The 576507-nt window shown below is 44.5% G+C and overlaps 2 protein-coding genes across 7 annotated transcripts; both read right to left on the bottom strand.

The window, feature by feature from the left end:
- Positions 1–32901: 32901 nt before the first annotated feature.
- Positions 32902–107511, bottom strand: CCDC195 (coiled-coil domain containing 195). Its single transcript, XM_075338595.1, has 3 exons — positions 107262–107511; positions 67528–67762; positions 32902–33034 (listed from the first exon to the last, which is right to left on the bottom strand). The coding sequence occupies exons 1-3, from the start codon at positions 107509–107511 to the stop codon at positions 32902–32904; spliced, it is 618 nt and encodes a 205-aa protein (XP_075194710.1).
- Positions 107512–120085: 12574 nt separating this feature from the next.
- Positions 120086–559920, bottom strand: DOCK10 (dedicator of cytokinesis 10). Of its 6 annotated transcripts, XM_075340775.1 has the most exons (57): positions 481484–481776; positions 379576–379695; positions 344796–344885; positions 335525–335607; positions 326913–326985; positions 326632–326757; positions 326319–326453; positions 323379–323562; positions 319171–319259; positions 311708–311791; positions 311289–311435; positions 304507–304734; positions 302069–302191; positions 301511–301593; positions 299205–299327; positions 289977–290056; positions 282046–282233; positions 281064–281129; positions 277875–277967; positions 268309–268432; positions 267998–268119; positions 256303–256389; positions 256108–256200; positions 255719–255837; positions 252759–252828; positions 252444–252557; positions 240384–240455; positions 237249–237395; positions 232082–232165; positions 217897–217993; positions 217615–217659; positions 215892–216067; positions 215156–215272; positions 213852–213963; positions 210050–210168; positions 206751–206865; positions 206604–206670; positions 204338–204385; positions 188706–188798; positions 178579–178703; positions 176226–176338; positions 175979–176113; positions 173624–173806; positions 171519–171629; positions 169342–169557; positions 160171–160228; positions 157138–157236; positions 156256–156362; positions 154248–154370; positions 152882–152995; positions 137744–137890; positions 135711–135921; positions 134199–134389; positions 128198–128298; positions 126635–126773; positions 121139–121214; positions 120086–120647 (listed from the first exon to the last, which is right to left on the bottom strand). In XM_075340775.1, exons 1-57 carry the CDS (start codon positions 481643–481645, stop codon positions 120607–120609), a joined length of 6588 nt encoding a protein of 2195 aa, XP_075196890.1. In that variant the 5' UTR covers positions 481646–481776; the 3' UTR covers positions 120086–120606. The 6 variants fall into 6 exon arrangements, with proteins under 6 accessions (XP_075196890.1, XP_075196893.1, XP_075196889.1 ...); XM_075340778.1 differs by lacking the exons at positions 121139–121214; positions 481484–481776 and adding an exon at positions 559752–559920; XM_075340774.1 differs by lacking the exon at positions 121139–121214.
- Positions 559921–576507: the final 16587 nt, after the last annotated feature.

The following is a 576507-nucleotide window of genomic DNA, read 5'->3' as shown; positions in this document are numbered from 1 at the left end:
ATCGTTTAAGGTCGCACATAAGTGTTACACGCTGCGATATCGTTAATGACGCCAGATGTGCATCACAAACAACGTGACCCCGACGATAATTCATTAACGATATCGTAGCGTGTAAAGCCCGCTTTACACCCTGTTTCTGAGGTGCACTGACGCGACCAACATGAGGTGCGCGCATGGCAAGATTTCCAGGAGCTGGTGGTGACGCCAGTTCGTAGAAATTATTTTATCAAGCCCACAGGGGCGTGATAACATGGAAAAAGGGCTGACTAGTCAGGGAAACTAACGCCCCTTCGGCTAGTCACAGGCATAATTAGTATGGGTTAAAGCGAGGTTTTTTTTTTTAAACATTCATATTAGTGAGTAGCATTATACACCGTTGGTTAGGGAGGGGATTTGGGCATACAGCCATGAATGATGCTGGGTTTAGAAGGCATAGGGGACCATAGACTTGAATAGGTGCGTTCCCTCCAATATACACTGCCAATTGCAGCATGCTATGATTTTTTTTTTTCTCAAGCCAACTCGACATGTGAAAAAAGCGCTGGTCGGCACTGCCCCATAGTATAACATTGCTCCAAGGGCTATCTGATAAAACACTGGGTAGCCCTCATCCGTGTTATATGCTTGTGGGAGCGAGCCCTTAGGCCTCTTTCACATGTCCATGAAAATCACACACGTTTTTCACGGACGTGTTAAAGGTGCGTATGACCCTCCGTGTGCCATGTTTATGGCACACATATGTTCTCCGTGTGCTATTTGTGATAACAGACGTAGAACAGGAACTTTCTGCTCACCTGACCCTGGCGTTGCTGTCCATGGTGCTGTCTCCAACCCTGCCGACTCCCCGCTGCTGCTGCTTGCGGCCTGCAGTGCATATGCGATGAGCATAATGAGTGGGGGTCGGAAGCAAGTGACAGCAGCGGCAGAGGACAGCAGGGCTGGAGAAGGTGAGTATAAAAGTTCCTTTTAATTCACAGACACATGTGTTTTCTCCAGTGCGTGTCACACGGTCACATCCGTGCGGTCCGTGTGCGGTCCGTGTGATACCTGTGTTGCCGGAGAAAAACTGACATGTCTACGTGTGGAGCACATGGGCACATGTATGCATCATGCGGACACACAGTTCATGGCAAAACACGGACGTGAGCGCAGACATAATGATTTTATTGGGTCTACGTGTGCCCGTGTCTCCAGCACGTGAGAAAACGGACCAAACACGTACCGGAGACACGGACGTGTGAAGGAGGCGTTAGGCTGAGAGCCCAGCAGAAATCTGAGGCAGTGAAAGTGCTTTCTCTTACCCAGAGCATTTCAATATCACTTCTGAAGTGAAATTCTCTGTAACAGAGCAGCAGATCTGTTACGAAAGGCAGGTGCTTGTAACCGGTGCACATGTAATCGGTATGGGGCGGTAGAATGATCTGACAGATTTGATCTAACACACTTTCATCTCGTAAAACTAGTTGTCTGTTATCAGTGAAAATGTGCAGTTTGTTATTATAACATGTTTAGTCCGTCCTCATATCTTTTAAGTTTATGGTGACGGTTTTCTGTCTTCCAGTAATTGAAGCATGAGTCCCTTTCTTTCGGAAACGTTTGTCAGCATTTCCATAATGTATACTATATCAAAATGTAATTTTGCCATTCATTGCCTGTAGCACCTTTGAATTGATGACAAGAGTCAATGTGCTGTGATTTTGAGATCTTTACCTTAGTATATTATAGTTGTCCAGCTAGCCTGATGTAGGAACCCATTATCTATTTAATCTTACATTTGGTACTGTTGTCTGTACAGTGAGACAACTTGAAGGGAACCTATCAGGTGCGATATGCACACAACCACGAGCAGTTCTGGGTGCATATTAGTAATCCTGCCTAACATGCCTAACTGTCCCTGTATACACTACTATAGATAAACAGATCTTTAGAAAAAGTATTTCTAAAGATTGTATATTATATGCTAATGAGGCAAGGAACTAGTCCCCTGGGCGTTACCTCCCTTGGCTAGTCGGCCCACATAGCATGTTATCATGCCCCTGTGGGGAGTACTAACATGCTAATGAAGGTGCAGCGATGTCGCACATACCTCACTCTTGATGGTGGCCGGAGGATGAATGTGTAGCACCCAGGGGGCAGGGGGTGTCAGGCATGGGGGAACCTCGTACCTGCGTTACTCGTCACCGGGCTGGTGTGATGATCTGAAATGTCGCGGTAGCCTGCCCGGCTTTGGGCCCAAGGTGTACACCAATAAGGAGGGAAGATGATGGGGGTAGTATTAGGATGAATGTCGTGACGCCACCTGTGGTATGTGGCCAGGGATTTAGCTGCTGCTGTCGCAGTCCTCCAGGGCAGATGGTAGTAGCAGCGAGAGATGGTATCGCTCCCTACAGGTGGAGCGGGCCCCGGGAAGATGATGAAAGGAGTAGTGATGGTGTTTGGCGCTGAGGCGCGGAGCGGCGGTGCCGGTAATAAAGAGTCCAAGTCTGCTGCTGCGGTTCCAGGTGTCTTTACTCACAGTTCGTGCCACTCGCCCGGGTAATACTGGTCACCTACTGTAATGGGCTCCGCCGACCCCGGATAAATTAGGAGAAGCCACCGGTGTTTGAAAGCAGAAGAAAGTCCTTTTCTAGAGTTCCCCTTCCCGCTGTGAGGCACCTGGGCTGTGCACTCCACTCCAAGCCCCAGGTCCCTCCCGTGAAGAGAAGAAAGAGATGGTGTTGTGTCCTAGAACTGATGTCCTGGGTAGACTGACTAGTGATTGTGTGAGTTTGCTCCTTTTCTACCCCACTGGGCATGATCCGGAGTCCCCAGCACTTCCATTCATGCTCACTGTACGTCACTGAAGCCAGGAAGCTTACACACCCGGCATGAGTTAAGTGCGCATGATCGGATCATCCAGATCATGCCCAGTGCACATCCATCCTCCTCCGGCCGCAATGAACAGTGAGGTACGTGTATGTCACTGCACATTCATTAGCATGTTAGTACACCCACAGGGGCGTGCTAACATTCTATGTAGGACGACTAGCCAAGGGAAGTAACGCCCTTGTGACTAGTCGCTGGCCTCATTATCATATAAGAAACGATCTTTAGAAATACTTTCTCTAAAGATCCCTTTATCTATGCTAGTGTATGCAGGGACGGTTATGCAGGGATTAGCAATATACACCCAGACCTGCTCATGGTTCTGGGTGTATTCTGCACCTGAAAAAGTTCCCTTTAAGACAAGTATCTACTTTGTCTTTGACCTAATTTCATAGTGTTTAATACACACTAGTGGAATTCGTCACAAACCTGTAGTATGGTGCTCTAGTATTTAGGTTATGTGTTAAACATATAGAGGATGACTTAACTGGAAACATCACAGAAGTATTCAGCTCTAGAACAGCCAGTATTTTGTGGAAAATGTTTTACCTATAGAAATTAAATAAAAATGTATATATTGTTACCAAAGGAAAAATAACAGTCACTACAGTTGTAGGTGTATTTAAAGGGAACCTGTCTGCTTATTAATGTAGAAACTTGAAGCAGCATAAATCAGAGCTGGCCTGCGTGTTTGCAGACATATATATATATATTTTTTTTTTGTCTATTTTTTTCTTTGGATTTTAGAGAAAATATACTTTAATGATCTAATGATTAATGATTAAATATACTTTAATGATCCTACTGGGGACCATAGTAGAAGATGAGACTAGTCTGCCTGTGCCTGGCCAGCTCTTCACAGCGCAGCTCTGGGGGATTAAGATGCCTCTCACTATGAAAGAAACCTGTCAATCACCTAGAATGGTGCTAAGAAAAGGTGGCTGATGTCAGAGCCGGACTAGTCTCATCTCTGGCCATATCTTTAATGCATATTTTCTCTGAAACGAAGAACAAAATATACCTCACTGCCACCGTCCAGCCAGGATTTGATTTATGCTGCCAACAGTTTGGACAGCATGAATCAGGTGACAGGTTGTCTATAAGTTGTAGTGTAGACAGAAATTGTTTTTTCAGGTCTTTTTCCATACCTCTTCTTAGCTTTTAAAAAAGGACTTTTCTTGTTTGCAGAGTAGATGGGCTCTTCATATCTGTGGAGTAGATGGGCTCTTCATATCTGTGGAGTAGATGGGCTCTTCATGTCTGCAATGTAGATGGGCTCTTAATGTCTGCAGAGTAGATGGGCTCTTTATGTCTGCGAAGTAAATGGGCTCTTTATGTCTGCAGAGTAGATGGCTCTTCACGTCTGCGGAGTAGATGGGCTCTTCACGTCTCCAGAGTAGGTGGGCTCTTCATGTCTGCGGAGTAGATCGTCTCTTCACATCTGTGGAGTAGATGGGCTCTTCATGTCTGTGGAGTAGATGGGCTCTTCATGTCTGCAGAGTAGATGGGCTCTTCACGTCTGCGGAGTAGATGGGCTCTTCACGTCTGCGGAGTAGATGGGCTCTTCGCGGAGTAGATGGGCTCTTCATGTCTGCGGAGTAGATGGGCTCTTCATGTCTGCGGAGTAGATGGGCTCCTCGTGTCTGCAGAGTAGATGGGCTCTTCATGTCTGCAGAGTAGATGGACTCTTCATGTCTGCAGAGTAGATGGGCTCTTCATGTCTGCAGAGTAGATGGGCTCTTCACGACGGCGGTGTAGATGGGCTTTTCACGTCTGGCGGGTAGATGGGCTCTTCACGTCTGCGGAGTAGATGGGCTCTTCACGTCTGCAGAGTAGATGGGCTCTTCACGTCTGCGGAGTAGATGGGCTCTTCACATCTGCAGAGTAGATGGGCTCCTCATGTATTTAAAGTAGATGGGCTCTTCATGTCTGTGAAATAGATGGGCTCTTCATGTCTGCAGAGTAGATGGGCTCTTCATGTCTGCAGAGTAGATGGGCTCTTCATGTCTGCGGAGTAGATGGGCTCTTCACGTCTGCGGAGTAGATGGGCTCTTCACGTCTGCAGAGTAGATGGGCTCTTCACGTCTGCGGAGTAGATGGGCTCTTCACATCTGCAGAGTAGATGGGCTCCTCATGTATTTAAAGTAGATGGGCTCTTCATGTCTGTGAAATAGATGGGCTCTTCATGTCTGCAGAGTAGATGGGCTCTTCATGTCTGCAGAGTAGATGGGCTCTTCATGTCTGCAGAGTAGATGAGCTCTTCATGTCTGCAGAGTAGATGGGCTCTTCATGTCTGCAGAGTAGATGGGCTCTTCATGTCTGCAGAGTAGATGGGCTCTTCACGTCTGCAGAGTAGATAGGCTCTTCATGTCTGCAGAGTAGATGGGCTCTTCACGTCTGCGGAGTAGATGGGCTCTTCATGTCTGCGGAGTAGATGGGCTCTTCACGTGTGCGGAGTAGTTGGGCTCTTCACGTCTGCAGAGTAGGTGGGCTCTTCATGTCTGCAGAGTAGATCGTCTCTTCACGTCTGTGGAGTAGATGGGCTCTTCATGTCTGTGGAGTAGATGGGTTCATATCTGCAAAGTAGATGGGCTCTTCATGTCTGCAGAGTAGATGGGCTCTTCATGTCTGCGGAGTAGATGGGCTCTTCATGTCTGCGGAGTAGATGGGCTCTTCATGTCTGCAGAGTAGATGGGCTCTTCATGTCTGCGGAGTAGATGGGCTCTTCATGTCTGCAGAGTAGATGGGCTCTTCATGTCTGCGGAGTAGATGGGCTCTTCATGTCTGCGGAGTAGATGGGCTCCTCGTGTCTGCAGAGTAGATGGGCTCCTCGTGTCTTCAGAGTAGATGGGCTCTTCATGTCTGCAGAGTAGATGGGCTCTTCATGTCTGCAGAGTAGATGGGCTCTTCATGTCTGCAGAGTAGATGGGCTCTATACGACGGCGGTGTAGATGGGCTCTTCACGTCTGCGGAGTAGATGGGCTCTTCACGTCTGCGGAGTAAATGGACTCTTCACGTCTGCAGAATAGATGGGCTCTTCACGTCTGCGGAGTAGATGGGCTCTTCACATCTGCAGAGTAGATGGGCTCCTCATGTATTTAAAGTAGATGGGCTCTTCATGTCTGTGAAATAGATGGGCTCTTCATGTCTGCAGAGTAGATGGGCTCTTCATGTCTGCAGAGTAGATGGGCTCTTCATGTCTGCAGAGTAGATGGGCTCTTCATGTCTGCGGAGTAGATGGGCTCCTCGTGTCTGCAGAGTAGATGGGCTCCTCGTGTCTTCAGAGTAGATGGGCTCTTCATGTCTGCAGAGTAGATGGGCTCTTCATGTCTGCAGAGTAGATGGGCTCTTCATGTCTGCAGAGTAGATGGGCTCTTCACGACGGCGGTGTAGATGGGCTCTTCACGTCTGCGGAGTAGATGGGCTCTTCACGTCTGCGGAGTAAATGGACTCTTCACGTCTGCAGAATAGATGGGCTCTTCACGTCTGCGGAGTAGATGGGCTCTTCACATCTGCAGAGTAGATGGGCTCCTCATGTATTTAAAGTAGATGGGCTCTTCATGTCTGTGAAATAGATGGGCTCTTCATGTCTGCAGAGTAGATGGGCTCTTCATGTCTGCAGAGTAGATGGGCTCTTCATGTCTGCAGAGTAGATGGGCTCTTCATGTCTGCAGAGTAGATGGGCTCTTCATGTCTGTAGAGTAGATGGGCTCTTCATGTCTGCAGAGTAGATGGGCTCTTCATGTCTGCAGAGTAGATGGGCTCTTCACGTCTGCAGAGTAGATGGGCTCTTCACGTCTGCAGAGTAGATGGGCTCTTCATGTCTGCAGAGTAGATGGGCTCTTCACTTGTGCGGAGTAGTTGGGCTCTTCACGTCTCCAGAGTAGGTGGGCTCTTCATGTCTGCGGAGTAGATCGTCTCTTCACATCTGTGGAGTAGATGGGCTCTTCATGTCTGTAGAGTAGATGGGCTCTTCATGTCTGCAGAGTAGATGGGCTCTTCATGTCTGCAGAGTAGATGGGCTCTTCACGTCTGCAGAGTAGATGGGCTCTTCACGTCTGCAGAGTAGATGGGCTCTTCATGTCTGCAGAGTAGATGGGCTCTTCATGTCTGCAGAGTAGATGGGCTCTTCACGTCTGCAGAGTAGATGGGCTCTTCACGTCTGCAGAGTAGATGGGCTCTTCATGTCTGCAGAGTAGATGGGCTCTTCACTTGTGCGGAGTAGTTGGGCTCTTCACGTCTCCAGAGTAGGTGGGCTCTTCATGTCTGCGGAGTAGATCGTCTCTTCACATCTGTGGAGTAGATGGGCTCTTTATGTCTGTAGAGTAGATGGGCTCTTCATGTCTGCAGAGTAGATGGGCTCTTCATGTCTGCAGAGTAGATGGGCTCTTCACGTCTGCAGAGTAGATGGGCTCTTCACGTCTGCAGAGTAGATGGGCTCTTCATGTCTGCGGAGTAGATGGGCTCTTCACTTGTGCGGAGTAGTTGGGCTCTTCACGTCTCCAGAGTAGGTGGGCTCTTCATGTCTGCGGAGTAGATCGTCTCTTCACATCTGTGGAGTAGATGGGCTCTTCATGTCTGTGGAGTAGATGGGCTCTTCATGTCTGCAGAGTAGATGGGCTCTTCACGTCTGCGGAGTAGATGGGCTCTTCGCGGAGTAGATGGGCTCTTCATGTCTGCGGAGTAGATGGGCTCTTCATGTCTGCGGAGTAGATGGGCTCCTCGTGTCTGCAGAGTAGATGGGCTCTTCATGTCTGCAGAGTAGATGGACTCTTCATGTCTGCAGAGTAGATGGGCTCTTCATGTCTGCAGAGTAGATGGGCTCTTCACGACGGCGGTGTAGATGGGCTCTTCACGTCTGCGGAGTAGATGGGCTCTTTACGTCTGCGGAGTAGATGGGCTCTTCACGTCTGCGGAGTAGATGGGCTCTTCACATCTGCAGAGTAGATGGGCTCCTCATGTATTTAAAGTAGATGGGCTCTTCATGTCTGTGAAATAGATGGGCTCTTCATGTCTGTGAAATAGATGGGCTCTTCATGTCTGCAGAGTAGATGGGCTCTTCATGTCTGCAGAGTAGATGGGCTCTTCATGTCTGCAGAGTAGATGAGCTCTTCATGTCTGCAGAGTAGATGGGCTCTTCATGTCTGCAGAGTAGATGGGCTCTTCATGTCTGGAGAGTAGATGGGCTCTTCACGTCTGCAGAGTAGATGGGCTCTTCACGTCTGCAGAGTAGATGGGCTCTTCACGTCTGCAGAGTAGATGGGCTCTTCACGTCTGCAGAGTAGATAGGCTCTTCACGTCTGCAGAGTAGATAGGCTCTTCACGTCTGCAGAGTAGATAGGCTCTTCATGTCTGCAGAGTAGATGGGCTCCTCATGTATTTAAAGTAGATGGGCTCTTCATGTCTGTGAAATAGATGGGCTCTTCATGTCTGTAGAGTAGATGGGCTCTTCATGTCTGCAGAGTAGATGGGCTCTTCATGTCTGCAGAGTAGATGGGCTCTTCATGTCTGCAGAGTAGATGGGCTCTTCATGTCTGTAGAGTAGATGGGCTCTTCATGTCTGCAGAGTAGATGGGCTCTTCATGTCTGCAGAGTAGATGGGCTCTTCACATCTGCAGAGTAGATGGGCTCCTCATGTATTTAAAGTAGATGGGCTCTTCATGTCTGTGAAATAGATGGGCTCTTCATGTCTGTGAAATAGATGGGCTCTTCATGTCTGCAGAGTAGATGGGCTCTTCATGTCTGCAGAGTAGATGGGCTCTTCATGTCTGCAGAGTAGATGAGCTCTTCATGTCTGCAGAGTAGATGAGCTCTTCATGTCTGCAGAGTAGATGGGCTCTTCATGTCTGCAGAGTAGATGGGCTCTTCATGTCTGCAGAGTAGATGGGCTCTTCACGTCTGCAGAGTAGATAGGCTCTTCACGTCTGCAGAGTAGATAGGCTCTTCATGTCTGCAGAGTAGATGGGCTCTTCACGTCTGCGGAGTAGATGGGCTCTTCATGTCTGCGGAGTAGATGGGCTCTTCACGTGTGCGGAGTAGTTGGGCTCTTCACGTCTGCAGAGTAGGTGGGCTCTTCATGTCTGCAGAGTAGATCGTCTCTTCACGTCTGTGGAGTAGATGGGCTCTTCATGTCTGTGGAGTAGATGGGTTCATATCTGCAAAGTAGATGGGCTCTTCATGTCTGCAGAGTAGATGGGCTCTTCATGTCTGCAGAGTAGATGGGCTCTTCATGTCTGCAGAGTAGATGGGCTCTTCACGACGGCGGTGTAGATGGTCTCTTCACATCTGCGGAGTAGATGGGCTCTTTACGTCTGCGGAGTAGATGGGCTCTTCACGTCTGCGGAGTAGATGGGCTCTTCACATCTGCAGAGTAGATGGGCTCCTCATGTATTTAAAGTAGATGGGCTCTTCATGTCTGTGAAATAGATGGGCTCTTCATGTCTACAGAGTAGATGGGCTCTTCATGTCTGCAGAGTAGATGGGCTCTTCATGTCTGCAGAGTAGATGGGCTCTTCATGTCTGCGGAGTAGATGGGCTCTTCACGTGTGCGGAGTAGTTGGGCTCTTCACGTCTGCAGAGTAGGTGGGCTCTTCATGTCTGCAGAGTAGATGGGCTCTTCACGTCTGCGGAGTAGATGGGCTCTTCATGTCTGCGGAGTAGATGGGCTCTTTGCGTGTGCGGAGTAGATGGGTTCTTCATGTCTGCAGAGTAGATGGGCTCTTCATTTCTGCGGAGTAGATGGGCTCTTCACGTCTGCGGAGTAGATGGGCTCTTCACGTCTGCGGAGTAGATGGGCTCTTCACGTCTGCGGAGTAGATGGGCTCTTCACGTCTGCGGAGTAGTTGGGCTCTTCACGTCTGCGGAGTAGATGGGCTCTTCACGTCTGCGGAGTAGTTGGGCTCTTCACGTCTGCGGAGTAGATGGGCTCTTCACGTCTGCGGAGTAGTTGGGCTCTTAACGTCTGCAGAGTAGATGGGCTCCTTCTGGATAAATCACTCCATAATGACATGTCTCACATTTTGGTTTCCCCCTCCTCTCTCGCAGCGGAGGCAGTCTTACAGACACTTAGTGGGAAATTACAGCAGCATCTCCATTCTCTCCACTATTTCTTGTATTTCCTGTAAATGTTTATGATTATTCAGAGGAAATCGCAATAAAGAAAAAAGGCTGAGATAAAAGGCATTCATTAATACGATAGGTGGGCTTTAATAAAATACATTGTCTCCTTTTTGCTGGAATGTCTGCTATTAAACAATGTGCCATTCATGAGTTGTTGGCATTTCAAGTACCTACAGTATCTGTTTAGGATGCTTTGACAGTTTAATTAGGCATTGATATATCTACAGAGAAACAAGCAGATAACATATTAGCGGTATCAGCAGGGCCGTATTTGCCACTAGGCACCCGTGGTCCGATGCCTAGGGCGGCACGTTGCGGGGGGGGCGGCACTTTCTGGCAGCAAAAAAAAAAAAAAAAAATTTTTATAATTTTTTTTTTTTTTTTTTTTTTTACATCCCCGCCCCCCGCCCCTCCCTCCGTTGCACTTCGCTGTGTTCTCGAGGGGGGGGGGGGTGAGAGGGAGGAAAGGCGCACCTCTGTCTCTTGATAGTGAGCTGATTAACCCCGGAAGTTCCAGCGCCTGCACTTCCGGGTCAGAGGCGCGCGGGCGCGCCAATCAGCTCACTGCCCCGTGCTGCAGCGTCCAATGCTGCAGACGACACACGCCGCGGAGGAGGACGCGACTGGAGCCGGAGCCAGCCAGAAGAGGATAATCAGCAGAGCAGGGCAGCAGGCACCGGAGCAGGTATGCATAAGGCAGAGCCTAGGATGTATGGGCACCTTACAGGTTAGTTGATGATCGTTGCGATGCCTCTTTTTGGCTGGGAAAAGAGAGAGGCTGGGGGGAGGCTGGGAAAAGAGAGAGGCTGGGGGGAGGCTGGGAAAAGAGAGAGGCTGGGGGGAGGCTGGGAAGAGAGAGAGGCTGAGGCTGGGGGGGAGGCTGGGAAGAGAGAGAGGCTGAGGCTGGGGGGAGAGAGAGGGGGAGGCTGGGAGGAGAGAGAGGCTGAGGCTGGGGGGGAGGCTGGGAGGAGAGAGAGGCTGAGGCTGGGGGGGAGGCTGGGGGGAGAGAGAGGCTGGGGGAGAGAGGCTGGGGGGAGAGAGAGGCTGGGGGGGAGGCTGGGGGGAGAGAGAGGCTGGGGGAGAGGCTGGGGGGAGAGAGAGGCTGGCTGGGGGAGAGGCTGGGGGGAGAGAGAGGCTGGGGGGGAGAGAGGCTGGGGGGGGGGAGAGAGGCTGGGGGGAGAGAGAGGCTGGGGGGGAGGCTGGGGGGAGAGAGAGGCTGGGGGGGGAGGCTGGGGGGAGAGAGAGGCTGGGGCGGAGGCTGGGGGGAGAGAGAGGCTGGGGGGAGGCTGGGGGGAGAGAGAGGCTGGGGGGAGGCTGGGGGGAGAGAGAGGCTGGGGGGGGAGGCTGGGGGGAGAGAGAGGCTGGGGGGAGAGAGAGGCTGGGGGGAGGCTGGGGGGAGAGAGAGGCTGGGGGGGAGGCTGGGGGGAGAGAGAGGCTGGGGGGGGAGGCTGGGGGGAGAGAGAGGCTGGGGGGGGAGGCTGGGGGAGAGAGAGGCTGGGGGGGCGGCTGGGGGGAGAGAGAGGCTGGGGGGGAGGCTGGGAAGAGAGAGAGAGACTGAGGCTGGGGGGAGAGAGAGGGGGAGGCTGGGGGGAGAGAGAGGCTGGGGGGGAGGCTGGGGGGAGAGAGAGGCTGGGGGGAGAGAGAGGCTGGGGGAGAGAGGCTGGGGGGGAGGCTGGGGGAGAGAGAGGCTGGGGGGAGGCTGGGGGGAGAGGGAGGCTGGGGGGAGAGAGAGGCTGGGGGGGGAGGCTGGGGGGGGAGGCTGGGGGGAGAGAGAGGCTGGGGGAGAGAGGCTGGGGGGGAGGCTGGGGGAGAGAGAGGCTGGGGGGAGAGAGAGGCTGGGGGGGAGGCTGGGGGGAGAGAGAGGCTGGGGGGGAGGCTGGGGGGAGAGAGAGGCTGGGGGGGAGGCTGGGGGGAGAGAGAGGCTGGGGGGAGGCTGGGGGGAGAGAGAGGCTGGGGGGGAGGCTGGGGGGAGAGAGGCTGGGGGGAGAGGGAGGCTGGGGGGAGAGAGAGGCTGGGGGGGAGGCTGGGGGGAGCGAGAGGCTGACGCTGGGGGGAGAGAGAGGCTGGGGGGAGGCTGGGGGGAGAGAGAGGCTGGGGGGGAGGCTGGGGGGAGAGAGAGGCTGGGGGGGAGGCTGGGGGGAGAGAGAGGCTGGGGGGGAGGCTGGGGGGAGAGAGAGGCTGGGGGGGGGAGGCTGGGGGGAGAGAGAGAGGCTGGGGGGAGGCTGGGGGGAGAGAGAGGCTGGGGGGGAGGCTGGGGGGAGAGAGAGGCTGGGGGGAGGCTGGGGGGAGAGAGAGGCTGGGGGGAGAGAGAGGCTGAGGCTGGGGGGGAGGCTGGGGGGAGAGAGAGGCTGAGGCTGGGGGGGAGGCTGGGGGGAGAGAGAGGCTGAGGCTGGGGGGGGAGGCTGGGGGGAGAGAGGCTGAGGCTGGGGGGGAGGCTGGGGGGAGAGAGAGGCTGAGGCTGGGGGGGGAGGCTGGGGGGAGAGAGAGGCTGAGGCTGGGGGGGGAGGCTGGGGGGAGAGAGAGGCTGAGGCTGGGGGGGAGGCTGGGGGGAGAGAGAGGCTGAGGCTGGGGGGGAGGCTGGGGGGAGAGAGAGGCTGAGGCTGGGGGGAGAGGCTGCTGCTGAAGGCGGGGGAGAGAGGCTGCTGCTGGGGAATGGGAGAGAGGGGCCAATCCTAGAGAAAGAGGACAAGGGTTGAGGGATAGTGCAATGACAAAATCGATGGGTGGAGTGTAGGGACTCAGAATAAGAGGGGGGCAGCATTGGGAGCTCATTATGGAGAAGGGGCAGCATGTGTGGGCTCAGTATGGAGTGGAGCAATGTAGGGGAGTCAATATCAAGAGTGGGGTAGTGTGTGTGTGGGGGGGGTGTCTCAGCATAAGCGCTAGTGTGGTGGTCTTAGTATGATGAATGGGGCAGCATGGAGGTGTCATTATGGAAAAGAGTAAGGCTGCATTAGGAGCTCATGGAGAGGGGCAGCATGCATGGGACACTGTGAGGAGGGGGCAGCATGCATGGGACATTGTGAGGAGGGGGCAGCATGCATGGGACATTGTGAGGAGGGGGCAGCATGCATGGGACACTGTGAGGAGGGGGCAGCATGCATGGGACATTGTGAGGAGGGGGCAGCATGCATGGGACATTGTGAGGAGGGGGCAGCATGCATGGGACATTGTGAGGAGGGGGCAGCATGCATGGGACATTGTGAGGAGGGGGGCAGCATGCATGGGACCCTGTGAGGAGGGGGCAGCATGCATGGGACCCTGTGAGGAGGGGGCAGCATGCATGGGACCCTGTGAGGAGGGGGCAGCATGCATGGGACCCTGTGAGAAGGGGGCAGCATGCATGTGACACTGTGAGGAGGGGGCAGCATGCATGGGACATTGTGAGGAGGGGGCAGCATGCATGGGACCCTGTGAGGAGGGGGCAGCATGCATGGGACCCTGTGAGGAGGGGGCAGCATGCATGGGACACTGTGAGGAGGGGGCAGCATGCATGGGACATTGTGAGGAGGGATCAGCATGCATGGGACATTGTGAGGAGGGGCAGCATGCATGGGACACTGTGAGGAGGGGCAGCATGCATGGGACACTGTGAGGAGGGGCAGCATGCATGGGACACTGTGAGGAGGGGCAGCATGCATGGGACATTGTGAGGAGGGGGCAGCATGCATGGGACACTGTGAGGAGGGGGCAGCATGCATGGGACACTGTGAGGAGGGGCAGCATGCATGGGACATTGTGAGGAGGGGGCAGCATGCATGGGACATTGTGAGGAGGGGCAGCATGCATGGGACACTGTGAGGAGGGGGCAGCATGCATTGGACCCTGTGAGGAGGGGGCAGCATGCATGGGACATTGTGAGGAGGGGGCAGCATGCATGGGACACTGTGAGGAGGGGGCAGCATGCATGTGACACTGTGAGGAGGGGGCAGCATGCATGGGACATTGTGAGGAGGGGGCAGCATGCATGGGACCCTGTGAGGAGGGGGCAGCATGCATGGGACATTGTGAGGAGGGATCAGCATGCATGGGACATTGTGAGGAGGGGCAGCATGCATGGGACACTGTGAGGAGGGGCAGCATGCATGGGACACTGTGAGGAGGGGCAGCATGCATGGGACACTGTGAGGAGGGGCAGCATGCATGGGACATTGTGAGGAGGGGGCAGCATGCATGGGACACTGTGAGGAGGGGCAGCATGCATGGGACATTGTGAGGAGGGGGCAGCATGCATGGGACATTGTGAGGAGGGGGCAGCATGCATGGGACATTGTGAGGAGGGGGCAGCATGCATGGGACACTGTGAGGAGGGGGCAGCATGCATGGGACATTGTGAGGAGGGGGCAGCATGCATGGGACACTGTGAGGAGGGGCAGCATGCATGGGACATTGTGAGGAGGGGGCAGCATGCATGGGACATTGTGAGGAGGGATCAGCATGCATGGGACATTGTGAGGAGGGGCAGCATGCATGGGACATTGTGAGGAGGGATCAGCATGCATGGGACATTGTGAGGAGGGGCAGCATGATGTGAGGACAGTACAGATCATATTTCATAATTGAGGAAGGTGTGGTGGGTATAATTTATAAGGGAGGGCAGTGTGTAGTTTATTAGGGGCAGTGTGACAGTCACAGTATATAAGTGGGGACGGTGTGGTGGGAATATTTTATACTCATGCTATGTTTTGATGTGCCTGTGGTGATCCCCATTGGGGGGGGGGAGTTAGTGCCCTTCATTTCTCATTGATACTTTTTAAAGTGTTTTACAGAGTAGATCTGCCTTAAACAGATGTCGTGTGCGAAAACTCAGTTTTACGTTGTCACTAAGGGGCGCGACCACTTAAAGTGCCTAGGGCAGCACGAAGGCAAAATACAGCCCTGGGTATCAGAGAGTCAGACATCCAGAGCATGGCTAATGTCCATTAATGTAAATGTCGATAGGCTTCTTCTGTGCCGCTCATTTACATTTAGTTCCATTTCCTTTTACGGTCTTGCAGTGAGACCCATCAGCTGCCGTCAATCATGAAAATGCTGAACATGAATACGTATTTAATGCGATCGATATTATTTTCTTATTGGTGGAGGAAGTGCCTGTATGTGCCGTCTGTGTGCCGGGAGGTAGTATGAGATAACAGCTGGTGGAGGAGATTACTAATTACAGGTCTCCTTGGCACTAAAGACTTGCTCCACAAGTATGACAGCTCTGAAACGGCCTTTCACTGTTTCTGTGTTTATTGTGTGTGGACATATTGAATAAAACATTGCCTGCATCGAGATTTAACCTTCAAATATCCGCTCAGCGGCTTCAGGCTGCACTGACAGCAAAATATGCGAATTATCCTTTTGAGATTGATCCAACATATGGTTTTCAGTCACGAATGTAAACACTGCAAGAAGTTCATGGAATATAAATAGTGGAAATGATTTGGATTTTCCTAGGTTAGGCCTAAAATAGAAGTAGAGTCAAGGTTGAAATACAAAGTCTTCAAGATGACCAACCACCAGGATTTTCATATATAAACTAAAGCCAGTGCTATATTTGTGCTATCATGCTGATTCTATACATACCTTAAGTTTTGAGATTGTATGTATACTTTCTGAAATATAGTCAAGTAAAGTTTGTGAAGTGCACTGTTATTTGATGAGAGGTGCAACAGAATATCTAGTAGGTGGGTCGGGTTTTGCTAGTTATTCCTACCCCTGTTTGCCTGCTTCTCCTTCCTCCCCATTATAACAGAGACTGGGGTAGGAAGGACAGGCAGGCAGACAAGGGCATGAATAACTAGCAAAACCCAACCCACTTATTAGATATTGCATTGCACCTCTCATCAAATAACAGTGCATTTCACAAACTTTACTTGCATGAATTTCAAAAAGTATACATCCGATCTCACAACTAAAGGTATGTATAGAATCAGCCTGATAGCACCAATATAGCAATGGCTTTAGTTAATTTATGAAAATTCTGGTTAGTGGTCCGCTTTAAGCAGCATTTATACTGCAAGCTAATTGTCATTGAAAGTTGTTAAAAATGCTCATTTCATAATTGTCTTGCCATGTGAATGCTCGTTCATCGTGTGAAATGATCCTTTGGGAAGTATAAAGATCATCGTTCTTGTCGTTGTATCGTCTTGTATAAACAGGACTCGTTCTGCCGAGAACCATGGCATCCCATGCCCACTCGGTGACCCAGTAAAGATCACTCAGTTCACATTGTTTGCTTTGGTCTGCCTGTGTAAACCAGCATTCAAACACCCGCCGATCACTAAAGATTTTCACATTGCGATTGTATCATGCTATCTGTTGGTCCCTTTAAACGGACCTTTAGACAAAACTATACCACAGATTACTACATACTGAGGAAGAAGTGTTGTTCTTGTTTTTTATGTTAGTCTACTTTGCAACCATTACCATGATTGATGTTTCAGGTCATAAATCTCAAACCCACTAAAACTTGTACTTAATGAGGGTCCCAAAAAGCAAACAACAGTTAGGGGTGTTTATTGGTAGGATAAAGCCCTTGATGTTCACGTATATTGGTATTATCTTCACCCATATCATCTTCATAAAGCTCTGATTAGCAATTGGGGTTCCCTGCAGTTTGGCCGGGGCTTCTACGAGCAGCCAGTGTCACTTTCACAGTGGGACACAGATTTGATTCTGCTCATAGATGCTTGATATACAATAGGTGCAGGCCAATATAACGAAAATATTGAATTATGATGCAGGGAGGGAAAAGGGGTTTCCTGGGAGGAAGGGACATTTTTTCTTATATATTTCCTCCATAACACAGTACTATGAACTGGTAGAAATACATGCTCACCTAGCTGGATTCTATAAAACTTTGTAAAGATTAGTGAGAGCATTTCTTGGTACAACTAACAATGAGCTGTGCTATATCTAACATTGGCCATACATACGAGTGATCCCTCCTGTTTTGGCTATCTCTCCTGACTCCACCACAAACATGAATGGTCAGCCAAGCTGAGTAAGAACTGGGCTACAGTCCTCATCAGTGGTCACTACTAGATGAAACCGTGCAGTTCTGACTCCGGTCTCTCATCCAGCCGCCAATGGAGCTCAAACCAAGTGATCAGTGGGGATGCAGGGACATGGATTCCCACTGATCTGATCTCAAAGATCAGTGGGGTCTTAACACCATCATTATAATAAGGCCGGACAAGCTCTTTACACATGAAACTCCTGGTACATAAGGTTTTGAGAGATGGAAATTCAATCTCTAACACAACCAAAAAATACTCTGGATTCCCTGCAATTCCTTTTACTGTAGGATGCCTGATGAAAGGAGGCTGTTAATGGGAACCGGACAGCTTGCAGAGGTCCCCCAAACCAATACTATGTATTTATTACTATATTAAGCCATTTTCATGGTCTAATTGAAAAAAAAAAAATATTTAGATCTGTGCTAGTGATTTGCTGGAGAAAACAACGCCCCACGACTAGTCTCCCACTAATTAGCATATCACCCTGTACAAAATAGTTTCTTTCAATATGCAGAAATCAATCAGACAATAAAAAAGGCTTATTATTTACATAGTAATACATATATGTTGGTGATTAGGGCTCACTGAGAGGCAAGATGTCAGGTACCCTTTAAGAAATGTCAGTGTCCAATCTTAAACAGTGAACTATCTCATTGTTTTAATGCATGATCATTTTGTATTTGGAGCTTACAGAACTGTAGATATTTATTCTTCATGCACTTTATTTTGACTGTAAGCACTATATAATATATAGACGACTTTTTGTCATTTATATCTGTGTTCTTCCCAAACAGTTGCTATATTTGTAATAATGGGTGATTTTATATGTTTTATGTATGTCTTTCTATGTCTCGATAGTCAGAAATTGTATAGTATGTCTTTGTATTTGTGTTTGCTTGTCTAGTATCCAAAAAAATGTAGTTTATGAATGTTTAGGTTTCAAAAGGTCACCTTTATAACAATTCTGCTCATAGGCTTTATAGATTCAAACAAAAGATCCTTATAAAATGTGACCGTTTTTGACATGACCCCATTAGCAAACTTAGCTGGCTATCATTACATGTATTAAACTAAGCAATAAACACCATCAAAGACAATAGTTATCAAGATGCCAATTAAATGGTTCAATTAGTAAAACCCATTTTCATCAATTGGACATGACCATTTAGTTACCATAGATGTCGTAATTATCCATATAAACCTCTTATGTCTGTACAATTAACATTTCTATTGGATCGCTACAGTAAAGCCATCATTCAGAGACTTTTCAGGAAACATTGCTTTTATGAATTGGGTAAAAAGTAGGGCACAGTACCTTGTACAGTGGCACACAGAGTACCGATGGGCTTGTATCTTTATGCCATGTGGCAAAGTATTCTTCACTTCCATAACATACGCAATGGGACATGTCAAGTTTCTTTTCTCTGTGCCTCCATTTAAGATAAGGGGCACAAGAAGAAACAGTGTGGGATTATGCTGGAAGTTCTAGTTTTGGAGCCACTAATTGAAGATCACTGGTCTAGAAGAATTGTTATACTGTCATCTTGGCAGCAGATGAGGATATACAGTATAATGTAGTATAATAGAAAATAATATACCTCATAATGTATGTGATCCTAGTTTTTCACATTGGAGTTCAGAAAACTAAATATGGCCAGTTTCTCAATGACTTTGTCTTCCATTGAACTTGGGGTATAATGTAATATAAATTTGCTGACTTCTACTTGGAACCGTTGCAATCCAATGAATTTCACCTCCATCCCTGCATCAAACACTGTTGGATAGTTGGATGTCGTAAAAATGTAAGTCTTCCATTGTAGAATGCAATTAAACATTGCAGGGTGATTACACACAGTGTGCACAATCAGGTAATTTGTATTATTAATGATTCATTTTATTATTGAATAACTACAACTGAATCTTAAATATATAAGAAAGTAAAAAGCGAGGTTGTGTCATACTTAGGAGAATAGCTATGTGTGCAGAATAATTGGGCAATTGTTAGGACGCAAAATTATTATGCAGCTAAATGAAAAACATAAATGTTCCGGTCTCAATTGATTATTTGCATCTGTACTGTGAGAAAAATAACCAAACAACTCAAACTGTGCAAAAACACATTTAAAAAAATGTATCAGTGACCAATATAACCGCCCTTCTTTTCAATAAGAGCCATAAGCCTTCCATCCATGGAGTCTGTCAATTTCTTAATCTGTTAACGATCAACTTTTTGCGCAGCATCAACCACAGCCTCTCAGACATTGTTCAGAGAGGTGACTGTTTTTTTTCACCATAAATCTCCCATTTCAGAAGGTCCCACCAGTTCTCAAGATGGTTTAGGTCAGGTGAGAAAGGGGCTATGTCATTATTCTTTCACCAATTTAAGGCTTTTACTGGCAACCAGGTAGTGGAGTACTTTGATGTATACAATGCAGCATTATCCTCTATATAAATCTTGATTTTCTTGAATGATGCTGACTTTTTCCATACCACTTGAAGAAAGTATCTTCTATAAACTAGCAGTAGGTTTGGAAGTTGATTTTGAGTCCATCTTCAAGCCAAAATGGTCAAAACTAGCTCGTCTTTAATAATACCAACTCATAGCGGTACCCACCTCCACTTTGCTGGCATCTAAGTCAAAGTGGATGTACCCATTACTGATCCAGCCATAGGCCCTTCAGTCTTGTCCATCAAGTGTCACACTCATCTCATCATTCCATAAAGCCTTTGAAAAATCTGTCTTAATATATTTCTTGGCCCAGTCTTGACATTTTAACTTCTGTATCTTGTTCAGTGGTGGTAGGGTTTCAGCGTTCCTCACCTTGGCTGTGTCTCTGAACACTGAGCACTTTGTTCTTCTGGACTCTCCAGGGAGGCTGCAGTTCTGGAATAGACTGCACTAGAGGATAATAGATTCTTGGTTGCTTCATGTTTGATTATTCTTAAATCAACATGTTTTTTGTGACCTTGGTGAATATTTGAATCAAAACGTGATGAAACTTTGTTCATGCTCCAGTATGTTAGCTATTTCAAGAGTGCTGCATCCCTCTGTAAGACTTTTAACAATTTTTAACTTTGAGTCATTTAAACCTCTAATTCCACCCATTTTGCTTGAGGAAAACAAGCTGCCTAATAATTCTGCACATTTTGATAAATGGTGTTGATCTCCTTAGGCTGTACCCTCCCTCATTACATAAATACACATCACCTGATCTGCTTCATCCAATAAGCTCTCAAGCTAATACACCTTGGAGATGGAAAAGATGCATAAAAATTATGATGTACATCTTTACTGGAGATAAGAAGTTGCAAAAACTAAGGCACCCATACACATTAGATGGCTGACAGCTATTTTTACCAAGGCTCCCATAGACAGGAGCACTTGATTAGCCAAGAGCTCCTATGTTCTCTATGAGAAAGCTGCTTGCTGGCACATTGTTTGGTGGCTTATCTCCAAGAGAACAATGGGATTGGCAGTCCAAAACATGGACGTCTCCCCATCAGTTGACCGGCATCCCTATACACATTGAAATTGAAGGGTTCAGCCAACATTAGTCTAATGTGTAATCTCTGCACATAACATTGCTTATGCTCGATCAGCCCTGCTCTAGCTTCTCCTGATGCATTTGAACCAATAATAATAGAATTTCCTAAAAGGTGACACAGTTATTCTAGCATTTCAAATATTATGTGCAGAGTAGGTTTTCGATCAAGAGCTGCAAAATGACGTCAAAGAAAAGAACAACTTGTGCTGTACAGCGCAGTAATGTGTAGCAGTAGTTGATTTTGCTGTAGTCCTAAAGTAAACCTTGTAAATTTGCATTTAAGATTCTAAGGGGACAAAAGTAAAAACACCTGTTAATAGCCTTAATGTGTCCAGTTTAAAAATTGTGAAACTTTGACAATAGTTGGCCTATAAAGGAGACCTGTCAAGTTATCAAAAACTATTAACCTGCAGATAAAGGTCTAATCTACAGGTTAATGGATTTCTAAAACAGCCTGGCCACCATACTGAAAGCCCAGCGAAAATAAACTTTGTTCCTCTTGGCATCCTCCGGCTTTCAGTCATAAAGGCCCGTGTAGCTTCAGTCACTGCTTAGCACATAGTGAGTGGTGACTGTAACCGTGCCCCAGCACTGACTGACAGCCTGCTCAACAGTGCATCAGTGCAGTGACATCTGTCAGCCAGTGCTGGGGAATAGTTTTAACCTTGTTATACTGAGTGGTGACTGAAGCCACACCAAGCATGTCTCTATGACTGAAAGCCAGAGGCTGCGGGAGGTAGAGGAATAAAGTTCATTTTTTCCAGTAGCTAGTATTTCATTGTGGTGGCCGGTCAGCTTTACAGTGCTATTAACCTGTAGATTAACCCTATATCTGCACTTTAATAGCATTTGGGGCTGTGACTGGTTCCCTTTAAGCAGGACACCTACCCCAGTTCTGTATATGTGAATCTCCCACACTAACCATCCAGTGAAAGAGCAACTCATTTAAAGAAAACGATAATTCCCTGAAACTTTCATGCTGTGAATTTATATGTTTAATTTCATTGTAATTAACACCATAAAACATACCCCGGAACTTCTGTAATAGCGTGCCATATTGGTTCATTCATATTGCATTGCGGTGTGTGTTATACTTTTTCAAGGTGTAAATATACTTTTGTATGGAGCATTTTTAGCTGAAATGATTTGCGTTCATTATGAGTATTTGGGTGTTGATGTATACATTTTCATCCTTTGTAATAAAATGCACTTTTTTGCATTATACATCGTTTGTCTTTTTTATATGTCTGTAAAATTATTACTTAGCATTTTTTGGTATTATGTATGAAAACAAACAATGAGATTTACAGTACAATTGATATAAAATGTATTTTGTATGCAAGTAATTATGCAGTTAGATCATTTACATAATACATATTTCCGGTATATAGTTAGATTAAAGCATTAAAACATTATAATAAGAAGTGAATATGTCAAGAATTTCTACAATATATTATGGAGCTTGCGGGAAATAAGATTAAAATTATATGATACATCAAAGCCGCTAAAATCAAAGGGATCGTACCTGCAGAAAGAATATATTAACATCTTGAGGAAATCTATATTACAAAGAAGTATGACTTCTAACAGATGTGTACATTCTGCATCATCATCGTCATCATCTATAGGATAAATTACATTTCTAATTGTTTTTACTTGGAATATGACTAACATACTAGCTATTCAGACATTCATCTGTTTATAAATGTGTTTCAGACTTGTAGACCTCATCAGCACTGATCAATGTTGTGGTTATTGAGCTCTAAGTATTTTAATTCTTCATATGTATAATTTTTATCTAATATACTGTACATTACTCTTTCATAGTTGTTAAAGGGGTTTTTTTAAAGTTAAGTTTTTTCCTATTTTTTTTCCTTGCATTGAGCCCAGTCTCCAAAATGCATTGGCGAGCGAATATTCCAAAATTAGTTTTAGGTTATTCTTCTCAAATTGGTCTAAATAAAATCAGTCTGAAATCAAAGTGCCAAGCTGGCTGTGAATAGAGATTTATTATGCACTGAGTTTTCACCAGTGCCCAAAACATATTGAATAAAGGGGAGGGAAGTGGTTAAAAAAATAAGTTATACTCCACTGTTCTTGGCCACTCCTTACACAACCTTCTCACCCTGATGCAGTTCCCTTGTTCTCTCCACAAGACTTCAGTTAACTCTGGTGTTAAAGGGAACCAATCACCAGGATTTTCCTATATAACCTAAAGCCAGTGCCATACTGGCACTATCAGGCAGATTCTATACATACCTGAAGTGGTCAGCTCGGATGTTTAGGTTTTGAAATTCAAGAAAGTAAAGTTTATAAAATCGGCAGCTTCTTGAGTGACAGCAGCTGAGGGTCAGATAATATCTGGGGGAATTCATATTTATCCCCTCCCCCTGTTAGAATTATTAAGTATTATTATTAATAATTATTAATATAGTTATTAACTAATTATAATTATTAGTAATTGTATAATACTTAACAAGTACTAATAATCAGTGTAACTTTTCTCTTCCAGGATCTCTGGTGAGGTCATACCCATTTGATGACTAGAAGGGGCGGGGCCTCAGCCAATAGGAAAATGTTGCTTCCTGATATCAGCTTTGTTGGCTGAAGCCACGCCCATTCTGGTTACATGGGTATGACCTCACCACAGGTCCTGGAAGAGAAAAGTTAGATCGATTGTATAATACTTATGCTAATTCTAACAAGGGGAAGGGATAACTATGAATATTCCCTCCAGATATTATCTGCTCCTCAGCTGCTGTCACTCAAGAAGCTGCCGATTTTATAATCTTTACTTTCTTGGATTTCAAAACCTAAACATCCGAGCTGACCACTAAACGTATGTATAGACTGAGCCTGATAGTGCCAGTATAGCACTGCCTTTAGGTTATATATGAAAATATATATATATGAAAATCCTGGTGATTGGTTCCCTTTAAAGGGAATCTGTCAGCAGGTTTTTGGTACCTCATCTGAGAGCAGCATCATATAGGCAAAAAGACCCTGAATCCAACGATGTAACACATAGTTACTGGGATGCAGCCATTCTGACATAATTTTAATGTTAACCTCTGATTATGTCACTATAAGAGATATATAGAAATTATATCCAGTGATGACAATGCATCATCAATATCTCAAAAAGTATGAAATGGAAAGAAGGCTGTTGAAAAAAACAGTAACAACCCAATAAAGAGAATAGCCAAACCAAGTCAATAAAATAAGTAAATTTTATTAATACAAAAAATATTAAAATAGCAAGGTAGAGGGTAATGAAAAAAGTGCAAATAGCACCACACATAAAACATCACAGGAGTGAAAGAACGAGCAGTAACGAAGAAGCAATACAAAAAATGAAAAAAAGTATATATATATATATATATATATATATATATATATATATATATATATATATATACTAGAAGGTGGCCCGATTCTACGCATCGGGTATTCTAGAATTTACGTATTGTGTAGTTCATGTATGATTTTTGTTATATATATATATATATATAGATGTTGTTGTGTGTAGTTACCAAGTGTTTGTGTAGGGGCTGTACATGTTCTGGATGTTGTCTGGGTGTGACAGGGGGTGAGAGCGGTGTTATTTGTGTGTTGCGTTGTTTGTGGAGCGCTGTGTGTCTGTAGCGTTGTGTGTGTGTTGCGCAGTTTGTGTGTGTGTGGTGTGTTTTGGGGGGAGGTATGTTTTGTGCAATGTGCGTGTTGTGCGGTATGTGCGTATATTTGTGTGTGCAGCGTTGTCTGTGTGTGTGGGTGTCTGTGTAGGGCAGTTGTTTGTGGTTCCCAGTGTGTGTGTGTGGTGTGGTGTGTTGTGCAGTGTGCGCGCGCGCGTATGTGTGTGTGTTGGGGGGAGGTGTGCACTTCCCATCGTGCTCCATCCCCCATGCAGCGCACTCCCCATCGTGCTCCATCCCGTATGCTGCGCACCCCCCATCGTGCTCCATCTCCCATCCTGCGCACTCCCAAACGTGCTCCATCCGCCATGCTGCGCACTCCCAAACGTGCTCCATCCGCCATGCAGCGCACTCCCCATCGTGCTCCATCCCCCATGCTGCGCACTCCCAAACGTGCTCCATCCGCCATGCAGCGCACTCCCCATCGTGCTCCATCCCCCATGCAGCGCACTCCCAAACGTGCTCCATCCGCCATGCTGCGCACTCCCAAACGTGCTCCATCCCCCATGCTGCGCACTCCCAAACGTGCTCCATCCGCCATGCAGCGCACTCCCAAACGTGCTCCATCCCCTATGCTGCGCACCCCCCATCGTGCTCCATCTCCCATCCTGCGCACTCCCAAACGTGCTCCATCCGCCATGCAGCGCACTCCCCATCGTGCTCCATCCCCCATGCTGCGCACTCCCAAACGTGCTCCATCCGCCATGCTGCGCACTCCCCATCGTGCTCCATCTCCCATGCTGCGCACTCCCAAACGTGCTCCATCCGCCATGCTGCGCACTCCCAAACGTGCTCCATCCCCCATGCTGCGCACTCCCAAACGTGCTCCATCCGCCATGCAGCGCACTCCCAAACGTGCTCCATCCCCTATGCTGCGCACCCCCCATCGTGCTCCATCCCCCATGCTGCGCACTCCCAAACGTGCTCCATCCGCCATGCTGCGCACTCCCAAACGTGCTCCATCCCCCATGCTGCGCACTCCCAAACGTGCTCCATCCCCTATGCTGCGCACCCCCCATCGTGCTCCATCTCCCATCCTGCGCACTCCCAAACGTGCTCCATTCGCCATGCTGCGCACTCCCAAACGTGCTCCATGCACCATGCTGCGCACTCCCAAACGTGCTCCATCCGCCATGCTGCGCACTCCCCATCGTGCTCCATCCCCCATGCTGCGCACTCCCAAACGTGCTCCATCCGCCATGCTGCGCACTCCCCATCGTGCTCCATCTCCCATGCTGCGCACTCCCAAACGTGCTCCATCCGCCATGCTGCGCACTCCCAAACGTGGTCCATCCGCCATGCTGCGCACTCCCAAACGTGCTCCATCCGCCATACTCCGCACTCCCCATCGTGCTGCATCCCCCATGCTGCGCACTCCCAAACGTGCTCCATCCGCCATGCTGCGCATTTCCAAACGTGCTCCATCCGCCATGCTGCGCACTCCCAAACGTGCTCCATCCGCCATGCTGCGCACTCCCAAACGTGCTCTATCCGCCATGCTGCGCACTCCCAAACGTGCTCCATCCGCCATGCTGCGCACTCCCAAACGTGCTCCATCCGCCATGCTGCGCACTCCCAAAGGTGCTCCATCCGCCATGCTGCGCCAGCATCAGCCTCTCCGTCTCCAGCATCAGCCTCCCCATCCCAGCCTTCCCCAGGTTCAGCCTCTCTCCTCTCAGCCTCCTCCAGCACGCCGTGCTCCTCTGCCGACACTCACAGATCCGATCGCATACACTCACACACACCCACCCGATCGCATACACTCACACACACCCGATCGCATACACTCACACACACCCGATCGCATACACTCACACACACCCGATCGCATACACTCACACACACCCACACACCCCCACCCGATCGCATACACTCACACCCACCCGATCGCATACACTCACACACACCCGATCGCATACACTCACACACAAAGACACACACACTGACGATATTGCACATACGCGCTGATACTCACAACATCCGGGGATATCACATGCTTCTGGCCATGTGATCCCCCGGCAGGTCCTGGAAGCTCACAACAGCACAGTATCGCCGCCGAGAAGCAAGCGATATCCCAGGATGTTGTGAGTATGTGGATGCGATGTGATGTGTGAGGTGTGTGTGAGTGTGATCTGATTTGTGTGTGTATGTGTGTGTGTGTGTGTGTGCTGTTATGTGTGTGTATGTTCCGCAGCTGCAGGACCTTGATGTGTGGATGCGATGTGATGTGTGTGTGAGGTGTGTGTGAGAGTGAGTGTGAGCCGGTGTACACTGGTAACTATGATACACATCGGGTAACTAAGGGACCTTAGTTACCCGATGTGTATAATGGTTACCAGCTTTCACAGCCTCCGTCAAGATCCCAGCATCGCAAGGTTATGTCTGGCGCTGCCGGGATCCTGACGGAGCCGGTGTAGAAGCAAGCGATATCCCAGCATGTTGTGAGTGTGTGGATGTGATGTGTGAGAGTGAGTGTGAGAGTGAGTGTGATCTGATGTGTGAGAGTGAGTGTGATCTGATGTGTGTGTGTGTGTGTACTCACCTGGGAATCGGAGCTCCGTGTCAGTTGGGCCAGAGCGAGCGTGCATTGCGTGAGGGGGGCGGGGCCTGCAGAGAGCCGGGGCGAGAGGCCAATCCGTGTGGGGGGGCGGGGCCATGGCGAGCCCAGCGGCCAATCAGCTTTGTGTCACCGTAAGGACACAATTTCGGAGCATGACAGACAGACAGACAGATAGACAGACAAACAGATAGACAGACAGACAGAATAAGGCAATTATATATATATATATATATATATATAGAGAGATGTTGTTGTGTGTAGTTACCAAGTGTTTGTGTAGGGGCTGTACATGTTCTGGGTGTTGTCTGGGTGTGGCGGGGGGTGAGAGCGGTGTTTGTGTGTTGCGTTGTGTGTCGTTATTTGTGGAGCGCTGTGTGTCTGTATCGTTGTGTATGTGTGTTGCGCGGTTTGTGTGGGTGTGGGGTGTGTGTTTTGGGGGAGGTATGCTTTGTGCAATGTGTGTGTTGTGCGGTATGTGCGTATATTTGTGTGTGCCGCGGTGTTTGTGTGTTGGGTGTTGTGTGTGTGCGGCGTTGTCTGTGTGTGTGGGTGTCTGTGTAGGGCAGTGTTTGTGTTTCTCAGTGTGTGTGGTGTGTTGTGCAGTGCGTGTGTGGCAGTGTGTGTGTGTGTGTGTGTGTGTTTTGGGGGGAGGTGTGCACCCCCCATCGTGCTCCATCCCCACTCCCCATTGTGCTCCATCCCCCATGCTGCGCACCCCCCATTGTGCTCCATCCCCACTCCCCATTGTGCTCCATCCCCCATGCTGCGTACTCCCCATCGTGCTCCATCCCCCATGCTGCGCATTCCCCATCGTGCTCCATCCCCCATGCTGCGCACTCACAAACGTGCTCCATCCCCCATGCTGCGCACTCCCCATCGTGCTCCATCCCCCATGCTGCGCACTCCCCATCGTGCTCCATCCCCCATGCTGCGTACTCCCCATCGTGCTCCATCCCCTATGCTGCGCATTCCCCATCGTGCTCTATCCCCCAAGCTGCACACTCCCAAACGTGCTCCATTCCCCATGCTGCGCACTCCCCATTGTGCTCCATCCCCCATGCTGCGCATTCCCCATCGTGCTCCATCCCCCATGCTGCGCACTCCCAAACGTGCTCCATCCCCCATGCTGCGCACTCCCCATCGTGCTCCATCCCCCATGCTGCGCACTACCAAATCTGCTCCATCACCCATGCTGCGCACTCCCCATCGTGCTCCATCCCCCATGCTGCGCACCCCCCATCGTGCTCCATCCCCCATGCTGTGCACTCCCAATCGTGCTCCATCCCCCATGCTGCGCACCCCCCATCGTGCTCCATCCCCCATGCTGTGCACTCCCCATTGTGCTCCATCCCCCATGCTGCGCATTCCCCATCGTGCTCCATCCCCCATGCTGCGCACTCCTAAACGTGCTCCATCCCCCATGCTGCGCACTCCCCATCGTGCTCCATCCCCCATGCTGCGCACTCCCCATCGTGCTCCATCCCCCATGCTGCACACTCCCAATCGTGCTCCATCTCCCATGCTGCGCACCCCCCATTGTGTGCCATCCCCCATGCTGCACACTCCCCATCGTGCTCCATCCCCATGCTGCGCACTCCCCATCGTGCTCCATCCCCCATGCTGCGCACCCCCCATCGTGCTCCATCCCCCATGCTGCGCACCCCCCATCGTGCTCCATAGTCACACATCAGACAGTAAACACGCACACATCTGATCGCATACACTCACACACACACCCCACTTCTCCCTGTGCCCACCGGTGTGCGGTCCCAGCAGCTGTGCTGCACACCATGCTCCTCTGCCGACACTCACAGATCCGATCGCATACACTCACACACTCACACATCAGAACACACTCACGCACATCCGATCGCATACACACACACACACACACACACACACACACTGACGATATCGCACATACGCGCTGACACAATCACAACATCCGGAGATACCACATGCTTCCGGCGATGTGATCCTCCGGCAGGTCCAGGAAGATCACTGCATGCACAGGATCGCCGCCGAGAAGCAAGCGATATCACGGGATGTTGTATGTGGATGCGAACTGATGTGTGTGTGAGGTGTGTGTGAGAGTGAGTGTGATCTGATGTGTGTGTGCGTTTGTTCTTATGTGTGTGCGTGTGTGTGTGTGTGTTCCGCCGCTGCAGGACGTGGATGCGATCTGATGTGTGTGTGAGGTGTGTGGGAGAGTGATTGTGATCTGATGTGTGTGTGTGTGTGTCCGCCGCTGCAGGACCTTTATGCGCTCACCTCGGGGCGAGAGGCCATTCCGTGTGGGGGGCGGAGCCTGGGCGAGCGGCCAATCCGTGCGGGGGGGGCGGAGCCGAGCCGAGGCGAGCGTCCAATCCGTGCGGGGGGAGGAGCCGAGGCGAGCGTCCAATCCGTGTGGTGGGCGGGGCCATGGCGAGTCCGTGAAGCCGAGCGGCCAATCCGTGCGGGGGGGCGGGGCCATGGCGAGGCCAGCGGCCAATTCGCTGTTTGTCACCGTAAGGACATGGCCAATCCGTGCGGGGGGGTGGACCCGAGGCGAGCGGCCAATCCGTGCGGGGGGGAGGAGCCGAGGCGAGCTGCCAATCCGTGCGGGGGGGCGGGGCCATGGCGAGGCCAGCGGCCAATCCGCTGTTTGTCACCGTAAGGACATGTCACGGTAAGGACACAATTTTGGAGCAAGACAGACAGACAGACAGAATAAGGCAATTATATATATAGATATATATATAGATATACAGTATATACTGCTGAAAAAAAATAAAGGGAACACTAAAATACCATTTTGTTATATAAGTGTTTTTTTGAGCAGTATATAAATATATATATATTACAGTGCCTTGCGAAACTATTTGGCCCCCTTGAATTTTTCAACATTTTCCCACATTTCAGGCTTCAAACATAAAGATAAAAATTTTAATGCTATGGTGAAGAATCAACAACAAGAGGGACACAATTGTGAAGTTGAACGAAATTAATTTCTTATTTTAAACTTTTGTAAAAAATAAACTGAAAATTGGGGCGTGCAATATTATTCGGCCCCTTTAATTTAATACTTTGTACCGCCACCTTTTGCTGAGATTACAGCTGCAAGTCGCTTGGGGTATGTCTCTATCAGTTTTGCACATCAAGAGACTGAAATTCTTGCCCATTTTCCCTTTGCAAATAGCTCGAGCTGAGTGAGGTTGGATGGAGAGCGTTTGTGAACAGCAGTTCTCAGCTCTTTCCACAGATTCTCGATTAGATTCAGGTCTAGACTTTGACTTGGCCAACACCTGGATACCTTTATTTATGAACCATTCCATTGTAGATTTTGCTTTCTGTTTGGGATCATTGTCTTGTTGAAAGATAAATCTCTGTCTCAGTCTCAGGTCTTTTGCAGACTCCTACAGGTTTTCTTCAAGAACGGTCCTGTATTTGGCACCATCCATCTTCCCATCAATTTCAACAGTCTTTCCTGTCCCTGATGAGGAAAAGCAGGCCCAAACCATGATGCTGCAAACCACAATTTTGACAGTGGGAATGGTGTGTTCAGGGTGATGAGCTGTGTTGCTTTTACGCCAAACATATCGTTTGGCATTGTGCCCAAATAGTTTGATTTTGGTTTCATCTGACCAAAGCACCTTCTTCTACATGTTTGGTGTGTCTCCCAGGTGGCTTGTGGCAAACTTTAAACAACACTTTTTATGGATATCTTTGAGAAATGGCTTTCTTTTTGCAACTCTTCCATAAAGACCACATTTGTGCAGTGTACGACTGATTGTTGTCCTATTGACAGACTCTCCCACCTCAGCTGTAGATCTCTGCAGTTCATCCAGAGTGATCATGGGCCTCTTGGCTGCATCTCTGATCAGTCGTCTTCTTGTTTGAGATAAAATTTTTGAGGGACGGCCGGGTCTTGGTAGATTTGCAGTGGTATGATGCTCCTTCCATTTCAATATGATCACTTGGACAGTGCTTCCTGGGATGTTTAAAGTTGTGGAAATCGTTTTGTAACCAAATCTGTCTTTAAACTTCTCCACAACAGTATCACGGACCTGCCTGTTGTGTTCTTTGGTCTTCATGATGCTATCTGTGCTTTAAACAGAACACTGAGACTATCACAGAGCAGGTGCATTTATACGGAGACTTCATTACACACAAGTGGCTTATATTTATCATCATCAGTCATTTAGGACAATATTGGATCATTCAGAGATCCTCAATGAACTTCTAGAGTGAGTTTGCTGCGCTGAAAGTAAAGGAGACTAATAATATTGCACTCCCCACTTTTCAGTTTATCAATTTTTACAAAAGTTTAAAATAAGCAACACATTTCATTCATCTTCACAATTGTGTCCCACTTGTTGTTGATTCTTCACCATAACATTAAAATTTGTATCTTTGTTTGAAGCCTGAAATGTGGGAAAAGGTTGAAAAATTCAAGGGGGCCGAATACTTTCGCAAGGCACTGTATCTTAGAGGTATATCCAAAATAAATGTGTCTATCAGAACACACAAGATAAAAATGTATAGGGGCAAATGACGAGTCTATCTGTAGACAAACTAGTATATTTAACAAAAAACATATAGAAACTTCTCCTGTGGTATACATGGCAAATGAAACGATCAGGCAAAGCACAATGATGTATGTGAGAGAATAATATCAGAGGTGCATACCTGAAGCCATGATCTTCCGCTCCTGTGCCAACACCAGGACCCTACACGTGTTTCGGCGTGTAGCCTTCATCGGGGGTCTTTTGTGGTGCTATTTGCACTTTATTCATTACCCTCTACCTTGCTATTTTAATATTTTTTTGTATTAATAAAATTTACATATTTTATTGAGTTGGTTTGGCTGTTCTTTTTTTTGCGTGGTTATAATCAGAGGTTTTATATTTACCACAGCAGCAGAACTGAGAGCTGTCATGCCGACACCAGGCTCTCAATAGAGATTGTGCAGTGAGGTGTCACTCAGAGGTGAGGGTGTGTTGGACTGCCATTCGTTTGCCAGCTAGCCCTAGCAATGATAATCACCAAGTGATAAAGCCTTTAGTTTAAGTGAACAAAGCCTGATAAGAGATGCATAGTTGATTTTTGCTGTTTTACCCCTACATAGCAAAAACCTGCTGACAGATTCCCTTTAAGGTCTGTATCTTCACGTAGGGGCGATGCATGTAATTGATGCTGTGATACCAGGCACAAATCATACAAGAAATGGTCTAGAGGAAAGCAGCTATGTCTTTCTAGTCTTGGACAGCTCATCTAAAGTTATAGGGCAAACAACTTGCCATAACATGTTTGCAATCATTATACTATGTGATGTCTTGTAAGTTATGTAATGAAAAATCGGTAGCCCTGGCCAACATTAGGTGAATATATGCATGAACTATGGGATTCTAGGGGTACTGCCTATGGAGAGCACCAAGTTGGCAGAGGGACACTTACTCCCTGGCACAAATAGTATGCTGATTAGCCCTTTTACAGCTGGCTCTGTAGTGCTATCTATGGGAGGTAGCTACTGTATAAGTCAATGTTGACCAATATAGTCCTTGTCATATAGGACAGCCTCCAATTTTGCCTCTTGTCAGTACAGGGTATGAGTAATGGTGAACAGACAGACATCTGTTTTACCATATTAAAGCAAGATAACTACTTAAAACACAAATGATGACGATGAGCCTGAAACTATTGTGTTTGGACGTATTATTGCAAACATCCAGCTCACTCGACAAGTATGTGAACTATGGGAATCGCATACTTATCACCTGTAGTAAAATACTAGGAACTATTGGTTGTACTGGTTGGTTTATAAAGAACATCTTTATTGAGAATTGGGTTTTCAGAATATTCTATTACTGCAAAATTCTTGCTCAATTTAATTAACTAGCCCTTTGAAACTGAAGAAAAGTTAAATTAGTGAAAAGTTATATGTAAGATCACAGCATACGTTTTTGAGCTGACACAGGTTTCAAATAACAAAGGACCAGTGACACAAAGCAATCGTTTTGTCCATATGAGAAGGCAGGCTGCCAGAGCACGGTTTACAAAATGTAACCCTAGATCCAGCTATCATTATAATGGCTGCTCATCAGTATGTGTCAGGTGGTCTTAAAAAATTCACCAGGTCATGGATCCTTTTCAATTATCGTACTCAAGTGATTTGCGCTTTGATTTCGAGGACTCTGAAAAGTCATTTGATTTCCAGCGTAATCTCCCATATCCACCGGTAGCATAAAAGTGACAGCCTTTACTCTGCCCCTAAAAAGACAAAGAAGAAATTCAGGAATATCAACACAGTAGCAGAAGTAATTAACTGTAAAAGATGTGACAGTAGATTGTTCCATTGTGGAACTCCTTAAAAGACTGTTTTGTATTTTGGGCATATTATTATAAAGATTATCCAGCACACTCAAAAAGACAATAATCCATGCCTGGAAACATCAGCAAAAACAACATAGGTGGGATACAATCATAGACTCCATAGCCATGTCGTTGGGAAGCTTGAGGAACCATAGAAAACGACAGGTAGTAATCATAGTCTGACAATCCTGAAGTCAAGGCAGGCGGAAATCGATCACAAGTGGCAGACCGGTGAAGGTCAGTGTAGGCAGATGATGGGTTTGCATGGTTGATTAAGCTGGGACAATGACAGTACACCTGAAAACAAAGCTATTTGAAATCAAGAGACTAGTAGGCCTTAATCGTAAGTTTCAGGTTGGTGGAAAGGGTCCCTCATAAAACAGGGCATTGGTAGGAGTCAGTGGTAATTGGCAAAATTGGCCATTTAAGAGTCCTGTAGTCTGCACATAGGCATGAAGCTCACGGCACAGTGGCACAACGCAATAAACAGAAGAGACCAGGGACAGAATGCTGAGAAGTGGAAATGGTAGGACAATTGTGAAGGTTATATATAGATACACACGTGGTCAAAATTGTTGGTACCCCTCGTTTAGTGATAGAAAATCCCACAATGGTCACAGAAATAACTTGAATCTGACAAAAGTAATAATAAATACAAAATCTTTGAAAATGAACAAATGAAAGTCAGACATTGCTGCTTTTCTTCTTCCACAGAATTTTTTTAAAAATAAAACTCATGAAATAGGTCTGGACAGAAATGATGGCGCCCCCCTCCTCCTCCTCCTTAAGTTAATATTTTGTTGCACAACCTTTTCAGGCAATGACTGCAATCAAACGATTCTTGTAACTGTCAATGAGACTTCTGCACCTCTCAACAGGTACTTTGGCCAATCCTCAAGAGCAAACTGCTCCAGTTGTTTTGTGTTTGAAGGTTGCCTTTTCCAGACGGCATGTTTCAGCTCTTTCCAAACATACTGAATAGGATTAAGGTCAGGGCTCATGACTGGTCACTTCAGAATAGTCCAATGTTTTCCTCTTAGCCATTCTTGTTTTTTATCTGTGTGTTTTGGGTCATTATCCTGTTGCAAGATCCATGACCTGCAAGTGAGACCAAGCTTTCTGACACTGGGCAGCACATTTCTCTTTAGAATCCCTTGATAGTCTTGAGATTTATTTGTACCCTGCACAGCTTCAAGACCACCTGTGAGAGAGCCTCCTCCATGTTTCACAGTAGGGACAGTGTTCTTTTCTTGATATGCTTCATTTTTCCGTCTGTGAACATAGAGCTGATGTGCCTTGCCAAAAAGTTCAATTTTTGTCTCATCTATGCACAGGACATTCTCCCAGAAGCTTTGTGGCTTGTCAACGTGTAGTTTGGCAAATTCCAGCCTGACGTTTTTATGTTTTCTTTTTCAACAATGGTGTCCTCCTTGGTCATCTCCCATGAGTTTGGCTCAAACAACGATGGATGGTGCGATCTGACACTGATGTTCCTTGAGCTTGAAATTCACCTTTAATCTCTTTAGACATTTTCTGGGCTCTTTTGTTACCATTCATATTATCCGTCTTTGATTTGTCATCAATTTTCCTCCTGCGGCAACGTCTAGATAGGTTGGCTATAGTCCCATGGATCTTACATTTCTGAATAATATGTGTAGTCACAGGAACATCAAGCTGCTTGGAGATGGTCTTATAACCTTTACCTTTAACATGTGTGTCTATAATTTTCTTTCTAATCAACTGAGACAACTCTTTCCTTCGCTTCCTCTGGTCCATGTTGAGATTGGTACACACCATGTCACCAAACAACACAGTGAGTATCTGTAGCCCTATATACAGGCCCACTGACTGATTGCAAGATTGTAGACACCTGTGATGCTAATTAGTGGACACAACTTTTTTTTTTTTTAACATGTCCCTTTTGTCACATTATTTTCAGGGGCATCAACATTTTTGTCCAGGCCCATTTCATGAGTTTTATTTTTTTTAAAAAAATTCTGTGGAAGCATGGTTAAAAAGCAACGTCTGACTTTCATTTGTTCATTTTCATAGATTTTTTTTATTTATTATTACTTTTGTCAGATTCACATTATTTCTGTAACCATTATGGTTTTTTCTTTCATTAAATGGGGGGAGCCAACAATTTTAACGACGTGTGTATATATATATATATATATATATATATATATATATATACTAGAAGGTGGCCCGATTCTACGCATCGGGTATCCTAGAATTTACATATTGTGAAGTTCATGTATGATTTTTGTTATATATATATATATATATATATATATATTAGATGTTGTTGTGTGTAGTTACCAAGTGTTTGTGTAGGGCGCTGTACATGTTCTCGGTGTTGTCTGGGTGTGGCGGGGGGTGAGAGCGGTGTTGTATGTGTGTTGCGTGTGTTGCGTTGTTTGTGGAGCGTTGTGTGTGTGTGTTGCGCGGTTTGTGTGGGTGTGGTGTGTTTTGGGGGGAGGTATGTTTTGTGCAATGTGTGTGTTGTGCGGTATGTGCGTATATTTATGTATGCCGCGGTGTTTGTGTGTTGGGTGTTGTGTGTGTGCGGCGTTGTCTGTGTGTGGGGGTGTCTGTGTAGGGCGGTGTTTGAGGTTCCCAGTGTGTGTGTGGTGTGTTGTGTGTGTGTGTGTGTGTGTGTTGGGGGGAGATGTGCACCTCCCATCGTGCTCCATCCCCCATGCAGCGCACCCCCCATCGTGCCCCATCCCCCATGCTGCGCACCCCCATCGTGCTCCATCCCCCATGCTGCCCAACCCCCATCATGCTCCATCCCCGATGCTGCGCACCCCCCATCGTGCTCCATCCCCCATGCTGCGCACTCCCCATCGTGCTCCATCCTCCATGCTGCGCACCCCCCATCGTGCTCCATCCCCCATGCTGCGCACCCCCCATCGTGCTCCATCCCCCATGCTGCGCACCCCCCCATCGTGCTCCATCCCCCATGCTGCGCACCCCCCATCGTGCTCCATCCCCCATGCTGTGCACCCCCCATCGTGCTCCATCCCCCATGCTGCGCACCCCCCATCGTGCTCTATCCCCCATGCTGCGCACTCCCCATTGTGCTCCATCCCCCATGCTGCGCACTCCCCATCGTGCTACATCCCTCATGCTGCGCACTCCCCATTGTGCTCCATCCTCCATGCTGCGCACTCCCCATTGTGCTCAATCCCCCATGCTGCGCACTCCCCATCGTGCTCCATCCCCCATGCTGCACACTCCCCATCGTGCTAAATCCCCCATGCTGCGCACTCCCCATCGTGCTACATCCCTCATGCTGCGCACATCCCATTGTGCTCCATCCTCCATGCTGCGCACTCCCCATCGTGCTCCATTCCCCATGTTGCGCACCCCCCATCGTGCTCCATCCCCCATGCTGCGCACCCCCCCATCGTGCTCCATCCCCCATGCTGCGCACCCCCCATCGTGCTCCATCCCCCATGCTGCGCACCCCCCATCGTGCTCCATCCCCACTCCCCATTGTGCTCCATCCTCCATGCTGCGCACTCCCCATCGTGCTCCATTCCCCATGTTGCGCACCCCCCATCGTGCTCCATCCCCCATGCTGCGCACCCCCCCATCGTACTCCATCCCCCATGCTGTGCACCCCCCATCGTGCTCCATCCCCCATGCTGCGCACCCCCCATCGTGCTCCATCCGCCATGCTGCGCACCCCCCCATCGTGCTCCATCCCCCATGCTGCGCACCCCCCATCGTGCTCCATCCCCCATGCTGCGCACCCCCCATCGTCCTCCATCCCCACTCCCCATTGTGCTCCATCCCCCATGCTGCGCATTCCCCATCGTGCTCCATCCCCCATGCTGCGCATTCCCCATCGTGCTCCATCCCCCATGCTGCGCATTCCCCATCGTGCTCCATCCCCCATGCTGCGCACTCCCCATCGTGCTCCATCCCCCATGCTGCGCACTCCCCATCGTGCTCCATCCCCCATGCTGCACACTCCCCATCGTGCTCCATCCCCCATGCTGCGCACTCCCCATCGTGCTCCATCCCCCATGCTGCGCACCCCCCATCGTGCTCCATCACCCATGTTGCGCACCCCCCATCGTGCTCCATCCCCCATGCTGCGCACTCCCCATCGTGCTCCATCCCACATGCTGCGCACTCCCAAACGTGCTCCATCCCCCATGCTGCGCACTCCCCATCGTGCTCCATAGTCACACATCAGACAGTAAACACGCAGACATCTGATCGCATACACTCACACACACACCCCACTTCTCCCTGTGCCCACCGGTGGGCGGTCCCTGCAGCTGTGCTGCACGCCGTGCTCCTCTGCCGACACTCACAGATCCGATCGCATACACTCACACACATCCGATCGCATACACTCACACACACACACTCACACACATCCGATCGCATACACTCACACACACACACACACACTCACACACATCCGATCGCATACACTCACACACACACACACTCACACACATCCGATCGCATACACTTACACACACACACACACACTCACACACATCCGATCGCATACACTCACACACACACACACTCACACACACACACTCCATCGCATACACTCACACACACACACTGACGATATCGCACATACGCGCTGACACAATCACAACATCCGGAGATACCACATGCTTCCGGCCATGTGATCCTCCGGCAGGTCCAGGAAGATCACTGCACAGTATCGCCGCCGAGAAGCAAGCGATATCATGGGATGTTGTGAGTATGTGGATGAGATCTGATGTGTGTGTGAGGTGTGTGTGAGAGTGAGTGTGATCTGATGTGTGTGTCTGTTCTTATGTGTGTGCGTGTGTGTGTGTTCCGCCGCTGCAGGACGTGGATGCGATCTGATGTGTGTGTGAGGTGTGTGTGAGAGTGAGTGTGATCTGATGTGTGTGTGTGTGTGTGTCTGTTCTTATGTGTGTGCGTGTGTGTGTGTTCCGCCGCTGCAGGACCTTGATGCGCTCACCTCGGGGCGAGAAGCCATTCCGTGTGGGGGGGCGGAGCCTGGGCGAGCGGACAATCCGTGCGGGGGGCGGAGCCGAGGCGAGGAGAGAGGCCAATCCGTGCGGGGGGGCGGACCCGAGGCGAGGCGAGCGGCCAATCCGTGCGGGGGGAGGAGGCGAGGCGAGCGGCCAATCCGTGCGGGGGGGCGGGGCCATGGCGAGGTCAGCGGCCAATCCGCTGTTTGTCACCATAAGGACATGTCACGGTAAGGACACAATTTTGGATCAAGACAGACAGACAGACAGACAGAATAAGGCAATTATATAAAAAGATATTGCTGAACAATAAGCATGGTCAAGCCCGTTTAAAGTTTGCTCAACAACATTTAGACAAGCCTGTGAAATACTGGGTCAGATAAGACCGAAATTGACCTTTTTGGATGCCATATACAGTACTCACCATGTTTGGAGACCAAAAGGCACTGTATATCATCTGAAAAATACCATAACAATAGTGAAGTTTGGAGATGAGACAATCATAGTTGTGGGGCTGTTTTTCAGTATACAGCACTGGCAAACTTCATGTGACAGAAGGAACGATGAATGAACTAATGTACCAAGGTCTCAGGGGAAAAAGTTTCTCCTCGCGGAGACTGACAAACCAATCTGGCTGTCAGTGGTGAGGAGTCTTATAGCTGCAATGCTCCTCTGGGAAATATTCAAATTGTCTCTTCAGAAAGGAAGGAGACAAACTCTAGCGCAACCTATTGGAAGTAGCAATCCTAAAAGTCAAAAGTGACTCTCCAACAAGCCTTTTCATATGACCTAGGATTTTTATGTCACATCAGAACCTCAATTTGCAGATACAGTGTTTCGGGATATGATTGTTCCTCATCAGTGCAAAGTATGAAGTCTGATCTGGCTGAATGAGAAGCTCTACTGGGATCTCAGGGGAAAACATTTCTCCTTGCGGAGACTGACAAACCAATCTGGCTGTCAGTGGTGAGGAGGACTTGATACTTTGCACTGACGAGGGACAATCAACCCGAAACACTGTGTCTGCAAATTGAGGTTCTGATCTGGAATAAAAATCCTAGGTCATATGAAAAGGCTTGTTGGAGAGTCACTTTTCACTTTTAGGATTGCTACTTCCAATAGGTGGCGCTAGTGTTTGTCTCCTTCCTCCCTGAAGAGACAATTCTAATGTACCGAGGCATTCTTGATAAAAATCAGCAGCCACCAACCAGAATGATGAAGATGAAATAAGGGTGTACATTTCAGCAAAATAATGATTCCAAACATACTGCCAAGGAAACTCTCAAATCGTTTCAGAGAAAGAAAATAAAGTGGCTAGAATGGCCCAGCCAATCACCTGACCTGAATCCAATAGAAAATTTACGGAAGAAACTAAAGCTCAGAATTCACTGATGGTGCCCACAGAACGTTCAGGATTTGAAGAGTGTGTGTAAGAATGTGCCAAAATCACACTTGAGCAATGCATGCAACTAGGTTCTCTATATAGGAGGCATCTTGAAGCTGTCATCACTAACAAAGACTTTTGTATGAAGTATTAAATACATTTCAGTAAGCATGTGCAGTACATTTTTCCTGTCATTTCTCATTATTACACATGACTTAATTTATGGACAACTATGGTTTGATTTCTTTGACTGTGTGGATTGGATGAGTTCAAAAGAAAATGACTTCCACAAATGGATAATGTTCCTAAACACATCTCAAAATCTACAATAGACTACCTCAAAAGACACAAGCAAAAGGTTTTGCAATGGCCTTCTCAGTCGCCTGATCTCAGCATCATTGAAAATCTGTGGCTAGACCACAAAAGTGAAGGGATGAAAATCCTTCAAACAAGAATTGAAAGACTCATGGCTGGCTAGAAAAAGCGTTTACAAGCTGTTATACTTGCCAAAGGGAGTGCTACTAGGTACTAACCATGCAGAGGGCCCAAAAAACGTTTGCATCGGCCCAATTTGCTTTTTGTGTTAATTTTAAAATTTAAAAAAATTTTTTTTGCCTAAAATACAAAGGAAATGTGTTATCTTTAACTTCATGCCTTTTAGAGATCCTTTCATCTTTAACTTGCTTAACTGCTCATAATAACAGTAATTTTGACCAGGGATGCACTTACATAATGTCGTGGATTTTGTAGGATTATAGTTAGGTGTATGAGTAATCATTTATACCAAAGGTGCTCATCAATAATGATCATTATTACAATCATTAAATGAAACAGGAACAACTATATAAGAGGCTTAAAACTGGGTGAAAAGTAGCCAAAGACATTCGGGGATGTGGAAGACAGATTCACATTTCAGGTCATAGAGCATGGAAAATCTGGGCACAGCAATAAGACACAAGGTAGTTGTACTGCATCAGCAAGGTCTTTCCCAAGCATAGATTTTAAAGCAGACTAGTCGAGATGTGCGGATCAATTCGCAGAGGATTGAGTTTAAGTAGAATTTCCTGAAATTCATGGTTTCATGCAAATTTGAACATTTTGTGTTTCGGTCCATGATTTGCAAAAAAACAAAACTTTGGCCAGCACCCATTGCCACACTATTAAAGCGTCAGAGAGCAAGCAAACAACATTTTGTATTGTTGTGCAGGCCTCTCCATAATGCCCAGCAGCTATGCCATCTTACGGATTATCATACTTTGTACTGTGGAGGTCAGTATCTGGGCTATCAGAGATCAGTGTTTCCCAGGATAAGTTCTTAAAGTTGTTATGGTCAGCAGGATCCTAACTCTCTTGCCTATAAAGTGTAAGCCTTATGGTCAGCAAGGTTCTCGCTCTCCTCTTCCCTACATGTATTTTAGAAGCAATTGCAATCTTTCTTTTATTGAAATCCACTCAAACATATTCACTACAAAGTTGAATTTCAAAGGATCCGCTCTTCTCGAAAGGCCGCTTTACACAGTGCGATATCGGTACCGATATCGCCATCGTGCGTACCCGCCCCCATCGGTTGTGCGACACGGGAAAATCTCTGCCCATGTCGCACAACATCGCCCGGACACATCACACTACTTACCTTCCTTCGATGTTGCTGTGACCGGCGAACCACCTCCTTTCTAAGGGGGTGGTTCGTTCAGCGTCACAGCAACGTCACAGCAGCGTCACTGAACCGCCGCCCAATAGAAGCGGAGGGGCGGAGATCCCGCCCACCTCCTTCCTTCCGCATTGTGGCTGGGAGGCAGGTAAGGAGAGGTTCCTCATTCCTGCGGTGTCACACGGAGCGATGTGTGCTGCCACAGGAACGAGGAACAACTTCGTTACTGCTGCAGTAACGATATTTGAGAATGGATCCCCATGTCACCGATGAGCGATTTTGCACGTTTTTGCGAAGATGCAAAATTACTCATCGGTGTCACACGCAACGGCATCGCTACAGCGGCCGGATGTGCGTCACAAAATCCGTGACCCCAACGAGATCGCTGTAGCGATCTGGTAGCGTGTAAAGCCCGCTTTAGACTGAGGTTTCAAAAGCACCAAGTAATGCGTATTGTTCAGGACCATAGATAGAGTGGTTAACTAAGGAAACTTAGTGCAGTGGATTAGACATACAATGCTTTCTTCACTATGAATTTGAAAGATGTGCAGCGGTGCCATCAGCCCAGAATTGGCAACAACCATTGAGTCTCAACTACACCCATCCACTATTCAAAATGTCTGGCCTGAACTATTCTTCATGAAAGATTTGCAACCAAAAAACCATACATTTGACATTGAAACAAAGTCAAGTAACTAAACTATGCGCAAAAACATAGGAAATAGGGTGCTGAAAAATAGCAGCAGGTGCTCTGGACTGATGTATCCAAAATAAGAAATGTTTGGTGGTAACAGAAGTGTCAGGGATCGGGTGCAACAGATGACCAGGGAAGATAAGGTAACCTATGTAGACCCTAATGTTGGAGTCCCTGCGCTCACCCTCACACCCATAGGTACCCTAGAAGGTATGGAGGTCCGGGCCCCCGACCTGGCCCTGACTCCTGTCCTGACCCTGATGACAAGTCCCCACCACACCCACCACCCAGGGGACTGACTAGGACAGAGATGCCCAAAACCTCTACACCAGGGAACAACCAAGGATATACGGGTAAGAGGTAACAAGAGAAAGGAGGTAGTTCAGAAACAAAACAACTTGCAATAATCCACAGCAGACAGCAGCCACAGCCACAGCCACATCCTCTGTGCTCCCAGGCTAGCTCCTAACTGAATAGAATAACCAGCTCCTTCAAAAACTGTGTACAAGCGTGTCTAAAAGAATTGATGCTGTTTGAAGGCAGAGCCTGGTCACAGCAAATATTAATATGATTAATTCTCTTTTGTTAATTCACTTCATTTAATTGATAAAAAAATAAACACCACTATTTTTTATAGCATTCTTACTTTGCAGTATTTTTTCCTGTACCTGCCTAAAATGTTTGCATAGTACTGTATATACATAAAGAGATAATATTTACTAGAGACATAAAATGAGAAATTAGCATTCTGATATATATTTCTGCCAGATTTCACTTTGCGTAATATGAATAGCAATTTCAAAGCAAGCAGATAAAACGCATTTCCCATTTCTCAGGTTAAACTATCTGTCATTTTAAATTGAGGCCTCTGAGCTTCAGGAGACAGAGATTAAGAAGCAGCAGATCCTCTTCTGCTCTGCACTATGTGATATACAAATTCCCTATAAACCTCAGAGTGGTCAAATATCTAAAAGTGCCATTAAATGTCTCCTATCTTTGAATGCAGGGTAAACATTTACATAATGTATAAAAATCGAATGAGCATTTCTAATTAATTTCTCAAATGTAATTGGGGATAATATTAAGTTGAATTGATTGTGTAATATAGTGATATAGTAATGCCGAATCCCTGCAATGTAAAATGATGTCTATGTCTTATATGCTATATGTTATGATGTAAAGTAATGTGAATCAATGTACAAATAGAGTATAACAATTAGATAGGTTTTAGATGAGATGTAGGTTGTAGTATATAGATGTGTTTTATTATAGAAATGTTGATACTTAGGGCGGCTTTGCACGTTGCGACATTGCAAGCTGATGCTGCGATGTCGGACGCGATAGTCCCCGCCCCCGTCGCAGGTACGATATCGTGTGATAGCTGGCGTAGCGAACATTATCGCTACGCCAGCTTCACATGCAATCACCTGCCCTGCGACCGTCGCTCTGGCCGGCGACCCGCCTCCTTCCTAAGGGGGCGGGTCGTGCGGCATCATTGCGACATCACACGGCAGGCGGGCAATAGCGGCGGTGGGGCGGAGATGAACATCCCGCCCACCTCCTTCCTTCCGCATATCCTACGGAAGCCTCGGTGACGCCTGTAGGAGATGTTCCTCGCTCCTGCGACTTCACACACAGCGATGTGTGCTGCCGCAGGAGCGAGGAACAACATCGGACCGTCACGTCAGCGTAATTATGGATTACGCCGACGCTGTACCGATGATACGATTACGACGATTTTGCGCTCATTAATCGTATCATCTAGGCTTTACACACTACGATGTCGCATGTGATGCCGGATGTGCGTCACTTTCAATTTGACCTCACCGACATCGCACTTGCGATGTCGTAGTGTGCAAAGCCCGCCTTAGTGGTCAGTTAGTGTACTACAGAAAAATAGTTTGGACATGTGAGGGTTAAAAGTGAATTTGAGGGAGGGGTAAAGAAATCTAGTGTGTCTGTGCCACCCCCACGTCAGCAGTCTGCCGCCGCTGCTCAGATCTGAATGCACGGTGGCTCGAGGGGTCTCCGGACCCGAGGGGTCGGGGTCACGCGGTCACTTGGAATTAAAGGGGGCTTATTTACAGGGGATTATATGGACAGTTCGTGACGCCACCCGTGGTGCGTGGTAAGATGGAGTACCACCGCTGCAATGGGGAGTACCTGGTGGTGATGGTGTGGGCAGCCAGATGTTTAACCCCTCCACGAGTAAAGGGAATGCCCCGGGACTTGGTGTAGGTGATGGGAAGGTGGCGTTGGGACAGTCGGGGGGTTGTTTGTGTACTCACTCAGTCCAATAACACTGACACCGACCACTGTGGTAAACCAAAGTTCTGGACACCGCTGCCACTTGGAGGGAGGACAACTGGATCCCGTGCCCGTTGGTGTTGCCGGTTAGTCTGTGACCTTTTCCTTGGCACCTTGTCCTCTAGTTGGTCTCTATAGTAGGAAACGAGCCGGGTCCCGCTCACCAGTATGGCTAACTGGGTGAGCTTGCTCTCAGGGTTCACGCTTGGGATTTTCTGGACCATGTGAGTAGAAAGTCCTATCCCCCTCGTTGCGCTAGTACCCCGATTTTGGAGCGGGTGGAGAAGGGATCTTGAAGGCTCCGTCGGGTAAATTGTCAAGACGACTGAAGCTTCTGACCTGACCTAGGGTCCACGTACCCCGTAGTGCCCTGGCCCCTGCCCGGTGATGGCACAAGGCCGCTAGCTGTCCTCCTCGACAGTCCATGCACCTTGTCACAATCCCCTGCGACTGGGATCCAGCTCCTACCAGGTCCAGACCAACGTCTTCTGCCACCTAGTAGTCTCAAGGAGCCCAGCTCCTGACCTCTCCTCTCGAGAGTCACTGCTCAACTGACTGCCTCCTGACACTCCTGACCCTCCCTTAACCAACCCCCCACGTGGGCGCCCTATTCCACTAAGGCCGTCCACTGGTGTGTCTGCTGGGTGTGGTGCAGAGTATTCCTAGAATTTTTAATTAGCTGTTCTTGGCAACACCAATGGTTAGGGGTCCGTAACCAAGGAGGAGGTGGATACTGTGCAGAAGGACAGATTGCACAATACCCTGTGACGACCTGATATGCCAGGGCGTCACATGTCCATATTAGAAAGTAGAAGTAAGGAGGATTTCTGACCAGGACGAAGGAAGGAGCATCACATTCCCTCTTGGGTAAACGTAGCTCGTCCCCGAACTACAGCACATCAGAGGTTTATTTTTTTATTTTTGTTTAAACTGTAGAAAAGTAAGAAAAAGGTTAACATTTTATTTACATGTTCATCCCACACAGGGGAGGCTTGTCGCTTAAACGTTATACAACATTTTAAGAGTTCATCTTCTCAAGGAGGGACGCTACCGGTGTTGGTGGTAGCGGAGACTCAACCTGCTCCATTGCAGCCTCTACCCACGACAGTCCAGTCCCAATGTCCTGGATCCCATTAACCCGCCACCCAAACAACCTGAACCCCTGGAAACCTATGGTGGGTCCATGACCAGGTTAAGGTCCTGGGTGTTGTATTAGACGACTCTGGTGGGCACAGGAAGTGCAACTATATATAATACACTAGTTCGTGTTGGTCATGCCAGTCCTGTGACCGTGGTCCATATTTACTATTTATAAAAACTTTAACGGAGTCCATGTACCTGTGTACACACTTTAGCAATTTTTAGAAAATCTAGAATTTCCACTCTGTTCATTAACTTTGTTAATTAAGCACTTATTTTACTAATGGTTCTATATGAAAAATAATAAACCGTGGAAAACAACAAATGAAAACACCGATACCTAACAGTGCTATGGCATCGTTTAACTACTAGCATTTTTCAACATTTTTAACACTCTTATCTGTACCGCTCACTGGGAGGCTGGTAGTCGACTGCGGCAGCTGGCACAACTTGCTCATTCACCATAGCGAGCCGTTTTATATCTAGGGCGTCTCAGCCCCGCTCTCTCCAGTGCTGCGTGTAATTGACCACCTCCCTCGGCTCTAGATTACGGCCCGGGTGATTCCTCGGGAGATGCTGCTTGATATCCCTTCGAGCTACAAACACCTCTTCAGGGAGACTTGCTTCCCAGAGGAAACCCCACCCCTTCTCAGGGTTGAAGTGCCACACGAGGCCCCTTCGTTGTGGCCCTCGAACACGAAAGGTGGCTTTCCTCAGATTTTCTTTCTCCCTCTGTGTACGGGCAACGATCTCCCGCTGCCGCTGGTCTGGAGTTGTCATCGTTGGTGTCAGCTTTCTCTGGTGGTGTCGTTCCCAGTAGGGGGCATCAGCGTCCGGCTTCAGTTCCCTAGCTGGCTCTGGTTTTAACTGAACTCTTGCGGCCCCAACAGCTGTCGGGATGCCACGCAGTAATGGAACTGGGAGATCTTTAGGTTCTGCTTCCGCCTTGGCAGGATGAAAAACCGACTGCTCCGCAGCCGGGGTTGCAAGGTCCGGGTGCTCCGCCTCTAAGGACGGGCCCGGTGATGCGGCCGGGGTCTGGTCTGGCCGGGGTCTGGATGACTGCTGACATTATCGGGACGAGGATCTGAACCGGGGTTTCTGCAGCTGGAGCTTGACTCAAAGACACCAAAGGTTCCGCTGCCGGGGTTGATGTGGGCAGTTCGACGTCCGCCGAGGACGGGGTAGGTGATGGTGAAGGGCTTGCTGCGAGCGGGGGCGTTCTGGATCCCTCAGCCGCTGTGGCCGGATTTGGGCAATCAGTAGGGAATATAGTTTACCCTGGTTACGTGTGCAGGGAGCCAGCGCTGGCAGCCTGTAAGCGTGTACGCTGGTAACGAGGGTAAATATAGGGTAACCAAGCAAAGCGCTTTGCTTAGTTATCCGATATTTACCTTGGTTACTAGCGTACACTGCTTAGCGCTGGCTCCCTGCACACGTAGCCAGGGTAAATATCGGGTAACTAAGCAAAGCGCTTTGCTTAGTAACCCGATGTGTACCCTGGTTACGTGTGCAGGGAGCCAGCGCTAAGTGGTGTACGCTGGTAACCAAGGTAAATATCTGGTAACCAAGCAAAGCGCTTTGCTTAGTTACCCGATATTTACCTTGGTTACCAGCGTATGCTGCTTACACAGAGTCGGTGCTCGTTGGTCTCCCGCCGTCAAACACGCCAATGTGTGCTGCACAGTGCGAGACCAACGAGCAAAAAATGAACCAGAACAGTGTGTGTAACGATCAGCGATTTCACAGCAGGGGCCAGGTCGCTGCTTAGTGTCACACACAGCGAGATCGCTGAAGAGGTCACTGGTATGTCACAAAACCTGTGACTTAGCAGCGATCTCGCTAGCGATCTCGCTATGTGAGAAGTACCCCTTAGAGAACTAAACACAGATCTGTGTATGTAGGCTTCTTTTTCTTCATGTAGTCTGAGACAGACTCGATGATGTTGATAAGTTATTCAGCACTTTTAACTACCTACTGCATCCACAACTACGTCCTCCGACCTCCCTCATTTCAAAGATAAGATTGACCAAATAAGGTAAGGCATTTATGCTCAATCATCACCACCCCTCCATATAACAGACTGTTGCCCCTAGAACCTTCCTCCGTTTATTTCAGTGTCATGCATGAAATGGATGGACGAAACAGAACGTACAACATGTGCGTTTTTTGTGCGCACTTGTGAAGGAGGCCTTATTGCATGAAATTAGGGACTCATGATGAATGTATAATGGAACATGTGTTGTTCGACTTTTGATTGGACAGAACATGGACAGCACACTGAGTTATGTTATGCAATAGGTCTATTCGGATGATGAATTGTTATCTTGTACCTACTGTCTATGATAAAAAAAAAATCGCAGCATGCCCGACTTTCTTAACAGTGTTGGGTATGTAAAAAAATATTCGGATCCCACACAGGACACCCGATTTGTACAGTTATATTTTTATTATTAATTTAGAAAATTGTATTTGATTGTGTACATTTTTGAATGTAGATATATGAAAAGGAATCGCACACGGACATCACATGGACACTACACGGATGTCAGACAGACATAAAAAAATGAACACATGGATGGCACATGGATGAAAATTAGTTGGAAATCGTCTAAGTTTTCTGCAACTGGTCTAAGAGTTCTCAGCATATGTCAGCATAGATGCTTTGGATCCTTGAAAGGAATGGTAGTAAGAATAGAAATACAAATTTCATATTTGGAATTTGTTTAATCTACCCAACCATAACAGCAGTTACTTGTGTTATTATCTTTTGCAGTTTTACAACAAAAATAAACCGGTGATGGACGGGAAGCCCGCGGACGGTCTGCATTAAACCAAGGGGGAATGTGACGCCCTGGACTATTCAGGTCGTCCCAGGTAGACACACAACAACACTACACACCCCCTTTCCAGTTAGTTAACATCAGTCAAACTTAAAAGCTTTGTCACCACCCTCCAGGTTTGATGTCCACACCAGGGGGTGGAGCCAGGTGGTTGGCTCCACCCACCGAGGAGTTCACAGGCCTGGAGGCGGGAACCCAAGTAGTCTAGTCGAGAGTAGTCTAGCTCAGGCTCTGGAAGAGTCAAGTTCAAATTCACGGGCAGTCCTGTGTCCAGGCTGCCCAGAGACTACCAGGTGGCTGGGTCGTAGCCCAGTCGCCACTGGCAAGGAGGCAGACAGTGGTGGCCACCTGCAGGAGACCGGGAAAACGACTGGTGGAACCGTAAGGGACCGGGACAGGGTAGTGGCCTGCCGGAACTGAACCGGGGAGCCAACTGGATACCGGAGCACCAGGCAGGTTACTCAGACCCCGAACTAGGCTAGAAGCCACCAACATAGTCAAATTAACTGATTGCGGTCTGGACCTCAGGGGTTCATTCCCACCTAAGTCCCGATTGAAGGCAACAGCACAACCATTCCGGATAAGTGCCACCGCCAAGGGCAAGAGATCCAAAGGGCCAGCGTCTGCGGGCAAACAGGCTCCTACGACAGATACACGTCGGGGAGCGGACTACCGGTGTCTAGGCACAGGAGTCAAGATTCACACACAGAGGTGCAGGAGAAAGGCGGACACCACCAACCTAATCTGGGAAAAGCTGCAGCTGGCTGTGGGCCCCATTCATCACTCCGTTTGGTTTGCCAGTGACTCCAGTGTCTTGTGTCAGAGTGAGTACACCAGTGCCATCAGGCACCGCGCCGCGCTGCACCGCAACACTACACCCTGCACCCGGGCCCCGGCCCGCTGGACCCCGAGACCAGCATCCCGTGCCCACGGAGGGGTCAACACCTAGCTGTGCTACTACACCGCTCCCGGGGGTCCCCACACCTTCACCGCAGTGGTTGTGTCTACAATCACCACAACCCGTGGGTGGCGTCACGAACTATCATTTCAAACCAAACACCCAAATCCCTGCGTGTAGCACCAACTCCCTTGCAGAGCGACGTGACCCCCGGGTCCGTGAGAGGCTCGAGCCTCCACCATTAGTGTGAGCACGGATCCGAGCGGCTCGGCGGTCGCAGCTGAGCCAGCGGGGCGGTACATAAAACATAGTGATATATCAGAACAGACAATAAGGATCTAAAATGTAAAAAATGTAAAGTTTTCCTACACATTAAAATGAGGACACTGTAGTGTGTTTCTCCATATGGACCGTTTCATCTAATCTGAGACCTCAGGAAATGATAGAGATTCCATACTTCACAGAAAGGCAGATCTGTTATTAGGCTCATTGATCTTTAATAGCATGTTATTTGAGCTCCTTCCTATTAACCAACAATTTAAAGGGAGCACTGGACACCAGTAATGGGCGAACCCAAACTGTAAAAGTCCAAATCCTTGCAGTTTTAAAAGTATTCAGGTCCCAGGCATGGAGGTCTCAGGGAACTCAGGCTAATTATCGGGGTCTGGCAACTCGGGAAAGAAAAAAAAAAAGGAAAAATAAAAGTAAAGCAAGCGCACTATACTTACCGAGTCTCCGGCGTGACTGTAACTGCTTTTGGGCCGCTCACTCTTCATCTGGGGCCGCTCATGATTGCTCTTCCATATTCACTGCTTTGCCCACTCACTGGCAGTCCTGGCGTCTGTAATTGGTTGCAGTCAGACACACCCCCAGCCTGTGAGACTGTATCTGACTGCATGCGGTTCCTCCTATTTTGATACATAACCAAGATAAGGGCATGGCTGGGGGCTGCAGCCTGTAGCAATATGCTTTATCTGTGCTGGGTATCAAAATATGGAGGACACCAATTTTTATATATATAAATATATATATATATATATATATATATATATATATATATATATATATATATATTCTCTAGGATATATTTAGGATATATATATATCCTATTTATATATAGGATATATAAATCCTATATATTTAGGATGCTTCTTAATAATACAGAAATAAAATATCAAAAAGCCAACAAGCATAAACTTTAGTTTTTCATAGGGAAGAAAAAGAAGGGGAGAATATATATATATATATATATATATATATATATATATATATATATATATATGTACAGTTAGGTCCAGAAATATTTGGACAGTGACACAATTTTCGCGAGTTGGGCTCTGCATGCCACCACATTGGATTTGAAATTAAACCTCTACAACAGAATTCAAGTGCAGATTGTAACGTTTAATTTGAAGGTTTGAACAAAAATATCTGATAGAAATTGTAGGAATTGTACACATTTCTTTACAAACACTCCACATTTTAGGAGGTCAAAAGTAATTGGACAAATAAACCAAACCCAAACAAAATATTTTTATTTTCAATATTTTGTTGCGAATCCTTTGGAGGCAATCACTGCCTTAAGTCTGGAACCCATGGACATCACCAAACGCTGGGTTTCCTCCTTCTTAATGCTTTGCCAGGCCTTTACAGCTGCAGCCTTCAGATCTTGCTTGTTTGTGGGTCTTTCCGTCTTAAGTCTGGATTTGAGCAAGTGAAATGCATGCTCAATTGGGTTAAGATCTGGTGATTGACTTGGCCATTGCAGAATGTTCCACTTTTTTGCACTCATGAACTCCTGGGTAGCTTTGGCTGTATGCTTGGGGTCATTGTCCATCTGTACTATGAAGCGCCGTCCGATCAACTTTGCGGCATTTGGCTGAATCTGGGCTGAAAGTATATCCCGGTACACTTCAGAATTCATCCGGCTACTCTTGTCTGCTGTTATGTCATCAATAAACACAAGTGACCCAGTGCCATTGAAAGCCATGCATGCCCATGCCATCACGTTGCTTCCACCATGTTTTACAGAGGATGTGGTGTTCCTTGGATCATGGGCCGTTCCCTTTCTTCTCCAAACTTTTTTCTTCCCATCATTCTGGTACAGGTGGATCTTTGTCTCATCTGTCCATAGAATACTTTTCCAGAACTGAGCTGGCTTCATGAGGTGTTTTTCAGCAAATTTAACTCTGACCTGTCTATTTTTGGAATTGATGAATGGTTTGCATCTAGATGTGAACCCTTTGTATTTACTTTCATGGAGTCTTCTCTTTACTGTTGACTTAGAGACAGATACACCTACTTCACTGAGAGTGTTCTGGACTTCAGTTGATGTTGTGAATGGGTTCTTCTTCACCAAAGAAAGTATGCGGCGATCATCCACCACTGTTGTCATCCGTGGACGCCCAGGCCTTTTTGAGTTCCCAAGCTCACCAGTCAATTCCTTTTTTCTCAGAATGTACCCGACTGTTGACTTTGCTACTCCAAGCATGTCTGCTATCTCTCTGATGGATTTTTTCTTTTTTTCAGCCTCAGGATGTTCTGCTTCACCTCAATTGAGAGTTCCTTAGACCGCATGTTGTCTGGTCACAGCAACAACTTCCAAATGTAAAACCACACACCTGTAATCAACCCCAGACCTTTTAACTACTTCATTGATTACAGGTTAACGAGGGAGACGCCTTCAGAGTTAATTGCAGCCCTTAGAGTCCCTTGTCCAATTACTTTTGGTCCCTTGAAAAAGAGGAGGCTATGCATTACAGAGCTATGATTCCTAAACCCTTTCTCCGATTTGGATGTGAAAACTCTCATATTGCAGCTGTGAGTGTGCACTTTCAGCCCATATTATATATATAATTGTATTTCTGAACATGTTTTTGTAAACAGCTAAAATAACAAAACTTGTGTCACTGTCCAAATATTTCTGGCCCTGACTGTATATATAAATATATATATATATATATATATATATATATATATATATATATATATATATATATATATACAGTCATATGAAAAAGTTTGGGCACCCCTATTAATGTTAACCTTTTTTCTTTATAACAATTTGGGTTTTTGCAACAGCTATTTCAGTTTCATATATCTAATAACTGATGGACTGAGTAATATTTCTGGATTGAAATAAGGTTTATAAACCCAAAATTAGAAGAGTTGACCATAGATCACCAAAATTATATATATCCTACCAGGAAAAACCAACAACTTGATTAAACCAAATTATCCCAATAAAGCTATAGATTAATAAAAAGTTTTTTTATTGATGGCATATTAAAAACATAGACACAAACATTATTTAAAAATTACCATAATTAAAGGCAGGGGGGAGCACGTACTATACCCACAATAACCAAGCATATACAGTAAATTTACTAAATCCTAGCAGGCCAAATAACAAGCTCAATGTATATACTGAAGTTTAACAAGAGCATTTCAAAAAATATATATATATATGCAGTTTACAACATCCCTATATTGGTAAAATACCAGCAAAAACCTGCATTAGTGGCTGCCAATTATAACACTTTGCTCATATAAAAAGTGGAGTGGCTGGCAGGGGAGCAGTATTATACCATTAATATGGCAGCAGGTCTGGTATTTTATATGAGCAAAGTGTTATAATGGGCAGCCACTAATGCAGGTTTTTGCTGGTATTTTTAAATAATGTTTGTGTCTATGTTTTTAATATGCCATCAATAAAGAAACTTTTTATTAATCTATAGCTTTATTGGGATAATTTGGTTTAATGAAATAAGGTTTATTGTACTAACAGAAAATGTGCAATCCGCATTTAAACAAAATTTGATCGGTGCAAAAGTATGGGCACCTCAACATAAAAGTGACATTAATATTTTGTAGATCCTCCTTTTGCAAAAATAACAGCCTCTAGTTGCTTCATGTAGCTTTTAATGAGTTCCTGGATCCTGGATGAAGGTATATTTGACCATTCCTGTTTACAAAACAATTCCAGTTCAGTTAAGTTTGATGGTCGCCGAGCATGGACAGCACACTTCAAATCATCCCACAGATTATCAATGATATTTAGGTCTGGGGACTGGGATGGCCATTCCAGAACATTGTAATTGTTCCTCTGCATGAATGCCTGAGTAGATTTGGAGAGGTGTTTTGGATCATTGTCTTGCTGAAATATCCATCCCCTGCGTAACTTCAACTTCGTCACTGATTCTTGAACATTATTGTCAAGAATCTGCTGATACTGAGTTGAATCCATGTGACCCTCAACCTTAATAAGATTCCCGGTGCCGGCATTGGCCACACAGCCCCAAAGCATGATGGAACCTCCACCAAATTTTACTGTGGGTAGCAAGTGCTTTGCTTGGAATGCCGTGTTTTTTTGCCTCCATGCATAACGCCTTGTTGTATGACCAAACAACTCAATCTTTGTTTCATCAGTCCACAGGACCTTCTTCCAAAATGTAACTGGCTTGTCCAAATGTGCTTTTGCATACCTCAGGCGACTCTGTTTGTGGCATGCTTGCAGAAACGGCTTCTTTCGCATCACTTCCATACAGCTTCTCCTTGTGCAACGTGCGCTGTATTATTGACCGATGCACATTAACACCATCTGCAGCGAGATGAAGCTGCAGGTCTTTGGAGGTGGTCCGTGGATTGTCCTTGACTGTTCTCACCATTCTTCTTCTCTGCCTTTCTGATATTTTTCTTGGCCTGCCACTTCTGGGCTTAACAAGAACTGTACCTGTGTTCTTCCATTTCCTTACTATGTTCTTCACAGTGGAAACTGACAGTTTAAATCTCTGAGACAACTTTTTGTATCTTTCCCCTGAACAACTATGTTGAATAATCTTTATTTTCAGATCCTTTGAGAGTTGTTTTGAGGAGCCCATGATGCCACACTTCATAGGAGATTCAAATAGGAGAACAACTTGCAAGTGGCCACCTTAAATACGTTTTCTCATGATTGGATACACCTGCCTATGAAGTTCAAAGCTCAATGAGGTTACAAAACCAATTTAGTGCTTCAGTAAGTCAGTAAAAAGTAGTTAGGAGTGTTCAAATCAAGAAATTGATAAGGGTGCCCATACTTTTGCACCGGTCAAATTTTGTTTAAATGCGGATTGCACATTTTCTGTTAGTACAATAAACCTCATTTCAATCCAGAAATATTACTGAGTCCATCAGTTATTAGATATATGAAACTGAAATAGCTGTTGCAAAAACCCAAATTGTTATAAAGAAAAAAGGTTAACATTAATAGGGGTGCCCAAACTTTTTCATATGACTGTATATATATAGACCCGCAGACATGGTCTGTGATTGGATGCAGTCAGACGCTGTCACACAGGCTGGGGGCACGTCTGACTGCAACCAATCAGAGATGCCAGGGCTGCCGGTGGGTGGGCGAAGCAGTGCATATGGATGAGCAATAACGAGCGGCCTAGAAGCAGTTACGGCCACACCGGAGAGTTTGTAAGTATAGTGTGTTTGCTCTAATCCTCCTATCCCTTCTGCCACAATTTTTAAAAGCTGGATTCAGGTCCCCATAGACTTACATGGGGAGCAGCGTCCAGCCAGATATCTGAAATCAATGTGGGTCATAGGAAGCTGAATAAACTTATCATTGGTATCTGTAATGTGTTATCTTATTCATGTTATTCTTATATGTAAGTGATCTGAATGAGATTCTTCCTCAAGAGTGTTTTAATAGAAGGGTGAGCTACCAGTGTGATGTGTGATGTGTGATGGCTGCTCTCCGCAGAGCTGTGTGTGATTATAACTGACACATCTGCAGGCTCCCCTCAGCATCAGCTTCCATCTCACAGGCAGCCTGAGTTCAATATAGCAGAGCTGTGAGAGCAGCAGCTGTTAACATGTTTGTAAGAAGACAACAGTCTACTGTTCTGTGTTGTTAGTTACATGTCTTACATTGTTCACAACCCCTTTTATTAAAAATAAATTCTGGAGATAGAATCTCATGCAGATCAGTGTCCGGCCCAGAGCCTGGAACATATATTCCACCTCTCCCAGCTGTAGTCTGAGAGAAAACTGAGTTCAGATGTGTTGTGCGAACATGCAATGGATTCAAACTTTTAACCTTGTAATTACAACATCCCCTACAAAAGAGGTAGGTGAGGACCAGAAGAGGTAGCGCTCCCGAAGTAAAGAAGTTGTGACAACTCCTTTAAGGTATTTTACTTGCATCCTATATTATTGAGTTTTTGTTTTAATCTTTGGACTTGGCTATAAACCTGTTCATGCAGGGATTCCATAACATATTGAGGGTTCACAAACTTTCATAACCATTGTAAAATTTCTGCCGAATATAGAATTCTGTTTGGAGCTTCACTATCACCGATATAGAAGAACTAGAACATTAGACTGGCACGCTACATTCCCAAATGGCATGATATGTAATTTATGCTGCTCATTTGCATGTCCTGGCACCATCTACACTAGTGAGCTGCAGAGTCATTCGGTTTCTGGGGATAACAATAGTCAGTAGCAGATTTCAGAGCAGAATGGAGGCTTTTTTTTTAAAGAAAATAATTCCATTTGTTTTGGCTTTGTTTTTCGCTTGTCAAAGAGAAACAGCAATTACTACGTGATCAATCCTCATCTGTCATCCCATATGCACACAAGTGCTAGAACTTCGCAAATGAATAGATTTAATTACCCGAGTGATAATGTAAGTTGAATTGAATCAGTAAAGTAGAATACTACTAAAGTGGTCAATGTAGCCTGAAGAAAAGTAATTACGTAGAAATGTTTGCATGTTAATGACATACAAATAAACCAAATACTATAAGGACGTCTTTTCAGGTGTTTCTCTGGTTCAGAAATAACCCATAAAAAGGTTGGATCATCACATGCTGGTTCACAGGTTTTCTCCCTTGACACATACCATAGTAATAAGGTGCCATATGATGGTATATGGAAAACCTATTGGTACATAATACTGACTCATAACTACTCAGTGCCTATCACTCGGCATCACTGTGTGCATAAGCACTAAACCTAATACTGCTACTAACACTTAATCAAATCATAGAAATTTGTCCCCTTAAAATATAACTTTTAATAAATATCTTAAAAAGTCAAAGACCATATTACTCACAAACAGCAAAAAAATTAGATCCTGCAGAGTGTATAATAGCACTATAAACTAGGCAACAGAGTTAAAAAGTACACTGGCCCTAAATAAGCCCTAATGAAAACCCTCCCTACCTAGCAATGGAGGGTATGACACCCTAAAGGTTCTGGTGCCCCCAATCACCGACGGGAAACCCTATATAGCCCTGCAGAGATCAAAAAGCACAAAAACTCTGTCATTCCAGTAAAAAACAGATGAAATCTGAAAGAAACAGCGTGGAACGCACATGCATTCCAAAGGCGCCGCGCATTAAGATTTCGTCATAGGCTGGTGGAGAACTGAATATATACTGAATGGAACGCAGGATGCGCTCCATACGAGCCGCAGACAGATGGCATCAAAAAGCGCAAATATCACACCAATGAATAAACAAAAAACAACCATCTAAATAGATAGAAGGTCAAAAAAACTTATCTGATAATTTTCAAAGACAATGTCCCAAAAAATATACAAAAGACCACCATCAAATTAGATGGAAGGTCAAAAAAACTTATCTGAAACGACTTTGTACAGAGGCAGCGTCCCGACGAGTTTCCTCCCAGGTGTAACCGGGATTCATCAGGGGACAGTCAGGGATTCTGGAGCCAATACAGCGATATCCCTGAGAAGTCAGATAAATGGTGCAAGAGGGTGATACCTGAATTGCCCCGGTATGTGTATGCTCTTATATCCTGTTGAGGTAATGCCCCAGGAACAGGAAACAAATCCATAGTCTCACGATCATTATGTTAGAAAGAATGCAAAATACATATCTGGATAGTATGGATAATATCTACAGTCATATTGAATAAAGTGCCAGTAACTTACCCACAAAAAGAAGCAAAAATTAGCAGTAAACAAGAGTATGTCCGGGTTAAAAACTATATGGAATGCAAATGCACTCCAAAAAGCATCCCGGAACTCTGTCATTCCAGTAAAAAACAGATGAAATCCGGAAGAGACAGCGTGGAACGCAAATGCGTTCCAAAATAGCGTCCCGGAGCTCTGTCAATACAATAAGACAGGTGGAAGCCGGAAGGAACATCGTGGAATGCACATGCGTTCCAAAGGTGCCTCGCATTAACATTTCGACATAGGCTGGTGGAGAAGTGAATATATACTGAATAGAACGCAGGATGCACTCCATACGAGCCGCAGACAGATGGCATCATAAGTAGAAGACCGAGGTCTCATAATGGAAAGTGGAACACAAATGTGTTCCACAAAAAAAAAGCATGTCACCAGCATAGTAGAAAGAACAGGACACAAATGCGTTCCAAAACTAGGCAAAAAGAAGCCACCTTAATATGTATATATACAGTGCCTACAAGTAGTATTCAAACCCCTGCAGATTTAGCAGGTTTGATAAGATGCAAATAAATTAGAGCCTGCAAACTTCAAACAAGAGCAGGATTTATTAACAGATGCATAAATCTTACAAACCAACAAGTTATCTTGCTCAGTTAAATTTTAATAAATTTTCAACATAAAAGTGTGGGTCAATTATTATTCAACCCCTAGGTTTAATATTTTGTGGAATAACCCTTGTTTGCAATTACAGCTAATAATCGTCTTTTATAAGACCTGATCAGGCCGGCACAGGTCTCTGGAGTTATTTTGGCCCACTCCTCCATGCAGATCTTCTCCAAGTTATCTAGGTTCTTTGGGTGTCTCATGTGGACTTTAATCTTGAGCTCCTTCCACAAGTTTTCAATTGGGTTAAGGTCAGGAGACTGACTAGGCCACTGCAACACCTTGATTTTTTCCCTCTTGAACCAGGCCTTGGTTTTCTTGGCTGTGTGCTTTGGGTCGTTGTCTTGTTGGAAGATGAAATGACGAATCATCTTAAGATCCTTGATGGAGGAGCGGAGGTTCTTGGCCAAAATCTCCAGGTAGGCCGTGCTATCCATCTTCCCATGGATGCGGACCAGATGGCCAAGCCCCTTGGCTGAGAAACAGCCCCACAGCATGATGCTGCCACCACCATGCTTGACTGTAGGGATGGTATTCTTGGGGTCGTATGCAGTGCCATCCAGTCTCCAAACGTCACGCGTGTGGTTGGCACCAAAGATCTCGATCTTGGTCTCATCAGACCAGAGAACCTTGAACCAGTCTGTCTCAGAGTCCTCCAAGTGATCATGAGCAAACTGTAGACGAGCCTTGACATGACACTTTGAAAGTAAAGGTACCTTACGGGCTCGTCTGGAACGGAGACCATTGCGGTGGAGTACGTTACTTATGATATTGACTGAAACCAATGTCCCCACTGCCATGAGATCTTCCCGGAGCTCCTTCCTTGTTGTCCTTGGGTTAGCCTTGACTCTTCAGACAAGCCTGGCCTCGGCACGGGTGGAAACTTTCAAAGGCTGTCCAGGCCGAGGAAGGCTAACAGTAGTTCCATAAGCCTTCCACTTCCAGATGATGCTCCCAACAGTGGAGACAGGTAGGCCCAACTCCTTGGAAAGGGTTTTGTACCCCTTGCCAGCCTTGTGACCCTCCACGATCTTGTCTCTAATGGCCTTGGAATGCTCCTTTGTCTTTCCCATGTTGACCAAGTATGAGTGCTGTTCACAAGTTTGGGGAGGGTCTTAATTAGTCAGAAAAGGCTGGAAAAAGAGATAATTAATCCAAACATGTGAAGCTCATTGTTCTTTGTGCCTGAAATACTTCTTAATACTTTAGGGGAACCAAACAGAATTCTGGTGGTTTGAGGGGTTGAATAATAAATGACCCTCTGAATAAACTTTTCACAATTTAAAAAAAAAAAAAAAAAAGACATAACATTCTTTTTTGCTGCAGTGCATTTCACACTTCCAGGCTGATCTACAGTCCAAATGTCACAATGCCAAGTTAATTCCGAATGTGTAAACCTGCTAAATCTGCAGGGGGTTGAATACTACTTGTAGGCACTGTACAACAGGAGCAAAAAAAAAACCCCTCTTTTAGTTATAATTTGAATATATTTTAAATATTATACCAAAAGCATGCAGATAAATTAATTGTGAATCTTAATAGGTTACAGAAATGACAGGGAAATATTAACCCTACAAAAATAATAAACAAAGGCGCCATAACCAAAAAGGTCTACAGTGCCTACAAGTAGTATTCAACCCCCTGCAGATTTAGCAGGTTTACACATTCGGAATTAACTTGGCATTGTGACATTTGGACTGTAGATCAGCCTGGAAGTGTGAAATGCACTGCAGCAAAAAAGAATGTTATTTCTTTTTTTATTTTTTTTTTAAATTGTGAAAAGTTTATTCAGAGGGTCATTTATTATTCAACCCCTCAAACCACCAGAATTCTGTTTGGTTCCCCTAAAGTATTAAGAAGTATTTCAGGCACAAAGAACAATGAGCTTCACATGTTTGGATTATCTCTTTTTCCAGCCTTTTCTGACTAATTAAGACCCTCCCCAAACTTGTGAACAGCACTCATACTTGGTCAACATGGGAAAGACAAAGGAGCATTCCAAGGCCATTAGAGACAAGATCGTGGAGGGTCACAAGGCTGGCAAGGGGTACAAAACCTTTTCCAAAGAATTGGGCCTACCTGTCTCCACTGTTGGGAGCATCATCCGGAAGTGGAAGGCTTATGGAACTACTGTTAGCCTTCCACGGCCTGGACAGCCTTTGAAAGTTTCCACCCGTGCCGAGGCCAGGCTTGTCCGAAGAGTCAAGGCTAACCCAAGGACAACAAGGAAGGAGCTCCGGGAAGATCTCATGGCAGTGGGGACATTGGTTTCAGTCAATACCATAAGTAACGTACTTCACCGCAATGGTCTCCGTTCCAGACGAGCCCGTAAGGTACCTTTACTTTCAAAGCATCATGTCAAGGCTCATCTACAGTTTGCTCATGATCACTTGGAGGACTCTGAGACAGACTGGTTCAAGGTTCTCTGGTCTGATGAGACCAAGATCGAGATCTTTGGTGCCAACCACACACGTGACGTTTGGAGACTGGATGGCACTGCATACGACCCCAAGAATACCATCCCTACAGTCAAGCATGGTGGTGGCAGCATCATGCTGTGGGGCTGTTTCTCACCCAAGGGGCCTGGCCATCTGGTCCGCATCCATGGGAAGATGGATAGCACGGCCCACCTGGAGATTTTGGCCAAGAACCTCTGCTCCTCCATCAAGGATCTTAAGATGGGTCGTCATCTTCCAACAAGACAACGACCCAAAGCACACAGCCAAGAAAACCAAGGCCTGGTTCAAGAGGGAAAAAATCAAGGTGTTGCAGTGGCCTAGTCAGTCTCCTGACCTTAACCCAATTGAAAACTTGTGGAAGGAGCTCAAGATTAAAGTCCACATGAGACACCCAAAGAACCTAGATAACTTGGAGAAGATCTGCATGGAGGAGTGGGCCAAGATAACTCCAGAGACCTGTGCCTGTCTGATTAGGTCTTATAAAAGACGATTATTAGCTGTAATTGCAAACAAGGGTTATTCCACAAAATATTAAACCTAGGGGTTGAATAATAATTCACCCACACTTTTATGTTGAAAATTTATTAAAATTTAACTGAGCAACATAACTTGTTGGTTTGTAAGATTTATGCATCTGTTAATAAATCCTGCTCTTGTTTGAAGTTTGCAGGCTCTAACTTATTTGCATCTTATCAAACCTGCTAAGTCTGCAGGGGGTTGAATACTACTTGTAGGCACTGTATACGGCAGGCTGGAGACATGTAGGAAGAGGACTGCGGAGTAACATATCAAATAAAGCTAGTGAAGCTGAGGCATTCATTGATCCCCAGAGGGGTCAATGATTTCATAATGTAAATCCATCTGGTTTCACATTGAAGGATTTTTTTTATTCCAGTCCCCCAGTCTAGAGGACTGCGGGACGGTCTCAATTGCTCTAAATGTAAAAGAACCCAAATCGCTCCCATGAACCTGGTTAATATGGCGTGCAAGTGGTGTATCCCATTTGTGCCTAATGTCCCGAAGATGTTTGTTAATACGAACTCTAAATTGGCGTTTTGTTTTGCCAACGTAATCAAGGGGACACAGGCATGTACAAAGATACACCACACCCACTGTGTGGCAGTTGCCAAATTGCCTATTTTGAAAAATACGGTTAGTGGTACTACTTTAAAAGGAGTTTGAAGGTGTAATCCAATCACAGAAGCTGCACTTACTGCATCTAAAAGTACCCAAGCTCCTATTATCAAGCCACGTTGAAACCCGAGGTTTTGTAAAATGACTCCGTACTATTGTGTCCTTGATGGATTTTCCCCGTCTAAAAGTAACCAATGGTCTTGGGGAAATAAATTTTTAAATATTCGGATCGGCCATGAGGATGCCCCAATGCTTCCGGAGTATCCCCATCACTTTCTCATTCTGGTCATCAAAGGTCCCAATGAGGCTGGTGTTGGCTATTCTCGTTCCTAGCATGCTAATATGCATTCTCGATGATGCCTTTAGGGTATCTCCTATAATTAAACCTCCTTTTCAAATTGGAGGCCTGCCTGCCATAATCAGCAAGGGAGGAGCAGTTTCTCCGCAACCTTAGAAATTACCCCTTTGGGATACTGCATTTTAGAGGTGTAGGATGAGAACTCTCCCATCTGAGAAGATTGTTAGTCACGGAGGGTTTCCTAAAAATAGTACTCGTCAATGTACCATTTGCCAATTTACAAATGGTAATGTCCAGAAAATGAATACAGTCGCCCCCAAATTCAGAAGTGAAGGTCAGACCAATATCATTCAAGTTTAGCATTAGGATGTCGTCATATGGACAGATTATTTATCCATGTGTAAGACCATCTTGTCAGACAGGGACACATATGAGGTCTTGAGGAGGGATCCATTAGTGGACTTTGGTGAACAACTTAGGTGTATTCTTGAAAGGGCATTGACTACTGGGTTGCTCTCCAAAAATGAGTTTGACTTTATGATGCCCAAATATCCTACCATAGCCACTTTTTATGCCCCACCCAAGATGCATAAAGAGGTCACCCCCTTAAGGGGTCGCCTGTTGTGAATGTCAGTTATGCTTTTGCTGCTGCGAGGCTCCATCTTGTGGCCAGGAATGGTTTGGACAGAGACCAGGTGTGTTGAGCAATGGGCGTTTCCATTGCTAACTCTGCCTATTTAAACCCTGGTTTGCTAGCAGGCTATGCCGGATGTCAGTTGTTCTTTGTACACCAGCCTGCTTCATCCTGCTCCAGACCTCATCTACCCCAGATAAGTGCTTGGCTCTTTATTTGTTGTTTGTTTTTTTCTGCTCTTATCTGAGTTTGTCATTTGCTTTGGTTATTGTCCGTTTATTTGCTTGCAGGAATCTTCCCTCTCAGTTGCTTAGCTGGGAAGCTCCCTGCAGCTATGTATGGAGTATTGCTCCTATAAGTCCATGTGTTTGTTGCTTCTTGAATTTGTATGGTTCCTGCTTTCTGTTCATTGGTATGAAAAGAGTACCTGGTATAGGACGGATTTCAGATCTAGCGATCTGATGGCTTTTTGCACTATCAAGTTTTTGGATTTTTGTAGGGTTTTTCTCTGGCCACCATCAGTCCCTTTCCTATCCTGTCCTATTTAGTCAGTAGGGCCTCACATTTGCTAATCCTATCATCTATCTGTGTATTGTGTTTTCCTATATCACCGTAGTCTTTCAATGTGGGGGGGTGTTATGATCCGGAACCATGGAAGACCACCACAAATCATTGGCAAAAAAGGTGACAAAAGCATTGGCAACTAATCTGGCCACCATCCCCTTACTAACCAACACAACTAGAAGTAGCCGAGGGGTGAACTAACATCCTGTGCACCGCGAACCCAGCCGGAGAACTAGCTATCCTAAAGGTAGGAAAGATGAATAACTCTCTGCCTCAGAAAATAGACAAGAATAGCAAGCCCCCCACATTCAAAGACTGCGGTGATATAGGAAAAACACAATACACAGGTAGATGACAGGATTAGCAAAAGGTGAGGCTCCCGCTGACTAAAATAGGAAAGTACAGGAAAGGAAGTGATGGTAGCCAGAGAAAAACCCTACAAAATACCAACTTCCTGATAGTACAAAAAGGCCCTCAGATCGCTTGATCTGAACCCCGTCCTATACCAGGTGCCCTTGTCATACCAATGAACAGAAAACAAGAATTATAACAAATTCAACAAGCCATAAACACATGGACCCAAAGGAGCTAAACTCCACACAGAACTGCAGGGAGTTCCTCAACAATCCCCTGAGGGGAAAAATCCCTGGAAGGAAATAAACTGAAACCAACCACAACAAATGACAAACCCAGATAAACAAAAGAACCAGACAATAAATAAAGAGCAAGCACTTATCTGGGGAAGATGTGGTGTAGAGCAGGATTAAGCAGGCTGAAAATACAAAGTACAACTGAAATCCGGCAACAGCCTGCAATCAGACCAGGACTTAAATAAGCAGAGAATTAGGAAAGGAAACACCCACTGCACAACCCACCTGGTCTCTGTCCAAACCCTTCCTGGCCACCAGAGGGAGCCTCCCAGCAGCCAAGACATAACTAACATTCACAACAGGGGGGCTTGCTATTCTTTGGCAATCCATTTTCTGAGGCAGAGAGTTATTCATCTTTCCTTCCTTTAGGATAGCTAGTTCTCCGGCTGGGTTCTCGGTGCACAGGATGTTAGTTCACCCCTTGGCTACTTCTAGTGTTGATGGCTAGTAAGGGGATGGCGGCCAGATTAGTTGTTGCCAATGCTCTTGTCACCTTTTACCAATGATTTATGGTGGTCTTCCATGGTTCCGGATTATAACAGTCGCCCCATAGTGTCTGGCATTGAGGCTCTCTGCCAAAATAGCAGTATTTGTGGACCAAATGTTAAGACCTTTTGTAACTGCCCTCCCTTCTTATGTAAGAGACACCACTGATCTCTTAAATAAAATCGAAGGATTGACTCTGGAACCTGGTACTTTTTTGGCGTCAATTGACGTTGAAACCTTTTATAGCAGCATCAGACATGATGTTGGCCTTAAGGCAGTTGAATTCTATCTCAACATTCGAGGTGTTCATCTTACCTTTCATAATAAGTTTTTCCTTGAGCTTCTGGCCTTCATTTTACAGAAAAAAATCTTTCTTTTTGATTATAGGGTTCACCACCAGCTCAGGGGGACAGCAATGGGGAGCCCTTGTGCTCCCTCATATGCCAAACTCCACCTGGGCTGGTGGGAGGACCAGTTGGTCTTTAGAGATGAGGATGTGGTCTGGACCCCCCTTATTCAATTTTGGGGTAGGTACATAGACGACATCCTCGTCATTTGGTCAGGGGAGAGATCCTCCTTTGAGAGTTTTGTTGAGATGCTAAACTTGAATGATATTGGTCTGACCTTCACTTCTGAATTTGGGGGCGACTGTATCCATTTTTTGGACATTACCATTTGTAAATTAGCAAATGGTACATTGATGAGTACTATCTTTAGGAAACCCACCGCGACTAACAATCTTCTCAGATGGGAGAGTTCTCACCCTACACCTCTAAACTGCAGTATCCCAAAGAGGCAATTTTGAAGGTTGCGGAGAAACTGATCCTCCCTTGCTGATTATGACAGGCAGGCCTCCAATTTGAAAAGGAGGTTTAATTATACGGGGTACCCTAAAGGCATCATCGAGAATGCATATCAGCATGCTAGGAACGAGAATAGGACTACTCTTCTCACCAACAAACAGAGAGCTGACTTAGACTCTATTACACGCCTCATTGGGACCTTTGATGACCAGAATGAGAAAGTGATGGGGATACTCCGGAAGCATTGGGGCATCCTCATGGCCGATCTGGATATTTAAAAATTTAATTCCCCAAGACCATTGGTTACTTTTAGACGGGGAAAATCCATCAAGGACACAATAGTAAGGAGTCATTTTACAAAACCTCGGGTTTCAACGTGGCTTGCTAATAGGCGCTTGGGTACTTTTAGATGTGGTAAGTGCAGCTTCTGTGATTGGGTTGCACCTTCAAACTCCTTTTAAAGCAGTACCATTAACCGTATTTTTCAAAATAGGCAATTTGCCAACTGCCACACGGTGGGTCTGGTGTATCTTTGTACGTGCCTGTGTCCCCTTGATTACGTTGGCAAAACAAAACGACAGTTTAGGGTTCATATTAGCAAACATCTTGGGGACATTAGGCACAAATGGGATACACCACTTGCACGCCACATTAACCAGGTTCATGGGAGCGATTTGGGTTCTTTTATGTTTAGAGCAATTGAGACCGTTCCGCAGTCCTCTAGACAGGGGGACTGGAATAAAAAAATCCTCCAATGTGAAACCAGATGCATTTACATTATGAAATCATTGACCCCTCTGGGGATCAATGAATGCCTCAGCTTCACTAGCTTTATTTGATATGTTACTCTTCGGTCCTCTTCCTAGAGGTCTCCAGCCTGCCGTATAGACCTTTTTGGTTATGGCGCCTTTGTTTATTATTTTTGTAATTTTTGTAGGGTTCTTATTTCCCTGTCATTTCTGTAACCTATTAAGATTCACAATTAATTTACCTGTATGCTTTTGGTATAATATTTAAAATATATTCAAATTATAACTAAAAGGTTTTTTTTTTTACTTTTTTGGCATATATACATATTAAGGTGTTTTCTTTTTGCCTAATTTTGGAACGCATTTGTGCTCTGTTCTTTCTACTATGCTGGCGACGTGTTTTTTTTTGTGTGGAACGCATTTGAGTTCCAGTTTCTATTATGAGACTTATGATGCCATCTGTCTGCGGCTCGTATGGAGCGCATCCTGCGTTCCATTCAGTATATATTCAGTTCTCCACCAGCCTATGACGAAATGTTAATGCGCGGCGCCTTTGGAATGCATGTGCGTTCCACAATGTTCCTTCCGGCTTCCACCTGTCTTATTATATTGACAGAGCTTAGGGACGCTATTTTGGAACGCATTTGCATTCAACGCTGTCTCTTCCAGATTTCATCTGTTTTTTTACTGGAATGACAGAGTTTTTGCGCTTTTTGATCTCTGCAGGGCTGAACAAGGCTATATAGAGTTTCCCGTCGGTGAATGTGGGCGCCAGAACCTTTAGGGCATCATACCCTCCATTGCTAGGTAGGGAGAGTTTTCATTAGGGCTTATTTAGGGCCATTTTAGTTTTTAACTCTCCTGCCTAGTTTATTGTGCACTTTGCAGGAGCTAATTTTTTGCTGTTTGTGAGTAATATGGTCTTTGACTTTTTAAGATATTTATTAAAAGTTATATTTTAATGGGACATATTTTTATGATTTGATTAAAAGTGTTAGTAGCAGTATTAGGTTTAGTGCTTATGCACACAGTGATGCCGAGTGAATGGCACTGAGTAGTTATGAATCAGTATTATGTACCAATAGGTTTTCCATATGCCATCATATGGCACCTTATTACAATGGTATGTGTCAAGGGAGAAAACCTGTGGACCAGCATGTGATGATCCAACCTTTTTATGGGTTATTTCTGAACCAGAGAAACACCTGAAAAGACGTTTATTAGAAATTATATTTGAATGTAACATATTTCTATAGTTTGATTATAGTTTTGTTCCTATTCTATTGACTGCGGGCTGGTTATACATACTAACACTTTTACCCTCTTCATAAATATACAGACAATAAAGTGCATGGAAGTCAATATCTGTGGAATTTTTCAAGGCCACCATGGCTGCCATGTAAGTACTCCTGTAAGGCACGACAGGCTGAGCTTCATAGAAACTACTGGTCATACTATATCTATAGTAGATAGTATAGGTGAGCAGACAGTCACAGGTTCAATTCCCCTATCTATATAATCTGTACCGATCTGAAAAAAATCATATCGACTGGTCATTTTTACTGTACCATCATTTCATCTCCCTTGGAATCTTTTTCCCCATTTTTCAGTACTTTGTATGGTAAAATGAATGGTATGATTCCAAACTACAACATGCACTTCATAAAAAAAACAAGCCTTCATACATCCTGGAAGAAAGAGAGGAAAAAGAAAACAAAAGAGCAAAAAACAAAAAAATTGCCTGGTCCCTAAAGGGTTAAGAGGCGCAAGTCTCTTAAAGCGTTTGATGCATCTTACCATAACACATTCTAATGCAATCTTAATGATTTTCTTTGAACTTTCTCAGAATTCTGACTTTTCTTTTTGATTGCTTTTTTTTTTAGCTCATCTGATTGGTTCCCGAGAAAATAATGTAGCACCTTTTCCTTCAATGGAAAAATGTGATTTGAGGACTCAAAAATAGAAACCACTGCCATAAAATATGCATGTTGTTATTACCGGTCAGGAGTCATCAATAGGACTCATTCGTCCACATATCACTGTTGGTGTCTATAGTGTGTTAGATATGAGCCCTTGGTCACCACAGAACATGCGCTAGTACCTGCACTTGTGCATATATTGCTGGAAAGATCTCGTCTTGGGGATATTAGTAACCAGCATTTCAGCAGCAGTTTCCTCATCTTTGGCGAACTGGTCGGTGTCAGACTTTTGGTTCAGCCTTGGACCCGATAGTGTTTCACTACTTGAATGTCTTTTCATGTGTGCACTGTGTTTACAGTGTTCAGAACTTGAAAGAAGAGAAGACATAGAATACCGGCGGACAGTCATCGCAGTGCCTGAAAGGAAAACAGAATTAATTGGGCCATTCATTTTTATTACCAGCTGGTATTCGTCTGTTCTGCATATATTTTTAGGACATAGTATAAAACCTGCTATGATAGCTAATATTCATCCTAAGCATATGCTACTGCATGTAACAGGGAACCTGAAGGTACACCTACTGCCTAGTGTAAATGTATATTTCAAAAATGTAAAGAGGAAGCAAATAAATGTATTTGATTCTTGTTATATGTATTGAAAAAATATATTAAGGTATCTATGTAGGTTGTACATTTCTCTCCCATTCTGAATGTTCAGCAGGTAGTGATATTCCAGGTTGCTAATCACTTGGGTGACCTCTAGTGATGAGCGGGCACTACCATGCTCGGGTGCTCAGTACTCATTAAGAGCAGCTGGATGCTTGGATTAACGAGTGACTCGTGTATCAAGTTTAATGGAAGGCAATGGGGGCTCGAGCATTTTTCTGAGAAATCGTCTGGATAAATGCTTGAGTTCCTTTTTGACTTCCACTCTACATGGGATCTCGGGTCGCACCCATCTGAGCATCCAACTGTTCTTAACGAGTACATGCCACCCGACCATGCTCATCGCTAGTAACCACCAAGCAAGTAGACTATACAATATGGTCTTCACCACTGATATCACGCAATGGTGGTAACATGCAGGAACAACAAATATTAGAAGATATGCACTATCTGGTTCAATGGTCCATCAGAGGATAATCTGATATGTTAAGGTACTCAAACAATAATGGGACCTATTACATCATGTCTCCAAATAGCCAAGAGAAGACAACCCCTTTTATGAGCAGACTTTGAAATCAATTTCTGTGCCTATATTGAACCTGGGAATTGAGGTTGCCCAATGGTTCTTCTACCACAAAACTGGATTCCAGTATGGATATATGGGCACAAATGATTTCCGCTGTGGAGTGTTCGCAGAGATAATGCTGCAGCAAAATCTGCAATGGCAAATACTGCTACAGATTTCATTGCAATAATAGTGCCGTTAAGGGCACGTTTCACCTCTGTGAGATTAGTAATTCTAGATAGGCAAGCAACATATTTTGGCATATATGGGTATTCGAGTATACTGGTAAATAAGGTACAGACTTCCAGCACTGACATATTTACCACAAAATATTAACCACACCCTCTTAAACCTCCTATTAGAATTCCACGACTAGCTAGATGTCTGTGAATCTATGGCTCATTTGGCTGCCAGAATATAACAGAGTATAAAAGAATACTTAACGTATAGCAAAAATATATGAAAGGGCTCCGGGAAAATAACCAGATCCCCTAAAAATGTATATTTTATTTGATATTCATTAAAAACACAGACTATAACCTTATATAAGGGCTAATGATTATGAATAAATGATTAAAGAGGCCTACTTTGTGGTACAAAAGTCTTACTCATTTAAGTTTGGCAATTTTTTTCCCCCAACATAAAAGAATGACATTAGTACTATATAGTAGGGTTTTTTAAACTTTTATTCATAACCATTAGCTCTTATGTAAGGGAATAGTCTGTGTTTTTAATGTACAGTATATCACAAAAGTGAGTATGCCCCTTATATTTTTGTAAATATTTTATTATATCTTTCTTTGGACAACACTGAAGATATGACACTTTGATATACAACTGCATCTCAATAAATTAGAATATCATCAAAAAGTTAATTTATTTCGGTAATTCAATACAAAAAAGGAAATGCATATATTATATATCACCAGGATTTCCGTATATAAGCTAAAGCCAGTGCTATACTGGCACTATCAGGCTGATTCTCTACATACCTGTAGTGACCAGCTCGGATGTTTAGGTTTTGAAATCCAAAAAAAGTAAAGTTTATAAAATTAGCTGCTTGTTCAGTGACTACAGCAAAGAACCAGATAATATATTCATAGTTATCCCCTCCCCCTGTTGGATCTAGCATAAGTATTAGACAAACAATTCTCTTTGTCTCTTGCAGGACCTGTTTGAGGTCATACCCATGTGACCATAAGGGGTCGGGCCTCAGCCAACACAGTTGATACCAGCTGGTCACATGGGTATGACCTCACACAAGTCCTGAAAGAGACAAAGTGAATCGTTTGTATAATACTTATTCTAATTAAAAAAAAATAAACGAAGTGGACTTCACCTAATTTTTTACTTCACCCTGGTACAACTAGGCAGCTGGTGACTGTAATCCACAGCGCAGGGTGGTCCAAGCTTTCTTCCCCCCCTCCCCCTGCAAATTGCAGTCAGGAGCCACCTCAGAAAATGGCACTTTCATAGAAGCACCATCTTCTGGCACTGTATCCAACTCTTCCAGTGGACCTGGTGCCGGGTGGCACACTGGGTAATAAGGGGTTAATACCAGCTTTGCTTTACCAGTTGCTATTAAGCCCGAGATTCTTAATGTCAGGCCCAGTTTTTCCAGCCATTACGAATCTTCAATAAAGGGTTAAAAAAAAGACACCACACAGAGAAAAAATACTATATTAGAAATAAATACACAGACACACTTAGGTACTCCATTTTTATTACTCCCTCTCACCCCTCCATGATCCTGGTCTTCTGTCTTCTTCAACCGATGCAGCTCTACTATATCAGAAAGCATGGGGAAGGAAGAACACTTCTGCTTCCCGTGCTGTCTAATCTCACTCAATGAGTGAGCAGAGACTGCGGGTTGGTAAGTAGTGACATCACCGCTGCCACCATTGCCATAGTAACCAAACGAGCGGGTTACTATAGCAACGGCAATCTCTGATCAGATAATTCCCAGCACTGCTTTTTACTGGCTCCTGCATGAGCCGGTGGATAGCGTCGCCGGTAAACAGGGAGTTAATTCCTGTGGATCAGAGTGACGAGCACAGAGCCATCAGATCTTATATAGACCTGATGACGCTGTGCGGGCAGCCAATCACTGTAATGCCACAACCAACATGGCTGTGGCATTACAGTGTGTGGCAGCCAATACCTGCATGTGGGCTAACTCTGTAAAGAGTGCCAACATGCAGGGAGGGGGAGCCGAACATGTGCCTGAGCATCTCACCAGAACTCGGTGCTCGCCAATTATCTCGAGTACTGAGTTGCTCGGGTGAGCACCGAGTACTGGCGAGCATGCTCGCCCACCCCTAGTCTTGATAAAACACAGTGGAGCTGCACCAGCAGATGACATGGCTGATCAAACCATCACTGATTGTGGAAAATTCACACTAGACCTCAAGCAGCTTGGATTGTGTGCCTCCCCACTCTTCCTCCAGACTCTGGGACCTTGATTTCCAAATGAAATGTAAAATTTACTTTCATCTGAAAGCAACACCTTGGACCACTGAGCAAAGGTCCAGTTTTTTTTTTCCTTGGCCCAGGTAAGACGCTTCTGGCGTTGTCTATTGGTCATGAGTGGCTTGATACAAGGAATGCAACAGTTGTAGCCCATGTCCTGGATGCATCTGTGTGTGGTGGCTCTAAAAGCACTGACTCCAGCAGCAGTCCACTCCTTGTGAATCTCCCCAAAATATTTTAATGGCCTTTTCTTAAGAATCCTATCAAGGCTGTGGTTATCCTGGTTGCTTTTGCACCTTTTTCTACAACACTTTTTTCTTCCACTCAACTGTCCATTAATATGCTTGGATACAGCACTTTGTGAATAGCCAGCTTCATTAGCAATGATCTTTTGTGGCTTAACCTTCTTGTGGATTGTTTCAATGACTGCCTTTTGGACATCTGTCAAGTCAGCAGTCTTCCCCATAATTGTGTAGCCTACTGAACCAGACAAAGGGACTATTTTAAATGCTTAGGAAGCCTTTGCAGGTGGTAATTATTCTAATTTTCTGAGATAATGACTCTTGGGTTTTCATTGGCTGTAAGCCATAATCATCAACATTAACAGAAATAAACACTTGAAATAAATCACTCTGTTTGTAATGACTCTATATAATATGTGTTTCCCTTTTTGTTTTGATTACTGAAATAAATTAACTTTTTGATGAAATTCTGATTTATTGAGCTGCACCTGTATTATAAAGTAGTTAGTGTACAGCTTGTATAAGAGTGTAAATTTGGCGTGTCCTCTAAATAACAACACACAACTGTTAATGTCTAAACTGTTGGCCCCAAGTGTTAAATTTTATGTGGCCACCATTAATTTGAAACACTGCCTTAATTCTCTTGGGCATGGAGTTCACTAAAGCTTCACAGGAGCCACTGGAATCTTCTTCAACACCTCCATTACGACATCACAGAACTGGTGGATGTTAGAGACCTTGCGCTCCTCCACCTTCCGTTTGAGAATGCCCCACAGATGCTCAATAGGGTTTAATTCTAGAGACATGCTTGGTCAGTCCAGCACTTTTACTCTCAGTTTCTTTAGCAAGGCAGTGGTGGTCTTGGAGGTATGCTTGGGGTCATTATCATGCCTAAAGACTGCTCTGTCACTCAAGTATGAAAAGAAAGCGATCACGCTCTGCTTCATTACGTACATACTGTCATTTATGGTTCCCTCAATGAACTGTAGCTCCCCACGGCCGGCAGCTCTCATGTATCCCCAAACCAAGACTCTCCCACCACTATGCTTAACTGTAGGCTAGACACACTTGTCTTTGCACTCCTCACCTGGTTGCTCCACACCCACCTGACACCATCTAAACTAAACAAGTTTATCTTGGTTTCATCAGACCACAGGACAGGGTTCCAGTAATCCATGTCCTTAGTCTTCTCAGCAAACTGTTTGCGGGCTTCCTTATGCATCATCTTTAGAAGAGGCTTCCTTCTAACCTGTCTTGTTAAACCGCTGCATGGTCTTGGCCACTGTGATGCAGCTCAGTGTCAGGGTGTTGGCAATCTCCTTATATAACACTAATGAGTCACATGACATTGGGGAGGAAAATTGCTAATTGGGCACAATTTGGCCATTTTTACTTAGGGATGTACTCACTTTTGTTGCCAGCGGTTTTGACAATAATGGTACAAAAAATTTACACTGTTATACAAGCTGTACACTGACTACTTTACATTGTATCAAAGTGTCATATCTTCAGTGTTGTTTCATGAAAAGATATAAAATATTTACAAAAATGTGAGAGGTGTACTCACTTTTGTGATATGCTGTATATGAAATAAAATATACATTTTCAGGGTTTAGGGGTTCATCGGGCTCCTTGAATTAGCAAGTGCCTTGACCGTGCTAAACAACATGAACATACACAATAGATTTGTCTAGAAAGGTAGAAATGAAAGAGTAAAGGAACGGCATCTTCCAAGGAGTGATGAGTAAAATAAAAAATCTTTATTCAAAGCATTTTAAAAGCACTAAAAAACCAAACTGCAGCATTTTAACACTGACGCGTTTCTGGCACACAAAAAGACGCCATTAGGCCCCTTCACACGTCCGTGAAAAAACACGCACGTGTGTTACGTCCGTTTTTCGGGTCCGTTTTCCGTGTTTGTGTCCTTTTTTTGTGTCCGTGTGCCATCTGTGTGAATGCCGTATGCTAGCTGTGTGTGCGTGTTGATTGTCCGTTTATGCGTGAGAGAAATAACGGACATGTGTATGTGTTGTCCGTGTGAATTTATGCGTGTTTGTGATGCACAATGTCGTAGATACATACCCGCTGACAGCAGACAGAGTCGCGCGTAGAGAATGAACTGGGGTTAACTTCACCCGACTTGATTGTCATGCTGCGGCTCTGTCTGTGTCGCGTCCTGATTAGCGGTCACCCGTGAAGGACTCACCGGTGACCGCTAATCACTAGAGTGACTGAATGGAGTACCCCTCTCTCATACTTACCGTTCCCCGATCTCCGACGCGGCGCTGCACTGCTGTTATAAAATTTCCGACGGCTTTTCCTCTTTTGAAAAAGCCGGCCGCTCATTAATCAATCTCGTATTCCCTGCTTTCCACGCCCACCGGCAAATATGATTGGTTGCAGTGAGACACGCCCACACGCTGAGTGACAGCTGTGTAACTGCAACCAATCACAGCCGCCGGTGGGCGTGTCACTATGGAGCAGATAAATAAATAAATAAATAATTAAAAAAAACGGCGTGCGGTCCCCCCAATTTTAATACCAGCCAGATAAAGCCATACGGCTGCAGGCTGGTATTCTCAGGATGGGGAGCCCCCCAGCCTAACAATATCAGCCAGCAGACGCTCAGAATTGTCGCATACATTAGATGCGACGGTTCTGGGACTCTACCCGGCTCTTCCCGATTTGCCCTGGTGCGTTGGCAAATTGGGGTAATAAGGAGTTAATGGCGGCCCATAGCTGCCACTAAATCCTAGATTAATCATGTCAGGCGTCTCCCCGAGATACCTTCCATGATTAATCTGTAAGTTACAGTAAATAAATACACACACACACCTGAAGAAATCCTTTATTTGCAATAAAAAACACTAACACATACCCTCACTCACCACTTTATTCAGCCCGATAAAGCCCTCCATGTCCGGCGTAATCCAGGGAGTTCCAGCGTCGCTTCCAGCTCTGCTGCATGAAGGTGACCGGAGCAGCAGAAGACACCACCGCTCCTGTCAGCTCCACGCAGCAAATGAGGTGAGTAAATACGAATACGAGATTGATTAATGAGCGGCCGGCTTTTTCAAAAGAGGAAAAGCCGTCGGAAATTTTATAACAGCAGTGCAGCGCCGCGTCGGAGATTGGGGAACGGTAAGTATGAGAGAGGGGGGAACTGACCGACAGACAGCGAGAGGGACAGATAAGACAGAGAGACCGACCGACAGACATAGAGAGAGACCGACCGACCGATGGACTGAGGGAGAGAACGAAAGAGAAAAAGAAAAAAGATCGACATCACATGAAATAAGCACAAAACGTAAAGGGAGCAAACAGAGATGCGTCCGTGTCACTCGGACGTGCACACAGACCCATTGACTTTCATTGGGTCCGTGCTGCGTGTTGCGTGCTGAAAACGGACATGCTTCCGTGCAAAACGGAGACACAAACGTAGCACGCACACGGACACACGGACCTTAATGAAAAACGCACGTGTCCTCAAACATTAAATAACATTGGTGCATGTTTGGCCGTGTCTCCGGTATATACGGAAACGGACCAAACACTCACGTGCATCACGGACGTGTGAAGGGGGCCTGAGTCATAGTCTTTTTGTGCGCCAGAAATGCGTCAGGTGTTAACTTGGTGCTGATTTTTTTTAGTGTTTTTAAAATGCTTTGAATAAAGATTTTTGATTTCACTTATCGCTCCTTCGAAGATGCCGTTTCTTCACTCCTTCATTTCTACCTTACCAGAGGATCTGGCACTCATTTCCCATCTCATGGACTGAAACTGCTACATACAGTGTGGTGAGATTCCACTTTTTTCTTTTGGTTTAATAGATATGTCTACTCGCAATAACTTGACTTTGGATAGTTCTTGCCATATAACTGCACTGCCTAAACAAGGAGGTTATATTATTACAGCAATGAAAGGTGGCATATCTTTCATAAAACTGCCACTAGTTTAATTTTTAAGGATTATTTAGGAAAAGTCATAGTCTCTTATTCCTCAAGACTAGCATTTTATACTCTAGTTTTGAAGATGTTTGCGCTGGAGTATCAAATTCACTAACAGGTTTGTGCAACTTACTCCTGCACGCAGTTTATTAAGACTGGTGTACAAAGTGCCTTGCTGGACCCGAACCTATGTCGCTCCATTAGGCAAATCCCTTTATATGAATTTAGCAAATCTTGTAGCTCTAATGCTGGAGTACCTTTCTGTCTGGGATAGACACTGAAATATATTTCATGATTTTCAACTATGCCTCCCTTAGGATAGCCTTTCCCACTTTTCAGATGGTGGGTGGAGCTGGTCAGGACTAGTGTGAAGTCGGAAGTTATGTCACAAGATCCCAGTGCAAGTCTATGAGAGCCAGAACGATGCTCGCATGATAGAAAAAGACGGAGGCAGATGAGTATCAGACAGGGGGAAAGGGACTTAGATTTAAAGCACCATCCAGATTTATTAAAGCAACATCCACTGGATGCTGCTTTTTCCTCTTAACAAAAAGTGTCAGACATAGCATGTAATGAGCAGGTGTCAGTTCCCGCATCATGATGTGCTTTGTCCATCATGGATTAAAACTGTCACTGTGTGAAAACATACAGTGACAACTACATACCGACAGTGAACACTGACAGCTGATCGGCAAGGCCAGAGATTTAATTTATTTAATCGTATGAACGTATATCTTACCATCATATAAAAATAAACACCAGACAATAGACAGTGATTGTAAAATATCAAAAGGATAAAAATCATATTTGAATATCAAGATTTTCTATATATGCAATAGCGTTATCATTTACAATATAGAAATCCTTCTTGTCACCATGGTAGGATCTCAGGGGGCACTCCTCAACAATGTGCTGGATATTTTGACGATCTGCTCCACAGTCACAGGTCGGAGAGTCAGATTTTCCCCACTTATACATAAAATCTGCACAGACGCCAAAGTTTGTTCTGATACGATTTAGAGTAACCCATGTTTTCCTTGGTAGATTGAAGCCTGGTGGAGGGTTTTGCAAATTAGGGAACATTTGGGGATCACCTTCTACTACATTGACCCAAAGTTCTCGCCATTTCTCCTCTAAATTGAAGTTTTGTTCATGCAAGGTGATTGCAGTTCGGATGGGTGGATGTCTTGATTTCAATCGTTGTATTGTAACATCTCTGATATTTTGGTGTATTGGAAGTTTTTCATTATTCACTACTTTAGTGTACTCTTTAAGTAGGAGCTTTTGTCTTCTCAGATTTGCGGGTGCGATATGACTCAGCACAGGTAACCAGTGAACAGGTGTAGGTCTAATAGCACCAGATATTATACGCAAAGAGTTGTTCAGCTGAGTGTCAATTAAGTTTACATGACAGCTATTTAACCATGCTGGAGCACAGTATTCTGCAGCAGGGTACACCAGGGCAAGAGTAGATGTTCTCAAAACAGATGTTGCCGAGCCCCATGAGGATCCACAAAGTTTCTGAATATTATTATTACGTGCTTTCAGTTTCTGTGCCAATTTATCCAGATGGGATTTAAAAGTTAGACTTCTATCAAGGGTTACACCTAAGTACTTAGGATTGAAATTGTGTTTAACAGATTGGCCTTCAAATTGTACTTTAAGTTCAGTCTTGGCACTTGCATTGTGTAGATGAAAGCAACAAACTTCCGTTTTTGATGGGTTAGGTTTTAATCTCCATTGTCGGAAGTACTTTAAGGCCAGAGATGCAACACCCTTTTAAGCGGTCCACGCTCTCTGATCATGTAATCGGTCAGTCCATCCGACACAGCATGATCATGTGGAAGATGAAATATCAGTGTGCCGCCCCCGTGGAAGCAGCCGAGCTGCTTGGATCTGGGTTCGTTGTGGCTTGAGGGCCTCCGGACCCGGGGTCGTGCAGCAATTCAAATGAAAGCGGGGTATATGCAGGGGAGTTGATGTATAGTTCGTGACGCCACCCGTAGTGTACGGTAATTTGGGGAGTACCGCCGCTGCCGTTGGGAGTACCCAGGGTGATGAAGTGGGGCGGCAATGTGTCGTAGCCCTCCACGGGTATGGGGGATGCCCCGGGACTCGGTGTGGTGTGCCGCGGGATGCAGGGGTCACTCTCGTACTCAGTTCATAAGCAGACGCTGACAACTGGGTAAACCAATTCTCTGGGTACCGCTGCCGCTGAGGGGAGCTTGACCGGGTCCCATCCCCTATAGTGTTGCCTGGTGATCCGTGACCTACCTCCTGGCACTAAGTTTAACTTCAAAATGGTGGCCCAGTAGTATGGAACTTGCCGGGCCCCACTCCCCACTATGGCTAAGTGTGGGAGCTTGCTCTCAGGGCTCACGCTTGGCATTTTCTGGACCGTTTTGGATTGGAAAGTCCTATCCCACTCGTTGCGCTAATGCCCCGATTCTAGAGCGGGTGGGAACAGATCATAAAGGCTCCGTTCTCCTCAGGTGAATTGTCGGGTTGGCTGAAGCTACTCTGTGACCTAGGGTCCATGTACCCCGTCGTGCCTTCAGTCCCAGACCGGTGATAGTGCTAGGCTGCCGGCTCTCCTCCTCGACAGGTCCAGGCACCTTGCCACAATCCCCTGCGACCGGGGATCCAACTCCTCTAGGCCCAGACCACCGTCTGCAACCTAGATAGCTTCTCCAGGAGCAACCACTCCTGACTTCCTCTCTCTGGCTCTCTGACTACTCTCTACTGACTACACTCCTCACCTCCCGTCCCTGACCCCCCAGGTGGGTGACTCTATTCCACTCAAGCCGTGCACTGGTGTGCCTGGTGGGTGTGGTGCAGGGTGTATCTAGGAATTGATTTGTTGTTGGAGGCAACACTATTAAGATAGTGGATGTGGAATACCACACGGAAGGGCAGTTTGTGCAGTACCCTGTGACAACCTCATAGTCCAGGGGCATCACATCAGCACTTCACTGCACGTTCACTGCTCGAGCTCAGCTCAGCTGACTGCCAAGGTCTTGTAGTGACAGCCTGGGATGGTGCTAGCACCACCCCATACTGATTAACCCTCCAGATGCCACAATCACGACATTTAGAAGATTGTGGGGAGAGAGAGGGCTCCCTCTCTCAGCCCCATTGGCAGCCTGTGACAAAATCACAGGGAGCCAATGGTTGTCATGGCATACAGAGGTCAAACAATGGTTGCCAGGTATGCTGGCTTGTTAGACCCAGCCATAGGCAGTGTCTAACAGGCTGTCAGTGTAATCTGACAGGTCTCATGTATTGCCATACTGTCTATTGCAGTGTGTGATCAGAAGAATAAAAGTTCAAGTCCCATAGAAGGACTAAGTAAAAAACTATAAAAAAGTTAAAGGGTATATTTGGGACTTTTAAAAAAAAAAAAAAAAAAAGTGCCTAAGCACTAATATTACCGCCTCTGCAGCAGTCGGACTGCTCAAATTCGGGGTTGCCGTGGTTCGGAGGTCTCCAGACCTGGGGACTCGGGGTCACCCAAAAATGAAAGGGGGGCTATTTACAGGGGATTAATGTTCATGACGCCACCCGTGGTTCGCGATAAGGGGAGTATCGCCGCTGCCGATGGGAGTACCCGGGGGAGATGGAGCGGGGCAGACAGATGTCGTTTCCTCCACGGGTAGGGGAGGCCCCGGGACTCTGGATGGTGGAGTGTAGGGGAGCGTAGTGCAGGTTGGATGCAGGGGAAGGCAGCGTACTCACTCAGGCCAGGTTGGTGTTGATGCGACCATAAAGCAGACTCTGACACAGTAGTAAACCAAGTCTTTGGGTGCCGCTGCCACTTCAGGGGAGCTCGTTCGGGAGTCCACTCCCATTGGTATTGCTGATGGTCTGTAACCTGCCTCCATGCACTAGAATTTAGATGTTCTGAGTGACCCCCTTGGCCTGAAGCTGTCGGGGTCCCGCTCCCTATAATTAAATAGAGGAGCTGTGCTCTCCATGGCTGACACTTGGGATTTCAGTGGGCCGCATAAGCTGGAAAGTCCTATCCCCCTCGTTGTGTTGATGCCTTCGATCTCTGAGCTCTTGGGGAAAGTTCATAAAGAGACTATCCTCCACAGGTTAATTATTAGGTTGCATGAAGATACTCCCTGATCTAGGGTCCAGTACCCCGCCGTGCTCAGTACCGGTTCGTTTACTAGATTTTCTGGTGCCAACCGTTCTCCCAAACTAAGTCTGGCACCCCTTTCTAATACCCTGTGACTGGGTCTCCGACTCCTCCGGTCCCAGACCACCATCTGCGACCTAGCCAACGTCTACCAGGGAGCTCCAACTCCCTCCAGCATCTCACTCTCTGAGGGCTACCACTGCTCTGACTCAGCCCCTCCCACCGGTATGTCTGACCCCTAGGCGGGTGGCCCTGTTCAAGCTAGACTACTCATTGGTGTCCCTGACAGGGTGTGGTTAGGATTTGAATGCTGATGGAGCAATACCAAAGGTTAGGATCCCAGATCCATGGGGGGTTGAGCTCTACTCCAAAAGAGATAGGAGTGCAGTACCCTGTGACACCCTGACTAGTTCAGGGGCATCACACTAACAGGAAGGTAGTTGCTACTGCCAGCACAGAGCAATAATAGACCGTTCCTGCCGTTGATACAATGGCTTCAACAGACCAGAGGCTTCTTTTTTGCTCTCCCCTGTAGATGGGGTGGGACAGCTGACATCATGCTGATTAACATTCATCTACCTGATACTTAACTGTCAATCAGCATGACGTTGACAGTGAGACCCAGCTGCAGAGCAGAGCGGATGAGAAGCCGTCGCTCTGTTGTTGTGATGTGACAACGGCACCAGGCACAACAGCCAGGTAGGTAGCAACTACCAACCAGCCTGTTAGTGCGTAGGCTCTTTTTTTTGTAAAGACCTTGATATACCCTTTAAGAAAAAAAATATTATACTAATAAATGGGAATATTTATTTATAATGAAAAGTAAACTAAAAGTGCACATATTTGGTACTGCCACATCCAGAACATCACAATCTGTACATTATTTAACCTCTGCAGTAAACACCGTTAAAAAAAAAAATAATAAAAAAAGTGATAAACAGCTATGCTTTTTCATCATAACTCTGAAATGAAAGTGAAATAACACGCTATCAAAAAGGCAAATAAAAATAAAATGGTATCTCTGTCCTCTAAAAAATAAGCCACCACACAGCTCCATCAGTAGGAAAATATAAAAGCTATAGCTCTCAGAATAGAACGATGCTAAAACAATACCTTTTCAACAAAATTGTTTTTATTGTGTAAAAGTGGGAAAACATAAAGTTCATAAATGTGGTACCACTGTAACCCGAAGAATAAAGCTGTCCTATCACTTTTACCACATAGTGAATTACATAACCCCTCCTTCCCAAAAAAGCAATTTCTGCATTGTTGGTTTTGTTCACTCTGCATCACAAAAATCGGAATAGAAAGCGATCAAAACATAATATGTGCCCAAAAATGGTACCAATAAAAACATCAACTCATCCCGCAATAAACAAGCCCTTACATGACTGTGTTGGCAGAAATATAAAAAAATTATAGTTCTCAAAATATGATGATGCAAACTTTTTTGTAAAAACAAAAAACATTTTTTATTGTGTGATAGTAGCCAAACATAAAAAAGATATACCGTAAATCTCTCATAGCTGTAATTGCACTGACCCAAACAATAAAGCTATCTAATCACTTGTATGGTTAACGGCATAAAAAATTGTTTATTCTGTCTCACAAAGATTGTAGTAAGGCTCGGCTCACATTATCCTGTACTCGATGCGGAACGGATCAGTTTCCGTGTAAATCTCTGAAATACGTAATTCAGACAGAACCCCAAAGGGAGGATTTCGTATAATGAGGCAGAGGGAGACACTTTGGGCTCTCTCTTGCCTAAAATCCGGCCATGTCGATTTTTAGGAGTGCATAAAAATGTGGTCGATCACCTCTTTTGTGCATATTATAAAAGACAGATACCGCCACAGAGTCCAGAGTATCGCTGATGCCTTATCAGTAGAGATGAGCGAACCGGTCCCGGTTCGGCTCGAGGTCGGTTCGTCGAACGGAGGTCCCGTTCGAGTTCGGTTCGTCGAACGTTCGACGAACCGAACTCGAACCGCATAGGAAACAATGGCAGGCATTCACAAACACATAAAAACACCTAGAAAACACCCTCAAAGGTGTCCAAAAGGTGACAAACAACTCACAACACAACACAAACACATGGGAAAGTGACAAGGACATATACTCATGCGAAAATAAAAGAGCAGGACAAGGAAAAAGAGGAGGACACACAGATATATGAGTATATGCAAGGAAACGTCGATGCCATTACTGTGCAACTTGATCCCTGCTCATTTTAGGCTTCCAATCTGGATAAATTGCCTAAGCTTGCCACGTACGCCTTGGGGATCTTGTCGTGTCCTGCAGCCTGCGTTCTCTCGGAACCTGTCTTCAGTGCTGCTGGGGGTCTGCTGGCAGATAAGCACACGTGTCTGTCCACTGACAATGTGGACATGGCTCTCAGAGGACTTTTCTTCCCCTGGGTCATCCAGGGGAGGCGAAAGGTACGCGTATTTTTGAGAGTGCTTCATGCAAAGCATCTTTGTAAGCTTGAAAATGGGGGTCAACTGATGCCAGTCAAGTGGGGTGTGTGTGGCCCAGTTAGTGGAAACGAGGGAGACTGTGGTCGGAGTCCCCTCGCTTTTGAAAAAAGAACCAAGATGAACAAGTCATGGCTCTCAGAGGACTTTTCTTCCCCTGGGTCATCCAGGGGAGGCGAAAGGCACGCGTATTTTTGAGAGTGCTTCATGCAAAGCATCTTTGTAAGCTTGAAAATGGGGGTCAACTGATGCCAGTCAAGTGGGGTGTGTGTGGCCCAGTTAGTGGAAACGAGGGAGACTGTGGTTGGAGTCACCTCGCTTTTGAAAAAAGAACCAAGATGAACAAGTCATGGCTCTCAGAGGACTTTTCTTCCCCTGGGTCATCCAAGGGAGGCGAAAGGCACGCGTATTTTTGAGAGTGCTTCATGCAAAGCATCTTTGTAAGCTTGAAAATGGGGGTCAACTGATGCCAGTCAAGTGGGGTGTGTGTGGCCCAGTTAGTGGAAACGAGGGAGACTGTGGTTGGAGTCCCCTCGCTTTTGAAAAAAGAACCAAGATGAACAAGTCATGGCTCTCAGAGGACTTTTCTTCCCCTGGGTCATCCAGGGGAGGCGAAAGGCATGCGTATTTTTGAGAGTGCTTCATGCAAAGCATCTTTGTAAGCTTGAAAATGGGGGTCAACTGATGCCAGTCAAGTGGGGTGTGTGTGGCCCAGTTAGTGGAAACGAGGGAGACTGTGGTTGGAGTCCCCTCGCTTTTGAAAAAAGAACCAAGATGAACAAGTCATGGCTCTCAGAGGACTTTTCTTCCCCTGGGTCATCCAGGGGAGGCGAAAGGCATGCGTATTTTTGAGAGTGCTTCATGCAAAGCATCTTTGTAAGCTTAAAAATGGGGGTCAACTGATGCCAGTCAAGTGGGGTGTGTGTGGCCCTGTTAGTGGAAATGAGGGAGACTGTGGTCGGAGTCCCCTCGCTGTGTTTTACATGCTTTTAGAAGGGCATGACATGGCTTAGAGGTTGACTTTCAGCATCTGAAAACCGTTGGCTACCAAAATGCTGCCTTTCCAACCTTTTTAACCGAGGATTTTCGAGACCTTATGCCCATCGCAGTGCCCCAAGAGCCAATGCCCAGGCGCCACTCCTTCTCCAACAAAGGCGTGCACGCGCTACACCAGCATATCGCACTAAACATTACTGATTCCTTGAGAAACTCTGTGTGACAGGGTGCATTTCACCATAGATAATTGGCCCAGTAAGCATGGACAGGGGCGTTACATGTCGCTGACTGGGCAAGGGGTTACTGTGGGGAGAGATGGAGAAGGGTCTGCTGTACAAGTCTTGCCGTCCCCACGAGTTGTGTCAATCCTTCTTCTGTATGTAGAAGTTAATACACTGCTTCTGCCTCTTCCACCTCGTGTGGGTCCTCCACCTTGGCCCAAACCCTGTGTGGTCAGGCCACCCTTCCTTGTAACTGCGCACAAGGAATACCACACACCTCCTTACTATGCTGGCAGCAGAACTCAATGCCATCAGGTGGTCAAAGGTTTACTTATGTATGGGAAATGTGAGTCACACCGCTGAGAAGTTGTGGACGGTTAGCTCTGGAGACCGAGTTTCATCAATGGTTGTCTCCACTCAACCAGGAGCCAGGGAAGGCCGGGTGCGACAATGATGCAAACATGGGTGCGGCCCTTCGCTGTGACAATGTGACACACGTGCCTTGTGTGGCTCACGTGTTGAACCTGGTTGTCCAGCAATTTTTAAAGCACTATCCTGGCACCACATGGCCTTCTGCAGAGAGCACGGTGTAACGCCTTCCTTGATCCACACACTCAGATGGGCTGTAAATGATAGGCTAGAGGGAAGCCACTCACCAAGCAGGACCCCTAGAACCCTGAAACCCTTTAACCCCTATACAGGGATTAGGAATTACACAGGGCCCAAGGTGATCAATACCTGTGGAAGGCTGCAGTTCCAGAGAATAGTAGTCAGGCAGGGTCAAAACATTAATTGAGGAACAGGAACAGAATGGGACGGCCAGGACTTAATCAGAAAACAAGCAGAGGTGAAATGCGGATCAGCCAACAAGGTACATAAACAGCAAGCAGGAAAAGTAGTCAGGTAACAAGCACACAAAATCATAAAACTGAACTGGGGGTAAAAGTAACCAGAGGTTCATAGCTATGTCTGGCAGTGGTCTGCAGACAGGATGGGCATAAAAAAGGGTGTGGTGTCTTCCCATTGGTTGTAGCTGAATGATGGTACTTCATCTGTGAGATACCCACCAGCTACATTCAGCCAGAGATTCTGCATCTGTCAAGGTAATGCAGCCCAGTGGGTGAGCATAACCTGCGTCCACCTGCGCCGCTGGCATCGACTCCTCTCCCATCATCAGCACTATGCATGAAAGGAACACGTTGTCACCTGGCGACCGGAGTACAAATTGACGGAGCGGACTCCGTTGGTGACTTAACAGCCGTGTGCGGCAATGATGCAAACCTGGCTGCGGGCCATCGTCAGGGCAATGTGACACACGTGCCTTGTATGGCTCACGTGTTGAACCTAATTCTCCAGCAATTTTTAAAACACCATCCCGGCCTACATGGCCTTGTGCAGCGGGCACGCTCGCTATGTGCTCACTTCCATCGTGCACACACAGCAGCTCAACAACTTTCGTCGCTACAGAAGTCTTTAGGTCTGGTGGTTAAACGCCTGAAATGCGATGTGCCGACACGCAGGAATTTGAATCTGCACATGTTGCAGCGTTTGTGGCAGCACCGCCGAACCCTGCTGCAATACGTTATGACATATATCCTGGGATAACTTGATCCAGAGGTGGTGCATTGGTGCTGCTGGAGTGGTGTCAGATCAAGGACCTATGCACCCTTCTACACAGTTTACAAATGTCGACGAAGATGTTTAGCACTGGCGATGCCATTCTCAGCGTGACAATTCTGGTCATCTACATGATGGAGCACACTGTAATTATTATTCGGAGTCAGGTGTTGGGACAATAGGAAGGGGAGGAAGTACAGGAGGAGTCATATGCGGAAGGGATAACAAGATCTACGAGGTCCAGATGGTCAGCGGCACCTAGGCGGCAGTCATGGTGAGGGAGAGGGATTAACAAGGGCGCATAGTATCAGCAAAAAGTGTTGAGGAAGGTGCAGGAGCCCATGAAGAAATGGAGGACGAACTGGCGATGGGCATGTAAGACTCAGCAGATTAGTGAGAGCTTGCTCACATTTCGGTTGTGCGAGGTTGTGGGGAGAGGGCAGAGGAAAGAGGCACGATTCTCACCTCTCTGCCACCAACACACCAAGGACTTGGTCCTCCTGGATGCACAAGACACATGAGCGCCTTCTTGCTGCACTACCTACAACATGACCCTCGGATTGTACGAATTCAAAGTAATCCTGACTACTGGGTTGCCACACTGTTAGATCCCCGGTACAAGACAAAATTTGGCAAAATAATTCCTGCCATAGAAATGGACGCACGTATACAGGAGTACCTGCAGAAGGTGGTATGCAATCTTAGATCTGCTTTTCCACTAAACACAAGTGCTGCACAGAGTGAATCTCAACGCTTTGTCATGGATAGGAGGAAATGGTCTTTTACTTGTCCACATCTGAGGGACCGAGGGCTGGCTGCTGTGCTGAGATGGCGTTGAGTACGGTGTCCCTGTAGAGTTGCACTTTTGGTCATATACCAAAATGAGTTGAAAAAGGACAGATGCTGGTGGAAAGGGGAACAGGTGTGCTGGAAAGGGGAAAAAAGTTTTTGTCCGTGGATTTGGTGGTTAAGCAACAGTAACATTTGCTGAAGAAACACCATCTGTTGCAGTGGGACTGGCAGATTTGGATAAGGTGGTATATACTATGTTACCGCTATATACCGAAAATTATTAAGAAAAGAAAGAGAAAGGTATATATCCCCATCAGCAGTCAGTGTCCACCGTGCTCCCAGATGGAAAAGGAGAGGTTGGCAACTGGAAGGTTTGGTGGAGGATACAGAGCTGTGTGGCTATGAAACTAATAGTAGCCTGAACCGAGTTAGACGCCATTCGGATCTGGAGACTGGGAGCCCTGTTAGCGTCACAGGGTCCACATGCCCACCCAGCCCAGGAACTCCCTGTTAACAACACAGGGGCCATTGAGTACGCTGACCGTGTGCGTAGGGGCCACACCTGTGGACAGCAGGTGCATCAGCAGCAGCAGGCCTGTTAATGCCACTGGGCTGCACGAGCAGGACTGGTAGGACAGGAGCTGGTTTTAACCGTTCTGCATTACCAACTGTGGTGGTGGCCTGCATCGACACCCTATCCCTGCCTACCTCTGGCCTAAAGCCGCAATGGGTTCAACACATGGAGGTGTGCTCTTTCGGAGCATAATAGAAGACTGCGCACCTCCTTGTTGGCTCCAGCCCCTTTTATAACCTGAGTCCGCCCCAAACCAGGGTGAACCACAATGCACCTCCTGGAGACAAAAGCAGAGTGACACGTCATGAGTGGCATAACTAGCGTCCTATTTGGAACCGCAACTTCAATGATGACCTCATGGCTGCCATGACCCAAACACCTCACCAGTCATCGTCTGACCATCAATAATGCGGTGACAAGTCATAGGGGCGGGCCTCTGCAAGCCATTTTGGAGTGGCCTGGCCACATCGTCAGGACACCTGATGCCCTGTGGTCTATATGGGACCCCCACATCAGGGGCAGGGCCAAAAAGTTCATTACCGGACCTAGTCTCTGATGCAGTAAGTGCCTGAGCATGCTCAGTAGCATGAAATACAGTGTCTGAAAAAAGACTATCAGCTTTATTGTGTCTAGGCACAACACAGGACCTAGACCCGGCACAGAGTGCAAGTACCTGTGCAAAGAGGCTTTTCGCACAAAGTGTGGGAGCATGCGCTGTATCCCGAAATGAAGACTTAGCCTCAGCAATGGCACAGTCAGGCTGAGCATACTCACTAGGCGAAACACTGTAGTTAGGCTGCGGCTGGGGTAAATCGGCACACGCATGCGCACTAGCTGCCTCTCCACACTTAGACGTGGAGGAGAAAGCAGCCAGCTGGACAACCCAAGGCACAGCCCTAAATGGCAGCTGATGCCTGGGCGCAAATGAAACCGCAGCAGGCTTCAGGGTACAGGTTTTGTAACAACAAATACAATCCAAAAGAACAGGTGTACTTCTTCCCATGGATAATCTGATATGATCCTTTTTTTCACGGACACAACCATCGCTAACAAATGTAGATGAGGCCAAAACAGCAGCTGCTTCAATGGATCTGAAGTGCTCCATAAAGTGGCCTCTCCTCCACCCCAATTTCAAGATCCCAAATACTCCATTCCTCTGTGGTGTCAATCCAATCGCACTTGCTTCCTAACAGCTCTCAAGTTTCCACCAGCCCTGCTGAGTATGGGGTAACAGAGATGGTTGAGTTTGCATAGCTGTTCAGTCGCACTATAGCCTGGGAATCAGAAGTCTGCACCAAAGCTGCAATGAGTACAGACAAGGAAGTTATTACATAGTTACATAGTTACTTAGGTTGAAAAAAGACCTAGGTCCATCTAGTTCAACCTTCCTCCACCAGTTCTACATTTAGTCACTAAGTCATTTATAACCAACAATGTTTTGTGTATAACCAACAATGTTTTGTGTATTATTTTTATTATTATTGATTTATAGAGCACCATTTGATTCCATGGTGCTGTACATGAGAAGGGGGTTACATACAGAATACATATACAAGTAACTATAGACAGACTGGTACAGAGGGAAGAGGGCCCTGCCCTTGCGGGATTACATTCTAAAGGATTTTTGGGAGGAGACAGTAGGAGTGGTGTAGGTTGAGCATCAAGTACGTATGGTGGTGGTGTCATTGAAGGTTATAGTCATTTCTGAACAGATGAGTTTTCAGATTCAGTTTGAAGCTTGCGGGTGTAGCAGATAATCTGACGTGTTGAGGTAGCGAGTTCCATGAGACAGGGGAAATGATCTGCGCAGATGGCCAGAAGCTTTGTGAGTGGGATCCAGGCCCCGATGAAGAAGGTGCTGAGCCTAATCTACACCCTCATTTCCAAAAAGTAAATCCTCCTGGTGGAGACAATGGGGAACATGATGAGGAGCACAGATACCTGATTGGAATGACAACTTTACTATTCTGTCAGGGCAGGAAGAGGTTGTCTCGGAGGACTCAGGACGAGGGGAATGAAAACACACAGGGTTATTGATGAGGTTGGAGACCACACTTACTGTCAAACCAAAGTCAGCCAGTCGATGAGGTCAGCAGAGGAGGTGGAGGAGGATGCTACTGACGACGAGGTTACGTTGCGTCTTCCTGGCCAGAGACAAAGTACTGGAAGCACGTCAACAACTGAATCCTGGACCACAACTTTGACTCTGAGCAGAAGTCGTGTTGGCTATGCAGGTCGCATGGGCTGTAAGCCTTACCTAGCCTGTGAATTTTTGGACATCGCAAAGGATCACCCAAGTCATGGAATCTGTAAGATTTGTCAACAATCTGTAAGTAGAAGGCAAAAACTCACATCTTTCAGTAGTTCCTCCATGAAGTGTCACATGGATATGAATTGATAGCGTGAAGGTGTATTGCTCAGCTTTAGCCACTGTCAATGCAACATGCTTATTTGCCATTGCATGCATTGTTGCAGACTACACACAAGGGGCTGCTGTTTTTTTGGATCTGCCTGTGTTTGGCCACTATAGCAATATCAAATTGCTCTTCGGATGTGGACTTGGAGATGCTGTCTATGAACAGAAGGAAAAGCTAAAGGTGTGTGTTACAGCAAGGAGCCACCGCGGAAACACTTCGTTCAATTGTGAGGGGAGTCATGTTGTACTTTGATGATGAGCCCCGTAATGCCAGTGAGCAGCATCCTGTGCCACAGACCAAAATTCTTACAGTGCTGTCTATACTGTTTACCGTGAGAGGAGCGTAAAGTCTGTATTTCTGGAAACTGGACATCACAGTACCCGGGTACGGTAGGCTGTGCCCAGACAATAATGCGGGCACGCAACACTTTGTTTTATTAGCAAAACACATATCTGTTCTGGGTAGGCCGACTATATAGACAATAAGACTTGCTGCCTCTGCACTGTCAAATTGTCACGTACAGTTTAAATCATAGAGGGACAGCAACACATGTTTGCATTGACTGTTGCTTTTCAAGATTTCCATGACTGTGTTGCAGAGCTGTGTGGTTTGCATTCACACTGTTATCATCTGCATTATCTGTGAGGCTTCAGCTAACAAGGGTATTCAGGGGGGGGGTAATGTGTTTTGATTATGTTTAGGTAGATAACTTTCAAGCTCTTGTGATGCGCCACTGGTAAGTCGTGTTCAAACACACACACACACACACACACACGCACAAACACACAATTACTGCTACGCAGAGGGATTAGCAGGTAGTAGGCAACAGAATAGATTGTTCAATTATTTAAATTGTATGCATGGTTCTTATTGTTTGTTTTGGTAAAGTTAAACAATCATTTATCAACCCAACTGCCTAGAGTCCTTTTCCTGTTGCCTGGTTTTGCTGCATACTGGGGAGCCCACCCTGTAGACAACTTAAAATGAAGCATAAGTCGCAATGTGAATTTCACTGTGCTACAATGCAGCCTAGCGTGCCTGTGCAACCACCGCCTGCCCCATCAAGTGCATCTGCGTGCTCTTCATCCTCTGTGACTGTGGGGACAGCAGTCACACATGGTTTTTCACACTGAACTTCCACTCCTTTACCCGCAACAGGGAGTGTGATTGGCAGGTCATCACTTGTTTTGGAAGTGGAAACAGAAGGTATTGTTGAGCTGTCAGACATCGAGAGAACCATCATTGGATGCAGGCTACATTATATCCACGCCTGCACCTTCGTCACAGATTGGCTGGACTACCTGCAGTTAATAATTGCATTCCAGAAATGGAAAGGAGTGTAGAATGCACATGTGTTGTACCTTGCTTGGCAGCAAAGGAACACTAACTTAGTATTCCACACAATTTTAGGATGGCAGAAAAAGAGTCAGCTCTTTGGGCAAATTAAATAGCGTGGCAAAAGTGGACAGATGGGTACAGTGGCCATGTTCTGTGGGTACCAGGACAGTAAAAGAAGCCTCACTTTCTATCTCTCCTAATGATCAAATGCAGCAAGGAATTCCCTGAGTTTGCTATAAAATTAGCATAGCTAAATGTGCATGAGGGTAGAATGCAGAGGTGCTTGAGATTGCTTGGCACCAGTGGCACAATAAAGGAGTCCAACAGCCACTTTTTGTATGCCACTAAATGGCAGTATTTTTTGCTATCATTATAGCTTATTAAAAACAGAGCAGGAGGGTGTCCTGCACAGGTGCTAGAAATAGCTTGGCACCAGTGGGGCACTAATGGAATACAACAGCCAGTTCTATGATGCCACTAAATGGCAGTATTTTTTGCTATCATTATAGCTTATTAAAAACAGAGCAGGAGGGTGTCCTGCACAGGTGCTAGAAATAGCTTGGCACCAGTGGGGCACTAATGGAGTACAACAGCCACTTCTTGTATGCCACTAAGTTTACTCAATTTGGTATTATAACGTCTTAGTAAGTAACAATGAGTTTGAGTGTGCAATGCAGGTAGACGTGCTGCAAATATCTTTGCATTACTGGGGCAATACAGCAGTCCAACAGCCATGTTAAGGATGCCACTAGGTTCAATCAGTGTTTGCTAGTATAATGGCTTAGTAACAATGAGTTTGAGTGTGCAATGCAGGCAGAGGTGCTGCAAATATCTTTGCACTAGTGGGACTATACAGAAGTCCAATAGCCACGTTTAGGATGCCACTAGGTTCACTCAGTGTTTGCTAGTATAATGGCTTAGCTACAATGAGTTTGAGTGTGCAATGCAGGCAGACGTGCTGCAAATATCTTTGCACTACTGGGGCAATACAGCAGTCCAACAGCCACATTAAGGATGCCACTAGGTTCAATCAGTGTTTGCTAGTATAATGGCTTAGTAACAATGAGTTTGAGTGTGCAATGCAGGCAGAGGTGCTGCAAATATCTTTGCACTAGTGGGACTATACAGAAGTCCAATAGCCACGTTTAGGATGCCACTAAGTTCACTCAGTGTTTGCTAGTATAATGGCTTAGTAACAATGAGTTGGAGTGTGCAAAGGGCAGGAGGGTACAGTGCCAGGGTTGTGGGTCTCTGGGTAGAGGAAAGGAAGCCTGCCTTTCTATCCCTCCTAATGGGGAAATGCAGCGAGGAAATCCCTGACCTTAGCTACACAGACGCTGTCATCTTGTGTAGCTGTTAAACTCTGTTTTCACGGACCTGTCACCTATGGCTCTGACCTTGCCGGTATGAGCCCTTAAAAGGACTGATAGAAAGTGCTATCCCTATGCTGTACAGTGCTGTGTATGGAGCGTATACAGCAGTATCGGCGATAGGAGCTGCGCCAGTGATGTCTGACACCAAGGACGCAGAAGGCAGATAATAGCGTGCTGGAGGAAAATGTCCGTTTTTATAATGCAGGGACATGTGACATGGACATCCTATCACACATGCCGTTGCTTCTCTAGCTAAAAGTCCACTTAGCTGTGTGTGTGTCTGGGATTGGCTGACATGCTGGCCCGCCCCACTACACGCGCGTGCTTAGGGAAGGAAGACAAGGAAAAAACATTATCCAAACAGCAGTGATCTGAATGTGCTGTTCCCGCACACTATACACTGAAATGTCATAATAGTGTGAGTCACAGAGTGACTTACACTATTACAGCGGAAAGCCAGCTAGGAATTAGCTGTTTTTTTTGCTGCTAGAACCGTTCTTGAACGTATCTAGAACTATCGAGCTTTTGCAAAAAGCTAGAGTTCTAGTTCGATCTAGAACAGCCCCCAAAATCACTCGAGCCTCGAACTGTAGAACCTCGAACCGCGCTCAACTCTACTTATCAGTGAATGGATGCGTTGGGAGTTTAATCTGAATGGGGTATTTGTAGATTTAGTTGTAAAGCCTGATGTAAGTGCTCATTGTAAAGCTCAGGATAATTGTGAACTGATACAAAATGACTCCAATAAAACCTTTTATTCAGCCCACAAAAAATCAAGTCCCCACTTAGGTTCATCGCCTAACAGAAATATAGGGGGTTTCCACATTACTGATAGCACTAAGGATGTAGAAAGGAGCTATATGTCCTCATCCCCCAAAAGGAATTTGTCAAAATATGCGCTCCCAAATCCAAATGCCCCCCTCCCTTCTGAGCCCCACAGTGTGCCTACACTGCAGTTAACGTGCACATGTCTGGTATTTCAGTACTGAGGAGAGGCCACTTAATTTACAGGGTGCAGATATCCAGAAGCTCAAGCTGGGCACAATATATGGGTACTACATTGTACAGTGCGTTAGAATGGCAGATTTTCATTTTAACTCAATGCTGCTTGTTTCTGCAAAACACCCATGGAATCAAAATTATCACTACATCCATAGATGAATTCCCATAGAGGTGTAATTTCCAAATTGGGGTCACTTGAAAGAGGTTTCTGCTCTTCTGGCACTTTGGGGCTGTGCACATGGAGTTTACAAACCTTTCTTGGAAACTCTGTGCTACAAAAGTCAAATAGCGCTTCTTCCCTCCTGAGTCTCGCTGTGTGGCCAAACAATACTGTAAAGTCACAAATGGGGTATTGTCACATTCACAAGAACTTGTACAAACAATTATCTTGTAATTTTTACCATTTTTTTCTTGTGTAAATTTAAAATGTGGGCCTAGAACAACATTTTAGTGGTAAAAATGTAATTCTTTTTTCTTCACTGCCCAATGGCATAACATTTTGTGAAACATACTGTATATGCTGTCAGTACACTACCTGCACTACTAGATGATTTCATTACGTGGTGTAATTTGTAAAATGGGGTCACTTATGTTTTTTTTCTATTTTGACACCTCAGAGATTCTACCAATGTGGCATGACACCAGCAAACCATAAAACCAAAATCTGTATATCCATATGGTGCTCCTTCCTTTATGAGCTTTGCTCTGTGCATGAAAAGTAGTTTCTGATCATATATGGGGTATTGGCATACTCAGGATAAATTGTGTAACTACTTTTGTGGGTCATTTTCTCCTGTTACTCTTGTAAAAATTTGGTATATAAGTATAATTTTTGTTGAATTTTTTTTTTCACGGCCCAATATTATGAAATTCAGTGAAGCACCAATAGGTTCACGATACTCACCACACCCCTAGATAAAATCCTTCAGGGGTGTAGTTTCCAAAAAGATTTCACTGTTTTTTTTATTTTTTTCCTGTTTAGGAACCTTGGTGGCTCTCCAAATGCGACAATGTACCCAATGTATTCCAGACAACTTTGCACTCCAAAAATCAAATAGCGCTTCTTCCCTTCTGAGCCCTACCGTGAGCCCTAACAAAAGTTTCTGACCACACATAGGGTATTCCTGTACTGAAATTATGTGGTCCATTTTCTCTTGTTAACCTTGTGAAATTGAAAAATTTGGAGCTAAAACAACACTTTTGGGAAAAAAAACGTTAATTTACGGTCCAATGTTTTAAAATTCTGTGAAACACCTGTGGGTTCAAGATGCTCACCACACCTCTAGATGAATTCCTCGGGGGTATAATTTCCAAAATGTGGTCACTTGTGGGGTGTTTCTAGTTTTTAGGTACATCAGGTGCTCTCCAAAAGAGACATGTTGCTCGCTATCTATTTTAGCCAAGTTTGCGTACCAAACGTTAAATGGCGCTCCTTCCCTTCCAAGACCTGCCGAACACCCAAACAGTAGTTTTATACCACATGTAGGGTATTGGCGCACTCAGGGGAAATTACACAACAAATTGTATGGTTGACTTTCTCCTGTTACCCTTGTGAAAATGCAAAATTTGGGGCTAAAATAATACATTTTTGTGGGAAAAATTAAAATGTTCATTTTTTCCCTTCCACATTGTTTTAATACTTGTGATGCGCCTAAAGGGTTAATAAACTTTTTAAATGTTGTTTTGAGCAGTGCGAGCCGTGCAGTTTTTAGAATGGTGTTAGTTTTGGGTGTTTTCTATGACATAGATCCCTCAAAATCACTTCAAATGTGATGTGCCTCAAAAAATTGGTTTTGTAAATTTTGTTGGAAAAATTGGAAATTGCTGATAAACTTTTAATCTTAACTTCTTAACAAAAAAAAATATGTTTCAAAATGCTACTGGTTAAAGTAGAAATGTTGCAAATGTTATTTATTAATTATTTTGTGTGTTATCTGGTTGAAGGGAATAAAAATTAAAAGTTTGAAAATTTTCCAATTTTTGCCAAACTTTCCATATTTTCAGAAATAAGCGCAAATAATATTAACCTAAATTTACCACTAACATAAATTACAATGTGTCATGAAAGAACATTCTTAGAATCACTGAAATATGTTGACGTATTCAAGAATTATTACCTCATAAAGTGACGCTTGTCACATTTGGAAAACAAAGCTTTGTCATTAACGTACAAACCCTCAGTCCTTAAGGGTTAATAGATAAATCTGTACTTTCCACTAGTGATGGGCGAAAGCTAAAATATTTAAGTTCAGATTATTAATCTCAAATATTTTGCATTATTTTGTTCATATATTCATCACAAATAACGAATCTAATGCAAGTCAATGGGAAACTCAAATGATTTTCTGGCAAACACCCCTAGGATGTCTAGCAGGGATGGAAAAAAAATGCTCAAATTGAATGGGAACAGCATGGAGAAGATGCCTGGATGCATCTCTGAAAGACAGGTTGCTTCTGGGAACAATCTTGTCAGTGTATTACGCCATATTGACGTGTGGTCCCCCACCTATTTGTGATAACTAGTGCAGGTAAAGTAGACAGCTGTGGGCTGCAGTCCCCAGCTGTGTGCTTTATCTTGGCTGGTTATCAAAAGAGAGGCTTCCCCACATTTTTTATTTATTTAAATTTAAAAATAAAACAAAGTGACATGGCTTTTTGAAGCAGTGCAGATAAAGCAGACAGCTGAGGACTGGTATTCTTAGGCTGGGAAGGTCCATGGCTACGTGCAAGGGTGGTTTTGTTGTTAAATAATTGGTGAAAAAGGGTGTGCTCTTTTATTATTTAAAATAAATGATTTTTGTGTGTTAGTGTTTTTTTTTTCTTTTTAGTGATAGGTTTGATAATGGGGGGGAGTAGGAGGGGATGTCTCTTAAGGCCCCGTTACACGTTATGATTTACCTGATATGTCGTCGGGGTCACAGTTTCCGTGACGCAGTTCCGTCATCGTTAGCGACGTCGTTGCGTGTGACACCTACGTGTAACACCTACGTGTGACTCCGAACGATCGCAAATAGGTTGAAAATCATTGATCATTGACACGTCGCTCAGTTTCAAAATATTGTTCATCGTTTGGAACGCAGCAGACATATTGCTACGTTTGACACCCTGCCAACGACCAACAACATCCACACCACCACCTTGGTCAAACAATATATCGCTGAACGATGTTGCGTCGTTTGTGAGATGTGTACATGTGACCGCTAACAAACGACCTATGTGCGATCTCGGCAAATCAGAACTACGATCTGGGCGTGTCACATCGCTACTGAGATCGTCATATAAATCGTAGCGTGTAACAGGGCCTTTAGACATCTCTCCATTATCAACCCAGGGCTTGATGTTAGCAGTGATTTTTGACAAATCTAAGCTGACATTAACCCCATATATTACCCTGATTGCCACAGTGAAGGTACTACTGCAACCAGATGTGCCATGTAATAGATTTTCTCCTCTCTGTGTTACTGATGTGTTTGAAGAAAGCTGGGACCATCTCTGAAAAAAATATATCTGAGAAAGAAGCTGACAACTGAACTGAGGCAGAAACACAGAATCTTCATTATGTCTCTAACACAGAGAATGGGAGAAGCTCTCTATCTGTGTCAGAATATGTATGAAAGCTTGTTTGAGAGCTGGTTCCTGCCATGCATTGCCTACTTTTGCTCTCCTACTTAGCTACTTTGCCTGTAGTCACACAGCATATTAGCTGTCAGTCAGGCAGGAGGAAGTGGTGCTGAGTGGAGAATAGAGCTGGAGTGAGAGAGGCTCCAGATCTACAATAGCTCTTCAGCCTGATTTGCATGTCAATTCAAATGGTGATTTCTCAGTAATGGAAGAATGGACTGGCCTTCTAATGGTATTGCTGGACTTTTCTTTGAAAGAGCTGCATAAACATATAAATAGTTTGGTTAGTGGAATTCTGCTGACAGATTCGCATTAAGGGAATTACCTGGACTTCTGCTAAAAGTCTGCAGTCACTTTATGTGACTACAGGCTTCTGAATCCTTACAGTGCGCACACTGCATGCTGTCAAGATTCTCTAGAATTGCTGCTGAGAGCAGATAGGTGACTGCAATTAAGCAATTTACATACAAGTGAATTAAGCACTCTATTTGACTGCAGACTTTTAGCAGACTGGACAACCTCTGGAAATAAATATGTAAGATTTTTCACCTTGATACCATAACACTTGCAGATGACAAATATAAATGTACAGTGGAAGAATATCAAGTTGTGCACATTCTATTCAGTTCAAACTATAAAAACTAGAACTATATAACTGCCTATTCTATGCGCTATTAGCTTTCCATAATTTCTGTAACACATTTGACCCAGCATGCACTTAAATTAAAATAGATTTCAAATGCAGAGAAATCATCTTTAATACATTAAATCCAATGTCACCTGGGGAATAGACTGATAAGAATGTTGAGTTCAAACAGATTCATAAGAAGTTAGAAGACATAATTCTTTCTTGTGGGCATATAACCAATAGGTAATGATTAGGGCAGCACTGTGTCCCCTTGTATTATCAGGATATGAGCTGTGAGAAGACTGGATGGTATATAATGAAGTCTTTCAAATTCTAGGTACAGGTACATCTCAATAAATTAGAATATCATCAAAACATTAATGTATTTCAGTAATTCAATACACAAAGGGAAACACATATATAGAGTCATTACAGAGTGATCTATTTCAAGTGTTTATTTCTGTTAATGTTGATGATTATGGCTTACAGCCAATGAAAACCCAAAAGTCATTATCTCAGAAAATTAGAATAATTACCACAAAACACCTGCAAAGGCTTCCTAAGCATTTAAAATGGTCCCTTACTCTGGTTCAGTAGGCTAAACAATCATGGGGAAGACTGCTGACTTGACAGATGTCCAGAAGGCAGTCATTGACACACTTCACAAGGAGTTAAGCCACAAAAGGTCATTGCTAAAGAAGCTGACTGTTCACAGAGTGCTGTATCCAAGCATATTAATGGAAAGTTGAGTGGAAGGAAAAAGTGTGGTAGAAAAAGGTGCACACCTAACTGGGATAACTGCAATCTTGATAGGATTAAGAAAAGGCCATTTAAAAATTTTGGGGCGATTCACAAGGAGTGGACTGCTGCTGGAGTCAGTGCTTCAAGAGCCACCACACACAGACGTATCCAGGACATGGGCTACAACTGTCGCATTCCTTATGTCAAGCCACTCATGACCAATAGACAACGCCAGAAGCATCTTACCTCGTCCAAGGAGGAAAAGAACTGGACTGTTGCTCAGCAGTCCAAGCTGTTGTTTTCAGATGAAAGTAAATTTTTCATTTCATTTGGAAATCAAGGTCCCACACTCTGGAGGAAGATTGGAGAGACACACAATTTAGGTCTAGTGTGAAGTTTCCACAATTAGTGATGGTTTGTGGAGCCATGTCATCTACTGGTGTAGGTCCTCTGTGTTTTATTAAGACCAAAGTCAGCACAGCCGTCTACCAGAAAATTTTAGAGCACTTCATGCTTGCCTCTGCCGATAAGCTTTTTGGAGATGGAAATGTAATTTTCCAGCAGGACTTGGCACCTGTCCACACTGCCAAAAGTACTAATACGTGGTTTAATAACCACAGTATCACTGTGCTTGATTGGCCAGCAACACTCACCTGACCTAAACCCCATAGAGAATCTCTGAGTTATTGTCAAGAGGAAGATGAGAGACACCAGACCCAACAATGCAGACAAGCTGAACGCTGCTATCAAAGAAACCTGGGCTTCTATAACACCTCAGCAGTGCCACAGGCTGATCGCCTCCATGTCACGCCGCATTGATGCAGTAATTAATGCAAAAGGAGCCCCAATCAAGTATTGAGTGCATTTACTGTGCAGACTTTTCAGTAGGTGCCAACACTTCTGAGTTTAAAATCATTTTTTCAGTTGGTCTTTTATAATATTCTAATTTTCTGAGATAATGACTTTTGAGTTTTCATTGGCTGTCACCCATAATCATCAACATTAACAGAAACAGACACTTGAAATAGATCCCTCTTTGTGTAATGGTTATATAATATCTGCGTTTCCCTTTTTGTATTGAACTGCTGAAATAAAATAACTTTTTGATCATATTCTAATTTATTGAGATGCACTTGTAGGTCTGGGTTGTAGGGGTAGCAGAAAAGTTGAAAAACTACATAAAGTTCAAATTAATCTTTTGCAGAGTTGATCCAGAGGAAGAAATAAAGTCCATGATACAGAACACAATTTTTGATCATATTGAAGAAAAATCCTTCACAATCCCAAATATGGTGATCAGAACATCCCATCTAATGTAATTCAATGCAAATAAATTGTAATATTACAGTTGTATTACTTTTAATAAAGTGAGTATACTTAACAGACTCAACGCCTAGACATTGCATTCCAAAAGATCCCTGTGACAGACAAATGTGAAGTGTAGTCCTAAACCAGCTTGAAGAGTCAGATTACATTTAAACTCACACACTATCCATTTCCTCTCTTCTTTGCTCTCTCTTTGCTTCTCCTCACTGCTGGCGATATAGACCCCAATCCTGGACCTCCAAAGCTAACACCCCCCATTATTTCTCTCCCCTAGCACTCTCTACCTTATACAAACTTTCGCAACTTCTCCAACATACAAAACTCATTCTCTTGACCCTCACTACGCTGCTTCCACTTTCTGGAGCACTTTGGAGCGCCATTTTCATCTGCAACTAGCTTCATTTTAGTAATGATCTCTCAGAAGCTATCCCTCCTGGGCCTCACTGAAACATGGCTAACACCTTCCAAAACTGCCTCACCTGCTGCGCTGTTATGGTGGCTTTCACTTTACCTACATTTCTTGCCAAGCCAATAGACATGGTGAAGGAGTTGAATAGAGTAGAAATCCAGCAATCTGGTCCAAAATAGGTTAAAATTAAATTCTTTCTTTATTTCATGTTCAAGTTAAAAAAAAAATTTCCATCATGAATTCATAGGAATAAACGTGAGAGGACGCGTTTCGAACAGAGTTAGTTCTTAGTCTGTTCTAGTAAATAGACACTGACAGAGTGATTAAAAAATAAGGAATAATGTTTGGAACACCATTCTAAGTCTGAACTGGGTGCAAAAACCACCCAGTTCAGACTTAGAATGGTGTTCCAAACGTTATTCCTTATTTGTTAGTAGTTTTTCGTTTGTGAACCCTCCACAACCACACCTATTGCCAATCCATATCATACGCATAAATAGCCTGGGTCTCAGCTTCCCACACACGGTAAGTTTTTTAACTGCATGAGAGGACACACACAAGCTAGGGACCCCAACGTAGAGAAATACTTTGGCGTAGTGTTGGGGCTCTATTGCATTGATCAATTCAGTAGCTAAATTTCTCTTGATTCATATGTTCATGGCAGTAATGCAGATTCCATTTTTCACATTTTCACTCTTACATATAGCTATTGGATTTTTCAAGTCAGTATTCACACAGCAGTTTCTGCTATTTCATGTATTCCCCTTACATAGTCACCGGTGTGCATACCTTATCTCCCCAGAGTGATTAAAAAGACATGAAACCGGACATGGAATCTGAAAAAGACTGCACAGGTTCAAGGTGATTAATTGGAGTAGTTCGACTCCCATGGGAAATAAATGGTCATATCAATACACATACAACATATCTTTCTTTAAATTCATACCCAGGGGAGTTCTAGTGTCCATTGTAAAAATCCACTTGATTTCCTTGCGACAACGAATATCTTTAAGATTACCGCCTCTTTTTGGTAGACACACTTTCTCAATTGCATTAAACTGCAGTGAATCCATATTGCCCGCATGCACATTGAGAAAGTGCTGCGATGCTCCAGATAATCCTCTAGTAGTTGCGTTATTTGCATCATATATATGTTCAGACAGCCTCTTTCTCAATGTGCGTGTCGTGCTGCCTATATACTGCAGATGACATTTAACGCATGAAATCAAATAAATAACATTGCTAGTACCACAATTAATCATTGAATTTATAAAAAAGATTTTCCATTAGAATATGATGTAAAATTATTGGTACTAACCATGTATTTACAAAGCCCACAGGTTTTATGGCCACATTTATAAGATCCCACTGTTGACAGCCAATTGCCCGCAGTACATACATCTGTTTTTTTCGCAGATTTTTTATTTTTATTTCGGGACATTTTATTTTTATGGTCACTTGGTGAAATTAAAGCCCCCAGTGTTGTGTTTCTCTTTGATACAAATTTAACCCCTACATCAAGGATTTTAAATACAGTCTCATCTGCTGTCAAAATAGGAAGGTATTTTTTTATTATTCCTACTATTTGATGGTAATTTTTGCTATATCTGGTGGAAAACACTAGGGGCAAAAGGCTGTCAGATCCAGAATGGAGATTATCTGTGTTTTTATTTTTATTTTTATTATTAAATTGGAGATAATCCGAACATTCCCTCTGGTGAGTTTTGATCTTTGCTCTTTCTAGAGTGTTTTTTGAATAGCCCCGTGCTAAAAATCTTTTGTCAACCAACTCAAATTCTTTTTCCAAGGTTTCCTGGTTACTGCAACACCTTTTGGCTCTGATATATTCGCCAGTGGGTATATTCTCTATTACATGCCTGGGGTGGCAACTGTTGGAATGCAATAGAGAATTGCCCGCAGACAGTTTGCGATATAATCTGCAATCAACAGACCCCCTATTGCTATTACCTGTGAGGGTCATGTCCAGGAAATTAATTTCGCTTTTTTCATGTGAGTGGGTGAAGGATAAATTATAAGGATTATTGGCGATATACAAGAAGAAATCTGTGGCCATATTATCAGTGCCCCGCCAGATTATGAGTATATCGTCAATAAATCTCAGATAGATAACAATATCTGAAAAAAATGGATTTGAAAAATTAAAAATAAACTCCTCCTCCCACCAAAACATGAAAATATTTGCAAGTGAGGGTGAAAACCTAGCGCCCATAGAGCATCCTTGTTGCTGCAGATAATAATCGCCCAGGAAAGAAAAATAGTTGTTGTTTAATAGGAAAGTGGTGACTTCAAGAATATAATTTTGTAGGTCAGGGGCATATTCTGAATATCTCTCCATTTGTTTTTTCAAAGCCAATATGGCCAAATAGTGGGGAATGGATGTATATAATGTTTGCACATCACAAGAAATCCAACTACAATCACTCCGCCACTGTATATGGGAGAGAATATTCAGGACATGCTTGCTGTCCTGGATATAGCTTGGGAACGCTTTGGCTAAAAACTGCAGGTGATCGTCAAGCCACTCAGAGAGGTGTTCGGTTATAGATCCAATACCTGAGATTATCGGTCTAAATTTGGGTGGAATAAGGGTGTGAGTGGACATGTAGGATAGAAAAATTATTTCTGTTTGCTTGTAATTAACCCTAAATGGGCCCCCTCATGTAGCAATTTTTCTAGGGATTTTTTTTACATCATTGATAGGATCAGATTTCAATTTTCTGTAGATATTACTATCATTAAGCATACATAACAATTCTTTTTCATAGAGTCCCACATCAAGAATCACCACCGATCCCCCCTTGTCAGAATTTCTGACAACAATGTTCTCATTGTCCATTAACGATTTCAATGCGTTTTTTTCTTGTTTATTCAAATTTTGAAGGATAGGTTTATTGTTGTTATATAATTTAGTGAGATCCTTTTCAACCAAATTCTGAAAATCGTCCATCTGAGTACATCTGGATTGGACCGGGTAAAATTTAGGATTTGGGATTTTTTTCACAATAGTGTCATATGGATTTGTAAGTTTGCAGGCTTCATCAGATAAATCTCTTAGATTTTGCAAAGTCATTTGTTCTTGAAAAGAGGACAAGATGGGAATGTCCTGAGTGACAGGTTGAGTCAAATGTTGTTGTTCTTGGTGAAAAAATGTTTTTTCACTGTAAGCTTACGTATAAATTTATTCACATCCAAGATTGTGTCAAATAAATTAAACTTCACGTTTGGAACAAAATTGAGCCCTTTTTCTAATAGCCTGATTTCTGGACTGGTAAGTATGCATGCAGACATATTAATGACTGAGGAAAAACCGCATTTCTCTAGATCTTCTTGCCCCTGGTATAATGACCGTGCTGATACTTGCTTGTTCCTGGCGTGTTTACGCCCTGCTCTCCTGTTTTTTTCGGGAGTTTTTTGGAACAGTAGTATAGTTTTTTGCACCTCCTGTTGAGAGGGGTTCAGAATCTATATCGGAAAAGTCCGTGTTACCATCTGTCGATTCAGGTTCTGTAGATGAAAAGTTTACTTTGTTGGAGTTGTGTTTTTTATTTTTCAAAATAGACTTTGGACCATGTTCATAGAATTTTCGAAAGTGGTGCCAATTGTACACCCTATTGCTTTCATAGTCCTTGGTATCACGTTTAAACTTTCCTTCTTTGAATACGGTAATAGGATCCTCCAACTTCATAAGATTGTCATTAATCTGCTCCTTAAGAGTTCTATATGAGTCCAAACTTGAATATTTTGCCAATGAAGCTTCCATATCTCTGACTTTTTTTTTCCAGATCACTGAGTTTAATATCTTTCTGTTCAATAATAAGACGTATTAATTTGGCAGAACATTCAGACAAAATCAGATCCCATTGTATAATAAATTCTGGGTTGAAATCAGTGGTGGGTCTTTTCTTGAGGCGTAGACCCCGAGGTATCATTTGTTTATCCAGGAATGCTTGCAAAGTTTTTTTGTCCCACCAAGTGCGAATACGTGCTGAAAGAATTTTTTACAAGTCCCACATTAGTTTATTCAATTCCACCTGGTCTTCAGTAACAGTGGCAATGTTACTACATGAAAAAATCCTAGCTGCTTTGTCCAGTCTTCTGTGATCATTTACATTAAAAAATTCATCCATTGGTAATTTAATGGTGAAGGAGTTGGTCTCCTTTCTATCAACTGCACCTTCAACCCAGTCCCATCTCTACTCTGCCTTATTCTCCCTTCTTTTGAAATTCACTCTGTTAGTATATACACTCCCTCCAAACTACAAATGACTGTCATATACCAACCAAGCATCTTTATCGACCTCTTCTCCACCTGCCTTCTACATTTTCTCTCTGCTGACATTCCCACCATCATGGGTGACTTCAACATCCTCACTGACACCCACCAGTTGGTAATCTTCAAACTATTGTCATATATATATATATATATATATATATATATACACATACAGTACAGACCAAATGTTAGGACACTCCTCATTCAAAGAGTTTTCTTTATTTTCATATTTTCTTGACTCTAAAAATTGTAGATTCACATTGAAGACATCAAAACTATGAATGAAAACATGTGGAATTAAATACTTAAAAAAGTGTGAAACAACTGAGAATATGTCTTATATTCTAGGTTCTTCAAAGTAGCCACTTTTTGCTTTGATTACGGCTTTGCACACTCTTGGCATTCTCTTGATGAACTTCAAGAGGTAGTCACCGGAAATGGTTTTCCAACAGTCTTGAAGGAGTTCCCAGAAATGCTTAGCACTTGTTGGCCCTTTTGCCTTCACTCTGCGTTCCAGCTCACCCCAAACTATCTTGATTGGGTGCAGGTCTGGTGAAAGTGAAGGCCAGGTCATCTGGTGTAGCATCCCATCACTCTCCTTCTTAGTCAACTAGCCCTTACACAGCCTGGAGGTGTGTTTAGGGTCATTGTCCTGTTGAAAAATAAATGATGGTCCAACTAAACGCAAACCGGATGGAATAGCACACACTGCAAGATGCTGGAGAAGAACAGATTTCCACTGGTCTAATGTCCATTCCTTGTGTTCTTTAGCCAAAACAAGTCTCTTCTGCTTGTTGCCTGTCCCTAGCAGTGGTTTCCTAGCAGCTATTTTACCATGAAGGCCAGCTGCACAAAGTCTCCTCTTAATAGTTGTTCTAGAGATTTCTAGAGATGAGAAGGTGTCCAAACATTTTGTCTGTAATATATATATATATATATATATATATATATATATATATATATATATACATACACTGTATATATACAGTATACATATGCCAGTAAATTCTTTGAGGTAAGATTAATATGGGAAGTAAAATCCAACAAATAAACACCCCCGTGTATCATTTATGCAACTAGTTATTTACTGTACCACATCTCCCCCATTTGGGGGTTTACCTAAAAAGTGGAGTTCTGATTAATCTGGTTTGAAGGGATTGAGCAGTGGAGCACATATTTGCCTTTCATTGGTGATACAACGTCACTCCCACCTATGAAGTGGAGTGCCTCTCTATCAGTGTCCCTCAAGACTCTGTCTTGAAACGCTTACTCCACCTATACCTTTGGCTTGGGACAACTTACAAAGTCCCATGGCTTCCAGCACCACCTATACACTGATGACTCTCAAATCTTTCTCTTTTGCCCAGACTTCACCTCTCCGTTGTCCACAATCCCAGAGTTTCTATTGGTCATATTTTTCTTCTTCTCATTCGATGTATTATCCTGATGAAGAAGTGGGGTTTCACTTCAAATCACATTGAATAAAGCACCCTTATCTACTTTCCAGTGATTTGGAACGTCTTTTCATTTACAGCAGCACAGTTTTAATCCACATTTTCTTCAGGTTCCTGCATACTGCTTCAGCCTCTAGGCTTGTGGACCTTGTGGCAGCTGATGTTTTACTTTTAAACTGGTTGTGGGTGACACAACCACACAAGGTGAGCACATAACCATCACAGTAGTCCCCTTTATATCTGGATAAGACCCTATAGCGCTTCTTTAGCCACAGCATTTCACTTCTTCTCATAACACTTCCTAAGGCTCAATGTGGACAAAACTGAACACATTATTTTTCCCCATCCTACTTAACTCCCCTATCCAATCCATCTATCTTTTACAATAAATGGCATCACACTTTCCTCTGCACTGGAAGTCTGCTGCCTTGGAGTAACCCTTAATTCTGCCCTATTCTTCAAATGAGAAATCCAAGCTGTTACCTCCTGCCGCCTCCAACTTAAAAATAATTCCAGAGTCCATCCTTTCCTTAACCCTGAATCTACTAAAATGTTAGTGTATGCCCTCATCACATTTTGCCTCAAATACTGCAATATCCTTCTCTGTGGTCTGTTTGCTAACAATCTTGCATCTCTCCAATCTGTCATTCACTCTCCTGCCCAACTAATCCACCAATGTTTTCACTACTCCGATTCTCCCCTCTGCAAATCCCTTCACTGGCTTCCAAATCCCCAACGAATTCAGTTCAAAATATTAACTCTGGCCTACAAAGTCGTGCATAATCTGTCTCCTACATATATCTCTGAATTAATCCCTTGGTATCTTCCCATGCGTAATCTCTGTTCCTCCCAAGATCTCCTTCTTTCCTCCACACTTGTACGCTCCTCCCCCAATCGTCTCCAAGACTTCTTGAAAGCATCCACCATACTCTGGAATTCTGTGCTCCAACACACCCGAATATCCACCACATTCATAACTTTTAGATGGAAATTGAAAACCCACCTCTGCAACAAAGCGTACAGTTTGCAATTACCCCAAAGTCTCCTCACCGGCACCTGAGCAGCTGAAACCCCTCAAACTACTTTCTCCTTCCCATTACCCTGTAGACTGCAAGCCCATAAGGGCAGAGGCCTCACCCTCTCTGTTCCTAACTGGCATTGTTAACTTGTTCATTGTAATTTATTTTTGTATTTTGTATGTACTGTAACCCCTTTTCACATATACAAAACCATGGAATTAATGGTGCTCTAAAAATTAAAACTAATAATTAGAAGTGAATGTGCTGAAGTGTGAGAAAGAAGGATCATGAGCAAGTGCACTCTAATAGTCAAGTGGGTTTATTACCCGCAAAGTATTTCCTGATGCCCACTGCGTCACCACTTAATATCATGGTATTATCATTTGATCATGGACATTGGTTCATAACACTTAAAGGGACATATTGGGGGCAGCATGAGTCAGAGCGTGACTGTAAGATTTCAGCCAGGTATCTTTTTCTATGAATCGCCATGCGCTGCTCTAGCAAGAGACTAGTCAATTGCCTAGAGCGGTGATGGGAAAAGGTGTTGGGATATTTAACATATGTTTTCTATCAACCACTGGAGAATAATATACCTGCCTGCGACTGTACAGCCAGGCTTTGATTTATGCTGGGTTGGTCAATATAAATCAGGTGACAGGTTCTTTTAAAGAACAGACTGGCTGTATGCAGTCTTAGGATGAGCCAGACAGAATAATGTTCCGCATTATAATGTTCCATCATAAAATACACAAAGATGAACTCACTTAACATCTTCCTAAACTGCGGACAGAGAAAAAAATTACACATTTCTTCTTCCTACTCATAAGATAAATCTAGTAGTGTACAATGCAGTGTCGGGGACTACTAGATTCGGGTTTAATATGCCTACTGTTCATCCCTCTCGCATTGGCTAAATTGACCACAATTCGGTAATAGTTGTTTTCATCATAAGGAAAACCTACCTGATATCCTGAGTAACTAGATTTGGCAAGGTACAGATCTCAGATCCTAGGCCTTATCTATATGAGTAAACAATTTATTCAAGGGCGTAGCTACAGTAGATGAAGAGGTAACAGGTGCACACGGGCCCTGGTGACCTAGGGAGCCAAAAATCTACCCTTCCACATAAGATGTCTTAAGTACTGAAAATAGCATATAGAAGGTGAGGACCTTTGGACAGATTTTGCACCAGAGCGCAGTAACTTTGCATTATACTTCTGAACTTACTTTTTCGAGTTTGATACTATAATTTTTTTCAAATACAGAATACAAGTGTACAGAATGTGACAACACTATACAAATAATGAGAAAGGTCTCATTTCTGGCACAAAGGGGTATTCTATAGAACTGTGCTTGAAAAAAGACTAATAATAATAATAATAATAAACTTTTTGAGAAGTTTTTGAAGGCCGTATACAGATGTTGGTGGGAATATGTTGTGTGATTAGTTGCATATAGATTTACACTATGTAGTACAAATAAAGACACCTTGTTCCCATGATGATACCACCTTTTGTACAGTAACCTCTACACTAGTTTTTATGCAGTCACCATGGTGTTAAGGGAGCTGAAAGCTTAGCACAGTACCTTTCTGTTCTTGCAGCAGGTCAGCGGACTGGATGGACACATTTCTCCGTAGCAGGCCTTTGCACTTCACCTCTTCCTGTTGTACCTGGTCACATTGGATGGCAGATCTAGGCTCTCGTTCCTTGCCGGATATTGTGTTATGTCCACTCTGACTTAATTCTCCTCTGAGTTCTTTGTTCTCTGTCTCTAGCTTATTGATCTCGGAACGTAGTTCTTTAATCACTCTGAGTAAGTGTGTGTCCCCCTCCATTAAAGGGTCCCCCTATTTCACGCTTTCTCTCCAGTATGGTGGTATCTTTGGAGGATGGAGCTAGAGTCAGCACATCTTCTGCTTGTAGCATTATTTACTAGAGATCAGTTGTACAATAGCAGGCAGTCCCTAGCTCTAGGTCGTCTTTCATCAGGATGTGAGCTTGGATTAAGCGTTTAGACAAGAGCCCTTTAATTATTTAGACCTGTGTGGTTTTTGCTTTCCGTGAGTCTTTACTATGTTTATAACTGTCAGAGTGGCTTCTTTTTATGCTTGCATGATTGATTAATTCTTAAATAGCTATAGGCCTCACAGCAAGCGAACAGTCCATCTTATTTAAAGATTGAGTTGCCTGGAAAAAGCCTTGGCATTCAGAACATAGCATGCTGTGATGATGTTTAGCAGCACAATTTATTTCGACATAAAGTAAGTGTCCATCCTCTAATACCATTTTGTGTTTTTTTTTTCTCTAAATTCTTATACATTTAGAAATAATTTAATTAACACAGAATTTTAGATCTAAAATTTAGATAATTTTAAAAGTGTGTTCTATTAAAGCTATTAGCACAAGTCAATATTCGAGTGAAGTTTTATATAGTGTATATAGGTGTAGGTGTTTTGTATTTTACAACATCCTTATTACGAATGTACCATAGTGTTTCAATAAAGTCTTTGGAAATACAAAAATCTTTAAGAACCTTTGTGCCCATAGGTAGAGATGAGCAAACCTGTGGAGGTTCAGTTAGGCACGTGCAGCCAAACTGTACCTCCACAGGTTCGGACTTGATCCAAACGGCAATGGAAGTCACTGATTGGGCAGTTCGAGTCTCCGCCCACATGCAGCTAGTCATAAACAGATCACTTCCGGTAGGTGGTGGTTTTTCATTTTTTGGTGCACACTACATCTGATAACGCTGTTGTTACCTTCAGTGTGAGCCATTCAAACACCGTAAGTGGCTCACACTGGGCCAAACACCAAGGGTACCCCAGCACAGCGATACTCACGCAAGTGAAGTTCATACGTAAAGCATCCGAACTACGAACCCAAACTCTTTTTTTTAAAAAAAATTGGTGTTCGGCCAAAAACCAAACACTGAACCTCAGGTTCGATCATCTCTACTTATAGGGGCACTGGTATCCATTCCAACAATAGGTGAGGAGTTGCAACTTTATTCCCATAAATTAAATTTTCTGACTTAAAAACATGTATAGATTTTAAAGTAACAGAGGTGCACAGCAATGCTCCATTTTTTCATACCCCTTTCATACCCCTTTTACATGGTTGAACAGACTTCATTACCAATGATGACTTAAATGGCACTCTACTTTCAGACAACTTGATCTTATTTGATAGATAATCTGCTAAATGGATAATGTGAAAATTACTTTATTTAAAAATGATGGCGATTTACCCAGAAAAAATTGCTCCAAAATCCTGACCCCTACCTTTCTACGCTGCTGTAAGTGTAATCCATCTATATAAGCAGATAAGGCCGCTTTACATGCTACGATTTATCTGACGATATGTTGTCGGGGTCACAGTTTTCGTGACGCACTTCCGTCATCATTAGCGACGTCGTTGCGTGTGACTTCGAACGATCGCAAATAGGGAGAAAATCATTGATCGTTGACACGTCGTTCAGTTTCAAAATATTGTTCGTCGTTTGCAACGCAACAGACATATTGCTACGTTTGACACCCTGGTAATGACGAACAACATCCACACGACTGCCTTGGTCAAACAATATATCGCTGAACGATGTAGTGTCGTTTGTGAGATGTGTACGTGTGACCGCTACAAAATGACCTATGAGCGATCTCGGCAAATTGTAACAATGATCTGGGCGTGTCACTATCAATAACGAGATCACTAGCGATATCGTTGTGTGTAAAGCAGCCTATACACTGGTGGGTTGCAGAAGGCGGGGTAAATCTTTGTCTCTCTGCTCTGCTCTTCTAACTCTATACAGGAAAAATGGAAGGCTGGGAACTGGGTATTTTGGAGTAAAGAATGCTGGCAAGTGAAGGAAAGGAAGTTTTTGCACCTACAGTTCTGGTAGAATGCTATTTAAAATGAATCACTTACTCAAAAACAGAGGGAGACAAGCTACAGAACATGAAAGTCGAGACAGTATCCGGACATATTAGACTGGCATAAGCACCAAAAGCTATATCTTGTGAGGAACATGAGAGATAAAACATGGTTCTCCACTGTTTCTGTTGGAAAGGACAGGCATGCTTTAATGACGGAACACCCAATATGTGCATATTGTTTCTAATACATTCAAAAAGTATAAAAAAGCACTGAACGGTAGAAGAAAATAATTCTAGGCTCATGTGTCTTGGTTTGGTTTGGGAAAAGATCTTCGTTGGCTTTTGGGTTTTATGCCACAGAAAAACTGATTGTTGTTAAATGAATAAGGGGTTGCACATTTTGTCAGTATTTTTATAGACATGTAACAATAGATACATTTCATACATGGTGCTATAATCAAAATTCTCTAAGTAATCAACCTGTAGCAGATAGGAATCCCAATCCATCAGAGATTTTATAAAAAATATTATCTAACAAATCTATCTGTGCATGAGGATCCAATAAATAACAAAAAAAGACAGGCCTTCAGATCCTAAAATAAGCGCTGACCTGATAATCAGACAGTCTGCATTCCAAGGCCAATAATGTGGTGGATTTCAGGCCACTTTCAATATCCAGAAGGAACATAGTGGGTTCTAGTTATCTAACAATATTCCATCAGAGTGTTCTGTGAAAAGTCCTCCGGTCAGTAGCGAGGCTGCACACTATACACTGGAGATCAAAATTAGAGACCAATGTATGATCATTTGCTTTTTTCAGAAATAATGTAATCTACATTGATCAACACTTGAAGGTTTTATGTAAGGGGTACACCATGCCACTAGAACAGTGTTTTACAAAAGATCCAAACTTTATCAACATAAAACCTTTATTTTGCCCAAAACAAGATAATGACTGTAGCACAAAGAACGATTATAACTAATTATTATGAAGGTAACAACAGTCACCAATCAGTAGGACGTGTACAGGCCTTTGCTTTGAATGACTTCAGCACATCTGCGGCCACAGGACATCACTAGTCTCTCACACTGCTCTGGTGTGATTTTGGTCCACTCTTCTTCCAGTCTCTTCCACAGTTGTTTGACTGTTATGGGTTTTTTGGCCATAACTTTGTCACCAAAGATATTCCAGAGGGTTTCTATTGGGTTTAGATCAGGACTCTGGGCTGGCCATTTCATTGTTTCAATGTTTTCTGTTTCAAGGAACTGCTTTATCCATTTTGCTGTGTGACAGGGGGCATTGTGCTGCTTGAAAATTGCTGGGTGATTGAGTGATGAGCGCAAGTAAGGAACCGAAGAAGGTTCTCATACACACTGGCATTCACTCTGCCATGTAGCTGTATAAGAGGTCCAACTCCTGCTGCAGAAAACATTCCCAGAACCATGAAACTTCCTCCACCACCTTTCACTGACTTATTAACACATTTTCTGCACCAAATCTGCAAGGGAAAAATAGGCAACATGTGCATGACAGTTCAGGATTCTCATTGACTTTGCTGGCATAAGGATAGGCATGCAGTTTTGTGACAAAACTGTACAAAAAAATGCATCAAAAACACACTGTGTGCACCGAGTATTTGAGACTTGCTTAACAGCAAGTAAATAGATGTTAATAAAGGACCTATTGTAATCTTTACTTGACATTTTACTCATTATGTGCTATTGAAAATGTCATGGGAAGGTTTTCTACATCATGGTATGGAATGTGATATATGTCAAGGTAACATCTTCTACACTGTAATGGCTTCTTTTGGAAGAGAGGTGGGAGCCGACTATAATGTGCAGAAATAAAGAGGAAGAGCTGTGTTTAAACGAATAAACTTGTCGTGAAATTGAAATGACACAGAAGGGGGGTGCAAATGGTGTCTTATCCGGAGGTACCAGAAAGACTTTAATTAGGTGCACTAACCTTGTGTGGTTGTGTTATCAAGGGTTTATCCGCGCCGCCAGAAGAAGTCACTGAAGATCAATGGGGATTAAGACATCGGAATTTATTGTTCTACACATTTCGGATCTGTATAACCCCTTCTTTATGAATAAAAATCAATAATGTACATTTACAATGCTAAATGAACGAACTGGAATATTTTACAAACTTTGAAATGAAAATATATAGTCAAAAAAATAATCAACACAAAACCTTCATTTTCCTAGAACTTTAGATTTCTTTGGACTATGCTACTTTACACATTGGTAACAGCAACGGCTCTTTCCAGCTTAAGCGGGCTTTACACGCAGCGATATCGCAAGCGATATCGCTAGCGAGTGTACCCGCCCCTGTCGGTTGTGCGTCACAGGCAAATCGCTGCCCGTGGGGCACAACATCGCTAACACCCGTCACACATACTTACCTGCCTAGTGAGATCGCTGTGGACGGCGAACCGCCTCCTTTCTAAGGGGGCGGTTCGTTCGGCGTCACTAAGCGGCCGCCCAATAGAAGCAGAGGGGCGGAGATGAGCAGGACGAACATCCCGCCCACCTCCTTTCTTCCTCATTGCGTGTGGCCGCAGGTACGGTGTTGTTCCTCGTTCCTATGGTGTCACACATAGCGATGTGTGCTGCCGCAGGAACGACGAACAAGCTGCGTCCTGCGGGATAGGAACGACTGGACAATGATCAATGATATGGTGAGTATTTTTGATCGTTACCGGTCGTTCCTGTGGTGTCACACGTAACGACGTCGCTAACCAGGCAGGATGTGCGTCACGAATTCTGTGACCCCAACGACATCTCGTTAGCGATGTCGTTGCGTGTAAACCCCGCTTTAGAGTCACTGCACGATTCTGAGCCCGAAAGTATCACATTTATCGAAGTTCATTCATAGATAAATACAGTTAGGTCCAGAAATATTTGGACAGTGACACAATTTTCGCGAGTTGGGCTCTGCATGCCACCACATTGGATTTGAAATGAAATCTCTACAACAGAATTCAAGTGCAGATTGTAACGTTTAATTTGAAGGTTTGAACAAAAATATCTGATAGAAATTGTAGGAATTGTACACATTTCTTTACAAACACTCCACATTTTAGGAGGTCAAAAGTAATTGGACAAATAAACCAAACCCAAACAAAATATTTTTATTTTCAATATTTTGTTGCGAATCCTTTGGAGGCAATCACTGCCTTAAGTCTGGAACCCATGGACATCACCAAACGCTGGGTTTCCTCCTTCTTAATGCTTTGTCAGGCCTTTACAGCCGCAGCCTTCAGGTCTTGCTTGTTTGTGGGTCTTTCTGTCTTAAGTCTGGATTTGAGCAAGTGAAATGCATGCTCAATTGGGTTAAGATCTGGTGATTGACTTGGCCATTGCAGAATGTTCCACTTTTTTGCACTCATGAACTCCTGGGTAGCTTTGGCTGTATGCTTGGTGTCATTGCCCATCTGTACTATGAAGCGCCGTCCGATCTACTTTGCGGCATTTGGCTGAATCTGGGCTGAAAGTATATCCCGGTACACTTCAGAATTCATCCGGCTACTCTTGTCTGCTGTTATGTCATCAATAAACACAAGTGACCCAGTGCCACTGAAAGCCATGCATGCCCATGCCATCACGTTGCCTCCACCATGTTTTACAGAGGATGTGCCTTGGATCATGTGCCGTTCCCTTTCTTCTCCAAACTTTTTTCTTCCCATCATTGTGGTACAGGTTGATCTTTGTCTCATCTGTCCATAGAATACTTTTCCAGAACTGAGCTGGCTTCATGAGGTGTTTTTCAGCAAATTTAACTCTGGCCTGTCTATTTTTGGAATTGATGAATGGTTTGCATCTAGATGTGAACCCTTTGTATTTACTTTCATGGAGTCTTCTCTTTACTGTTGACTTAGAGACAGATACACCTACTTCACTGAGAGTGTTCTGGACTTCAGTTGATGTTGTGAACGGGTTCTTCTTCACCAAAGAAAGTATGCGGCGATCATCCACCACTGTTGTCATCCGTGGACGCCCAGGCCTTTTTGAGTTCCCAAGCTCACCAGTCAATTCCTTTTTTCTCAGAATGTACCCGACTGTTGATTTTGCTACTCCAAGCATGTCTGCTATCTCTCTGATGGATTTTTTCTTTTTTTTTCAGCCTCAGGATGTTCTGCTTCACCTCAATTGAGAGTTCCTTAGACCGCATGTTGTCTGGTCACAGCAACAGCTTCCAAATGCAAAACCACACACCTGTAATCAACCCCAGACCTTTTAACTACTTCATTGATTACAGGTTAACGAGGGAGACGCCTTCAGAGTTAATTGCAGCCCTTAGAGTCCCTTGTCCAATTACTTTTGGTCCCTTGAAAAAGAGGAGGTTATGCATTACAGAGCTATGACTCCTAAACCCTTTCTCCAATTTGGATGTGAAAACTCTCATATTGCAGCTGGGAGTGTGCACTTTCAGCCCATATTATATATATAATTGTATTTCTGAACATGTTTTTGTAAACAGCTAAAATAACAAAACTTGTGTCACTGTCCAAATATTTCTGGACCTAACTGTAGGTTGAGAAAAGACCTAGGTCCATCTAGTGCAACCTTTATCTTTTCCCAACTAGAACATGACCATGACGACTCATTAAATTATATTATAAGTGAAATCAGCCACAAATACCTGGTGACGGCACCTGGCTTGTTGTTTGCTTCCCAAGCGATCCCAATAGTGATCCATAAAGCTAAGGCCCGTCTGTACACGGCAGCAAAGTGCTTCTTATTAACCATTTGCTTTCTGCCTGTTGGCAAACTATCGCTAAGTAATTGAATCACACAGTTTTCTGATATATCCTTTAAATCTTTAAAATGCCCCATCATTTGAACTGTCGAAATTCCATCACACTTTTAGTCATAAAGATTTCTGCCAGCATCTGCCATCCCCAGATTCATCATTCAGACTGCCAGATGGTGAAGTGTCATGTAAGACTCCAGGGAATGCATCTCTACTATTTCCAGGTTCATTGATGGTGCGCTCTCCATACCTCCAGCCACGCATGATAAACTGAAACTCGCATGCAATTGTCAGCCAGAAAAAAGTAGAAAACTGATATTTTGCAGATGTAACTGCATGATTAGGAAATAATGTGGAAATATCACATCACTGTAAAAGGTGAGAAATAGTTAAAGATGACTTGATAGTTCTCGGATCTCTTAAAAAGCATTTATACACAATGAAATGATAATGATGGAGCACCTTTCCTTTTTACAATTCTGCACTGTGTAACTCCTCAGTAATTCATCGTGGAAATGAATGAATAAATTGACAACTGGAACGTCAAAAGAAAAGGTGCTCCAGAATCAGTATTTTATGAGAAGTGCAAATGACGAAAACAGACATGTCAGGAGAGGTGACAGATCCTCTTTAAGGAAATGCTTGGAGTGGAATTGTAGAAATAACCAGAAGTTCAGACACCCCTGGATTAAAATATAATTCTCATAATATATTAAAGTGAATTTGCCCTTAATATCAACCATCCAAACCGAATATATGGGCATATAGGTCATTGAAATGTAAATACATCAAAACCTTTATATCTTTTATAGGTTGCTACATTCCTGAGTAATTAACGTTTTAATTCACATGAAAAATGAGATGTTAAAGGGGTTGACCACTACTAGGACAACGCCTTCTGATTCCAAATGTTTCCCCCAAGTAAAGTAATAAAGACTATACTCACCTCCCATACCGTGCCCTTCCAGAGGTTTCCGGGATTGCAGTGTCAGGGTGCACATGGGGTTGTGACGTAATGCAAGCCACGCATCTAATCAGCGCCAGCTTCTGTTTCCCTGCCTTTTGAGCAAACGAGTTAATCAACAGGAAGTGAGATTAGCGACAGTGCTCACTTCCTGCTGATTGTTTGGACTGAAGGCAGTTAGAAGGAAGCCAACGCTGATTGGACGAAGGGATTGCATGACGTCATAACCCTAAGTCAGCCCTGTCACCGCCATCCCGGACACTGCTGGAAGGGTGCTGTATGGGAGGTGAGTATAGTCTTAATTATTTTACCTGGGGGCAACAGGAATCAGAAGTGGTTGTCCTAGTAGTGGACAACCCCTTTAATGCTCTGGGAGTGACAAAGCACTTCCCAAGCCTCTGCCTTCCCAGGTTGTTTCCACGCCCAGCATCAGCCTCTTTATCTCGGTTAATGGCTAACTGTCTGATTACCTTGCCCAGCTCTTGATGTCACACCAGCAGTGAGCTATCAATTGAAGCTGAAAGGATGAACAGAGAAACAATCTGGGGAGGCACAGTCTTGGGCCTGCGACACACATCCGTGCCTCCGGTACGTGAAAAAAAAGGCACACATGTACCTTTTTTTCACGTACCGGAGACACGGGCCCACGTGGTCCTATGTATTGTTATAGTTTTGGACACACGTAAGTATTCAGGAACGGAACGTGTGTCTGTTCCGTACTTACCTGTGTCCGTTTTTTAAAAACGCTGACATGTCCATGTTGCTCCGGCATCACGAGTGTCACACAGCCCGCACCCGTACCACACGGATGTAGTGTGGATGCGGGCCCGTGTGACATGCGCTGGAGAAAGACACGTGTCAGTGTAAAAATAATAAAAACACATACTCACCTCCACCATACCTGCAGTCTCTGCCGTGGCTGTCCCCTACATCCGTCCCGAAGTGAATTTGAACAACGCTTCTCCTTCACTGGGGGCCGGACGCAGCGTCAGCGGGGCGTGGCTTTGGCCGTACGCTGTCATTCAGCACCACAAACAGCGCCGGATGATGCAGGGAAGGCGGGGCTATCCGTTCTCTGTGTGTTATTACGTATAACACACGGAGAACACGTACGTGCCATAAACACGGCACACGGGGAACAAACCACCCCTTTAACACGAACGTGACAAAAACGTTACGTTTTGTCACGTAAGTGTGGCAGAGGCCTTGGGAAGTGCTTTGCTATATATGGGGCACTTAACTAATTTTAATATGAATGAAAATGCTATTTTCTTGTGAAAGGAGTAATTAGAAAAAAAGCTTAAAAGGTGTTGATAGAGTTACAACTTAGACCTGTATGCTCCTGTATGCGGATTTGGGAGGTTGTGTGGATCCTAGTAACAGATTCATTTTAAGTCTTTTAAAGGAGTTGTCCGACATTAGCTTAACAAAAATGTTTTAGTTTATCTGTGCTGTATTGTTATATAAATCACACCTACATTGTTATTTTTTGTTTTCTAACTTTTGTTCCTCTTGAATTATCCCTTTATTCTCTGCAGCTCTTGTTTACATTCAGATCCAGCAAACATGACCACTTCCTGTGCAAAACCTCAGTCAGAGCTGTCACCACCCACCCCAGTGTCCAGCCCCACCCTCTGCCCGCCCCCTGCACACACATTCCCTGTCAGTATTCTTCCCCAGCACCTGACCTGGTATCACTACAGTATTGCAAATAACAGCCCCACATCGGGCTCTGCACCGCACACGCACACATATGACTCTGCACCGCACACGTATGCTCTGCACCGCACACATATGGCTCTGCACCGCACACATATGGCTCTGCACCGCACACGCACACATATGGCTCTGTACCACACACGCACACATATGGCTCTGCACCGCACACGCACACATATGGCTCTGCACCACACACATATGGCTCTGTAACGCACACGCACACATATGGCTCTGCACCGCACACGCACACATATGGCTCTGCACACGCACACATATGGCTCTGCACCGCACACGCACACATATGGCTCTGTACCGCACATGCACACATATGGCTCTGCACCGCACACGCACACATATGGCTCTGCACACGCACACATATGGCTCTGCACACGCACACATATGGCTCTGCACACGCACACATATGGCTCTGCACTGCACACGCACACATATGGCTCTGCACACGCACACATATGGCTCTGCACCGCACACACACACATATGGCTCTGCACACGCACACATATGGCTCTGCAAACGCACACATATGGCTCTGCACACGCCCCCCTCCCATAGGGAACACATGTACATACTCACCCGTCCTCGGTCCCCGCCGCTCCTGCACGTTCGTCCGCTGTCTGTGCTCTGGACATATCAGCACAGTAGTGACGTCACCGCTGTGCTGAAGAGAGCACAGACAGCCGGGCAGTGATGAGAAGCGCTGCGCTGCTTCTCATCAGCACTTTCAAATGTACCGGCATCTGTGATGCCGGTACATTTGAATGTGTGATCCTGAGCAGGGGGCCCGGTGCTGGCGCTGACACCATGGCAGCCGCCGCCAGGCCCCTCCCCCAGGTCACGGCAGTGCAGGGGGAGGTTACTGGAGAGTAAAAGAGGTGCGGGGGAATGCGTGGGAGGGTGCAGGGAAGGGGGCGGGGCTCATCACACTGTACAGCCCAGCAGGGCGGCAACATGCTGCTCCACATTTGCATGTCAACATGGCCCTGCCCATGTTGACATGAAATGACCGGAAGCAGCAAAATCGCGGCAGGAGCGGTCACATGACTGCTCTGAGCCGGGGGAGAGGGGCTGACAGCAGGGCAGGTAAGTGGTCTCTATCTACTTACCTGCCCCAATGTAGCCCAATAGGGAAATAAAAAAAAAAAGTTAAAGAAGCCAGATAACCCCTTTAAGTGTTATCCTCAATTTCATAGACAAATATAAATATTGATGTTATTGACTGTTAACATTTTTCTTCTAAACTTCAAAGTGTCATTTAGAAAATGCAAAGAAAGTTGTGGGGACAAACAAGCGCAAATAGAGTATTATCCAGACAACAGCATTTTCAGATGATGTGGCTCTGTTCATCTGGTTGGGCTGTAAAAAAAGCACAACTTTTCTGAAGGTTAAATGTGTATCTCCAGCTTCTTCTGCTCCACAGGTTGGGGAATCCAACATAGAGATTAAATGAAGGGGGATGCAGATATGCTGCGCTCCTGGTATTATTCCACTAAAGATATCCAGAGAATCCAGAGTGATGTGGTACAGATGCGGTTTATTTTCAACACGTTTCAAAGTCTTATATGACATCTTCATCAGGAGACCAAAGAACCACCTCTGTGATGAAGACGTCATATCAGACTTTGAAACGTGTTGAGAATAAGCCGCATTTCTATCACATTGCTCTGGATTCTCTGGATATCTTTAGTGGAATAATACCAGCAGCGCAGCATATCTGCATCTCCCTTTATTTTTGAAAAATGCAGGCTTTCTCACCCAAATAAAGTATTTCCCTTTAGTGAGCATCTCTTTTCAAAAAGAGGGTGTCATAATAAACACAGAAAAATCATTTTACTCTAGTTTAAGGAATAGAATAATAAGTTAGTGAAGATTTTTTTATTGTCCTATTTAGGACATACTGAGTCAATAGGAGGAAGTCATTCATTGGATTGTCCTGAGCAAAAAGCGGGTACAACCAGTACATCTAATATACAGGATCTATCATGTCCTAGTATTACATTGATGACCCGTTCATTCTGAGTAGTAGCTTCTGACTGTATTTATCCTATAGTGGCTGTACAAATATCTAAATTTTCCTCCACGGTATACTGCTGTCATTTGCAGGTGACAGTCCCAACGGCAGGACACCCAGCTTCATCTTCATGTAGATCCTCAAGGGCACTGTCACTTGGTCAATAGGAAACTTTTAAAATTAAAAGCTCTGTGTGAAGCCGCATGAGCGAGGAACATCTCCTTACCTGAGTCCCGGCTGCAATGAGGAAGGAAGGAGGTGGGTGGGATGCTTACGTCCCACTCATCTCCGCCCCCCTGCTTCTATTGGTCGGCTGCCGTGTGACATCGCTGTGATGCTGCACGACCCACCCCCTCAGGAAGGAGGCGGGTCGCCGGCCAGAGCGACGTCGCAGGGAAGGTAAGTGCATGTGAAGCTGCCGTAGCGATAAGATATCGCAGCTGCGACGGGGGTGGGGACTATCACGCTCGGCATCGCTACCATCGGCCTGCGATGTCGTAATGTGCAAAGTACCCCTTAGTGTATGTAAACTTTTGACTTTGCAGAAAGTAATAGAAAAGCCTTAAACATTTTCTCTCTTTCAATATTCTGTCATTTGGAAAATATAAATAATTTTGGTTCCTAGTTAACCTAAAATAGGAAAGGTTTATTCTGATTTCATGACCGATAGTGAGAAAACATGCATATATGTCTTTATAGATAGCGTATGCAAACTTCTGGTTTAAATCGTACATGTGGTTACTACAGCAGACATGTTCAGAAAACAGACAGGTCATTTTCTTTTTTTTTTAAAAAAAAAAAAAAAAAAAAGGAGATGTAGGTAAAAAAAATAGTTTAATAATGAAATTCAAAAAAAAAAAATATATTTCTTCCAGATTTAAAACGACACATCTCCACTCTTCGGAGACACCACAGCTTGTGTACTTCATCTCATAGATGCAACAAACCATCTCATTTAATACATCTTTTTATTTTGTTATTATCTCCCAGAATCATCTATTAATTTCTTTCCATGCTCTCTCAGCCGTGTCTTGCTCTCAGCATACAGAATAACCACATAATAACCAAGCACATTCACAAATACTTTAATAAATCTTTATCTAAGGATTTCTATAGAATCTTAGTTATCTTGTGGATATGGGTTCATTTCTATAAAAAAATGACAAATTTTACACATCTCCTATTTACAATCTTCAATGTAAATATGCTTATTTATTATAAAACATAGAATTAAGACTCTTCAAATAGATGCCAGAGATAAAATAATATTAGGTTTAGCGTGAATAATGACAACCATGTCATATAGGGAGTGCTCATCTGCCGTTGGTTAACCCCTTGGCAGAAAAGGGGTCTGAAACACTGTTTTGTCCGTTGGATAGGCAGCATACTTATTACGCTAGCGCTGCTTTCAGCACTAGCGGTAACACCTTAGAATAAATTAAAATTACAATCTGTGTCCTGAAGAAGCAAGTCCTTGATCAGGTCAGTCTGTGGTAGAAGAACTGTTGGTCCCATCAGGAGTCAGCTTTGGATGATGTGCTTGGGAGCCCTGTATTTCCTCTACTGATTGACCGAAGACTGCATTGTTTCTCAGACGTGGGATATTTTGCTGGGTCTTCCCGATAAGTGATCTTTTATAGGAAAAAAAAAAGAGAAAAAAAAACAACAGAATCTCAGTCTGACAGCAAGTGACGGGCAGCGACCTTCAAAATTGAAAACACATAGCGCAGCATTTTGCTGCGGTTCACTTGACAATTTCACCCTTCACAGACTCCCTACTGGCAGCTGTGTCGGTGCGCGGCCCAACTGGGAGTTTCAGGTCACTGGCTGTCTTTATAATAGTTACAGCCAGTCACAAGGGGAAAGCAGGATTCAAAGACTGAAAAGTGCTGTTCTCCCAGAGGTTAGAGAACGTATACAGGTTTATAAGACTTTAAGGGGAATACAACAGATACAATGACTCATTGTTACGCTTGTTTTGTAGCCGTCGCTACCAACACTACAGTACTGTATAGGGTTACCTCCAAGATGAGTCAATGCATAAAATGCATAAGATGAGGTGAAAGGTGAGTAAGGATTAGCATGCACAAGCCAAGTATTGGAAGACAAGTAAAGAACATACCGATATTCCCTAAAGTACTCAGTGAAATGTTAGACAAAGAGGAAGAGAAGCGGAACAGGCAAGGGTCACATGACAGCTGAGAGAAGAGAGAGAATGCATTAACACAGGACTGGGATCCGAGCTCTCCATGTAAAAAGTAAACATATAGCCATGTATATTCAACGTGCATTTGTGTTAAGATGAACAGGAGAGAAATACATTCATGTGAACGGTGGTATACAGATAGAATGGACAATAACACAAGAGCTTATGTGATAAGTAAAGTAGACGTAAACAGGTAATGTAACATTGATAATAACACTACAACAGATTTTACTCCCAAATTAGAAAAAAGCCAGCATCTGCCAATGATCTTCATAAAACCTTCACTTTATGTATTGCATAAATTTAAAACATAGACTCTGTCAAGTCTACGTGTTTCCAGCAGACATGTTCTTAATCATGATTAAGAGCACTTAAGCAGACTAAAGCTGGTGTCACACACAGCGACAACGACGTCGCTGCTACGTCACCATTTTCTGTGACGTTGCAGTGACATCCCGTCGCTGTGTGTGACATCCAGCAACGACCTGGCCCCTGCTGTGAGGTCGCCGGTCGTTGCTGAATGTCCAGCTTCATTTTTTGGTCGTCACTCTCCCGCTGTGACACACACATCGCTGTGTGTGACAGCGAGAGAGCGACGAAATGAAGCGAGCAGGGAGCAGGAGCCGGCGTCTGGCAGCTGCGGTAAGCTGTAACCAGCGTAAACATCGGGTAACCAAGGGAAGACCTTTCCCTGGTTACCCGATATTTACCTTCGTTACCAGCCTCCGCCTTTGCTGCCAGCGCCGGCTCCTGCTCTGTGCACATGTGGCTGCAGTACACATCGGGTAATTAACCCGATGTATACTGTAGCAAGGAGAGCAAGGAGCCAGCGCTAAGCAGTGTGCGCGGCTCCCTGCTCTCTGCACTGTGACATGTAGCTGCAGTACACATCGGGTTAATTAACCCGATGTGTACTGTACCTAGGAGAGCAAGGAGCCAGCGCTAAGCGCGGCTCCCTGCTCTCTGCACATGTAGCACAGCGACGTTATGATCGCTGCTGCGTCGCTGTGTTTGACAGCTAAGCAGCGATCATAACAGCGACTTACAAGGTCGCTGTTACGTCACAGAAAATGGTGACGTAACAGCGACGTCGTTGTCGCTGTCGCTTAGTGTGAACCCAGCTTAACAATGTGGATTACTGAACCATGTCCTGTGGCCTGATGAGACCAAGATAAACTTATTTGGCTCAGATGGTGTTAATCAGGTGAGGAGTACAATGACAAGTGTGTCTTGCCTACAGTCAAGCATGGTGGTGAGAGTGTCATGGTTTTGGGCTGCATGAGTGTTGTGTGAGTGCCTGCGGGGAGCTACAATTCATTGAGGGAAACATGAATACCAACATGTCCTCCTGTGACATACTAAAGCAGAGCATGATTTCCTCCCTTCAGAGACTGGGCCGCAAACAGTATTCCAAACATGATAACAACCCCAAACAAGTTATATTATTCTCTGAAATGCTCTGTAGTTTCAGAGAAAATATAATTTGACAATCTTTTCCCAGCACCAATCCAGATGGCAGACAGTTTTTGTTCTCACATTACCATATGGAGACACCTGTCAGTTACCTCTTTCAGCGCTGGGAAGACCAGAGCCGGCTTAGTCTAGTCTCCGGCTTTGGTGAGTTTTTTCTTTGTTATACTTGAGCGTTTCAAAGCCAGCAGGGATTGGCACCAGGCAGAACAGGCAAGCAGTAAACTACGAGTATCTGCCTTTACGTTCTTAGCCCCATAGCAAAAAGATAACCCCTCTAAATATTAAAGTCTTTTTTTACACAAGTGTATTTGTTGTCCAAATTTCATTCAGTTTATACAGATTAAAACATGGTGCTCTGTGAACAAGTAGGCCTAGTCACACTTTTTTTTCAAGGTTATGTTTTAAAAACACGTGCTAATTTGGTCTGTTTTACAGCAGCATGGTGGCTCAGGGGTTAGTAACTTGTCAACATCTAAAAGGAGTTTGTACGTTCTCTCCATGTTTGTTGGTTTCCTCCAGGTATTCTGGTTTCCTAGCACATACTGATAGAGAATTTAGATTGTGAGCCCCAGTGGGGACAGTGATGATGATGTTTGTAAAGTGCTGTGGAATTAATGGTGCGATATAACCGAGTATAGTAAATAAATACGGTAATTAAAGCCTATCAGGAGTGCTAAAATACGGAAGCATCAATATTTGATCAGTCTTTGCATCTGTGCTTGTATTTACTGCTATTATTTTCTATGGCGCAAAAATGTATCAGCTCTTGCCTAACAGAAAAATTAGCAATAAATGAAAATATGGATGCAAAAACTGAAGAAACTCTACTAATTATAGGTTGTGGTGCACACCTGTAATCCTAGCTATTGGGGGAGGCTTAGGCTGTGGCATCACTTGGACTTGTCAGTTCTGGTCCATCCTGTGTTATGTAAATGAGGTGTCTACGCTGTCCTCAGCATTAATATGGTGCCTCTGAGCCAGCTGCTTGGAAAAACTAAATTGGTAGAGGAAGGGGGTGCCTGGTCAAAAAAAAACAATACTAGCCAAATATTAATAGGAAACTTGGAGTTCTTGTTGGCAAGTTTATCAATCCGTCTAGTAATAGCCTACTCCCACAGCAATAAGCAGTCAAAGGGATTTATTTATGTTCTTTCGGTTTAGCTGAGTGCCTTTGGAGAAGAATTAACCACTCTTCACAGGATTCATAGGAGTAGTTTGTAGACAAGCGTGCATCCACCCTATGGTGCTTATCTGACCTTTGTCGGAGGAGAAGTATCACGAAATGCGCAACGTTGAACGACATCAGCTAAAACTACTGAACTGCTGTCAATGAAGGATGGTGGGAAAATTGGAAAGTGGAATTACATAAAGAATCCAATTGGTCGCTAATTTCTGTAGGGAATAGGCTATTATTAACTAAACTGATAAACTTGCCAACATTAACTTCAAGCCAACTAATAAAAGTGATATCAGTATTTCATATATTTTCCACTGTCGTTTGCGAAGTGGTGGAGGCTTGTTTGAGATCAGTTATACATTTTATGCTCTAGAGTTGGTTGAATGAATCCCTTTCGGTGCTTCCGGAGGATGAAGAGCAACATTTTAGCAACCGAGCCTAAGATGGAACATTTTATGCTCCGCAAATTTTAAATGCAACTTTGTGTAACTGATGAAATACTGACGTATCCGGTTTCACTGAGTATTCGTATTACAGACGTATCAAATACGATCATCCGAAAAAAGCCTAAAGAACTAGTCTAGAGCTAACATGGCAGAGATCACCTTCCTTCTCACAAATGGATATACCATTAGATTTAATTACAGCTTTCTTACTATAATAGGACACAATAACTAGGAGCATAAGATGTGCCCATGCGTTCAGGAAGTAGTGCCGCCATCTCACTGCAATGGTCCGGATCGTGGTTACCTCCAATCACAGCTATTTAAAACCCTTGATGCCAATACAGGCAATGTCACTAGGACCTAGTGACTACACAATCCCAGCCAGGCCCAGTGATGTATAGAAAGCGGTTATGACACATTGAGGAGCAAGCGCTAGGTTCCAAATGTATTCTGACTATTGGTGGACATACTGATTATGCCATTTTATAACATGTCAAAACTACTTTAACATATCTGCCAACGTTTACATTTGTTTTAGGGGACAATTTGACAGATTCTGGTTCATCATGGCGTGACATGATGTGAGTGGAGTTTTTATGGTACTGTATATGTCATAATGGGTCTCACTACAAGGACATTACAGTGTGGACAGTGCCATCTCAGTATGAGCTCAGATGTCATGTGCTATTATGGAATGAGTTTGACACTTGGCAGGCTACCCGTTTGTGCCCTTAAAGGTTCACCAGGTTTTTGCTATGTAATGTAACAATTCATGATGTGGGGACAGAGACTCTGTTTCCCATCATATTTCACTTACTGCTGTGTTTACTCTAATTTTAATAAATTCACTGGGTTTTTTTGCTGCAAATCGACCAGTTCACTGAATACGGAGCTCTGTATAACCCCGCCCACATCACTGATTGGAAGTTTTTTGCCAATCAGTGATGGGGTGGGGTTATACAGAGCAAGAGGACTACATGGCACGAGACAACTAGTCCTATGGTGATAATCTCCTGCTGATAAAACACAGATTTTATTGAAACTGCAACAAGCAGCCCAGTAAATGACACATTTCTGGAATCAGAGTATCTGCCCCTATATCATGCTGCTCTCAGATTGCATAGTAAAAACCTGGTGACAAATTTCCTTTAACAATGAAGAGCAGCTTAATATGAATTGGAGTATAACTATCAATAAAAGCATTGCTCAGATGTAAGGAGCGGTTACAATGTGGGGAAGGAACAAGGCCTTTTGTAAGTTCGTTGCATGAAAAAGGTAGCCATAAGCTGCTGAACAAACTGGAATTATCTATGCCAGTCTTAAACCAAAGTAAATTGGTGTAAAACTCAACAAATTTATTAAGCGGCTTACACCTCTTAAAAATATGATGCATCTTTTGTTGTCTATTTATTGCAAATCTAATCTGTAAAATAAGTCATGGATTTGTGCTATAACTTGGACTGATAGAGACCTCATGTCATCCCACCTAACCCGACTCACTGTAATCGCCATTAGTGATGAGCGATCACTACCATGCTTGGGTGATCGGTACTTGTTAAGAACAATTGGATGCTCGCATGGGCATGATTCGAGCAACTGAGTATAATGGAAGTCAATTGGGGACTCGAGCATTTTTCAGGAAGAGACCCACATTGACTTCCATTATACTCGGGTGCTCAAGTCGTGCCCATCCGAGTATACAACTTCTCCTAATGAGAACCGAACACCCGAGCATGGGAGCTTGTCACTAATCAACACTTTTTAAAAAAGATAAGTAAAAGGTTACAAATCTTAGCATAACAGGCCAAAATATGTGACTGTTTTTATGCCCCTAAAATAATGCAAAGCCATTGATGAATTCAGCCACTTCCTCCGTCCGTAGGTGAAGGGCTAAAATTAATTTCCATTGTAGAAACTATAATTATATTTAAGTGATTTTGTGAGTCCCATGGAGAAAGATGACCCCAATAAGCCAACACCTTCATTATAATGAGAGCAGGCGTATATACCTACAGTGGTACGACTTCACTATCCTAATAGAACACCATTTTTGACATCAGTCAAACTCCCGGTACTGTTCTCCCCAGACTATTTGTGGTCTACCTAGATTTCACTTTGGGTTAGTGATAGATGAGAGCCATCTTCACAGACAGGGATATCTGATATACTTGACAATGAACAGGTCACAGACAACATCCACAAAGAAATGTGAAATTTAAGGCCAGACAGTTTCAGGCATTTGGCGCTAGTCTAGTGTTTCATTAGCTAAGAATATTTCCCATCTTTACTAATGCGAGGTTATTTTTATCCGCTCACCGGTTCATTCATGACTTCAGAGAGCTCTGTAAGAATTTCCCTGTAATGAGACTTCATCTCTTCTTGGTATTCCAGCTGATCTTCCTTTATGAGGCGCTCATTTACCTCTAAAGCCAAGCCACATGTATCTGCAAATTGTCTGTCAAAAAGTGTATGTAAAGAAGAACATAGTTAATGGGGCAAAAGGCAGAGCAATAGGTTTTATGCTTTGGTCAATATGTGTTTTAAACATACTATATAAGGAAGACAAAATATTACTATTGCTATGATTTTTTCTTACGAATATTAATCAATTTTCTTTTTCTGGTTGGAAGAACTTCATAAAATCTACAAAAAGCTCTAACAACCAAAAATTTCTAAAAGGTTGACAGGTTACACATCTGTACATACTCATTCACATGTACCATGTTTCTCCAAAAGTAAGCCCTACCCCAAAAATAAGCACTAGCAAGAATTTTCAGCATTTTCGGCGTAAGGGTTAAATATAAGCCCTAGCCCGAAAACAAGCCCTAGTTGTGGTTCAATGATGAAGTGTCCATGCTGCTAAAAAAGTAAAAAAATACTGCAGGACACTTCATTATAGAAAGCAGACACCCCCAGAAGAGAGAAGACAGAATGCCCCATAATCATACTCACCAGATGCCGAATGGGAGGACCTGCAGTGGATCGCATCAAGGACCTATGGTGGAACGCACACCCACGCACACACATCAGATCACACACACACTCACCACAACTATCGATACTGATTGCTTCTGGCCGGCAGGGGAACCTGAGACGCAGTGCAGTGAAGCGTGAGGACCTGCGGTTGAACGTATGAAGGACCTGCGGTGAACCGCAGGTCCTCATACTCCACTGCACTGACTGTCATCTTCCCTTGCTGGCCGGAAGCAATCGCCGGATGTGGTACGTGTATGTGTGCAATCTGATGTGTGATTGTGTGTGCGATCTGATGTGTGTGAGATCTGATGTATGTGAGTGTCGGCCAGAAGCAGGGGAGGACCGCATGGAGCATATCGGATGAGAGCACCTGCCAAAGATTGCAAGAGGAGATGAGAGCCACGCAGATGTCCGGGTTCTGGTAAGTATCATTCTCCTAGGAAGGGGGTCTGCTTTTTGGTGGGTAAATTTACCCCCAACTGTGTTTCCCTGAGAGTAAGCTCTAGCCAGAAAATAAGCCCTAGCATATTTTTCGGGAGAAAAAATAATAAGACAGTGTCTTATTTTCGGAGAAACACGGTAGGTAGAGTATTGCAACAGACTCCCTTGTTTTCTAATATTTTGTTTCAGCAGTAGGAGGATAGAAAGGTTCGCCAACAGAGACCTGTCATTTTCTATCTTGGCGGTACAGAATACCAAGTTACTAGCAGATGTGACTGCAGTGCCGACTGTTAGACCTTGTTTTGCAATATAATGTGAAACGTTGACCATATAACAATAGCTTGACTGTATATTGTGGGGCCATCAAATGCCAGTAAAGAACTTCTCATTGCATCGTTTATACAAATGTCCTAGTTTTGTTTCCTTTTGTAATATATAATCGTGCTTTGTATATTATGTTACCTGAATATTCCTTTCAAATGCTTTACTTGGCTTTCTGGGTAATTGTTGGCATTTGTCTCTGTTAAAAATGCTCTAGCGTATGCCATCGGTCCGGCATTTACCTGAAACCCAGCAAATTAGACTTCAGCACAGAAATGTTCACATTTAGAAGATAAAGAAGTGAATAAATATCTACACAAAATATGAAGAAACATGACAAATGCTGTATTTAATTCCGATAAGGATGAAATGTCAGCTCTTCTCTGAACATAATCTTATCAATGGATCTCCGCAAACGAAAAGTGCAAAATTTCACTTTTATTAAGAAGAAAAAAAACTTCTCTTAAAGCAGCACAACATATGTGGGATTCTCCATCCTGCAAGCTGATGGGACAGTGAAGATTATATTTATTTGACACCTGAATACTATAAGGTGCCGTAATCTCCTTTCTTTAGCCTCAATTCATTGAAGCAATTTGACAGAATTCTGGCATAAATCGATTTGAAAAGTTGGAAAATTCTGGCACAACTCTGAGTTGACTTTTTGGCATTTTTTCAGTTTCTCCCAGATGTAACAAAATAAGCTGAGCTAGGGAGGGATGACGTGGTGCATGGAGGCACAAACCACTCGTCAGAAGCCCCCGATTCCCAAAGAGGCTTGGACCGCTTCATGAATGAGGAGTGTCTAACTCAACCTTTCCTCAAGACTGGCATTTCATTCCCTTTTCATCAAGACTGGCTAGAAAATGGTTGTTCCTTATTTATTGGGGCCCTCCGCATTTTGTGCAGAACTTTACTGCCTTTAGTATCTTTCCATGGCAGCCTCCTTAGGTAAATGATATTACTGCTGCTTTCTGAAAGAAGAATCATTTACATCAGACTCCTAGCCTCCTCTTGGAACTACACTGGCTTATAAATGGGGAGGGTGGGAGCGGACACAGACAGAAGAGGGCCCCTGTATAAGAACAGTATATGGGCCCTTTGTAGTATAAATATCTCATCATAATGCACAATTCCACCTGCTTTGGGTGTAGAAATGGGCCCCCTTACCTCTTAAGGCTGCTTTACATGCAGCAACATCGCTAGCGATGTCGCTGGTGAAAGCACCAGCCCCTGTCGGTTGTGCGTCATGGGCAAATTGCTGCCCGTCACATAGACTTACCTGCCTAGCGACGTCGCTGTGGCCGGCGAACTGCCTCCTTTCTAAGGGGGCGGTTTGTGCTTCGTCACAGCGACGTCACACGGCAGCCGTCCAATAGAAGGGGAGGGGCGGAGAGCAGCCGAAAGAAAGTGACGCTCACCTCGTTGCCGGAGGACGCAGGTAAGGTGTTGTTCCTCGTTCCTGGTTTGTCACACGTAGCGATGTGTGCTGCCTCAGGAACGACGAACAACCTGCATCCTGCAACAGCAACGCTATTTGGGATTAGAACGACGTGTCAGCGATCAACGATTAGGTGAGTAATTTTGATCGTTAGCAGTCGTCCGTATGTTTTACATGCAACAACGTCGCTAATGAGGCCGGATGTGCGTCACGAATTTCGTGACCCCCAACGACATCTCATTAGCGATGTCGTTGCGTGTAAAGCCCCCTTTAAGCCCAGTGGTACGTTTGCCCCGTGGGAGGATTCTATAATAGCTCAGAATATTTGTCAAAAAACTACTTTCCTGCAATTCACCAATTTTCAGCCTCACCAATTATAGTATTTGGTATTTTAGGGCTCCTCTGATTAGACAAAGATGAATTTCTGAAGATATCTAAGACACGCACAGTTAAATCTTTTTGAAGTCCACCGTTAGTGCTCTAGGTTTATCCCAAGAAAGAGCAATGTTTCTAAGGTATTCAGGATAATTTGCCTCATTTTGCTGCCTTCATTTCCCATTGGTTGGGGGCAGTATAAAGATGTCTGCCAACATCGAGATCACAACTTATTGCATAAATCCTTAAGTTGGCACAAGATAGATGTCAATTATGAAGCAGGAAACCTGTTCATGTAGCATAATTAATCAGGATCAATTAAGAAATATCTCAGGCGCCTCTTCATTTTTCTATATTCTAAGAACCATTAATCCTAAGCAGAAGCTTAATTACTCCAGGGAGTGCTCATTGAACCAGATTATCTTCCAAGACCATTAGGGATAGTAAACTTCTAATATATTGCTCCATATACAGGTAGGACAGTTCTCTGATGATGGATGTGATATTACTTCTCGCGAGAATCAGTTTGATGTTTATTTTTCATCAAATATGTGCAGAAGGATGACACATATCATGGTCAAAATTTATTACTGGTGGTTTTTTCATAGCAAAATCTGGTGTTTATTTTTTATTTTATATATCATTTGTAATTTCAGTCCCTTTAACAAATTTGTCAGGAACTCAACAAATATATATATATATATATAACAAAATATTACATAAGTCCTTACACCTCCATATACTTGTGTTGCGATCTACAGATTATGGAAATGGGAGATTTTGTGCATCACTGTTAACTTTATGGTTTCCAGCAAAAACTTAGTTCTGAATGATTAGTGGTTGATAATACAACGGTGGATGTCTCTCTACACTGGACTATACATCAATCAGCCATAACAATAAAACCATTGACAGGTGAAGTGAATGACATTTACCGTATTTTTCGGACCACAAGACGCGCTTTTTTCCCCCCAAATGTTGGGGGAAAGTGGGGGGTGCGTCTTATGGTCTGAATATAGGGCTGCGGCTGGAATGAGGGTGCTGCGGTGGAGCGGGTCATCGGCGGCATAAGCAGGCTGTAGCAGCCTGCCGTGACCACGTGGGCCCGCAAGCCCATCCTCCCGCCCATCATCTCTCAGCACTGAAGCCGGCGCTGACAGGTGGGCAGGATGATGGGCGGGGGATGCGTGCATAGTAAACAGCCGTCCGTGATCACCCCTGGCAACTACAGCCTGGAGTGATCATGTGCGGCTGTATTCACTGCCCCCCGCACATCATCATCAGCGCGGGGTGCAGTGAATCAGTACGGCATACTCACCGTTCCCCTTCAGCACCGCGATGTCCTCCTATCTGTGCCGGTCAGCTGATCTGTGTATAGAGCAGTGAGCACAGCGATGATGTCATCGCTGTGCGCGTCGCTAGTCACGCAGGTCAGTTGACAGGCACAGACAGGAGGACATCGCAATGCTGCAGGGAAGTGACCGGTGACGGCTCCACACTCCAGTGGCGCTGCTGCCGCCACAGACAGGGGGAGAAGCAATGCTGCATGGAATGAAAGGTGAGTATAAACGGTTTTTTTTTTGTGTATGATACAGAATATATGCCATATACTAGGTTGGGGTTATTTATCAGGATGGGGTATATAGCAGGATGGGGGTATATAGCAGGATGGGGCCATATGGCAGTATGGATTGGGTATATAGCAAGATGGATGGATGGGGGTATATAGCAGGATGGATAGCGGTATATAGCAGGATGGGAATATATAGCAGGATGGGAATATATAGCGGGATGGCGGTATATAGCAGGATGGGAGTATATAGCAGAATGCCAGTATATAGCAGGATAAGGGCATATACCAGGATGGGGTACATATACAAGGCAGGAGGATTATTACCAGGATGGGGTACCTTAGCAGACAATTTTGAGACATTACCCCAATAACAGTGTCAGCAGCAGATCCTTGCCCCATAACAGTGTGTCATGACGACATTTTTTGCTTAAAATTTTATTTTCCTATTTTCCTCCTCTAAAACCAGGGTGAGTGTTCTGGTCCGGTGCGTCTTATAGTCCGAAAAATACGGTATTTCGCCTATTAAGTGGTGGGATACACTAGGAAGCATGTGAAGATTGAGTTCTTGAGATTGATGTATTGAAAAGACAAATGGGTAAGCATAAGGATCGAAGTGTCTTCGTTAACGATCAACTGTGATGGTTAAAGGAGCATAGTTGGGGAATAGCAGCCTAGACACACACAGTCATGGCTGAAAGTGTTGGCACCCTTGAAATTGTTCCAGAATATTAAGTATTTCTCCCAGAAATTTTTTGAAATTACACACTTTGTTTATTTTCTTTGTATGTATTGGAACAAGACAAAAAAAGAGAAGAAAAGGCAAATTGGACAAAAATTCCACATAAAACAGCAAAATGAGCTGGTCAAAAGTGTTGGTGCCCTCAACCTAATATTTGGTTGCACCCTCTTTGGAATAAATAACAGCAATCACTTCCTATAACCATCAACAAGCTTCTTACACCTCTCATCTGAAATTTTGGACCACTCTTTTTTTGCAAACTTCTCCAGGACTCTCATATTTAAAGGCACCTTCTCCCGACAGCAATTTTAAGATCTCTCCACAGATGATCAATGAGATTTAGATCAGGACTCATTGCTGGCCACTTCAGCTTTGTTTCCATCCATTTCTGGGGGCTTCTTGAAGTATCTTTGGAGGTCATTTTCCTGCTGGAAGACCCATGACCTAGGTTGCAAACCCAGCTTTCTGACACTGGGCACTAAACAGCGACCGAAAATCCTTTGATAATCTTCAGATTTCATGATGCCATGCACACATTCAAAGGCACCCAGTGTCAGAGACAGCAAAACAACCCCGAAACATCTTTGACCTACCACGCAAACCCAGCTTTCTGATATCGGGCACTAAAGATTTCATGATGCCTTGCACACAGTCAAGGCACCCAGTGCCAGATGCAGCAACCCCAATGATTATCGAATCTCCACCATATTTGACTGTAGGTAATGTGTCCTTTTCTTTGTAGGCTTCGTTCCATTTTCAGTAAACAGTAAAATTATGTGCTTTACCAAAAATCTCTATCTTGGGCTCATCTGTCCAGAAAACGCTTTCCCAGAAGGAATTTCACTTACGTTTGGCAAACCACAGTCTAGCTTTTTTATGCCCCTGGGTCAGCAGTGAGGTCCACCTGGGTCTCCTGTCATAGTGTATAATTTAATTCAAATGTTGACACATAGTTTATGCTGACACTGATGCACCCTGAGCTTGCAGGACAGCTTGAATTTATTTGGAACTTGATTGGAGCTGATTATCCACCATACAGACCATCCTGCATTGGATTTTCATCAATTTTTCTCTGCCATCCAAGTCTGGAGAGATTAGATACAGTGCCATGAGTTGTAAATTTCTTGATTATGTAGTGCACCATGTACAAAGGAACATCAAGGTGTCTGGAAATGCACTTGTAACCTTGAGATTGTTGATATTTTTCAATAATTTTGGTTCTCAATTAATGAGACCATTCTCTTCTCCTCTTTCTGTTCTCCATGCTTAGTGTGGCACACATACAGACACACAATGCAAAGATTGAGTCAACGTCTCCCCTTTTTACCTATTTCACCTTTGATTTTCATATTGCCCACACCTGTTACTTGCCACAGGCGAGTATGAACAAGTATCAAATGCTTGAAACAAAACTCTTTACCCACAATTTTGAAAAAGTGCAAACAATTTTGTATGGCCCAATTTTGGGATTTTGTGTGAAATTAAGTCCAATTTGCCTTTTTTTGTTTTTTTTTGTGTTGTTCCAATACACACAAAGGAAATAAACATGGGTATAACAAAACACGTGTAATTACAATAACTTCCTGGGAGAAATATTTTATTTTAAGGGAACTATTTCAAAGGTGGCAGCAGTTTTGGCCATATCTGTAATGTTATTGTCATTTTTCTAACATAAACTTAGAGAACCTTTTCATATTATTCACCTCAAACTAAACCTAGTGTCATTTTAATTACATATACAGTACATCTATCAGCTTTGACTATTTCTGAGGTATCTGACCAAAATAATTTGGTTGTTTTAGAATTTTTTAGAAATGTAAAATCTGTTTAGCTAAGTATATATATAATGCACACCCCCTTGACAATGCCAGTGAAGGCTTTAGGAGCAGAATTTCCTACTGACATTTTGAAAAACTGGAATATATGTAATTATGGCATTTTAAAAATCAGACAGAAGAGAACAACAGAACCACTTTGAAATACAGTTTATATTTCAGCTATTTGCACTTCTCACCTTGACGCTAACACTTCCCTGAAGCTTCAGTTGCAGTCTTATCATATCCACGTCATCCATTGTGCAGAGCTGATGCAGCTCTTGGACTTTTTTGGACATCTCATCTATTGCAACCTCAATAGGATTCAGTTCTGTGCTTGTCTGGCTGATTACTTGTATCCTTTTTTTAACATACGGAAATGAATGGCTGGCTGCAGAAGAAAAGGAGCAGTCTGTGAAATGGTCCTCGTAGATAGGCAATCATTTTCCAGCTGCTGTTCCCACTTTTACTGTACATAAGGCAGTAGGTAAGATTGGCTTTCCTAAGTTAGGGCAGCTAACTCAACTTTTATAGCTTGGGCTTGTATGTACAGTACATGTATCAGGATGTATGGAAATGTAGTGTGGCGACAGGTGGGACAAGCTGTCTTGGGGTACAAATATGATTTCGGAAGGCATGATCTTCCTCTTAATCACTGAAATTCAGCATGATTGCTGTTGAAGACACTATGATTCAATTGTTATATCATGATTTACTTTGGGGAAGATCCCATCATCCCCTGGAACCTACAGCATTATCAGCGGCACAGACACCGTGTCCTATCGGTGAGCAAATGAGTTTAAACTAATTGGGGAAGATTTGTTATGTTATATGTACCATAAAGCTGTCTTATATGGCTTACTATGTGTTTACATGGCTTGTATCATATTGATGTATGTTAGACACTTTTGTACTTCATCAGACAATAGGATCTGGCTTTGAGTGAATGACATACAATTCTGGCCTGACATACAATTCTGTGTGAAAAACAAACGCATCAAAATTTTGGTGCAAATTTTCAGTTTAAGGTAAGCCAATAAATTGGTGTAAATATAGACTGGTTGGTCTAAGGATGCACCAAGTTGTCAACCAGCATAAGCCACTGAAATACTGTAACTTTGGTGCTTGTTAGCACTATCTAGTACCGCAGTGGGGTTATTTTTATATTTCACCACATAATAGGTATCATTATTCTATGTTCCCTGTGTGTAGTAAAATTCTTACCTGTGGCTATCTTCTACCGGTCCTAGTGCCACTCTGGTCCTTCTATCATATGGCCACAGCTATGACTGGCTGGAAGTCACAGATAACAGTCGCTATCTCTCTTAATGTACAGTAAGTCTATGAGAGCCTTGTTCTCAGTCTCATAGACTTACAAAGAGAAGTGACTTCCAATCCAGCTAACAAACTTCTGAGTGACAGGCCAGTCACAACTCCCGTCACGTGTTGCAGAAGAGGACCGGAGTGGTGCTACTACCATTACTATATCTATCAAGGATTAAAGTTTAAAAAAAGAGACAAACCCCGCAGTGGTACTTTAAGTTCACACTGCCTAAAAGGTGCACAGTTTTAATAGAGTTGCCCCTTTGTGTATTCAGCGACTATCACCCATAAATCAAGCCCCTTTCCTTCATGGTACCCTCGGCAGGTTCCTACTGCACCTCCTTTTTGTTCCTACCCAAATTGTGTGTACATGGACAGGGGTCACTTACTGGTCAGTACAGTGCGCCTCTTGCATTGCTCCTCCACTCCACCATGCTTCTTCCCTGATAAGGTGAATGGGGTCTCAAATACGAATCTGCTTATATTGTGATGTCTCTCAAAATCAGTTTTTCTGTCTTCAAGCTCTTTCTCATCAAAGTAAGGCGTGACATATGTTACTTGAAAGTAGGCAAACTTGGGATCCAGATCCTTAGGATTCACCTGAATAAACATTAAGGAATACTTAGGCTATGTTCACACAGCGCCTCTTTTGGTGCGTTTTGGTGGGTTTTTGAGGTTACAAAAATGCTCCTAAATGCATGCATTTCCTTCTCCCAGCAAAGTCTATGAGATTTCTATTTTGCTGTCCACACTGTGCATCTTTTTTGTCTGCATCTTGGCTGCTTTTTTGCAGATGCACCTGAGATGTCAATTCTTTTTGCGTTTTTCAGCGTTTGAGCCCTTCCAGTCAATAGATTTGACTTAAAAAAACGCATTGGGCAAAATGCAGTAAAAACGCGTAAAAAATGCATGCATTTTTTTGATGTTTTTGCCGCGGGTGCATTTTTTGGAGCCAAAAACGCTGCATCTTTGTGGTTAGAAAAGATGCACTGTGTGAACATAGCCTTATAGAAAAAGGTGAGATGATAACAGTCTTCCAGTTTAGGCGGTGATGTGTCCTTCTGCAAGTCACAGCTGATGTACTCTCAGATAACACTTCTTATAATGCTGTGCTATTCAACAATAATGTGATTTCCAAGGCATTTACAACAGATAAGAAGAGATTAAAATGTCCAGCGCTTATCGCCAGTGCTATGCCCATTACCATGCATGTTATCTGAGCTGATTGTGCCTGACACATTTTCTGAAGACGTGGGGCGGAGGGGGTCAGCAGAATTCAGCACTAGTCCTAGCAGAAAGCAAAATCTTGCTGAGAATTAAATAATATACAGTATATATACTTGAACACCAGAATACAAATTTAGCAAAACATAATTGACCCAGTTTGTCTTTTGGCACAAATACTCAGGATGATTATTGTGTTACCTGTGATGTTATCAATGGATGGTGGAAAGTAAAAAGCTGGAGATGGAGATAAGCAGGTCACAGACACAGCTGACACTGCTTATCTCACAGGAGACAATTGGGTTTTAATACTAAGGTGACCCTTTGGCCGCTCCCATACATATAGGTTTACCGTGAGATCTATCAACAATGGGCGATTGTTCAGCGGTATCTCAGCTAAATCTGTATATACCGAGGTTCAGCCTTCTAGCGTCAGCAATGTCTCTATACAGTTATAGCTTTAACATCCAAAATCTCAAGTCTTAAGGGGGCTTTACACGCTACGATATCGTTAATGTTTTGTCGTCGGGGTCAAGTTGTTAGTGACGCACATCCGGCATCATTAACAATATCGCAGCGTGTGACACTGACCAGCGACCTTAAGCGACCTCAAAAATGGTGAAAATCGTTCACCATGGAGAGGTCGTCCCAAACTCAAAAATCGGTAATGGTTGTTTATCCAGGTGGTTCATCGCTATGTGTGACACCGCAGGAGCGAGGACCGTCTCCTTACCTTCCGCCGGCCACAATGCGGAAGGAAGGAGGTGGGCGGGATGTTACGTCCTGCTCATCTCCGCCCCTCCGCATTGATTGGCCGGCCGCTTAGTGACGTTGCGGTGACGTTGCTGTGATGCCGAACGTCCCTTCCCCTTGAAGGAGAGATTGTTCGGCAGTCACAGCGACGACGCCGACCAGGTAAGTATGTGTGACGCTGCCGTAGCGATAATGTTCGCTACGGCAGCGATCACAAACAATCGCATGCGCGACGGGGGCGGGTACTTACACAATCGCTATCGCGACAAATTGCTAGCGATATCGCTACCGTGTAAAGCCCCCTTTAGTTTCTTTTATATCCCCAGTAAAACCAGTTGTATAACTGCAATACTATGAATTCATGGAGAGGTATTACACATTTTCTAGTATGTGACCAGCAGGACAGGACTATACCTCTATCCTTACCCTCGTACACATTACCCACCTTGTTGGAATCTTGAATGATCTTCACGTTTTCTGCTCCAAACTTATCGCTATACAACTTGAGCAGCCTCTGTGAGATTTCCGACAGCCCAGTTAATTTGGGCTCCTTGTAGATATATTCTTTTCCTTCCTCTTCTTCAAAGAAACCCTGAAAAGAGATGATCAGTATATTTCAATTTTACAGAGAAGTACTTTGGGATTCATTCCCCAAAGCTGCGACTTCCACGATTAGTCACTTCAATGAGTTTATCACACACCCTACAGCCAGTACACATGTGCAAGCAGAATCTTTGATGCATTAGAAACAGAATTATTAATGGATGATGAGGATCCGTGCTTGTGATGAGTAGCTGCATCGCGCAATTCTTGTAAAAATACAGACATGGTTTAGTTGCGCTTTAGTTTTAAGGAAAAGTAACACAAAAATCTCCCAATTTCCTCTATTTCTATGAGGTTAAAGTGAAATAGGTCTATGGTGTTTGTACGATCCATGGGTAAGGTTGGGCACCTAGAATAGGGAACATTGATGTACTACTGATGGGCCTGGGCCATGAACATTATCCACAGAATCCTGTTTAGTGCATTGTGGAGACTTAAATACTATTTGGCCATTGGGAGAATAGTTCTTCCATATATATATACCATAGTGTCAATGCTACTTGAAGAGATATCTTAAGGGCTATGGCAACAAGCACAGCCAAGAACCAAAGATCAGTAAAAAAGGCACCTGACAGAGGATTCAAGCTGTCCAAACCCCGTCAGAATGAATCAGAGCCTGACTGCATGAGTGCAACAGGTATGTTTTTCTCTGGAGGGAAAATCTAGTTTGAAAATCTGGCCAGGGACCATGGACATAGATGTGAATAATCCAGTGCAACGCCTGATGACCGAGAGGTCTCTGTGTACACATATTGGAGAGGTCTGCCAATCAACCGAAGCAGGGCGGAAAAAAGCCAACCAGGGCGGAGCGGGACTAGTCGCTTCTCTCGCTGTTGTCCCTGGACCTTCAGACTATACTTTCTTGGAAACATCGGAGCGCTTCAAAGAAAAATATAACGGTATGAATTCACAATGTCAGGCTTTGATTCATGTTGCTTGTAGTTTTGGCAGCAAGAATTAGCTGACAGGTTCTTTTTAAATAAATGGCCTATTGGAAATTTTCCAACCCCAGGTTTACCTGTCTACATCTGAAACTCCCAATCCATCCAAAGGTGTTTACATTACTCAATAATGGGGTCTATTAGTTTAAAAAATTCCTACTTTGGCCATAAACAACAATGTACGCGGCAAGTGAAGGATTGTATCATTGCAACATGGCAGATTTCTATATTGATACTACTAAATATCAGATTTCTGTTGTGTCTTACTGCATTACACCATTTGTGAGCTGGACCCTCTGCAACTACAAATATGCGGCATCTGATGGAACCTACCACCAGGACACAACTACCGTATATTTTTTATTAAATTTGTACAAAAAACTGTACATCTCTGTATAAAATGATTTCAGAGATGTACAGAGGTACAGTATAGAACCATTAACAGAATGGCAGCAACAATACATCCATGTGCCTGAGGCTGGAAATACATGTGTGATAGGGGTGAAGAAAGCTCATCTATTTTCAATGGGAAAAGTGGAGAAAGTCAGTCAGACAGCTCTACCTGCGGCTCCTTGCCCAGAGAACAAAAGGCTCAGGCATTCCAGTTCAGACTACCCGACCGTTACTTCTCCCGACATCATGTGTCTGCATCGAGTCGGGAGCCCCCCATACACACTGGATGGTCGGCTGTTCCTACCAATATCAGTGGGTTCGACCGACTATAATGTGTACAGGAGGCCTTTAGTCCCACAAACTTTTAAAAGCCTTTTCAAATTGTGACCACAGCATGCTAGATATATGGTGCTAAATCTCCGCAGCAAATGTCACTGGTTTCTTAAAGTCAGCACTAGGGATGATCATATACCTCAAATATTTGGCTTCACGAATATTTGCCGAATAAGTCGCCGCTATTCGACTATTCACGAATATTCGATGTGCAATGTAAATCTATGGGATTCCCGAATAACAACTATTCGGAACTATTCGGACTTCCCATAGACTTAAGGGGGCTTTACACGTTGCGACATCGCTAGCGATAGCACCCGCCCCCGTCATTTGTGCGACATTTGGTAATCGCTGCCGTAGCGAACATTATTGCTACGGAAGCGTCACACGCACATACCTTGTCAGCGACGTCGCTGTGACCGCCGAACAATCCCTCCTTCAAGGGGGAGGTGCGTTCGGCGTCATGGCGACGTCACTGCGACGTCACTAAAAGGCCGGCCAATAGAAGCGGAGGGTCGGAGATGAGCGGGACGTAACATCCCGCCCACCTCCTTCCTTCCGTATTGCAGGTAAGGAGATGTTCGTCGCTCTTGCGGTGTCACACACAGCAATGTGTGGTGCCGCAGAAACGAGGAAAAACATCGCTACATATGAGACAACGATTTTTGGTGTTTGGACGACCTCTCCAAAACCAACGATTTTTGTCTCTTTTGCGATTGTTTAAGGTCGCTCGTACGTGTTACACGCTGCGATGTCGCTAACGACGCCTGATGTGCGTCACAAATACCGTGACCCCGACGATAAATCGTTAGCGATATCGCAGCATGTAAAGCCCCCTTTACATTGCGCATCGAATATTCGCATAGCAGCGACCCATTTGTCGGATATTCGCGAAGCCAAATATTTGAGGTATTCAATCATCCCTAGTCAGCACGACTCCTGGATACTTTATGTATCAAATTTGTTTGAAATATTATAACATGGGTGAATGTGAATAAAGTGTGTATTATTTTTCACTGTTTCTTCTGATTTGATTATTGTGAGCGGAGTCGGAGGGCAGAGGTCTCTGAGAGTCAGGCTTTGCTTCATCTTAGTAATGTCTTTACCTGCTTGGGGTTTGTACATTTACATGTATATGTTATATTTCCTTATATGTTTCTATTCTGCCTTTTCCTGAAAATAACGTTTAAAAACATTTCTGCTAACGCAGCCATGAACCTCAGTGAGGTGTCTAACAGCCACTTGCTTCAGTAATAAATCCACATTGTGGTTTTTATTACATTCATCATGTGGCCAATGTACAGGTCAGATACGTCCATAGTGCTCTGTTATATGTCCTTCTACCTGTCAGTAGTACCGGTGACAAAAGCTATGGAAGAGTGTAGTAGATTGCACTTTTGCATCCTACAGGAACCAGTAAATAATGTATAGATAGTATAGGTTAGATGTGTACATTGTTAATATGGAAGCCTATGGCTATGTGCGCACAGTGCGTTTTTCGCGGCGTTTTTGCGCGTTTTTCGGGTGCGTTTTTGGCCTCAAAACTGCAGGTCTTTGCTTCCCCAGCAAAGTATATGAGTTTTAAATTCTTGCTGTCCGCACACATCTGTTTTTTTATAGCTGCGTTTTTGTGGTGCCACAAAAACGCAGTATGTCAATTATTCCCGCGTTTTTCACTGCGCTTTTCATCCATTGAGTTCAATGGGATGTTGAAAGACGCAATGAGAAACGCAAATAGCTGCGTTTTGGTGCGTTTTGAAGACCAAAAACGCAGCTATAAACGTAGGAGGTGGGTAGTAAAGTGAAGTGTACAGGAAGAGGATTCCTTCTGTCAGTATATACAGAAGCGTGAATCCTCCCGGTACCGTCACCGTCGCGTCCACCTCCCGTCCTGTGCATGTATGGTGCCGTGCGGCGCCATGTACAGGCAGGAGGTGGAAGCGGCTGCGAAAACAAAAGTTAACAGTAGAAAAAAAAAAAAAAAAGTTATACTCACCTGTCTGCAGCCTCCTGGTGCCATGCCCGCTCCCAGCTCCTCTCACGGTATCGCCACCCCCGCTCCGGCTGTGTGCAGACAGCCGGGAAACCTCCGATGGATGCAGGACCTGGCGATTGATCACCTGATGCAGTCACCTGACGCATCAGGTGATCGTAAGTATCGCGGTGACGCGGGCGCCCGGCCGGTATCAGCGGATGCGTCAGGAGACTTCATCCCTGATTACCGGCAGCTGCTGCAGCGATCGGACGGGATCAGACTCCCGCCCCATCGCTGCAGGAGCTGCCGGTAATCAGCACATAAGTGAGTATTATTTATTTATTTTTATTTTTTGCACCAATGCATCTGCTGATTGTATAATCGGCTTTTATACAATCAGCTGATGTGTGATGTGATTCAGGCACTTGACCCTGACACATCATCTGATCGCTTTGCCTTCCAGCAAACCGATCAGATGATATTGGATCCGGATTGGACGGCGCGGGACCCTGACCCAGGATTACTGCGGAGGGGGGGTTCTTTATTTCAATAAAGATGGAGTCACTAATTGTGTTGTGTTTTATTTCTAATAAAAATATTTTTCTGTGTGTTGTGTTTTTTTTTATCTTTACTAGAAATTCATGGTGGCCATGTCTAATATTGGCGTGACACCATGAATTTCGGGCTTAGGGCCAGCTATACAGCTAGCCCTAACCCCATTATTACCCGGCGAGCCACCCGGCATCAGGGTAGCTGGAAGAGTTGGATACAGCGCCAGAAGATGGCGCTTCTATGAAAGCGCCATTTTCTGGGGTGGCTGCGGGACTGCAATTCACAGCGGGGGTGCCCAGAAAGCATGGGCACCCTGCACTGTGGATTCCAATCCCCAGCTGCCTAGTTGTACCCGGCTGGACTCAAAAATTGGGCGAAGCTCACGTCATTTTTTTTTTAAATTATTTCATGAAATTCATGAAATAATTTAAAAAAAAAGGGCTTCCCTATATTTTTGGTTCCCAGCCGGGTACAAATAGGCAGCTGGGGGCAGCCCGTACCTGCCTGCTGTACCCGGCTAGCATACAAAAATATGGCGAAGCCCACGTCATTTTTTTTGTTTGGGGGGGCAAAGAAATCCTGCATACAGTCCTGGAAGGAGGATGCTGAGCCTTGTAGTTCGACAGCTGCTGTCTGCTCTCCTGCATACACTATTGGATGGAGTATGCTGAGCCTTGTAGTTCTGCAGCTGTCTGCTCTTCTGCATACACTAGTGGAGAATGAAGAACACATTGAAGAAGGAAATGACATCAGACCTTTTTTTTTGTTTACTGATAAAAAACGCATAAAGACGCAGTGAGCAAAAACGCAGCAAAACGCAGCAAAAAAACGCACCAAATCGCGGCAAAACGCGTGCGTTTTTTGCCGCGTTTTTTCGACGCAGGTGCGTTTTTGTGCGTTTTTAGCGGCTAAAAACGCACAAAAACGCAGCGTCAAAAAGACGCAGTGTGCGCACATAGCCTGTGGGTGGCCGATGCTATGGAATGGCCTCTGTCATAGATATACAATTATAATAGGATATATCAGGAGATTTTCAATAGCTTTTAAAGACGTATGCATTAAAGGGATGCAATAATAGCCTTGGCGTGATGAATGCCAGTGATGGACACCCAGCAGTGGAATACATAGACTATACTGGAAGCAGTTTGATGGCTATGGTACATTATGGAAAGCTACTGAAAAGCTCATGACGTATCCAGTAAAATAGATATTATTAGAGTTTACTGGTGATTTGGGCATATGTGTTATTAGATAGAAACAAATACATATGTGTTAGATATCAGGAGTCTATATATATATAAACTGAAAGCACGTAATTATATTATTATTCAGAAACTTTGTGGATCCTCATGGGGCTCGGCAACATCTGTTTTGAGAACATCTACTCTTGCCCTGGTGTACTCTGCTGCAGAATACTGTGCTCCAGCATGGTTAAATAGCTGTCATGTAAACTTAATTGACACTCAGCTGAACAACTCTTTGCGTATAATATCTGGTGCTATTAGACCTACACCTGTTCACTGGCTACCTGTGCTGGGTCATATCGCACCCGAAAATCTAAGAAGACAAAAGCTCCTACTTAAAGAGTACACTAAAGTAGTGAATAATGAAAAACTTCCAATACACCAAAATATCAGCGATGTTACAATACAACGATTGAAATCAAGACATCCACCCATCCGAACTGCAATCACCTTGCATGAACAAAACTTCAATTTAGAGGAGAAATGGCGAGAACTTTGGGTCAATGTAGTAGAAGGTGATCCCCAAATGTTCCCTAATTTACAAAACTCTCCACCAGGCTTCAATCTACCAAGGAAAACATGGGTTACTCTAAATCGTATCAGAACAAACTTTGGCGTCTGTGCAGATTTTATGTATAAGTGGGGAAAATCTGACTCTCCGACCTGTGACTGTGGAGCAGATCGTCAAACTATCCAGCACATTGTTGAGGAGTGCCCCCTGAGATCCTACCATGGTGACAAGAAGGATTTCTATATTGTAAATGATAACGCTATTGCATATATAGAAAATCTTGATATTCAAATTTGATTTTTATCCTGTTGATATTTTTCAATCACTGTCTATTGTCTGGTGTTTATTTTTATATGATGGTAAAATATACGTTCATACGATTAAATAAATAAATATATATATATAGGAATAATAATGTATTTTTACACCCCTTTATAGTGGTAAAATATAAACGATACCGTAAATACCATCAGGTACATGTAAAAAGCATGACTATACAACAGTGCCATCTAGTGGTCAGACACAGCATGTGGATATGACCAGCCACTATTACTACAATTATCTGTGCATTGGTGAGTAAAAAAAAAATAATCACCAGACGATAAAAACAGGTATATTTGTAATTGGGCTCACTAAATGTATCCTTATCCAAATGATGTTTAACTCTTTCCTTTCCAGACAGCTCAGATAAAAGGTAACACTAGCCTTAAATCTAATACCTATGTGCATGACCCACACTTCTCTATTCCCTCTCTCCAGGACATTTTGGGATACATTTGGGATACATGCTCTGTCTGCAACAAACTTTTCTCCATCCATAACCCCTTTGCTCCTCATAATCTAGCCTTCCTAAGTTCAACTGGAAACATTTCAGACACCACAGTGGTCCTTCATTTTAGATGGAGAAGGTGTCCTTCGCTTATCATATAACTATTCCTTCAACCCTCCTCCACCCTTGCACTTTTATTTATTTTTAAGTATACTCTGTCCACATCTTCCTGTAACAGGTCCTGGCACTACCTTGATGGACCACATTACTATCTAGCTCTTACACTTCCACCTGACATCATCATACCAAGTGAAAAGAATCGGTCTGCAGCACTCCTCAAGCACAAAATCTAAGCAATAAGCTCACAAAAGAACTCACATCCAATGTTCAAGGAGTCAACTTGGAGTTATCAAAGATCAATGAAAGATGACAGCATCCAAAAAAGTGAATTATACAGTATTCTTTATTCTGCCATAGTGCAACGTTTCGACCTATGTGGGTCTTTTTCAAGCATGATCCCCATCATCACAGTCATCATGGGTGACAACATTCCCTCTGACAGATGCCATCTGGCTGCGTCCAAGCCCCCATTACAAGCCTTGTCCTTCAGTCCCTCTGTGGTCCTTCAGAGCCACTTACAATAGACGTGCCCTATTCAATATCTATTCTTGTAACTTCTCCTCTTGCACTCTGTTCCCTTTTCTCTACAAGGAACCCCTTTCCCCGCACCAGTTCAAGAACCAGCAAACCCTGTAGGAAGTTTGCACGTCTTTACATTACTCACTCTCCTCTGCTCAATCTTATCTTCATTATATGATGCAGAAACATCAACTTCTTTCTAAAACACCACACATTTTCTCAGTTCTTGACTCTCACACAAAAGAGAGCTCAACAAATCAATAAGTAGCCCTGGTATACTAATCTGACAGGATGTTTAGAAGAAAACCTGCTCCAAGGAGCATCACAGGCTATTTTCAACTTCAAATATGCACACATTTTTGATAAACAGTACTAGTCTTTAGAGTCCCCTACAATCCCTATACCTCCTCTACACAACCTCCCCTTCTTCTCTCCCATGACCTATTCCTTCCCATTACTATTGACCAATTACCAGTTGTGCATTTTCCCTTCTTTCTTTGAACACTACCTCCATCTCAGGCATCTTAAAGAAGCTAACCCTTAATCTGTCCTCTTTGTCCAGCTGTCACCCCACCTCATTACTTTTATTTACCACTAAACTTCTTGAATGTGTCCACCTTGAATTGTCCTCTCACCTCTTATCTGACTTGTCTTTGAAACAATCAGCAGGCTACAATCCAACTTCTGATCCTAAACCTCTACTAAAATTACCTACAGAAAAACTTCACAACACCATTGGAGATACTCCCCTTGGTCCCTTCTCTTCTAGACAGTTGACCACTCCCTAATGTAACCCAGTTACCATCACAGGTGTGGCGTTCTCCTAGATTACTTTACACCAACCTGGCATATACTTTTTTCCATTAAAACATCACCTCCTCATCTCGTTCTCTCTGTTCATGTCTCTCAAAACTCTGTCACTTCAATCCACCCCCAATCTGCAATTTTGTTAATCCACCTCTCCCCTTGCTGCTCCTTTCACTGGCTGTCGACGGCCAAGAAAATTCAGCCCAAAATACTAACAATAACTGTTCATATCCTTCGCTCTGCACGCATCTCTGACCTTATCTCCCACTACCTCCCCACACATAATCTCAGGTTCATTGCTCTTCTTATCTGTTACTCAGACAACCATCTCCAAAATTTCTCAAAGATTTCTCACTTGCACTAAAGGTGGCTTTACACACTGCAACATCGCAAACGACATCGCTGTAACGTCACCGGTTTTGTGACGTTACAGCGACCTCCCCAGCAACATTGCAGTGTGTGAAACACATCAGCGACCTGGCCCCTGCTGTGAAGTTGTGATCGCTACAAATCGTTCAGGACCATTCTTTGTCCTTTGTTTCCCGCTGTGCAGCATGATCGCTAGAAAGTCTCAGTGTGTAAAGGGGACTTTACAGCGACTTCCCTTTCAAATAGCTGCTTTGACACGTCCCCAACAACCAGCTAGGTCGCTCTGCAGGTCCGGATCGCTGTTGCGTCGTTGGCCAGGTCTGCCTGTTTGACAGCTCACCAGAGACTTTGTAGCGATCCCGGCCAGGTTGTAATCGCTGGTGGGATCGCTAGAAAGTCTCAGTGTGTAAACCCAGCTTAAGGCTGGGTTCACACTAAGCGACAGCGACAACGAGGTCGCTGTTACGTCACCATTTTCTGTGACGTAACAGCGACCTTGTAAGTCGCTGTTATGATCGCTGCTTAGCTGTCAAACACAGCAGCCGAAGCAGCGATCATAACCACGCGCGTCGCTGTGCTACAACATGAGCAGGGAGCCGCGCACACTGAGCGCTGGCTCCCTGCTCTCCTAGCTACAGTACCCATCGGGTTAATTATCCGATGTGTCCTGCAGCTACATGTGCAGAGAGCAGGGAGCCGCGCACACTGCTTAGCGCTGGCTCCCTGTTCTCCTAGCTACAGTACACATCGGGTTAATTACCCGATGTGTACTGCAGCCACATGTGCAGAGAGCAGGAGCCGGCGCTGGCAGCGTGAGAGCGGCGGAGGCTGGTAACGAAGGTAAATATCGGGTAACCACCTTGGTTACCCGATGTTTACCTTAGTTACAGCTTACCGCAGGCTGTCAGACGCCAGCTCCTGCTCCCTGCACATTCAGGATTGTTGCTCTCTCGCTGTCACACACAGCGATGTGTGCTTATCAGCGGGGGAGCAACAATAAAAAAACGAACCAGCACTGTGTGTAACGAGCAGCGATCTCACAGCAGGGGCTAGATCGCTGCTCAGTGTCACACACAGCGAGATCGCTAATGAGGTCACTGCTGCGTCACAAAAACCGTGACTCAGCAGCGATCTCGCTGTGTGTGAAGCACCCCTTATACTCTGGAACTTTAGATCACAAGAGGTCAGATACTCTACCATCTTCAAAATCCTTAAAAACAGGCTAACTCATGTATTTAGCAAAAATTGGCAACCTACAACAATCCTACTGCCACCACCTTGCCATATGAGCAGCTTCTACCCCCACAAATTATCTCCATGCCCTTGTAGTTTGCAAGTCCTTGGGGGCAGGGTCCTCTCTACAGCACTGTTCTGTCATATTTATTGTACTTGTTTTCTACCTTATTTTTTCTTATATGTATATTATGTATAAATCGTGTTTGCACCTTTTTAATGTGTACTACATTCTGGAATTAAGGGAACTTTAAAATCAATAAATACTATAAATATTTCTTAATTTTGTATTAGAGGAGAAAATAAAAAATAAAATAAAATATAATTGTTTGATAAACAGATATATTATCAAGTAGAATATATAATTATATGGTTCTTTAATTTAAAGGTGGATTTCAATTGACAGATTCTTGTATCATACATAATTTAGGACAATCAATGTTTATATGTAATATTAAAAATAGAAAAATTGGTATGCACTCAGTGAAGGGGGGAGGTGATCGGATGGGGAGGGGGACATTGTCCTCTGTACTTTCCAAGTTTAAAGATGCAAATTATTTATTGTGACTAGATACAGGGTAGGCAATATCGGGATAAATGGACATAGACAACAGGTTTTGACGTTTTGACTCAGTGTGGTCAAAAGCCCAGGAGCGGCAGGTTTCTTCTTCCTACTGGCATTCTGGGCACAGCGACTATACGATAAAGACCAGGGAAGGGTTGAAATGTCAAAAACTGTTGCTCATGTTCTTATGTCCCAATATTGCCTATATGTAATATTAGGGCATACAGACTTTATAAACTCCCCCGGTCCGGTCTCTATTGGCCAGAGCAGAGGGAGACAATAAATACAGTCATATGAAAAAGTTTGGGCACCCCTATTAATGTTAACCTTTTTTCTTTATAACAATTTTGGTTTTTCTGGGCTTAACAAGAATTGTACCTGTGTTCTTCCATTTCCTTACTATGTTCCTCACAGTGGAAACTGACAGTTTAAATCTCTGAGACAACTTTTTGTATCCTTCCTCTGAACAACTATGTTGAATAATCTTTGTTTTCAGATCATTTGAGAGTTGTTTTGAGGAGCCCATGATGCCACTCTTCATAGGAGATTCAAATAGGAGAACAACTTGCAAGTGGCCACCTTAAATACCTTTTCTCATGATTGGATACACCTGCCTATGAAGTTCGAAGCTCAATGAGGTTACAAAACCAATTTAGTACTTCAGTAAGTCTGTAAAAAGTAGTTAGGAGTGTTCAAATCAAGAAATTGATAAGGGTGCCCATACTTTTGCACCGATCAAATTTTGTTTAAATGCGGATTGCACATTCTCTGTTAGTACAATAAACCTCATTTCAATCCAGAAATATTACTCAGTTCATCAGTTATAGATATATGAAACTGAAATAGCTGTTGCAAAAACCAAAATTGTTATAAAGAAAAACCGTGAACATTAATAGGGGTGCCCAAACTTTTTCATATGACTGTATATTCTCCTATTCTGGGGAACATTCATTTGACTATGCTCCATGTTATACCACATTTCTCCTGCTGAGAATGGACGGGAGGGTTTATCCTTGACCTAAATTTATTCGCAAGCATTGTCACTATAATAAAATATTCCATTATTACCTACTAATGTTTAACAGTTAAAAAAGGAGAATATTTTATACAGATTTTAATTGTAATGTACAGTAACTGTATTCATAGAACGTGGAATCAGCCGCTTCACCGATGCTGACATTGCAATTCACACCTCCGACCACCAGAAGTGATTACGTCCTATCAATCAGGTGCCTAGCCCTTCAGCCAATCAGTGACCTCAGTGGTCAGGTGACCAAATGGATGAGACGTCATCACTTCTGGACCTGACAGAGACCACAAGAGCAGAGCTGGAGGGGTCCGGCATTGGAATGGTAAGTGAGAACTTGTTACTTTATTTTTTATCCCTTCCCTCTGCTAGTTTTGGAAAGTTGTGGAGATTGAGATATTGATGACATAGTAATATCAGATGGGTGGGAGTCTGACCGCGATCGATTGATACTGTCAGTGTAGGCAACTGGAATGTCACAGCGCCACCCACTGCATAGTGGTCATTCTGGGGTACTGCAGCTCAATTCTCTACGTGTTATAAAGTTTGCTAATTCTGTACCAGATGCATTTTTACAGTCTGCTATTAATGCTGGGATGTAAACAGACACAAATGGACACGGCACTCTCACATTTCACCAGAGGAAGCGACAAATGAACATTTTAGTTTGCATTAATATATCAGATGTGAGACACCATGGGTAAACAGCTGGCACGGTCTGTGTGAGTGGTAAGGAAATAGGCAAGCAGAAACGAGGCACTTACCACAGCCTTCAATAGGATCAGACGAAAAAAAAAGAGCAAATGCATGCATTAAGATCGAGCAGGTAAATACGAGGAATTGTAAAAGTCATTGCACGTTGTGTGGTTTCCAGATCAGGAGTAAGAAGATCTCACCGGCCACAAATCACCACTGAGTGACTGAGATATCTCAAAGCCTGATACTGGGAAGCAGCCATTGATGAAAACAGTGCTGCTGGATTACATACGCCACATTTCATTTGCTGCCAACAAGCCCAGCGCTTCCCTTCTGCAGAGAGCTGGAGCAGAACGCCTGTGATATTCACCGCCATTACTTGTCTTGGGACACTGCCTCCACCTTCCAGCAGCAGCCATATGCCAGCGTGCTTTTCTTGGTTTTAGCAAGGATTTATTTTATCCCATGAGTTAAATTCGTCACCTTTTTAAGGCACAAGGTGTCAAAATATGAGCAAATTACAGACCTGGTCTTTACTGTTTTTGTTACCTCCTTAAGCTGATTTTACACCCATATTACACACGTCTGAAACCGACCGTAATCTGTAGAAACCGCAGAAATGCAGGTCTGCAACCTCTGCATATAGTGATGAATGCTAATGTATGGGATGCTGCATTACCTCTAACTGCCACTAGATGGGGAGACAATCAAATGATCCGTAGTGTATAAACAGGCTGTCTGCATAGGGCCTTATTACATATTATATTAAGGACTCAAGCACACAGAGGCAGTGCACATGGGACATTTAAGGGAATCTGTCAGCAGGTTTCATCTACACATGTGGATGCTGCATAATGAGAGACAGAGACCCTGATTCCAGTGTCACTTACTGAGCTTCTTAAGCGGGCTTTACACGCTACAATATATCTTACGATGTGTCGGCAGGGTCACGTCGTAAGTGACGCACATCCGGCATCGTAAGTTACATTGCAGTGTGTGACAGGTACGTGCGATTGCGATTGAACGTTAAAACGTTCATCGCATGCACATCGTTCAATTCCTAACAATTGAACGTCAGGTTGTTCATCGTATCCGGGGTAGCACACATTGCAGTGTGTGACACCCCGGGAACGATGAACAGATCTTATCTGGGTCCTGCGGCTCCCGGCCAGCAATGCTGAAGGAAGGAGGTGGGCGGGATGTTTACGACCCGCTCATCTCCGCCCCTCCGCTTCTATTGGCCGGCTGTCGCGTGACGTCGATGTGACGCCGAACGTCCCTCCCACTCCAGGAAGTGGATGTTCGCCGCCCACATCGAGGTCGTATGGACGGGTAAGTACGTGTGACAGGGGTTAATCGTTTGTGCAGCACATTCAACAAATTGAACGTGCCACACATACGATGGGGGTGGGTACGATCGCATACGATATCGTATGCGAAATCGTAACATGTAAAGCAGGCTTTACTGTCATTTTGATACAATCATTGTTTTATCTGCTCCAGATCTCCCAGTTCTCTGAATGCCGAGCCCTGTATAACTCCACCCACACCACCGATTGACAGCTTTATTTATGTTAGAGAAAATCTATTATGGCTTGTGCTAGGTGACAAGAGGGTTTGACCTTGATTAAAGGGGCATTGCCTGATATGAAACACCATGTGCCAAAATTGTAGCAAAAATCTCTCAAAGTAACTAATAGGTGGTTTAAATTTAAAGGTGTATTCACATCTCCAAGATTCTATCCCAGTAGGTAGTAGGTGTAATAATAATAATGTTAGCAAATGCCTCCAATTAGAAGTTTAGTAAAGTTCTCCTAATATAGCCATGTCTGTTACCTCATGTGCAGGGCATTGCAGCTTAGGTATCCACGGTTACATCCACTCATAGTGACAGTTAGTTGCTTGTGGTTGTAACAATGGATACCTAAGCTGCAATGCCCTGCACATGAGGTAAGAGACATGGCTATATCAGGAGAACTATACTCATTTCTAATTGGAGGTATTTGCTAATAATATTATTATTACACCTACTACATAATGGGATAGGATCTTGGAGATGTGAATACCCCTTTAAGGTTCATTCACATAAACCAACCAGCAGCACTAAAACGACCAGCGATCAGTAACTTGTTTGCTGAGTGGTGGTCATTTAATAGTGTACACAGGCAGAGCGCTCTAACGATACGCATGGAACGATCTGTAGTAGATCACTCGATCCACATGAGCAGCCATTATTCTCGGCAATGTGAACCTGATGATGATGTGCTGCTGAGAACGATGATCTGAACCATTATACGTCTGACACATTTATGACTGTCTAGTCTAAGTTTGCGCTGTCTAAGGATTAGATAGTATTGATAAATATTGCCCTGGCAACTTATTTTCTGAGCATTTCCACCACTCTAGATCAGATCAGTTCAAATCCAAACTGCAGGACCCCATCTTATGTAATCTTCAGACCTGACATATCGCATTGTTAGGGCAGATGTCTACTTTAACATGTTTCCCTCCATGATGTGTCTTTTATCTGATCTAATTTCATTTCTTACATGGACTTGATGCTCAGAATTTGATCTATTTTTATTCCGATGGATATTATGATATAATTACAACGTTTGCTGAAGCTTCTGCCTCTTCTGAACAGCAATGAATAATAATTGGGTTCTAGAACAAAGTAAGTAATCTTTTCTGTATAATGAGGGGTATAAATAATTCAGGGAGTGTGAAAAATGCATGTGCTGCCAGTCTCTAGTCTATGGATATTACACAGTGACGTACTGTACTAATTGTCAGTATACAGTACGTACTGGAAAGCTTCAGTTATTACCACCTATTCAGAGATAACTTGTGTATCCACCAGATAGTGGTTAAACACATCCAGATCCCTATGTATAACCCAGACGTGAATATTCTATAGTCCGCTTACCTGGCCGTAGAAGGCGACTCGGTAATAACGCCCAAATAACCTTTTCTCTGCATTTACAACCTCTGCAATTTTCAGGTAAGATCGATGTATACGGTAATACAGTTCTGACAGTCGCTGAAATGAGGTGATAACAGAGAGAAAAAAAGGAATTATCAGCACAATTTTATATAGGTCTTAGATTATGTTCACACCGGAGTCAGAGGCGCAGTGCGGAATCTTGGCGGCACATGCCATCCTTTATAGATGGGCAACTTAGCAATAAACTACGAACATCCTAGACCTTCGGAGTCTGTTGGGCAATGGGTCTGGCAGAATGCTGTGATTATAAATGGAAAGAAAGCAGAGGTGATATGGCTAAATAGTAAATATCAAAAAACATAAGAAAGTTAGTAACATGCAAATGTTGTCAAATTATTTGCAATTTATTATTACGGAACTCGTAGCGGAATTCATTGTATTCGATTCTATTCTTTGTCTCCCCACCCTCCACTATTGTCTCCGCTGCTGCCCTACTTTCTTCCTTTGTATTATTCCATCTTGTATATGTTCAGGTGAAAGTAGTATAAACTACAGGAGAATTTCCATTTGTTTGTTGTGGTCATATTAGTTTTGTGCTACATATTTGTGTATTTCAAATGTATTAAAAAATCCTGTTTAATAAGTAAAGTTCAGCTGATCAGTTCTGATCAATTTGTAACTGATGATCATTATCATGATTAACTAATACTAACAGCGAGCATTAGCCTAAAGGGGGCTTTACACGCAGCGGCATCGCTAGCTGGTGAAAGCACCCGCCCCCCGTCGGTTGTGCGTCATGGGCAAATCGCTGCCCGTGGCGCACAACATCGCTAGGACCCGTCATATGGACTTACCTGCCTAGCAATGTTGCTGTGGCCGGCAAACCGCCTCCTTTCTAAGGGGGAGGTTCGTTCGGCGTCACTAAGCGGCTGCCCAAAAGAAGCGGAGGGACGGAGATGAGCGGCCGGAATATCCCGCCCACCTCCTTCCTTCCTCATTGTGGGCGGCCGTAGCGATGTGTGCTGCCGCAGGAACGACGAACAACCTGCATCCTCAACAACCAATGATTTTTTGAAAATGAATGACGTGTCAACGATGGGCGATTTGGTGAGTATTTTCCATCGTTAACGGCCGTTCCTAGGTGTCACACGCAACAACGTTGCTAACGATGCCGGATGTGCGTCACGGAATCCGTCACCACGGCGATATATCGTTAGATGTGCCGTTGAGTGTAACGGGGCCTTTAGACACAAGTTATAGGAAATTATATTTACACAACAATCAAAATGGCCAAAATCATACAGTATTCCATATATGATAGCGACCCTCACACAAGACATAAATTTACCTTGAAGTCCCGCTGCTTCTCGAATACGGCAATTACCGGCTTACTGACATCAGCAATTAGCTCATATCGTTCAGATTTCCAGAGGAAGTCAACACATAGGTCCAGCTGCTCCACCAAAGTACTCTAAAGTCACACGATACAAAAACACATCAACAACCTATTTATCTGTACAAAAAAAAGAACCATATACAAGAATGGCTGTTGTACACAAAGGAATTCTATATGTCCTCAAAATTTTTCTGGACAGTATTATCTCCCAATAAAAGTAAAGGAAATATTTTTGGGAGACTGAGTATTGAAGGTACAAATATACATCATAACTTAAAGGGGTTTTCCCACAAACAAAGTTCATTTTAAAGTTGATTTTAATCAATACATCTTGGAATAATAATAAGTTCCACATTTGGATGTGCTTAAAAAAATGTTCCTGTGCTGAGATAATCTGATAAATATGTCCCTGCTATGTACTGTGTAATGGCCGTGTCTGACCGTACAGGGACATGGTCTGATCATACCACATCTCCTGGGCAGGGGAGGATGCAAAAGAGAGAATACAGATAGCACAGCATGGGATCACAGTTGATTCTTTTTGTGAGGTAAAGCATTTCTCTGCCTGTTTTTAAAAAATCAGCAAGACAAAACAATCACTGATCTCGGGGAGACCAGCCAGAGAAAACACTGCCGGCAGACAGTAAAGGCACTCAACACAGTGAAATCCTAAGTGCATTGACCCCTGGGAAGTATGCAAATCAAAAAGGTCCGAGGAGCCTCTGTTAGGAGTCTGGACATGGAAAATAGCCAGAAATCCCTAAGGGAAGGACCTAGACAAGCAGTGGCTCTTTTTAGGAGACCACCATAACCACCATATTAAGTGGCCTTTTCAGTCAATATCCAGCTCTTGACGAGTTTAAAGATATGACAAGGGAAATACCAAGGCCAGGTATCCATCCACAGACAGCTGTTTTGGGGTATTGCCCCTCATCAGTGTGGAGTAGGATTCTGGCTGGGTAGGAGCAATGCCTAGTAGACCAGCAAGACAAAACAATCACTGATCTCGGGGAGACCAGCCAGAGAAAACACTGCCGGCAGCCAGCGAAGGTGCTCAACACAGTGAAATCCTAGGTGCATTGCCCCCTGGGAAGTATGCAAATCAAAAAAGTCCGTGGAGCCTCTGTTAGGAGTCTCGACACGTAAAAAGTTTTGATTTGTATACTTCCCAGGACTGCATATCGCTTTGTTAAATTATTTATATAAATAATTTACATTAAAAAAAGCTGCATGCGGTTCTTTTTATTTTGATACACAGTCAAGATAAGCGCACGGCTGGGGACTGCAGCCCGTAGCCATCTGCTTTATCAGGACTGGGTATATATGGGGAGACTCTATGCCAATTTTTTTTCATTTATTTATTTTTACACTAGTCTAAATGCAGACAACACCTCTGATTGGTTGCAGTCAGACACACTGTCACACGCATCTGACTCCAACCAATCAGAGACGTAGGGACTACCGGTGGGCGCGGAAAGCAGTGCATATGTATGAGGTCATTAACGGCCCTGGAAGTAGCGTTACAGCCTTGCGAGAGACTCAGTAAGTATAACGCGCCAGCTCCAATCCCCTGTCAATTCTACCACCATTTTAAAGTGTCGGATTCTGGTCCCCATACACTTCAATGGGGACAAACGTCCGGACAGATATCCAGGATCAAATCCAGGCCCAAACGGGTTTTTTTTAAATCCGGTTGGACCCGCCGATCCCGTGTATCTGCTAGTCTGCCCATCACTACGTATCACACTTCACTCTGTAGATTCATTTGGCGGTCAAAAATGATTACAGTTGAATCCAGTTTAATATCACATTGGTTCTATAGTGTACAGTAGGCACTCAAACATTCACTCATGGGGGAGGATAATTCAGGACAAAAGCTGTTAAACGTTGGCTGCAATTTGATGCACCTTCAGTTTTATGCTAATTTACATTACATCCACAGTTAAAGCTAACTGCTCACCTCATTGTAAGGGGTGTCCTGCATCCCTGAGTCTTCTTTCATCGCCCCTTCTTCCTTGATATTTGGGGTGATACTCTGAAAGGCTGGCCAGCCCATGGAAAATAAACCTGTCAATAAACCCATAACCTTAGTAATATCCCAAAATGTGACTGACAAGGACACAGGCACATTAAATGGCTAGTCCCATCTCCAAGATCCTATCCCAATATGAAGTAGGTTTAATGATAATATTAGCAAATACGTCCAATTAGAAATATAGTACAATTCTCCCGATTAGCTATGTTGTTTACCTTATGTGCAGGGCATTGCAGCTTAGGTATCCATGGTTACAACCACGCATATAGTGACAGTTAGTTGGTCAGTTGCTAGTGCTCATAACCATGCTACTGTAATGCCCTGCACATGAGGTAAGAAAATTAGCATATGGTGTTTTTATTTTACATGGGGGCCACTGTTGCATTTTACAAGGGGTTGTCCAAGTATCACATAATATTTCACTAAAGACATACACTCTTTATATGTGACTACAGAAACATATGGGGCTGCTACTCCATGTTAGCTGCCTCATAACGGTGGGCAGAAGACCACCCACTCAGCTGAGATTAAATGATTGACAACAATTTGCAACTTAATAACTGAGGATTTTGGCCGTGCTATAGAAATTAGGACAAGACATAAATACACAGTGTGATTAAAAACACAGGTTTTGAATTAGTTTTTTTTCTGCAATCAGCCAATGCATAGTAATATATGTTGATCACATATATTGAAAATACAACAATCCAAGCAAACCTAAATCTTGTAATCATTGCGATGAGTTGACTGACAAGATGCTAAATGACCAGACTGAGCACACGGCCTGCAGTGTTAGGGTGCACTCACTTTTTACACCAGTGGAGATTAGTAAATGGTTATAATCAGAGCAATTCTCTTCTTCCGGCAGCATGCTTGGGGCCTGACAGATTTCACTTTTCCAGTAACCTACAGTATAGCAGTGTCAAACAAACTTTAGTATAGTGATAATAAGAAAAAGTTAGTGCAGGCACTTTTCATGGCATAAATGGCAAAAAAAAGGATTTAGTGCTACGTTATGCAAACACAAGTTACACGGTTATTCCCATCTCCAAGATCCTATCCAAATATGTAGTAGGTGTAATAATAATATATATTAGCAAATACCTCCAATTAGAAATGTATATTGTTCTCCTGATTTAGCCATGTCTCTTTCCTCATGTGCAGGGCATTGCAGCTTTGGTATCTATGGTTACGACGAGCAATTAACTGTTACTATGAGTGGACATAACCATGGATATCTAAGTTAAAATGTCCTGCACTCGAGGTAAGAGACATGGTTATATCAGGAGAACTTTACTACATTGCTAATAGGAGGTATTTGCTAATATTATTATTATTGCACCTACTACATATTGGACTAGAATCTTGGACATAAAAATAACCCTTTAAAGGGAATCTGTGAGCAGGTTTTTGCTACCTCACCTGAGAGCAGCATGATGTAGGCAAAGAGACCCTGAGTTCAACGAAGTATCTATCTATATATATAATTGCCTTATTCTGTCTGTCTGTCTGTCTGTCTGTCATGCTCCAAAATTGTGTCCTTACGGTGACACAAAGCTGATTGGCCGCTGGGCTCGCCATGGCCCCGCCCCCCCCCCACGGATTGGCCTCTCGCCCCGGCTCTCTGCAGGCCCCGCCCCCCTCACGCAATGCACGCTCGCTCTGGCCCAACTGACACGGAGCTCCGACTCCCAGGTGAGTACACACACACACATCAGATCATACTCACTCTCACACACACCTCACACATCACATCCACACACTCACAACATCCTGGGATATCGCTTGCTTCTACACCGGCTCCGTCACGATCCCAGCAGCGCCAGACATAACCTTGCGATGCTGGGATCTTGACGGAGCCCGTGAACGCTGGTAACCATTATACACATCGGGTAACTAAGGTCCCTTGGTTACCCGATGTGTATCATAGTTACCAGTGTACACCGGCTCCGTCACGATCCCAGCAGCGCCAGACATAACCTTGCGATGCTGGGATCTTGACGGAGCCCGTGAACGCTGGTAACCATTATGCACATCGGGTAACTAAGGTCCCTTAGTTACCCGATGTGTATCATAGTTACCAGCGTACACCGGCTCCCGGTACACATGTGCAGGGAGCCGGCATTATACTCCTCTCCCCCCAGGACTACTCCTCCTATTACAGTCCTCCTATTATACTCCTCTCTGAGTATAATAGGAGAACTATTATAGCATGGGGATGTAGCACGATGGGGGGTGCGCAGCATGGGGGATGTAGCACGATGGGGTGCGCAGCATGGGGGATGTAGCACGATGGGGGGTGCGCAGCATGGGGGATGGAGCATGATGGGGAGTGCGCAGCATGGAGGATGGAGCACGATGGGGAGTGCGCAGCATGGAGGATGGAGCACGATGGGGAGTGCGCAGCATGGGGGATGGAGCACGATTGGGGGGTGCGCAGCATGGGGGATGGAGCACGATGGGGAATGCGCAGCATAGGGGATGGGGCATGATGGGGGGTGCGCAGCATGGGGGATGGAGCACAATGGGAGGTGCACACCTCCCCCCAACACACACACACACACACACAGGGAACCACAAACACCGCCATACACAGACACCCACACACACAGACAACGCTGCACACACACAACACCCAACACACGAACACCGCGGCATACATAACTATACGCACATACCGCACAACACACACATTGCACAAAACAGACCTCCCCCCAAAACACACCACACCCACACAAACCGCGCAACACACACACACACAACGCGACAGACACACAGCGCTCCACAAACAACGCAATACACATACAACACCGCTCTCACCCCCCGCCACACCCAGACAACACCCAGAACATGTACAGCGCCCTACACAAACACTTGGTAACTACACACAACAACATCTATATATATATATATATATATATATATATATATATATATATATCTATATCTATAACAAAAATCATACATGAACAACACAATACGTAAATTCTAGAATACCCGATGCGTAGAATCGGGCCACCTTCTAGTCACTTAAATTTCTGTGTGCAGCCGTTCTGCCACAGTGAAAGATTTTAGATTTTGTATGTAGCAGTGTGCTGGGAGAGCCCACACAAAGCTTTCAATGGTGATTTCCATACACAGAAGCTGACAATCACAAAAAGGGACGGAGTTGGACTAGAGCTCAGGGCTGCTGAGACCCACTAATGATAAAGATAACAGGTTTAAGCTAACATTGCCGGTAAACAAAAAAAAGACTGTGAAATAACAGATGAAGGGCTGAAGTCTCTGTTTTAACACTTGCAGCATCTTCAGGGTACATTGCAGAAACCTGATGACAGAGTCCCTTTAAAAGGGTTTTCTGAACATTAACAATGATGTACAAAATAGTTTACATGCAGTAGGATTACATGCAAATGAGCCACATTCAGTTAGTCAGTAATTATAGTCTATAGCAGAGATGCCTCTGTGAGGCCATATCTATTACTGTCACCTGATGATGCCCCTGGTGTGTATCTCCTGTACATATCACTATATCCTTCTACCCCTCCACCTTGTATGGGGATATCACACATCATATGCTCCCTGCTGTCCCCTTCCCCGTCACTGGAGGCATCATGTTTCACATGCTGGGCAGCATACAATGACAAGTCAATGAGCAGAAAGAAGACAGTGAGTAACAGCACTATTACATTTTAGAAGCGATATATGGAGGTATTTGCATGCAAGACATGTTTCTACAATGAACAGTAAGTTATCTTACTCCAATCAAACACTATTTATTTGTTAAAATATTCTAGGGAAAGGCTACTGAGGGTCAGCTCATTCTCAGAGATACCTTACCTTTCCTTTTTAAATACTCAGCAATTAATGCAGCAATGTGGACATAACACATGGCAGCCTGGAACGATACAAACACAAAGCAATCGCTTATTCATTAGCAATTATTATTTTAGTGTTAAGCCATTTTCACATCTCTTTCATTATTTTCTATCACATTTTAACATTTCTTTCATTATTTTTCCCTCAGAATTTGCAAGACAATACTAGAAAAGGAACAGAAATCCAGAAGATGCAAATCTTTATACTTTCTCCGTAGATTGACTTTCAAGTACTGACCAAGACACTGCTGTGTGACAACTGCCATGCCATTAATTGGAAAAAGGAAACTTTAGTGCTCATGTTATGCCAAGAATATATGCTTTATAGCATTAAAGGTCGACTTGGCTTGTGCGGATATAAATAAATGTGCATAACGGAAACAAATAAATGTGAAGAACCTAAATGCATCCATTGCTCAGCCTGCACGTAACCACTTCCTTCCCCCTCCTAACAGCTCCGTTCAGCGCAGGAAGATGCTCCATCTTATTATCATGCACGGAGTAAAATATGTCTGTACATAACGCGTGACACAGGTGATCAGACCAACGGGCGTCTGATGCACTACCAAAAAAACACCACAAAAAGGGGGAAACACCGGGGTCACAATACAACGGAGGTCCCTGCCGCTCGGCAGAGGGGTGAGGGGGCACCTCCTGCACTCACCTCAAGCTGACTCCTAAGCTCCCTAGCGTGCCTATACAGGTTCTTTCAATCTGTCGGTGAGCAGGATACCTGGGTCCCTCCGCTGGCCCTAAACTCACTTTTTCTAGTGAGTAGGCCGACGAGTACACTAGACCCGCCACTCAACTAATAAACATGGAGGGAAAGGAAAGACAGACAGTGGGAATAAATAAAAGGATACAAAACACCACACTTCATCGTAACAGACTGACTCAATAGTAGCAGATGGATGCACACAGGAGAAAACCTCAGCAGCACCTTCCACCAGGCTGGCCAAGGTAAAAATGGATTCTAACAGCAGCAAGGACTGCTGGGAAGGCTCCAGTATTTAACCTAAATGGGCGTGAAATCAAAGCAGCAACAGCTGACATGCCGTGCTCTGAGCTGCTGACAACAAAACTGAAATTAACTCATGAGACGCCAAAGGAAAGGAAACTTCGCTTAAATGAGGAGACTAGATGGAAATGGTTGGCTCCAGTCCTGAGGCTGTCACTAGTCTCAAAATAACAAGGTGATGACCATGACACCAATAGAATAATTGTATAGTGGGGGGATTCATGGACCTACAGAGGAGGACTTGACTTTTATTGGGTCCGCCATATCTAAGCACATGAAGGTCCCATCCACTTCTGGACATAATTATTCATGTCAATCATTACACACTAGAAGAACAAATCTATTCAGGGAAGTGAGAAAATGAATAGTGACTGTGCACATTTGCAGAGACAAGTAGAAAAATAATCAGCTACTAAGCTTTGAATCACAGTTTCTGGATTTCTTTCCAGCAAAAGGGAAGGTTTATCTTGGAAGCGCAGATCTCTATATTCTGCTTAAACAAAACCATCTGCAGAAAGTCTTCAACGCGGAGATTCAGTGCAATTCCTGTTCTGTGTCTAGACAATGGCTTATTCCTACATTAGAATTTCATTTCTGGGTTATATTATTTTCCTGTTTTCCTGTATATGTAACTGACAATTAATGACGTTCATGAGAAGTGTGTAGTAAAGCCATGGACGTCAGTGCAAGAGAAGGATGTTGTGTCACTAAAGGGGATGTCCAGTGAAACAGGTTTTCACCTTACCAATCCGACCGCTGGAATCTGCACCGATCGGCAGAAAGGAGAATTTTCCCACATATTTCACTTTTATCATCGTTACAATATGGAGCCACAGGCTGCCACTCCATTCATTCTCTATGGAACTGCCGGAAAAAGCCCTGCTCAGTGATTGGTACGTGCACTACATTCTTACAGGGATAATAGTGCCCCATTCTACTCATCGGTGTGGGTCCAAGCAGTTGGACCCAAAAGATCAATAAGTTATCAACTATGCTGTGGATAAGTAATCAATAGGATATGCTGGCGAACAAAAAAGAGCACATAAGGTCTTATATGGTGGTTAAGAGAATAAAAGAAATAATAGGAGTGCTCACCTGGTAGAAGTAGTAATGCGCATGTAATGTAGGGCTGCTGCAGATCCCAGAGCAAGAGAGATGAGAGTGATGAATGATATCTGGACCTTTTTTGCACTGACCTTCTGATGTATTAGAGATGAAGAGGAGTATGTGATCATGAGAGTTATTAGCAACTGTGGTTTATTCCAAGCATTTCAGAGCCTAAACCACCTTCTTCATCAGGAAAAAAAGACTTTGATTGGTGTCTTTACCTGATGAAGAAGCCGATTTAGGCTTTGAAACGCGTTGAACTAAACCACAGTGGCTTCCATGATCGTGGATAGGTGATGAGTTTTTTCACAGGACTACTCCCTTTTAGACTGTATATCTATATCATATTAATCACTACCTTACAATGTGATAGACCACTCGCACTGCACAGATGTGCTGCAGAGCCACCTTTCAATCATATTTCCAGGGCGTGCTTACAACTGCTGCTCATAGTATACTGAGTAATGCTGTGAGCAGTCACTGTAGCCGTTCTGTGCATGCTTCTGTGACTGAAAGCCAGCAGCTACCAGGAGAAAATAAGTTTATTGTCTCCACATAGCTGCACTTTTCAACAAGACAGCCAGGCAGCATTGTAACACTATTTGCCTGCAGATTATCCCTATATCTGCAACTAAATACGTTTTTTGAGGTGACAGGTTATCTTTTAGCAATATCAGATTAGTGTGGGACCAATAACTGGCACATCCACCGATCCAGCTGTTACAAGGTCCCACTGTGGCTGGATGAACACGGTGCACAGATCCTGAACACCACCACACCATACATTATGTAGCGACTGTTCTTAGATACCGCAGCTCAGCGCTCTGGCACTATACACTATGCACATTTGGCTGCCACAAGAGCTGATTGTTAGAGGTGTCGGTCCCTTACCGATCTAATATGACATATCACCAATCCTATAATGGAAATAACTGTGGAAAAGAAAGCGCAATAGGGTCTTACCCCAATAGGGAAGGGGTTAATTAACAAAAACAAACTCACCTATAGAAGTTGTGCCAGTCACAACTCCTACTGTATATAAGCATGTACACTCCAGGTCAAAGGCTGCAGTCCCAGAATTGGCAGATAGCAGAAAGTAATAGAGATGGGTTTCAACACCGCGCCAATGATCAAAAGGAATTGAAGCTAGGATAAATGTTTCAATGCTTTTTGGTCATTGGCGCGGTGTTGAAAACCCATCTCTATTACTTTCTGATATCGCTAATCTTGAATGTCCAGAATGTAAACTAGGGGATAACCGACAAGTACTGAACAACCTCTTTAATGAAGTTTTGTGCAAGAGGCATCAGAATATCAATGTTAAAAGAGTATATTAAAGGTAAATACAGTGGGGAAAATAAGTATAAAAAGACACCTGTCTGCACACTCATTAACCCCTTCACCCCCGGCCACTAAAACACCCTAATGACCGGGCCATTTTTTGCAATTCTGACCAGTGTCACTTTGACAGGTTATAACTCTGGAACGCTTCAACGGATCCTGGCGATTCTGACATTGTTTTTTCGTGACATATTGTACTTCATGTCAGTGGTAAATTTAGGCCGATACGTTTTGCGTTTATTTGTGAAAATTTAGGAAATTGTGCGAAAATTTGGAAAATTTCGCAATTTTCAAACTTTGAAAATTTATGCCCAGAAATCTGAGAGATATGTCACACAAAATAGTTACTAAATAAACTTTCCCACTTGTCAACTTTACATCAGCGCAATTTTCGAAAGAAATTTTTTTTTCGTTAGGAAGTTAGAAGGCGTCAAAGTTCATCAGCAATTTCTAATTTTTCCAACAAAATTTACAAAATATTTTTTTAGGGACCACATCACATTTGAAGTGACTTTGAGAGGCCGAGGTGACAGAAAATACCCAAAAGTGACCCCATTCTAAAAACTGCACCCCTCACACTGCTCAAAACCATATCCAAGAAGTTTATTAACCCTTTAGGTGTGTCACAGGAACCAAAGCAATGTGGAAGGAAAAAAATGAAAATTTTACTTTTTAACACAAAAATGTTACTTTAGCCATAAAATTTTCATTTTTACAAGGGAGAAAAGAGAAAGTGCACTCTACAATTTATTGTGCATTTTCTCCTGAGTACGCTGATACCCCATATGGGGTAAAAATCAATTGTTTGGGCGCACGGCAGAGGTCGAAAGGCAAGGAGCGCCATTTGAATTTTTGAACACAAAATTAGCTGCACTCATTAGCGGACGCCATGTCGGGTTTGAAGACCCCCTGAGGTACCTAAACAATGGAGCTCCCCCACAAGTGACCCCATTTTGGAAACTAGAGCCCTCAAATATTTTTTCTAGATGTTTGATGAGCACTTTGAACACCTGGGGGCTTCACAGAAGTTTATAACGTTGAGCCGTGAAAAGAAAGAAAATTTTTTTTTACCACAAAACTGTTGCTTCAACTAGGTAGCTTTTTTTTTCACAAGGGTATCGGGGAAAAAATGCAACATAAAATGTATTGTCCATTTTCTCCTGAGTACGCAGATACCTCATGTGTGGTGGAAATCAAATGTTTGGACACACGGCAGAGGTCGAAAGGCAAGGAGCGCCATTTGAATTTTTGAACGCAAAATTAGCTGCACTAATAGCGGACGCCATGTCGGGTTTGAAGACCCCCTGAGGTGCCTAAACAATGGAGCTCCCCCACAAGTGACCCCATTTTGGAAACTAGAGCCCTCAAATATTTTTTCTAGATGTTTGATGAGCACTTTGAACACCTGGGGGCTTCACAGAAGTTTATAACGTTGAGCCGTGAAAAGAAAAAATTTTTTTTTTACCGCAAAACTGTTGCTTCAACTAGGTAGCTTTTTTTTTCACAAGGGTATCGGGAAAAAATGCAACATAAAATGTATTGTCCATTTTCTCCTGAGTACGCAGATACCTCATATGTGGTGGAAATCAAATGTTTGGACACACGGCAGTGCTCGGAAGGCAAGGAGCGCCATTTGAATGCAAAATTAGCTGAACTCATTAGCGGACGCCATGTCAGGTTTGAAGACCCCCTGAGGTGCCTAAACAATGGAGCTCCCCCACAAGTGACCCCATTTTGGAAACTAGAGCCCTCAAATAATTTTTCTAGATGTTTGGTGAGCACTTTGAACACCTGGGGGCTTCACAGAAGTTTATAACGTTGAGCCGTGAAAAGAAAAAAAAAATGTTTTACCACAAAACTGTTGCTTCAACTAGGTAGCTTTTTTTTCACAAGGGTATCAGGAAAAAATGCACCATAAAACGTATTGTCCATTTTCTCCTGAGTACGCAGATACCTCATATGTGGTGGAAAGTAATTGTTGGGCGCATGGCGGGGCTCAGAAGAGAAGGGCACCATTTGACAGCAAAATTGATTGGAATCATTAGCGGATGCCATGTCACGTTTTTAGACCCCCCCCCCCCCATGGTGCCTAAACAGTGGAGCTCCCCCACAAATTACCCCATTTTGGAACTAGACCCCTCAAGGAATTTATCTAGATGTTTAGTGAGCCCCTTGTACCCCCAGGGGCTCCACTGAAAGTTGATAACGTTGAACCGTGAAAATTATTTATTTTTTTAAAAAAAATTTTTTTAAATTTTTGCAGCAACAAGGTAGCTTTTTTTTTTCTTTTTACAACGGTATCAGGAAAAAATGCACCATAAAACGTATTGTGCAATTTTTCCCGAGTACGCAGATACCTCACATGTGGTGGAAATCAATTGTTTGGGCGCATGGCGGGGCTCAGAAGACAAGGAATGCCATTTGACTTTTCAAACGCACAGACGCGGTGCACTGATCGGCCGCTGCAGGAGGCACGGTCGGATGAGATACAAAGAGCGCTGGGGATACGGAAAAAAAAAAAAAAGTCACGCCAAAAATTGAGCAGGGATGTTGATCCGCGCTCAGCGGGACGCACGGACAGATGCGATACTTTTTTTTCCGTATCCCCGACGCTTTTTGTATTGCATCAGTCCGTGCGTCCCGCCGAGCGCTGATCAGGGATGCACATAACGGATCGGCATCCCTGCTCAATTTTTGGTGTGACTTTTTTTTCCGTATCCCCGATGCTTTTTGTCACGCCAAAAATTGAGCAGGGATGCCGATCCGTTATGTGCATCCCTGATCAGCGCTCGGCGGGACGCACGGACAGATGCGATACAAAAAGCGTCGGGAATACGGGAAAAAAAGTCCGCCGAAAACTGACCACGGATGCAGATACGTTATCTGCATCCCTGTCCCTGATCAGCGCTCGACGGGACGCACGGACGCATGAGGTGTAAAAATGGAAAGGGGATAGAGGAAAAAAAAAAGTTATACTCACAGTACCCAGAGGATTAGCAGGAGGAACAGAAGGCAAGGAACAGCTTTACAGCAGCAGCCAGCAGGCAGGAAGTTGGACAGCTTAGCAGAAGACCCAGGAAGAAGGACCCAGCGATGGAGGCAGATGTGATCGGCCGGTGAAGACAGGTAAGAGGACGTCGGGGGGACAGCAGAGGGGGACGGGGACAGCAGAGGGGGACGGGGACAGCAGAGGGGGATGGGGACAGCAGAGGGGGACGGGGACAGCAGAGGGGGAGAGCAGAGGAGGGAAGATACCGGAGGAGCTGCAGAATAGAGATAACGGGGGAGGCCGGCAGACTGGGATGTCGGGGGGCAGACCGGGATGTCTGGGGGCAGACCGGGATGTCTGGGGGCAGATCGGGATGTCTGGGGGCAGATCGGGATGTCGGGGGGCAGATCGGGATGTCGGGGGGGGCAGATCGGGATGTCGGAGGACAGATCGGGATGTGGGGGGGCAGATCGGGATGTGGGGGGGCAGATCGGGATGTCAGGGGGGCAGATCGGGATGGCGGGGGGCAGATCGCAGGGGGGGCACGGGCAGGGGCCATTACGGGAGCGCGCAGGAGCAAATCACAAGAGCGCGCAGGGGCTGCAAGAGAGCAGGGGAGGAGGGATACCGGAGGAGCTGCAGAATAGAGATGGCGGGGGGCAGATCGGGATGTCGGGGGGGCAGATCGGGATGTCGGGGGGGGGCAGATCGCAGGGGGGCACGAGCAGGGGCCATTACGGAAGCGCGCAGGGGCTGCAAGGTGAGCACAATACTCACCGCTCCCGCTCCTGCTCCGTGACGTGACAGCAGCGGCAGCAGCAGCGGTGGCGTGGTACCACTAGTACCAGCCAGTGCTGCACGCTGCAGACATGTTGGGGGAGGGTCCCCAGACCAGCACAGGCCTGGGGAGGGCGGCCACCGGCAGATCAGACCGCCCCACTGCACACTGATTGGAGCGATTGCGCGTCATAGCACGATCGCTCCAATCAGTGCTGCAGGGGGGGGCCACGGTGTCTGCTTGCTTCCAGCCAATGATCGGAGCTGCTGCAGCCCCGGTCCTAGCTGGATTTTACAAGATCACACTATTTTTGGCATTTTTTTTTTTGCCGAAAACAGCGTGATCAATGTGATTGGCGGTTCCGATTTGAACAGCCAATCACATCGATCGCCTATGGGGGGTGGCGATGCCACCCCCCCTGGGGTCAAGCAAAGGTCCCCTGCTGTAAGAAACAGCAGGGGACATCATTTGAAAGCCGTTGCTATGGCCACGGCAATCAAATGAAGTTTAGGCAGTAAAATTACGTCCCTGGTCGTTAAGTCACGTTAAAATAGGACGTAATTTTACTGCCCGCGGTCGTGAAGGGGTTAAACCATACTCTAGCCTCTCCCCCATGGCAAAGACCAAAGAGCTGTCTAAGGACACCAGGGACAAAATTGTAGACCTGCACAAGGCTGTGATGGGCTACAGGACAAAAGGCAAGCAGCTTCCGCAAAAGCAACAACTGTTGGCGCAATTATTAGAAAATAGAAGAAACACAAGATGACTGTCAATCTTACTCAGTCCGGGGCTCCATGCAAGATCTCGCCTCGTGGGGTATGGATAATTCTGAGAAAGTTCAGGAATCAGCCCAGAACTACAAAGGAAGACCTGATCAATGACCTGAAGAGAGTTGGAACCACAGTTTCAAAAATTACCAATAGCAACACACAATGCCATTATGGATTAGGGCACTCAAGGTCCCTGTGCTCACGCCAGCACATGTCCAGGCCCGTTTGAAGTTCGACAATGACCATCTGGATGATCCAGAGGAGACGTGGGAGAAGGTCATGTGATCAGATAAGACCAAAATAGAAGTTTTTGGTATAAACTCGATTCGCCATGTTTGGAGGAAGAAGGATGAATACAACCGCAAGAACACCATCCCAACCGTGGTGGAAACATCATATGTTGGGGGTGTTCTTCTGAAAGAGTTCAAGACAACTGCACCGTATTAGAGGAAGGATGGATGGGGTCACGTATATTGAAGTTTTGTCAAACAATGTCCTTCCCTCAGTAAGAGCATTGAAGATGAGCCGTGGCTGGGTCTTCCAGCATATCAATGACTCAAAACACACAGCTAGGCAAACTAAGGAGTGGTTCCGTAAGATGCATTTCAGGGCCCTGGAAAGGCCTAGCCAGTCTCCAGACTTGAACCCAACAGAAAATCTTTAGAGGGAGCCGAAACTCAATGTTGTCCAGTGGCAGCCCCGAAATATGAAAGATCTGGAGAGGATCTGTATGGAGGAGTTGGACAAAATCCCTGCTGCAGTGTGTGCAAATCTGGAACTACAGGAATCGTCTGACCTCTGTAATTGCAAACAAAGGTTTCTATAACAAATATTAAGTTCTGTTTTCCTATTATATCAAATACTAATTTCATGCAATAAAATGCAAATTAATCATTTACAAATTATCAATGTGATTTCTAGATTTTTTGGGGGATTCTGTCTGTTACAGTTGGCGTGTACCTACAATAAAAATTACAGCCCTCTCCATTCTTCGTAGGCAGGAAAACTTGCAAAGTCGGCCATGTATCAAATACTTATTTTCCCTCTGTAGTTGCCCTGTGTACATGTATTACACATTAATCACTATTACACTGCTGAATAACAGACCGACTACGGATGACAAGGCTTACCTCAGATAGGTCCCCGTTTCTGGCATGGATTTTGGCCATGCTCTCCAGCCATGTCCTACGTAGCTCTGGAGTGCTGGCATACGAGTTTGCCAAGCTGTACTGAAGGTCCACCAACATCTCTGGATCTTTCTCATGTTCCTTCATTTGAGCTGTTGCCATTAATACTGTTCTGATCCTTTTGGTCAGATCCTTTACTTCTGCTGGAAATAGTGTATTCTTGGGAGAAGAAAGTTTTACTAAGCACAATTCATGATAGATGACCCATCTTATGTCATTTTGGTTACAATACATCATAATAAATGAATGATCATAAATGTATTAGTCATACTGTAAATGGTATATGCTGGGTTTCGTTGTTAGGGGATTCCTAGTTCAAAGGATCTGCCGCTCATGATATAATGGTCTTCCATAGGGCATCCCATAGCATTTTTACGTTAGTAAAGAAGTAGTTTTGTGATCCGGCCAGGGGTGTAGTGAGGGGCTGATAACTTGCCCCAGAGATGGAGTTTACTCTTGTATGCCAAGAAGTTAAAGGGAACTTGTCACCGGATGTTCATAATACTCACCTAACGGTCGGTGCGGAGCAGACTGGTCGGATGGGTGTCTCCGTTCTCCGGGTCCCGCGCCTCCTCTTTCGGCCATCTTTGTCCTCCTTCTGAAGCATGGGTGCATGACGTGTTTTACGTAATTTACACTAGCCAACATTGAGGTCCTGCGCAGGCGCACAATACTTTGATCTGCCCTGAGCATGGAGACGCCCATCCAACCAGTCTGCTCCACACCGACCGTTAGGTAAGTATTATAAACATCCGGTGACAGGTTCCCTTTAAATATTTAAAGTTTCCATTGAATTATAATTCTTAATCACAAATGACCGCCATACTTTCAATAAGCCATGCAATCATTGGTAAGGATGGTTACAATAGTTTTAAAACTAAGAAAATATCAAAATATCCTTCCCTTGTCTAGAATGGGCAGCTACCTGCCATTGAAAAACAACTCCATTAATCCAGTGATAGTGTATACAAGTCATAGTGTTACTAAAGCAATGTGATTGTAGCACCATAGTGAACTAGTCACCAAGTGGTTTAGCTTTTTCAACAACTGAGTGATCTTTTAATCAACTTTAGTGATTCATTGGTTAAAGGGACTCTGACACCAGATTTTTGGCACCTAATCTGAGAGCAGCATGATGAAGGAAAAGAGATCCTGATTCCAGCGATGTGTGACTTACTGGGATGCATAGTGTAGCTTTTATAAAATCAATGTTTAATTATCATTGGAGGACTGCTTGGCGTGCTACAGGCAGTCCAGCATATTCATGAGCTCCGTATAACTGCTAGATCTACAGCAGAGAAAACATTGATTTTATCAAAATGACAACAAACAGCTCAGTAAGTAACACCGCTGGAATCAGGGTCTCTGTCCCTACATTATGCTGCTCTCAGATGAGATAGCAAAAACCTGGTGACAGATTCCCTTTAAGTGATCTTTCTAATGATCTAATGGTAATTTTTGTCAATCCACTGGTTATGCTTTATAAACAAGTGACCTTTTTATCCTTTGCCTGATACGTTCAATCATAACATCTTGGTGGTTTTACAATGAACTTGTATATCCCCTTCATTTCTCCACCATACACTGAACACAGGATCCCATGACACATTTTATAATGATTCTGTACACTCAAAATCTGTCTACATAAGTAAAAAAAGTAAATATTAAAAAAAAAAATGTATTCCGAGAGGATTGTATGACCCAAACTAATGGTATGAATATGGTACTTTAATGGTGATTGTTATCTTTCTTGTAGAAATCTGTTTGGCTGATTTTGGCAAATACATAGTTGAAATTATATGTTAATGAGTGGTAAATGCAGTGGGGTGGGCCTGGCACGTCCGGCCCTCCTGCCTCTCTCCGTAGTCTCTGCCTGCCTCCTGTCTGTGATTGACAGCTCACTCATTTCCATAAGGTAGGCACCGGACAGGGGCTGGAAGTGCACATGCAGCTCATTAACATACAATTTCAACTATGGATTTCTCTAAAACAGCAAAATGGATTTGTACAAAAAAGGTCAGGAGTTAATCAGCATAAAATCGCCTTTAAATACATCTTATTAGCCTGGGGTATAAAATTCTGATGTCAGGTTCTCTTTAAGCAATAATTTAACCCATTACCTTCATTTGTTTGTCTCCATTTGCAAAGTTGTTGATAATTGCCAGGGAATGTTGAAATCGCGAGCCACCAATGCCTGCGTCAGCAATCAGTTGACTTACTGCCTTAATGAGCTGTTAATAGAAACAACATGGAAGCGGATGATGTATTGTGCAATTTCATTCCATGTACGATTCTAAATAATCCTAGTGGTAAAACTGCATTCAGCCACTGGGAAAAAGGTAAGAAAGACTTCAAAGTGTTTCACTATATTATCTAGAGGAAAATATAGACTTAGGGGTACTTTGCACATCGCAAGCCGATGCTGCGATGTCGAGCGCGATAGTCCCCGTCGCAGCAGTGATATCTTGTGATAGCTGCCGTAGCGAATATTATCACTATGGCAGCTTCACATGCACTCACCTGCTCTGCGACGTCGCTCTGACCAGCGACCCGCCTCCTTATTAAGGGGGCGGGTCGTGTGGCGTCATAGCGACGTCACACGGCAGGCGGCCAATAGGAGCGGAGGGGCGGAGATGAGCAGGATGTAAACATCCCTCCCACCTTCTTCCTTCTCATTGCAGCCGGGACGCAGGTAGAAGATGTTCCTCGCTCCTGCGGCTTCACACACAGCGATGTGTGCTGCCGCAGGAACGAGGAACTATATCGTACCTGTCGCTGCATCGGCATTATGGAAATGTCAGACCCTACACCGATGATACGATAACGACGCTTTTGCGCTTGTTAATCGTATCAAAAAGGATTTACACACTACGATATCGACTGCGACGCCGGATGTGCGTCACTTTCGATTTGACCCCACCGACATCGCACCTGCGATGTCATAGTGTGCAAAGCCTGCCTTATTCTATGCTACAATGAATATTGCCATTAGTCTACTGCTTATATTTACACCATAGTGGACACCACCATTGGAAAGTATGTGGTCTTTATGGCACGATATCGTAGAGTTAGGTAGAAAGCATATGTACCCAAGGTCTAATGGTGCGCCAACATCTTAGATAACGTCTGCTGACAGCCATCGCTCCCTACATCTCATGTAGCTTTACACAACAGCTATTTCTCCCCCATAATCATAGATGTTTGGCTCAGCCAAGTGTCCATGTGTTTTCAATGCGGTGGGGGGAAAAGCTGCTCCCAGACCGCTCCGGCTATGACTTATCTCTCCAGAGACAAAAAGGATTGGGGGGGCTCACATTCAAATAGTCTGATCCTTGTCTCCTCCAACATCTGTAGAGGGGGAGTCGAAAGGAACACATTAAATGGTGGCAAAAGCCACTGAAATTGGCTTGTTAGGTTAGCTTTAATCTAACCTAAGCTGTGTGTGGACTGGTACACTGGTTCCAGATTGATGGAATGGGCCTAGCAACACAATAAGAAGTGGTGACATTTCATTAATAGCTTCAGGCAAGAAGAAGAACAAGGTGGCACTCACCAAATGTAAAATATTCATTTATTAGACACTGCAGACATAAAAAAAAGCAGGGGGGATGCAGGTGGCGTCAGGGACGATGGCGACCGTTTCGTGGCTGCAGGTGCTTCGTCGGGTCCAGACTCAGCAGGTGTCTAATAAATGAAGATTTTACATTTGGTGACTGCCACCTTGTTCTTCTTATTGCCTGCAATTTGAATGTTTTTCTTGGAGGTGTTGTACCACTGAACGTGGCTCGGTTCACAGCTGGTCCTAATTACTGACCGCTTGTCAGCATGTGTTTAGTGGAGCTTGTAGTGTGGGTTCTGGGCCAGACAGTTCTGCTTTCTGTGGATTCACTAATAATGGTTACATTCAACACACAAAATGTGATGCCTATGGAAGGGTAGTCATAGGCAAAGTGATCAAAGTGGCTGATGCGTTAGCATTTGTTCACCCTCCCTCGCTACAAGGTTGTACAGATGGGAAAATGAAGAAATCAGTGAGTGTCATTGTTCATTGTCTTGAAGAAGTTGTTGATGACGTCGAGCCCCACTGGTATCAGAAACTCCCTGCGGATGGTGTACTTGAGGATGATCGAACTACTCCTGTGTGAACCGTGTCGGTCATCTGTCTATTTGCTAATGACTGAAAAAAATGATGCCCTATGAAGCAGCAGGTGAATAGAGAAATTACCTGGAGGTGCGACCTTACAATTGACTTTTGTTTGTTATACTCAAAATTCTTCCTCATGAAGAAGTAGAGAAGAGCCGAGGCCTCATTTTGTGTCGAGCGGGAGCGATGATTGCAACATTTCAGGACCTCATAGCAGAAAGGACCACAAAGGTCGGCTTGTCCTTGAAAGAACGCATTAGGGAACTAGAAAGAAAATACCTCAAATTACGTTAACTGGAGATATTATATTGTAGCTACTGAAAAAACAAAATCCTGAACAGAGAGATGAAATGTGATGAGTGTCTGCATGAACGATCAAACTCGCATGTAATGTATTCTATATCAATGAAATGATTGCTGATGCTTTATTATGCCCACATGAGACTTGGTAATCCAGGGTGTAGCTGGGGTTAGGGGCAACTGATGACTTTGCCCTCAGGCATCTCCCCTGGGAGCCAGAGAGAGGCGTCACACCACTTTGCTTGGGAAGTGATGTTTAGATGTAGTGTGAGCTTCATACCTTGTATTGTATGTCAGTGGCAAAGGAGAGGAAAGGGTGAAAGGAGGAAAGCCAAGACACAGCTCATTCACATATAAGGAAACATATATATATATATATATATATATATATATATATATATATATATATATGTATATATATATATATATGTATATATATCAGAAATAGAGAAGGACATTCAGACTTTGGTGGGCACAGGTGCCGTAGTAAAATTTCATTCTTTATTGGCAACGACCCACAAGGCTCAGAAACAAAAATGTTAGTCAGCAGAGAAACCACAGGTGGGACTATGCGTTTTGGCAGCCTTATCCGCCTTCCTCACAGTCCCAACCTGGCCTAACAGGTCAGAACCGTGTTCTATTCTATAACCTGTTCTATTGTATTTGTGTGAATATTTATACAGTATATATATATATATATACACACACACACACACACACACACACAGTACAGACCAAACGTTTGGACACACCTTCTCATCTCTAGACCAACTGTTAAGAGGAGACTTTGTGCAGCAGGCCTTCATGGTAAAATAGCTGCTAGGAAACCACTGCTAAGGACAGGCAACAAGCAGAAGAGACTTGTTTGGGCTAAAGAACACAATGAATGGACATTAGACCAGTGGAAATCTGTGCTTTGGTCTGATGAGTCCAAATTTGAGATCTCTGGATCCAACCACTGTGTCTTTGTAGAAAAGGTGAACGGATGGACTCTAGATGGCTGGTTCCCACCGTGAAGCATGGAGGAGGAGGTGTGATGATGTGGGGGTGCTTTGCTGGTGACACTGTTGGGGATTTAATCAAAATTGAAGGCATACTGAACCAGCATGGCTACCACAGCATCTTGCAGTGTGTGCTATTTCATCCGGTTTGCATTTAGTTGGACCATCATTTATTTTTTAACAGGACAATGACCCCAAACACACCTCCAGGCTGTGTAAGGGCTATTTGACTAAGAAGAGTGATGGGGTGCTACACCAGATGACCTGGTCACCACAGTCACCAAACATGAACCCAATCGAGATGGTTTGAGGTGAGCTGGACCACAAATTGAAGGCAAAAGGGCCAACAAGTGCTAAGCATCTCTGGGAACTCCTTCAAGACTGTTGGAAGACCATTTCTGGTGACTACCTCTTGAAGCTCATCAAGAGAATGCCAAGAGTGTGCAAAGTAGTAATGAAAGCAAAAGGTGGCTAATTTGAAGAACCTAAAATATGAGACATATTTTCAGTTGTGTCACACTTTTTTAAGTATTTCATTCCACATGTTTTAATTCATAGTTTTGATGCCTTTAATGTGAATCTACAATTTTCAGAGTCCTGAAAATAAAGAATAGTCTTTGAATGAGAAGGTGTGTCCAAACATTTGGTCTGTACTGTGTATAGGAATGGCATTAGTCACACCTACTAGCTGAAAATGCCGGTTGTACTGTTACAGCACAATAGATGAGATCTGCTCTCTAGACCATAAACCTTGACTGCTGCAACAGCTCAGAATTAATACAAATCTTGGTAAATTTACACAAAAAATATGGTATGTATTGTAAACTAAGATCATAATATATTGTATACATACTTCTGGTGAATTTATTTCAAGGTTTGTACAGCCTGTAAGCAAGACAATGAAATGAATGATCTTCTGCTGATCATCTCATGTGATTAGGCTCCCACCGTATGTAATGAGTTTCCAATGTATGAGCTAAAATCCATGAATATTATTATCATAATACATAGAAGTCAATGCAATAGCAGCATGAAGGCTGAAATCATATCTAACCAGACTGGTTAAACTAGCTAATATATATACATGTTATGGAGATGTTGTACCATTTGTCTGCCATCATGTCTGACTCTGTACCTTGCTTATGAACATCCTTAGTGCAGCGAAGACATGGCGGAGGGCGACCACTGACTGGTTGATTTGCAGGAAGAGGAGATGGGTGTCAAACACTTTCTTCATTAGCACACTCTGGCTGTCAGAGAGATATAGCTTCTGGGAATAGGAGATAGATGACAAACCATTTATACTGTGTATATCCAGGACTAAAATGATGACATCCAATGGATAAGGTTTGCCACCGGCAACACTAATTAGGTTTACGTACCTGGTGACTTTGGTTAAAGAGGCAAAGCAGGTCCAGTACGGTAAGACAGACCTCAGTGGCAATGTTGGCATCTGAATCAATGTGGTGCACAATGTCAGTTTCATTAGAATTACCTATAACAGAATAATAACAAGCTAGATGAATGTGACTTTATAATATACTGTATATATGGATATATACACTTGGAAAACACTGTGCCTTTAGCTGAACCTATATATACAGCGATATAATGTACTTAATAAATGTGAGTTAGAGGAAAAATATATAAAGGGGCCAAAATTAGGGATCAATTTAAAGAGGACCTGTCACTTGCTCAAAAATATATTCTGGTTTGCTCTGCATCACTCCATTGCGAAGATGTTCACTTTAGTTGATTTTGGAGTGCAGCATGTGAAATTTCTGCTTACAGACCAACTGATTGTTTCTTCCATGTCTTCTCTGGGGTCCTGCGCTTTTACCCCTCCTTTACTCGCAGATGCTGCCAATCACAGCTCAGCAGCTGATCAGTCTCAGACACTATAGAGTTCTGATTGACCGCATCTGCGAGGGTGAAGGGAAGGGTGAAAGTGTACACCATCAGAGAACACTGAAGAATCATCTAGTTGGTCTGTAAGCAGAGATTTCACATATTGCGCTCCAAAACAAAAAAATGTGAATATCTCCGCAATGGAGTTACGGGGGACCCAAGGGATTTTTTTTTTTTTACAAGTTAGTTAATTTAATTTTTTAAGCAAAGACATGTCCTATTTAAAGTTGGAAGAGATCTATTTTGCATAGTTACATAGTGAATGTGTTTTCTTGTATGTATATTGGCAGCAATGTTGGGTCCAACCGTGAACTTATCGAACAAAACTAACAGCTTCATAAATGTCTATGTTTGGATCGAAAGTTCGGCAGTTGCCCAATATATGCATGAGAAAATAAGCTACCGAGGCAATTGTGGGTATTAACCCTAAAGGGGTATGCACTGTCACAAAACGGGGGGTAGGAAGTGGAAGTTACAGCCCCTTTTCCACCACCCGACAGACCGAGCACGTGACACGCTCTCTAGCGCCCCTCTTATAGTCAGGCCAATTATGGAATTGCCCGACAATAAGCAAGGAGGCCGCTATTCTACTATGCCGATGATTGAAGGGCTCCCGGTGAGAGTAAGGTATATATTCCCCCGACCTCAGCGGACAGAATATATCTACCTCCCTCAGATCTCACTGGTTGCCCCACAATGATTCTTGGCATAAACTCGCTGCCACCAATCGATTACGATAACTATTCGCCGAGCACACAGATGTGGGATTCAGGATCGCGATAACAGAACAGTCCAAGATTAAATTATATATTTTAATCGCCCTAAATGGCACACTAAAAACTACAATATATACAATATGGAATTTACAGAGTATCTATATATAGGTCAGAGTACATTTACAGGTAAGTTATGGTTACAAACAGAGGCAGATCAGGCAGTTACCTTATGCATCTGGCCACAGGGGGGTGCCGTTCGACCAGGGTTTCATGGACTTTCTCACATGTGTATCCAACACAAGACCCCCGAACAAAGACCAGCCAGAACATGGCCACACTACCTTTATCAAATTGGCTACAACTCACGTCCTCTCCTACCTAGTGACCTCACAGGGGAGCACTGCCCCACCCCTGTCTTGAGCCTAAAATAATATCCCAAAGTGATTTTTGGCCATAACTTTGCCTGGGAATGTCGTAGGCGGACGCCGATGTTCTCAGTTTTGCAGTTATGATTTTACCTTCACAATGATATGACACATGGGTAGTTTGCTGGTACCCCACTGGCCCATATCAAATTTGGGATATTTACAGAGGCCCCACATCTATATAAAATATGTGCTGGAATTGTCAGCATGCCGGGATGCCATATTTATGCTTGACATATTTATAGGAAGCACGGCTCACGAGATATTAAACATGTATTCCTGGTGCCTGTCTGTCTCAGGAGTACAGGAGGCCCCTTAATTAGTTAGGAACTTCTTCTACAGTGTCACGGAGGGGGGTCTCCCTTTCCCTTTGTGTTCTCAGGCCTGAACATCTCACCTAATTTCCATATCATAGGAGATTGCCTTTTGGTCACACAGACAATTTCCTCAAGTTAATTAACATACTGATTGAAGCTTCCTTAGGCCTCAAGGCCCAGTCACACACAAGAGATATGGTCGTACCCTGACAAGATGGCAGCTATAGGAATATGGCTTGTAGCCCAGAATATATCCCTGTTTGCTCACATACACCATTTACTAGGATGAATTATCTGGTGAAAATTTTAGTGTAGATGGAATAGAAAAGCAAATCTGCACTAATATTCACAATGTTTTGATCTACTTACTAGGTATGGAACTTGTCAGTTCTATAATCTGTAGTAGTTTGGGATTGGAAAGTGCATTTTTGCCTCGAATTATAGGAAGGGTTTGAGATCGTGGTTGTTTATGGCTGTCATGTGCAGACTGCATCCTGCAAAAAAAGACCACAGTGTACTGAACAATAGCAGAATAGATTACATTCTAATACACAATAACATTATTTCACGCATCAATTTATTTTATAAATGTGCAATATATTATTGATATAGATGACGGCTCCATTTCAATCAATGTGCCTTATCAAATGTGCTTCTTTGATCTGTGTTCCAGATCAGAATAGGTGACATATGTATTATTGCTGGAGGTCCAACTGACGAGAAACTCAGCTCATAAAATGTCTTCCCTCCAAAATATTTCATGATCAACTGCGAGTGGCATTATTGAGAAATAGAAGTGTTTAGGAACCTCAGTAATCACAGACCATGGTATGTAAGGCTGCTTTCACACTACGTTTTTTTTAACATGCGTCATGAACGTTTTTTTAACGCAAAAACGGATCCAGTGCAAATGCGTTTTAATTTCAATGCATTTGCAATGGACTCATGTCAACATGCGTTCACATGCGTTTGCGTGCGTTATAGTGAGGATCCAGCGACTTGCAGTTTTTTAACTTTTTTCAAAAACGCTACTTGTAGCGTTTTTGAGCTGCGTCCAAATACTGTTTTTCACTGGATCATGACTATACTGCACGCAAACGTATGTGAACGCTGGCATGCTGATAGACCGGATCTTGCTTGCTCTACCTCTACTGAGCATGCCCAGAAACCAGCCTGGCGTGATCAGTCTCTCTCCCCCTCCCTCTCTCTCCTCTCTCTCTACCCTGCCTGAGAGCGCGGAGGATCGTAACCAAGGTAAATATCGGGTAACCAAGCAAAGCGCTTCGCTTAGTTACCCGATGTTTACCTTGGTTACATGTGCAGGGAGCAGGCAGCCCGGCTCCTAGCATCTATGGATGCTCGTAACCAAGGTAAATATCAGGTATCCAAGCAAAGCACTTCGCTTAGTTACCCAATGTTTACCTTGATTACCAGTGTCTGCAGCTGTCAGATGCCGGCTCCCAGTCTATCACGTTCAGTTCCCCTCACTCCCGATCACATGACTTCAATGCCCGCCCATAAACTTCAAGTGGCAGGATCCTGCAAAATAACACATGCGTTTGCATGCGTTTTTCTTTGTAAAAGCAGGATCCACTTTTACAACAAAAAAACGTTCATGACGCATGTTAAAAAACCGTAGTGTGAAAGCAGCCTTACTGAGCAGAATCCTTTTGTGTGAGACATAAAGCTCCTCTAGAGATAATATGTAGGTGTTGGAATACTTTTGTCCATAAAGCGCCTTTAAGAACTATAAAGGGCTTGCCCACCACTGGACTGATTCCACTGATGGACACAGATAGGAAAGGGCCCTTGTGCAAGGACAATATATGGGCCCTTTGCAGCCGAAAAGCTCATCAAAAAGCAGAATTCCACCTATGTTGGAGGTAGAAATGGGCCCCCCAAAATCTTGGGCACCTGTGTGACTGCACAGAGTGCACCAATGATATGTCTGTCCTTGACTGGCGCTGTTCCAGTGATGCCTGCTGACATTGTTATATCACTTGACCACTGCAGCTAATCAGTACTTGCTGATCAGTTGCAGCCTTCATGCCTCTGTCTGAAGGAACTGTGAATGCTGCAGCGCTCACGTGACTGCCTGGAGACACAGTGCTGACGTTGTTCAGGAGGGGAGTAGGTGTTTTGTTTATTTTATCTGGAGCATTTTAGCTTTTAAAGGGAACCTGTCAGGTGTAATATGCACCCTGACCCACTAGCAGTTCTGGGTGCATATTGCTAATCCCTGCCTAACTGTCCCTGTATACACTAGCATAGATAAAGGGATCTTTACTAAAAGTATTTCTAAAGATGTTTTATCTTATGGTAATAAGCGAAGGGACTAGTCCCTAGGGCGTTATATCCCCCCTCTTAGTATGTTAGCTAAGAGGGGGGGGGAAATGCATGTCATACGGCTGGCATATAAATGCTAGATGAGAAAAAAAAATTGCACACTCGCATGACATGGAATACCAAACGGATTTCACTCGTCACACTTTTCTGGATGAGAATGGGACCGTTTTTTTTAGACCCCAATGTGAGAGTACTGTTAAAGTTAGAAAATCTGCATAAGGCCTCTTTCACATGTCAGTGTTGTGCATCAGTGTCTCATCAGTATTTGTATGCCAAAACCAAGAGTGGAACTTACAGAGAAGAACTATAATTAAAGAATGACACCTGTTCTTTATTTTGCAGACACCCCTGGTTTTGGCATCCAAATACTGATGTGTGAAAGAGGCCTTAAAATTACAATATGATCAATATATTCACATAATAAATCTACACACACTGTATGGCATTGCTGACAAAAAAAAAATCATTTTTTTGTGCAAAAGTAGCAAGATATAAAAACTATATAAATGTAGCATTGTTTTGATTGTATTGACGCTCCAAAAAAAGATAATAGCCCCAATTAATCAAAACTTTTAAATCAGAATTGTGGCGTAACAACTTGTGAAATGTCACAACAAGAGGGTGCGCAAAACATTTGGCAGAGCTGGGGTAAAACGAGTGAGACTGATTGTGGTGACTTCCTCTCATTAACTTAATGATGAACCTTATACCACAAATCTTACTCCAGACACTGACTGGAGTAAGATTTGTGCCGCGGCTCATGGAGACACACGCCACTTGTCAGATGCTCTTGATTCATTATGAGGCATTATCCTCTTAATGAATCAGGCACTTCGCACTCCATCCTACCCCATCAAGACAAATGTGAAAAACACCTGTCTTGATGAGTTGGGGCCATTCTGTCAATTATATCTAAAGATCAATGGTGTTTAAAAATAAAATAAAATACAGGATTGTTTGGGTTTCTTGTTCCTTTTGCCTTTTAAATACTTAATACAGCGTGATAAAAAAAATCGCATGTAACACAAAATGGTGCCAATGAATAATACAGCTTGTTAAACAAAAAATAAGCCTTCATACAACTACGCTGACGGAAAATTGTAAAACACATGGCTCTCAGAATACAGCAATATCCTGGAACGTGACAATAAAGTACAAAAAGAATGATTTGTCATAAAGGCCAAAAACTTGCTGGATACTCAAAGGGTTAAAGGAGACATGTAGGCAGAGCTGGTAACATCATTACTGCAGGCAGTAAAGCATTGTGAACGTAGATAGCACAGAAAATCCAAGCCATCTAAGTGGAAACGGCTGTGTGACTCCATTACATAGATGAAGTATCCACCCTAATGCCACATCTGTACAGAATCAATGTGCTCCCGATACAGTGTAGATCCTGCACTCTGTCCATGTCGTGGGCAGATGAAATATAGACTGCGCCTGCTGTTATCGGCTACTGTTCTCCCCATTCTGACATCATACAACAATGCAGATACTGCAGCTGTGTAGAGGAGGTTTTGCTTTTCTTGGATACAATACACCAGTGTCCCAATGTAGACGTCTCTGTCTCGGTTCCAGGAGTTTAGTTTACAATGTGGGAATGAGATCCTACAAGCAGGTGTTCACAGACTTGTGGGAATGGCTAGACACTATGTATTGGAGTTCTCATGGAGTGTATTGTGTTAACCACTTCGCTTCACATTTCTCACTCTATAATTCAGTATTATCTGCACTTTTCCAGTTTTATATGTGGTATCAATTTTACAATATAGAGTGCTGGCCAAAAGTATTGGCACCCCTGCAATTCTGTCAGATAATACTCAGTTTCTTTTCTTGAAAATGATTGCAATCACAAATTCTTTGGTATCATTATCTTCATTTATTTTGCTTGCAATGAAAAAACACAAAACAGAATAAAACAAAAATCAAATCATTGATCATTTCACACAAAACTCCAAAAATGGGCCAGACAAAAGTATTGGCACCCTTAGGCTGTGTCCGCACTTTGCGTTGTCGTAGTTGAGTTCTAAACGCATCCTCTGGCCGAAATTGCTTTTGCCAAAGTTGCTTTTCACCATAAAATCGCGGTAAATACGCGTGCGTTTTTATCGCGTTTAAGCCGCATTTTTAGTGCTTTTTACCTGCGTTTCCATTGCTTAAAGTCAGATGCGTTTTGATTACAAAGACACTACTAGATAAAGTTTTAACATAAAAACACTAAGGAAAAAAAAAAATGAAAAAAATATAATTATTTAAATCATAATGAAAATAGTTATATTTAATATAATTATAGTGGTTTTATGCTATTTATCGCTAGAATTCCAATATTTTTCATTAATTTAATTGTCGGACTATGTGTGTGTAAAGGGACATATTCTATTTTTTTGACGTCAGAAACCCATGCGTTTATATAGTCCAAAACGCGTGTTTTCTGCAGCCAAAAAGCATGTAAAACGCTGGTATTTTGATGTTGGTTGCTTTTTGCCACTTCTAATTGACTTCAATGTTAGCAAAACGCAGCCCAAATGTCAAAAACCATTGACATGCTGCTTCTTTGAATGCAGAGTTTTTGCCCAAAATTATGCAAATTAAACGCAGCGTTTTGAACTGCAAAGTGCGCACAAGAAATCCACTTTTCCCACAGACTTTGCTGGAAAATCAAAACGCATGCATTTTGGCACGAAAACGCTGAAGTTCAAAACGCTGCAGAAAAGCAGTGAAACGCAGGTGAGAACGCAAAGTGCGGACAGAGCCTTAGCCTAATACTTGGTTGCACAACCTTTAGCCAAAATAACCAATCAATGAGTTTCTTACAATGCTCTGCTGGAATTTTAGACCATTCTTCTTTGGCAAACTGCTCCAGGTCCCTGAGATTTGAAGGGTGCCTTCTCCAAACTGCCATTTTGAGATCTCTCCACAGGTGTTCTATGGGATTCAGGTCTGGACTCATTGCTGGCCACTTTAGTAGTCTCCAGTGCTTTATCTCAAACCATTTCTAGTGCTTTTTGAAGTGTGTTTTGGGTCATTGTCCTGCTGGAAGACCCATGACCTCTGAGGAAGACCCAGCTTTCTCATACTGGGCCCTACATTATGCTGCAAAATTTGTTGGTAGTCTTCAGACTTCATAATGTCATGCACATGGTCAAGCAGTCCAGTGCCAGAGGCAGCAAATCAACCCCAAAACATCAGGGAACCTCCGCCATGTTTGACTATAGGGACCGTGTTCTTTTCTTTGAATGCCTCTTTTTTTTTCCTGTAAACTCTATGTTGATGGCTTTTCCCAAAAAGCTCTACTTTTGTCTCATCTGACCAGAGAACATTCTTCCAAAACGTTTTAGGCTTTCTCAGGTGAGTTTTAGCAAACTTCAACCTGGCTTTCGTATGTCTCGGGGTAAGAAGTGGGGTCTTCCTGGGTAGCCTACCATACAGTCCCTTTTCATTCAGACACCGATGGATAGTACGGGTTGACACTGATGTACCCTCGGACTGCAGGGCAGCTTGAACTTATTTGGATGTTAGTCGATGTTTTTTATCCACCATCTGCACAATCTTGCGTTGAAATCTCTCGTCAATTTTTCTTCTCCTTCCACATCTAGGGAGGTTAGCCACAGTGCCATGGGCTTTAAACTTCTTGATGACACTGCGCACCGTAGACACAGGAACTTTCAGGTCTTTGGAGATGGACTTGTAGCCTTGAGATTGCTCATGCTTCCTCACAATTTGGATTCTCAAGTCCTCAGACAGTTCTTTGGTCTTCTTTATTTTCTCCATGCTCAATGTGGTACACACAAGGACACAGGACAGAGGTTGAGTCAACTTTAATCCATGTCAACTGGCTGCAAGTGTGATTTAGTTATTGCCAACACCTGTTAGGTGCCACAGGTAAGTTACAGGTGCTGTTAATTACACAAATTAGAGAAGCATCACATGATTTTTCAAACAGTGACAATACTTCTGTCCACCCCCTTGTTTATGTTTGGTGTGGAATTATATCCAATTTGGCTTTATGACAATTTTTTTTTTCACTGAAGACAAATTAAATGAAGATAATAATACCAAAGAATTTGTGATTGCAATCATTTTCAAGAAGAAACTGAGTATTATCTGACAGAATTGCAGGGGTGCCAATACTTTTAGCCAGCACTGTAGATTGCAAAACCCTCTCTGAGCCATAAAGATGGATCCCAGTAAACATTTGATGTATATATGGCGATAACATGAGTAAGAGGGATGTGCCAACTCTTATAAAAATTGCTAGCTAGTCATATAATTTTGTGGGCAAAAAGTTTGAAACCGAGAAAAACTTGGGTCTTCACAAATTTTTCTGCTTCATGGATCTTCTAGTCAGATGTTTCTATGGTCTATTTACAAGAGTGTGCATGAGAAATCTCATATCTACTGCTGGTGTAAAATGCAGCTTTATTTCTTTGTGGCAACTGCTGCACATCAAAGTCATGACGAGAGCTGGTGTTCGCTAGGGCACAAATCTTACCCCAGTAAGAACTGAAGTAGGATTTGTGACATGGGGTACACACAGGCAGACGCCACTCGCTTGACACTCCGGATATATGAAGAGGAGTATGCATCTTACTCCAGGACATCTGCTCTTCAAGACTGGCATGAAGAACACCAGTGTTGATGAATCAGGCCGTCATTATTTACAGTGCTGACCATCATTTTTCAAGACTTCTGAGATTCTCTCTGGCAGGCATCACCTTATGGACCAAATCCTAACTGATGACAATAATCTACCCATTGTTGCCTAATCAGTCCTTGGCATTTATCACAATTTATATGTTTTTGTTTGTCCACGTTTTGAGAATTGCCCATAGGTTCTCAAAGGGATTGAAACTTGGGAAGTTTCCTGCCCCTAGACCAAAAATTTTAATGTTTTGTTCACTAAGCCACTTAGTTATTACTTTTGGCCTGTGACATGGTCTCCATTATGCTGGAAAAAGTATTGTTCATCACCAAATTGTTCCTGGATCATTGGGAGAGGTTACTGTTGGAGAATGTTTAGATGGCAATATTTATTCATGGCGTTGAATACCTCACACATGATTGGTCTCCAGATGCTTTACTATTGGCGAGACACAGGACTCATGGTACTGCTCACCTTTTCTTCTTTGGACAATCATTCTTCCATATGTTCCAAACAGTCTGATGGGGGCTTCATCAGAGAAAACAACTTTATAGGAAGCACACGGATAGGATTGCAGAGGTCTGACCTAAAGTTATTTTCTCTCATGAAGCTCACTTCATGCCAACAGTAAAGCATCCTAAGACTATTCACGTTTGGGATTGCTTTTCATCGAACGGATTGTACTCACAATCTTGCCTACGAACACTGCCATTAATAAAGCCTGGTCTCTAAATATTCTCCAAGGACAAATTCTCCCAAATATTCAGGAGCAATTTGGTGATGAACAATGCTTTTTCTAGCATGATGGACCACCATGTTACAAGACAAAAGTGGTAACAAACTCTGAAATTTTGGATCCATGGCCAAGAAACTCCCCTGGTCTCAATTCGATAGAGAACCTATGATAAATCTTCAAAAAACAGAGGACAAACAAAACAAAGAAACTATGATAAATTCCAATCACTGATTAGACAAGAACAGGTTGTCAGGGCCAATTGCATACGTTTTGAAAAATAAGGCTCAACACTTCAAATATTAAGTATTTGCATAAACTTGATATGTTTGTCACTAAAACTTAAAATCTTATGAAATACTCATAAATGTAGTTCAGTAACCATAGACACATCTGACTAAAACATCTACAAATGCTGAAGGAGAAAACTGAAAATCAAAATTTGTGTCAATCTCAAAACTTTTGATCTGTTTATTGTAGAGCTCTTTCTGTGATTATTATCATTGCTTAGTCATTCTTGTGCAATGTTTTGGTGACAATTTCTACTACCCTATACAAGGTATGCAGATAAGCTACCGTGGATAGACCGCGACCCTAGTGAATGGCAACATTTGGATAGAAGACATTAAGACTTTGTACCAGGCTTATGTTTATACTGAAACATTCCTCACATAGTTACTTAGGTTGAAAAAAGACCTAGGTCCATCTAGTTCAACCTTCTTCCACCAATTATATATTTTGTCACTAAATCATTTATAACCAACAATGTGTGTACTGAGGAAATCATCCAGCCCTTCGTTTTACAAGTTTTTATAGTATCTGCCATTACTACCTCTTGTGGTAGGGCATTCCACAATCTGACTACTCTAACTGTAAAGAACCCTTTCCTAATTAGCTGCCGGAATCGCCTTTCCTCCACTTGCAGTGTATGCCCCCTGGTCCTTAGTATTGTCTTTGGAAGAAATGTCATGTGCCAGTCTTTATATTGACCACACATACATAAATGAGATCTCCTCTGAGACGTCTTTTTTCTAAGCTAAACAAATCCAACTTTTACAACCTCTCATCATATGGGCGGTCTGCATTCCTTGCAATAATCTAGTTGACTACCTGTGAACCAACTCTAAAGCAGGCTTTACACGCTGCGATCTCGCTAGCGAGATCGCAAGCGATCGTACCCGCCCCCGTCGTTTGTGCGATACAGGAAAACCGCTGCCCGTGCCGCACAACCTTGCTAACACCTGTCACACGGGCTTACCTGCCCTGCACGGCAGCCGTCCAATAGCAGAGGAGGGGCGGAGATGAGCGGGACGTAACATCCCGCCCACCTCCTTCCTTCCACATTGTCAGTGGAGGCAGGTAAGGAGATGTTCGTCGCTCCTGCGGTGTCACACACAGCGATGTGTGCTGCCGCAGGAACGACAAACAACATCGCTAATAAGCAGAAAACGATTTTTTGATTCAGGACGACCTCTCCGTGGCAAACGATTTTGACCGCTTTTGCGATCGTTAAGGTCGCTCATAAGTGTCCCACACTGCAATATCGTTAATGACGCCTGATGTGCGTCACAAACACTGTGACCCCGAGGATAATTCATTAATGATATCGTAGCGTGTAAAGCCAGCTTAAATTTTATCCTTTTTAAAATGTGGAGCCCAAAACTGGATCCCATATTCTAGATCTGGCCTTAACAAGTGATTTATAGAGAGGTAACAATACGTTGGGATCACGGGATCTAATTTATCTTTTTATACACCCTAAAATCTTGTTTGCTTTTGCAGCTGCTGCTTGACATTGAGTGCTGCTACTCAGCTTACTTGTAACCAGAATACCCAAGTGTTCCTCCTGCTCTGTAGCCCTGAATTTACTTCCATTAATGTATATGCAGCAAAAGGATTACTCTGTCCTTGGTGCATTACTCTATATTTATCAACATTAAATCTCAATTGCCAAGTATCTGCCCATTCTGACATCTTCTCCAGATTATTTTGTATATCATACTATCAAGGTCCGTTTTTAGAATCCTACATAGTTTGGTATCGTCAGCAAAGACTGACACTTTACTCTTAATCCCAATAACAAGGTCATTAATAAAGGATTAAAAATAATCAGTCCTAGCACAGATCCCTGCGGCACCCCAATGCTGACTATAGCCTAATTAGAGAATGTACTATTTATGACGACTCTTCCTTTCCTATCTTTTAGCCAATTCCTTATCCATCTGCTTCTAGTTTCCCCTGGTCCTTGATTCTGGAGCTTCATTACAAGACTGTTATGTGGTACAAGTGAAGAAAAACTCCAGCATCCAATCCAGATAATAAAAATTAATTCTTTCGTTTATTGGATTTCCATTAAAATAGCCATCAATATGGCGCGGTGCCAACTATACAAAAAGACGCATTTCGGACGTCGTAGCGTCCTTGATCACATATGTGGAGTTTTTCTTCACTTGGATCTAGGAGTGGCCTCCCTTCCGTGCACCGTCCGTGATTGTCTCCACTGGGTGAGCTGGTATTCCTGTGATTATGCACTGTTATGTGGTACAGTATCAAATGCCTTTGCAAAGTCCAAATAAATCACATCAGCTGCATTACCAAAATCCAGATTTGCACTTACCCCCTCATAGACCCCCTACTTGTTGATTAGACAAGACTTATCTTTCATGAATCCATGCTGATTATTATTATATTATTCTCTCTAATATATCATTGCCTGACATCTCTTTAAATACCTATAATAGTGTGTAATGATTATTAATAGGGTGAAGGACATACCACTGTGGCAGGAGACCGGCTTGTGATGATGAGCCTTTCAGCGTGCCATTGTTCAGCGTAGCTTGGGCAAGTTTGAAAGCAGCGGTTATTTTCCTGTTTGAATAAAATTGCATAGAAAATACTCAGCATTTGTGTTTGGCATCAGAATAAAAATACATTTAAATTGGTATTCAAAATAATGCAAGTCATCCACAAAATCCACTACGTAAATTCAATAGGGTCAGACCAATGAGTGTCTCACTGGACACCGAACTGCCAATCCTTTGGTTTTGGTGACATAAGTCCCCATCGGAGAAGTCTGGCAGAGGCTCTTCTGTAGAGAAAGCAGGAACACTTGGCAGATCAAGAAGTCAGAAAAGATAACTGCCAGCCGAATGATTGACCGAACCAATGGTTTGGCTGTCAGCTAATATGTATTGTAGTTAGACCTCCACTGATTTACAGTACTAGTTGTCACTAGGAATGAACGAACTGCTTGGTACTCGTTTACAGAATGAGTATAATGGAAGTCAATGGGGAACTTGAGCATTTTTATGAAAAAGTTCTCCATCGACTTCCATTATACTCTGTAAACGTGTACGGAGCACCCAAGCATCAAAATGCTTGTTAGGCTTACTGAGCACCCGAACCCCAATCAGTTCGCTTATCACTAGTTGTCATTTATCCTGCAGGTAGATAATGACTAGAAGTAACTGGAATACTCATATTCATTAAAGGGAACCTGTCAGCAGAAATTTCGCAATAAAACTAAAAGATTCCCCTTCTGCAGCTCCTGGGATGCATTCTAGAAAGGTTCCTGTTGCTATTGTGCCCCCTTTGACACCTAAATAAATACTTTATAAATTCTTACCTTTTTGTATGCAAATGTTTTTTTATGGTCACGGGGGCGGGCTATCTTGCGTCCGTTAGTCGACCTCCTGCCGCTGTACGCCGTCCCCCATTGCTCATTTCCATACATGAGGACGCCCTTCTTATGTAACTGTCCTCCGGAGGTCTCGCGCATGCCCAGTGCCACTCTCGCGGGACTGAGCACTCTGCGAACGCTGAAGAGGTGATTGCGCAGGCGCGAGATTATGGGCGGCGCTGTGATTGTCATCAGCAGCGTTATCCAAATACCCGCCCATAATCTCGTGCCTGCGCTTTTCCCTCTGCCTCCACTGTTATGCGCAAGCGCTGGCCATGTGAACCCATATCACCTATTACCGCAGGCGTGAGATTATGGGCGGCGCTGTGATTGTCATAAGCAGCGTCATCCAAGTACCCGCCCATAATCTCGCGCCTGCGGTAATAGTTGACGTGGGTTCATATGGCCAGCGCTTGCGCATAACAGTGGAGGCAGAGGGAAAAGCGCGGGCATGAGATTATGGGCGGGTACTTGGATGATGCTGCTGATGACAATCACAGCGCCGCCCATAATCTCGCGCCTGCGCAATCACCTCATCAGCGTTCACACTTCTCACAGTGCTCAGTCCCGCGCGAGACCTCGGGAGGACAGTTACATGAGGAGGGCGTCCTCATGTATAGAAATGAGCAATGGGGGACGGCGTACAGCGGCAGGAGGTTGACTAACGGACGCAACACAGCCCGCCCCCGTGACCATAAAAAAACATTTGCATACAAAAAGTTAAGAATTTATAAAGTATTTATTTAGGTCTCAAAGGGGGCACAATAGCAACGGGAACCTTTCTAGAATGCAGCCCAGGAGCTGCAGAAGGGGAATCTTTTAGTTTTATTGCAAAATTTCTGCTGACAGGTTCCCTTTAAGAAAATTCATTTTAAAATACTCTGTTAGAGAGTTTCTAATTTCTAACCTTCATCAACTAGACTGGGTGTGGAGCAGTTCCAAAGAAGGCCTCTCTTCAGGGATGGACATACCATTATTGCAACATGTGCAACTGCACAGAGGCCCAAAAGGTAAGGGGGCCACTTTTACCTACAAAGCAGGTGGGATAATACCTTATGATGACCCACTGGACTGCTTAGTGCCCATATATTGACCTTGCAAAGGGCCCATATATTGACCTCGTCTGTGTGTGTCCACTCCTGCCTCTCTCTATGGTGGACTATTTACATTCATCTGGTTTCATAGCCAGCATATTATTCTAGAGGGAAGCATGTAATTTTTCATTTTTCCTATGACGGTGCTGCAGAGGAACCCAATACTTTACTGTCTTTACCACTGATGGACACATACAGAAAAGGGCCCCTGTGCAAGAACAATACATGGTCCAATTGCAGCCCAAAGGCTCATCAAAATGCACAATTTCTCCTGTTGTGAAGGTAGAAATGGGCTTTCCAACCACTTGGGCCCCTGTGCGGCTGCACAGGCTGCATCAATGATATGTCCGTTCCAAGTCTTTGCAGCAAGTCACAATTATCTTTCTTTAAATTTAAATAGGTCCAAAATTGTGTGTAAATAATTATCAGAATAAAAACCAACAGGTTGAGCTTATAATCCGTCACCTCCATAGTTAAACGCTCAGAAATGACCTGTCATCAGTTTCATGCTACTTAACACTTGGCTGGTACCAGGGGGTCAATGTGACCCCATACAGATTGGTACAACTAGTGACTTTTTTACATGGTATCAGACAAGGGTTAAAATCCGGCCAAGCATCAGGCTATGTTTTTTTTTTATTATGAAACGATTGATACACTAACGTTACATGAAACTGCCGTTCAATCCAAAGATCTGGACACGAAAAAGGCCATAAAGGGTTGTCTTTAATCTGCGTTTTATGGTATTACATATAGCGTTACATCTTGATTAGTGTAAGTAGTAGAGAGACAGGATGATTATAGCTAACATTTCAGTAAGAAATCAGCACAATGAGAAATGAAAGATGGTCACTGTTATCTAGAGAGGAGTTATTACTAGAGATGAGCGATGTTCGAGGTTCGCCAATTTCATGTTCGAGTGATTTTGGTGGGTGTTCGAGTCGTTCGACGAGCTCGAACGATTTGCTAAAAGTTTGGCAGTTCGAGTTACCTTCGAGAACGGTTCAAGCACCAAAAGCGTGGCTTTTCACAGTAAGTATGTGCGCACCTTTTTTATCTGCATGCGTCCTGCGTCCCCAGCACAATCCCTCTCTCTTCCCTACTCACCGATCACGGGCGTCTCGCTGCACGGCTGTCACAAATCTCCAGCGGCATTTCCTCTTTTGAAAATGGCTGCTGCGTCATTATTCAATTAGTTATTCCGTGCTTTCCCCGCCCACCGGCGCCCATGATTGGTTGCAGTCAGACACGCCCCCACGATGAGTGACAGCTGTCTCACTGCAACCAATCACAGCCGCCGGCGGGCGGGTCTATATCGTGCAGTAAAATAAATAAATAAATAGTAATAAAAAAAAAATGCGGTTCCCCCCATATTTGATACCAGCCAGGATAAAGCCACACGGCTGGAGGCTGGTATTGTCAGGATGGAGAACGCCACGTCATGGGGAGCCCACCAACCTAACAATATCACCCAGCAGCCGCCCAGAATTGCCGCATCCATTAGATGCGGCAGTCCCGGGACTCTACCCAGCTCATCCCGAATTGCCCTGGTGCGGTGTCAATCGGGGTAATAAGGAGTTAATCATGGCAAGCGTCTCCCCGAGATACCTTCCATGATTAAACTGTAAGTGAAAGTAAATAAACACACTCAATGAAAAATCCTTTATTTGGAATAAAAGACAAAAAAACACCCTCTTTCACCATCTTATTAAAATCCCCAAATACCCCTCCAGGTCCGAAGTAATCCACATGACACTGTCAGCTCTGCTACATGAAGATGACAGAGAGCCCCGTAGAACACGATCGCTGTGTCCTCTCCACGTAGCACCTTTAGTGAATCACACTGTCAGCAGAGACTTCAGTCTGCAATGCAGGCGTCAAGATAACCAAATCTGCCTATGTTTCAAAATCATTAGCGCCAGTGGCTGAATGGTTAGAGCTCTCGCCTAAGAAGCATTAGTTCATGAGTTCAAGTCCTGGGAAAAAATGTAATTTATTTTTAATTATAATTATTTATTTATAATTTAATTTAATTATGCACTGAGGGGAGGATGATGGGGGTTGTAGTGCCTGCGTTGATGATGGTGGATGTTGTGCCTGCGGTGATGAGTGCGGTACTGACGGTTTTTGCCCGCCCACCCGCCCACCCACCCACCCACCCACCCACCCATCCATCCATCCTTGCAGCTGAACAATCTGCTTCTAGATTCTCTACTGCAGTATAGAGCTAAAGATTACCAAATCTGCCTATGTTTCTTATTAGAGCCAGTGGCTCAATGGTTAGAGCTCTCGCCTAAGAAGCATTACTTCAAGTCCCGGCCGCCCCGGTAAAGAATTTAATTTATTTTTAATTTTAAATTATAATTATTATTTATTTATAATTATAATTTAATTTAATTATGCACTGAGGGGAGGAGCCGGACATCAGCTGTGAGCCACACCTCTAAAATCGGAGTAGTTCACGGAATGAGGTTGCATTGCTCTCTCCTCTCTCTTCTCTCCCTCTCTCTCTTTTTCTCTCTCTCTTTTTCTCTCTCTTTTTCTCAGTCTCTCTTTTTCCCTCTCTCTCTTCTCTCCTCTCTCTCTCCTCTCTCTCTTCTCTCTCCCTCTCTCTTTTTTCTCTCTCTTCTCTCTCCTCTCTCTTCTCTTCTCTCTCTTTTCTCTCTCTTTTCTCTCTCTCTCCCTCTCTTCTCTCTCTCTCTTTTCTCTCTCTCTCTTCTCTCTCTCTCTTTTCTCTCTCCTATCTCTCTCTTTTCTCTCTCTCTCCTATCTCTCCTCTCTCTCTTCTCTCTATCTTCTCTCTCTCCTCTCTCTCTCTTCTCTTTTCTCTATCTTCTCCCTCTCTTTTCTCTATCTTCTCTCTCTCTTCTTTCTCTCTCAGACCTGGCGATGATCAGCTGATGCGGTCACCTGACGGAATCAGCTGACACTATAAGTCGAGCGGTGACGCCAGCTTTTTACCGCCCGGCTGGCTAAACTATCAGCTGATGCTGTCGGACAGGAGTCTGCACTGAAGTGTGTAGTTTTTGTTTTTTTTTTGCACTGATGCATCAGCTGATTGTATAAAAGCCGTTTATACAATCAGCTGCTGTGTCATGTGATTCAGGCCCTTGAACCTGACACATCATCTGATCGCTTTGCCTTCCAGCAAACCGATCAGATGATATTGGATCCGGATTGGACGGCGCGGGACCCTTGACCCAGGATTACTGCGGAGGCTGGTTCTTTATTTCAATAAAGATGGAGTCACTAATTGTGTTGTGTTTTATTTCTAATAAAAATATTTTTCTGTGTGTTGTGTCGTTTTTTAGCTGTACTAGAAATTCATGGTGGCTATATCTAATACTGGAGAGAAACAATGAATTTCGGGCTTAAGGTCAGTTGATAATATAAAGCTAGCCCTAACCCCATTATTACCCAGCAAGCCACCCGTCACCAGGGCAGCTGGAGGAGTTGGATATAGCGCCAGAAGATGGCGCTTCTATGAAAGCGCCATTTTCTGGGGCGGCTGCGGGCTGCAATTCGCAGCAGCGGTGCCCAGAAAGCTTGGGCACCCTGATCTGCGGATTCCAATCACCAGCTGCCTAGTTGTAACTGGCTGGACACAAAAATTGGGAGAAGCCCACGTCATTTTTTTTTTTAATTATCTCAATTCATGAAATAATTAAAAAAAAAAAAGGGCTTCCCTATATTTCTGGTTCCATAGCCGGGTACAAATAGGCAGCTGGGGGGTTGTGGGCAGCCCGTAGCTGCCTGCTGTACCTGGCTAGCATACAAAAACATGGCGAAACAAAAAACTCCTGCATACAGTCCTGGATGGAGTATGCTGACCCTTGTAGTTCTGCAGCTGCTGTCGGCTGCCTGTCTGTATGGAGGAGAGCAGACAGCAGCTGCAGAACTACAAGGCTCAGCATGCTCCATTCACTAGTGTATGCAGGAGAGCAGACAACAGCTGCAGAACTACAAGGTTCAGCATACTCCATCCAGGACTCTATGCAGTTTTTTGCCCACTAAAAAAATGACGTGGACTTTGCCATATTTTTGTATGCTAGCCAGGTACAGCAGGCAGGTACGGCTGCCCCCATCCCCCAGCTGCCTATTTGTACCCTGCTGGGAACTAAAAAAATAGGAAAGCCCTTTTTTTAATTATTTCATGAATTTTATGAAATAATTAAAAAAAAAAATCGACATGAGGTTCGCCCCATTTTTGTGTCCAGCCAGGTACAACTAGGCAGCTGGGGATTGGAATCCACAGCACAGGTTAGCACGAGCTTTCTGGGCCCCTCTGCTGCGAATTGCAGTCCGCAGCCGCCCGAGAAAATGGCGCTTTCATAGAAGCGCCATCATCTGGCGCTGTATCCAACTCTTCCAGCAGCCCTGAAGCTGGGTGGCTTGCTGAGTAATAATGAGTTAATACTAGCTCTGTTTTCCTAGCTAGTATTAAGCCAGAGATTCTTAATGTCAGGCAAGTTTGACCCTGTAATTCTGTAATTAAGAATCTCCAATAAAGGGTTAAAAAAAGACACCACACAAAGAAAAAATACTTTTATAGAAATAAATACACAGATACACTTAGAGACTCTGTTTATTACTCCCTCTCATCCCTCCACGATCCATGGTCTTCTGTCTTCTTTCTCCTTCAACCCATGCAGCTCTGCTACATCAGACAGCACAGAATGGGAGGAAGAACGCTGCTGCTCCCGTGCAGTCTATTCACTCAGTGAGTGAGCAGAAGCTGCGTGCTGTAAGCGGTGACATCACTGCTGACAGGTGGGTTGCTATAGCAACGGTAATCTCCCTTATTCACCGGCTGTGGCAACCAGTCCTTGCATGTGGGCTGGCTCTGTAAAGAGCGCACACATGCAGGAACGGGGAAGCCGACCATGTGCCAGAGCATGTCGCCGGTACACGGAAATGCTGGAACGATCCCCGCGTACCGGAGAGATGCACTGACAGGACCTAGTATGACGTCTAGCCATGTGACCAGTCTGTAGCCAATGAGATAATAGACAAGTGACTGGTCACATGCTATTTTGACGTCACGATAGGTCCTATCATCAGTGCTGCTTACCGGGAGGACGCAGTAATTATCGGAAGGAAAAGCAGTGGGAGACAAAGTGGAAGACGCGTCGCGGGGACCTGTACGTTTTATGGCAATGTTTATTAACTGTATGTGTACATGTACAGTCATATGAAAAAGTTTGGGCACCCTATTAATGTTAACCTTTTTTCTTTATAACAATTTGGGTTTTTGCAACAGCTATTTCAGTTTCATATATCTAATAACTGATGAACTGAGTAATATTTCTGGATTGAAATGAGGTTTATTGTACTAACAGAAAATGTGCAATCCTCATTTAAACAAAATTTGACTGGTGCAAAAGTATGGGCACCCTTATCAATTTCTTGATTTGAACACTCCTAACTACTTTTTACTGACTTACTAAAGCACTAAATTGTTTTTTTAACCTCATTGAGCTTTGAACTTCATAAGCAGGTGTATCCAATCATGAGAAAAGGTATTTAAGGTGGCCACTTGCAAGTTGTTCTCCTATTTGAATCTCCTATGAAGAGTGGCATCATGGGCTCCTCAAAACAACTCTCAAATGATCTGAAAACAAAGATTATTCAACATAGTTGTTCAGGCGAAGGATACAAAAAATTGTCTCAGAGATTTAAACTGTCAGTTTCCACTGTGAGGAACATAGTAAGGAAATGGAAGAACACAGGTACAATTCTTGTTAAGCCCAGAAGTGGCAGGCCAAGAAAAATATCAGAAAGGCAGAGAAGAAGAATAGTGAAAACAGTCAAGGACAATCCACAGACCACCTCCAAAGACCTGCAGCATCAACTTGCTGCAGATGGTGTCAATGTGCATCGGTCAACAATACAGCGCACGTTGCACAAGGAGAAACTGTATGGGAGAGTGATGTGAAAGAAGCCGATTCTGCAAGCACGCCACAAACAGAGTCGCCTGAGGTATGCAAAAGCACATTTAGACAAGCCAGTTACATTTTGGAAGAAGGTCCCGTGGACTGATGAAACACAAATTGAGTTGTTTGGTCATACAAAAAGGCATTATGCATGGAGCCAAAAAAAGACGGCATTCCAAGAAAAGCACTTGCTACCCACAGTACAATTTGGTGGCGGTTCCATCAGGCTTTGGGGCTGTGTGGCTAATGCCGGCACTTGGAATCTTGTTAAAGTTGAGGGTCGCATGGATTCAACTCAGTATCAGCAGATTCTTGACAATAATGTGCAAGAATCAGTGACGAAGTTGAAGTTACGTAGGGGATGGATATTTCAGCAAGACAATGATCCAAAACACCGCTCCAAATCTACTCAGGCATTCATGCAGAGGAACAATTACAATGTTCTGGAATGGCCATCCCAATCCCCAGACCTGAATATCATTGAAAATCTGTGGGATGATTTGAAGTGTGCTGTCCATGCTCGGCGACCATCAAACTTAACTGAACTGGAATTGTTTTGTAAACAGGAATGGTCAAATATACGTTCATCCAGGATCCAGGAACTCATTAAAAGCTACAGGAAGCGACTAGAGCCTGTTATTTTTGCAAAAGGAGGATCTACAAAATATTAATGTCACTTTTATGTTGAGGTGCCCATACTTTTGCACCGGTCAAATTTTGTTTAAATGCGGATTGCACATTTTCTGTTAGTACAAAAAACCTCATTTCAATCCAGAAATATTACTCAGTCCATCAGTTATTAGATATATGAAACTGAAATAGCTGTTGCAAAAACCCAAATTGTTAGAAAGAAAAAAGGTTAACATTAATAGGGGTGCCCAAACTTTTTCATATGACTGTATAATGTGTTTTCAATGGGGTTCGAGTGGTTCGTCCAACGGTTCATCGAACGTTCGTCGAACGGAGCCTCCGTTCGACGAACCGAACTTGAACGCTAGGGGGTGGCTCATCTCTAGTTATTACCTTACTAGTTGTCATATGTCTGTTTTCCTAGATCGTAATGATGCATTGAAAATAATATTGTTTCTATTAACCCTAGAACGCGCAACCACAGAAATCAACCATAGAAAACAAGTAACCTAGCAGGCCTGCGAGGTCCCAGATATGCGTTCTAGGGTTAAAGGGAATAAGTCGGTAGGTTTCTGCTATTTAAGCCATGTTCACACAGTCAGTATTTGGTCAGTATTTTAAGGTCACAAAGTGTAACAATCAAAGGAAAAGTACAATAGAAATATGTCCACCACTTCTGTATTTTTCACCCACTCCTGATTTTAGCTTACAAATATTGATGTGAAATACTGACCAAATGCTGAATGTGTGACCATGGCCTTAATCCGGGAGTAGCACAAGACTCTGATTCCAGGGATTTGTCACTTATTAGGCTGTGTGTTACAGTTTCAAAACAAACAGTGTTTTAGCAGGGGAAGATTATCACAACAGGACTAGCTCTGACGTGCACAGCAGACAGGCTAATATGTCTAACCCCACCCCCACCCCCACCACTGATTGGCAGCTTGATCAGAATGAACATTGTACACTGGAAGCTTACAGTCAGGGGTATGAGGGAGCTATACAGAGCTCAGTACCTAAGATAAAATGGGAAATCAATGAAAACATCACCAAGCAGCCCAGTAAGGCTAAGTTCACACATCTGTTTTTTCCAATCAGGCACAATCCGGTTTGTGCCTGATGCAACGGATCCGTCTCAGGTTGTGTAAAAACTGATGCGGCGGATCCGGTAAATGAAAACGGATCATTTTTTTGTTTTTTTTTCTAATGCTGAGAGAGAGAGAGACCCCATCATCACCGCACAAACACCAGCACTACCGCCCCCATCATCACCACAGAAACACCGACACTATCGCCCCCATCATCACCGCACACGCAGGCACTACCGCACACATCATCACCGCACACACAGGCAATACCGCACGCATCATCACTGCACACGCAGGCTCTACCGCACGCATCATCACCGCACACGCAGGCACTACCACACGCATCATCACCGCACACGCAGGCACTACGGCACGCATCATCACCGCACACGCAGGCACTACGGCACGCATCATCTCCACACACCCCTGCACTACCGCACGCATCATCACCGCACACGCAGGCACTACCGCACGCATCATCACCGCACACGCAGGCAATACCGCACACGCAGGCACTACCGCACGTATCATCACCGCACACGCAGGCAATACCGCACGCATCATCACTGCACACGCAGGCACTACCGCACGCATCATCACCGCACACGCAGGCAATACCGCACGCATCATCACTGCACACGCAGGCACTACCGCACGCATCATCACCGCACACGCAGGCACTACGGCACGCATCATCTCCACACACCCCTGCACTACCGCACGCATCATCACCGCACACGCAGGCACTACCGCACGCATCATCACCGCACACGCAGGCAATACCGCACGCATCATCACTGCACACGCAGGCACTACCGCACGCATCATCACCGCACACGCAGGCAATACCGCACGCATCATCACTGCACACGCAGGCACTACCGCACGCATCATCACCGCACATGCAGGCAATACCGCACGCATCATCACTGCACACGCAGGCACTACCGCACGCATCATCACCGCACACGCAGGCAATACCGCACGCATCATCACTGCACACGCAGGCACTACCGCACGCATCATCACCGCACACGCAGGCAATACCGCACACATCATCATCGCACACGCAGGCACTACGGCACGCATCATCACCACACACGCAGGCACTACTACACGCATCATCACCGCACACGCAGGCACTACCGCACGCATCATCACCGCACACACAGGCACTACAGCCCCAATCACTGCACTCGCAGGCACTACCACACACATCATTACCGCACACACCCCGGCACTACCTCAGTGACGTCACCGCTGACAACGCGATTCACTTCAGTTGCTGCGTGGAGCTGATAGAGAGCGGTGGTGTTCTACTGCTGCTCCTGTCAGCTTCATGTAGCAGAGCTGAAAGGATCGTGGGACCTCTGTGGATTACGTCGGACCTGCAGGGGTATTTGGGGATTTAATAAAATGGTGAAAGAGGGTGTTTTTTTGTCTTTTATTCCAAATAAAGTATTTTTTTGGGTGTATGTGTTTATTTACTTTCACTTACAGGTTAATCATTGGGGGTGTCTCATAGATGCCTGCCATGATTAACCCCTTATTACCCCGATTGCCATCGCACCAGGGCAATTCGGGATGAGCCGGGTAGAGTCTCGGGACTGTCGCATCTAATGGATGCGGCAATTCCGGGCGGCTGCTGGCTGATATTTTTAGGCTGGGGGGCTCCCCATAATGTGGAGCTCCCCATCCTGAGAATACCAGCCTTCAGCCGTGTGGCTTTATCTTGGCTGATATCAAAATTGGGGGGGACCGCATGCCATTTTTTTTAAATTATTTATTTTTTTACTGCAAGATATAGACCCGCCCACCGGTGGCTGTGATTGGTTGCAGTGAGACAGCTGTCACTCAGCATGGGGGCGTGTCTGCCTGCAACCAATCATAGGCGCCGGTGGGCGGGGGAAGCTGTGAATACAAGATGGAATAATGAGCGGCCGGCATTTTCAAATCAGGAGAAGCCGCCAGCAGTGTGTCAGCCGTGCAGCACCGCACCCGTGATCGGTGAGTGGGTGAGAGTGAGTGAGTCAGTCAGTCAGTGAGTGAGAGAGTTTGAGAGAGAGTGAGTGATTGATTTTCTGACAAGCAATGAATTTATATAACTTCTGGGCATGCTCAGAAGTAAAAACCGGATCTGGTACATACTTCCGGCGTTTGACGCATGCCACTGGATCCGGCGCTTATAGATTTTTATTATGCACCATGCCGCACAGCCCCCGCCGCATCTGGCGCTATGCCGTTTTTTGCCACTGGCAAAAAATGTTCCTCTCTGCGTCCTGTGCGGCCCCCGGAGTGATGATTTTTGCCCCATCCGGCAAAAACCGAATCAAGCGCGAGTACATGTGGCACAATCCGGCGCTAATAAAAGTCTATGAGGAAAAACCGCACCAGATGCGTTTTTCCCGCAAAGCGCCGGATTGTGCCGCACAGCAAAAACCTGATGTGTGTACATACCCTTAGGGGTACTTTGCACGTTGAGACATTGCTAGCCGATTGTAGCGATGCCAAGCGCTATAGTCCCCGCCCCCGTCGCATATGCGATATCTTGGGATAGCTGCCGTAGCAAACATTATCGCTACGGCAGCTTCACACGCACTTACCTGCCCTGCGACGTCGCTCTGGCAATCGACCCGCCTCCTTCCTAAGGGGGCGGGTCATGTGGCATCACAGTGACGTCACATGGCAGGCGGCCAATAGAAGCGGAGGGGCGGAGATGAGCGGGACATAAACATCCCGCCCACCTCCTTCCTTCCTCATTGCAGGCGGGACGCAGGTAAGGAGATGTTTCTCACTCCTGCGGCTTCATACAAAGAGGCGTGTGCTGCCGCAGGAACGAGGAACAACATCGTACCTGTCTCTGCAGTGAAATTATGGAAATGACCGACACTACACAGATCACCGATTTTCAACGCTTTTGCAAGGCTTTGCACGTTGCGACGTTGTTACCGGCGCCGGATGTGCGTCACTTTTGATTTGACTTCGACGATATAGCAGTAGCGATGTCGCAACTTGCAAAGTACCCCTTAGTGATATAACCTTGGAATCAGGCTTTCTTGAACTACCATATGTTAAACTGCACTCAGATTATATAGGAAAAACCTGCTAACAGATTCTCTTTAATCATAAACTAGTTCAATGCTTCCAATACAATGAGGAGAGCAATGTAAAGAGAAGTAACATACAGCAAAATCTGAGGATTAAAATATAGTTTATGACTATGGTAATCATCAAACACAAATAAAGAAGTGAAATGCAGAGCAGCAATGTCTATGACTGCCCAATTCATCTGAATGGAGTTTACAGTATTCTAAGCACACGCTGCAGATATAATCCGGATCTCATTTATAGAAAAGACTTCTGCGAAATCTATGACAAATCTGCCGCCTGTGGATATTCCCATATTGTTCTTTCTGAATTCTGCTTTATATCTATATACTGAATCAAAATATTCAAAGTTGGAAATGAACATAATTTTATCTCATTAAATTAACATTAAATTTATCAAAGTGGAGCCGGTGATATCTAAGACAGATTTGTTCTGAAGCTTCGGCGTCTGCTCAAAAGGATTATCATAACATCCAATTATGTGATGACAGGATTTTCTGTGATCACCGTTGACCTCCATGGTTGATCCTCATGGAAATACACATGGATGGGCACAGTTTGAATGCAATGTGCAATAAGCAGGTGACCTAAATCTCATTATATAACCCATTCACTAGAACTTTCGTCAGTGTACACAAAACATACACTAATCCCCTTATAGGGTTATTCTCATCATAATAGGCTCCCCCGATGCTTTAGAGGCAACTTGCAGCATTATGGAGCACATGATTTGGGCCAGAGGCACAACCATGCTGACTGTCAATCAGGAGCACGCCCCCTCTCGCTAAAGAGGAAGCTAGGAGGCAGAGGAGCGGTGTACTTCCGAAGAATGATGTTGAGAGCAACCCTATAATTGTATTCTGTTATGTGTCACCAGATTTCCCAATACAAACGGAATACATAATTATTAAACAGATCTCTTAGATCTGATGAGACTGATGTACTTGCATTGAAAGTCCATGTCCATATCAAGAAAGCTGTATAATCCTAATATTAAGATGAGCATTATGAGTCCCACTATTGATTAAAATAGCCCATGAGACCAATTGTATTCAGTCTCCACACTCTCAGCCTGACTGACAGCTGCAGCTTGTACAGAGCAGTGTGAGATCTTAGCAGCAGGGAGGAGGGACACTGAGGAGCTGTCAATCAGGCAAGACATGCAGGGAATGTGTGAAACTTTCATAAAGGAATAAACAGCTATTCTGACAGAGTGTAATTTTACATACAGCATTGAGAGATTTATTCAATAAGGTACACAGCTTGCATTCTGAAATCTGGTGAAAGATCCTCTTCAAAGCAGTTTTCTGGTTCTATTTCAATAGAGCTAAACCATCATTTCTAACCATATTAAATATAATAATTTGCTACCAATAAATGAGAAGAATATTGTTTACATGCAAAGGCTGAAATCCTGCACATTGTCGTATTTCCTGCTGGTAACCAAAATACTCGACACAACTGTATCCAATCTAGGCAATGCTCTGAGAGCTAAATGCATCGGCAGCTGATTCACAAATTTTTGTATCATTCTGGAATTGAAGCTTGTTTAGCTCAGTGTACAATAAAGTTGTAGACATTTTCATATACATAATGTTGAATCTTAATTTACATAAAAGCAGAAAACACTCTTTTAGGCCCCCTTCACACATGCACACAAAAAACACCCATGTGGCACGTTCCATTTTGTCCATCTGTGTGGCTGTCCGTGTACCGACTGTGTGACATCCGTGTGACACGTACCCCATAAAAAAACACAGGACACTGAAATTAATGCTTTTTATGTGTTCAATATGTGCAAAGATAGATGGTTAGATAGCTGATAGACAGCTAGATGATAGATTGTCTAGCTATTTAGCCAAATAAATAATTAAATTAAAAAGACAACTTGGGATCTCCCCTATTTTTGATTACCAGCAAAGTTACAGAAGCCAGCCAGAGGCTGGTATTATCAGGCTGGGAAGGTCCATGGTTATTGGGACCCTCCTAACCTAAAAATACAGCCCGTAGCCACCCCAGAAGTGTCACATCACATTAGAGCCCTGGGGTTAGTAATAGAGAGGTGTCTATCAGACACCCCCATTACTAACCAGTAAGTAAAAAGAAAAAAAGCACTGACACATAGAATAATACTTAATTTTAAAAACTCTCTCCAACTCTTTCCTTGGTTCACCAATTTATTTAAAAAAACATGCAGGTTTATAAGTATATTTCATTTAACAGTAATGCAATTCAAATTTAATTTGCTCAATGTTCGCATATACCCTGGCGCTTACAGAGTGCAGCTGTATTCTCTTATTTGTATATTATGCAGTCATAGCAGCTTGCACCTGTTCACATTTGCTTTTCTGTTTGAAGGTGTTAGACTAAAAAACTATCTATCTATCTATGTACAGCATCATCTTTGCAAATCTTTAAGACATAAAGATCTTAAATTTCTTGAACGCATTTAATTCTGGTCCGTGTCACACTGATGCCATCCGTGTGCTGTACGTGCTTTTCATGGATCCATAGACTTCTATTGGTCCTTTTGATCTGTGCTGACGGTACAAAACAAACATGTCTCTGTGTGGAACACATGGACACACGGTCTGTATGCATACATGGAGGTGTGAAGATCAATGGAGATTATAATGAGTACTTGTGTGTGAAAACGGACACCACACGTAATGTGTGAAGGGGGCCATAGACTGGGTTCAGCCTAACTAGATATTCCAGCAAACGTGAAAATTATCAGATATTTTCACAGTTCATGAACTAATTATGGTAATTGAGAAAGAAGTCTCTGGATTTGATGCACTTCCACTTAGAAGAATAGTCCCTATGTGGCGATATATCCAAATATAAGAACATAATTTAATACTGTGATGCTCACCTTATAATATTTCTCTTCCCCAGGTATCGGAAATTCTGTAGACATACTCTGAATGGAGGAAAATAGACTGTAATGAGTGGGGTGCATGTGGGTGTACCTGACTAGTATTAGGGCGTAATATTTACAGACAAGACATTTAAACAGAACCAATATATCACCACCAAGCCTTATATACAGTTATGGAATAAAAAAGTTGAAACTGTCATCCACCTATCGTGTTTTTCCAAAAATAAGCCAAGCCATAGCAGAAATTGTCGGCCTAAAGCCTGCTTTACACCTTACGATCCAGCATACGATCTCGTATGCGATCGTAACCGCCCCCATCGTATGTGCGGCACGTTCAATTTGTTGAATGTGCCACACAAACGATTAACCCCCGTCACACGTACTTACCCGTCCATACGACCTCACTGTGGGCGGCGAACGTCCACTTCCTGGAGTGGGAGGGACGTTCGGCGTCACAGCAACATCACGCGGCAGACGGCCAATAGAAGCGGAGGGGCGGAGCTGAGCGGGACGTAAACATCCCGCCCACCTCCTTCCTTCCGCATTGCTGCGTGGGAGCTGCGGGACGTAGGTAAGATCTGTTCATCGTTCCCGGGGTGTCACACACTGCGATGTGTGCTACCCCGGGTACGATGAACAATCTGACGTTCAATCCTAGAGAAAGGAACTATGTGCGTGCGATGAACGTTTTACCGTTCAATCGCAATCGCACATACCTGTCACACACTGCAATGTACCTTACGATGCCGGATGTGCGTCACTTACGACGTGACCCCGCCGACACATTGTAAGATACATTGCAGCGTGTAAAGCAGGCTTAAGGCTTAAATATAAGCCCTAACCCGAAAATAAGCCCTAGTCACGGTTCAATAATGAAGTGTCCATGCAGCTAAAAAAGTTAAAGAATACTGCAGGACACTTCAATATAGAAAGCAGACACCCCCAAAAGAGAGAGGAAAGAAGACAGAAGACCCCACAATCATGCTCACCAGATGCCAAATGGTAGGACCTGCATTGGAACTCATCAAGGACCTGTGGTGGAACGCACACCCACACACATCAGATTCCATACACATCAGATCACACACCCACACACCAGATCACACACACATCAGATCCCACACCCACATGCATCAGATCACACACACACGAGATCGTACAGCCACATACATCAGATCACACACCCACACACATCAGATCACACAACCACACACATCAGATCGCATACACACACACACACACACATATCAGATCGCACCCACACAAATTAGAACACACACACAAACACACACATCAGATCGCACACACACACACACATCAGATTGTACACACATACATCAGATCGCACCCACATAAATCAGATCACACACACAAACACACACATCAGATCGCACACACACACATCAGATCGCACACACACATCAGATCGCACACACACATACACACACATCAGGTCACACCCACACATCAGATCACACACACACTCACCACATCCAGCGCTACCGATTGCTTCTGGCCGGCAGAAGAACCTGGGACACAGGAGGACCTGGTAGCCATGCAGACATCTGGGGTTTGGTAGGTATGATTCTCCTGGGAAGGGGAGTCTTCTTTTTTGGGTGGATAAACTTTCTCCCAAATGTGTTTCCTTAAGAATAAGCCCAACCCTGAAAATAAGCCCTAGTGCATTTTTTCGGGGCAAAAAATAATATAACACAGTGACTTATTTTTGGAGAAACACGGTATTTGTATTGTGCACTGTCATAAGGCTGAGTTCACAACATGCATTCACAATGCATTTTTTGTGATATTTTCTGAAAAAGCAGTAAAAACACAACAATTTTACAGAGTTTTCAGAAAATTGTGGCAAAATACACATGTGGAAGAAATCACTTGAACACGGCCTCGCCTAGAAATAAAACTTTAGAAAATAGGAACAAAAACCTTTTTCCACAAGAAATAGCCAAATTATGATCAGATCATTTATTTTCTTATAAGGTATCTAGGCATCCTTATGAATGGCAGCCATAAAGCTAATATGAACAGAACCTTAAAGAAATGTTCACCCCCCAAATCAAGCACCTTGCTGTTCATTGACACTTTTCATGTACAATTACTTGGTAGCCAAAAGCCACAAATGGCAATTGCTGCCCAATATTATGTACTGTGAAATCAGTAATTTAACAAAACATTAGATTTACAATGTGACTTCTGTCTACAATCCCCAATTTTATAACCATGCGATAGGAGAATATTAACTTACTCCAGGATGCTGAAGAAGTCATAGATCTCAGTGTTTGGAGCCCTCTGCCAATATGAGACCAGTGTATCTGGGAAGAGAGATGGATTAGTTACAGCTCGGCTATACTTGCTCTTGTATCAGTCAATGAAAACATGTTTTATTGATTACCCTCAGATATCATTTTCATAATATGCAGGAAACAGATCAGCAGGCATTTGGTTTCACTGTGATCAAGTTTGTCAAATCGAAGGGATGACCCGATTAAAGAAAGCGGCCTCATAATCTGTAAAATGAGAAATCAGTTATCACAGACATGATCTTAACATACAGTTAGGTCCAGAAATATTTGGACAGTGACACAATTTTCGCGAGTTGGGCTCTGCATGCCACCACATTGGATTTGAAATGAAACCTCTACAACAGAATTCAAGTGCAGATTGTAACGTTTAATTTGAAGGTTTGAACAAAAATATCTGATAGAAATTGTAGGAATTGTACACATTTCTTTACAAACACTCCACATTTTAGGAGGTCAAAAGTAATTGGACAAATAAACCAAACCCAAACAAAATATTTTTATTTTCAATATTTTGTTGCGAATCCTTTGTAGGCAATCACTGCCTTAAGTCTGGAACCCATGGACATCACCAAACGCTGGCTTTCCTCCTTCTTAATGCTTTGCCAGGCCTTTACAGCCGCAGCCTTCAGGTCTTGCTTGTTTGTGGGTCTTTCCGTCTTAAGTCTGGATTTGAGCAAGTGAAATGCATGCTCAATTGGGTTAAGATCTGGTGATTGACTTGGCCATTGCAGAATGTTCCACTTTTTTGCACTCATGAACTCCTGGGTAGCTTTGGCTGTATGCTTGGGGTCATTGTCCATCTGTACTATGAAGCGCCGTCCGATCAACTTTGCGGCATTTGGCTGAATCTGGGCTGAAAGTATATCCCGGTACACTTCAGAATTCATCCGGCTACTCTTGTCTGCTGTTATGTCATCAATAAACATGAGACCCAGTGCCATTGAAAGCCATGCATGCCCATGCCATCACGTTGCCTCCACCATGTTTTACAGAGGATGTGGTGTGCCTTGGATCATGTGCCGTTCCCTTTCTTCTCCAAACTTTTTTCTTCCCATCATTCTGGTACAGGTTGATCTTTGTCTCATCTGTCCATAGAATACTTTTCCAGAACTGAGCTGGCTTCATGAGGTGTTTTTCAGCAAATTTAACTCTGGCCTGTCTATTTTTGGAATTGATGAATGGTTTGCATCTAGATGTGAACCCTTTGTATTTACTTTCATGGAGTCTTCTCTTTACTGTTGACTTAGAGACAGATACACCTACTTCACTGAGAGTGTTCTGGACTTCAGTTGATGTTGTGAACGGGTTCTTCTGCACCAAAGAAAGTATGCGGTGATCATCCACCACTGTTGTCATCCGTGGACGCCCAGGCCTTTTTGAGTTCCCAAGCTCACCAGTCAATTCCTTTTTTCTCAGAATGTATCCGACTGTTGATTTTGCTACTCCAAGCATGTCTGCTATCTCTCTGATGGATTTTTTCTTTTTTTTCAGCCTCAGGATGTTCTGCTTCACCTCAATTGAGAGGTCCTTAGACCGCATGTTGTCTGGTCACAGCAACAGCTTCCAAATGCAAAACCACACACATGTAATCAACCCCAGACCTTTTAACTACTTCATTGATTACAGGTTAACGAGGGAGACACCTTCAGAGTTAATTGCAGCCCTTAGAGTCCCTTGTCCAATTACTTTTGGTCCCTTGAAAAAGAGGAGGCTATGCATTACAGAGCTATGATTCCTAAACCCTTTCTCCGATTTGGATGTGAAAACTCTCATATTGCAGCTGGGAGTGTGCAAATTCAGCCCATATTATATATATAATTGTATTTCTGAACATGTTTTTGTAAACAGCTAAAATAACAAAACTTGTGTCACTGTCCAAATATTTCTGGCCCTGACTGTATAACCAACATTACTATCGAATTATGACATGTGACAAGGAAACAATCAAATGCAATCCTGACTTACATCCCAATACATTGTAATATTACCTACCTGTTTAAATGTTTAAACATCATAAATCCTTCCATTTCAGCATGTCTTACTGATTTTTCTTAAATATACATTGCCAGCTAAAAGGTATGTTCCCATCAGAAGCATTATATGCTTACGTATTCAAGAGTTGGGAACTACTCTGGCCTTTGGGCAAATTCCAGGATGCTGCAGTACTTGGTTCACTGGCGCCAGTTTTCCTGCCGATGACCCTTCCATTATGCCATAGAGTGCGAGCACGCAGTGTTTACTACAGAGCACCGCGGCACGATCAATGCTGGATTATATCCTGACGCGCTAGTGTTAGAATGCTCTTTGTGGACGGAGTTAATTCACTCTGTCCTCCTGTTCCACTCCTTCTAATATATGTAATGTATGAGTATCGTCTCTATGCCTCCTATGAGATGTATATACAGCAGTCTTAGTGTCTCCTATAAGATATCTAAACAGCATTCTGTGTCTCCTATGTGATGTATATACCAGTCTCAGTGTCTCTTATAAGATTTATATACAGCAGTCTCAGTGTCTTTTATGTGATGTATACAGCAATCTCAGTGTCTCTTATAAGATGTATATACAGCAGTCTTAGTGTTTCGTATGTAATGTGTACAGCAGTCTCAGTGTCTCTTATAAGATTTATATACAGCAGTCTCAGTGTCTTATGTGATGTATACAGCAGTCTCAGTGTCTCTTATAAGATGTATATACAGCAGTCTTAGAGTCTCCTATGTAAAGTGTACAGCAGTCTCAGTGTCTCTTATCAAATTTATAAACAGCAGTCTCAGTGTGTACAGCAGTTTCAGTGTCTTCTATTTGATGTACACAGCAATCTCAGTGTATCTTATGTGATGTATATTCAGCAGTCTCATTGTCTCCCATGTGATGTATATACAGCAGTGTCCGTGTACCCTATAGAATGTATATACAGCCATCTCGGTGTCTAATATGTAATGTATAGAGTAGTCGCTGTATATTCTATGAGATTTAGGCTATGTGATGTATATACAGCAATCTCAGTGTATCATATGTAATGTTTAAACAGCAGGAACATTTTACTGGTGTGAGCAGTTTTTTTTACAAAACTTACCATTGCAAAGAGTTGACTGCCCTCCAGACTGACCAAAGCAAACCTGACAGTAGTAGCAAAATCATAAAGACCACCTAACATCACATGCTTCACCAAAGAAAAAAAGCCACTCCAGTTACCACAAGTTAATTAAATGTTTGAGCAAATGTAGCAGGCTAATTTTTAAGATGATGATTTTGTATGGCCCAAAAATGATGTTATAACATCCAATTGACTCTTGGCAGTAAAAAGATTTCCCCCACCACTGATATACACAGTTAAAAAGGCTACTAGAACTATAAAGAAAGCGGTCGGTTGGCTGTGATCACATACCTTTTCACAGTTTTCAGTCCTCTCGCTTTTCTCATTGGCACTTGGGATGGATTCAAGACTGGCCAGTGAAGCCTGGGAGTCGGCATTATTCCCTGCAGTGATGGCAATTGATGAGAAAGCTGCAGGAGTAAAGTGATGAGATGAGAGGACAGCACAAACACATGCGATGAGAAGATCAGATGAGAACACATCTACACACACCACAAGGTAACATGATGCAGCTGAAAGCGAAATGAATGTTATTTTCTGCAGTCATTATCCATACACAGAGCACAAATGTCAAGGATGATACACCTCTGAAATATAATAGGAAACTGGATCGGTAAGTTATCAAAATATTTGATAAAGGTTCTTACTGTTCTATATACCTCGAGGAACTTTCGTCATAAAAACTGAAGTAAACAAACAGTTTGGAAGCATTTTTTTACAGAAACAGGAAAACTACAATAGAGAAGTGTCTGACATAGAACATAGACGTTTCCCTGCCTGTTCTTTGCCTCAGTTTAGAGGTAATTCTGCCAGCAGCGAAGACTAGAGTAATTTAAGACAGGCTTCCCGCCTCACTATAAGGCCCAAGTCACAGTACATGGAAAAAATGGATTGTTTGTCCTCTGTATGATGTTCCATTTTCATACGATTTTGGTCTGTTTGTTCTTCAATACGTCATTTTGCATTTTCATGTACCCCGAAACAAAAAAAAAAAAGAATGAGGATTTCCAAGGGTCTGCTTGCAACTGGTCAATTAATTAGGGCCAGCAAATGACTGCCATCAGTGGATTATGAGAGTTCTGTCCAAAGAGGACCAGAGTAGGACATGTCCCTGCTTCTCTTATACAAATAGCCCTTTGATAACAAACACTGATGTCTGAATAGACTGTAAACAGGCCCGGATTGGTAATATTCCCACCGCTGCTGACTTTATGGGCCGACTGTTCTCCTGTATGATGTGGCCGCAAGAGCAAAATACAAAAAGCAGTCCAGCTCACCTGTTATAGTTCATTGGAGACCAGCACTTTTTGACCGTGCACGGACCAGAAGGAGAAAGCCAACTCCAAATAGATAAGGAGATACATTTGTAGGATTGTCCAGCAAACAGGTCAAAAAGTTAAAAGTAAATTTTTTTTTCTTTATTTCATCGTAGATAAAATTCCATCATGCCAAGTACAAAAACCATATAACAGGAGGACGCGTTTCGGATATTACATCCTTACATAGTTACATTCTGTCTCCAAGACAGAATAAGGATGTGATATCCGAAACGCGTCCTCCTGCTCTTTGGTTTTTGTACTTGACATGATGGAATTTTATCTACGATGAAATAAAGAAAAAAATTTTTACTTTTAACTTTTTGACCTGTTTGCTGGACAATCCTACAAATTTATGATGTGACCGCACTATGTACAGCAGACTTTATGCACAAGCTTGTGAAAAGTCATAATGAGATCACAAGAGGTAGTCGGACCAAAGGGAGGGGGAGGAAACAACAAAGCCTGAAAGAGGAGGCAGCAGCTCCCAGCCTCCTCCTGTGCTGGACATTGACTTCTGCTCCAGCTGTCTCTGTCCTGGGATGGGGCAAGTGGTTAAGGACCTGTTGCAGAATAGGCGAATGTGTGTAATAGTGCAATGTAATATATAGTATTATATTATTATATTATCCTGGACGCGGCGGGTCCTGACCTGCGGGGCCGCATGTCTCCTCCGCAGGAGACCGCAGCGGCCCGTGCCCACGATCAGGGTTCGGACTGCTGTGGTCTTCTTGCTGTGTTCTCCCTAGGGAGGATGCATGCGGCTCTGCAGCATAAATTCACATCCTGCGGCCTCTGCAAGCTGCACTGCAGGTCAGTTTTCACTGTGGGCCTTGCACAAGCACAGTGAGCATGGAATTTCTAGAAATCCCATCCACTTTGCTTTTACTGCACCGCAGCGTTTTGGACGCAGTTGAAACATGCTGCATTTAAAAAACTGCAAACAATGATTGTGGGCACGCAGGGAACGGAGGAAAGGTGAGGAGAATTTTTTTTTGTGTATTACTAAAGATTGGGCACAATATTACAAGGATGGGCACAATGCTACAGAGCACAATACTACAGAGCACGATACTACAGAGCACAATACTACAAGGATGGGCACAGTACTACAGAGCACAGTATTACAGAGCACAATACTATAAGGATGGGCACAGTACTACAGAGCACAGTACTACAGAGCACGATACTACAGAGCACGATACTACAAGGATGGGCACAATACTACAAAGGATGAGCACAGTACTACAAGAATGAGCACAATACAAGGATGAGCACAGTACTACAGGGAACAATACTACAAGGATGGGCACAGTACTCCTGGGCACAAGGACGGGCACAATACTACAGGGCACAATACTACAAGGATGAGCACCTTACTACAGGGCACACGGATGAGGGATATTACCGCAGCATGGGGAAATGGGGACAAGATGTTAGCTAAGATTACTATATGATACTGCTAACTGAAAAACAATATTACAAGAAGGTGATAAAATGTAAAAAACATTCAAAATAAAGTATGAATTTTTTTAATTTTTTTCGCCATTAAAAATGATTTTAATGGAGGATAGATATTATGGATCATGACATTTCGACCAACAAACTCTTTCCATCAGTATGAGCACTGAAGGTAGGTTGTGGCTGGCTCTTCCAGCATGACAGTGACAAGAAACACACAGCCAGGGCAACTAAGGAGTGGCACCATAATAAGTATTTCAAGGTCCTGGACTATCTTCTGACCAAAACCCAATAGAAAATCTTTGGAGGGAGCTGAAACTCAATGTGGCCCAGCGACAGCCCCGAAACCTGAAAGATCTGGAGCAGATCTGTATGGAGGAGTCGGCCAAAATCCCTGCTGCAGTGTGTGCAAACTTGGTCAAGAATTACGGGAAACGTCTGACCTCTGTAATTGCAAACAAAAGTTTCTGTACCAAATATTAAGTTCTGTTTTTATATTGTATCAAATGCAAATTAATTATTTCAAGATCATACAATGTGATTTTCTGTTCTTTTTTTTTTCTTTATTCTGTCACAGATGAAATGTAGCTACGATAAAAATTACAGACCTCTCTATTATTTGTGGGTGGGAAAACTTGCTAAATTGGCAAGGAAAAAAAAAAGACGTTTAACCCGCTCAGATGTTCCTCTGAAACCACTAGTTGGACCGTGCACAGAGTGTTTTTAGGTCGGAAAACCTGCACAGCATCAAAGAAGGAGGGAAATTCCAGCAAACAGGTCCAAAAAATTGATTAAAAAATGCTAAATTTTATTTCATGGTGATTAAAAAAGATTACATCATATCATAGGCAAGAGTACGCGTTTCGAACGTGTTGTTCTTAATCTGTCTCATGAATTTCCCTCCTTCCTTGATGCTATTTTTATCACTGTATATATATATACTCATGCATGCACAACAAAAATAACAATTTCTGGACGTTGTTCGTCTTGTATCTTGCAGTTTAGCAATTTTCATGCCTCTTCATGGATCAGGGGCATCTGACTCCAGCATACCACCTCATCAACACCAGCATGAACAGCGCCAGTCTTAGTGGATTGGGCCTTAGATATCAATCATTGGAGTGCAGAATTGCCCCATTTTTAAAACAGAATTATATTATGAATTTGGTATCAATACCAACCAAACTTTTACATTTTATATAAATTATAGTTTTTATAAGTTACATAAATATTGACTTATTTATAAACCTTTTGATATTAGTGTCAATACTTTGCTGTAAAGAATTGAATAAAATCCTTGGTGTTCTTGGTATTACCTGCTATGGAATTTAAGACATCTTTCGAAAATGAGGTATCTGCAGAGGCCGCATGTTTTATGGCAGAATGACTCTGCGAGGCAGTCGCTGTGCTCAGGTCGTCTCTCGAACCCTATCAAGAAAACAGAAGCACAAACATCCGAATGTTCATAACAATTCAACAAAGGTTAATTTATTCCAGATCCCAGCTATTGGAAAATCACCTGCCTATTATTCACATCATAGTACTTATCGTTAGAAAAGACTGTAACTCAGACTTCGGTAGACATTATGTATGATTGTGTATACTGTATGTACTGCACATGTATATCACAAAAGTGAGTGCACTCCTCACATTTTTGAAAATATTTTATTATATCTTTTCATGGGACAACACTGAAGATTTGACACATTGATACAATGTAAAGTAGTCAGTGTACAGCTTGAATAACAGTGTAAATTTGGTGTGTTCTCTAAATAACTCAATACACAGCCATTAATGTCTAAACCACTGGCAACAAAAAAAATTACAAATTATGCCCATTTAGTCATTTTTCCTCCCCGATGTCATGTGACTCATAAGTGTTACAAGGTCTCGGCTATTAATGTTGAGCAGGTGTGAAATTTGGTCTTCTCCCTCACACACTCTCTCATACTGGTCCCTGGAAGTTCAACATGCCACCTCATGGCAAAGAATTCTCTAAGCATCTGAAAAAAAAAAGCTATGCTACAAAAAGATGGTCTAGGTTACAACAAGATTGCCAACACTCTGAAACTGAGCTTCAGCACAGTGGCAAAAACCATACAGCGGTTTAACAAGAAATGTTCCATTCAGAACAGCCTCACCATGGACAATCAAACAGGTTGAATGCATGTGCTCAGCATCATATCCATAAATTGTCTTTTCATAATAGATGTATAAGTGCTGCCAGTATTGCTGCAGAGGATAAAGGGGTGGAGGGGGGTGGAGGGTCAGCCTGTCAGTGCTCAGACAATATGCCGTACACTGGTGTGCATAACTACAGTTTGCTGAACACAAGCAGACTAAGGACATGGATTACTGGAACCATATGCTGTGGTCTGCTGAGACCAAAATAAACTTTTTTTGAGTCAGATGGTGTCAAGCGTGTGTGACAGCAACCAGGTGAGGAGTACAATGACAAGTGTGTCCTGCCTACAGTCAGGCATGGTGGTGGGAGTGTCATGGTTTGGAGCTGCATGAGTGCGGACAGCTGTGGGGAGCTACAGATCATTGGATGAACTATGAATGCCCACATGTACTGTGACATACTGACGCAGAGCATGATCCTCCTTTCTAAACTTACTTGATTGGATGTATTAATTGAGAATGGAAAGAAGTCTTTCATGAATATTCGAGACATGTTATCCAGGAGAAGGCCATATAGAGGTAAATATAAAATAGCGATCTGAGCTTGCTTCTCCTAAAAATGCAAAACATATGTCCAAAATGAATGTAATGTACTTCTGCTATACAGGTAATGTTAAAATTACAATATGCTAAATGCAAAAGAATGTCCACTTAAGGAACATGACAGGTGTAATGAGATTCTCAACCGAAATCTATTAAAAATCTCATAAATATTTAATAGATAACAATGTAGAGTGATTGCTGACAATCCTTCTTGGTCTTATGAAGACCATAGTATTGACGGATTTCATTAGGGCTGTCCTCTTTCAGAAAATCCCGGTTCCTTTGTTTGTTATAAAAAAATAAATACACAGCGCTTTCTTTGCGCTCCTCAGGTCCACCACTGAGTGTTCAATATTGTTACATCAACAGTGCGGCAGCAATCACTGAGCTCAGCAGCTCAGCCCGTATAGACCAGATACCCCGAGCTGCTGATCTCACTGATTACTGCCGAAGGGTCGATGTGACATCAGATCTCTCAAGTACGGATAGTGGAGAATTTTTTAAATGGCTTACTTAGTGTTGAAAAAGTCTTGGAATTTTTTTTTCTTTAATGATATTCTCAAAGGAATTGTCTACTTCTAATTCCCTTCTTTTACTTTCTTGGCAGAAGCAATGAGGCGTCTAGCTACCTTATTTGTATATCTGTCATCAAAGGAGTGCTTAGCCATGATGTTCTTCAGTGCTGTCAGGGCAAGGTGTCGGATATCCTGGTCTTCTTGCAATGCAAGGCCAACCTCCCTTAGAAGTATGCCGATCAGGAAGTGTTTCCGACAGAAGTCATCTGTTAAGGTGTACTCTGGCATGTCTTTATGGAAAAATGGAGATAATACAATTGCAACCATTACTTTTAATAACCTTTAATTCCTGTAACTAAAACCTTCAGAGGATTTTTTTTATCTCATGCATTTTTTACTTTTAGAAAACAATTGTTTGAACTCAGATCTCATAACTTTAGCGGTTTGCCTTCTGTAGCCTCTGTGCTTCACTGCCAATTGTTGGCTACATGATGAGTTCATTGAGAATCTGTCCAGCCAGCAGTTAATAAGGGCAACACACAGGCTATAAAAGGCAAAAAGGTAACTTAAGTGGAAGTCAATTGCATATTTTGAGCCAAAACTACATCTAAGGCCGATTTCAGACGTCCATGTTTAATCAGGTACAAGTCACACGCATGGTTATGGTCATATGTGTGTTACACGTGTGACATCTTTGTTTGCATATGTTTGACATGTACCAGAGAAAACACGGGTCATTGAAATAAAAAGATTTTCTATATTTACCTGTATCCAGCGCTGTTTTCTTCGGCTCTGCTGCCTCCCGCTCCTGACCCCCGTTCATTATATTTATTGCTTATTCACTGCACTGAGGACCTGGAAGCTGGAGCATCACGGGAACAACGCTAAGTACAGCAGTACAGAGGACAGCATCGGGAACAGGTGAGTATCCAGCAAGCAGTGTGTGTGCAGTGACGTCCAGGAGGTCATTGGAGTTCCCAATGAACTCTGATGACATCCTGATGACATCCCCGCGACACCTGCGCTACAGTGGGTGTCAGGACAGTGACTTCACGGGTTCATCAGAGTTTATTGGGAACTCTGATGACATCCTGGACGTCAATGCACACACACTGCTTGCTTGCTGAATACTCACCTGTCACCGGCGATGCGGCGATGCTGTCCTCGGTGATGCTGTCCTTCGGGATGCTGTGCATGGCACTGTCGCCGGCGATGCTGTCCCCAGCGATGCTCCGGCTTCCAGGTTCTCACTGCACACACACATACTCTCACACACACCCACACACACTGCTGTATACTCACCTGTCCCCAGCGATGCTGTCCCCGGCACTGAAGTCATCAGCAATGCTACTGCTTCCAGCTCCAAGGTGCAGTGAATAATGAATATAATGAGCGGGGGTCAGAAGCAGGGGGCAGCAGAGCTGAAGAAAACAGCGCTGGATACAGGTAAATAAAGAAATATTTTTTTATTTAGAAGACCCGTGTTTTCTCCGGTACGTGTCACCCTGATGTCACATGGATCACATCAGTGTGGGATCCGTGAGACACTCATGCCGCTGGAGAAATATCAGACATGTCTCTGTGTGTGCATGCGGGTCCACGAGGGGTCACATAGTCCGTGTGAAAACACGACCGTGTGAGTAACAGTACAGAATAACTTGGGTACATGTGGCATCCGTGTTAAAAACAGATGTCACACATACCTGAAACACGGACGTCTGAAACCGGCCTAATTAGGTAAAACAAAACTGCCCTAATTGGTGTCCATATTATTTAATGACTCTAATGCCATTTCAATATTTCTTACAGCATAAAAGCTCTATAAAGGAATACCTACCTAATGCATGGTACGCTTTTGTAGAGTCTGTGGGAGTAACTGAATCTAAACGTTGTGTGGAAAAAAAAAACATACATGTGTAAAAATATATGTATAAAATAAGTAGCCTCCATGTTTAGAAAATGTAGTTACTTTAGTCGTGAGGAACGGACACTAGCAATGAGTTTAGGTTTACAGATCTACAAGCTATGTCCACATTGTATGCATGGGTGTAGAGGGCACCAGAATATACACTTGCTAAACTGGGGTGTAACACACAAACACACAGATTGGAATTATTACCTGGAATGTTTGTTGATCGTATTGGTAAACAGAGCGGAATGAAATGTTCATGGCTGCAGACCTCCTGGAGAAACTCAAACTTGTACTGGTACAAGATCTGAAATGTAATCACACCCGTCATCCACAGAAATTACTGGCATGTTACTAATAGGAAAATAAAGGGTTCAAAAGTAGCAAAATGACAAGTATTAAATTCAAAACCATCACAGTCCCTTCTTCCCTTCTTACAAAACTAACGCAATCCATGACCACCTATTTCTAAAAACTGAACAACGGGATCTGTACATGAAAACAAAGAGTATTTGGCAATATATATTGTGATTAAGTTTGTCACCATCCTCACAGCTGCGGCTCTGTCAGTGTGTCCCTAATAGAGTTGAGCGCGGTTCGCGGTTCGTGGTTCTCCAGTTCGAGGCTCGAGTGATTTTTGGGGGTGTTCTAGATCGAACTAGAACTCGAGCTTTTTTGCAAAAGTTCGATAGTTCTAGAAACGTTCGAGAACGGTTCTAGCAGCAAAAAGCAGGGCTTTTTACAGCTACAGTGTGCAGGAGCCATCGCTGGCAGCCTGCCACAAGCTGGTAACCAAGATGAACATCGGGTATCCAACCAAAGCGCTTTGGTTAGTAACCCGATGTTTATCCTAGTTACGTGCAGGAAGCCCACACTTCCCCGCTCAGCTCGCTCCACCCCCTCCTGCCCGCGGCATGTATTGTACACATACATACATACACACACACACACACACACACACACACACACACACACACTCTGCACACATGGTCCCGCTCGGCTTACCTGCGGTGATGAAGTCCCGCCATCCCGACCTCAGCGCTGTCACTGTCCTCCATGGCCGCCGCTTGTCACACCACCTCTCGCTTCCGACCCGAGACTGACTAGCGGTGACGTCACGGGCCTCTCGCGATACTTGGTGTGAAGGCTCCGGTCATTGAACTCAGTGACAGGGGCTGTCGGCAGTGCAGGAGATCAGCGCAGGTAATGTACCTCGCTCCTGACAGCAGCACTTGTCATCCCCTGCAGTGACCTGGGCTGACCCATTGATGTTAGCTCAGGTCACTGCACTGCTCTCCCAGCCAATGGGGAACATCCTGCTCTTCATTGACTGCGACAGTGTGGATCGTCATGGCAACCCCTTGGATTACACCAGACCTGGATTTGTTTTTTTTCTAATAAATTGGTTAAAGAGGGAATGTTTTGGGGAGTGTTTTTTCAAATAAAAATGTGTTTGTCGTCTATTTTTTTTTATTACTGACTGGGTTGGTGATGTCGGGTATCTGATAGACGCCTGACCTCACCAACCCCAGGGCTTGATGCCAGGTGACTTACACATCTGGTATTAACCCCATATATTACCCCGTTTGCCACCGCACCAGGGCGCGGGATGAGCTGGGGCGAAGCACCAGGATTGGCGCATCTAATGGATGCGCCACTTCTGGGGCGGCTGCGGCCTGCTATTTTTAGGCTGGGGAGAGTCCAATAACCATGGACCTCCCTAGTCTGAGAATATCAGGCCCCAGCTGTCTGCTTTACCTTGGCTGGTGATCCAATTTTGGGGGGACCCCTACGTGTTTTTTTTTTAAATTATTTATTTAATTTAAAATAACAGCGTGGGGTGCCCTCAGTTTTGGATTACCAGCCAAGGTGAGGTTGCCAGCTGTGGTCTGCAGGCTGCAGCCGTCTGCTTTACCCTAGCTGGCTACAAAACTAGGGGGAATCCTACGTCATTTTTTTTTTCATTTTTTTTTGGCTAAATACAAAGCTAAGCACCCCTTAGTGTCACATGAAAGGCACCAAAGGATGCTCCACTTTTTCTCCATTTTTTTCTCCACTTTTTCTCCACTTATTCTCCATTTTTTCTCCACTTATTCTCCACTTATTCTCCACTTTTTCTCCACTTATTCACCACTTATTCTCCACTTTTTCTCCATTTTTTTCTCCATTTTTTCTCCACTTATTCTCCACTTATTCTCCACTTATTCTCCACTTTTTCTCCACTTATTCACCACTTATTCTCCACTTTTTCTCCATTTTTTTCTCCATTTTTTCTCCACTTATTCTCCACTTATTCTCCACTTTTTCTCCACTTTTTCTACATTTTTTCTCCCCTTTTTCTCCACTTTTTCTACATTTTTACTCCACTTTTTCTCCATTTTTTTCTCCATTTTTTCTCCACTTCTTCTCCACTTTTTCTCCACTTTTTCTCCACTTTTTCTCCATTTTTTTCTCCACTTATTCACCACTTATTCTCCACTTATTCTCCACTTTTTCTCCATTTTTTTCTCCATTTTTTCTCCACTTATTCTCCACTTTTTCTCCACTTTTTCTACATTTTTTCTCCACTTTTTCTCCACTTTTTCTCCATTTTTTCTACATTTTTTCTCCACTTATTCTCCACTTTTTCTCCACTTTTTCTCCACTTTTTCTACATTTTTTCTCCACTTTTTCTCCATTTTTTCTCCACTTCTCCACTTTTTCTCCACTTTTTCTCCACTTTTTCTCCACTTTTTCTACATTTTTTCTCCACTTTTTCTCCACTTTTTCTACATTTTTACTCCACTTTTTCTCCACTTTTTCTCCACTTTTTCTCCACTTTTTCTCCATTTTTTTCTCCATTTTTTCTCCACTTCTTCTCCACTTTTTCTCCACTTTTTCTCCACTTTTTCTCCACTTTTTCTACATTTTTTCTCCACTTTTTCTCCATTTTTTCTCCACTTCTCCACTTTTTCTCCACTTTTTCTCCACTTTTTCTCCACTTTTTCTACATTTTTTCTCCACTTTTTCTCCACTTTTTCTACATTTTTACTCCACTTTTTCTCCACTTTTTCTCCACTTTTTCTCCACTTTTTCTCCATTTTTTTCTCCATTTTTTCTCCACTTCTTCTCCACTTTTTCTCCACTTTTTCTCCACTTTTTCTCCATTTTTTTCTCCATTTTTTCTCCACTTATTCTCCACTTTTTCTCCACTTTTTCTCCACTTATTCTCCACTTTTTCTCCACTTATTCTCCACTTTTTCTCCACTTTTTCTCCACTTTTTTCTCCACTTTTTCTCCACTTTTTCTACATTTTTTCTCCACTTATTCTCCACTTTTTCTCCACTTATTCTCCACTTTTTCTCCACTTCTCCACTTATTCTCCACTTTTTCTCCACTTATTCTCCACTTTTTCTCCACTTATTCTCCACTTTTTCCTCCACTTTTTCTCCACTTTTTCTCCATTTTTTTCTCTATTTTTTCTCCACTTATTCTCCACTTATTCTCCACTTTTTCTCCACTTTTTCTACATTTTTTCTCCCCTTTTTCTCCACTTTTTCTACATTTTTACTCCACTTTTTCTCCATTTTTTTCTCCATTTTTTCTCCACTTCTTCTCCACTTTTTCTCCACTTTTTCTCCACTTTTTCTCCATTTTTTTCTCCACTTATTCACCACTTATTCTCCACTTATTCTCCACTTTTTCTCCATTTTTTTCTCCATTTTTTCTCCACTTATTCTCCACTTTTTCTCCACTTTTTCTACATTTTTTCTCCACTTTTTCTCCACTTTTTCTCCATTTTTTCTACATTTTTTCTCCACTTATTCTCCACTTTTTCTCCACTTTTTCTCCACTTTTTCTACATTTTTTCTCCACTTTTTCTCCATTTTTTCTCCACTTCTCCACTTTTTCTCCACTTTTTCTCCACTTTTTCTCCACTTTTTCTACATTTTTTCTCCACTTTTTCTCCACTTTTTCTACATTTTTACTCCACTTTTTCTCCACTTTTTCTCCACTTTTTCTCCACTTTTTCTCCATTTTTTTCTCCATTTTTTCTCCACTTCTTCTCCACTTTTTCTCCACTTTTTCTCCACTTTTTCTCCACTTTTTCTACATTTTTTCTCCACTTTTTCTCCATTTTTTCTCCACTTCTCCACTTTTTCTCCACTTTTTCTCCACTTTTTCTCCACTTTTTCTACATTTTTTCTCCACTTTTTCTCCACTTTTTCTACATTTTTACTCCACTTTTTCTCCACTTTTTCTCCACTTTTTCTCCACTTTTTCTCCATTTTTTTCTCCATTTTTTCTCCACTTCTTCTCCACTTTTTCTCCACTTTTTCTCCACTTTTTCTCCATTTTTTTCTCCATTTTTTCTCCACTTATTCTCCACTTTTTCTCCACTTTTTCTCCACTTATTCTCCACTTTTTCTCCACTTATTCTCCACTTTTTCTCCACTTTTTCTCCACTTTTTTCTCCACTTTTTCTCCACTTTTTCTACATTTTTTCTCCACTTATTCTCCACTTTTTCTCCACTTATTCTCCACTTTTTCTCCACTTCTCCACTTATTCTCCACTTTTTCTCCACTTATTCTCCACTTTTTCTCCACTTATTCTCCACTTTTTCCTCCACTTTTTCTCCACTTTTTCTCCATTTTTTTCTCTATTTTTTCTCCACTTATTCTCCACTTTTTCTACATTTTTTCTCCACTTTTTCTCCACTTTTTCTACATTTTTTCTCCACTTTTTCTCCATTTTTTTCTACATGTTTTCTCCACTTTTTCTCCACTTTTTCTACATTTTTTCTCCACTTTTTCTACATTTTTACTCCACTTTTTCTCCACTTTTTCTCCACTTTTTCTCCATTTTTTCTCCACTTTTTCTCCACTTATTCTCCACTTATTCTCCACTTATTCTCCACTTTTTCCTCCACTTTTTCTACATTTTTTCTCCACTTTTTCTCCATTTTTTTCTACATGTTTTCTCCACTTTTTCTCCACTTTTTCTCCACTTTTTCTACATTTTTTCTCCACTTTTTCTACATTTTTACTCCACTTTTTCTCCACTTTTTCTCCACTTTTTCTCCATTTTTTTCTCCACTTTTTCTCCACTTATTCTCCACTTTTTCTCCACTTATTCTCCACTTTTTCCTCCACTTTTTCTCCACTTTTTCTCCATTTTTTTCTCCATTTTTTCTCCACTTATTCTCCACTTTTTCTCCACTTTTTCTCCACTTTTTCTCCACTTTTTCTACATTTTTTCTCCACTTTTTCTCCACTTTTTCTCCATTTTTTCTCCACTTTTTCTCCACTTTTTCTCCATTTTTTTCTATATTTTTTCTCCACTTTTTCTCCACTTTTTCTCCACTTATTCTCCACTTTTTCTCCACTTTTTCTACATTTTTTCTCCACTTTTTCTCCACTTTTTCCTCCACTTTTTCTCCACTTTTTCTCCACTTTTTCTCCATTTTTTTCTCCATTTTTTTCTCCACTTATTCTCCACTTTTTCTCCACTTTTTCTCCATTTTTTCTACATTTTTTCTCCACTTTTTCTCCACTTTTTCTACATTTTTTCTCCACTTTTTCTCCACTTTTTCTACATTTTTTTCTATATTTTTTCTCCACTTTTTCTCCACTTTTTCTCCACTTATTCTCCACTTTTTCTCCACTTTTTCTACATTTTTTCTCCACTTTTTCTCCACTTTTTCTCCATTTTTTTCTATATTTTTTCTCCACTTTTTCTCCACTTTTCTACATTTTTTCTCCACTTTTTCTCCACTTTTTCTCCATTTTTTCTCCACTTCTCCACTTTTTCTCCACTTTTTCTCCATTTTTTTCTCCATTTTTTCTCCACTTATTCTCCATTTTTTCTCCACTTTTTCTCCACTTTTTCTCCACTTATTCTCCACTTTTTCTCCACTTTTTCTCCACTTTTTCTCCATTTTTTCTCCACTTCTCCACTTTTTCTCCACTTTTTCTCCATTTTTTTCTCCATTTTTTCTCCACTTATTCTCCATTTTTTCTCCACTTATTCTCCACTTTTTCTCCACTTTTTCTCCATTTTTTCTCCACTTATTCTCCACTTTTTCTCCACTTATTCTCCACTTTTTCTCCACTTTTTCTCCACTTTTTCTCCACTTATTCTCCACTTTTTCTCCACTTTTTCTCCACTTTTTCTCCACTTATTCTCCACTTTTTCTCCACTTTTTCTCCACTTTTTCTCCATTTTTTCTCCAGTTCTCCACTTTTTCTCCACTTTTTCTCCACTTTTTCTCCATTTTTTTCTCCATTTTTTCTCCACTTATTCTCCATTTTTTCTCCACTTATTCTCCACTTTTTCTCCACTTTTTCTCCACTTTTTCTCCACTTATTCTCCACTTTTTCTCCACTTTTTCTCCACTTTTTCTCCACTTATTCTCCACTTTTTCTCCACTTTTTCTCCACTTATTCTCCACTTTTTCTCCACTTATTCTCCACTTTTTCTCCACTTTTTCTCCATTTTTTTCTCCATTTTTTCTCCACTTATTCTCCACTTTTTCTCCACTTTTTCTACATTTTTTCTCCACTTTTTCTCCACTTTTTCTCCACTTATTCTCCACTTTTTCCTCCACTTTTTCTCCACTTTTTCTCCATTTTTTTCTCCATTTTTTCTCCACTTATTCTCCACTTTTTCTCCACTTTTTCTCCACTTTTTCTACATTTTTTCTACATTTTTTCTCCACTTTTTCTCCACTTTTTCTCCACTTTTTCTACATTTTTTCTCCACTTTTTCTCTGTTCTTTTTCTATGGTCGGTCTACCCATTAGCTCTGCCATGCATACTGTAGCTCTACACCTACTGCACATGTTACTTTATGATTGACATCTCTTTCGTACCAGAGCTGTCTAAGCCTACTCTGACCCCATATTTGTCATTACTATATTGTCCTTGTACTGTATTATGACATTTGTATCATGTGTTTCATTTCTTGCTGTGTTGCAATTTTTTTGCTGCATCCCAATTGTACCTCTACATTGTTCGAGTTTATGTTATTGTTCTCTCACTCTTATGTGATACTGATTATTGTCATTTTTCATGATTACATGCAGATAAGTCCAATCTGACGAAGGCTCAGGCCGAAACGTCATTTGTAACTTGTTTTGGACAAAAACATATATGCTTATGAAAAATTTTTTTTCTTAATACCGACCAATAAAGAGTGATTTTGCATTACTATCCGTTGTGACTTACTGACTTAGTCTGGGAGATTTAGAGTGCCGAGGTTAATCACTAATTTTATCTATTATTTCCTCTGAGCACCTATATACCAGTGAGCAGAGCTTCCTCTACAGTAGTTCTCCTGATTAGGCATGCCCTTACCTCATGAGCAGGGCATTGCAGCTTTGGTAGCAACCATTACGACATGGACTCTGCTGCTGTGGACCCGAGAAGAGTGAGTGTAGATTCATTGCACCCACACTCCTCACATGAAGGGTCCGCACTCCTAGAAAATGGGGGATACGTTCCCTGAGTGTCTCCCCCCCATATTCTAGACGGTCCAGAGTCGTCGTGGGACCCCTTAATTTTTTTTCTTACAATAAATTGGTGAAAGAGGAAATGTTTTGGGGACTGTTTTTTCAAATAAATTTATTTTGTCGATTTTTTTTTTTTTTTAGTACTGACAGTTTATGATGTTGGGTATCTAATAGACGCCATGACATCACAAACTGCTGGGTTTGATCTCAGGTGACTTTACAGCTAGTATCAACCCGATTTATTACCCCGTTTGCCACTGCACCAGGGCACGGGATGAGCTGGGGTGAAGCGCCAGGATTGGCGCATCTAGTGGATGCGCCACGTCTGGGGTGCCTGCGGCCTGCTATTTTTAGGCTGTGAAGGCCCAATAACTATGGACCTTCCCACCCTGAGAATACCAGACCACAGCTGTCCGCTTTACCTTGGCTGGTGATCCAATTTGGGGGGGGACCCTACTTTTATTGTGTAATTATTAATATTTATAAAATAATTATAAAAAAGAGCCTGAGGGGACCTCCACATTGGATCCCCAACCACGGTAAAGCTGCCAGCTGTGGTTTTCAGGCTACAGCCGTCTGCTTTACCCTAGCTGGCTATCAAAAATGGGGGGACCCAACGTCATTTTTTTTTTTAACTATTTTTTAAATAGAAAAAATTAATGGGCTTCCCTGTATTTTGATTGCCAACCAAGGTAACGGCAGGCAGATGGGGGTGACAACCCATAGCTGTCTGCTTTATCTGCGCTGAGAATCAAAAATACCGCGGAGCGCTACGTCATTTTTTTAAAGATTTATTTTTACAGCACTGTGATGTCCAGCAATCAAAATACAGGGAAGCCCATTTTGTTTTTAGTTATTTAAATAAATAATTAAAAAAAATATATATGGGCTCCTGCTGCATTTTTTGTATTGCTAGCTAAGGGTAATCCAAGCAGCTACTGGCTGCTAACCCCCACTGCTTGATGTTACCTTCAATGGCAATGGAAAATCCAGGGAAGCATTTTTTATTTTTTTTGCCAAAAAACTACAAAAAAAGGACGTGAGCTTCGCCATATTTTTGTATGCTAGCCAGGTATAGCAGGCAGGTGCTGGAAGAGTTGGATACAGTGCCAGAAGATGGCGCTTCTATGAAAATGCCATTTTCTGAGGTGGCTGCAGACTGCAATTCGCAGCAGTGGGGCCCAGAAAGCTCAGGCCAACCTGTGCTGCGGATTCCAATCCCCAGCTGCCTAGTTGTGAAATTCATGAAATAATAAAAAAAGGGCTTCCCTTTATTTTTGGTTCTCAGCCGGGTACAAATAGGCAACTGGGGGTTGGGGGCAGCTGTACCTGCCTGCTGTACCTGGCTAGCATACAAAAATATGGCGAAGCCCACATAATTTTTTCAGGGGGCAAAAAACTTCTGCATACAGTCCTGGATGGAGTACGCTGAGCCTTGTAGTTCTGCAGCTGCTGTCTGTCTGGAGAAGAGCAGACAGCAGCTGCAGAACTACAAGGCTCAGCATACTCCATCCAGGACTGTATGCAGAATTTTTTTGCCCACCAAAAAAATGACGTGGGCTTCGCCATATTTTTGTATGCTAGCCAGGTACAGCAGGCAGCCACGGGCTGCCTCCAACCCCCAGTTGCCTATTTGTACCCGGCTGGGAACCAAAAATATAGGGAAACCCGTTTTTTTTTAATTATTTCACTTATTTCATGAAATAATTAAAAAACAAATGACGTGGGCTTCGCCCCATTTTTGTGTCCAGCCGGGTACAACTAGGCAGCTGGGGATTGGAATCCGCAGCACAGGCTAACCCGAGGTTTCTGGGCGCCTCTGCTGCGGATTTCAGTCCGCAGCCGTCCCAGAAAATGGCGCTCTCATAGAAGCGCCATCATCTGGCGCTGTATCCAACTCTTCCAACAGCCCTGGAGCCGGGTGGCTTGTTGGGTAATCATGAGTTAATACTGGCTTTGTTTTACTAGCCAGTATTAAGCCAGAGATTCTTAATGTCAGGGACGTTTGACCCGGCCATTAAGAATCTCCAATAAAGGGTTAAAAAAAAACACCACACAGAGAAAAAATACTTTAATAGAAATAAATACACAGACACACTTAGAGACGCCATCTTTATTACCCCCTGTCAGCCCTCCACGATCCTGCTCTTCTGTCTTCTTTCTAGTGTAGTAGTAGTGACGATTGTAGTGAGGAAGGATGAGGTTCCCCAGCTCATCACTTGGGGCTGGGGAACCTCATCCTCACTACAATCCTCACTACAATCCTCACTACAATCCTCACTAGTGTAGTAGTAGTGACGATTGTAGTGAGGAAGGATGAGGTTCACCAGCTCATCACTTGGGGCTGGGGAACCTCATCCTCACTACAATGCTCACTACAATCCTCACTACAATCGGGAAGCAGCGTGCAGCCTTCACTCCGTGAGTGATCAGTGCTGGCTGTCAGCGGTAACAGCGGTACCGCTGACAGACGCGTTACCATAGCAATGGTGCTCTCGGAGCCGCGGTTAGCGGTGACGTCACCGCTAACTGCGTTGCTATGGCAACGGTGATCTCCGTTAATGACCGGCTGTGTCAGCCGGTCCCTAACGGAACGGGGAGTCGACCGTGTGGTAGAGCATGTCGCCGGTACACGGCGATACACATATGTGCACCGTGTACCGGAGAGATGCACTCGCAGGTCCTACATGACGTGTCATAGTCATGTGACCAGTCTGTAGCCAATGAGATAATAGCCACGTGACTGGTCACATGGCTATTTTGACGTCACGATAGGTCCTGCATCTCTGCTGGCAGTGCCGGTCGCCGGGAGGATTCAGCGATCATCGGATGGAATAGCGGCAGGAGACAGAGTGCAGAAGGGATCGCGGGGACCGGTAAGTGTTATGGCAATGTTTATTAACTGTTTGTGTACATTTATCATGCATTTTTATGTGTTTGTTATTGCCTCCCATTATAGCCTATACGTTCGAGTTCGGTTCGTCGAACTGAACTCGAACGGGATCTCCGTTCGGCGAACCGCCTCGAGCCGAACCGGGACCAGTTCGCTCATCTCTAGTCCCTAATGCTGCCACAGTGATCGGTCATATTTTCTAATGTGACGCGCACTGCGATTTCAGGATAGAGCAGACCCAGGATCGTCGTGGGAGATCGTGTCAGTCTCATAGATGCATTTCATTACTTATCAAGGGCTCAGTGGCAGCTGTGAGCTGTCATTAACCCCTTATTACCCCAACTGACACTGCACTAGGGCAATCGGCATGAGTTGGGTAAGTTCCGGGATTGTCACACCTAATGGATGCGACAATCCTGGGTGGTTGTTGGCTACTATTTAAAGTCTGTAGAGGCCCAATAACCATGGGCAGCCCCAGCCTGAGAATACCTTACCCCAATTGTCTGCTTTATGCTGGGTATCAATATCTGGGGGACCACATGCTGTTATTTTTAAATTATTTAAACAATTAAAATAAAGCTGCATGGCGTCCCTCATATTTTGATACACAGCCAAGATAACACACACAGCTGTGAGCTGCAGCCTCCAGCTGTCTGCTTTATCTGCACTGGATAGCAAAATAAGAGAGACCCTATGCCATCTGACTGCAACCAATCACAGACATTGTCACAGAGAGTGGGCAGAGAAAGCAGTGAATATCCATGAGATTTAATGAGATGACACAGAAACAGTGTGACAGCCGCGTAGAAACTCGGTATGTATAATTTAATCCACACTCTGCTTTTTTTTGCAGCCCCTTAGCCTTTAGTAACACCATTCTATAACACTTCGGGTCTCTTAGACTTATATGGGGTTCGGTGCCCGGAATCAAGTTCGGGTTAGGTCCGGTCCAGGACCAGATTTAATTATTTTTTTACGTCCATCCGGACCCAACGAACCTTAGCATTTGAGGGTTCGACTATCTCTACTTAGGACTCATTGAAACATCCCTGTTTTTCACATACGCTAAAATATAGTACTGGTGTCATCAGTGTTTTGTCAATTTGTCATCAGTATTTGATTAATGTGTCATCAGTGTTTTGTCTTCATGTGTCACCAATATTGGGTCAGTGTCCCATCAGTGTTTTAGATCCATGAGTCATCAGGGTTGGGTAAGGATGTCATCAATGTTTTGGATCCATGTATCGTCAGTATTTTGGATCCATTTGTCATCATAGTTTGGTCAGTGTGTCATCACTGTTTTGGATCCATGTGTCATAAGTGTTTTATCAGTGGATCATCAGTGTTTGGTCAGTGTGTCATCATCAGTGATGGGCAAACCCGAAATGTAAAGTTTGGAGTCTGTACCAGATACCTAGTGTCCATGCATGGACCCTGAACACAGACTTCTCAGGGAAATTCGGGTTTGGCCACCTAGATAATGATAGAAATTTGTTTTAAAAAAAAACCCAAAGGAAAAAGAAAGAAAATATGGAATAAAGTAGGACTGTTATACTTACCAACCTTCCCTGCGGCTGTAACACTATTTCCGGGTATGCTCATTAACTCTTATACATAAGCACTGCTTCCCTCGCCCACTGTCAGACCCGGCGTCTGAGATTGGTTGCAGCCAGACTGCACCCTCACCCTGTGTGACTACATCTGTGATTAGTTAGGATCACATATGCTGTCCCTATAGTGTAAAAATAAATAATTTAAAAAAATGGCGTAGGGTCCCCCCATATTGTGATACCCAGCGCAGATAAAGCAGACGGCCATAGGCTGCAACCCCCAGCCATGCGCTTATCTTGGCTGTGTATCAAAATAAGAGGGAGCCAAAGCGGCTTTTTTTAATTATTTGAATAAATAATTTTAAAAACGGCATGCAGTACCCCCCAATTTTGATACCCAGCCATTATAAAGCCGACAGCTGGGGTTGGCATTCTCAGGCTGGGAGGCCAATGGTTATTGGGCCCTCCCCAGCCTAAAAGTAGCAGCCTGCACCCGACCACAATTGTCCATTAGATGGGACAAATCCAGGACTTTACCCAGTCTATCCCTATTGCCTTGGTGCAGTGGCAATCAGGGTAATATAAAGGCTTAATGACAGCTCACAGCTTTAGATTATTACTGAATAGGGGTCTATGAGACCCCCATTACTAATCCTGTAAGTGACAAGAAATAAACACAATAAATAAATAAATCATTTATTTTAAATAAAATACAAAAAAACACCCTCTTTCTCCAATTTATTAATCTCCCCCCCCAAACACACAGGTGAAACGTAATGCACATGGGGTCCCACAATGATCCCACAAAGCAGCACATTACAGAATATGACCACCCGCTGCTGCTTGAGGCAGACACTGACTGAGTTGCAGCTGTGAGTGGTGACATCACTGAGGTTACTTGTGGTCACAGGTGGGGTAATGTGTTCAGTGTGTCATCAGTGTTTTTAATCCTTGTGTCATTAGTGTTACCTCAGTATGTCATCAATGTTTTGGATCCATGTGTCAGCAGTATTTGGTCAGTATGTCATCATTAGTTTGGATCCAAGTGTCATTAGTGTATGGAGAGTGCGTCATCAATGTTTTGGAACCATTTATTATCAATGTTTTTTGGTCAGTGTGTCATCAGTGTTTTGTTTAAATGTGTCTTCAGAGTTTGGTCAGTGTGTCATCAGCGTTTGTTCAGTGTGTCATCAGTGTCTTTAATCCATGTATCACTAGTGTTAGGTCATTATGTCATCAATGTTTTGGATCCATATGTCATCAGTATTTGATCAGTGTGTCATCAGTGGTTTGAATCCAAGTGTCATTAGTGTATAGTCAGCGTGTCATCAATGTTTTGGATCAATGTGTCATCAGAGTTTGGTCAGTGTGCTATCAGTGTTTTGGTTCCAAGCGTCATTAGTGTATGACCAGCGTGTCATAAATGTCTTGGATTTAAGTGTCAACAGTGTTTGGATTCATGTGTCATCAGTGTTTGGTCAGTGTGTCATCAATATTCTGGTTCCATGCGTCATCAGTGTTTGGTCAGTGTGTGATCAGTGTTTAAAGCGAACCTGTCACCAGTTTTTCGGTCTATAAGCTGCGGCCACCACTAGTGGGCTCTTATGTACAGCATTCTAACATGCTGTATATTATAGCTCAGGCCGCTGTGTAGAACATAAAAAACACTTTATAATATTCACCTACAAGGTCACTCCGCTGCACAATGGTCGGATGGGTGGCACCGTTCTCCGGGACCGGCGCCTCGCCTTTTGGCCATCTTGGTCTTCCTTATTCTGAAGCCGTGGTGCATGATGCGTCTACGTCATACACACTCGCCGGCATTGAGGTCCTGCACAGGCACACTGCAATACTTTGATCTGCCCTGAGCAAGGAAAAATCAAAGTGTGCCTGCGCAGGACCTAAAAGCTGGCGTATGTGTAAGACGTAGATTTGGATCTGTGTGTCATCCGGGTGAAGTCAATGTGTCATAACTGATTTTCACAAATGGATAACTAATGCCATCTGTGTGCTGTACGTATTTTCACAGACTTATAGACTTTTGATACTTTTTATTCTTGATGAGTTTTGCACAGACACGAGCCATAAAAGAACACAGACATGGACATGTGAACATACCCATAGACAGGACATGTGAACATACCCATAGACAGGACATGTGAACATACCCATAGACAGGACATGTGAACATACCCATAGACAGGACATGTGAACATGGACATGTGAATGCGGACATGAAAACAGAGCATGTGACTATAGACTATTTGGTTATATCTGTGAAAAACACACAGAACATGTTTGTGCAACACGGACGTCTGATTCAGGTCTTCCATGAAGTCTGGGTGATTTTCATTAGATGCAGAAATGATTGCAAACAGTATATGAAACTTACTATTATATCTAGTTAGCCAACAAGAATATAATGTATGTCAATGATATTAATAAATGCATGAACCCTTTACCTTGTGGTCTCCTGGGCTAAACATACTTATGCAGCCACTTATCATCTTGAATACAAAGCCACGGTCCATAAACGTGAAACAGCGCTAGAAAACAAAGATTGTAATTTTTTGCCAAATTAAACAGTTGCAAAATCGCTCATCGGTGTCACACGCAACGGCATAGCTAATGCGGCCGGATGTGCGTCACCAAATCCGTGACCCCAACGAGTTCGCATTAGCGATGTCGTAGCGTGTAAAGCCCCCTTAACAAATGGGAATTATATGTAGGCATAAATACAGAAGTGGCAGAAAGTGTTTGTACCATTGACATTGTTGCCGAAAATGAAGAATTTCCTCCAGAAAATTATTGCAATTAGACATCTTTTGTTATACACGAGTTTATTTCCTTTATGTGTATTGGGACAACACAAATTAAATCTGAGAAATGAAGGCAAATTGGACATAATTTCACATAAAACCCCAAAAATGGTTGGGAGAAAATCGATGTCACCATGAACTTAATATTTGGTTGACCACCCTTCAGAATAAATAACTGCAATCAATCCCTTCCTATAACCATCATCAAGATTTTTCTACATCTCAACTGTTAATTTGGACCTCTCTTCTTTTGCAGACTGCTCCAGGTCTCTCCTATTACAAGGGTGCCTTCTCCCAACAGCAATTTTAACCCCTTCACCTCCAGGCAATTTTCCGTTTTTCATTTTCGCTTTTTCCTCTCCTTCTTCCGAGCCCCATAACTTTTTTATTTTTCCATCAATATCGCCATATGAGGGATATTGCCATTTTATTGCGGGACGAGTTGTACTTTTGAATGAAACCATTAGTTTTACCACATAGTGTACTAGAAAACGGGAAAAAAATTCCAAATGTGGAAAAATAATGAAAAAAGTGAAATTCTACAATGTTTTTTAGGCTAAGTTCACACTTCAGTTGTTTTGCATCAGTCACAATCCGTAGCCTTGAGGAATTAAGGAATCCTGCAAAATATTTTGCAGGAATCCAGTATTTCCCCATAGACTTCTATTAGTGACAGATTGCGACTGATGACCCTGCGTTGCATCCGCTGCGTCGCGGTCCGTCGTTTTTGACTGACCGCCGAGCGGGGAGCAACGCAGAATGTAACGTTTTTCGGGCCGTCAAAATTAACGCGCCGCACAGGAATCCGTCGCCATCCGTCAAGCTTGTAATGTATGTCTATGGTGCTGGATTCCGTCGTAATCCGTCTTACAACGGAATCCAGCGCAGGATTCAGTCATGCTCTACTGAGCATGCCCAGCATGTTTGGCACGCCCACTGGGCTGTCCCAAACACAGACGGATCATGACTGATCCGTCAAAAAACGGATGCACAGCGGATGTAACGGACGCAACTGATCCGTTTTTTCACAGGATTCCTGTGAAAGGAATCCTGTGAAAAACACATCAGTTGCATCAGTTGACATCTAAAAAACAACTGATCCGTTGCTGACGGACCTGACGGATTGAAAACAATTGAAGTGTGAACTTAGCCTTACTCACCATGTCCACTATATGGTAAAACTGATGTGTCATTATGATGATCAGTTCGTAGATACTAATGATCTATACTTTTACTTTTACCTAAGTGGTGAAAACAAATTCAGATGTTTGTCCCAAAAATGAATAACGCTTTTATCGCCATTTTCCGAGACCTGTAGAATTCTCATTTTTCAGGATCGGTGTCGTAGTGATGGCTTATTTTTTGAGCCTTGAGCTGACGGTTTTAAATACACCAGTTTTGTCTAGATGCACTCTTTTGATCACCTATTATTGCATTTTAAAGATATGTTGCGGTGACTAAAAAAACAATTTTGGCATTTGGAATATTTTCTCGCAATGTGTCAAAAACAAAATATGTGTATTTTTTATTTCTTTTTAACAGTTTTATTTTCAATGGGAAAAAGGAGGAGGGTGGATGATTTGAACTTTTAGTATTTTTTTATTTTTTAAAACTTTTTTTTACATTTTGTATTTTACTAGCCCCCCTAGGGGACTTTATCACTACACAGTCCGATGACCTGTGCATTTCTGCTGATCAGAGCAGCATCGCTCTGATCAGCAGAAATGCTCATCTCCTGTGAGTGTCAGCACTCAGTCAGCTCTCACAGGAAGTGAGTCATGGCAGTGTAAGGGGTCATCAGCTGATTCCACACTACCATGACAACACATTGGCGCGCCGCCGATAGTGGCGAGGAACGGCGCGATCGCCATGGCCCTTTAAATCATGTTGTCAGTGTTTGACAGCAAGATCTAAGGGGTTAACAGGCACAGGTGAATCTCGAGTAGGTCAACAGACATGTGTGGGGAATACTACAGGCTTGCCGCCGGAGTCCGCGGTAACTGGAAGGATGCGACCAAGGACGTACCAGTATGTCCTTAGTCATAAAGAGGTTAAGATCTCTCTAAAGCTTTTCAATGGAATTTAAATCCAGACTCAATGCTAGCAACTTCAGAACTCTCCTGCGCTTTGTTCCCATCTATTTCTGGGTGCTTCTTGAAGTATGTTTAGGTTCATTGTCTTTCTGAAAGACTCATGACTACACAGCAAACCCAGCTTGCTGACATCGGGCACTACAGATTTCATGATGCCTTGCAAACAGTCAAGACACCCAGTTCCAGATGCAGCAAAACAACCCTAATAATATTTGAATCTCCACCATATTTGACTGTAGGTGCTGTGTTCTTTTCTTTGTAGACCTCTATTTATTTTCAGTTAACAGTACAATGATGTGCTTTACCAAGAAGCTCTATCTTGGTCTCATCTGTCCATAAGATGCTTTCCCAGGAGGATTTTGACTTACATACTTTTTGGTAAACTACAGTCTAGTGTATTTATGCCTCTGTGTCAGCAGTGGGGTCCTCCTTGGTTTCTTGCTATAGCGGTTTATTTCATTCAAATGTCAATACATAGTTTGGACTGACCATGATGCACCCTGAGCCTGCAGGACAACTTCAAATTCTTTGGAACGTGATTGGAGCTACTTATTCACTATTCCAGACTGTCCTGCGTTGCAACCTTTCAGCATTTTTTCTCTGCCGTCCAGCTACAGTGCCATGGATTGTAAACCTCTTCTGTTGTGCCCCGTGGACAAAGGAACATCAAGATCTTTGGAGATGGATTTGTAAAATTGAGGTTGTTGATATTTTCAACAAATTTAGTTTTTAAGTCCTCAGACAGTTCTCTTGTCCTTTTTCTGTTCTCCATATTTAGTGTGGCACACACAAACACACAATGCAAAGATTGAGTCAAGTTCTCCCTTTTTATCTAGTTTCAGTGTGATTTTCCTATTGCCCACACCTGTCACTTGCTACAGGTGAGTTTGGATGAGCTTCCCATGCTTGAAACAAAGTTGTTTACCCACAATTTTCGAAAGGTGCAACAATTTTGTCCGACCCATTTTGGGGGGTTTGTGTGAAATTATGTCCAATTTGACTTTTTTCCCCTCAGTTTTTTTATGATTTCCAATACACACAAAGGAAATAAACATGTGTATTATAAAACATGTGTAACTGCAATAGTTTACTGGGAGAAATACTTAATTTAGTAAAACAATTTAAATGATACAAACACTTTCGGCCATGACTCTGTGTTGGAATTTTGTTACTCAGGGTTTGTTGATTGTTCCAACTTTTAGGGGTTGTCTCACAATAGGCATTTATTGCATATTCATAGGATATCCCATAAATATCTAATAGACACAGATTACAAAATATGTTCATGTTAATAAAGCCTAACTTTTTCTTTTTTTAACCAAAATTAGGCCCACGCTAACATAAAGGGATTTTATGAAATGAAACTTATTTCTGCTATCTCTATGTGAACATGAAAAATTAAAGGGGTTGGAGCGATGGTCCATCATATGGATCTCCACTCCTTGACTGAAGTGCTGAAGACCAGTTGAACTCTAGGCTGGGCTATATCTTGCAGTCCCATACAGTATGAATGGAGTGGAGGTGTGCATGATCGACCACCGCTCCATTCACATATGTCCACCACTTAATTTACTTTTCAGAGCCCCAGTTCATAGGATTGTGGGGCCCCAGCAGTCAGACTCCCAGCAGACGTTATCACCTATCTTATACACAGAAGATAACTTCCAAACTTGGTTGAACTCCTTTATGAAAAGAAAAAAATACACAAACAAAATACATTTTAAATAATAAATTTTAAAATAAAAATAAGCCCCAATTGGATTTATTACGTCTTCCCCTGCCCAGGAGATGTGGTATAAAGAGACCATGTCCCTGTACGGTCAGACACGGCCATTACACAGTACATAGCAGAGGCACATGTATAAGATTATCTCAGTAGAGGAAAAAAAAAGTTAACATCAAATTGTGGAACTTATTATTAGTTATCTTTATTTAAATGGGTCTATCCTCTTTCTATAGGATAGGTGAAAACTTTCTGATCACCGCGAGTCTTGGCTAGGGGAGGAAGCAAGAGCGTATACAGACAGGACAGCAAGGGATAGCAGATGCTGCATTCTGTGAGGTAAAACATTTCTCTGCCTGTGTAAAAACATGTTTTACCAATCAGAATCAGCTGTAATCCCATGCTGTTTATTCTGTATGTTCTCTTTTCCTTCCTCCGCTGTTCAGGAGCTGTGAGACGTTCATAGCATGTCCCGTTACAGTCAGACATGGTCGTTAGACAGCACATAGCAGGGGTACATTTATAAGATTATCTCAGCACAGAAATATTTTTTAACACATCCAATTAAAATGTAGTTTGTTCATGGGAAAACCTTGTGAGAAAATAGAATGCATTTTATTCTTATAGAAACCATCTTGTCTTATAACTAATGATGTCATAGGGTTCTGGTAACACTGATGGGGGGAAGTTTTACATTTCTATACATACCCCTGCGGCTCTTATTGGTGCATAGTTCAGAGTAGGTATTTCTTTGTTTGAGGTACTATATAAGCTGGCCACATGATCTAATAAAACAAAAACTTTGAGTACACCACAAAGCGTGTGTGCTGCAATGAGTTCCCGAGCGCTCGGAAAACAAATCTTACTAATTTGGAGTTCCAATGGCATAGAAGGAGTGTATTTCGCTTACAAACCCTTTAATAGAGCCCAAGCAAACAATGGGCTAAACAGAAAACTACAATAGGAACAAAAAGAATCAATGATCAACTGTCACCTTCAGAAACCAGGCAATGCTGGAGTTAGCCCTTTTTGTCTCCTCCATGGCATCTTTGTATTTCCAAATGATATGGTCAGAGAAGCTCATGACAAGTGATTCCAATTCGTTGTGGAAGGTTTTAGGGAACCTTTTAGTGCGCTCAACCTTACAAATGGAGGAAAGTTTCAATCAGAGATAAATTGCTGCACACTCACTCACTGGATATAACAGAAATATAAAAGATCTAAATGCGCTACCTCTAGAGGTGTTCTAAGAGCTGTCATATGTCAGGTGGAAACAGAAAGGCAGTAAAAGAAATGCTTTTAAGAGGTCTGACAACAGCTTCTTCATTGTTGTTACAAATAATGCCATAACTATAAGTTGTACAGATGACTGTATGATGTGATGACGCAGAATGTATTTTTTTTTTTTTACAAAAGAAAGTAGTTGTTTCATATAGCAAAGGTGGCATATTTTCAGCAACAGTAAATCTGTATGTCAAAATTATAGGAAAGTTATGAAAAATGTGTTATAGTATAGACACTACTATCATGGTATCAACATGTATTATTATGAAGGTGTTATTTAATGGTCACTATCTTGGAATTCAATGTCTACAGCTGCTCAGGAATCAAATTTTTGCCTCTGTTGCCCCCTGAATGTGGCTTCCCACTAGTGTCAAACATACTACTGGTGCAACTTGTACAGTTGCACAAGAGCCCAAGAAGGGGGCCACTTCTACCTCCAAAACAGGTGGAATAGTGCAGCATGGTGAGCTATTGGACTGCTAAGGGCCCGTATACTGTACTCTTCTTGGAAAGGCGTACTTTATTGTCTGTGTCCGCTCCTGCTCCCCATCTAGGGTCATGGGGGAATTGAAATTGTTGCCATGATCTAAGCTAAATCACTGGCAGTTAAACAAGGTAAAATCAGGTTAATTGGTGACCTTTATGATCAGTGTTGGACTGGCTACCGGTGGGTGCTTCGGGGTTTAACCCGGCCTGTCCGCAGCTGTCATGAACTGAACGCCGTTGAATTAGTCAGCGCTCGCGGTTCAGTCCTGCAAACCCTGAGTTCAGTCCAGGCTGCACTACGGAGCTTAGGTGAGAGCTCTGGAGTTCAGTGCAGGTAACCAGAGCCAGGCCTGGTATTACTGGTGGTTCCTCCGGTAGCCAGTCCAATTCTGCTTATGATCCTATCCCTCTATTGGCTCACAACCTACAAAATGTAGAGAATCTCTACTGTAGGTACTAATATATGAGACTATTTAACCTCATGAGGACACCGTCAATTTTATTTTATTTTTTTATTTACTTTTTTCATCTCTGCCTTTAAAGGAAGAGTTGTATTTTGTTTAATGAAACCAATCAATTTACCATATAATGTAATAAAAATGTTAAAAAAATCTTTGTGGAATGACTGTTCAAACCAAGTACAGGCGCTCGTGCATCATGGTGAGACCACCTGCTTGTTTGCCCTCTATCTCCTCTGCTCTGTGAAGCCAGAGTTGTCAATCAAAGAAGAAGGATGGGTGGAGATAGAGGGAAAACAAGCAGGTCGGAAGGTGAACTCAAATGATTGGCCCCACCATGCTGAATGAGTGCCTGTACTTGGTTTGAACAGTCATTCTGTTATAACAGAGACCATTTAAAATGTTCACTCTATGGGAAAAATGGCATGTAAACTTTATTCTGGTCAGCTAGGTTAAGATGAGTCCAAACTGATGTAGTGTCTCATGTTTTACTTCTTTTTAAAATATAATAAAACACATTGCTTTATGATGTCATACTCTAAGGGGTACTTTGCACACTACGACATCGCAGGTGCGATGTCGGTGGGGTCAAATCGAAAGTGACGCACATCCGGCGTTGCTGTCGAGATCGTAGTGTGTGAATCGTTCTTGATATGATTAACGAGCGCAAAAGCGTCGAAATCGTATCATCGGTGTAGCGTCGGTCATTTCCATAATTTTGGAAGGACCGATGTTACGATGTTGTTCCTCGTTCCTGCGGCAGCACACATCGCTGTGTGTGAAGCCACAGGAGCGAGGAACATCACCTTACCTGCGTCCCAGCTGCAATGAGGAAGGAAAGAGGTGGGCGGGATGTTTATGTCCCGCTCATCTCCGCCCCTCTGCTTCTATTGGCCACCTGCCGTGTGACGTCGCTGTGACGTTGCATGACCTGCCCCCTTAGGAAGGAGGCGGTTCGCCGGCCAGAGCGACGTCGCAGGGCAGGTAAGTTCACGTGAAGCTGCCGTAGCGATAATTTTCGCTACGGCAGCTATCACAAGATATCGCAGCTGCAACGGGGACGGGGACTATCGCGCTCGGCATCGCTACCATCGGCCTGCGATGTCGCAGCGTGCAAAGTACCCCTAAGAGCAACAACATTTTATTAATTTACAGTTTACCCAGCCGTGACAATTTTATTTTTAAATATTTGAATCAGTTTTTTACATCCTATTTAGTCCTCCTGGGGCCTGAAGATGTGTTCATTTAGTGGCAGTTACAATACACTAAGGCATAATATAAGCCCAATGTTGGCAGACCTGGAGGCCTCCAAAAATTGTAGATGGACAATGCTAGGACAGGTATTATCCTGACTCAAATTTGGCACTTTTTCAATGTGTGTGCATATAATATTGTACATATAGTGTGTATGACTATATATGATGGGCACCATCTCCTCCAAAACTAATGCAGGGGAAGTCTTCAGGAAACTCCTGGATTTAAAGCATTCACAGCTGCTTGGACCTTGTATAATTGTAGAAGCAAATCTTAAAGCAAAGGTTTTTTGTTTTTAAATTAATAAATTGTGTCCTCTCCAGAATAGTCCGTTTGATGGCTGCTAAACCCTTGTTTGATGTTTCTATGCATATGAAAGGTTAAAAAAAAAAAGAATAGAAAATAAGACTCAGTATTTTAGGAAACAAGGTGAAAGATCTTCACAATATGTGCTAGATTCACATTTACCACAATTTCAGACTTCCTAGAACAGAGGTAGCAGTCATAGCAGAGTCATTCTTGGTGCCAGCTCACACCGCACAATGATCAGACATGTCTTTAAAAACAGAAATGTATGCTGCTCACTGTCTTCATGTTATTCTGCAGCTCACTCACAAGTGACAGAACATATATACCCAACAATTTACCTGCATCATGTCTTTATCACGGAGATGTTGAGCCATGGACTTGATAATTATTTCAAAGAAAAACTGGGAGTGCTGTCAAAAGAATACAAATCCGCTGTTATTTCTAGTAAGTCGGTGCCTAACTTTTAGAGAAATGTATATATACTAACTGTACTACCCGGCTTCGCCTGGGTTAATAACTGCTGTTAACAAAATAGAATGTATTAACAAAAATGTATTCTGCACACAAAAACCACAAAACAAATAAATAGAAATGTAATTATTAAAAGGCAAAAACTAAGCTAATAGAAGCATTTCACAACATATATTTCAACACCCCAGATATTCCACACAGATTTAACTAAATTGGCCAAGTAATGTGCTCCGTCTGTCTCTTTCCAGGTCTGTCTCTTTCCCCGTCTGTCTCTTTCCCCGTCTATCTCTTTCCCCGTCTGTCTCTGTCTGTCTCTTTGTATGTGTCTATCTCTCGGTTTCTTTCCCCATCTCTCTCTTTCCAGGTCTGTTGCTTTCCCAGTCTGTCTCCCCATCTCTTTGTCTGTTTTTTCCTGTCTCTTTCCCTGTCTGCCTGTCTCTGTCTGTCTCTTTTCTTGTCTGTCTCTATTTCTCTGTCTTTTTCCCCGTCTGTCTATATCAAGGTCCGTGTCTTTCCCCATCTATCTTTGTCTATGTCTCTGGCTGTCTCCTCCTTCCCTGTCTGCCTGTCTCTGTCTGCATGTCTGTCTGTCTCTTTCCCCATCTGTCTCTTTCCAGGTATGTCTCTTTCCAGGTCTGTTTCTTTCCAGGTTTGTCTCTGTCTCTTTCCCTGTCTGTCTCTATCTCTCTGTCTCTTTCCCTTTCTGTCTCTGTCTGTCTCTCTCTCTCTATCCGTCTCCCCACCGACATCACACATTCAGCTTTATATAGTAGATATATATATATATATATATATATATATATATATATATATACATACACACACATATATATATATATATATATATATATATATATATATATATATATATATATATATAAAAAAAATACACACACACTACGGTTCAAAAGTTTGGGGTCACCCTGACGATTTTGTCTTTTCCATGAAAAATCATACTTTTATTATTATCTATTTATTTTTATTATCGAATGAGTTGCATAATGAATAGAAAATATAGTCCAGACATAGACGAGGTTAGAAATAATGATTTTTACTTGAAATCATAATTTTCTCCTTCACACTTTGCTTTCGTCACAGAATGCTCCCTTTGCAGCAATTACAGTTTTGCAGACCTTTGGCATTCTAGTTGTTAATTTTCGGAGGTAATCTGGAGATATTTCACCCCATGCTTCCAGAAGCCCCTCCCATAAATTGGATTGGCTTGATGGGCACTTTTTGCGTACCATACGGTTAAGCTGCTCCCACAACAGCTCAATAGGGTTGAGATCTGGATACTGGGCTGGCCACTCCATTACAGATAGAATACCAGCTGCCTGCTTCTTCCCTAAATAGTTCATGCATAATTTGGAGGTGTGCTTTGGGTCATTGTCCTGTTGTAGGATGAAATTGGCTCCAATCAATCGCTGTCCACAGGGTATGGCATGGCATTGTAAAATTAAGTGAAAGCCTTCCTTATTCAAAATCCCTTTTACCTTGTACAAATCTCCCACTTTACCAGCACCAAAGCAACCCCAGACCATCACATTACCTCCACCATGCTTGACAGATGGCATCATGCACTCTTCCAGAATCTTTTCAGTAGTTCTGCATCTTACAAATGTTCTTCCGTGTGATCCAAACACCTCAAACTTCGATTCGTCTGCCCATAGCACTTTTTTCCAATCTTCCCCTGTCCAATGTCTGTGTTCTTTTGCCCATATGAATATTTTCCTTTTATTAGCAAGTATCAGATATGGCTTTTTCTTTGCCACTCTGCCCTGAGGGCCAGCATCCCAGAGTTGCCTCTTCACTGTAGACATTGTTACTGGCGTTTTGCGAGTACTATTTAATGAAGCTGCCAGTTGAGGACCTGTGAGGCGTCGATTTCTAAAACTAGAGACTCTAATGTACTTGTCTTGTTGCTCAGTTGTGCAGCGGGGCCTCCCACTTCTCTTTCTACTCTGGTTAGAGCCTGTTTGTGCTCTCCTCTGAAGGGTGTAGTACACACCATTGTAGGAAATCTTCTGTTTCTTGGCAATTACTCGCATGGAATATCCTTCATTTCTAAGAACAAGAATAGACTGACGAGTTTGACATGAAAGTTTTCTTTTTCTGGTCATTTTCAGAGTTTAATGGAACCAACAAATGTAATGCTCCAGATTATCAACTAGCTCAAAGGAAGGTCAGTTTTATAGCTTCTCTAATCAGCAAAACTGATTTCAGCTGTGCTAAGATACTTGTAAAGGTTTTCAAGGGATTTCTAAACATCCATTGGCCTTCTAACATAGCAAACACAATGTACCATTAAGGTACCGTCACACTAAGTGACGCTCCAGCGATCCCACCAGCAACCTGACCTGGCAGGGATCGCTGGAGCGTCGCTACACGGGTTGCTGGTGAGCTGTCACACAGGCAGATCTCACCAGCAACCAGTGACCAGCCCCCAGCCAGCAGCGATGCGTGGAAGCATGCTGCGCTTGGTAACTAAATATCGGGTAACCAACCCGATATTTACCTTGGTTACCAGCGCACACCGCTTAGCGCTGGCTCCCTGCACTCCTAGCCAGAGTACACATCGGGTTAATTACCCGATGTGTACTCCGGCTACGTGTGCAGGGAGCAGGGAGCCGGCACTGACAGCGTGAGAGCGGCGGACGCTGGTAACGAAGGTAAATATCGGGTAACCAAGGTAAGGGCTTCTTGGTTACCCAATGTTTACCGTGGTTACCAGCATCCGCAGAAGCCGGCTCCCTGCACATTCAGTTGTTGCTCTCTCGCTGTCACACACAGCGATCTGTGCTTCACAGCGGGACAGCAACAACTAAAAAATGGTCCAGGACATTCAGCAACAACCAGCGACCTCCCAGCAGGGGCCAGGTTGTTGCTGGATGTCACACACAGCAACATCGCTAGCAACATCGCTGTTACTTCACAAAAGTCATTCCTTAGCAGCGATGTTGCTAGCGATGTTGCTTAGTGTGACGGTACCTTTAGACCACTGGAGTGGTGGTTTTTGGAAATTTGCCTCTATACACCTTTGTAGATATTGCATTAAAAACCAGACATTTGCAGCTAGTATAGTCATTTACCACATTAACAATGTATAGAGTGTATTTGTTTAATTCAATGTTAGCTTCACCGAAAAAAAATGTGCTTTTCTTTCAAAAATAAGGAAATATCTAAGTGACCCTAAACTTTTGAACTGTATTATATACAGTATATATATATATATATATATATATATATATACGGTATATATAAAATGATTAAAATGATAATTTCTCAGTTGAATGCCCCATCAGTTTTTTTTACACAGTGGCCCCTAAATAGGCATTTATACACACTTACAGGACTTTATGGCTATAAAATCTATATTGTGCTGTCTATCTCTAGGGCCACAATGCAAAATTCAAATCAACCATATGCATCAATAAGGGTATGTGTACACAAAGCCTTTTTTTTAGCTCGGGAAAAGTGCCTACTAAACTTTAAAAAGAATGAACCGCTGCAATCTAAAAATGATTTGCTCTGTGTATATCATTGTTTTTCGCCTTCTTCAAACAATTCACATTAGTAAACCCGCAAAAGGTAAAAGAAGAGACCCGATCATTCTTCTTCTGTGGCTTCTGCTTCAAAGTCGCTCACTGGTTTGTATACAAAGTTTAAAAAAAAAAAAAAAACAACCTTCCTTCCTGAAGCATCTTCTGCTTGAGAAACTTGTCTAAAAGACGGTGTGCACATAACCTAACGTTGGTGTCGTCTTATACTGCAGAGGGGTCCATTGGGCACCCTCATACACCAGGTCTGGGTGTAAATGCAACTTTGGCACCCACTATTAATCATCTCGGTATAAGTCTTTTACAGACACCACAAAACTTCATATTTACCTATTGATTGCTAATATTAAACATTACTTGAATTTATAAATATATTTTACAGGATTACTGAAGGGAAACTCTAGAGCCATATTTGATACTTAATTTTGTTGGGATTGATCAACTATCTAGTGTATATCTTGACTCTCGTCACACAGATGTTCAGTGAGAGAACGGGCAGTCAGAATGTAAGTGCCTGATCCTTTTGCTCTTGTGAAAGAGAACTTGCCGCCTAGGCATCTACAGTGCCTACAAGTAGTATTCAACCCCCTGCAGATTTAGCAGGTTTACACATTCGGAATTAACTTGGCATTGTGACATTTGGACTGTAGATCAGCCTGGAAGTGTGAAATGCACTGCAGCAAAAAAGAATGTTATTTATTTTTTTATTTTTTTTTTAAATTGTGAAAAGTTTATTCAACCCCTCAAACCACAAGAATTCTGTTTGGTTCCCTAAAGTATTAAGAAGTATTTCAGGCACAAAGAACAATGAGCTTCACATGTTTGGATTAATTATCTCTTTTTCCAGCCTTTTCTGACTAATTAAGACCCTCCCCAAACTTGTGAACAGCACTCATACTTGGTCAACATGGGAAAGACAAAGGAGCATTCCAAGGCCATCAGAGACAAGATTGTGGAGGGTCACAAGGCTGGCAAGGGGTACAAAACCCTTTCCAAGGAGTTGGGCCTACCTGTCTCCACTGTTGGGAGCATCATCCGGAAGTGGAAGGCTTATGGAACTACTGTTAGCCTTCCACGGCCTGGACAGCCTTTGAACGTTTCCACCCATGCCGAGGCCAGGCTTGTCCGAAGAGTCAAGGCTAACCCAAGGACAACAAGGAAGGAGCTACGGGAAGATCTCATGGCAGTGGGGACATTGGTTTCAGTCAATACCATAAGTAACGTACTCCACCGCAATGGTCTCCGTTCCAGACGAACCCGTAAGGTACCTTTACTTTCAAAGCGTCATGTCAAGGCTCGTCTACAGTTTGCTCATGATCACTTGGAGGACTCTGAGACAGACTGGTTCAAGGTTCTCTGGTCTGATGAGACCAAGATCGAGATCTTTGGTGCCAACCACACACGTGACGTTTGGAGACTGGGATGGCACTGCATACGACCCCAAGAATACCATCCCTACAGTCAAGCATGGTGGTGACAGCATCATGCTGTGGGGCTGTTTCTCAGCCAAGGGGCCTGGCCATCTGGTCCGCATCCATGGGAAGATGGATAGCACGGCCTACCTGGAGATTTTGGCCAAGAACCTTCGCTCCTCCATCAAGGATCTTAAGATGGGTCATTTCATCTTCCAACAAGACAACGACCCAAAACACACAGCCAAGAAAACCAAGGTGTTGCAGTGGCCTAGTCAGTCTCCTGACCTTAACCCAATTGAAAACTTGTGGAAGGAGCTCAAGATTAAAGTCCACATGAGACACCCAAAGAACCTAGATAACTTGGAGAAGATCTGCATGGAGGAGTGGGCCAAGATAACTCCAGAGACCTGTGCCGGCCTGATCAGGTCTTATAAAAGACGATTATTAGCTGTAATTGCAAACAAGGGTTATTCCACAAAATATTAAACCTAGGGGTTGAATAATAATTGACCCACACTTTTATGTTGAAAATGTATTAAAATTTAACTGAGCAACATAACTTGTTGGTTTGTAAGATTTATGCATCTGTTAATAAATCCTGCTCTTGTTTGACGTTTGCAGGCTCTAACTTATTTGCATCTTATCAAACCTGCTAAATCTGCAGGGGGTTGAATACTACTTGTAGGCACTGTATAAGCAGTCTATACTGCTATCCTCCCTGTGGTGGTAGGGAGACACATCTATCTAAGGTGTCTGAAAACACCCTGCGGGTGTAAGGAGACATAGCTATCTGAGGTGTCTGAAATTACCCTTTGAGTGTAAGGAGACATATCTATCTAAGGTGTCTGAAAACACCCTGTGGGGTTAAAGAGACACAGCTATCTAAGGAGTCTGAAAACACCTGTGGGAGTAAGGAGACACAGCCATCTAAGGTGTTTGAAAACACCTGTGGGGGTATGGAGACACAGCTATCTACGGTAAGGTGTTTGAAAATACCTGTGGGGGTAAGGAGACACAGCTATCTAAGGTGTCTGAAAACACCTGTGGGAGTAAGGAGACACAGGTATCTAAGGTGTTTGAAAACACCTGTGGGAGTAAGGCGACACAGCTATCTAAGGTGTTTGAAAACACCTGCGGGGGTATGGAGACACAGCTATGTAAGGTGTCTGAAAACACTCTTTGGGTGTAAGGAGACACATTTATCTAAGGTGTCTGAAAACACCTGCGTGGGTAAGGAGACACAGCTATCTAAGGTGTCTGAAAACACCTGTGGGAGTAAGGAGACACAGCTATCTAAGGTGTTTGAAAACACCTGTGGGAGTAAGGAGACACAGCTATCTAAGGTGTTTGAAAACACCTATGGGGGTAAAGAGACACAGCTATCTAAGGTGTCTGAAAACACCTGTGGGAGTAAGGAGACACAGCTATCTAAGGTGTTTGAAAACACCTGTGGATGTAAGGAGACACAGCTATCTAAGGTGTCTGAAAACACCTGTGGGAGTAAGGAGACACAGCTATCTAAGGTGTTTGAAAACACCTGCGGGGGTATGGAGACACAGCTATGTAAGGTGTCTGAAAACACTCTTTGGGTGTAAGGAGAAACATTTATCTAAGGTGTCTGAAAACACCTGCGTGGGTAAGGAGACACAGCTATCTAAGGTGTCTGAAAACACCTGTGGGAGTAAGGAGACACAGCTATCTAAGGTGTTTGAAAACACCTGTGGGAGTAAGGAGACACAGCTATCTAAGGTGTTTGAAAACACCTATGGGGGTAAAGAGACACAGCTATCTAAGGTGTCTGAAAACACCTGTGGGAGTAAGGAGACACAGCTATCTAAGGTGTTTGAAAACACCTGTGGATGTAAGGAGACACAGCTATCTAAGGTGTCTGAAAACACCTGTGGGAGTAAGGAGACACAGCTATCTAAGGTGTTTGAAAACACCTGCGGGGGTATGGAGACACAGCTATGTAAGGTGTCTGAAAACACTCTTTGGGTGTAAGGAGACACATTTATCTAAGGTGTCTGAAAACACCTGCGGGGGTAAGGAGACACAGCTATGTAAGGTGTCTGAAAACACCTGTGGTAGTAAGGAGACACAGCTATCTAAGGTGTTTGAAAACACCTGTGGATGTAAGGAGACACAGCTATCTAAGGTGTCTGAAAACACCTGTGGGAGTAAGGAGACACAGCTATCTAAGGTGTTTGAAAACACCTGTGGGGGTAAAGAGACACAGCTATCTAAGGTGTCTGAAAACACCTGTGGGAGTAAGGAGACACAGTTATCTAAGGTGTCTGAAAACACCTGCGGGGGTATGGAGACACAGCTATGTAAGGTGTCTGAAAACACTCTTGGGGTGTAAGGAGACACATTTATCTAAGGTGTCTGAAAACACCTGCGGGGGTAAGGAGACACAGCTATATAAGGTGTCTGAAAACACCTGTGGGAGTAAGGAGACACAGCTATCTAAGGTGTTTGAAAACACCTGTGGATGTAAGGAGACACAGCTATCTAAGGTGTTTGAAAACACCTATGGGAGTAAGGCGACACAGCTATCTAAGATGTTTGAAAACACCTGTGGGGGTAAAGAGACACAGCTATCTAAGGTGTCTGAAAACACCTGTGGGAGTAAGGAGACACAGTTATCTAAGGTGTCTGAAAACACCTGCGGGGGTATGGAGACACAGCTATGTAAGGTGTCTGAAAACACTCTTTGGGTGTAAGGAGACACATTTATCTAAGGTGTCTGAAAACACCTGCGGGGGTAAGGAGACACAGCTATATAAGGTGTCTGAAAACACCTGTGGGAGTAAAGAGACACAGCTATCTAAGGTGTCTGAAAACACCTGTGGGAGTAAGGAGACACAGTTATCTAAGGTGTCTGAAAATACCTGCGGGGGTAAGGAGACACAGCTATGTAAGGTGTCTGAAAACACCTGTGGGAGTAAGGAGACACAGCTATCTAAGGTGTCTGAAAACACCTGTGGGAGTAAGGAGACACAGATATCTAAGGTGTCTGAAAACACCTGCGGGGGTATGGAGACACAGCTATGTAAGGTGTCTGAAAACACTCTTTGGGTGTAAGGAGACACAGCTATCTAAGGTGTCTGAAAACACCTGCGGGGGTATGGAGACACAGTTATGTAAGGTGTCTGAAAACACTCTTTGGGTGTAAGGAGACACAGCTATCTAAGGTGTCTGAAAACACCTGCGGGGGTATGGAGACACAGCTATGTAAGGTGTCTGAAAACACTCTTTGGGTGTAAGGAGACACATTTATCTAAGGTGTCTGAAAACACCTGCCGGGGTAAGGAGACACAGCTATGTAAGGTGTCTGAAAACACATGTAGGAGTAAGGAGACACAGCTATCTAAGGTGTTTGAAAACACCTGTTTGAGTAAGGAGACACAGCTATCTAAGGTGTTTGAAAACACCTGTGGGGGTAAAGAGACACAGCTATCTAAGGTGTCTGAAAACACCTGCGGGGGTATGGAGACACAGCTATGTAAGGTGTCTGAAAACACTCTTTGGGTGTAAGGAGACACATTTATCTAAGGTGTCTGAAAACACCTGCGGGGGTAAGGAGACACAGCTATCTAAGGTGTCTGAAAACACCTGTGGGAGTAAGGAGACACAGCTATCTAAGGTGTTTGAAAACATCTGTGGGGGTAAGGAGACACAGCTATCTAAGGTGTCTGAAAACACCTGTGGGAGTAAGGAGACACAGTTATCTAAGGTGTCTGAAAACACCTGCGGGGGTATGGAGACACAGCTATGTAAGGTGTCTGAAAACACTCTTTGGGTGTAAGGAGACACATTTATCTAAGGTGTCTGAAAACACCTGCGGGGGTAAGGAGACACAGCTATGTAAGGTGTCTGAAAACACCTGTGGGAGTAAAGAGACACAGCTATCTAAGGTGTCTGAAAACACCTGTGGGAGTAAGGAGACACAGTTATCTAAGGTGTCTGAAAATACCTGCGGGGGTAAGGAGACACAGCTATGTAAGGTGTCTGAAAACACCTGTGGGAGTAAGGAGACACAGCTATCTAAGGTGTCTGAAAACACCTGTGGGAGTAAGGAGACACAGTTATCTAAGGTGTCTGAAAACACCTGCGGGGGTATGGAGACACAGCTATGTAAGGTGTCTGAAAACACTCTTTGGGTGTAAGGAGACACAGCTATCTAAGGTGTCTGAAAACACCTGCGGGGGTATGGAGACACAGCTATGTAAGGTGTCTGAAAACACTCTTTGGGTGTAAGGAGACACATTTATCTAAGGTGTCTGAAAACACCTGCCGGGGTAAGGAGACACAGCTATGTAAGGTGTCTGAAAACACATGTAGGAGTAAGGAGACACAGCTATCTAAGGTGTTTGAAAACACCTGTTTGAGTAAGGAGACACAGCTATCTAAGGTGTTTGAAAACACCTGTGGGGGTAAAGAGACACAGCTATCTAAGGTGTCTGAAAACACCTGCGGGGGTATGGAGACACAGCTATGTAAGGTGTCTGAAAACACCTGTGGGAGTAAAGAGACACAGCTATCTAAGGTGTCTGAAAACACTCTTTGGGTGTAAGGAGACACATTTATCTAAGGTGTCTGAAAACACCTGCGGGGGTAAGGAGACACAGCTATCTAAGGTGTCTGAAAACACCTGTGGGAGTAAGGAGACACAGCTATGTAAGGTGTCTGAAAACACCTGCGGGGGTAAAGAGACACAGCTATCTAAGGTGTCTGAAAACACCTGCGGGGGTATGGAGACACAGCTATGTAAGGTGTCTGAAAACACTCTTTGGGTGTAAGGAGACACATTTATCTAAGGTGTCTGAAAATACCTGCGGGGGTAAGGAGACACAGCTATCTAAGGTGTCTGAAAACACCTGTGGGAGTAAGGAGACACAGCTATCTAAGGTGTTTGAAAACACCTGTGGGAGTAAGGAGACACAGCTATCTAAGGTGTTTGAAAACACCTGCCGGGGTAAGGAGACACAGCTATGTAAGGTGTCTGAAAACACATGTAGGAGTAAGGAGACACAGCTATCTAAGGTGTTTGAAAACACCTGTGGGAGTAAGGAGACACAGCTATCTAAGGTGTTTGAAAACACCTGTGGGAGTAAGGAGACACAGCTATCTAAGGTGTTTGAAAACACCTGTGGGAGTAAGGAGACACAGCTATCTAAGGTGTTTGAAAACACCTGCTGGGGTAAGGAGACACAGCTATCTAAGGTGTTTGAAAACACCTGTGGGGGTAAGGAGACACATTTATCTAAGGTGTTTGAAAACACCTGCTGGGGTAAGGAGACACAGCTATGTAAGGTGTCTGAAAACACCTGCTGGGGTAAGGAGACACAGCTATCTAAGGTGTTTGAAAACATCTGTGGGGGTAAGGAGACACAGCTATGTAAGGTGTCTGAAAACACCTATGGGGGTAAGGAGACACAGCTATCTAAGGTGTCTGAAAACACCTATGGGTGCGGGGGTAAAGAGACACAGCTATCTAAGGTGTCTGAAAACACCTGCGGGGGTATGGAGACACAGCTATGTAAGGTGTCTGAAAACACTCTTTGGGTGTAAGGAGACACATTTATCTAAGGTGTCTGAAAACACCTGCGGGGGTAAGGAGACACAGCTATCTAAGGTGTCTGAAAACACCTGTGGGAGTAAGGAGACACAGCTATCTAAGGTGTTTGAAAACACCTGTGGGAGTAAGGAGACACAGCTATCTAAGGTGTTTGAAAACACCTGCTGGGGTAAGGAGACACAGCTATCTAAGGTGTTTGAAAACACCTGTGGGGGTAAGGAGACACATTTATCTAAGGTGTTTGAAAACACCTGCTGGGGTAAGGAGACACAGCTATGTAAGGTGTCTGAAAACACCTATGGGTGTAAGGAGACACAGCTATGTAAGGTGTCTGAAAACACATGCGGGGGTAAAGAGACACAGCTATCTAAGGTGTCTGAAAACACCTGCGGGGGTATGGAGACACAGCTATGTAAGGTGTCTGAAAACACTCTTTGGGTGTAAGGAGACACATTTATCTAAGGTGTCTGAAAACACCTGCGGGGGTAAGGAGACACAGCTATCTAAGGTGTCTGAAAACACCTGTGGGAGTAAGGAGACACAGCTATCTAAGGTGTTTGAAAACACCTGTGGGGGTAAGGAGACACATTTATCTAAGGTGTTTGAAAACACCTGCTGGGGTAAGGAGACACAGCTATCTAAGGTGTTTGAAAACACCTGTGGGGGTAAGGAGACACATTTATCTAAGGTGTTTGAAAACACCTGCTGGGGTAAGGAGACACAGCTTTCTAAGGTGTTTGAAAACATCTGTGGGGGTAAGGAGACACAGCTATGTAAGGTGTCTGAAAACACCTGTGGGGGTATGGAGACACAGCTATGTAAGGTGTCTGAAAACACTCTTTGGGTGTAAGGAGACACATTTATCTAAGGTGTATGGGCACCTTATGGCTAGAGCTTGATAGCAGCATCTAAATACCTTGGACAGGTTGTGGCATTAGTATGATTCACAGGACCCAGTCTAGCGGACGGGTCGGTCATCTGTGGCTACTGGACGGGAGCATTGTGAATTTGCCCCTCACCTCCTGGCACGTGAGGCTCATACTTTGATTAGCTAGCCTGGCGTGTCGTCCCATGGGCATCACACTGCAAAAATTACCATATGTTGCGGCAGTGTAAATTTGTTGCCCTGAGAATGGCAATGCATCCTTCCATTAAGCTTTGCTCACTTTTAGGAAACATGGCATGAGCGGTGGAAAAAAGTCATAATTGCACCATAATTTATGATTTCTTTTAAGTAGGAAAACTGGTGTAAATTAATTCTCCCAAAGAACCTCAGAAAGGTGCATACCCTTTCATTATACTATGAATACCCTTTATGTTCCTGTACACATCTTCATCATTTTTAGATACATACTTTAGAAATATAGGACTTACCCTTAGTACTAACTTAATTGTATTAAGTTCATTGCACTTCAGAAGGCTTGTCACCCCTTTGGCAAGTTCTTCATGGACTGTCTGGACGCCATGTGATTGTGTTTTAAACACATACTAAGGTGAAAAATGTAGAAAAAAAGAAAATGATATATTTAATACATGGAGGTTATGTGATGACACATAATAGTGAGGCTGACAGTAAATTCATTACATGATGTTAATTAGCAGATCTCCCATTATGTGTCCGTCTCAACTGTGCAAATGTGCTGCGTGAGGGGACAATAATGTGTCATTTCATTACAGGGCCTGTCGTACCTTCACGTAGGAATGGACATAGTGCTCCAGCTGCTCGTCGTGGCATTTAGCTACAATGTCTGTTAGGACCCTACAGTAAAAAACAGGAATGACACAATTGGAAATATGAATGATGAATAGCTCTACAGGGCGGCAGGTAGAACAGTCTATGTCATATCATCTTCAATACAGTTTTCATAAGCGACTGAAAGCCTTCAGATAAAGCCTGGCACAGAGATGTGCATTACTGTTAATGGATTTCATTTCTTCTGAGATTTTTTACTCCCCGGTGGAAATGTGTTTCCTCTTTATTTAATTTAAAAGGGAGATAGGCTGGTTAATAAAAAAGAAGTAAAGTGAATTTCTAGCTTTTATCATGATGATAATTTTTAAATCCACAACACTGTGATACAAAGCTCCAAATCCCCGCATGGATTTAACAGACAAGATGACGGCTGCCTTGAGCCACCACCAGGGAGGCCCAGGAGCCTACTGTGTTATAATTGGGTATAAAGGGGATTTCTGGGAAAAAGGAAAAAAATAACTAAAGAAAATGTGATCATAAATAAATTCCTAAATACGTTAAATAGAAAATCTCAATCGGGGCATCATACTGTGTGTGGTGGGGGGGTCTTGTGGGGACAACACACTGTGTGTGGGGGGTCTAGTGGGAACAACACAAGATGTGTGGAGGGTTGGAGGGGACATCACACTATGTATGGAGGAATGTATTGATGAGGACATCATATTGCATGCGAGTGGACTATGGGGACACCAAACTATGTGTGAGGGAATGCATTGATGGGGACATCATATTGCATGCGAGTGGACTATGGGGACAAAAAACTATGTGTGAGGGAATGTATTGATGGGACATCATATTGCATGTGTGGGGACTATGGGAACACAACACTATGGGGTACTTTGCACACTACGACATCGCAGCTGCGATGTCGGTAGGGTCAAATCGAAAGTGACGCACATCCGGCATCGCTGTCGATATCGGAGTGTGTAAATCGTTTTTGATATGATTAACAAGCGCAAAAGCGTCGAAATCGTATCATCGGTGTAGCGTCGGTCATTTCCATAATTTCGGAAGGACCGATGTTACGATGTTGTTCCTCGTTCCTGCGGCAGCACACATCGCTGAGTGTGAAGTCGCAGGAGCGAGGAACATCTCCTACCTGCGTCCTGCGGCTCACGCCGGCTATGCGGAAGGAAGGAGGTGGGCGGGATGTTTACGTCCCGCTCATCTCCGCCCCTCCGCTTCTATTGGCCGCAGGCCGCGTGACGTCGCTGTGACGCCACACGACCCGCCACCTTAGTAAGGAGGCGGTTCGCCGTCCAGAGCGACGTCACAGGGTAGGTAAGTCCGTGTGAAGCTGCCATAGCGATAATGTTCGCTACGGCAGCTATAACACAATATCGTATGTGTGACGGGGGCAGGGACTATCGCGCTCGGCATCGCAAGCATCGGCTTGCGATGTCGTAGTGTGCAAAGTACCCCTATTTGTGAGGGAATGTATTGATGGGGACATCATATTTTATGTGGGGAGGACATTACACTATGTGTGGAGGAATGTATTGATGGGGACATCATAATGTATGTAGGGACAGACTGGGGGGACATCATGCTGTGAGTAATGTATGGGACTTTGCTTATGGGAACATCTCACTATATGTGGGGGTAGTGTGGGGACATCTTGTTGTGTGGGGAGCAACACTAATTTATGGAACAGTAATGGGCTTGACTAGAGGCACTCTATCTGCGTGGAGACATATGAAACAATGGGCAAGGTTAAGAAGTGGCACACTCTCATATTGCAGGAATCACTGTCTCTGAGCCTTCTGGTTCATGACTACAATGACAGAGCTACAGTACCCACTGACACTCAGGCTTCACAGTAAGACATCAAGGTCTAGAATTATTTCACATTCAGAGTCTATAAATGATGTTTGTTATAGGCATTCTAATGATGGATACATGTTACATAATAGAAAGCAAAAGTATTAGTCAATTAGATCATTTAGGGTGCAACAGTATATGAAGCTGTGCTGTTCCTTCTATGTACAATTTTTACTTTTCGTCGGCACTGAAAAGAGGTGATGGTGGAGTTATCGTGTAATGGACCCCCACTAAGGACAGGTCATCAAAGCTCATTCAAAGAGGTTGCCCAGCTATACAAATAAAATAACAAACATACCAATGCATGTTCCTTAGGCTGCTTTCACACATCCGGCTTGAGCTCTGCGGCTCAATCCGGCTGTGCAAGCTATGCAACGGATGCGGAAAAAACACCGCATCCTTTGCATACGTTTTTACATGCGGCCTGTCCGGTTTTTGCCGCTTGCGGCATGCTACTGAGCATGCGCAGTGGCAAAAACCGCATGCGACGGCCGGATGCGGTTATTGCCGCATCGCGCCGCATCCGGCCGTCATAGGCATGCATTGAAAAATGCGCCGCATCGGCCGAATGCGGCGCGATGCGGTTTTTTTTGCCGCACGAAAAAACGTGCCAGGCAACGTTCCATCCGGCCGCAGCATCGGCTAAATCTGCCGCATGCGGCAAAAACCGGACGGAACGCAAGGCCATGCGGCACAATGCGGCACTAATTAAAGTCTATGCAGGAAAATCGCAACCGGCAGCAAAAAAAACCGGTTGCGATTTTCCTGCAAAGTGCCGGAGTGTGCCGCATTGCAGAAACCGGAGGTGTGAAAGCAGCCTTAGTGAGTGGCAGAAATTAATTAGAAATGATTAATAGAAAAATAATTATTGACGTGAATTAAAAACATATATACAAACTCCAAAACAGCCTCACAATGGTCCACGGGTTGTGCTCAGACCCAATCGTTTTAATGGAGCTGAGCAGCAATTTCAGACACAACCTGTGGACAGGCATGGCACTGTTTCTGGAAGACATGGACCACAATCTTCTAATCACGTCCAATCCCGCCACCATTATCCATAGATTATAAGTACCTTGTAGTCACTGTGATCACATCATCATCATTATTCTTAGTCAGAACATGAAAGAGTTGATTGAACAAAACAGGGAGAAAGCTGATAACCATGTGGATCTTCTCAATATTCAGCAGGTTCTGGGAAAGGGAAATCATGGAAAGTGTTACAACTTACCCTTAAAGAAAATTGGAATTAACAGACGGATTGTTCGGCATTTATACATGATGTTATTGCTGTCCAGTGTTTGAGGATTTTTCCTTGGGTAGGAATACCAACAACTTAATGAGTGTATGAATTTAATGTAAGGACTTCAAGATGGCCACAATTCATGGTAATACAGAAGATTTACTGCAGGATTTACAGACATATCAGATCTGGCTCCAAATGTGTTAAGGAACAAGCCGTACCTTACAAGACGCTAGAAAGTTTAGGGATGGAGGCTTTGACAGTTCGGATTCTCGTTTTTGGCATTGCTGGAAAAAGGTATTTAGATATGGATCCTAAAATTAATAAAAAATACAACAAAGTCATTTATTTGTGGGGAGGGGGGAAGAGATATCTTTCCACATCTGAAATAGAAGCAATGTAGAAGAAGCTCTCACCTGAGTATATACTGTTGATACAACTATTGTTGATACTTTAAAAAGTGGTTTTCCTCCATCAACCCATTTAAAATCACTTCCCGTATACTGTCACATAAAGAAGGGATAGGAAGATTATTAATAAAAATATCATGAGAGGATTTTATAAATTTGTCATCCCCTATTAGTTACGCCTCATTTGTAAGCAGCATACAACCCCAGAAACTTGCACACTTCTAAACTAAACCTTTATATTGGAGCAATACCAATGTACCGTATCACCCAGAAGACCATACGATAGACAGAAATGTTGGCTATGTCAGGCTAGTTTCACACTTGCGTTGAACGGTATCCGTTGCATTGCGTTGTGTGACGGATGCAACGGATGTGTTGCATATAGTGGCACAACGGATGCAACGGATGCTGCAAAACAACGGAATTCGTTTTGATTTTTTTTTTTTTTTACAGTTTACCGGCGGCAGACTATTGTGAACGATCAGCTGATCGCTCACAGCAGCCGGTCGCCGGGTGATCAGCTGATTGCTCCCCGTAGCCGGCCGCCGGGTGATCAGCTGATCGCTCCCAGTAGCCGGCCGCCGGGTGATCAGCTGATCGCTCCCAGTAGCCGGCCGCCGGGTGATCAGCTGATCGCTCGGCCGCCGAGAATGTGTGCGGGGGCGGAGTGAGGAGTGGGTGGAGCCGAGCGGGGCCATGGTGCTGAGGACAGGTGAGTGTGCGTGTGTGTATGTATATGTATGTGTATGTGTGTGTGTGTATGTACATACATGCGGAGTGGAGTGCGGGAGGGGGCGGAGCCAAACGGGGAAGTGTCGGGCTTCCTGCGCACGTAGCGAGGGTAAATATCGGCAAAGCACTTTGCTTGGTTACCCGATATTTACCTTGGTTACGGGTGCAGGGAACCAGAGAGAGCATGCGCAGTGAAATCCAACGGATTGCACTGCTCAAAAAAATGTTACATGCTGCGTTCCTCCCGTCCGGCGCAGCGTCAAAATAACGACGCTGCGTCGTCCAGCGGATGCAACGATGACACTTGCGTTACAGTGCGTCGTCCATACAAGTCTATGGAGAATAGCGCAGTGCGTTAACGGACTGCGCTATTCTACATAGTGACGGACTCCGCTGAACGCAAGTGTGAAAGTACCCTCAATTGTAGTTGCTGATGGGTCAAAGCAGGACAATGGGAAGGAAACAAAACCAGAGGAAATCTGGTCTACTCTGTCTGGTAGGTATCACACAGTACTACCTTAAAGAGGATCTGTCAACTTAATGTGCTGATATACAGCAGTATTTTATAGCATAGCTAAAGATCTGTAAGCCTAGTAACTAAAACAGCACAAACCCCCCCAAACATTTGTCCACTAGGAGCGCTATAATGGAGTGATAACCGGTATTGATGATATCTGGTAGTGATGAGTAAGCACTACCATGCTTGGGTGCGCGGTACTCGTAACTAGTGATAATCGCACACTACCATGCTCGGTACTCGTAATTAGTGATGAGTGAGCCCTACCATGCTTGGTACTCGTAACTAGTGATGAGCGAGAACTACCATGCTCGGTACTCGGAACTAGTGATGTGCGAGCACTACCATGCTGGGGTGCTCAGTACTCGTAACTACTGATGAGTGAGCCCTACCATGCTCGGTACTCATAACTAATGAGCAAGCCCTACCATGCTCGGTACTCATAACTAATGAGCAAGCCCTACCATGCTCGGTACTCGTAACTAGTGATAAGCGAGCACTACCCTGCTTGGGTGCTTGGTACTAGTAACTAGTGGTGAGCGAGCACTATCATGCTCGGTACTGGTAACTAGTGATGAGTGAGCTCTACCATGCTTGGATGCTTGGTACTTGTAACGAGCAGCTGGATGATTGTACGGGCTCGACTTGTATGCCGTGTATCATGGCAGTCAATGTGGAAGATCTTCTGGAAAAACACTTGAGTACCTGATTGACTTCCATTATAATTGGTACATGAGTGGAGCCTGTCTGAGCATCGGACTGCTCATTACGCATACCGAGCACCTGAGCGTAGTCATATTCGCTCACCACTAATACCCAGCCCTCTTGCAGTGACTGACTGCCTGCTCGATATACACACATTCGAAAGGTGGAGGAAGAAGGGGAAAGGCGCGGAATGAGCTTTCCGCATGAATATGCTTGACTTATAAACTATATGTGGGTTTACCCTTTCATCACTTCTAGTAACACTTTTTGGGCTGTTTTGATTGCTACCAGTACTGAGCTGCAGCTGTAACAAGCGGCCCTCACCAGCTGAGATCTGCTTTTAGACATACCGCAACGAGATGCAATTACATAAAACTAGACATTAATGCTACGAAAAAATTCTGGTCATGTGGAGTTAAATGAAGGGATTGGAGGTCTTACAGCAAAGATAAAGAACATACAAAAAATATAGACCATATACCAAAAAATAATCAATATCGTAACTGGGGATATATTATAGAGAGCAACATGAAAAATAGCTGGGACCAACCGCTCTCATTTATCATCTGTAAGAGACTCTACAAAAGAACATATTCCAAAACGGAGGATTCTGCCTGAATTCTGAGGGAGAGGAGTGCGATTGTTCCTTTCAACCTTTAGGGATGTCAATCATATAGATGAACTGGAAGGGCTCTTCTAACTGAAGTATAGACTCTAGGCTGGCACTACCATGTATTCATCTCTGGAAGCTTTCATGATAACATTTTTTAACATATCTATAGTATACTGCAGTAACAGCTTGGTTTTTCTTTTCTTACCGCTGTATAGACATAAGTTACAAAGGAAAGTCTAAATTCTTAGAGACTTCAATACACTGTATATACTGAATGCCGTTAGCTCCTTTACTCCCTGAAAGCCAGTAAATTACCTTTATAGGGAATCTATCAACAGGTTTTTACACCCCCATCTGAGTAGCACAATGTAGGGGCAGAGACCCTGATTCCAGCGATGGGTCATCAACTGGGTTGCTTGCTGCAGTTTTGATAAAATCACTATTTTATCTGCAGCACATCTACCCATTCTCTAAATGCTGAACTCTGTATAAACTCACCCATACCACTGATTGTCAGCTTTCTGTGTCCACTGTGCATAGGCAGAAAGCTGCCAATCAGTGGTGGCAGTGAAGTTATATAGAGCTCCTGAATATAGAGGACTACATGTGATTTGGGGGTACACTCCAAGATGCAATACTTAATTGTCTGTAGCCAAATAGGAGTCAAATATCTGCATGCATGCAAAAATATCCACACCTCACCAAAGAGCTTTGATCTAAAGAGGAACAAGACTTCTTTTATTTAAGGAACTTCATACACTTATAGCAAAATCTCTTGGATTCCTTCCAAGGTAGCATATTCCTTACTATTGATCAAGCTGCAGGAAAAAAAACCTTATACAAGTATACATTTATTTAATAATTTCCTAATAAGCTGAATCATCTTAAACCACAGGAAAGTCCCAGAATGCCTCATAATAAGTCTTATGATGACTGAGTGCAGGTATGGGTGCAGTACACAGTGCAAGTTTCATTTTAAGTACCGTTATTTTGGATATCTTCATATCTTCTTATCCATAACACATGACAGCAGGTTTACTAGTTCTCTAATGATAATCTTCAGCTGATAAAACAGTGATTTTATGAAATCTACACTAGGCAACCTAGTAAGTGATACATCCTGTAATCAGGGTCTCATAGGTTGCAAAAACCTGGTGACAGGTTCCCTTTAAATCTTTGTCTATGTAGGACAGTTGAAGCACGGCACCAGAGAAACAAAGTGTCAACTACTATAAAGGTATAGTAAATGATTAATTAGTTCATAAACCTATTTAGAATTTACAAAAAGAAACCAACAACACAAAATGGCATTTATAGGGCATGTCAGTAATTAACTGGATGCACCCTGACTGCTGTGCCCAGGCAGTACAGGGTTAAGCATTCTTCCCATGTCCGATTTAACACACCCTCCCCTTATAGATTTTGCCTCTCCCCTTATAGATTTTGCCCAATGGGATCGTTCCCAGAGTTCCATAGTTTTCCCCTATATAAAGTCCCTCTCTTCCTGATTCCAGCCTCTCCTCACTGCGTGAGAACCGGATTAAGCTGGTGAGAGATGACTGACAGACTTGGTGACGCTGTCACGGACAGGATCAGGAGGGAAGGGGACGCATGGCTTGCTGCAATTCTAGGTGAGCAGCGTCCCCCCCCCTCCTGAGGCACAGACACTACAACCGTTCGGCAGGCGGCCTGCCCGTGCAATCCGCCCTCCGGAGCGTCTGAGCCCCTCTGCAGGAGCGTCTCAGCGCAGGCGCGGGGGGCGTGTGCGTGCCTCGCGCTCGGGACGCGCGCGTTCACGTCCCTCATGTGAAGCCCCGCCCACCCGCCCAGCTCCAACACATGCAGCGGCCGCAAGCCTTACCTGTCCTGCAGGCAAAGCGGCGCTGCCAGCTTTAACACCATCGCTCCCTGCTCTGCTTCCGTCTGCTGTCCCACAAACACTGCAGCGCTCTGCACTTCCTCAACCTCCTGTAAGGCCTATTCCCTTAGCTATGGGAGGCCATAACAGCCGCAGCAGCTCCTCCTCCTCCTCAGCAGAGGAGTATGCTGCACAATTAATGCCCCCAGTGGCAGTTTCTTACCCTTCCCTCACACCCTGCAATGCCTCAGAAGTATGCAGGGTGGGATCTGTGGCAAAAGCCACAAATGTAGCACCCCAAACACTGCCACAAATCATTAACAATCAAGGGGGGATGGCTGCTCATCCTGCTATGGCTGCAGTGATGACTTGGCCTCCTGCAGCACCTGCGGTGATGGCTTCGCCTCATGCAGCACCTGCGGTGATGGCTTCGCCTCCTGCAGCACCTGCGGTGATGGCTTCGCCTCCTCCTGCAGCACCTGCGGTGATGGCTTCGCCTCCTCCTGCAGCACCTGCGGTGATGCCTTGGCCCCCTGCAGCATCTGCGGTGATGGCTTTGCCTCCTACAGCACCTGCGGTGATGGCTTTGCCTCCTGCAGCACCTGCGGCGATGGCTTTGCCTCCTGCAGCACCTGCGGCGATGGCTTTGCCTCCTGCAGCACAAGCAATGATGGCCTTGCCTCCCACAGCGCAGAACATACCCCAGCCCCCTCCTACTCAATCTGCCCCCTGGGTGGATTATGCAGCGGGTGCTGGAAGCACGGCCCACGGTCGGCGACGCCGTGGGCGCGGTAACCGCTCTGCTGCCTCCTCAGCCTCTTCGCATTCCCGAAGCCCTTATAGGCGTAGTCGCTACGATAGGGATCATGATCGACATACCGGCTATTCTACGCGCCGGTCCAGGTCCTCTCGCCGACGTCATCGTTCACGGTCCTCAAGACGGCGTTCGCCTTCAACAACGGCGGAGTCGTCTGATGAGTCTGGAGTGTCTGGTAGGCCCTCTCGACACAGAACCAGCCGCCAGAGGGACGCCGAGACATATATAGACCAGGCGCACGTTTCAGCTGCTCCACAGATACCGCTTAATCCTACAGATCCTCCTGCTGTCGGTGAGTACAATTATTCGGGGGCTTGGGCAGGGCCTGATACAACGGCTATGTCATTACAAACATTGCTAGCACATATTAATACCCCGGGTGATAAGATATTAGTTAACCCTTTATTACTTGGCCGGCAACCTGAAAAGAGACCCGACCCCCCTCCCCGTGCGGATATACATAGGGACACGGTTTTTTTTGTGGTATTTCCCCCTTGGGTTCGCACCTTGATACCGAGACTACTAATAAAATATGGGCCAATGACTACATTGACATTTGGTCTCTGGTATCCACTGAACAATTCACGATTGACAAAGAGCGGCGGTCCGCTGATCGGCCTTTTGAGAGGAAACCCAGAATCGCGAAAACAATTAACAATTGGCTGCAAGCCTTTTTTTGTCATGGGTTGCGTGATGGGTCAAAAGCACCCCGAGCGTTGTTCTGAGCTCTTTATATATGCCGATTCAATTTATAACTCTTTCAAAGCGCATGGCGGCTCGGCCTGGTGGCGCTATGATGAAGACTTTCGGCGCCGTTTAGCACTCCAACCCCATTTAGGTTGGGGAGTAAAAGCTACGGACTCATGGTTGCGTTTCATGATGACACCAAAAACCCCCTTTCCGTCTGTGGCCTCTGGCAACTCCGCCGGTTCCAGTTCAGTGGCCGTGCGTAGACCCGGCACGTGCTGGTTGTTTAATGAGGGTCACTGCCGATTCTTCGGTCTCTGCAGATATAAACATGAATGCTCCAATTGTGGAGGCACACATGCTGCAGTCAAGTGCTCTTCTCCAAAATTGCCAGCTAAATCGTCGTCAACTCCGTCCGACCATAAAGACCCCAGTGAGCGTAGCCGCGATGGGGCCGTGGCTCGATCGTTACCCCAATAAAGAGGCTGCCGCGCAGTCGCGCTTTGGATTCAGTTTCGGGTTCTTCATCCCCTTCAACTTTACCAGACTCCCTCTTTTTGCTCAGAATCTTAAGTCCGCACATGAATTCCATGACGTCCTGCTAGACAAGCTTAAAACTGAGTTAACTAAAGGCAGAATTGAAGGCCCTTTCCTTTCACCACCATTTTCCAACTTGCGGGTGTCCCCCCCCTTGGAGTCATACCAAAAAAAAGAGCCTGGAAAATTCCGTTTGATACACCACCTATCTCACTCTAGAGGTTCTTCCGTTAATGACGGTATACTCGAGTGTGAGGCGTCGGTGACTTATGTATCTTTCGACAGAGCCGTTGAGTTAGTCAGGAAAGCCGGTCCGGGTGCGCTCATGGCCAAGTCAGATATTGAGTCGGCTTTCCGCCTCCTGCCGGTCCACCCGGATTGTTACCATTTAATCGGTTGCTTCGTAGATGGTTATTATTACTTTGACACTTGCCTTCCTATGGGATGCTCAATCTCATGTTCCTATTTTGAATTATTCAGTTTGTTTTTGGAGTGGGCGGTTAAGGTTGAATCCCGTTCCCAATCTGTCATTCATTAACTTGACGACTTCCTGTTTGTGGGCCCTCAAGGCTCCTCCCATTGTCAAGTCTTATTGGATACGTTCTGCACCCTCATGGCCAGATTTGGCGTTCCGTTGTCTGAGGACAAAACTATCGGTCCTTCTCCAGTCCTGTCTTTTCTAGGTATCGAGATCGATTCAAACGTAATGGTCTTCCGGCTTCCAGATGACAAGGTGTCGAAGCTGCTGTCCATGATATAGGGGTTCTGCGCTGTACGGAGTGTGACCCTACGTCAGATGCAATCGTTGCTGGGCCTCTTAGTATTTGCCTGTCGGGTCATGCCAATGGGCAGAATTTTTCCTGCAGGCTCTCACTGGCTACAACAGGTTCGGCTCCCCCATCATCGTATCCGGATTACCTCCCGCTTGCGTGAGGATTTGGCCGTGTGGGAAGAATTTCTTTCCAGGTACAACGGTCGCACTTGTTTTCAAGACAGTTTTGTGTCCAATACAGAGCTACCACTTTTTTCTGAAACATCTGGGTCGTTGGGGTTTGGCGTTATTTTTAAAGACCAATGGTGCGCGGAGCGTTGGCCTTCCTCCTAGCATACCAACGGTTTTATTTACGATATAACGCTCCTTGAGTTGTTCCCCATTGTGGCAGCTGTGTCTATGTGGGGCCCTGCTATTCAGAATAGGCGAATTTTATTTTGCTCGGATAACTCCAGTGTGGTCCACGCGATTAATCACCTGACTTCGTCTTCCCTGCCTGTTATCAAGCTGCTGAGATTTTTGGTTTTTAAATGTTTGGAGCTCAACATTTGGTTAAAAGCTCGCTATGTTCTGGGTACGTGTAACATGATAGCTGATTCCTTGTCCTGTTTTGACTTTCAGAAATTCCGACACCTTTACCCTCATGCCCAAGCAGAGGGACTCTCGTGCCCATCCAGCATGTGGGACCTGCTGGACTGCAGTTGATGCCGTTGGTGACATCCTCCGTTCTGGCATGACGATGTTATTTTGAGTAATGTGGGTTTACGTATTCGCATACGTAAATCCAAGACTGACCAATCCGGTAAGGGCTGCTGGATTCCCTTATTTTCCATATCCGGACCAGGGTGCCCCGTTAGATTGGTTCATAATTATATGGCGGTCCGCCATGGGGAATTTTCCTTCCTAGTTCATAAAGATGGTTCCCCTATGACGAGATTCCAGTTCCTGTCGGTTTTTTCGCAAATGCCTCAGGTCCTTGGGTTTTTTCTCCATTGGAGTTTGGCACTCATTCCTTTAGGATCGGGGCTGCAACAGAGGCAGCCCGGGCGGGATTGCCCAATGAAGTTATTCAGCGTATTGGCCGCTGGCGTTCGGCTTGTTTTGCACGCTATATCAGACCGGAACTACTGCTTCATTGATAATTTCCTTTGCAGGTTGTCTGTTAAAATGCCAGTTGCTGTTCCCGCACTAACGGTTTTTTACTTTTAGGTGCTGCTAAAACGGTGATTTGGCTGCTCGGCCATTCCTATATTTTCTGGGCTGGACAGCGAGCTGAGAATCGACCTGGCGGACGGGCCCTTGGATTCCGTGGCTTTGAGGTCAACTGGAGAGGAATTAGGGGTCTGATCTGGCCTTAGGTTCTCCCGGAGGTAGTTGGGATCGCTAGGTCAGCCCTATCACCAGTGGTCCTTGTCATCCATGCCGGAGGGAATGACCTCGGTTCTCGTCGTTTGGCGGAGCTCATTACTACCATGCGATCGGATTTGGATAAGTTTCATGCATTTTTTTCCAGAGCTGGTCATCGTGTGGTCCGAGGTCGTTTCTCGGGTTGTATGGCGGAGGGCCCAGGGTGCTGCAGCGCTCGAGCGCTCTCGCCGTACGCTCAATTCGCGCATATCGCGATTTGTGTGTTTTTAAAGCGGGAATTGTGGTTCCACATCGGCAATTAGAAGGGGACAATTCGCCCCTCATGATTACGGATGGCGTTCATTTGAACGAAATTAGCTTTGACATATTCTTGTCTGGCCTACAAGACGGCATAGAGCAAGCGCTGTATTTGATGGGTGGGGGTCGGAGCGCAGTCTAAAGTCTTTGCTCCTCCGTGGCGGTATTTATCCAAAACTGGTATGTTTGTTAAGCTGAAGTGCGCCGGGAGTCCGGCCTGGCACAACGCTTCGTTTTGGAAGTTGCTAATAGTTATGGTTATCTTTGCTGTGACCGACCTACCTCCACAAAAAAGATGAGAGTATATAAGTGTTTTTTGATAAAGCTCTCCAATAAAGTTTTATATTTTGGTTACATCGGTGTCGGTGTGTTTAATCGGACATGGGACGTGTTGGTTGGGTGTTCAGGGTCTCAGCAGTCACACGTTTCTGTATTTCCATAATGTGGAGGCATCTAGTTCTCTCTAAGGTGTAAAACTGTCAATGAACCATTAAAGGATTTCTTAAAACACAACTTGATCGTCTATAAAAACTGTCTCTGAATGCAGGTTTGTTTCCAGCAGAACAGTGACTTGTTTGTGAAGAGACGGCACATCTGCGAGCAATGAATGAGGTTATCATTGGGCAGAGTCCAGGCATACAAGATGTATGTGAAAACAAATCACAAACCACTTATGAGCCTCACAACAAAGCGTAGAATAGGGAAGAAGTATTAACAAGTACAAGAGGTCAATGGAGAAGTATTAACGGAGGAAATGAATGAGCATCATACAGACGACGCTCAATAAATGCGGCCACTCTTCTATCAGCTAATCATTCGTAAAGAAAAGGAAAAGTGATCAACAGATAAGAAATCACAAAATAAAGTTCACCGTGGACAATCCAGAAGTCCAGGAACTATCTCATCATAATGAATATAGCAAATCTAAAGTAATGTACCCTCAAAAAGAACACCCTGAAAAAAAGAAAGTGTCAACATGCCAGCCTGAAATGGTGTTGGATCATAGTTATATTTGCAAGTAATTCCTTAGAACCAGGATGAGACCAGATTAATAATAAAACTCAACATTTTATCTATTAAAATAAAAAATAATGACCAGAGACAGACAAACAACACAAAATACACATCCAAGATCTATCGTCACAATTGCAACCAGTATGTTCTATGTAGACAATGCCACAAAAGGGGCAAATATATACCCGGCAATTTCACTAAACAGGTCGGCATGTGCAGTGTTTCAACCAGGTCACCTGTGTACGGGGTCTGATTGTACACCCCACTCTCATCTCGTATAATCAAGTCTATTGACCCAATGAAATTACTTAAACAGCAGTACCCAAGCAAGACCCTAATATAAAGGGACCCTAAGCTCTTCCTAGCCACCCCAGACGCTTATGGCTTATTCCAACTAAATTTCATCAGGGGAGTGGAGTGGGCAAAGCAGGCGGACCTATTAGTTAGGTCAAATAGTGTGGGGTCACAGGATGGTGAGAACATCCAAGTCCAGCTTCATAAACTTTAGCCTTCTTTATTACTAAAATCACAAAAAATATACAGCACATGCCACATCCCCTATGATGCCGCTACTAGTTGCTGGTGTCAAACACCCTAAGGGGTACTTTGCACACTACGACATCGCAGCTGCGATGTCGGTGGGGTCAAATCGAAAGTGACACACATCCGGCGTCGCTGTTGACATCGTAGTGTGTAAAGCGTTTTTGATACGATTAACGAGCACAAAAGCGTCGTAATCGTATCATCGGTGTAGTGTCCAACATTTTCATAATTGCGCGGCAGCGACGGTACGATTTTGTTCCTCGTTCCCCTGCGGCAGCACACATCGCTGTGTGAGAAGCCGCAGGAGCGAGGAACATCTCCTACCTGCGTCACCGCGGCTCACGCCGGCTATGCGGAAGGACGGAGGTGGGCGGGATGTTTACGTCATCTCCGCCCCTCCGCTTCTATTGGCCGCCTGAAGTGTGACGTCGCTGTGATGACGCACGACCCACCCCCTTAGGAAGGAGGCGGGTCGCCGGCCAGAGCGACGTCGCAGGGCAGGTGAGTGTATGTGAAGCTGCCGTAGTGATAATGTTCGCTACCGCAGCTATCACAAGATATCGCAGCTGCGATGGGGGCGGGTACTATCGCGATCGGCATCGCAGCATCGGCTTGCGATGTCGTAGTGTGCAAAGTACCCCTTAGTCATGACTTAGTTATGACTAAAGAATCCTAAAGTTAGTGAAGCTGGACTTGGATGTTCTTCTCATCATGTTAACACGTTTTGGCAAAGTGGATGCGTGCTCCTAACAAAAGGTCCTTGTCACAATGTGGTGAGGTGGACTTTTCTTTTTATGTCACAGGATTCGTGACGTTCACAGTCTTCGACTGCTAATGCCACAGTGAATAGTACATGACTACTGTGAGATTTCTGGCCACAGTTCATCCTGAATAAGACGACTATCAGAGTCATGCCCCAACCACGCCACCCACCCAGCTACGTGCATTTTGGAATAGCTGGGAGAAACTGGTGTGCAAATGTCAAATGTCGAAACAATTTTGCACAACTCTCAATTGTGCGAACATTTTGTGACTTTTCGAAGCAATTTACACCGGAATTATGGGGGGAATTGTTTGAATGAAACAGGGCCACAGTCCGCAGTTTGCACTAAGAATGTCATGTTTTGCCAATCCAAATCTTAATTTATTATTTTTAATCTAACTGCCCCATATTACAGGCATAAATAAACCCACAGACCCATCAGGTTAACAGATGAACATAGGAGGGGTGGTATTAGTACCTTTCCGATTGAACCATCTTCTACACTTAAGTATCTTGCAGGCAAATAAGTGGCAACAGGAATGAGGTGTTCTTGTGACGTGAGCTGTTCAGTCTTAAACAAAGGCAGCCAGGCAAACCCAACTGTGACAATAGAAGATAAAGGGAAGATCACTGTGCAGGTTGTATAACGTCACATTAACAGAGAAAGCCACTTATGAAGGTCAATATAGCGGAAATGAAAAATCCTTATAAGTCAACATATCCACTCGTACTGTACATGATTGCAAGAAATGGTTACAATGCCAGCAAATGTAATCCTTCTAAAGATACCTGGTGTTTCCAGAGCCTCTTTCTTTTTGGCATTAGCTTTTGCATTTATGTCACAGGTGACGTGATGAAATGAAAACAGAATGTGATGTTTCTCATGGAGCTGAGTGGGAAGCTCAATTTTCACCTGAAATGTAAAATATTACACCTCTCCTTAGTCACTTTCAAACTGAACATCTATACATCTCGTATGCGCAGAGTTCTTAACGCAACTATAATTGTAGAACAGGAGCGGGTTGATTTCATGATGCAAGTGTGGCCCTGATATAACCCAGGACCCCATATTGTGCAGTTATGGCAATTACCGAGGAGACAGACCCAAAGATTGATTGGAGGGGGCTGGGAGCTAGCAGAAAAGTACATAGAGCAAGCAGAAAAGTACACAGAGCTAGCAGAAAAGTACACAGAGCTAGCAGAAAAGTACACAGAGCTAGCAGAGAAGTACACAGAGCTAGCAGAGACGTACACAGAGCAAGCAGAAAAATACACAGAGCTAGCAGAAAAGAACACAGAGCTAGCAGAAAAGTACACAGAGCAAGCAGAAAAGTACACAGAGCTGGCAGAAAAGTACACAGAGCTAGCAGAAAAGTACACAGAGCTAGCAGAGAAGTACACAGAGCAAGCAGAAAGGTACACAGAGCTAGCAGAAAAGTACACAGAGCAAGCAGAAAAGTACACAGAGCAAGCAGAAAAGTACACAGATCTAGCAGAAAAGTACACAGAGCTAGCAGAGAAGTACACAGAGCAAGCAGAAACGTACACAGAGCAAGCAAAAAAAGTACACAGAGCTAGCAGAAAAGTACACAGAGCAAGCAGAAAACTACACAGAGCTAGCAGAAAAGTACACAGAGCTAGCAGAAAAGTACATAGAGCAAGCAGAAAAGTACACAGAGCTAGCAGAAAAGTACACAGAGCTAGCAGAAAAGTACACAGAGCTAGCAGAGAAGTACACAGAGCTAGCAGAGACGTACACAGAGCAAGCAGAAAAATACACAGAGCTAGCAGAAAAGAACACAGAGCTAGCAGAAAAGTACACAGAGCAAGCAGAAAACTACACAGAGCTAGCAGAAAAGTACACAGAGCTAGCAGAAAAGTACACAGAGCTGGCAGAAAAGTACACAGAGCTAGCAGAAAAGTACACAGAGCTAGCAGAGAAGTACACAGAGCTAGCAGAGAAGTACACAGAGCAAGCAGAAAGGTACACAGAGCTAGCAGAAAAGTACACAGAGCAAGCAGAAAAGTACACAGAGCAAGCAGAAAAGTACACAGATCTAGCAGAAAAGTACACAGAGCTAGCAGAGAAGTACACAGAGCAAGCAGAAACGTACACAGAGCAAGCAAAAAAAGTACACAGAGCAAGCAAAAAAAGTACACAGAGCTAGCAGAAAAGTACACAGAGCAAGCAGAAAACTACACAGAGCTAGCAGAAAAGTACACAGAGCTAGCAGAAAAGTACACAGAGCTGGCAGAAAAGTACACAGAGCTAGCAGAAAAGTACACAGAGCAAGCAGAAAAGTACACAGAGCAAGCAGAAAAGTACACAGAGCTAGCAGAAAAGTACACAGAGCTAGCAGAGAAGTACACAGAGCAAGCAGAAACGTACACAGAGCAAGCAGAGAAGTACACAGAGCAAGCAGAGAAGTACACAGAGCTAGCAGAGAAGTACACAGAGCTAGCAGAAAAGTACACAGAGCTAGCAGAAAAGTACACAGAGCAAGCAGAAAAGTACACAGAGCAAGCAGAAAAGTACACAGAGCTAGCAGAAAAGTACACAGAGCTAGCAGAGAAGTACACAGAGCAAGCAGAAACGTACACAGAGCAAGCAGAAAAGTACACAGAGCTAGCAGAAAAGTACACAGAGCAAGCAGAAAAGTACACAGAACAAGCAGAAAAGTACACAGATCTAGCAGAAAAGTACACAGAGCTAGCAGAGAAGTACACAGAGCAAGCAGAAAAGTACACAGAGCAAGCAGAAAAGTACACAGAGCAAGCAGAAAAGTACACAGAGCTAGCAGAAAAGTACACAGAGCTAGCAGAGAAGTACACAGAGCAAGCAGAAACGTACACAGAGCAAGCAAAAAAAGTACACAGAGCAAGCAGAAAAAGTACACAGAGCTAGCAGAAAAGTACACAGTGCAAGCAGAAAAGTACACAGAGCTAGCAGAAAAGTACACAGAGCTAGCAGAAAAGTACACAGAGCAAGCAGAAAAGTACACAGAGCAAGCAGAAAAGTACACAGATCTAGCAGAAAAGTACACAGAGCTAGCAGAGAAGTACACAGAGCAAGCAGAAACGTACACAGAGCAAGCAAAAAAAGTACACAGAGCAAGCAAAAAAAGTACACAGAGCTAGCAGAAAAGTACACAGAGCAAGCAGAAAAGTACACAGAGCTAGCAGAAAAGTACACAGAGCTACCAGAAAAGTACACAGAGCTACCAGAAAAGTACACAGAGCTAGCAGAAAAGTACACAGAGCAAGCAGAAAAGTACACAGAGCAAGCAGAAAAGTACACAGAGCAAGCAGAAAAGTACACAGAGCTAGCAGAGAAGTACACAGAGCAAGCAGAAACGTACACAGAGCAAGCAAAAAAAGTACACAGAGCAAGCAAAAAAAGTACACAGAGCTAGCAGAAAAGTACACAGTGCAAGCAGAAAAGTACACAGAGCTAGCAGAAAAGTACACAGAGCTAGCAGAAAGGTACACAGAGCTAGCAGAAAAGTACACAGAGCAAGCAGAAAAGTACACAGAGCAAGCAGAGAAGTACACAGAGCTAGCAGAGAAGTACACAGAGCAAGCAGAAAAGTATACAGAGCTAGCAGAAAAGTACACAGAGCTAGCAGAAAAGTACACAGAGCTAGCAGAGAAGCACACAGAGCTAGCAGAAAAGTACACAGAGCAAGCAGAGAAGTACACAGAGCTAGCAGAAAAGTACACAGAGCTAGCAGAAAAGTACACAGAGCTAGCAGAGAAGTACACAGAGCTAGCAGAGAAGTACACAGAGCAAGCAGAAAGGTACACAGAGCTAGCAGAAAAGTACACAGAGCAAGCAGAAAAGTACACAGAGCAAGCAGAGAAGTACACAGAGCTAGCAGAGAAGTACACAGAGCAAGCAGAAAAGTATACAGAGCTAGCAGAAAAGTACACAGAGCTAGCAGAAAAGTACACAGAGCTAGCAGAGAAGTACACAGAGCTAGCAGAGAAGTACACAGAGCAAGCAGAAAAGTACACAGAGCTAGCAGAAAAGTACACAGAGCAAGCAGAAAAGTACACAGAGCAAGCAGAGAAGTATACAGAGCTAGCAGAGAAGCACACAGATCTAGCAGAAAAGTACACAGAGCAAGCAGAGAAGTACACAGAGCTAGCAGAAAAGTACACAGAGCTAGCAGAGAAGTACACAGAGCTAGCAGAGAAGTACACAGAGCAAGCAGAAAGGTACACAGAGCTAGCAGAAAAGTACACAGAGCAAGCAGAAAAGTACACAGAGCAAGCAGAGAAGTACACAGAGCTAGCAGAAAAGTACACAGAGCTAGCAGAAAAGTACACAGAGCTAGCAGAGAAGTACACAGAGCTAGCAGAGAAGTACACAGAGCAAGCAGAGTACACAGAGCAAGCAGAGAAGTACACAGGGCAAGCAGAGAAGTACACAGAGCAAGCAGAGAAGTACACAGAGCAAGCAGAGAAGTAAACAGAGCAAGCAGAAAAGTACACAGAGCTAGCAGAAAAGTACACAGAGCTAGCAGAAAAGTACACAGAGCTAGCAGAGAAGTACACAGAGCTAGCAGAGAAGTACACAGAGCAAGCAGAAAAGTACACAGAGCTAGCAGAAAAGTACACAGAGCAAGTAGAAAAGTACACAGAGCAAGCAGAGAAGTATACAGAGCTAGCAGAAAAGTACACAGAGCTAGCAGAGAAGTACACAGAGCTAGCAGAGAAGTACACAGAGCAAGCAGAAAAGTACACAGAGCTAGCAGAAAAGTACACAGAGCAAGCAGAAAACTACACAGAGCAAGCAGAAAACTACACAGAGCAAGCAGAGAAGTATACAGAGCTAGCAGAGAAGCACACAGATCTAGCAGAAAAGTACACAGAGCTAGCAGAGAAGTACACAGAGCTAGCAGAAAAGTACACAGAGCTAGCAGAGAAGTACACAGAGCAAGCAGAGAAGTACACAGAGCTAGCAGAGAAGTACACAGAGCAAGTAGAAAGGTACACAGAGCTAGCAGAAAAGTACACAGAGCAAGCAGAAAAGTACACAGAGCAAGCAGAGAAGTACACAGAGCTAGCAGAAAAGTACACAGAGCTAGCAGAGAAGTACACAGAGCTAGCAGAGAAGTACACAGAGCAAGCAGAGTACACAGAGCAAGCAGAGAAGTACACAGGGCAAGCAGAGAAGTACACAAGTGAAGCTGGGTTCAGAAGAGTACTGTCTGTCTGCTAATCGGATGGTACTTGGACCAAGTAAGTTAGTGACCTAGTGTTGTTTTCAGATTGAGTGACTGTAAGAAAAAAGACAATGCTCCATCCACTAGTCTCCTTTGTTTGGGACCGGACTTGGATAATAATCTCAATTGTGTTTGTAAAACCTGTGCCATACAGACACCATCCGGATGATTACCAAAACAGGATAAAAACATGTTAAATTGGCTGTGCTGCTGGAAATAAGTCTCCTGCTGCGGTATTCTTTGAAGATCATTTATTATCCGCTACGCGTTTCAATGCTGTACTGGCATCAAGTGTAACAAACACCGGTACATGGAGTTATTTATAGTCGAAACCGGATGCCCATTTTGGGCTATAAATATCTCCATGTACCAGTGTTTGTTACCTGTTGCTCTTTACACGTGATAAAGATGGCAGTACGGCATTGAAACACGTAGTGGATAATAAAGAGCCTTCAAAGAGTACCGCAGCAGGAGACTTCTTTCCAGCATTGAAGCCAGTTTTAACTGTGTTTTTATCCTGTTTTGGTAATTAATATCTGGTGGATCGTTCCCCAGCCATGGGGCGGCGGCAGCTGGACATATGAACCTTCATAGAGGTTGTGTCTTCACATAACCACCAAAGGTGAACAGAAATATTGTTTATTCTATCTACAATATTAGGGTTTTACCCTATTGTGTGCTTTTCAGTCACTGTTACCATCTGTAATGGATCATTGCAAAAATTACATAGGAATATAAATATGCATGTCTTTTATTACTTTATTAACTTTGAACGCAAAAAACAGATGTCATACGGGTATCAGAAATGGACATAAGAATAACATATACTGTAGATGTGAAAAACGGACATAAACACCATATGCATGAAAACTCATCTGCTTTTTGTGGAAAACGGACAATTCTTCATACACTTGTCTGATCTTAGGCTGAAGAGTAGTACGTTGAATACAGAGACATTTCCCAAAATCCCATATACACTAGTGAAAAATCTGTGTATATTTGGCTTCCTCCGTCTGTTGCTGTTTGATCTCCAGATTTGCCGCAGATACCATTCATTGTAAGGCCTCCGACACACTCACGTGAAAATCACGCACGTGCCAAGAGACACATATTTCCCATGCGTGTTGCGTTAGGTAAGTACGTGTCTCTGGTACGTGCGGGCCACGTGTGTTCTCCGCATGCTATCCGTGATAACATACGGAGAACAGGTTATTTACATACTCATGTGGTCCGTGCTGCTGTCCATGGTGCTGATCTTCGGTCTCCAGCCCTCCCGACTCCCCGCTGCTGCTGCTTCCGGCCGCAGTGAAGTGAATATTCAATGAGCATAATGAGCGGCGGTTAGCAGCAAGAGGCAGCAGCGGCAGAGACAGGAGGGCTGGAGAAGGTGAGTTAAGGTTTGTTTTTTTTTCTCTGACACGTGTGTCACTCGGGACCGCATCCACACTACACCCGTGTGGTACGGGTGCAGGCCGTGTGACACCCGTGCTGCCAGAGAAAACACTGACATGTCAGCGTGTAGAAAAACGCACACACGTACAAACGCACACGGACAGACGTTCCGTGTGGTTTTACGTGTGTGTGCCTGCTACAATAGGGTAGCATTGCTGAATGTGTCTCCGTGCCGCCGGTACATGCAAAAAATGGAAAACACGTACCGGCAGCACGGATGTGTGTCGCAGGCCTTAGACTGTGTTCACAAGATTGTATTTTCTATCCAAGAAAAACGTTCTGATTTTACTAAATCAGACTCTGTTCAGTTTATCAGAGTGGCATCCATTTTTCTCAAAGGTGGAGAATCAAAAAAATTCCTCCATTCTGACAGTCCTTGTGTGGTCCATTTTTTTTTCACGAACCCATAGACTTGAATGGCTGACTGCCATCTGATTCTGAGAGGCAAATCGTCATGCTGTGATTTTTAACCTCAAACTACTTGGACCGAGGGAACAAATCGGACCTGTGCACTGCCTCAATGAATGACATTGGCAGAGCGTGATCTGATTTTGTGACGGATAACACTGAGACTGAAAATATGGTTGTCTGCATAGATCGTAGTGCACATAGTTTTTAAGGCCTCTTCTGAATGAACCTAAAGCTCGCACACCAAATGGTTGTTGGCCAAAAGATTGGCAGAAGCATCTTGGCTGTCTGTCGTATACACAGGAGCTCAGCTTGGTTTCTCTATAAGAAAGCCGTCAGCAGACATCTCGGTGGCTTATCTCTGGAAGAACAATGCAGTCGGCCGTCATGCCAATTTACATCATCTAGACAATTAGTTGACCGGCATCCCCATACACACTAGATTGTCAGCCAAACCCATCAATATTGGCTGGTTTGGCCAACATTAGTCTAATGTGAATGTTTTGATGATAATGATGATATTCTTATTCATAGAAATGAATACTATTGTCTTTCATTTCTATTACACGGATTAGATGCCCATTAATATAATAAATCATAGCAAAGAGAATTTAAAGACATTTTCCGATTATAACTTTTTTTTACTTCATGGGTTTAACCTAGGTCAAAATAAAAAATAAACCTATAAAGGGAAAAAAATGACCATCAAACCATTTAGAGAGCAATGAGTTAAGAAATGACTCTGTTACTTTACTCCAAAGACTGAATACTATTTATTTGTGAATAACATTTCACATTCTTGTACCTTTCTCTATGCGTCGTGTTCTAAACATAACATATATTATAGAGAGTATTAGAAATTGTGAAAATAATTGTAGGAAAGCTTTAGATTTCTGTGGGATCTGTAACTCTCCTCTTTCCATTTCAGTCATTGGAAAATTCTTTACTGGAAATTGGCCTAACCTTTTATATAAGAGGAAAGTGCCAGCAAGACTTGGCTCGAAAAGTGGCTCGTCCTCCATTGGAACCACTTAACCTGGCAGCAGTTACTACATTGACTTTGTGGTTTATAAACCAGTTTACACTAGGGCTGCTGAAAATCTCATTCTTCAAAGAAAAGAAGACCGGTATACTGGAGTATGCTTCTGCTTTTACCATCATTACAGAGTAAAGGGCTTCTATGGGATTCCAAGAAAGCCACCGGAGGGCAGGAAATGGTATGAAACTATCAGCTGCAGCCAATCACTGGCCTCAGTGGTCACATGTCATATGTGCAAGAAGCACGGCTAGTACCAGTCATTGGCTGCAGCGGTTACATGAATGATGAGTGTAACATCATTACTGCAAGAGTGTTGGGGAAACTAGAGCAGAGGAGCTGCAGCGGCGGTGGTGGTGTTGGAGCTATTGGCTCAGTAATAGTTATTAGACCATTATCTGCTCTTAAGCGGGCTTTACACACTGCGATATCAGTCCCGATATCGCTAGTGTGGGTACCCGGGTGCCCCATCTGTTGCGCGACACGGGCAAATCGCTGCCCGTGGCGCACAACATCGCCCAGACCCGTAACACATACTTACCTGCCCGGCGACGTCGCTGTGACCGGCGAACCGCCTCCTTTCTAAGGGGGCGGTCCGTGCGGCGTCACAGCGACGTCACTGAGCGGCTGCCCAATAGAAGCGGAGGGGCGGAGATGAGCGGAACGTAACATCCCGCCCACCTCCTTCCTTCCGCATTGTGGCCGGGAGGCAGGTAAGGAGAGCTTCCTCGTTCCTGCGGTGTCACACGGAGCGATGTGTGCTGCCGCAGGAACGAGGAACAACCTCGTTACTGCTGCAGTAACGATTTTTGAGAATGGACCCCCATGTCACCGATGAGCGATTTTGCACGTTTTTGCAACGATGCAAAATCGCTCATCGGTGTCACACGCAACGGCATCGCTAAAGCGACCGGATGTGCGTCACCAAATCCGTGACCCCAACGAGTTTGCATTAGCGATGTCGTAGCGTGTAAAGCCCCCTTTAGCCTCCTTTCTTAAAATTCTGGACAACTCCATTAAATCAAGCAGAAAGTTGGTAACTCAAGAAATGCAATGTATAGCTTCTTCTACAGAATTTGAGTAATCTCATGCTGATTTTTTCCAAATTTATTGAAAGCTTTTAGCAAAATTTTGGAGCATTTAGTTTTAGACCAATTTATGTGTTTAAAACACCATTAGCGCCTCTTTTACACAGGAGTGTGACTTTGATAAAAAAAGGATGCGGCTTGAAGGGGTTTTCTCATTTCGATTAAAGGGGTTGTCCACTACTTTGACATTGATGGCCTATCCTTAGGATGGGTCATCAATGTCTGACCGGGTCCGACACGCCGCAACTCCGCCAATCAGTTGTTCTCGGTTCCGGCGGAAGCAGGCGGCCGGAAATGCTCAGCTCCGGACGTTTTCTGGTAGTGGCCGTGGCCGCTATCAGATGGAGCAGCTCCAGAAGTGAGCATTTCTGGCCGCCTGCTGCTGCCGCTGGGATAACAGCTGATCGTCGGGGGTACAACATGTTGGACCCCGGTCGTTCAGACATTGATGACCTATTTTAAGGATAGACCATCAATATGTAGAACCATCAAAATGTAGAACTGGTGGAGGAAGGTTGAACTAGATGGACCTAGGTCTTTTTTTCAACCTAAGTAACTATGTAACTATGTAATATCAAAGTAGTGGACAACCCTTTTAAGGCTGTGTTCACATACAGCACTCACACTGTGGATGAAAACCGCAACAGTCCCATGCTGCTGTGGTCTTTCCCTGCACAAATCACTTAATGTTGCAAGGAAAAGCTGTTTCAATATGAAAACTTGAACAAGTTTACACTGTCTATATAGTGGACTGCATTAAATATATGTATGCATACAAGAGATTGGATGAGGTGAAAATTTTATTGTTACACTGGCATTAAATTTAAAGGCTTTGTCCACTACTTTGTAACATAGGGCAGGGGGTCCGACACCTCCAATCATCTGCTGGTATTATCACCTTTGGTGGAGGACAGACAGAACCAATATACGGAGCTAAACTCTCAGCACCATATATTGTTTAGTGGTCATTGCCGGTATTGCAGGTCACCTACTACTCTCTTTAGAGGATTCCGCACCATCTTATTCTTTGCACAAAGCAGTATAACATGAACCCATGAGACTCGGCTTCTTTCCATGAAGCATCTCTTTTTCAAACAAATGAATAAGATGAGATTAAGCAAACATGATATGCCATATACTGACCTCATCATAGAAATCTGGATTTTGGGAATGATGAAGGATTGTGGTGTAAGCTGCTGTTGTAAACAGAGAGCCACCAGGCTTTCCATAAATACACTGGTAAGAAATGTAAGACAAAACAAACACAGCACATTAGTCAGGAAAATGATGATTATAGTATTTCCACCTTTAAGGGGCTTTAAACAAACTGTGCTTTATTCACCCTCCCCTGGTCTGACGCTGAGTCTCCGCCGGTGCTCCTAGTGTCTGTTATTGTCTGCGATGCTGACATCATGTCGACAGCCCTGCAGCCAATAACTGAGCTCAGCTAGTGACTGCATTTCTGTCGACGTTACATTAATGCTGCAGACCGCAATGGACACCGGAAGCAGAGACCCAGCACTGGACCAGGGGAGGGTAAGTGAAGCACAGTTTGTTTTTTAAAAAAAAAAAGGAAAAAAAAAAAAACAAATCGGCACATGGGACAAAGTGGGTTGCCAAAACTGGAAAATCCTTAAACTAAAAACAAAACTTAATATACTTCTTTATAATAAAATTACATTTTTTCCAAGTTGTTAGAATTTCTTTTTAGCCATAAATATCTACTCTTTGGTAGTACTTACTGATGAATATTTTTATTAATGTGCGTTAATTCTGTAAGTAACAGTAATTCAACAAGTAAAATCTTACACCAGCCTTATCCTTCTCTCTATGTCACTAGACTCTGTATTATGGAACCATGAAGTATGGATGTGTAATATGGCACGCCTACCCTAAGATTGCTATAGATTACATATGTCAAACTCTGACCATGGGCCAAATCTGGTCTGCAGGCCGATTTTATTTGGCCCGTGATGCTATTCTGTATGGAGGACTATGTGTTGCCCATTATTCTTTATAGAGGTCTATGTGGGTCCCATTATTCTGTATGGAGAACTATGGGGGCCCATTATTCTGTATAGAGGACAATGTGGGGCCCGTGTCCAGGTTGGCCCGTGACTTTGTCCAAGTTTTTAATTTTGTCTCTCTGTGTATTTAAGTTTGACATCCCTGCTATGAATCCATTCCGTACCTCCATGTCCCAAGTTTGTTTTACTATCTTACTATTTTGCTAGAATCTATATTTTGGCCCAACTGTATTGAAACACAAAGTCAGCTAAACATGGCAACATAACTTAAAAACAAACATTAAAAAAGTGTGGATGTCAATGGCAGTCCTTTGCAACTGAACATACAAAATGCGATACACGCTTGTATACATCTGGATTGTATGTGTTCTCCTCCTATTATATAAAATCCCAAATCTTGTTCCAATTCTAGACTTACATGATACACACTTAGGCCTCTTTCACACGTCCTTGTCTCCGGTATGTGTTTGGTCCATTTCCTCACGTACCGGAGACACGGGCACACGTAGACCCATTAAAATCAATGTGTCTGCGCTCACGTGCGTGTTCTGCCATGGACCGTGTGTACGTGTGGAGCATACGTGTGCTCCACATGTAAACATGTCCGTTTTTCTCTGGCATCACGGGTGTCACACGGAACGCAAATGGGTCACACGGAATGCAAACAGACCACACGGATGTGTTCCGTGTGACACGCACCGGAGAAAACACATGTATCTGTGAGAAAAAAAAAAAAAACTTTACTCACCTTCTCCAGCACTGCTGTCTCTGCCGCTGCTGTCACTTGCTTCCAACCGACGCTCTATATGCTCATTGCATATTCACTTCACTGCGGCCGGAAGCAGCAGCAGCAGGGAGTAGGCAGGACCGGAGACCGAAGATCAGCACCACGGACAGCGACGCCAGGGACAGGTTAGCAGAAAGTTCCCGTTCTCCGTGTGTTAGCACAGATAACACTCGGAGAACACAGGTGTGCCATACACACGGCTCACGAAGGGCAATACGCAGCTTTGACAGGTCCGTGATAAACGTGCGTGATTTTCACGGACGTGTGAATGAGGCCTTATGAACAGTCCATTTTTGCTGACATAGCGCCACAAACCAGGTTGCAAAATGGGCAGATACACCATACAATGTATAAACGTAGACATATTTGGTGCTTCCCCGACCATTTTTAGTATAGTTCTGGGCGGTCATGGGCATGACCTAAATGTTCTAAATTTTATTTTGTGACTGCTGGTAAGTAAAATAATAGGAAATTAGCTAAAAATGTTTTTCAATCAGAGATTATATTGCACATGCTTTACATACAGGGTGATTCACTTGTTACTGTACCCGGAAAAATTTATGTAACTTTTAAAAAAGATGGTTTACCGTACTGAAATTTGGAATGTACATACTTTGGTTCATGAGAAGTGAGAGTGCAATGAGCCTCAGCGACAGCGATGAGAAACATCCTCATGCTCAGTGGTCTCTCCGACATGTCGCCCTGCCAGTTGTCTCCTCTACGAGATAGACTTACTGCATGCCGTTCTGCGTGTCAGTACTTTCTGTGTGGTGCTTGCATTTCACTCCTGTCAAATTCCTTCTTCATTTGTTAACAATGTACAGATACAGTTTGGAGGAGCGTGTTTTCATTGTGAAAAATTATTGGAAAACAGAGTCCTCAAAGAGGGGCCAAAGTGAGTTTCTAACAAAGTTTGGAGGTCAAAATCCACTGTCTAAACCGTGTATCCTGCCATTGATGAATCAACTGGAACGTATAGCAATATAACTGGATAGGCATGATGGAGGACGTCTGAAAATGGCATTTGAAAGGTTGGGTGTACATTAACAAGCCATGAACATCACACCGAGAGAACATACAGCGACTATGGCCCCAGACGTTCTGTGGAATACATATAACAATATGGAACCTCATGTGCAGGAGAGCTTGGATGCGAACGGCGGACATTTTCAACAACGCCTTTAAGACGTCAGTTTCTCATGAACCAAAGTATGTACAGCTCAAATTTCAGTACAATAGATCATCTCTTTTAGACGTTACAGCATTTTTTTCCGGGTGAAGTAGCGAGTGAACCACCATGTATTTAACATGCTGATCATACGTAGATAATGTCGTCAGCAACAGATTATATACTTTGGTAGATCCTCCAGTAGAAAACTTATAGAATGGCAGAATCAGCGTGAGGACTATGAATGTAAGCAGAACAATGGCGTTCAGTGTCCGGCTGGGCAGACATTCACTATATTCGGTACTATTGGTGTACAGGGACTGAATACGACAGCTGATATGACTTGTCACCTTTAATGGCTGGCTTCCTTCTTCATCAGAGCTCTTAAATTCAACACAAACCATTATGTTCCTTGCCTACAAAAGAAAGAGCAAGATAAGACATTCCGACCACAATCTGGATCAGATGTGGCATAATCAGAATATAGCTTCAATAATTGGAACAACAATAGTGAAATCCATGACCAGTTTTCATTTTCTTACAGAAACACAGTACAAATATTGGCAACTCAAAAAAGGGAGTTGTCAAGAACTCCGACAAAGTGGGTACCTCCGCGTGTGTCTCCATGTAGCGCCAGAATTGTGTATATCGCTAGATTCATGATGAACAGTATTAGGAGGATGTGAGGCAAAATTGGTGTACAAAAGGGAGAGGAATCAGACCAAATTTTGGCACAGTTTTGTATGCAATCGTATTGTAAAGAGTAAAGATTGGTGGCAAAATGGGCAATAAAACCCAACATTTAGATGACTGTTCCCGCTCTTTCAAAGGGGGGGGGGTGTTTTATTATGGCTTGTATGCTTGATCTAGTGTGAAAAAAATGATTTTTTTTTGTGTGCAATGTCTTGTTGTTTACAAATATGTTGAAACTTTTGGTATAGAAACAGTACAGACCAAAAGTTTAGACACACCTTATTCAAAGAGTTTTCTTTATTTTCATGACTCTGAAAATTGTAGATTCCATTGAAGGCATCAAAACTATGAATTAACACATGTGGAATGAAATACTTAACAAAAAAGTGTGAAACAACCAAAAATATGTCTTATATTCTAGGTTCTTCAAAGTAGCCACCTTTTGCTTTGATAACTGCTTTGCATACTCTTGGCATTCTCTTGATGAGCTGCAAGAGGTAGTCACCGGAAATGGCTCTCACTTCACAGGTGTGCCCTGACGGGCTTAATAAGTTGGATTTCTTGCCTTATAAATGGGGTTACATTATAGCAACATATAAACTGTAAAGCTCATAGTCGGTTCATGTAATCTCATCTTACCTTGTGAAAGCATTTTTGGCTGTCATACTTAAGGTGTTTGGGATAAATATATATTTGGTTCTTATAAATCCTGTAAGGCTGAGAGTATTTGGTTGACGCCCGTACAAATTCTTCTACTTCAACAGTGGGTGGATATTTCTCTATTTCACCAAATGGCTTGATTGGTATTAGAGATGAGGTAAGGCAGTCTGCACAACAGAAACCAGAAATATAGGCATCCAAATTGGAACGTGGTACTTCATTTATAGTCAAAATATACAATTTAGGGGCCACAAAAGGGGTGTGCAAATGTATGAATATCTGTAGAACACGATAATAATTGGTCAAATTAATTAAATTAGATAAAAACAGTATCTGCGATCAGAACCTTGATTATTTGGATTCTAGGCTGTTTATGTGATGAAGCCAAAACACCAAGCCCCGAGCAGAGTCAAGGAGCCGGTGCTGGACCCTGAGGGGTGAATACTTACTCTGTTTGTTATTTTAGCCATTTTAAAGCGTTTGAGTTTCCTGAAAATGGAAACGCTCTTTAAAGGCTGCAATTTTTCTCAATACAAATGTAATATATGATTGCGCAGAGACATAAAGTATAAACAACGCGCAACAAATGATGCAAATTTTTTCTTTCCAAACCTGTCTATCTCACACCACTTACTTTGGCATAACATGAGCTAAGGGGAACGATAATGAAGGGCACAAGTATTCTATGCTGTGCTTTTGCATGATATACTGTATATTTCACTGTGTATGACAATGATAGTTAAATAAGTACTAGGGATGATCGAATACCTCAAATATTTGGCTTATGCCGAATAAATCGCCGTTATTGGACTATTCGCGAATATTCGATGCAAAATGTAAGTCTATGGGAAACCCCGAATAACAACTATTCGGGCTTCTCATAGACTTACATTGCGCATCGAATATTCGCATATCTGTGATCTATTCGGAAAATATTCGCGAAGCCGAATATTTGAGGTATTCAATCATCCCTAATAAGTACATTATTCGATGTTAATTCCCAGCAAACAGCAGCATAAGGCTTAACCTTTATCAAAAAATTTCAAGTTGAACTGGACACACTATTATAGGTGCTGTTCAGCAGATTAAGCCATTTTTTTGCCTCTCCGTTGCAGATATGTTGGCAATCAAAGTAGTTGGCAATGAAACAGTTAATTTTTTACAAGTTCAAGTGGGCCTTACCAGACAGATTTCACTGGGGCGTGTACTTCTCCCCAACATAAGCAGGCAGTCTCACATTCAGGGAAGACTAACATGTCCCCACCCCACAATAGCACTGACAGTCAGGCTGCTCTTCTCACTGCAGAGTGATGAGGCGATTGAGCACAGCAGACCCGAGTGTGATGAAGCTGTCATCTCCAGTAGTTAACAGGGGAGGGCAGTACTGCAGATGTTGAGTCTCATTACAAATAATCCAAGTAGGTGTCCACTCAGTGCTGCCAGCTAGGCCAATCATAGGCAAGGATCCACATACAAGGAAAAAAATAACATGGCCCCATTATAGCTTAGAATACGCTCTGTGTGAGACATAATGACTGATTGCTCCTGACACTGCAGAGTGATTACACGTGCTGGAGCACAGCAGACCTGAGTGTGCTTATCAGCTTTCATCTCTGAGACAGCAGAATAGGCAGCACTACAGTGCTTTGGCATTGCTAATGTTTATTTAGTCCTGCCAATGAATCTCATTTCAATTTGAGGAGATAGCTATAAGAAGTGTTTGGATTGACAACTTCTGCAGCACTGCCCCTCCCCCCACACTGACTGCCGGGGATGACAGCTCAAAGCTACACTTAGGTATCTTGTGTTCCAGCGCGTCATCACTCTACAATGAGGAGAGCAGACAGTCAATGCTTTTTTGGGGCGCACTCTTCTTTTCCCAATGTGTTTCTGCCTGCTTATGATTGGCCAGCTGGTAATACCCACTTGGACTTAGTAATTAACTATTAACTTGTCAAATACTTTGATCGCTCTGCCACATAGAGGCAAAATAAAAAGTTTTATTCTGCTCTGCAGCGCCTATTGCATAGTGTTTCCAGCTCAACATGAAGAATCTGAAAGGTCCCCTTTAAGCTTTTTGAATTATAATTTACATTGGAGACATTTTTCCCTTTTGGATAGAGTTTGCATAATCTTTCTTTATTTTCATTAGTGATCGACTTTTCTGCAGTTTTCTCCCATACGCCACAAATATACGGACGGGTCTATTGGTTCCCTACGAACTTGTTATATGTCTTTGCCTGTGTTGAGAAAATAAGAGGAGTTGGACTGGGGATATCACGTTTGTCTCCCTGCATGTAGAGACCAGTGATAGCCTTTGGACTGAAGCCTCTCATCTAGCTCTCTACATTTAAATGGGTTTCGTTTCTCTTGGAAATTAAGTGGTTAAGTGTCAATTTTTCTCTTGCAGCCTTTCCAAGCAGTTCCTTGCAGAGTGTTTTCAGCTGCACTCACTTTGTAGTCACACCCTTCAGCTTTAAATAGTTGTGTATCCCAGCAATCCATGCTGAAGATACAAAGTCATTTGGTCTTTAGTCAACTTGGAGGAAGGTTCTGCGGTTGAAGCTTCCTGTGCTCAGGCCATATCCTTTTGGTTGTTTTTTCTCCCTGTTTGTCTTTACTTACCTGGCGTGTTGTTAGTGCAGTGGTAAGGTCTAGTGAACCTTACCTGCCCCTCACTAGTCAGGGCTACTATAGGGTCTTCCGAGGGCCTCAGGTTCCTGTTCAGCAACAGTTGCAGAGATTGTATAGGGACTGGCTACAAGAGGAGGGACAGCTTCAGGGGAGCATACGAGGTGCCCCACCAACCCCTCTCACTAGTTCCAGGGCCTTCCGTTGTTTGTGTGTTCCCAGTGCCCCCCTTTTTATGTTTTTTGTTGTGCATCAGATGCTCGTAGGTCTGAACACAGCCCACCACTCTTGCTACACCCAGCAAGCGTGACAGGGATAGTTTAGGCTATGTACGCACTAGGCGTTTTTCGGGTGCGTTATTGTGCGTTTTTGGGCTAAAACTGCATGACTTTGCTTCCCCAGCAAAGTCTACGAGTTTTCATTTTTGCTGTCAGCACACAACTTTTTTTTTTAGCTGCGCTTTTGATCTAAAAAAAAAAAATGGATACGTCAATTCTTTCCTGCGTTTTACTGCATTTTTCACCCACACAATGCATTGGTAAAACGCAGCAAAATACAGTGATCAAAAACGCAGCAAAACGCAGCCAAAAATGGACCGAAATGCACTGTGTTTTTGCTCGGGTGCATTTTGTGCAGCCAAAAACGCAGCGTCAAAAAATGCTATGTTCGCACATAACCTTTGGGTGCTGCCAATCTTTGAAAAGTACCAATGAACCTAGAAAACAATATGTGAATTATATACAAAGTATATTGGGGATATTATGTTCAAGTAATCCTTTAAACATCCTACATGTAAGGCCACGTTCACACTGCGGTATTTTGGTCAGTATTTCAGATCAATATTTGTAAGCCAAAACCAGAAGTGGGTCTAAATTGCAGAAGTGGTGCCCGTGTATCTGTTATACCTTTCCTCTGATTGTTCCACTCCTAGTTTTAGCTACAACTACTGATGTGAAATAATGGTCAAATACGGAAGTGTGAATGTGTTCTAACATAGGAACTGATTCTCACACAATTGAATTTATTTTTTGGACTATGAGACACACTTTTTTCCCCCAAAAATGTTGGGGAAAGTGGGGGGTGCATCTTATAGTCTGAATGTAGGGCTGCAGGGAATGAGAGTCCTGCGGTGGAGCAGGTCATTGGCGGCATGAGCAGGCTGTAGCAGCGCCTGCCGTGACCATGTGGACCCGCTCATTTCATATGCATGCATCCTCCCACCTATCATCTCTCAGTGCTGAAGCCGGCGCTGACAGGAGGGCGGGGTGATGGGCGGGGGCTGCGCGCATAGTAAACAGCTGGCAGGTGCGATCACCCCTGGCAACTATAGCCTGGAGTGATCATGTGCGGCTATATTCACTGCCTCCCACGCATCATCATCAGCGCAGGGGGCAAATAAGTATGGTATACTCATCGGTCACTGTTCCCTGCAGCATTGCAATGTACTCCTGTCTGCCGGCCAGCTGATCTGTGTAGAGAGCGGTGAGCACAGAGATGACGTCATCACTGTGCGCACCGCTTGTCTCCGCACACATCAGCGAGCCGGCAGACAGGAGGTCATCACGATGCTGCAGGGGAACAGTTCCACACAGGTCAGCGGCGCAGCTGCTGACACAGAGAGGAAGATGATCGATACTGCAGGGAGTGAGGAAAGGTGAGTATAAATGTTTATTTTTTTCTGTGCCATAGAATACAGCCCACATAGCAGGATGGGGTATATAGCAGAATGTGGCCATATACCAGGAGGGGGGTATATTATGAGCAGGATGGGGTATATAGCAGGATGGGGGTATATAGCAGGATGGGGGTATATAGCAGGATGGGGGTATTTATCAGGATGTGGGTATATACAGGGCTGTATTTTGCCTTCGTGCTGCCCTAGGCACTTTAAGTGGTCGCGCCCCTTAGTGACAATGTAACACTATGAGTTTTCACACACGACCTCTTTTTAAGGCAGATCTACTCTATAAAACACTTGAAAAAGTATCAATGAGAAACGAAGGGAACTAACCCCCCCCAATGGGGATCACCACAGGCACATCAAAACATAGCACAAGTATAAAATATTCCCACCACACCGTCTCCACTTATATACTGTGGCTGTCACACTGCCCCTAATAAACTAAAACACCACACTGCCCTCCCTCATAAATTATACCCACCACACCTTCCTCAATTATGAAATATGATCTGCACATTGACCTCACATCATGCTTCCCCCTCCTCACAATGTCCCATGTATGCTGCCCCCTCCTCACAATGTCTTATGCATGCTGCCCCCTCCTCACAATGTCTTATGCATGCTGCCCCCTCCTCACAATGTCCCATGCATGCTGCCCCCTCCTCACAATGTCCCATGCATGCTGCCCCCTCCTCACAATGTCCCATGCATGCTGCCCCCTCCTCACAATGTCCCATGCATGCTGCCCCCTCCTCACAATGTCCCATGCATGCTGCCCCCTCCTCACAGTGTGCCATGCATGCTGCCCCCTCCTCACAGTGTCCCATGCATGCTGCCCCCTCCTCACAGTGTCCCATGCATGCTGCCCCCTCCTCACAGTGTCCCATGCATGCTGCCCCCTCCTCACAATGTCCCATGCATGCTGCCCCCTCCTCACAATGTCCCATGCATGCTGCCCCCTCCTCACAGTGTCCCATGCATGCTGCCCCTCTCCATGAGCTCCTAATGCTGCCTTCCTCTTTTCCATAATGACACCTCCATGCTGCCCCATTCATCATACTAAGACCACCACACTAACGCTTATGCTGACACACCCCCCCCACACACACACTACCCCACTCTTGATATCGACTCCCCTACATTGCTCCACTCCATACTGAGCCCACACATGCTGCCCCTTCTCCATAATGAGCTCCCAATGCTGCCCCCCTTTCATTCTGAGTCCTTACACTGCCCCCCATCGATTTTGTCATTGAACTATCCCTCAACCCTTGTCCTCTGTCTCTAGCATTGGCCCCTCTCTCCCATTCCCCCAGCAGCAGCCTCTCTCCCCCGTCTCCAGCAGCAGCCTCTCCCCCAGCATCAACCTCTCTCCCCCCAGCGTCCCCCAGCATCAGCCTCTCTCCCCCCAGCATCAGCCTCTCTCCCCCCAGCATCCCCCAGCATCAGCCTCTCTCCCCCCAGCCTCCCCCAGCTTCAGCCTCTCTCCCCCAGCCTCCCCCAGCTTCAGCCTCTCTCCCCCAGCATCAGCCTCTCTCCCCCAGCTTCCCCCAGCATCAGCCTCTCTGAACCAAGCATCAGCCTCTCTGCCCCCAGCATCAGCCTCTCTCCCCCAGCATCAGCCTCCCCCCTCTCAGCCTCCCCCAGCATCAGCCTCTCCCAGCATCAGCCTCCCCCATATTCAGCCTCTCCTCCCAGCCTCCCCCAGCATCAGCCTCCCCCAGCATCAGCCTCTCTTCTCCCAGCCTCCCCCAGCATCAGCCTCCCTTCTCCCAGCCTCCCCCAGCATCAGTCTCCCCCAGCATCAGCCTCCCCCAGCATCAGTCTCCCTCCTCCCAGTCTCCCCCAGCATCAGCCTCCCTCAGCATCAGCCTCCCTCCTCCCAGCCTCCCCCAGCATCAGCCTCCCCCCTCCTAGCCTCCCCCAGCAACAGCCTCTCTCCTCCCAGCCTCCCCCAGCATCAGCCTCCCTCAGCATCAGCCTCCCTCCACCCAGCCTCCCTCCTCCCAGCCTCCCCCAGCATCAGCCTCCTTCCTCCCAGCCTCCCCAGCATCAGCCTCCTTCCTCCCAGCCTCCCCCAGCATCAGCCTCTCTCCTCCCAGCCTCCCCCAGCATCAGCCTCCCTCCTCCCAGCCTCCCCCAGCATCAGCCTCCCTCCTCCCAGCCTCCCCCAGCATCAGCCTCTCTCCTTCCAGCCTCCCCCAGCATTAGCCTCTCTCCTCCCAGCCTCGCCCAGCATCAGCCTCTCTCCTCCCAGCCTCCCCCAGCATCAGCCTCCCTCAGCATCAGCCTCCCCCAGCGTCAGCCTCCCCCAGCATCAGCCTCCCCCCTCCCAGCCTCCCCCAGCATCAGCCTCCCTCCTCCCAGCATCAGCCTCCCTCCTCCCAGCCTCCCCCAGCATCAGCCTCCCTCAGCATCAGCCTCCCTCCTCCCAGCCTCCCCCAGCGTCAGCCTCCCCCAGCATCAGCCTCCCTCCTCCCAGCCTCCCCCAGCATCAGCCTCCCCCAGCATCAGCCTCCCTCCTCCCAGCCTCCCCCAGCGTCAGCCTCCCCCCTCCTAGCCTCCCCCAGCGTCAGCCTCCCCCCTCCTAGCCTCCCCCAGCGTCAGCCTCCCCCCTCCTAGCCTCCCCCCTCCTAGACTCCCCCAGCATCAGCCTCCCCCAGCATCAGCCTCCCCCAGCATTAGCCTCCTCCCTCCCAGCCTCCCCCAGCATCAGACTCTCTCCTCCCAGCCTCCCCCAGTATCAGCTTCTCTTCCCGGAAGTGCAGGCGCCGGCAGTTCCGAGGTCAATCAGCTCTCTGTGCCCTGCCGCCGTAGTTTGTCTGCATTCGCGTCTTAATTGACGTGGATACAAATAAATGGAGGTGCACCTCTCCCCCTCCCTCCTCAGCGCCTCTCCCTCCTCCTTACACATCCATTAAACGCAGCGGATTTAATGGATGTGTACAAAGAAAAAAAAAATTATTTTTTTTTACTGCTAGAAGGTGCCGCCCCCCCACATCCTGCCGCCCCAGGCACGGGACCACTGGTGCCTAATGGTAAATACGGCCCTGGGTATATATATCAGGATGGGGGTCTATAACAGGATGAGGGACATATATTAAAAGATGGGGATCATATACAAGGCAGGAGGATCATTACCAGGATGGGGTACCTTAGTAGAGAATTTGGGGACACTACCCCCATAACAGTGTCAGCAGCATATCCTCGCCCCATAACAGTGTGTCATGACCACATTTTTTGCTTAAAATTTTATTTTCCTATTTTCCTCCGCTAAAACAAGGGTGCGTCTTATAGTCCGGTGCGTCTTATAGTCCGAAAAATACGGTATGCTGTGTGAAATAATTTTGTCTAAAAATATTATTAGTGAGGGTGGCCATACATAACAACAGTTGGGAGGGCTAAACTTGTAGCCTCAGCTGACAACATATCAAAGGCTTCACATTCAATATAAAAAGATAATTGTATAATAGGATAAATAATAAGTAGATATGGAAACAAATGCAACATAGTAACTCCAATAGAGGGATAGAAGATAATACAAGGTTTCCAGCTTGCAAATTAACAATATATTAGAAATAACAGAAATCTGTCCTACTTGTCTGTTCCAGGGGTACAGGATCTACTGATATATCCAGGTTTCCAGGGATGATTTGGATTTTGCTAATTTTCTCTGCTCTGTTTGTAAAGAAAATAAACTGAACGTGAACCTAGATGTAATTCTGCAAATGAAATTACTTAAGATTATGATGCCTTACCCCCAAAAGGTGTCAAACTGCATGTAGGTATAATAGAGAGTGAGGCTTTATGTTTGGGCTAGTAAGCTATAGCAAAATGGTTAGTGAAATCCAGACAGTAAAGTGAGAAAAGGAACTTCCAGCACCTTTAATGCTGGCAGAAAGCTTATAAAGAGGAACTGTACACTGTATAAATAAAAGTGGTAGGTAAGGCTGCTTTCACACCTCCGGTTTTAGCAGTGCGGCTAATCCGGCTCTAAAACCTATGCAACGGATGCGGCGAAAAAACCGCATCCTTTGCATAAGTTTTTACATGCTGCCCGTCCGGTTTTTGCCGGTTGCGGCACGCTACTGAGCATGCGCAGTGCAAAAAAACGTATGCGGTGGCCGGATGCGGTTTTTGCCGCATCGCGCCGCATCTGGTGTCTATAGGCATGCATTGGAAAAAGCGCCGCATCGGCAGGATGCGGCGCGATGCGTTTTTTTTCACCGGACAAAAAAACGTGCCAGGCAACGTTCCATCCGGCCGCCGCATCGACTAAATCTGCCCGCATGTGGCAAAAAACTGACCGAACGCAAGGCCATGCGGCACAATCCGGCACTAATGAAAGTCTATGCGGAAAAAACGCAACCGGCGGCAAAAAAAAACGGTTGCGTTTTTTCTGCAAAGAGCTGGATTGTGCCGCACTGCAAAAACTGGAGGTGTGAAAGCAGCCTAAGTGACAGGGCATGAGTATCCAGATAGTTACTGGACTTTGTAGACGGGTATGTGTGCCATAAAGGGGAGGTGAGGAATGCACAATCTTATTTTACAGATTTTACATTGTAAGATTTGTTAGTTAAATGCATAGACTCCCTCTTGACTATTACATTTTAAATGATACTTTCTCTAATACATAAAACCATAAATAAAGAGCACACATGTGAGAGATGAACCTTGTCACTGACAATGTTGAACTCAACCTGTGGTGGGCACAGACAGAAGAGGCCCCTGTACAGGAACAGTATATGGGCCCCTCTTTGTCTGGGACAATTGTGACAATAGCTGCCTACTGATTTGGAGGTGGAACTGGCCTCCCTACCCCTTGGACCCGTGTGCGGCTGCACAGGTTGCCCCCATGGTAGATCTTCCCCTGAAGTCAACACTTTAGGGGTAGACTTTTACCTGCACACACCAAACTTCCTGTCCGGTAATTTAACTAATAGGCCACATAGAAGCCTGATGTAACGGCCTGACAATACTGAATAATACATCGAATAATTAGGAATAACTGCGTGTAAATCTGTTTATTCATTAGCAGGTACACTCTGTGCAAACTCACAAAACTGATGGCACATGACACAATATTTCATGACACTGATGCCCCATTATGGTATATTCATGAACACATGGTAACCAGGTACTCAGCTAAGCAATACTACACATCTGAGACGGGTGCACCACATCTCCCAGCAGTCTCTACACTGCTGAGGTGTCGCCATGGCCTACAAGTGAACGAGATCAGGTATGGCTAGTTTCACACTTGCGTTGAACGGCATCCGTTGCATTGCGTTGTGTGACGGATGCAACGGATGCTTTGCATATAATGGCACAACGGATGCAACGGATCGTACAAAACAACGGAAAGCTTTTTTTTTTTTTTTCTTCTCTACAGTTTTACTGGCAGCAGACTATTGTGAACGATCAGCTGATCACCCGGCAGCCGAGCGCTCAGCTGAGAGCTCTCACATGCCAGCGGCCGGGTGCTCAGCTGAGAGCTCTCACATGCCGGCTGCTAAGCTGAGCGCTCTCATTGCCGGCAGCCGGGCGCTCAGCTGAGAGCTCTCAATAGCCGGCGGCCGGGCGCTCAGCTGAGCGCTCTCAATAGCCGGCGGCCGGGCGCTCAGCTGAGCGCTCTCAATAGCCGGCTGCCGGGCACTCAGTTGAGCGCCCTCAATAGCCGGCTGCCAAGCACTCAGCTGAGCGCTCTCAATAGCCGACTGCCGGGCGCTCAGCTGAGCGCTCTCAATAACCGACTGCCGGGCGCTCAGCTGAGCGCTCTCAATAGCCGACTGCCGGGCGCTCAGCCGAGCGCTCTCAATAGCCGGCGGCCGGGCGATCAGCTGAACGTTCAGCCAATGAGAGACAAAATAAAGTTCCTGTGATTAAAAAAAAAAAAAAAAAAAAGATGAGTATGTGCAGTGAAAAATCAAGGATTACGCCACTCAAAAACCATTACATGAAGCGTTCCTTCTACCCGGCGGACGCAACGCAGCGTCGGCCAGCGGAAGCAACTAAGGTACTTTTGGCACAATCCATCATTCATAAAAGTCTATGGGAAACAGCGGAATCCGTTAACGGATTCCGCTGTTTTCCAAAAGGGCGGATTGCGCCAGAAGGAAATTAACGCAAGAGTGAAAGTACCCTAATCTGTAAGGCTGCATTCCACAATCAGTATTTGTTGAGTTTTTTTACACTGCAGAATTTCTGCACCTTAGTTTCCTTGTGTTTTTTCATTACCTTTTTGTCGGCGTTTTTTTTAACATGCGTTTTTATTGTGTTTTTGCTGCTGTGTTTTTTTTTTGTCTCTATTTGGTGTCGTGCTTTAAAGGGTTATTCCCATCTCCAAGATCCTATCCTAATATGTAGTAGGTATAATAATAATTATATGATCATACCTCCAATTCGAAATGTAGTATAGTTCTCTCCTGATTCACTATGTCACTTACCTCATGTGCAGGGCATTGCGAACTTAGGCATCAATGGTTACGACCACGCATATAGCCACAGTTAGTTAGTTTCTTGTGGTCGTAACCATGGATACCTAAGGTGCTGCAATGCCCTGTACATGAGGTAAGAGACATGGTAAATCAGGAGAACTATACTACATTCCTAATTGGAGGTATTTTCTAATATTATTAGTACATCTACTACATATCGGGATAGGATCTTTTAGATGGGAATACCCCTTTAGGCCTGCGACACACATCCGTGCCGCCGGCACGTGTTTGTCATTTTTTACACGTACCGGTGGCACGGAGACACGTTAAGCAATGCTACCCTATTGTAGCAGGCACACACACGTAAAACCACACGGAACGTGTGTCCGTGTGCATTTGTACGTGTGTGCGTTTTTCAAAGCGCTGACATGTCAGTGTTTTCTCCCTCAGCACGGGTGTCACACGGCCCGCACCCGTACCACACGGGTGTAGTGTGGATGCGGTCCCGTGTGACACGCGCCGGAGAAAACACACGTGTCAGTGAAAAAAAAACAAAACATTAACTCACCTTCTCCTGCCCTCCTGTCTCTGCCGCTGCTGCCTCTTGCTGCCGACCGCCGCTCATTATTCTCATTTAATATTCACTTCACTGCCTGGCAGCAGCAGCAGCGGGGAGACGGGAGGGCTGGAGACCGAGGATCAGCACCACGGACAGCAGCGCGGACAGCAGGAAGGACCAGGTGAGTATGCAAATTACCGGTTCTACGTGTGCTATCGCGGATAGCACACGTAGAACACACGTGGCCCGCACGTACCAGAGACACGTACTTACCTGCACGCAACACGCAGGGGAAATACGTGTCTCTCGGCACGTGCGTGATTTTCACGTGAGTGTGGCAGAGGCCTAACATAAAGCTTCTTTGTTTTTGTATTTTCCTGGTACTGACACTCTTAAGGGTGCTTTACACGCTGCGACATTGCTGGCGATATCTAGCGATGTCGTGCGCGATAGCAACCGCCCACGTCACTGTTTCGTCATGGGTGTGATCGCTGCTGTAGCGAACAATATCGCTAGGGCAGCGTCACACGCACATACCTACCTGCTTAGCGACGTTGATGGAGACACCGAACAATCTCTCCTTTAAGGGGGCAGTTCGTTCGGCGTCACAGCGGCGTTGCTAAGCAGCCGTCCAATAGCAGAGGAGGGGCGGAGATGAGCGGCCGGAACATACCGCCCACCTCCTTCCTCATTGGCGGTGGATGCAGGTAAGGAGATGTTCGTCGTTCCTGCGGTGTCACACATGTGTGATGCCGCAGGAATGACGAACAACCAGCGGCATGCGATCAACGATTTTTGACGTTTTTGCGATCGTTGATCGTCGCTCCTTTTAGTCACACACAACGATATCGCTAATGGCGCCGGATGTGCATCACGAACACCGTGACCCCGACGATATATTGTTAGCGATATCGTTGTGTGTAAAGTACCCTTTAGGTGCAGATTACATGTGTTTTGATACGTTTACTCCGCTGAAATGCACGTGCATTTTTTCACCTGTGGATTTTCCGCATCTAATGTAGGTATATGGGGTAATTTCGCACAGAAAACTCAGCGTACCCACAACAGAAATTGATATACTGCGGATTGGCAAACCCGCACCGCAGGTCAGTTTACACAGCATAAAAAAGAAGTCCAGAGGCCAGGAGATTTCTGTTTTTTATTAATCCCGTCCACTTTGCTTGTACTGTGAGAATACACAGCATCAAAACCGCAACAACAACTCATAGTGCGCACGAACTCTAAAGGCCCTGTCACACACAGAGATAAATCTGCGGCAGATCTGTGGTTGCAGTGAAATTGTGGACAATCAGTGACAGGTTTGTGGCTGTGTACAAATGGAACAATATGTCCATGACTTCACTGCAACCACAGATCTGCCAAAGATTTAGGCTATGTGCGCACTAGAAATGTGAAGTTTCTCAAGAAAATTTCTTGAGAAACTTCTGCCAGTGAAAGATTTCCGGACCTGCGGAAAAATCCGCACCAAATCCGCATGCGGTTTTGCCGCGGATTTGCCGCGGATTTGCCGCGGATTTACCGCGGATTTACCGCGGATTTACCGCAGGTTTGTCCCTGCAATAAATAATAAAGATAATCGATAGACAGATAATGGATAGAGGGAAAGATGGATAGATGAATAGATAGATAGATAGATAGAGGGATAGATAGATAGATGAATAGATGAATAGATAGATAGATAGATAGATAGATATATAGATAGATAGAGGGATAGATAGATAGATGAATAGATGAATAGATAGATAGATAGAGGGATAGATGGATAGATAGATAGAGGGATAGATGGATAGATAGATAGATAGATAGATAGAGGGATAGATAGATAGAGGGATAGATAGATAGATAGATAGATAGATAGATAGATAGATAGATAGATAGATAGATAGATAGATGAGAAAAACCTATATAATGTTCCACCCCCCTGCATTTTCTAAGCTGGCACCCTTTAGTGACTTTCATGTGGCACTAAAGGGTGCTTAGCCTTGTATTTAGCCATAAAATAAATAAATAATTAAAAAAAAACGACGTGAGGTCCCCCCATTTTTTGTAGCCAGCTAGGGTAAAGCAGACGGCTGCAGCCTGCAGACCACCGCTGGCAGCTTCACCTTGGCTGATAATCCAAAACAGTGGGCACCCCACGCTGTTATTTTAAATTATATAAATAATTTAAAACAAAAAACGTGCGGTCCCCCCCATATTGGATCACCAGCCAAGGTAAAGCGGACAGCTGGGGTCTGATATTCTCAGACTAGGGAGGTCCACTGTTATTGGACACTCCCCAGCCTAAAAATAGCAGGCTGCAGCCGCCCCAGAAGTGGCGCATCCATTAGACGTGCCAATCCTGGCGCTTTGCCCCAGCTCATCCCGCGCCCTGGTGCGTTGGCAAACGGGGTAATATATGGGGTTGATGCCAGATGTGTAATGTCACCTGGCATCAAACCCTGGGGTTGGTGAGGTCAGGCGTCTATCAGATACCCGACATCACCAACCCAGTCAGTAATAATTAAAAAATAGACAACAAAAAAAGTTTTATTTGAAAAAACACTCCCCACATAGCCTCTTTAACCAATTTATTGAAAAGAACAATCAATCCACGTCCGGCGTAATCCAATAAGGGGGGGGGGGGGGGTGTCCCACGGCGATCCATACCATAGTCACTGTCCCAGTCAATGAAGAACAGAATGTTCCCCATTGGCTGGGAGAGCAATGCAGTGACCTGAGCTAACATCAATAGGTCAGCTCAGGTCACTGCAGGGGATGACGAGCGCTGCCATCAGGAGCATAGATGAGATCATTACCTTCTGTGATAATCTCCTGCACTGCTGATGTCAGCGCTGTCACTGACTTCTATGCCCGCCGCGTTGTCAGAAGTATCGCGAGAGCCCGTGACGTCACCGCTAGTGACAGTCTCGGGCCGCTCGCGAGACGGGCATAGACAGCAGTGACCGCGGTGACGTCAGGAGGCAGGAGATCGTCACAGCAGGTAATGATCTCACCTCCTGACAGCAGCGATCGTCATCCCCGCGGCTCCCAGCACTGCAGGATGTCAGTGTCTGCCTGCGCTGCCGCGTGACAGGCTGCTGATACTGCGGGCAGACACTGACACCCTGCAGTGCAGTGTCAGTGTCTGCCTGTGTCAGTGTCTGCCTGCGCTGCAGCGTGACAAGCTGCCGATACTGCGGGCACACACTGACACTGCAGGGTGACAAGCTGCTGACACTGCGGGCAGACACTGACACCCTGCAGTGCAGTGTCAGTGTCTGCCTGTGTCAGTGTCTGCCTGCGCTGCAGCGTGACAGGCTGCTGACACTGCGGGCAGACACTGACACCCTGCAGTGCAGGCAGCCGCGAGGCTGGAGCGGGACACAGACTGCACGGGCACCTGGAGGTCGCACGGAAGTGCTTCTGTGCGGCGTCCAGGGAGTGTGACGTGTGTTTACTCTGCTCCGCCTCCTCTTCCTGGCATAATGACATCGCTTCCTGCAAAACCGCAGGCAGCGATGAGCATTCCCGCAGGTAATTCGCGGCTATTCCGGTGGTATACCGCACATCATTGCTACCTGCGGAATACCCCCGGAATACCGCAGGTACCTGCGGAAATTAATGGACATGCACATTTTCTCAAGAAAGTTTCTCGAGAAAATTTTCTCTAGAAATTTTCTTGAGAAAAATCCGCACAGTGCGCACAGCTATTTTTTTTTCTCATTGAATTTCATGGGAAATGTCTGCACAAAGATTGCAGACATTTCTCAAGAAATTTCCGGGGCAAATCCGCGGGTAAATCCGCAGGTAAAAAGCTCTAGTGCGCACATAGCCTAAACTCTGTGTGTGACGGGGCCGTAACACTTGCTTTAAACAGACGTCCTAGTAAAATGTATGGATGCCATTAGCAGATTATGGCTCATCCAATACGCACCAGTTTTTTGATAATGAGGACATTTGGGTATGAGCACCCTACAGAAAATACGGCCTCAGTTATCAAAGCTGTCTGAAATAAATACCAGTCACATCGCAGATATTCTTACAAAATGAAAGTTGTGTCCCATTTTGTTGCTATTGGCAACAAAAAAAGCTTTTACTTTGGACAGTACTGATAAATGAGGCCCATTATTGTCATCGGTGACAGACAGTCATGTGGTTTCTGTCCATGTTGAGAAGGAACCACTGGGCATAATTCTATGTTCTACACAGTAAATCCTCACAAGCACTTTTGCTATTGAAGAGGCCGGTTCTCATTAGTCACCTCATTTCACTGGAGTATCTCTTTTAACCTTGGTGCTCCGCCAAGTTCAAGAAAACAATATGACTTCCGGTATAGAAAAATAGCAGGCACTCACTGGTTTGTTGGAGTTTTTCAGAAATTATTCTTCAGACATACAGGGGAGGAATAAGAGTGCTGTGCACACGGAAGTCGGCGGCCGTTTCGCACCTGTTACCGGCACTTCAACGGGTCCATGGATGTCTGAAATCATGTGGTTTCTGGTTTCTTCCCTATTTAGGGTCCAGCACTAGGGATACCTAGGGTCAAGTATCCTGCTCGGCGAATCGGTGTGGAACCTTTCTAGGGTGGTGATGGACCCCAGGAAACAGTAGTAGGTTTGTTCAGGGGTCACCATCTTCCCTTTCTTTAGCCACAGGGTTTCCCTTCCCTTTCACTGTGCGCTTGGTACTTCCCGTACCTAGCGTGACAAGTATGTTTTATCTTTAGAACTGTTCATAGACTATGATCATGGGATTTTCTTCATGCTTTGGGCTAAATGCACACTGCATACATTATACATTTTATGCGTTTCCCCAAATATAGTGTAACGTTCCCACAGAAACCATTCACCAGACAGAGGAACAAGTGTGTTATGGTGGCCTCCATCTGGACAGTATGTGTCCTCATAAAGGATTGGTAAAAAGCCTGTGCTCTCTATGACTGGTAGCTAAGCCAGCGAGGTACGCCATGTCCTTTGTAACACTGGGTCTCTCCATGGCATCCATGCTGATTGTACCCACTGCCAGACGTGTATGCGCCCATAACAGTGTGTCTCTAGCCTTATATTGCAGCCAAAGGTGAGATCAGATGAATAAAACTAATAAAACTAATACGTACTTTAATTTCCTTACTTCTTTATTCATTTTTAGCATTTACTCCTCCAAAAACTCAAAATATACTTTGTGAACAAGGAAATAAACTTTTGTTTTTTAAGATATAATAATTTATAGGGGTTATTCATCGCTGCTCAATTTGGAAGGGATCGGTGCCAATGACAATATAAACTCCTCCACCCCACAACTTCCAAGACACGAGACATCCCACAGGTATGTGGGGCTGCAGCCTTATCCCCAGTGCAGAAGTGTGTGACGCGGAATAATCCCTTTAAGACATTTTTACCAATTGTTACTGATTTTAATAAGTTGAGAGTAACGTCTATACTAACTTACATTGGCTGCATGGAGATAACTCTTTTACAGCAAGTACATGGCTTATATTTGCTGCACCTATCATTGCAATCCATGGTAAACCACGTATTCCTGCTACGTAGAAGACTGAAATGTAAATTGGAACCTGGGGGATATACCATTGGGGCAACCACAGGGACTTAAGTGGCAAAAGGGTGTATTTCTACCTCCAAAGCAAAGGGGTTGTGCAATATGAGGCACTATTGGACTGCAAAAGGCTCAAATATTGTTCTCTTCCGTCTGTGTCCACCACTGAGCCAAACAATTTACACACCATCAAAGTAAATGCAAACAGGCACTCACAGCGTCTTACTATATCAATTACTAGCTCATGTATGAGAGACAAATTACATGATCCCACCTCCTGTATTCAGACACCAGTTTAATGAGGTCTTCTGTGGAGATCTTATTGTTTTCCTGCCTGAAGAGAGGGGAGAACCTGGACTCCCGATCAATGGTTCCACAGTTGTCTTTAAATACTGACCTGCAAAAATGACAGATAAAGTGAAGATTTTCTCATAGAAAAATATTGACAATTAGATATATATTTCACAAGATTATTATCATGAAATAATAATTTATTAATAAATACTTTGTATTGTCTATAGATTAGAAGGTTCCTAACCACATGCAGATGACGTAGAAAATCAGATACTCATAAGAAAAACTGTAAAAGCTTGTTGACACTTTTCCAAAATAATTGTCTTCGTATTGGGGATAGTTGTTTCCCACATAGTGTCTACAAAACTACGTGACCATTAGACCCCTTCACATGTACGTATAAAACTAGTACGCATTACAACGGTACCAGTGTCATCAGTGTTTTCCATTAGTGTGTCATCAGTGATTTCCATGTGCCATCAAAGTGCCATCCATATGTCATCCATATGCCATCTGTGTTTTTCCAGTGTGGCTAAAGAAATACAGATATTAAAGCACATGGATGGTACACGGATGCCATCTGTGTGCTGTACGCGTATTCCACAGACCCATAGACTTGTATTGCCCTTGTCATCCGTGCTACTAGAAAAAAAATGACATGTCTCTGTGTGGTTCACATGGATACACGGTCTGTTTGAAAACATGGACATGTGAAGATCACCATAGGTTATAATGTGTACGTGTGGTATCTGTAAAAAACAGATGCCACATATACCAGAAACACTTACAGTACATGTGCATGGGGTCCTTAGCAATAGGCAAGATATTTGCAATTCATTTCTAATGAAGGGCATGTTGACTTTAGGAATTGGCTTCTTAGATCTACAAGGGCATCTCAATAAATTAGAATATCATCAAAAAGTTAATTTATTTCAGAAATTCAATACAAAAAGGGAAACGCATATATTATATAGTCATTACAAACAGAGGGATCTATTTCAAGTGTTTATTTCTGTTAATGTTGATGATTATGGCTTACAGCCAATGAAAACCCAAAAGTCATTATCTGAGAATATTAGAATATTATATAAGACCAACTGAAAAAATGATTTTAAACTCAGAAATGTTGGCGCCTCCTGAAAAGTATGTACAGTAAATGCACTCAATACTTGGTCGGGGCTCCTTTTGCATGAATTACTCCATCAATGCGGCGTGGCATGGAGGCGATCAGCCTGTGGCACTGCTGAGGTGTTATGGAAGCTCAGGTTGCCTTGATAGCAGCCTTCAGCTCGTCTGCATTTTTGGGTCTGGTGTCTGTCATCTTAATCTTGACAATACCCCATACATTCTCTATGGGGTTTAGGTCAGGAGAGTTTGCTGGAATCAAGCTCAGTGATACTGTGGCTTTAAACCAGGTATTGGTACTTTTGGCAGTGTGGACATGTGCCAAGTCCTGTTGGAAAATGAAATTTCCATCTCTAAAAAGCTTGTCGGCAGAGGGAAGCATGAAATGCTGTAACATTTCCTGGTAGATGGCTGAGCTGACTTTGGTCTTGATAAAACACAGTGGACCTACACCAGCAGATGACATAGCTCTCCAAACCATCACTGATTGTGGAAACTTCCCACTAGACCTCAAGCAGCTTGGATTGTGGCATCTCCACTCTTCCTCCAGACTCTGGGATCTTGATTTCCAAATGAAATGCAAAATTTACTTTCATCTAAAAACAACACCTTGAACCACTGAGCAACAGTCTAGTTCTTTTTCTCCTTGGCTCAGGTAAGACGCTTCTGGCGTTGTCTATTGGTCATGAGTGGCTTGACACAAGGAATGTGACACTTGTAGCCATGTCCTGGATACGTCTGTGTGTGGTGGCTCCTGAAATACTGACTCCAGCAGCAGTCCACTCCTTGTGAATCTCCCCAAATTTTTGAATGACCTTTTGTTAACAATTCTGGTCCAGAACAGAATTTCATTTAAAGTCCTGCTAGACCTGCAGAACCTAAACTTCCGCGGGTCCTCTCACCTCTATCCGCATGCCATTGGTTTGTCATCAGAAAAAAACAATGGAGGTTACTGGAGCTTCTCCTAGCATTCAGTTTGGTTCACAAAGCCAACCAAATCTGACATGTCTCCCTATGTTTTATGTTATCTGATTGTAAAAAAAGCAGAAAGGTTCACATTAACACATTCTATCAGTGAAAATAAACACCGATGAAATGGCAAAATGTCGACTTAAAAATGGGCTCTACAGTGGTCATATAACCATGATTGACATTAATTACCTGACTGTCCATGCAAATGGCATCCGATATTTCCCCAACCTGCTGCAGAACTGCTTTGCTGACTTCAGCAGTTTTTGTGCTGTCTAAAGAAACAAACATATACACATCACATCGACACGCTAGTAAATCCGGTCACATTTTCAGCATAGATTTGCCTAAAAACATGGCTTTAAATAGTTTATGTAAATACTGACATAATAAGATGTGAAAAAAACAACATAATATTTTTTCTGGGTCAAATATAGCTTACGGAGATTTTGTAGATGAAAAGAACTGCAAAAGCCTTTACTCCGTGACCTGCTAATGCATTTTTGCTCATGGGCAGCTGCTATAAATTATTTCTTAAAGAAATTACCTTAAGAGTCACAATTATTTGTTCTACATAGTGGAGTGTGCCCCAAAAAAACTCATGGAGTAACCTATTGTTCTTAAATGACTACTTACTGTAGCCTGGATGACAGCCGCTATCATCCCACACAAAGGCACAGCTGTGTATCTACAGAAGGACAAGTACAGAGCTACATGATGGCTCTATATATGACATTGCGGCTGCCGTACCTTGCTAGAATCTGAATTCTTCACATACGGATCAGCATTGCTGGCGATATTTCCCATAAGAACTTTTTCTATTCTTGCAATTAATACCACTTCATTATGAGGATTGGCCACTGAGAAAATGGCCTGAGAAATAAAAAATAACATGACATGATACATGACAACATAGAAACTGATAACATTGTAGAAAATGTGGCAAAACGAGAAATTGGATTCAAAGCCACTTATATGGAACATGAAAGCCATGTAGAGGGTTACATCCAATAAAACCAATGTATATTCCAAAATAAAAAAAACAACAACTCTGCAGCTTGTTTTAATTCATTTTTTCTCTTTGTTTTGTGTCTACAGCTCATGGTAACAGATAAAAACAAGCGCGTGTACTCTGATCCTGCAGTCATATTGCTTTCCATCTGTCCTCTAATTCTCATTAGTAGAGGAAAGATCAAAGGCAGCACAGGGTTTGCTTGTTGCCTGCTACTACAGAAACATATAGGCTTATATTGGATAGGAAAGGAAATTTGTAATCAAAGGAGTCACGCAAGTGCATACAAAATCTTCCGCTGCACCCAGAAAAGTCAGACAATTTTATTCTCACTTGTCATCCGTATACAATCCATTTTTTACAGCAGCAGCTAATAAAGAGGTTGGCCAATACTTTTATATTGATGGCCTCTCTTTAGGATAGGTCATCACTGTATGATCGCAGAGCTTCGACACCCCGCCAATCACCCGTCCTCGGTGCTGGTAGCCGGAAATGCTCAGTTCCGCAGCTGCCCCATCTCATGGTGGTGGCCGGGCACTGCACATCCGCTCTTATTGATTTGAATGAGAGGCAGATGTGCAATACCCGGTCGCAGCCAGATGACGGGGCATCTGAGCATTTCTGGCTGTCTGCTGCCGCCTTCAGCACTGTGAACAGCTCATTGGCGGTGGTACGGGGTGCCAGATCCCAGCCGATCAGGATATGCCATCAATGTAAAAGTTGTGGACAACCTCTTTATAAGACCATTTAGCCTTTCCTATCTTACAGAATTGTAATGTCGCTATGAAAAAAAACAAATGGTATACGAATTATCTGTATGGAATCCATTTTTTCCTGCAAATCCATAGATTTGAATTGGGTCAGTCTGACTGGACATGGAAGAAAGTTCCGGTAGTTTGTTTTTTTCACATGCAGATTCGGTCAGTGAAAAAAACCGCACATCTGATTAACCTAGTTGAATAATATTGGTTCTAGTGCTCTCTGCCTGATGTCCAATTTTCATGGACCGAGAACATGCTTGTGTTACCCTACCCTAAGGGGTCTTCTAAGTCCAGAAACTGAAGTCATTTTGCTAGGATGTCCCTATAAATAAAGGGACAACTCCAGGCTGAGAGATAATTCTTTTAATAAATTTTAGGATTTCAAAATGTAACATAATATTGTTTCCTAAACCTCCACAAAGGTTTCACAGAATTGCTGTTTGCCATTTACACATTTTGAAGAATAAGTAAGAAATATGGACACCTGTGAAGACATTTTTATTTCATTGAAATCCATGTTATTGTGGACTAACAATCAATGTCACAATTGGGTTTCCAGAATTTAGTCTAATTGCACTGCAGAATGATGAAAGTCTTTGTCCAGTTAGATCGGTGAGACCTGCACTAATCGGTAGTTTGGGGAATTTTTTCCTGATAGAGAGCTTTGATCTCAGTTACAAAATGGTTTGGAGCCTGCTGGTTCATTCATTTTCTATGGGGCTCACAGAAAAAGCTGAGTGCAGAGCGCAGCAGCCCCAGACGGAATGAATGAACCAGTGGTCAGGAACGTGCACAGACGCTCCAATCTAATGGAGATAAAAGTTACTTCTTCTGCCGGTCGGTGAAGATCTCAGGAGTTGGACCTCCATCGATCAATAAGTACTCTACTATACTGTGGATAAGTGAACACTTGTTTTCACTGGACACCGTATATAAGTAAAATTCCATCAGTGAGGTCAGTCTGACAGGGAATTATAATCACAGACCACATCAAAGTTGAGCTGAACTTTGACATTGACATAAACCAGCTAAAAGGAGAATAGAAAAAGACAAAAAAAGAGTTACAAAGTCTCAGTGCGATCAAGCTCACGGACATATTCTTGGAATAACTCATTCTACAGCCATCAATATCCAGGAAAATATAGAGCCCCTGAAAGCCAAATGATGTAAAACTTTAATGAAACCACACTGCAAAAAAAAAGGTTTTGCCTTATATACAGTATGTATCTAAGTGAAAGAAAACATGCTTCCTTAAAGAGTGTCGGGAGATGGAAATATTTTTTGACTTTTGAATAATATCAGGATTTTGTCATACATAAGATGGGTAATTTAATTTGTATCCCAAATTCACAGCTGAATGTTTATTTAATGGAAAGTAATAATGATAGATTTGTTGGTAAATTATGCTCCTTTACCTGCTTAGGATATTGCATCCATTTTTCATGGAAGCCACGGACTTCAGGCTCTTCCGGTACTTTGGCAGGACTGAAAGATGGTGATGTAGTACCATTGCCCACAGGTCCTGTATAAGTGCAAATCATTTGTCTCACAAGGTCGTGGTTCAGGTCTACTTGGAAATCTGCTGATATCTTCCTCCCTTCCTTGATGTCATAGAGAGCTACACTTATAAAGAAGGGTTCAATCTGTGGACATGGCAAAGAGGGAAGTAATTAAAAGGAGCCCAAGAGAAACATATAACATACACCGCAACAGAGAGACATTTTAAGACTTGATCTATATCATGTGAACCCACAAGATCTAACACATTTACAGCACAATAGTTGTCAAAGCTAAAAAATATACTTTGGCAGACTTACTAAACCTGTTCAACTTTTAGATATTGTAATCTTAAGTGGGCTTTACACGCTGCGATCTCGCTAGCGAGATCGCAAGCGATCTTACCCGCCCCCGTCGGTTGTGCGACACGGGCAAATCGCTGCCCGTGCCGCACAACCTCGCTTACCCCCGTCACACGGACTTACCTGACCTGCGACGTCGCTCTGGCCCCTTTCTAAGGGGACGGTTCATGCGGCGTCACAGCGACGTCACACGTCAGGCGTCCAATAGAAGCGGAGGGGCGGAGATGAGCGGAACGTAACATCCCGCTCACCTCCTTCCTTCCGCATAACCGGTGGAGGAAGGTAAGGAGATGTTCGTCGCTCCTGCGGTGTCACACATAGCGATGTGTGGTGCCGCAGGAACGAGGAACAACATTGCTAATAAGCAGAAAACAATTTTTTATTTCAGGACGACCTCTCCGCGGCAAACGATTTTGACGATTTGCGATTGTTTAAGGTCGCTCATAAGTGTCACACACTGCGATATCGTAAATGACGTCGGATGTGCGTCACAAACACCATGACCCCGACGATAATTCATTAACGATATCGTAGCGTGTAAAGCCCGCTTTAGACTAGATAGTCTTTACAGTATAGACAGATTCCACTCTAAAAAAAATGCCTTAAAATGCAATAACTAATCACTCAAAAGAATGAACATTTCTATGCAATTCTATGTAAAATCGACCTACATATGTTCCATCTTTTAAGCATTCCAAGTTTCCAAAGACGCCAAGTTGTTAAAAGAAATGAGCTGACCATTCTTCAGATGTCTTCCGGTCTGAAGGATCTCTATACTTTATCAGAGAAGACAGTGGGAAGGCTCAAAAGAAGCCTGGGGGTCTTTGAGCGTTTTGCTTCAAAAACCGAACCGCTAGCAGTATCTTCACTGTTGAATGGAGTTAAAAGAGATGCCCAGAATGCACCAATCAAACAAATGCTTCAAAACACTGGAAAAACAGTATAAAAAACAACTGGTGGGCAAAAATATTCATAAAGTGTTTAAAAATAGGCTTCATTAAAACAAAAAAACAAACAAACAAACTGGTGTTTCCTGATGTGTCTTCCTCTTGCCCACCTGAAAAAAGTGTTGTGTGCCCCGACCCTTGAAATAAACCAGAGTCATCACATCTGGTCATGCTGATTAATAATACAGGTCTGCAAGGGTAAAATTGTTTGAAAAGTTAAAGGTGATTTTTATCTACTTTCGATCAGTGGCAATATCGAAAAAATTCCATCATATATTTTTTTTACAAACACTGACTTGGCTTTTTCTTGCACTGCATTTCGATCCCTTTACGTGAACTTTGGTGGATGGTTTTGGTGTCATTAGATTGATTTTCTCACAGCTTGAATTAAATGATTTAGTGAGGTATTTGGACCTTCCTATACATTCTGCAGAACTTTAAGGCTATGTGCGCACGCTGCGGATTTACCGCGGATTTGCCACAGATTTGCCACAGAAAATGTGTCTAACATTTCTGCAGTCATTCCCCAGCAAAACCTATGGGTATAAAAAAATGCTGTGCGCACACTGCGCTTTTTTATACCTGCGGATTTACCCGCGGAATTTCCGCTGTGGAATTAATGTGCATGTCACTTCTTTTCCGCAGGTACCTGCGGTTTTTGCCATAGATAAAAATCCGCAGGGACCAACCTGCGGAAAAACCAGGGCAAATCTGTGGCAAATCCGCACCAAACCGCGGCAAAGCTGCATGCGGATTGTCGATGGGGTCAAATCGAAAGTGACGCACATCCGGCGTCGCAGTCGATATCGCAACGTGTAAAACCTTTTTGATACGATGAACGAGCGCAAAAGCGTCGTTATCGTATCATCGCTGCAGCCTCCAACATTTCCATAATGCCGGTGCAGCGACAGGTGCGATGTTGTTCCTCGCTCCTGCGGCAGCGCACATCGCTGTGTGTGAAGCCGCAGGAGCGAGGAACTTCACTTACCTGCCTCCCGGCTGCAATGAGAAGGACGGAGGTGGGCGGGATGTTTACATCCTGCTCATCTCCGCCCCTCCGCTCCTATTGGCCGCCTGCCATGTGACGTCGCTGTGACGCCGCGCGACCCGCCCCCTTAGGAAGGAGGCGGGTCGCCGGCCAGAGGGACGTCGCACGGCAGGTATGTGCGTGTGAAACTGCCGTAGCGATAATAATCGCTACGGCAGCTTTCACTAGATATTGCACGTGCGACGGGGGCGGGACTATCGCTGCAGCATCGGTTACCGATGTCGCAGCGTGCAAAGCCCGCCTTAGGCTCTAGACTAATGGAAAATAACCTGCTAGCTCCTAGTACCTGATTTTCATGGTACAGAAGCAGAGAAAGGAATTCCTTCAATACATTTTATCAAGACAGTGCTCTCGTGTATTGCAGTGATGTTCCTGGGATGATGGAAAAATGTAACACTGAGTAAAATTTGAGTGAGTGGAGAATCTTAATTGATTTATCCAAAAAAAAGTCTGAAAGCTGCTACTGCATAATGACAGCAAGTATGCGTCAGTGCCTGTAGGACATTCTGTGCAGGTGTAAAAAAAGGTATGAGAATTTAGACTTTATTTTCAAGAAACTTAACTACGAGGTTCCACGATGAGCAATATGTGGTGATCTGAAAGTTCACTATTTCCTCCTTGGGGAGCAAGAAAGATAGACAAATACCCATGCTTTATGTGTAAATGATACAACCAGGATAGGACTCATCACTGGAGCCAAAAATGTTGGCCAGCGAAAACGTCTTTGCAACCTGGACTCAAGAACATAATTGTATAAAGTTTAGTTGATCCCACAAAGTTCTCCTGCCACCACTCCACATTAAGACTGAACTAATGAAGTTGTTTGTGAAAGCTTAAAGGGGGCTTTACACGCTGCGATATCGCTAATGATTTATCGTCGGGGTCACGTCGTTAGTGACGCGCATCCGGCATCCTTAGCAACATCGCAGCGTGTGACACGTACGAGCGATCTTAAACGATCGCAAAACAGGCAAAAATCGTTGTTTTTGGAGAGGTCGTCCTAAAATCAAATATCATTGCCTGTTTATTAGCAATGTTGTTCCTCGTTCCTGCGACATCATACATCGCTGTGTCTGACACCGCAGGAGCGACGAAGATCTCCTTACCTCCGTCCACCGGCAATGAGGAAGGAAGGAGGTGGGCGGCATGTTACGGCCGCTCATCTCCGCCCCTCCTCTGCTATTGGACGGCTGCCGTGTGACGTCGCTTTGACGCCTCACGACCCGCCCCCTTAGAAAAGAGGCAGATCGGCGGCCAGAGCGACGTCGCTGACCAGATATGTGCGAGTAACACTGCCGTAGCGATAATGTTCGCTACGGCAGCGATCACACAATATCGCACGTACGACGAGAGCGGGTGCTATCGCGCTCGACATCGCTAGCCGATGCTAGCCATGTCGCAGCGTGTAAACCCCGCTTTACTGAAAGGAGAGACTTTTAAGTACCTGTGTACCAAGTTTCAGAGACTGTCTGAAGCAAAACTGAGGGAAGGCATTTTTGTGGCTTCACATAATTGGAAACTCATGAAGGACGACATGTTCAAAACAAAAATGAAAGCTGTGGAGAAAAGGGCTTGTGATTCATTCAAAGGTGTTGTGAAGAAATTTCTATGTTACAACTATGGGAGTAAAATTTGTCCCCTGCAGTAACGCTCTGCCTGTTCCATGTCATCCAAATACTTTTCAAAATGAAACTCCTCATATGATGAGGCTAAAGATACGGCAGCAGTAGCAATGTCAGGACCCTATTCCTCTTGCTCTTGGCTGTCCTGTAGCCCCTCAACCTAACTGCTACCTCTGTCAGAGCTTGTGTTCCTTTTGTAAGTTGTTGATCATGTAGCAGTATACAATGACTTGGGTCCCCATAAACAGCTGCCAGAAGAATTTTTTTCTAATAGCAGTGTCTCTCTCCATTTCATTGAAGTAGCAATGCCATCTGTGATTAACCCTCCTCTTTGGGACAGGTAAAACAGCAAGTTCTTACTTCATGAAAATGCTGGGAGTTAATTCCTCAGCTTGTAATTTTGTAGCCACTGTAAATGGGTGATGAAGAAATTCATAGCAGTTCTGAGATCAGTGTAGACATTCCTTCCTTTCTGGTGCCTTTTTCCTCTGATCTGTATAAGAGTAGCTTCACTACTGAGCATGTACAAAAAGTGCAACACTGGCTCATCTAAATTAAAAGCCTAGATCCTTTGATCAGGAATAGAACAGACATTTACAAGACATTTCATAACTGTCCCAAATTCTTATGAAAAAAATATTCAGCACATATTGCATTGAACTACTGTACCCAATCTATTCTATATTTTAGGAGTCGGTCCAGTTTATACCAAATCCACCAATATGGACACCGACTCTACGACTCCACAGTACTGCCCCTTACTTTATGCCAGAAATTTGCCCCTTTGTTAGCACAAATTTAGCACACTGTTGTATTTCAAACCACATCCCTTTCCCAGTGAAACCACAATCTTTTCCAAAAAGTCCCATCCCTTGTGAGTAAGTCAGACAACATGACTCTAACACATAATGGAGGTGGTACAAGCTATGGAAGTCTCTTGGTGCAAATTAAGCCACATCTCAGGTGTATTTAGCTTAGTAAATCTGTCCCAATTAATCTATCTAGTTCACGCTGCTAAAGCTATACACTTATGGACTGTAAGCTTACGAGCAGAGCAGGGCTCTTTTTAGTTACAAGTCAAAGGATTTAGGCAGGTTTGGCATATCTGCATTGGTGTCCTCTAACCGGAGGTGTCTGTAAGTGTCACATTCCCCTCCCCTATTAGAAAACATGGCACACTGAACATGCACATTTATTGTGGAGTTGGGAGGGGGAATAGCTGTTGGCTGGCAGTTTCCTCAATAGTACTTATGTACAATTCTGACTGATGAGTTGCCAATTGAGCAGTTGAGTTAACAAGTGCTTTAAAACTAGAAGCACTTATTATTGTGCAGATGTTTACCACAATATTGGTCCTAATAAAACACTTTCATTTTACCAATCCATGCCAACTATTTTTCCTTCAGCATTCATACAACTTCATGCACCGGCATTCCCTCTCATAGATATTGCCTCTTTTAATAGTTGGCAGTATGCCCCTGTATTACAAAGGGTAAGGGAACACTATCATTATGTATAGGCAACACAGATCTGATACTGAACACTGCCACTCGCTGACACTACACGATCTGCTCCCCAGCATGTGGCTAGGTGAGGACACCAGGACATGCATTTTGGGAGCTGAGCGCCAGGGGCACTAACAAGCCCGGCTACGACTCTGGGAAAGGGAGAGAGGTAGAAGGAGCAGGTAGAGGATTTGTGATGCCCTAAACTCCCGAATAAGGAGGAAACAGCCAATTGTTCAGAATAAAGCACATCATATGATGCATTATCATTTCTAAAGATAGAAAAATGCCTTTAGGGTCAGCACACACGGCCAGTTATACAGAGCGTGGGGAATGTGTTAAAAAAAATTGCATTCCACTCGGACCAATGTTACTCTATGGGCAGCTCCCATGAGCGATTGTTTTCTCAGCCCTAATCGGACCGAGAAAACAGTCGCAGCATGCTGCGGATGGAATGCGATCTTGTTCCACTCGCACCCATTCAAGTCTATGGGGCGAGAGAAACATCGCACTGCACTCGCGTTAAACCGGTGCAATTGTCCGCAATTGTGGACTGATCACACAATCGGACCACAGTCGAATCACCCTCGCATGACACTCGGCTCCCGCTGTTTTGCGAGCTTGTGCCGAGTGTCATGCGAGCACTCACACAAATCCCTGTGTGGCCTCAGCCTTAATGTGTTCCTCAGTACACAACTTGGATGGATATTGTTAGAAAGACTATAGGCCCAGTCACACACAACGACTTACCAGCGATCCCAAAAACGAAGCGACCTGATAGGGATCGCAGGTAAGTCGCTGGGAGGTCGCTGGTGAGATGTCACACAGTCACACCTTACCAACGATGCAGGAACAATACAGGTCGCAGTTGCGACCTGTATAACGATCTCAGCAGTCACTGTGACCCTGTCACACAGTGTCAAACACAGCGATGTGTCCTGCCGAGCAGGACATCGCCTTTGAAGAAAATGGCCTGGACCATTCGGCAATGACTAGAGATCTCACAGCAGGGGCCTGATCGCTGGTAGGTGTCACACATAAGATCGCTAACGGGATCGCTACTGCTTCATAGAAACCGTGACTTAGCTGCGATCTCGCTAGTGATCTCGTCATGTGTGACGGTACCTTAATTTTAGTAACAGTATTCCAATACACTCCATCATGTTAATATACCACTGATGCCATATTTTCTTCTACAAATGAAGAATCCACGTACATTGGTGACTGGTTCACTCTCATTCTCTTTGATGCAGGCCTGGAGATTCAGACTTAGAGATTTACAAGATATTATAATCTTCTTAGTTGTCTTTTCCTGGAATGGTTTGAGAACAGAGTCGCTTGCTGAATTCTGCAGCTTTGTTACCTAAAAATGATAACAGAAGGAGATTAGCTAAGAAGACAATGGCTTCTGTCCCTCCAGACATGTCACTGTCATCCGCGTGGTTGTACGGTAAACTTCCATCTCTCCCTGGTTTTCTCGTCTCATAAAGAATCAATAACGAGGAAACTGGCTGCCAATGTTTCCATACATATTTAGCACTAATTACAAGATGGTTGTATATATTTATATACTGTATATATTGTGTTAAAATGAGTGATAGAGGAGATGACAGCACATAGGGTTCAGTTACTTACACAAAGATCGGGGTCTAAGGAAAACAGATTGTTCCGCTCACAGTTCCTGGTAATTCTTATCGTTTCATCTGTTTCTGAAAGGTACTAGATAAGACAGCAGAATATTCTGTGTTATTAAAACCTTTGCTTTTCGAAGTTATTAAAAGCAGTTTTATACTCAAAAGTGCAAATTAACAGGGTTAAAGGGACGTAGACCCTATAACAATCAAACTAGGCATATACATTATATCATTATCATATACAATTTAAAATTTTCAGAAAATGTTAAATTTATTTAATATGTAAATGACGGAACTTTTGTGAACCCTTGGCCACATTATGGACATCTCCCAGAAGATTTTATGCATATATAGCTAATCCTTAAATTGAGTATTGTATCTCTAACCTATAAGTGATTACAAATACGACTTATAACTCACGGCGATACAGTATATCATAAAAGTAAGTACATCACATTTTTATTAAGATTTTATATTATCTTTTATAAGACAACACTGAAGATATGACACATTGATACAAAGTAAAGTAGTCAGTGTACAGCTTGTATAACAGTGTAAATTTGGTGTGTTTTCTAAATAACTCAACATACAGCCATTTATGTCTAAACCTCTGGCAACAAAAGTGAGTAAACCCCAAGTGAAAATTGCAAAATTGTGCCCAAATAGCCATTTTCCCTCCCCAATGTCATGTAACTCAATAGTGCTACAAGGTCTCAGGTGTAAATGGGAGAAAATGTGTTAGATTTAGTGTTATCGATCACACACTCTCTCATACTGGTCACTGGAAGTTAAACATGGCAAAGAATTCTCTAAGGATCTGAAAAAAAATTGTTGCTTTACATAAAGATAGCCTGGGCCATAGAAAATGCCAATACCTTGAAACTGAGCTGCAGCATAGTGGCCAAGAATAAACAGCAATTTAACAAGATAGGTTCCACTCAGAACAGACCTCACCATGGTAACCCAAAAAAAGGTGAGTGCACGTGCTCAGCATCATATCCAAAGATTCAGAGGTTGTGTGCCGCCCCCGTGTCAGCAGCCGGGCTGCTTAGATCCGGATCCACGGTGGCTCGAGGGGTCTCCAGATCCGGGGGTCGTGGGCCACTCAAATGAACGGGGTATTTACAGGGGATTGTGTTTGTGACGCCACCTGTGGTATGTGGTAATTTGGAGTATCACCGCTGCAGTTGGGAGTACCCTGGGGTGATGGAATGGGGCAGCCAGGTGTTGTGACCCTCCACGAGTAGGGGAGATGCCCCGCGACTCGGTGATGGTGACAAGGGAGTGCCGTGGGGAGTGAAGGGGGTCACTTGCGTACTCACTTATCCATTAAGCTGACACCGACAACTGGATAAACCAAAGTTCTGGACACTGCTGCCGCTGAGGGGAGCTAGTTTGGGTCCCATCCCCGATGGTGCTGCCTGGTGATCCGTGACCTGCCTCCTGGCACTAAGTTCACTTCTCTGTTGGTCCCGGTAGTATGGAACTTGCCGGGTCCCGCTCCCCACTATGGCTAAGTGTGGGAGCTTGCTCTCAGTGTTCACGCTTGCGATTTTCTGGACCGTTTGAGTGGAAAGTCCTATCCACCTCGTTGCGCTAGTACCCCGATTTTGTAGTGGGTGGAGAGCGGATCTTGAAGGCTCCGTTCTCGTCGGGTAAATTGTCAGGTTGACTGAAGCTACACCCTGACCTAGGGTCCACGTACCCCGTTGTGCCCTGGTCCCAGCGTGGTGATGGTGCAAGGCCGCCGGCTGTCCTCCTCGACAGTTGCGTGCCCCTTGCCACGATCCCCTGCGACCGGAGGTCCAGCTCCTCTAGGCTCAGACCGTCTGCCACCTAGACAGTTCCTAGGAGCCCTGATCCTGACCTCCTCTCTCCTTCATTTCCAACACACTTCTCTCCCTCTCTTGACACTCCTGACCTACCCTAACCAACCCCCCAAGTGGGCGACCCTATTGCACTCAGGCCGTCCACTGGTGTGTCTGGTCGGTGTGGTGCAGAGTGTACCTAGGATTTAATTGGCTGATGTACGCAACACCATGTAGTTGGGGACCCATAACCAAGAAAGAGGCGGATATTGCACGGAAGGGCAGATTGTGCAATACCCTGTGACGACGAGTCCAGGGGCGTCACAGTTGTATTTTCAAAATAGACATCAACGTGCTGCCAGCATTGCTGCAGAGGTTACAGTGGTGGGAGGATAGGTAAGTCTATCAGTACTTAGATCATATGTCACACACTGCATCAAATTGGTCTGCATAGCTATCATCCCAGAAGGAAGCCTCTTTTAAAGATGATGCACAACAAAAGCCTGCAAACAGTTTGCTAAAGACAAGCAGACTAAATAGATGGATTACTTGAACCAATTGCTGTGGGGCTGAGATCACGATAAACTTATTTAGTTCAGATGGTGTCAACTGTGTGTGGAGTCAACCAGGTGAGGAGCACAAAGACAAGTGTGTCTTGCTTATAGTCAAGCATGGTGGTGGGCCTGTCATGGATTGGGGCTGCATGAGTGCTGCCATCTGTGGGGAGCTACAGTTCACTGAGGGATTCATGGATGCCAACATGTACTGTCAGCTATTGAAGTAGAGCATGATCTCTCCCTTTGGAAACTGGGCTGCAGGGCAGTATTCCAACACGATAACATCAAACACACCTTCAAGACGACCCCTGTCTTGCTAAGGAAAGGGAGTTTAAAGGTGCTGAACTGGGGAAGCATGTCTCCAGACCTAAACTCTATAGTGCATCTGTGGGGCATTCTCAAATGGAAGGCGGAGAAGTGCAAGGTCTCTAACATCCGCCAGCTCCATGATGTCATCATGGAGGAGTGGAAGAGAATTCTAGTGGCTCCTGTGAAGTACTAGTGAACTCCATGCCCAAGAGAGTTAAGCGGGCTTTACACGCTGCAATATCGCTAGCATCGGCTAGCGATGTCGAGCGTGATAGCACCTGCCCCCGTCGTACGTGCGAACATTATCGCTACGGCAGTGTCACACGCACATACCTGCTCTGCTCACTAAGCGGCCGCCCAATGGAAGCGGAGTGGCGGAGATGAGCGGGACGTAACATCCCGCCCACCTCCTTCCTTCAGCATTGCCGGTGGAGGCAGGTAAGGAGATGTTCGTCGCTCCTGCGGTGTCACACACACCGATGTGTGCTGCCGCAGGAACGAGGAGCAACATCGCTAATAAACATTAAACGATTTTTTGTTTCAGGACGGCCTCTCCGCGGCATACGATTTTGACCGCTTTTGTGATCGTTTAAGGTCGCTCAAAAGTGTCACACGCTGCGATCTCGTTAATGACGCCGGATGTGCGTCACAAACACCGTGACCCCGACGATAATTCATTAACGATATCGCAGCGCGTACAGCCCGCTTTAAGGAGGTGTTTGTATATAATGGTGCCCACACAAAATTGTTACACCTCGTGGCTCTCCTGTTGCAAGGAATGAGGTGGTCCCCCATTCCTTGTCTGCCGCGAGCCCTCCTGCTCAGCAGCACCAAAGGTCTGGGAGACTGCGCAGTCTGCAGGAGTTGCCTCCTTGGAGACGCAGCAGAAGGGTGACACCTAGTGGTTCTCCCCTTGCAAGGAATGGAGTGGTCTCCCATCCCTTGTCTGCCACAAGCCCTCCTGCTCAGCATCACAGAGGGTCGGGGAGGTTGCGCAGTGTGCAAAGGATGGATGCTCAGGGAAGCAGCAAGACTTCCCTTATCTCTGCACATTGTGAAACCGAGGATCCCGCCTTTATGACCCAGAGGCAGGAAGATGAGTATGTGCCCCACGTGACGTCTTCTGATTCGCTCACTGATATCACACGGCCCGATAACGAGGCTGGTGGTGTGCTGAATCCTGACTGGCCGGGCCAAGACGTCACGAATCCTGATTGGGTCACGTCCATCTCGCGCCCGCCCTTGGGTGGAGCTACACCTCCTTAAAAGCTCCCCCTGCCATCATGGTGGCGTGCGACTGTCCTTCTATGTTTGGATGTCTGGCAGCGTGCTGCCACGCCACTGCTCAGGTATTATTGTCTTTTGTGGGCTTTGCCCTTGCTGCTCAGGGAGCACCTGGTTTGCAGGCCGTGTTCCTGCCTTACTGCTCCGGCAGTATCTCCTTCAACAGGCCGTGTTCCTGCCTTGCTGCTCCGGCAGTATCTCCTTCAACAGGCCGTGTTCCTGTCCCAGGTGAGCTCCTCGAGTCTCCACCGGACTCACCTGGTTATTGAAAGCACACGTGCGTGGGCACCTCTGTGCTACCCTCGTGCCATATCCTGTGACTCCCGCTGGCACACGTGCGTAGGCACTTCTGTGCGTCCCCGTGCAACAGGTACACCGATCGAGAAGCCCCTAGCCATACAACCCTCACGGGTTAGGGCGGACCGGTGTACATAGATCGCCTGTGACATTCCAGACGATCACTAGTAGCAACCCGCTCACTCTTTCCTGACCATAGCAGCGGTCCCTTACACCGCACAGTGGACCTTGACCGGCGGAAGCTGTCCATTTCCCATCTTGGCACGCTTCCCCGGGTCCCCCTCGTAACATAAAATATTGTCACTTTGGGCACAATTTGGCCATTTTCCCTTAAGGGTGTACTCACTGTTGCCAGCTGTTTAGACATTCATGGCTGTGTATTGTCTTATTTAGAGGACACACCAAATTCACACTGTTATACAAGCTGTACACTGACTACATTGTATTAAAGTGTTGTATCTTCAGTGTTGTCTCATGAAAAGATATAATAAAATATTTATGAAAATCAGTGAATAGCATCTACTGAAGGGTGATAATGCAGCTGTTGTACTGTATAGCTGACACGCTGCTGCATCAGTCACAATCACCGTTGGCACCAACCAAGGCCGTTTAATCCCTTAGATGCTGCTGTCAAATAGTTTCTATGACATCCAGATGGTTAACAGAGTGCGGGGGCTCCTCTTTAACCCCCCTGGTATCCTGTGATCACAACTGTGTGGTCCTGATGGTTACCATGGCAATTGAATGGCCAAATAAAGAACTCTGCCAGCTCTAGTGACCAGTTCAGACGTTATCAATATTTAGGTGGTAAAAAAAAAAAAATCTTTCCTGTCATGTCACTTTACATTAATTCCTGAAAAGCAGCTGAAGGGTTGAGATATTGAGGGGTGCTGTTTTTATAACGGTATCACTTTTGGGGGGTTTCAATATATAAGTCTCCTAAAGTCACTTCAAAACGGAATAAGTCCTTAAAAAATACATTTTCTTGAAAAAATTAAAAATTACTGCTACATTTTTAAAGCTTCTAACATCCTAACAAAATAAAAGAACATTTTACAGATGGTGCTGACTAAAAGAACAAATGATTGTAGGTAAATATTATTTCTGAACTATATTGTGTGGTTGACTATCTGGATGAAAGGGATAATCATTCAAAGTTTGAAATTTGCAAACAAATTTTTTAGAAATTTTGTTCAAAATTGTGATATTTTTATAAATAAACACAATACATATTGACCTAAATTTACCATGTTCATAAAAATATAATGTGTAATGAAAAATAATCTCATAATCACTCAGATATGTTGAACATTGCAGAATTATTACTATACTAGAAGGTGGCCCGATTCTAACGTATCGGGTAGTCTAGAATGTGTATGTAGGTTAGCAGATTGAATAATAATGTAATGAATGGACTGGATGGGTTAGGTTTAATTTAGTATTCTTATAATTGTTTATTGGTTTTAAAATGACAAACAACAGAAGGAACAGTTTTAATAGATGAGTCTAATGTTTTTAATGATGTCCATGGCTTGTAATGAAAGAAGGCCATGAACAGTGTAAAGTTAAGTAAAAATATGCTGATGCTGTGATGTGGCCCAATGCTGGTATGTGCCACCATCGTGGTGCAACCACCATCCGGACATGTGCCCCCATCCTGCGGGGTAATGTGTGCGGGGGCAGAGTGCGGGGTGGGTGGAGCCGAGCGGGACCATGGCGCTGAAGACATCAGTGTCGGGGACTGCATGGCTGGGGACAGGTGACTATCCAGGTGTGTGTCTGTGTGTGTGTTCGGGTGCTTTCACACTTGGGTTCAGTGCAGCCTTCGGCTGAAGGCTGGTATTGTCAGGATGGGGAGCGCCACGTTATGGGGAGCCCACCACCCTAACAATATCAGCCAGCAGCCGCCTGGAATTGCCGCATCCATTAGATGCGACAGTCCCGGGACTCTGCCCGACTCATCCCGAATTGCCCTGGTGTGGTGTCAATCTGGTTAATAAGGAGTTAAATGGCAGCTTTTAGCTGCCACTAAGTCCTAGGTTAATCATGGCAGGCGTCTCCCCGAGATATCTTCCATGATGAACCTGTAAGTGAAAGTAAATAAACACACACAACGAAAAATCCTTTATTGGAATAAAAGACAAAAAAAACCCCTCATTTACCACTTTATTAATCCCCAAATACCCCTCCAGGTCCGACGTAATCCACACGACGGTTTCAGCTCTGCTACATGAAGCTGACAAGGAGCGCCGTAGAATACGACCGCTCTGTGTCAGCTCCACGCAGCAACTGAAGTGAGCCGCGCTGTCACCGGAGACTTCACTCAGGTAGTGCTTGCGTGTGTGCGGGGATGACGGGGACTGGTGTGTGCGGGGATGATGATGGGGGTGGTAGTGCCAGGGTATGTGCGGTGATGACGATGAGTGCGGTAGTGCTTGTGTGTGCGGTGATGATCATGAGTGCGGTAGTGTCGGGGTGTGTGTGGGGATGATGATGGGTGCAGTAGTACCGGGGTGTGTGCAGGGATGATGATGGGAGCAGTAGTGCCGGCGTGTGTGCGGGGAAGATGGGTGCAGTAGTGCCGGGGTGTGTGCGGGGATGATGATGGGAGCAGTAGTGCCTGCGTGTGTGCGGGGAAGATTGTATACATGCGGAGGGCGGAGTGCGGGGGGGGGGGGTGGAGCCAAGCGGGTCTATGGCGCTGAGGACGTCGGGTAACTATGCAAAGCGCTTTGCTTAGTTACCCGATGTGTACCATGTGCCGGCTCCCGGCACGATCCCAGCAACGCAAGGGTATGTCTCGGCTGGGTGTGGGCTCCTGGTGGTGCAGCAGTCACCTGTGATTCGGGGCTCTGTGCGGGTGCTGAGAAAGGTGTCGGGCGTCGTCGTGTCACGCCGTAGTTCGTGCTGTTCACTTAGCTGAGCCGTTGGTCGCAGGCTCTTTAGCGCACGCGCTGTGGCGACGGTTGTCATTGTAATGATGTCATTTTGGACCAAGACAGACAGACAGACAGAATAAGGCAATTATATATATAGGTAAGGTGAAAAATTTGGCCCAGTCACAAAGGGGCTAAAGTTTATCCAGTAGCCGGAGTTTGTATCTATTAAGTATAAAAGTCAATGCATCGTAAATGCCTATATTAATGTGTTCAAGATCATCCATATACAAAACAATACAATACAGTATGATAAATCCCAGTTTACCTCACCTTAGCCAGATCCGGGTGCTGGGAGTTGTCTACACAATCTGCTTCTTCATGTTGAGCCTCATAGTTTAGAAGAGCTTCTCCTGGGTCCTCTAAAGTAAAAAAGTTGTTACAAGTCATATGAGCACTCACACTTTCTGGAGTTACTGCTTAATGTACACTAGGACACTATTAAAATATACCAAAAAAACAGAAGTGAAACCGCACCAGAGACAGATGACCACTTCAAGCCCTGAGTGTCTCCATGGAGAGTTCACCGTGCCTCCCAATATGGTGGTGTTCAATTTACTGCGTAGTATATGCAATAGTCCACAACAAGAAGGAAAAACGAGGCTGGCACTCACCTGTCTAAATTCCCCTTTATTTCTTCAATACATTAAAAATGGAGTAGGTAGATAGGGGGGTACTGGGCCATGTCTCGACAATAGCCATTTCACCCTGGATTGACTGACCTGTTGAGGCGCAATTCAGCGCGAAATGGCCATGGTCCAGACATGGCTACCCATCACCCTATCCACCTCCATTTTTAATGTATTGAAGAAATAAAAAGCATTTTACACATAGGTGAGTTCCACCCTCGTTTTTCCTTCTTGTTGTGGACTATATTATTAAATATATTACACAGGGGTAAGCCAGATTATTGAACCTGCATGGAAAATTGATTTTATTAGTAAGATGTACAAACTTTTCGCTGTATGCAATTTAACCATCAAAAAAGAACAATTAAACATCTCAAAACCAATAAAACTAGTGGTTTCTCCAAATTTCTCACAACATGCGACTTTTACCGATTCCTCCTGTCTCAGAATTTTTCATCCCCTTCAGGACAAATGTGTTTAGCAGTAAGTAGAGCCCCTTTAAATGTTCCAGTTTGGTTTTGTGGCTCCATGGAACATAATCCAAACACTTGTCTGGCTTATTTGTATATTTATTGTTATTATTATTATTATTATTATTATTATTTCTTTTTAAAGCACCACTGATTCCATGATGGTTTATATGTGAAAAGGGTTTACATACAAAATAGAAAATTAATTATAAACAATAGTTATGAGTATTAGAGGTGCAGAGGCTGTCTGGTCAGTAGAGATGTACATCTTGGGGACCAACATGATCTAGTACGCACCTTACTTACTCAGGTCCTGCTGCCCCCAAATCTAGCTGCAGGTCTTGTGCAGTCACTCAATGTTTTTTTTAGACGGAAAAAAAATACAAGCAGAAGGTACTTTCATAATAGAGACCACCATACGAAGAATGAAGGTTGTAGTTGTCACTTGATGGGCACTCACCTAAGTGCTATCTTAACAAGCCCATTTGGTAGTAAAATATTTGCTGCTGTATTCAGGATAATATTGAATGAAGCAAAGTATAAGCGACGAGTGCTCTGTCAGCGACAGAGAGAATAAATAATCCCAAGAATAGTAGTAGAAACTTGACAACTAAAGGTTTTGTCTACTTGCCCCCTCAAAACTTTGGTGGCAGCCGGTGATCGCTTCCTTTACCTCCCACATCCAAGTAGTGCGGCCAGTGATCCTTTAGCTTTCAATTTATTAAGAAATCTGGTTTAAAATGCTTTGAAAAGTCATGAGGTTTTTACACAGTAAAAAGTTGAGCAAAAATATAGCGACTTTTAGCGTTTCGATGCCAGTTTCAGACAGTTCCAGAGCTGGGGCGCGATGAGGAGACACCCGCTCAATGAGTTCATGATAAAGGGCACCTTATGTGACAAATCTCACTCCAGACTCTCCAGGTGGAGGTAATATTAATGAATCAGATGCGACTGACTGAAACATACCCCCTCATCAAGACTTGTGTCTGCTCTTCATTATTGGGGCCTCAATGTCTTTGATATCTCCTAGTATCCTTTCCCCTGTTTGTGATTAGTGATCTCTTCTCTTTACTTTTTGGACTTCTCTCTTGCCATATGTCTAACATATAATCAAGTCTCACACTCAACAAACCCTTTGCCAGTCCAGGTATTTGATGTGTTTTATCTCAGGCACATCTGATGTAACTAATGAAGCCTTAGATTTGTTGTGACTGATGAGCCAGAGACAATACCTGACTTGGAAATATTTGTTTTTATGATTGACTCTAAACCGGGAGGTGAATAAAGCTGGTGTCACACATAACGACGACGACAACGACGTCGCTGCTACGTCACCATTTTCTGTGACGTTGCAGCGACGTCGCTGTCGCTGTGTGTGACATTCAGCAACGACCTGGCCCCTGCTGTGAGGTCGCCGGTCGTTGCTGAATGTCCAGCTTCATTTTTTGGTCGTCACTCTCCCGCTGTGACACACACATCGCTGTGTGTGACAGCGAGAGAGCGACGAAATGAAGCGAGCAGGAGCCGGCACTGGCAGCTGCGGTAAGCTGTAACCAGCGTAAACATCGGGTAACCAAGGGAAGACCTTTCCCTGGTTACCCGATGTTTACGCTGGTTACCAGCCTCCGCCGCTCTTGCTGCCAGTGCCGGCTCCTGCACTGTGACATGTGGCTGCAGTATGCATCGGGTAATTAACCCGATGTATACTGTAGCAAGGAGAGCAAGGAGCCAGCGCTAAGCAGTGCGCGCGGCTCCCTGCTCTCTGAACTGTGACATGTAGCTGCAGCACACATCGGGTTAATTAACCCGATGTGTGCTGCAGGAGAGCAAGGAGCCAGCGCTAAGCGCGGCTCCCTGCTCTCTGAACATGTAGCACAGCGACGTTATGATCGCTGCTTCTGCTGTGTTTGACAGCTAAGCAGCGATCATAACAGCGACTTACAAGGTCGCTGTTACGTCACCGAAAATGGTGACGTAACAGCGACGTCGTTGTCGCTGTCGTTTAGTGTGAACCCAGCATAACTCTGAGCCTGCAGAAGTCTGTAAAAGTGGCATCTTGTGATGAAGGTGGTGAAACCATTTGTTATATTAGTTGTGTTAGACAAATCTTAATTATTCTTGTATGCTTAAGTAATTGTAAACAGCAGAAAGTTTGTAAATTCTGGTAACAAACCTAATTTATAATGGGATATGGATAAGTGTGAAACTGTATCTCCTATCTATCTATCTATCTATCTATCTATCTATCTGTCTATCTAATATCTATCCGTCCTGGAAAGAGACAGACCTGGAAAGAGACAAACGGAGCACATTACTTGGCCAATTTAGTTAAATCTGTGTGGAATATCTGTGGTGTTGAAATATATGTTGTGAAATGCTTCTATTAGCTTAGTTTTTGCCTTTTAATAATTATATTTCTATCTATTTGTTTTGTGGTTTTTGTGTGCAGATTAAATTTGTGTTAATACATTCTATTTTGTTAACAACAGTTATTAACCCGGGCAAATGCGGGTAGTACAGCTACTATTCTAATATTTATCTAATGTCCTAATATCTATCTATCTATCTATCCCATATCTATCCCATATCTATCTATCTATCTATCCCATATCTATCTATCCATCTATTTATCCCATATCTAGCTATCTATCTATCTATCCCATATCTATCTATCTATCTATCCCATGTATATCTATCTATCTATCTATCTATCTATCCCATGTATATCTATCTATCTATCTATCTATCTATCTAATATTCTAATATAAATCTAATGTCCTACTATCTATCCCTCTATCTATCTATCCCTCTATCTATCTATCTATCTATCCCTCTATCTATCCCATATCTATCTATCTATCTATCCCATGTATATCTATCTATCTATCTATCTAATATTCTAATATCAATCTAATGTCCTACTATCTATCCCTCTATCTATCTATCCCTCTATCTATCTATCCCTCTATCTATCCCTCTATCTATCTATCTATCTATCTATCCCTCTATCTATCTATCTATCCCTCTATCTATCCCATATCTATCTATCTATCTATCCCATGTATATCTATCTATCTATATATCTATCTAATATTCTAATATCAATCTAATGTCCTACTATCTATCCCTCTATCTATCTATCTATCTATCTATCTATCTCATTTCTCTCTCTGTGTCCTCCTATATTGCTGGATCCTTCCATTATGATGATGAGCACATGTATCTGACTACTGGGGATCCGACATTACACAGATTTCCTCTTATTGACATATTGCTCAGAGAATTCAATTACCATAAAATGAAGTGACACTGCCAAATGAGCCGTATAACACAGATTCCTGTCACTGGAAATAATTAGACTGAGTAAAAATATTGCTTGTACCGAGTTTGTGATCGGATAAATCTGCACTTTTCCTCTCCGGAATAGCTCCTTCAGGATTTATTTGTAAGATTTTGTTGAGAGTAGATATCCAGTCATCCATATCCTGCTCAGTTTCAGCTGCCAGCACAAAGTATGTCAGATCATTCATTTTTAGCTCGAAGGCATGCTTCCTAAGCTGTTTATTCTGATACAAACAGAAAAGGGAAAAACAATCCATACTCAAATTAGACATCAGATAGATAACCTGGAAGGCTTTTTTCTCATTTACAAAGGAATCTGCTTTGGTTGCATTTTTTGACCTCTGTCGAAGAAACCATTTTTCTCTGAAAAATAAAATGCATAAATAGAATCTCCAAATCTAATATAATATGACCAATTGTTCGTGGTTACAAGCGACTTTGTTCCTTATATACTTCAATATAAGTCACGTATAATGTGTCACGCTTGCTACCTGTCTGTGATTTGGGAGATAGGCTAAAGTGGACGATGGTGGACTGTGACAAGATAGTAAGAGTGGCTAATGTAAAAGTGCACCACCATATCTCCAAACCTGAAAGATCTCAGCTCACAAATAACCCTAAAGCCCGCTTTACACGCTGCGACATCGCTAGCCGATGCTAGCGATGTCGAGAGTGATAGCACCCACCCCCATCGTACGGCCGACATGTGGTGATCGCTGCCGTAGCGAACATTATCACTACGGCAGCGTCACACGCACATACCTGCCTAGTGACGTCGCTGTGACTGGCAAACTGCCTCCTTTCTAAGGGGGCGGTTCGTTCGGCGTCACAGCGACATCACTAAGCGGCCGCCCAATCAAAGTGGAGGGGCGGAGATGAGCGGGACGAACATCCCGCCCACCTCCTCCCTTACTCCTTTTCCGGTGGACGCAGGTAAGGAGATGTTTGTCGTTACAGCGGCGTCAGACATAGTGATGTGTGCTGCCGCAGGAACGACAAACAACATCGTTACTGCAGCAGCAACGATAATTGGGAAGAGGGGGGCATGTCAACGATTAGCGATTTTGAACGTTTTTGCGACGATTCAAAATCGCTCAAAGGCGTCACACACAACGACATCGCTAACGCGGTCGGATGTGCGTCACAAATTCCGTGACCCCAACGAGATCGCTTTAGCGATCTCGTAGCGTGTAAAGCCACCTTAAGGGTTCCCCTTTAAAGGGAACCTGTCACCAGGTTTTTCCCTTATAATCTGTGGTCCGGTCCGATGGGTGTCGCTGATCTCGGTCCAGTGCCTCCTCCATCTTGTGCGTTCGCCGTCCTCCTGCCCAGCTCCGTGTGCATAACGCATCCCGCGTCATTCACAGAGAATGTGAATGTGCTCCTGCACATGCGCACTTTGATCTGCCCGGCTGAGGGCAGAGCAAAGTACTGTAGTGCGCATGAGTGGGCGGTCTTTGACCTTTTCTCGCGCCTGCACATTGCAGTACTTTGATCTGCCCTCAGTCGGGCAAATCAAAGTGCAGATGTGCAGGAGTGCAACGGAGGGCTCTGTGTGGATGATGCAGGACACGTCTTGCACACGGGGTTGGGCAGGAGGACGGTAATCCCACAAGATGGAAGAGGCACTGGATCGAGAGCGGCAATACCCATCAGACCAGACTGCCCCCTATGTGAGTAATATAAAAGTGTTTTTTAAGCTATACGGAGCGGCATGGGCTCTTATATACAGTATTTTAGAATGCTGAATATATGTAGAACTCACTGGTGGAGGCCACAGCTCATAGGGGAAAAACCTAGTGACAGGTTCCCTTTAATACGCAGAAGGTGGTCAACTACTAATCATAAGCATGAGACTGTCAGAATCTCCCACACAATTGGCATAAGAATAAGACTGGCAGCCTACATGTATGGGGTCTGTTTAGTTTAGAAAAAATATTAGAGGAGTCTGGGTTTAGTGAACATAGGAGAAGGAGAATATTATTTGTCTTGACTTGCGTTGTTCCAGCTGTAAAGTTTGGTGGAGGAGGGATAATGCTATGGGTTTGTTTTTCAGGGGTCAACCTAGGCCTCTTAGTTCAGGTGAATTGAAATCTTAATTCTTTGTAATATTAAGATATTTTGGACAATTGCATTTTTCCAACTTTGTGAGAACAGTTTGGGGAAGGCTCTTTTCTGTTCCAGAATGACTGTATTACAGTGTACAAAACAAAGTCCTTAAAGGCATGGTTGGGGGAGTTTAGCATGTAAGAGCCTGACCGGCCAACACAGAGGCCTGCCCTAAACACTATAGAACATATTTGGGATAAACTAAAATGGAGATTGATGTTGGATGAGAGCGCCTGGCTCTCAGTGTTTGACCTCACAAAAATTTTTACAAGTGAATGAGCAACCCAAAGAGACACTGCAAAATTTTGTAGGAAGCCTTCCCAGAAGAGTGGAAGCTACAGTATTTAAAAAGAAGAACCAAATCCATATTAATGCCTATGGATGTAGAATGGGATGTTATAAAAGCTCCATAAGTGTAATGTGTAGGTTCCCCATTCTTGTGTCCATATGTTATATGGCAATAACAGACTGGGCATTAGCAGACATAGCATTCCCACTGCGTATTACATGCCATAGGTATCCTGATGCTGGTATGTAATTCACTACAGCTACAATGAAACGTAAGTGTGCACAAATGATTATTTTCAGTATGCTCTATGTATGAAGACGCCTACCAAATAAACTACAAGATCTAAACACTTCTGCCAGTGGTAAAACTGCGGTAAAATAGTATTTGACTTATAGATGTGTTATTCATTAACATGGAAGTAAGTGAAGGTCTAAGGAAATGATATAAAAAATTAAAATGGCTAATTGCTCAATTAATTTGTAACCAGTAAAAGCCCAAATAATGTTTATGAAGCTCCTATTTATACATTAATAATAAGCTTATTCCCACACAACCACGAATGGAAGCTCCAGGAGCACCAACCTGGATAACGCCTGTGCACGAGTCTAAGAATATGCAGCCTTTTGGTTCCTTAGAGATTTTTTCATCTTTGTAAAAATTCATAATGTAAGAGTTATCAGAAAGCTGAGTCAACTGGAAGAAACGTTTTTTGAAGGACTGAAAGAAATAAAAAGAAATATTTAGATAATAGATGATTTCTACTACAGATTCATTTAGAGACAAAGTCTCGATTCTACAAATGAACACACACACTACGTAATGATATACAACTATCCTCAAACTGAGGGGGCCGTCAGCTCTGCTTATACAAAGGCATAGTAATGCCTCTACTTACCCGTACAGTAATGCTATTGTTCACAGTGCTATTAAAATTCCCTTTATACAGCCAGCCAGATCTGAAAACTCCTGACCCTCCTCCTCCACCGCCACCTCCTTTCGAAGATGACAGGGATGTGGTATCCTGAAGGAGATAAGAAAAATGGAGATTTATTTTCATGGAACCCAAGAACAATTGCATATTTGCACTTATTGGTTTTATCAGGAGCTCATGAAGCCAACTTGTTATCCAAGCATCTAGAACACAAGTGTGCGTATTGAGTTATCTCTCTGGTTTACCTCATCCTTATCAGCTTCTTCATGGTCAATTTCGAAGGAATGTGAAGGAAGCTTTTCATTCTTAGATTCATTTCTATGAAAAAAGAAAACAAAACAATATCACAATCATGTTATTTATTATTTAGGTAGAAAATACGTTCGTAATCATTAGTTGTTCCCATAACATTCTATTTTTTTATCTTTATTCTTTGACTTGGCCTTTAAGAAAAAAGTAATGGTACCCGATAAATTGAGAAGGATCTGTCATCACTTACAATTTATGTTTTAGTAAATTGCTGCATTTGCCATAAAACACTGGAGCATTTTTTCTCAGAATTCTGCATTGTGCCATTTCTCTTATTGCTAGTAGAAATGTATGAATACATTTATAGTGTTCCCATTTCGCTTGTAAAGATGTGTACATACTGTTAGCGCTGGTTGAAAAATATCAGAATATACAAGGACTAGCATTGGGCTATAAGACTGTCTACAGTCAGGTATATATTGTCAGCACTGGTTGAAAAATATCAGAATATACAAAAACTAGCATTGGGCTATAAGACTGTATACAGTCAGGTCCTGCATGGCAACCAGACAAAGTGCAGTGTTGACTTCTGCAGCCTTTATACTGGATGACTTTGGCATTTACTAAGCTTTGTGACATCATGACATTGCGTATGGCCTAGTAACTAAGCCTCATGCGATGAAATGAATGTGCATCATGATGTCATGTTGATAAAGGGCCTCCAGGTGCCATGACAAAGATTTTGGCAGCAAAAGTAAATGCTGCCTTGATATGGCTTTAATGGAAGACCAGATAGTGCAGCCTAAATCGTTTTGAACAACTCTAAGGAGGGCACATTGCAATCACATGTCACCCAGTTATCAATTTAGTCACACATTTCTTGTAGCTATAAATGTGGAACACCACAAGAATGTAATCTTTGTAGAGCCCACGGCTTTCAGTATCACCTCGCTGACGACTCACAGATCTACCTCTCTAGACCCAATATCACCTCTACTATCCAGAATCCCCCAATATCCGCTATTTCATCCTTCTTCTCTGCTCAATTTCTAAGGCTAAATTCACACAGGGCACCTTTTGCTGCGTTTTTGAGGTCACAAAGATGCACCAAAATGCATGCATATCCTTCTCCCATCAAAGTCTATGAGATTTCGATTTTGCTGTCCCCACTGGACATCTTTTGTTGGCTGCGTTTTTCAAGATGCAGCATGGCAATTCTTTTTGCGTTTTTACCGAGTTTTTGAGCCCTTTCAGTCAATAGACTTGACTTAAAAAACGCATTGGGTAAAAATGCGGTAAAATGCGTCAAAAACGCGGTAAAAATGCATTGCATTTTTTATACGTTTTAGCCGCGGTGCGTTTTTGCTGCACTTTAAGATGCACGCAAGATGCACTGACAAAAAAGGTGCCACGTGTGAACATAGCCTAAAACATAACATGGAGAAAACAGAATTCATCATTTTTCACCCATCTCACGCAACCCAACCTACAGAACTATCCATCAAAGTCAATGGCTGCTCACTCTACCCAGCCCCAAAGCTCGCTGCCTCAGCATAACCCTTTACTTTTCTTTCTCCATCAAGCCACATATCTAAGCCCTTTCCACCTGCTGCCTCTAACTCCAAAATATTTCATAGATCTGTACATTCCTTAACCAAGAATTTGCAAAAACACTAGCGCATGCCCTCATCATAATAAATAATAATAATCTTTATTTATATAGCGCCAACATATTACGCAGTGCTTTACAATTCTGGAGTCATGTCCTGCCTCAACCCCTGCAACCTCCTGTTCTGTGGCCTCCTTTCTAACATACTCGCACCTCTACAATCTATCCTAAACTCTGCCTGACTAATTCACCTGTTCCCCTACTCTTCCCCTGCCTCTTATTTCTGGCAATACCTTCACTGGGTTCCCATTGCCCAAAGACTCCAGTTCAAAACCCTACCCATGACAAACAAGCTTTCCACAATCTGTGTCCTCCATACATCTGTGACCTAGTCTCCCAGTACCTACCTGCACGCAACCTCAGATCCTCACAAGATCTCCTTCTCTACTCCTCTCTTATCTCCTCTGACCACAATCACGTAAAAGATTTCTCCCGTGCCTCCCCCATACTCTGGAACTCTCTACCTGAACATAGACTCTCACCTACCGTGGAAATCTTCAAAAGGAACCTGAAGATCTACCTCTTCCGACAAGCCTACAACCTACAATAACCCTCAGTCCACTATACCACTGCACAATTACTTCTGTCCTTACCTACTGTATCCTCACCCATCCGTTGTAGATTGTAATCCTTCACAGGAAGGGTCTTCTCTCCTCATGTACCAGTCTGTATTGTTAGTATTGTTCTTTAGTATCGTCCTTTTTTTTTACATATACCCTTTTCATATGTAAAGCGCCATGGAATAAATGGCGCTATAATAATAAATAATAATAATAATTACAATGTAGAATCAAAGGAAATATGCTCCAGAATTATTATGTTATGACTTATGAGAAATACAAGAAATTAATAAAACATCAGGAAAGTATTGTCTCACATATTGATCAGTGAAATGGTTTTATTGACACATACAAAGAGTTAATTAGATTATTGTAGTCAATAAATATTAATAAGACATGTCACCAGGACAAAAGGAACCAGTGATTGCTCTTATTTTATCCCAGGTGCTCCATTAAGTAGTCAGCATTGATTTTTTTAATTCGCTATACGATTCCAAAGATATGGTCTATTTAAGGGGGCTTTACATGCTGCGACATCGCTAGTGATGTCGCGAGCGAGCGTACCTGCCCCCATTGGTTGTGCGTCACGGGCAAATCGCTGCCCGTGGCGCACAACATCGCTTACACCCGTCACACGGACTTACCTTACCTGCGACGCCGCTGTGGCCGGCGAACCGCCTCCTTTCTAAGGGGGCGGTTCATGTGGCGTCACAGCGATGTCACATGGCAGCCGTCCAATAGAAGCGGAGTGGTGGAGACGAGCGGGCGGAATATCCCGCCCACCTCCTTACTTCCTCATTGCTGGCGGCCGCAGGTACGATGTAGTTCCTTATTCCTGCGGTGTCACACATAGCGATGTGTGCTGCCGCAGGAACGACGAACAACCTGCGTCCTGCAACAGCAACGATATTCGGGAAAGGAACGACGTGTCAACGATCAACGATAAGGTAAGTAATTTTGATCGTTAACGGTCGTTCCTGCGTTTCACACGCAACGACGTCGCTAACGAGGCCGGATGTGCGTCACGAATTTGGTGAACCCAACAACATCTCATTAGCGATGTCGTTGCGTGTAAAGCGGCCTTTATTTACTCCAAATCTTTAGTGTCTTTACAAAGGGGGCGTGGCTAACAGGAATCTCAGTGGGCGTGTCTTAGGGCTGCTTTGCGATATTAACCGTGAGCCACACTCCCTTCATAAAGACCATAAAAATTTATACTAAATAAAAAGGCTCATTTCTCTGGATCTCTATTTAAAAAAGAAAAAAAAAAAAAGGAAAACTTAGAGATGCAGCAGGAATAAATTATGATCAAAAACTGCACATTTCACCTAGTGGCAGGTCCTCTTTAAATTAAACGGCTGATGATAATTGTGTGTTCATATTACAATTTTGCTTTTGACTAAAGGGGGCTTTACACGCAACAACATCACTAACGAGATGTCTTTGGGGTCACGGAATTTGTGACACACATCCGGCCTTGTTAGCGACGTCGTTGTGTGTGAAACGTACGAACGACCACTAACGATCAAAAATACTCACTTGATCATTGACACGTTGTTCTAATCCCAAATATCATTGCTGTTGCAGGACGCAGGTTGTTCGTCGTTCCTGAGGCAGCACACATCGCTACGTGTGACACCCCAGGAACGAGGAACCACACCGTACCTGCGTCCTCCGGCAACGAGGTGGGAGTCACTTTCTTTTGGCTGTTATCCGCCCCTCCGCTTCTATTGGACGGCTGCCATGTGACGTCACTGTGACGCCACACGAACCGCCCCCTTAGAAGGGAGGCGGTTTGCCGGCCACAGTGACGTCGCTAGGAAGGTAAGTGCGTGTGATGGGTCCTAGCAATGTCGCTGCATTTAAAGCAGCCTTAAGGCCGAGGTCATATCGGCGTATAGCATCTGATGTGAGAGAATCACATGTGATATGCTAATGACTCTCGGATGAGACTGCTGCGAGCATGAGCCGAGCGTCATTCACTGCGATCTGAATCCCTCGCATGTGAGAATGGGAGCACAGGTGCGGGGAAGATGGGGAGTAATCTCTCCATCTTCTCCATTGCCTATATCTGCATTTATCAGACTGCACTCGGATCACATCAGTCCGATGTTTCACAGGCATGTAAGGGGTGGGCAGACCCCTTACAAGGAGGTGCAGTTTCCCCCTGAAGATACCTCACTCTGGGGTAGTTACTGTTGATGTTATTAATAAACATGTTTTTACTGTTCAGTGGGGTTTCCCCTAGAGCTCGGGTGGGACGGCTGTCCCCATAGAAACAGGGCAGGAGAGAGGAGGAGCCAGCAGCTTAGAGAGAGAAGTGTGTGTGTGTTGAAGTCAGTTGATTCCAGGACGGGGGAGAAGGAACAGCCAGGGGCAGAGTGTGGAGCTGAGTGGGCAGAAAGAAAGAAAGAAAGAAAGAAAGAAGGGAAGAAGAGAAGAAGTGTCCTCAAGGGTGAAGCAGCATTGGTGTGGGTCCAGTCTGTGTTAGCCGGAGTGGGAGCCTAGGTGAATTGGAGTAGCCGGACACATCCCCACTAGAGGAGACAACAAGGAAAGATTTCCCCGGACAGGAATTGTGACCGTGCGCTACAAAATCCGTGCATTGAGCTGTCTGTGAAACTCTGTGCAATAAATATGTCGTTTGGTTTATCTGATCCCTGCCTGAAGAGTCTTCCTGTGGCTGAAAGTATGCTCTTTTCCACCACACTCTGCCCCACAGAACAATCCCCTGTCCCAGTAGTGACGGCGGAGCCGGGGGTTGGCCTGAGAGAAAAGGGGGCCACGACTACAAGCCCCGAGGCACCCCCGGCACCCCGTTACAGGCACACATAGACTTGTATGGGTACATGTGATCAGATATACGCTGCCGATTCAGCATGAGAAAAAAGTGCAGTTTAGCTCTGCGTCACTGAATAATAATGGTCAGAGTGCAGTGTGACATTTTCTCACAATACACTCATCCCACTCCTATGCTCGTGTGCCCCCGGCCTTAGGCGGGCTTTGCACGTTGCGACATCGCAGGCCGATGCTGCGATGTTGCACGCGATAGTGCCCGCCCCCGTCGCAGGTACGATATCGTGTGATAGCTGGCGTAGCGAAAATTATCGCTACGCCAGCTTCACACGCACTCACCTGCCCTGCGATCGTCGCTCTGGCCGGCGACCCGCCTCCTTCCTAAGGGGGCGGGTCGTGCGGCATCACAGCGACGTCACACGGCAGGCGGCCAATAGGAGCGGAGGGGCGGAGATGAGCAGGATGTAAACATCCTGCCCAGCTCCTTCCTTCCGCATATCCTACGGAAGCCGCAGTGAGGCCGGTAGGAGATGTTCCTTGCTCCTGCGGCTTCACACACAGCGATGTGTGCTGCCGCAGGAACGAGGAACAACATCGGACCGTCGCGTCAGCGTAATTATGAATTACGCCGACGCTGCAACGATGATACGATTACGACGATTTTGCGTTTGTTAATCGTATCATCAAGGCTTTACACACTACGATATCGCATGCGATGCCGGATGTGCGTCACTTTCAATTTGACCCCACCGACATCGCACCTGCGATGTCGTAGTGTGCAAAGCCGCCCTTATGCTAAGAATAAAGCAAACAGAACCCTCAATCTTGAGATTTCTGAGACAGCAACCAAAATATCAATGATTATATAACTATCAGTGAATTCTGCCCAAATCACACATAAAAAACACCTAGCAATGCTTATACAGGGCAGCAACAATCTGTTATTTACCGGCATGTGCAAAGCACAAAAATAACCCTAATATTTTATAATCAGCACATTTAAACTCAAAATTTAGCAGGAGACAATATGAGTGTGCCAGACTGCTCCAGGGCATTGTCTCTATGCCAGCATGAGACAGCGCTGATTTATTTGGCAGAACTGTGTCATGCCTCTTAAGAACTGAAATAAAGCTCCTGCCATGCCGTTCAGCTTCATTATCTGCGGCTACGCACTACGAGGGGCTGCTGATAAGTCTTTGGCTTTAACCAGAAAGAAACGAGATAAGAAACTTTACATTTATTCCACATACTCTCATACACTTCTTACATCGGTACTCCAAGTTCTGTAAGGGGTACTTTGCACGTTGCGACATTGCTACTGCGATATTGTCGGGGTCAAATCGAAAGTGACGCACAACCGGTGCTGGTAACGACGTCGCAATGTCTAAAGCCTAGATGCGCCGATAAATGATCGCAAAAGCGTTGTAAATCGGTGATCTGTGTAGCGTCGGACATTTTCATAATGTCGCACCAATAGGAGATACGATGTTGTTCCTCGTTCCTGCGGCAGCACACATCGCTGTGTGTGAAGCCGCAGGAGCGAGGAACATCTTCTTACCTGCCTCCACCGGCTATGCGGAAGGAAGGAGGTGGGCGGGATGTTTACGTCTCGCTCATCTCCGCCCCTCCGCTTCTATTGGCCGCCTGCCGTGTGACGTCGCTGTGACGCCGCACGACCCGCCCCCTTAGGAAAGAGGCGGGTCGCCGGCCAGAGCAACGTCGCAGGGCAGATAAGTGCGTGTGAAGCTGCCGTAGCGATAATGTTCGCTACGGAAGCTATCACAAGATATCGCATGTGCGACGGGGGCGGGTACTATCGCGCTCGGCATCGTTAGCATCGGCTACCGATGTCGCAATGTGCAAAGTACCCCTTAGTCTAGCAAAAAGAAGGATTTCGGTTGTGCCTCAAACCACGCATCTGTAGCAGCCATGGCATCAGGAATGGTGTGACATTTGGTACCCTTGAGGTATTTCATCAGGTTTAGAAACAGATGATAGTCGGAGGGAGCTAGATCTGGTGAATAAAGTGGGTTCATTCTATGGGAACTTACGTTACATTCAGAAGCCAAAAACTGAGTTCTTTGAATGCAGACTGTTCTTTGAATGCAGGCACAAAAATGAGTGACTGTGTATTGTACATTGAACTATTCTCAATAGATTTCAACACAGTTTGATTTTTCAACAATACAAATTAAATACAAAATACAATGTTATTACTTGGTAACTTACGTCTCTTTTTGTGCAACAAAAGTTACCAAGTAATAACATTGTAATTTGTATTTAATTTTTATTGTTGAAAAATCAAACTGTGTTGAAATCTATTGAGAATAGTTCAATGTACAATATATATTCACTCATTTTTGTGCCTGCCTTCAAAGAACAGTCTGAAGCCATTATTAACTCGGTTTTTGGCTTGTGAATGTAACATAAGTTACCATGGAATTACCTGGTGGGTGGTGAACCAGCTGGAAGCCCTGCTTTGCCAGTTTTGCCGTGGTCGCTTGTACAGTGTGAGCGGTTGTGGAACCCTTTTGAAGGTAGTCAACTAGCAGCACACCCTCCTTATCCCAGAACACAGACTCCATCACCTTAGTGGCTGTTTTTTTGCACCCTGAACTTCTTTGGACGAGAAGAACCACTGTGCCTCTACTCTTTTGACTGCTCCTTGTTTTCAGGGTCATACAAATAAATCCAGGTCTTATCCATAGTGACCAGGAAGTTCTTAGTCTGGAAACGTTGACAATGGACAGAGAAGTTTTCACTCGCCTGCTTCTCTGATCTGTTGTCAAACATTTGGGGATCCACTTTGCAGATAGCTTAGTCATGTCCAAATGTTCATGGATAATGACACAAACACATTCACGGGAAATCCCCATGATGTCTGCTATTGCTTTAGCTGAAATTCGTCGATTCTCCAGTATGAGGTTGTGCACAGCATCGACGATCTCCGGAACAACATCCACTCTTGGTCATCCAGGACGTTCCTCATCATTGGTGCTGAAGTGGCCCATTTTAAATTTGCCAACCCAGTTCTTAACTGAGGAATATAAAGGGCATTGATCCCCCAATGTCTGAGACATATCACCATGAATATCCTTTGCGGACTTTCCTTGCAGAAACAAAAATGTTATCCCTCCTCTGCTCTCAGTTGCTGTGAATATCGCATTAGACTCCGCCATTTTGTTTTCTCGCGTGCGTAGAACATTGTTGCCATAAGCAACAAACACAAAATTTTGAAAACATATATTAGACACATAAGGCTTTCATGTGATCTAACATTTGTTACCATGGAAACAAAAAAAGATCACAAAGACTTATCAGCAGCCCGTTGTATAACATGCTCTACTTTATTGTTAGGACATCTACTAAATCAAACAGGAAGCCATTGAGATACACCAGTAATTTGACATTTGTCAAATTTCCTTTTTTTTTTTTAATAAAAAATAAAACTTCAAACCGGAAATGGGACAAAATAGACTTGTAACTTTTCAGAGCTTACAAATGTAATCACAGCACAACATATGCATATACCATGTACAGCCATCATGGCTCCGGCACAGGTAGATTTTACAGGTACACTTACTGAAGCAGCTGACGGAGATCTCCCGAGTACTGTTCATACTTGAAATTCACTACATGCCAGTGGGAATTATAATACCTGCAGGCCTAGAGAATAAATATCATTAGTGCTAATAACATTCATGACAATGAACCAAGATAAATAATGTCATTACAGATTTTCAGCTCTGGGATTGCGTTGATTAGCGCCTCCACAGATACGCAACCAGAAGATAATCACTTAGTCTACAGCTTTCCAATTCTACAAAACAGGTTTTGACTCCTAACCTCTGTGGACGGTGCATAATATATAATTGATGGAAATTTTAGGATTTCCTATATAAGGGTACACCTGTCACCTCAGCTTAGAGGAAACAACCAGATTTTGTTTTTTTGCTGTTTTTACTAAATAATGAGCATGGCCATCCTGCAGTTTGGGAACGGTGTCTGGGGGAATGATACACCGCTAAATAGAGTGCTGTCAAATAGAGTACACCATTACTACAGAAATCAGCCAGTGGTGACACAGACATGCTGTAGTCAAGGGACTGTCAGAGATGTAATGGAAAAAAAAACATTTCTATCTATGAATTAAAAGTAACACAGGAAACTGCTTTTATTTTTAGTTTACCACATTGTTTTCACAAATTCTCTTTAGGTTTTTTTTTTTAAATTGACAATAAAGTGTTAATCTCTCAAAAAAAACCATACAAACAGAACTAAATTTTTAAAGGGAATCTGTGAGCAGGTTTTTGCTGTGTAATCTGAGGACAGTATAAGGTGGGGTTAAAACACAGATTTCAGCTGTGTCCCTTATGACACTATGTTCTATTGTTTACTTATAATGAAGGTTTTATCGCTAGCTGATCACCACTTCTGTGACTAGCCTATGTCTGACCACTCCCCCTCCTCTGATAAACAGCTCACTGTTAAAATACAATGTACACAGAGCTGTGGTGTGGGCGGGGTTAGCTTTCTGAGCTCTGCTTCACTGCTAAATCTAAAAACTCTGATTGTGTCACAACTGATGCACCCAGTAAACTAAGCGATACATCATTGGATCGAGGGTCACTTTTCCTACATTACGCTGCTCTCAAATGAGGTAGCAAAAACCTGGTGACAGATTCCTTTTAAACATCAATTTTTTGGCCATGATCCCTAGCAGAAAGGTGATGTCATTCACATCATTTTGAAATGATAGATCCAAAGTAGTGTACTATGGTGGCTTAAAGTGGTTGTCCACACCAACATTTTTGTTTTTAAAAATCATCAAAGTGCACTTAACTAATGATTCCTTGCCACTAGGGGTCTCACAGCAGTTTGAGCACTGTCATCTCTTGGAGCAACTGTCAGCCGGCAGGATGTGGCTGTGTTGTTGGTCCTCAGAGATGACCTTTATAATGGTCAGCTAGATTCACATGTGGACTGGTGATAATGTAAGTGATAGTGGTGTGTAGCTGAATGAAGGCTTGGCCTGGCCAACAAGGTAGTGAAGTGTCATGATTAGAGATGAGCAGACCTGTTGACGTTCAGTTCTAAGGCTTCATCCAGACTTTAGATAAAGTTCAGTTTGGAACCTGGACTTGACCTAACCCCCAATTGAAGTCACTAATTGGACAGTTTGGGTCTCCGCTCACATTCAGTCAGTCATAAATAGAATGCTTCCGAGGTCAGGTAGACTGGGTTTTCCATTTTTTTTTCCGCACACTACATCTGATCACACTTTTGTTACCCCCAGTGAAAGCCGTCCAAACACTGCAAGCGGCTCCCACTGGGATGAGCACCGAGGTTACCCGAGCACAGTAATGCACAGAGTGGTGCTCATAAGTAAAGCAGACGAGCTACGAATCATAGTTGTAAGTCTGTGTTTGGTACATCACTGAACACTGAACCTCGTATTCGCTCATCTCTAGTCGTGCTTTATGCCTGGCTATCTAATGTTATTATTGATATGTTTTAATAAAGTTATCCAAAAATGTTGGATGTTCTGTATTTAATTTTTTTGTGGGAAATAGTAAGATAGCAGGTTCATTCATTAAACGGGTTGTCTAATGTTGGGGACAATTTTTTTTACATATATTTATGTATTTGAGCACAATGTCATTGTGGGAATGTGGTTGATGGTGTGTTTTAGACATTTTCTGAGCCTTGTACGATAAAGGGCATGGGTTTACTGAAAAGAAGTTTAATTTATAGGATAAAATGCAACAAAAAATTAATTGTGGCTCATATTTCTGGCAAAATGCCTACTACCGGATGATGTAAACTTAGACTATATGCTGAAAGTCTAAAGATGGGCCAGAATGATCAAACAGCATGAGCCACTATGATAAATCTGACTCATTAGATGACTGTCTATTATTATTCCTCCACTTCACCTTCCTAACGAACAGACATTGGAAGAGGAAACAGATGGAAAGATCAGACCGCACTTAGGAGTTTGTTTTTGGTATGTTACCATGGAGACACATAGCTCTGCATAGGTGCTGTAACCTTAAAATATTAAAATATTTTTAATAAGTGGCATTTGCAAAGTAGCTTTACATGTTTTTTTAAGTGCATTAGAAAAAAAATAATTGGGAACATTCTTATGGCATTCTTATGTCATTATAACACAGGGCAGACTTGTTTCTGAAATTTCTAAGAGAAATAAAACAGTTCCATACACACAGTAGGTACAATAAGTATTGAACATGTCACCAATTTTCTAAGTGACTATATTTTTAAAGGTTCTATTGACATATAATTCTCACCAGATGTCAATAACAACCCATCCAATCCACACAGGCAGAGATGTCAAACCATAGATGTCCATAAATTAAGTTATGCATAATAATGAGAAATGACACAGGGGAAAAATTATTGAACACATGCAGAAAGAGAAGTGTAAAAAGCCATTGAAAGTCATGACACCAGCTGAAATCTATCAGTAATTAGAGAGCAATTCTGCTACTTATTGAAAAATAATATCAGCTGGTTCAACTGATGGGCTATTAAAAGGTGTCTCATTACCAATGTGCCACACAAGAAACATCTCATGATGGGTAAAATCAGTGAGCTGACTTTCAGCAAAACAAACTGATGGCATTGGTTACAGAAGAATTTCTAAACTACCGAAGGTTCCAGCGAGCACTGTTGGGGCCACAATCCGGAAGTAAAAAAAATAATCATTTCACCAAGTTATCCAGGAGCCAAGAACCAACTGTGGAGAGCTACAGAAAAACTTGAAATCAGCAGGGACAATTATTTCAAAGAAAACAATAAGTAATACACTCTACCTCCATGGTCTGTAAGCACGGTCACCATGGAAGACTCAATTGCTGAACAAAAAAACATGTTGCTTAACAATATTTACACAAGCCTGTGAAATACTGGGAGAATATAGTCTGGTCAAAGGAGACCACAATTGAACTGTTTGGATGCGATAGTAGACACCGTCTTTGGAGGCCTTTAACACCATACCAACAGTGGAGTTTGGAGGTGCAAACATCATGGTGTGGGGCTGATGTTCAGCATATGACAATGGCAAATGTCATGTAATTGAAGGAAGGATGAATAGACAAACGTACCAAGACATTCTTGATTAATATCTGATGCCATCTACCAGGATGATGAAGATGAAACAACGGTGAACATGTTTGCAAGACAATGATCCCACAAATTCTCAAATGGATTCAGACAAAGAAAATAAAATTGCTAGAATGGCCCAGCCAATCACCTGACCTGAATCCAATAGAAAATGTATGGAAGGAACTAAAGCTCAGAGTTCATATAAGGAGCCCATGGAATCTTCAGGATTTGAAGAGAGTTTTTGTAGAAGAATGTGTGTGGAAGAATGGCGCAAAATAACACCTGAGCAATGCGTGTGACTAGTTTCTTCATACAGGAGTCATCTTTAAACTGTCATCACCTTTTGTATTGAAGTTTTAAATAAATTTAAGTAAGCGTACTGAATACTTTTTTCCTGTGTCATTTCTCATTATTAGACATCACTAAATTTATGGACATACAAAAAAGATTAGAACAACAGCCATTTACATCAATGGCTGGGTGAGCTAAATAAACGCTGGACAAAAACTACAAAGAATTGACATGCTGCACAAAAAAAAAAAGCAACGTGTGCACAGCAAATCTGAATTCTCATAGACTTAACTGGAAGAAGGAAAGACATGCAGGTTTGGGGCAACACACTGCACTAAAATACGTGGCAAAAAAACGCGGCGTGCGCACACAGCCTTAAAATCCTGCTATTCACTGCAAGTATACTGGAAATGCTGCCTCTTATTTTGTCTTTTAAGTTCATGGACATCTATAATTTGATTTCTTTGCCTATGTCGATTGGATGTCAATAGCACCTTTAGAAAATTGGTGACGTATTCAGTACTTATTTCACAAGCTGTATGAGTGGGATTATTTCTGCAGCATGTGCCTGGTTTTCAGCAAGACCTACTTAAATGAATGGGACACTCACATACTATCCAAAGCCTGAATATGCACTATCCTAAAAGATGGCTGCCACATAGTGTTGAGCGAGTAGTTAACTATTTGTACTTGCTATGCTGTTAGCGAGTACTGTTCGAGTAATGAGTAACCCGAAAGCCATACTATTTGCTACTTGCACGAAAAGTACAACTTTTGTGTAAAGCCCGCTTTACACGCTGCGACAACGCTAGCCGATGCTAGCGATGTCTAGAGTGATAGCACCCGCTCCCATCGTACGGCCGATATGTGGTGATAGCTGCTGTAGCGAACATTATCGCTACGGCATCGTCACACGCACATACCTGCCTAGCGACGTCGCTGTGACCGGCGAACCGCCTCCTATCTAAGGGGGCGGTTCGTTCGGCGTCACAGCGACGTCGCTAAGCGGCCACCCAATCAAAGCAGAGGGGCGGAGATGAGTGGGATGAACATCCCGCCCACCTCCTTCCTTCCTCCTTTTCCGGTGAACGCAGGTAAGGAGATGTTTGTCGTTCCTGCGGTGTCACACATAGCGATGTGTGCTGCCGCAGGAACGACAAACAACATCGTTACTGCAGCAGCAACGATAATTGGGAAGAGGGGGGCATGTCACCGATGAGCAATTTTGAACGTTTTTCGACGATTCAAAATCGCTTATAGGTGTCACACACAACGACTTTGCTAAAGCGGCTGGATGTGCGTCACAAATTCCGTGGCCCCGAGATCGCTTTAGCGACCTCGTAGCGTGTAAAGACACCTTTAGTCGCTACTTAGCGAGTATTTCCCTTTGACTTACAATGCGCCCGCTACTCATACCAAATATGTAAGTAGCGGACAGTACTCGCTAACAGCATAGTGAGTACAAATAGTCAACTACTCGCTCAACACTACCTCCACATGCAAACATTTAGCAAAAGCAAAGTTCAATAAAAATGTACAATAAAGCTGAGACATCCACATTTACGAAGAAAGTCACCAAATCACATCTAACACCAAAACAAGGTATTAGATAGCCATATAATTCATGTAATATATAGATCACTATCATATTGGTTTCCAACAATATAGGTAATGTTACTCAACACCATGTAATGTATACCTCCGGGTATCTCTGTATTTATTTGCTTTTAAGCTCTTTTCTACTGAATTACACCAATGATCACACAACGCTGTCGCGGATAAAAATGAAGAGCGCAGAGCATTGTCACTTCACCTCCGACCCTCCCTCCAGAGATAAGTGATAATAGGTAAACTACACGGATATGATAACACAGAGGCATTAGGTAATGCTTTGTAGTGCTCTGTTCAAGTCAAGTAGCCCTTTGTTTGCTTTGACTTTGTGGTTTGCTTCCATAATGTAGATTTTATGATCTGCCTCTGATGATATTTTAGACAGATTGCTTCTGTCCTTTCTGTCTGCCAATACTCCCTTTGTGGATGTAAACACATTTATACAGTTTCCCACAATAACCAGTCATTGCTATTTTTCAGCTCCAGCTTAGAATACAGGCATTTCTGTTATCAGAGCTTCTTTAAAGGAATAGTCATGTAAAAACAATTATACAGTATATACAGTAAATGCAGTATACTCACTGGGCCATGATGGGACAGATACATTTAGCTTTGTTCAGATTAATAAGTTAAAGGGAAACTGTCACAAGATTTTTGCTTCCTTACCTGGGAGCAGCATGATGTAGGGGAAGAGACATTGATTCCAGGGATGTGTCACTTACTGGGCTGCTAGCTGCAGTTTTTATAAAATCACAGTTTTCTCTGTTGCAGTTCTACCAGTTCCCTGAATGCTGAGCTGTATATAACCCTGCCCACACCACTGATTGGCAGCTTTTTGTGTACACTGTGGTTTATATACAGAGACAATGTATTCTGTATATGGCGAGGCACATCGGAATCCCTTGAAACCTTTTTTGCTTATTTGTATTCCATTAGATCAGAACTACAATTCTCTATCAATTATAACACTTCACGCATTTCCTTCTTAGACACTATGATGCTGAAAAACAATGAGGGGCGCATTTCTACAGATCTATACACAAAACCTACGGGCTGCAAACACCTATTTCACTACACTAGCTGTGCCCCCAAATCATCAGAAATAGTCTACCAAGATCTCAGTGTCATAGGATTTCTCGGATTGTTACAGATAAAACTACTTTACCCTCCAGAATCAATGAGATGTTACAAAACTTCACGCTGGAGAGATAAGTATCTAACGTAATGGCTTCTTCCTTGTTGCTCTTGATGGATATCTAGATTGGCCTCCTCTGCCTCCCCTTCTCCTCTAAAGGCCCAGTCACACACAACGACTTACCAGCGATCCTGATAACGATACGACCTGATAGGGATCGTTGGTAAGTCGCTGGGAGGTCGCAGGTGAGATGTCACACAGTCACACCTTACCAACGACGCAGTAATGATTGGCGACCTGTATAACGATTTTCACCATTTTTGAGGTCGCTTAAGGTCGCTGGTCAGTGTCACACGCTGCGATATCGTTAATGACGCCGGATGTGCATCACTAACAACGTGACACCGACGATAAAACATTAATGATATCGTAGCGTGTAAAGCCCCCTTTAGGGTGGTTTCGCCAGAAACACATCAGAATGCTATTTTAATCCTTTCCATGAAGTTGTTTGTTGTCATTTTTAATGGATTTTCAATAAAGAAGAAATTATTTTTTATTCACCTGGATGGATGTGTTGGGTATCCTTTTACTTCCTTCCTAGTAATTGTTGTGCTACCCCAGCTGGATTAGCATCCATCTGGTTCAAGGATTCCCAGTGTTGCCACTGATATTAAGCTTAGTGATCTACTCCTCTCTGTTTTCATCGGCTTTCATTAAATGTTTTATTGGACAGCCGCCCTCAGACCAATGTTATACTATGGGCAGTGCCCACCAGCACTTTTTTGCTTATGATGATTCAGCATGAGAAAAAAAATTGCTGCAAGCTGTGATTGGCCGTCCCTGGATACACTGGCATAGATAAAGGGAACTTTAGAAAAAGTATTTCTAAATATCTTTTATCTTATGCTAATGAGCGAGGGCGCAAGGGCATTATATCCCCCGACTAGTCCGCCCTCTTAGCATGTTAGTACACCCACACAGGGTGTACTAAAATGCTATTCAATGCAGCGTCACAAGCGGTGCCGCACGTACCTGTTTTCACTGTGATCGCACCTCTGAATGCTGGGCACTTCCAGTCATGCGCAGCAGACCTCTCTGAAGCTGGGACGCATACTGCGCATTACCTCATTAGCATAAGATAAAAGATCTTTAAAAATACTTTTTCTAAAGATCTCTTTATCTATGCTAGTGTATTGTAACGCCTGCCTGGATCCACAGACTCAGAGGGGCTGTAACGGGGAGGCTAGAGGGAAGCCACTCACCAAGTAGGACCCCCAGAACCCTGAAACCCTTTAACCCCTATACAGGGATTTGGAATTACACAGGGAACTGGAGATCACTACCTGTGGAAGGCTGCAGTCCGATGAGAGTAGTAGTCAGGCAGGGTCAAACCAGGAATAGCGGAACAGGGACAGAATCGGCAGGCAGTGACGTAGTCAGCAAAGGTAGCAGAGGTCAGATCCGGGTCGGGCAGCAAGGTATAAAAACAGTAGGCAGAAGAGTAGTCAAAACACGCAGAAGTCAACACCGGAATCACCAACAGAATAAGACGTAACAGGAGCCAGGAAAATCAGAACTATATCTGGCAGTAATCATGTGGCAGGAGGGGAAATAAGAAGGGTGTGGTGTCTTCCCATTGGCTGTAGCTGAACGCTGGCAACTTCAGCTGGAAGACACATGCCACCCACAGTCAGCCAGCGGTACTACAGATCCCAAGCTAACCCAGCCCAGTGGATGATCGGAGCCTGCGCCCACTGGTGCCGCTGGCGTCGACTTCTCTCCCATCACCAGCACCATCCACGGCAGGAACACGGCGTCGCCTGGCGATCGGAGCAGAAGTCGCTGGAGCAGACTCCGGCGGTGACGTAACATGTATACAGGGACGGTTAGACAGGGATTAGCAATATTCACCCAAAACTGCTCATGGATCTGGGTGCATATTGCACCTCACAGGTTCACTTTAACCCTCACTCATTACTATACTGGAGTGAACAGGAGAACAGTGACTTCTTGTGACTATAGGCAGTACTAGGGCCATGAAGGAAAAAATATCTTACAATAACGTACCATATAAAATTCATACATCACACATTTATAATAAAATCATTGATGTCCTCAGGGGTGTACACGATTGTAGGCCCACCCTCTTATAGGCGTGCACCCATTAAAATCAGAGAGTTCATGCAATAGATCAGATAGCACTTGGATATCAACCGAGTCAAGTCCAATATTCGCTAACAGAAAAGGTAGAAGATGGAGAAATTATGTTCTCATCTTCTCACCTGAGCTACAATTTTTACATACGAGAAAATCGGATCACAGTAAAATGACAGTCGGCCCACACTCGAAGCAGAGTTTAAGCCAAGTGAAATTGCAGATAGCACGTGATTCTTTCGCATGCGACAACATACGTTAGTGTTGGTGAGCCCCTAACCTAATCTGATCAGAGTGTGATTAGCATAATTGATCCGATTTTCATGGATGTGAAGAAATGGTCATCTTCACCTAGCCTAATAAGTATATATGATATGAATACAAACAGATACCACTCAGATGATAATACAGATGAATAATTGTATTTTTTTTCTGGTTGAACATCGGACAACTTTTTTGCAGGCTCATGGGAGCTTATCCTTGTGTTGTATATATTTTACAGTTTTAGCTACTATAAAAAGTGTCTCAGTGTTACCTCTTTGACCAATAGATGTTCAGCTTTCTGTCCAGCATCTTCGGGTACTGTTGAGTAGACGGTTTCTATTCCCAGGGGGATGGTTTCCACCTGTTGATTGGAAATATATGAAGTTAAGTTAGTAAATTATTACTTGCACAATTGAGCGTAAACGAGCGTTCTTCAACTTGTGGCACGGAAGCCATATTAGCTCACGCACGTGGCCCTCTACCTGATGTCAGCTGCAAATACTATTGTACAATGGTTTTACCATGGGGTCGTCACCTTATTAAAGCTTGGGATAAGGGTAAAAAGAATACCCGTGGCTATTAACACTAGGGTAAAAGCCATATCACTTAGTTATGTCGGTAAGGCATTTTTCTCTTAATATGCAGAATGGTTGCACAATATGTGGTTTCTGAAAGTAGCCTATTACCTGCAAAGTTAGTTTTTTTTAGGTATATAATGGGAAGATTTATTAACAGTATTGTAAAATGCATTGCTTTATGAAATGGGTAAAAATGTTACAATGTGCAAAAGAACTAAATAATTTGACAAATACTACTGATACATTATAGGGACTGTTCACGATTATCAGAGATGTTAACAAAAAAAAGGAAGAGAGAAAAAAAGAATCCAGCATCCACAGAGAAATACTGCAAACAAAAATAAATTATTTTTAAAAAAAATGTATATAAATATCCAAAATGTATTAATCTATTTTAAAATGTAAGTATAAAAACCGCACAGTACAGACAAACTTAGTGCTGTCTAACGCATTTCGGACTTACTAAACTATATTTATTAAAGAGGTTATTCCCCCGTTTTAATTACTGGCCGCATCGATAATATGTTGAGAAACATGGTTTCTCTCAAATATCTTGTGCTCACCTCCTCCGCATGACCCCCGAGCTCCGTAACCTCTGATGTCCGGTATTGTCACGTCAACTGAGGCGGGCCCCAGTCTTCCTGAGTGACTAGGTTGTGGGCAGAATTTCAAAGCTCATCACAGCCCAACATCTTGCGTGATCTCTCCGCTGCAGAGCGCCACAAGCAAGATAGATGCTGGGCTGTGATGAGCTGTGAAACTCCACCCATGACATACCCGAACATCAGAGGTCACGAAGTCCAGGATCCCGCGAAGGGGGTGAGCGGACCGTAATAGTGCTGGGGCATCACTGCACTCATAAGAAATTATGTGATGTGGTCCCTAAAAAAAATGGTTTTGTAAATTTTGTTGAAAAAATGGGAAATTGCTGATGAACTTTGAACTCTTTTAACTTCCTAACCCCAAAAAGTTTTGTTTCAAAAATTGCGCTGATGGACAGTAGACATGTGGGAAATGTTATTTATTAACTATTTTATGTGACATAACTCTCTGGTTTAAGGGCAGAAAAATTCATAGTTTGAAAAGTGCTAAATTTTCATCAAATTTCTGATTTTTTCACAAATAAAAGTAAAAAATATCATCCTAAATTTACTACTAACATGAAGCCCAATATGTCACGAAAAAATAATCTCAGAATCACCAGGATCCGTTAAAGTGTTTCCAGAGTTATAACCTCTGAAAGTGACACTGGTCAGAATTGCAAAAAATGGCCCGGTCTTTAAGGTGAAAATTAGCTCCGTCACTAAAGGATGCTTTACATGAGACAAGCTATCGTGCGATGCATCGTCGGGGTCACGGTTTTCGTGACGCACATCCGGCATAGTTTGCAACGTCGTTTCGTGTGACACCTACGAGCGACGCAGTATCGCTCACAAATCGTGAGTCGTGTACTCGTCGTTTACTTTCAAAATATCATTTATTTTTAATGGCGCAGATTGTTCATCGTTTCTGTGGCAGCACACGTTGCTCCGTGTGACACCACGGGAACGATGAACACAGCTTACCTGCGTCCCGCGGCACCCGCCAGTTATCTGGAAGGAAGGAGGTGGGCGGGATATTTACATCCCGCTCATCTCTGCCCCTCCGCTTCTATTTGCCGGCCGCTGTGTGACGTCGCTGTGAGGCCGAACGTCCCTCCCACTTCAGGAAGTGGACGTTCGTCGCCCACAGCGAGGTCGTCCGGAAGATAAGTGCTGGTGACGGAGGTTAACGAGTTTGTGCGCCACGGGCAGCGATTTGCCCGTGACGCAAAAACGATGGGGGCGGGTCCGATCGCTCTTGCTATCGCACGATACATCGACTCGTGTAAAGCAGGCATAAGAGGTGAACAGAAACATTGTTTGTCAACATTATATCGATGTGGCCAGTAAGGAAAAGGGGTGACCCACCTCTTTAAGTCTAAACGCATCAGCCAGCACTGTTTGTCTGCGTCTTTTTTTGTACTTATATGGATTAATACATTTTGGATTTTTATATATAAAAAAATTTAAAAAAAATATTTATTTTGCTGCAGCATTTCTTTATGGATACTTTTTTTTCTCTTTTCCTTTTGTTTACTAGCATTACCTTCCCGATACACTGATCTAGGCTATGCCCATGGATCACCTCTCTGCAGAACTCATTTTCCAAGGCATTGCGGTAGGCTGAATATTTTTTTTCCCCTTTTCTATTTTAAGAGATGATCTATTCTTTGGATAGCTTATCAATATCAGCTCGGTTGGGGTTCCACACTGATCAGCTGGTAGTAGCGTAGCTAGCGGCTGGATGTACACCACCAATTTGTCGTATAGGTTAGTGGCCGCTCTGGGAACCGAAAATGAGCACCTATTGATTTCTGTGCACACTATTCATAAAAAAAAATACATTTCTTCTTAAAAAAGTGTAAGAAACAAGGAAATATTTCACACTTAGTAATACTGTAAATGTATTCATGTATTTCTTGGAGGAGTAACAGAAGAATAGCGCAACACAGAGTTCCAAGAAAGATGTTGCTGAGTCATTTCACAAGAAATACAAGTATTTATAAAGACATGTCAGGGGAGCAGACACAGTGTCTTTACATGACGGGTATTGAAAAATAAAAAAAATTCCAAGAGGGGTGATATGGAGAACAAAAAAAATCAACAGTTTTTTTTTTATTTCTGTTTTCATGGCATTAACTGAGCAGGAATAATGACTAGTAAATGATTTGTCTGGTCACTACAATTACAGTGATACATAACTTAGATATATTTTTCTAAATATTTAGGTACCGTAGTTAAAAAAAAAATCAGAACTTTGTAGATAAAATTGGTTTGTGTCGCTATGTGAGACACGTCCATTTCTTATTTTTGCAGAACATTGCGGCCTGTTTTGGAATGGTGAGCTGTAGTTCTACTGGTAACATTTTGGGGTACAATGTTTTTATCAAATTTTATCCATTCTATTTGGGTACGATACGTCTGGAAAACACCAATTCAGATACTTTGATTTTATTTTTTATGAAATGTATTGTTTGGATTATTTCTTTATTTTTATAAAATGCACTTTTACGGATTCAGCAACACCCAAATATAGGGCACTTTACACGCTGCCATATCGCCATCGATATCGCTAGTGAGCGTACCCGCCCCCATCGGTTGTGCATCACGGGCAAATCGCTGCCCGTGGCGCAGAACATTGCTAACACTTGTCACACATGCTTACCTGCCTAGCGACGTCGTTGTGGCCGGCTAACCGCCTCCTTTCTAAGGGGGCGGTTCGTGCGGCCTCACTGACGTCACTAAGCGGCCGCCCAATAGAAGCAGAGGGGCGGAGATGAGCGGGACGAACATCCCGCCCACCTTCTTTCTTCCTCATTGCGGGCGGCCGCAGGTACGAGGTTGTTCCTCGTTCCTGCTGTGTCACACATAGCAATGTGTGCTGCCTCAGGAATGACTAACAACATCATACCTGCAGCAGCAACGATATTTGGGATTAGAACGACGTGTCAACGATCAACGATAAGGTAAGTAAATGTGATCGTTAACGGTTGTTCGTGCGTTTCACACGCAATGACGTCGCTAACGAGGCCGGATGTGCGTCACGAATTCCGTGACCCCAATGACATCTCGTTAGCGATGTCGTTGCGTGTAAAGCGGCCTTATGTTTACTTTTTTATTGATTAATAAAAAAAATGTATTTATTAAAAATAATTATTGTTTTTACATTAAATGTATTTAGAAATGTATTATTGGATTAGGTATGATTGGATGATTACATTTTTAAATTTTTTTAAAAGCTTTGTAAAGAACTTGACTTTTTTTTTTAGTTTCATTACGTGAACACGACAAAAGTTTGATTGCATGCACTATTTAAAACATACTTCATTATTGCAGTAAATAGTAAAAATTACAGCAATGGGAACTCACAAGGATTGCAGTCATTTAAATGCTGCGTATAAAGTAAAGGCAATGCTATACTGGCGTTAGGATGGGGAATCTAATCACCTTTTGTTTAGAGATTGGATGTTTGATTGCAGAAATACTGTATATGTTATCAAAGGTTCAGAAATGAGTGCATTGGTTGAGTGCCGTGTGCATTGGGGCGGACTTTGTGGGTCATGTCTAAATAATTAATATTTTTAGAGCGCTATTAATTACATAGGACTTTACATACATTAGCAACACTGTCCCCATTGAGGCTCACAATCTAAATTCCCTATCGGTATTTCTTTGTAGTATGGGAGGAAACCAAAGAAACTGGAATGAAACCCACGCAAAAACGAGAACATACAAACTCCTTGCACATTTGAACGCAGGACCCCAGCTCTGCAAGACTGCAGTGCTAACAACTGAGCCACCATGCCACCCTTACTTGCGTTAATATTACTCCCCTGTCTGATTTGCTGACTTCTACGTAAATTTCTTCCCCCCCGTCGCTGCCATTATACTTATGGTTAGCGCGTGCGCAGTAGAATCTAGAAGTATTTCATGAAGTTTTCAATAAAATGGCATTGGAGTCAGCACCTGCGCATAATGCTATCACCAGCACCATTTTATTGAAGATGTTGTCCTCCTGCTTCTGACTTGTCGGATGCTAGTGCCGAAGGTGGCACATTCAATAAGATGGCACCAGAGATATCAGTGTGAGCATGCGCTGATTGTGACGCCATTTTATTGAATTGTTCATGAAATACGGTACATCTACTGCACACGCATTGGCCATAACTGTAATGGTGGTGACAGAGGGAAGAATTTACATAGAGGCCATCAAAGCACACAAGGGGAGGAATTACCGACCCACATTGTCCACATAGTCCCGCCCCAATAGATATGCCACAATCACTGCACTCACTGCCTTTCTTTGTATGTGAAAATCCTGCTGGTTGATTCCCTTTAAGCCAAAATCAAATAAATACACAAAGGAAATAAATATGCATATAACAAAATGTGTAATTGCAATAATTTTCTGGGAGAACTGCTTCACTTTCTGAAGCAATTACATATGTATAACAATATGGATGAAAAATTAACAGTTTTTTTGATGAAAGTAAAACTGATGATTTTGCGTACAATTGCATGAATCCAGCCTTATTCAGAAGGGCTGCAGCATTTCAGACACCACATGCCTTGAGCAGCTGACTGGGAACCACTCGGATGACTACTCCAAGGCAGGACCCTGGTGGCTTCTCCGTGCCCCACTCCCCATGACTGAAGTGTCTCTTCTTATGGGTCTGTCTAGGGAGCGAACTCTCAGTCATGGGGAACGAGGCAGAGAGAAGTCGCTGGGATTCTGCCTTGGACTAGTCATCTGAGACGCATCGTCCCCGGCTGGATATGCCACATATATTGCGGAATTTCAGAGAAAAATATAGAGCTGTAATAATGCAGTCCGTGTCTGATTCTTGCTCCCCGTGGTTTAGGCAGGTTCCATCTAAAGTAATTTCTGTCAATGCATATTTTTTGTGCTTCTTTAATGATCTAAGGTATCATTCGTATAATTTATATATGTTACGTCTTTGTGGTCTGCACATACAAAAATGTATTTATTTAGGCTAAGTTCACATTTCCGCTAAAATGTATCAGTCGAAATCCGCCGCTATGGTAAACAACGGAATCCGTTTAGCAGATTCCGTTGTGTCCCATAGACTTGCATTAGTGGCGGATTGCGACTGATGACCCTGCGTTGCGTCCGCTGCGTTGCAGTCCGTCGTTTTTTAACTGACCGCCAGGCGGGGAGCAACGCAGAATGTAACGTTTTTCGGGCCGTCGAAAACAACGCACCGTGCAGGAATCCGTCGCCATCCGTCACACTTGAAATGTATGTCTATGCTGCTGGATTCAGTCGTAATCCGTCTTACAACGGAATCCAGCGCTGGATTCCGTCATGCTCTACTGAGCATGCCCAACATGTTTGGCACGCCCACTGGGCTGTCCCAAACACAAACGGATCATGACTGATCCGTCAAAAAACGGACGCACAGCGGATGTAACGGACGCAACTGATCCGTTTTTTCACAGGATTCCTGTGAAAGGAATCCTGTGAAAAACACATCAGTTGCATCAGTTGACATCTAAAAAACAACTGATCCGTTGCTGACGGACCTGACGGATTGAAAACAACGGAAGTGTGAACTTAGGCTTATATGGTATCTTGCGCTGAGAAACCCCTTTAGTCTTGTTCACAACACCGAAAAATAAAAATGTACAAGATTTTTGTTACTGTTTTGCAACTATGAGAATACAATCAGCTGAGTGTATCTATGCACAGTAAGAAACAGGAGGGGGGAGGGGAGGCTGGAGGTGACTAATTTCTAGAATGATCTGAGACAGGGAGGAAACCATTATTACTTGCTCACAAAAAATTCTGAAATCACCAAGGAGTAATCAGTAATCCGAGATCTGATGGGTATTTTCCATTATCAGGAAGCAGTTTCCTTTCCTCATTGTGCAGTATCACTATTGCCTATCCTGGCTGTCCCGTGCTATAGGCATTTTAATGTAAATGTCACTAGGAGTATCATTTAGGACTCACTAAAATGTCAATGATTTTACGAAAAAAACAGTCTGAGTTTCCTGAGTGGGTTTCATCAGTGTCGTCAGAGTTTGCTCAGTGTCACTTTTAACCATCAGGGTTTGGTCAGAGTTCCTCACTTTTTCTCAGATGATAAAAAAAACTGATGGACAATTCTCCATTTTCTCCTATCAAATAGTCCATAAAAAATGGACTGTACAAGGAGGACATCCAAATGCTGACTGATTTTTACATAGACCCATAGACTTGAAATGGTGAGTTTGACCCAACACTTGGATCAATATCATACAAGTTTTTGTGCGGACCACTCAGTTTGAGGGAAAAGTGTTGGACATGTAAACTATATCACGTAGACTATAATCGGTATGAGCGCTATTTAGGAAAAAGAAGATAACTAGAAATTAGCACAATAGGGTCTTAACTGATAAATAACAATTACAAGGGGGAGTTCCCACCAGGAATAGTTATGGGAGACACAACCACTGACGAATAAGAACGGCTGCAGCAGATCCATGGGTGAAACACCAGAAAATAGCTGAATGGAGTATAATGTGGTTCCTCTTCGCTGCTGTGAAAAAACAAGCATGTGAAGTTCAAAGGGATATTATAGAATACTGTGTATTATCTACATGTTTCAAGGCCCATAATAATGGTCTTATCCAATGAAGAAGTGTCTGGGCCTTGAAACGCACAAATAATACGCCGTACAGTATTCTGTAATATTCCTTTGGACTTCACACGCTAAGTTTTTCACAGCAGCGCGGAGGAAGCACTATTTGTGAAAAACACAGAACTTGTACAAGAATAACTGATGTGTGAAGAATCCCTTACGAGGTGGCACGGTGGCTCAGTGGTTAGCACTGCAGTCTTGCCTCGCTGGGATCCTGGGTTCAAATCCTACCAAGGACAACATCTGCAAGGAGTTTGTATGTTCTCCCTGTGTTTGTGTGGGTTTCCTCCAGGTTCTCCGGTTTCCTCCCACCCTCCAAAAACATATTGATAGGGGAATTTAGATTGTGAGCCCCAATGGGGACAGTGTTACCAATGTATGTAAAGCGCTGTGGAATTAATGGCACTATATAAGTGAATAACTATTATTATTATTTAAGGCTTATTCAGACGTCCGTAGATTTTGGTCCCACCACGGACCGCAGTGCACAGACTGGCTGCCGATCTCCTGACAGCCTCATAGATATGTATGAAGCAGTTATGCTTGGGTTGGGAGAGCCGCGGCCAGTCCATGTTTTAGTGATCAGTGCTGGGACCCTAAATGACATCAAAGTTTCTAAGCATTTGGTACACCCCTATGAGCGACTCTAATTAGCAACCATATAATAGTACCGTATATTTTTACTCCAGTGGCCTCAAACTGCTGATTGTGTCAGGGAGAGGGGGCTCTCATATTTAACAGGTGGTCTGTTAAAATACATCATGTTTCAGATCAATGCAAATAATAGTATTACTGCTGACTTTGAGAGAGGTGTCTCTTCTCCTTCGTTAACGGAAAAATAAAATTTGCAAAACTGATAATAACATCTAATAACAGATTCCTTTAAGGATGGACTACTGCACCAGTAACTTTCCTGATCTATCCTTTCACCGCTATTGAAGATATCACAAGCTCTGGACACGAGTACATGACTGATGGTGATAAGTGCTTTTCAGTTAAAAAACAAAATTTTACTGAAGTGGAATTGAGAGATGTGTTACAGCTATGGACATCGAGACCTCAGAAGGAATCTCACTCCGGCAGAACAAGGACTGATCATTACGGTACATTCAGTTTCAGGCAGGTGCATTTTATTGTGTGATTCCCCCAGGTTTTCAGTCTTTTTTGTGTCATTGCTTCCTATAAATATGCAAAAATATTTGATTTTAAGTAGCATAACTGTCATAACAAATGGTTATACCTTAGATAAGGCAGCAAAAAAGCTTGTATTAGCAAGTTAAATTTTTTTCTCAGCACCTTGAGATTTCTAAGATGCTTTCAAGTAAACAACTTTATTTTATGCTAAGTGTCAAGAAGGAATAAAAATACTGTACTGATGGTTGTTTTATACAAAAGTCTTCAGCATCTGAAGATCTCTGGAGGTAGAAGAGTTACAGATTCACCAGCCTAACCTCAATACTAAAAGATTGGAAATCCGTAATATTCTCAAGAAAGTTTAGTCAAGGTCACTGGAGCTTTCAAAAAGTTGGCTAATTATACAGAACATACTGTCTAATCTGTGGACAGCGTGGGATAGAGAAGAAGCTGAGCAGAATGGCAAAGATTCAGTAAATCTTGTATTTTGTTCATTGAAATTCCCGCTATTTGTATGCATGAGTCCAGTGGGTGGTCCTACTTATGATTGACAGCTGTCTCTGCATGTAGTCATTGAGGGTGCTCAATGGGCTCATATACATACAAACACCTGAGATTGCAATAAATTATTATTATTTATTATTATAACGCCATTAATTCCATGGCGCTTTACAAGTGAAAGAGGGTATACGTACAACAATCATTAACAGTACAAGACAGACTGGTATAGGAGGAGAGAGGACCCTGCCCGCGAGGGCTCACAGTCTATAGGGAATAGGTGATGGTACAATAGGTAAGGACAGAGCTGGTTGCACAGTGGTGTACTGGACTGAGGGTTACTGCAGGTTGTAGGTTTGTTGGAAGAGGTGGGTCTTCAGGTTCCTCTAGAAGCTTATTAATAATAATAATAATAATAATAATAATAATAACCCTTAGCCCGGATTTACAAATATCTATTTTGTGGTCTGAATACGGATGTCGATGCATGGACCATCCGCAAAGCATATATGAGGCTCCTGACTTTGGGTCAGAAGACTCACTGCCGGTCTGTGCATCAACATCTGTACACGAACTGTGACGCATGGATGTGACCATGATATATATTAGTTTAGGTTCCATTTCGTTGACTTAGGTTCTAAACAACTTTGTAGCGATGAAGACATAACATCACTTTGCTCCATATACGGTTATTGGACAGGGGCCCTCTTCTCTCCTGGCCGTCCTCGAGTTTACTCCAATATTTTCAGCAAAAATTCTTGAATGATTTTAGCACACACGGTCACTTTTTAAATCACATCTCCATTCCTATAAATGACCTTAATTTCCAACACAGCCACACTATCTTGTCACGTGAGGTGCAAAATCTGTCTTAGGCCCCCTTCACACGTGCACATGAAAAAACACAAGTGTGGCACATTCTGTTTTGACCATCCATATGGCCATCCGTGTGTAACTGTGTGTTACCTGTACTGACGTGTGTGCTGTCCATGTGTCATCTGTGTGTGTTGTGCGTGTGACACGTACCAAAATAAAATGCATTCAAGAAATTACTGATGTTATGTGTTAAAAATGTGCAAAGACAATGATAGATAGAAAGATACATGATACGTACATAGATAGATAGATAGATAGATAGATAGATAGATAGGCTAAATAGTAAAACAATGTCGGCCCCTCCTCTCCCCATTTTGGGTAACTAGCAAAGGTAAAGGAGACAGGACGGCTGCTGGCTGTTATTATCAGTCTGGGAGGGTCCGTGGTTATTGGGCCCTTCACAGTCTAAAAATACCAACCCACCAATCACAAGATGCTCCAATTCTGGCGCTTCACCTCAACTCTTCCAACTTACCCTGGTGCTTTGGCTATCAAAGAACTGTTTTTGGTGTAGATGTCAGCTGTGTAGTGTCCAAAAACACAGCTGGTATTAAGCCCTGGTATTAGTAATGGAGAGGTATATATCAGACACCTTCATTACAAACCCAAGATACACACACACAAAAAATACTTAATTGAAATAAACACTTCCCAACACTTTCCCTCGTTCACCACGGTATTGGGGAAAAAAAAACACCCAGGTCCGACATAGTTCAGGGAATCTGATGACCAAAGCCTACGGAAAATTGTTCTGACGCTCCACAGGCTTTGCTAACATCCACTTCTGGGTATCGGCACAGTGAAGCACTAGAATTAGAGCATCTTATTATGCTCCACTTCTTGTGAGACTGCAAGCTGGTATTTTTAGGCTGAAAAGGACCTAATAACCATGGACTTTCCCAGTCTTATGATATAATATAATATAATACCTTGTTTATCTGAGAGCAGTAAAATGTAGGAAAAGAGACCCTGATTACAATGATGTATCACTTAGCTTGCTGGGTGCAGCAGTTGTGACACAATCAGGCCATGTGCACATGTGAAGTATTTTACGAGTTTTTTACCTCCGTATATTTAAGCCAAACCAGGAGTGGGCAAAAAATGCAGCAGTGATGCACATGGTTCTGTTATACTTTTCATCTGATTGCTCAACTCCTGGTTTTGACTTAAAACAAGGAGGTAAAAAACTCACCAAATACTGAATGTGTGCATGTGGCTTCAGAGTTCTTTGATGTAGCATGTAGCAGATCTCATATAGCTAACCCCGCCCACACCACACCTCTGTGTACATTGTTTATCCACAAAAATCGGCTTATCAGATGAAGGGGAGTGGTCAGTTTAGTAGGCTCCTGAGCTGTAGTCCAGGAAGTGATAATCTCCTGGTGATAAAACCTTCACTGTAAGTAAACAAGAGAACACATTCCTATAAGTGACAAATTGTTGAAATCTGTGAATCAGGCTCTCTCTCCTGCTATCCTCAGATTACATAGCAAAAACCTGCTGACAGATTCCCTTTTAGAGAGCGCAGTAGTGTCCTGTGCAGGTTTTCCTATTGTCCTGTGTAAGATAAAACACACAGGATGCAAATGCAGAACAGAAAGCAGCGTGGGCCATGACACCTGCCTGACCATACTGGGTGCTGACGCGATCCTCTGCAAACCCCAATAAAGGCTTCATGTTTATTTCAGTTACAAAGTACATTTCAAAATGGGAACAGTGCACCAATAAAATAGCTCATGGATTTAGGGTAAATGACTCTATATACCCAATGCAAACGGCTATATTTCTGTATTTTCTGAAGTCTGAAGGCAGCAGCAAAACGTTAAATTATTAGAGTCTGCTTGTAGCTTGCAAACATTGTACAAACATTCTCAGCTCCGTTCAAACAAGAAGCGTTCTCCTAATAAGGATGGATTGTAACGAAGGCTATAATGCTACTGGACTGAAAGATGCCCCTTGCTTAAAATAATAGCAATAATGACTGCATCATCCAATAATTTTCATCATTATAGAGGGCAGAATGTTCTGGCTCCAAAGATCCTACAAAACACAGCGCAGATTGATTTTATGTATTGACGGAGCAAAGGCTGATGCTTAAAAATAATGAGTCTAAACCCATTAACTTCAATGTTGTCTCGATTATGAACCTTTGTCATGACCAAAAAATACAGATCTGCATTTCTTGACTTCAGGATTTCATTTTCTCGTTGTGTACTTTATATTATTATATGACATTGTTATACCTGATATTAGAGATAGAAAACTCCTCTGTTCATCATACCACGTTTTGGGCACTTTTTCATTGTTTTTTTAAAGTTTTTTTTTAATTTGTTAAAGATGTTGTCTTTTTGGATAAAATTGGGCCAAGACAGGTAATGCTTTTAATGTAAGCAGTAGTCACAAAATGGGGCACCATCATCGCCTCTGGCCTCTCCTTTGTTCATAGCCGGACATGGTTTACAGGGTCCTCAGGGCATGATGATGTAGATAAGCAGAAAATAGAGCAGGGCACTCCAATACCAGGCAGGGTGCACTACACAGCGCCTCTCAAAACAGCGGTTATACCGCCACTCATTGTGGGTTTTTTTCTATATTGTAATCATCTCCTGCAATCCAATGTTTGAGAAGTCATATAATCTGTCTGAAATGTCACATTTTTGGATTGCTGAAAAACTATACATTGTAATTAAAAAAAGCGTGTCAAGTTCTTTTTACCATGCCGAGGTAGATGGCCAGAGACCATTGTCAACAAAGAGTGCCAGAAAGTAGCTGGGAAGGGAAACTAGAGCGCCAGGGGTCTCAAAGACCGTCGGGAAGCAGCTGGGAAGGGAAACTAGGGCGCCAGGGGTCTCAAAGACCGCCGGGAAGCAGCTGGGTAGGGAAACTAGAGTGCCAGGGGTCTCAAAGACCGCCGGAAAGCAGCTGGGAAGGGAAACTAGAGCGCTAGGGGTCTCATCAGGTAAGTAATGTTGGGGCTTTTATAACTCATTTTCAGCCTTAGCCCCAATTCTGTCCATAAAACAGACCTCTGAGTTAATTTTTGAATGTTTTTTTGTGATTTATAGACATATGGGTTTTTTTTACACAGGCTATGATTTTGAACAAGTAAATCAAAATGAAGTCAACAATCCAAATTGCATCTGTATCAGTCCGCATGGTTTGGAAATGTTTAATTCTATCATTCCATAGCACACTGCTTAGGTTAGGTTCACATATATCCGTTGCATCAGGCTCAATTTTTTTTATCTCCTTAATTTAAAAATTATTAATTTTATTAACAGAAGCAATTAAAACACACTTCCACATTATATAGAAAATATTCATTGGTGCCATACAACAATTTCAAACATATATCCCCCTTATTTTTATAGTCCTATGTGTTTCCCCAATTTAGGAGCAAGAACAATTTTGTTCTTGCTCCTAAATTGGGGAAACACATAGGACTATAAAAATAAGGGTGATATATGTTTGAAATTGTTGTATGGCACCAATGAATATTTTCTATATAATGTGGAAGTGTGTTTTAATTGCTTCTGTTAATAAAATTAATAATTTTTAAATTAAGGAGTTTTTAGTCTGTGAACCAGTTTTGAGCTCTCCTTGCATTACTTTTTTCGTGATCAATTTTTTTTATCTCAATACTACTCAAATAATCCGAACTTATGCCAAAATAGATGCAAATATGCATTAATTTCCATCAAGATGCGGAGAAGTGTTTTTAGTTCCATGAAGAAAAACTTTCACACTCCTTATCTATGGCTCCTCAGAGCACCTGGGGGCCTCACTATTCTGGACCAGACCTCAATCAGAGGACAATAAAGCTGGGTTCACACTAAGCGACAGCGACAACGACGTCGCTGTTACGTCACCATTTTCTGTGACGTAACAGCGACCTTGTAAGTCGCTGTTATGATCGCTGCTTAGCTGTCAAACACAGCGACGCAGCAGCGATCATAACGTCGCTGTGCTACATGTGCAGAGAGCAGGGAGCCGCACTTAGCGCTGGCTCCTTGCTCTCCTAGGTACAGTACACATCGGGTTAATTAACCCGATGTGTACTGCAGCTACATGTCATAGTGCAGAGAGCAGGGAGCCGCGCACACTGCTTAGCGCTGGCTCCTTGCTCTCCTTGCTACAGTATACATCGGGTTAATTACCCGATGTGTACTGCAGCCACATGTCACAGTGCAGGAGCCGGCACTGGCAGCAAGGGCGGAGGCTGGTAACGAAGGTAAATATCGGGTAACCAGGGAAAGGTCTTCCCTTGGTTACCCGATGTTTACGCTGGTTACAGCTTACCGCAGCTGCCAGACGCCGGCTCCTGCTCCCTGCTCGCTTCATTTCGTCGCTCTCTCGCTGTCACACACAGCGATGTGTGTGTCACAGCGGGAGAGTGACGACCAAAAAATGAAGCTGGACATTCAGCAACGACCGGCGACCTCACAGCAGGGGCCAGGTCGTTGCTGGATGTCACACACAGCGACAGCGACGGGACGTCGCTGCAACGTCACAGAAAATGGTGACGTAGCAGCGACGTCGTTGTCGCTGTGTGTGACACCAGCTTAAGACTTTCACACTCCTTATCTATGAACTGCTCCAATATTTACTGCCACCACTGTTTGTCCTCTTCCCATACTGATAGTTCTGCTTTACATCACTTGTCTTATTTACTGCACTATTCTATGTCCTGTTGTGTATAAATATGTGACTCTATAGATTTTGTGTTATACCATGCCTGAAGAAGAGACCTGAGTTGTCTTGAAAGCTTGCTATTATTACCATCTTTTCAGATAGCCATTAAAAGGTATCAACTACTAAGAACTCTCAGTTGTTTTAAACAATTTATTTATTTATTTTTAATTGCCATCATTCTTTTTCACCATTTATCCCCAGTTACTGGTTTGGTACTAGATCCTAACAATACATTAAAAGGAATTTGTCAGCAGGTTTTTGATACCTCATCTGAGAGCAGCATGAAGTAGGCAAAGAGATACTGAAGCCAATGATCTATCACTTAGATTACTGGTGGCAGCCGTTCTGACCCAATCAGAATTTTTAGCTTTAGTCATGTAGCAGAGCTGAGAGATCTGCGCCCACCCACACCAGGCTCTCTATAGAGATTGTACATTGACTGTGTCAATCAGAGGACGGGGCGTGCCAGACTGCCTTGTGTGTGACTTTGTAGTCCTGCAATGATAAGGATCCTGCTGCTTCAACAAACACAGCAAATAAAAACAGATCAGACTGTGAAAAAACAGATAGCCCTGAGTTTTCTGTGTTCACCCTTGCAGCATGCTGGCTTCAGATTACATAGCAAAAGCCTGCTGACATATTCCCTTTAAATGTTGTGATAACACCATTGGATGGATGATTGCATCTATCCAGTGCAACAAGTGATGCACTGGACAGGTGGGAATGATCCCATTACAAACAATAAGATCAGCTGCTCCATCAATTTCCTGCGTTTTACGAGCCACATGTGACCACAGCAGACAACCACAGGCGTCAGTGGCCACAAGTGCTGATACATCATTACTGCTAGAGGCCATGTATACATAGACTGCAGAGGAGCAAGGTACTGTTAGCATGGAAACATCAGTAAAAATAAGTATAGTATTTGTTTTACATGACTGTGAGTGCTAAATTTGCTAGAAAATTCACAATTAGATATCAATGTACACATTACAATGGGGCCTACTTTTAATGTCCTACAGAAATGTTTTTAGCAATACTACTGGTGTTTATTGCTGCGTCTTGTCAATTCATGCTATGGATGTTTAGGTGTATTTCACCCTTTCTAATGTAAGGCTATGTACGCACGTAGCGTTTGTCCCTGCTTAAATTTCTGCAGCGATTTGAACAGCACACGTGCGCTTCAAATCGCTGCAGAAAGAGTCCGTGATGAAAAAAAGCCGATTTCATGCGCTCTGACTGCAGCCCCTCCCACAGACAGAGCGGGGACTGCATTCAGAGCGCACGGAATAAGTGACATGTCACTTCTTAGAACGCATGCTTCGGGCAGCAGCCGAAGCGCGCTCTAATACGCCACGTGCGCACGTCTCCTGCATAATCTTCATAGATTGTGCAGGGGACGCAGGACGCATGCAGTTACGCTGCGGTGCAGATCGCAGTGTAACTGCATAAAAATACGCAACGTGCGCACATAGCCTTAGGGGTGAAATGTTCAGAAAATGTACAGTTTCTGCAATAACATCTGCAGCGGTATTTATTGCTGCAAATGTAACTGATTTTTCATAGCGTGAAAAATACACTGTATATACAAGAAAAAATATCCATTGAATGAGCTTTGACTACACAAAATTAGAGTATTGATACCTAGTACAGGAAGCAAGAAGGGGGAAGGAATGGTTCCTCTGTGAACAATGTGAGTCATACAACCACATGAGTAAGACAATGATTGAAGAAAGAAAAGTGACTTCATGAGAGAAAGAGGCGAGGATATGGAAATATAAACGTAACGATTTTCTATGGCTTTATGGATTTTACATTCTGTACATAAATGTGAAAAAGTAATACATATTTATGTAATGATCAGATCAGTGATGTGTACAACATGTCATGCTAATAACTAGTGAAGAGCGGACCCCGACTGTAAAAGTTCAAAAGTACCCAAACACCGACCCTGGAGTTCTCAGGGAACTCTGGGTAACTATCTGGGTCGGACAACTCAGGTAATTAAAAAAAATAAAGGAAAAATAAAGAAACAAAAGGGAAAAGCAGGCGCGTTATTCTTGCCCAGTCTCTCGCGCGGCTGATTACTGCTTTGGGGTTCACTCATACTACTCCCAGGGCTGCTCATTATCCTTCATGCATATGAACTGCTTCCCCTGTCCACTGTCAGTCCCTTGGTCTCTGATTGGTTGAAGTCAGAAACGCCCCCAGCCTGCGTGACAGCATGTCTGACTGCAACCAATCACTGACACTGTGTGGGTACCTATTGTGTAAAAATAAATAAATTAATAAAAAAAATTGGGGTCAGCCCCCCCATATTATGATACCCAGCACAGATAAAGCATACAGCTACAGACTACAGGTGCCAGCCATGCACCTATCTTGGTTGTGTATCAATATAAGAGGGACCTCATGTGGCTTTTTTAACTTATATTTAAATAAATAATTTTAAAAAAAGTGTCTTGCCCCCCCCCACAATGAAGCTGACAGCTGGGAGCTGGAATTCTCAGGCTTGGGAGACAAATGCTTATTGGGCACCCCAGCCTAAAAATATCAGCCGCTCAGGATTGTCGCATCCATTAGATCCAACAATCCCGGAACTTTACCCCACTCTTCCCAATTGCCCTTGTTCAGTGGCAATCAGGGTAATAACGAGTTAATAATAGCTCCCGACTGCCATTAAGACCTAGATTAGTAATGGGGGAGAGTCTCATAGACACCTCTCATTAGTAATCCGTAAGTGAAAAGAAATAAACACAAACAGCAAAAAAAAAAAAAATCTTTATTTGAAATAAAATAAAAAGCACTCTATTTCACCCCTTTATTAACCCGCAGAACACCAAGGTCCGACGTAATCCACATGAGGTCCCATGACAATTTCAGCTTTGCTATATCTGAAATGACAGCTTGTGGGCATAGAACATGACCGCCCGCTGTAAGCTTGAGGCAGAGAATGAGCAGCAGCGATGATCAGTGATGTCACTCAGGTTATTTGCGGCCACAGTTGGAGGTTCCCACGGTCGCAACCTGTGACCGCAAATAACCAGAGGGACATCCCCACTCATCGCTGCGGCTAACTCATTCTCTGCCTGAAGCTCATAGCGGGCAGTTTTGTTTTGTGCACTGTCACTTCAGATGTAGCAGAGTTGGAATCGTTGTGGGACCTTATGTGGATTATGTCGTACCTGGGTGTTTTGGGGGTTAATAAATCGGTGAAAGAGAGTTTTTTTGTATTCTATTTCAAATAACAGATTTTTTACAGATTAGTAATGGGGGGGGGGGGGAGTCTCAGTCACCTCCACTGCTAATCTAGGGCTTACTGGCAGCTGTGAGATGTTATGAAACCCTTATTACCCTGATTGCCACTGCACCAGGGCAATCGGGATGAGCAAGGTACAGTTCCAGGATTGTTTCATCTAAAAAAGGGGATTCCTAAAATTTTTGTATTTACAAATAAAATACCAAAATTTGAGTAATCCCCTTTTCTTAGTTTAAAAATAAATAACCATGTTTGGTATCGCTGAGTCAATAAAAGTACAATTTACCAAAAAATTAATTAATTAACCATGAAGAAAAAACAAACTATAGAATGCATTTTTTTTCTGCACATCTCCTAAAAAAAAGTAAAGTGCACAAAATGATCTCAATAAAAATGTTACCTAACCATGTAAAAAAAACAAGTCCTTCAATAGCGCCATCAATTGAAAAATTCAAAAAGTTACAGGAAATGGCAAAACAAACCTGGAGAATCATACAGTCAGTCCAAATTTCATGCACACTGACCACTTGTAAAAAGTAAAACCCCGAAAAAAATGACAATAGTTTTTTCATTGTTTTCGACATTTCACACACATGGATTTTTTTTTTCTTTTTTCAATGAAACTGTATAGTAAAATGAACTGTCATTCCAAGCTATGGCCTCATATGGCTGTATTAATGGAAACATAAAAAAGTTATGGCTCTTGGCAAAAGGAAAGGAAAAACAAAAGCACAAAAATGAAAATTGGCTGCGGCAAGAAGAGGTAAAGTAAGAACTTTTAAAGGCAGACGTACTTATATTTCCGCTTACTTTCTGGAGTAATACCACACAGTGGTGCCTAAAGATATATACAGAGACAGCCAACTACGATATTGCTAGCCGATTGTAAGCATGATGGTGGTTCCCATACAAAAAAACAACCACAAGATATGGCTAATGAAGGTTCTGGGTGATCTGCTCTTTCCGGAAATAGTCAATGCAGACATCTGTCACCGGAAATGGAAAGGAGATGTGGCCAAATGTGGTTACAAGCTAAGCAGCACTTCTCTGCACAGACAGGATACTTGTGCTAAAATAGAGAGATATGTTCATTTCTCTCTTACATTTTAACGGACGATCACATCCTAGAATTGACATTGCACAGCAGCTCCAGTAAAAATCAAAAACATTGCCGGCATACATATCTGTTTTACTAAACACTTGCGTTCTCTAAGATACATCCATTTTGGAGCATCTTTACTTAGAACTCCATATTGTGATGTTCTATTCATTGCAGACTGAACCCAAAGTGTGTTCAGAAGTCAGTGAAAGGAGGTGGAGGAAGTGTCATGGTTTGGGGAATGTTTTCTGCAGCAGGAGTTGGACCTCTCATACAGCAACATGGCAGAGTGGATACAAGTGTGTATCAGAATCTTATTAACAACACGTGGTTCCTTACTTGTGTTTATCACTCAATCAGCCAGCAATTTTCATGCAAGACAATGCCCCCTGTCACACAGCAAAACAGGTAAAGCAGTTCCTTGAAACAGAAAACATTGAAACAATGAAATGGCCAGCCTAGAGTCCTGATCTAAACCCAATAGAAAACCTCTAGAAAATCCTTGGTGACAAATTTATGTTCAAGAAACCCACAACAGTCAAAGAACTGTGGAAGAGACTGGAAGAAGAGTGGACCAAAATCACACCAGAGCAGTGTGAGAGACTAGTGATGTCCTGTGGCCGCAAATGTGCTGAAGTCATTCAAAGCAAAGGCCTGTACACGTCCTACTGATTGGTGATTGTTGTTAACTTCAGAATATTTAGTTATAATCATTCTCTGTGGTATAATCATTGTTATTCTCTAATTATTATCATCATGTTTTGAGCAAAATAAAAGGTTTTATGTTGATAAACTTTAAATCTTTTGTAGAACATTGTTCTAGTGGCATGGTGTACACCTTACAAAAAAAATCCTTCAAATGTTGATTAATGTAGATTACAATATTTCTGAAAAAAGCAAATGATTATACATTGTTCTTTCATTGTGATCTCCAGTGGATATGGTGAACACACAAAATGAACATGGAGTAAACAGCGCTTTAGCTGGTAAAATATACAGTGCCTACAAGTAGTATTCAACCCCCTGCAGATTTAGCAGGTTTACACATTCAGAATTAACTTGGCATTGTGACATTTGGACTGTAGATCAGCCTGGAAGTGTGAAATGCACTGCAGCAAAAAAGAATGTTATTTCTTTTTTTATTTTTTTTTTAAATTGTGAAAAGTTTATTCAGAGGGTCATTTATTATTCAACCCCTCAAACCACAAGAATTCTGTTTGGTTCCCCTAAAGTATTAAGAAGTATTTCAGGCACAAAGAACAATGAGCTTCACATGTTTGGATTAATTATCTCTTTTTCCAGCCTTTTCTGACTAATTAAGACCCTCCCCAAACTTGTGAACAGCACTCATACATGGTCAACATGGGAAAGACAAAGGAGCATTCCAAGGCCATCAGAGACAAGATCGTGGAGGGTCACAAGTCTGGCAAGGGGTACAAAACCCTTTCCAAGGAGTTGGGCCTACCTGTCTCCACTGTTGGGAGCATCATCCGGAAGTGGAAGGCTTATGGAACTACTGTTAGCCTTCCACGGCCTGGACAGCCTTTGAAAGTTTCCACCCGTGCCGAGGCCAGGCTTGTCCGAAGAGTCAAGGCTAACCCAAGGACAACAAGGAAGGAGCTCCGGGAAGATCTCATGGCAGTGGGGACATTGGTTTCAGTCAATACCATAAGTAACGTACTCCACCGCAATGGTCTCCGTTCCAGACGAGCCCGTAAGGTACCTTTACTTTCAAAGCGTCATGTCAAGGCTCGTCTACAGTTTGCTCATGATCACTTGGAGGACTCTGAGACAGACTGGTTCAAGGTTCTCTGGTCTGATGAGACCAAGATCGAGATCTTTGGTGCCAACCACACACGTGACGTTTGGAGACTGGATGGCATTGCATACAACCCCAAGAATACCATCCCTACAGTCAAGCATGGTAGTGGCAGCATCATGCTGTGGGGCTGTTTCTCAGCCAAGGGGCCATCTGGTCCGCATCCATGGGAAGATGGATAGCACGGCCTACCTGGAGATTTTGGCCAAGAACCTCCGCTCCTCCATCAAGGATCTTAAGATAGGTCGTCATTTCATCTTCCAACAAGACAACGACCCAAAGCACACAGCCAAGAAAACCAAGGCCTGGTTCAAGAGGGAAAAAATCAAGGTGTTGCAGTGACCTAGTCAGTCTCCTGACCTTAACCCAATTGAAAACTTGTGGAAGGAGCTCAAGATTAAAGTCCACATGAGACACCCAAAGAACCTAGATAACTTGGAGAAGGTCTGCATGGAGGAGTGGGCCAAGATAACTCCAGAGACCTGTGCCGGCCTGATCAGGTCTTATAAAAGACGATTATTAGCTGTAATTGCAAACAAGGGTTATTCCACAAAATATTAAACCTAGGGGTTGAATAATAATTGACCCACACTTTTATGTTGAAAATTTATTAAAATTTAACTGAGCAACATAACTTATTGGTTTGTAAGATTTATGCATCTGTTAATAAATCCTGCTCTTGTTTGAAGTTTGTAGGCTCTAACTTATTTGCATCTTATCAAACCCGCTAAATCTGCAGGGGGTTGAATACTACTTGTAGGCACTGTATAAATATATATATATATATATATATATATATATATACACTGTACAGTGCTGGACAAAAGTATTGGCACCCCTGCAGTTCTGTCAGATAATACTCGGTTTCTTCTTGAAAATGATTGCAATCACAAATTCTTTGGTATTATTATCTTCATTTATTTTGCTTGCAATGAAAAACACAAAAGAGAATGAAACAAAAATCAAATCATTGATCATTTCACACAAAACTCCAAAAATGGGCCAGACAAAAGTATTGGCACCCTTAGCCTAATACTTGGTTGCACAACCTTTAGCCAAAATAACTGCGAACAACCGCTTCCAGTAACCATCAATGAGTTTCTTAAAATGCTCTGCTGGAATTTTAGACCATTCTTCTTTGGTAAACTGCTCCAGGTCCCTGAGATTTGAAGGGTGTCTTCTCCAAACTGCCATTTTGAGATCTCTCCACAGGTGTTCTATGGGATTCAGGTCTGGACTCATTGCTGGCCACTTTAGTAGTCTCCAGTGCTTTCTATCAATCCATTTTCTAGGGCTTTTTGAAGTGTGTTTTGGGTCATTGTCCTGCTGGAAGACCCATGACCTCTGAGGGAGACCCAGCTTTCTCACACTGGGCCCTACATTATGCTGCAAAATTTGTTGGTAGTTTTCAGACGTCATAATGCCATGCACTCGGTAAAGCAGTCCAGTGCCAGAGGCAGCAAAGCAACCCCAAAACATCAGGGAACCTCCGCCATGTTTGACTGTAGGGACCGTGTTCTTTTCTTTGAATGCCTCTTTTTTTCCTGTAAACTCGATGGTGATGGCTTTTCCCAAAAAGCTCTACTTTTGTCTCATCTGACCAGAGAACATTCTTCCAAAATGTTTTAGGCTTTCTCAGGTAAGTTTTGGCAAACTCCAGCCTGGCTTTTTTATGTCTCGGGGTAAGAAGTGGGGTCTTCCTGGGTATCCTACCATACAGTCCCTTTTTATTCAGACGCCGACGGATAGTACGGGTTGACACTGTTGTACCCTTGGACTGCAGGGCAGCTTGAACTTGTTTGGATGTTAGTCGAGGTTCTTTATCCACCATCCGCACAATCTTGTGTTGAAATCTCTTGCAATTTTTTTTTCTTTCCACATCTAGGGAGGTTAGCCACAGTGCCATGGGCGTTAAACTTCTTGATGACACTGCGCACCCTGTTGTCACAGGAACTTTCAGGTCTTTGGAGATGGACTTGTAGCCTTGACACCCAGTTGTCAATCTCTTCCTACATTTCCAGGAGTACTTTTTATCTCCTTCAGGAGATAAAATTTCTCCTGAAAGAAACCCTGGGAAATAATATATACAAATACTTTCTTCATAGAGGAAGAGCACAGGGTTCCTTGCACTACCATTTTGAAGGAGACCGTACAACTCTGAATTAATGGTTAGGACTGCCCATATAGCTGGAAAACCCAAAATGAACATGGATCCAAGTGAATAAAATACAAATGAAATTGAATCTTTTCCCATAGATGTACAGTAGTGTGCAAATGTATTAGGCAAGTGTGGAAAAAATGCTGCAAAGTAAAAAATACTTTCAGAATAAAAATGTTTCATTGTTTGCATTTTGTTATCTGATCAAAATAAAGTGAATAAACAAAAGAGAAATCTAAATTAAATGAAAATTGGGTGGGACCAATTTTTTTCTTCAAAACACCATCATAGCATCAATTCTTCTAAGTATACTTTTGAAGGTGCTTGGCAGGGAGGTTATTCCAAACATTTTGGTAAATTATTTCGACAACCGCTTCTCTTCCAAATGTTTGATCCCCTTAAGGTAAAAAATCTTATACTCATGTCCCGTGCTGGCGCTGTTCCAGAGGTGTCGGTACTTGTGTTCCCAAGGCTCATGTAAGGTCATGACGTCACGCAAGCCTGGCACTCAATCACTGCTGGCTCCTCTCTCCCCGCCTTCAGACGCAGGAAGAAATAACAGGAAGTGAGCGGCAGGCGCAGCTCTCACTGATTAATCATTTGTATTAAGGTGGGGAGAGAGGAGCCAGTGGTGATTGAGAGCGAGCCTCACGTGACATTATTACCTCATGGGTTTTTATGTTAATGGGGCCAAACATGAGGCATGAGAAGGGCTTGTCCAAGTAGTGGACAACCCCTTTAACCACAGATCTTCTGTGGATGAAGACTTATGTAAATCTTTCTGTCTCCTCATGTAATCACAGGCAGACACAATAATATTGCGGTAAGGGCTCTGTTTGGGGCATATCATCACTTTCAGGACTCCTCGATTTTAATGATGTTACCTGTATGTTTGGGATTGTTGTCCTGCTGCGGAATAAATTTGGAGCCAAGTAGATGGATAAGTATCTGCTTGTATTTCTCAGCATTGAGGACATCATTAACGTTGACAAAATCCACAACTCCATTTGCTGAAATGCAGCCCTGAACATTCAAGGAACCTCCACCATGCTTCACTGTTGCTTGCAGACGTTCATTCTTGTATCGCTAATAAGCCAATAAGCAACAATCTGCTTTCTGTTCAGCCAAATATTTCACATTTTGACTAATTAGTCCAGAGACCATGTTGTCATTTTTCTACACCCCAGTCCCTATGTTTTTGTGCATAGTTGCATCGCTTGGCCTCATTTCCAAGCTGAAAGTATGAATTTTGGCTCAGTTTTTGCATAAAGAGAATTCTGCTCAGACTTCTCCGAGCAGTAGATGGGTGTAGCTGGGTCTTAGTGGTTGCTGCCAGTTCTGAGCTGTTGGCATTGCTGCACATATAGTTTTCAAGGATAGTAAGCATGATGTGTTTTTCATCTGCTGCACCAAGTGTTCTTGTTCGACCATTTTGTCCACAGTTATAATTATTTCCATTTCTTGGTGTCCTCAATACTGAGAAACATAAGCATATACTTATCTATCATATTAATACTATGAGGGAGAGGTCTGATTGGCTCTACAAAAGGAAAATGACCCCAAACATGCACTGTGTGCAGAATTATTAGGCAAATTGTCTTGTTATGGTTATTATTGAAAAACTACAGCGCTGTGCATCAAGTCAATCCAAAAAGTTAATTAAACTGAAACCTGAATATTTAATAAAGTAAAAGTGAAGTTTTGTCTTTTTTAGGAGAATAGCTATGCAGCTATGTGTGTATAATTATTTGGCAACCGTTCGTGGACAAAATTGTTAGGCAATGTAATGAAAAATGTAAATTTTCCAGTCTTAGTTATTTATTTTCATCTGTTAAAGTGAGAATAATAACTAAACAACTCAAAATATACAAAAAATAAATTTTAAAAAAATCTATCAGTGACCCATATAGCCGTCTTTCTTTTCGGTAATAGCCATAAGCCTTTTATCCATGGAATCTGTCAGTTTCTTAATATGCTGACAATGAACTTTTTGGGCAGAACCAACCACAGCCTGCCAGACACTGTTCAGAGAGGTGACTGTTTTCCTTCACCATAAATCTCCCATTTTAAGAAGGGTCCACAAGTTCTCAATAGGGTTTATGTAAAATGAGGAAGGGGCCAAGTCATTTTTCTTTCATCTTTAAGGCCTTTACCAAGCAGTAGATATTTCGATGCATGTGATGGAGTATTGTCCTGCAAAAGAAATCATGGTTTTCTTGCAAAATGAAGACTTTTTCTTGCATCGCTGCTTGAAAAAGTGTTTTAAAAAAGTGTTAGTAAGTTGAAAAGTTGATCTTGAGTCCATCTTCAACCACAAAAGGTCCAACTAACTCATCTTTAATTACCGTATTATACTCTGAATGTAGGGCATGGCTGCAGGGAAGGAGGGTGCTGCAGTGGCGCGGGTCATCGGGGGCATTAGCAGGCTGCAGCAGCACCTCCCGTGACCAAGTGGTCCCGCTTATTTCATATGCATGCCCATCATCTCTCAGCACTGAAGCCGGTGCTGACAGGTGGGCAGGATGATGGGCGGGGGGTGCACGCATAGTAAACAGCCGGCCTGCATGATCACCCCTGGCAACTACAGCCTGGAGTGATCATGTGAGGTTGTATTCACTGCCACAAGCGCACCATCAGCGCGGGGTGCAGTGAATCAGTATACTCACTGGCCATGATCCCTTCAGCTCATCCTCTTGTCTGTGCCGGCCGCGGCTGTGTGTGGAGACTAGCGGTGTGCACAACAGCGGTGGCCGGCACAGACAGGAGGATGAGCAATGCTGCAGGGATTGTGGCCGGCTCCTCATATTTCAGCGGCGCTGTTGCTGACACAGACGGGAGGAGGAGCGATCCTGCTGGAGTGAGGAAAGGTGAGTATGAATGTTTATTTTTTTGTGTGCCACAGGATGCGGCCATACACCAGGATGGGGGTATATAGCAGGATGGGGGTATATAGCAGGATGGAGGTATATAGCAGAAATGGGGTATATAGCAGGATGGGGTATATAGCAGGATGGGGATATATAGCAGGATGCGGCCATACACCAGGATGGGGTATATAGCAGGATAGAGGTATATAACAGGATGCGGCCATACACCAGGATAGGGTATATAGTAGGATGCGGCCATACACCAGGAGGGGGTATATAGCAGGATGGGGGTATATAGCAGGATGGGGGTATTTAGCAGGATGGGGGTATATAGCAGGATGGGAGTATTTAGCAGGATGGGGGTATATAGCAGGATGGAGGTATATAGCAGGATGGAGGTATATAAAAGGATGGAGGTATATAGCAGGATGGGGGTATATAGCAGGATGGGGGTATATAGCAGGATGCGGCCATACACCAGGATGGGGTATATAGTAAGATGCGGCCATACACCAGGATGGGGTATATAGCAGGATACTGCCATATGCCAGGTTGGGGTATATAGCAGGATGGTGCCATATGCCAGGATGGGGTATATAGCAGGATGGCAGGATGCGGCCATATATCAGGATGAGGGTTCATAGCAGGATGTGGCCATATGCCAGGATGGCAGTATATAGCAGGATGGTGGTATATACCAGGATGAGGGACATGTATACAAGGCAGGAGGATCATTACCAGGATGGGGTACCTTAGTAGAGAATTTGGGGACATTACCCCCATAATAGTGTCAGCAGCAGATCCTCACCCCATAACAGTGTGTCATGACCACATTTTTTGCTTCAAATTTTATTTTCCTATTTTCCATCTCTAAAACCAGGGTGCGTCTTATGGTCCGGTGCGTCTAATAGTCCGAAAAATACGGTATACCACCAGACCATAGCAGTATCCATCTCCACCTTGCTAGCGCCTGAGTTGAAGAGGTCTGTGCCAGTTACTGATCCAGCCATGGGCTCCTCCTCCATCAAGTATCACTCTCATCTCATCAGTCCATGAAACCTTTGAAAATCTGTCTTCAGATACTTCTTGGCTCAGTCTTGACATTTCAACTTCTGTGTCTTGGCCACTGGTGGTCGGTTTCAGTGTTCCTCACCTTGGCCGTGTCTCTGAGCCCTGCGCACCCTGTTCTTCTGGACTCTCCAGGGAGGTTGTGGTTCTGGAATAGATAGCACTGGAAGATAATGGGTTCCTGGTCGCTTTATGTTTGACTCTTCTCATAGTTGGCAGTTATTGTCTTTTTTCGCAACATGTTTTTTGTGAGCTTCTTGACTATTTGAAACAAAACTTTTGATAGTTCTGTGATCCTGCTCCAATATCGTAGAAATTCAAAGAGTGCTGCATGCCTTTGTAAGACCTTTACCAATTTTTGACTTTTCAGGGTTAGTTAAATCTTTTTTTGGCTTATTTTGTCTGAGGAAAACAAGGTACCTAATAATTCAGAAAAAAAGAACAAAAAGTCCTGGAAGTTATGATATGGCCACCACAGAGCCCTGATCTTAAAATCATAGAGCCTGTCTTTAAATTATACAGAGAGACAGAAGGATTTGCACAAGCCTATATCCACAGAAGATCTGTGATTAATTCTCCAAGATATTTGGAAAAACCTCCCTGCTGAGTCCCTTCAAAAACTGTATATGTATAACTAGAAGAATTGAGAATTGATATTGTTTTGAAGACAAAGTATTGATCTGATTTAGATTTCTCCTATGTTAATTCATTTTAAACTCCGCAAACTAAGGGCGGCTTTGCACGTTGCGACATCGCAAGCCGATGCTGCGATGTCGCACGCGATAGTCCCCGCCCCCGTCGCAGGTGCGATATCGTGTGATAGCTGGCGTAGCGAAAATTATCGCTACGCCAGCTTCACATGCACTCACCTGCCCAGCGACCGTCGCTCTGGCCGGCGACCCGCCTCCTTCCTAAGGGGGCGGGTCGTGCGGCGTCATAGTGACGTCACACGGCAGGTGGCCAATAGCGGCGGAGGGGCGGAGATGAGCAGGATGTAAACATCCCGCCCACCTCCTTCCTTCCGCATATCCTACGGAAGCCGCAGTGACGCCGGTAGGAGATGTTCCTCGCTCCTGCGGCTTCACACACAGCGATGTGTGCTGCCGCAGGAACGAGGAACAACATCGGACCGTCGCGTCAGCGTAATTATGGATTACGCCGACGCTGCACCGATGATACGATTACGACGATTTTGCGCTCGTTAATTGTATCATCTAGGCTTTACACACTACGATGTCGCATGCGATGCCGGATGTGCGTCACTTTCAATTTGACCCCACCGACATCGCACCTGCGATGTCGTAGTGTGCAAAGCCCGCCTAAGGCTGCTTTCACACGTCCAATTTTTGCAGTGCGGCTCAATCCGGCTCAAAAACCTATGCAACGGATGCGGCGAAAAAAAACGGATCCGTTGCATAAGTTTTTCCATGCGGCCCGTCCATTTTTTGACGGATGCGGCTTGATACTGAGCATGCGCAGTGCAAAAAACCGCATCCGGCGGCCGGACGCGTTTTTTTTGCCGCAGGACGCCGCATAGGGCGCGTAAATCGCGCCGCATAGCGCCTGATCTGGCACGATGCGGTTTTTCGCTGCACAAAAAAACGTGCCAATCAACATTCCACCCAGCCGCCGCATGGGCTAAATATGCCGCATCCGGCAAAAACCGGACGCAACGCAAGGTCATGCGGCACAATACGGCACTAATGCAAGTCTATGCGGAAAAAACGCAACCGGCGGCAAAAAAAAGGTTGCGTTTTTTCTGCAAAGAGCCGTATTGTGCCGCACAGGAAAAAACGGATGTGTGAAAACAAATGAACTTTTATCAGTTCTATTTTTTAAATCATTATTTCTTTGCAGCATTATTTTCACCCGTGGCTACAATTTGTGCACTGTACTGTATATTTCTCTGTAACACTATGAAGGTAAAGTGGACTACATCTGCTATGTGACAGCTTTCTGGAATATTATACTATATAGAAAGGCTGCTGAAGTAGTTGAGAGTTAACCTGTTCCCATTATTATGAGGCAATACTTTCCAGGAATGGGTATACATTCCATTATGGAAATATACATTTAGCTCCAATACAAGCAGCCAGTATTCCACAGAAGAATAATCCTTTGGCATTTAATTCCAGTATTTATATATCACAGGTTATACCCAGTTACGGTTTCCTAAAATGCTTAAAGTGATCTCCGTCTTGGGATTGCTCCATAAGACAATCTGCAACTGATTTTATTAATTGCAGTAATTTACATGAACACTGTTTGTCTTTACAGAATGTGGCTGCCTAGATATAAACAGTAAGTAGAAAAAAGGGTGGGGACGTAGAAAAAAAAAAAGTAAAACCAAAGATTTCCTTTCCTTATTCATTATTCCACTCTGAGTAAAATCTAAAAAACTTTATGTGAAGAGAGTCTCCTTCTTTCCTATAAAATTATTATTAAAGGGGTGGTTCACCCATATTTTTTATTGTCTAGATCGATATTATATTGAGAAACAATGTTTCTCTAAAACACCTTATGTTGGCAATAGTGCCTGTGAGAGGCGCTATGGCAGACTGCTGTGACCCCCGCACTCCGTGACCTCGGGGATCCGGTGACGTCACGTCAAGTTCCGGACACGTCACATCCCTGCGACTGGCCCCAGTCTTCCTGAGTCACTGGGCTGTGGGCGGTGTTTCACCGCTCGTCACAGTCTAGTGTGTCTCCTGCTTACAGCGCTCTGCTGTGAGGGAGGAGGGAGCTGATCGGGTGTGACGAGAGGTGAAACACGGCCCACAGCCCATCACTCACGGACACTGCGGCCGGCTGCGGTGTCAGGAACTTAACGTGACGTCACCCCGGATCCCTGAGGTCTTGGAGCCCGGGGGTCACAGAGCGGGGAACAGCGGTCTGCAATAGCGCCTCTCACAGACACTATTGCCAACATAAGGTATTTGAGAGAAACATTGTTTCTCAATATAATATCGATCTAGACAATAAAAAATATGGGTGAACCACCCCTTTAATATAACATTGGCTTATATTCATTTTTACTTCTGGAAATAATATCGAGAATGTTTTCTATAATAGGGGTTAGTATTCTGCCTATATGAAAACACTGTACAGAAAAGAACTTAGATGCCACAGCTTCTTTACTAGCTTATACAGGGAGCAAAATAAGCCCACAAGAGAGGAAAAAAGAGGGTGCGACTGCTGAACAGGCCGTTAATGCCCAAAAAAATGAATGCCGTAGATGACAAAACTTTACGTAGCAATGTGCAGAATAAAAAACAAAAAAGGTTGGGAGATGCCTTTTTCTGTTTGTAGCACATTTGTATATGCACTTATGGTAATTCTGGGTGCGATGCACAATTGCAAGTATGTAACAAGATGGGAAGTGACCAGAGCATCTGTCACTCCTCAGGCAGGGTATTTAAAGGAAACCTCTCAGGTCTGATAACTCTATTAACCTGCAAATATAAGGTTAATTTGCAGGTTAATAGTATTATGAACGCATCTGGCTGGTGTACTGAAATTGCTACACGCAGGAGAAAATTAAGTTTATTTCTCACGGCACTGACTGACAGCCGGCTTTGCCCTGATGCACTGCAGCGCCAGCTGTACTGTAATGTGCTGTGAGTTGCATTAATGAAAGCCAGTGGCTCCCAGGAGAAGTAAAGTTTATTTTCTCCTGGGTCCCCACACTTTCAGTACTATGGCCAGACACCATCATAATGCTATTATCCTGCATATTAACCCTATATCTTGAGGGTAATAACATTATTGGACATGACAGGTTCCCTTTAAATATAGGGCTAGATGTAGCAAATCTAAATGTAGCAGGCCACCAGGTTTTTGCAATATAAAATAACTGCACCATGTTGTAAAACTCTTATGTCAGTTGCTTACAACCTCTGTATACAAGCCCCACTGCATCACCCCTTGTCACACACACACACACACACACACACACACATCACAGACTTGTCCTGTGCTTTATTCTAATAGTCTCTGAGCGGCCTGATGGGTGTATCCAAATCTTTCTTGAAGCATCTTTATGAAATAAATATACATTATAAAAAACACATAGGCCACCCATTGGAGAGGATATTAATGAAGTGGTTCATCCATATTTATTATTTGCTAAATCGATATTATGTTACCTACAAATACCTCATATTGGCAATAGTGCCTGTGAGAGGCGCTATTGCAGACCGCTGTTCTCCATCGCCTGACTGCCGGGCTCCATGACCTCGGGGATCCGGTGATGTCATGTCAAGTTCCTGATCACGTGACATCACCACTGCAGGCCCCAGTCTTCCTAAGTCACTGGACTATGGGCTGTGTTTCACCGCTTGTCACAGCTCAGCATGTCTCCTGCATTTTGCGCTTTGCTGTGAGGGAGGAGGGAGCTGATGGGCTGTCACGCTGGCCTGTCATGAGCGGTTAAACACCGCCCACAGCCAATCACTCACGGAGACTGCGACCGGCCGCGGTGATGTCACGTGATCTGGAAGTTGACGTAACATCATCGGATCCCCGAGATCACGGAGCCCTGGGGTCAGGCGATGGGGAACAATGGTTCGCAATAGCGCCTCTCACAGGCACTATTGGCAACATAAGGTATTTGAGAGAAACCTTGATTCTCAACATAATATCGATCTAGCAAATAATAAATATGGGTAAACCCCCCCTTTAATGTAATTCAGGAGTAAATGAGGATTCATAGGTACACAAGTGTGGCAATTCCAGACCAAACACTTCTAAATACCCTCGGGGAAATTCAAAAACATCCACACAAATAGACATACCCATGAATACACAAACACTGACTCCTTCTTTTACCCCTCCATTACCAACTCCAAGAGAAGTGCAATAAATAGAATACCAATAGAAGTAAACCCCATTAGATAATAATCTAGGGGTATGCAAAAGCAATTGTAACATCAAAGTCAACCTAGATTGACCAATCTGAAATTTCTTTGGACGTTTCCTGAACACATTAAGTACTTTGTAGAAGGCAATATATTTTTAATTAGATTAAACCAATGAGACAACAGAGGAATATCTATTGACTTCCACAACAATATGACTACTTTCCTGGCAAAAAAAAGAAGACTGTGAATGAAGAATAATCTGTAGGAATCCAGGATCAAATCATCCAAGGAGTGAAGGTTGCTTTACACGTATCAATTTATCGTGCGTTCACATGTGCGATCGCACCCGCCCCCATCGTTTGTGCGATAAGGGCAATTTTTTGCCCATTTCACACAAACTCGGTAACCCCTGTCACACGTACTTACCCCCCGAACGACCTCGCTGTGGGCGGCGAACATCCTCTTCCTGAAGGGGGAGGGACGTTCGGTGTCACAGTGACGTCACACAGCGGCCGGCCAATAGAAGCGGAGGGGCGGAGATGAGCGGGACGTAAACATCCCGCCCACCTCCTTCCTTCCGCATTGCCGGCGGCCGCAGGTAAGCTGCAGTTCATCGTTCCCGGGGTGTCACACGGAGCGACGTGTGCTGCCTCTGGAACAATGAATAACCGGAGCACAGAAGGACGTTCGATTTTTTGAAAATGAGCGACGTGTCAACGAGCAACGATAAGGTGAGTATTTTTGCTTGTTCACAGTCGCTCATTTGTGTTATACGCTACGATATGTCAAACGAGGACGGATGTGGGTCACTAACGACGTGACCCCGACGACATATCGTTTCACTAACGACGTGACCCCGACGACATATCGTTAGATATATCGTAGCATGTAAAGCAGCCTTAACATTTGTGGGGAGAAAACCCAAAGGACGCAAATTGGGTATGCATGAAGAGGACTATCTCTGACCAGACTGGTGAGAGCTTCGGACAGGACTAGATGGCATTGTTAAAATTCCTTTAAGTTATTCCATATTGAAAGTAAAAATATGAACCAGAGATGATTATTTTCTGCAGTATAGTGGAGATGTAGTAAACTATGGAGGAATCTAATCAGCATAAGTATATCTTTTGAGCTCACTACCAAAGAAACATAGGAGTCATCCACCATCATCAAGCTCTCGTATGTCCCACCTCCACTTTCATGCATCATGTCTGCCTGTAATTGCAGCCCCCCCTGTATGTGACTAACAGAGCAAAGCACAGCAAAGGCAGAGGAAAGAGCAAATTGCAAAGGTGCAACACTTAGCTAGATGCATGGATGGCGTAGGAGACGCCATACAAGTCAAGGACAGGAATTGCCACCATAGAAGATCCATGGTCTGGAGACGGCCAACAGATCAAAGCTTGGTGTCGATTAACAGACTTTCAGGGAAGGTTTACACCTTAATTTTAGAGGCATATGGGGTAACACTATTGTGTTATAGTTGTTGTTGTAGAGCAGTTGGTTTATTTTGAGAAAACCAGGTGACAATTTCCCTTTAACTTTTTTCCATTTCCCTTGCACAACTTTATATGTAATTCCATATGGAGGTTTTTAGAGTGCTGACTTCTATCTTTCTATCGTGTGGCATAAATATAAGGTGACACCTACATGTAAGTACTATAGTGCCTTGTTGTGTATATTAGTGAAACTACTACCTTACAAATTTAAGGATGCAGCATAGAGAACACAACTATAGCCTAAATGTGCCAATATACCGTAAATGCACTACCTCTACCAACTTCCCTATATACATGAACATTCAGCAAAGCTTTCTTGGTCTTCAACAGGGAGCATGGAGTAGCCAGGTTATCTCCAGGAAGAACAACAAGATGAGCTGTTAGGCCATGTTCACACAGGGCTTTTTTGGTAAGTTTTTTTTCCTGACCAAAACCTGATCTTGTGGCAGGAAATCTACTTTTAGTCATCTGCGTTTTTGGTGTGTTTTTCATGCGTTTTTAGTGGCGTTTTTACTACAGATTTGGTGCGGATTTGCTGCTTTTTTTCCTACAAAATGGGTTGGCTCAATGAAAAAACGCAGCAAATCTGCAGCAAAGAATTAACATGCTCATTCTTTAAAAACCTGACCAAAACCGCAGGTATTTGACAAAACAGTCAGTAAAAAAAACTGACGTGTTTGTGTGTGTGCATGAGATTTCAGAAATCTCACAGACTTTGCTGGGACTGTAAAAAGCAGCTTTTTATTAGCATGTATTTGCATAAAACCAAGGCAAATCTGCAGCTAAAAAACGCAGCAAAAACTTACCAAAAAAGCCCTGTGTGAACATAGCCTTAGAATTTAACTGTAAGTGAAATCATTGAGTATCCAACAGTCCAAAAGGCCTGCAACACACATCCGTGCCGCCGGTACGTGTTTGGGACTTTTTGACACGTACCGGCAGCATGAACACACGTGCACCAATGTTACCCTATGGTAACAGACACACACATGTAAAGCCACACAGAACGTGTGTCCGTGTGGTTTGTACGTGTGTGCGTTTTTTAACACGGATGACATGTCCGCGTTTCACCGGCATCACCCAGACAGACACGGACCCGCTAAAGTCAATAAGCCCGTATCTGCACGTATGTGACACGGACGTGTGTTTTCCGTACGGTCCGTGTGTTGTTTTTTTTTTAAAAAATGGTGAAACGGCTCAAGACACACGGACTGCACACGGACATCACACGTACGTATCTCACACATACACGAACATTCAACACGCATGCACGGCAAGCATACGCCATCACACTGATGTCACACGTACCGGAGAAACGGACATCCAAAACGGAACACGGACCTGAAAAACAGACGTGTGTTTTGCGGACGTGTGTTTCAGGCCTAAAAGATATAGTAACATATGTTAAATGGCTACTTACTGAAAAGTCGTCCTCAGGAAATAATACGAGATCTTTTAGCGGGTCGTTGGAATAACTATTTTCTAGTTCTGTAATGGCGGACTCATAATCCAATGGCTCTAACAGTTTAGGCTTCTCATGCTGAAAGATAAAAAAAAATTCAATGTTTATAATCAGGGTAGGAATAGAAGCTACAGAAAACACTTCCTAAAGAAAAAAAAAAGGTTTTACAGGAAGAGACAATAAAGCTAATACTTTATTCTGTTCCCATCTTCCCCCCCACCCCCCACCGAAAAAAAAACTTTAATCAAGGAGCACTGAAAGCTAGGCAACATTTACAGAAGCTGAATTATATATTAATTATTGATGTATTGTTATACGACAGGATTTTCAACAAGATCCTACTATTATTAGGGTTCAATGAAACTATTAATAGGAGCAGTCCTCTGATAAGAACTCATTCATTTCCATGAAAAATAATGGTTGTTAGTGTAAGCGGAAGACACGACTGTCAGAATAATATGAGGTCTGTGCATCCTAATAGAGGGTGGTCACAATGTTACACATCCCATAATTAATGATAGCTAATCTGTCAGAGAGAGAGAGAGAGAGACCAGAAGTTCATTTACGCTGGATCTGGGCATGCCCAGAAGAAAGACAGATCCATCGCTGGATTGCGTCATTCCGGGGATACCGACGGATTTTGCCGCCCTTAAGGCTGCTTTACATGCTTCAATTAATCGTGCAATCACATTTGCGATCACACTCGCCCCCATCGTTTGTGCGGTATGGGCAATTTCTTGCCCGTGTTGCACAATGCTGTAACCCCCCGTCACACGTACTTACCTTCCAAACGACCTCGCTGTGGTGGCGAACATCCACTTTCTGAAGGGGTTGGGACGTTCAGCGTCACAGCGACGTCACATAGTGGCCGGCCAATTGAAGCGAAGGGGCGGAGATGAGCGGGACGTAAACATCCCGCCCACCTTCTTCCTTCAGCATTGCCGGCGGCCGCAGGTAAGCTGCAGTTCATCGGTCCCGGGGTGTCACACGGAGCGATGTGTGCTGCCTCAGGAACAATGAACAACCGGACATTCGATTTTTTTGAAAATGAGCGACAGGTCAACGATGAACGAGAAGGTGAGTATTTCTGCTCGTTCATAGCTGTCACACGCTACGATATCCCTAACGATGCCGGATGTGCGTCACTTACGACGTGACCCCGCCGATATCTCGTTAGATATATCGTAGCGTGTAAAGCCCGCTTTAGGCTTTCATAATAACACACGACGGACGCTGACACATCCGTCGGCATCCTTTTTTTGACGATGGAAAAAAAAAGTTTCATTCAGCGTTGCACCTGATGGTCAGTCAATAAACGACTGATCCATCGAGTGGCGGATTCAAAGCAAGGTCAATCGTCACAATCTGCAGCTCATACAAGTCTATGGGAAACAACGGAATCCGCCAAATCGTTTGTGGCGGATTGCGTTGTTTCTCAAAGCGGCAGATTACGACTGATAGAAAATAGCAGAAGTGTGAATGTAGCATAAGTCATCTATATGTGCATGCAGGTCATAGGAAGCTGTGAAACGTGGTGCGGGCGCGGTGCCTGTGGATGAGGTCTACCTTTTTGCACCCGGGCGCCTTACATGAAAGAAGGGGTCCTAGATGGGTGTGTGGATTTGTAGTATGCCTTTGCAGGCCGCATGATGCTGTTGACTTTGGCTAGCCAGGACCAGATGTTTACCAGTGCAATGAGAGACCACCCCTTCTTAATAAATAGTACTTTACTGTACAACCACTTGATGGCAACTGTATACATGACATAGCGGAAACATGTCTTCTCATACATTTCTTCGTTAACAGAGTTTTTCTACACAGTCTATTCACTTCTGATACCTCATTTTTTCCTGCCTCCAATAGTTTCACTGGTTTTACCACAACCCACCTTAGCACCATTGCACAGTTCATGAAGTCATCTTTTCCACCTGCGTTTATGCATCTATTCAGCCTCTAAGTGGACTAATTTGCCAATATAGCCAACTTAACTTCAAGCTTCCTGACGCTTTGGGAACTCTTGCCTGGAGCACTCACTTATCTCACGTTCTGTCCCGTCCTGGCCCGTCACTTTTTCAGAGTTATAACCTCTGCGCCATCCTGCTAGAAATTCTCTCTTTGGACCCATCTCCAGTTTTTTACACTGACTCTCCCTCTCTATCTAGGAGCTTGCTTCTCCCTGTCCCGGTTTCCTCTACTCGGAATCTCAGACTCCACTCTCCCTCTAGGCACACCCACGCACCCATGTCATGCGGCTTGCTACTAGACAGACCTTAGGTCTCCTTCTGTCTCAGCTTCAGTCCAAAACATTAACTCTGTCAATGCCTACTCATAGCCTGCTAGTGGGCAGAACAAAGCTTTTTCACATGACAATGAAAAACATTATATAGGCAAACATTCTAATACATTACACCACACTTTACATTTCACATCATAACAATAACACGGTGTATTCCAGGGAGAATGTGGGCAATATGGCCATGTTATTATAGATGACTTAAATGATACATTGATAGCTGCGATCTGATGTTTTATTTCAGAGAAATCTATGTTTTTGCTGTTAAGATCTATTGGCCAGACACAGATCTCCCAGAGAATCTGCCTCCAGAGCTTATTTCAAATGAAAGCGGACGTTACCAGTGCGAGACACGTAGATTAGTAGAGCAGACTGTCAGTCATTACATGTCTCACACTGATAATGTCATCTTTCATTTAGACTAAGCTCTGGAAGCAAAACCCAGGGAGATCTTTGTCTAGCCCATAGATATTGACAGCTCATTTACATATTAAGGAAAATGTGGACTTCTACTGAATTATCAGATCGCAGATATTAAAATATCACGTTATTCAACTTTCTATGGCCTTTATGGCCTACATGTCCAAATAAATGGCTTAGGAGGGTTGATCCTATGAAGACTCACAGCCTTCCCTTTAAGCCAGAAGAATTTGCCATCATATAAAAAAAAAAACTCATACAGCAAACAATTGTGCAACAAAGTCAATATTCAAGGTATAGATGACATGATACAAAAATACCTTTATTTATACCCAGCTAAAAGACTGAGACAAGGATAGAGCTGTGAGGATGAAGAAAAGCCAACCCGGTAAATCCCAGAGATTTAGGGTGCATTTTCGGTCATCAGTATGGCTTCCAAACAATAATATTCAGAATTTTAACTAAAAATGCCCAAACCAGGTATCTTCATCAATTGTAAGTGTGAGCATGAAAGGGGGGTTTGACCCAAACTGTGTACTTTAGAGTATGACTTACAAAACCTAAAGTAAAATTCTAGAGCACTTTTATCTGTCTTTCACTTTCGACACTGTAGTGTAGAGCCTATGGTAGGGCGTATTTCCAAACCCAGATTTCTAAAGTCTAGGCTTATGTCTTCATAGTAACTATAACTTTAAATTGGAGATTTTCTAGAAAATCATTCCTTGGTTCTCAGGGGTCTTAAATTAAATTTGATATAGTGTTAGTGCCAAGTCCAGTTATGATCATGTGTAATATAACCCCCACCTTTATTAGTTTGTTCATTCATTCCTTTTCATGTGTAGTTTACGTGTATTTTTTTACCTGAGGATTGTAGGCATCTAATGCATTTCTATGTGGAAAATACACACATAAAACTCATTGTACTTGCAAGAGAAATTGATATTTGTTACGAATTTAAAAGAAGCACCACTGAGCAGCGTAAAAAAAAAAAAGCACAGTGGGCATAATATTTCTATAAATCCCATCCACTTTGCTGGAACTGTAAGACGCTGCATTTTTTCAAATACGTGGTGCCAAAAACTCATCGTGGGAATATAACCTAAGACCTTTGCTTCCTCAGCCCTATAGATTCAATACAGCTGCACTTAGTTTTTAACTAACATATGTAACCAATGCATATATCTTTTCAAAGATACATCACAGATGAAAATATAAGCATGGCCCCCTTTCAGCATCAGGGAATTATTTCCACTAAGTTCCACTGACTCCAAAATCTGACAGAAATGCCTCTGGAAATGTATTGTTTATATACAACCCTACACTTGTGTCCAGTTTAAGGTAAAGTGTGGCAAAAAAAATAGGAACCCATGCAAATGGTTGTGAGGAATATGGTAGATCCATACATGCCAATCATACATATTTTCCCACCTCCTGACCTGCAGCAAGACTAGGTCACCCTATTCAGGATAGAAATCCAATACCTCCATTTTGGAACAAATGGTAAGGGGTGAAAGTCAATTATAATAAAGAAGAAGCCCTAGCCACCGCAAGACCCCCTAGTGACAAAAGTAATTCAGCTAGGGAAGTGGGAGGACGATTGCTAGTTCCAAAGAAGCTTCAAAGGGAACCTGCAGACAGCCTGGTACCCATGTAAAAAATTATAAAATGGGGTTGCGAATGGCCTCCACAAATGTGGCAAGCATATTTTCGGCATCAGGACAGCGGGACACGCATAATATGTATTGTGCCTTAATTGTGGGACGTACGTATCAGCCCGCAATTAATAACTAGCCTCTGGAAGGCAATAGAAATGTCATGTTTCCTAGCTATGGCTAGATAAAATCATAATAAGAAACATGATGGTAATATTTTTACATGGGACGCTTAGAGGCGGAGATATGAGGATAGCTGCCATTTCATAACTTTCTGGAACTTGAAGGCACATCCCATATGTCCAGCCATGTCATAGGTCACCAGGTAGGCAATATGTGGGAGGTACATGGGTTATTAAAAGCCAAAGTGGATATTTTGGAGGTGTTCTTCTCAGAAAGGTCATGTTCAGTAAACGTGTGGGGAGTACCAAGGAGACCATTGGCTCCACAGTGCCCCCCTGTGCTGAGCCAGCACCCGTCCTAGTTGTAAGGAATGGGTAACCGATTAATATGTACATCTGCTTGCACCTATATCTTATTTGTATCTGCACGTCTCACCATAATACTTGTAAATGTCTTGTGTACATATTTTTTTATTTAGTGTTCCCTTCAGGCGATTAAATATATCATTTAATCCTGGGTTGTTCTTTTATCTTGATCCACAAATCCCATGTCTGTATGCTCGGTTTAGTATTACATGCTACCTAGGCTGGTTTCTGGCATGATATAGTCCTAATAACAGACCGGGCTTATATCTAAAGAGGAACTTGTGGCAGACTGCTTGGCTGGCAGGCCCCTCTTTCACTGGGGTTACTGAAAAGGGTCTGTCAGCCTGTCAGGGTTGTGAGTGAGAGGGGTGTTGCGCCAGAGGTTGCGCAGACCACTCTGTCTCTCTCCCCATGCTTCGCTGTGCCCAGGTGGACAGGGGGTGTTAGTGTAACACTGTGCCAAGCTGACCTTCTGTACCCCTTGGGGTGTGGAATGGCACGCGTTGACTGAAGTGACGAGGCCATATCGCATGGCTCCGACATATTAGAGACATGAGGGTGGGGCTGTGAGGAGCGGTGTTGTCACATATTTGTGGCAGCAGCAGGATGTCTGCGTGACATCCCCGGATGTTCATCACAGATTGGTCGTGTGGCACCCCAGTGGTCACGGGAGCCACAGTGGCGTTGTTCTCCTCACCGGGATCAATGCTATGCTTGGAGGCAGCGTGGGGACCTCTCCTTGTCAGGAACATCACATACAACATCTCCTACTCCAGGCCAGCAGGGGGAGCTCATAATCTGTTTTGAAGGCAGTCTCTCTATACATGCTGATTTGGGGGAAGGGTTAGAGTGAACAGGAAGGAAGTCAGGCAAAACAGTGTTGGCGTGGAGAAATAGCGGTCGCTGTTTGAGAGCTTCTGTGTGAGCTGTCCAGGACCGAGCGCTAGAATAGGATACCGAGGTCCTTGGTTACTGGGTGCTAACAGCCCAGTAGCAAAACATGGAGGGCAAGAGATTCTACATTCCTGGCCCACTTTAGTTGCAAGACGCAGCAGCAATATAGAACCCGGGATCGCAGTAATACAAGCAGGTCCCATAACCAGTTCAGGTTGCCCGTCACAGAGGACAGTCATCTTTAAGTAAAGAGAGAGAAGGGGATTCTGTGCTGCTCCAGGCCGCAGCAGCTCCCACCAAGAGTGCATTAAGGACTGACTCCAAGCTGCCAGGCAAGGAGAGATCCACGCTTCTTCTTGGCTGACCGGACCACTGTAAACCTGGACCATAACACCTGACCAGTAAAGGTAAGAGGAATCTACCAACTTGTGTCATCCAGTTACTACCGGCATCCCAGCCCTGCACCCCATTGCCCCACTACAATCCCCACCATCCTCCTAGGGCCCGCTCTGCCTGTGGGGAGTGATCACATCCGAGCTGCACTAACACCAGCCCCAGCAGAGAACCCGGCAGCGGCAGCAAATCCCTGGCTGCATACCACAGGTGGCATCACGACAAACTGTCCCCAATCACCCCACTTTCCCTTCATTTACTGCACGCCTCGGGGCAACGGAACCGGACAAGCCTCCCGTAACATCGTCTGACCCACAATGGCTCAGCAACGAGTAGGTTAACCACCTGCCCCGTGGGGCGCTGCAGTGGCAGCGGTGGGACGTATGCGTGACCCCCCCGGCTGTTCATCACAATGATCATCATTAGCAATTGTGACTCCGCATTAGAGCCAGCTGTCAGTGTGTGGGGAGCGGTTACAGCTGCCGTTCACTGTGCACAAAATGGTGTCTGAACCTATACTGGCCACCCATATGACAAAAAGCCCAGGGCTGCTGGGAGGAAAAAAGTTAATTTCCTCCTGGCAGCGGGCTCTCACTGCGGGTGCCAGCCAGCTTCCGAATGCTACTGACTTGCAGATTAACTCCATATCTGCAGATCAATAACATTTTGTTACCTGACAGGTTCCCTGTAAAGTCACATGAGTTTTTACATATGGTGGGTGTATAAGTATTCAACACATCACCAATTTTGTAAGTAAATGTATTTATAAAGGTGCTATTGACATGAGATCACCAGATATCAGAAACAACTCATCCAATCCACACAGGAAAAGAAATCAAACCATAGATGTCCATAAATTAAGCAATGTGTAATGACACAGGGAAAAAGCATTGAACAGACTTAATGAAATGTATTTACCACTTCATACAAAGTCTATGTTGGTGATGACAGCTTCTTGACAAACTAATCTCTTGCCTTGTTCAGATGTAATTTTGGCCCATTCTTCCACACAAACACTCCAAATCCTGAAGGGTCTGTGTGCTCTTTCTATGAACTCTGAGCTTTAGTTCCTTCTATAAACTTTCTATAGGATTCAGGTCAGGTGATTGGCTCGGCCATTCTAGCAACTTATTTTCTTTCTCTGAAACCAATTGAGAGTTTCCTTGGCTGTGTATTTGGCATCGGTGTCTTGCTGAATGGTCCACCCTCGTTTTATCTTCATTATCCTGGAGGATTGCAGAAGATTTTTATCAAGGAAGTCTTGGTACATTAGTTCATTCATCTTTCCTTCTTTATATGACGTTTGACGCTGAAAAATAGCCCCACACCATGATGTTCCCACCTCCAAACTTCACTGTTGCTTTGTTTATTTTTTTGGTGTGATATGCAGTGCCTCTTGGCCTCCAAGCATTGTGTGTATTATGGCAAGCAGAGAGTTGAATTCTGACCACATCAGACCAGACTGTATTTTCCCAGAATTTCACAGGTTTGTCTAAATGTTGTTGAACAAACTTTAAACAAAGCTTGAGCATGCTTTTTGTTCGGCAGTGGAGTCTTGCATGGTGAGCGTGCATTCAGGAAATGGAGGTTCAGTATATTACTTATTATTTTCTTTGAAACACTTGTACTGCTGATATCAAGTCTTCCGAGACTCTTAGACAACTCTTCTGATCATTCTTTAAACTCCTCTGTCTGAAATCTTGCAGGGAGCACCTGGTCATGGTCGGTTTATGGTGAAATGATGTTCCTTTCACTTTTGGCCCCAACAGTGCTCAATGTAGCCTTCAGTGATTTAGAAATTCTTCTTTTACCAATGCTATCAGTTTTTCAACAATGAGGTTGCGAAGATCTTAAGACAGCTCACTGGTTTTATCCTTTATGAGATGTTTCTTGTGTGGTACCATAGTAATGAGACATGTTTTTATAGGCCATCAGTTGAACCAGCTGATATTATTTTTCACTAAGTGATAGGATTGCTTTATAAATATTGATAGATTTCAACTGATCTCATGACTTTCCATGGCTTTTTTGCATGTGTCGTTTCACATTATTACACATAACTTAAAAGGAACCTGTCATCAGTTTTTTTGGCCTAAAAGCTGTGTCCACCACCAGTGGGCTCTTATATACAGCATTCTAACAGGCTGTATATAAGAGACCAGGCCACTGTGTAAAACATAAACACTTTATAGTACTCATCTAACAGTCACATTGTGGTGGATTCTAGTCAGATTGGTGTCTCTGTTCTCTGGTGCCGGCGCTGCCTCTTTCGGCCATCTTCGTCCTCCTTCTGAAGCCTGGGTGCATGACGCATCCTACGTCATACACACTTGCCGGTCCCGCGCAGGCGAACTACAATACTTTGATCTGCCATGCTCAAGACAGATCAAAGTGCGCCTGCACAGGACCTCAATGCCGGCAAGTGTGGATGACGTAGGACGCGTCATGCACCGCGGTCACAGAAGTAGGATGACAAAGATGGCCGAAAGAGGCAGCGCTGACACCGGATAACGGAGATGCCCATCTGACTAGAATCCACCGCAGCGCGAACATTAGGTGAGTATTATAAAGTGTTTTTTATGTTTACACAGCAGCCTGGGCTCTTATATACAGCATGTTAGAATGCTGTATATAAGAGCCCACTGGTGGTGGCCGCAGCTTATAGGCCGAAAAACTGGTGACAGGCTCCCTTTAGTTTATGCACATCTAAGGTTAAATTTCTTTGCCCGTGTGCATAGGATGGGTTGTTACTGATATATGGTGAAAATTTCATGTCAATACTATGTTTAGAAATATATTTATCTTGAAAATTGGTGACATGTTGAATATTTATTTCATACACAGTATGTAATATTTCTGATTCCAGCAATGAGCTTTTTTTTTTTTTTTTTGAACTGTAGTTTTATGATGCTTATTTATTCCTATTTTAAAGAAAAAACTGTTTATATGCTACATATTCTAGAAATAAATATATAACATAATGATGCATAATGATAATCTATAAGTAATGTATAACTTTATATAAAACTATGACTTGTTTGTTTATTACATTACATATTTTTCACATATAGACCGAAGTTACCCTAGGTAGATTACATGTCTTATATGCAAAGATGCATTACTGCCAAGAAGGAGCCACACGACAGGGCAGTTCATACTGACTTTTATGTTACAGGGCATTAGTGGTATTGATGATATGCTACTATCACATGCTGAAGCAGGGTCTTCTGGAGAGTTAAGGTTCCAATACACATTAGACTAACATTGAGCAAACCCAACAGATCATTGTTAAGGAAGCGGCATGTCCGACTTCAGAAGGACGATCATTTTGTTCTGTAGAGAAGGGCCTCCATCAGAGATTTCTGGTAACAGCTTTCTTAGGTGAACACAGGAGCATTAGGCCAAGCCAGTGCTATTATATCTGCAATCTATTCTAAACTATGCTGCCCGGCTAATCCACCGGTCCCCTCGCTACTCCCCGACCTCTCCTCTCTGCCAATCCCTTCACTGGCTTCCCATTGCCCAACGACTCCAGTTCAAAACACTAACCATGACCTACAAAGCCATCCACAACCTGTCTCCTCCCTACATCTGTGACCTAGTCTCCCGATACTTACCTGCACGTAACCTTCGATCCTCACAAGATCTCCTTCTCTGCTCCCCTCTCATCTCCTCTTCCCACCATCGCATCCAAGATTTCTCCCGTGCCTCCCCCATACTCTAGAATGCTCTGCCACAACATATCAGACTCTCGCCTACCTTCACAAGCTTTAAAAGGAACCTGAAGAACCACCTCTTCCGACAAGCCTACAATCTGCCGCAACCCTCAGTCTGATATAGCGGCGCACGACCATCTCTACTCCCACCTACTGTATCCTCACCCATCCCTTGTAGACTGTGAGGCCTCGCGGGCAGGGACCTCTGTCCTCCTGTACCAGTCTGTGCCTTGTATTGTTTATGATTATTGTACTTGTCCCTATTACGTATACCCCTTTCACATGTGAAGCGCCATGGAATAAATAGCACTGAAATAATAATAATAATAATAATAATAATAAAAGGGAAAGTTAGGTTATATACTTGCTGCCCATCGTTCACCCTACAGCCATCTAATATTAGGGGTTGCTTACAAAGTAACTGTAAAGGACTGGTGCTTGGTAGGTGGTGGCAACCATTTATGTAGATGGGATGTTTGGCCTGTGACTATGTTGGGGTTGGCTAAAGTTACACAGCGTTACTTTGCTTTTCCATAAGTCATTGTGAAAGTCCTGCATTACAGCAACATTAATGCTTCTTTTAGTGAAATACATTTTTGAACAACCTTGAAATTACTCCAAAAAATGTGATGCAGTAATTACATAATAATAATAATACTAATAGTAATAATATTTATTTCTATAGCGCCAACATATTCCGCAGCGCTTTACAATTCAGGAGGATAATATACAAATATCCCTTCACTGGCTTCCCATTGCCCAACGAGTCCAGTTCAAAACACTAACCATGACCTACAAAGCCATGCACAACCTGTCTCCTCCCTACATCTGTGACCTAGTTTCCCGGTACTTACCTGCACGTAACCTTCGATCCTCACAAGATCTTTTTCTCTACTCCTCTCTCATCTTCTCTTCCCACCATCGCATCCAAGATTTATCCCGTGCCTCCCCCATACTCTGGAATGCTCTGCCACAACATATCAGAGTCTCGCCTACCTTCACAAGCTTTAAAAGGAACCTGAAGAACCACCTCTTCCGACAAGCCTACAACCTGCCGTAACCCTCAGTCTGATACAGAACCGCACAATCAACTCTACCCTAACCTACTGTATCCTCACCTATCCCTTGTAGACTGTGAGCCCTCGCGGGCACGGACCTCTGTCCTCCTGTACCTGTCTGTGTCTTGTATTGTTTATAATTATTGTACTTGTCCCTATTACGTATACCCCTTTCACATGTGACGCGCCATGGAATAAATGGCGCTATAATAATAAATAATAATAATAATTATTATATAAGGAAAAGTCAGGTTATATACTTGCTGTCTATCGTTCACCCTACAGCCATCTAAAATTAGGGGGCTTTTACAAAGTAGCTGGTGCTTGGTAGGTGGTCGCAGCCATTCATGTAGATGGGATGTTTGGCCTGTGACTATGTTGGGCTTGGCTAAAGCTACACAGTGTTACTTTGCTCATCCATAAGTCACTGTGAAAGTCCTGCATTACAGCAACATTAATGCTTCTTTATGTGAAATAAATTTCTGAACAACCTTGAAATTACTCCAAAAAATGTGATGTAGTAATTACATCATTTTACTATGACATTATATGCTTCTACTTAGTATAAGCCTTGATGTGAATTTGAACCCATAATGAAAGATGAGAAGATCAACATTAATTGACTCATACAATTGTCAAACATTCACATAACCGACCCAATGTAAAGTTAAGTTATTTTAGCACAAGCAAGTTCATTTTTTTAAATTGTATATTATACCCTATAGCAAAGTAGGTAAAAAAAGAAGTAACAACAGAATACAGATTAGATTGACATGAGATTAGGTATATGGCTATAGCTAGAAGCCATGTCAATGCTTATGGCAGACACAGTGATTCACATCTGAAATAACCAGATATTTAGCAGAGAAAAGAGTGACTTGAGTGTAATGTGGAGGAGTCATGGAGGGTCACATCCCCCTCCTGCGTCCCTGGAATGTGCATCCAGAGCATATGGCAGAGAACATTCCAGATAATTCTGGCTTCCCTCCAGCGCATGGCTTTACTGAGCATTACACTCAATATTACATATCACAGCTTTTAAATTATTTTCCTAATGACAGAGCTGGTAAAACATTTACACACTTGCCATGTGCTTCTGCCATATGTGTAGGTGAAGCCATTGGAAAAATCAAACTACCACTCGATTTTAATGAATTCTCTACAAGTATAAAAATGTGCAAGTGCGAATCATTGCTTCACTGAGGTGTAAGAAAGATCCTCGTACAGCGCTTCCTAATGCAATCAGACTGAAGGGGTATGAGGACATGTACGTACGAGCAGCGAGAAGTGTCCTACTGTATGTAATTCTTGGCATGGGATTAGCATCAGAAACTCTTACCACTTGTATGCATCCCCTGGTGAGTTCACATGGCCAAGTTTCTTGGCAGTGAAAGCAACAGCTGGCATCATCCAAACCTATGATCTCGTATGTGATATTTTTTGTGTTGTCTACAGTTGTCCACACCAAAATGCCTCGGTAAGCACACATTGATGAGTCATATACATCTTATATAGAGAGAGAGGGGAGCCAGCACGATCTGAAATTGGCATGCATCATATAAAAAGTGAAAATTCACAGATTTATTCCAACTGTACTACAATAAAAAAATGAGATTTTTAGCAAATAATTGAAATACAGAATGTAGAGTAGGACCCCCCTATTGAGATTTGCCGTGACGTTGGCAGGGGTGGCTCAAAAAATTGATCAATTATTTGCTAAAAATCTCATTTTTTTATCATAGTACAGTTGGAATAAATTTGTGAATTTTCACTTTTTATATGATGCATGCCAATTTCAGATCGTGCTGGTTCCCTTTTTTTCTCTGTTTTGACCGTAGTTATGCTACAAATCTGGTGTCTGACCAACACCATACCATGCACGCCTGATTTTGGTTTGCAATATATTCCTCCTGTTGGTAGCTGTTCAGACTCAGTTACCTCACCCCTTTCCACAGGCAATGCTAATTAAGCACCATTCTTGGATCTGGTCCGCCTTTATCAATGGTTGCTGTTTGGCACTGGGAGGATCAGTTCTGATATAGTCCTGGTATGTGTAGAGCTTGCTCCACATGCTGGGACCTGGGCTGGTCTCTATCCACAAGTGCCTTTTTGCAACATAGAAGCGGTTATATACAGGTTACAGGTATGTGTGCTCTATTATGGTTCTGCTTTTAACTTTATCTAGGAGGCCGCATGGCACATGAAATACAGAATGTAGAGTAGGACCCCCCTATTGAGATTTGCCGTGACGTTGGCAGGGGTGGCTCAAAAAATTGATCAATTATTTGCTAAAAATCTCATTTTTTTATCATAGTACAGTTGGAATAAATTTGTGAATTTTCACTTTTTATTTGATGCATGCCAATTTCAGATCGTGCTGGTTCCCTTTTTATCTTATATAGAGACAGAATGTACAAGATGTTATACAGACAACGCAAGGGAAAACCCTAGATCTCATTAAAGGGAACCAAGCAGCAGGATTTGCATGTATAGAGTAAAGCCAGTGCTATACTGCCGCTAGGATGCTGAGTGTAACCATACATTTTGTTCTGAAATTGGAGGTTTTATTTCTAAAATATGTGCAAGTAAAGTTCCAGAAATGCACTGCTATTTGATTGACAGGTGCAACAGGGACAGGAATATGTGGGTCGGGTTTTGCTATCTATTCCCACCTAGTCTACTGTCTGGCCTTGGTAGATGCTAGACTGTATGGGCTCCTTCCAGGTATGAGTCATTTCTGTCATGTAATGGGGCGTGTTTGAAATGCAGTCCATACAGTCTAAGGCCTGCAACACACATCCGTGCTGCCGGCACGTGTTTGTCATTTTTTGCACGTACCGGGGGCACGGAGACACGTTCAGCAATGCTACCCTATTGTAGCAGGCACACACACGTAAAACCACACGGAACGTGTGTCCGTGTGCGTTTGTACGTGTGTGCGTTTTTCAAAGCACTGACATGTCAGTGATTTCTCCCGCAGCACGGGTGTCACACGGCCCGCACCCGTACCACACGAGTGTAGTGTGGATGTGGTCCCGTGTGACACGCGCCGGAGAAAACACACGTGTCAGTGAAAAAAAAAAATACATTAACTCACCTTCTCCAGCGCTCCTGTCTCTGCCGCTGCTGCCTCTTGCTGCCGACCGCCGCTCATTATTCTCATTTAATATTCACTTCACTGCCTGGCAGCAGCAGCAGCGGGGAGACGGGAGGGCTGGAGACCGAAGATAAGCACCACGGACAGCAGCGCGGACAGCAGGAAGGACCAGGTGAGTATGTTAATTACTGGTTCTACGTGTGTTATCGCGGATAGCACACGTAGAACACACGTGTCCCGCACGTACCAGAGACACGTACTTACCTGCACGCAACAAGCAGGGAAAATACGTGTCTCTCGCCACGTGCGTGATTTTCACGTGAATGTGGCAGAGGCCCAACATCTACTAAGGCCAGACAGGCAGACAGGGGCGGGAACAGATGGCAAAACCCGACCCACCTATTAGATATTCTGTAGCACATGTCAATCAAATAGCAGAGCATTGCGGGAATTTTACTTGTACATATTTCTGAAATAAAAAAAAATTGAGAACAAAAGCTATGCTTACATTCAGCATCCTCGCTCCAGTATAGCACTGGCTTTACTTTATATATGTAAATCCTGCTGGTTGGTTCCCTTTAAGTGAGATAATACCTGGATAACTGGTCAGTGATTCATATGGAAATCTGAAACATATCTGTAACTGTTCATAGTTATATAGGTTGAAAAGCAACATAAAAACACAAAACAATAGATCATCAATTCAGAGAACCACAAGGATTATTGCGTCAGCTACAATTCTGCATAGTCTGCAAAAGTGGTTTGAGAGACTGGCACCTAAGTTAGGCAATAAATGCTTTATTACAACATACAAAATACACTTTTTTGTAAAATTAAAGCAAGATTCCAGAAAACCATACTCAATAGTTTCCCGGGGGTCCTATATATCCTAGGTCCACACGGGTCGCACAAACTCATGATCATGTTGAGGGAAGGAGAACGAAGCGAGTTTTTAAAGTGCAAAAATACATAATTTGGGTGACAATTCTTGTAAAAGTTGATAAAGAGTGATTAAATAACCTAGACCAATCTGGATACTACATGTATATAACGCATTGAATCACCAATATAGAAACATTTTCTTTAGTCAATTCAATATGCAGAGTCAGGGAACCTTTTCTGCAGGGTATTTCTATTGCTTATAAAACAATGTCAATATACACGTAAACATAGTGGGACATATATAAACCCGGCAGTGAAGGGAAACCCTGACTGATTTTGATATATGACAGATGTAAAAAAGCCAATCGGTATAACACAGGGTATATCACCAAAATGTCACAATATAGTCCATGGCAAGTCCAGGATTTAGTCCATCATATAGGGTTCCTGCCAAAACAGGGATCATACCCTTTGGTGCCGATGGCGGATTCAATGTCGTGGTGCTGGAAATGCCGCATGGTCAAAGAAAGGTGGCCCCAAGTCTGCCCGACGTACATTTCGATGGACGTATAAATTCTTATTCAGGGGTGGGATGCAGTAATGCAGGCTCCTGAGATGCCAGTTTTTAAATGATATTGCTGATGGCTGAACCCGGAAGTCACGTAATGGCGAATGCGCAGGCGCACCCGGAAAGTCTCGCGTGACAAATTTTAGATTTTGTATGTAGCAGAGCTCTGAGAGCTGCTCCCACCCACACCAGGCGGTCAGTGTACATTTCCATAGACAGAAGCTGCTAATCACAGAAGCGGGCGGGGTCAGACTAGAGCTCACACACCGCTGAGACCCACTAATGATAACGATAATAGGCTTAAGCTAACATTGCAGGTAAAAAAAAAAAATATGTGATAACAGACGCAGCCTGAATTCTCTGTTTTAACTATTGCAGCATGCTGTCTTCAGGTTACATTGTAGAAACCTGCTGACAGATTTCCTTTAACAGCTAGTTATATCAGAATTGCGCACTAACTTGTATTGCACTGTACAATATACAGCCGCTATATACACACACACAACACAAATAGATATGAAACCTGCCGCTGCATAGAAACCAATATTTTCTCATGTAATCTAATTTATACCGTATTATCTCTACTCCAAGGACTTCTGAATGACGTCATACAGCAACAACGTGTCAGAATGAATCATAAGCCAAAAGCTGCAAGAAACTGCTGCATGAAAAAATAAAAAAATAGAATGCTTAAGGAGAATAGTGTTCCCCCGTGGAATTTTAGGGGCATTGCAGCTATAAGTCCCCTTACCTGGCAGCCAGACTGGCTTGCAAAGTCTCCTTAAGGAGAATAGTGTTCCCCCGTGGTCCCCACATAGCTTTCTCATGAGCCAGATCAGACACCCCCATACTTTGCACTGACGAGGGGCAAGCACCCCGAAACACCGTGTCTGCAAATTGGGATTCTGATCTGGCTTATATATCCTGAGTCATATTGCAAAGGATTGTCAAAAATCCACTTGTGACTTTTAGGATCGCTACTTCCAATAGGTGGCGCTGTGCTAGAGTTTGTCTCCTTTACTGGAGAGACAATTTGAATGCAAGTAATAGTGATCGATATCAGAAGACCGTACTTTCTGTAAGAACATGTTATAGTGTGCTCAGCACTGACAGGGGCATTTGTAGTGCTTCTTAGTTCTGTTTCTTGCGTCTGTCAGACTAGATTTTGACGCCTACGTGCGCTCTACATTGATCTCCTACATAGGATGGAGATGAGTTACTGGCATTTGTTCAGGTTGTGTGTCCGGGAGCTTGTATCTCTGTCTACCTTCTAAAAAGGTTCTGCTTCTTCAGTTTGTGACCACGTTTGCTTGGGAGAACAGGAAGCGAGTGAGAATGACTGACAAAATACTTTGTAATCAGTTCCCTACTTGTACACAACTTACATTTTACATGGTGATTTTAAATGGAACCTGTCAGCAGGTTTTTGCTATGTGATCTGAGAGCTGCATAATCTAGAAATCCTGATTCCAGTGATGTATCACTTACTAGGCTGCTTTGTGCAGTTTTGAAAGCATCCCTGTTTTCTCTGCTGTAAATCAACCAGAGGTCGGAAAGCTGCTGTGCATATAACCCCGCCCACACCACTGATTGGCAGCTTCCTGTGTATACTGTACATTGTAAGCCAGCATGCTAATCAGTGGTGGGGACAAGGTTATATGGATTAGTCTGACTAGCCTGCACATGAGATCTAGTACTCTAGTGATAACCTCCGGCTGATAAGACACTGATTCTATTGAAATTACAGCACACAGCCTAATAAGTGACATTTCCTGGAATCAGACTCTCTGCTCCTACATTATGCTGTTCTCAGATTAAATAGCAAAAATCTATTGAAAGGTTGGCTTTAAAAAACAAGCAGCTTTGTAAAAACAAGCAAATGTGCAACTAAGCTAGTATTAAAAACCCACTCTGTTCTCAAAGGGGGTATTTTCAACAATCTAGTTTATTGCTCATTGTCTAAGTTACTGTCCACCTGTGTAGTCTATCCAGGGTGTCCAGTCTTCTATACAGGAAAAGCAGCACTTACAAGATCTTTGTTATATAGAGCTTGTAAGCGCTGCTCTGACCCTGCTCTGATCGCTGGATCTGGCACATTTCGGTGCCACTGCACTCTGGTGCTGCAGAGGCACAGCTACTTTGCTTGCAGCATTGGCGGGCTTACAGTTAAGGCCAGAGGCTTAAGCGGGCTTTACACGCTACGACATCGCTAGCCGTCGTGTGTGCGATATCGTGTGTTCGCTGCCGTAGCGAAAATTATCGCTACGGCAGCATCACACGCACTTACCTGGTCGGCGGCGTCACTTTGACTGCCGAACAATCCCTCCCTCAAGGGGGAAGGACGTTCGGCATCACAGCGACGTCACCTCAACGTCACTAAGCAGCCGGCCAATCAAAGCGGAGGGGCAGAGATGAGTGGGACGTAACATCCCGCCCACTTTCTTCCTTCCGCATTGCGGCCGGCGGCAGGTAAGGAGACGGTCCTCGCTCCTGCGGTGTCACACATAGCGATGTGTGCTGCCGCAGGAGCGACGAACAACATTGATAATCAACCATTACCAATTTTTGGTTTTGGGATGACCTCTCCATGGTGAACGATTTTCACCATTCTTGAGGACGTTTAAGGTCGCTGGTGTTACACGCTGCGATACCGTTAATGACGCCGGATGTGCGTCACTAACAACGTGACCCTGTTACATCTCGTGGCTCTCCTGAGGCAAGGACTGAGGCAGTCTCCCATTCCTTGCCTGCCACGAGCATTCCTGCTCAGCAGCGCCGAAGGTCTGCCAGACTGCGCAGTGTACAGGAGATACCTTCTCAGAGAGGCAGCAGAAGGGTGACACCTAGTGGTTCTACTGTTGCAAGGAGTGAAGCGGTCTCCCATTCCTGGCCTGCCGCAGACTCTCCTGCTCAGCGGCCCCGAAGGTCTGCGAGGCTGCGCAATGTGCAGAGGTTTACTGCTCAGGGAAGCAGTGAGATTCCCGTTATCTCTCCACATTGTGAGACCGAGGATCCCGCCTCTATTTCCCAGAGGCAGGAGGGTGAGCATGTGCAATGCATGGTGGGTCCTGATTCGCTCACTGACGTCACACGGCTTGATGACAAGGCTGGTGACGTGGTGAATCCTGACTGGCCAGGCTGGGACGTCGTGGACCCTGATTGGGTCAAGTCCGTCATCTCCGCCTCGCGCCCGCCCTCGGGTGGAGCTGCACCTCCTTAAAAGCTCCCCCTGCCATCATGGCGGCGCGCGACCATCCTTCTATGTTTGGATGTCTGGCAGCGTGCTGCCACGCCACTGCTCAGGCATTACTGTTTCTTGTGGGCTTGGCCCTTGCTGCTCCGGCAGTACCTCGTTTGCAGGCCGTGTTCCTGCCTTGCTGCTTCGGCAGTACCCCCGTCAACAGGCCGTGTTCCTGTCCCAGGTGAGCTCCTCAAGTCTCCATTGGACTCACCTGGTTATTGAAAGCACACGTGCGTGGGCACCTCTGTGCTACCCTCGTGCCATATTCTCGTGACTTCCACTGGCACACGTGCGTGGGCACCTCTGTGCTTCCCCGTGCAACAGGTACACCGAGCCGTGAGATCTGTGCCATACAACCCTCACGGGTTAGGGCAGATCGGTGTACATAGATCGTCTGTGACATTCCAGACGATGGCTAGCAGCAACCCGCTCACTCTTCACCCACCATAGCGGCGGTCCCTTACACCGCACAGTGGACCTTGACCGGCGGAAGCAGTCCATTTCCCATCTTGGCACGCTTCCCCGGGTCCCCCTCGTAACATTACGGTCGCGCCAAAGGTCTGGCTATGGCTGAAGAGCAGCAGCAGTTGCTGCGTTATGTGCAGCAGTTGGAGTCACGATTGGCAGCAGTGGAGCAGTCTTCCTCCGATAAGACTACTCTGACGACAGTCGCCACCCAGGCGGCTACCCAGGGTGTGCTATTGGGCGGAAGGTCTCCTCGCCTTGCGCTTCCAGAGCGCTTTAGCGGCAACAGCTCTGAGTGCCGTGGTTTTATAAACCAGGTTACCACCTACTTAGAGCTGTCCGCGACTCTTTACGCTACCGAGAAGGCGAAGGTAGCCTTCGTCCAGTCCCTGCTCACAGGGAGAGCGCTGAAGTGGTCCACGCCGTTGTGGGAGCGCGGAGATCGTGTGGTGAATAACTTAGCAGCTTATCTTGGGGCCATGAGAATGGTGTTCCTCGGGCCTCAAGTCACCCACGATTCCGCGCTGCGCCTCCTACGACTTCGGCAAGGGTCTGCTTCATTCGGGGACTTTGCTGTACACTTTAGGACACTGGCCGCAGAGCTGGACTGGCCGGATAAGGTCCTTGTCCCTGTGTTTTGGGAGGGCCTGGCAGGGTTTGTCAAAGACGCTCTGGCCACACGTGAGGTGCCTGCCACTTTAGAGTCCTTGATTCAGGTTGCCTCTCGCATAGACATCCGCCAGGCGGAGCGAAGGCTCGAGGTCTCTTCAGCACCCACGTCTTCTCGGCCTAAAAAGCGTCTGACTCCCGTCTTCCATCAGACAGGTCCCCCAGCCAGTCCTGTAGGCGACTCCGTGGAGTCAATGGAGGTGTCCAAGGTGGTCTCCTCTGCCCCAGGTTCTCGGTCTTGTGTCATTTGCTTTTCCTGTGGGCAGAGGGGACACATAGCTACCCTATGTCCCAAACCGTCGGGAAAAGACAGCGTCTAGTTTCTATCAGAGGGGGGACTCTAGACGCTACTTCTCCCTCTAGGTTGACTATCAGCGCCCAGTTGCAGTTCGGCACTACTCTCTTCTCTGCCCTGGCTTGCTTGAACTCAGGCGCTGAAGGCAATTTCATCTCGACCTCCCTGGCAACCCGATACTCAGTTCCCCTGGTTCTGTTGCCCAAGCCACTCAGGGTCCGGGTAGTCGACGGGTCCATACTACTCGATCCTATCACCCAGATCACCATCCCTCTCAGGATGGATGTACCACCGGGACACCATGAGCAGGTGTCCTTCTTGGTGCTTCCAGGGGGGACGGATGAGATCCTACTGGGCCTTCCCTGGTTGAGACAGCATGCTCCTATACTCAACTGGGCAACAGGGGAGATCTCATCCTGGGCAGGATCCTGTAGAGAGCACCTCGTGACTACCGAACCACCCGCTACCATTAGGTCAGTAGGGTCCTCAGGGAATACTGAGGGGCCGGGTTTACCGACACCTTATGAGGCCTACAGGGATGTCTTTTCCAAAAGGGCCGCAGATACTCTTCCTCCCCACCGGCCATATGATTGCCGAATAGACCTGAAGCCAGGCTCCGAGCCCCCTAGGGGCAGAGTGTATCCACTCCAGAGACGGAGGCTATGTCCAAATATATTCAGGACAGCCTGGCGAAGGGGTTCATTCGCAAGTCTATTTCACCGGCTGGTGCAGGGTTCTTTTTTGTGCAGAAGAAGGAAGGGGATCTGCGCCCCTGTATCGATTACAGGGGATTAAATGCAATCACAATCAAGAACAAATACCCTTTGCCCCTCATTACTGAGCTATTTGATCGATTCCGCGGGGCAAAGGTCTTCACAAAGCTGGATCTACGCGGGGCGTATAATCTAGTGCGAGTCCGAAAGGGCGATGAGTGGAAGACCGCCTTTAACACCAGGGACGGTCACTACGAGTATCTAGTAATGCCCTTCGGACTCTGCAATGCCCCCGCCGTATTTCAAGACTTTGTGAATGACATTTTCCGGGATTTGTATCTTTCCGTGGTTGCATACCTGGATGACATTCTTATCTTCTCCCCCGATCTTACCACCCATCGGAGGGATGTCATCCGAGTACTTAAGAGGCTCCGCACCCATTCGTTATATGCTAAGCTGGAAAAGTGCGTTTTTGAACAGGAATCCTTGCCGTTCCTGGGGTACATAGTGTCCAGTCAGGGGTTAGCAATGGATCCGGGGAAGTTGGAGACAGTGATGAACTGGCCTGAGCCCCGCTCGCTGAAGGCGATCCAGCGATTCTTGGGGTTTATCAATTATTATCGCCAGTTCATTCCCAACTTCTCGACGGTGGCAGCACCCATCATTGCCCTTACCCGCAAGGGCGCTAATCCCAAAGCATGGACACGGGAAACGGTAGAGGCATTTCACACTCTCAAAACTCACTTCTCCAGAGCTCCCATCCTTCATCGTCCAGACATCTCCAAACCCTTCCTACTGGAGGTAGACGCCTCTTCGGTCGGTGCAGGTGCAGTCCTGTACCAGAAAAACGAACGAGGAAGGAAACATCCGTGTTTCTTTTTCTCCAAGACCTTTTCTCTGGCCGAGAGGAACTACTCCATAGGGGATAGGGAGTTACTGGCGATGAAACTAGCATTCCAGGAATAGCGGCATCTCCTGGAGGGTGCGAAGCATCCATTTGAGGTTTTTTCTGACCACAAAAACCTCACATACCTCCAGACAGCACAACGCCTGAACCCAAGGCAGGCCCGTTGGTCTTTATTCTTCTCCCGGTTCCGCTTTATTATCCGCCACCTGGCCGGTGAGAAGAACGTACGGGCCGATGCCTTGTCACGTTGTATGGTTGTGTTGGAGGAGGACGAGGAGGAGCCTCGTCTTATACTACCCCCGGACAGCTTGAGGATGGTCACTCCCACTTCTTTGGACCAGGTGCCACCTGGCAAAACCCTCGTTCCCCCTGAACTACGGAACGAGGTGCTATCGTGGGCCCATGCCTCCAAGGTCGGGGGTCACTTCGGGGTCAAAAGGACCAGAGACCTGGTGACCAGGCATTATTGGTGGCCGAGACTACCCCAGGACATACAGGAATATGTGGGAGCCTGTATGTCGTGTGCTCGGAATAAGCCGTCCCGGCAGAGACCGGCAGGTCTTCACCCACTGCCAGTGCCGGATCGTCCCTGGGAAGTGGTGGGGATGGACTTCCTGGGAGATCTGCCCAAGTCAGCAGGGCACAGGGTCGTATGGGTCATCACGGACCACTTCTCTAAAATGGTCCACTTGGTGCCTCTCCCACGACTCCCGACGTCACGTGCTCTCGCCACCTTGTTCATTCGGCATGTATTTAGGTTGCATGGCATGCCTGACAAGGTGGTGAGCGACCGGGGTCCCCAGTTCGTGTCTCGCTTCTGGAGAGAGCTCTGTAAGCTCCTGCAGATAGAGCTGAACATCTCCTCCGCATACCATCCCGAGACCAATGGACTAGTAGAGAGGACTAATCAGACCTTGGTAACTTACCTCCGCCATTTTATATCCGCGCACCACGACAACTGGGCTAACCTCCTTCCTTGGGCCGAATTTGCCATTAACAATTCGGTCCATGAATCCTCTGGCCAGACTCCGTTCCTACTCAATAACGGACAACATCCCAGAATCCCGGTTCCGATGCCCATTACGTCACCCGATACTAGAGTGGAGGATTGGGCGACCAAGGCCCGGGAGATCTGGGATGACACCCAAGAGGCTCTTAAAAGGGCTAAAGACCGGATGGTGACAACGGCTGATGTTCGCCGCCGCCCTGCACCATCCTTCGCCCCTGGTGACCTAGTATGGCTGTCCTCTAAGAATGTTAACCTACGGGTACAGGCAGCCAAATTCGCCCCTAGGTATCTGGGTCCGTTTAAAGTACTACAGCAGGTAAACCCAGTGGCATATCGACTCCAGCTCCCTCCACGCTGGGCTATAGCCAACACCTTTCACGTGTCCCTCCTGAAACCCGTACGACTTAATAAATTCTCGGGGTCCCTGCCGGCTCAAACAGACTCCCCGTCCGACGACCCTGAGGTGGCAAAACTTGTGGAGACAAAAGTCATACAGGACAAGAGGTACTACCTCGTGGAGTGGGCCGGCCGTGGTCCGGAGCATAGATCCTGGGAGTTGGAGGATCATATCCGCGCCCCGGGTTTGATAGCGGCCTTCGAGCACGGACAGGGGGGGGGCCTAGACAGGGGGGTAATGTTACATCTCGTGGCTCTCCTGAGGCAAGGACTGAGGCAGTCTCCCATTCCTTGCCTGCCACGAGCATTCCTGCTCAGCAGCGCCGAAGGTCTGCCAGACTGCGCAGTGTACAGGAGATACCTTCTCAGAGAGGCAGCAGAAGGGTGACACCTAGTGGTTCTCCTGTTACAAGGAGTGAAGCGGTCTCCCATTCCTGGCCTGCCGCAGACTCTCCTGCTCAGCGGCCCCGAAGGTCTGCGAGGCTGCGCAATGTGCAGAGGTTTAATGCTCAGGGAAGCAGTGAGATTCCCGTTATCGCTCCACATTGTGAGACCGAGGATCCTGCCTCTATTTCCCAGAGGCAGGAGGGTGAGCATGTGCAATGCATGGTGGGTCCTGATTCGCTCACTGACGTCACACGGCTTGATGACAAGGCTGGTGACGTGGTGAATCCTGACTGGCCAGGCTGGGACGTCGTGGACCCTGATTGGGTCAAGTCCGTCATCTCCGCCTCGCGCCCGCCCTCGGGTGGAGCTGCACCTCCTTAAAAGCTCCCCCTGCCATCATGGCGGCGCGCGACCGTCCTTCTATGTTTGGATGTCTGGCAGCGTGCTGCCACGCCACTGCTCAGGCATTACTGTTTCTTGTGGGCTTGGCCCTTGCTGCTCCGGCAGTACCTCGTTTGCAGGCCGTGTTCCTGCCTTGCTGCTCCGGCAGTACCCCCGTCAACAGGCCGTGTTCCTGTCCCAGGTGAGCTCCTCAAGTCTCCATTGGACTCACCTGGTTATTGAAAGCACACGTGCGTGGGCACCTCTGTGCTACCCTCGTGCCATATTCTCGTGACTTCCACTGGCACACGTGCGTGGGCACCTCTGTGCTTCCCCGTGCAACAGGTACACCGAGCCGTGAGATCTGTGCCATACAACCCTCACGGGTTAGGGCAGATCGGTGTACATAGATCGTCTGTGACATTCCAGACGATCGCTAGCAGCAACCCGCTCACTCTTCACCCACCATAGCGGCGGTCCCTTACACCGCACAGTGGACCTTGACCGGCGGAAGCAGTCCATTTCCCATCTTGGCACGCTTCCCCGGGTCCCCCTCGTAACAGACCCCGACGATAAAACATTAACAATATCGTAGTGTGTAAAGCCCCCTTTAGCCATGCCAAGCTGTCAGCTAACAGAAATTACACCTCCCCCAGCAAGCAAGAAACCAGAAGGCAGAGGAGAGGTGAGCCACTGAAGACAGAAGCTAAAACAACTTCTTTCAAAGGGGTTTTTCCACCTAAAGAAAAGTAGACTCCAAAACCTTATATACACATAACCTACCAAACAGAGCAGTTTCTCTCCCTTCCCAAGTCCAGTGCCATCTCTCCACTGCTGCTCCGATCTGTGTTTTGACTGCAGTGGTGATGTCACATTGCCAGCACAGATCACCGCTGCAGCCAATCACTGAGTTTAGAGGCCCATGCTGCCTTTAACGGCAGAGACACAGATCTCATTGACTGTGTGTAGCAGTTATATGAGCTGTCGATGTGATGCAGCTAAAAGACTGAGACCGGAACAGCAGTAGAGAGCACTGGACTTCAGAAGGACGACAACCTGCTGTGTTTGTTAGTATTAGGTATATAAAAGCATCGGGGTCCACTTTTCTTAAAGTGGAAAACCTCTTTAAGAATAAGTGATGTAATCAGTTTCTTAAAGTTCAGTAAACTCCTACATTGTTTCTGTATAAACAATGGTCATCATGTAACAAAAGTGGAGACCTCGTGATCAACATCAACTAACCATTACAAGTCATGTGCAATGCAATGATTTACGGTTATTGGCTGAGCACCTGCTTAAAGGGGTTGTCTTTATAAAAAGCAACCTTTTTATACAGATTCCCGCACAGCAACCAGACAGACATTTCTGTAAAACAGCAGTTCATGCAATAAGACTTCTGGAAAGGGGTTGTCTCATAATTTAAAGGGGTTGTATAGAATGACTGCTTCTTCCATAAACAGTGCTACCTCTTTACAGGTTGTGCTAGTGTAGCACCCAGGGGGCAGGGGGAATCAGGCATGGGGATCTCGTACCTGAGCTCCTCGTCACCGGGCCGGTGTGGTGGTCTGGGATATCGCGGTGGCCTGCCCGGCTTCATGCCCTGAGGTATACACCAATAAGGAGGGAGGAAGATGGGGGTAGTAGTAGGAAGATTGTCATGACGCCACCTGTGGTACGCGGCCAAAGATTAGCCGCCGCTGCTGTCGCTGTCCTCCAGGGCAGATGGTAATAGCAGCCAAAGATGGTATCGCTCGCCACAGGTGAAGCGGGCCCCAGGAAGGATGATGAGGGGAGAAGTGATTGCGATGGCCTTTGGCGCCGAGGCGCAGGGCGGTGGTGCCGGTAATAAAAGTCAGAGTCAGTTGTTGCGATTCCAGGTGTCTTTACTCACTGTTTGTGCCGCTCGCCCAGGTAGTACCGGTCACTCGCTGTGATGGGCACGATCGAACCCAGATTCCTTCGGAGGTCAGACCGGTGTGGTGCTTGGTGGGCCACTTCCTCCTAGCGCCTTGTGTGTTGGATCCCCATGGCTTAAAGCTACTTGGGGACCCCAGTCCATCTCGAGTCGTACTCTTGTCCCTATCCGCAGGTGCCGCGGCTCCGCATTGGAGCCTGGTTCTCTTCAAGGCCCCGGATCCTATCTGGCACTGTGTTTTCGGGCTCTGTGTAGCCAGGGAAGTTTGCAACCTCCCCGTCCCGGCAGATTCTGGAAAACCAACTTGGAGAATGATCTTCCTTAGGGTCCTGCACCCTGTGTAGCGCCGGTTCCGAGGGAGCAATGAAGCTCTCCCCTCGGCAACCGCATGAACTCCTGTGTCCCACCAGAGCACTGGTAAGACATGTCTGCTCCTGTCCTCTCCTGCCGGAGAACTCCTAACTGTTGTGTTGGCTGCTAACTCTCCTTAAGCGGTTGCTCCTCCCACGGGTCCCTGTCACTAGTGGGTGGCTGCCCCCCATGTTTGGAGATTGCCTTAAGACCCTACCTTAGCCCGGTCCCCATTGGGGAGGGCAACCTGGTTGTGTATTTGAGTGTGTAAGTGATGAAACCGGTACCGACCTCTTCCGGATCCGAGTTAAGCACTACACCTTAAATGAGGTGCAGTAGACTGTGGCGACTGAAGCCTCAGGGGTACCACACTAGTATAGCAGCTAAACCCCATTTACTTCAATCTAGTCAACCCATGGCTGATATGGCGCTGTTTGGGAACAAAAGGTATTTTTTTTAATCTGATCCCATAACATAGTTGTTACAAGAAATACAAATTCCGTAAATCTGCAGTTTATGGAGTCCTATAGTGGCTATACACTGCCATAACACAGCGGAGAGGCTGCAGGTAAGCCATGTTAAGTTTAATTTCCACATAACCTCCATGCCTAGGTTTAAAGTACTCCAGCAAAAGTGATTTGATCAATAACATTATCATGCACATAATGTTCCCTGATATACTGAAGTATATACATAATGCAGCATGCATAATGCACCTAATGCAGTTACTTAATATTTTAGTCAAAGAATCTGCCGAAGTGCACAAGGTAAAAGAAGTGCATTGCCGAGGTGCTTTCCACTTTACATCAGGTTTCTCCTTTCTGCTTTTCCCGAATGATTTGCAATGCTTTCACTTGTCTGGGGCCCTTTATACATATTGGGGTAATCTCCCAAAATTTGCAGGAATGGAAACTTATAAGGATATAATTATGTGATAGTCATAACTAGAACAATCAGCTAAGCTTAGATTGATTATAAATACATAGTATATAGAAATCTATAATTCAAGTAACATACGGGTAACATATGGTATATACCATAGTAAATGACATGTACTATAGGGCTTACTAGGCAATATTTATCATATTCTCCCTTATAAGATCTTTTCCATTTAGCAACAGACATGTGAGACTTAATGGACTAAGCTTTGCCAAATTAACTAAATGCAACTCGCCCAGAAATCCAAACTTCCTCCTTTACAAGTAAGACAGATACAGACTATCGGAAACGGAACTGATAACCACAGAACGCGCAATGTTATGGTAGTCTACAGCTAAAACTTTATACAAATGTCCATGTAAAAAAATACCAAACACTTGTAGGAGTCTATATGTCAGTATGACCCATGAAGTCCAACTTACAGACCAACACTAAATGTTACCCACACAAAGCCACTGCCATTCCCCTCAACACGAGGAAGGTTTGGTTTCTGATGTCTACAGTTTCTTTATGATAAGATCTGGCTAGTCACACCCTACAGCATGTAAGCACAGGAGCTAGATGATCATGGTATGGCTGTTTGATGTGCCGTTATGTTACAATCAAGTCTTGAGAATAATAATAATAACAACATATTAGCCTATATTCTGGAGGAAAAGCGTGAGGAGACCATATGGCAACTACCATTAGTGAAGACATAGTAGATAGTGATCCACTGGTGAGAAGATCAGATCAGAACAAGTGCAGATACAACCAACACTGATAAGTCACTAAATATTTTGGGATTAAATATACAATATATATAGTTGTAGTGTGTTAGAATTAATACTAAAAATAAATATAAAACAGCTATATATACAGTAGCTTAACAATTATATCAATTTCTGTATCCAACATTCATACAAAATCAAATGATAGTGAAGACGAAAAGTACTATCACCTACATAGCTCATTCTTGGAAGCCCCCCTTGGTTCACTCGTCTCACGGTTTTCCGCTTTTTCCATGCTTCTGGGCACTGCTCCCTCCTGAACACTTTCCCCTTCAAGCTCATTGTATTGAGGAGCACTGCTTCCATAGCCAGGTTGCATGTGAAACCTTGAGCCTTTCTCACAGCTATGCAGAACAGAACTCTGACACACTTGTAAAAGGGAAGTGTCATTTAGCCTCATACTGAAAGGAAGAAGCGCTGCCAACACCTTCCAATAAGACCAAAGTTTTACATTTACATAAACAGGCTTAAAGGGAACCCATCACCAGGTTTTTCCCCAATAAGCTGCGGCCATTTCCAGTAAGCACTTGTATACATCATTCCAGAGTGCTGTATATAGGAGCCCTTGCTGCTCTGTATAATGTAAAAAACAGCTTTAATTATACTCACCTGTGGGACAGTTGGGTCCGATGCGCGTCGTTGGTCTTGGTCCGGTGCCTCCTCTCTTCCTTCTATCACCATCCTCCTTCTTACATCATCCACACATAAGCCTCCATTGCACTCCTACACAAGAGCACTTTGATCTGCCCCGCACAGGGACAGGTCAAATTCCCACATATGTCTGCTGATCTGATGAGCAGACATGTGCAGCTAACAGGCGCAGGTGAATTGGAGATTCACGCACGTCTGTTAAACCTGACAAACTCTGACACCGATCTAACACATGCTGTGCGAAAATTAAGCTGTTCTCCTCCCGTGATGTGATGATGGGGCATCAATGGGTTGCCATGACAGAGTGGAGTCAGATGATGACCACTGTCACTGTCATGACTCACTTCCTGTGAATGCTGGTAGAACGCCAACATTCACAGGAGATCAGCATTTCTTCTCACCAGAGCGATACTGAAGCATTGCTCTGATCAGCACAAGCAATCGGACTATGGAGTCATAAAGTTCCCTAGGAAGACTAGTAAAAGCAATAAATGTATGATCACTTGCTTTTTTCAGAAATAATGTAATGTACATTGATCAACATTTGTAGGTATTTTGTAAGGAGTACACCATGCTACTAGGACAAGTATTTTACAAAAGATCCAAAGTTTATCAATATAAAATGTTTAATTTGCCCAAAACGTGATGATCATAATTAGAGAATTTAGGCATCACACCGACACATCAGTTTTACCATAAAGTGAAAGCGGTGAATAAAATACCCCCAAAACATTTGTGCAATCACACTTTTTTTTGCAATTTTTCGGCACTTGAAAATTTTTTGCCATTTTCAAGTAAAGTGGAACCTTGGTTTATGAGAACAATCCATTCTGGGAGTGTGCTTGTAAACCAAGTTACTCATCTAGCAAAGCCAAATTTCCCATAGGAAATAATGGAAGCTCAGACACTTCGTTCCACAACTTGTGCAATGTCCCCTATTGTGCCATTCCACACACACACAAACAAGCAGAAACATGCACAAACACACACACACACTATGCTCACCTTACCCTCCGTTCCCTCGCCAGCCTCCTGGTTTTTGTAGTCCGCAGGTACAGTATGTGTATCGAGTAACCATCGCGACGATGCAGGAGCTTCCGCTGTCAGCGTCCACGTCATAAACAGGAGCCGCTTGCCTCTGATTGGCCAACTCGCTGACGTCAAAGGCATGAGCCGCTTTCCTCTGACTGGTCAGCGTGCTGCCTTTGAGAAGCGTTGACAGGGGAAGTTCCTCCATCGTCGCGATGGTTACCGGATACACACACTGTACCTGTGGACTACAAGAACCAGCAGGCCGCCGAGGGAACGGAAGGTAAGGTGAACATAATATGTGTGTGTGCGCGTTTTTGTGCGGACTGCAAGAGCGGGTCAGAGCGCGGTGAAAGTACGGAACCGGAGGTGTGTGCAGTATTTGCTCGTACAGCAAAGATTGCTCATAAACAGAGTTACAAATTTACAGCAAGCTTTACTCGTATAGCGAAATACTCGCACACCAAGTTACTCGTAAACCGAGGTTCCACTGTACACTATAACATAAAACTTATGGTTTAATTTAAAAGTTTAACTCGTCCCGCAAAAAATAAGCCCTCATAATGGAAGATTGACAGAAAATAAAAATTACGTCTCTCAGGAGAAGGGGAGCAAAAAACAAAAACGGAAAATCACCTGGAGGTGAAGGGGTTAAGGGTATGTGCACAAGTTTAGGATTTGGTGCAGAAATGTATGCATTTGTAGGCAGGAAAAATATTTTTGCCACATTTTTGGTGCACTTTAGAAGTGCATTTTTGGTGCAGATTTTTCCCATTCATTGTTAATGATTTATCGTCGGGGTCACGGTGTTTGTGACGCACATCCGGCGTCATTAACGATATCGCAGTGTGTGACACTTATGTGCGACCTAAAACGATCACAAAAGCGGCCAAAATCGTTTGCTGCGGAGAGGTCATCCTAAAACAAAAAATCGTTCTCTTCTAATTAGCATTGTTGTTCCTCGTTCCTGCGGCAGCATACACCGCTGTGTGTGACACCGCAGGAGCGAGCAACATCTCCTTACCTGCCTCAACCGCCAATACGGATGGAAGTAGGTGGGCGGGATGTTACGTCCCGCTCATCTCCACCCCTCCGCTTCTATTGGACGGCTGCCGTGTGACGTCGCTGTTACGCCGCACGACCCGCCCCCTTAGAAAGGAGGCGGATTGCAGGCCAGAGCGACGTCGCAGGACAGGTAAGTGCGTGTGACGGGGTTAAGCGAGGTTGTGTGCGACTGGCAGCGATTTACCCGTGTCGCACAACCGACGGGGCTGGATACGATCGCTTGCGATCTCGCTAGCGAGATGGCAGCGTGAAAAGCCCGCTTAAGAATTGACAGTAGTAGTAGTAGTAGTAGTAAATAAAAATATTTAGTTTATTGACATGCAAAACAGACAATGACACACAATAAACACCTAAAAAGCAACACTGCAACACAGTAGGTCACCAGAATTAGATAAAATCCATTTGGATACATCACAGATACATCACCATTGGAAAGCTATCTGAGCAATCTCAAGGGGAACCAATTCCACATAATCATACATGTTTAAAAAAGGAGAACAAGTGGAAGTAAAATGCACATAATGTATAAATATTTTATTACAAGCAACAAAGTACAAGACATAAATATAACAAACAAAAAAAAAACAATATAAAGGCAGAGGCAAACAAAACTGAAGGGGTACAGGGGCACTCAGGTGAATGGTGAACATAAACAAATGTTCCAGCCATTTTTTTTATTACAAATTACACTGGTCAACACAAAAAAAAATTATCAGGAAAGGTAATATAACTGTTTTATGGAGTTTGATGTGCTGATTCCAAAAATATGCTTAGTTTTGCTCTATCACATCAAGTTTCTGAGATAGAACTACTTTTGTTATTAGGTTGTTTCTGCATTTTCAATGTATGCTGGGCCCCTCGTGTCATATGCTTAAGTTGTTCAAATGGTCTTCGTGACTGGTTGAATATGAGGAAAGTTGCAATGCCACTTGCTGTTCCCATGATTTGGAGAGAGCCCAAAAATCATAGTGATGACTGCTACTTTTGTTTTGTCAAACTGAAGGGCTTTTCTACAAAGAACAAACTTAATTACCCTGAACTTGAATCTGTGATTAGGTCAGTTCCATATGATCGTACCTTGCCAGTTCCTGTACTACCGTTGTCTGGATTGGATGAAAATGAAGTAGAATATGAAGACTATGGAGTTGAATATACAGGCAAAGACATGGAGACCTCAACTGAAGATGAATATGTACCTAATGAAACAGCCGAGCAGCCAGAACGCTTTACTCAACATTAATTAGGTGACCTCATCAGAGACCTTTCATTGGCAAAAGATAAAGCTGAAATTCTTGCATCTAGGTTGAAACAAAAGAATCTTCTTCATGATGATGTCAGTGTGTTATTACCGAATCAGAGGTAACACTTTAACACAATTCTTCACAGTTGATGGACCAATAGCGTACTGTAATAATGTGAATGGCCTCTTTGAAGAACTGAATGAAGAATAATTTGTTGAAGATTGGCGATTGTTTATTGACTCATCCCAGAGAAGTTTGAAAGCAGTGTTGCTTCACAATGGAAATATGAAATCATCAATCCCTATTGCTCACTCATGTCATCTAAAGGAAAGTAATGAAAATCTGTCAGTTGTTTTGGATGCTATACAATATAAGCATCATCAATGGAATATCTGTGGAGATTTGAAAGTGATTGGTCTGCTAATGGGAATGCAAGGAAGTTTCACAAAATAGAGTTGTTTATGGGGCAGTAGAAATACAGTAGAGCATTATGTTCATCGTGAAACATCTCTGCTCCAGGAAGAGACAATGTTCAGAATAATCCTTTAGTTGCTACTAGTGTTGAGCCACCCCCTAAGGCGGGCTTTGCACGTTGCGACATCGCAATCCGATGCTGCGATGTCGCACGCGATAGTCCCCGCCCCCGTTGCAGGTACGATATCTTGTGATAGCTGGCGTAGCGAAAATTATCGCTACGCCAACTTCACATGAACTCATCTGCCCTGCGACCGTCGCTCTGGCCGGTGACCCGCCTCCTTCCTAAGGAGGCGGGTAGTGCGGTGTCATAGCGACGTCACACGGCAGGCGGCCAATAGCGGCAGAGATGAGCAGGATGTAAACATCCCGCCCACCTCCTTCCTTTCGTATAGCCGCCGGCGGCAGGTAAGGAGATGTTCCTCGCTCCTGCGGCTTTACACACAGCGATGTGTGATGCCACAGGAACGAGGAACAGCATCGTACCTGTCGCGGCAGCGTAATTATGAAATTATGAAAAAGTTGGAGCCTGCACCGATGATACGATAACGACGCTTTTGCGCTCGCTAATCGTATCATCTAGGATTTACACACAACGATGTCGAAAGTGACGCCGGATGTGCGTCACTTTCAATTTGACCCCACTGACATCGCACGTGCGATGTTGCAACGTGCAAAGCCGCCCTTAGAGTTCGAGTTCGGTTCGTTGAACGGCGGGTCAGTTCGGCGAACGTTCGACGAACACCTTCGAACCCCATTGAAAACAATGGCAGGCAAACACAAACACATAAAAACACATAGAAAACACCTCCTAAGGTGTCCAAAAGGTGACAAACAACTCACAAGACACCACAAAGACATGGAAAGTGAGAAGCACATATACGTACTCATTCGAAAACAAAAGAGCAGGACGGGTAAAAAGAGGAGGAGACACAGATATATGCCCTTCTAAAATCATGTAAAACACAGCAAGTGGACTCCAACCAGAGTCTCCCTTTTTTCCAAAAATTGGGCCAGAGACACCACTTAAGTGGCATCAGTTGTCCCCCAGTTGCAAACTTGACATGTTGATTTGCATGAAGCACAATCCAAATCCACGAGTCTTTACTCTCCCCAGGATGACACAGGGGTAGAAAAGTCCTTGCGGATCCATGACTTGTTCATCTTGATGAACGTTAGTCTGTTCACATTGTCACTGGACAGACACGTGCGCTTATCTGTCAGCACATACCCAGCAGCCCTGAAGACACGTTCCGAGAGAACGCTGGCTGTGGGACATGACAAGATCTCCAATGCGTAAGTGGCGAGCTCAGGCCATTTTTCCAGATTGGAAGACCAAAATGAGCAAGGCTCCAGTTGCTGAGTCATGGCATCGATATTCACTTGGAGATACTCCTGTATCATCCTCTCCAGGCGTTGACTATGTGTCAGACTTCTTGTCTCTTGTGGCCTTGCAAAGGATAGTCTAAAAAATTCCTGAAACGATTCCATAAAATTGCTGTTACCACCAGATATGATGTTGCTGGTACGGTTTGACTGATGACTCCTCGACAGTCCCATGGTTGGCAAGTTACAACTGTGAGATTCACTCTGTGCACCACTGGTGTTTAGTGGAAAAGCCGCGCTAAGATTGCATAACAGCTTCTGCTGATACTCCTGCATACGTGCGTCCCTTTCTATGGCTGGAACGATTTCGGCAAATTTTGACTTGTACCGGGGATCTAAGAGTGTGGCAACCCAATAGTCAACATTACTTCTAATTTGGACAATCCGAGGGTCATGTTGTAGGTAGTGCAGCAAGAAGGCGCTCATGTGTCTTGCGCATCCATGAGGACCAAGTCCTTGCTGTGTTTGTGGCAGCGAGGTGATAACCCTGCTTCCTTCCTCTGACCTCTCCCCCCAACGTCGAACAACCGAAATGTGATCAAGGTCTCCCTCATCTGCTCAGTCTTCCATGCCCATCGCCAGTTCGTCCTCCATTTCTTCCTGGGCTCCTGCACCTTCCTCAACAGTTTGGCTGCTATCAGGCACACCTTTCTTGGAGAAGTAGTGACAACTGAGCATCTGGAACTGGGGCACTGCGACGGACATAAGGTCTCGAAAATCCTCTGTGTCCACCAGGTGGAAAGGCAGCATTTCTGTAGCCAACAGCTTTCAGAGGGTGAAAGTCAACCTCTTAGCTTTGTCATGGCTAGGAGGAAATGGTCTTTTACTTGTCCACATCTGAGGGACCAAGGGCTGGCTGGTGTGCTGAGACGGCGTTGAGTAGGGTGTCCCTGGAGAACTGCTGGTCTGTGAGGAAAGTGCAGGCAGAGACATAATGATGCCTTCATCCAAAGGTGGTGCTCTCGATGTCAGAGAGCTCCACACCAGCAGCTGTTTCCACTTCCAAAACAACTGACGACCTGCCAATCACACTGCCTGTTGCGGTTAAAGAGGTGGAAGGTCTGCGTCGCAAAGCATGTGTGACTGCTGTCCCCACAGTCTTAGAGGATGAAGAGCGCGCGGATGCACTTGAAGGGGCAGACTGTGGTTGGCCGCATTGTAGCACAGTGAGCTTCCCACTGGGACTTATGCTTCATATCCATGTGACTCAACCATCTGTTACCCCATACTCAGAAGGGCGGGTGGAGACTTGAGAGCTGTTAGAAAGCAAGTGCAATTGGGGTGACAACTCAGAGAACTGGAGTCTTTGGGATATTGAAGTTGAGGTGGAGGAGAGGCCACTTGATGGAGCACTTGAGATCCATTCAAGTATGTGTTCTTTTTTTTTGCATCATCTACCTTTGGTAGAGTTGGTCGTTTCCGTAACAAAGGGATCATACCAGATTGTCCACGGAAAGTAGTAGACAACTTACTTTTGCTGGAAGATGGCCTTTCTTCACCAGATGTAAAGCCTGCTTTACACGGTACGACCGATTGTGCGATTTCACAATCGATCGTACCCGCCCCCGTCCTTTTTGCGTCACGGGCAAATCGCTGCCCGTGTCGCACAAAGTTAGTAACCCCCGTCACACATACTTACCTCTCGTGCGACCTCGCTGTGGGCGGCGAATGTCCACTTCCTGGAGTGGGAGGGACGTTCGGCGTCACAGTGACGTCACACGGCCGCCGGCCAATCAGAGCGGAGGCGCGGAGATGAGCAGGATGTAAACATCCCGCCCACCTCCTTCCTTCCACATAGAGCCGGCGGCGGCCGCGGGAGGCAGGTGAGCTGCTCATCGTTCCCGTGGTGTCACACGGAGCGGCGTGTGCTACCACGGAAACGATGGTCAACTAAATTAAACGATTTTATGGAACCTAACGAGCAGTACCCGACTCACGATTTGTGAGCGATACTGCGTCGCTAGGAGGTGTCACACAGGCCGGCATCGCCAGCGATGCCGGATGTGTGTCACAAAAACCGTGACCCCGACGATCTATCGCACGATAGATTGCCTGGTGTAAAGCAGCCTTTACTGTTGCTTTACCACCTACCCCACGGACACAAACTTTTTTTCCCTTTCCAACACGCCTGTTTCCCTGTCCACCAGCATCTGTTCTTTTGCCACTCATTTTGTTTGTGACCAAATTGGTCACTTAAAATGGCGTAGCAAAAATTGAGAGGTGGTGTAGATTTCAGAGGTGGTCTAGCTTTATTGACAGCTGAAGAACCAACACTGACTATCACAGACAATGAAACTATGCCCCTAAAACTGGCAGCACTTTTTGCAATTAAAATTGCGTAGCAAAAATGGACAGGTGGTGTACAATGTAGAGGTGGTGTAACTTGCTTGTCAGCAGAGGAACCCTCACGTACTATCCCAGACAATGAAACTATGCCCCTAAAACTGGCAGCAATTATTGCAATTAAAATTGCGTAGCAAAAATGGACAGGTGGTGTACAATGCAGAGGTGGTGTAGCTTGCTTGTCAGCAGAGGAACCCTCGCGTATTGTCCCAGACAATGAAACTATGCCCCTAAAACTGGCTGCACTTTCTGTACTTTAAATGGCGTAGCAAAAATGGAGAGGTGGTCTACAATGCAGATGTGGTCTAGCTTTCTTGTCAGCAGAGGAACCCTCACTTACTATCCCTGACAATGAAACCCTCCATGTCCGGCGTAATCCACGGACTCCAGCTTCGCTTCCAGCTCTGCTGCATGGAGGTGACAGGAGCAGCAGAATACACCGCCGCTCCGGTCACCTCCACGCAGCTAATGAGATGAGTAGCGTGACTGTCACCCACCCGCAGCAGAGAGATAATGGCGGCGAAGGGGAACACAGCCGGGTCTTATAGGGCAAGGACATGTGATATGCACAGCCTATGACACATGCCCTTGCTTGTCTGGCAAAAATCCACTTTGCTGTGTGTGTGTCTGTGATTGGCTGACAGCCTGGCCCGCCCCACTGTACGCGCGGTTAGGAAAAAAAAAATAGCGATCGCTATTCTTTCAGCACTCAGCAACACTGATCTAAACCCCGCCCCCCCCCACACACTATACACTGAATTTTGATAATATCATTATTAACAGTGACTGACAGTATAAGGCCCCTTTCACACGTCAGTGATTCTGGTACGTTTGTGCTTTTTTTAGGCCCGTTTCACACGTCAGTGAAAAACAGTGACGTTTTTCACTGGCGTGTAAAACACGCACATGTCCCTGCGCACACGTGGGTTGTCTAAGTGCAATCCGGGCTCCGTTCTCCGTTGCCCGTGATTGCACTTAGAAAACAACTCACCTGTGCGCGCTCCCGGTCTCCATGGTGCTGATCGCTCCCGCGGTGCAGCATCCGGCCGGCGGTGACCCCCGCAGCAGCTGCTTCCGGGTCGGCTGTGTTGCGCATAATGAATATGCGCAACAATAATGAGCCAGCTCAGAAGCAGCAAGCAGAACGGGCTGCAGAGGACATCGCTGGACGCCGGGTGAGTAAAAATTATTTTTATTTTAAAAGTACGGTTTTTTCTGGCACGTGTTTCACGGACCACACCACTGCGTGGTCCGTGGAACATCAGTGATGTCAGAAAAAAATGGACATGTCTCCGTGCGGCAATCACGCACACGCGGGTACGCCGCACGGAGACACGTGCAGTGAAAAATCACTGACGTGTGAGCAGACCCATTCATTATAATGGGTCTGCGTATGTCAGTGATTCTGGTACGTTTTAAAAAAAGCACAAACGTACCAGAATCACTGACATGTGAAAGGGGCCTTATATGTACCAGAATCACTGACATACGCAGACCCATTCTAATCAATGGGTCTGCTCACACATCAGTGATTTTTCACTGAACGTGTCTCCGTGCAGCGTGCACCCTTGGCCGTGATTCTGCCCGGAGACATGTCAGTTTTTGTCTGGCATCACTGATGACCCACGGACCCCACTATGGTGTGATCCGTGTGTGATCAGTGACACACATACAAGAAAATCACGGACATATTAAATATTCAAAATTTTCAATTTACCTTGCCTGCGATTCGCTGTGCCTGCTCCACTCTCGGCAGCTCCTGCCTGGCTCATGAATATTCATGAGAGCAGGAAATGCCAACCAGGAAGTAGGTGCTGAGAGCGGTGGGCGGACGCTGCAGACCCGAGGAGAACAGCAACATGGACAGCAGCAGTGAAGGCAGGTGAGTAATGTACATATGCAATCACGGGATTACGGATTGCACATGGACAACCCACGTGTGCCGTGAATCACGGAACACGGAGGGACATGTGCGTGTTTTACACGTCAGTGAAGAATGTCAGTGCTTTTCACTGACGTGTGAAACGGGACTTACAGTGAAAAGCCAGCTAGTAACTAGCTACGCTTTTGGTGATCGAACCGTTATCGAATGGTAGCTCGAACAGCTGAACTGGAAGCAAATCGTTCGAGTTCGTCGAACGACTCGAACACCACCCGAAATCACTCGAATTTGAAATTGGCGAATGGTTCAAATCGAATATCGCTCATCTCTTGTTGCTACAACAAAAATCTTTCTTCCTCCACTACATAAAGTTGTAATTGATTAAAAACTTTGTGAAAGCCATGGCAAAGACAAATTCACAAGGGTTCCAGTACATTTCACAGAAATTCCCAGCATTTCACCAGCAAAGCTGAAGGAAGGGGTATTTGTTGGTCCTCAGATCAGAGAGCTTATGAAAAATGATGTGTTTGAAGGAACTCTAAGGGGTACTTTGCACACTACGACATCGCAAGCCGATGCTTGCGATGCCGAGCGCGATAGTCCCCACCCCCGTCGCAGCAGCGATAACTTGTGATAGCTGGTGTAGCGAACATTATCGCTACGACAGCTTCACATGCACTCACCTGCCCTGCGACCGTCGCTCTGGCCGGCGAACCGCCTCCTTCCTAAGGGGGCGGCTCGTGCGGCATCACAGCGACGTCACACGACAGACGGCCAATAGAAGCGGAGGGGCGGAGATGAGCGGGACGTAAATATCCCGCCCACCTCCTTCCTTCCGCATAGCTGGCGTGAGCCACGGTGACGCAGGTAAGCTGATGTTCCTCGGTCCTGCGGCTTCTCACACAGCGATGTCTGCTGCCGCAGGAACGAGGAACAACATCGTACCGTCGCTGCAGCGAAATTATGAAAATGTCGGACACTACACCGATGATACGATTACGACGCTTTTGCGCTCATTAATCGTATCAAAAAGGATTTACACACTACGATATCGACAGCGACGCCGGAAGTGCATCACTTTCGATTTGACGCCACCAACATCGCAGCTGCGATGTCGTAGTGTGCAAAGTACCCCTAAATGATAAGGAATTGAGATCTTGAAAAAGCTTCAAGTGGATTTGTGAAGACGTCTTAGGAAAAAAAATCTCCAGAATATGTTGAAGGTGTTGAGGAACTGCTAAATGCATACCAGTGTCTTGGATGTCGCATGTCTCTGAAAATGCAGTTTTTGCATTCACATTTAGATTTTTTTTCCCTCAAAATCTTGGGAATGTAAGCGATGAACAAGGCGAGTGGTTTCACCAGGACATTAAAGCAATGGAACACCGCTACCAGGGTTTTTGGAATGACTCAATGATGGCAGATTATTATTGGATGTTATATAGGGATTACCCTGAAAAATCGTATTAACGACAGTCTAATGTTAAGCACTTTTAATTTCTGCTCATATTTTGGTTTCTATTTTGCATGTGAAATTATTTTGGTTCAATAAAAACTGTTTTGTAAGGTGAAGTATTTTTTTCTGATATGTAGATTACTGTTTTCTTAATGTCGCCAGTATATTTCTTATACCTTATAATAATGATGCTGCTCCATAGATACTATACGTGCTACAGTAAAAATATATGCATTTTTGAAATCAGGACAAAAAGATGATTCAGAAAAGTACAAAGTCACCTGCGATGATTACAAAAAATATTTTTTGTAGACCTGTGTTATTCGGCAATCTCTATTCCAATAGGAAAATGAAAAGGCTTGTTCCAGGCACAGACACAATATTAGTACAAGCATTTTATTACGTGTTTTAGACCATCTTGTTCCCTTTTCATGGATCAAAGAATAAGGACCAACCTTGTCTGAAAAGCATAGGAAAATGCTTCTACTAATGTGTTGTCTGTACTTGGAACAATCCTTTTCATTTTTCTATTGAAATAAAGATTGCTGAATCAATTTTTTATCCAAAAAACGTCGGAAACATTTGTTTGTCTTCATTGTTGTTACACCACATCGAGCAAAACTGTTTTTCGATGCCGAGGATTTACAAAAGACAGATTATGGTGAGCTTATTTGTTTCTTTCCTTTTGTACAAAAGTGAAAATTTATGTTCGCTCACATCAGTAATCATTGTTGGTCTTAAAGTGAACTTGTCAGGTTCAATAAGTGTGGCGTCCCTGAGGCTTCCGTCGCCACAGAGATTTTGCACCTCATCCAGAGGTGTGGTGTCCCATACCAGGGTAAGGACGGGGTCATCCACCAGTTCACACGACACACGCACACAGACACACTCATCACAACACTCTACTAAACCGTGATTGCTGAGTGCTGAAAGAATAGCGATCGCTATTTTTTTTTTTCCTAACCGCGCGTACAGTGGGGCGGGCCAGGCTGTCAGCCAATCACAGACACACACACAGCAAAGTGGATTTTTGCCAGACAAGCAAGGGCATGTGTCATAGGCTGTGCATATCACATGTCCTTGCCCTATAAGACCCGGCTGTGTTCCCCTTCGCCGCCATTATCTCTCTGCTGCGGGTGGGTGACAGATCGCGCTACTCATCTCATTAGCTGCGTGGAGGTGACCGGAGCGGCGGTGTATTCTGCTGCTCCTGTCACCTCCATGCAGCAGAGCTGGAAGCGAAGCTGGAGTCCGTGGATTACGCCGGACATGGAGGGTTTGTCGGGGTTAATAAATTGGTAATGAGGGAATTTGTTTGTGTTTTTTATTTCTAATAAAGGATTTTTCGGGTGTGTGTGTTTTTTTACTGTCACTTACAGATTAATCATGGAAGGAATCTCAGGGAGACGTCTGACATGATTAATCTAGGACTTATTGGCAGCTATGGGCTGCCAATAACTCCTTATTACCCCGATTTGCCAACGCACCAGGGCAAATCGGGAAGAGCCGGGTACAGCCCCAGAACTGTCGCATATAATGTATGCGGCAATTCTGGGCGGCTGCTGACTGATATTGTTAGGGTGGGGGGCTCCCCATAACGTGGAGCTCCCCATCCTGAGAATACCAGTCTTCAGCCGTATGGCTTTATCTGGCTGGAATTAAAATGGGGGGGGACCGCACGCCATTTTTTTTAATTATTTATTTATTTATTTCACTGCACAGTATAGACACGCCCACTGGCTGCTGTGATTGGGTGCAGTGAGACAGCTGTCACTCAGCGTGGTGGGCGTGTGTGACTGCAACCAATCACAGGCGCCGGTGGGCGGGGAAAGCAGGGAATACGAGATTGTTTAATGAGCGGCCGGCTTTTTCAAATTAGAAAAAGCCGCCGGAACAGTGTGAATGCCGTGCAGCGCCGGTGATCGGGGAACGGTGAGTATGAGAGAGGGGGGGGACACTTCAGTCACTCGGGGGATTAGCGGTCACCGGTGAATCCTTCACAGGTGACCGCTAATCAGTACACGGCACAAAAACAGAGCCGCGGCATGAGAATGAAGTCGGGTGAAGTTCACCCGAGTTCATTCTCATCCCGCTACTCTGTCTTCCGACATGTAGTAACGACATTTTGCATCACACACGTACATTTCACACGGACAACACACACACATGTCAGTTATTTCACTCACGCACACACGGACATTCCACACGCACATACGGCTAGCATACGGGATACACACGCAGGCCACACATACCATAAAAACGGACCTAAAAAACGGAAAACGGACCCGAAAAATGGCCCGTTTTACACGGACGTGGTTTTCACGGATGTGTGGCGGAGGCCTGAGGAAAACTTTCTTCCTAGTGTTGTTATATGGTTGCCTTAAATCAGTCCTTGGTTCTCATCCAGAATTGTGATAATAAATCTGGATTATAATACAGTAACAAATAACAATGAGCAATGGGGCAGATTTGTCAATGAATTACTAACAGTTTTATCGCTATCTCTGAAGAATGCCAAGTCCAACCTGGTGGTATTTAAATCTGTGCACCATAATCATCAACAGGGTGTGCTGTGCCTCAAATATTCTACCTGGAAAAATATGAAAAAATGCCCAACTTAGTGTTACCATTCCTCTTGTGTACAGCTTGTGTCCACTTAGCATGAGTCCGGCAATGTAAGCACTTACTGGACAGGGCCAGAGTACATATGGCTGCACTGATGCATAATGGAGAATGATAATACTCAGTTGTCAATTTATTCAAACATTGACAAGAGGAATAACAGAGAAATGGAACAACAGAGCACTAAGACAAAATACTCCAGCATTATTATTTTAAGGGAAATATGGAGTAATTAATGTAAGAGATATAGAAGAATAGACAGATGAGGCAGCAATGTCATAGATATTGAAGAATAATTATTCCAGGTGATGCTGTGCTATTTACTACTTTTTCTAACATATCAAGAGACACAGATCCTCTTAAAGGTGTTATTGAATCTTCTTAATCCAGGAGTGCACTGTTCCTCGCCTCCTGAGTTGCTGCTTGCTGGGGGAGCGATGCACTACTCTTGATTGACAGTTTGAGCTGCCACCAAGGTCGCACCACTGGTCCTAAACTGAACCTGTCAGGTGTGATATGCACCCAGAACCACGAGTTCTGGGTGCATATTGCTAATCCCTGCCTAACCGTCCCTGTATCTAGTAGAATGCATACAGAGATCTATAGAAAGAGTATTTCTAAAGATCCTTTCTGAGATGCTAATGAGTGCAGGGACTAGTCACAGGAGCGTTAGTTGCTGAACTCATTCTGCACTCTTAGCATGTTAATATGCCATTTAATGCCCATTGCCTAGAGTCATCAGCGGAGACACATGTACCCGTGTCCATCGTCACCGCATCAGACGCCGCGCAGTGCATATGATCAGAAGTCACTGCACTTACGGTCATGCACACTAGGCCTCTTTGAAGCCGGGAAGCGTACACCGTGCTTACATGCTAAGGGGGCCGACTAGCCAAAGGAAGTAACGCCCTTACAACTAATCCCTATGCTCATTGGCATATCATAAAGGATCTTTAGAAATACTTTTTTTTAAAGATCCCTTTATCTATGCTACTATAGGCTGTTACTACTAGGCAGAGATTAGAAATATGCACCCAGAACCGCTCTTGGTTCTGAGTGCATACAGGACCTGACAGGTTCACTTTAATTGTGCACTGTCGAATGTTGCAAGTAGAAAAAAAACGTTGCCTTTGCCGATTCGGAGGAGCACTGGTACTAAACCTGGTTGGATCTGGCTATCTTCCCAGCTGCATTTGCAAATTGTATAGCAAAGACATTGCCTAGGAAAGGGACCACCTTTAACCCCTTCACCCCCGGGCGATTTTCTGTTTTTGTTTTTTGCTCCCCTTCTTCCGAGAGCCCTAACTTTTTTATTTTTCCGTCAATCTTCTCATATGAGGGCTTATCGTTTGCGGAACGAGTTGTATTTTTAAATGAAACCATAAGTTTTACCATATAGTATACTGAAAATGGCAAACGAATTCCAAATACGGAAAAACTGCAAAAAAAGTGTGATTGCACAGTTGTTTTTGAGTTATTTTATTCACTGTGTTCACTATATGGTAAAACGGATGTGTCGGTGTGATGCATCAGGTCAGTACGAGTTTGTAGACACCAAACATGTGTTTACTGTTATCTAATGGGTTAAAATAAAAATCAGACTTTTGTACAAAACAGTGGCACATTTTTTGCGCCATTTTCCAAAAACCGTAGTGTTTTCATTTTTCAGGATCTATGGCTCAGTGACAGCTTATATTTTGTGTCTCGAGCTGACATTTTTAACAGTAGCATTTTTACGCAAATTCTATGTTTTGATCGCCTGTTATTGCATTTTGCCTAATATTTGTGGCGACCAAAAAACATAATTTTGGCATTTGGAATTTTTTTGCTGATACGCCGTTTACTGATCAGATTAATTGATTTTATATTTTAATAGATCGGGCATTTCTGAACACGACAACACCAAATATGTGTATATTTTTTATTTTTTTAACCCTTTAATTTTCAATGAGGCAAATGGGGGTTGATTTGGACTTTTAATTTTTTTTTTAATTTTTTAAAACTTTCTTTAACTTTTTTTTTATTTTACTAGTACCCTATGGGATTATAAGGTCTAATCGCTTGTTCATTTCTGTAGATCAGCACAGCATTGCTTTAATCTGCAGAAAACCTGCTCTCCTCTCACAAAAGGGCTCTCTGCCGGGAGTAAGAGGATCTGACTCATGATAGCTACTAGTGACTCTGCAAAAAACTCTTACCTTCTCTCTTATTCATTCTCATGTAGCCTATTGCATCTATTATCTACTAATCAGTCTCCCTCTTACTAAGCTCTCCCCTCTCCAATCCATACTGAATGCAACAGCCTGGATCATACTCCTCTTCAACCGCAAGACAAAATGCTTATATCCTGTGCCAGTCATTGAACTGGTTACCCATCCGATACAGCGTAAAATATAAATTTATCACTCTCACCCACAAAGCTCCCACAGCTTTGCATCACCCTACACCTCTTCTTTCATTTCTGTCTATTACTTTACCCGTGCCCTCCGTTCCGCTAATGACTAAAGACTGACATCCTCTGTAATCCGAAGCTCCGACTCCAGTGTCCAAGACTTCTCGCAAGCTGCGCCAATTCTCTGGAATGCACTACCCAGGAACAATTTGATTATTTCACAATACCCACAGTTTTAAGCGAGCCCTAAAAATGCATTTTTTTTTAAATTGGCCTATCACCTTACTTATCTAAATATACCCATTTTGCGATTACAATATCTGGTCCCTTTTCTCTGGTCCCTTCTATCATCTGTTTACACCCTCAATGCACTTAATAGCCCTCTGTATCTGTACTTGTACACATACTGCCTGGTGACTGGTTCACGCAGAGTTATTTCAATTCCCTATTTATTATATTGATGACCGGACCAGACAATACAAGCACTTTTGACCGTTTACCTTTTGTGCCTCCTAATTTCAATAAAGGCCAGTCACCTGCCAATCATACAAATTTCCACTCATCCTGAGCTGCATCTAGAGGTCACCATATTCAGGATAGAAATCCAATACCTCCATCCTAGAACAAATAGTAAGGGGTGAAAATGAATTATAGTAAGGAGGAAGCCCCTGACTAAAGCAAGACCCCCTGGTGGCAAAAGTAATTAAGCTAGGGAAGTAGGTGAACGATTGCTGATTACAGAGAAGCTTCAAAGGGAACCTGGCAGACCACCTGGCACCTGGCTCCCCGGTAAAAATGATAAAATTATAAAATTGGGGTGTGTGTAGCTCCCACAAATATGACAGGCTAATAGTTCAATATAAAACAAAACATGGTATCGGCCGCACTGCTCAGATTGGAGATGGATGTTGCTGATGTAAATTTTTTATTTGGCAATGTTATAAAGTCACTTTATAACATTACCAAATAAAAAATTAACATCAGCAACATCCATCTCCAATCTGAGCAGCGCGGCCAATACCGTGGTTTTCGATATTGAACTATTAGCCTAATTCTCCCTCCGGGAGCTCGCGGGGCTGCTGCAGCCAGATCAGGAGTTTGTTACTTCCACTGACGCTGCAATACAGGATTGGTCTAACACCGCTACCGAGACCACGGAATCATCCGGCTCGTAAGAGGAGTTGCTGTCTGACGCTGGCCTAAAGGCTCTGTGCTGCATGTGTCCCTGGACAACGATCGTGAGAGCGGCTGCACAAGCAAGGACTCCTGCAGGACTGACAGGTTAGGATCCCCGGCGGTGAGGAACGGTGAGCACTGGAACCCCCCATCAGCATCCTTAACAGTGTGGTGCCTGTAGTACAACACTATCAGGTGAGTGTATAATACACACCTCCACCAATTGTGTTTAACGGTTCCACACAGAAGTGCCTTCTTTCCTTTCTTTACAAATATGACAAATATATTTTTAGCCGCAGGCCTGTGAGACGCACATAACACATATTTTGCCTTAACTGTTATAATTAATAACTAGCCGCTGGAGGACAGTAGACACATCATGTTTCCTAGCTATGGATAGATAAAATCATAATAGGAAACATGATGGTAAAATCTTCCACGTGGGAAGAGGCAGAAATATGGGGAATGCAGCCGTTTCACAATTCTCTGGAACTTGAAGGCACCTCCCATGTCCAGCTCTGTCATAGGTCACCAGGTGAGCAGTATGTAGGAGGTACATGGGTTATTAAAAATCAAAGCGACATTTTGGAGGGGGTTCTTCTCAGAGAGGTCACATCTAGTAAAGGTGTGGAGAGTCCCAAGGAAACCAGTGGCTCCACAGCGCCTGCCCTGTGTCGAGCTAACACCAGGCCTAATCACAAGGAAAAGGTAACTGATTTATATATACATCTTCTTGCTCCTATATCTTACTTGTAACTGCAATTCTGACCATAATATCTGTAAATCCAATGTGTAAATAGCATTTTATCTAGTGTGCCCTTTTAGGCAATTAAATATATATTTTAATGGGTTGTTCTTTTATTTCAATCCACAAATTCCATGTCTGTGCACTCGGTTTAGTACTAAATCCTACATGGGCTGGTTTCTGGTCTGATTTAATCCTGCTAATGGACAAGGCTTATATCTAAAGGGAAACTGGTGGCAGACTATTGGGCTGGCAGGGCCATGTTTCACTGAGGCTAGTGAAAAGGGTCTGTTGGCCTGTCAGGGATGTGAGTGAGTGGGGTGTCTCCCTCACCGTGCCTCCCTGTGCTTGCGTGGACAGGGGGTGTCAGTGTAACACTGAGACAAGCTGACCTTACGTATCCCTTTAGGGTGCGGAAAGTCACGTGTTGGCGGAAGTGACAAGGTCGTATCACGTGGCTCTGACGTATTACAGACATCAGGGTGGGGCTGTGAGGTGCGGTTTCATCACAGATTGATGAACAATGGTGGGATGCCTGCGTGACCACTCCACTTGGTAGCTGTTGAATTGTGTTTCTCTGTAATGTCTGATATTGTGTGTATATGTCCCTGTCATAAAGTGCTGTGGAATATGTTGGCGCTATAGAAATAAAAAAAATTATTATTATTATTATTATAAGATGTTTCTTGTTAATTACACGTGGAGGAAACAAATGAATGAAATTGAAGATTTCCAGGTACATGTAAACAGAGTGTGAAGGTTTGTTAAGAATTTAAATATTGATGGTTTACCCCTTCAAGGGAATCTGTCATCAGGATTTTGCCCCCCCCCCATCTGAGAGCAGCATAATGTAGGGATATCAATATTGTCTCTGCTGCAGATCTAGCAGTTATACAGAGCTGATGAATATGCTGGACTGCCTAGTAGCACGCCAAGTAGTCCTCTAATGATAATCTACTGCTGATTAAATCAGTGATTTTATCAAAACTACACTGAGCAGGTCAGTAAGTGACACACAGTTGGCATCAAGGTCCCTGCCCCTATGTTATGCTGCTCTCAGATTAGGTGACAAAATCCTGGTGACAGATTCCTTTTAAGCAGGCAAGCCCACCAATCAGCTGAGTGAGGAACTGCTGCACTGACTACATAAGTCTCATTCATTTCTATGGAAGTTATGTAAACAGCATAGTGCAGCTTCTCTCTTCTTCTCTTTTTTATAACCCTGGCTCTTGTGGTCGCGACCTAGAAGCAGTTGTTCCCATCTCAGACATAAAAGACACAGGATTAACCCTTTAAAACCTTAGTTTACATAAAATAGGACAATCTTAATTTATATTTATTAGTGTATCTATTGTACAATGGCTTTGGTAGGTTCAGGGCCCGTAATTACATGGAAGGACGCTATTATACGGTTCTGTGTATTATTTGTTTGCACATGTACATAATAGCTGAAAAAGTACAAATTACTCATTACTAATTAATTAGTCGTCCATTTCAGTCACATTGGCTATTCAGCTTGCTCTTATGGGGTTTTTTTTTTTTACTATTTTGCAACCTCAATGGAAAATAGACTCAATTTATTCTCCCAGACTCTAGAATAGTAAATCTGTCAAGTCGCACATAAACACAGAAGTGGGAGGTCTAGGGCTTATGAAAGCAGAGCCGTTCAGAGCCTTAAGCCCGCTTTACACGCTACAATATATCTTACGATGTGTCGGCGGGGTCACGTCATAAGTGACGCACATCCGGCATCATAAGTTATATTGTAGCATGTGACAGCTACGTGCGATTGCGATTCAATGTTAGAATGTTCATCGCATGCACGTCGTTCAATTGCTAAAAATTGAACGTGAGAGGTTGTTCAATGTTCCCGAGGTAGCACACATCGCAGTGTGTGACACCCCGGGAACGATGAACAGATCTCACCTGCGTCCCGCGGCTCCCGCCGCAATGCGTAAGGAAGGAGGTGGGCAGGATTTTTATGTCCTGCTCATCTCTGCTCCTCCGCTACTATTGGCCGGCTTCCGCGTGACGTCGATGTGACGCCGAATGTCCCTCCCACTCCAGGAAGTGGATGTTCGCCGCCCACATCGAGGTCGTATGGAAGGGTAAGTACGTGTGACAGCAAATAATCGTTTGTGCAACACGTTCAACAAATTGAACGTGCCGCACATACGATGGGGGCGGTTACGATCGTATACGATATCGTATGCTTAATCGTAACGTGTAAAGCAGGCTTTAGAAAGTCAACTTCTCTGGTTGTCATGCAACCTTCCAATAAATATATCATTTATGAAAAAGAAATTTACAAAAAATCATAAATCCCCTAAAACCAAAAACAGTCAAACCCCCATACAGCTCTTACAGAGGCCCCATTAGATATGGAGTCCGCTTCCACCTCCAAAGCGACACATAAATGGAGCATTATAAGCTATTGGACTCCAATGGCCCACATACTATTCTAGTGTAGGGGCCCTCTTCTGTCTCTGTCCACCCCTGTAATTTCCACTATAATTTTATTATACATCTCTATAGGTGTTTTTTTCACATTGATAGTTCTGCCCACCTTTTATATAATAGGGATATTATTATAGGGGGAGCTAACTATATACACATTTCCTCTATTGATTTGCAAAATATCTGTCTTCTCTTTTGTCTCAATTTCAGCCGTGGTCCTGAGTATACAAGCCAAAATTTCCTGTTTGCGTGTTGGCATGTGATGAGAGAAGCTGGCTGTTTGTATGACAAACTTAGCTACCTTGTATGGCTACCTTGGCTAGCAAACTGAGCAGGACAATTCCTTCACCCACGAAGCGAGTGAGAAGAATCTCTCAGCAATGTTTAATCAAACCGGACCTGCAAGCAGAGTTGAAATCTAGATAACGGTAACATAATTACAATGTATATTACTATGTTTTGTTAAAAGGGAATCTGACACCAGGATTTTGCAATGTAAGCTGAGGACAGCATGCTGCAATGGTTAAAAAATAAAATACAACTGTGCTTCTCTTATCTGTGTGTCAGCCATTGTTTACATATACTCAAGGGTTTATTGCTCTGTGATTAACATTGGTGTGACTCCTCTAAGTGTGCATGCATGAGTGCTTGAGTCCAGCATGCTCCCTGCTGTGATTGACACATTACAGTCAATGCACAATCTCTATTGAAAGCCTGGTGTGGGCGGGGACAGCTCCCAGCTTTGCTCACTCAATTTTGAGATAAAGTCAGCAGACTGCACCCTGTAATCTAAGTTAAACAAGGTTAGTTTCAGAATCTCTTTCCCTACATTATGCTGCTCTCAGATGAAGTAGCAAAAACCTGGTGGCAGATTCCCTTTAAATACATTTTGCAGACTTGCAAAATAACTTATCTGCCTTCATAACTCTCAATGGGAGCTGTTAAAGTCCAAAGCAAGCTTCTACTAGAAGCAGCTTGAGGCCTCGCTCAAACTTGCATATAAATACACTAAATGTAATGTAATAAAAAAAAAAGTCAGATTACACTCGCACCAATTTTATTCAACTAAGTAGTGTCCATCTGTGAGTTTTTCCTCAGCTATAATTGGCCTGAGGAAAAACTCACAGCATGTTGTGTATGACATTATATATCAGATGAGATTCGCCAATGCAAGTCAATAGGTGTGAGAAAAAAAGTAGGACATCACATGGGAGATCCGTATGCCACCCATTTTTTCCTGATACATTACCATTCTATAGCATAGAACGCTTTAAATGACTGTAGCATAATAGCTGCTGAGAAAATGACATATGCATGACACTCGCAAAACTTTTTTTGATTGAGAATGAGATCAATTTTTATATACACAAAGGGAAGCGAACCCTTAGGATATGGGGCCACGTTCAAAACCTGCTGTGTCCTGGACGCGGTGGGTCCTGACCTGCGGGGCCACGAGTCTCCTCTGGTGGAGAATGCAGGAGACCACGGCTGCCTGTGCCCATGATCAGGGTTCGGGGCACTGCGGTCTTTCGCTTGTGTTCTCCCTATGGAGGACGTTTGTGACTCCACAGAAAACAATTGACACGTTTGTTGCTCAGAAAGCCGCACTGCAGGTCAGTTTTCGCTGCGGGCTGTACACACAGAGTGGGCATGGAATTTCTATAAATACACACACTGCATCCACAATGCTGCAAACACTGATCATGGGCACGCAGCCTTAGACTAGAGTCACACTAAAGTGTGACTTGTGCAAGGATTGCATCGCATCGCCAGGACTGACCACCAGATCTCCTGATAAAAGCTAGTCAGCTGGATAGAAATACATGCAGCTGACACGCTCCTGTCAGGAGATCCAGATGGTGCGATGCGATCTTCTCGTGAGTCACACTCAGGTGTGGCTCCAGCATTAGGAAAATACTATGACTATACAGTGGGTATGGAAAGTATTCAGACCCCTTTAAATTTTTCTCTTTGGTTCTTTGCTGCCATTTGGTAAATTCAAAAAAGTTCATTTTTTTCTCATTAATGTACACTCTGCACCCCATCTTGACAGAAAAAAATAGAAATGTAGACATTTTTGAAAATTTATTAAACAAGAGAAACTGAAATATCTCATGGTCGTAAGTATTCAGACCCTTTGCACACTCATATTTAAGTCACATGCTGTCCATTTCCTTGTGATCCTCCTTGAGATGGTTCTACTCCATCATTGGAGTCCAGCTGTGTTTAATCAAACTGATAGGACTTGATTTGGAAAGGCAGACATCTGTCTATAAAAGACCTCACAGCTCACAGTACATGTCAGACCAAATGAATATCATGAGGTCAAAAGAACTGCCCAAGGAGCTCAGAGACAGAATTGTGGCAAGACACAGATCTGGCCAAGGTTACAAAATAATTTCTGCAGTACTCAAGATTCCTAAGAACGCAGTGGCATCCATAATCCTTAAATGGAAGAAGTTTAGGACCACCAGAACTCTTCCTAGACCTGGCTGTCCAGCCAAACAGAGCAATCGTGGGAGAAGAGCCTTGGTGAGAGAGGTAAAGAAGAACCCCAAGATCACTGTGGCTAAGTTCCAGAGATGCAGTAGGAAGATGGGAGAAAGTTCCACAAAGTCAATTATCTCTGCAGCCTTCCACCAGTTGGGCCTTTATGACAGAGTGGCCTGACGGAAGCCTCTCCTCAGGCTTAGAATTCTAAGCGGTATGTGTAGAGAAAATCAGGCACTTCTCATCACCTGCTCAATACAATCCCCACAGTGAAACATGGTGGTGGCAGCATCATGCTATGGAAGTGTTTTTCATCTGCAGGGATAGGGTGACTGGTTGCAACTGAAGGAAAGATGAATGTGGCCAAGTACAGAGATATCCTGGAAGAAAATCTCTTCCAGAGTGCTCTGGACCTCAGACTTGGCCAAGGGGTCACCTTGCAACAAGACAGTGACCCTAAGCACACAGCTAAAATAGCAAAGGAGTCGCTTCAGAACAACTCTGTTACCGTTCTTGACTGGCTCAGCCACAGCCCTGACCTAAACCCAATTGAGCATCTCTGGAGAGACCTGAAAATGGCTGTCCACCAACATTCACCATCCAACCTGAGAGAACTGGAGAAGATCTGCAAGGAAGAATGGCAGAGAATCCCCAAATCCAGGTGTGAAAAACTTGTTGCATCATTCCCAAGAACACTCATGGCTAAACTAGCTCAAAAGGGTGCTTCTACTCAATACTGAGCAATGGGTCTGAATACTTATCACCATGTGATAGTTCAGTTTTTTTGTTTAATAAATGAGCAAAAATTTCTACATTTCTGTTTTATTTTTGTCAAGATGGGGTGCAGAGTGTAAATTAATGAGAAAAAGTGAACTTTTTTTTAATTTACCAAGTGGCTGCAATGAAACAAAGAGTGAAAAATTAAAAGGGTCTGAATCAGTGGCGTAACTAGAGTTTGATGGGCCCTGGTGCAAACTTTGGACCGGGGCCCCCCTCCATGTACACAACACTTAGGGTACGGGATAATGATGCTGACACTTGGCTTTTACCCACAGCACCCAGGTTTCCCATGATCTAAAATCCCTCTATCAGCACCCTGCTTTCCCATGCTCTGTCATACATCTTTCCCTCAGCACCCAGCTTTCCCATATCAGAGCATGGGAAAGCTGGGTGCTGAGAGATGTATAGCAGATCATGGGAAAGCTGGGTGCTGAGAGATGTATAGCAGATCATGGGAAAGCTGGGTGCTGAGAGATGTATTGCAGAGCATGGGAAAGCTGGGTGCTGAGAGATGTATAGCAGAGCATGGGAAAGCTGGGTGCTGAGAGATGTATAGCAGAGCATGGGAAAGTTGGGTGCTGAGAGATGTATTGCAGAGCATGGGAAAGCTGGGTGCTGAGAGATGTATAGCAGAGCATGGGAAAGCTGGGTGCTGAGAGATGTATAGCAGAGCATGGGAAAGAGCCCTTTTCCCTCAGCACAAAACATTCCCATCCCATACTTGTATCTTTTTCCTCCCTCATATATAGTTCTCTAAATACTATAATGGTCCCCACATAGCCTTCCATATAGTATAAAGGGTCCCACATAACCCTTTATATATTAGAATGCACCCCCATAGTCCTCCATGTATTATAATGCATTTCCCATAGTTCTCCATATTTTATACTGCACCACAGTCCCCCATGCTTTATAATGCACCCCCACAGACCATGTGTAAGGTAGCCTCCATAGTCCTCCATATATTATAATGTAGCCCCCATAGTCCTATATGTATTATAATGCAGCCCCATAGACCTCCATGTATAATGCGCTGCTATAGTCTATGTATAAGGTGTCCTTCATGTTTATTATGCAGTCCCATAAACCTCCATGTATCATGCAGCCAGCACCCCCAGGCCTCCATGTATTATGCAGCCAGTCCCACCAGGGCCTCCATGTGTAATGCAGCCAGCTTCCCCCGGGCCTATATGTGTCATGTAGCCAGCCCCCCCAGGGCCTCTATGCGTCATGCAGCCAGCCCCCCCAGGGCCTCTATGCGTCATGCAGCCAGCCCCCCCCCAGGGCCTCTATGTGTCATGCAACCAGCCCCCCCAGGGTCTCCATGTGTCATGCAGCCAGCCCCCCCAGGGCCTCCATGTGTCATGCAGCCAGCTTCCCCAGGACCTCCATGTGTCATGCAGCCGGCCTCCCCAGGGCCTCCATGTGTCATGCAGCCAGCCCCCACAGGGCCTCCATGTGTCATGCAGCCAGCCCCCCCCAGGTGTCATGCAGCCAGCCCCCCCAGGGCCTCCATGTGTCATGCAGCCAGCCCCCCCCCAGGTGTCATGCAGCCAGCCCCCCCAGGGCCTCCATGTGTCATGCAGTCAGCTTCCCCAGGGCCTCCATGTGTCATGCAGCCAGCCCCCCCAGGGCCTCCATGTGTCATGCAGCCATCCCCCCCAGGGCCTCCATGTGTCATGCAGCCAGCCCCCCCCCCCCCAGGTGTCATGCAGCCAGCCCCCCCAGGGCCTCCATGTGTCATGCAGCCAGCCCCCCCCCAGGGCCTCCATGTGTCATGCAGCCAGCCCCCAGGGCTTCTATGTGTAATGCAGCCTGCCAGCCAGCCCCACCAGGGCCTCCATGTATCATGCAGGCAGCTTCCCCGGGCCTATATGTGTCATGCAGCCAGCAAAATAAAAAAACAAGTACCTCTCAGCTCCTTCTGACCCCTGCGACTGCGGTAGTTACTCCCCTGCCCCCATATGTCACACACCCTGCTCCCTATACAGCCTGCACCCCCATATCACACACACACCCTGACCCACATATCTCACCCTGCCTGTACCCCAACTTACCCCTCTCAAACACTCTGCACCCTTCACATGCTTCTGTCACAGTCTGCAGCCCTCATATCCCACTCACCCTGCAGCCCCTCCCCTCATGTCCCCTCTTTTCTCATTACCACTCATGTGTTCGAAGTATCTTCTCCTGCTTTCTGCCCAGCCTCCTGTGTCTCCTCCCACACAGTCACATGGGCGTGACGTCATCGCAGGTCCTGGTAGGGATGGTTTCCGTCTGCCGTGCAGGAGCGCATCTCCTCTGCAGCAGGTCAGGAACGCCTGGTGGCCTCTCCAGGTCAGGGGCCCCTCTGCCCCCCTGCAGACACTGGGCCCCCCTGACTCACAGGCCGGCCCCCTAACGGTCGCGCAGTCGGCCACTACATAGTGGCACTACACATAGGGGCCCGGCAGCCGGCTCTGCAGAGCAGCTGCCGGGCCCCTATAACCCTGCGGGCCCGGTCGCAGTGGCGACCTCTGCGACCGCGATCGTTACGCCCCTGGTCTGAATACTTTCCATACCCACTGTATATGTGAATGTAAGGACAAGTACACATGTTGAGTATTTGGTATGTTTTTACCTCAGTATTTGTAAGCCAGAACTAGGAGTTGGCAGAAAATGAAAAGTGGTGCCCATGGTTTTATTACACTTTTCCATTCCTGGTTTTGGCTACAAATAGAGGTAAAAAACTCACCAAATACTCAATGTGTGCACATGGCCAACAGCTTTTCTTTTTTGTCATTAGTGAAATAGGCTGTAAATTTAACAAACTCTCATTCACACACTGTAATAAAGAACACTGTGCTGCAGGTTAATTTTATACTCTTTTTTTTTTTTTGGTGTTGACACTTTTTAATGTTTAGAGTGAAAGCTGTGGAAAATCTGCAACAAAATTTGAGTGCAAAACTTTGTATTTACGTCCCATACGGATGTAAGCTAAAGTACAGAAGGTTTAGCAGCGTTTGCTTTTTTGACTTCTAAAAAAAATTCTGATTGTCATGCATCTTCACATGCATTTTGTGGCTTTTTAATACAAATTTTTTTTTTCATTCATTTTTTTCCTATAGAAAAGCCTAAAGCCTCTAGGAAAATATGTCGAAAAAAACCTGGTAAAAAATCCATAAAGAATGTGAAAAAAAAATTGCAACAAAAGACGCAGTTTGTAAGGCATTTTGTTTTTACCTATTGATTTCCACACAATATATGGCCACAATATATACATGCAAAATATTGCTGTACATTGTTTCATTTTTCTCTAAAAAATAAAAAAGAGAAAACGTCTCAAAAAAAAACAACCGATCATTAAAACAGCAAGTGTCCAATGGCAGGTATCACACACAGCTGGTTGATGCATTTTAAGCTTGTTCATGGCATATTTTTTATCCCTTCAGTGATGCTTTTATGAAGCCTTGTTTCCTATCAGCTCTGTAAGGTCAGGGTCACACGAGTGTCCTTCACTGTGATCTGATTCTCTCACATATGAGGAGCACACAGATGAGGTGAAAATGGAGAGATTAAATGGGCTATCCACTATTTGGACAACACTTATTGAAAAACAATAAAGCCTATACTCACCCCCCTTACCAGTGCGATTCTAGCGGTGCTGCAGCTCACTGTGCCAGGGCTCACCTGGGGTTGAGACATCAAGAGAGCCCCGTGTCCAATCAGTACTGGCTTCTGTCTCCCCGCCTTTAGGCTAAGACCCCACTTTGCGTTCACCTACTTGCAGTTCTAAACGCACGTTTTGGGCTTAATTGATTTGACCAAAGTTGCCTTTTTCAGAAATTTAGCGCTGAAAACGCATGCGTATTTACCGAGCTTTAGATGCGTTTTCAGCGCTTTTTGCATGCTTTTCCACCTGCGTTTTGATAGATGCGTTTTGAACATCAAGACACTGCTAAATAAAGTTTAAATAGTCAAACTCAATGAAAAAATTGGAAAAAAGAAACAAATCTATATTTTTGTTAAAAATAATGGGAAATAAATTATTTTAATGAAATTAGAGCGGTAATATGATAGTTAATGGAAAAATAGCACTAATTTAATAAATTTCTTATTTTTAATTGTCAGACTGTGTGTGTGTGTGTAAAGGGATGTCAGGGCCAGGCGGTCGGGCAGACCCAGGAGGTGGATCCACTGGTCCGAACTCTAAGATGGTGGTAAGGAGTCCGGTAGCTGAAGCACTATGGGCAGCAGAACAGTCCGTGCAAGTAAGTGTAACGGAGAAGTCCCTGGGACCACGGAGTCACAGATGGTAGTCCGGGTGACGTAGCTCAGGTTCGGAAGCCGAGATGAGGTCAGGCGGGGTCCGGAACCTTTTGGAGCGAGATGACGGGTCACCGCAGGGATCCGAGATGGTACGGACTGTCAGATGGCAGACGGACAGCGTGCGGGGTTCGGGATTCAGCAGGACCGGATGCCGAGGCAGGATCAGCTCTAGAAGAGAGATACGTGAGTATGGCAAGGAGACACAAGGAGACCTGACTCCTAGCTTGGAAAACACGAAGATCAGGCCCCGCCCCCTTGGACAATAAACCCTTATATACCCTGTACCTGTTTAGCTTCATTTCCTGTTAATGGACGCTGGCCCTTTAAGAAAGGGTCAGTGACCGCGCGCGCGCCCTAATGCGCATGCGCGCCGCCCGGGTGCCAGAAGCCAGGGAAGGAAGCTGAGGGGAGGACGCAGGGGAGCCGGCCAGGGCCTGGGAAGCCGTCAGACGCCGGGATCGGAGGCCAGGGAACCTGGGAAGGACGGGCACCGGAGGCTGGAGAGCGGGGAGCGTGGCAGGTGAGCCGGGGAGCGGGGCTGAGGACCCGGGGAGCGGAGCAGAGGACCCGGGGAGGGGAGCCGAGGACCCGGGGAGCGTGACAGTACCCCCCCCCCCCACGCCCCCCTCCCCGCAACCGGGACATGAAGGCACGGATCAGAGGAGTGCCCACGTTCTCCCTGGGCTCCCAGGACCTATCCTCAGGACCATACCCCTCCCAGTCCACCAGGAAGAACTGTCGGCCTCGAACAGTCTTCATGGCCACGATATCCCTTACCGCATAGATGTCGTCCTCGGCAATAGGAGGAGGAGCAGGACTGGCAGCAGAGGAGAAAGGACCAAGGAAAACCGGCTTGAGCAGAGAGACGTGGAAGGAGTTGGGAATCCGCATCGTGGCCGGAAGCCTCAGTTTGTAGGAGACCTCATTGATCTTGCTGAGGACCTTAAACGGCCCGATGTAGCGAGGACCCAGCTTGTAGGAAGGTATCTTCAATCGGATGTACTGGGAAGCAAGCCAGACCAGGTCACCAGGAGAGAAACACGGAGGGTCCAGGCGCCTCTTGTCGGCGTGTTTCTTCATCCGCTGGGAAGCGCGCCCAAGGGACGCCTTGACAGAGTCCCAAATGGTAGCGAAGTCACGGGCTACAGTATCAGCAGCAGGGACATCCGAAGAAGGGGATATAGGCAACGGGACGGAGGGCTGAAGTCCGTAAACGACATGGAAGGGAGACTTGGAGGACGACTCACTGATGTGGTGGTTATGGGAGAATTCAGCCCAAGGCAGAAGCGTGGACCAGTCGTCGTGATGGGCGTTGACATAGTGACGTAAGAAGGAGGTCAAGATTTGATTGACCCTCTCCACTTGGCCATTAGACTGAGGATGGTAAGCAGAAGAAAAGTCCAGAGTCACTCCCAGATGTTTGCAGAGCGCCCTCCAGAAGCGGGAGGTGAACTGAGTTCCCCTGTCGGACATGATGTGGGATGGAAAGCCATGCAAGCGGAAGATGTGTTGTATATAGGCTTCCGCGAGTTCCTGAGCAGAGGGCAGTCCGGCCATAGGGACGAAGTGAGCCATTTTGGAGAACCGATCCACCACGACCCATATGACTGTGTGCCCGGAGGATAATGGCAAGTCCGTAATAAAGTCCATCGCTATGTGTTGCCATGGAACTGAGGGTATAGGCAGAGGCAGAAGACGGCCATATGGCAGGTGCTTGGGCGTCTTGTTCCTGGCACAAGAGGAGCAGGCAGAGACAAAAGCAGCGACGTCCGTGCGAAGGGATGGCCACCAGTAATGGCGTACAATCGCACCCCATGTTCTCTTCTGACCTGCATGACCGGCTGTTTTTGAGGCATGACCCCAGTGTAAGACTTTTTGCCTGTCGGTCTCAGAGACATAGGTCTTCCCGGGCGGTATCTGGGCCAGGGTGACAGGAGCTACCGGAATAATCTTGCTAGGAGAGATGATAGGTTGGGTACTCTCTTCCTCCTGCTCCATGGGCATGAGAGACCTAGACAGGGCATCAGCGCGTACATTCTTGTCCGCGGGTCGGAAATGGAGCTGGAAATCAAACCTGGCAAAGAATAAGGACCACCTGGCTTGCCGTGGGTTCAGTCGCTGAGCGGACCGAAGGTATTCCAGGTTCTTGTGGTCCGTGTAGATAATCACGGGGTACACTGCTCCTTCCAGGAGGTAGCGCCACTCCTCCAGAGCCAGTTTGACCGCCAATAGTTCTCGGTCACCGATGGTGTAATTACGTTCAGGCGCTGAGAAGCTCTTGGAGAAGAAGCCGCAAGTCACCATCTTCCCGGAGGAGGACTTCTGCATGAGCACTGCTCCGGCTCCTGAGGAGGAGGCATCCACCTCCAAGGTGAACTGGCGGTTTAACTCCGGTCGGTGGAGTACAGGAGAGGAGGCAAATGCTCGCTTCAGAGAGCAAAACGCGGCGTCGGCCGCAGGTGACCAGTCCTTTGGATTAGCCTCCTTCTTGGTCAAGGCGGAGAGAGGAGCAGTCAGGGCAGAGAAGTGAGGGATAAACTGGCGGTAGTAGTTGGCGAATCCCAGGAACCGTTGGATTGCCTTCAGTCCAGAAGGGGGAGGCCAGTTGAGAATGGAGGAGACCTTCTTTGGATCCATCTGCAGCCCTGTACCCGAGATGATGTATCCCAGGAAAGGGAGAGAAGACTGCTCAAAGACACACTTCTCATATTTGGCGTAGAGACGATTCTCTCTCAGTCTCTGTAGAACCAGCCGTACGTTCTCTCTGTGGGTCTGGAGGTCCGGAGAGAAGACAAGGATGTCATCCAGATAAACTACTACACAGATGTAGAGGAGGTCCCGGAAAATGTCGTTCACCAATTCTTGGAATACGGCAGGAGCGTTACACAGACCGAAGGGCATTACGCAGTATTCATAGTGCCCATCGCGAGTATTAAACGCGGTCTTCCATTCGTCCCCAGAGCGGATACGAACTAGGTTGTAGGCACCCCGAAGATCCAGTTTGGTGAACACACGGGCTCCTCTAAGCCGGTCGAACAATTCGGGGATGAGCGGCAGGGGGTACTTGTTTTTTATGGTGATCTGATTCAAACCCCGGTAGTCAATGCATGGGCGTAGGTCACCCTCTTTCTTCTTAACGAAGAAGAAGCCTGCTCCCGCAGGAGAGGAGGATCTCCGGATGAATCCCTTTGCCAGGCTTTCTGTGATGTAGGTAGACATGGCCCTGGTTTCGGCTGGAGACAACGGATATATCCGTCCTCGAGGTGGTATTGTTCCTGGGAGCAGGTCGATGGCGCAATCGTAGGGATGGTGTGGCGGAAGTACCTCAGACTCCTTCTTGTCAAAAACGTCTGCGAAGGACCAATAGGCCGAGGGCAGTTCCGGTAGGTTCTCTGGAACCGGAGGTCGTCGGATGGGTTGTATAGACTTCAGACACCTCTCATGACAGGCGGAGCCCCATCGGGTGATTTCGCCAGTGCCCCAGCTGACTGATGGTTCGTGTGTCCGCAACCAGGGAAGTCCCAGCAGGATTTGATGGGACATGTGTGGAAGGACGTAGAGAGCGATGTTCTCGGTGTGCAGGGCACCGATACGCAGTTCGACCGGACTGGTGACCCAGGAGATGGTATCAGCGAGGGGTCTCCCATCCACAGAGGCAATCACTAGGGGCTTATCGAGTAGAGTAACAGGCAACTGGTACTTGTCCACCGTGGCCTGCTGGATGAAATTGCCTGCTGCTCCAGAGTCGAGGTATGCCTCAGCCGTGAAGCGCGTCTCTCCCGCTGACACTTGCACGGTCCACATAACCGGGTCTGAGAGAGTCCCAGCACCTAGGGTGGCCTCTCCTACCAACCCTAGGCTTTGGAGTTTCCCGGCCTTTCCGGACAGGAGCGTAGGAGATGTGTGCCCTCTCCGCAGTAAAAGCAGAGACCCTTGGCGAGCCGCTCTGCTCGACGTTGTTCAGACCGCCGTACTTGGTCAATCTGCATGGGCTCGTGGACGGGAATCCCAGCTGTTGATGACTGAGGTACGGAGGGCTTCCGTGGAGGAGAGGAATGCCGTACCGGACGTCTCTCACGAGATAGCTCTTTGGAGCGCTCCTGAAAACGAATGTCCACTCGAGTTGCTAGGGCAATCAGGGCATCTAGGGTGGAGGGCACGTCACGACCCGCCAACTCGTCTTTGATGCGACTCGAGAGTCCTTCCCAAAAGGCGGCTGTTAGGGCCTCATTATTCCACCCGAGTTCTGAAGCCAAAGTGCGGAAACGGATGGCATATTGGCCTACCGTCAGTGTTCCTTGACGTAAGCGGAGAAGGGATGAAGCAGACGCAGAGGCGCGTCCCGGCTCGTCGAAGGTGCTGCGAAAGGCCTGCAGGAACTCTTGAAGGTCCTTGGTCATAGGGTCCTCCTTCTCCCACAAGGGATTCATCCACGCCAGTGCCTCGCCCTCTAGGTGAGACATGATGAAGGCGACCTTGGCTTGGTCGGAGGCAAACAAATGTGGCAGCTGCGTGAAATGAAGGGAGCATTGGTTTATGAAGCCCCTGCAGGTCTTGGGATCTCCGGCATAACGAGGTGGTGAAGCCAAACGGAGTCGGGAAGCATCCGAAGAGGCTGCCACGGGTGCGGGAGCCGTGGATTGACTAGTGGAGGCCCGGAATGTTGAAGGCGTAACTGCCGCTTGTAACGTGTACAGGCGGGTGTCCACGGAAGTCATAAAGTTCAACATGCGGGTCTGGACTTCACGCTGGCGTTGGAGTTCCTCTTGCAAGGCCGCTAGTGCTGCAGCGGGATCCATGGCCTGATCTTACTGTCAGGGCCAGGCGGTCGGGCAGACCCAGGAGGTGGATCCACTGGTCCGAACTCTAAGATGGTGGTAAGGAGTCCGGTAGCTGAAGCACTATGGGCAGCAGAATAGTCCGTGCAAGTAAGTGTAACGGAGAAGTCCCTGGGACCACGGAGTCACAGATGGTAGTCCGGGTGACGTAGCTCAGGTTCGGAAGCCGAGATGAGGTCAGGCGGGGTCCGGAACCTTTTGGAGCGAGATGACGGGTCACCGCAGGGATCCGAGATGGTACGGACTGTCAGATGGCAGACGGACAGCGTGCGGGGTTCGGGATTCAGCAGGACCGGATGCCGAGGCAGGATCAGCTCTAGAAGAGAGATACGTGAGTATGGCAAGGAGACACAAGGAGACCTGACTCCTAGCTTGGAAAACACGAAGATCAGGCCCCGCCCCCTTGGACAATAAACCCTTATATACCCTGTACCTGTTTAGCTTCATTTCCTGTTAATGGACGCTGGCCCTTTAAGAAAGGGTCAGTGACCGCGCGCGCGCCCTAATGCGCATGCGCGCCGCCCGGGTGCCAGAAGCCAGGGAAGGAAGCTGAGGGGAGGACGCAGGGGAGCCGGCCAGGGCCTGGGAAGCCGTCAGACGCCGGGATCGGAGGCCAGGGAACCTGGGAAGGACGGGCACCGGAGGCTGGAGAGCGGGGAGCGTGGCAGGTGAGCCGGGGAGCGGGGCTGAGGACCCGGGGAGCGGAGCAGAGGACCCGGGGAGGGGAGCCGAGGACCTGGGGAGCGTGACAAGGGACATATGAAATCATTATTTTGGTAGTCCAAAACGCATGTTTTCTGCACTGAAAAAGCAGTTAAAACGCTTGAATTTGTAGGAATCTTGGTTTTCTCATTGAGTTCAATGTTAGCAAAACGCACCCAAAATGGCAAAAACAATTGACATGTTGCTTCTTTGAATGCATGGTTTTTGCCACAAAATATGCAAATTAAACGCAGCGTTTAGAAATGCAAAGTGGGGTCAGGAAATCCACTTTTTTCATAGACTTTGCTGGTAAATCAAAACGCATGCCTTTTGGCATGAAAAAGGTGCTTCTCAAAACGGACCTAAAAAGCCCCTAAAACGCAGGTGGAAACGCAAAGTGGGGCCCTAGCCTTAAACAAAATGAGTTAATCAACAGGAAGTGAACAGCTGCGGCTCTGCTCACTTCCTGCTGACTGCTTATTTGGTCTGACGGTGGGCACACAGACATTGGCACTGAGTGGATGCAGGGCTCAAGTGATGTCACCACCACATGTGGGCTCTGGCACCGCAATCAGTACCACCCCTGGAACCGCGCCAGTACAGCAGGTATAGACTTTATTACTTTACCTGAGGGAAACATGTGGAATCAGAAGGGGTTGTCCTAGTAGTGGACAAGCCATTTAATTTCTCCATATTCTCAATTGCCTGTTTCTGTGTATATCGCACTGCACTTGGATGACACCTGAGTGCAGTCCGATGTTTGACACTCACTGCGAGTGATCCGAGAGATGTTGCCAACCACAGCATGCTGCGATTCTTTCCTCATTGTGATTAGAGCTGAAGAAAAACTCACAGATCTGAAAAGGCATCATTGACTAACACTGGTTCGAGTGTAGTGTGAGACTGTCTCATAATGCACTCGTCTGGTTTATGCGCTCATGAAGGAGCTGATCAGTTTGGGTGAGGCCTGCAGCCCATTCGTTGTTACGCTGCTTACTAGCCGCTGGGCTGGGTATAGCAGATTGTCCCATTCATTCCACAGTTTACTATCTCCAGATGTACATAATACCAGCTGCAAAAATGACACTAGTGCCAAGAGTGTTCCCACATTATGCCTACATGGTTTGTTTTCCTTTTCCTTCACTAACGAGTATTTTAGAATGTACTGTACAGCAAATTTTAAAATGGCCTGTGTATACGGACTCCATATGTACAGAACCTGATGTATGGCAGCTCACGGAGGTGATGAGGCTCTATAAGCAGTTGTGCAGCCTCCGTGCACGGCGATACACTACAAACTTTGAGCACATGGCTCAACTATTTTTATTCATTTTAACATATAAAAATTTTGTAGAATTTTGCTTATTATACACAATGTAACCCTATAGAAATGATTGTGGGTACTGGAGAGGCACAGTTCTGCGTATCTGTATACAATGTAGTTTTTTAGGCAGGCGAACCTGCTGAGCTTTTCAAGAGGAAGACCCTTCAAGAAAGGCCGGTGGGGGTTTTTTTCTGAAGCATGTTATTGGGTCACTTCTTGAGCACGTTTGACGGTTTTGCCTGCCAGCAGGTTTTTTTTACCATTTTTCCAGCGTTTTGTGAGGATGCGTTTTAAGGATGATTTTTAACCTCATTCAACAATGAATAAACTGCTAGTGGATTTTCAAGCAAAAATGATACCAAACACTCAAAAAGATGGTCGTTGTCTTTTGAGCCTTCCCATTAACTTTCCTTGTACAATACAGCACCGTAGAGTGGAAGACACCTGAAGAATGGTTGGGTCATTTCTTTTGCCGAGTTTAGAAACCTGAAAGGGTTAAAAAGACGCTCAAAAGATTGACCATATGAACAGCAAGGCATTTTTACATGGAAATGCCTATGCTCTTTATTATTTTGAGCTGTTTCTGGGTGCTTTTTGAGGTGGATATTGGAACGAACCCACCTGAAAAAGACGTATGAACATATTCTAGGGTGCGTGCCCACTAACAGTGTTTGCAGCGTTTTGGATGTAACGTGTTTTCGCTGCGCCAATCGCTACGTTGTACAGTACAAGCATAGTGGACGGGATTTCTAGAAATACTGTGCTTGTTTCTTCAAACACTGACCTGTGGTGAGGCTTTCCAAGCCACAACATGTCAATTGTTTGCTGCGGATTTGCATGTGTCCTCCATAGGTAAAACACAAGTGAGAGACTGCAGCGCACCGAACCCTGATTGTGGGTACGAGCAGCTGCGTTCTCCTGCGGAAGAGACTCGCGGCCCCGCAGATCAGGACCCACTGCGTCAAGGAAGCAGTGAATCCTGATCGTGGGCACATACCCTTAGGGAGAAATTTAGGAGCATGAAAGTAAGCATTGAGGCATTGATATTATTAAGGTTAAACTGTCAGCGAAAATATGTAGCACGATCCATGCGCATCATCAGGTACTACTACATGATTTCAGCCATAAATGTTTGACCCTGAGACACCGTGACGTTTCAGAGAAAAATGCTGCTGAGGACTGAGCCGCCAAGGTGACCAGTCAAAAAGGCCAGTCAGCTTCTCCCTGCACGAGTCTCTTCCTGTATACTTGTATAGGGGAAGAGCTATGAGTTATTGGTAGCGAGCGGGGAGAAGCAACAAGGGATCCATCTGTCCAACTAGACCCCAGATGATGTTTGGCTCTTTGCCTACAATGATTTTTTGGTGAGTTTTCAATGCTGTAATTTTTCGAAGCGACAAAAACGTAGTCACTTTGGCCAAATGCACAGCTTGAGTATTTGTTTGAGTTTTTGTACCTCAGAATTTGAAGGCCAGAATTATATTCATTGATGTCTTTTATGTATATTCAACTTATTTATAGGCTTTAATTATTGAATTACAAGTACATCTATTCTGTTTTACATAAAGGAAAAGATTTTAATACATTGGGCAGCATAACGTATGCCATTGTTGACCAAAATCCTAGTCTGTCATGTTTTAATGGTTTTGATGGCAGAGGAGCAGAACATACAATGGTTACAGTAGGATTGGGTCTAGTATTGAACTGCTCTCCCCCTAAGGCCACATGCACATTGAGTATTTGGTGAGTTTTTACCTCAGTATTAGTAGCCAAAACCAGGAGTGGGTAAGAAATACAGAAGTGGAGCCCAGGTTTCTATTATACTTTCCTCTGATTGTCCCACTCCTGGTTTTGGCAACAAATACTGAGATAAAAAACTCACCAAATACTCAATGTGTGCACGGTGCCTTCTAGTTCCACCAAAGTGGTTTGTATCTATAGAAATCTAATCTACGTTTTATGTGCAGATTTTCCCTACTGAATTGCATTAGATGGAGAAGACCTGTAGTTAAAAAAAATGTTTTTAGTGATTTTTTTTACGGTTTCTGCAGAACAATTGCACAAAAAACACATGTATTCTGCACATGAGTGTATCAAAAAAAGTTTTGTCAAAACCAGCTTTATTTAAAACTTGACACACCAAAAAAAAAATAAAGCAGCGTTACAAACCCGATAAAAACACATGTAAAAAAAACAAAAACGCAATGAAAAACACAAATAACATAATTTATATAAGAGGTGCAGAAATTCTGAAGCATCAAAAACTCACCAAATACTCTAAGTGGGAACGGAGCCTAAAGCCTGCTTTACATGTTACAATTACACATGCGATCTCGTATGCGATGTGACCCGCCCCCATCGTATGTGCGGTACGTTCAATTTGTAGCCCGTGTCGCACAAACGATTAAATCCCGTCACACGTACTTACCTTCCATACGACCTCGCTGTGGGCAGCGAACATCCTCTTCCTGTTGTGGGAGGGACGTTCGGCGTCACAGCGACGTCACACGGCAGCCGGCCAATAGAAGCGGAGGGGCGGAGATGAGCGGGACGTAAACATCCCGCCCACCTCCTTCCTTCCGCATTGCAGGCTGGATGCAGGTAAGATCTGTTCATCGTTCCCGGGGTGTCACATACAGCGATGTGTGCTACCTCAGGAACATTGAACAACCGGACGTTCAATTTTTAGAATTTGAACGACGTGTATGCGATCAACGTGTTTTCGTACAATCGCAATCGCACGTAGGTTTCACATGCTACAACAACACTAACGATGCCGGATGTGCGTCACTTACGACGTGACCCCGCCGACACATCGTTAGATTTATTGTAGCGTGTAAAGCCCGCTTTACAGTGTGTTTTCTCTTAAAGGGAATCTGTCACCAGGTTTTTTCTCCCCCATCTGAGAACAATGTAATGTAGGGGCAGCGTCCCTGATTCCAGTGATGTGTCACTTACTGACCTGTGATAAAATCAATGTTTTCTGTGCTGTAGATCTAGCAGTTAGGCCGGAGTAACACTTGCAACGGACACACGCGGGTCTTGCATCGTATCACCCAACATGGCCTGATGCTCTCCTTACACGAGCGTACAGCTGCATAGAAATAGATGCAGCCAACCCGCTCCTGTCAGGAGAGTGTGCAGCCGTGCCGGGTGATGCGATGTGAGATTCGTGATAGTCCCTCGCAAGTGTGACTCCGGCCTAATACACAGCTCATGTGTATGCTGGACTACCTGGCAGCATGCCAAGTAGTCCTCTAATGATAATCTCCTGCTGATTAATCAGTGATTTTTTTTTCAAAACTAAACTCAGTAGCCCAGTAAGTGACACACTGTTTTATTCAGGGTCTCTTTTCCTTCATCATGCTGCTCTCAGATTAGGTGGCAAAAAACTTTTGACAGACTCCCTTTAAGGCTGGAAACACATCTATGCAAGTAAAATCGGTCCGACTGGGCTGAAAAAAACTCGGCTGATTTTAGTTCATGTTAGGTCCGAGTGCAACGCAAGTGCGATGCTTTTTCTGAATAAATTAATGATTTTACTAGCGTGTGTAATGCATGTGTAATGCGTGTGTAATGCGTATTTTTTACTATGTCATCTGCCATTCAGCTCTGCTACATGGCCGCTGACAGCAGACACAGACAGCCATGTAGCAGAGCTGAATGGCAGATGACAGCAGACACAGACAGAGCCGCACGATCAGAATGAACTCGGGTGAACTTCACCCGACTTCATTGTCATGCTGCAGCTCTGTCTGTGCCGCGTCCTGATTAGCGGTCACCAGTGAAGGACTCACCGGTGACCGCTAATCCCCTGAGTGACTGAAGTTAGCAGCCCCCTCTCTCATACTCACCGATCCCCGGCGCGGCGCTGCACGGCATTCACACTGCTGCGGCGGCTTTTACTATTTTGAAAAAGCCGGCCGCTCATTAAACAATCTCGTATTCCCTGCTTTCCCCGCCCACCGGCGCCTATGATTGGTTGCAGTGAGACACGCCCCCACGCTGAGTGACAGGTGTCTCACTCCACCCAATCACAGCAGCCAGTGGGCGTGTCTATACTGTTAGGTGAAATAAATAATTAAATAATTAAAAAAAACGGCGTGCGGTCCTCCCCCCAATTTCAATACCAGCCAGATAAAGCCATACAGCTGTAGGCTGGTATTCTCAGGATGGGGAGCTCCACGTTATGGGGAGCCCCCCAGCCTAACAATATCAGTCAGCAGCCGCCCAGAATTGCCGCATACATTAGATGCGACAGCTCTGGGACTGTACCCGGCTCTTCCCGATTTGCCCTGGTGCGTTGGCAAATCGGGGTAATAAGGAGTTATTGGCAGCCCATAGCTGCCACTAAATCCTAGATTAATCATGTCAGGCGTCTATGAGATACCTTCCATGATTAATCTTTAAGTTACAGTAAATAAACACACACACCCGAAAAAATCCTTTATTAGAAATAACAAACACAAACACATTCCCTGGTTCAACAATTTAATAAGCCCCAAAAAGCCCTCCATATCCGTCGTAATCCAGGATGGTCCAGCGTCACTTCCAGCTCTGCTGCATGAAAGTGTCAGGAGCTGCAGAAGACACCGCCGCTCCTGTCAGCTCCATGCAGCAACTGAGGTGAGTATCGCGATCAGCTGAGCTGTCACTTAGGTTACCCGCGGCCACCGCTGGATCCTCCAACAGTGACAGCGGGTAACCTCAGTGACAGCTCAGCTGATCGCGATACTTACCTCAGTTGCTGCGTGGAGCTGACAGGAGCGGCTGTGTTTTCTGCAGCTCCGGTCACCTTCATGCAGCAGAGCTGGAAGCGACGCTGGACCATCCTGGATTACGCCGGACATGGAGGAGTTTTTGGGGCTTATTAAAGTGGTGAACCAGGGAATTTGTTAGTGTTTTTTATTTCTAATAAAGGATTTTTCAGGTGTGTGTGTGTGTGTTTATTTACTGCAACTTACAGATTAATCATGGAAGGTATCTCGGGGAGACGCCTGACATGATTAATCTAGGACTTATTGGCAGCTATGGGCTGCCATTAACTCCTTATTACCCCGATTTGCCAACGCACCAGGGCAAATCGGGAAGAGCCGGGTACAGTCCCAGAACTGTCGCATCTAATGTATGCGGCAATTCTGGGCGGCTGCTGACTGATATTGTTAGGCTGGGGGCTCCCCATAACATGGAGCTCCCCATCCTGAGAATACCAGCCTTCAGCCGTATGGCTTTATCTGGCTGGTATTGAAATTGGGGGGACCGCACGCTGGTTTTTTTAATTATTTAATTATTTATTTCACTGCACAGTATAGACACGCCCACCGGCTGCTGTGATTGGGTGAAGTGAGACACCTGTCACTCAGCAAGGGGGCGTGTCTCACTGCAACCAATCATAGGCGCCTGTGGGCGGGTAAAGCAGGGAATACGAGATTGTTTAATGAGCGGCCGGCTTTTTCAAAATAGTAAAAGCCGCCGCAGCAGTGTGAATGCCGTGCAGCGCCGTGCCGGGGATCGGGGAACGGTGAGTATGAGAGAGGAGGGGAAAATGACCGACAGACTGTGAGAGAGGGACAGAGATAGTGACGGACCGACAGAGAGAGAATAGAGACCGAGAGGGAGAGACCGACTGACAGAGAATAGTGATTGACAGACATTGTGAGACATCACTCGTTTCCAGTGTTTTAGGAAACATGCGAGAAATGTATTTAGAAAATCAGATGTCACTAGGATGGTGTGAGTGCCGTCCCGTGACATGCGATTATTTACACGCTCCCATAGACTTGCATTGGAGAGACTCGCAGTAGAAACTCGCAAAAAAGCAGCATGCTGCGATTTTTTTCTCAGTCCGATTTGGACTGAGAAAAAAAAATCGCAAATGAGAGCTGAATCATTCACTAACATGTGTCCGATTCCGATGGGAGATTTTCTCACATTGCTCTACTGCGAGAAACTCGCAAGTGAGAAGCAGCCCTTAACCTGCAGCGTTTCAGTGTCAACCATATACATGACTAAAATCATGCAGCTAGAGTCTGATACATGGTGCCTATGGTTTGGACAGAATGTATTCACTGTCAGGTTCCCTTTCAGGTTACAGGTAAATCTTGTGTTGAAGTGATTGTGATGGGGAGCGGGTAGAGGTAGCATATATCATGCCAACTGTCCTGAATTTAAAAGGGAATGTTCTGATTTTTTGCAACCAATCATGGCGAATTTGCAGCGTTCCAAGCACAAAAAGAACGTAGTTTACTTCAACATAAATGGTGGATCTGGGCAGGATTGAGGTGTAGACAGGACGGGACTAAAACATCACTCAGTTACCAACTATCATATAGGTCAATATTTGGAGCTAATATAGCTGACACATTTTCAGTCCATTAAGAGCCAACTCATTTTAATTTTTTAGTCTACATTCTGTAGGATAACGGTGATGATGTCACAATGGCTGGCATAGTATATGCAATAAAGCTGGTCACTCATTGTTCATAGAAGATTTTCCGATAAAGTTGGCAGCGGTTGCGCTAAATATCGGTAATTCTGTCTTTGTACTAATCACATGTAATAAATAAGGATGACCTTCAGCTTAACCCCATTATTATCATTAACATCAGGTATAACATAAGGATACACAAATGACTCCTGTGTACAGTATACCACAGTATAATATCTTGTGCCTGGAAGATAAAATGAGTTAATTACGGAGAAAATAATAACAATAAGGAAACAACAGGTCATTTAGCAGTAATTGCACAACCTCTGTCATGCAAAGCAAAGATCCGCTGTAATTAATGCAATATATGACCCCGCACAATTCTCTCGGTGATGCTTATGTACATATGAATAAATACATAGAAAATCATAGCAAGATTTATTACACATGTTCGCGGATGTTTCTAGTATTTGGAAAAATAGAGGGATTGGAGTTAGAAGTTATCTCTGATTATAGTCAGATGTGTGAGCAACCAAGTCACCAAAAAAATGGTGTGGGAGGCTTAAAAGAGGGTGAAGAACCAACAAAATTTGGTACCAAGGTGAAGTTATGAAGGACAGTTTGAAGTCATCGTCCATACACCATGGCAAGACTGAGCACGAGCAGCGAGACACAAGGTAGTTATGCTGCATCTGCAAGGTCATTACCAAAGTTTTCAAGGCAGACTGGAGTTTCAAGATGTGCTGCTCGTACTCTTTTGAAGAAGCACGAAGAACTAAGAAATGCTTAGAAACATACCGGTAGATGCAGTGAGCATTCAAGGAAATGTAGAGCAGAAGATAGCAGATAAGACATATCATGCTTACTTGGAGGATCCTCAAGACCCACCTCTTCCAACAAGCCTACAACCTACAATAGCCCTCAGTCCAGTACACCACTGCGCAACGAGCTCTGTCCTCACCTATTGTACCATCACCCATTCCCTGTAGACTGTGAGCCCTCGCGGGCAGGGCCTCTCTCCTACTATACCAGCCTGTTTTGTACTGTTAATGATTGTTGTACATATACCCTCTTTCACTTGTAAAGCGCCATGGAATAAATGGCGCTATAATAATAAATAATAATAATAATACTTCCCCTTGAAATTATGAGATTTCCAGCAGTGCCATCAACTCAGAATTAATAGCAACCAGTGGGACTGCAGCTATACCTATCTAGCATTCAAAGAAGTCTGGCCAGAAGAGGTTTTCATGGAGGAATTGTGTTCAAAAACTATATGCATGACATGGAAACAAGGTCAAGTGACTCAACTGTGCTCAAAAACATAGGAAATAGGGTGAAGAGAAATGGCAGCAGGTGCTCTGGACTGATGAGTCAAAATGTGAAATATTTGGCTGTAATAGAAGCAGTTTGTTTGACATAGAGATAAAAAAAATTGTACAATGAGTGTCTGCAGGCAACAGTGAAGCATGGAGGAGGATCTTTAAAAGTTTGGGACTGCATTACAACAAAAGGAGTTGGGGATTTGGTCAGGTTAATGGTGTCCTCAAGACTGAGACATACAGGCAGATATTGTGTCTATCATGCAATACCATGAGGGAACTGACTGATTAGCTCCAAATTTATTCAGCAGCAGGACAAAAACTCCAAACATACAGCCAATGTCAGTAAGGCTAGTTTCACACTTGCGCTGTGCGCATTCCGTCGCAGTGCGTTATGTGACGGATGTAACGGATGCGTTGCATATAGTGGCACAACGGATGCAATGGATCCTGCAAAACAACGGAATCTGTTGTAGCTTTTCTTTCAGCAATTTACTCATCTGAGCATGCGCAGTTGTGTAAAGACGGATCTGTCACACAAACCCGTCAAACTGATTCCGCCGGATTCCGCCACCAAAGGAGAAAAAAATGACGGACGCCGACGGAATCCAGCACATTGCGTTTTATTGACGCTCTGGGAAGCACAGAAAAATGCTACATGCTGCGTTCTTTCCGCCTGGCGGATGCAACAGAGCATCGGCTGGCGGATGCAAAGCAGGACCATCAGTCGCAATGCGTTGTCCATGCAAGTCTATGGGAAGCAGCGGAATCTGTTAACGGATTGCGCTGTTTTCCAAAACGGCAGATTGCGACTGAAGGAAAAAAACGCAAGTGTGAAAGTAGCCTAAGAACTATCATCATGTATTTCAGTCACAGCAAAATGAGCAGCATCAAAATCTCACCAAAAACTCGTGGGAACAAAAGCATAGACTATGTTCATACGTTGCGTTTTTGGTGCATTTTTTTTCTGCAGCCAATACCTGCTCTTTTGGCAGTAAAAATAAGCTGCTTACAAAAAGCAGGTTTTGCAGCGCTTTTGCTGCTTTTTTTTATGTGTTTTGGTGCAGATTATATGTGTCATTTGTCTGTAGTTTAGTATGTGGTTGTGCTTTTGCACTTTTTCATTGCTTTCTATGGTGAAAAAACGCTGCAAAAACACTGAAAGAGTTGACTTTTTTAAAAAATGCAGCAGTTTTTAATTCATTCAGGAATAAAAAGCAATGATGCATGACATTTATGATATCGCATAGCTTTTGCTGCTACTGTAAAAAGCAAATTTTAATTTGCATAAAAAAAATTAATAAAAATGCTGCAAAAAATGCGATGTGTGAACATAGGCTTATGTAGTTTTGCTATTGACTAGAATAGTAACCTGTTATATACAGTGATGCAATGTTGTATTTCCTGTAAAATTTAATTATTTAGTCTTTTTATAGTCTAGTAGGTCGTTTTTTTAAGGAATACTGAGGGAACTAAAACTTTACAAATACAAGTTCATGAATGATTTGCAAGGCTAAATTTCAGCACAGGTGATCCAAAGCATTGCTAACCCAGGGATATAATCTGAGAATTTCCCCTTTGTTTTTCATACATATTTATGGAGGTCCTCATAGATTGAGGGGGGAGGCTTAGACATAAGCCCTGACGGGACCACTAAGAATGGAGTGGAACATAGTGGAACATAGTGGAACATAGTCTGAAAGGCCCCTTAGAATATGTGGTAATGAATGACAAAGGAATTCAGCTCACCCACTCCATAGAATATGTGCGCACAGAACTTAAGCCTGCTATAGGGTATGTGCGCACGTGTGCGTATTGCATGCAGTTACGCTGCGTTCTGCACCGCAGCGTAACTGCATGCGTCCTGCGTCCCCTGCACAGTCTATGGAGATTGTGCAGGAGCCGTGCACACGTGGCATATTAGAGCGCAGAGCTTCGGCTGCTGCCCGAATCACTGCGTTCTAAGAAGTGACATGTCACTTCTTTTGTGCGGTTTGCATGCTGTCTATAGGGAGAAGCAGCATGCAGAGCGCACGTTCTCTGCCGGCACCATGCGCTTCAGAACGGAGCTTTTCAGCTGCACTCTGAAGCGCACCTTTTAGGTGCGGTGCAGAGCGCACATGTGCGCACATAGCCTTACACCTTTCAATTCTGCATACGATATCTTATGCGATCGTAACCGCCCCCATCGCATGTGTGGCACGTTCAATTTTGTTGCCCGTGTCGCACAATTGATTATTTCCCGTCACACGTACTTACCCGTTCATACGACCTCGCTGTGGGCGGCGAACATCCACTTCCTGGAGTGGGAGGGATGATCGGCGTCACAGTGACGTCACGCGGCAGCCGGCCAATAGAAGCGGAGGGGCGGAGATGAGCGGGACGTAAACATCCCACCCACCTCCTTCCTTCCATTGCCGGCGGGAGCCGCAGGACGTAGGTAAGATCTGTTCATCGTTCCCGGGGTGTCACACACTGCGATGTATGCTACCCCGGGTACGATGAACAACCTGACGTACAATTCATGAGGAATGTACGACGTGCGTGCGATGAACGTTCTACCATTCATTCGCAATCGCATGTAGCTGTTACATGGTACAATGTAACTTACGATGCCGGATGTGCGTCACTTACGACGTGACCCGCCGACACATCGTAAGATACATTGTAGCATGTAAAGCGGGCTTTACACATTACAAAGATAGAAACCTGCAGGAAAAATCCACAGCATAAACAGACAATTTATTGCGGATGTCACTATACCTGTCCTTTTTCACTAGGGACTTTGTGCAGAGGGAAGTGAATGAAATTTTGCAAACATTGGCACTACAATGCAGAATGAATTTTCCATCCAGAAGTTAAAAATAGCAAATCCTCTGGATATCGGGCCCATGTGCACAAACTAATAGCTACAATGAGTGGCAGACTTACAAATGTGGACTTTCTGATATAGGCGAGCTACAATAATCCTTCTCTGCTAGCTCATAAATCCATAATGGGGGGTATAACAGAGGCTTGCCTAAGCCAGGTACCCCTTTAAGATTGTACCTTACTGAAGTTTAATGAATAAATACAATTCTAGCACCTTATAATCCTGAACCTGCGAGTGTATAGAATTAAAGTCCATATCTACATAATCTGCCGGTTTACAGCCTATTGGTCATGTCCATATTATTGGATCAGGTGGGCTGCCCAGCAAAATGTAAGTGCACCCCACATGGACAGACACCCAGTACCCCCCACCAACAGTGATGGGCCTGGCTGCATCCTGCAAATATGAAAAATTTGCAAGCCTCAGGCCTCATTCAGACCTCAGTGATTCTAATATTCAATAAAATTACCAATCTTCATCAGAGGTTTTTTTTAGTAAGTGACAGTTTTTAGCATCAGAGTGTAATCAGTTTTTGTTTTTTTTTATATGCCAAAAAAAACAAAAACTGATGTGGTTTCTCAAGCTTCTCCTAGGAAACATTCTGGGAAAATTAGCCAGCACGCAGATGGACCCGCAGATTAGCATTAGCGAGTTTGATCTATGACTTGGAAAAAAAAATTGGACTTGTGTCCATATTTTTGGTTTTGACTAGTGATTAGAGTTGAGCGAGTACATAACTATTCGTACTCGCTATACTCATAATGAGTACTGTCTAATACTCGCGTATTCATTCCAAATAACGTGTGCAAAGGAAGTCAATGGGAAAAATTCGCAATGTAACGAGTAACCTGCATACTGCACTATTCGTGCAAGTAGCAAATAGTGCAGCACTCGGGTCACTCGTTACATTGTGAGTTTTTCCCGATTGACTTGCATTGCACATACTATTCGGAACAAATACACGAGTATTAGACAGTACTTGTTATGAATATAGCAAGTACGAATAGTTAGGTACTTGCTGAACTCTACTAGTGATAGACGAGCTTTACCATGCTCACTACTCGCACTGAGGAGTTGGATCCTGGGATGGAGGCGACTCAAGTAATCGAGTATAACGAAAGTTAATGGGGAACTTGAGCATTTTTCTTTCCAGGAAATCTTCTGGAAAAATGCGCGCGTTCTCCATTGACTTCCATTATACGCTGGCACTCGAGTCGTTACAAGTACCAAGCACCCGAGCATGGGAGTGCTCACTGATCACTGGTATTGACCACTTGGGCCACAAAGATACATGAACAAGTGAACAGCACCACAAACGATAATAGTTATCAGCTCTATCCATTAAAAGCACCTAGAAAACTTGTATGTGAAAATTAACATCTGAATGAGCCCCTATCCATGTAAATGTATAATGCAACCACCATCTCCATGAATGGTAGGTTGTAAGGCTACTTTCACGCATCAGGTTTTTTCCATCAGGCACAATCCGGAAAAAAACGGGTAAAACAGATCCGGTACCGCATCTGTTTTATCTCCATAGATTTGCATTGTTACCGGATTGTGCCTGATGGCTTTGCGTTGCATCCGTTTTTTTTCCGGATGCGGCAAAATTAATTAAAGCGGCGGCCGGAGGCAACGTATCTTGCAACGTTTTTTTTGTCCGGCAAAAAAAACGCATCGCGCCGCATCCGGCCGCTGCGGCACATTTTTCAATGGACGCCGGATGTGGCGCGATGCGGAAAAAAACGCATCCGGCCGCCGCATGCGGTTTCTTCCACTGCGCATGCTCAGTAGCGTGCCGCAACCGGAAAAAAATGGACGGGCCGCATGTAAAAACTTATGCAAAGGATGCGGTGTTTTCGCCGCATCCGTTGCATAGGTTTCACAGCCGGATTGAGCCGCAGAGCTAAAACCGGATGTGTGAAAGCAGCCTAAGTGGTTGTTCCATCAATATTTTGCAACTCTGCTGCCTCCACCTTTCTGTCTGCGTCCTTCGGTGCCATTAGTCTTGTGACCAGATATTGGTAAATATGGCTGCTTTTTCTGCAATGTACAAACATGGCGGCTTATTTTGAAATGTTACATAAAGCTACATGTACAATTTAATGCATATAGATTTATACAACTTTCAATGAGTTCAAAGTACATTCTATTAATTAACCTAAAGTGATCTCTGCTTTTTGGTAGCAGCAGGCAGATAGACTTGAATTATTTTTTAGGTTTCCTCATCTCCAAAAGTGATAGTAGGTTATAAGGTAAGCCACCACTTTCTGTTCAGGGGGAGTCCGATTTCCTGGAACTTTTTGGAAATGAGGTCACTTATTTTTGGGTCCCTTCTAAGGCTATGTCCGCACGTTGCGTCGGAGTACCTGCAGTTTATTCTGCACGTTTTCCTTCCCTTGGTTTTTGACCAAATGGCTTTTGACAATTTTTTAGCGCTAAAAACGCATGCGTTTTTAGTGCTTTTTACCTGCGTTTTCACCTGCGTTTCTGCAGATGCGTTTTTGACATCAAGACACTGAGAAATAAAGTTGGATTAGTCAAAAAGAATGAAAAAAGAGAAAATAAGGATAAAATTAACTTTTAATAAAAATATATGGAACATTATCAATTTTAATGTAATAATAGTGGTTATGCACATTTTAACAGAAAAATAGCTAAAGTTTATTATTTTTTTACATTTAAATTTTCGGTTATTGTATGTGTGTAAAGGAACATTAGAACCCATTAATTTTTGCCCAGAAAAGCATGCGTTTTTGGAGCCAAAAACGCAGTTGAAAAGCAGGTAAAAAGCATGAAAAACGCAGGAATTGTGATTTTGGTTGCTTTTTGCCATTTCTCATTGACTCCAATGTTAAGGAAACGCTGCAGAAATGGCAAAAACAACTGACATGCTGCTTCTTTTTCAGCATGGTTTTTGACCCAAAATATGCAAATTAAACGCTGCAGAAAAAAAAGCAAAGTGCAGACAGGATTTCTGCTTTTCCCATAGACTTTGCTGGAAATCAAAAACGCATGCGTTTTAGCGCAAAAACGCTGCTGCTAAAAACGCTGCAGAAACGCGGTAAAAAACGCAACGTGCGAACATAGCCTAAAAATTCTCCCTGGGTGCATACAGAATTTTATTACAGCCCTTGGATTTCTATTTACAAAATTTGTGGAAGTATACCTGCTGGAGAAGACCAAACAGAAACAAGAGACTGGAATAATAGTTTGACTTTTAGCTACAGAACAGCTAAATATCATAATACATTAAAAGTTACATATGTTCACAAGAGATGGTACAAGTATGATTGTAAGCAGTGAGACAGGGATAAGCACTACCGAGCTTGCTGATCCATATCCAAGGGTATAACGGGAGGGGGATCTGCCAATGCCTATTACGCACATTCAGGTGAAATGCATTGCGGAGCAGAGACCCATCAGGCCGCTGAGCTGCAACACACGTTGCTAGCCAGTGAAAGACTGGCAGCTGATGTCTGCGTGCCAGTCACAGACGGCGCATAGCGGTAATGTCATGTGTTGCCCATAGCAGTCTTCAGTCTTGCCGATGTCAGCTACTGAAGAGTGCGCTGCGCATCATGGGAGTGGGGGAAGGTGATAAGAATGTTTTGGTTTCTTTTATGTCTAAAGGCCGCTTTACACGCTGCGATATCATGACCGATATCGCTAGCGTGGGTACCCGCCCCCATCGGTTGTGTGACATGGGCAAATCGCTGCCCGTGGCGCACAACATCGCCCAAACCCATCACACAACTTACCTGCGACGTCGCTGTGATCGGCGAAACGCCTCCTTTCTAAGGGGGCGGTTCGTTCAGCATCACAGCGACGTCACAGCAGCATCACTGAACCGCCGCCCAATAGAAGCGGAGGGGCGGAGATGAGCAGGACGAACATTCCGCCCATCTCCTTCCTTCCTCATAGCGGCCGGGAGGCAGGTAAGGAGAGGTTCCTCGTTCCTGCGGTGTCACACGGAGCGATGTGTGCTGCCGCAGGAACGAGGAACAACTTCGTTACTGCTGCAGTAACGATATTTGAGAATGGACCCCCATGTCACCGATGAGCGATTTTGCACGTTTTTGCGACGATGCAAAATCGCTTATAGGTGTCACACGCAACGGCACTGCTAAAGCGACCGGATGTGCGTCACCAATTCCGTGACCCCAACGAGATCGCTTGAGCGATGTCGCAGCGTGTAAAGCCCGCTTTAGAGAACAGTGGTAGAAGAGGGATATATACAGTATTTCACAAAAGTAAGTACACCCCTTACATTTTTGTAAATATTTTATTATATCTTTCTATGGGACAACACTGAAGATATGACACTTTGATACAATGTACAGTAGTCAGTGTACAGCTTGTATAACAATGTGACTTTGGTGTGTCCTCTAAATAAAACAACACAGCCATTAATGTCAAAACCACTGACAAAAAAAGTAATTACACCCCTAAGTGAAAATGGCCAAATTGTGCCCAATTTGTCTTTTTCCCTCCCTGGTGACGTGTTATTGCTCACACACTCTCTCATACTGGTCACTGGAAGTTCAAAAGATTATAATAAAAAGATTTACAAAAATGTGAGGGGTGTACTCTACTGATATACTGTATACCAAGAAAGGGTCCAGGATGGGGGACATATATACCAGAATGGGGGACATATATACCAGGAAGGGACCCAGGAAGGAGGTCTAGGATGGGGGACATATATACAAAGATGGAGGACATATATACAAGGAAGGGGCCCAGGATAAAGGACCTATATATGAGTAGGGAGGAAATATATACCAGGAAAGTGCCCAGTATGAGGCACACATATGCCAGGAAAGGGTTCAGGATGGGGGACATATATACCAGGAAGGGGCCAAGCATTGAGACATATATACCAGGAACGGGCCCAGGATGGGGGACATACATACCAGTATGGGGAACATATATACCAGGAAGGTGCCCAGAATAAGGCACACATATGCCAGGAAGGGACAAAGGATGGAACACATATATACCAGGAAGGGGCCCAGGATGAGTGCCATATATACCAGGATGGGGTATATACCGCTGCACCCTCTGCGACCACAACCGGCCCGTGCGGAAATGGGACCTGCTGATGCCTACTTCTGCTGCATGTAGGTCCAAAGACGCACACTGAGGTGAAATGCAGTGTGGCAGAGAGACCCACCAGGTCCCTATGACATAATACACATACCAGTCATAGATGACGCATAGCAGTAATATCATGTGTTGCTCATAGCAGACATGCCGATGTCAGCTGCTGGCCTATGCACTAGCTACTTAGGAAGATGCTAAGCGTCATGGGAGTGGTGGAAAGTAAGAAGAATGATTTTGGGATTTTTATGTACTAGAGCACAGCCGCAGAATAGGGGACATATATACCAGAAAGGGTCCCAGGATGGAGGACATACATACCAGGATGGGGGGCATATGTACCTGGAAGAAGCCCAGGAATGGGACCATATACACCAGCTACAGGCCCAGGAGAGGGAATATATATACCTGGAGGGTTCCAAGATGGGGGACATATATATACCTGGAAGAGGCTCAGGGTGGGAGGCATATGTTCCCAAAAGAGGTCCAGGATAGGGGACATTACTGCTACAAATCTTGCACCGGGACACACCAGACTCTAGTTAGGCCACTGTCATATCTGATGCTTTGCAAAGAAAGCAAAATGATATCTGATATAAGCATTCACAAACGATAAGCATGCAGGGCAGTGTTTAAAGGAGTTTTCTAATGTTAAGTAAATAATGGTTAGTAATTGTGTAATAAAACATTTGTTTTAATTCCTTCCATTTTCAGGATCTCTGCCAACTATAAATGAATAGAACCATTGTTTATATCATGAAGCAGAAAACCTGTCTAAAGCTTGTTTTACTGGAAAAAGTGCGCAGCTAGTTACTTGCTAATCTAAGGTACAGGTAATATGTCTGGCCAATCAAAAACTAAACAAAACTGCATGAAGTTTTACCATAATGTACAGTATAGCACAAAAGTGAGTGCACCCCTCAGATTTGTGTAATTATTTTATTATAGCTTTTCATGGAACAACGTTGAAGATATGACTCTTTGTTACAATGTAAAGTAGTCAGTGTCCGGCTTGTTTAAGAGTGTAAATTTAGTGTGTCCTCTAAATAACTCACACAGCCATTAATGTCTAAACCACTGGCAAAAGTGAGTACACCTGTAAGTGAAATGGCTAAATTGCACCCAATTAGCCAGTTTTCCTCTCCGATGTCATGTGACTCATTAGTGTTACAAGGTGTCAGGTGTGAATGGGGTGCAGGTGTGTTAAATTTGGTGTTATTGCTCACACACTGTCATACTGGTCACTGGAAGCTCAACATGGCACCGCGGGGCAAAGAATTCTCAGAGGATGTAAAAAAAAAAAAAAAAATGTTACTGTGAATGTGAGTAACTGTAAGTTCTTATCTACCATTCAAGACCATTTCCTCTCTCAGATGGTAGGTGAACCGACCAGGGGAGATAATTTGCTAGATTTGGGCCTGTCAAATAGACCGGATACAATTTCAGATCTACAGGTCCGGGAGCACTTGGGCACCAGCGATCATAATATGGTAAGCTTCAACATAATATTCAATAAAACATTTCAAAGGGGAAATGCTAAAACCTGGAATTTTAGGAAAGCTGATTTCAACAAATTAAGGGAAGAGCTTAAATGTGTAGATTGGGACAAAGTCATGGTAACTGGGGATACCGAACATAAATGGGGTAAGTTTAAGGATATACTACTAGAGTCCTGTAAAAAACGTATACCCTCTGGTAATAAAATGTCCAGGAATAAAAAGAAACCACTATGGATAAATAAAACTGTACAAAGTATAATAAAACAAAAGCAAAGGGCATTTAAAATCTTAAAGGCTGAGAATACAGAAATAGCATTTCAGAAGTATAAAGATATCAATAGGAAATGTAAAAAAGAAATCAAACAAGCAAAATTAGCTACTGAAACAAAAATCGCCAATGACATTAAAATAAATCCCAAAATCTTTTATAAATACATTAATGCCAAAAGAAAAACAAAGGATAGTATCGGCCCCTTAAAATATAATAACAAGTTAGTTATAGAGGACAAACAAAAGACTGAGATATTAAATAGGCATTTCTCATCTGTATTCACCAAGGAACTGACTGTACCAGGGATCATTCAACAAGTGAAAAATCAAAGTCCACCACCCGATATAATTAGTTTAACACAAGATGAAGTACGCCTACGTCTGAGTAAATTAAACATTGACAAATCCCCAGGGCCAGATGGCATTCATCCACGAATATTGAGGGAATTGAGCTCCGTAATCGACAGACCGCTGTATCTCATCTTTTTAGACTCACTTGTAACAGGGTTGGTGCCTCAGGATTGGAGGATTGCTGATGTGGTACCGATATTTAAGAAAGGTAAGAGGGTAGATCACGGCAACTACCGTCCAGTAAGCCTGACATCAGTAGTATGCAAAGTTTTTGCGGGCATTTTAAGGGATGACATGCAAAAATATATTGCAGAAAATAATATGATAACTGACAAACAGCATGGATTCATGAAAGATAAGTCGTGTCTAACCAACCTGTTGGGGTTCTATGAGGGGGTAAGTTCAAACCTGGATATTGGTAATGCAGCTGATGTGATTTATTTGGACTTTGCAAAGGCATTTGATACTGTACCACATAATAGCCTTATACTAAAGCTCCAGAAGCAAGGACTAGGGGACACAATATGCAACTGGGTAAGGAATTGGCTAAAAGATAGGAAACAAAGAGTAGTCATAAAGGGTACATTCTCTAAATGGGCTATAGTCAGCAGTGGGGTGCCGCAGGGATCTGTACTTGGACCGATTCTTTTTACTCTCTTTATTAATGACCTTGTGGATGGGATTGATAGTAAAGTGTCAGTCTTTGCCGATGACACCAAACTATGTAGGATATTAAAAACTGACCTGGATAGTACAATATTACAAAAAGATCTGGATAAGATGTCAGAATGGGCAGATACTTGGCAAATGAGATTTAATGTTGAGAAATGTAAAGTAATGCACCTAGGACGGAGTAATCCTATAGCTGCGTATACATTAAATGGAAGTAAACTCGGGACTACAGAACAGGAGAAGGACCTGGGTATTCTCATTACAAATAAGCTGAGCAGCAGCACTCAATGTCAAGCAGCAGCTGCTAAAGCAAACAAGATTTTAGGGTGTATAAAAAGAGAGATTAGATCCCGTGATCCCAACGTATTGTTACCCCTCTATAAATCACTTGTAAGGCCACATCTGGAATATGGGATTCAGTTTTGGGCTCCACATTTTAAAAAGGACATTCAGAAGTTAGAGTCAGTTCAAAGGCGGGCAACTAGACTATTACAAGGAATGGAAGGCCTCACATATGATGACAGGTTGAAAAAGTTAGATATGTTTAGCTTAGAAAAAAGACGTCTCAGAGGAGATCTCATTTATATGTATAAATACATGTGTGGTCAATATAAAGGACTGGCACATGACTTATTTCTTCCAAAGACAGTACTAAGGACCAGGGGGCACTCACTGCGAGTGGAAGAAAAGCGATTCCGACAGCTAAATAGGAAAGGGTTCTTTACAGTTAGAGCGGTCAGACTGTGGAATACACTACCACAAGAGGTAGTAATGGCAGATACTATAACAGCTTTTAAAAAAGGGCTGGATGATTTCCTCAGTACACACAACATTGTTGGTTATAAATGACTTAGTGACTAAATGTAGAACTGGTGGAGGAAGGTTGAACTAGATGGACCTAGGTCTTTTTTCAACCTAAGTAACTATGTAACTATGTAACTATGTAATAAAGCTGGCCTAGGCTATAAGAAGATTGCCATCACCCTGAAATTGAGCTGCAACACAGTGGCGAAGACCATACAGCGGTTTAACAACACAGGTTCCACTCAGAACAGGCCTCGCCATGATGAAACATAGCAGTTGAGTGCACGTGTGCTCAGCGTCATATCCAGAGCTTGTCTTTTCAAAATAGATATGTGAGCGCTGCCAGCATTGTTTCAGAGGTTAAGGGAGGGGAGGGGGGGGGGTTAACCATACACATCATATCATCATATTGGTCGGCATGGCTAACATCCCAGAAGGATGCCTCTTCTAAAGATGATGCACAAAAAAAGCCACAGCTAACTGAAGATAAGCAGACTAAGGATATGGGGCTACATTCACACTTGCGTTGTTTTCCAGCAGTCACAATCCGCTTTGTGAGTGATGGAACGGATGCGTTGTATATAGTGTTAAATTAGATGGGATGGATGCTTGTGAAACAATGGATTCAGGTTTTTTTTTTGGGGGGGGGTTCAATGTTCAGCTCGGATTCGTGGAGAGAATTCGGAGAGAGAAAGGATTTTCCTGACCAGAAGTTCATTTACGCTGGATCTGGGCATGCCCAGGAGAAAAAGACGGATCTGTCACCGGATTGCGTCATTTGACGGATACCGACGGATTCTGCCGCCCATAGGCTTCCATTGTAAAACACGTTGCCATCCGTTTTATCAGGGCTGGAAAAAACGTTAAAACGTACATTCAGCGTTGCTCCCGCCTGATGGTTAGTCAGTAAATGACTGATCTGTCACACGGCGGATGCAACGCAGAGCCATCAGTCACAATCAGTCGCTAACAGAAGTCTATAGGGAAAAAATGGATTCCTGCAAAATATTTTGCAGGATACCGTAATTCCTCAAGGCGACGGATTGTGACTGATGCAAAACAACGCAAGTGTGAATGTAGCCTTAGGCTATGTGTCCACGGTAGAATGTACCTGCGGATTTTTCTGCATGGAAATCCGCGACTTTCGCGGCAAATCCGCACCTTATTTTTGCCGCGGATTTGCCGTGGATTTACCGCGAATTTGCCGCGGATTTTTTTTTTTTTTCCCCATTCTATACCCAAAATCCGCACCAAAATCCGCAACAATAATTGACATGCTGCAGATTTTTCCGGATCAAAATCCGCGGCAAATCCGCCGCGGAAAAATCCGCGGCATGGACACAGCATTTCCAAAATGCCATTGAAATGGCTTGGAAGTGCCGCTGCTGCAGATTTACGGAAAATCCGCGGCAAAATCCGCGCAAAATCCGCAGCGTGGACACATAGCCTAAGGCTGCTTTCACACCTCCGGTTTCTGCAATGCGGCACAATCCGGCACTTTGCAGGAAAATCGCAACCGTTTTTTTTTGCTGCCGGTTGCATTTTTTCTGCATAGACTTTAATTAGTGCCGCATTTTGCCGCATGGCCTTGCGTTCGGTCCGGTTTTTGCCGCATGCGGCAGATTTAGCCGATGCGGCGGCCGGATGGAACGTTGCCTGGCACGTTTTTTCGTGCGGCAAAAAAAAACCGCATCGCGCCGCATTCAGCCGATGCGGCACATTTTTCAATGCATGCCTATGGCGGCCGGATGCGGCGCGATGCGTTTTTTGCCACTGCGCATGCTCAGTAGCATGCCGCAAGCGGCAAAAAATGGACGGGCCGCATGGGAAAAACTTATGCAAAGGTTGCGGTGTTTTCACCGCATCCGTTGCATAGCTTGCACAGCCGGATTGAGCCGCACAGCTCAAGCCGGATGTGTGAAAGCAGCCTTATGTACTTTGGTCTCATGAGACCAAGATAAACTAATTTGGTTCTGATGGTGTCAAGCATGTGTGGTGGCAAAAAGGTGAGGAGTACATACACAAGTGTGGCCTGCCTACAGTCCAGTATGGTGGTGTGGTGTGAGTGTCATGGTTTGGGGCTACATGACTGCTGCCCGCTGTGGGAAGCTATGGTTCATTGAAGGAGCCATGAATGCCAACATGTACTGTGACATACTGAAGCAGAGCATGAACTTGACCCTATGTATTCCAACATTATAACGATTCCAAACCCACCTCCAAGATGACCACTGCCTTACTATAGAAACTGAGAGTAAGGGGCACTTTGCACACTGCGACATCGCAGGTGCGATGTCGGTGGGGTCAAATTGAAAATGACGCACTTCCGGCATCGCATGCGACATCGCAGTGTGTAAAGGCTGGATGATACGATTAACGAGCGCAAAAGCGTCGTAATCGTATCATCGGTACAGCGTCGGCGTAATCCATGATTACGCTGACGCAATGGTCCGATGTTGTTCCTCGCTCCTGCGGCAGCACACATCGCTGTGTGTGAAGTCGCAGGAGCGAGGAACGTCTCCTACCGGCCTCACTGCGGCTTCCGTAGGATATGCGGAAGGAAGGAGGTGGGCAGGATGTTTACATCCTGCTCATCTCCGCCCCTCCGCTCTGATTGGCCGCCTGCCGTGTGACGTCGCAGTGACGCCGCACGACCCGCCCCCTTAACAAGGAGGCGGGTCGCCGGCCACAGGGACGTCGCACGGCAGGTGAGTGTGTGTGTGAAGCTGGCGTAGCGATAACTTTCGCTACGTCAGCTATCACCACATATCGCTGCTGCGACGGGGGCGGGCACTATCGCACTCGACATCGCAGCATCGGCCTGCGATGTCGTAGTGTGCAAAGCCCGCCTAAAGGTGCTGGACTGACCAATCATGTCTCCGGACCTAAATTTGGCATTTTTTTATTAAATTGTTCATGTAAAATAACGGATCCAATATGGATCATGCAATAATGATTTTTGTTCCTCTTCAGATTTGAACTCTGTGTCACAGAAAAATAATAGGTGATATATGACTTACTGACACGGTGACCAGTTCACATGTAGATCCATGACATTCCAAACTGCAGGACCCCCAAGCCTCCGCTTTCTACCACTGATTCTCTGGTGACTTCCCGGTGGACTTCATCATATGAAACCTAAGTGTGAACGTAGCCCAAGTCTTTGCATAAATAGGACTTATCTGCTTTATACCTGAGTATATATTCTGCCTCCATTTAAACATATCAATTAAAGGAAACCTTACAATTCATACACATTCATTTTTACAGACAATAGCAGCAAACCAAATCTTGTGGAGCCTTTTTTATTGACCAGTGGAATAATGTCAGTGACTCATTAAACCCAGCAGTAAGTGGCAATGGTATAAAAGACTGGAATAGGATGACATTGGAATAAAGTAGAAGGAAAGTCATTTCTTTTATATAGTTCATAGGATGGATAATAAACGTCTTCAGTGCCTATGTCTCTAGTAATTAGTCACACGGTGACACAGTAATAAGTATGCGGACTATACTGTAATCAGACAATGCGCTCTGACATTTTTATCCATTATCTACACCCAGGTACTATTACATTACTTTCTGGTAAAACCGTCTATTCTCTGATACTGTGGAAACAACACATTAGACCAGGGTTCTAAAACTCAGCTGGGAATATGGGTAGCATATAGAAAAAAAAATTGAGAGGGGCCGCATTCTTTGCAGGACAGAGTGACATTTTTAAGGATTCATGTTTTTTTTTTTTCTATACACCTTTTGGATCCCTTTTTTGCTTGTTTATTATAACAAACCTGCACTTTTTTGCTTAGTTAAGTCTATATATAAAAAAGCATTTTTAATGGAAAAATAAATCCTGCTTTATTTTGAATTTTATCACCTTTTTGTAATCTTGTTTTAAAATTAGCAGCATCATATAGTAATCTTATCCAACATCTTGTAGTAATGTTCCCATCTGTGCGCCCTGTAGTAATGTCCCCCATCCTTGTGGTATTCTACTCAGTAGTATTGTGCCCATCCTTGCGGTATTGTGCCCATCCTTGCGGTATTGTGCCCATCCTTGCGGTATTATGCCCAGTAGTATTATGCCCATCCTTTGTAGTATTGTGCTCATCCTTGTAGTATTGTGCTCAGTAGTATTGTGCCCTGTAGTATTATGCTCATCCTTGTAGTATTGTGCCCTGTAGTATTATGCCCATCACTGTGGTATTGTGCCTAGTAGTATTGTGCCCAGTAGTATTATGCCCATCCTTGTGGTATTGTGCCTAGTAGTATTGTGCCCATCCTTGTATTGTGCCCAGTAGTATTATGCCAATCCTTGTGGTATTGTGTCCTGTAGTATTGTGCTCATCCTTGTAGCATTGTGCCCAGTAGTATTGTGTCCATCCTTGTGCCCTGCAGTATTGTGTCCTGCAGTACTGTGCTCATCCTTGTAGTATTGTGCCCAGTAGTATTGTGCCCATACTTGTAGTATTGTGCCCAGTAGTGTTATACCCATCTTTGTGGTATTGTGCCTAGTAGTATTGTGCCCATCCTTGTAGCATTATGCCTAGTAGTATTGTGCCCAGTAGTATTGTGCTCATCCTTGTGGTATTGTGCCTAGTGGTATTGTGCCCATCCTTGTAGTATTGTGCCCTGTAGTATTGTGCCCAGAAGTATTCTGCCCTGTAGTATTGTGTCCTGCAGTACTGTGCTTATCCTTGTAGTATTGTGCCCTTCAGTATTGTGCCCTGTAGTATTGTGGCTATCCTTTAGTAATACGAAAAAAAAAAAATTGTCTTCACCTTTCCTCCATTCCTTGCGTTCCCACGATTAGTGTTTGCATCGTTTTGGATGTAGCATGTTTCAGCTGCGTCCAAAACGCTGTGATGTACAGTACAGAGTGAATGGGTTTTCTAAAAATCCCATGTCCACTGTGCTTGTGCAGGCTGCAGTAAAAACTGACCTGCGGTGCGACTTGCAGAGGCCGCAGCATATGAATTTATTTATGTTGTGGACTCGGAGTCGCATGCCCTCCCTAGGGAGAACACAGCGAGGAGACTGCAGCACCCTGAACCCTGATCTTGAGCACGGGCAGCTGTGCTCTCCTATGGAGGAGACTTGCGGCCCCGCAGGTCAGAGCTCACTGCATCCAGGACGCGGCGGGTCCTGATCGTGAGAACGTACCTGCAAGGCCGGCTCCGGGTTTTTGTGGGCCCCAGCCAAGAGTCTCAGTGGGCCCCATCTTCACGTAGAGACGTACATGCACAGATACATACACATACAGGCACACATACACATACATATTTGCAGAAAAATTCACAAACAGACATATAAATAGACATAAATCTATACAGTCATCTACACGGACATACATAGATATATACTGTACATCATACATGCATACAGACACATTACAGATATTTTTAATATGGGGAAGCCAGCAGCCTCACTCACCTCCCCTCTTGTCTTCCATCAGCTCATCCTGGGTATGTGACTACGTAATGGCCGTCATCGTAAAAGACCTGGTCGTGCACAGTGCACAATGACACTGCTGTATATAAATCACAGGGGAGGCTGGAGCAAAGGCATTACTGGAGGGTGAAGACATTATGGGGGGAATAAATGTTAATGGAGGGACATAGAGGTTACTGGGGCATAAAGTACTGGGGGCTCACAGAGGTCTGCAGGGGGCATACAGTACTGAGGGCTCACAGGTCTGCAGGGGGGCATACAGTACTGGGGGCTCACACAGGTCTGCAGGGGGGCATACAATACCGGGAGCTCACACAGGTCTGCAGGGGGCATACAGTACTGGGGTCTCACTCAGGTCTGAAGGGGGGCATACATTACAGGGGGCTCACACAGGTATGCACAGGGTGGCATACAGTACAGGGGGCTCACTCAGGTCGGTCTGCAGGGGGGCATACAGTACTGGGGTCTCACTCAGGTCTGCAGGGGGGCATACATTACAGGGGGCTCACTCAGGTCTGTTGGACGCTGACAGCAGCGCTGTGGCTTGTCTCTTCTGTCTTTAGCTGTGGGACGGGGGAGCAGAATAACTTCCTCCTGCATGCTGCTGTGTGCTGCCACTGTGTGGGTTTAAAGAGCCGGCAGCCAGCAAAATGCGGCTGACAGCTGAGCACCGCGCGGTCCCTGGAAATCGGTCCAAGTGCGCAGAATAGACGGAAAGTGGACATCACTTCCTTGCATCTGATTGCAGCAGCCATGGTATAACGCAGACAGCTGCTCGGCCCGGCACCGCAAATTATGCCACTGTAGTGAAGTCCTGCAGGCGCCGGTACCGAGCATAGAGCTGAGATCGTCACGGGGTTTGCGGGCCGCAACAAGCAGCCTCGGGGACCGCATGCGGCCGGGGGGCGCGTGTTTGAGACCTCTGCATTAGACCCATTATCAGAGGGTTTACATCTAGTAGTGCTCTTCATCCTCCGATTCAGTAAGGAGAGCAGTATTAGTGTAAACTAAAGATAAATACACTATGACATATTATAGGTTTTAGGCCAGGGTCACACTAGCGTATATCATCACATTTGATATGCTAATGACACTCGGCTCAAATTCTGCTGCAAGTGTGACCGAGGGTCATTCTACTGCGATCTGATTCTCTTGCATGTGAAAATCGGAGCACAGGTGAGGAGAGGAGTCATTTCTCCATCTTCTCCATTGCCTTTTCTGTGTATATCAGACTGCACTTGGATGACATCTGAGTGCAGTCTGATGTTTCACATGCACCCATAAATTTGTATGGGTGCAAGTGATCTGAGACACTGCGAATCTGAAGCCTGTGGCTGTTAGCTTTTTGTTTGCTGTTATACAGTTTGGAAGTTCAAGTCCATCGGGGACTCAAAAATAGATATTTTAGAGTGGTAATAAATGGTTGCACAATTAATGGGAAGAGTGTATCAAGTGGGATATCACAACTCTGTCTTGGCCCCAGAGTTGTTAAACATTTTTATAAATGATCTAGATAAGGGAACTGTAGGTAAATTATCAAATTTGCAGACTATACAAAGCTAGGAGAAATAGCCAACACAGACAGAGAAAAGATTCAGAGGGATCTAGATAAGCTGGAACAATGGGCTGCGACTAATAGAATGGTATTTGACAGGGAGAAAAGCAAAAAATGTACATCCGGGCAAGAAAAATGAAAATAACATCACCAGAATGGGAGGAATAGAACTAAGCAACAGCACGTGTGAAAAAGACTTGGGTAATTCTAATAGATCACAGACTTCAAATGAGTCAACAGTGTGATGCAGCAGCAAAATAGCAAACACAGTTGTGAGATGTATTAAGAGAAGCATAGTGTCTTTGGTCAGACTTCATCTGGGATACTGTATCCCGTTCTGGGCACCACATTTTAAAAAAGGCTTTGAAAAACTGCAGCAAGTTCAGAGAAGAGCTACCAGGATGATGAGCGGACTGCAAACTATGTGCTATAAGGAATGGTTAAAGGATCTTGGAATGTTTAGCTTGCAAAAAAGAAGGTTAAGAGGAGACTTAATAGCTGTCTACAAATATCTGAAGGGATGTCACAGTACAGAGGGATTATCATTATTCTGATTTGCACATGGAAATATTTGAACTAATGGAATGAAACTGAAAGGGAGAAGTTACAGATTAGATATTAGAAAAAACATTTTGACAGTGAGGGTGATTAGTGAGTGGAACAGGCTACCTTGGCGGTGGTGAGATCTCCTTCAATAGACGTCTTCAGAGGCTGGACACACATCTGTCTGAGATGGTTTAGTGAATCCTGCGCTTGCAGGGGGACACGATGACCCTGCAGGACCCTTCTAACTGTAACATTCTGCGATTCTATAATTCAATCACAACATGCTGCGATTTTCTTGCTGGTGCCAAATAGGCATGAAAAAAAAATTGCAAATCCGCTCTGCCATATTGACTAACATTTGTCTGACTGCAATCCACATATTTCTGGTCTGATTTAAACTCTAATGTGAGCATACCCTAATGCAGATTCAAGTGAGCAGGAGACTATAGTCATTTTGGAGCAATACAAATGTCATCAGCAAAACAACCTGGAGTAACAGGATATTCTATATTGTTACAGGAATGCTCCGTTAGGCCCCCTTCACACATGCACTATCGCCCTTATCATCCATACTACTGGAAAAAACTGACGTCTCTGTGTGGTTCATATGGACACACAGTCTGTGTTAAAACATGGACATGTATAGATCACCATAGGTTATAATGTGTACGTGTGGTAGCCGTAAAAAAAATGTATGCCGCACGTACCAGAAAACACAGACATATGAAGGAGGCCTTTTACCGTGTTTTACCAAAAATAAGCCCTCCCCCAAAATTAATCCCTAGCAGGGATTTTCAGCATTTTCGGAGCAAGGTTTAAATATAAGCCCTCCCCCGAAAATAAGCCCTACTCCCAGATCAATAATGAAGTGTCCGTGCAGCTAAAAAAGTTACAGATACTGCAGGACACTTCATTATAGAAAGCAGACACACTGCAATCACACACACCAGATGCCGAGCAGAGGACCTGCTGTGATCTCACAGCCACACACATCCGATCTCACACACACACACAATCAGATCTCACACACACAATCAGATCGCACACACACACACACACACACACACAATCAGATCGCACACACAAACATTCGATCTCACACACACATCCGATCTCTCACACACACACACACATAATCAGATTGCACACACAAACATCGGATCACGCACACATCCAATCTCACACACACATAATCAGATCGCACACACACACACATCCGATCTCACACACAATCAGGTCGCACACACATCCGATCACACACACAAACATCCGATCTCACACACACACACATCCGATCTCACACACACACATCCGATCACACACACAAACATCCGATATCACACACATCGCATCACACACATACTCACCACAACCAGCGACACCGATTTCTTCTGGCTGGCAGAATCCTGAGAGGCTGTGCAGTGAACCTGTCGCAATGCTAGATTACAGGACCTGCGGACACGTGACTTCCTCCCATCATTCCCTGCAACCGGAAGTATTCTGTAATGCTGGATGTAATGTGTGTGTGTGTGTCAGTGTCAGCCAGAAGCAGGAGAGGACGGCCGTGCAGCACCCACCAGAGATCACAGGGAGGACCTGGGAGCCACGCAGAAGTCCGGGTCTGGTAAGTAAGAATCTCCTGGGAAGTGGGGTTTCTGCTTTTTTGGGGGGTTTTGCGGGGTAAACTTAACCCCAACTATGTTTCTCCAAAAATAAGACCTCCTCCAAAAATAAGCACTAGTATTTTTTTTTTGGGGGGGGGGGGGCAAAAAACTATAAGACAGTGTCTTATTTTTGGAAAAACACGGTAGGCATCTGAAGTCTCAATCTGATAGTTTGTCATTTTCCATATGTAATCTGAGGTTTATGGTGGGGTTTTGTGTCTTTCAATATCTTTGACTTCCCATTATGTCTTAGACTTTGTATGAACTTCCATCATGGCCCTGAATCTGATTAGCTATAGTTATACTGTACATTTCATTAAACAGACTCTGCAGAAAACGATACACTATTCACACTTCTCAGTATTATATTCCAGCAATTGTCCATGTGTCAAAACAATTCAGACAAGAAAAAGAGACAGTTGTACTCTGAAATGCTAACGCATGAAAACCATGAATGTAAGTATCTAGATATGCGTTACTGCTAAAGGAAATCTAAGAATAAAATGAGATATTTAGCATAGAAAAATGGCCATTTTCATATCTGCCCAGTAGCCACGTCACGACATATCTCGTATACTGGGTACCTACTCCAAACTGAAGCCTCTCTGGGGTTTTTTTTCTAAACAATTCAGAGGGATGATAATCTGATCGATCACCAGGTATCCAGCTGCGGAGATCCCCAGTGATCAAATATTGTAGACTCAGCAGCAAACACGATGAAGCTTACTGCTGCTCTAGCCAGAACCATCCCGGCCTCCACCTAACAATTCAACATATACTAATAGGGCATTTAAATATGTGTGTGGGGGGGTAACTAGACAATCACAATGTGGTTCAGCATTGATAATAGACAATTGGCTGTTGTGACTTTCTTATAGTACATACGTTATACATTATTTAGTACAGATACACTGTCCGAAGCTGGAGGGCACTGATCCACTGAGTAAGGCCTGGTCACGTCAGTTTACCCTGGATAGCACTCATACCTGTGACAGTCCATAGGGCTGTTCCCAATTTAGATAATTTCCTGGACTGAATGGTCAGGGCATAATCACGGAGACCTGTCTGATATTGATCCAAGTGTCGTCAGTCTATGGTCCGTGAAAAATCTGACAGCAATCGGATGCTATCTGTGCGTCCTCTGCTTTTCACTGATTGATAGAAGGTGGAGAAACTTTTTTTCTTTTCTCATCAGTGAAAATAAACCTGATGAAACTCTGACCAAACTATGATGAAAATCTGATGAAACTCTGAGAATCGGTCTGTTTTTTTTATAAGTCCAAAAAAACTGATGTCTGAGTGAGGCCTTATGCGTGCGTCACATGAGGCGAGCTATCGTGCGATGCATCGTTGGGGTCACGGTTTTCGTGACGCACATCTGGTATCGTTTGCGACGTTGTTTCGTTTGACACCTCCGAGCGACGCTGAATCGTTTATTTTTCATGGCGCCGGTTGTTCATCGTACCCAGGGCAGCACACATCGCTCCGTGTGACACCCCGGGAACGATGAACACAGCTTACCTGCGTCCCGCGGCACCCGCCGGCTATGTGGAAGAAAGGAGGTGGGCGGGATGTTTATGTCCCGCTCATCTCCGCCCCTCCGCTTCTATTGGCCGGCGGCTGTGTGACGTCGCTGTGACGCCGAATATCCCTCCCCCTTCAGGAAGAGGATGTTCGCCGCCCACAGCGAGGTCGCTCAGCAGGTAAGTACGTGTGACGGCGGTTTAACGACTTTGTGCGACATGGGCAGCGATTTGCCCGTGACGCACAAACGATGGGGGCGGGTACGATCACTCGTGCGATCGCACGATAGATCGTACCGTGTGACGCCTGCATTAGTCCTACGTCCTCATGACCAGAGAAAATGTTTGCCCTCAAGACTTTGCTGTGAAGTTTGACAGAAGGTCAGATTGTTGTGTTCACGTCTGTATATAACACGTACAGTACCAGCGTTACGTTTCTGAACATGTAATGAAGGGGAAATTTGATTACAAGGCTTCACAAATTGACAATTCAAAATATTTTACGTCTAAATGCTGTAGCCTCGAAAATAATGATAAGGTATGTACATTTTATGACCATGAATTACCTAAATCCATAATAAAGAAGAAAATGTACGTACTTTTCTAGCAAGGATTCTTGCTTAAAGGGAAACTTTAAGCTAATGCCATCCATGTAAAGGCACTGTAATGCAGATTACATCCATACCATTACTTTAGGAGTCTGGACTAATGTTTTAAAGAAATGTATTGCCGACTTGTTATGCAAATGAACCACAAGTGCAGTGATTGGGCGCTGCAGTATCAGCTCTGCTGCCTCTTCTCTTCTCACCCTGTCTCCTGCCAGTGGTTGAACGGTCAATCTTCTTTTAGTGACACTTCCTGCCCACCCGCGATTTAATGCAATTATCGTCATTTTGCAGGGAGATGCAAGCCTACCAAGGTCCCGAAGAAGAAGATGTTCAGTGTCTGCAGCAATCTATATAGTTTGCAGATCACGGCAAAAACTGACCATCATCTTCACTCTTTCTGCTTGTTTCTGCAACCTAGTGAACAGGGTGATCAGTTTCTGGCGCGGTCTGCAAATTATGGGGGCAACTTTCTTTTGGGATTTTTTACATAGCAATTTTTTTCCTTTGGCTAAAATGATCAGAACTGACAGTAGTTCTTCTGCAAAATAATGTTCTATTTAATAATTAATTTAACAACATGCTACTGCGGTTTCTGGTTATATAGTGGCATAGTCAGTGCCTTTCCATCTAGATCAGGATGTGAAACTCAAATTAAAAATTTGGATAAAGTCGCGGGCCAAACTAGTCCTCCATGCAGAATAATGGTCCCCACTTGGTTCTCCATGAAGAATAAAGTGTCCCACATAGCCCTTCATATAGACTAATGGTCCCCGCATAGTCTTACACACAGAATAATGGGCCCCATAGTCCTCCATACAGAATTATGGCTCCCACATAGTCCTCCATACAGAATTATGGGCCCCACATAGTCCTCCATACTGGATAATGGGTCCCATAGTTCTCCTTACCGAATAACGGGCCCCACATAGTACACTAAACAAAATAATGTGCCACACATAGTCCTACAAATAGAATAATGGACCCCATAGTCCTCTATACAGAATAACGGGCTCCAAATAATCCTCTAAGTATACAAAGAGAATAGAAGTCATTCATTTTTGCCAAAATTGCTCCATACCTCATAGCCAAAAAGCTTTAAGAAATAGTCATAAGCACAAGTGTGCAAAAAAGAGATTCTTTAATGAACAGGCAATGATAAAACACAGGGTATGGGTATATAAACAGTATACAAAAGGTTACAAAGACATGGAGGGTGATTGATTCCCCAAATGTGACTGCATACAAATTCACACCAGATTAATCATATATAGCTCACTGGCATGGTTAGTGCTAGAAAGGGTTACTACACACATTAGTGTAACCAGAAAAAGTCAGCAGCTGAAAAGATCAATATACCAGCTACACTTAGAACATAACCATATTGCACAAAACCAGAGACCAGTCCAGAGCTTACCAAGGTAGCAGGGGAAGCAGGCACACAAGGGGGCAGTCCCAACACGTGTTTCGTGTGGTGACTTCTTCAGGGGACCGTGGAGAAGTCACGTTTTGCAATATGGTTATGTTCTAAGTGTAGCTGGTATATTGATCTTTTCAGCTGCTGACTTTTTCTGGTTACACTAATGTGTGTAGTAACCCTTTCTAGCACTAACCATGCCAGTGAGCTATATATGATTAATCTGGTGTGAATTTGTATGCAGTCACATTTGGGGAATCAATCACCCTCCATGTCTTTGTAACCTTTTGTATACTGTTTATATACCCATACCCTGTGTTTTATCATTGCCTGTTCATTAAAGAATCTCTTTTTTGCACACTTGTGCTTATGACTATTTCTTAAAGCTTTTTGGCTATGAGGTATGGAGCAATTTTGGCAAAAATGAATGACTTCTATTCTCTTTGTATACATATATGTCCCCAGAAGTCTTTGCCTCTTATTAATGTTAAAGTCCAATTTTACTGTTCTACGTTTTTCAAATAATCCTCTAAACAGCAAAATGTGCCACACGTAATCTTCAATATAGAGTAATGGGCCCCATAGTCCACCATACAGAATAATGGGCCCCGCATAGTCCTCCATACAGAATTATGCGCTCTACACACATAGTCCTCTATGCAGGATAATGGGCCCCATAGTCCTCCATACAGAATTATGGGTCCCACATAGTCCTCCATACAGAATTATGGGCCCCACATAGTCCTCCATACTGGATAATGGGTCCCATAGTCCTCCTTATCAAATAACGGGCCCCACATAGTCCTCTAAACAGAATAATGTGCCGCACATAGTCCTACAAATAGAATAATGGACCCCATAGTCCTCTATACAGAATAATGGGCTCCAAATAATCCTCTAAACAGCATAATGTGCCCCATGTAATCTTCAATACAGAGTAATGGGTCCCATAGTCCTCCATACAGAATAATGGGCCCCACATAGTCCTCCATACAGAATTATGCGCCCTACACACATAGTCCTCTATGCAGGATAATGGGCCCCATAGTCATCTATACAGAATTATGGGTGCCACATAGTCCTCCATATAAATTAATGGGCCCCAAATAGTCCTTCAAACAGATTTATGGGGTACACCTAGTACTCCATACAGAATAATGGTCCCACATAGTCCTACACAATGAATAATGGGCCGCACATTGGCCCGCCATACAGAATAATGGGCCTCACATAGTCCTCCATACAGTATAATGGCCCCACATAGCCCTCCTTGGAGAATAGCATTGCAGGCCCACAGAATCGGCTTGCTGGCCAGATCTGGCCTATGGGCCAGGATTTGACATACCGTATGTGATCTAGATTTACCCAAATGCTCTTCAGCCAGCAGTAACTACCTGATACAATTAATTCACTATGCCAATTAAAGGATGGAAACAGAACAACACATGTACACTGATGACTAACGTTTCATGCTACTAGTGAGTAATATGACATTATGTGACAGACATTCTCACAAGATCTTTCTTGATATAATTAAATAAGAATCTTTGGTGTCTGATTCTTTTTTTTTTTACATATCAGCAAACTTAACACCACAATCCTCCAGCATCATTGCAAAATGTATTGGAGAGCTACCTTCTACAAGCAAATTCTTGGCCTGTGGTTTCTTGCTCCCTTGCAACATGATCTACAAGTCATTGTGACCTACAAATGAAGTGAGCTCATTTGAAATATTTTGTGTTTTTCTAAATCTTCTCATAATGATTCATGAAAAAAATTAGGCAAAAACTTCAGATCTTACATCACAAATGGATACCTTGTGGAGGCAGTCAGAGTATAGGCAAAATCATAGAGAATGGGCTCAACATGACTAGAAAAACATGGTTGTCTTCTTCCACCATAAACTCTATCTGGCCACAGGTTGTAGTATATAGTATGGTATCTCCACTCACTTTATTTCTATGAATCAGAGCTACAACGACAGACACAGACTGTTGATAAGTGTGGCGCTCTTTCTTGAAAAAAAGCACTATTTTTCAAAATCACTCTCCAAGAAAAAGTGACCTTTTTGCCTGAGGCAAGCACATTTTATTAGTTCAGCAAATGACAGCTGACTCCTGACTAGTTGGGGAGAGCAACATTTCATCTTGATAATCCTTTTTGTAAGAAGGAGTTCCTGATGTTAAAATCATCACAGAATTCTGTTGCTGCAAACCCCAATGATCAACTGCAACTCGACTCGTCAGTCTCTCAGGTCCTTAGCTTTACCCGTCTTTCCTGCTACCGACACATCAACTTCAAGAGCCAGTTTTCAGTTTTTCAGCGAGAAAAATCTATCTGAAAAGTCTTAGGGGTACTTTGCACACTACGACATCGCAGGTGCGATGTCGGTGGGGTCATGTTGAAAATGACGCACTTCTGGCGTCGCTTCCGACATCGTAGTGTGTAAAGCCTAGATGATACGATTAACAAGCGCAAAAGCGTCGTAATCGTATCATCGGTGTAGCGTCGGCAAAAACCATAATTACCTTGCTGCGACGGTCCGATGTTGTTCCTCGTTCCTGCGGCAGCACACATCGCTGTGTGTGAAGTCGCAGGAGCAAGGAACATCTACCTCCTTCACCGCGGCTCCAGTCAGCTATGCGGAAGGAAGGAGGTGGGCGGGATGTTTACGTCCCGCTCATCTCCGCCCCTCCGCTTCTATTGGCCGCCTGCCGTGTGACGTCACTATGACGCCGCACGGCCCGCCCCATTAATAAGGAGGCGGGTCGCCGGCCAGAGCGACGTCGCAGGACAAGGTGAGTGCATGTGAAGCTAGCGTAGCGATAATTTTCGCTACGCCAGCTATCACCACATATCGCAGCTGCGACAGGGGCGGGGACTATCGCACTCAGCATCGCAGCATCGGCTTGCGATGTCGTAGTGTGCAAAGTACCCCTTAGAATAATCGAAATCACAAAATCGATAGACGTGGTAATGATATCCACAATCATCCAGCATTACTAAAGCATTATTACAGAAAGTTGAAGGAGATCTACCTTCTACAAACATTTCTTGTTCTGTAGTTTCTTGTTCCCTTGCAACATGATCAACAAGTCTATGTCACTTAAATATGAAGTGAGTTCATGTGAAGTATTCTGAACTTTTTTAAAAAAGAAAATTACATTTTTAAAAAAGTCTTGATTTCATTTACATCTAATATGAGCACCATTCGGAAATTAATTCCCTTTCACGCCTTTGGTATGGTGGGAATAAGGTTATTAATGGTTGTTTGAGGAATATTGTGGCACCCTGCATGCACTTGGACATGCAAACCATCAAGATCTGCTGGTGGCAGCTCCCTTTGCAACTGCCGACCAATGACAAGCTAGCTGTGCTCAATTGGAGATAAGTCCAGACACATTGCAGGCCATGGTAGTATGATTAGGCCACACTCACTGCTCATAGTAATTAGTGCAAACTTCAAAACAGCTACTGGGACACTTTAGAGAAATGTTCATATGGTCCCATGACCAAATCCATGTAATGCCAAGTTAGGGTACCTGGAATGAAGGCTAGAAGGTCCAGCTACCATACATTATGCCACCACACACTAAACTTCTGGGGTTAGGACTAGTGTGACATTCCCTCAGAAGGCTATTCACGATGTTTTCCAGGCGGTCCCCACACCAATCTCTGGCTATCATGGAATAAGGAACAGAAAGAGATCCAGGGTTGAACTTGGAATCCCAAGTAAGTAAAACTTTACATTTAATTGTACATTAAAAGCTCAAAGAATAGAACTGGAAATGCAATAAGATCGGTTACCGGTTGTGAACTTGCACGCTTCAGCGAGGAATCTTACTCATCAGTAATGCTCTCCACCAAAACGCTCTTCTCCTGAGTGACCTCACAGCTCTTCAGACTCTCTGGTTCTCCCTATGCCCTACGCGTGACCTGGAAGTCTCTTATACAAGGTAAGACTATGGAGCCTCAAACCTGTCACCAAGTTAAGTGTCCAACTTTTGTTCTTATTTTATTCCTGTTGTTCTGAACATGCTCTTTTTTTGTTTGTGTTTTTAAATCTGCTATTCGGTTCCAGAGTTATTTTAATGTAGTGCAAATTTTTATGGTCTTTCCAAGGGGGGTGTGGCTCATATAGAGCTGTCTATAGACACGCCCCAGAGAATCCTGTGAGCCCCGCCCTCAAGGTACAGACCATAAAAGAGGTAAATAAAATGGCCCATATCTATGGAACTCCATGGTGGATTTAAAGAAAAATGGAATCCTCGTGGAAACAGAAAGGAATAAAATTACAGCAAAACTGGCCACTTTATATCTGGTGACTTCACTTTAAAGTAAGTTGATAATAAATATGAGCTTCTATAAAGGTTTCCCTTAGTGTTTAAGTGGATAGACATTTTTATAACTTTGGTATGAGTAATGCTATTGAAGAATGCCAATAGGGCTGGCTAATAACAGATAATAGTAGACTACACTAAAATGCTCATCAAATGGTAAGGCAGTAAGTTTTAAAGGTTTATTCCCATTTCCAATATCTTATCCGAATATGTAGTAGTTATAACAATAATAATATTAGCAAATACTTCCACTTTGAAATGTAGTATAGTTCTCCTGATTCACTGTCGCTTACCTCAATTTCAGGGCATTGCAAGACCTTAGGCATTCATGGTTATGACCATGCATATAGTGACAGTTAGTTTGTTGCTAGTGGTTGATCGAATATCACAAATATTCGGCGATATTTGGCTTCGCGAATATCCGCTATGCGAATATTTGATGCGCAATGTAAGTCTATGGGAAGCCCGAATAGTTGCCATAGACTGAGGGGTACTTTGCACGTTGCGACATCACTACAGCGATATCGACGGGGTCAAAAGTGACGCACATCTGGCGACGGTAACGACGTCGCATTGTGTAAAGCCTAGGAGAGAAAATGAACGAGCGTGAAACAATCAAAAATCGGTGATCTGTGTCACGTCGGTCATTTTCATAATGTCGGTGCGTCCGCAGGTACGATGTTGTTCCTCGTTCCTGCGGCAGCACACATCGCTGTGTATGAAGCCGCAGGAGCGAGGAACTTCTCCTTACCTGCCTCCACCGGCTATGCGGAAGGAAGGAGGTGGGCGGGATGTTTACGTCCCGCTCATCTCCGCCCCTCCGCTTCTATTTGCCGCCTGCCGTGTGACGTCGCTGTGACGCCACACGACCCGCCCCCTTAGGAAGGAGGAGGGTTGCCGGCCAGAGCGACGTCGCAGGGCAGCTAAGTGCGTGTGAAGCTGCTGTAGCGATAATGTTCGCTACGGCGGCTATCACAAGATATCGCATGTGCAACGGGGTCGTGTACTATCGCGCTCGGCATTGCTATCATCGGCTAGCGATGTCGCAGCGTGCAAAGTACCCCTTACATTGCGCATCGAATATTCGCAAATAGTCGAATAGCAGCGACCTATTCGGCAAATATGGGCGTTGCCGAATATTTGCGGTATTCGATCATCCCTAGTTACAACCATGTATACCTAAAGTCCTGCAATGCCCTGCACATGAGGTAAGTGACATAGCTAATCAGGAGAACTATGATAAATTTCTAATTGGAGGTATTTGCTAATATTATTATCATTACACCTACTACATATTGGAATAGGATCTTGGAGATGGGAATATCCCTTTAAGGTTAGTGTCCCTTTAAGGTTTTTTTGTTTGTTTTTTTACAAATAAAAACTCTGCCACATAGACTTGAATTGGCCTATTCTGCAGCACGGTATACAGGATACTCTGTTTGACAAGTCTAGTCTGGGTCTAAGGAAGAAGACTGTGGTTCTAGGAACGGCCATTGAGCCAGTTTTATTTGGCCTGCTTGTCAACACTAGTCTAAAGGCCAACACCAACACAGATCCTGGGAAAGAAGACGCTCCTGTATTTAGTTCCACATATCCCCACTGTTGCGCTAATGCACAGACAAGGAGTATATTATAATGATGACCATTGTGTACATACAATAACCCTTTACAAACCCCATACTGAAAGCCCCGCACTGATGTTATCTCCATTCCTCAATTGTATGTAATGCCCAGAGCAAAAGTGCCCATGAATATTTACCAGCCAGCTACATTGGGATAAACCCTGCCTGCCACAGGCCTGCCGTGAAAGTGTCACATATTGCAAAATCCCACTTTTATACCCCGGTGTCCACACTTAATAAGTAAATAATTGCATATTATTTTCATAATGAAATAACATCAGGAATAATTGCCCCTTGTACTCTGCCCAGCTGCGCTGTCATGGATGGGATCAGGCTTGTGCCAAATCAGAAAACCCATCAATAGGACGTAGTAAGAAGTCACATCACACAGTACAGCACCAAATGATAGTTGTGTTACGTAACATATAGAAGGCACAGTATAGGATCACAGTATACAACACAAAACAGCAAAAATCAGCACAGATTAATCCCCCATGGTACAAATGGCACAGCTGTATCCGTATACATAATCCACTGTCACACTATGGAAAGACATACCCTACCATTATGATCAGAGTTCTCGGTCTGCTTATTTCATCCACATCATCCTGTAGCACAATCTCATGTGACAGATCTTCTTGTCGTCTGGTGCAGATGTGAGGACAGCTCCTCTGGACCACAGAGCGAAAGGCTTGGAGCAGAACAATGCTGGCAGCACAGCCCATATCTGCATCCTGAAGCCCACAAAATAACTTCTATGTAGAGGCTATGTTTGGACAACAGTGGCTCCTTGTCCCTGGAAGCAGCCTACACTGCAGCCGCAGCCAGCAGCCTCTCCAATCAGTTCTGCTGCCCGGATCATCTGATCACAACTAAAGAGCTTGGATGCAGCTAAAGGAAAGACTTCATCCACTGTAACTGAACACTTGCACAGACATCAGGGCATGAGGCAGCTCCAAAGAATTCTGGAATCCAAAGAAGACCAAGCTTTCCTGTATTTCCAAAGAAAAGACGTGCATTTCCATGCTTCTATTAAAAGCATATGTTCAAATAATGCAATTGCGGATTGGAAAAGTAAAAAATCAGGAATGATTCTTGTCTCATGTAAAGCACCGGGAAATGTTACATTATACACTGCGAAAACATTCTGCATAAAACAGGAATGGTCCTCCGAGCAATTCCATCACAGATTGTGGGTTTGGGGATTCACAAAAGCCCCACCAAGACACCGTAGGGGGTATGTATATATATATATATTTATATATATATATATATATATATATATATATACATATCGATAGATATACATTGAAAATAAAATTATAAACACAACACCCGTTTTTCATGAGCAGAACTCAAAGATCTAACACTTTTTCTCTCAAATATTGTTCACACATTTGTCTAACGGCTCACTCACACTTGCGCTATTTTGACGCAAACGGAATCCGTCACTAATGTAGTACAGTTCATTTATTTACAGTGGAAGCGCGACATCGCGTGGACACAAGCGGGTACTGCATGACACACACACGCGCCATAGTAACGCGCTTCAAATGTAAATAAATGAACTGTACTACATTAGTGACGGATTCCGTTTGCGTCGAAATAGCGCAAGTGTGAAACTAGCCTAAGGCCCGTTTCACACGTCAGTGAAAAACACTGACGTTTTTCACTGGCGTGTAAAACACTCACATGTCCCTGCGTGTGCCGTGATTCACGGCACACGTGGGTTGTCTAAGTGCAATCCGGGCTCCGTTCTCCGTGGCCCGTGATTGCACTTAGAAATCAACTCACCTGCGCCCGCTCCTGCTCTCCATGGTGCTGAATCCTCCCACAACGCAGCATCCGGCCGGCGGTGACCCCCGCAGCAGCTGCTTCCGGGTCGGCTGTGTCGCGCATAATGAATATGCGTGACAATAATGAGCCGGCTTAGAAGGAGCAGGGAGGACAGGCTGCAGAGAGCGCGCCTGAAGCCGGGTGAGTTAAAATGTTTATTATTTTAAATGTACGTTTTTTTCTGGCACGTGTTTCACGGACCACACCACTGCGTGGTCCGTGGAACATCAGTGATGCCAGAAAAAAATGGACATGTCTCCGTGCAGCAATCACGCACACGCGGGTACGCTGCACGGAGACACGTGCAGTGACAAATCACTGATGTGTGAGCAGACCCATTGATTATAATGGGTCTGCGTATGTCAGTGATTCTGGTACGTTTAAAAAAAAAGCACAAACGTACCAGAATCACTGACATGTGAAAGGGGCCTAAATCTGTGTCAGTGACTCCTTTGCCGAGATAATCCATCCACCTCACAGGTGTGGCATATCAGGATGCTGATCAGACAGCATGATTATTGCACAGGTGTGCCTTAAGCTGGCCATAATAAAAGGCCACTTTAAGGCCGGTTTCACACATCCGGCTTTTTGCCATTTTGCCGGATGCGGCGCTCTCAGTTAATACAGTACAATGACAGCGCAACAAGCGCTGGTCACATGCTGTCATGTGACCGGCGCATGTGACCCGGAAGTTACAGCGCTGTCATTGTACTGTATTAACTGTACGGGAGAGCGCCGCATCCGGCAAAACGGCAAAAAGCCGGATGTGTGAAACCGGCCTAAAAGGTGCAGTTTTAAAGTATTGGAAGGGTTGAGGGGGGGGGTAATCGGAAAATCGGTCAGTATCTGGTGTAAAGCGAGATTTACACGCTACAATATCGCTAGCAATTGCTAGCGATATCGTACGCAAAAGCACCCGCCCCCGTCGTAGATGCGATTTCGCGTGATCGCTGCTGCAGCGAACATTATCGCTACGGCAGCGTCACACGCACTTACCTGGTCGGCGGCGTCGCTGTGACTGCTGAACAATCCCTCCCTCAAGGGGGAGGGACTTTCGGCATCACAGCGACATCACCACAACGTCACTAAGTGGCCGGCCAATCAAAGCGGAGGGGCGGAGATGAGCGGGACAAATTGCGGCCGGCGGCAGGTAAGGAGACGCTCCTCGCTCCTGCGGTGTCACACACAGCGATGTGTGCTGCCGCAGGAGCGACGAACCACATCGATAATCAACCATTACCGATTTTTGGTTTTGGGACGACCTCTCCATGGTGAACGAACGCCGGATGTGCGTCACTAACAACGTGACCCCGATGATAAAACATTACCGATATCGTAGCGTGTAAAGCTCCCTTAACATCCATTTGCCAGTCTACCATCTGCCATGGACAGTGACTAGTGTTGAGCAAGTAGTTAACTATTCATACTCGCTATGTTGTAACGAGTACTGTACATATTTGTTGCGAGCAGCGGGCACAATGTAAGTCAATGGGAAATACTCGCTAAGTAGTGAGTAACCCAAAAGCTGTACTTTTCGTGTGAGTAGTGAATAGTATGGCTTTCGGGTTAGGGCTGCTTCTCACTTGCGAGTTTCTCGCAGTAGAGCAATGCGAGAAAATCTCGCATTGGAATCGGACACATGTTAGTGAATGATTCAGCTCTCATCTGCGATTTTTTTCTCAGTCCAAATCGGACTGAGAAAAAAATCGCAGCATGCTGCTTTTTTGCGAGTTTCTACTGCGAGTCTCTCCAATGCAAGTCTATGGGAGCGTGTAAATAATTGGATGTCACGGGACGGCACTCACACCATCCTAGTGACATCCGATTTTCTAAATACATTTCTCGCATGTTTCCTAAAACACTGGAAACGAGCGATGTCTCCCAATGTCTGTCAATCACTATTCTCTGTCAGTCGGTCTCTCCCTCTCAGTCTCTATTCTCTCTCTGTCGGTCCGTCACTATCTCTGTCCCTCTTTCACAGTCTGTCGGTCATTTTCTCCTCCACTCTCATACTCACCGTTCCCCGATCCCCGGCGTGGCGCTGCACGGCTTTCTCACTGCTGCGGCGGCTTTTACTATTGTGAAAAAGCCGGCCGCTCATTAAACAATCTCGTATTCCCTGCTTTCCCCGCCCACAGGCGCCTATGATTGGTTGCAGTGAGACACGCCCCCACGCTGAGTGACAGGTGTCTCACTGCACCCAATCACAGCAGCCGGTGGGCGGGTCTATACTGTGCAGTGAAATAAATAATTAAATAATTAAAATAACCGGCGTGCGGTCCCCCCCCAATTTTAATACCAGCCAGATACAGCCATACGGCTGAAGGCTGGTATTCTCAGGATGGGGAGCTCCACGTTATGGGGAGCCCCCCAGCCTAACAATATCAGTCAGCAGCCGCCCAGAATTGCCGCATACATTAGATGCGACAGTTCTGGGACTGTACCCGGCTCTTCCCGATTTGCCCTGGTGCTTTGGCAAATCAGGGTAATAAGGAGTTAATGGCAGCCCATAGCTGCCAATAAATCCTAGATTAATCATGTCAGGCGTCTCCCCGAGATACCTTCCATGATTAATCTGTAACTTACAGTAAATAAACACACACACCTGAAAAAATCATTTATTAGAAATAAAAAACACAAACAAATTCCCTCATTACCAATTTAATAAGCCCCATAAAGCCCTCCATGTCCGGCGTAATCCACGGACCTCCAGCGTCGCTTCCAGCTTTGCTGCATGGAGGTGACCGGAGCTGCAGCAGACACCGCCGCTCCTGTCACCTCCATGCAGCAACTGAGGTGAGTAGCGCGATCTGCTGAGGTGTCACGGAGGTTAATCGCGGCCACCGCTGGATCCAGTGGCGGCCACCGGGTAACCTCAGTGGCAGCTCAGCTGATCGCGCTACTCACCTCAGTTGCTGCGTGGAGGTGACAGGAGCGGCGGTGTCTGCTGCAGCTCCTGTCACCTTCATGCTGGAAGCGACGCTGGAGGTCCGTGGATTACGCCGGACATGGAGGGCTTTTTGGGGCTTATTAAATTGGTAATGAGGGAATCTGTTTGTGTTTTTTATTTCTAATAAATGATTTTTTCATGTGTGTGTGTGTTTATTTACTGTAACTTACATATTAATCATGGAGGGTGTCTCATAGACGCCTGACATGATTAATCTAGGATTTAGTGGCAGCTATGGGCTGCCATTAACTCCTTATTACCCCGATTTTCCAACGCACCAGGGCAAATCGGGAAGAGCCGGGTACAGTCCCAGAACTGTCGCATCTAATGTATGCGGCAATTCTGGGCGGCTGCTGACTGATATTGTTAGGCTGGGGGGCTCCCCATAACGTGGAGCTCCCCATCCTGAGAATACCAGCCTTCAGCCGTATGGCTTTATCTGGCTGGTATTAAAATTGGGGGGGACCGCACGCCAATTTTTTTAATTATTTATTTATTTCACTGCACAGTATAGACACGCCCACCGGCTGCTGTGATTGGTTGCAGTGAGACACCTGTCACTCAGCGTGGAGGCGTGTCTCACTGCAACCAATCATAGGTGCCTGTGGGCGGGGAAAGCAGGGAATACGAGATTGTTTAATGAGCAGCCGGCTTTTTCAAAATAGTAAAAGCCGCCGCAGCAGTGTGAATGCCGTAAAGCGCCGCGTCGGGGATCGGTGAGTATATGAGAGAGGGCTGCTAACTTCAGTCACTCAGGAGATTAGCGGTCACCGGTGAGTCCTACACAGTTCACCCGAGTTCATTCTGATTGTGCGGCTCTGTCTGTGTCTGCTGTCATCTGCCATTCAGCTCTGCTACATGGCTGTCTGTGTCTGCTGTCAGCGGCCATGTAGCAGCGCTGAATGGCAGATGACATAGTAAAAAATACGCATTACACACGCATTACACACGCTAGTAAAATCATTAATTTATTCAGAAAAAGCATTGCACTTGCGTTGCACTCGGACCTAACGTGAACTAAAATCAGCCGAGTTTTTTTCAGCCCAGTCGGACCGATTTTACTCGCATAGATGTGTTTCCACCCTTACTCTCTACTTAGTGAGTATTTACCATTGACTTACATTGCGCCCGCTACTCGTAACGAATAGCATAGTGAGTACAAATAGTTAACTACTCGCTCAACACTAACAGTGACAACCGGGATTCATCCGTGACTAGAACACCTCTCTAACCTGCTAGACACGATTGAATGTGAGCATTCATGACCATGAGCAGCAGACGAGTTTCCCTAAGGCCTCTTTCACAAGTCTGTGAAAATCACGCACGTTTTTCACAAACGTGTCAAAGGTGCGTATTGCCCTCCGTGTGCCGTGTTTATGGCACACGTGTGTTCTCCGCGTGCTATCCGAGATAACACACGGAGAACAGGAACTTTCTGCTTACCTGTCCCTGGCGTTGCTGTCCGTGGTTCTGATCTACGGTCTCCAGTCCTGCCAACTCTCCGCTGCTGCTGCTTCCGGCCCGCAGTGGAGTGAATATGCGATGAGCATAATGAGCGGGAGTCGGAAGCAAGTGACAGCAGTGGCACAGATAGTGGTGGAGAAGGTGAGTATAGAAATTCCTTTTAATTCACAGACATGTGTGTTTTCTCCACTGCGTGTCACACGGATCAGATCCGTGTGGGCCGTGTGCGGTCCCTGTGTGACACCTGTGATGCCGGACACACGGTCCATGGCAAAACACGCATGTGAGTGCAGACTCATTGATTTTAATGGGTCTACGTGTGCCCGTGTCTCCGCCACGTGAGGAAAAGGACCAAACACGTACCAGAGACACGGACGTGTGAAGGAGGCCTAAGACAGTTTCTGACAGTTTGCGCAGCAATTCTTTGGTAATACAAACCGATTGTTGAAGCAGCTCTGGTGGACATTCCTGTACTCAGTATGTCAATTAGATGCGCCCTCGAAATTTCAACATTTGTGGCAATGTGCTGTGTAATAAAACTGCACATTTTAGTGTGACCTTTTAATGTGATCAGCCCAAGGCACAGCTGTGCAATAATCATGCTGTCTGATCAGCATCTTGACATGCCACACCTTTGAGGTGGATGGATTATCTCGGCAAAGTAGAAGTGCTCACTAACAGATTTAGGCTATGTGCACACAGTGCGGAATTGTTTCTCCAGCAAAAAAACGCACCTTCTGGCAGAAAAACGCACCTACCTGCGAAAACAACGCACCAAAACCACGTGTTCTTAACGCGGTTTGGTGCGTTTTTAGTTTGGATTTACCGCGTTTTTGCTTGCGGTTTTGTTCATGTGGATTTTTAACATTGAACACAAGGAAAAACGCAGAAAAGAGACTGCACCAATTCTGCAGCAAAAACCGCGGCAAATCCGAGGCAATAAACGCAGTGTGCGCACAGGGCCCTAGACAAATTTGTGAACAGTATTTGAGAGAAAAGTATCTCAATTATATGTATACACACACACACACATATATATATATATATATATATATATATATATATATATATATATATATATATATACACACACATATATACCGCCCCGCGCCCTCCGCTGCGGCCGCCGAGCCTCTCGGATCTGTGCTAGTGTACTGCGGGTGGTGGCTCGAGCCTCTCACGTCCCCGGGGGTAACGTCGCTCTGAAAGGGGAGGTGCACTCAGGGGTTTGGTGGAATAGGTAAAGTTCGTGACGCCACCCACGGGTTGTGGTTATTGTATGGTGAACACCACCGCAGCTGTTGACTATGCCTCCCGGGGACGGTGTTATGCAGCTCGGTGTTAACCCCTCTTTGGGCAGGGGGTGGTGGTCCCGGTGGCCCGCGGGAAGGTGCTGAGGCGAGGGAGCGTGGGCGTACTGGACACGGGTGCGGTGCAGTGCGGTGCGCGGCCCGAAGGCACTGGTGTACTCACTCTGACACAAGATACGGGAGTCTCTGGTAAACCAAATGGCAGAATGGATAGGGCCCGCAGCCGGCTGCAGTGTTCTCCCTGGACGGGTTGGTGATGGCTGTCGTTTCCCTGCACCTATGTTGTGTGTATCTTGACTCCTGTGCCTGGACACTGGTAGTCCGCTCCCCGGCGTGTGAGTGTCGAAGGGGCCCGTTTGCCCGCAGACGCTGGCCCTTTGGATCTCTTGCCTTTGGCGGTGGCAATTATCCTGGATGGTTGGGCTGTTGCCTTCAATCGAGACTTGGGTGGGAATGAACTCCTGAGGTCCAGACCGCAATCAGTGAATTTGACTATCAGGGCAGCTACAAGCCTAGTCGGGGTCTGAGTACCCTGCTTGGTGCTTGGCTTCCAATTGGCTCCCCGGTTTGGTACCGGCGGGCCACCGCCCGACCCCGGTCTTACGGTTCCATCGATCGTATTCCCAACTCCTGCAGACGGCCACCACCGTCTGTCGACCTTGCTGGAGGTGCCTGGGCTCCGACCCAGACACCAAGCAGTTTCACTGGCGGGCCTGGTCTCAGGTCCGCCGGTGCGTGTCTTTTCTCCTCTCCTCCCTTTACTCAACTCGTTACTCCAACTTCTTCTTACTGCTGTGTTTTCCCGCCTCCAGGCTTGTGAACCAACCGTCTGGCTCCGCCCCACCTGGTGTGGACATCAAACCTGGAGGGTGGCAACAAGGATTTCTGTGTGACTGGTGTCACCTGTCCAGGGAAGGGGTGTGTGTGGTGTTGTGTTTGTGACTACCTGGCTAGTCCAGGGCGTCACACATATATAAAGGGTGGTGTAAAAGTAGGTGTACAGAAAATAACAATTTGCTCTAGTGGTTTCAGCATTTTGAGATTTCCGAGACTCTTTTAAAATCCATTTTCTTTCATCTGTATTTAAATTATTTGCCATTATGGGTTATCTGAGTTATCTGAAAAGAAAACAAATTTGGGAGAAATTTATCTGTGAAAACTGAATCTGTAAAACTGACTGAGTTGCCCTTAGCAACCACTCAGATTCCACCTTTCACTTTCCAAAGCGTCTTTGAAGACTGAAAAGTAGAATCTGATTGGTTGTTGAGGGCAACTGAGTCAGTTTTAAGATTGTGGCAAAACTTTCAGTAATTAAAAAATAAAGTGCTGATTCATTGTTGAATCTGTACATTTTTTTAAGTGATTTTTAGTGTTGAGCGGATCCGAACTGTAAAAATCCGGATCCGCGCAGTTTCAGCGTCCGATCCGGACGCGGGAATCCGGCTGCACGATCCGGATCCGGGATAATTTTTTTTTTTTGTCTCTCTCTCTCTTTCTCTCTTTCTCTCTCTCTACATACATGGGTCCGGATCGGATCCAGACTTCTTTTCCAACCCGCCATGGATCCGCCGGACCCGGATTATTAGAAGTCCGCTCAACTCTAGTGATTTTCTCTTTTTTGTGCTGGGTTTTTTTTAGGCCTAGTTGATTATGTTTTGCTCAGTTTTTAAGCTCTTTGACAATTTTCTTTATTGTGCGCAAATGTGGGCGTGGTTAGGCATTTCTGGATGTTTTCATTTAAGGTCGGGTTCACACAAGTGAATTTCATGGTCCGTATATAGACTGTAATGCTCTGTCTAGTGGTGGGTCTCTTGACCCAAACTAACAAGCTCATATGTCAGTGAAGCTGTAAGTTTGGGATGCAAGACCTGCATTCTGTTCAGACATTGAAGTCCATATAAAGACCATGAAATACGCTTGTGTGAACCCTGCTTAAGACCTCATTCACACGTCCACTATTCATGGACATGTTTTTTCATGGATAGAACCCATGCCCATCATAGTTTGTGGGGCTGTTTTGCAAAAAAAATTGTGACATTTCTGTTTATGATCTGAAACATGGATAAAAATTACTCATACAAGTCTATGGGTAAGTGAAAATCCCAGACAGCACACAAACGTGACTAACTTTGGGTGTCTGCAAAGCCATAAGAATTGAGATTTTGCTTCCTTTACCATGTGGGAAAAAAACATGAGATAAAAACAGTACTATGTGTACAAATGCAGGGGTGTAACTAGAAGGGAAGGCATGGGGAGCACATTGTCTGGGAGTACTTAGCATGGGGATATTGTCGAGCCACTTCTGTCCTTAGGTGAGATGCTACAGTCTGAGGCGGAGGACGGCATTTTGCATTTACTACCAGGAGTGGGATTTGGTTATTCTCCTAACCAGTTGTTAACCTTACAGCCCAACTATAAATATAACTGATGCTCTGAGCGTTGGCACTTCTTGGGTGATGTACAAGTTGCATGATGAAATCACCTGATCATCCTGCTGACGATGCTGCTGCGTGGCAGATCAGGTAAGAAAGATAAGTGTTCCACAGAGCCAAAGAAAAAAAGGGAGTTTTATTGGGGTAGTGGTATGGAGGGCTAGTGTGAAGAGGTAGTACAACATAGGGATTGAACAGTGTGGGAAGAACACAGTTTGAGGGAAGAGTATGGAGAGGGAGCATGGTGAGAAGACAATCTGCAGTTTGGGTGGGGGATGCACTGAAGATAGGAACAGTGTGATACTTATAGCTAATAAGGGTGGACAGTGTAGCAGCTGTAGCTAAGAATGGCAATAGTGTGGTGGTTACAGCTAATAAGGGTGGACAGTGTTGAGGCTATAGCTAATAAGGGTAGACAGTGTGGCAGTTATAGCTAATAAGGGCAGAAAGTGTGGCAGTTAGAGCTAATAAGGGAGGACAGTGTAATGATTATAGCTAAAAAGGGTGGACAGTGTGGCAGTTATAGCTAATAAGGGCAGAAAGTGTGGTGGTTATAGCTAATAAGGGAAGATAGAGTGGCAGTTAGAGCTAATAAGGGAATTATAGAGTGGCAGTTAGAGCTAATAAGGGAGGACAGTGTAATGATTATAGCTAATAAGGGTGGACAGTGTAGTGGTTATAGCTAATAAGGGTGGACAGTGTGGCAGTAATAGTACAAGTGCAGACAGTGTAGAGGTTAAAGCTAATAAAGGCGGTTATGTCAATGTAGTCGACCCAATAAGGTTGAATCTAGTGACTGGGTGAAGTGCCTATGTGAGTTCAAATCATGATGTCAACACAGCATCTGTCGACAAAAAGGGGCTGTAATGGAGAGGCAGTGCTTGACCTGCAGAGGATAAATATAACTAAGTTTATTTTATATGTCTGCAAGCATATGGAATAAGAAAAGAAATCTTGGAAAATCCTCTTTTCAGGAGAAGCTTGCAAGCTCTCTTTAAAATATATGAGATTGTTTGGGTTAAAGGGGTTTTCTAGGCAAGACATTTTTTTCGGCAAGCACTGTAGTATGCCAAATCATAACAGTGTGTTGAATACTCATTGCCAGGATCTGGCTCTGCTTGCTGTTTCCCGCAGTCATCACATGACCACATATTGCAATTTTCATACTTATGGTCATACGCTGACTAGCTTCTCTTCTAGGAAGTAGTTTTTCACTGAATATTTAGAAAAACTAGTCAGCACATGAATGTAAATACGAAAATTGAATATGACATAACGACTAGAGCTGTTTATAGGATGGACTGCCAAACTGAATTCTTGCCACGGGTGCAGAAAAACCTAGATTTGCTTTTGACTATAAGCATGCTTTCACACAATATACAGCCTTCATTGATTTTTTTGTGTGGATTCTTCTAACAGAGATATACAATATGGTATATAAATTGGTATTGGAGACTCATTGATAAATTCCACTACGTGAACGATAAGTGGATGTCCAGTCAAATTGACTTTCAGGCAGGTCCAGACTGGCCTACAGGGGAATAAGAATTGATGTTAGCACAAAAATAGTTATCACCAGCATGTCCTCTCGTAAACCCAGGGGATGTGCTGCTGATAACATGATACTTTATCGGAAATGAGGAATTGTTTAATGATCATTGTGTTCCCCTCTATCTTCTTTAGACCACAAGAACAGATTGGTAAGCGAGCTCTGATCAACCTGTGGATAGTTGATCGGTGGCATGTTACCGGCTAAAATTGGAGCCTTCTAAATCAACCTTCAACCTTCTAAACCAACCTTTCAACCTTTATAATAAACTTGAAGCTGGTAGCAGGTGCCAAGTATAGGCTTAGAGCTCAAGTTACAGTCCAGCCTAAGAAGGGTGCTTTACACGCTGCGACATCGCTAACGATATATCGTCGGGGTCACGTCGTTAGTGACGCACATCCAGCGCCGTTAGCGACATCGCAGCGTGTGCCACCAAGGAGCGACGATCAACGAGCACAAAAACAAGAAAAATCGTTGCTCGTTGACTTGCCGCTCCTTTTCCAAATATCCTTGCTGCTGCAGGTACGATGTTGTTCGTCGTTCCTTTGGCTGCACACATCACTGTGTGTGACACCGCAGGAATGACGAACATCTCCTTACCTGTGTCCACTGGCAATAAGGAAGGAAAAAGGTGGGCGGCATGTTCCGGCCGCTCATCTCTGCCCCTCCTCTGCTATTGGACGCCTGCCGTGTGACGTCGCTGTGACACCGCACTAACCGCCCCCTTAGAAAGGAGTCGGATCGCACCAGAGTCGGACCAGAGCAACGTCGCAGGGAAGGTAAGTCCATGTGACGGGTGTTAGCGATGTTGTGCGCCACGGGCAGCAATTTGCCCAACCGACGGGGGCGGGTACACTCGCTAGCGATATTGGTACCGATATCGCAGCGTGTTAAGTACCCTTTAAGTGCTCCATTTAGCAGATGGATGTAGCTCTTTACCATTCTCCACCAAATTTAACAGGGAGAATGCCGGCCCCAAGTCACAAAACACCTGGTCATCATTGGTTTCCTCTCTGTTGTGGTTTCCATTATAAATGTAAACCAAGTTGCAAACGTAAATGGAGTCTAGTGCTTTGGCACCGAGAACTATACCACTGGTAATGTACAAAATGCCAGAAATATTCGTATTTTAATATAAAATAGAAATAAAGGGAAAAACCTTTACATGTTTACTTTTTCTAGGCTCTTGAACATCAAACACTACAGTAATACGATTGTAGCATAGGAAATCAATAAGAACATTGCTGACAAAGACAACACATAATGAGCCTTCCCAAAACAATCACAGTCAACGTCAACTATACATATCTATATATGTAAAGGGTCACATTCCCAGACAAGAAAATAAACCCCAAATCTGGTTATTAATACCACAAAAAGGGAAAGTCAATAGAAGCCAGTCACAATTTACAAGTACACAGTAAAATCTCAGCTGATTCTAAGGCAGATGTGCATATTTTAGAGACAGTCTCAGCTTCTAAATCTTTTCCGTAAGGAAAACATGTCGGGAAAAAAATGCCTAATATATAGCAATGTTCAGCTAAATATGACTTGGACTTTTCTGTAAATGTAAAAAATAAAAATAAAACTCTTAAAATTACAATATGTATCCAAAACAGTTATTAAAGGGAATCTGTCACCATATTTGACCTATCTAACCTATTATTATGGGCATACAGGTTATAGAATGGTGAAAAATGTCCTACCTGTCTGCCTCATATCAGATGCCTTGTTGTGGATAAATCATCTTTTATCATTTTATGTAAATCAGCTCTTCCAGGCAATCCTCAAAGGAGGACGGCAATCAGGGTGGAGAGGGGGAAAGGAGCCACAATAGAGGACATCGGACCAGACCCAAGGATTTACATACGTGGCTGGATATTTTATAAAGGTATTTGAAGGGTCTACATGGTGACAGGTTACCTTTAAGTTGTGTTCTCATCCCATTGATAGTATATGTCATAAACTATATGCTCTGTAATTTTTGGAGACCCATAAAAATGAATCAAGGAAACTGCAAATGTGCGGCCATCGCTTCTTTCCTGACTGTGCATTTCTGGACCCCATTCATGACATAGAAGCCGGTCCCAGAGCTTGGAAATGAATCTACAACACATTTATGCCTTATCCTATTGATATAGCCACTTTGACTTTTAAAGGGAATCTGGCAGCAGGATTTCATCCCCAAAATTATTTATACGTGCCCTTTCATTGCCAAATCCAGCAATATCTTCACATGGCCAGTCCATTCCTCTGCTGCTGAGAAATCAGTGTTTCCTGACTGATGAGGAGGCCAATGGTATAGCATCTGGGCAGAGCGTTAATGCGAGGAGCGCTCTATATCTCTATTTCTATGAAGGCGGAAGCCTCTATCAGCCATTTAAAGGGAACCTGTAATGCTCCCAAACACTATTAATCTGCAGATATGGAGTTAATCTACAGGTTGACAGCAATCTAAAGCATACCGGGCACTGTAGTAAAAGGACGGTTATCGGGAGCCTCCAGCTTCCAATCATAGAGGTGTACTTTAGTCACCACTGAGTACCCAACTGTATACACGCCCTGGCACATGTCCGACAGCCAATTTTGATACGCTGCCGAGTGGTTAGTGAAGTCGCACCAGCCGAGCCTCTATGACCAAAGCCAAAGACTGCCGCGAGGAAGAAAGTTCATTTCACAGTAGCCTTTCTTTGAGTGCGGCAACCGGGCCACTTTAGAATGCTATTATTAACCCCATATCTGCAGGATATATAGATATATATATATATATATATATATATATATATATATATATATATATATATATATATACACACATACATATATACACACATATATATATACACATACATATATACACACATATATATATATATATGGCATTTGGAGACATGGCACGGCAAAGATGGTAATGCCCCTTTAAAACATTTCCTTCTTTGAAGTGCAACTTTTCATCGTGTGCTTTTTTCCTCAAGATCTATGATGCGTAGTGAAAATGGAAACAACAGAAAAGACCAGTGAGAAATATTTTCTTCTATTTTCTCAAACCACAGCAGACTGTAAAAGTATTTTAGCTTCCTGAACACATATCAAACGGCATCAAACTAATGAGCCGGGGTCTGCAAAACCGTGCTGCATTTGTACAGAAGCAGATTAGAAGGCGCTAGGATAATGTTTCTCACTAATCTCTCAGACAAAACAAGCATCAAAAGTAGAAAAAAATAAAAAGCATATACATATAATGTAAGAAATATCTATGTATATATCCATGACTGTATGTATTTACTGTTTATCTATTAATGTATCTATGGATCTATCTCTAAATGACTATATTGACTGTAAGTATTTTTACTTTTCACACTCAGTACATTTGACAGTGCGTATTATAATACATAGGAAGGTAAGAGATGGAATCCAGCAAAAGGATGAACTTTCACCATATAAATAAAATAGTCTTCTTTATTTATTTATTTTAAAATGTTGTTACAAATGTGAGGAACTCCATACAAACAAAGTGTGCAATGCAATTGTCGCGGGGGCGGAGGGGACGCCCCTGCGCTCGCTAATGCTCGGTGGCTCGAGCGGTGGGCCGGATCCGGGGACTCGAGCGGCGCTCCCCGCCCGTGAGTGAAAAGGGTGGTTGGTTTGTTTGGGGATTTAGTCCGTGACGCCACCCACGGGTTGTGGTGAAGATGGGCACCACCGCTGCTGGTGACGGGGATCCCGGGAGCATAGGCATTTTTGTCAGGTCACTTGAACGTTACACATAAAAACATTTTTAATAATGATGGACGGACGGATGTCTTCCGCTCTCCCACCCAAGCAACATAGCCCTGATGCTGCCCCTAAGAAGTGGGCAGCACCCCTTGACCCCAGTCCAGGTTCAGGCTGCCCGAGCGGGAACGGGTACGGTAACTCGCACCCGACTGTCACTTCAGGGGACCCCACGTCCAAGGGGGACCCCTGACCCCCCGGAGGATGGCCACCGGTCCTGGTGGTGGCCGGGCCCCAGCCTGCTCTGCTGCGGGCCCTTCCTCCAATCTGCCTCTCCGGAGGTGGCAACGGTATCCATCCCACAATATTATTTACAAGCCCACCAGTTCGTGGGTGGCCTGCCAGTTCTCGGCCATGTCCATAAGCAGTTTCTCATGTGGGTATGGGGTTGAACTTTAACAAGGACAAGTCCAGTCCCAACGGGGACGGTTCTCTTCTCTCGGACTGCAATCAGGTGATTTTTTCGGTTTGATTTATTGTCATTCACTCACATATTTAACGGTGCTGGGCGTCCCAACGGGGAACAACTGTATGCAACGGTGGACCGCTGCCTATTCCACCTCTTCCTCTGAGGTGGCCTCGCCCTCCACTGTCAATATTGCAAACATCCAGTGGCAGGCCTGGTGGGAGAGGGCCGCCCGGTATCCGTTCCCTTCACCACGCGGGACATAGAAAGCTACTGGCGCATTACCGTTGGAAAGACTCTCACCCGCTTCCTCGGACTCCGAGACCGGTTCTGTATCAGCCCCCGAGCCGCTGTCATCTGATTCCAGGGGGCTAATGGTGGGACCTGGCAGGTCGGTAACGGTTTCCAGCTGAGCCCAGACTCGTGGCTCCTCAGTGGCAAGTGACCCGTCATCAGCCGGTGTACGGAGGCCCGCCATTGGTTCTTCCAAGTCAACCACTCCAACTATTGGTGGGCGGGCGTCCTCTCGGGCCTTCGGGCCCCGGCGTGGGAACACAGACTCCGCCACCTCAATCGGGGACAGTGGCCTAAGCGGGGTTGTACGGGCGGTCAGCACAGGCGATGGGGTGAGCCCTGCTGGGGCCAGGGGTAGACCGAGTCCTTCAGCCGTAGCGGCCGGTCCTTCAGGGACACAAAGGCATGGGTCACTCACCAGCTCCTCTAGCATGGCCTCTAGCATGGCCTCTATTTCATGCGCCTGCACGACCACAGCCAGCTCCGCCATCTCAGCGGTCCAGCAATCTAGCAGGTCCCGTACTTGGGCCCGGTTACGACAGCACAACAGCAGCACTTGGGTATTCAGCCAATCAGCCAAGCCGCCGTCCCGAGGGCAGGCTCCGAAGACTCAGGCCTCTCAGGTGGTGCGGACATGTTGCAAGCTGCTTCCAGGAACCGGGTATCCTTGCAGAGTGCTGGCGTCCCCGCTTTTATAGCCTCGGCTACATTAGGCAGACACACACCCGCCCCCCCTTGGTTCTCTTTTGCACTTCCGCTTGTTGGGGGCGGGGCTTTGCATTCGCGCCTTCCCTGCTCGGGGAAGACGCTCGAGCGGAAGATTTTCGCGCCAAAGATGGCGGCGCTTCAAAATTTTCATCCGGACGCCGCCAGCAGGGACCACAAGGCGCAGTTCTACTGGTAAGTAGATGGGTTCAATCCTGTTCGTGACGCCAAGTTGTCACAGGTGGAGGGGACGCCGCTGCGCTCGCTAACGCTCGGGTCCGGCGCTGCTGCGGCTGCTGCTCGGTGGCTCGAGTGGTGAGCCGGATCCGGGGACTCGAGCGGCCCTCCCCGCCCGTGAGTGAAAAGGGTGGTTGGTTTGTTTGGGGATTTAGTCCGTGACGCCACTCACGTGTTGTGGTGAAGATGGGCACCACCGCTGCTGGTGACGGGGATCCCAGGAGCGATGGTAGGGAGAAGCTGGGATGTTGTTTTCCCCCACCGTGGGTAGGGGTTGGTGGTCCCAGTGGTGTGACGGGGAGGCAGGGTAGGTGAGGTGCAGGGTCACAGGGACAGCGCGGCGCGGTGCCGGATGGCACGGGTGTACTCACTCAGCAAGAGATGCACAAAGTCCTCGGTAAACCAAACGGCTGGATGGACGGGTCCCGCAGCCAGCTGCAGTGTCTCTCCCCGGACAGGTGATGGCGGCCCTGCACCTTTGTGTACTGTTTTGACTACGATGGGTCCCCAACGGTAGTCCGCTCCCCGGTGTATGGATGCCGGAGGAGCCCGTTTGCCCGCAGGCGCTGGCCCTTGGGTCTCTAGCCTTAGGCGGTAGCTGTATACCCTCACAGTGCGGACGGTTGCCTTCTAACGGGTCTTTGGTTGTTAGGAAACCCCTGGGGTTCCTGTCACACTCGGATTTGACTGTTGACGGCGGCTCCAAGCCTAGTCGGGGTCCGATGGCCCAGCCTGTGTGTGCTGGCTTCACTTCGCTCCCCGGTCAGTATCGGCGGGCCACCGCCCGACCCCGGTCCTACGGTTCTGCGTTGATCCATTACTCCTGCAGACGGCCACCACCGTCTGCCAACCTTGTTGTCAGTGCCTTGGCCACAAACCCAGACACTCTCTACTTGACTCCTCTCACTTCGACCTCCAGGACAAATCCGTCACTTTTCCCGCCTCCAGGCCTGTGAACTCCTTGGTGGGTGGGGTCAACCACTTGGCTCCGCCCCACCTGGTGTGGACATCAGACCCTGGAGGGAGGCAACAAGGATTTTGTGTTTGGCTAATGTTACTGTCCAGTGGGGGTGTGTGTGTGTGTTACCTGTGACGACCTGGTTAGTCCAGGGCGCCACACAATGGACACATATATTATAATAAACAGTGTGTGTATATATATATATATATATATATATATATATAATCATACAGTGGGGAAGATAAGTATCTGATATACTGTCAATTTTGCAGGTTTTCCTACCTACAAAGAGTAGAGGTCAGTAATTTTTATTATAGGTACACTCTTCAACTGTGTCAGACAGAATCAAAACAAAAATCCAGAAAATCACATCTTATAATTTTTAAATAATAATTTGCATTTTATTGCATAAAATAAGTATTTTATACAATAGAAAATCAGAACTAAATATTTGGTATAGAAAACTTTGTTTGCAATTACAGAGGTCAGACGTTTCCTGTAGTTCCAGATTTGCACACACTGCAGCAGGGATTTTGGCCCAATCCTCCATACAGATCTCCAGAGCTTTCAGAATGTGGGGCTGTTGCTGGTCAACTGAGTTTGAGCTCCCTCCAAACATTTTCTATTGGGTTCACGTCAGGCGATGCGCTAGGCCACTCTAGGAATTTGAAATGCTTCTTACGGAGCCACTCCTTAGTAGCCCTGGCTGTGTGTTTTGAGTCATTGTCATGCTGAAAGACCCAGTCACAATCCATATTCAATGCACAAGATACATGACACTATCCATCCTCCCTTCAATACGGTGCAGTTGTCATGTCCCCTTTGCAAAAAAGCACCCCCAAAGAATGATGTTTCTATACCCATGCTTTACAGTTGGGACAGTGTTCTTGGGGTTGTACTCATCCTTCTTCTTCCTCCAAACATGGCAAGTGGAGTTGATACCAAAAAGTTCTATCTGACCACATAACTTTTTCCCATGCCTCCTCCTCTGGATCATTCAGATGGTCATAAGCAAACTTCAAATTGGCCTGCGCTGGTGTGAGCATGGGAACCTTGAGTGCCTCCCGTGTAGTTTGGGGCTGATTCTTGAACTTTCTCAGAATCATTCTTACCCCAAGATGCAAAATCTTGCATGGAGCCCCAGACCGAGTAAGATTGACAGTCATCTTGTGTTTCTAACATTTTCTAATAATTGCCCCAAGAGTTGTTGCCTTGTCACCAAGCTGCTTGCCTATTTTCCTGTAGTCCATCACAGCCTTGTGCAGGTCTACAATTTTTTCCTTGGGGTCCTTAGGCAGCTCTTTGGTCTTGGCCATGGTGGAGAGGTTGGAGTGTGATAGATTGAGTGCGTGGACAGGTGTCTTTTATACAGGTAACAGGTTCAAACAAGTGCAATTAATACACGTAATGAATACAGAGTAGGAGGCCTTCTTAGGCCATGTGCCCACGGGCGCTCGTACCTGCGGATATATTCGCAGGTACGGCCGCATGTTTCCCGCAGCTGCCCGCCGGCATCTGCAGCTATTTTTAGCTGCGAGTTTCCAGCGAAATAGCTGCGGGAAACATGCGGACTTTCACGCGATTTACCTGCGGACGTCCCGGCTTCTATCTCCATAGCGGAGGGCCGGGATCTCCGCAAGTAAATCCGCATGAATAATTGACATGCAGTTAGGTGCGGCTGAGGGATCTCCGCAGGAGATTCCGCAGCCGCACTTTGCGCAGCGTGGACACAGACACTCCCCATGTCCCATAGGGTAACATGGGGAGTGCCTGTACATGCTAGAAAATCCAGAAAAATCCACAGGTTTTCCGCGTCAAACTCCGCAGCAAAAAGCTCCCGTGGGCACATGGCCTTAAAGAAAAAATAACAGATCTGTGACAGACAAAATTCTTGCTGGATGGTAGGTGAAAAAAATCACTAATGATTACCAAATCAAAAATCCGCAATTCAACTAAAAACTTACTGACCTGATGGATTTTTAGTGATAATAAAACATTTAATAATCAAATACTTATTTCAGGCAATAAAATGCAAATGATTTATTTAAAACAATCATACAATGTAATTTTCTGGATTTTTTTAGGGGGATTCTTAGGAAGATTCTAATAGGTTTAATGGCAACATCTGAGTGAATCAGAAACACACCTGTGGATGTATTTTAATGCACACCTGAAACACACTGCGTTTTGGGTAGCATCATGTTAAAGTCAAAAGAAATCAGCCAAGATCTCAGGAAGAGAATTGCAGACTTGCATAAGTCTGGTTCATCGTTGGGTGCAATTTCCAGATACCTGAAGGTGTCTTGTTCATCTGTACAAACAATTAAACACAAGTACAAAGAAGATGGGAATATTCAGACATGTGCATATCAACCCAAGAACAAAAGCAAAAGTCCGTATGAAGATGCTGGCGGAAGCTGGTAAGATTGTGTCATTCTCCACAGTGAAACGAGTACTGTATCAACATGGGCTGAAAGGCCACTCTGCCAGTAAGAAGCCATTACTCCAAAAGAAACACAAAAAAATGCCAGATTAATGCTTCATAGGCACACAGGAATAAAGACCTTAATTTTTGGAGACATGTCCTGTGTCTGATGAAACTAAAATTGAACTGTTTGGCCATAATGACCATCGATAAGCTTGGAGGAAATGGGAGAAGCTTTAAAGCCTAAGAAACCCATCCCAACTGTGAAACACGGGGTGGCAGTATCATGTTTTGGGGTTGTTTTGTTGCAGGAGGGACTGGTGCACTTCACAAAATAGATGGCATCATAAGGAAAAAAAGATTATGTGGGTGGAAATGGGTCATCCAAATGGACGATGATCTGCCAAACTGCTTACAAAGTGGCTTGAGGATAACAAAGTCAATGTTTTGGCGTGGCCATCACAAAACCCTGATCTCAATTTTATTGAAAAATTATGGGCAAACCTGAAAACACAGGTGCAAGCAAGACAACCTACAAACATGGCTCAGATACACCAGTTCTGTCAGGAGGAATGGGCCCAATTGCTACTAACTATTGTGAGAAGCTTGTGGAAGGATATCCACAACATTTAAGGGCAATGGTTCCAAATACTAATTAAATGTATGTAAAATTTTGACTTTGCAGAAAGTAATAAAAATGGCTTAAAACATCCTCTCTCATTATTCTGGCATTTGGCAAATATAAATAATATTGGTTCCTAATTGATCTAAAACGGGAAAGGTTTATTCTGATTTCATGTCTGATAGTGAGAAAAACCTGCATATGTATCTTTTTAGACAGTGTAAACTTTTGGTTTCAACTGTATATATACATATATCTCAATTCACCTTATTGGCGCTTTATCCTAGGTTAGATCCTAGTGTGATTTCACCTGCAGAAGGATAACAATCCTTTTATATGGTGACATAAACTGTCTACAAAAAGTGCAGACAATGTAGGAAGGTAATCGGTGCATGTTAAAGACCATTTTTACCTAGCATTGCTTGTACAAATTATCATTTTATCACGGATGATAGAACTATAAAGGGTCATTCCATTCTTGCGTTACATTCAGAAGCCAAAAACTGAGTTATTAATGGCTTCAGACTGTTCTCTGAAGGCAGGCACACAAATGAGTGACTGTATATTGTACATTGAACTATTCTCAACAGATTTCTACACAATTTGATTTTTCAACAATACAAATTGAATACAAATTACAATGTTATTACTTGGTAACTTACGTTTCTTTTTGTGTAACGTAAATTACCAAGTAATAACATTGTATTTTGTATTTAATTTGTATTTTTGAAAAGTCAAACTGTGTTGAAATCTGTTGAGAATAGTTCAATGTACAATATACAGTTAGGTCCAGAAATATTTGGACAGTGACACAATTTTCGCGAGTTGGGCTCTGCATGCCACCACATTGGATTTGAAATGAAACCTCTACAACAGAATTCAAGTGCAGATTGTAACGTTTAATTTGAAGGTTTGAACAAAAATATCTGATAGAAATTGTAGGAATTGTACACATTTCTTTACAAACACTCCACATTTTAGGAGGTCAAAAGTAATTGGACAAATAAACCAAACCCAAACAAAATATTTTTATTTTCAATATTTTGTTGCGAATCCTTTGGAGGCAATCACTGCCTTAAGTCTGGAACCCATGGACATCACCAAACGCTGGCTTTCCTCCTTCTTAATGCTTTTCCAGGCCTTTACAGCCGCAGCCTTCAGGTCTTGCTTGTTTGTGGGTCTTTCCGTCTTAAGTCTGGATTTGAGCAAGTGAAATGCATGCTCAATTGGGTTAAGATCTGGTGATTGACTTGGCCATTGCAGAATGTTCCACTTTTTTGCACTCATGAACTCCTGGGTAGCTTTGGCTGTATGCGTGGGGTCATTGTCCATCTGTACTATGAAGCGCCGTCCGATCAACTTTGCGGCATTTGGCTGAATCTGGACTGAAAGTATATCCCGGTACACTTCAGAATTCATCCGGCTACTCTTGTCTGCTGTTATGTCATCAATAAACACAAGTGACCCAGTGCCATTGAAAGCCATGCATGCCCATGCCATCACGTTGCCTCCACCATGTTTTACAGAGGATGTGGTGTGCCTTGGATCATGTGCCGTTCCCTTTCTTCTCCAAACTTTTTTCTTCCCATCATTCTGGTACAGGTTGATCTTTGTCTTATCTGTCAATAGAATACTTTTCCAGAACTGAGCTGGCTTCATGAGGTGTTTTTCAGCAAATTTAACTCTGGCCTTTCTATTTTTGGAATTGATGAATGGTTTGCATCTAGATGTGAACCCTTTGTATTTACTTTCATGGAGTCTTCTCTTTACTGTTGACTTAGAGACACATACACCTACTTCACTGAGAGTGTTCTGGACTTCAGTTGATGTTGTGAACGGGTTCTTCTTCACCAAAGAAAGTATGCGGCGATCATCCACCACTGTTGTCATCCGTGGACGCCCAGGCCTTTTTGAGTTCCCAAGCTCACCAGTCAATTCCTTTTTTCTCAGAATGTACCCGACTGTTGATTTTGCTACTCCAAGCATGTCTGCTATCTCTCTGATGGATTTTTTCTTTTTTTTTCAGCCTCAGGATGTTCTGCTTCACCTCAATTGAGAGTTCCTTAGACCACATGTTGTCTGGTCACAGCAACAGCTTCCAAATGCAAAACCACACACCTGTAATCAACCCCAGACCTTTTAACTACTTCATTGATTACAGGTTAACGAGGGAGACGCCTTCAGAGTTAATTGCAGCCCTTAGAGTCCCTTGTCCAATTACTTTTGGTCCCTTGAAAAAGAGGAGGCTATGCATTACAGAGCTATGATTCCTAAACCCTTTCTCCGATTTGGATGTGAAAACTCTCATATTGCAGCTGGGAGTGTGCACTTTCAGCCCATATTATATATAGAATTGTATTTCTGAACATGTTTTTGTAAACAGCTAAAATAACAAAACTTGTGTCACTGTCCAAATATTTCTGGACCTACTGTAACTGTATATTCACTCATTTTTGTGCTGCCTTCAGAGAACAGTCTGAAGCCATTATTAACTCAGTTTTTGGCTTGTGAATGTAACGTAAGTTACCATTGAATGACCGTAAAGCGGGCTTTACACGCTACGATTTCGCTACAGCGATCTCGTTGGGGTCACGGTTTTTGTGACCCACATCCGGCCGCTGTAGCGATCTCGTTGTGTGTGACTCCTAGGAGCGATTTTGGATCGTTGCAAAAACGTCCAAAATCCCTCCTCGTTGACATGGGGGTCCATTCTCAATTATCGCTGCTGTCACGTGGGCGAAGTTGATCCTCGTCCCTGCGGCAGCACACATCGCTGCGTGTGACGCCGCAGGAACGAGGAACCTCTCCTTACCTGCCACACGCCAGCAATGAGGAAGGAAGGAGGTGGGCGGGATGTTCGTCCCGCTCATCTCCTCCCCTCCACTTTGATTGGCCGGCCGCTTAGTGACGCCGCTGTGACGCCGAGCAAACCGCCCCCTTAGAAAGGAGGCAGTTCGCCAGTCACAGTGACGTCGCCGAGCAGGTAAGTACGTGTGGCGCTGCCGTAGCGATAATGTTCGCTACGGCAGCGATCTTCACATATCGCCATAACGATAGGGGCGGGTGCTCTCACGCTCGCCATTGCTAGCATCGGCTAGAGATGTCGCAAGGTGTAAAGCCACCCTAAAGATCATTAATTTGCTCTGCTGTCATTGTTGCTGTTAGCCCAGGCTGTTTACATGTCGGGCTGCGCTGCAGACCAGCCACAATTTTTAGGAACGTATAAAACATGCGATTAGCAGACACACGAGTGCTTGCTTGGTTGTTGATTGCTTAATGGGCACCTTCCCATGGAGCATGATCACGAGTCAGCGTTCCTATGAGTGTATGTTTGGCTGATCACCAGCTCTTATAGGAAAGAGCAATAAGTTATATCAGATCTGCTACAACAGCTGCCAGAATAAAACAGGTTTACAGCTAGAAGTTACATTACTGCCAACATATTTTTATTAGCATAGAATTGATAGTGATCGCTCTCAAATTATGCATACATTGTAAGATAATTTGAGGAATCTTCTGTGGAATCATCTAGGGGCATTTGTCTCATTCTTTAAAGGGAAGTACCACCAAAGTACAAATAAACTAGTTTTGGGTGGGCTTGGCATTTAAAGCATAACGGTAGTTTTAATTTTTATCTCATAAATCAATAGTACACATGAAAATAAGTAAGTTTGTAATATATCTGATCAGACAAATCCGCTTTTTTCTCTGCCAGAATTGATCAGTCATTATCAAAATTCTCAATTCTAAAGAAAAATCTGTATTCATTGAAGACCTTTACATTACTGAGATAGGAGATGAGAGCTGCTACTGATGAGATTCTATGATGACAAGAGGGAGGAGCTAGAGGCAGAGGGAGGAGCTATAGACAGAGGGATGAGCTACAGACAGAGGGAGGAGCTAGATGCAGAGGGAGGAGCTAGAGACAGTGGGAAGAGCTATAGACAGAGGGATGAGCTATAGACAGAGGGAGGAGCTAGAGACAGTGGGAGGAGCTAGAGGGAGGTGCTATAGGCAGAGGGAGGAGCTATAGACAGAGGGATGAGCCATAGACAGAGGGAGGAGCTAAATGCAGAGGGAGGAGCTAGAGACAGAGGGATGAGCTATAGACAGAGGGATGAGCCATAGACAGAGGGAGAAGCTAAATGCGGAGGGAGGATCTAGAGGCAGAGCTCCACCTCCTCTTCTATCTACATAGAATCTCATCAGCACCAACTGCCCTCTCCTATCTCAGTAATGGGGAAAGTCTTCACTGAATACAGGTTTTACCTTAGAATAGGGAATTTTGATAATGACTGATCAATTCTGGCAGAGAAAGAAGCAGATTTCCCTGATTAGATATATTACAAAGTTACTTATTTTCATGTGTACTATTCATTTATTAAATAAAAATTAAACTACATCTATATACAAATATTACATTTACAAATCTACCTATGCTTCTATTTACTAATATACTGGGTAGTTTGTAAAATCAATGATTAGATACTTCCTTTATCTCTATATAATGAAAAAGGTGTATTGTACCAACTACTGATTATGTTGGTGGGGTCAGTGAAGTTCTGTAGCAAAGGAGCCCACCGGAGGATTCTCCTGTTCTCCAGTGGGCAAGTCCGAGCCTGCAAGTAACCCACGGTCAGCGTTAAAGGGAATCTGTCACCAGGTTTTTGCTCCCCCATCTGAGAGCAGCATACTGTGGAGACAGAGACTCTGATTCTGCGATGTGTCCCTTACTGAGCTGTTTGTCATTTTGATAAAATCAATGTTTTGTCTTCTGCAGATCTAGCAGTTATACAGCGGTTATGAATATGCTGGACTACCTGGCAGCACGTCAAATAGTCCTCTAATGATAATCTACCAACAGTGATTTTATCAAAACTACACTAAGCAGCAAAGTAAGTGACACATCGCTGGAATCAGGGTCTCTTGCCCTACGTTATGATGTTCTCAGATTAGGAGGCAAAAACGTGGTGACAGATTCCCTTTAAGAACATCCTAGTATGGTGACTTCTCCTAGTGAGAGGTTTACTATAAAGTGTGATGTAAAACTATTAATCAACACTAATAATAATAAAGCTGTGGGAGACACACATCACGTAACTAATATTACTGGGTATCTTCTCCACCAATTCTATATTCTGACACATAAACACACATTAATGGATAATGATACGGCTCATAAGACTTTATGTAAAATCATCTCGATCCATGTAATATCAGGTGAATTCAATCTAAAATATATGTATACTGCACTGTATATATCATATACTGTAACTGAAGGGTACACATGGACAGTCACACTATAATAATCATCACTGCATTTATTTTACAGAAAGAATAGTCACAATAAAATGAGGCCAATAGATGAGTCTTCTGTGAAGTAAGAAATGAAAGACCGCTTGTATATATGTATTAATGGGAAGTCTGAGAATGGCCGCCCTTCTGTGCCAGCCAAACCTTAGAACATCTGCTAGCCTATGATACATTTTCCTCATTGATTATGCATAATGCCCGGGCCACCCACGAATATGGTTAGTGGCCACAAACCACAGATGCAAAAACTGAATTCATTTTGGCTGTTTTAGTTGTTGGTGGCACTAATAAGATGAGAATATTTCTCCTGACGTTGTGACTGGTACACATTGCATCCAAAATATACTGTGACAGCGGGGGCAGAGAGGACATAGTGTAAGGCTTTGTTCCTAGTTTTTATGGTCATTAACTCTTTTGTTGCTGCATCATCATAGACATATTAAAAATGGATTCTCCTAGCCTGTCTATAATGGAAAAAGGGCATTCTGCTTCCCATGAGTTTAATACAAGCATCAAAAACAACTAAGCAATAAGGCGAGAGCTACAACACTTTGGTTGCAACACTTTTTGCACAAGAGAAGTGAATGGGATCACATTGGGACCCTTAGGATTTTTGGGGACTTTCTTCTCAGTTGCAGTAATCTCGGGGAGCAATGTGAACCCATTTGCATGTATTGAGCGATCCCTAGCAAACTTTAGTCATATAGCCAAAGTCGTCATTTTGCCCCAGCCTAATTTATATGGTTTCTAATTAAAAGAATAGTTTCCTGCGGCATTACACCATTGGATTACGTCAGAACTTTGAGGATTATTTTAAAATAGCTATAGTACTCAGCGTTGCCCGGGATAGTAACTGTCTCTCTGTCTCTCTCCCACTGTCCCTTTCTCCCAGTCTCTGTCTGTCTCCCTCTCTGTCTGTGTCTCTCTTTATCTGTCTCTTTCCCTGTCTGTCTCTTTCCATGTCAGTCAGTCTCTTACCCTGTCTGTTTCTTTCCCTTTGTGTGTCTCTTCCCTGTCTGCCTCTGTCTGTCTATTTGTCTGTCTCTGTCTGTCTGTCTCTTTCCTTGTCTGTCCCTTTCCTTGTCTGTCTCTTTCCCTGTCTGCCTCTGTCTGTCTATCTCCCTGTGTGTCTCTTTTCCTGTTTGCCTCTGACTGTCTCTTTGTCTGTCTCTGTCTGACTGTGTCTTTCCCCGTCTTTGTCTGTCTTTATCTTTCCTTGTCTGTCTCTGTTTGTCTCTTTACTTGTTTGTCTCTTTACCTGTCGATCTCTTTTCTTGTCTGTCTCTTTCCTTGTATCTCCGTCTCTTTCCCTGTCTACCTCTTTGTCTGTATCTTTCCCTGTCTATCTCTTTCCTTGTCTGTCTCTTTGTCTGTATCCCTGTCTGTCTCTATGTCTGTATCTTTCCCTGTCTATCTCTTACCTTGTCTGTCTCTTTGTCTGTACCCCTGTCTGTCTCTTTCCCTGTCTGTCTCTTTCTCTGTCTCTCTTTCCTTGTCTGTCTCTTTCCCTGTATCTCTGTCTGTCTCTTTCCTTGTCTGTCTCTTTCCCTGAATCTCTACCTGTCTCTTTCCCTGTCTGCCTCTTTCTCTGTTTGTGTCTGTCGCTCTGTCTGTCTATCTCTCTTTGTGTCTGTCTCTCTGTCTGTCTCTATCCATCTCTCTACAGAAATCCCATTACACAATCACATAAGCTTCCTATAGCAACCAATCAGAGCTTCTATTAATGACCTGTAGCTCCCAGCTCTATTAACTTTAATGTAAGCAGATTTTTTGGAGAGTAACTGTAAAGCGCGGGGTTAAATTTCCCCCTCAAAACGTAGTCTATGACGTTCCCTGAGTCAAATGGGGTGTCTGTGCAAAATTTTGTGATTGTAAATGTGACGGTGCAAATTCCTTTAGCGAAAACACACACACACACACACATACACTCAGCTTTATATATTAGATGAATAAATTGGTGAATGTGTGTGCGGGAGTGTTTATTCAAAGAAACTTTTTTTTCTATTTTTTTGTGTTTTTTAACTGTACATTTTACTGGGTTACTAATGAGGGTGCCTGATAGACACCTCTCCATTACTAACTCCTGGGCTTGATGTCAATTGTCAATTTACAGCTGACATTAACCCCAAAAATATTACCCCGATTGCCACCACACCAGGGCAATCGGTAAGAGTCGGGCAAAGCACCAGAAGCAGAACATCTAATGGATGTGCTACTTCTGGGGCAGCTGTGGGCTGCTATTTTTAAGCTGGAAAGAGCCAAATAACCATGGGCCTCAGCCTTTTGCTTTACCTTGGTTGGTTATCAAAAGTAGGGGGGCCCCATGTCATTTTTTAAAATGATTTATTTATAAATAATTGGGAAAAAAATGGCATAGGATCCCCTTTATTTTTGATAACCAGCCAAGGTAAAGTAAATAGCTGAGGGCTGCAGCCCACAGCTGTCTCCTTTACCTTGGCTGGTTATCAAACATAGGGGGACCCCATGTCATTTTTTAAAAAATGAATTCCCTATCTAGGTTTGTTTGCAGGGCAATTGTCGCGCTCTTACCACCCTTTTGCTTTTTTTTTACAGCCCCCTAGCGCTTAGTACAACCATTTTACAGTTCCAAAGTTCAGGTCCCCATTGCCTTATATGGGGTTCGGGGTCAACTTTGGGTCAAGTCTAGGTACCAAACCCAAGTTTTAAAGGGAACCTGTCATCAGAAATTTAGCTATAAAGCTAAAAGTTCCCCCCTCTGCGGCTCCTGGGCTGCATTCTAGGAAGCTTCCTATAGTTTTTGTGGCCGCTTTTATACCAAAATAAACACTTTGTAAACTGGTACCTTTTCTTATGCAAATTTCTTAAATGTTCCATGGGGGCGGGCTGCCTGGGGTCCGTTGCTGTTCCTCCTGCAGATTTATGCCGCCCCCGAACGCTGAATTTCAAAGCTCAGGACGCCGCCCCTGGGTGCCCGTGGTCCCGCGCATGCGCTGTTCCATTGTAGCGGTGCCGTGCACTGTGTGCACGTGTGACCGCTGGTGACGCTTTGCGCGGGCACGAGGTTATGGGCGGCGCTGTTAGTGTTATCAGTAAGTGCCGCCCATAACCTCGTGACCGCACTTTCCCCTATTACTCCAGCGTTATGCGCAAGCGCTCGCTGGCCTGATGCCCGGACGTCACCTCCTTCCCATCCTGCTCAGCAGCAGGAAATAGATGGGAGGAGCGGACGCATAACGTCCATAACGTCCTTGCGCATAACGCTGGAGTAATAGGGGAAAGTGCGGTCACGAGGTTATGGGCGGCACTTACTGATGACACTAACAGCGCCGCCCATAACCTCATGCCTGCGCAAAGCGTCACCAGCGGTCACACGTGCACACAGTGCACGGCACCGCTACAGTGGAACAGCGCATGCGCGGGACCACGGGCACCCAGGGGCGGCGTCCTGAGCTTTGAAATTCAGCGTTCGGGGGCGGCGTAAATCTGCAGGAGGAACAGCAACGGACCCCAGGCAGCCCGCCCCCATGGAACATTTAAGAAATTTGCATAAGAAAAGGTACCAGTTTACAAAGTGTTTATTTTGGTATAAAAGCGGCCACAAAAACTATAGGAAGCATCCTAGAATGCAGCCCAGGAGCTGCAGAGGGGGGAACTTTTAGCTTTATAGCTAAATTTCTGATGACAGGTTCCCTTTAACTAAAGTTCAGCCGAACCCGGCGAACCTGAACATCCAGTGGTCTACTCATCCCTACTTGCATATACTAAGGTAAAAAATACTCCAAATACTCAACATGTGCACATGGCATAATAGCCCCAAGTGGTGCCCACACATCTGTGGCTATATTTGGATGGTTTGTTGCCCTTGCATGTGACACGCCGGGGCCGTAGGGTTACTCGTTACCGGTCCGCGGTCCCGTTTCTGGGATGCTGTGATGGCAAGGCCAGGTTCCGTGACCCTGGTGATGTTAGTTAAAGTAGAAATGATAGGGATGATTGTTTGTGAAGCCACCTGTGGTATGCGGCAAGTTACGTGCCGCCGCTGCGAGATGGGGACCCACCGTGGCAGATGGTGACACAGCTTAGTTGATATAGCTCTCCAGAGGTAGAGCTGGGCCTCAGGACGGATGAGGGTAGCAGTAGGCAATGGCGGGGGTACAGGCGAAGAAAGGAGCAACACAGGGATGTAGTTTCAAGGTTTTTACTCACTGTAGCAGGTTCCAAGGTAACACAACTAGTCAGTGACCGCCTTTGGAGTGCTGGGTTTCACAGTGATGGGCTCCAGGATCCTGGGTAGTTTGGAGGTCAAGTCCGGTGCACCTTTCTTATGTACCTTCCCTGGTCATCTTCCTGCGCTGACTTGTCTCCCGCCTGTCCCATGCCTACGCACACAGTGCCTTGAGCTGGTGTCCACAGGCCCTGTCGGGTGGCTTGAAGCTCTATCCCTTGGTCCTATATGGTCACCTTCCAGCGGATTCGTGTGCAGAGTTGGCTTTTGTATTAGATGGTCCTCAGCTTCTGGTTTTACTAGCTGAGCACGTTGGTTTTTCTCCTCTAGGCTAGGGACCAGTCCCTGTTCTGCGACCCTCCACTCCAACAAATAAATCACATGTGATTGTTTTATCCTGATGAAGGGGATTGAGTCTTAGAAACGCATTGACAAATAAAAAAAATCACCAATTCACCAAATTTGGATCAGTGGTTCTTCAATGGCAGCACATTTTTTTCCTTTCATATTCCCATTCAGATCATCTCCTCCAGGGGTGCTGCAGCAGCCGCTTACATAAGTTAATAATAGTTGTGTCTCTCACAACTACTCAAGTTGAGCCTTGCAACCTACACTAACCCTCCTTGTTTTTCCGGGTAAGACCCGATTTGTGCTCCTTGCCTTTCCAGTTGTTTATTCCCTAAGATGCATTTCTTATCAGGCTGCCTGCTGTTCTTTACTTGCAATAATTGTTTTAGCACCAGGACCTTATCATTGCTGGACTTACTTGCCTGTACCTGGTAGTCCATCACTCCCCCTCCTCTGCTAAGCAACTCACTGTCTATAGGCATTTAACTTAGAGACCCTAGTGTGGGTATGGTAAGCTTTCTCAGCTCTGCTACATTGCTAAATCTAAAAAACATGTCTCAACTGCTGCACCCAATATACTAAGTGATACATCATTGCATTCAGGGTCTCTTTACCTATATCATGCTGCTCTCAGATAAGGTAGCAAAAACCTTCTGTTAGATTCCATTTAAAGTTACAATGAGCCTAGGAATGCTTTTTTTAAAGGGGTAATACGGGGCTATAACATTTTTTGTTCAGTTTCTGCCCTCATACACTATAAAGCTGAGATACCCAGTGCAGTTCTATTACCTTTATAACACTTTTAAATAAGTTGTACAGTAACTGTTCCTCGACCCGTGACGTCACACACCAGTGTGATACTCCGTGCTGTATCAGTCAGCCTCCTGCTGCTTCTATGCAGATGACTGCAGCCATGCCTCTTCTTCTCGGACTGCGGAAGCTTTAGGAGACTGAGTGATAGAGCACGGAAGTTCACACCGGTGTGTGGTGTAACGTCCCAGACAGCAGTGGTAATGGTTGAGGAGCAGCTCCTGTCACACTGAATTACAAGTGTTATAAAGGTAGTAGAACTGCACTGGACACCTAAGCTTTATAGTGTATGAGTGCAGAGACAGAACAAAATATTGTTATCTCATGGAGTACCCCTTTAAGTTTAATATTTTGTAACCTGAGGTCATTGTAAGTCAATGAAAAGCATAACACGTAGAAAACCATGTAGCTAAAAATGACAGACTGGCAAAAGTAGTTTAAAACCTACATAGATATTTCTGCTTCACTTCTGTATCTTCAGAATTTTTCATTCAGTTCTTAGAAACAAGGTCAACAAACCATTGATTGTCTCTCTTGTTTGAGTGACACGTACATAATATAGTTAAGAAAAGACATATGTCCTTCAAGTTCAACTGAGCAATAGGAATGGAAGGAGTATAGGTGCAACCAGAATAGCTAAACTAATGTGCTGTAAAAGAGAATTTTTACACCCTAATCTTCTAAATAAGCTTTTTATTAAACAATCAACAATTCCTGCTGCGACCAGCTCCTCAGGTCGGCTGTTCCACGGATCAATGGTTTTCGTGGTCACTTTCCACCTCCAGAAATTAAAGCTTTTTTTCTCCAAACAAAGGGAATACCCCTTTGTTTTATGAAGGAGCTTTAGTCATATTTTCGCATGGACCACTTAGGCACTTAAAGGGAACCTGTCAGGTGCAATATGCACCCAGAACCACGAGCAGTTCTGAGTACATATTGCTAGTCTCTGCCTAACTGTCCCTGTATACACTAGCATAGATAAAGAGATCTTTAGATAAAGTATTTCTAAAGATTCTTTATGATATGCTAATAATCACAGGGACTAGTCACAAGGGCGTTAGTTCCTGTGCTCATTCCGCCCTCTTAGCATGTTAGCACACCCACAGGGGCGTGCTATCATAATCAATGCCCTTTGCCCAACGTCATCAGTGTTGACGCACGTACCTGTGTCCGCTGTCACCACTTCAGAACGCCGAGCTTAGGGTCAAGCGAATGATCAGCTTGCCTGGCACTTTTGGTCATGCGCACTAGACCTCTCTGAAGCTGAGACGCGTAAACCCGGCTTCATAGTACGCATGACTGGAGGTCCGGGGCATTCTGATCATGCACACTGACCCTAAGCTCGGCATGCTGAAGCGGTGACAGTGGACATAGGTACAAGCGTCACCACCGATGATACCAGGCAATAAGCATTGAATAGCATGTTAGCATGTCCTTGTGGGCGTGCTAACATTCTAAGAAGGCAAAATAAGCGCAGAAACTAACGCCCTTGTGACTAGTCCCTGCACTCATTAGCATATCAATGAGGATCTTTAAAAGTACTTTTTCTAAAGATCCCTTTATCTATGCTAGTGTACTGTATACAGGGACAGTTAGGCAAGGATTAGCAATATGCACCCAGAATTACTCATGATTCTGGGTGCATATTGGACCTGACATATTCCCTTTAAACAAGTTAACCCTTATACATTTCAAGGTGTCCACTATGTGCAGCATGTTACTTTAAGATGGATTTGGTTTTTTATTTGTTAGGAGACAGAGCATGAATAATGTGAAGAATTAAATGTTCCATATGTCCAAGGACCTTCCGTGGCTCTAAGACAAACCCACAAGTGGTTCAAGCAAGACGCCAGGGAAATAATGAAGGGTATTACGGAGTCACATAAATATTTAATTTCTTTAACATTTCGAGCAGTTTCTAAATGTAATGTATCAGTCAGTGGTAAAAGTTTCTAGGAGCTTTCTTGATTAAAACGTTTGAGTATAGCCATTTGGCAATGATCCTCTGAAGGCCCATGTAACACAGCGGAGGCTGGCACATCATGACTGAACAGCTTAGACACAATTCTCCAGATACTTGCAATAGAGAAATTGAATTTGACAGATGATGAAAACTTCGTATCTCACCTACCGCACAGTCATTTGTAGCAATCCCAAGCCTCAGTATGCTTTCTTACAGGATCGCCCCATGCCAAACTACATCTGAGACATGAATCTGCCAGCCTTCATCTGATCTGCTTTTCATTTTAACCATTTCTTTTTAAGTTAAGGACATAAAAAATCACGTACTTCTTTATATGGTATATTTAATAAATGGAATACAAAATTCCTAGTGCTACGCTGAGTATAAACCAAACATGGTCAATGGGGCGATTTGAATTTTTAAGTTTTTTTATTTTTTTAAACTTTTTTTCACTCTTTTTTTTATTTTATTAGTTTCCTAGTAGGCTATAGGGATCAGCAGTCTGATTGCTCATTCATTTCTCCTGATCAGAGCTGCACAGCTCAGATCAGTAGAAATGCTCGTCTTCTGTTACAGCCAGCGCTCTGACGGTTGTAACAGGAAGTGAATCATGGTAGCGCCAGGAGTCATTACATGACCCTGTGCTATCATGGCAGCCATCAGCTCCCCGTAATCACGTCACGGGGCCTCCAATGGCGGCGGGTAAGTGCGCGTTACTCACTGCATCACTCTAAATCGCGCTGTAACATTTTGACAGCGCGATTTAAGGAGTTAAGAGGCGTGGGTGGATCCCGGATCTACCAGCACCTGCGAGGCACACATGTCTGCTGTACAAATCAGCAGACATGTGTGGTGATCACCACCGGCTCACCACAGCAGTCAGTGGTGATCACACCGTCATGATTTAGGACGTATCGGTACATCCTCGGTCGTGAAGGGGATATGACAGATAAAGGATATGTTATCCAGGGTGCAGGGATGGCAAGCCAGCTGTTACAAAACTAAAACTACTAGCATGTCTTGGGAGCCTGGATGGTGTCATTTTGGAATAATTGTAGAGCGATCGGTTGCAACTTTCAGACCACTGTCTAATAGGTGGCTGAAGTCATTGATAACTCAGAAAACCTCCTCTAATAGAAGTCACAACCTACAGAGAGCAGTTGCCTCTTCACTTGTATATCGTAAATGATTTCACTTTAGCTGATATTAGGGTACATAGACTAAACAATTTCAATTACTAAAGCACCTCACTAAGTTTCAATCAAAAGGCTGCAAAACATCTTGCAACATAAGCCAAGTTTTTATCGGTGCATGCCTACTTTCTAAAAGCCTATATCTCATTTAGCAAGGGTTGGAAGATCAGGAGACCAGTAGGACTGACTCCTTAGAGAAACTCCAGTGGGTGGGGCTCACATATTCACCCCCCCAGTAATGACCTTCCAGTTGCACCCACTAACTTACCTTTGGACTAGTGTCCTAATTCAATGGGAACTTATTATATTTTCCTATTATGAAATTTGAAGTAACTATGTTGAGCAGCTTTGACAATACGTTCTCTAATTCACAACTAAATGTACCACTATCACCAACTGTGTCATCAGCTACTTGGAATGGAATGAATGAAGTAATGAAGAGACTATATATCCATGTGATCGATATATATTTGGGTAACCTCTATGGACACAACTTGGCAGCTGCTGGTGATCTACTGTCACACAATATCAAGTGGAGTAACCATATGCTGTACATTCACACTACATGATATTCATATCCAGCTAGATTGGATTGGCCTCCACACTACATTCCAAGAGAAACTTCTCGAGATGGGAATATCTTCACAATCAATAAAATCTGTATCCCCTGAAGAGCCCCTTCCAGCACAGGTTTATGTATAAAGAGAAGTAGGAAATGACTGGAGCCTATTGGACTTAAGGCTTTAACATTATTTCCAGGCAAAGCAGCTGTAGAGCAGAAACACCACAGCCCGGAAAACTGCTGACTAGATACTGGCGGATTTACGTGTTTCATTCAAAATTCCACGTTACTAAACATACGTGCCAAAGATTTTCACATGTAAATTAGAAGCAGATCTATTATCTCCATTTACGCACTGCAAAGTCATAACTTTCTAAAGCAAGAGCAAGCCAAGTGGACTATTTCTGCATGAGACCAATAAACATCTTATGTAACCCTGAGTAACCCTATTACTGCTGGAGGAAGACTACTTCACCGGATAAGAAAGAGTTAATGCATCGAGTCACTGCTCTGCTGTAGGACTTTTGCATTTTATTTTGCTTCCAGGCAGAATAAAATCTGTAGACGTCACAGTCCATATGTATCCCATATAGAGAATGTATTAGATCCACGTCAAAGGCCTCTCATCCAACCAAATCAGACCTCTTGCTTTGCACTAATGAGGCTCAAACACATCAGACGTGTCTGCAAACAGAGTGACTGGTTTGGCTTTTATCCAAGGCTCGTTAAAGGGTCAATGTTGACTTTCAGGATTGCTGCTTCCAATAGGTGTTGCTAGAGTTCAAGTCTGTTGCTTTCTGGAAGAATAATTTACATATTTAATTTCCCAGAGAAGCACTACATCACGGGTATCATAATACGGGGGGGGCCATACACCAATTGTTTTATTTATTTTTCTACCACAGTACTGCCCCACAGACAGCGCCTGTTATTGCTTGCAAGCAGATGCTTTCACACAGGCTGGCGTCGTGTCTGACTGCAACCAATCACAGATGCCAGGACGACAGGTGGGCAGGGAAAGCAGTGCATATGGATGACCAATGATGAGCGGCTAAGAAAGCGAACGAGAGGCCGCGGGAACAGTGTAGAGTCACGACGGAGCTCGCTTCATTCTTATTTTCTTTATTTTTCCTTTATATATTTTTATATTTCTCGAGTGCCGGATTCAAACAGCCGGAATCCCGGGCCCGGCAACCGGGTATCTTTGAAACCACGCAGATCCGGACTTTTACATTCCGGGTCCGCTCATCACTAACTATATGGTCTACAAGACTCCTCATAATCTCCACAATGAAATCTAGTTATCTGCCTGAAATGTAAGAGAGTTCCCAGAAGCACTTGAGCTGGTGTATATCAGCATGCCGAAATTGGGTCATGTCCTCTTGGCTAAAGGCCCCGTCACACTAAGCAACATCGCTAGCAACATCGCTGCTAACGAACAACTTTTGTGACGTTGCTAGCGATGTTGCTGTGTGTGACATCCAGCAACAACCTGGCCCCTGCTGTGAGGTCGTTGGTTGTTGTTGAATGTCCTGGGCCATTTTTTAGTTGTTGCTGTCCTGCTGTGAAGCACAGATCGCTGTGTGTGACAGCGAGACAGCAACAACTAAATGTGCAGGCAGCAGGAGCCGGCTTCTGCGGAGGCTGGTAACCAATGTAAACATCGGGTAACCAAGAAGCCCTGTCCTTGGTTACCCGATATTTACCTTTGATACCAGCCTCCTCCGCTCTCACTGTCAGTGCCGGCTCCTGCTCTGTGCACATGTAGCTGCAGCACACATCGGGTTAATTAACCCAATGTGTGCTGTAACTAGGAGAGCAAGGAGCCAGCGCTAAGCATTGTGCGCTGCTCCCTGCTCTGTGCACATTTAGCTGCAGCACACATCGGGTTAATTAACCCGATGTGTGCTGTAACTAGGAGAGCAAGGAGCCAGCGCTAAGCATTGTGCGCTGCTCCCTGCTCTGTGCACATTTAGCTGCAGCACACATCGGGTTAATTAACCCGATGTGTGCTGTAACTAGGAGAGCAGGGAGCCAGCGCTCAGTGTGCGCTGCTCCCTGCTCTCTACACGTGTAGCTCCGTGCAGTGGTAACCAAGGTAAATATCGGGTTGGTTACCCGATATTTACCTTAGTTACCAAGCGCAGCATCTTCCACGCGGCGCTTGGGGCTGGTCACTGGTTGCTGGTGAGCTCACCAGCAACTTGTGTAGCGACGCTCCAGCGATCCCTGCCAGGTCAGGTTGCTGGTGGGATCGCTGGAGCGTCGCAGTGTGACATCTCACCAGCAACCTCCTAGCAACTTACCAGCGATCCCTATCGTTGTTGGGATCGCTGGTAAGTTGCTTAGTGTGACTGGACCTTTAGACCAAGTGTGGTATCTTTCGAAAAATATCAGGTGGCCCCCCCAGTAGATCAATTCAATATGCACATTGGGTGCAGTGGCACTGGTTAGTATGTCAGGTGGCTTATGTAGTCAACCGGTGGAAACGCTGGTCTTCCAGGATTGATGCCATTTGGTTCGGTAAGTTTGCAATCTCAAGGTGCTAAGTGTGCATAGAGTGGTGACCTTAGGGTGCCTTAATTCACAGGGCTGGGTAAACCCACTTAATTTTTAGCACATTTTGCACTAGCACTACAAATTTTTCACACTTCGAGCACTAACCCATTTTTAGGCCTTTTGGCCATGATGGGGAATTTTTACATTAAGGCTATGTGCCCACGTGTGCATATTGCATGCAGTTACGCTGCATTCTGCACTGCAGCGTAACTGCATGCGTCCTGCGTCCCCTGCACATGAAGATTGTGCCTAATCCATGCCCACGTTGCGTTTTAGAACGCAGTGATTTGCACGCTGCCAAATCGCTGCGTTCTAAAAAGCAACATGTCACTTCTTTCATGCGCTTTGGATGCTGTCTCGATTCTGTCTATAGGGAGAGGCAGCAGCCGTAGCACACGAATTCTGCAGTCACCAAAGTTTCAGAACGGAGCTTTTCAGCTGCACTCTGAAGCGGACATGGAGTGACATTACGCTGCGGTGCAGAGCGCACACACGTGGGCACATAGCCTTACACTCAAAGGTCCACTAAGAAATACACTGGAAAATCCATTACTATTTATTTTGATTGTTTTCATTTTGTGTCACCCTTTCCCTATGTCAGTTAGTAGGACTTTTCAGGGTGCAGTTCCCTTAAGGCTTCCCTCCTGATCAGTCTAGAGAGGGAGTGTGTGGCCATTAGGTTCTATTCCCCTGACCCCCGGCTCTCCTCTCTCAAGAGGGCAGCTAATCATCGATGCCTTCTAGTTCTCGCTTGGGTGGCAGCCCAGACAGTTGTTAGGACAAATATCAGATGTCCCTTTGCTTCGGTTAGGGAAGGCTATTTGTCCCTAACCCAAGCTGTGGATTTCTGGCTTTGATGGACAGAAAACAGTTTTGGAGAGGGCTAAAAGAGACTGCATTCTAGTGCAAATGTTTGTGACACCATTAGTCACTTTTTTTAGCTCACTCAAGTGGAAAGTACAATTTCGGCCTTTCAAAAAGAAAAATGGGCCATAACAATGCCAACTGATTCTTATAAAAAACAATTGTTAATAATAGTGGGGGGAAAAATCACAAGGGGACTTTTTTAAGTCAATTTGTGTGGAGGCTGTTCCATTATTTGTACTGATCTTTATCAGTATTGCATAAAGTTTGATAAATTAACTATCTCTGTAGTTATATGGTAACATCTCTGTCAAGTGCGGTTTCTCCTTTTAATGCTTTACCGGGCTAGGAGAGTGAGAATTCTGATTTTTTGTGACATTTTAAAAAGTTCATGAATTAGGATTACAGTTTATTTGCATGTTTAACCATAGCCATTTCCCATCTGAGAGTAGTAAAAAATTGCTAAAACATGCAAAGTTTTGTGCAAAAAAACAATCCGACATAAAGTGACATTTTGAAACCAGGAAACTGGTGCAATATGCTTGATAAATTTCCAGTATATGCTGGGAATGAGAATAGGTGATACAGGATAATATACATAATATAATATACAAATAAAAAATGTGATCATAATAAATATACATAATATAATATACAAATAAAAATGTGATCATAATAATATACATAATATAATATACAAATAAAAAATGTGATAAGAATATACATAATATACAAATAAAAAATGTGATCATAATAATATACATAATATATTATACAAATAAAAAATGTGATCATAATAATATACATAATATAATATACAAATAAAAAATGTGATCATAATAATATACATAATATAATATACAAATAAAAAATGTGATCATAATATTATACATAATATAATATACAAATAAAAAATGTGATCATAATAATATACAAACAAAAAATATCATAATAATATACATAATATAATATACAAATAAAAAATGTGATCATAATAATATACACAAAATAATATATATATAAAAAATGTGATCATAATAATATACATAATATAATATACAAATAAAAAATGTGATCATAATAATATACATGATATAATATACAAATAAAAAATGTGATCATAATAATATACATAATATACAAATACAAAATTTGATCATAATAATATACATAATATGCACATAAAAAGTGTGATCATGGTGAACACATAGAGGGGAATTTCTGCATTATTTCCAATCTGTGGTAAACATTTTCTCTAAATGTTATTGTCTGTTGGCTAACATCATGTATTTCCTTTAATATTTAATTCACGGGAAAAAGGGAAAATTATAGTTAATATGGGCATTTCCAGGGCCAAGCACGGGAACCATTGACTGTTACTAGAAGTTAGAAGTAGATAACAAGTATGGCCATCTTTGTCAATGACCTGATGAAGCAGAATAATGACAATGATAGAGACAGATTTTGATTCTCCAATTCAGTATTCATGGGAATGGGAATGACGTGCCTTGAACACAAGCATGCGATGAAGGGCTCCATCTAATGGTTAATTTGGGGACCGTAATACAGCCAGTTATACATTATATCAGCCATAGACGTCCTACAATTACTTCTGATAATTGACTTCTAGAGAAAAATAAAGGTAATTTGTCACCCATGATGTAGAATAATCCTCTAAATTACGCTGGATTTACACATCCAAGAGCTACAAAAAATGCTAAAGAATATACAGGCCATAAAATATGTCCCACGGCATTAACCCCAGTTGTGATTAAAGAAAGTTTTACGGTTTTGGAAGACCCCTGTTCCTCAGCAAAACCTATGATAAAAAAAAATGGTATGCGTACACTGTGTTTTTTTCCCCTACAGGTTTTGCTGCAGAATTTCTGCAGCAAAAAGAATGTGCATGTCACTTCTTTTTTGCAGGTACCTGCATTTTTTGCCATAGATGATGGTAAAAAATGCAGGGACCAACCTGCGGAAAAAAACAGCGGCAAATCGTGGCAAAAATGCGGGTGCAGTTTTACCGAGGTTTTTGGTGCGGTATTCTGCTAGAGGGTGCGGATTTTTCTTAAGAAAAGTCCATTTTCTAGTGTGCACATAGCCTTAAACTGTACGGTCTTAAGGGGGCTTTACACGCAGCGATATCGCTAGCGATATCGTTAGCGAGCGTACCTGCCCCCGTCGTTTGTGCGTCACGGGCAAATCGCTGCCCGTGGCGCACAATATCATTAGGAGCCATCACACGGACTTACCTGCCTAGCGACGTCGATGTGGCCGGCAAACCGCCTCCTTTCTAACAGGGCGGTTCGTGCGGCGTCACAGCGGTGTCACTAAGCGGCCACCCAATAGAAGCGGAGGGGCGGAGATAAGCGGGCCGAACATCTCACCCACCTCCTTCCTTCCTCATTGCCGGCGGCCGCAGTTAAGCTGTAGTTCATTGTTCCCGAGGTGTCACACATAGCGATGTGTGCTGCCTCGGGAACGACGAACAACCTGCGTCCTCAACAATCAACGATTTTTTGAAAATGAACGATGTGTCAACGATGGACGATTTGGTGAGTATTTTCGATCGTTAACGGCCGCTCGTTGGTGTCGCACGCAACGACATCGCTAACGATGCCGGATGTGCGTCATGGAATCCGTGACCCCAGCGATATATCGTTAATACGGCGTTGCGTGTAACGGGGCCTTAAGACATGAAAGTTGCAAAAGTTGTGTCAAAATATTAGACATGGTCACAATCGTAATGATGGTTATTTCCTTTCAATCTATTTTTATTTAAAAATGAAAGCGTACAATATTATAATTAAGCAAAGGTAAGATTGAAGAAGATAATAAGCATATAATCGGTCTTCCAAGATCTGCAAACAGAGATGATCAACCATGAATTGAAAAAATGGTATTTTTACTATAAATTCAAAATGTCAGAAAAATTGACTACTGAAATCTTACCCAAATATCATAAAAGAGAGCTTCAAAAAGGGAGGACCCTCGTGAAGGAAAATAATAAATATAATTACAGTGGGAAACAAGGAAGAGAAGCAGGGGAGGGGGGGAACCTCCAGAATCTCAGTGTAGATACCATTGCAAAACTAAGGAGTACATTGCACGTTGCGACATCGCTACTGCGATGTCGTCGGGGTCAAACTGAAAGTGACGCACATCCGGCGCCAGTAACGACGTTTCAACGTGTAAAGCCTAGATGCACCGATAAACGATCGCAAAAGCGTCGTAAATCGGTGATCTGTGTAGTGTCGGTCATTTTCATAATTTCGCTGCAGCGACTGGTACGATGTTGTTCCTCGTTCCTGCGGCAGCACATATCGCTGTGTATGAAGCCGCAGGAGCGAGGAACATCTTCTTACCTGCGTCCACCGGCTATGCGGAAGGAAGGAGGTCGGCGGGATGTTTACATCCCGCTCATCTCCGCCCCTCCGCTTCTATTGGCCGCCTGCCGTGTGACGTTGCTGTGACGCCGCACGACCCGCCCCCTTAGGAAGGAGGTGGGTCGCCGGCCATAGTGACGTCGCAGGGCAGGTGAGTGCATGTGAAGCTGCCGTAGCGATAATGTTCGCTACGGCAGCTATCACAAGATATTGCATCTGCGACGGGGGCGGGGACTATCGTGCTCAGCATCGCTAGCATCGGCTAGCGATGTCGCAGCGTGCAAAGTACCCCTAACACGGAACCATCAGCCCCAACCAAGGTCCAATCCTACATACTACTCCATTCAGAACAAATTCTGAAAACCTGATGAATTCTGAAATATATTCCAATCACACCATATCTTCCTAAATTTGTATGAAGCCTCAGTACTATCAGCAACAGGTTCCTCCATCCTGCAAATATTAGCCAACTCATTATATCAACTACGGTGATGCATGAACCTGTGTCCGCTGCCACCGCTCATCTGAAGTCCCGACACTTCCGGTCATACGCACTGAACCTCTTTGAAGGCAGGACACGTACATCTGGCTTGATACTGCGCATGACCAGAAGTGCATTCAAATCAGCGGTGGCAGTGGACACAGGTACGCGCGTCACCGCTGGTGATGCTACATTGAATAGCATGGTAGCATGCCCCTGTGGGCGTGCTGCCATGCTGAGGGCGGAATGAGTGCAGGAATTAACTCTCTTGTGACTAGTCCCTGCGCTCATTAGCATATCCAAAGGATCATTAGAATTACTTTTTCTAAAGATCTCTTTATCTATGCTACTATATATAGGGACTGTTAGGCAGGGATTAGAAATATGCGCTCAGAACTGCTCGTGGTTCTGGGTGCATATTGCACCTGACAGGTTCCCTTTCATATCACATCAAAACCGCATCATGTTTAGATGTATTTTTTTTTGCCAGAAGATGCAGATTTGGTTCAGGAATTAGGTGTGTAAATTTCAGCACCATATTTGCATCTCTTGGCAAAAAAATGCGGTTTTCTGTGAAGAGATGCAGATCTGAATGAACTCAGGTCACATGAGGTCAGTTTACCTGTGGTCACAGGTGGGATACTGTGGGAACCTCCAGCTGCAACCGCAGATAAACTGAGTGACGTCACCGCTCACAGATGTGGCTCAGTCAATCTCTGTCTGAAGCCACAGCAAGCGGTCATGTTCTGTGCTGTGACTTCAGTGTCATGATCCAGGATCGGTATTCTCCGCTCCAAAATTTCACACACTTGGCCTGGTCATGTCAGGGGTTAACTCCCATCAGCCTCATTCTGGTTTCAGGAGACACTATATATGATCTCTGAACTTGTATTCCTGTGCTGGTTATAGTTTTTCTCTACAGCCTGTGACTTGCTCTGGTGAGAATTTCTGTTTGATCTGACTCCTTGTTACTGCCCTGACCTGTACCCTCCCCCGTTCGTATCTGTTGTTTGTGTTTCCCTTCTGCATACCTGATCTCCTGGCTTCTGACTCGGTTCTGTTTTCTGACTTTGATATTGATCCTCCCTGTGCAGTGACTCGACTTTCCTGGATAGACCCTGACTGTTTCACTACTCTACTGCCCCCTGGTGGTTCGCCTGTTTACGTCTGCTGAAGTTACTCTGCTGTACTTTCCCTTTCCATTACAGTCTTTCCCTTTTCGTTACTCTGCCTTTCCGTTACAGTGTTTATTTGTCTCTCCTTCACTGCTTTGCTGCCACCTAGTGGGGAATACGCTGTACTACGTCTCACTTGCCCTTTGTATAGCGTGACATTCAGTATGTAGCAGAGCTTTGACAGTCGTAGGTCTTCGTGTCAGAACTGGGTATTTGGGGTTAATAAATTGGCGAAAGAAGGTGGGTTTTTTGTATTTTATTTCAAATAAATGACTTTTTTGGCATTTGTGTTTATTTCTTTTCACTTCTAATATTAGTGAGGGTGGTGTCAGATGCCTCCTATTACTAATCTACGGCTTAGTGGCAGCTATGAGCTGTCATTAATCTCTTATATTACCCTGATTGCCACCACACCAGGGCAATCGGATGAGCCGGTTAAAGATGAGGATGCAGGCTGCTATTTTTTAGGCTGGGGCGGCACAATAATCATGGGTCTCCCCAGCCTGAGAATATGAGCCCCCAGCTGTCGGCTTTATCTTGGCTGGGTATCAAAATGAGGGGAGGACTGCACACTGTTTTTTTTAAATTATTTATTTAAATAATTAAATTTAAATAATTAAAAAAAAGACACATAAGGTCCCTCTTATTTTGATACACAGTCAAGATAAGCGCACAGCTGGAGGCTGCAGACTGTAGCCGTATGTCTTATCTGTGCTGAGTATCACATTATGGGGGACCCTACGCCAATTTATTTATTTATTTTTACACCACTATAGAGACACAGACAGCAATCACAGATACTGTTACACAGGGCAGAGGTGTGGTCTGACTGCAACCAATCACAGACGCCAGGACTGCCGGTGGGTGGGGAAACAGTGAATATGTATGAGAGTTAATTATCAGACCCAGAAGTAGTGTTACAGCTGCACTGGAGACTTGGTAAGTATAATGCTCCTGCTTTATTCCCTATTTTACTACTTTTTCCATTACTATTTTTTTAATTAACCAGGTAGCCGAATCTGACCAGTTACATGGAGTTCCCTGAGAACTTCATGTTTGGGGTTGATGCACTAGGTATCTGGTACGGACCCCAAACTTTACAGTTTTGATTTCCCCATCACTAGATACTACCATAGAGTGACCAAATAATGGTACTAACAGCAGTCCCAGTACAGTGGTTTTGGTAATGATCAGTACGGCTGTATTATCACTATGGTATTTGTGGTTTTGGTCTGGTGGTATTTGTCAGTTATATTTCAATATCATTATTATAGTATAATTATATAGCGGTATTATTGGAAATATTAGTATTGAAGTGAATCTTGATTTCCTTCAGGAAGGGAAATATTAGTAATAGAAATTACAATTGTGTGAAAAGGGGGTGGACAACATGAGTCTGGCATAATGGAAGAGAAACAGACGATCAGTAGATGAACAAAAAAAAAAGAATAAATCCATCAGAGAGATAGCAGAAATGTTAGGAATGGTCAAATGAACAGTTTGTTTCATTCTGAAAAAAAGAGTTAACTGGTGAGCTCAAAAAGTCCTGGACATTCACAGAAGATAACTGTGATGGATTATCGCAGATTCACCACAAGGTTCAGACCATTAATCAGCCTTAGAAATAAAAAGGTCAGATTAAACTTTGCCAAAAAAAAATCTAAAGAAGCCGGCCAGTTCTGGAAAAGCATTCTTTGGATAAATGAGACTCAGATCAACCTGTACAATAATGATGGTAAAAAGAAAGTATGGCAAATACTTGGAACAGCTCATGATCCAAAGCACAGCACTTCCTCTGTAAAAGATAGAGGAGGCAGTGTGATGGCCTGGCATGCATGGCTTCTAGTGACAGGGATCACTAGTGTTTATTGATGATGTGAATGAAGACAGAAGCAGGTGGATGAATTCTAAAGTGTACAGGGCGATACTGTCTGCACATTTTTCACCAAATGCAGCAAGGCTGATTGGATGGTGCTTCACAGTTCAGAGGGACAATGACCCAAAACATACTGCGAAACCAATCTAGGAATTTAAGGCAAAGAAGTATTATATTCTGCAATGGCCGGGCCAATCACCAGATCTCAACCCCATCGAGCTGCATTTTACATGCTTAAGACAAAACTTAAGGCAGAAAAACCCACAAACAAGATACAGCTGAAGTAAAGGACCGGAAAAGCATCACAAGAGAGGAAACCTAGCGTTTGGTGATGTCTATGGCTTTCAGACTTCAGTCAGTCATTGCCTGCAAAGGATTCGCCACAAAGTATTAAAAATGAGCATTTTATTTATGGTAAAGTAAATTGTCTAATTACATTTGAGCCCCTGGAATGAGGAGGCTTTGTGGAAAAATGGCTGCAATTCCTAAGCGTTTCATAGGATATTTTAGTTCAACCTTTTTAACTAAACCTAAAAATCTGCACTACAATTGCATCTCAGTTATTTCATTTTCAATAAAATATAGTGGCATACGTAACCCAAATCACGAAGAGTCGGTCACTGTCCAGATATTTAATACATAGTGCATAATACTGTAGATATGTGTGTACACTCAGACATATACATTTCTTATATATAAATTCAGTACAATAAGTGTAAGTATACTGGTGTACTTTACATTGCCTGAAATAGGAAAGATTCATTTTCTCTGCCCGCATCCAACACATCCCTACGCTTTTGTCTCTCCCAATCTATTTAGCTTATATCCTGTGGTCAAGCAAAATGGGTTCATGCGTCACTTATAGCTCAAGGCAAGTAGCCATTTATTGACCTTGTTTCACAATATGCAAACTGCATAGAAAGCTATGGATGTAGGGACGAAACCATATTAAAATGTATGTACACTCGCAGCAGAGTAATCATGGTCATTTAACTATCTCTTTTGAACCTTCTGATGAGTTCAGATAATTCAGTTATGTCCATGGGCAGTCAAAAATCATAATTACACCAGACATCTCGAGAAATAAAAAGCTCAGTTCTGTTAGATGAATGAACTGTACTCTGCTACATCAATATATGAAAATATATAGGGCATTAAAACCTTTCTATCTACTTAAAAGCCTTATAATTAATTTTAGAAATAGGACTTTCGTGCCATGTCTATCCTGGAAATACCTTGATTCTCCATGAAATACTGTAATAATTCTGAGACATTTTTTTAGAACTCTGTGCTGCACAATGATTGGGCAGGCCGCCTGCTGGTAACACCCATATGTCACTTTAGAGGAAAAAAATTCTAGTACGGTAGAAACAACAGAACAACAGAGAAACAGCACAACACAGAAATATAGCAAAGATGATACAGAATTGTTACATTATGTGTTCCTCCTCAATGTAATACACTCAATAAATCTATAAAGGGGTTCTCCACTGCTAGGACAACCACTTCTGATTCCACATATTTCCCCCACGTGAAATATAAAAGCTTATACTCATATCCTGTGTTGGTGCTGTTCCAGCGATGACGGTCCTCGGGTTCGTGGAGCTCAGGTAAGGTTGTTACATGACAAGAGCCCCAAGTCCAATCACCGCTGGCTTTTCTCTCCCCATCTTTGGACAAATGATTGAATTAACAGAAAGTGAGTGGTGCAGTTGCCATTTACTTCTAGTTGATTAACCATGCGTCCGAATGCGGGAAAAGAGAAGCCGGTGGAGATAGGATGCGGGGCTATTGTGATGTAACAACCTTATCCGAGCTCCAGGAACCCAAGGACCGTCATCGCTGGAACAGCATTGACACAGATGAGTATAAGCTTTTATATTTCACGTGGGGGAAATATGTGGAATCAGAAGTGGTTGACCCAGTAGAGGACAATCCTTTTAAGACATGTACTTATTCTGGTAACATTACACAGGTTCTCTGGGTATACAACATTGGCCTATCTTCTAGGACCCTGGTATGGAAGCACCATAACTGGGCTACAGCTAATCTCTGGCTGATACTGCAACTCGTCCATTCACATTCTCTTTACTGATTACACAGATAAATCAGCTCAGCTTATGTGCTAGTACTGATCATCCATGTATTCGATATGCCTGTGTTAATGTAAGAAACATGGCAGAAACCCCTAGGAGTTCAGAGCCTCTTCATTATGCTGATCATCAGGTCCTGGAGGCCAGCCTCCATCAGTTAGCTTTCTTAGGGTTAGACCAGTGGTCCCCAACCTTTATGACCTTGAGAGCCATAATCAGCTCTTAAGCCCCCCGTCACATTTAACGACTTACCAGCAATCCCGAAAACGATGCGACCTGATAAGGATCGCTGGTAAGTTGCTGGGAGGTCGCTGCTGAGATGTCACACAGTCACACCTTACCAACGATTCAGTAACGATACAGGTCGCAGTAGCGACCTGTATAACGATCTCTGCTGTCATTGGGACCCTGTCCCACAGTGTCAAACATAGTGATGCGTCCTGCACAGCAGGACATCGCCTTTGAAGAAAATGGTCCAGGACATTCAGCAACGACTAGAGATCTCACAGCAGGGGCCAGGTCGTTGCTGGATGTCACACACAGCGACATCGCTAGCAAGATCGAAGTTGCGTCATGAAAACCGTGACTCAGCAGCGATGTCTCTAGCGATGTCGCTTAGTGAGACGTGGCCTTTAGAGAGGGTCATGAGCCACGTTCAGGTCTGATAGAGGTTTGTGAGCCACCACTAGCTCTCGTACCCCTCGCAGTAGTGACATCCAGAGCCCACATTACCAGTATAATGATAGCCAGAACTTTTAAACAGAAATCACACCAAAGCAGTACACCAAGATTTACACAGTACCTATGTTCAGTATTCTCATATCAAGCACTCCCATCACACTGTCACATCCAGCTTCAAACACCTGCTCTAAAAGTATCATCCTGCCTCCAGTTTAATATGCTTAAATTATCTCTAAATCCCCAAGGCGAGTATACTGGCATCCAGAGCTGCTCTGCTGTGCGGGGCTACTCACATAATTCACCACTCTTCATAGTTGTTTGCTAGACCTGGTGCTAATGCAACAAGCTGGCAGACAGCTGTGAGCCACACATCACGGTCCCATGAACCACAGCTTGTGGATGCCTGCGTAAGACTATAAATGTGATAGTCACGGAAAATGGAACCTTTCATGTTGCCAAAACACTATTAACCACCATATATATGGATGATCTATAGGTTAATAGAGTTTCTTTCACGATTCCTCTGTGCAGAGCATCTTGCCCACTAGGAGATGCTATGCTGTGTTTCTTGGGCTAGTGAGCTGGCAGGTTGATTGACAGTACAGGCTTCCATGCTGGTTCTGGGACGTGCTGATTGCTCAGGTGTTCCATCTTCTGGGTAACTGTTCTGATTCTTTAGTGAGCATGCTCTCCCAGAACCTTGCCAGTCGTACATTCTGGTTCTGTTGTTGTGCTCTTGGCATGTGTTCCTGCCTGTATTCTGATCTTTGTTTCCTGACCCCAGACAGTTGTTTGACTCATCTCTGGCTGCTCCCTGTTCCTGTCGTGACCTACTTGCTTTTGACCTCAGACCATTACCTGACCACGTCTCAGTTTTATCCCTGGATCTGTTATGTGTGTTCCCGGAATTCTAACCATCGGATCGTGACCTGACTATGCATCTGTGTACTCCCTGTGTCCATCAGTGTCCTCCTGTTACCAGACCCCGGCTTTCCTGACTACTCTACCCATACGTAGTGACTGATGTGAAGCCCAGCAGTCGCCCCAGGGACATCAATCGACTTTCAGGGACGCCACAGGGTCTTCTTCTGTATATATGGCAACAGGTATGTCGGTTTTGTATGATATGTGTCGTGACGCCACTCACAGTTTGCGGTCAGGGATATGGGTGACCACCACTGCAAATTTAACGAGCGTCTGGGGCTGATGGGGTCTGCAGTCGGATGGTGTGGCCTCCCAAGGGCTCGGGTGTGTAGAACAACAGATCTCAGAATAACTCATTCTCAGTCCAAAAGTCTTTCAACTGATTTTTACTCACTGTTGATGGTATTGTGAGGTAACCCGGGCGATGCTGTGACAAACCAGGTGGAAACCAGGAGCTCCTTCAGGCCGATCTGAGGGTAACCATTAACTCGCCTTCCTAACTCTTCTTTGTTCGGATAACCCCTGACTTGAAGTACTGTGGGGTCTATCCAGGGAGTCGCTACTGCCTTTTCTCCCTTTTTGGCCCGTTTGCCGGCAGCGTGGATCAGGTGAGATGGCTTCCAGCTCTGTCTCCTTATGCATACCTGCGTTGCTGCTGAGGCTCGGACTCTGTATGGTTGGTGAGGTACCTCTAGTCCCTTCACCGGCAGGTTTAGCAGATCAATAAATGGACATCTACTCTAGGGACCTGTTCCCCGTGCGTGCCTAGTCACCAGCAGTCCCAGTACTCAACTGACTCTCTCTCTCTGTCTTTCTGACTGACTGGTAACCATTCTCCCCCGCTAACGGCTACTCCACGCGTAGGGTCTGACTAGTGTGAACACGCGTCTGCGTCTCCTAGCAACCGCCACTCACCACTACCAGACTGGCTCGCTCCACTCCTTTCCTTTCAGCCTCTGCATTTTAGCTCACAGCCCCTCCACTACACCCCTTGATAAGAATTTAAGGTCAGACCCCTCTAGGGACTGCCCAAGGGTCCCATCTAATGGTGTGTGAGACCTGGTTGCTATGTGTCTGTGCATACACACCTCTTTCTGGCCTTTAGAACTACCTGGAAGCACTGTCCCAGCATTGGTGCAGTACTCAGTGGTGCCTGACCAGGTTAGGGCCGCCACACTAGCATCACAGATTCACTGATGTTCAACTGCCTTACTGAAAGCGCAACAGAAAATTATATTTAATGCCACTGAGAGTCACCAGCTTTCAGTTATAGAGGCATGAAGTGGCTTCAGTCACTGCTAAAAACACACTGGGTAGCAGCTGTCAGCAATTTTATCAACAGCCATCTATACAGTGCATCTGTGCAGCCTGAGCTGTCAATCAAAGTACTGGGGAATACTTATAGCCCCCACTAATAAGAATGTTAGCAGTGATTGTAGACACTCCAGCACCACTAAGGCTGAAAACAGCTGGATCCTGGGAAGAATAAAGTAAATTTTCTCCCAGTAGCTGTGCTTTTAGTTAGGCGGACAGTATTGAAGCAGAAAAATAGAAAAAAAGTTCAGCTCATCATTTCTATAGTCCAAGTCCAGATCGATGTTGGTGCACGGAGCTGCCCTGGCCTCAGGCAAAACAATAGCAAGCAAAATTGTGAATTGTCTCCAGCACTTCAAAAAAGTTAAAACTATTTCTTAAAGTTATATTAAAAAAGTCCATACATCATGACAAACAGTGAGGAAGGACACATTAAGCGAAATCCGATGTGTTTTGGCTAATAGCGCCTTAATACAGGATTAAGGCGCTATTAGCCGAAACATGTCGGATTTGGCATAATGTGTCCCCCTCACTGTTTTTCATGATGTATGGACTTTTATAATATAACTTCAAGAAATAGTTTTAACTTTTTTGAAGTGCTGGAGACTATTCACAATTTTGCTTGGGCCAGTATTGAAACACTATTAACCCTATATCTGCAGGTTAATTAACATTTGGAGACAGGACAGGTTCCCATTAAAGAGGACCCGACACATCTCATAAACATGTAATTTTTTTAACCTGGTGTAAATACTGTTGTTCTCCTCCATATGACCTTGTATATTTTTCATTTCGGCAACTCTTTATTCCAGATATGACTCCCCCTTCCTGGTATGTAAATCTAGTCTTGTTACCTCAGTGGGCATGGTAGAGAAAATAGAGAGGCACACACCCCTTTGGCTAAAGAGTTTAGACATGAAAGGAGGCTTTCGTTTAGGAATGAAGAAGCGCAGGAACAAAAGGAAAACAACGCTAGAATCAGGAGAACAGTGGCATTAACACCAGAGAGGAAAAATACATTTTTTATTACTGTTTATGCCAAGTCATACGTCCTCTTCAAGGAAATAGATTGCTATATTTTCTCTGTTCCTTTCTGTCATAAGAACCTTTGATGCAACTTTGAGTGGGAACATTCAAACCAATAAATAGTCTCATAACTTGAACACATCAATTAACGTTTATTAAGAGAAATATGTATACGACTGTTTCCTACGTCATTTTGTGTCTCATTACATCCTATGGTAGCTGACAAGTTCTAGCACAGTTACTATGTAAGTGTGCCGCTCCCGTGCCAGCAGCCGGCGCCGCTCGGATCCGGGGCCTACAGTACGGCTCGAGGGGTTCCACGGACCCGGGGGTCTCGCGGTCACTCCGAATAAAAGGGGGAAGTATTTGTATAGGGTTGATTGTAGAATGTCTGTGACGCCACCCACGGTGTGTGGTGAGGTGGGACACTACCGCTGCTGTTGTGGGATACCCGGGTGAGATGTAATGGCAGCCGGATGTTAACCCCTCCGTGGGTAGGGATGGCTGTCCCGGGGCCCAGTGTCTCTGTGCAGGGTATGGCGACGGCAGGGGCTCGCACGCCCAGATAGACCAGGGGATAGTTGGTTACTCACTATTGAATGAATCACACGAGTCTTTTGGTAAACCAAAGTGCTAGTGACCGGCCGCTGTGGCCGGTTGTACTCTGGTCCCCCACATGGGCTGGTGGTCGCTGTCCTTTCCTCTGCCCTGTTTTTGTGTATTGTGGGCTGCCTAGTTTGGAACTCAGGAGTTCGCTCCCGGCTTGCTGTGTGTCTAAGGAGCCTTGACCGCAGACGCTGACCCATGGGCTCTATGGGCCCTGGTGGTTGCCCTATCCCCCTCTGTGGGTGGTTGTCTTCTTTCGGGACTTTGGTTGGGACAGGACCTATAATCCTGCCCTCAATCGGTTAATTAGCTAGGCCGCTGGTTTCGGTCCTGGCTTCAGGGTCCGAGTACCCCCTCTGTGCACGGTTTCCGGTCGGGGTCTCCGGTGTCGGTACCGGTGGGCTCCAACCCTTCTCCTTTCCACCTCGGATCTGCCGAGCCGTCTTCCCGTCTCCTGCTGACGGAGACCACCGTCTGCCACCTAGCCAAGGCACCAGGGCTCCAACGCTGGAACCGTTCAACTTGAACTTCCTTTGCTAGAGCTACACCTAGCTCCAGCCCACACTCCTCTCCACTTGAACTACAAACTGAACTGAAGCTTAACTGCTTGTTTTCCCGCCCCGGGCTGTCTAGACCCCTAGGGATGCGTTCCCTAACCGCCTGGTCCCTCCCACTGGTGTGCCTGTCTTGCCCTAAGGGGGGGTGACTAGGGTTTCAGGTCGGCTGTGTGTTACCTAGGTGAGGGAAGGTGTTATGCGGGGGCCTATTTGTGACTACCTGGTTTTGCCAGGGCGTCACATAAGCCAGACTTAGCGGAGTAAAGGCAGACTCCATATTCCTACTTTTTAATACTCTACCGTCCAAACAGTGAACAACCACAAGTTTACTATAATAAATGATGCACAGGACAAACCTGCATGCATGGAGTTTGTACGACAATGCTTACAGCCAGGTATCTCTCCAGGAAGTGCTTTTATATACACAGCACAGGATGGAGTATGCCATGATTTAAGAATCTGAAAAGAAACTGTGGCACTTCTACAGTTGGTGGTGCACAAATGGGATCCAAACCCGTAATATGAAGTCAATGATTTTTGGCACTCAAATGGTGTGAAGTTAAATTCTAAATTTTTATTTGCAATCCAAGATTATATATAGACGTCTCGGGCAAACTTAGACCTTCATCAGTGCTATAATATAGCCAAAAAAACATAAAAGATATAAGTATGACAAAATTATATACTGGGCACAATATCAATACATATGCACTTTCCAAGCCTGTGTCTTCCGCAGTTGTTTCCCCACAATTCACCAGCCTCTTTATCTTGGTTGATAGTTTTCTTGCCTGACATCACAGACAGAGAGCTATCAATCAAACTAATGAGGCTGGTGCTAGGTGGGGAAACATCCTGGGGAGGTAGAGGTTGTGAAGTGCTCGGTCACACCCAGAGCACTGAAGGCCTCATTCATTCCAATGCTAATTTCTTAGGAATGCAGAATCACATAGAGGATGTACAGGAGTCAATGGATTTACATTTCCAAGATCTGCATTCCCATATATGACGTTTTGCAGCTTGATCATACTGACAATTTCCCTTTAAGAGAAACAAATGCCTAGTTTATGAAATCAAAGGGATATAGTACAACAGTACAGTAGACACATGCACCTCTATGGAAGCTTTGCTATAACACTGTTCAATCAAAGCCACTATAAAACCTTGTGCATGAGACCTAACAATTAAATCTTAAAATGATTTATATTGATAAAATCTCAAGTCTAAAGAAAGGTCTAATCTGGCTTGGCAAACCTGATTGTCCAGCACTGTTGATTGCACAGCAGCTATTTCTATGAATTCTTGCGTATGCTTCCTGTGTCAGGTTGATTGCAGCACTCTGCTGATTACAGTTTTGATAGAAATGTTACTAAGAAAAAAGTCATCATTCCAAGAACGTGATTTTTGATGGTGTATGGCCTTATGTTCTGCATTAAAGGGAATCTGTCACCCTCTTGAGCTTTTTGAGTTACTAATATGGGCATACAGGTTGTATAAAGCAGAATACCTGTATGCCTCCTGGATGATGGCTTGTTCAGTAAAATACATCTTTTATAGCTTCGACCTTCCAGGCTATGGGGTGTACGCTGCTCGCAACATCAAATCTTCATGATACAAGATTTCTCCTCCCCTTCTCTTGAGTGTTCTTTTGACTTCAGGTGCGCGGCCAGAAATCCTGCACCTGCGTATTCTGCATGCCGGAGGCAGTCTTGTCTTCCAGGTAGCACACGCCCATAGCCTGGAAGATCGAAGCTATAAAACATGATTTTTACAGCACAAGGCATCAGGAAGCATACAGGTATGACTAAATTCAGCAGTATATAAACTGTATGCACATACTAATAACTCAAAAAGCTCAAAAGAGTGACAGATTCTCTTTAAATGCTACAAATTGAGTTTTCCTATAAAACCAGTAAAGGATAAAAGACAAAAGTGAACCTCTGGGCATTTTAGAAGAGTCATAAAGAATACAAAGTAGCAAGATATAAGGTATACAGCTCATTTTACACTTCTTGTGTGAGCAGTGCCATAGAATGTTATAATTCACAACTGGATTTTATATTTTACATCTAATGAAGTGGTTGTTACTATAATATCGGCACAGGGGTCCCAAGATCACGTGGCAAAACACGATGCAAGAAAAGAGAATTTTGCCCCTTTCATTCCCCAAAGGCTTTATGTAAACCTGAGCAAACCCAGCCTTAGACATAAAAGGAAATAATAAATCAAAGGTCTTATTGAAAACAAAATAATCTGAAATACTTACTGGGAGGAGGTGACCGCCCCATAATGTATAAGAAATCCTGCAGCGGTATAAATCACTTTTATAATTATATCTTTCTACCCAGTTCTAGGATCAGCAAATCAGACTCAGCTGTCACTTTGCGACTTAAAGTGAGAAAGAAGCGCTCTACTGTCACTAAATCTGTCATCGTAATGCATAAAACAGACCGAACAACACGGGCATTGAAGCACATAAGGTTACTATAGCATAAAGACAGAGATTAATGATCGTGTCTTTAGACAAATGATGGATTTGCTATCCTTATAGTAATTCTTACTGTTTGTCATAATTCTAAGCGTTTTAACGTCGCATCTATGTCATGGCTTTTAGCCGTAGTATTTATGGTAAAGAGTCCAGCACACTGATGAAAACCATCTCAATACATTTGTAATAGTCGCAGTGTTCTTTTTTGACTAGATGTACATATACAGTGGGGAAAGTAAGATACACTGACGATTTTGCAAATTTTCCCACCTACAAAGAAGGGGGAGATCTGAAATTTTAGTTATACGTACACTTCAACTGTGACAGGCAGAATCCCCCTCAAAAATCCAGAAAATCATACTGTATGATTAAATAATTAATTTGCATTTTCTTGCATGAAATAAGTATTTGATCACCTACCAATCAGCAACAATGATGGCTCTCACATAGTTGTTATTTTTTCTTTAACAAGCCCACCTATTCTGCACTCTTTACCTGTATTAAATACACCTGTTTGAACTAGTTACCTGTATAAAATACACCCGTCCACACACTCACTCACACTCCAACCTCTCTACCTTGGGCAAGACCAGAGAGATGTCTACGGACACCAGGAACATAGGCTGTTATGGGCTACAGGACAGTAGGCAAGCAGCTTGGTGAGAAGGCAACAACTGTTGGCGCAATTATAAGAAAATGGAAGAAACACAAGTTGACTGTCAACTTTACTCAGTCTGGGGTTCGATGCAAGATTTTGCCTCATGCGGTAAGGATGATTCTGAGGAAGGTCAAGACTGAGAACTACATGAAGGTCTTGGTCAATGACTTGAAGAGAGATGGGGATACAGTATCAAAGATTACCTTTAGTAACACACTACGTGGTCATGGATTAAAAGCCTGCAGGGCACACAATGTCACCCTGCTCACTTCAGCATATCTCCAGGCCCTTTTCAAGTTAGCCAATGAAAGTCTGCATGATCCAGAGGAGGCATAGGAGAAGGTCATGTGGTCAGATGAGACCAAGCAGAACTTTTTGGTATCAACACCACGTGCCGTGTTTGGAGGAAGAAGAAGGACGGATACAACACCAAGAACACGGTCCCAACCATGAAACATGAGTGTGAAAACATGGGGATGCTTTTCTGAAAAGGAGACAGGATGACTGCACCGTATTGAAAAGAGGATGGATGAGATCATGTGTCACAAGATTTGTGACAACCTCCTTTTCTCAGTAAGAGCATTGAAGATAGGTTGCAACTGGATCTTCCAGCTTCACAATGACCCAAAATACACAGCCAGGGTAACTAAGGATTGACTCCATAAGAAGCATTTCAAGGTCCTGGAGTGACCTAGCTCGTCTTCAGATCTGAACCCAATAGAAAATCTTTGGAGGAAGCTGAAACTCAATGTTGACTAGAGACAGCCCCAAAAAATGAAAGATCTGGAGACCTGTATGGCGGAGTCGGCCAAAACCTCTGCTGCAGTGTGTGCAAACTTGGTCAAGAACTACAGGAAACGTCTGGACCTCTGTAATTGCAGCAAAAGTTTCTATACCAAATATTAAGTTCTGTTTTTCTATTGTAGCAAATACTTATTCATGCAATAAAAAGCAAATTAATCATTTAAAAATTATATAATGTGTTTTACAATAAAAATTACAGCTCTCTCCATTCATTGTAGGTGGGAAAACTTGCAAAATCGCCAGTGTATCAATTATTTGTTTTCTCCACTCTATGTTTATCTGTCTATCTATCTTGTATAATATATATATATATATATATATATAGCTATATATATAATTGCCTTATTCTGTCTGTCTGTCTGTCTTGCTCCAAAATTGTGTCCTTACAGTGACAACCGTCGGATTGGCCGCTGGGCTCAGCCTGGCCCCGCCCCCCCACACGGATTGGCCGCTGGGCTCGGCCTGGCCCCGCCCCCCGCATGAATTGTCCGTTTGGCCAGGCCACGCCCTGCACGCGGTGCCGCTAGGCCACGCCCCTCGCGCTGTCCCGCTAGGCCACGCCCCTCACACTGTGTTGCTAGGCTACGACCCTCACGCGGCACCGCTAGGCCACGCCCCCTCACACTATGCCGCTTGGCCACGCCCCTCACACTATGCCGCTAGGCCACGCCTCCGCACTATGCCGCTAGGTCGCGCCCTCACGCGGTGTCGCTAGGCCACGCCCCTCACACTATGTCGCTAGGTCACGCCCCCTCACACTATGCCGCTAGGCCACGCCCCTCACACTATGCTGCTAGGCCACGCCCCTCACACTATGGCACTAGGCCACACCCCTCACACTATGCCGCTAAGCCACGCCCCTCACACTATGCCACTAGACCACTCCCCTCACACTGTAGCTAGGCCACACCTCCTCACACTATGTAGGCAGGCCACGCCCCCTCACGCTATGCCGCTAGGCCACGCCCCACACTATGGTGCTAGGCCACGCCCACCCACTATGCCATTAGGCCACGCCCCCGCACTGTGCCGCTAGGCCCCGCCCTGCACTGTGCTGCTAGGCCACACCCCCGCACTGTGCCACTAGGCCACACCCCCCACACACGTTGGGCACTTGTACACCTCCCCCCAGGACAACTCCTCCCATTATACTCCTATTATACTCCTCTCTGAGGGGTTTGCAGCATGGGGGAAGGAGCACGATGGGGGGTGAAGCATGGGGGATGCAGCACGATGGGGGGTGCAGCATGATGGGGGGTGCCCAGAATGAGGGGATGAAACACGATGGGGGGGTTCGCAGCATGGGGGATGGAGCACGATGGGGGGTGCAGAATGGGGGATGGAGCACGATGGGGGGTGCCCAGAATGGGAGGTTGAAACACGATGGGGGGTGCCCAGAATGGGGGGATGAAACACGATGGGGGGTGCGCAGCATGGGGGATGGAGCACGATGGGGGGTGCACACCTCCCCCCAAAACACACACACACCGCCACACACGCACCGCACAACACACCACACACACTAGGAACCACAAACACCCCCCTACACATACACCCACACACACAGACAATGCCACACACGCACACAACACACAAACACCGCGGCACACACAAATATACGCACATACCGCGCAACACACACACATTGCACAAAACATACCTCCCCCCAAAACACATACACGCACCCCACACCCACACCCACATAAACTGCGCAACACACACAGCACCACACACACAGAACGCTGCAGACACACAGCGCTCCACAAACAACGCAACACACACAACGCAACACACAAACAACACCGCTCTCACACCCCCCCACCCAGACAACACCCAGAACATTTACAGCCCCTACACAAACACTTGACAACTACACACAACAACATCTATATATGACAAAAATCAAACATTAACTACACAATAAATTCTAGAATACCCAATGCGTTAGAATCGGGCCACCTTCTAGTATATATATATATATATACAGTATATATATATATATAAAAAATATATGTATATATGCCAAGAGAGTGCAAAGCAGTAATCAAAGCATAAGGTTGCTATCTATATGCAGTATGCCATCACTTTGAAAAGGCCACATTCACACAACCATATTTTCAATCCAAGTGTTCTACATGAAAAAATACAGACAGCACTGTGGCCAATATTACTCAGTTGGGCTGTTGAAAAAAATTGCACTATGCACTTGTTTCTTAGGTATTTCAGATGAGACTTGCCTGTTTAAGTCTATAGCTGTGCAAAAAAATGCTATCCCACACAGATCATCCATATAACAGGCAATTTTTATGGATATATTGCAGTTCTTTACCATAGGACACTGTGTTTCGTATTGCACATTGTAATATCTGTATGATTATGTGATGCCCCTGGACTATCAGATCGTCATAGGGTACATCACGCTCTTTCCCCTTAGTGCAGTATCCAAATCCCTCTTGGTTCTGGGTCCCCATCTTACAGTGCTGCCTCCAACAGCAAATCAAATCCTAGGTACACTCTGCACCACACCCACCAGACACACCAGTGGGCGGCTTGAGCAGAATAGGGTCGCCCACCTAGGGGTCAGGAAGGGAAGGTACGGAGTGTCAGTGAACAGAGTGAAGTGGAGGAGGCTGGGAGCGGTGGTTCCCAAGTGTAGCTGTCTAGGTTTCAGACGGTGGTCTGGACCTAGAGGAGTCGGACCCCCAGTCGCAGGGGATTGAGGCAAGGTGCCTGGACCTGTTAAAGAGGACGGTCAGCAGCCTGGTCTTATCACCGGTCTGGGGCCGAAGGCACGGCGGGGTACACGGACCCTAGGTCGGGGAGAAGCTTCAGGCAACCCGGCAATTAACCTGCGGAAAGCGGAGCCTTTATGGACTTTTCTCACTAGCTCTAGAATCGGGACACTAGCGCAACGAGGGGGATAGGGCTTTCCATACAAGCAGCCCACTAAAATCCTAAGTGTGAGCCCTCAGAGCGGTGGGGAGTGGGGCCCGGCAAGTTCCAGACTACCGGGACACCACATTGAATCTAAACTTTGTGCCAGGAGGCAGGTCACGGATCAGCAGGCAACACTGCAGGGGACGGGACCCGGACGAGCTCCCCTTGAGAGGCAGCGGCACCCAGAGACTTGGTTTGTCAGCGTCTGCTTACTGGCTAAGTGAGTACATGAGTGATCTCCCCGTCACGGCACCCAGTATCATCTTCCAGATTCCCAGGGCATACTCCTACCCGTGGAGTGTAACGACACCTTGCTGCCCCATTCCATCACCCCGGGCACTCCCAATAGCAGTGGCGGTACTCCCAGTTACTGCACACCACGGGTGGCATCACGAACTATAACTCCCCTGTAAATATCCCCCTTTTACTTTAGAGTGTGGTCCCTAAGCCCCTGGGTCCGGAGACCCTCGAGCCACGAACGGACACTACCCCCGGATCCGAGCGGTTCGATCAGCTGCTGGGGCGGCACAATTACATTCACAGGACAATCAAATTGTCAATAAAAACACAGGACCTCCTTTCTAAGTAACAATAAAATCAGATGAAGAGTGTACTTCAAATAACGTGAAACTTACAATGAAAACACTGAATAAAAATAGTTATGCTAAAAAGAAGATCAAAAATATTCCAAGGATTATACAAACAAGTGCAGCTACATAGTACTGGGTAAATAGCAATGGAAATGCTACTACGGTGAATAAAGTTAACACTATCAAAGAAAATCTATAGTAAAAGGAATAATGACTAGTCCAACAATGCAAATAGCAAGTAACAATACAGGTCAGAACAGACATCTGATCATACAATCATGGACAAAAGTATTGGCACCCATGAAATTATCTGGACCATTTTTGGGGTTTTCTGCAAAATTATGCCCAATTTGCCAATTTTCTGTGTTTTTTGTGTTCTTCCAATACACACGAAGGAAATAAACATTTATAACACAACGTGTGTAACTGCAATAATTTTCTGGGACCAATACTTCATTCTTTGTAGGTACCTGTGATCCAGTATAACTAATAGGCTAAATGTATAGAGCACAGTGGAAGATCATATGCATTTCTTACCCATAGAAATGTTGCAAGGTCCAGAGAAAATCCCCTGACGTGTGTTTCACGTGTGCTTGATCGAAATAAAAACGGATGCCGTATGGATGACAATGTGAAAATGGCCTTTTTCCTTGTTGAAAACTGGACAAGTTTTTTTATGTTTGTGTAAACTGAGCTTAATACTAAAACTCACGTAAATGGGACCAACAAGGAAGAAACCAATCCAGAGGAACACTGTGTACTAAATCATCAGGGGGTTGATTTTGAATGGGTTAATTGTTTCAATAATTGCTCTGACTGTGAAGAACAGGTAGAGAAGGTTCTCACATCTTGCTGCTGGGAGACATCAAAGTACCATGAGAATTGGACTTCTTAGCTACAATTGTGATCCAACAATTGATTTTTCCTTAAACTCCCTCTAATGCCAGTAGTCAGAGCTAGTGACCTTGTGCTAAGAGACTTCCACATCATGCAAAGATTTTCCTCCAGGACAAACTCTCTTTACTTACAATCACTTCACATGTAAGAAGAAGACAGGAAGACTTGATAAATAAAAGGATCAGGACCATGTGTGGTTAAAAGTCATTTCATATACATCTGGATAACATATGTTTTTACATTACTTCTCATCCACAAATGTGTTTTTATGTGTAGCTCTGTCCATAAAAATGAAGCTAAGAGACACAGCAAGCAATGTATAAATGTTCAAACATAACGGGACACATAAAATACTGTAAAGATGATCTTGTTTTCCGTAACTAAAATGCAACTGTCCTGAAACAACTACTTACAGATAAAGCAAACATCAACCTGACTCCACACAAGGCACTGAAAGTGTTTGCCAACTCTTCCGAAACATCCAGAAGGCTCTCCGAAAAACGGGAAAGTTGAAAAATCTGGAAAAGTCAGCAAATCGTCCGGGCAGTGCTAAAATTTGACCGAGGTCAGCAATTTGAGCAGATTTCTTGTGCCCCAGTGTCTTGAGGAGACGGATTAAGGTGTTAAGTGGGTGGAGAATGGGTATAGAGGGTTAAAATCTATAATGCGTGTGGTCATACAGAAGAAGAAATAGAGAATATCTTAGACCTACTGAGAAAAATCAATGTTAAAGGAGTTCTTAACAATCTTTATGATTATACATTGCACTTTCATGAGGGTCATGTCTTCATATTAACTGACTGCCTATAGGATATATAAGATGTAGAGGTATCCACTAATCTAAATTCACTTAAAAAAAAAATAAATATATATATATATTCACCATAATGGCCAAAAAATAGTGATAAAAACCATGGAGCAGATGACGCGTTTCGCATCAGAAGGATGTAATGATCCCTTAGGATCAGAAACGCGTCATCTGCTCCATGGTTTTTAGCATTCATTTTTGCCATCATGGTTTTTCACATGTGAAAATAAAGTATATTTTTAATGAATTTGGATTGCTGAATACCTCTTTGTCTTATGGATCTTATAGAGTTATAGACCTATGTAAATCGCAATACTGGACCTAAACCATATTGTTAAGTGCTGCAGATTATGTAGGCGCTATAGAAATAAAAATGATTATTATTAATACAAACATAAGGAAAGGTTATCGCCGTCCTATTGAAGGTCTACTAACATGCTCCTTAATTCTCACAATCCAGCACTTCCTCTATACTGTTGCTCACGGGTTTCTGTCATCTGTATGTAACATATCAAGTCTTACTTCATCTCCTGCTTTTTCATCTCCTGTTTAGGAAATGACAGGCCTCCAACTGAAGACGCTAAAGAACTTGACCAGCCCAAGAATTTCAAGCAGATGTCACAAAGATGGTCTGCCCAAAGCTAAACACAGGGAGAGTCTACCAAAGTTAGGAAAGTGGAACGCGAAGGTGAATGTGTCCATCGAGTCTGAGGTATCTTCAGATGCATATCCTGTTTGGCACACAAAGTCCCTTTGGCTCTGTATTGACGGTGAACCTCAGCTGCATGCAAAACGTTACGCTATGGTGGCCAGAAACAGCAGATGAGTGTAGAGCGTCCGCCAATAATAGTGGGAAAAGAAGGATCCGGGTGTTGAATTCTGAAAGGTCTGATCCCTAATTTCCATAAAGAGAATTTGTCCTGCAGGATAAGCTGATATCCAAGGTATACATATACAGCCACCACAAATATTTTTTTTTATACTGATATGCATTTACATACATGTTTATCATTTATATGTGCAGCATCCTGGGATATGCTTCCCCAGTGATCTGCAGGATCCTAAGGCTTTCTGGAACACCCTCTGCTGACAACCCACACCTCACACACAGGTAGGGGCACATTCCCTGAGACCTGGGCGCAGCATGTAGAGGGTTAACAGTGGTCAGATGTGAGAACCAATCCCTTAGCTGTTAGCCTGGGAATGGGGTGTGGCTTGTGGGAAGCAACAGGTGTTGCTAGGCAGAGTTGGCAGAGAGGAAAAACGACAGTTGAAGGAGTGACAGTTGAAAGGAGCCAGAGAGTGAGAGGGGTGTGAGGATTGTGAAGAGACCCCCAAAAGGCGACTAGGAGGTAGTAGCCTGAGGGTAGACATCCCAGGCACTACGCACGAGGGGGTAGTGGGCCCCAGAGTAGACGACAGCTGCAGGCGGTCTGCTGATCCAGCCGTGTGTGGTGACTTCCAGGGTACCACACCACCCATAGGCTCAGGGACACAGCCTCATATATAGGACCCGGGAGAGGGCACAGAGAAGTAGCCTACCCCACAAGGGACCGCGAGGTCTGTAATACTGAGCCCAGAAAGACAAAAGAACGGAGCGTCGCAGGTCACCAACAGCTTCAGGCAAGGGGACCATCAGCTCTGCATGTGCACGGAGGGCTCAGCCCCGGGACAAAGGCAAGTCGGTTGACCAGCCGTGCCAAACTGCACTTGCAACATCCAGTGAGTAAATTACCAGTTAATCTGCAAGAACTGTGTCGTGTTTATTACTGGCGCACCACAAGGCGCAGCACACCTACATGGGACTTAAGCCCCTACTGGCGGAGGGTGTGAACACACTTGCTGCTATACCATCTGTCCCTAAAACCACAGCAGCGGCGGGACATCTTACTACCGCAACCCGCCAGTGGCGTCACAAGTGACATACCGAATAACCCTGTTACCGAGCGCCCCCCCAGGTAACGGAACTGGGCACGGCCACCTGTGACGGCGATCCCCATTATCCACCACCCGGAACCGAGTATCCCAAGGGCCTGGGGTGTGGCAGCGCTCTACATATGCATCATAAATTGTGATATTTTAATACATGTGATAACAGGCACCAACCAGTCATGTGGTATAGAAAAATAATTCCATGTAGAGAAATGTATGAGAAATTTCAAAACTATTTACGTCAGAATTCAGTCATAATCACTTTGATAAATCAGGTCTAAAGGCTCTACTTCTATCCGCATGGGAAGCTCCTTTGCATATTTCGGTTGGAGAAATATTGCAACATGCCGTATATACAGAAGAAATAGCGCAACATTCTGTATGTACAGAAGAAATAGCGCAACATTCTGTATGTACAGAAGAAATAGCACGATATGCTGTATGTACAGAAGAAATAGCACAATATACTGTATGTACAGAAGAAATAGCACGATATGCTGTATGTACAGAAGAAATAGCACAATATGCTGTATGTACAGAAGAAATAGCACAATATGCTGTATGTACAGAAGAAATAGCGCAAGATGCTGTATGTACAGAAGAAATAGCACGATATGCTGTATGTACAGAAGAAATAGCGCAAGATGCTGTATGTACAGAAGAAATAGCACGATATGCTGTATGTACAGAAGAAATAGCACAATATGCTGTATGTACAGAAGAAATAGCACAATATGCTGTATGTACAGAAGAAATAGCACGATATGCTGTATGTACAGAAGAAATAGCACAATATGCTGTATATACAGAAGAAATAGCACAATATGCTGTATGTACAGAAGAAATAGCACGATATGCTGTATGTACAGAAGAAATAGCACAATATGCTGTATGTACAGAAGAAATAGCACAATATGCTGTATGTACAAAAGAAATAGCAGAATATGCTGTATGTACAGAAGAAATAGCACAATATGCTGTATGTACAGAAGAAATAGCACAATATGCTGTATATACAGAAGAAATAGCACAATATGCTGTATGTACAGAAGAAATAGCACGATATGCTGTATGTACAGAAGAAATAGCACAATATGCTGTATGTACAGAAGAAATAGCACAATATGCTGTATGTATAGAACAAAATAGCACAATATGCTGTATGTACAGAAGAAATAGCACGATATGCTGTATGTACAGAAGAAATAGCGCAAGATGCTGTATGTACAGAAGAAATAGCACGATATGCTGTATGTATAGAAGAAATAGCACAATATGCTGTTGTCGCGGGTGGAGGAGGGGACGCTGCGCTCTCCCACAGCTCGGGTCCGGCTGCCGCTGCTCGGTGGCTCGAGCGATGGGCCGGATCCCGGGGACTCGAGCGGCGCTCCTCGCCCGTGAGTGAAAGGGGTTTGGTTTTTGGGATAGTTTATTGTCCGTGACGCCACCCACGGTTGTGGTGATTGTAGGAACACCACCGCTGCTCTGTATGGGAATCCCGGGAGCGGTGACAGGGAGCAGGAAAGTTGTTTGTTCTCCCCTCCGTGGGTAGGGGGGGTGGTTGTCCCGGGGCCCAGTGATGAGTTGGGGGATGAGGGATGGCGGGGCCGGTGCAGGGCTTGGTGGGGTGCAGGGACGCGGGGGCAGCGCTGTGCCTCACGGCACTGTAGTACTCACTCAGCCTGAGACGGTGACACAGTTCTCGGTAAAACACACGGCTGGAAAGACGGTTCCCACGGACGGCTGCTGTTGCTTTTCCCCGGTAGTTGACGGTGACGGTCCCTTTTCCTGCACCTAAGTCTATGTTGGTAGCGATGGGTTCCCACCGGTAACCCGCTCCCCAGCTTGGATATGTGCCGGAGGAGCCCCTCTTTGCCCGCAGGCGCTGGCCCTGAGAAACTGGTGCCTTGGCGGTGGCGGTGTCTCTCTCTAACGGTCGGACTGTTGCCTTCAATCGGGACTTGGTTGTTGGGAGGCCCAGAGGTCCCCTTCACTGACGGATTTGGCAAATTCACGCTGACTCCTAGCCTTGCCGGGATCCGAAAGGCCCCTGCCAATGGTGCTGGCTTCTCTTCGTATACCGCTCCGGTACCGCCAGGCCACCACCCGTCCACGGTCCTTTCGGCAACCTCCAAGTAGCCTCTCCTGCAGACGGTCACCGCCGTCTGCTGACCTTGCTGTTCTCAGTCCGGGGCACACACCCGGACCAACTTCAGGCTTTCTCAACTGTCACTTTCTCTGTCACTACTCTCACTGTCCTCCTTCTCCTTCCTCTCTTGCTCCTCTACCACTTCACTGTTTACTCCTTCACTTCCACTCTCTATCTCTCTCTAAACTCTTCTGCCTGGTTTTCCCGCCTCCAGGGCTGTGAACTCCTCGGTGGGCGGAGCCAACCGCCTGGCCCACCCCCTGGTGTGGACATCAGCCCCTGGAGGAAGGCAACAAGAATTTTTGTGTAGCTTTGGTGTACCTATCCGGGGTGTAGGGTGTGGTGGTGTCATGACCTGTGACCCCTGGCTTGCCCAGGGCGTCACACTGTATGTACAGAAGAAATAGGACGATATGCTGTATGTACAGAAGAAATAGCACGATATGCTGTATGTACAGAAGAAATAGCACGATATGCTGTATGTACAGAAGAAATAGCACGATATGCTGTATGTACAGAAGAAATAGCACAATATGCTGTATGTACAGAAGAAATAGCACAATATGCTGTATGTACAGAAGAAATATCACAATATGCTGTATGTACAGAAGAAATAGCGCAAGATGCTGTATGTACAGAAGAAATAGCACAATATGCTGTATGTACAGAAGAAATAGCGCAATATGCTGTATGTACAGAAGAAATAGCACAATATGCTGTATGTACAGAAGAAATAGCGCAAGATGCTGTATGTACAGAAGAAATAGCGCAATATGCTGTATGTACAGAAGAAATATCACAATATGCTGTATGTACAGAAGAAATAGCACAATATACTGTATGTACAGAAGAAATAGCGCAAGATGCTGTATGTACAGAAGAAATAGCACGGTATGCTGTATGTACAGAAGAAATAGCACGATATGCTGTATGTACAGAAGAAATAGCGCAGTATGCTGTATGTACAGAAGAAATAGCACAATATGCTGTATGTACAGAAGAAATAGCGCAAGATGCTGTATGTACAGAAGAAATAGCGCAATATGCTGTATGTACAGAAGAAATATCACAATATGCTGTATGTACAGAAGAAATAGCGCAAGATGCTGTATGTACAGAAGAAATAGCACGATATGCTGTATGTACAGAAGAAATAGCGCAAGATGCTGTATGTACAGAAGAAATAGCACAATATGCTGTATGTACACAAGAAATAGCACAATATGCTGTATGTACAGAAGAAATAGCACAATATGCTGTATGTACAGAAAAAATAGCACAATATGCTGTATGTACAGAAGAAATGGCACGATATGCTGTATGTACAGAAGAAATAGCACGATATGCTGTATGTACAGAAGAAATAGCACGATATGCTGTATGTACAGAAGAAATGGCACGATATGCTGTATGTACAGAAGAAATAGCGCAAGATGCTGTATGTACAGAAGAAATAGCACAATATGCTGTATGTACACAAGAAATAGCACAATATGCTGTATGTACAGAAGAAATAGCACAATATGCTGTATGTACAGAAAAAATAGCACAATATGCTGTATGTACAGAAGAAATGGCACGATATGCTGTATGTACAGAAGAAATAGCACGATATGCTGTATGTACAGAAAAAATAGCACAATATGCTGTATGCACAGAAGAAATAGCACAATATGCTGTATGTACAGAAGAAATAGCACGATATGCTGTATGTACAGAAGAAATAGCACAATATGCTGTATGTACAGAAGAAATAGCACAATATGCTGCATACTGTATACAGAAGAAATAGCACAATATGCTGTATGTACAGAAGAAATAGCACAATATGCTGTATGTACAGAAGAAATAGCACAATATGCTGTATGTACAGAAGAAATAGCACAATATGCTGCATACTGTATACAGAAGAAATAGCACAATATGCTGTATGTACAGAAGAAATAGTTCAAGATGCTGTATACAGAGAAGAAATAGTGCAAAATGCAGCATATAAATAGCACAACATGCTGTATACTGTATACAGAAGAAATAGCACAACATGCTGCACCGCCCCTATATTCCCATACAATGCCAGGGGACAATTATCTCCCACATGTTCGCTTGTTATTTTTCAGCCAGAGAGCACATGATACATAGTAAATGTAATCTGCACATATGTGAGTGGCTGCTGTATGTGTATCCATATATGTCTGATTGACCCAGCAAAACATTTTTTACATATCTTTATTTCTACATAGACAATCTGTTTCCTGCAGTGCACACAGGGGAACGACGATGGTGACATGGGAATCTGTCCTTCACATACTGATGCTATTCCCAAGGTCATTGATTACACTGCTTCTAGGGAAGGTTAAAAGGCTAAATTACAAGCTATTTATACATGTGCTTCTGACATTTTACATCCAAGCTGATTTTTTTTATATTTTTTTTATATGCATTATACGTTTTCAACTAAATAAAAAAATGCATCATGTAGGAATTTTTGTTCTGTTCATACAGCAGCCAAACAGAAACCAGGGAGACCCCAGAAAAGACAATGCGGACCTTACGCTTCAGGTTCCACCTTATCTGTGTGAATAAAGCTTAACAGATCTGTTATGGCTTTATTATATTCTAATTATTCCATATGTCCTCAAATACATTTTATAACTTTGTATATTAGCATGTACTCAACAGATTATCCAAAAAGTCATTCACTGGGGGTTTGACCTCTTTCTGAAAGAAGCGGAGGTGCGCATGTTCAGCCCCTGGTCTTTTCATTGTTTATGGGACAGCTGGAGAAAGAAGTTCATGGGATTGCTGGGGGTCCCAAGGGTCAGAGCCCGAGTAATCAGCAAAAGATAACTTACTTTTTGGGACGACTAAAGGCCGCTTTACACGCTGCGATATCGTGGCCAATATCGCTAGCGTGGGTACCCGCCCCCATCGGTTGTGCGACATGGTCAAATCGCTGCCCGTGGCACACAACATCGCCCAAACCCGTCACACTACTTACCTGCTCTGCGACGTCGCTGTGACCGGCGAACCGCCTCCTTTCTAAGGGGGCGGTTCGTTCAGCGTCACAGCGACGTCACAGCTGCGTCACTGAACCGCCGCCCAATAGAAGCGCAGGGCGGAGATGACCGGGAGGAACATCCCGCCCACCTCCTTCCTTCCGCATTGCGGGCAGGAGGCAGGTAAGGAGAGGTTCCTCATTCTTGCAGTGTCACACGGAGCGATGTGTGCTGCCGCAGGAACAAGGAACAACTTCGTTACTGCTGCAGCAACAATATTCGAGAATGGACCCCCATGTCACTGATCAGCGATTTTGCACGTTTTTGCAACGATACAAAATTGCTCAAAGGTGTCACACGCAACGGCATCGCTAAAGCGACCGGATGTGCGTCACAAAATCCGTGACCCCAACGAGATCGCTTGAGCGATGTCACAGCGTGTAAAGCGGCCTTAACCCTTAGGCCACGTGCGCACGTTGCTTTTTTTTGCATTTCCGCAGCGTTTTAACCTGCAGCGTCACATTGTCAAAATGCATGCGTTCTGCTTCCCCAGCAAAGTCTATGAGAATCATGCAAAATCCGTGCACACGTTGCTTTTTTGAACGCAGCATTTTGAAAGTCAAAAATGTAACAAAATCTCTGCGTTTAAGGGCTCATGTGCACGTTGCGTTCTGTACCTTGCAGAAATAAACGCATCCTCTGGCAAAATTTGACAATCTCAAATTTGGTTTTGACCACAAAAACGCTTGAAAAACGCATGCGTTTTGAGCAAGTTTTCATTGAGTTTTAGGTGCGTTTTGATTGCTTTTCACATGCGTTTTTCTTGCTTTTTGGTAGTTGCGTTTCCAATACATTGTCATGATAGAATAAAGCTTCCAGAAATGAAAATAAATAAATACATAAATAAAAATTGACATCTACTGATGTCATTTCATGCTACCTATCATTCTTTACATTTTGTTGAATAGGTAGAATCTCTTAGAAAATGTCTTTGCAAAATGGAACTCTCCGTTAAGGGAGCTTTACACGCTACGACATCGCTAATGCGAACTCGTTGGGGTCACGGAATTTGTGACGCACATCCGGCCGCATTAGCAATGTTGCGTGTGACACCTATGAGCGATTTTGCATCGTTGCAAAAACGTGCAAAATCGCTCATCGGTGACATGGGGGTCCATTCTCAAAAATCGTTACTGCAGCAGTAACGAGGTTGTTCCTCGTTCCTGCGGCAGCACACATCGCTCCGTGTGACACCGCAGGAACGAGGAAGCTCACCTTACCTGCCTCCCGGCCACAATGCGGAAGGAAGGAGGTGGGCGGGATGTTACGTCCCGCTCATCTCCGCCCCTCCGCTTCTATTGGGCGGCCGCTCAGTGACGTCGCTGTGACGCCACACAAACCACACCCCTTAGAAAGGAGGCGGTTCGCCGGTCACAGCGACGTCGCCGGGCAGTTAAGTATGTGTGACGGGTCTGGGCGATGTTGTGCGGCACGGGCAGCGATTTACCCGTGTCGCACAACAGATGGGGGCGGGTACCCACACTAGCGATATTGGGACCGATATCGCAGTGTGTAAAGCCAGCTTTAGTTGAGGATGTGATGTAATCAGGGAAGCCCTTGAGCTCACTCCCAGCCAAAAACGGATGCGTTTTTGTTGACAAATATACATGAAGATCACATTAAAAATGCAAGTAAAGCACAATGATTTGAATTTAGGATGCGTTTTGATAATTCTCATTGACTTCAATGTTAGGAAAACGCTGCCAAAACGCTCAAAACAATTGACATGTTGCTTTTTCAAATGCAGAGATTTTGACAAAATTTTGGCACAAAAAATGCAGCTTTTTTGAACGCATAGTGCACACAATATGCCTATTTCCCATAGACTTTGCTTGGAAAACAAAACACATGCATTTTGGCATTAAAACGCTGCAGTACAAAACGCTGCGGAAACGCATGAAAAAACGCAACGTGCGCACACAGCCTAAAAGTGCAGCATGTCAATTCTTTTGAGCGTGTGGCAGTGTTCTACACCCATTGAAATCAATGAGTTGTTGGAAAACGCTACCAAAATGCTAAGCAGTACGTGTGCACTGCATTTTTGTTGCGATCCGCATGTTTATTTCACATAACAAACACAGGTCTTTCGGTCTCTCTCTCTTTGTCAATGTCAGTCTCTCCCCCCCACTCCCTCTCTCATACTCACCGATCCCCGATCACCAGAGCGGCACTGCACGGCGTTCACACTATGGCGGCTTCTCCTCTTTTGAAAATGCCGGCCGCTCATTATTCCATCTCGTATTCCCTGCTTCCCCGCCCACCGGCGCCTATGATTGGTTTCAGTCGGACACGCCCTCACGCTGGCTGAGTGACAGCTATCTCACTGCAACCAATCATAGCCACCGGTGGGCGTGTCTATATCGTGCAAAAAAAAATAATAATTTAAAAAAAAAAAAAACAACATGCGGTCCCCACCCAAATGATACCCAGCCACACAGCTGTGGGCTGGTATTCTCAGGATGGGGAGCCCCCCATCCTAAAAATATCAGCCAGCAGCTGCCTGGAATAGCCGCATCCATTAGATGCGACAGTTCTGGGACTCTACCCGGCTCTTTCCGTTGCCCTGGTGCGGTGGCAATTGGGGGTAATAAGGAGTTAATGGCAGCCCAAAGCTACCACTAAGTTCTAGCTTAGTGATGGCAGGCGTCACTGAGACACCTCCATCACTAAACTGTAGAGAAAGTAAATAAACACAAACACCGAAAAATCATTTATTTGAAATAAAAGACAAAAATACACCCTTTCTCACCACTTTATTAACCCCCTCAAAAACACTTCCAGGTTCGAGGTAATCCACACAAGGTCCCACGATGCTTCCAGCTCTGCTACATCGGAAGCTGACAGCGAGCGGCCATAGAGAAGGACCGCTAGCTGTGAGCTCCATGCAGCAACTGAAGTGAGTCGCGCGATCAGCTGTGCTGTCACTGAGGTTATCCGCGGCCACCTCAGGTGAAGGACTGCAGCTGTGGCTGCGAGTAACCTGAGTGATGGCACCGCTGATCGCGCGGCTCACTTCAGTCACTCAGGGGATTTGCAGTCACAGGTGAGTCCGTCACGTGGGACCGCAAATCAGGCTGCGACACAGAGAGAGAGAGACATGCGATGTCAGTGAACTCGGATGAAGCTCTGAAGTCACTGCTGCGGACTCCTGTGTCCTGGCACTGACCTCGGAGGTTCATCTGAGTTCATGACAGCACACAGAGACAGAGCCGCGGGATGACAATGAAGTTGGGTGCAGTTCATCTGAGTTCATTCTCATCCCCCGACTCTATCTGTGTCTGGTGTCAGCGGACATGTAGCAGAGCACTGACAAAAATGCATCCAAAACGCATGTAAAATGCTTCCAAAATACATGCGTTTTGGATGCATTCTTTTTGTCAAAATGCAGTGTCTGCCAGCGGGTGTGCATTTTTCTGCACTGGTCAGGACGCAGTGTGCGCACAAGCCCTTAAAATGATTTGTTTCATCAAGACAGGCTATTTATTTCATTTTGGGGAGCCATTCTGTAAACATGAGCGTAACAATTAAGGTTGCATAGGGTGTGCTAGATGGGACACTGCCGACGCCAATGCCTATTTAAGTTGCATGTGTTTCCTCAGATGCACATTCACCTGAAATTTATAGTAGTGCAGGGACCTGCCGATTCCCCACACTGCAATACACGTCGCCATCCAAGGTAAAAAGAATAATTTATTTATTAATTTTTTTAAAATGTGTTTGTTGAAAAATGGAGGTCATTAGTACTGGAAGGGGCCTAGGATTGGAGACATTAATTATTTAGCCTCAAATTACCCTTTCCATATATACTCAGAAACCTTAGGTAACAGCGGCTGTTTCCACAGCACTCCTGACCTCTTCATGTACTGTATGACGCAGTGAAGCACTCATCTGAAAGGCTGGCATATGTGGTCACTACAGGAGAAATACTGCTGAATAGGCTAAACACTACGGGCAGATTTATCAGATATTATTTGTCAGAATTTTGGCAAAAACTGTTTGAAATGTCTGAATAACTGAATGAGTTTTTGCACTTTAATTCCAATCAGCTTCAGGTGACTTTTTGAAAAGTGGATGGGGCTCAGCTGGGCAGGGGTGCAGCAGAGCGTGGGCGATAATATCATTTAATCATAATTTACACCACAAAAGTGGTGTAAATCATAACAGAAATGTACTCCATTCCAGGCTGGAGAACATTCCTACAATGAAGCATGGGAGATAAAAGAGGAACGTAATTCATTAAGAATTAATTTGATGCATCGAACAGAAGTGCAAAAGGATTCACCGCTTTCTGAGCTGGGAACGGTGGTCACGTGACCGCGACTATGTGATATGCATAACCCGTCTAGTGGGCATGGTTGACTAGTGGGCCTCACTTAATACATTTGTGTTGAGTAAGGCCGGGCCCACCAGTCGGGTTCTGGCCAGGAGTATGTATACTGCCGTCCCCGGCTCAGAAATTGCCGATTCCTAGCTGCTTGCGGTGTGTGCGCTGGAAGGATTCATAAGTCTGCAGTCACAAAGAGTGACACACAGAGTGACTGCAGACTTATCATTTTAGACTGGACAACCCCTTTAAAGAGAAAAACTATAATTGAAAGATTGACATCTGTTCTGTGTTTTGGAGACACTCCTAGTTTCAGCATACAGATACTGATGAAATACTGATGGGTGAATCAGGCCTTAGACAACCCCGCTAATATTAGCTTTCGGCAGATATAAGATATGCAGTACATGTACTCAAACACTTAGGGGTACTTTGCACGTTGCGACATCACTAGCTGATACTAGCGATGCCGAGTGCGATAGTACCCGCCCCTGTCGCACATGCGATATCTTGTGATAGCTGCCGTAGCGAACATTATCGCTACGGCAGCTTCACACGCACTAACCTGCCCTGCGACGTCACTCTGGCCGGCGACCCACCTCCTTCCTAAGGGGGCGGGTCGTGCGGCGTCACAGCGACGTCACACGGCAGGTGGCCAATAGAAGTGGAGGGGCGGAGATGAGCGGGACGTAAACATCCCGCCCACCTCCTTCTTCCGCATAGCCGGTGGAGGCAGGTAAGGAGATGTTCGTCGCTCCTGCGGCTTCACACACTGCGATGTGTGCTGCTGCAGGAACAAGGAACAACATCGTATCTCCTATTGGTGCGACATTATGAAAATGTCCGACACTACACAGATCACCGATTTACGTCGCTTTTGAGATCGTTTATCAGCACATCTAGGCTTTACACGTTGCGACGTCATTACCGGCGTCGGATATGCGTCACTTTCGATTTGACCCCGACGATATTGCAGTAGTAATGTCTCAACGTGCAAAGTACCCCTTAGTCACCCCAACACTGCCATTCAATGTTAACTGGCAGTACACCAGGACTGACACTTATCTTTTTGGTTTGGCTTCTAGTAAAGACATTTTATGGTGAGGCCTCTATACTGGACAGGTTGGCCCCATGTAATTTGTCCCCTCCCCCCATCATTAGAGTAAATATGGCCATGTTCTTTATAACTGAACGTATAAGTGCCCTAACATTGTTTTGTGATAATAATTCAGTAACTCATAGTATATCAGCTCACAGAACAGACATTACTGCGTTGTGGAACGACATGATAAGAAAACCCCATTTCCTTTTGCACTCGCAGTATTACTACGTGTAACCATGAACGAGCACCTTCCGGAGAATAACCTCATTGTATTTCATAATTCATGAGCTCAAACGTATCTTTATTTCCCAATAACACACATGGTCACATCCTTAGAGCAGAGGTGCAGATGATCACATCATTCTCTCTTGTGTGACTGCGGCCATTCAGATACATGTGCAAAGCACTTCTGGCTCAGGAGTGAAGATAAATCCAACCTGTCCCAGCCTGAAGTGACAGCACATTGATGGCTGATCAATACAATATTAAGAGGGGTTCTCCACTCTTGGACACCCCAGTATAATCACTTCAGGACCTGAATTAACATAAAACCAATGCCCACTCACTTCCTGCAGCGGTGCCATCCCAGTGATGCGGCACCGCTGTTCCCGGAGAATGACATGGCACTGATGTGTGACATACCGGCTGTAGCTAATGATCGACCACTAGTCGTCTGCGGCTCCTCAATATTCCATCAGTGAGGACATCTGCTATGATGAAATAGTAAAGGAGACAGCTAAACAGTAGCAGCTCATTGGCTGCAGCTGGCAGGTCACACAACAAGGTCATGACAGGAGGTGAGTATCCATTGTTTTTATTCTGAGTCCTGAATTGATTAAAGGGGTCCAGGCTTATCATGAAAGTCTGTAGTCACTACATGTGAATGCAGACTTGCGAATCCTCACATGGCTCTGAGTTTTCCCAGATGGCGGGTGGCTAGGCCAAGCAGTCACTTGACCACATGTATACGATATGCATACTCCTAGCCACATTCTGACTAGACATGCACGGTCCCACTCATTTCACTTGTATTGAGTGAGGCCATGCATGTCAAGTCGGAATGTGGCCAGAAGTATGGATATCGCATACTTGCGCTCACATGACAACTCAGTCTCGCTGCTGGCACTGGAGAATCCATTACAGCATGCGCACAGTGCGATTTCAGGGTTCACAAGTCTACCAGAGCATATATCAGCTGAACATCGGAGTGCTGTGTCTAGATCCCTGACAAACTTTTAAGTGGTTTGTCACCTTGCTAGAAGAATGGTGATAGTGATGAGCAAGCACTACCATGCCTGAGTGCTCGGTACACGTAACGAGCAGTTGGATGTTCGGATGGACGCCACTCGAGTATCCGAGTACAATGGAAGTCAATGGGTGACTCTTTGAAAAATGCTCGTGTCACCATTGACTTCCATTATACTTGGGTACTCAAGTCGTGCCCCTCCGAACATCCAACTGCTCGTTATGAGTACCAAGCACCCTAGTATGGTAGTGCTCGCTCATCACTACTCGTTACAAGTCCCCGAGCACGGTAGTGCTCGCTCATCACTATTCATAACAAGTGCTGAGCACCCGAGCATGGTAGTGCTTGCTTATCACTACTCGTTAGGAGTACCAAGCACCCGAGCATGGTAGTGCTCACTCATCACTACTCATTAGGTGTACCGAGCACCCAAGCTTGGCAGTACTTCCTCTTCACTACTCGTTAGGTGTACCGAGCACCCAAGCATGGTAGTGCGCGCTCTTCACTACTCGCTAGGTGTACCGAGCACCCAAGCATGGTAGTGCGCGCTCTTCACTACTCGCTAGGTGTACCGAGCACCCAAGCATGGTAGTGCGCGCTCATCACTACTCATTATAAGCACCGAGTAAGGTAGTGCTCGTTCATCTCTAGTGAAAGCTTGTTGATCAGGGGAGGTTTGACTGTGGAGGTTTGACTGTAGTCCATTCATTCCCTATGGGGCTAATGAGTTCTGTGCTTGGATTTCTCAGAAGCCCCATAGAGAATGAATGGAGCATCAGTCAGGTGATAAACGGATAAAAGTTCTCCATCGTATATGTAGAAAGTTTTAGGCTATGTTTACATAGTTTTTTCAGGCACAAAAATCCAATGAACTTTCCAAGTCTGTAAATGGCATATTTTGCAGTCTTTTATTGGATGGCGCCTAGTTTATAGTGTATTCCATAAAATATGAACCTTTTATTTCCCACCAGGCGTTTTTCAACATATCTTCAGGAAAAAAATAGAATTAAAAAATTCCTCAAGAATGGTAGAATGGATTTCTAATAAAATGGAAGATGGAAGAGCGGATCAATTTCTCAAAAAACACTGTGGTCATAACATTAGGGAGAAGAGAGCATGTGGCTTCCTTGAATTTGTGGTGTCAGTGTGGTTTGGTGGCCACCGCTCCCTGTCAGGCCATTTGATAACCAAGGGGCTGGTCTGAAAGACACTTTTGGATGAAATTCAAATTTTTGGGGTTTTTTTCCAGTGCATTTTTTGAGGCAAGATACATCATGGTCACAATTTGGTTTTTTTTCTTGCGTGTCTTGTGATCCTTTTTGTAAGTAAAAACATAGCTTGCTCCAAGTGTGAAGTTCTTTTCTCCCACTTTGTGGCATTTCCTTCCCAGTAGAGCTACATTATATGTCTCTTCCGAATAAATGTTTTTGGTGTTTTTGACCCCACAACTAATATAATTCTATAACAAATCATGGAATCACATTCATATAATCGCGTAACTTTTTCAAAATGGCAATAAAAATATAGGTATTAAAAGACATTAAGAAGGATTTCACACGTCTAACATTCCCTGTCGGAGGATCTGGAGAAATCGGCATATCTATGGCTGTATGGCTGGCGAATTTGGGTCTGGACGTTGTGGTCTGCTCTTGAACATTGAATGTCGGATGTGTAAATCTGACAAAATGTTTAATTCTCACACTGCAGATTTTGTTGCGGAAACTTCTTTAAATACAACTTGATTGCATTCATCTGAATAGGACTGTTTTAAAATAAAGGACCAGTGTCAGAAGTTTCCACAACAAAGTCTGCAGATTCTCTTTTCACTTTTTGTAATTACAAACAAACTTCATAATGTCAGAAAAGGATACCAACAATCAGAAAAGAGTGCCTCCAGAAAAGGGTGCCATCACAAAAGAGTGCCTCCAGAAAAGGGTGCCATCAGAAAAGTGTGCCATCATAAAAGAGTGCCTCCAGAAAAGGGTGCCATCATAAAAGAGTGCCTCCAGAAAAGGGTGCCTCCAGAAAAGTGTGACATCATAAAAGAGTGCCTCCAGAAAAAGGTGCAATCAGAAAAAGGTGCCATCAGAAAACGATGCCATCAGAAAAGGGTGTCATCAGAAAAGTGTGCCATCACAAAAGAGTGCCTCCAGAAAAGGGTGCCATCAGAAAAGTGTGCCATCATAAAAGAGTGCCATCAGAAAAGTGTGCCATCATAAAAGAGTGCCTCCAGAAAAGGGTGTCATCAGAAAAATATGCCATCAGAATAGGGTGAAATCAGAAAAGGGTGCAATCAGAAAAGGATGCCATCACAAAAGGGTGCCATCACAAAAGAGTTCCATCATAAAAGAGTGCCATCATAAAAGGATGCCGCCAGAAAAGGATGCCATTAGAAATAGGATGCCAACAATCAGAAAAGGGTGCCATCAGAAAAAGGTGCCATCAGAAAAGGGTGCAATCAGAAAAAGGTGCTATCAGGAAAAGGTGCCAAGGATGTCAACAGATCAGAAAAGGGTGCCATCAGAAGAGGGTGCCATCAGAAAAAGGATGCCATCAGAAAAAGGGTGTCATCAGAAAAAGGGTGCCATCATAAAATGATGTCATCAGAAAAAGGTGCCATCAGAAAAGGATGCCATCAGAAAAAAGTGCCATCAGAAAAAGGTGCCATCAGAAAAAGGATGCCAACAATCAGAAAAGGGTGTCATCAAACAGAAAAAGGTGCCATCAATCAGAAAAGGATGCCATCTTATCAGAAAAGTCTGCCATCAGAAAAGGGTGCCATCAGAAACGGATGACATCAGAAAAAGGATACCATCAATCAGAAAAGGATGCCATCAATCAGAAAAGGGTGCCATCACAAAAGGGTGTCATGGAACAGCACAGATGCGCAGAGCTGCCATTGCCCGCAGTGCCCCTTTATTCCCGGGCTGCACTTACCCTGCGCTGCTCCCTGATCACCGCCTGGCAGGCGCTCTGCCTGATCTCCGCCGCGGATCCCGGCTTCAGAAGGCTCCTGGTGAATCTCCGGGAAGTATCCATCACCGATCACCGGGGGCACCGGCAATACGAGGGCAGAGGGGAGGGACGGCTGCAGGGAGGCGGGAGAGATGTAATACAGCAGCTCCCGGGCAGATGATTGCACGTCACCCGCTCAGGACTGCACTGTGACTGCAGCTCTGCAGCTCAAGGAAGCGGAACTCACTTTCTTCCTCGTTATCTGACTTGTTACAAAGTTCAGCAGCGTCTTCAGCGGAGAGTGGCCTCTCATGCTGCGCCATCCCAGGGGATCCGGACACGACTTTCCCAGCAGGTTTTACAGAAGTGAATGAATTCTGCATGTGCTGCTGATGTAGAAAACAGCCATGAGAGCAGCAGCAGACGACCTAGAAATGTTACCAGGCAGAGCTATCAATATCTGTCAGAAAAAGTTTGTGGCCTCCAATATATCAAAGGCTTGTGGTCACCCAGCTTTCCCAGAAGCCTGAACTGCACCTCTGCCTATTTATGCTGAACTCACGAGTAGTGATGAGCAGGCACTACCATGCTCGGGTGCTCAGTACTCGTAATGTGTAGTGATGAGCGAGCACTACCATGCTCAGATGCTCAGTACTCATAACAAGTAGTGATGAGCGAGCACTACCATGCTCAGGTGCTCAGTACTCGTAACAAGTAGTGATGAGCGAGCACTACCATGCTCAGGTGCTCAGTACTCGTAACAAGTAGTGATGAGCGAGCACTACCATGCTCAGATGCTCAGTACTCATAACAAGTAGTGATGAGCGAGCACTACTATGCTCAGGTGCTCTGTACTTGTAACAAGTAGTGATGAGCGAGCACTACCATGCTCAGATGCTCAGTACTCATAACAAGTAGTGATGAGCGAGCACTACCATGCTCCGGTGCTCAGTACTCGTAACAAGTAGTGATGAGTGAGCACTACCATGCTCCGGTGCTCAGTACTTGTAACAAGTAGTGATGAGTGAGCACTACCATGCTCCGGTGCTCAGTACTCGTAACAAGTAGTGATGAGTGAGCACTACCATGCTCCGGTGCTCAGTACTCGTAGTCGTAACAAGTAGTGATGAGTGAGCACTACCATGCTCTGGTGCTCAGTACTCGTAACAAGTAGTGATGAGTGAGCACTACCATGCTCTGGTGCTCAGTACTCGTAACAAGTAGTGATGAGCGATCACTACCATGCTCCGGTGCTCAGTACTCGTAACAAGTAGTGATGAGTGAGCACTACCATGCTCTGGTGCTCAGTACTCGTAACAAGTAGTGATGAGTGAGCACTACCATTCTCAGGTGTTCAGTACTCGTAACAAGTAGTGATGAGCGAGCACTACCATGCTCTGGTGCTCAGTACTCGTAACAAGTAGTGATGAGTGAGCACTACCATTCTCAGGTGTTCAGTACTCGTAACAAGTAGTGATGAGCGAGCACTACCATGCTCCGGTGCTCAGTACTCGTAACAAGTAGTGATGAGTGAGCACTACCATGCTCGGGTGCTCAGTACTCGTAACAAGTAGTGATGAGTGAGCACTACCATGCTCCGGTGCTCAGTACTCGTAACAAGTAGTGATGAGCGATCACTACCATGCTCCGGTGCTCAGTACTCGTAACAAGTAGTGATGAGTGAGCACTACCATGCTCTGGTGCTCAGTACTCGTAACAAGTAGTGATGAGTGAGCACTACCATTCTCAGGTGTTCAGTACTCGTAACAAGTAGTGATGAGCGAGCACTACCATGCTCCGGTGCTCAGTACTCGTAACAAGTAGTGATGAGTGAGCACTACCATGCTCGGGTGCTCAGTACTCGTAACAAGTAGTGATGAGTGAGCACTACCATGCTCCGGTGCTCAGTACTCGTAGTCGTAACAAGTAGTGATGAGTGAGCACTACCATGCTCTGGTGCTCAGTACTCGTAACAAGTAGTGATGAGTGAGCACTACCATGCTCTGGTGCTCAGTACTCGTAACAAGTAGTGATGAGCGATCACTACCATGCTCCGGTGCTCAGTACTCGTAACAAGTAGTGATGAGTGAGCACTACCATGCTCTGGTGCTCAGTACTCGTAACAAGTAGTGATGAGTGAGCACTACCATTCTCAGGTGTTCAGTACTCGTAACAAGTAGTGATGAGCGAGCACTACCATGCTCTGGTGCTCAGTACTCGTAACAAGTAGTGATGAGTGAGCACTACCATTCTCAGGTGTTCAGTACTCGTAACAAGTAGTGATGAGCGAGCACTACCATGCTCCGGTGCTCAGTACTCGTAACAAGTAGTGATGAGTGAGCACTACCATGCTCGGGTGCTCAGTACTCGTAACAAGTAGTGATGAGTGAGCACTACCATGCTCCGGTGCTCAGTACTCGTAACAAGTAGTGATGAGCGATCACTACCATGCTCCGGTGCTCAGTACTCGTAACAAGTAGTGATGAGTGAGCACTACCATGCTCTGGTGCTCAGTACTCGTAACAAGTAGTGATGAGTGAGCACTACCATTCTCAGGTGTTCAGTACTCGTAACAAGTAGTGATGAGCGAGCACTACCATGCTCTGGTGCTCAGTACTCGTAACAAGTAGTGATGAGTGAGCACTACCATTCTCAGGTGTTCAGTACTCGTAACAAGTAGTGATGAGCGAGCACTACCATGCTCCGGTGCTCAGTACTCGTAACAAGTAGTGATGAGTGAGCACTACCATGCTCGGGTGCTCAGTACTCGTAACAAGTAGTGATGAGTGAGCACAACCATGCTCTGGTGCTCAGTACTCGTAACAAGTAGTGATGAGCGAGCACTACCATGCTCGGGTGCTCAGTACTCGTTGTGGAGACACGGGGCTCAGTGGGTGCTCTCCTCGTCCATTAAAACCCGCCGCCTTTAGAAAGACAGCGTGGCTCAGGGCTCATCCCAACTGAACGAAGGCCTCCTTAACCGTGGGCGTAACACTACTCAGACAACACAGGGTGAGGGAACCACAATAATTAGACTTTATTGGAATCCCAAACAAATAACGGCACATAACACATAACCAGCAAAACACACAAATGTAACAGGCAACAGAGTCTCACCCTTCCGCTGGCTCACCAGGGATTTAGAATGTCCATGCCTCAGAGGTTCCAGGGCCGCTTACTCCAGTCCAGCAGCACCCTGCTTTTGGCGGGCACCCACCGAGAAAGGAATAACGCCAGATTTAGGAAGCTGTGTGAGGTCTGCAAAGTCTGTAACAGGTGACTGAACTGTCCCAACCTGAGTGCCCTCCTTAGGTAGTCCTGGTATGATGTTACAATCCTGGCAGCCGGAGTCGAAATCCCTAGGCTGTGGATATGGTCTCCAACCGGATCCGGAGTCCCTAGATTGAAGCCATAAGATATCCTGATCCTCTAGTCAGCTCCAAAGAGCTTAGACTGGATCCATCAACCTTCATCAACCCTGGTGGCTTAAAAAAGTCCCTTTTATAGCCATAACCTTCCCTTAGGATACACTGCGTCCTCATCGATTGGTTGGACAAGATTGCTTCTCCCATTGGATGAATTTCAAGCTGCATGGATAATGTTCATTTAAATGATGTGCATAGAAAGACTCAGTATATCTACATGGAGTCGGCAAGTCACGGACTAGACAATGGCTACTAAGGTAATTACATTATCAATACACAACTACAATACAATGGTTACTGGAAATGTCTGGAGAACAATACATCTGGCTTTCAGTGGCCAACACAATTACATTGAGTCAACAAGAGTCTTGTAAAAACAATGAGGGACTTCTCTCCCATCTATAGACAATCTATCATGCTGTCTGGCTGGATTTTAAGAAACTTTAACCCATGAGAGTCCATGTCGTCACATTCCTCCCCCTTCTTAATATTAGCCAGACATGATAGGCTTCCGATCATCCTTCTCCATCTGTCGGGAAAGCCCATCCGCATTTCCATGGTTCTTGCCTTGTTTATGGGAGATGGAAAAATTGTAAGATTGTAATGCCAGACTCCACCTGAGCAAGCGTCCGTTGTCCCCGGCAGTGCTATTTAGCCAACTCAATGGATTGTGGTCAGTGAGGACTGTGAACTCATTGCCATAGAGGTAGGGCTGCAATTTTTTTTAGGGCCCAGACTATGGCCAGGTATTCTTTTTCTATGGTGGCATAAGCCCTCTCTCGGTCCAACAGCTTCCGGGAGAGGTACGCTATCGGATGTTCCTCACCGTTGTCCCCCACTTGGCTAAGTACAGCTCCTAGTCCTGTGTCCGATGCGTCTGTTTGGACAATGAAGCTGCGACGGAAGTCAGGAGCAGTCAAGACTGGGCTTTGGGCTAGCCGGTCTTTCAATTGGAGGAACGCAGTTTCACATTCTGGGGTCCAGATAAGGTTACGGGCATATCTTTTGGTTGTGAGGTCAGTGAGCGGTTTTGCTAAGGTACTGTAATTGGGGATAAACTTTCGATAGTAGTTTGCGGTTCCTAGAAACGCACGGACCTGTTTTTGATTGACCGGGCATGGCCACTGGATAATGGCTTCTACTTTTGCAGGTTTTGGACGAATGCACCCACTTCCCACCCGATGTCCCAGGTATAGCACTTCGGCCATCCCCATTTGGCATTTGTCAGGTCGGATGGTGAGCTGGGCTTTGGCTACCCTCTGCAGCACCTGGGACACATGTTGAAGATGCTCTTCCCAAGTGTCGCTGAAGATAGCGATGTCATCCAAATAGGCCTGGGCATACCCCTGACATCCCTCTAGTAAATGGTCTACCATCCTCTGGAAGGTGGCTGGGGCATTTTTCATCCCAAAAGGCATGCTGGTAAACTCAAAGAGGCCAAAAAGGGTTATGAAGGCCGATTTCTCTTGAGCGTCTTTTGTGAGTGGGATCTGCCAGTATCCCTTGCTCAAATCGAGGGTAGATTTAAACCGACACCCCCCTAACCTATCTAGTAGTTCATCCACCCGGGCCATGGGGTAAGCATCTGTAATCGTGACCTCATTGAGCCGTCTATAGTCCACACAGAAACGAGTACTCTTGTCCTTTTTTGGCACCAACACCACACTGGCAGCCCATGGGCTATGGGAGGGGACTATGACTCCCATATTTAACATGTCATCCACCTCGGCCTTCATCATTGCCAACACAGGAGGGGTCACCTGGTAGGCGGGTTGTCTTAGTGGGGTGGCTGCCTCTGTATTGACATGATGCTGGACCAGGGGGGTTCTACCAGGCTTACTTGTGAACAGGGTTTCATATGTTCCGAGTATGTATGATATCTGTCGCTTCTGTGATGGACAAAGCTGCTCCCCTAGTGATACATCTTTTACCCCCATTTCCCTTTTGGAGTCCACTAATAGGTGTGGGATCTGGTTCAATTCTGGATCATCTAACTCTGGACAGCAAACTGCTAAATTGGTGACTTCTCGTTCCTCATAAGCTTTTAGCCTGTTGATCTGGTAGGTACGCTCACGAACACCTGCTCGATCCAGGGCCACGGTGTAGTCAGTATTGCCACATTTCTTGGTAATGGTGAATGGACCCACCCACATGGCTTGCAGCTTGTTTTTCCGCACCGGTACTAGTACTAGGACCTTCTGTCCACAGGCAAATTCTCGGGGCCGGGCAGTGCGGTCGTAACATCGTTTTTGCCTTTCCTGAGCCACTTCTAAATTCCCGTGGGCTAACGCCATGAGGTGCCTCATCCTTTCCCTAAACTTTTGAACATAGTCCAGTATGGGAACCTCTTCTGTGGGAAACGTGCCCTCCCAACTCTCTCGTACCAGCTCTAGGGGCCCTCGTACTTTTCGTCCGTACAGCAATTCAAAGGGAGAGAACCCAGTGGAGTCCTGCGGCACGTCCCGGTAAGCAAAAAGGAGCTGCTGCAAGTTTTTCTCCCAGTCCCCCCCCTCGGACTCCACATATCGGCTAATGAGCTGTTTGAGAGTTTTGTTGAAGCGCTCACACAATCCATTTGTTTCAGGATGGTAGGGGTTTGTGCGCATGGGGCGGACTCCATGTTTTTCCCACAGGGTGTGAATCAGTTCACTTTGGAACTGTGCACCTGGTCAGTCAATACTTCCTGTGGAAACCCTACCCGGCTAAAGATGTCCAGTAGAGCTTGAGCCACGTGCTCTGCATCTATGGAGGTTAAGGCAACGGCTTCTGGGTAACGGGTGGCAAAGTCTACCAGGGTGAGGATGAATCTTTTTCCACTACGGCTGGGGATGGCTAAGGTGCCTACTATATCAATGGCAACTCTCTGGAACGGTTCTCCTATCAAGGGCATGGGTTGAAGTGGGGCACGGCATGGGGCTCCCCCCATACGCTGACACACTGGGCAAGAGGCTCTGTATTTTTGCACTTCTTGAGTGACCCTTGGCCAGAAAAAACTACGCAGCAGGCGGGCCCGAGTCTTTTTGGTCCCCATGTGCCCAGCCGCAGGAACATCATGAGCTAAACGCAATAGTTGGGGTCGGTATTGCTGGGGTACCACAAGCTGATGTACACGGGTCCAGGGTTTTTCTGGGCAGGATACGGGCTTCTCCCGATATAAGAGGCCTTTTTCCCATCTATATACCTCCCCCTGATTTCCTCCCCCAGGTTGGGCGGCCGCACTACGGATAAGCTCTAGGGTGGGGTCTGACAGTTGAGCTTCCCTGAACTCCTTACGATCTATCTCCCCCCAATCAATGGCCACAGTTGGGTCTGATGTACTCACATTTGTTGGCTCTGATGAGAAGGCTGAAGATTGAGGAGTTGGGTTCTCCTCTGATGGGCTGGAAGAAAGACCTGCACCAGGATGGTATTTGGCTTGGCTGCGGGTGATGGCGGTGACAAACTGGCTGGATAGTCCTTGTCCTAGGTCATTTCCCAAAATTACAGGGGTGGGGAGGCCGTCCATGAGCCCCACTTCAACCTCTCCTTGGTCAGTTCCCCAGTCCAACTGCACTCGTGCCAGAGAGATGTTCGAGCGCTGGCCCACAGCAAGGGTGATGGTCACTTGGCGGCCAGGTAAATGATGTTCTGTGGGAACAATATCTGGGATGACCAGGGTGATGGAAGATCCCGAGTCTCGAAGTCCCTGAGCCTGTATATCACCGACCTTGACCGTCTGGATGTGGGGATGGAGGTTAGCTGGTGTACGGTGTCCGGCCTGCCGTAGGGTGTGGACTGGATAAACCACTTCCTCAGCTATTGGTGTTTCTCGGGAGTAGCATTCCTCAGTTCTCGTTGGTTCATCTCGGCATATGTTGACTGGTAGACGGGCTCCAGGCATGGGGCCCCGGTTTTGTAGACACTCTTTGGCCATGTGTCCAAGGCGCCCACACGTATAACAGCGCCGTGGGTTAGAAAAGTCACCCACCCTGTTGGTAAACCTTTGTCTTGTTGGGGCTTCTGTGGGGTAATGAGTTAGTCCAGCACGTGAGTCTGGGGGTCGCTTGGATCCATGGTTGAGGGACCTCCTCAGATCGGTGGGCCTATTGGGCCTCCAGCTGGGTCGGTTGGCTGTAAATTCGTCAGCCAATCGCGCTGCTTGCTCTGGGGTGTCGGGCTTCCTGTCAGCTACCCATTCTCGGATTTCCGGGTCCATCTGCTCCAGCAGCTGTTCAAGCAGTATCACATCCCGGAGGGCAGCAGCGGAGTGGGCAGCCCGACCATCGAGCCAGCGATTACAGTGTCGTCGGAGTTGACTGCCAAATTCGACGTACGAGACACCTTGGCGAGACATAGTCCGGAACTTAGTGCGATGTCTCTCGGGTGTTATGGTAAAAAGGGCCAACAAAGTGTCCTTAATAATTCCGTAGTCCAAGCAGTCCTGAGGCCCAAGTGATCGGACAGCCTCCTGGGCCCGGACCGGCAAGCTTGTCCACAGGTATTTGGACCACTCATCTGTGGGCACCTTGTGCATACGCATTAGCATCTCAAAGTTTTGCAAGTGTTCATCTATCTCAGTGCTGGAATCATTAAACACTGGCACATCCCTGTAGCAAAGATGACTCCCTTGGTGGTGGTCTATCCTGGAGGTAGGTGCTGATGGTGAGGAAATTGGAAATCCAAACACAAATTGCAGAACACCAGCCCTCTCTTCCCTTGAAGCTTCAGGCCCCAATGCAGTAAACAATTCCTTGACTCGGTCTGCTTGGGTTTGGTTTGTTTCCAGATTGTCACTGGATCTAGGATGAGATACAGGGTTTACCTCCTCTGATACCACAACGGCAGTGTCCTCATCATCCTCTGCATCATTCTGGGCATCCCAACAGACTAATTTCCGGATCAAGTCTGACCGAGTGTCAGTGTTCCTGTAGTCAATCTTTCGCATCTGGCACAGATCCTGTAGCACCCATTTACTGCTGCGGTCGTATCTCCTCTCTGGTCCTTGTCCCATGGCTGAGCTGGTGGGGTTGGACATGGCAGCGTCCCTAACCTGAATGCCTCCCCTATGGCCTGCTGGGTATGCTTATGTGCCTCCCTGGTTGTTGAGCCCTGGACGGTGTCCGAAAACACCAGTCCACTGCAGCTCCCCTGGGTAAACCAGGCTGAGTAGTATCCCACTGCTGCCACCAATTGTGGAGACACGGGGCTCAGTGGGTGCTCTCGTCCACTAAAACCCGCCGCCTTTAGAAAGACAGCGTGGCTCAGGGCTTATCCCAACTGAACGCCGGCCTCCTTAAGTAACACTACTCAGACAACACAGGGTGAGGGAACCACAATAATTAGACTTTATTGGATCCCCAAACAATTAATGGCACATAACACATAACCAGCAAAATACACAAATGTAACAGGCAACAGAGTCTCACCCTTCCGCTGGCTCACCAGGGATTTAGAATGTCCATGCCTCAGAGGTTCCAGGGCCGCTTACTCCAGTCCAGCAGCACCCCGCTTTTGGCGGGCACCCACCGAGAAAGGAATAACGCCAGATTTAGGAAGCTGTGTGAGGTCTGCAAAGTCTGTAACAGGTGACTGAACTGTCCTAACCTGAGTGTCCTCCTTAGGTAGTCCTGGTATGATGTTACAATCCTGGCAGCCGAAGTCGAAATCCCTAGGCTGTGGATATGGTCTCCAACCGGATCCGGAGTCCCTAGATTGAAGCCATAAGATATCCTGATCCTCTAGTCAGCTCCAAAGAGCTTAGACTGGATCCATCAACCTTCATCAACCCTGGTGGCTTAAAGAAGTCCCTTTTATAGCCATAACCTTCCCTTAGGATACACTGCGTCCTCATCGATTGGTTGGACAAGATTGCTTCTCCCATTGGATGAATTTCAAGCTGCATGGATAATGTTCATTTAAATGATGTGCATAAAAAGACTCAGTATATCTACATGGAGTCGGCAAGTCACCGACTAGACAATGGCTACTAAGGTAATTACATTATCAATACACAACTACAATACAATGGTTACTGGAAATGTCTGGAGAACAATACGTCTGGCTTTCAGTGGCCAACACAATTACATTGAGTCAACAAGAGTCTTGTAAAAACAATGAGGGACTTCTCCCCCATCTATAGACAATCTATCATGCTGTCTGGCTGGATTTTAAGAAACCTTAACCCATGAGAGTCCATGTCGTCCGACTCGTAACAAGTAGTGATGAGCGAGCACTGCCATGCTCGGGTGCTCAGTACTCATAACAAGTGATGAGCGAGCACTGCCATGCTCAGGTGCTATGTATTCGTAAAAATAAGTTATGAGCGAGCACTGCCATATTTTGGTGCTCTGTACTCATAACAAGTAGTGATGAGCGAGCACTACCATGCTCAGATGCTCAGTACTCGTAACAAGTAGTGATGAGTGAGCACTACCATGCTCGGGGGCTCAGTACTCGTAACAAGTAGTGATCAGTGAGTACTACCATGCTCAGGTGCTCTGTACTTGTAACAAGTAGTGATTAGCGAGCACTACCATGCTTTTGTGCTCTGTACTCATAATGAGTAGTGTTGGACAAGCACTACCATGCTCAGGTGCTTTGTACTCGTAACAAGTAGTGATTAGCGAGCACTACCATGCTCGGGTGGTCTGTACTCGTAACAAGCTGTTGTGAGTGAACACTACCATGCTCTGATGCTCTGTACTCGTAATGAGTAGTGCTGAATGAGCACTACCATGCACGGGTGGTTGGTACTCGTAACAAGTAGTGATTAGTGAGCACTTGTGATGCCCCTGACTCTATCAGGGTGTCACAGGGAACTGCACCCTATTCTCTTATGGTGCAGAACTCACCCTCCATGGTTCTGGGTTCCTACACACTGGTATTGCTTCCATCAGCACTCAAATCCTAACCACACCTCACATCACACCCTGTCAGGCACACCAGTGGGTGGTCTAGCTGGAAAAGAGCCACCCGCCTAGGGGGTCAGGCAGACTGGTGGGAGGGAGGAAGTCAGTTGAGAAGTAGCCCTCAAAGAGTTAGGAGCTGAGGGCGTTGTAGCTCCCTGTGTGACCTTGGTTGGGTTGCAGACGGTGGTCCAGGACCAGAGGAGTCGGAGACCCGGTCGCAGGGTATTGGAAAAGGGTGTACTGACTTAGTTTTGGAGAACGGTCGGCACCGGAAAGTCTAGTAACCAGACCGGTACCGAGCATGGCGGGGTACAGGGCCCTGATCAGGGAGTAGTTTCACGCAACCTGATAATTCACCTGCATAGGATAGGCTCTTTATGAACTTTCCCCAAGAGCTCAGAGATCGAAGGCACCAACACAACGAATGGGATGAGGCTTTCCAGCTTATGCGGCCCACAGAAATCCAAGTGTCAGCCATCGAGAGCACAGCTCCACTATACCACTACCCTGACAGTTTCAGCTGAAGGATCACTTAGGAAAATCTACAAATTGTGCATGGAGGCAGGCTCTGGAACACTAAGCAGTACCAAGGAAAGGACACCCGGACGAGCTCCCCAGAGTGGCAGCGGCACCCAGAGACTTGGTTTACTTCTGTGTCAGAGTCTGCTTAATGATTGCACCAACGTCTACACAACCTGAGTGAGTACACTGCACACCCTGCGTCCTGCCTGCCCGCATAGCCTGCACCACTCTATCCGCCACCTATTTCCAGAGTCCCAGTGTCTCCCCGTGGAGGGATCATCATCTGGCTGCCCCACTCCATCTCCCCAGGTACTCCCATTGGCAGTGGCGGTACTCCCCTTACCGTCAAGAACTCTCCCTTGTAAATAACCCCCCTTTACATTTGAAGTGGCCGCAAGTCCAGTGACCCTTGAGCCACAGCAACCCCGGATCCAAGCAGTTCAACTGCTGCAGGGGCGGCACATACTACTATACTGAGATGTTCTGTACTTGGTTTGAATGTTTAAGGAAGTGTCATATTGGGCGGCACGGTGGCTCAGTGGTTAACACTGCAGTTTTGCAGCACTGGGGTCCTGGGTTCAATTCCCACTAAGGACAACATCTGCAAGGAGTTTGTATGTTCTCCCCGTGTTTGCGTGGGTTTCCTCCCACACTCCAAAAAAACATACTGATAGGGAATTTAGATTGTGAGCCCCAATGGGGACAGTGTTGCCAATGTATGTAAAGCGCTGTGAAATTAATAGCGCTATATAAATGACTAAATTATTATTATTACTTGTAACAAAAAATTATGAGTGAGAACTACCATTCTCAGGTTCTCGGTACTTGTAACAGCTAGGGAAGAGAGAGGACTACCATGCTCGGGTGCTCGGTACTCGTAGCAAGTAGTGATAAGCGAGTACTACCATGCTCGGGTGCTCGGTACTCATAACAAGCAGTCACCGGTGCGACTCGACTACCTGAGTATAATGGAAGTCAATGGAGGACTCTAGCATTTTTTAGGGAAAACTTGTGGAAAAATGCTCAAGTCTCCATTGACTGCCATTATACTCAGGTGCATGAGTCGAGCCCATCTGAGCGTTCGACTGCTTGTTACGAGTGCCAAGCCCCCGAGCATGGGAGTGCTCGCTCCTCACTACTCTTCTTTTCAGAAAAATCACAGGAGTCGATTCATCCTTGTTTTTGTAACTAATTTCTAATGTAAAAATTAGTGATGGTCAGCACTATCATCCTCGGGTGCTCATTTCTCGTAACAAGCAGTTGGATGCTCGGATGGGGTCGACTAAAGCACCTGAGTATAATGGAAGTCAATTGAGCATTTGCAGTGCTCGGGTACCGCCCTGTGCTCGGCAGCCGAGCCGCTCGGATCCGGACCTTCAGTGGGTGGCTCGAGGGTCTCCTGACCCGGGGGTCCTGCGGTCACTCCAATCAAAAGGGGGTTTGTGGTTTGGGGACGTAGTTGTACGGCCGGAGCCGTGTTAAGTTCGTGATGCCACTCACGGGATGTGATGAAGATGGACACCACCGCTGCAGTTACAGGGCACCCGGGGGAGATGTTGCGCAGCAAGTTGTTAATCCCTCCGTGGGCAGGGATGGTGGCCCCAGGACCCGTTGGGGGTGTTTGGCGGTGCAGGGAGATGGGCGGCCGGAGGGCACTGATGTATTCATGATTAGTAAACACACAAGTCTCTGGTAAACCAAGGTGATAGTGGTCGGTGCCCGCAGGCGGCTGCAGTCTAACCCCTACCCGGTTGGTGGTCTCTGACTTTCTCCTGCACCATTTTGTGATGGTGGACTACCTGCGCTTGCAACTTCAGGAGTCCACTCCTGGCTTTTCGTTGCCTGAGGAGCCCTTTGCCCGCAGATGCTGGCCCGTGGGATCTCTGTGCCGTGGCGGTGGCTTTCTATCCCCCTCGTTGGGCTGTTGCCTTCAGTCGGGACTTTGGGAGGGACAGGACCTCTAGTCCTGGCCACAATCAGTTAATTAGCTAGCCCCCAGTAGCTTCTGGACCTAGCTTCAGGGTCTGAGTACCCCCCTTTGTGCTCCGGTTTCCGAGTCGGTTCCCCGGGTCGGTACCGGCGGGCCACTACCCTGTCCCGGTCCACCTCGGTTCCCCCAAGCTGTCTTCCCAGCTCTGCAGACGGAGACCGCCGTCCGCCTCCTAGCCAGCAGCACCAGGGCTCCTACCCTGGCACCGGTTCAGTTTGGGTCTTTCCACTGCTGGAGCTGCACACAGCTCCAGCCCACACACCTCTCCTCTTGACCTCCAGACTTGAACTTTAAGACTAGACTAAACTTTCCCGTCCCAGGCTGTCTGAGACTCATAGGTGGGCGTTTTCCAACCGCCTGGTTCCGCCCCCTGGTGTGTCAATCAAGCACTGAGAGGGGTGACTAGGGTTTTATATGTTTGGCTGCTGTCACCTTGTTAGGGAACGGTGTAATGCGGGGCCCTATCTGTGACTACCTGGCTGGCCAGGGCGTCACACTCGCTCATCACTAATAAAAAGGATTCAAATGTTGACTGTTTTATTATTTTCTCCCCATTAAATTCACTTAACTTGGTTTCAGCTGGTTTTTTTTCTTGGATCGGTGTTGTGGGCACAGATATTTTTGTCTAATTCATCATCTCTTTTCTCCAGGTAACAACATTTTTGCCCAATTGTTCTCAAGTTGAGAACAAAATCTGCCTAATTAGATTTTTTTTCCGCAGTTGAAAATTGACAAGCGATATTTTAAACCTTATTAGATCCTATGACTACTGTATATTCTCTAATACAGGCACAATACAAAATTTAGAATTTGCACCAATTCATCAAATACTGTGCGCCGGGCTGCGCCCATCTTGATAAATGTGGCGACAAACTTGCCAGTGCAAAAAGAAAGACGAAGCAAAAAAAGGCTTAAAAATGATGAATCGGGGTCATAGTGTTTATGACAACTGTGGTCTGAGAAAAATGCAAAATACAGCTCTATCATTACCTGGTTACTAATGATTCCTCCCCCAAAAGGAAGAATGGTTTGCAATGTGGCTAGTACCGTTTCTTTTCACATACAATGTGTCTCATTTCTACTGAGCTTGGCTTTAGGTCAGTGGTTAGCTTTACATATATAAGGAAAACACTGCTGAGAAGTCATAGAAAGCAGAGGACAGAAGGTCCTTATTACGTCTCGGCATTGTTTCCCCAGACAAAGCAACTCTTCTGTTTGTGCCGCTCCACCATCATGTGTATGGGACTGAGTTGTAGTACCAGGCATAGCGGCACTTGTATGCACTACTGTGTGCCGACAATGGAAGGGACAGTGCTATGCCTCTTCATATATCTTCTGCATATGAAGGAGATGCGATACTGTCATTTGTTCAGGTTATGTGTCTGGGGAGCTTCCACATGCCCATGTTGAGTTTTTGGTCAGTTTTTTACCTCATTGATTATTTCACTTCTGGTTTTGGCTTTCAAAGGTAACTGAGGTACTGAGGTGAGCTTATTGAGGTAAAAAACTCTCCAAATGCTCAACATGTGCATACGTAATGGATGATGAGTTTTTACCTCAGTATTTATAAGCCAAAACCAGGAGTGGGTGAAAAATCCAGAAGTGGTGCCTGTGTTTCTATTAGGCTGGGATTACACTTGCATATCGCTTCCAATATGCTAATGACCCCCGGCTCAGGCTTTGCTGCGAGCATGAGCCGAGTGTCATGCAACTGTGACCCGATCTTGAGATTGGGTCACAGCTGCGGAGGAGAGTGCGGGCACTTCGGAGAAAAGGGAGGGGTTAATCTCCCTATCTCCTCCATTGTCAGCCTGTGCATATATCGCACTGCACTTGAATGACATCTAAGTGCAGACTGATGTTTTTCTCGCACCCATAGACTTGTATGGGTGCGAGTGACACGGCTCTTGCAGACAATTGGAGCATGCTTTAATTTTTGTCCTTAGTCCATTTAGGGCTGAGGAAAATCTTGCAGATCTGAGCTGCAGCATTGTCTTAGGCCTCTTTTACACGTCCGTGAAAATCATGCACGTTTTTCACGGATGTGTCAAAGGTGCGTATTGCCCTCGGTGTGCCGTGTGTATGGCACACGTGTGTTCTCCGTGTGTCATCCTTGATAACACACGGAGAATGGGAACTTTCTACTCACCTGTCCCTGGCGTTGCTGTCCGTGGTGCTGATCTTCGGTCTCCGGTAATGCCTGCTGCTTCCGGTTGCAGTGAAGTGAATATTCAATGAGCATAATGAGCGGCGATCGGCAGCAAGTGACAGCAGCGTCAAAGACTGAAGGGCTGGAGAAGGTGAGTAAAGGGGTTTTTTTTCGCAGATACATGTGTTTTCTCCAGCGCGTGTCACACGGAACACATCCAAGTGGTCCGTTTGTGTTACGTGTGACCCGTTTGTGTTCCGTGTGACACCCGTGATGCCGGAGAAAACGTGGACATGTCTACGTGTGGAGCACACGGGCACACGTATGCTCCACACGTACACACGGTCCATGGCAGAATAAGCACGTGAACGCAGACCCATTGATTTTAATGGGTCTACTTGTGCCCATGTCCCCGGTACGTGAGAAAACTGACCATACACGTACCGGATGCACAGACGTGTGAAAGAGGCCTTACATGGGGCCAAGTGCAATGTGAGATTTTCATTGTACTCGTGTGAGTGTGACTCCGGTCTTATACTTTCCCTCTGACTATTGCACTTCTACTTTTGGCTACGAATACTTAATGTTTGCATGTGGCCTAGGCAGTTTTTCAATGCAGCACCGACAAATGTCGGAAAATTTACTAGAACCTTTTTTTGCAAATGTTTTGTGGCAAACCTAAGAAAAAAAACTGTTAAGCTCCCACAATGTATTTTTGATTCATATTATTTTCATTGCCCAAAAAATTAGAGTTTTAGGGTGGGTGCACACCATCCAGACATGCTGCGTCTTGGTCGCAGCGTGTCCTCTCTTGTGGGGCCGTGAGTGTTCTCTGCTGCAGACCTTGTGTTCTCCCTGACGAGAACCCTCACGTCTCTGCAGCATAAATTGACATGCTGCGGCTAGGAAAGCTGAGCCGCATGTAAATTTACGCTGCGGAGAAATGAAGCACAATGGGCAGAAAATTTCTATAAATCCCATTTACTGTACTTGTACTGTACAATGCAGTGTTTTGGACACAGTGAAAATACGCTTCTATTACTGATTGTGGGCATGTACCCTTAGGGCTCATGCGCACGTAACTGCTGAATATTCTGCAGCGATTTCACAGCACATGTGCACGTCAAATCGCTGCAGAAACACTGCATAATGGATGCAGTTTTTTTGTACAAAAAAAGCCGATTTCCTGCGCTAAGGCTGCTGCCCCCACCATAGACAGAGCGGGAGCTGCATCCAGAACGCAGAAATAATTGACATGCTCATTTTATGGACGCACGGATTTGGGACAAAATTTTAGCACCAAAATCGCTGCATTCATAAAAGCATCATGCGCACGTATCATGCACAATCTTCATTGATTGTGCAGGGGACGCAGGACACATGCATTTACGCTGCAGTGCTATACGTAGCGTAAATGCATGCAATTACGCAACGTGCGCATGAGCCTTTACAGTTCCAGCAAAGTGGATGGGATTTATAGAAATTTCATGCCCACTATGCTTTTTTTTACTCAGCGTAAACTGACCTTTAATCCACCACATTTCAATTTCTTGTTGGTACTTTGAGGTATATGTGCGGATTTCCCCCATAGAATTGCATTTCATGCGGAATATTGGAAGTTAAAAAACAAATTTAAGCCGCACATGATTGTATCAATAAAGTTTTGGGAAAGCCAAATGCCAGGAAGTATAAAAAGCAAAGCAGCTTTATTTAAAACATAAACCAAAATGGGAAAAAAATCACATCAAAAACATGCTAAAAACGC

This window comes from Anomaloglossus baeobatrachus, chromosome 3, assembly GCF_048569485.1.
Source record: "Anomaloglossus baeobatrachus isolate aAnoBae1 chromosome 3, aAnoBae1.hap1, whole genome shotgun sequence".
NCBI classification, from domain to species: Eukaryota; Metazoa; Chordata; class Amphibia; order Anura; family Aromobatidae; genus Anomaloglossus; species Anomaloglossus baeobatrachus.
Note: the sequence above shows the minus strand (reverse complement) of the source record. Positions and strands in the feature narration are given on the sequence as shown.

Excerpts from the sequence above, each read along its gene's own strand:
- DOCK10 (XM_075340775.1), bottom strand. The coding sequence starts at position 481,645 with ATGGGCTGTGCTGCCAGCATTGTTCTGCTCCAAGCCTTTCGCTCTGTG. Across the intron at positions 256,390-267,997 it reads AAGATGGTTCAATCGGAAAG|TATACGGGAAGTGATTTTAA; the intron begins GTACTAATACCA and ends TTTATGTGACAG. Across the intron at positions 213,964-215,155 it reads CAATTAATACATCCAATCAA|GGTTCGAGAGACGACCTGAG; the intron begins GTAAGTTTAGAA and ends TTTTCTTGATAG.
- CCDC195 (XM_075338595.1), bottom strand. The coding sequence starts at position 107,511 with ATGGAGGGGGACACACACTTACTCAGAGTGATTAAAGAACTACGTTCC. Across the intron at positions 67,763-107,261 it reads CCTGCTGCAAGAACAGAAAG|GCACTGCGATGACTGTCCGC; the intron begins GTACTGTGCTAA and ends TTTTCCTTTCAG. Across the intron at positions 33,035-67,527 it reads CAATATATGCACAAGTGCAG|GGGCAGAGTAAAGGCTGTCA; the intron begins GTACTAGCGCAT and ends TTGTCTTTTTAG.